The sequence below is a fragment of the Saimiri boliviensis genome, chromosome 1 (genome assembly GCF_048565385.1).
Source record: "Saimiri boliviensis isolate mSaiBol1 chromosome 1, mSaiBol1.pri, whole genome shotgun sequence".
Lineage (NCBI taxonomy): Eukaryota > Metazoa > Chordata > Mammalia > Primates > Cebidae > Saimiri > Saimiri boliviensis.
In genome coordinates, this window is record NC_133449.1 from 43,265,970 (window position 1) to 43,757,908 (window position 491,939).

General features: G+C 40.7%; 6 protein-coding genes, 1 non-coding gene and 3 pseudogenes across 14 annotated transcripts; 6 read left to right on the forward strand and 4 right to left on the reverse strand.

The window, feature by feature from the left end:
• Positions 1 to 6,425: 6,425 nt before the first annotated feature.
• Positions 6,426 to 145,736, forward strand: PLEKHH2 (pleckstrin homology, MyTH4 and FERM domain containing H2). 3 transcript variants are annotated; one of them, XM_003926764.4, is made up of 30 exons: positions 6,426 to 6,513; positions 13,992 to 14,121; positions 46,383 to 46,445; positions 62,934 to 63,083; positions 64,598 to 64,681; positions 65,299 to 65,380; positions 69,591 to 69,776; positions 72,721 to 73,682; positions 77,311 to 77,386; positions 79,392 to 79,486; positions 80,459 to 80,603; positions 83,231 to 83,367; positions 83,474 to 83,584; positions 83,739 to 83,825; positions 86,047 to 86,205; positions 97,163 to 97,243; positions 102,752 to 102,931; positions 106,021 to 106,129; positions 107,864 to 107,976; positions 114,380 to 114,559; positions 116,874 to 116,971; positions 118,683 to 118,860; positions 119,762 to 119,917; positions 121,749 to 121,846; positions 129,217 to 129,358; positions 135,350 to 135,495; positions 136,848 to 136,977; positions 139,170 to 139,256; positions 141,655 to 141,792; positions 142,857 to 145,736. In XM_003926764.4, exons 2-30 carry the CDS (start codon positions 13,999 to 14,001, stop codon positions 143,040 to 143,042), a joined length of 4,482 nt encoding a protein of 1,493 aa, XP_003926813.1. In that variant the 5' UTR covers positions 6,426 to 6,513; positions 13,992 to 13,998; the 3' UTR covers positions 143,043 to 145,736. The 3 variants fall into 3 exon arrangements, 2 of the variants coding, with proteins under 2 accessions (XP_003926813.1, XP_074252693.1); XM_074396592.1 differs by lacking the exons at positions 79,392 to 79,486; positions 80,459 to 80,603; XR_012516917.1 differs by lacking the exons at positions 129,217 to 129,358; positions 139,170 to 139,256; positions 141,655 to 141,792; positions 142,857 to 145,736 and having other exon boundaries at positions 136,848 to 136,936.
• On the reverse strand, positions 44,222 to 45,511 carry C1GALT1C1L (C1GALT1 specific chaperone 1 like). Its single transcript, XM_003926765.4, has one exon. It carries the CDS (start codon positions 45,390 to 45,392, stop codon positions 44,445 to 44,447), a length of 948 nt encoding a protein of 315 aa, XP_003926814.1. The 5' UTR covers positions 45,393 to 45,511; the 3' UTR covers positions 44,222 to 44,444.
• LOC141581663 (zinc finger protein 106 pseudogene) lies at positions 48,402 to 52,237 on the reverse strand (annotated as a pseudogene).
• Positions 145,737 to 151,736: 6,000 nt separating the features above from the next.
• Positions 151,737 to 191,869, forward strand: DYNC2LI1 (dynein cytoplasmic 2 light intermediate chain 1). Of its 5 annotated transcripts, none has more exons than XM_074396649.1 (13): positions 151,737 to 151,857; positions 154,228 to 154,345; positions 161,181 to 161,215; positions 164,457 to 164,526; positions 167,637 to 167,725; positions 174,175 to 174,361; positions 175,653 to 175,721; positions 176,489 to 176,566; positions 180,663 to 180,739; positions 181,400 to 181,470; positions 184,496 to 184,593; positions 184,997 to 185,089; positions 191,565 to 191,869. In XM_074396649.1, the coding sequence occupies exons 1-13, from the start codon at positions 151,850 to 151,852 to the stop codon at positions 191,745 to 191,747; spliced, it is 1,176 nt and encodes a 391-aa protein (XP_074252750.1). In that variant the 5' UTR covers positions 151,737 to 151,849; the 3' UTR covers positions 191,748 to 191,869. The 5 variants fall into 5 exon arrangements, with proteins under 5 accessions (XP_074252750.1, XP_074252754.1, XP_074252760.1 ...); XM_074396653.1 differs by lacking the exon at positions 191,565 to 191,869 and adding an exon at positions 190,187 to 190,422; XM_074396659.1 differs by lacking the exon at positions 191,565 to 191,869 and adding an exon at positions 190,182 to 190,259.
• A 24-nt stretch (positions 191,870 to 191,893) lies between these two features.
• Positions 191,894 to 219,118, reverse strand: ABCG5 (ATP binding cassette subfamily G member 5). 2 transcript variants are annotated; one of them, XM_074396628.1, is made up of 13 exons: positions 218,674 to 219,112; positions 217,963 to 218,084; positions 213,040 to 213,176; positions 212,863 to 212,961; positions 209,246 to 209,378; positions 207,642 to 207,781; positions 206,131 to 206,260; positions 205,462 to 205,675; positions 205,156 to 205,361; positions 204,045 to 204,183; positions 201,168 to 201,353; positions 194,155 to 194,267; positions 191,894 to 192,719 (listed from the first exon to the last, which is right to left on the reverse strand). In XM_074396628.1, exons 1-13 carry the CDS (start codon positions 218,814 to 218,816, stop codon positions 192,526 to 192,528), a joined length of 1,956 nt encoding a protein of 651 aa, XP_074252729.1. In that variant the 5' UTR covers positions 218,817 to 219,112; the 3' UTR covers positions 191,894 to 192,525. The 2 variants fall into 2 exon arrangements, with proteins under 2 accessions (XP_074252729.1, XP_074252738.1); XM_074396637.1 differs by lacking the exons at positions 191,894 to 192,719; positions 194,155 to 194,267 and adding an exon at positions 199,341 to 200,407 and having other exon boundaries at positions 218,674 to 219,118.
• Positions 218,482 to 242,853, forward strand: ABCG8 (ATP binding cassette subfamily G member 8). The gene is made up of 13 exons (XM_003926761.4): positions 218,482 to 219,244; positions 224,029 to 224,130; positions 225,663 to 225,819; positions 230,969 to 231,207; positions 231,723 to 231,855; positions 231,968 to 232,237; positions 235,451 to 235,613; positions 235,700 to 235,780; positions 237,250 to 237,449; positions 237,873 to 237,949; positions 238,896 to 239,163; positions 241,342 to 241,469; positions 241,557 to 242,853. The coding sequence occupies exons 1-13, from the start codon at positions 219,182 to 219,184 to the stop codon at positions 241,692 to 241,694; spliced, it is 2,019 nt and encodes a 672-aa protein (XP_003926810.2). The 5' UTR covers positions 218,482 to 219,181; the 3' UTR covers positions 241,695 to 242,853.
• Positions 242,854 to 256,328: 13,475 nt separating this feature from the next.
• Positions 256,329 to 370,823, reverse strand: LRPPRC (leucine rich pentatricopeptide repeat containing). Its single transcript, XM_003926760.3, has 38 exons — positions 370,625 to 370,823; positions 356,409 to 356,605; positions 354,388 to 354,510; positions 351,898 to 352,019; positions 351,738 to 351,796; positions 350,878 to 350,964; positions 349,218 to 349,344; positions 348,729 to 348,873; positions 347,966 to 348,111; positions 347,603 to 347,708; positions 347,414 to 347,521; positions 335,289 to 335,407; positions 332,297 to 332,390; positions 329,190 to 329,256; positions 316,484 to 316,511; positions 314,510 to 314,567; positions 313,322 to 313,428; positions 313,027 to 313,104; positions 312,642 to 312,686; positions 312,121 to 312,234; positions 310,989 to 311,119; positions 310,190 to 310,275; positions 308,569 to 308,776; positions 300,001 to 300,125; positions 299,130 to 299,236; positions 290,882 to 290,950; positions 290,060 to 290,150; positions 286,824 to 286,966; positions 286,580 to 286,691; positions 281,658 to 281,784; positions 274,615 to 274,703; positions 269,858 to 270,062; positions 267,590 to 267,729; positions 267,344 to 267,459; positions 264,823 to 264,897; positions 262,786 to 262,870; positions 257,961 to 258,103; positions 256,329 to 257,211 (listed from the first exon to the last, which is right to left on the reverse strand). The coding sequence occupies exons 1-38, from the start codon at positions 370,771 to 370,773 to the stop codon at positions 257,155 to 257,157; spliced, it is 4,188 nt and encodes a 1,395-aa protein (XP_003926809.3). The 5' UTR covers positions 370,774 to 370,823; the 3' UTR covers positions 256,329 to 257,154.
• On the forward strand, positions 260,606 to 260,711 carry LOC120362119 (U6 spliceosomal RNA). Its single transcript, XR_005578117.1, has one exon. It is a non-coding gene; the product is annotated as a U6 spliceosomal RNA (small nuclear RNA).
• Positions 340,380 to 341,556, forward strand: LOC120366356 (ribosome production factor 2 homolog pseudogene; annotated as a pseudogene).
• Positions 370,824 to 477,288: 106,465 nt separating the features above from the next.
• LOC141583802 (small ribosomal subunit protein uS5 pseudogene) lies at positions 477,289 to 482,249 on the forward strand (annotated as a pseudogene).
• Positions 482,250 to 491,939: the final 9,690 nt, after the last annotated feature.

A 491,939-nucleotide genomic window follows, 5' to 3' on the forward strand; every position in this document is an offset into this window, starting at 1 on the left:
AGGATGTGGAGAAATAGGATCACTTTTACACTGTTGGTGGAAGTGTAAATTAGTTCAACCATTGTGGAAGACAAGGTGGCGATTCCTCAAGGATCTAGAAATAGAAATTCCATTTGACCCAGCAACCTCATTATTGGGTATATACCCAAAGAATTATAAATCATTCTATTATAAAGACACATGCACACGCATGTTCATCACAGCACTGTTTACAATAGCAAAGACCTGAAACCAACCCAAATGCCCATCAATGATAGACTGGATAAAGAAAATGTGGCACACATACACCACGGAGTACTATGCAGCCATAAAAAATGATGGGTTTGTGTCCTTTGCAGGGACATAGATATACCTGGAAACCATCATTCTCAGCAAACTGACACAAGAACAGAAAATCAAACACTGCATTTTCTCACTCACAGGCAGGTTTTGAACAACGAGAACACTTGGACACAAAGAGGGGAGCATCACACACGGGGGTCCATTGCGGGGGCTAAGGGACGGAGGGTGGGGGAGGGATAATGTGGGGAGAAATGTCAGGTATAGGCAATGGGAGGACGGTGGCAACGAACCACCTTGCCATGAATGTACCTATGCAACAATCTTGCATGATCTGCACATGTACCCCAGAATCTAAAGTACAACTTAAAAAAAGAGAGATAAAAAAAAAAAAGATCAGACACTTCTTCCCTGATATTTACCCAGCTCCGTATCTCTGCTCCCTTCAACCCTTCTATCTTTGCTCCCAGGGTGCAGTAATTATTCTACAATTTACAGTAATATCCCCCTATGCAGAAATATACCTTGAAATGTACACCCAAATCCAAACCTTTCTCCCCAGCTCAGCCTGACTGATTTTCTGCTGGCTGTGTCCTGGATATTTTACTCGCACCTCAAGTTGTGCTCAGTACCTCCAAGCCAGATCTTATTCTTCTTGTTCCCTCTCCTTGCTTCCCTGCTTTTGGTAATGGAACCATTATTTCCAGATAATGCAGACACAAAACTTCCCTTCTACTCCTCCTAATAATCAGTTGTTAGACCTTGTAAGTTCAATTTCTTGAAAGAAGTTGAGATGTATAGACAGTTCCTGATTCATGGTGGTTTGACTTATGATTTTTGCTAGATACTGGACATACATTAAAGAGCAAAACCAGAAAATTTTCTACTTTTCTTGCACTTACAGTCTTTGGGTGAAAACAGACAATAAAATAATCACAAATAAACATAATATTAGAATTGAGATTAATGCTTATGAAACAAAGGTACCTATTGCTACTAACATTCATGATGGCTGGTCAGGTATTTTCTATCTGCTGCTACCTAATATAAAAACACAAAATTCGACACGTGTTTTTCTTTTTTAAAACAGCTTTATTGAGATATAATTCACATAACATACAATTTATCCATTTAAATTGCATATGTCCATGGCTTTTTGTATGTTCAAAGTTGTGTAATCATTACCATAAATTTTAGAATGTTTTCATTGTCCCAAAAAGAAATCTCACTCATCTTAGCCATTATCCCTAACCTCCCCAGCACTAAGCAACCACTAAACCACTACTGTCTCTATGGATTTGGGTATTCTGAACATTTCATATAAATGGGATCATACAGTGCGTGCTTTTTAAAAATTGTACTTTAAGTTCTGGGGTACATGTGCAGATCTTGCAGGATTGTTGCACAGGTACACACATGCCACGATGGTTTGTTGCCTCCATCCCCCCGTAACCTACATCAGGCATTTCTTCCAATGTTATCCCTCCCCACCCCCCTCACTGTCCCTCCCCTAGCCCTCCACCCCACAACAGACCCCAGTGTGTGATATTCCCCTCCCTGAGCCCTTGTGTTCTCATTATTCAACACTCACCTATGACTGAAAACATGCGGTGTTTGGTTTTTTGTTCTTGTGTCAGTTTGCTGAGAATGATGGTTTCCAGATTCATCCATATCCCTACAAAGGACACGAACTCATTGTTTTTTATGCGTGCATAGTATTCCATGGTGCATATGTGCCACATTTTCTTTTTCCAGTCTATCATTGATGGGTATTTGGGTTGGTTAAAGGTCTTTGCTAATGTAAGCAGTGCCACAATGAACATATGAGTGCATGTGTCTTTATAACAGAACGATTTATAGTCCTTTGGGTATATACCCAGTAATGGGTTTGCTGGGCCAAATGGAATTTCTCTTTCTAGATCCTTGAGGAATCGCCACACTGTCTTCCACAATGATTGAACTAATTTACAGTCCTACCCACAGTGTAAAAGTGTTCCTATTTCTTCACATCCTCTCCAGCATTTATCGTCTCCAGATTTTTTAATGATCACCATTCTAACTGGGGTGAGATGGTACCTCGATGTGGTTTTGATTTGCATTTCTTTAATGACCATTGATGTTGAGCATTTTTAAAATACGTTTTTTGGCCTCATAAATGTCTTCTTTTGAAAAGTGTCCATTCATATTCTTTGCCCACTTTTGAATGGGTTTATTTGTTTGTTTTTCTTGTGAATCTGCTTTAGTTCTTTGTAGATTCTGGATATTAGCCCTTTGCTAGATGGGTTAATTGCAAAAATTTTTCCCCATTCTGTTGTGCAATCAAATTAGAACTCAGGATTAAGAAACCCACTCAAAACCACACAACTACATGGAAACTGAACAACTTGCTCCTAAATGATGACTGGATAAACATGAAATGAAGGCAGAAATAAAGATGTTCGTTGAAACCAATGAGAACGAAGACACAATGTACCAGAATCTCTGGGACAAATTTAAACTAGTGTCTGGACGGAAATTTATAGTAATAAATGCCCACATGAGAAGCGAGGAAAGATATAAAACCGACACCTTATCATCAAAAGTGAAAGAGCTAGAGGAGCAAGATCAAAAAAATTCAAAAGCTAGCAAGTAAAATCAAAGCAGAACTGAAGGAGATAGAGACACAAAAAAACCCTTCAAAAAAAAAATCAATAAATCCAGGAACTGGTTTTTTGAAAAGATCAACAGAATAGACGAACTGCTAACCAGACTAATAAAAAAGAAAAGACAGAAGAGTTGAATTGATGCAATAAAATATGATAAAGGAGTTATCACCACTGATTCCACAGAAATACAAACTACCATCAGAGATCACTACATACAACTCTATGCACATAAACCAGTAAATCTGGAAGAAATAAACTCCTGGATATTTACACCCTCCCAAGACTAAACAGGGAAGAAGTTGAATCCCTGAATAGACCAATAACAAGGGCTGAAATCGAGGCAGTAATTAATAGCTTACCAATCAAAAAAAGCCCAGGTCCAGATGGGTTCACAGGCGAATTCTACCAGATGTGCAAAGAGGAGCTGGTACCATTCCTTCTGAAACTATTCCAAACAAAACAAAAAGAGGGAATCCTCCCTAACTCATTTTATGAGACCAACATCATCTTGATACTAAAACCTGGCAGAGACACAACTAAAAAAGAAAACTTCAGGCCAATATCCATGATGAACATCAATGCAAAAATCTTCAATAAAATACTGGCAAACTGAATGCAACGGTGCATCAGAAGGCTTATCCATCATGAACAAGTAGGCTTCATCCAGGGGATGCAAGGCTGGTTCAACATACGCAAATCTATAAACGTAATCCATGACATAAATAGAACCAAAGACAAAAACCACATGATCATCTCAATAGATGCAGAGAAGGCCTTTGACAAAATTCTACAGCCCTTTATGCTAAAAATTCTCAATAAACTAGGTATCGATGGAATGTATCTCAAAATAATAAAAGCTATTTATGACAAACCCACAACCAACATCATACTGAACGGGCAAAAACAGTATGTGCTTTTTAAATGACTGGCTTCTTTCCTTAAGCATAGTGTTTTCAAGGGTTATCAATTTTGCAGCATGCATCAGTACTTTATTTCTTTTTACTGCTGAATAATACTCCATTGTACCATGTGTTTTTCTCAGCACAGACAGAGATAGGATGCTGTTCCACTGTATTCTCCACAGCCAGACAAATTCAGTTTGTCATGTTTCTAGAAAAAGGTGACAGTAAGTAAATATTGGCTGAGCCTTACAGGGGTGGCAGCTGTATTTAGAAAGCAGCTTTTTCATGAGAGCCTTTATTCACTCAGTTCTCTTAGTCTATTTAGTATTTCTGACTCACAAATGGAAGTTATTCTATTTTGGCATTCTTTCTCTCTTTCTCCTGCTTGGTCTCTACTGGCTTGCTGTGTTAAATTATGCAAGTTACTGAAACTCTGTTTGTTTAACTCTTGCGTGCTCTATAAAATAAGCCCAGTCCACTCTGCTTGTTTGCCAAAGCTGTTTGGAGACAATTTTTCATATGATATGCATCATCAGCTCCCACAGAAGGCAAAAGGAATTTGATGTGTGGGGGTAGTCTGGGATCCTATCCAAAATTAGTGCTCATCTGGAAGAAATATGGAAGCCTGATACTTGCTTACTGCCCTTTTAGTTATATTCACTTACGCTTTTCCTCTAAGGAATTTTGAAAATCTTTATCTATTTTGTGGTTTTTTTCTTTTCTTTTCTTTTGAGACAGAGTCTTGCTCTGTCACTCAGTCTGGAGTGCAGTGGTGCCATCTCAGCTCACTGCAACCTCTGCTTCCCTGGCTCAAGTGATTCTCCTGTCTCAGCCTCCTGAATAGCTGGCATTACAGCTGTGTGCCACCATGTTCGGCCAATTTTTGCATTTTTAGTAGAGACAGGGTTTCGATACATTGACCAGGATGATCTCAAGTGATCTCCTGGCTTAGCCTCCCAAAGTGCTGGGATTACAGGCATGAGCCACTGTGACCATCCGTGTGTGTGCGTGTGTGTGTGTGTGTGTGTGCGTGTATTATGTATAAGATGAGATAAAGCTTAAAAAAAAAGATTGCAGTAGAAAAAGTTTTCTGATACCCTCTATTGGACAACTGTGAACCAAAGAGAGTAATCTGTCTGACGTAGCTTTGTGACTTGGGAAGCGATTACCCATAACATTCAGAATTCTCTTTATTTTACCCTGAGACTGACCTCTCCAGACTCTAGGTTGGGATGTAAAATTCAATTAGATTTAAATTTTCACTCATTTACTTACGCAATATGCTCTGTGCTGAGTGCTGAGGAGGATGCAAAAAAATAAATAAATAAATAAATAACACAAAAAGATGTTAGGAGCTGTGCATAAGACAGATGGAGCTAAACCCCAAGAGAGGCGAAAACATAGATGCTCAAGGAGCAGAAACCAGAGAAGACATTTCTGCTAGGTGGGGTGACAGATATGGTTACCTGGGGAAGAAGAAGAAGAAAGAAGAAGAACGAGAAGGAGGAGGAGGAAGAGGAGGAGGAGGAGGAGGAGGAGGAGTGAAGGAGGAGGAGGAGGAGTGAAGGAGGAGGAGGAGGAAGAGGAGGAGAAGGAGGAAGAGAAGGAGAAGGAGAAGGAGAAAGAAGGAGAAGAGGAGGAGGAGGAGGAAGAGAAGGAGAGCGAGAAGGAGAGCGAGAAGGAGAAGGAGAAGGAGAAGGAGAAGGAGGAGAGATTTGAGACAGGATCTTGCTCTGTCGCCCAGACTCCAGCGCAGTGGTGTGATCACTGCTCCCTGCAGCCTCCATCTTGTGTTCTAGCAATCCTCTAGCCTCAGCGTCCAGAGTAGCTGAGACTGCAAGTGAGCGCCACCAGGCCTAGCTAATTTTTTTTTTTTTTTTTTTTTTTTTTGTAGAGACAGGGTTTCACCATGTTGCCAGGCTCATCTCGAATTCCTGGCCTGAAGTGATCCACTTGCCTCCGCCTCCCAACATATTGGGATTACAGGCAGGAGCCACCACCCCCGGTGAGATTATTCTAAACTGTGTAGAACTTTTAAAAGTGGAGACAGCAAATAGCATGTAAACGCTCCCTGTGAACTTCCTTTGGGTGGTGAGGTGCATAGTAGTAGTCTCAGGTGTGTGAAGTGAGCTATGAGAAATAAACCTGAAAAGATGGGATGGAGACCTTGAAAATTAGACTAGGGAATCTGTTCTTGATCATTTAAGCAAAAGGAAGCCAATGAAAATCTTTGGCACACCGTACAGCAAAACTGCTCTTAAGGAAATGAACCTGGCAGGAAGATGAAGGGTGGATTTGCAAGGGGAGAGACTTCAGGCTGGGAAACCAAGGGAGGTTGCTGCAATAGTACAGGCAGAGGGAGTGGAATGGAGGTGACCTACCGACGCAGCAGGCTCTGGAGTCTCGCAGTGCGGACGTTAGAGGTACCACTCGGGGACAGAGCTCCCTCCTGGGGCAGGGTCTGGGAGGAGCTAAAGTTATAGCCACACCTCCGATGACGCCGGGTGGCCGGCTGTAGCCTTCTATTGGCTACGCTGGCCGCCAGTCCGGGAGGAGGCCGTGCCCTTCCCCGCCCTCTCCCAGCTCCGCTTGAGGCGGGCGCGGGCTGGGAGCCCGTGGAGCCCGGGAGCCAGGCGCGGCTGGGATATCGGGCGCTGCGGCCGGGGACCCGCTGCTGAGATAGGCAGGTGAGAAGGCCCGGGGCCGAGGGCTGACCCCAGCGTCTCCGCCACCCTGGGATCCCGCCCCCTCGAGAGCGCGCCGTCCCGAGGGGCTTGCGGGGCGGAGGTTGGGGGCGCCGGGCGGAGCGGGCGAGCGGGGGGCAAGGGGTACCGAGCGGGCTGGCTCGGGACCCGTCGCTGCACCTCCCGCTGCAGCCCCGAGTTGGCCCCCAGGTCTAGGTGTCGCCGGGAGAGGTGGGCAGGGGGCGATGGCCGGCGGCCCGTCGCGCCCTTGGGCTCCCTTGACGTTCTGTTTGGAAACACCGGGCCCGGGTTTCTGGAGCTGCGCGAGCGGTTCCGGGGGCGCAGCGGGGCAGCCTAGGGTCCCGGCGCGGAGGGACCTGCGCGGCTGGGGATGCCGCGCTCGGCTTCGGCTTCGGCTTCGGGAGCTCCACTAGGATCTCCGGGGCGAAACTTTAAACTCAAAACTTTAAAGAGGCATTTTGTACACCTCGAGTTGCTGGTGCGTCAGAGCACCCTGAGGTGACCTACCCTGAAACCACTGTCCCTGAAGTTAGTGGGGCGCTTTTAAAGGACAGCACTTTTTAGCCGTGAGTTTTGTTGTGCGAAACGCTGTGGAAATAGAAGTCGAACGGTTTACATTGGAAAAGTTCTGGTGGTGGGCTACCTGAGGGTCACTGCTTTCTTTGTGAAAATGCCAGTCTTGCAAACCCGGCCCGCACAGCGGTGTGTCCCAGAGGAGTGTGCAGTGAGGAGCTCTGCTGTTCCGGGCAGTGCCACCGACGGGCAGGCGTTGCCCAAGTGGGGCTAGGTTCTGGTCAGAAGGTTCCTTAAACAAGGCATGCTTCAGTCTCGTCGAGAAACATCTTTTACACACACACACACACACACACACACACACACGCCCGCACACACACACACACACGCACACACGCACACACGCACACGATTACCTAGCCCAGTTAAGCTGTCCCTTAAGAGGCAAAAACTAAAGAATATCATAGAGGCTAACCCTGCGCTTCATCAGGGTAAGCCTAAGTAGAAGAATTCTTTCATTTCTTTTTCTTTCCTTTTTGGGGTTTGGAAGAGAAACAGGAAGTCAGAGATTCAGAGAAAAGAGCATTCACTCCACAACTGTAAACAATTTATCTTGTGTCAGTAAATATTTCCAAAAGTCACTGGTGGTATTTGGAACACCAAGACTTTTTCCTGTACCCTGAAGTGAAGATAGATTACTTTCAAATTCAGAATCTAGATGTGATAATTTATTTATTCAGCAGTCGGTTATGTTATATAGTTATATATACCATCCCAGTGTTACATAGTTCTGTAACATTAGTGGTAGTGAAGGGGATGGTGGCTATTGTATAAAATTAGAATTTTTAACTACCCAAGATGGTGCATAATACAACTGTTACTTTATACTTGTTAACTAACTGCAGTTACTGAATGAAATGAGGGAATCAGGTGTCTAGATCTCAGTGCAGACCATCATCCTACCAATTTACTGTTTTGTCTTTTTTTATTATGGCCCTCAAATAGGGAATATAGATGTTAAATGCTGATTTAGTAATATTCTTAAAGCTTTGGTACTTCACAATAAAATATATAATTAACATAACTAAGTATGTCTAACTTTGAATTAATTTATTGTGTCATTAACATAGCAAAGTACCTTCCAGGTAAGATATATGTATAATACTTTTCATATTTGAGGTTAACAGTTACCTCTTAATTTTTTGAGCTAATCATGAAATTCTTGGCAGGGATAACCACAAATAATGGATCCTTTGTAAATGTGGTTCTAGTATACATCTATTTAAACTGTGACTTTTTCTTTAGTCATTTGTAAATATGTGATTTTTAAAATTGAGATCTTAATATAAGACATAAACTATAAGATTTATCCTTTTAAAGTATACAGTTCACTGGGTTTTGGTATACTCACAAGGTTGTGTAGCCATCACCAATATCTAATTCTAGAATATTTTCATCACCTCAAAAAGAAACCAGATATCCGTTGTAGTCAGTCTCCACTACCTTCTCCTCCACAGCCCTTGGCAACCACTAACCTACTTTCTGTCCTTTGTATTTGCCTATTATAGACATTTCATATAAATAGATTCATACAATATGTGGCCTTTTGTGTCTGGCATCTTTCACTTAGCATGTTTTCAAGACTCAACCATGACTATATTAGTACTGTATTCCTTTTTTATGGTTGAATAATATTCCATTGTATGGATATACCACATTTTATTTTTGAGACAGAGTCTCACTCTGCCCAGGCTGGAGTTCAGTGGTGCAGTCTCAGCTCACTGCAACCTCCACCTCCTAGGTTCAAGCAATTCTCCTGTCTCAGGCTCCCTAGTAGTTGGGATATAGTTCTACACCACCACATCCAGCTAATTTTTGTATTTTCAGTGGAGACAGGTTTTGCCACGTTGGCCAGGCTTGTCTCAAACTCCTGACCTCAGGTGATCCTCCTGCCTCAGCCTCCCAAAGTGCTGGGATTACAGGCATGAGCCACTGCACCCTGCTGGATCTACCACATTTTATTCATTCATCTGATGGTGGACACAGGCTGTTTCTACTCTTTGGCTATTATGAATACTGCTGCTCTGAACATTTATATACAAGTTTCGGTGTGGTTATGTATTTCGTCTCTTGGCATATGACCCCATCTCTTGGCATATGACCCAGCAACTCCAATGCCAAGTATAAAGTTACCAATACTTTGTATTGATATACAAAATATAAAGTTACTCCAATAACTTAACTTTATATTTACACTTTTTTATTTTTTGAGACAGAGTCTCACTCTGTTACACAGGCTGGAGTGCAGTGCATGATCATAGCTCACTGCTCAAGTGATCCTCTTACCCAGCCCTCCGGAGTAGCTGGGACCACAGATAAGCTCCCTGATGCCCAGTTAGTTTTTAAATATTTTGGTAGAGATGAGATCTTGCTATGTTGCATAGTCTGGTCTTGAACTCCTGAGCTCAATAAATTGTCCCACCTCAACCCCTCAAACTGTTGGGTTTATAGGTGTGAGCCACCATGCTGGCCTGTTTAAACTTTTGAGGACTGTAAAACTGTTTACGAAGCAACTGTAAAATTTTTACATTCTCACCAACAATGTATGAGGGTCCCAATTTCTCTACATCCTCATCAACACTTGTTAGATGTCTTTTTCATTAGAACATCCTATTTGATGTGAAGTGGAATGTTGTGACTTTGATTTGCATTTTCCCTTATAGCAAATAATGTGCCTTTTGGCCATTTGTATATCTTCTTTGGAGAAATGTCTATTCAGATACTTTGCCCAATTTTATTTATTTATTTTTTAATTTATTATTATTATTATTAGAGATGGGGTCTCCCTCTGTTGCCCAGGTGGGAGTGCAATGGTATGAACATGGTTTACTGCAGCCTCAACCTCCTGGGCTCAAGTGATCTTTCTGCCTCAGCCTCCCAATAGCTGGGACTATAGGCGTGCACCACCATGCCTGGCTAATTTGTATGTATGTGTGTGTGTATTTTTATAAAGACAGTGTTTTGCAACATTGCCTAGGCTGGTCTCAAACTCCTGAGCTCAGGCCATTTACTCGCCTCAGCCTCCCAATGTGCTGGGATTACGAACATGAGCCACCTCGCCTAGGCCTTTGCCCACTTTTTAATTCGGTTATCTTTTTTAATCGTTGAGTCCTAAGAGTCCTTTATATATTCTAGACACAAATCCCTGAGATACATGATTTGCAACTATTTTTCCTATTCTGTGGGTTATCTTTGCACTTTCTTGACAATGTCCTTTGAAGCACAAAAATTTAAAAATTTTGATGAAGTCCAATTTATCTATTTTTAATTCCTTGTGCTTTAGGTGTCATATCTAAGTATCTGTTGCCTAATCCAAGGTCATGAAGATTTATGCCTGTTTTCTTCTAAGAGTTTAGAGTAAGTTTGTCCAACCTGTGGCCTGTAGGCCACATGTGGCCCAGGATGGCTTTGAATGTAGCCCAACACAAATTTGTAAAGCATTATAAGATTTTTTTTTTTTTGCAATTTTCTTTTTTTTTAGCTCATCATCTACAGTTAGTGTTAGTGTATTTTATGTGTGGCCCAAGACACTTCTTCTAATGTGGCCCAGGGAAGCCAAAAGATTGGACACGCTGGTTTAGAGCTTTGGCTTGTACCTGTAAGTTTGTGATCCATTTTGTGTTATTATATATATATGGTATGAGGTGTGGGTCCACATTCATTCTTTTGTATGCATATGGATAGTCAGCTGTCCCAGCATCCATTGATGAAAATACTATTCTTTCCCCAACTGAATGATCTTATCACTCTTGCCAAAAATCAATGTGAGGCTTTTTTTCTGTGCTTAACTTTATTCTGTTTGTCTGTATATCTATCTTTATGCGAGTACCACACTGTGTAATCAAGTTACTGTATAGCTTTGTAGTAAGTTTAAAAATTGTAACATGTGAGTTCTCCAACTTTTTAATATTGTTATGTCTATTCTTCAACCCTTGAATTTCCAGGTGAATTTTGATCAACTTGTCAATTTCTGCAAAAAATACAGTTGAAATTTTGATAGAGATTGCATTGTGCATACAGCCTTTGCAAGTATTGCCTTCTTCACAATATTAAGTCTTCCAATCCATGAATATTCAATTTCTTACATTTATTTAGGTATTCTTTAATTTCTTTCAGTAATGTTTTGTAGTTTTCAGAGTACACATCTTGTGCTTCTGTTAAATTCATTCCTAAATATTTTTTGATGCTATTGTAAATGGAGTACTTTCTCAATTTCATTTTTAGATTTTTCCTTGCTAGTGTATAGAAAAACAACTGACTTCTGAATGTTTATCTTGTTTCCTGAGACCTTGCTAAACTCTATAGTTTTAATAGTTTTTTCTGTGGATTCCTTAGAATTTTCTATGTACATGATCATGTCATCTGTAAGCAGAGATAATTTTATTTCTTCCTGTCCAATCTAGATGCTTTTACATTTTATTGTCTTGCCTTGGCTATTACAATGTTGAATAGAAGTGGTGAGAAAAAGACATCTTTGTCTTGTTCCTGATTTCAGGGAGAAAATTGTCGGTCATTTACCAGTAAGTGTGATGTTAGCTGTGGGCTTTTGTAGATGTCCTCTATCAGGATGAGGAAGTTCCCATCTATTTCTAGTTTGTTGAATGTTTTTATCATGAAGGGATGTTGGATTTTGTTGAATGTTTTTTTCTATGTCTATTGAAATGATCGTATGTTTTTTGTCCTTTATTTTATTCACATGGTGCATTACATTGATTTCCATTTGTTGAAAAATATGTACTCTTCATGTTATTTTTTAAACTGTAGAACATAAGCAAGTTATTTTACATGCAGAGCAAAAATTAACCAATATTAACCTATTGATCAATGGGTAAATAGACTCCTTATTGCTTAAGCTAGAAGAGTATACCTACATTTCTATGCCATGATATGATAATTCAAGACTTAAAGATGCTCCTTTCAGGGCTACTTTTCATTTACTAATATTGCATCCATATTTTCTTTTCCTGTTTACTCTAAAGCTAATAAGGAGAAAAATGAAGTAGCCTCAGAACTGAGAACATGTTTGTGATTGACAGACTGTGTTATCTACTCCTAAATCATTGCTAGTAAATGCCAATGTGCATCGTTAATAGTAAAGGCCAATATGGGTAATGGAAAACATTACTAACAAGGTTAATTTCCTTAGGAAAAACCTCAGAAAGCAATGAGGTGAGGATTCTATAAAAGCAAAGAACTGAAAGGAAAATGATTTCCAGCTCTACACTAATACATTTCCTTTAAATTAAGACTAGAAGTTAGGGACATCTGCAGGCATTAAGATGGTTGGGATGCTCTTAATAAATGTTGTAGTCCTTTAAGAACAATTCTGCTGGCTGGGCATGGTGGCTCACACCTGTAATCCCAGCACTTTGGGAGGCTGAGGGAGGTGGATCACCTGAGGTCAGGAGTTCGAGACCACCCTAGCCGACATGGTGAAACCCTGACTCTACTACAAATAACAAAAATTAGCTGTGTGCAGTGGCAGGCGCCTATAATCCCAGTGACTTGGGAGGCTGAAGCAGGAGAATCACTTGAACCCGGGAGGCGAAGATTGCAGTGAGCCAAGATCATACCACTGTACTCCAGCCTGGGCAACAAGAGTGAAACTCCGTCTCAAAAAAAAAAAAAAAAAGAAAAAGAAAAAGAAATGATTCTGCTTACATTTATTTCTAATGTATTAAATGATATTGTCAGTGTTAATGTGAAAATTAATTTAAGTAAAAAACAATCTTTATACTAGGAAAGTAATCTTTTAGTGGGTTTTTAGCAGCATAAAGTTTTAAAAAACTGGTATAGGATTAGGGAGGGTGCTATATTACACTAAATACTGGGAAAATCAATGTGGTTATATTTTTAGAAAACAAAAGAATAGACTAGAATAGTATACTTCAACTGCAGTTCCATCCCAGGGTTCTGAGAGTTTTGCTCTCACAGTTCTTCATAACTGAGCCTTTTCATTCAATATAAAATTCAAAGCAGGGCAGTCCATAGCAAGGACAATTTAGAAATATGTTATTCGGCTGCTTATTAAAAATGGCCTGACAAAATATTACTAAACATTTAAAACTACTTTTTTGAATCTCAAAGCCAGAAACCATCATGCTTCCAAAATCAAGTAACACTTCAGAATTTCAAAACCCTTGCCTCTTGTCCTCCCACTTATAGTGCTTCTCCCTGCAGTTAATCTCCTCTGAAAGGAAAGTTAATATGGAAAAATCTGATTCCAGATTTCCTTCATATAGCTCATTCCAAATTGCATGTTTATATGCTTTCTCTTACACCAAATAAAAATTATGCGAACTTGTCAGTATCACAACAACTTACCCTTAAATATGCCAAAAGACCTCTGGCTTGAAAGACGTAACCTGGACCTGGCCAAATTTAGAGAGATGATAAGGAATCATTGTAGTAAAAATCTAAACCGTAATCATAGCAATTGAATCAAACTGTAATACTTCCTTAAATTTCAGAGTATGGTAAAATTATGAGCTGAGATTCAAACAGTCTTATCTGTTGCGCAGAGCTAAAATGATAACATTCCGTGTTTGTGTCGTGCTGTTATACCGTCTGCTGTTCTACTAGAAACAGCAGTAGTTCATTTGTTCCTCGCTACATACCCACAAGGAATAATCATTTGTTGTCGACATGTCACTTTTTCTGGTAAACTCAGACATAGAAAGGATAAGTAGCATAGTTGGGCTCCAGCCTTAGTCTCCTATCCCCCACTAAGTTCTTTCCATAAGCTTTTACCAGTTCTGGAATTTGTCTTAGAATTTAAAACTTGTACATGGATCTAATTATACAGTGATTAGAACGTGTATATTTAACAAAATTTAACAAAATTTCCTGAACATTAATTGTGTTGTGCTGTTTGAATTTTTTTTAAGAATAAATATGGCAGAGCTTTCTGAGCCAGAGGGACCCGTAGATTGGAAAGAACGATGCGTAGCTCTGGAGTCCCAGCTCATGAAATTTAGAGTTCAAGCCAGCAAGATACGAGAGCTCTTAGCAGAGAAGGTAAGCTTTCTCCCTAAGCTTTGTTATTAAGTGTCAGCTGTTTAGGGCCTGTTTGGTTTATATTAAATAATCTCAGTACTTTGGGGGTTTAACTTTATACAAATAATGAATATGACTTAATTTTTGTCAGGTGTTCAAAGCTATATTTGGCATATTCTTTTGCCAGTGTTAGGGTAGTTTGGACTTTAAAACAAAAAAAATTTATTTGCAAATGCTAGTGGAATATGTGAGAATTGCATATGTTTGATGAATGTAGAGTTCATCCATTGCAGAGAGAAAGCTATAATTTATTTGATTTTATTAGAGGAGTGTGACAGCTTTGATCTACTAAATGTTTATGAAAATCATATTAAAAGGATGATAGAAGAACATTTTTGATAGTAAAATGTGTTTACACCGTGTTTGAAAGATGCATCTACTTAGGAATCTGTGTTGACTAAGTTTATGTTACTAAATTCTCACCTGGGCTAGAATTGAGTTTAACATTATTATATGCTTTTCTAATAATGTAATTAGAATTTCATTTGTATCACAGAAATTTTGTGCAAGTATGTATATAAACCAATAGATTGGTTCATTCATTCATTCAGCAAATATTCTTTGAGGGCTAATTATGTGTTAGACACTGTTCTTTTTTTTTTTTTTTTTTTTTTTTTGAGACAGAGTTCTGCTCTTGTTACCCAGGCTGGAGTGCAATGGCGCGATCTCGGCTCACCGCAACCTCCACCTCCTGGGTTCAGGCAATTCTCCTGCCTCAGCCTCCTGAGTAGCTGGGATTACAGGCACGCGCCACCATGCCCAGCTAATTTTTTGTGTCTTTAGTAGAGACGGGGTTTCACCATGTTGACCAGGATGGTCTCGATCTCTTGACCTCGTGATCCACCCGCCTCGGCCTCCCAAAGTGCTGGGATTACAGGCGTGAGCCACCGCGCCCGGCCCCTAGACACTGTTCTTAATACCACAGTTACATATGTGAACAAGAAAACCTGTGTTCCTATTTCCAAGGAACTTAGATTCTAGACCTGTGCTATCCAGTACTGTAGCCACTAGCAACGTGTGGATGTTGAACACTTCAAATAAGTCTAGTTCAAATTGAGATGTGTTGCAAAAGTAAAATAAATACTGGATTTCAATGTTTTAGCATAAAAGAATGTAAAATATCTCAGCAATAATTGTTATATTAATTATATGTTGAAATGATATTTTAGATATTTGGTTAAATAGGCAATATTAAAATTAATTTTACTTCTTTTTACTTTTTAAATGTGTATATTAGAAAATTTAAAATTATACCTGTGGCTTATATTTTATTTCTATTGGACAGCATGGTCGGGATGAATGGATGAATGATTTTAGTGATTATTCAGAACTGATCAGAAGAAGTTAGAGGTGGTTTCTGAAACTCTAGTCTGGGTAATCCTTTTGGGACAGAGACTGGTACATATATCATATCTCCAAAAAAGGTCTTAAATCTTCCTTTTATTGCTAGCCAAGAATCTCTTAGTGCAGAATTATTTTAACAAAATTCAGTGAAACATCATTCAATCTAAACTTTCATGTATATCATCTCAAACTTTTGTGTTTTAACATCTTTGAGGTGGAAGACTAAGTTACCTAACTCACTTTGAGTCAAGGATGACCCAGTAATCAATCAATCAATCAATCCTGTATGTTAGTATGCTTTATTTATTGATATTAGAACAAAATTATAAAAAGTATAGCTTATAAAATCCCAGTGTCAGTATCTCCAAGTTGGAGAAGTTTTTTTCTAACATAACTTAATGACTTAATCTTTTTTTTTTTTTTTGAGAAGGAGCCTCTCTCTGTCACCAGGCTGAAATGCAGTGGCATGATCTTGTGATTTAGGCTTACTGCAACCTCCAACTCCCTGGTTCAAGCAATTCTCCTACCTTAGCTCCCTGAGTAACTGGGACTACAGGGGCACACTACCATGCCTAGCTAGTTTTTGTATTTCCAGTAGAGACAGGGTTTTACCATGTTCGCCAGGGTGGTCTTGATCTCCTGACCTCGTGATCTGCCCGTCTTGACCTCCCAAAGTGCTGGGCTTGCAGACGTGAGCCACCAATGCCTGGCCTACTCATCTTTTATCTTTTGCTGTTCTCTCTATGAAAATCATTTTCCATGTTGTGCTATGATTTATCTGGTATTTTCCACAACCGCAACTGCCCCATAAAATGATTTTTGTCAAGATCCACCAATTATGTCCTTGTTACTAAACCTTATGGATACTTCCTAGTTGTTGGCTAAGCCTCTCAGTAGTTGACACTGTTTACCACAGAATCCCTCTCAAAATTTTCCTGATTTTCTTGACTTCTGTACTCACTTGGCTTTCTTATGGACTAAATAGAAGGTATACCTACTTGGGTTCCAATTAGTTAACCTTTAAATTCTAAATTTTATGGCAACATTTCTTCTGTTCTTTAGAAAGCATGTTGTAGCAAGTTTTTCAATGAGTGCCCATTTAAAAAATAATGTAAGTGTTGTTTTCTGCAGTAATTTCTCTATTAGTAAAATTGCTTTTTTATTATTAATTTTTATGCTATTAGATAAATTTTTTTTTTTTTTTGGTCAGTGAATGAGCAATGTTAGGAATATTGTTTCAGAATTGCTGTTCTAGTTTTGGTTTTTTTACTTTTTTTTTTTTTTTGGTCTGTATTTTGTATCTGTGACATAAATTCTTTGGCAGATCTAAGAGATGGAATTATTGTGATGTGTTTTACACATTGGAAAGTAGATAAATGTGCCAAGTTACTCATGGCTTCCCAGTAAATATATTCAACACAAAAATGTGAATAAGGGTTTTCACAGTATTTTTGGTTATATTCCATTATGAAATATTTTTCTCAGGTTTAAAAATTTCTTTTGGTTTTCATCCATGTTTTAATTAAAACACCTAATATTTATTGATTTATTATGTATGTGATAAGCACTGTATAGGCATGGTTTATTTAATTTTTATAACAACTTGTGAAGTAATATATTTTACTGATTAGGAAACTGATATTTACTATGCCAAGAAGTCTTCTAAGTGCTTTAAATATATAACTTTTAAATCCTTATAACTATCCTATGAGGTAGCTACTAATATTATCCACATTTACAGAGGAGGAAACTTAGGCATAGGAAAGTTATTTAACTTGACTGAGTTCACACCAAAAAGTAAGTAATGGAGCCAAGATTCAAACCCAGGCATCCTGCCTTTAAAGCCTGAATACTTAGCCATCGCCCTGTATGGCCTTTCTAATTTACACCTTCCTTGCCTTCTCTGATATATCTAGCCACTCAACCATTCTGTCATCTATTCAGCCATGCAACATAAAAATCCACTTCTGCTTGGGGGCAAGTCCCTGTGTGTGTTAGTGTGTGTGTATGTATGTAGTAATAACAATTTATATAACATTACGTATTTTTCAAAGCACATGCTATGGCATCGCTTCTAAGTGCCAACTCAAGTCAAATGTTGCATTCCAAAGACTGGTCTGGTCCTATCCACCTCTTCAGTTTTGTGTTAGGACCAGTCAGCCCCAGGGCTTCTCCCTAAGAGTGCTCTGTACCTTCCCCCTAAATGGATGCAGGCCCAAGGATGAAGATTCTTGAACAAATACTAATTTGATTCTTCAACTCTTTGCCAGGAATTGTGGCCAACTTCTCTTTCCTGCAACAGTTCTAGTTCTTAATTCCATTTTATTGGTTCTGGCTACAGGAACCTGACTCTAAGGGCCAAATATGGTTCCTAAATCTTTACTACAACCATTAACTAATTTAAACCCTGAGGTAACCCTATGAGGTGATTGTTACTATCCTCAATCTAGAGAATTAACATTAAGGCTAAGAGTAATTGAGCGGCATGTCCAATATCACACAGCTAACAAAAAGCAGACCTGCTGTTAGACCGTAGATCTTTCAGTCTTGTGATGCAGGTAGTAGAGTGCCTGGCACATGGAAGTAACTCATTATTATTTTCCTGTGTCTTTCTGAATGGACACACTGGCTAAGTGAACAGGGAGGTGACCTAAATGTAGTGTGTGTGTGTGTGTGTGTGTGTGTGAGAGAGAGAGAGAGAGAGAGAGAGAGAGAGAGAGAGAGAACGAGAGAGAGAGAGAGAGACAGGGTCTCATTCTGTCACTCAGGCTGGAGTGCAGTGGCACGATCTCGGCTCACTGCAACCTCCACCTCCTGGATTCAAATGATTTTCCCATCTCAGCTTCCCAAGTAGCTGGGATTATAGGCATGGGCCACCACACCCGGATAATTTTGTAGTTTTGGTAGATGGGGTTTTGCCATGTTGGGGAGGCTGGTCTTGAACTCCTGACCTCAAGTGATCCCCCCCCACCTCCGCCTCCCAAAATTCTGGGATTACAAGGTGTGAGCCACCATGCCTGGCCTTAAATGTAATTACATATTGATAGCAGATGTGTTTCTGAATTTTTTAAGGAATAATATATGAGATGATCTAGAGCATTTTTATAATTAGAGATGAATTTCAATTATATATACCCTATTTTTTTTTGGAGATGAAGTTGGATAATACATGGGATCTTTTAGAAAAATTGTTTTGTACCTATTTTTTTTTCATCACAGTTTCCAAGTAACTTAGAATATTGAAGCTTGTGAAGAAAAAGGCCTTATTGAAGTCCTGGGCAAGTGCTGCTGTAAGTGGGAGAGGTCTTTAGAGGAATTTAAGGAATGGTGTTGGAAATATCCCTAGTATGCCAAATATAAACTCTTCAGGGAAGCTGAGATTTAAGTAATTTTCCTACTTTACAGTATTACTAGTTAGTTTTCTGAGTCAGGGAGGGAAAAGGGAAAGTTCCTTTGCAAGTTGAAGTGAAATGTTATTTCCTATGAGTTAGATTTTCAGTGAAAAGGAAAGGGAGAAAAAGATGAAGAATTTTCCCTTTGGACATCAGCATGGTTCATATAACCTCATGCTGCCTTTACCTGATGTGGCATTGCCATCTGGAATTTCCTGCCACTTGGCATTTCTTTTGTGAATATGATCCGCTTGAAGCAGCCTTGGATTGCCTCATAGGAATAAGACGTCCTTGGACAGCATAGCATGTGCTTTTACCCAACAATCAAGTACAATATCATGTTAACCTATTCAAATTATACATTCCCTCAGTTACTCTATTGGCTTGCCTAATATTTCACAGCACCTAATGGAAATTCTACATATACTAACAAAGGGACTATACAGGATAATTTAAATGTCACTTTTTTGGTTACTGGTTGACGATATTATTTTTTATAACAACATAAACTAATGTTTGGTGGTAGAATCCTTCATGGGGTCTGTGGGGGACCTGTGGTAGGGAACTGCCGTCCATATCAGTGGGTATGAATGTCCCATAGGATTCCACCTAAATTAACCAATCCATTAGATAAATTTATTGTATATGATCCCTTTAACAGTGAGAGGCTTTATAAGTATACAGGCTCAGTAGCAACTTTCCCTCTGCCACTTGCTGCTAAGTTCACTTTGGCTACAGAGGATACTTCTGTAGTAGTAAGTTAAGCACTAGGCTTAGAATTTGCTGCTTCATTTTGTTATTACATAATTGGCTTTTTCATGAAAGACTTATTTTTGCCCAAAGCCTGATATGGGGCAGTAGATCATTTCAGGTTTCTTTCTTTCTGTCTTTTTTGAGATGGAGTTTCACTCTGTCACCCAGGCTGGAGTGTAGTGGTACCCTCTGTCCCCCGGGTTCAAGTGATTCTCCTGCTTCAGCCTCCTGAGTAGCTGGGACTACAAGCATGTACCACCATGCCCAGCTAATTTCTGTATTTTTAGTAGAGATGGGGTTTCACCATGTTAGCCAGGCTGGTCTCAAACTCCTGACCTTAAGCGATCTGCCCGCCTTGACCTCCCAAAGTATTGGGATTACAGGCATGAGCCACAGTACTCAACCTCATTTTGGGTTTCTTTTACTGACTTAATATGGATTGGCTATGGAATTGACCCAAGGTTTACATTATGGTCTATATTGTGAAAGTAAAAGCTTACATGAATATTTTCTGCATTGCTTTTTTGAGTATTTTGCAAAGTTATTGTCCAGCTTGAATGATTATATGAATAAAAACAAATAATCACTTAAAAGCAAAGCATTACCTTTTATTCTTTTTTTTTTTTTTTTTTTTTTTGAGATGAAGTCTTCCTTTGTCGTCCAAGCTGGAGTGCAGTGGTGTGATCTCGGCTCACTGGGAACTCTACCTCCTGGGTTCAAGTGATTCTCCTGCCTCTGCCTCCCGAGTAGCTGGAACTACAGGCATACGCCACCATGCCTGGCTAATTTTTGTATTTTCAGTAGAGATGGGGCTGATGTTGGCCAGGCTGATCTTGATTTCTTGACCTCATGATCTACCTGCCTCGGCCTCCCAAAGGGTTGGGATTATAGGTATGAGCCACTGTGCCTGGCCAGCATTACTGTTCATACTACTCTTATATTTAAACTGGTTTTAAAATATTTTAAGTTTTATTGGCTGTATCTAATGTATATGTACATTAATGCAATGTGAAGTGTTCAGAATTTATGATTTGTGATACAGAGTGTGAAAATACAGTGTTTACCTTTTATCAACATTTATTCCCACATCATAATTTTTTGGAAAAATTTAAAGTCTTTCCATTCATTCATTTATTCATTTTGTTTTTCCATTCATTTGTTCAGCAAACATTGAGTTTCTATTATGTGCATGCATTATGCCTGTCTCAACCATTATTGTATAAGTAAATTATACATCCAACATCTGGAGCGCAAGCACTTAGCTTTTTCCTATCCAGTGGTAGAATTCTGTTAGAATCTCAGATTTCTAATTTAGCCTGACAGAAATCTAGACAAATGCTTTTCAGCTAAGATTTTTTTGGGGGAAGGACTCTGATTTTCATATAGTTCTATATAACTATGCACTGTGTGTGTCTGGCTTATAAATTCTATAGCGCCTGTGGTTCAACTAAACGGGCGTTAGGGAATCAAAACAGGAAAACTGAAATCCCAGCCATGTGCAAGGCATATTCGTTCTGAACATCAATTTTCTATCTCTGAAATGAGAATAACAATTTCTGTCTCATAGCGTATCTGTGAAATAATGTATTTGAAAGTTCCTGATTCCTAAAAATGAATTTGAATTTTTAAAAAGTTATCTTCTGTTCCCTGAATTATCTTTCTTTCTTCTAGGATGATTTTCTTGTTTTTATGTTTGTAATTACTTTTCAGATTGCAAACTTTTCTCAAATGTCTGATGATTTTTAGTGGTCTATTTATATTTAAGAATAGGACACCTGCAAAGTAAACTGACATTATGTATAAATGGTCAGTTGCTGGTTAGCAGTCAACCTTTTCTTTAGGGTAAGTGGTTTGGAGAGTATCTTTTGGGCGGTGAGCTCATAGATACCACAGCTATTGGACTAGTGCCCTCCAATTCATGTATTCAATTTTGTAAGAGAAGAACTTTTCAATTTTTTAGCAGGAAGTAAATGCTTAGCTGCTAGACATTTGGCAGGTGGGGATAAAAGAAAAGGTTTCTAGCAATTTGTTGACCCTAAGGGCCACAAATTTTCCATTAATAACTATTGTTTTCAGTCTGACATATCACTCCACCTCTAGGTCTTTACAGGGCTCTGCAGGGCATTTTGCCCTTAGGAGGAGGAGCTCAATATTCTCCAAGCCTTATTCTAGGCTATGCTATCCAGCACTCTGCTACACTAAAAATAGGGGCATTAATTGACTCTCTGCATATTTAATGGTAAGCTGGTCCTTCACCCCCAACCTCCTTTTTCCCACTTTGCTCCTAAAGTGCTAGCAGCCACCCTTTATTTTACAGGAGAAGATAGAAGTCTCTAGGGACTCTTAAGAAGGAGTCTAGGAGGAAAGAAATAGTTACGCTAACATCAGTAGTTCTCCAACAGGAGCCCAGCCAGAACACCCAAGGTTAGATTTCCTAGTCAACAAACTCCACATATGTGTACTAGTCAGCTTTTTAGTTCTTCACCCTTAAACCTAAGTACTGCATCATGGGCAACCAGACATCTGAAGAAAGCTTCTAATATGAAAGATAGGGAACAATCAAAAAAACCTGCATTGCCTATCCAAGGAAAAGTAAGCAAAACAAAATGAGCAAAACTCTATCATTTAATATTCTCAGAGAGAAAGGAAAGGATAATGCATCCATGAAACAGGGAACATTCAGAGAATAAATAAGGGCTCTTAGAAAATCAAAAACATGGTAGAAAAAATGGCAACCTTAAGAGCAGGTTGAAATATAAACTTAAGGAAAGTTCCTGGGAAGTAAAGCAAAACGTTAAAGAGATGGAATACAGGAGAGAAAAGATGAGAAGTTTAGAGTTCCAGTTCAGTATGCCCAAGATCCAAGTAATAGGAGCACTGGAGGGGAGAAAATCAATGAAATGACACAAGAAAGTTTCCTAGAATTGAAGCACACAACATTCCAAGTTGAAAGTGTCTAGCAAGCACCTACCATAACACATAATATAGTTTCTACCTCAAGGTACATCATAATGAACGTTTAGAATATATAGATCAGAGAAAAGACCTTGCAAGCATTCAGAGAGAAAAAACAAGTCGCAAACGAAGCATCAGGAATTGAAACAGCTTCAGACCTTTCAAAAGCACCACTAGAAATTAGAAGATAAGGAAACAATGTCTTCAAAATTCTGAAGGAAAATTATATCAAACCCAGAATTCTGCACTGAGGCCAATTATGAATTTTATTTGAAGGTAGAATAAACATATTTTGAAGACATTCAAGGCCCTATGTAACTTCTCTGAGGACTCTCCAGAAGGAGTGCTTTATTAAAAGGAGGGAGGAAACCAAGAACGAGGAAGGCATGGGATATAGGTAACAGGAGATTCTATATGAGAGAAAGCTGAAGGGTCTTCCCAAGAAGGCAGCTGTGCCAAGGCAGAGAAGGGAGCCGGTTGAGACTGGCACAGGTCAGAGGTGCTGGGAGTGGCTTAAAAAGATGAAATTTGTGGAAAACCAGATGTGAATGAACAGACACTGATGGAATTTGGAGTTGAATTACTGATTCGTTCATGAAAAGCTAATAAAACAACAAGACATTTAACTCTAGGGGAAAAAAGACAGGAGGGAACGGGAAAGGAAAAAGTCCACATAGTTCTTTTACATGGCTCTGCATGGTTCAGCTCTGAATATCACACATAGCTACAATAATACTAATTCTGAATAATGGTTTGACCAAAGGTAAGCTATAAACGTATTGGGGGAATGGGAGATAGGAAGTGTATGTGTTTGAATGGATGGCAAGGAGACCAGAGAGATTAAATCCTCACTTTCCATTAAGTGAGTGAGTAGGAAATCACTAAACTAAAAACGTCAAAAGAAATTTGAAACATGAAGGCAAATATTAAGAGAATTGGCTAAAAGAGTACATGCATTTTTATTAATAAACCTTTTGAAATTAGTTGACACTTCTAAAATTTATTTTTGAGATGAAGTCTCGCTTGTTGCCCAGGCTGGATTACAGTGGCTCCATCTCAGCTCACTGCAACCTCCGCCTCCCCAGTTCAAGGGATGCTCCTGCCTCAGCCTCCCAAGCAGCTGGGACTACAGGCGTGGGCCACCATGCCCAGCTAATTTTTTGTATTTTTCATAGAGACGGGTTTCACCATGTTGGCCAGGATGGTCTCAATCTCTTGACCTCATGATCCACCCGCCCTGGCCTCCCTAAGTACTGGGATTACAGGCGTGACCCACCATGCCCAACCTTCTTTATGTTATTTAATAAGGTTTGAAAAAGACAAAAACAAAGTAAATCAAGTTGTGAAGTAAATGGACTTGTTCAGTATTCTCAGGGGAAATCTTAATAGGTTGTTTCCATGGAAATCATCTAAACAAAATAACAATTTATTGTGAATTTTCAGAATGTATCAGAAAGAATCAAATTTATTGCTGCATATATTTTTATGTTAGATGTACTTGGGATCATGATTGTTACATCTTCTGGATGAATTGCTCAATTTATAATTATTGATTCTCTTTATTGCTAGTTTTGCCTGGTTTTACTATTGTTTTAAATTAATATTTGGGTGCATTTTTCTGTCTCTTTAATCTCAACCTCATAGTGAAATGTTTAAAATATGCTTTTTGGTTTTTTGAGACAAGGTCTGGCTCTACCACCCAGACTGGACTACAGTGATGTGATCTCAGCTCACTGCAACCTCTGCCTCTCCAGGCTCAAGCCATCCTCCTACCTCAGCCTCTTGAGTAGCTAGGACTACAGGCGTACACCATCATGCCCGGCTAATTTTTGTATTTTTTTTTTTTTTTTTTTTGGTAGAGATTGGAGGGATTTCACCATGTTAGCAGGCTGGTCTCGAACTTGTGAGCTCGCACAATCTACCCGCCTTGGCCTCCCAAAGTGCTGAGATTACAGGTGTGAGCCACCACATCCAGCAAAATATGTTCTTTTAAATAGTGTATAGCTAGATTTCTTTATGCAACTATGAAAATAATATCTTTAAATATATCTGAAATCATAAAAATGCATTCTATTTTCTGTATGTCATGTTGATCAAGTTTTCTTTATCTCTCTGTGTTTCCTTTCTTCTTCAATCCTGGCGGTTTTGGAAGCTCTAGATTGAATTTCTTTTCTTTTTTTTTTTTTTTTTTTTGAGGAAGAGCCTGAGGCTTTGCCCAGGCTGGAGTGCGGTGGCACACAGTCTCAGCTCACCGCAACCTCTGCCTCCTAGGTATAAGATCGGCGTACTTAAAACAACAAAACAAACCACATTTCTTTATGCCAATAGCAACTGACTGCAAAAAATCATAATAGAGATTAAGACAGCAATGAAAATAGCAACATAATTTATACTAGTGTAGGAATTAACAAAGATGACGACTTTAATAGATTGAATTTCTTTTTCTTTTTTTTTTTGGGATGGAGTTTCGCTCTTGTTACCCAAGCTGGAATGCAATGGCGCGATCTCAGCTCACCACAACCTCTGCCTCCTGGGTTCAGGCAATTCTCCTGCCTCAGCCTCCTGAGTAGCTGGGACTACAGGCGTGCACCACCATGCCCAGCTAATTTTTTTGTGTTTTTAGTAGAGATGGGGTTTCACCATGTTGACCAGGATGGTCTCGATCTCTTGACCTCGTGGTCCACCCGCCTCAGCCTCCCAAACTGCTGAGATTACAGGCTTGAGCCACTGCACCCGGCCTAATAGATTGAATTTCTGTTCTTTAAGTGTAACCACTTAAAACTCTGAACTCCTTAACTTTTTTTTTTTTTTCTTAATGGCCAGCATTGGCCAGCGCAGTGGCTCATGGTTTGTAATTCCAGTACTTTGGAAGGCCGAGGTGGGAGAATTGCTTGAGGCCAAGAGTTCAAGACTGACTTGGGCAACTTAGTGAGACCCACCCCCCCACCATCTCTACCAAAAAATTAAAAAATAGGCGGGGCATGGTGGCTCACACCTATAATTCCAGCACTTTGGGAAGCCAAGGTGGGCAGATCACTTGAGGTCAGGAGTTCGAGACCAGCCTGACCAACATGGAGAAACCCCATCTTTACTAAAAATACAAAAGATGGGCATATCATAATGATAAAAGGCTCAATTAATTGGCCAGGCATGGTGGCTCACACCTGTAACTCCAGCACTTTGGGAAGTCAAGGTGGGCAGATCACTTGAGGTCAGGAGTTTGAGACCAGCCTGGACTACATGGCGAAACACTGTCTTTACTAAAAATACAAAAATTAGCCAGGCGTAGTGGCATGCAGCTGTAGTTCCAGCTACTCAGGAGGCTGAGGTGAGAGTATTGCTTGAACCTTGGAGATGGAGGTTGTAGTGAGCCGAGATTGTGACACTGTACTCCAGTATGGGTAACAGAGGGAGACTCCATCTCAAAAAATAAAAATAAAGAAATCAGCCAGATGTGGTGGTGCACACCTGTAGTCCCAGCCACTTGGGAGGCCAAGGCAAGAAGATCGCCTGAACCCAGAAGTTCTGGCCTGCAGTATTATATGATGATGCCATTGCACTTCAGCCTAGGAAGAAAAAAGGCCCGCACAAATACTTTATAATGTAATAATAGAACTTGAAGCTGGAATATGGCAAGGAAATGTTGGGGAGTTGATGATAATTAACAACAAAAAACCTCCATATAGGATAGTGTTGTTGGGGGATTTGGTGAAGGAAAGGTTAGGAAATCAAGCGTATTGGAGAGCAGTGTATCAAAACCAGGAACTGCTGAAATTCTTAGAATGGCTGGGATTGATTTTTCTTTAGATAACACTTTAGAAACTAGGCATTTTCTAGAACAAAAACCAGCACCTTCCATTTAAACTGTCATGAAGCACTTGAAATTTAGATAATTATGTATCTTTGATGAGCAATGGAAAATGCTAATGTTATGTAAATCCATGAGAAACCACAGAATGGAAAAATGGCAGGCAACCAGAAAGACTTCAGATGTCCCATCTTGTTTTTCCAACATTACCACAAAACGACCTACTTTGAAAGCCGAAGGTGGTATGGGGATGGGTTGGAAATCACACTTTGGGTAGGGTGATTATTACAACTGAATGAGATTTTTCCTCTTGGAGAGTAGTTCAGCTCTCAACAATTCCTTGAGCTTTGCAACAGCAGCAGACTTTTAATTTGTAATATTACATGCATTTTCATGAAAAGAAAAAAATACACATTCTTTGTTCAGAAAGTCTTTCTTCTTTTTTTTTGTTAATCTTTATTTTTATTTTTATTTTTTTTATTGCATTTTAGGATATGGGATACATGTGAAGAGCATGCAAGATTGTTGCATAGGTACACACATGGCAATGTGATTTGCTACCTTCCTCCCCATCACCTGTATCTGGCATTTCTCCCCATGCTATCTCTCCCCAACTCCCTCCCTACCCACCTGCTGTCCCTCCCGTTCCCCCCTGACAGACCCCAGTGTGTGATGCTCCCCTCCCTGTGTCCATGTGTTCTCATTGTTTAACACCCACTTATGAGTAAGAACATGTGCTGTTTGATTTTCTGTTCTTGTATTGGTTTGCTGAGAATGATGGTTTCCATATTCATCTATGTCCCTACAAAGGACACGCACGCATCATTTTTGATGGCTGCATAATATTCCATGGTGTATATGTGCCACATTTTCCCTGTCCAGTTTATCATCGATGGGCATTTGGGTTGGTTCCAGGTCTTTGCTATTGTAAACAGTGCTGCAATGAACATTCGTGTGCATGTGTCCTTATAGTAGAACGATTTATAATCCTTTGGATATATACCCAGTAATGGGATTGCTGGGTCAAATGGAATTTCTATTTCTAGGTCCTTGAGGAATCGCCACACTGTCTTCCACGATGGTTGAACTAATTTACACTCCCACCAACAATGTAAAAGTGTTCCTATTTCTCCACATCCTCTTCAGCATCTGTTGTCTCCAGATTTTTTAATGATTGCCATTCTAACTGGCGTGAGATGGTATCTCAATGTAGATTTACATTTCTCTAATGACCAGTGATGATGAGCATTTTTTCATGTTTGTTGGCCTCATGTATGTCTTCTTTTGAAAAGTGTCTGTTCATATCCTTTGCCCACTTTTGAATGGGCTTGTTTGTTTTTTTCTTGTAAATCTATTTTAGTTCTTTGTAGATTCTGGATATCAGCCCTTTGACAGATGGGTAGACTGCAAAAATTTTTTCCCATTCTGTTGGTTGCCAATTCACTCTAATGACTGTTTCTTTTGCTGTGCAGAAGCTGTGGAGTTTGATTAGGTCCCATTTGTCTATTTTGGCTTTTGTTGCCAATGCTTTTGGTGTTTTAGTCATGACGCCCTTGCCTACGCCTATGTCCTGAATGGTTTTGCCTAGATTTTCTTCTAGGGTTTTTATGGTGTTAGCTCTTATGTTTAAGTCTTTAATCCATCTGGAGTTAATTTTAGTGCAAGGTGTCAGGAAGGGGTCCAGTTTCGGCTTTCTGCACATGGCTAGCCAGTTTTTCCAAAACCATTTATTAAACAGGGACTCCTTTCTCCATTGCTTCATTTTATTAGGTTTGTCAAAGATCGGATGGATGTGTTGTGTTGCCTCCGAGGCCTCTGTTCTGTTCCATTGGTCTATATCTCTGTTTTGGTACCAGTATCATGCTGTTTTGATTACTGTAGCCTTGAAGTACAGTTTGAAATCTGGTACTGTGATGCCTCCTGCTTTGTTCTTTTTGCTTAGAATTGACTTGGCTATGCATGCTCTCTTTTGTTTACATACAAAGTTTAAGGTGTTTTTTTACCAGTTCTGTGAAGAAGGTCATTGGTAGCTTGATGTGGATAGCATTGAATCTGTAAATTACTTTGGGCAGTATGCCCATTTTCACGGTATTGATTCTTCCTAACCATGAACATGGAATGTTTCTCCATCTGTTTGTGTCCTCTCTTATTTCCTTGAGCAGTGGTTTGTAGTTTTCCTTGAAGAAGTCCTTTACATCCTTTGTTAGTTGTATTCCTAGGTATTTTATTCTCTTTGTGGCAATTGTGAATAGCAGTTCATTCTTGATTTGGCTCTCTTTAAATCTGTTTTTGCTGTATAGGAATGCTTGTGATTTTTGCACATTGATTTTGTATCCTGAGACTTTGCAGAAGTTGCTTATCAGTTTCAGGAGATTTTGGACTGAGACAAAGGGGTCTTCTAGATATACAATCATGTTGTCTGCAAATAGAGACAATTTGAGTTCCTCCTTCCTATTTGAATATGCTTTATTTCTTTTTCTTGCCTGATTGCTCTGGCTAGAGCTACCAATACTATATTGAATAGGAGTGATGAGAGAGGGCATCTTTGTCTAGTGCCAGATTTCAAAGGGAATGCTTCCAGTTTTTGCCCATTCAGTATGATATTGGCTGTTGGTTTGTCATAAATAGCTTTCATTATTTTGAGATATGTTCTGTCAATACCTAGTTTATTGAGGGTTTTTAGCATAAAGGGCTGTTGAATTTTGTCTAAGGCCTTCTCTGCATCAGTTGAGATAATCATGTGGTTTTTGTTTTTGGTTCTGTTTATGTGTTGAATTACGTTTATAGACTTGTGTATGTTGAACCAGCCTTGCATCCTCGGGATGAAGCCTACTTGATCATGGTCGATAAGCTTTTTGATGTGCTGTTGCAATTGGTTTGCCAGTATTTTATTGAAGATTTTTGCATCTGTGTTCATCATGGATATTGGCCTGAAGTTTTCTTTTCTTGCTGAGTCTCTGCCAGTATCAGGATGATGTTTGTCTCATAAAATGATGTGGAAGGATTCCCTCTTTTTGGATTGTTTGGAGTAGTTTCAGAAGGAATGGTACCAGCTCCGCTTTGTATGTCTGGTAGAATTCAGCTGTGAACCCATCTGGACCTGGGCTTTTTTTAGGTGGTAGACTCTTAATTGCTGCCTCAACTTCAGCCCTTGTTATTGGTCTATTCAGGGTTTCGACTTCTTCCTGGTTTAGGCTTGGGAGGATGCAAGTGTCCAGGAATTTATCCATTTCTTCCAGGTTTACTAGTTTATGTGCATAGAGTTGTTTGTAATAATCTCTGATGATGGTTTGAATTTCTGTGGAATCTGTGGTGATATCCCCTTTATCGTTTTTTTAATTGCATCTATTTGATTATTCTCTCTTTTCTTTTTTATTCATCTGGCTAGTGGTCTGTCTATTTTGTTGATCTTTTCGAAAAACTAGCTACTGGATTTATTGATTTTTTTGAAGGGTTTTTTGTGTCTCTATCTCCTTCAGTTCTGCTCTGATCTTAGTTATTTCTTGTCTTCTGCTAGGTTTTGAGTTTTTTTGATCTTGCTCCTCTAGCTCTTTCAATTTTGATGATAGGGAGTTGATTTTAGATCTCTCCTTGCTTATCCTATGGACATTTATTGCTATATATTTTCCTCTAGAGATTGCTTTAAATGTGTCCCAGAGATTCTGGTATGTTGTGTCTTTGTTCTCGTTGGTTTCAAAGAACATCTTTATTTCTGATTTTGTTTCATTGTTTATCTAGTCAACATTCAAGAACCAGTTGTTCAGTTTCCATGAAGCTGTGCGGTTCTGAGTTAGTTTCTCAATTCTGAGTTCTAACTTGATTGCACTGTGGTCTGAGAGACTGTTATGATTTCCATTCTTTTGCATTTGCTGAGGAATGATTTACTTCCTACTTTGTGGTCAATTTTAGAGTAGGTGTGATGTGGTGCTGAGAAGAATGTATATTCTGTGGATTGGGGTTGGAGAGTTTTGTAAATGTCTGTTAGGTTTGCTTGGTCCATGTCTGAGTTCAAGTCCTGGATATCCTTGTTAATTTTCTGTCTTGTTGATCTGTCTAATATTGACAATGGAGTGTTAAAGTCTCCCACTATTATTGTGTGGGAGTCTAAGTCTCTTTGTAAGTCATTCAGAACTTGCCTTATGTATCTGGGTGCTCCTGTATTGAGTGCATATATATTTAGGATTGTTAGCTCTTCTTGTTGCATTGATCCTTTTACCATTATGTAATATCCTTCTTTGTCTCTTTTGATCTTTGTTGGTTTAAAGTCTATTTTATAAGAGAGGAAAATTGCAACTCCTGCTTTTTTTTTTTTTTTTTTTTTTTTGCTCTCCATTTGCTTGGTAAATCTTCCTCCATCTCTTTATTTTGAGCCTTTGTGTATCTTTGCATGTGAAATGGGTTTCCTGGATACAGCACACCGATGGGTTTTGGCTTTTTATCCAATTTGCCAGTCTGTGTCTTTTGATTGGGGCATTTAGCCCATTTACATTTAGGGTTAATATTGTCATGCGTGAATTTGATCCTGCCATTTTGATGCTAGCTGGCTGTTTTGCCCATTAGTTGATGCAGTTTCTTCATTGTGTTGATGCTCTTTACCATTTGGTATGTTTTTGGAGTGGCTGGTACTGGTTGTTCCTTTCTATGTTTAGTGCTTCTTTCAGGAGCTCTTGTAAAGCAGGCCTGGTGGTGATGAAATCTCTGAGTACTTGCTTGTTCACAAAGGATTTTATTTTTCCTTCACTTATGAAGCTTAGTTTGGCTGTATATGAAATTCTGGGTTGAAAGTTCTTTTCTTTAAGGATGTTGAATATTGGCCCCAACTCTCTTCTGGCTTGTAGGGTTTCTGCTGAGAGATCTGCTGTGAGTCTGATGGGTTTCCCTTTGTGGGTAACCCGACCTTTCTCTCTGGCTGCCCTTAGCATTTTCTCCTTCATTTCAACCCTGGTGAATCTGACGATTATGTGCCTTGGGGCTGCTCTTCTTGAGGAATATCTTTGTGGTGTTCTTTGTATTTCCTGGACTTGAATATTGGGTTGGGGAAGTTTTCCTGGATAATATCCTGAAGAGTATTTTTCAGCTTGGATTGATTCTCTCCATCACATTCAGGTACACCTATCAAACGTAGATTAGGTCTTTTCACATAGTCCCATATTTCTTGGAGACTTTGTTTATTCCTTTTTAGCCTTTTTTCTCTAATCTTGCCTTCTCGTTTTATTTCATTGAGTTAATCTTCGACCTCTGATATCCTTTCTTCTCCTTGGTCAATTCAGCTGTTGAAACATGTGTATGCTTCTCAAAGTTCTCATGTTGTGTTTTTCAGCTCCATCAATTCACTTATATTCCTCTCTATGTTGTTTATTCTCATTAGCATTTCGTCAAATCTTTTTTCAAGGTTCTTAGTTTCTTTGCATTCTGTTAGAACATGTTCTTTTAACTCGCAGAAGTTTCTTATTACCTACCTTCTGAAGCCTGATTCTGTCAATTCACCACACTCGTTCTCCATCCAGCCTTGTTCCCTTGCTGGTGAGGAGTTGTCATCCCTTGTAGGAGGAGAGGCATTCTGGTTTTGGGTGTTTTCATCCTTTTTGCGCTGGTTTCTTCCCATCTTTGTGGGTTTATCCACCTGTCGTTTTTATAGTTGTTGACTTTCAGATTGGGTCTCTGAGTGGACGTCCCGTTTGTTGATGATGAAGTTATTTCTTTCTGTTTCTTAGTTTTCCTTCTAACAGTGTGGCCCCTCTACAGTAGGACTGCTGAGGTCCACTCCAGGCCCTGTTTGCCTGGGGATCACCTGCAATGGCTGCAGAACAGTAAGAGTTGCTGCCAGTTTCTTCTTCTGCTATCTTTGTCCCGGAAGGATATCTGCCAGATGTCAGTCTGAGTTCTCCTTTGTGAGGTGACTCTTTGGATATATGAGGGTCAGGGAGCTGCTTGAGGAGACAGTCTGTCCTTTACAGGAGCTCAGGTGTTGAGCTGTGAGCTCCGTTGTTCATTCAGAGCTGCTGGGCAGGTACGTGTAAGTCTGCTGCAGCAGAACTCATAAACCACTCCCTTTTCCCCCAGGTGCTCTGTCCCTGGGAGTTAGGGCTTTATTTATGAGTTTCTGTTGTGCTGCTGCCTTTTTTCAGGGCTGCCCTGCCCAGCGAGGAGGCAGCCTAGTCACTGCCTGCAGAGGCTTTGCTGATCTGCTGTGGGCTCTGCCCAGCTGCCATGTGAACTTCCCTGCAGTCCTGTTTATAAGGGTGTAGCTAGAACTGCCTCAGCAACGGTGGCCCACCTCTATAATAGCGGACTCTCTCTATAATGGTGGGCTGCCTTGGCAATGGCGGGCTGCCTCAGCAATGGCAAACTACCTTTGTAGTGGTGGACTGCCTCAGTAATGGCAGACGCCCTGCCCCCACAGAGCTGGACCATCCCTGGTTCAGCTGTGCTTGCTGTGAAACTCTCAATCCAGAGTGTTTCTGATTGCTGCTTTTTTGTGGGGATGGGACCAGCCGAGCCTGATCACCTGGCTCCCTGCCTCAGAGCCCTTTTTTTTTTTTTTAAGTTGAATGGTCAACTCTCTCCCAAGTGTTCCAGTTGCTTTTTGAAAAGGTGCCGGGATCTGTGTGATTTCCCGTGAGGCGACCCACTGCGCCGGCTGAAGCAGCTGCGCTGAGATTCATGGTGCTTTTTTGGTCTGGGAATCTCCTGGCCTGGCTCCCTGTTTCAGTCCCCTTTTTAATCAGATGAATGGGTGACTTTGTCTCCCAGGAGCTCCAATCACTAGCTAAATCGGAGCCCAGACCCATGTATTTTGTATGGAGAACCGCTGTGCATGGGGGTCACCGGCAAAACAGCTGTGCCGCCGAAAACAGCCGCTCTGGCTAAAACAGCCACGCTGGCGACCTGTGGGGCTCCTCCACCTGGGAATCTCCTCATCTGTCGGCAACACAAATCCATCTGGAAATGCGACGTCCACTCACCCTCTGCGCATTCGCTGGAAGCTGCAATCCTTAGCTAATCCTAATTGGCCATCTTGGGTCCCTCTCCAGAAAATCTTTCTTCTAAGGTTAACTTAACATTGTGCCATCAATACTTCATTATCTATTTAATCTGGAATGTATCTTAGTGATTTTTTTTCTTTTGAGTTAGAGTCTTGCTGTACGGCCAAGGTTGGAGTTCAGTGGCACAATCTCGGCTCAATGCAATCTCCACCTCCTGGGTTCAAGTGATTCTCATATCTCAGTCTCCTGAGTAGCTGGGACTATAGGCACAGGCCACCATGTTGACTAATTTTTCTATTTTTGGTAGAGATGGGGTTTTTCCATGTTGGCCAGGCTGGTCTTGAACTCCTGACCTCAAGTGATCTGCCCATTTCAGCCTCCCAAAGTGTTGTGATTACAGGCATGAGCCACCATGCCCAGCCTATTTTAACGATTTAAATGAACTTTTTTTGCCTTAAAACAAAGCAAATCTGTGTAATACATTTATTCTTGGTATATGTTTATACAGTTTGTGGAATGGAAAGTTAGGAAAAGCTCTGTAATTTTTATGAGTATACTTCTTGAAGTTAAGACACTGAATTTCTCCGTTTCACATCCAAGGACTGAGATCTAAGAGAAGATATTCCTAGAAGCTGCATGTCAGAATGAGAGTGGCTTCCAGTGAAGTGATGAACAGATAGATGATCAGTGGCACTGCAGGAATAGTCAGAGGATTATCTTTACAGATCTGCACATTACAGGGTAAACTTGGGTTTTAGTTATCTATTGCTGCATTTAAAAAAACTACCTCAAAACTTAGCAGCTTTATTGATTTAGCCATTCCATGATGTATACATATTTCAAAACATCATGTTGTACACGATACACACACACACATACAATTTTTTTCCATTAAAGAAAACCTCAGTGGGCTGGGTGTAGTGGGTCACGCCTATAATTCCAGCACTTTGGGAGGCTGAGGTGGGTGAATCACCTGAGGTCAGGAGTTTGAGACCAGCCTGGCCAACATGGAGAAACCTTGTCTCTACTAGAAATACAAAAAATTAGCCTGTCGTGATAGCAGGTGCCTGAAATCCCAGCTACTTGGGAGGCTGAGGCAGGAGAATCGCATGAACCTGGGAGGTGGAGGTTGCAGTGAGGTGAGATCACTCCATTGCACTCCAGCCTGGGCAACAAGAGCAAAACTCTGTCTCAAAAAACAAAGCAAAACAAAAAACCTTATGGCTTTCAATTAACAATCAGTTTATTTGTTCATGATTCTGTTGATGGTTCTCTTACTCTGTTTGGCGTTGAATGGGATCACTCATGTGACTGCATTCAGTTGGCAAATCAGCTGGAAGGTGGCCTCACTGTGGGTCCTGGGACCGCTGGGTCTGGATGTCCAAGATGATTTCACTTGGATGTCTAGGACTCCTGGCCTCCCGCCTCAGCCTTCCAAGTAGTTGGGATTACTGGTGCTTCCAAGTAGTTGGGATTACAGGTGCATGTCACCACACCTTGATTTCACTTGCATATCTGATGCCTCAGCTGTGAGTAGTGAAACAACTGGAAACTATCCTAGCCACCCTGCTTAAGCCCTCCCAAGGTAGCCAGATCTTTCCCATGGTGATTCAGGACTCCAGGAAAGAGCAAGTGAAAGCTGCAAATTTCTTCAGGCCCAGTCTCAAAAGATATGAAACATTCTAACAACCAAAGCCCATCACAGGGTGGCCCAGTGTTAAGGGAAGAGGAAATATCCTCTACCTCTTGATGGAGGACATCACATGGAAAAAGAGCACATGGTATAGGAGTTACTGGATCACCTCCTGCTTGTCTAGCATAGACTTGTTTGTCTGTTGAGAAATTGAGTTATTTTTATCTTTAAGTTTCAAATGTAGTGCACCATGCAGGTCTGTCTGTACTTCAAGAGGGTGGACCTACCTCTGCAGAAGATGATCTTTAAATGTATTTCCAGTATCTGCAGCATTGATAGACACTAGGTAGACTGGTGTAGGGTGGGGCAGATAATAATTTATATTACCTGTGTGTCTTAAAATTTTAAGGGTAAACACTAAGTTTTCCCTTCCTTCTTCCATGTCTGCAACTGTGCCTACACTTAAAATTACAACACACACGTATATAATATAAATTGTCCTTACAAAATCTAAAGTAATACAATATCATTTTCTGTCTTCTGAACAGACAGTGATCTTCACATTATTCAACTACCTATTGAATATTTCTTCATCTTCCTTTGTTTTATTATCTTGAGCTTTCATTTCACCTTTTAAAATAAAACATATAGACCTTAGGCAATTATTCTGCATTGTACAGGGAGTGTACTTTTATCTTTCAGCATAATTGTGTTCTATTTACTCACTTTTTTTCTTCTGCCCCTTCCTATTACTTTGAAGTCTTTGCATGTCTCTTAAATCTGGTAATTTATATTTTTCATGCTTATATGTATTAAATGCTACATGAATTCTTTGTTCTATTTTTCATGTTACGAGTTCTCTCTTCTACTGGGTTCAGAATAGAGTTTACTTCATCTGCATTAGTTATCTATTGCTGTATTAACAACTCCAAAATTTCGTGGCTTAAAACAATTATAAAAATTTATTATCTTGCATACTTTCTAAGGATTAGAAATTTGGGAGCAACTTAGCTTATGTCTCCGATAAGGTTGCAGTCAAAATGTTGGCCTGGGATATAGTAATCTGAAGGCTTGACTGGAGCTAGAGGGTTTGCTTTCAGTGGTTCACCAAGATTGTTGTTGGCAAATTGGTATTGGCTGTTGGTAGGAAGGCTCAGTCTCTAAGTGTATGGATATCTCCACAGGACTGCTTGAGGGTTCTCACAACATGGTGGCTGGCTTCACCCAGAGCAAGTCACCCAAGAGAATGCAAGGTGGAAGATGCAGTGTGTTTTAGAACCTACCCTCAAAAGTCATACTTCATCATTTCCACAATATCTCGTTGGTTGCAAAGGTCTGCCCTATGTTGTGAAGGAAGCAACTACACATGGGTGTGACTCCCAGAAGCTGAGGATCATTGAGAGCCATTTAGGGGCTGGCTACTGAACCAACTATTGAGTTTTTTCTCTTTCAGTGAATTGAAAAGAGAAAGCTGTATATTTCGGAGTTTATTTCTACATATTTAAGACTTTCTCTTTCTTTCTTTTGAGAGAGAGTCTCACTCTGTTGCCTAGACCTGAGTGCAGTGACTTGATTTCATCTCACTGCAGCATTGACCTCCTGGGCTGAAGTGATCCTCCCACCTCAGTCTCCTGAGTAGCTGGGACTACGCATGCATGCCACCATGCCTGGCTAATTTTTGTAGAAGTGAGATTTTTGCCATGTTGCCCAGGCTGGTCTCAAACTCCTAGGCTCAAGCCATCCACCTGCCATGGCCTTCCAAAGTGTTGGGATTATAGGCGTGAGCCACCATGCCTGGCCAAGACTTTACACTGGTTTATTTTCCTGACTGCTTGTTCTTGTTTAACACATTCCTTCTGTTTTTCTTTGTTTTTAAATTCTCGTTCTTTAAAAAATAGATGTTATTCTCATTTCATTTCTTTGGCAATCCTAAATATAAGAAATCTGGTCTTTCACATGGTGTTACCATTTTTATCTTACCGGACTAAATTGATCTTCTGATCATTGATATTGTTATCTATCTTTCTTAGTTTTCTTTGCGTGTTTTGGAATTTGGGGTTGTGAGGTAATTTTTTCTTTTTTTTTTTTTTTGAGACAGAGTCTCTCTCTGTCGCTGAGTGAGGCTGGAGTGCAGTGGCAGGATCTGGGCTCACTGCAACCTTCGCCTCTCAGGTTCAAGCAATTTTCCTGCTTCAGCCTCCCAAGTAGCTGGGACTACAGGCATGTGCCACCACACCTGGCTTAATTTTTGTATTTTTGGTAGAGATGGGGTTTCACCGTGTTGGCCAAGCTAGTTTCAATCTCCTGACCTCAAGTGATCCACCTGGCTCAGCCTCCCAAAGTGTGAAATTATAGTTGTGAACCACCGTGCCTGGCCTGCAAGGTACTTAAAAAAATTTTTTTTTGGTCAAGTTAATTGACTACATATGTAAAAGTCACCCTTTTGGCTCTTCAGTTCAAAGAGTTTTGGCAAATATATATGCTTCTGTAACCACCACCACAATCAACGTAAAAGCTATTTCCATCAGCTCAGAAATTTCCCTCCTGCACCTTTATAGTCTGTCTTCTCAAACACTGAGCCCTGATAATCACTGATATAGTTTCTGGACCTTTAGTTTGGCCTATTTTAGAGCATCATATAGTATGACATAAGATGAATAACTTTTAGTGAATGGCATCTATCATTTACATGCTTTTGAGTTTACCAGTGTTGTCTGTATCTATAGTTTGTTCCTTTTTATTGTGGAGTAGTAGTCCATTGTACAGGTGTACCATGATGTGTTTATCCATTCACTAGCTGATGGTCATTTGGGTTGATTCCAGTTTTGGAAACAACTTCCAGTTGTGAATACAGCTGCTATAAACATTCACATACAGGTGTTTGTATGTATTTGTCTTTTTTTCTCTTAAGTAAACACCTAGGAATAGGGTTCTAGGTCTGGTAAGCATATGTTTAACTTAGGAAACTGCTGAACTGTTTCTAAGGAGACCGTACCATTCCTACTAGCAATGCTTGAGTGTTCTACTTGCTCTGCAGTTTTACCACCATTTGGCATATTTGGTCTTTGTAATTTAGCCATTAATAGGCATGTAGCTGTATTTCATTTTAGTTCTAATTTGCATTTCTCCAATGACTTCTGATGGGAGGCTGAGGCAGGCGGATCACCTGAGGTGAGGAGTTTGAGACCAGCCTGAACAACAATGTGAAACCCTGTCTATACTAAAGATACAAAAATTAGCTGAGCATGGTGGCACGTGCCTGTAATCCCAGCTACTTGTGAGGCTGAGGCAGGAGAATCATTTGAACCTGGGAGGCAGAGGCTGCAGTGAGCCAAGATTGTGCCACTGCACTCCAGCCTGGGCAACAGAGTGAGACTCTGTTTCAAAAAAAAGAGCTCAGTAAATAAATACTGATACTGATGATTTACTGATCAGTTCCCTTACTATTAGACTTAGAGGCTACTTGTAGTTTTCCATTAGTTTAAACAACACTGCAGATGAACTGCTTTTGTATAAAATATTTTAAAATAATTGTAATTCTTTCTTCTGGAAAGGTTCCCTGAAGTAAAATGAATGGGTCAAAGTAGAAATACAGGATCAAAACTTTTTGATTAAAGCCCACCACAGTGGTGCCTGTCTGTAGTCTCAGCTACTGGAAAGGCTAAGGTGGGAGAATCCCTTGAGCCCAGGAGTTCGAGACCAGCTTAGGCAACACAGTGAGTCCCTGTCCCCCAAACAGCAACAACAACAAAAAACAACTCTTCAATTTGTGTTGCTGCAGTTGTTACCCAAAGAGTCAATTACTTTTGACTCTGGCCAATTCCGTTGATACCCATCCTTGATATTATGCACAAAGGCAGAGGAAAGGAGAAGGTGGTGACTACTCTCTAACTTTGGAGAACTCCGGATGATCAAGGAGTAGTGAGTGGCCAGCTGGTTGGGCTAAGCACCAGTGCAGCCAAAAGCTCCAGGAAGTCTGTTACTTGAATTTGCAAGGTCTTCTTAGTACTCTTTGGCTGACTAAGGCCCCTACTTGGGCAAAGTTGAAGTTCATGGAGTTCCAGCAATCTGTTAACTTCCTTGAGAAGCTAAACACTGGTTCACATACCCAGACTCGTAATCATCATACAAGCATAGGCTATGAAAAGACAGTATATAAAAAATACTAGCAGCCAATAAACATGGAAATAGGTATTCAGCCTCACTCATACTTAAAGAAATGCAAAGCAAAACAATGGGGGAATGACTGCCAATGGGTACAGTGCTTTTTAGGGGGAGGGTTGCAGAAATGTTCTGGAATTAGCAGTGATGGTTGCACAACTCTGTTAATATACTAAAAAATATACTACTGAATTACACCATTTTAAAAGGTGAATTTTATGGCATGTGTATTATATCTCAACTTTAAATAGCGGGAAAAAATAAATTAACCAAAAGACATTAACAAAATGATATAGGACATCAAGGAATAGCATTAATTATAATTAGAAAAAATCAGAAATGAGGTGATAGAACCCAACAAAGAATTAGAAGTGGAAAAATATATTTTGTAAACAAAGACTCAAGTAGAAGGAACACAAGAATTGCTAAACTCAACACATCATGCTTTAATAAGAAATGAAGGTAAAAAGGAAAAAAAAATTTTTTTTTTTTTTGAGACAGTCTTACTCTATCACAGGCTAGAATGCAGTGATTTAATCTTGGCTCACCGCAGCTCCGCCTCCTGGGTTTGAGTGACTCTTCTGTCTCTGCCTCCCAGAAACTATTAAACATTAAAATGATAAAAGATAAAAAGGATTTGAAACAATGACTAGTATTGAAGATAAGCAAAGAAGATACAATATACAGATAAGCCCCTGAAGAAAAAAAAAATCAAGAGAATGAAACAAATGCAAACAGTATAAGAAAAGTTTACAGAAATTTAAAAAAGCAAAATGCTGCATATTGAAATAGTGCATCATGTGGCTATTACATTGGCTAGGACCTGCAGTAAAGCCTTGAGTAGAAGTGGTAAGATGACATTCTTGTGGGGGATAGCATTCAGTCTTTCCCATTAAGTATGATGTTAGTTATAGGTTTTTTTGTAGATACCTTTATTAGGTTTCAGAAGTTCCTCATATTCTTAGTCTGTTAAGAGATTTTTATTGGGAATGGATGTTGAATTTTGTCAGATGATTTTTCTTCATCTATTTAAATGATATTTCTTTTCTAGCCTCTTGACATGGTGAACTGCATTGGTTTATTTTTCAAATGCTGAAACAACCTTGTATTCCTAGGATAAACCCCAGTGAGTCATGACCTATTATCTTTTTTTTTTTTTTTTTCTGAGATGGAATCACCTGGCTGGAGTGCAGTGGCACAATATCGGCTCACTGCAACCTCCATCTCCCGGGTTCAAGAGATTCCCCTGCTTCCGCCTCTTGAGTAGCTGGGACTACAGGCACGTGCCACCACCACACCTGGCTAATTTTTTGTATTTTATTAGAGACAGGGTTTCACCATGACCAGGATGGTCTTGTTCTCCTGACCTCATGATCCACCCATCTCAGCCTCCCAAAGTGCTGGGATTATAGGCATGAGCCACCGTGCCTGGCCTGAATATTATCTTTATTGTGTATATTTGGATTCGATTTGCTGATATTTTGTTAAAGATTTTTTGCATCTATATTCACAAGGATATTGGTCTAATATTTTTCTGGTTTTGGCAATACTGGCTTTATAAAATGTGTTAGGAAGCATTCCCTTCTTTTATGTTCTGGAAGAATTTTTGTTGAATTTCTATTCATTCTTCCCTATATTTTTTGGTAGAATTCACAAGTGAAACCATCTAGTCCTGGAGTTTCCTTTGTGGGAAGGTTTTTAACTACAGTTGTGATATATTTCATAGACATTGGGCTATTAAGATAACTTATTGCTTAAATGAGCTTTGCTATTTTGTCCAATTTATGGGCATGAAGTAGTTAATAATATCGTTATCTCATTAGCATCTTGGGTCTGTAGTGATGTCTCCTTTCACATTACTGATACTGATAATTTGTATATTTTTTCTTTTTCACTTTATTAGTCTGGTTAGAGAGTTATCAATTGTATTGATATTTTTAAAGAACCAGCTTTTGGTTATATTAATTTTTCTTTATTTTTATGTTTTAAATTTTATTAATTTCTCCTCTAATCTTTATTATTAGCTTTTAAATTTCTGTTGGCTTTAGGTTTAATTTGCTCTTCTTAATGAGTTTAATTCATTCAGACTCTTGTATTCCAGCTTATGCCCTCACTTCTCCACAGTGCAGCTGGACTCACAAAAGTCACTAATGACCTCCTAATTACCAGTGTAATCATCCCCAGTTGTCACCTAGTTAGATGCCATGTCAGCATTTGAATCCTTTTTCTATATACATTCATTTATAGTCTCTAATTTCACAGGTTATTTGAAAATCTTCCTCCTGATTTTCTGCTTATTTCCTCTAAGGGCACAGAATTACCTTTGATTGACAACTGGCTACTATTTCTAACGCAAGAGTCTAACACTTTTTTTTTCTCCCTTCCATTATTCACTTAATTTTTTCAGTTCCATAAAACTCCTTCTCGCTCCTGATCATGTGTAATACAAACTATCTATAATCCTGTCACCTAGATATAGACAACTCCTTGTCCTTGGTATATGTAAGTCCATAAAAACAAACATGCATAGTTTTTTTTTTGGCAAAAAGTTGATTGCAACATTCATTACCACTTTGCAGCCCCTTTTTCCTCAATACATCACTTATGTATAATATTCTATATATAATTTACACTTATTTTTAAATATGCCATGTACACCTTTTTGTATATATTTAAAACTTTTTATTAGAGAGATTTTCAAACATATAGAAGTAAGCAGAATGTTATAATGGACCCTCATGTACATATCACCCAGCTTTCATGGTTGTTAACTCAGGGCCAATCCTGTTCCGTCTGTACCCTGACCTACTTCTTTCCTCCTATGTTACATTGAAACAAGTCCCAAATATATCATTTCATCCATCCATGTACATCTGTAATGACTGTATGGCATCTAATTGTATAGATGTACCATTATTTATATATTTAGATAATTCCCTGGTTTTGGACATTTGTGACTTTTATTTTTATCATTCAAATTATAACAATACAACTGCTACATAATGTTGTAAAATTAATGAGATACCACCAGCTTTTCACATTGCTTGAATATATTTTCTTATTTTTATCCCTACAACGTCCTGTAAGGTAGTTAGTACAGGTTATATTATCCACATTTTATACACAAGAATTTTAGAGTCCAGTGGCAAACTATTGGCAAATAGAGTTTTCTAACTTAAAATTATTTGTTCAAGACGAGACTGGCTAACACAGTGAAACCCCATCTCTACTAAAAATACAAAAATTAGTGGGTGTGTGGTGGGTGCCTATAATCCTAGCTACTCCAGAGGCTGAGGCAAGAGAATCGCTTGAATCCAGGAGGCAGAGGTTGCAGTGAGCCAAGATCATGCCACTGCACTCCAGCCTGGACAACAGAGCTAGACTTCATCTACAAAAAAAAAAAAAAAAAAAAAAAAAAAAAAAAAAAAAAAATTATTCATAAAAATAACACATATATATGGAAGAAACAGCTGCTTTTAAAATTTCTATGTAAATATTTATTGAACACCTATTAAGTATTAGATACTTTGTTGGATGCTTTTCTGTTTAATCTTCACATAACTGCTGTGAAATAAGTGTTACATCATTTTATGAGTAAGGAATGGAGACTTAGGTAAGTTAAATAATGTACCCATCATCACATACCTAGTAAGTCTTGAAATCTGCATTCTAATTTAGGTCTTGCCTTTAAGTTCAGCATTCTTTCCAATTTTCCCAATATTAATATTTCAAGGATTACGTCCTTTTCATTAAAAAAGCAAGTCACTGCCTGATTCTTCCTTCCAGCAACTTACAATGTAGTTGGGAAGGTAGTATGAGATAGGAAGTCAGTGCCATAGGAGCAGAAAAGAAGTTATTTGGCAGTGGTAAAAATAATGATACCATCCTTCATATATGCATGGTACTTTAGGCATGACAGAGAACTTTGTCATTTCATCAATAATTTATAATACATTGAATAGCTACCCTGTAGAAAGACCTGTTAGTTATTTAACAGTGAAGCAAGCTGACTTTTGCCCTTCCTGTTATCACCAGAAACTAAACATTTGAAAAGGAGAAATCAGACAAGATATCTGCATAGTCCTCTTATGAAAACTATTTTTTCACTAGCAAAATTTTGTGCATTCTTCTGTTTCTACTGGCAAACCTGACGATATTCAAAATCCAAACTAAGTAAGGCTCCAGAAAAGCCAAATTTCCCTGAAAATAGAATATAGTTACATTGTAGAAGTGACAATTGTCAGCATATTGCCAGTAGCGGAAGAATGTGGTATTGGCATGTGTTTGCTAGTTGGTTTTTGATTTAGGGAATATTCTAGAGACATCTAAAAGACATAATGATTGTCCCGTTGCTTCTATATAGTGCCAAGTGATTCAGCGAAATGCTTTTAAATCACAATACTTGCTCACTAAACATTTGAAATCTTTCACAGAAATTAGATATGAGGTACTAAGAATGCGCTTGCAGAATATTATTTACGTATCCAAATATTTGAAACGTCTTCCACAATCTAGATCCCTGCAATAAACTGCCTTTTAAAATGCTGCCATGGGGCTGCGCGCAGTAGCTCATGCCTGTAATCTCAGCACTTTGGGAGGCCGAGGCGGGTGGGTCAGCTGAGGTCAGAAGTTCAAGACCAGTCTGATCAATATGGTGAAATCCCATCTCTACTAAAAATATAAAATTTAGCCGGGTGTGGTAGGATGTGCCTGTAATCCCAGCTACTCAGGAGGGTGAGACAGGAGAATCGCTTGAACTTGGGAGGCAGAGGTTGCAGTTAGCAGAGATTTTGCCACTGTACTCCAGCCTGGGTGGACAGAGCAAGACTTCATCTCAAAAAAAAAAAAAAAAAGAAAAAAAGAAAAGAAAAAATGCTGCCATGCTGACAGGACAGGCAGTTAAATATGTGAACATAGATGGTGACAACAAATGTTCTATGCCTTTATTTTCCAGTAGAAATACGTGAGCTACATGTGTAACTTAAAATATTCTAATAGATACATTCATAAAATAAAAAAGCAGGTGAAATTAATTTTAATAGTATATTTTATTTAATGCAAAATATCCAAAACATTATTTCAATGTGGTGTCAATATAAAATATTACTGAGATATTTTACATCTTCATCCTGTTTTCTAATAGTATATGTATTACTGAATGAGTGTGCATTTTACACTTACACTATATCTGAATGTGGAATAGCCACATTTCAAGTGCTCTTGGACAGCACAGGTCTATTATTCCCCAGCCGTCAGTCATTTTCTGAACCAACTGGAGGCAAGAAAACCAGTGTGTCATTGAAATAGTGTCCAAATGCCCTGAGCCGGTACAGGCCATACATCATTACTTCCATCTTTTGGGGGGTCAGTCCATTAAAAGTAATAGCCATATCTGACAAGCAGCCTGCTACTACTTGCTGAGGGTTATTAGACAATGCCTCTTCAATAAGCTGTGCAATTGGTTTTGTATTAAATACATCTCTTCCTTCATAATCCTCTGCATTTTCTGCATGAACTCCTGCATATTTCAGGCATATTGCCAGCTGCTTATCTTCAGATAACCTCCAAATCACACTTTGATCTGCACAGTTCTCAGAGTTATGGAGAAGTCTGTTAAGTCTTTTCATCGACTCTCTACTTAAGACAATTCCTCCTTCCACAGTCACGTATTCGAGGTCTCCAGATATAACAGTGTGGCCCAGATAGAAGGGCTGGGATGCATCCTTTGTAAACAAAAGGTACTTTAAATTTTCAATGACGGCGAATGTAGTGGGAAGTGCAAGAAAGAACCAGTTGTAGTTGTTGCCATACTTTTCAAAGACGTCTTTGTAAGTGGTTCTCATCTGTACCCACTTGTCATTGCTTTCTATATTGAACAGATTATAATTTTTGGTATCATAGAGCTCTGTTTTGTCACAGTGTTTGGTCCAGGTCTCTTTCAGTACAACCCAGTAACTCTCATCTTCGGATTCTCCAAAGATGATACAGAAAACACGGATACCTTTACTGAGCTCCATAGGTGTCATTTCTGAAGTGTTTACGAAATCGTTCCTGTTAGATGGACGAAGGTGACGGTGCTCGTGGTCTGGAGTTTGACCTCCGTGTCGAATGTGAATTTGGCCAAATATAGTTATCAAAACCCAGGAAATGCTCCCAAGCAACATACCCTTAAAAAATGATGTCCCACTAGCGGAAACCATTTCCTAGGCGTTGGGAGTGCGCCCGGGTCAAAGGCAGCCTGGGATCGTGTCCTGGGGTCCCGCGCCTTCCGGAGCCGAGCTGGCGGCCGCGCTCCCGCTTGGGCCACTCTAGCTGCGGGAGGTCGCTTCTCAGTGGTGGTGGCGGCGGCGTAGAGAAGGGGCGGGACAGGCGCCGGACGCGTAGGCTACCGCGGGTGGTTTCCGGGCTGCTGCGAGTGTGAGGCGGACCCTGAGTTCTGCGCGTCTGGCCTCCCAACAAACACAACGTTGAAAATGAGCAGAGATCGAGTCACAGACGGCTCTAAAGTGAGCCAGACATCAGCACAAAGAGCCAAAAAGAATAAAATTGAGTTTTACCTCACGATTCGTGTTTTCAGTCCCTGGTACAACACATCCCTTATGTTGATTAGCATCGGGTCCTTAGTAAGGTTTTTAAAATTCTCGTTATAACATTCATTTTAGTATTTGCGTGTGTGTCTGTTTAATCGAAGAATCTCTTCTATGCTGTCTCCATCAATCATCAATCTGTAAGAATGGAAAACTACCCAGAGTTTTGATTTGAACATAGCACCCACGGAGTTTATGAGAACACACCGCTTCCCTGATGACTTTTTGATCAACCTGTCATATAGGACATTTGAAGCCTTTCTTTCCTTAGATTCATTTTCTTGTTCTTAATATGCGTTGATCAGTAATTTTTAATTTACAATCCACTGAAGAAAATTCTATTGATGAATACTCTATATATATATATATATATATATATATATATATATATATATATATTCCTTGTATTAAAAGTATCAAAACTTCGGCATTTTGATCAACTTTTAAATATGCAGAAGGCCTTTAATGCACTAACTGTATTTAACACATCTCCAGTAAACTACTTTAAAATATTCAAACTGATGATGACATTATGAGAGTTTTTAAGTCTTTTTCAGAAAAGGGAAATTATTTTTGTATTTACATTTTCCCCTCACTTTACAGATGCAGCAGCTTGAGAGACAAGTTATTGATGCTGAACGTCAAGCAGAAAAAGCTTTTCAACAGGTAGAGTATAATTTTAGTTGAAATTTTTTTATGCCTCTACTACTCAAATAAAGATTGTTTTTCTCATAATGGAAAGACAATCATCAGCCCGCCTCTATATCTTATCATTTTGACTGTTCATAGCTTGATCCATAAAGAAAATGGGGATTCTAACTCCATTCTGTCCATTAAAAAATTTTCAAAAGGAAAAAAAGACTTCCATTATGAAGTTTTATCTTACTTCTGAGAAAAATCAAATATAACTTTTATGGTAATACTAATTATAATTAAGTTTTGTATATAAATATGTTCATTGAAGCTTTATTTGTAATCATAAAGAGTTGGAAATAATATGAATGCAATACTGTAGAAGAATGAAAAAGTAAACTATATCAACTCCATGAAATATTAGACAACCATTAAAATAATTGTTTGTAACCAGGTGCGGTGACTCACACCTGTAATTCCAGCACTTTAGGAGGACAAAGCAGGCAGATCATGAGGTCAGGAGATCATGACCATTGTGGCTAACATGGTGAAACCCCGTCTCTACTAAAAATACAAAAAATTAGCTGGGCGTGGTGGCACGCACCCGTAATCTCAGCTACTTGGGAGGCCGAAACAGGAGAGTCACGTGAACCCAGGAGATGAAGGTTGCAGTGAGCCGAGATCACGGCACTGCACTCCAGCCTGGGTGACACAGCAAGACTCTGTCTCAAAAAAAAAAATAACGTTAATTGTTTTAAAGTATATGCATTAATATGTAAAAATGCTTAGAGTTATAGTAGGAAAAGTCAAACCTAAGAGTTAAAAAAAAAGACTGAGAGGAAACACCCCAAAATTTTAATGGAAGTTTAATATTGTCTGAATTATGGAATTAGGAATGATTCCCACCCCCCCTTTTTTTTTGAGATGGAATCTTGCTCTGTGGCCCAGGCTGGAGTGTAGTTGCACAATCTTGGCTCACTGCAACCGCTACCTCCTGGGTTCAAGCAATTCTTCTACCTCAGCCTCCCAAAAAACTGGGATTACAGGTGTATACCACCACACCCAGCTAATTTTTATATTTTTAATAGAGATGGGGTTTGTTGTCCAGGATGGTCTTGAACTCCTGACCTCAGATGATCTGCTTGCCTTGGTCTCCCAAAGTTCTGGGATTACAGGCATGAGCTATCGTGCCTGGCCCCCTGCATTTTCATACTTTGAGTTTTTTAATATAACTTTTATTTATTAAAACTTTTAAATTTTGTAATGACAGGGCCTTACTATGTTGTCCAGGATGATCTTGAACTCCTGGCTTCCAGTGATCCTCAGTGTCCCAAAGTGTTGGAATTGCAGGTGTGAGCTCATTGTGCTCACACAACTTTTATTATTTTTAAAAGATGTTTTGATAAGTCTCATAACCCTTTCTGGGCCTTGCCAGCAGTTAAATGATGGGTTTGGATGGGCCCACCCAATCTTAAGGTTTATCTAATGATTCTAAATCCATAGCTTCTCCTTTTATAAAAAGATCTCAGTCGTGTTCATTTTGATCAATGAGTTCCAGTGAGTTCTGGTGTTCTGTGGCACTATAGAGTCACATGGTTAATTATAACTTATTGTGTATTTACAAAAAGCTAAAAGAGCCAGCTTTCTATATTTTCATAAAGCTAGAAAAGAGGACTTTGGATGTTCACAACACAAAGAAATAATAAATATTTGAGGTGCTGGACATGCTAATTACCTTGATTTGATCATTACACATTGTATACACACATGGAAAATCACTCTGTATCTCATAAATATATACATTTTTTTTAAATCTAGACTCAGATGACAGATATACAATTATTTTGTGTCAACTAAAAAGAAAAAAAGGCTTAAATATGAAAGTATTTCTTCTAAGAAGTGCATATGAAATTCCTCATGCTTCCTCTAAGTTTGTCATGTTTCCTTTCTTCAACTTGAGGACTACCAAATCTTTTTTCTTTTGAATTTTTATTTTAGAAAGGTAAGGAGTCCAGCAAAGAAGGTTTCCCCCTCTGCACTGCCACTCATTCTGCTAATTTTGGAAGTTGCAGTGTCTGTTTGTTTAGTGGTTTGGCTTTCTGGCTGCTCAAAACTGAAGTCAAGTAAACCTTCTGAAGGAAATGTATCACTTGTAAATCCTTCAGAAGGACCTCTATTTGTGGCAGTCATACTAAGTTTCTCATTTTCTTGCTGCTGCCAATTACATCTTTCTTGATTGTATTTGCTTGGCTTATTAGATTTCTTGTTCCATAGCATAGTCACATCTTTCATTTGATAATTAGAATTTCTGTTTCTGCCTGGTTGAAATTTGTCTCCAGGGCCACTGTAGTTGCAGTTATTTTTACTACACATACTGGATTTCTAATTTCTGTTACTGTTGTTCATATGCCAACTGGAAAAGCCACCTGTTCCTTCAGAATGCCAACTGGAATTCCTTCTGTACCGTTATGATTCCAATCTACTGTTCCACTATTTGAATGCCAACCAACTCCAGAATTATTATGATTGTGAAACCAAGTAGAGAAGCCTCCAGCAACACCCTAATGTCACTCAGAACATCCTTTTGGTCCACCACTATTCCTCGAAGAATGCAGACAATGGTTTCTCCATGTGTTAGTAAAGCCATCTTTTCCCCATTTCCAATCCCACTGTGGAGGTCCAGGATGAAGCCATCCTGGCTGACGGTAACTCTCTGTCTTAGTGAGGAATTCGGTCTTCTCGGCTCCCTTGGGGTTGCCCCTCTTTGGAGTTTATTTCTTGGTTGTTATTAGAAGGTTCTTCTTGTCGCCTTTGTTCTTTCCTTTGTTTTATTAATTGAACAAGTTCCTTGCTAAAATAATCTTCCTCTTCCTCTACTTTTCCATCATCTACTCTTTCCTGGGCATCAGAGTTATCTTTGTCCAACTGGCCAGAAATGTGCTTTGCATATGTAGAAAAAGCCACTAATGTGGACCCGCACATTTGGCACTTGTGACTAATGTCCCTTTTTTGAGCTGTACACAATGTGACACAATATGCATTTTTGCTCTTCTACCGTAGTGACCAGATCTGAAGCACTCAACAAACCTCTTACTCCATCAGGCTGCCGAGGGCCAAGCAAGGGAGCTCTCTGATGCCCCGGATACCCCCTGCAGCTCTGGGTCTGAGAGCTCACTCTGGACCCACTCCCCACCAGGCCGCACCACCCTTAATTTTTATTTCAGATTCAGCAGATACAAGAAAGATTTAATTTTATAGAGTCAGTGCCTAATAGATTTCCACATAAGCCCAATATATCCTAATCTTGATTTTCTTAATTATACTTGAAAAGGAAATCTTACAACTTTATTAGGCAAGACTTCTAGCACGTTCAAGAGTAGAGAAAATAGTATGGTGAACCCCAATCACCCACTTCAACAGTTAGTCAGCTCACGGCTCATCTGTACCTCCACCCACTTCCCCTGCCCCCCTCACACTAGACTATTTAGAAGCAAATCCCAGACATTGTATCATTTTATCCATTATTATATACTATACTAATCTGAAACCAGATATGCTTAAAAATCATAACCACAATAACATCATCACACCAAAAAATTATCAATAATTCTTCAATATATCAAAGATCTAATCAGTATTCAGATTTTTCAAAATAGCTAATAATTGCTTTTCTGTTTTGTTTTTTGTTAAAGTGGAATTCACATAACATAAAATTAACTTTTTTTTTTTTTGAGACAGAGTCTTACTCTGTCGCCAGGGCTGGAGTACAGTGGTGCCATCTCGGCTCACTGCAACCTCTGCCGCCCAGGTACAAGTGATTCTCCTGCCTCAGCCTCCCGAGTAGCTGGGATTACAGGCACTGCCTACCACTACGCCCAGCTAAGTTTTTGTATTTTTAGTAGAGATGGGGTTTCACCATGTTGGCCAAGCTAACTTGAACTCCTGACCTCGTGATTTGCCTGCGGTGGCCTCCCAAAGTGCTGGGATTACAGGCGGGAGCCACTGCACCTGGCCAAAATTAACATTTTAAAATGAATCATCACCTTTATCTAGTTCCAAAATGTCGAAAGGAAACTCATCTCAAAAGAAAACTGTATTCATTAAGCATTTAGTTTCATTTCCCCCTCCCACCAGCCTCTGGAAACCACCAATCTGCTTTCTGTTGCTATGGATTTACCTATTTTGGATATTTAATATAAATGGATTTATATACTATGTGACCTTTTGTGTCTGGTTTCTTTCATTTAGCAGAATGTTTTGATGTTCATCCATGTTGTAGCATATATCATGCTTTATTCCTCATTGTGGCTGAATAATGTTCCATATATACATATACATGTATACACATATACACACACACACAATTTGTTTATCCATTTGTCTTTTTATGGACATTTGAGTTCTTTTCATCTTTTGACTATTGTGACTTGTGTTGTTAAGAACATACATGTATTTGTCTGTTTTTAATTCTTTTATTTATATACTAATTTTTTGGTTGTTTTTAATAGTTGGTTTGTTCAAATTGGGCTCTAAACTAGATTGACACATTTCATTTGATTCTTAAACTCTTGAGTCTTTTCCCTTTCTTTCTTTCAATTTTTTTGTTTGGGTTAATTTGTTCTCTAAAGCTTTCCACATTCTGGATTTTGCCGATTGCATACCTATGATTTTATTTAACAAGCTCCTCCACCTCTATATTTCCTGTAAAATATAGTTAGATCTAAAAATTTGATTTTTTTTCTTTCTCTCTTTTCAAGACTACTTCTTCGGTGATATTGTCGACTTCCACAAGGAGGTGTATAATAATGTCTAGTTATCGTTCTCTTTTTTTTTGGGGGGGTGATATTAGCAGCTATTGATGATCTTGCTTAAATCAGTGATTTCATCAGGGAGGTTATTGCCTTTTTAAAAATAGAGTTTAATTTTTAGAGCAGTTTTAGATTTACAGCAAAATTGAGGGTATATGAAGTACAGAGCTTTTGTATATCCTCTCCCCTCTAACACACATTCAAGCTTTCTTCACCATCAGCATCCAGCACCAGAGCCGGGTACATTTATTACAGTTGATGAACCAACACTGACACATCATTATCACCCAAAGCCCATAGTTTACATTAACGTTTACTGTTGATATTTTATGTCCTGTGGATTTTGACAAATGTAAAATGATGTGTGTCCTCTTCTATAGTATTATATAGGATAGTTTCACTGCCCTCAATGTCTCCTGTGCTATACCTATTCAATTCTTCCCTCCCCTTCAGTCCATGGAAACCACTGATCTTTTTACAGATTTCATCATTTTGCCTTTTTCAGAATGTCATATGGTTAGAATCAGACAGTATATAGCCTTTTCAGATTGGCTTTTTTTTTTTTCACTTAGTAATATGCATTAAGGTTTCTCCATGCCGTTTCATGGCTTGATATCTCATTTCTTTTTAGTGCTGAATAGAATTCCATTGTATGAATGTACTCCAGTTAATTTGTGCTTAAAAAATTTGTGTTTAAAAAAAACTTCTTAAAAATCAGTGTATAATGTACCTAATGTGTTTAAAAAAAACTTCTTAAAAATCAGTGTATAATGTACCTAATAGTGAAGTATGCTATCAAGTATACACTTGTGTAACTACCACTGGACCAAGATATAGAGCATTTGATGCTCCCAGAAGAGTCTCTCATGTTCCTTCCCAGTCAGTACCCCAGTTACAGCAAAGGTAACCAGTATTCTCACATCCATCACCATAGATTGGTTTGACCTTTCTTGTTGTATAAACTTTTTGGTGTACTGACTTCTTTTGCTCAACATTATGCCTATGAAATTCATCCATGTTGATGCATGTATATTAGTAGGTGGTTCTTTTTTTTTTGAGACAGATTTGCTCTGTTACCCAGGCTGGAGTGCAGTGGTGTGATCTTGGCTCATGGCAGCCTCCACCTCCCAAGTTTAAATGATTCTCCTGCCTTGGCCTCCCGAGTAGCTGGGATTACAGGTGCCCACCACCACACCTTACTAATTTTTGTATTTTTAGTACAGACCGGGTTTCATCATGTTGGCCAGGCTGGTCTCAAACTCCTGACCTCAGGTGATCTGCCTGCCTTGGCCTCCCAGAGTGCTGTGATTACAGGTATGAGCCACTGCGCCCGGCCCAGTGGTTCTTTTTTAAATTGCTGAGTAGAATGCTATTGTGAATATACCTCAGTGTTTATCCATTCACCTGTTGATGGACGTGAGGTTTGTTTTCAGCTTTGGGCTGTTATGAATGAAGTTGCTTCACATGTCCATATACCTATATTTTGGTGGATATGTGTTCCTGTTTCTCTTGGTATACAGGTAGGAGTGGAATTGCTGGGTCATAGGCTGGCAAATGTTTACTTTAGTAGATGTTGCCAAACAGCTTTCCAGAGTGTATGAATGTACAAAGTTGCATTCCTACTCTAAGTGTATGAAAATTCCTATTGCTCTATCTCCTTGTCAATACTTGGCATTGTTGTTTTTTTAATTTTAGCCATACTGGCTAAGTTAATGTTGGAAAGAATGCTAATCTAAATTCTTCTCATTGGTGTATCTTTTGTACACAAAAGACACCATTTTCACAGTTTGGATCTATCTCCATCAGAATTCTTTTGACATCTAATAATGATCCCTGCCTAGAAAAATAAACAAGTTTTTCTTATTGTGAATTGCCCAATGAGTCTTACCAGGATAGGAGAAGATGAATGTAGGATGTAACATGAGAGAAAGCCAATCTAAGACAATTGTAGAAAGAAAATTATGGGCAGGACACATTTAAGGTTAATTCTAACCCTGCTCTTCTCCAGGATTTCTAGAGTATAGTTATTTTACTTAGCATATAATGGTGTTCTAGACACATAGAATTAAAGTCCAGAGTTTCGAATAAACAGTTAATTTTTCTTTTTTTGAGGCAGGATCTTACTCTGTTGCCCAGGCTGAAGTGTAGTGCGACCATGGCTCATTGTAGCCTTGACTTCCCAGGCTCAAGCAATCCTCCTGCCCCACCCTCCCAAGTAGCTGAGACTACAGTCATGTGCCACCACACCCAGCTAATTTTTAAATTGTTTGTAGAGATGGGGCCTCGCTATGTTGCCAGGGCTGTTCTCAAACTCCTGGACTCAAGTGATCCTCCTGTCTCAGCCTCCCAAAGTGTTGGAATTACAGGCATGAGTTGCAAAGCTGGCCTTAAAAAAAAAAATGATTTTTTTTCTCCTTTTCCTCCTCCTCCTCCCATTTGGCCTCCTCTACCTCCTCCTGTTTTTTCTTTTTTGAAGGAGAAGGGTGAGGACAGGAGAGGAATATGAAACCAAAGTTTGGCAAGGTAAAGTCTGTACAGCCAAGGAGAAATCAAGGTGAATTCATGTTTCTCTGCCTTGGGAACAAACTTAAAATTTTAGCTCGGTTTAAATCCAAACTCTCCCACTTAGTTGACTGAAAAAGTTTCTTAGTTTTTTCAAGTTTTAGTTTTGTCACTTATGGAAAAGAGCTAATATTTACAGAGCTCATAGCCTCTGTATTATGCAGAGGTGTACAACATAGTGATTAAGAACACAGACTTGAGCCAAACTGTTTGGGTTCAAAAATCTGTCTTCATCTCTTAGCACATTTCAGCTTGGGCCTCAGCTTCCTATCTGTACAATGTAGTACTATCTAATACCTAGCTCATAGGATTTTGGGGAAATTGAAAAGTTGCTATGAGTAAAGTGCTTAGAATATTTCCTGGCACATAGGATTGCTATTTAGCTATTACGAAGATTGAAGCTGATTTAAGTAAAGTGCCTGGCATGCAGTCAGCCCTCAATAAACGGTGGTGGTGCTAGAAGTACAATTAGTAATAAGGATCTACGCTGTGCCCGTTTTTTAATACTCTTTGGCTGATAATACCAAGTAGTGATATTCCCACTTACATTTAAAAGGCAACCCACAGCAAAATCATAAAAATTCTAGGAAAGACACTTAATGCTTACAGCATTATCTGTCACTCTGTACCAGATGTCGTAGTCTTTTTCTGCAGAGGTGTACTGAGCCGTATATGCATGGTCCTGTTCAGCCACATGCCTTGCAGCACACATTTATTGCCTTGTCTGCCTCTCTGACTTTAATCCTTGTGGAGGTAGAATGTTTCACCATGAAAAGCGGTACTCCGATGAAACAAGCTCAACTTGGTAGTTTAGCTTCGTACATTTTTCTCTGCATATTAATGAATGCCATCGCTTCCATAACAATTAATGAAGTTGCCTGAGGAAAAAAAGGCACACATTTGCCAGATAACTCTTGGTGATCTTTATACTTAATGTTCTAGTACCTTCCCTCCCCTCCCTTCTGCTCCCCTCCCCTCCCCTCCCCTCCCCTGCCTTCTTTCCTTTTCCCTCCTTGTCTCATCTTTTCTGACTTTGGCCTTCCTGGCAGCCTCTCTCTTTACCTCTGTATCCTGGCTGTCTCTATATGTCTCTCTATCTGTTCTTCCCTATGCTTCCCTTTCCTTCCTTTCTCTCCTTTAACTGCCCATACGATGGGAAAAAGAGAGAGAAATTGAGGATGGTTTTGTTTTGCCTTAATCTGAAATTCTTAATTCACAAATCTGTGGAAAATTTGTTTTTTAAAATTAAACTAAACTAAGTATTTTTTATTTGTGATTTTCAACTATCTGCACCTCTGCCCCCGCCCTGATTCCTTGGGTCTTACCAGATCCAGTGAGGATTCTTTAAAAAAGGATCCTCATTCCCCATTCAAGGGAAGCCAGCCACAGAGGTTTGCTGCCATCAGGGCCAACCACTGGTCTTGGTAAGCTTAACAAGAAGGACTTCTTCTCTCCTTTGAAGCTGTTCTTTGAGGATGTCAGGTATAAAGTTATTTAATTCTATGTGCTACATCTTTAAACAAAAAGATACCATGATTGGTTATTTTAGACATACTGCTATCCCCATCACCAGAAAAAAAAGAGAGAATTAACAAATCTCTCAGAGTTTCTGTAAGTTGGCAAAACCTATAGGCCTTTCTTTTAGTCACAACATTTTAAATTTATTTAGTGCATATTTTATTACACTTAAGAAGGACCTTTTTTTCTGTACGTTACTCATAATGAATCTAAAAGTTGACAGGAAATACAGAGAGCAGATGAATTCTCATGCACTGATGATGCCATCTTTTTTTGGCCTTTGTAAGACTAAGTGTTAATAACTTAGAGTAACTGAATCCTTTGCTATCTTTAACAATTTCCATGGGACTATGGCCTATCTGATGTTTATGTTGCTTAAAGCAGCTTGCCTTTTCTCACTGAACCATGTCCAAAGACTCAAACAACTGTATTTATCTTAACCGAAAAGGAATGTTTCACCACTAAAAGCAGTGCTCGGCTAAAACTAGCTCTACTCTGTACTTCAGCTTTGTACATTTTTCTCTGTTTGTTAATGAATAGCATCACTTCTGTAACAACTAAATTGTCTGCATAAAAAAAAGTCACAGATAAATATTCTATTGCCACATAAATCTTGGTGATCTTTATACATAATGTTCTAGTAGATCTTTGTTTGTTTGTTTGTCCTTTGAGACAGAGTCTCGCTCTGTCATCCAGGCTGGAGTGCAGTGATGCGATCTCAGCTCACTGTGACCTCTGTTTCCTGTGCTTCCCACTGAGATGGGAAGTGATCTTCCCACCTCAGTCTCTGGAGTAGCTAGTCTGCAGGCATGCGTCACCATACCCAGCTAATTTTTTTTACCCCCCTTTTTTTTCTTTTTTTGTAGAAACTGTGTCTCACTGTATTGCCCAGAGTAGTCTCGAACTCATCAGCTCAAGTGATCCTCCAGCCTCAGCCTCCCAAAGTGCTGGGATTACAGGCATGAGCCACCTTGCCTGGCCCCATTACATCTTTATTGTTGTTGTTCACATATTTTGAAAGCAGTATGATCCAATCAACCCAGTTTTACTTATGAGTACTCCTGTAAGACAGAAAAGTAGCACATAGCGTATTTGGAAAATACTGACATAGGATTCATTCTCAAGTATCCAATTAGGTGAATACCTTAATATATTATATTTATTTATGCAAATCGAAGAGGCGTGGATTATTTCCCTATAAAAGTATGTGTGTGTTTGTTTTGTCCTTTTGGGCTTGATCCCTCGCCTGTGTTTGATTCAGCCATGGTAGCAGCTGCATTTAAAGTTGCCTCTGACCATTCTAACACACAAGATAATCTTGTCTTTCTGTAATGTTAGTTCTTAGTATTATTATTATTATTTTGAGACTGGGTCTCACTCTGTCGCCCAGGCTGGAGTGCAGTGGTGTGATCTTGGCTTACTGCAACATCTGCCTCCTGGGTTCAAGCAATTCTCTTGCTTCAGCCTCCCAAGTAGCTGGGATTACAGGTGCATGCTACCACACCTGGCTAATTTTTATATTTTTAGTAGAGATGGGGTTTCACCATGTGATGTCAGGCTGGTCTCAAACTCCTGACCTCAAGTGATCCGCCTGCCTCAGCCTCCCAAAGTGCTGGGATTACAGGCGTGAGCCACTTTGCCCTGCCTAAAGTGATTTTTGACTCTTAATGAATTAGTATTGCTCAGTCATTCCAATATCCATGACTTTGTGATGGATAGTACATTGTAATGTTTTGCCGTATGAGGCTCACCCTTTATTACGTGGAAGGCAAGTTATTAAATGATCTTGCTTTTCAACTTCTGCAAGAAGGATCATACTTTATAATCATAGAATACTATATCAAAATAATTGTGTTGTAAATGTGATTAGAATGTTTAATTAATTTGCAGTAAACTTGTAAAAATTTTGATCAACTTGCTGATTTCCTTGATGACATGTCAGTAAATTTTGACACATTCTTGAATTCAAGTTTTCTAAGAAACTTTAAAAGATGTTTTATAAATATATGGTCTTGTGTTTCTTATGAGAACCCATCTAAGTAGTGTAGCATGACATGCAAAGATCTGTGTGTCCTCCTTATTTACAGTCTTATATCTGGCCATGTCCCCCTTCTCATATACATATAGGTATATATATATATTTTTTAATAATTTTAACCTTTATTTTAGACTCAAAGGGCACATGTGCAGGTTTGTTACATGGTTATATTGCGCGATGCTGAGGTTTGGGATATGGATGATTCCATCACCCAAGTAGTGAACAGAGTACCCAATAGGTAGTTTTTAAGCCAATGCCCTCCTATGTTCCTCCCTGTCTCATAGTGTCTGTTGCTCCCATCTTTATGTCCTTGTGTACTCAATGTTTAGCTCCCACGTATAAGTGAGAACATGTGGTATTTGATTTTCAGTTCCTGCGTTAATTCTCTTAGGATAATGACCTCCAATTGCATCCATGTTGCTGCAGAGGACATGATCTCATTCCTTCTTATGGCAAATATATTCCCTGGTGTATATGTGCCACATTTTAAAAAATCTAACCCACTATTGATGGGCACCTTGGTTGATTCCATGTCTTTGCTATTGTGAATTGCGCTGTGATAAACATAGAAGTGCGTGTGTCTTTTTTGGTAGAATGATTTATTTTCTTTTGATTATATACCTAGTAATTGGATTGCTGGGTCAAATGGTAGCTCTATTTCTTTGAGAAACCTCCAACTGCTTTTTATGGTGGATGAACTAATTTACATTCCCACCAACAGTGTATAAGTGTTCCTGTTTCTCCACAGCATTGACAGCATCTGTTATTTTTAAATTTTTTTAATAGCCATTCTGACTGGTATGAGATGGTATCTAATTATGGTTTTGATTTGCATTTCTCTGATGTTAGCAATGATGAGCATTTTTTCATATGTTTCATAGCTGTTTGTATGTCTTTTTTTTAATTTAATTATGTTTTTTTTGAGACAGGGTCTCTCTGTTGCCCAGCCTGGAGTGCAGCAGCATGCTCATGGCTCACTGCAGCCTTGACATCCCAGGCTCAAGCAATCCTCCCACCTCAGCCTTTTGAGTAGTTGGGACCACAGGCAGGTGCCAATATACTCAGCTGCTATTTTAGAAGTTTTTTGTAGAGATGTGGTCTCAAACAGGTTGAGCCTAGACTGGTCTCAAACTCCTGGGCTCAAGCTGTCCTTCCTCCTCAGCCTCCCAAAGTGTTGGGACTATAGGCATGAGCCACCACAGCCTGCCTGTGTCTTCTTTTGAGAAGTGTCTGTTCATGTCCTTTACCCATAGCTTCTGCACAGCAAAGGAAACTATCAACAGAGGAAACATACAGCCTACAGAATGGGAGAAAATATTCGCAAACTATGCATCCAACAATGGTCTAATATCTAGAATCCTATAGGAAGTTGTTATTGTATGAATCTAAACAATCTAAACAAATCTAAATAAATCAACAAGTAAATTTTAAGTAACTGGAAAATAGTCTGGGATTCAAAATACTCTAAACAATTCCTTTTGTCATTCTATTTGGAAACAATCAGGAATCTTTGTCATGCCATAGCAATTTTTATATAGAAATAGAAACTTTCAACCCCCTCTCAAAAATATAGTCACACCTTGATTACCTATAGTGGAGAGGAATGAGGTTAGAAATGGGAAGAAGGAAAAAGCAATAATTACAGTGGGAGTAGTATTTGCAGCTCCTGCTTTCTGCTATGAAAAAATAGCGCTGGAAGCTGTATGGGATCCCCAACAGTACTCTTGGGTTCAGCAGTTTGCTAGAATGACTCATGGGACCCAGAAAAGCTATTTTGCTCATGGTCACAGTTATGAGAGTGAAAGGATACAGATTAAAATCAACAAAGGAAAAGGGCACATAGAGCGATGTCCAGGAGAAATCAGGTACGAGCTTCCAGTTGTCTTTCTGCAGTGGAGTTGCACAGGGATACACTTAATCATCAGTGTATGAAATATTGCTGACAAATAAGCTTATATAAGCCTTGGTATCCAGGATTTTTATTAGAGGTCAGTCATGTAGGCCTGAAATATCCACCTGACTGATCTTAGTCAGTCTCCAGCCTACCCAGAAGTCAAACTGATACATTTGGCCCAGGGCCACAGGTGAACAGAAAAACAGGCATTCACCGTAAATCGCACCATTAGCATAAACTATGTGGTATAGCCCAAGTTCTCAGATATATTAATACAAAGACAGTCTTAACAGTCATATATTCGGGGCCTCAGAGGTTGTCTCCTAGGAGCCAGTGAAGGACCAGCTCTTTCTTTGGAATTGCAGGATCTGAGCACCCCAAGCCTGCTGAGTTAACCCTTTGCTGAACAGGAATTTAGGGACCTCGGAATCAAGAAGATTTGGGGGGAGTGAGTGAGGAGTGTGCTGAGGTGGGTGACTGTAACCAGAACCTCTCCTAGAAGTAAAGGAGCAAAGTAGCCTAAAAACACGAAGCATTCCATATTGGAGGCTATCCATGTATACACAATTGTGAGAGTTTCTTTAACAACCAATTTGAATTCACAGGTGTTTGTTATTGGCTAGTCTCTGCATAGTTAAAATTCTTTAGTTAAAAATCGTTCTGGTTAAATGCATGGAAAAAGATGTGGGCTATTTTCCATATGGTTGTGGTGAGTTGTTTTCAAAGGCATCTTGGCTTTTCTGTAGACCTCTTGTTCATATTAATTACCAAGGAAGGCTGAATCCTGTCTACAGAACTTGGTCTTAACAGGACTAGTTCATAAGTAGGTTGCCTGTAACTACTTTGTGGTCTCTTTCTCTCAGAGATTTTGCCCTTTTTGCCAATATTTTTCTTCCCTTGGAAAGTTGTTTGTCTAAAAGTAATGGTCAAATTAAAGAGCTTCACATGGGAAGGATGCATCCAGGGAGCTCTATAGCATTCATTCATGTAATAACAACTTCCAAAATGAATGTGGTTTTCGGGGTAAAAGAGTGGGTTCAAACCATAGTTTTCCAGGACTATAGACCTTTTCTAAGCAATAATAGGACTGTTTTATATGGCAACCCAATGTCTGTAGGGTGGCTTGCTTTAACTTAATAAAGGGACACTGTAGGTGTAGATCTGTTAGCATTTATTTTTATTCTTACTCAGTTACTTTTGTTTTTCTTGAGGTTTACCTCTGTTACTCTGTGCCCAGAGGAGAACTACCATTTTGGACTTGGGCTCTGCTCTTTTCTCTCTCTCTGCTTCCTCAGCAGCAGAATACCCTATGTGCAACTGGCTATACCATCTTAAGATTACCATCCAGCTCTCTGTCCTGCTTTGGCAGTTTTGTATGACATCATCTTGCATGACAAGAACTTTGTCCTTGATACAGATCTTTGTCCTTCAGTTCATGCAGAAAGGCCACTATATTACTTAGAATCTAAGGTAACTTAAATTATCATTTGGATAATGGAATACATTTCTTTTTCTCCTCCTTTTTTTTTTTTTTTGAATCTGCTTTTATTTTTCTAGTTTCCAGCCATGTGGTTGATATTTAAATAGAACCATTTTGGCTTCTGAGTTGATTGACATTTATGCAGTGAACCCACAGATGAAACCTGGCATTCATGGTTAAAAAATATAAATCCAAACTAACCTTTATACCTTTTCAGAAGAAAACCCTCGTTAGTCAAATATTTTTTAGCCTTAAGTAAGTATTCATTGTGACTTTTCAGAAGTGTTTTTAATAATGTCAGATATTCATCTTAATTGTCATCTTTAATTTCTCAGATGCTTTCACATTATTTTTTCTCTTTGCCCCTGTAATCTGAAACATTGCTAAAATTATATTCTTACCTATTTGGAGTATATAGAATGAAAGTCTTAATATTGTATACAGTCCCCAATACTTTATTTTTCTTTTTACTATGATTAACATCTCAAACATCTCTTATTTGGATCTCTTTGTGGAGTTTCTGCCGAGGCATCCAATCAACTAGACCACCTACAATCAAGGATCAGATTTGTGAGTCAAAGTGAGAACTAAAGGAGAGAAAAGTGAGAACTGAAAGGTGGTGATAAGAAAATCTAAAGTTTAGTATGAGTGGAATAGACTTATATAATCCATATACGTTGGCAAATACAATATGCAGATATGCCTTTCTGAGATTTTATATGCCTGGATGTGTTTTGCAGAAGATCCAAGCAGGGCCAATGTATCTTAGATATTAAACTTGCAGCACCACTCAACCACACACCCAGTCTCTTTTACTATGTTCTATTTTTTTCCCATGACCTTTATTGGTGCAGGATTTTTTGCTTCTTAGCTCAGCTAGATCCGGGTTTTTGTCTCACGACCAGGAAGAAGTAGTCACCTGGACACTCAAAGAGTGAGCAAGGCAGGAAGTTTTATTGAGTGATGAAACAGCTTTTAGTGAAGAGGGATGTGGGGGGTGGTCTCCCTACAGGAGAGTTCCCAATATGGCTGAGGCCAGGGCTTTTTATGGGCTCAGAATAGGGAGTACATGCTGATTGGCTTGTGAGTATACAAAAAAGGTTAAAGTGGAGACATCACTCAAAAATGGTACCTACTTTACGTATACCTACCCTTTCCTAAGTGGTTTTCTACACGATAGTGTGTATGTGAAATAGGTGAAGGATGGGGATCAATCAAAAGCACACCAAACGGGAAGGCAGGTTCTCAATCTGGTTCAAGCGAGGATTTACCAGGGACTGTTTCCAGCTTGAAGGTTGTATTTCACCAGGAACCAACCCCATCTGCCTAGGCATTTATCTACCTCCTGCCTCTATCATTATCACCTGAGTAATGTACTGTAGTGTTCTTCTTTTTTAAACATTTTTATTATATTTGTGATCTCTCTTACCCACTAGAATGTAATTTATTGAATTCCTGGACCCAAGCTATCTGCCTGCCTTAGCCTCCCAAAGTGCTGGGATTACAGGTGTGAGCCACTGTGCCAGGCCTTCAATGTAATTTCTATGCAGGCAGAGATTTGGGGGTCTCGTTTATCTGCTGATGCTTTCTCAGGGCCTGGAATAATCCAGGCTCTTGGCAGGTTTTCAGTGAATATTTGTTAAATGAATGAATCAAGAAGCCCTTTTTGAGTGCACTCTCCTACCTATATCTAGACTCTAATACTTTTTTATTTTTTATGATTCCATCATTTGGGGCTCTAGAGTTCTTCCCCCTGCCCTTTCCATTGTGTATATATATATTTTTTTCACTTAAGTTTAATTTTTTTTCCCAGAATACATTATTATACCAGGCCATCCAGTCTGGGTCTTATCTCACCACTCACCTTCCTTAATTTATACTGTTTGTTTAAAATATGAAAAATTGCAGGAGGAAAACTTTCTGTTTCTGTACTCATATAAACACTTTGCATATTGTCATTGCTCTAGGAACCATGTACATTACTTTACATGATAGCAATATTCTGAGAATTTCTTATATTTGTGTGTTCCTCAAAGGTAACACCACATGGTGAAACAGACTTCAGACTTTATAATCATTAAATACATTAAACCTTGCTGTTTAATATTTTTCTTTTTGAAGTGTTTTAGGAATCTACATAATATTAATGTAAAATTCTAGGTTGAATACTGTGATAACCTAAGTACATGCACAATTTTAATATTTTATCCTTTGAATTTAGGTACAAGTTATGGAAGAGAAATTAAAAGCAGCTAATATTCAAACCAGTGAATCAGAGACAAGGTTATATAAAAAGTGTCAAGATCTGGAGTCACTAATACAGGAAAAAGATGACATCATTCAAAACTTGGAATTGCAACTTGAAGAGCAGGTTAGGAAGAATTTGACAATTAAAAGAGTTCCAAGTGTGTGCACTCGTTTGTGCATAGTCACAGAGGTTAAAAACAGAGAGCCTAAATTTCTATATTTGGGGAAGAAATCTTGCTTATTTGGTCAACCCATAGGACTGCATCACATTTATTGGTGAAAGGTGCAAGTAAAATGGCATACCTTTAAGTTCCAAGTGATTCCAAGACAAGATCTAACTCGTTTTGGATGTGAAAATGCTCCTTAATATTCGAACATTTGAGTGAGCGAGTTTGTTTGTTTGTTTGTTCATTTATTTAAGACAGAGTCTTTCTCTCACCTAGGCTGGAGTGCAGTTGCGTGATCTTGGCTAACTGCAACCTCCGCCCCTCATGTTTAAGTGATTCTCGTGTCTCAGCATCCCCAGTAGCTAGGACTACAGGTGTACGCCAACATGCCCGCTAATTTTTCTATATATTTTTTAGTAGAGACAGGGTTTCGCCATGTTGGCCAGGCTGGTCTCGAACTCCTGACCTCAGGTGATCCACCCACCTCGGCCTCCCAACCTGCTGGGATCACAGGCATGAGCTACTGTGCCTGGCCAAACTTTAGAGTTTAAATGTAGTATTTAAGTTGGGAACATTTGGTTATCAGCAGGTATTTATGTCCGTAAATTGTTTGCAAACAATATATGCTTCAGATTGTTAGAGTGTTGGGAATGCTTATAGAACATTACATTTTAATATTTATATTTGATGCCAATCCTTCTGCTTAGAAATGTATACACTGTTTTTGAACCACTTTATTGGAATCAAGTAATTAAAAAAAATGTATTAGGAAAAAATTGCATTGGGGTTATGTACTTAATGATCACTCACCATCATTTAAACATGACCACTGTGAAATCGTTTTGTTAAATGTGTTATGTTGTTTATTTTCAGCATTTTTTCCCATTTCTTGATAAAGATCAGTGTTTCTTTAGATCTGTGGTTTTCAGCCTTCTACCACCCTTAGACCCTGCCTATTGTGATTTATTTTGTAATTACATTCTCAGTAGTTTTGTGACCGTAACCAGATTTTAAGGCTGGTAAATGAGAGCTAGAGTTTCTCTCTGTTTGTTTTTCTTGGATCTTTGAAAGCTAGCATTCAAGGGGGGAAAAAAAAGCCATGCCCCTAAGGAGGTTCTTATTTTCTTCTCCCCAACATGATTGACCCCTGTGCTACTGTTCTAAATCCTAGACCATTTCCAGAAATGGCTTATTTTGTTGATAAATTCGGTAAATTGACTCTAGTGTATGATCTTTCAGAGAAAGAGAATAGCAGTTGTTAAAACTAGTAATACGTGCATATGCTCTTATGGTTTTTTATTGAATCTACTGAATAATTTTTTTTCTTTTAAAAATCTATTTGGTAATTTGAAGATAGATATAGTAACTCGGATACAAGTTTTCATTGGATTTGCCTTGCATATTTGTGGTATAACATTTCCAGACCACTGAGTTTGTTTTTGAATTAAACAAATTACTATTGTTATTTCAGAAACAAATAAGAATACAAGAAGCTAAAATAATAGAGGAGAAAGCAGCTAAGATCAAAGAATGGGTAACCGTCAAGTTAAATGAGGTATTTATTGCTATATGTTTTCCTTTTCCTTTACCTTTTACCTCTTTTGAATTGACACATGATCAGAATATATGATTACTCTGAGTAAAACAAAAAAGTTTGATCAGTGATATTGCTGTCTTTTGATAAACTTGAGATATAGGTAGCTTTCATTTTAATATCTAGTGTATTTTTAAAATTAAACATATTAATAGACTCATGATGATCAGTGTAAATAACTTTATTCTAATAAGTTTAGTTCTAATTGATTTCAAATAATAATAGGATATATGTATATATCTCATAAAATTAATGTTTTGGGGACCTGAAAGGCACACATTTTAGTTTCTATGGCAGTTTAAAGCTGAAATAGTTTCCTTTAAACTAATTTTACAGTGGAAAAGGCATAAGGGATGGAAACATTTAAAATTCTTAGTTCTGAAAAATGTAAATATTGATGCCATAATTATCTAGGTTGATAGCCTATTCTGATAAATAAATCTTATATTTGTTTATCATTTCCTTTGTATTTTGCTTACACATGTAAACTAGATATTAACTTTTTTAATATTATAATTTATTAGTACATTTTTGTAATGTTATCTCTATGTGAAAAGAATACCATTATGTTCTTTTAGCTGGAACTGGAAAATCAGAATCTTCGTTTGATCAACCAAAATCAAACTGAAGAGATAAGAACAATGCAGTCAAAACTACAAGGTACAAATACTTTGACTAAGATAGCTTAGTTGGATTTATTTGACTATATTGGCTTTGACTTTTTTTGATGTTTTAAAGATGCAATTATGAATATCGTCCAAGAAGGTGTTGTCGTAAAATGGAAGATAATTTCTAAGCAAACAAACCAGAACTCCTGCACCCAAGTGAATGTTGGGCCTGAAAGTGGAAGACAAAAAGAGAAGAGAAAGCAGCTAAGATGATGGTCTACCAAAGTGGTCACTACATAGATCAGAAAAACATGACCACATACTAATTTTGCCCCTCTGTATTCTAAAAGGCCTTCCATTGGTACAATTTGTAGAACCATACTAAGTTCCAGAGAGTCCAACTTGCTAAAAGTACTGCACAGTAACATTAGCCTGGGAGGTCAGATATCATGGATGATGGGTACCAATCTCTAATGGTGAGGACATTTTGCTCCTTCTAAGTGATGTAGTGCTGTATCTCCCTGTTTTCTTGAAAGAATACAGGGAACTTTACCACACAAGAGAGTGAGTTAGAAGTAGTTGTATCAGAGAGACATGTACTCCAAAAGTCCAAGAAGGCTTGAATTTTGGTCTTAGAGAATAGTCCTTTTAGTGGAGATTAGGGAGTCACAGATAGCATACATTTGTAGCTGCATTGAAGACATTGGAGGAGGCTTCTTGGCATCACGCATGCCAATCAAATTGAACTTGGCATTATTTGAGGGCAGCTCTGAGGCACTTCTGTGTGTTTTTAGATGCCTGAGCTGGTGGTTACTTGGATGTAAATGTCACAACTCAGTTCATTCATGGGTCACCAGTGTTCTAATCCTTTCCCCATTTGGGTCTTCTAGATGAGGGTTTGAATCCTGTCAGTTGGGAGAATACATTGATAATCTACTGATAAACTCAAGAATATCAGGGGTGACGTTGGTCTATTTGAAAAAAAACGTACCTCCAAAATTAATATCAGGGGTGATGTTGGTCTATTTGAAAAAAATACCTCCAAAATTATTTATAACTTTTGGCTGTCTGCAGTTATTAAATTCAAAGGAATATTTGCTACTCTCAAGATAACTTACAATAATATTTTACAAGCTCTGAAGTAACTTTTTATAATGTGAAAATTGATAATATTAGATTGTAAACTTAGTCATCAAACTATAGATCAGCTTTTTTTTTTTTTGGAGACAAAGTCTCACTCTGTCACTCAGGCTGGAGTTCAGTGGTGCAATCATAGCTCACTATATCCTCAACCTCCTGGACTCGGTGATCCTCCAACCTCAGCCTCTTGAGTAGCTGGAACCACAGGTCCATACTACCATGGCTGGCTTAGTTTTGCATTTTTTATTTTTAGAGATGGGTTTCACCATGTTGCCCAGGCTGGTCTCAAACTCCTGGGCTCAAGTGGTCCTCCCACTTCAGCCTCTCCAAATGCTGGGATTACAGGCATGAGTCACCATACCCAGCCAGATCAGCACTTTTTAACATAACTTCCTGTGATGAGGGAAATATACTATATCTGTGCTGTCTAATATGATGGCTACTAGCCACACAGTGGCTATTGAGCATTTGAAATATGACTAGTGCAGCTAAGGAACTGAATTTTAAACTATATTTAATTTCAATTTGTTTAAATTTAAAGAGTCATATGTTGCTAGTGGCTCTCGTAGTGGACAGCAAAGCTAGATGTTAATGAATAACCAGAAGAAGATTATTCTAATTTGAATGTTTAATTTCAGGTATATTTGCTTAAAAAAAGAAAGTCAGTCATATTATTTTCTACTTTTGCTTGGTATCATGCTTTTCAACAGTGATTGAAATTCTTACAGCCTGAATATTTTGAACGGAATTTTGTGATATGAATGAACTCTGTGTTTTCCAATATACAGGGTTACTTTCTTTCTTTCCAACTTCAAAGCCTAAGGGTGAATAGTATATCATTTGATAGAAATTCATTCAGTATACTATTCTGGTGATAGCAGCTCAAGTGTGTATTGAGTTGAAAAGGAGATGAATCCATTCAAAATTGAGGTTATATGTGTAGCCCATAGCCTGGTATAGAAGTTTTTAAATTTTCATTTAGTACCAGAACCCTTTTCAAAAAAATAAAATTTTCTATAGAATCTCAATAGATAAGATAGGTAAAAGCAGTGTTGGGTGATGGGTTTAGCATTCAGCATACTTGGACTTACCCATACCTCTTCTTGAACCCTCTGGGACATTTCCATAAAGCCCAGGAGGTTCACAGAATACATGGGAAAAATATTGGCATGGTAAGAAAACCATGAGCTTTGAAGTCAACTTTATTGCTCTAGTATTTAATAATTGTGTTATATCTCCAGAAAAAAAAATTTTTAAGAGAGGATCTCACTTTGTTGCCCAGGCTGGAATACAGTGGCATGATCATAGCTCACTGCAGCCTGGACCATCTGGGCTCAAGTGATTCTCCCTCCTCACCCTCTTGAATAGCTAGAACTACGGGTGCACACTTACCACACCCAACTAATTTTTAAATTTTTATTTTGTAGAGATGGGGATCTGGCTATGTTGCCCAGACTGGTCTTGAATTCCTGGGCTCAAGCAATCCTCCCTCCTCAGCCTCCCAAAGTGCTGGGATTGCAGGTTTGAATCACCATGCCCAGCCCAGAATTTTTTTTTTTTTGTATTAGTAAAATCACGATTATAGTAGTTCCTTACTGGTTTCATGGAGGATTATATAGAATTACTTATGAAGCATATGAAAACATTTTTGTATAAAATTGTTGATTATAGGGCATATGAAAACATTTTGTCTACTACATGTTAATATTAATTGCTATCATTTTCTCCACATATTAGAGATTCTCCCATAGTTGATCTAGAATTCTATATTTTGAATTAAAGTTTCAGGTCTTTGTGACAATCACCTTTGTTGAAATAGTTTGGATACACTAAGCCCAGTCTCAAAAGCTTGTTATTTTCTCCAGTATTCTTAGCTTGCAATTCTAGTCTTCACTGGCAGCCTCTTAGGTCTTGTAGACTAAGAGATGTTGATCCTTGGAAATTAAGCTTGGATTGGAGAAGAATAGATATAATACTTAAAAAAATATGTGCATATGTATATAATTTTTGCCATGCATATATATATAATTGAATTTGTTCTGTAAGAGACATTCAACATGGAAACATTAAAAGATACATCTTTAGGAATATACTATATAAAATATTTTCTTTTTTTTTGAGACGGAGTTTCACTCTTGTTACCCAGGCTGGAGTGCAATGGCACGATCTCGGCTTACCGCAACCTCCGCCTCCTGGGTTCAGGCAATTCTCCTGCCTCAGCCTCCTGAGTAGCTGGGATTACAGGCACGCACCACCATGCCCAGCTAATGTTTTGTATTTTTAGTAGAGACAGGGTTTTACCTTGTTGACCAGGATGGTCTCGATCTCTTGACCTCGTGATCCACCTGCCTCGGCCTCCCAAAGTGCTGGGATTACAGGCTTGAGCCACCGCGCCCGGCTATATAAAATATTTTCTTATACTCAGTTATCAATTGCTACTTAACCCTTTAATGTTCTGCTAGCATTAAGAATTATATTTCCTTGGAAGCTTTTCTTACTGAAAAATGCTTTTGATTTTATAAGCAGCAATGTTAAAGGTCCTAGAGATGGACCAGGTGCAATGGCTCACTCCTGTAATCCCAGCATTTTGGGAGGCCAAGGTGAGAGGACTGCTTGAGGCCAGGACCTTGAGACCAGCCTGGACAATATAGTGAGACCCCATCACTAAAAAAAAATTTTTTTTTTAAATTAGCTGGCCATGGTGGCACATACCTATACTCTCTGCTGCCTGGGGGCTGGTTCAAGAGGTGAGGTGGGAGGATCACTTGAGCCTGGGAATCTGGGGCTGCAGTGAGCCATGATCATGTCACTGTACTCCAGCCTGGGCAACAAAGTGAGACCCTGTCTTTGCTTACAGCTAACTACTCTTAAAGGGATTAGATATTTTTCTCTCTCCAGTCAAAACATTTTGAACATTTAAAATATATAAAACAGAATTTAAACATTGGCATATGGTGCTTGTCATTGAAGGTTCCATGTTATTGTACATCAATAAAGATGACCGTTAGGTTTTTTTTTCTGGCATAAAGAGTGATTTGTTCAAGTTTTTCTATGCGTTGGTTCTATGTTTAACAAACTTCTATAAAAAATTCAAATCTTAATTTTGATTAACGACACTGTAGAAGTTCAAGGAAAGAAGTCGTCCACTGTCTCCGCACTAAAGCTTTCAGAAGGCCAGCGCCTGAGCAGTTTGACCTTTGGGTGCTTTTTATCTCGAGCAAGGAGTCCTCCTCGAGGAGTAAAATCTGAGGAAGTGAGCACGATATCATCGAAAGAACCTGAGTTCACTGAAGGAAAAGACATAGAAGGTATTTATGGACTACAGGAAGTGACTTCGGCATTTTTCAAAAAGGAAAAATTATTTGCTAAGATTAATCCAAATGTAGCTTAATTTTTATTATTTTTTCTGACAATTTGATGTTTTATGAGAATTCTAAAGAGCAAGACAACATTTAACTTTGTGTATCGAATTATTTTGTGGCTTCTGAGAGCCTTTGCCAGTGATGCGTAGGAGAAACTGATTTTTCTTCTTAATATTTTTTTCCTGCTGTAAATGAAAGAGACTTTGCCAATGATGCATAGGAGAAACTGATTTTTCTCCTTAATATTTTTTCTCCTGCTGTAGGTGGAAGGGTATTTAAAATTAAAAAGTTACAGTCCCACCTACAAGATGCTGTACTTGTTTTAGCTGAGTTTCAGATTAAAAGTTTGAATTTCCTATTCATTATTTATTTAAAATATAAAACATTACCTAATATTACACATGAAATTAAACATTGGCATAGCAAACTTCTAGAGAAAAAAACCCTAGAGGATAAATTAATAACTGCTTTGATTTTCCTTTAATGCTTCAAAGAGGAAAATGTGTTCCTAGATATTTAAACCATGGTCCCATATACAGACTCTAGTCTTGAAGAGCTTCTATCAAAAAAAAAAAAAAAAAAAAAAAAAAAAAAAAACCTCTGAATTTTGCTTTCTTGCAGCTGTTGGCTTTGCCACCTCTAGTGCAATCTCTTTTGTTGACTTTCCCCAAATATTTTGGAGAGGCCCGAGTTTTCATCCTCTCTACTTTCAGCTCCAACTTCCTTCCCCCAGAGGAGAAAAAGTATCACAGTAAAAATTGTGTATCCTTGGTTATGAAATTCTGAAAATGATATATTTTTCCAATCAGAAGGCTCCTTTGCACCTTACTTTCATGCCATTACTTGCTTTTCTTTTCCGTCCCTCCTCCCTCTCTTCCTTCCTTCCTTCCTTCCCATTTTCCCTTTCTTTCCTCCCTTTCCTTCCTCCTTTCCCCTTCTCTTCCCCTTGCTTCCCTTCCCTTCCCGTTCCTTTCCCCTTCCCTTCCCCTTACCCTCCCTTCTTCCGTTCCTTTCCCCTTCCCTTCCCCTTACCCTCCCTTCTTCCCTTCCCCTTCCCTTTCCCTTCCCTTCACCCTCCCCTCCCTTCTTCCCTTCCCTTCCCATCTATCTATCTTCTATCTATCTATCTATCTATCTATCTATCTGTCTGTCTGTCTGTCTGTCTGTCTACCTACCTACCTGTCTGTCTGTCTGTCTGTCTTGTCATGTCTTGTCTTGTCTTGTCTTGTCTTATTTTATCTTATCTTGTATCTCATTCTGTATGCCAGGCTGGAGTTCAGTGGCACAATCACAGCTCACTGCAGCCTTGACTTCCCAGTCTCAAGTGACCCTCCCACCTCAGCATCCCTAGTAGCCGGGACTACAGACACATGCCACCATGCCCAGTTAATTTTTGTATTTTTTGTAGAGATGGGGTTTCACCGTGTTGCCTAGGCTGGTCTTGACTCCTGGGCTCAAACAATCCATCAGCCTTGGCCTCCTAAAGTGTTGGGATTTACAGGTGTGAAGGCCGCTGCACCCGGCCCACTTGTACTTTTTTTTTCCCTTTTAAGAAGCCATTTTCGTTTCCTTCCCTAGCTGAGGTTGCCTATACTGATGCTCTTGCTCATTTGCAAATTTAACAAACTGACTAATACCAAATTTTAGAGTTTGTTTATTCAGCCTCTATTTCCTTAATTATGAAGGTCCTATCTACGTTTTTATGTTTTCAAAGCTTTTTTTTCTACACTTCAGTGTAAAAGTTTCATTCCTTGTTTATGAAGCCAATGGTTCATTCTGTTAATTATGTTATACATAAAAATAAACCATATCTAAATATATTTTTAAAGTGTTATTCTTATTTTAAAAACACACTTTGTAGTTTTGATTAAACCAAAAGTAGAGCAAGGAAAGCTTTTCTGTGTTTATATTTTCTTTTTTTTTTTTTTTTTTTGAGACGGAGTTTCGCTCTTGTTACCCAGGCTGGAGTGCAATGGCGCGATCTCGGCTCACCACAACCTCCGCCTCCTGGGTTCAGGCAATTCTCCTGTCTCAGCCTCCGGAGTAGCTGGGATTACAGGCACGCGCCACCATGCCCAGCTAATTTTTTGCACTTTAGTAGAGACGGGGTTTCACCATGTTGACCAGGATGGTCTCGATCTCTTGACCTCGTGATCCACCCGCCTCGGCCTCCCAAAGTGCTGGGATTACAGGCTTGAGCCACCGTGCCCGGCCTATATTTTCTTAATGATTTTGCATATCTCAATGTATCGAAGTTTGGTGCAAAGTTTGTTTCTTAAACTATAGCTTTGTATTTATTATGCTTAAATTTACTTTATGATAATTTAAATATTTAGTTGAAAGAAGGTGTCATTTTCCTTGCTTCTAAAATATAATTAATGCCGTTGGTTTTTTTGGTGATTGCTTTCTTTGATAGAGTTGCCCTGTTTGACATTTTGCTTTTTTTTTTTTCCCCAACATTTGTTTTTTGTTTTTTGTAAAAAGCAATTTGGAAACTATTATATTGATGTGTTAGGGCTCTGAGTTTTATATAAAGCTTATAGTTTTCAAAATTGTGTTTAAAAAAGACATAAGACTAACAAGATAATGTAAATTAACTTTATTTAAATTTCTGGTTTATTCCTTTAAAAAAAAAAGTAGAGGCAGAGTCTTGCTTTGTCACCCAGGCTGGAGTGCAGTGTTGTGATCACAGCTCACTGCAGCCTTGAGCTCCTGGGTGCAAGCAGTCCTCCTGCCTCAGCCTCCCAAGTAGCTGGGACTACAGGTGCATGCCACTGCACCCAGCTAATTTCTACAGTGTCAGTTTCTACAGTGTAGTTACATAAAGATAAATGCACAGAAAGATCATATTATTAAAGGCAGCATGCTGATATGATGTATCCTTTTCTAGAAATGGAAATTCCAGAAAAGTCCATTGATAACCAAGTTCTAGAAAACAACAGAGGCCAGAGAACATTGCATCAAACCCCTTGTGGCTCAGAACAGAATCGGAAAACAAGAACAAGCTTTGCCACAGATGGTGGCGTCTCCCAGAATTCTGGGGCTCCAGTGAGTGACTGGAGTTCTGATGAGGAAGAAGGGAGCAAAGGAAGGTCCAAGTCCAGATGCACATCCACCCTCTCCAGTCACACATCTGAGGAAGGGGTCCAGTGTAACAGGATGGGGAGTGAAACGTATCTGACAGCATCTGATGACAGCAGCTCCGTATTTGAGGAAGAGACTTTTGGCATAAAGAGACCAGAACATAAGAAGCTATATTCTTGGCAGCAGGAGGCACAGTGGAAAGCTCAGAATAGCCTTCTCGGAAAGGGAAATTCTGAATCAAGTAAAAAGGAGCAAGACAGTTCCTCGGATGAACTGAACAAAAAATTTCAATCTCAGAGACTCGATTATTCATCTTCATCAAGTGAGGCCAACACCCCAAGCCCTATTTTGACCCCAGCTTTAATGCCAAAGCATCCTAACTCATTCTCTGGAAAAGGAACACAATTAGTGCCTTCATCACACCTGCCACCCCCAAAGTTAAGGATTCCTAATGTTTTCAGTATAAACGTAGCACTAGCCAAAAGACACTTAAGCCAGCCACAGTTAAGCTCCGACAGGATGTTTGGTACAAATAGAAATGCTATAAGCATGATACGACCACTGAGACCTCAGGAAACTGATCTTGATCTAGTTGATGCTGACAGTACAGAAATCTTAGAGAATATGGACACAAGTTGTGATGATGGATTATTTTCCTTTGACTCCTTGGACTCTCCAAATTCAGATGATCAGGAAAACTGTGACTCAGCAAAGAAGGCGGGCTGCAGCAAACCTCCAACTCCTCCCCTGCACCGTTTTCCTTCTTGGGTAATTATTTTGCCGCACATAACACATACACAGTAGTTTTTTCTCAACACTCATTTTCTTTTCTTTTTTTTTTTCTTTTTTTTTTTTTTTTGAGAAGGAGTCTCACTCTGTCACCCAAGCTGGAATGTAGTAGCACCATCTTGGCTCACTGCAACCTGTACCTTCTGGGTTCAAGTGATTCTCCTGCCTCAGCCTCCTGAGTAGCTGGGACTACAGGCATGTGCTACCATGCCTGGCTCATTTTTGTATTTTTGGTAGAGATGGGGTTTCACCATGTTGGCCAGGTCCGTCTTGAACTCCTGACCTCAAGTGATCTATCTGCCTCAGCCTCCCAAAATGTCCACACTCATTTTCAAGTTTTACTTTTTCTTTTCAAATCCAGCTTTGTTCTGACATTTTCCAGTTTTCAGAATATAATTTCTTCTTCTCTTCCCTCACTGAGTTCTGAATCAATTGAAAAATAGGATAATAACAAGACAGATTGGAGATCAAAACATTACCTTATTTACTGATACAACTAATTTAAGAGAATTCGTGGGCAAATGAGCTTTCTAATACTGAACTTTGGGATTAGCTGGATTGATTCACCCAGTCCCAGGAAGGCCTGGACCACCACAGGACTCTGCCAGTGAAGCCTGCCTCTCTAAAACTTACCACCTAGAAAAACAGAACAGATGCTTGTTTCCTGCAGGCAGCTACTTCTCAAGAGAAAGGGGAGAGGAAGCTGGCAGGCACTGCATGCCCAGTTTCTCCTTCTCAGCTTATCAGTCACATTAAGCCACTCTTCTTGTGGAGAAGAAAGTGAATAAGCAGAGAAGGATCAACAGCATTCAACTACTGGAGGTTCCTCCATGTGGAAGGAAACACTGGGGGCAGGAAAGAAGGATTCCCCCTAGCTGATATTTTGGGTGAATTCTGAACCAGGACACTTAACTCTTGTTAGTCATCAGTTTTTGAACTTAGTCATGTATTTGATGGGCTTTAAGATGAATTTAATTTTCTTTGTGAGCTTATATAGCCATTGGTTTGACCAAAGCATCTTTTTACAGACTTAGAATAGATTGAATCTTCTTCCATTGAAACATTGACCATTAGTAGGATAATTAACCCATCAATTATGTGATTCTTCTAAGGAATATCTACATTGCTAAACTAAAAATAAATCTTCCTCTATTTGAAATAAATGATCTGTTTAATTTTAATTTTAATTTTTTTTTTTTTTTTTGAGATGGAGTTTCACTGTTGTCTCCCAGGTTGGAGTGCAGTGGCACAATCTTGGCTCACTGCAACCTCTGCCTCCTGGGTTTAAGTGATTTTCCTGTCTTAGCCTCCTGAATAGCTGAAACTACAAGCATTCGCCACCATAACCAGCTAATTTTTTGTATTTTTAGTAGAGACTGGATTTCACCATGTTGGCCAGGCTGGTCTTGAACTCCTGACCTCAGGTGATCCACCCCCCTCAGCCTCCCAAAGTGCTGGGATTACAGGTGTGAGTCACCGCGCTTGGCCTGAAATGATCTTTTATAGATTTAAGATTTTCTTCACATACTGGCATAATTTAACCTGTGGCCTCCAGAGAAACATCTGGGTTGCAGGACTTTTTTAGTTTGGAGTCATGTTCTTTTATTATCATATTTTTTATTTTGTGACTGATGCAGTTTTAAGCAAATTAGGGTGGACATGTTTTTCTAGTATATTCAGACCTTAAGATGTGTGTGCTCTTATTTGCTTCCAAGAAAACATTTCATTTCAATATCCACAGGAAACCTTCTTTATTTATTACTAAATTTTGGATAGCACAAGAAAGTGAAACTTAATGGCATGTGAATCTTTGGAATTCCAATTATGTTATACTTTAGGCAGCAAGAAATTGAAATCTTGCCTATTGTGATTTTTAGAGATTTAGGTTAGGCTTTTAAGTTCATTTTATTTGGCAACCCATTCTACTACCTTTTTTGGCGGGGGAGGGGGGGCGGTGCATTCTGTCTTCTCTTACACTTCTGAAACTATTCAGTCCTGAAAAAGCAGCATTGCTTTCCAAAAGCCTCTCAGCAGACTGGCCAAGTCTGAGATTTTATTTCTGTGTTTGTTAGGTGTTTTCAGGTTTCAAGGAAAAGAGATGTATTCTAGTTACCTCAAGAAATATGAGTTTATTTTAAGGATTTCTAAGAGTTTATTTTAAGGCGTAGCCTATCCTTATTGAACTGGAATATCATGCAAATTACAATAGTCACTCTAGTGCAGGCGTCCCCAAACTACAGCCGGGCCTGCGGGCCGCATGCAGCCCCCTGAGGCCATTTACCGGCCCCACCGCCGCACTTCAGGAAGGGGCACCTCTTTCACTGGTGGTCAGTGAGAGGAGCACAGTATGTGGCGGCCCTCCAACGGTCTGAGGGACAGTGAACTGGCCCCCTGTGTACAAAGTTTGGGGACGCCTGCTCTAGTGGGACAACATATGATGAGTCAGCAGTATCTCTGATAGAAATGAGTGACATCCATTGCCCCTGCCCCAGTGGCTCAGCTTGTCTTCCCAAGCCTCCAGTCCCCTAATTGTGCTGTTAAATACTTTCCTCTACTCTCCTAGGGCTTCTGACTGCCTCCCATCTGCCTTATTGTTATATGTCTTTCTATTCTGCCCACTCTGCTGTTTGTCTCTGTGTGTATCTCACACTCAAAGAAACTTGATCTGATTCATTCAGCCAACCACTTTTCAATCTAAAATATCCCTGACAGTCAGAGATCTCATGCCAGATCTCAGGGGCCACTGCCTGTCCTGAAGAGGATGGCCTTAGTTGCCCACTATGTCCCGGACAGTCAGCTGTGTCCAAGTTAAACTCATTGCAAAATTCAGGACATGTTGCTCTATGCATTAGGAACTACTTGTGGTCCATTTTCTCAAGGGGGCAGAGCTAGTAGCCTGTCCAATACCCGTTTCAGAGATTTCTCAGAAGAGAAGAGAAAACAAAATAATCTACTTTTGAAACAAGATAATATAAATTCCATTGCAATTCTCATATTTATTTCTTGTTTGACTTTAGTTGTCTCTTCTACTTGAGTGAAATGTACATTGACATAGGAAGGCAATAGCATTTAATGCTACTCTATCTATGATTTCTGACTTCAGGTTTTTTTTCTTTCTTTGTTTAACCATGTTCCAGAATAGTAGAATATTAAAAGTTGTGTTTATGTGTAATCAGTGATTGCAAATGGTTTCTAGCTTTATGTTACAGCCATTTATGGTTTTACCCTCCACCACCAACCACGTACTAGAATTATAAGAATATTAAAGGTGGTATTTTTGTGTAGTCAGTAAGTGTGAATAAGCTTTACCTTACTTTTCCTTCACATCTTCAAAAGAATTTATAAAATATGAAACAAAAATGTGGGAATACAATAAGTAATGGAATAACTAGCAGATGGAGAAAAATCTCTTCAGTACTATTCATAATGACATATTTTAGTTGGCACTGATGATGCCAACTATAATAATGCTGTATTCTAGTGAATCTTAAATGAAGAACAAATGAAAAACATGTACTGAAAGTAATGTTTTTTGTTTTTTTTGTTTTGTTTGTTTGTTTGTTTGTTTGCTTTAAATACCCTGTTCAAACTCTCTCTTTTACCCTAGGAAAGCAGAATTTATGCTGTAGCCAAATCAGGTATTCGAATGTCTGAGGCCTTCAATATGGAGAATGTTAATAAAAGTAAGTGCTTTCGCATGCCGCCACCTGGATGAAACTTGAGGACTTTCTGCTAAGGGATAACATAATACAAATACATGGTACAGCCACAAAAAAACAAATAATGCATGATTCCATCTCAAGAAGTACTTAAAGAGTCAAATTCATATGAACAGAAAGCAGAATGGTGGTTACCAGGGGCTGGATATGTGTGGAGAAGGGAATTTATTGTTTACTGAGTATAGCGTTTCAGATTTGCAAAATGAAAAATTTCTAGACATCTGTTTTACAATAGTGTGAATACACTTAACATTACTGAACTATACACTTAAAAATGATTAAGATAGTAAATTTGATGTTATGTGTTTTTTACCGCAATAAAAAAAAGTTTAGAAAAATGATTTGTATTCCTATTTCATTCACTAAGAATTTCCTAAATGTCTAAATTCATTGGAATAAAGAGTTGTGTAAAGTTTCAAAAAATGATTTCTAGGGTTGCTGATTTACATTTTAAAATTGAAAGTCATCTTAGTATAGGGACTCAAATACACTCAACTCTGATTTATTTGGTTTTTTTTGTGTGTGTGTGTTTTTTTTTTTTTTACGTGAGAGAGACTAAATCAGAGAAACTGTGGCATTTCAGCTGTGTAAAATGGTAAAAATATAGGCCTCTATGTCCTTTTCCCCAAGGATTTAAAACACATTTCCCCTTTCTTTATTTCTTTCAAAAAATTAATGTAGACAAAATGCATGCTCATTATAAAAAATAAAATCAAACAACAGAGAACTATCTGGAATAAAAAGAAATTTTCCTGTGGTTTTTTCTACCACCTCCTCCCTATCCCAGCATTAATTCCTATGTTAGAGGTAACTATTGGTATTCAATTCCTGTTTCACTATCTGCAGTTCTTTCCATTCAGGAAATTATTTATATCCTTTTTTTTTTTTTTTTTTTTTTTTTTTTGCGGCAGGGTCTTACTCTCTTTCAGGTTGGAGTGTAGTGGTGGTATGATCATAGCTCACTATAGCCTCAAACTCTTAGGCTCAAGTGGTCTTCCTTCCTCACTATCCAGATTAGCTAGGACTACAGGTGCATGCCACCATGCCTTGATAATTTTTAAGATTTTCTGTGGAGGTGTGGTCTCACTATGTTGCCCAGCCTGGTCTCAAACTCCTGGCCTTTAAGTGATCCTTCTGCCTCAGCCTCTCAAGGTGCTATTAGGGTGTGAGCCACCACACTCAGCCAGGAAATTATATTCCAGTATTTCAACATCAGATTCACCTGATAAAGGCTTAAGAACAGTGGTTTTTGTTTTTGTTTTTGTTTGAGACCAAGTCTCGCTCTGCCACCCAGGCTGGAGTGTAGCTGTGCAATCTTGACTCACTGTAACCTCTACTTCCCAGATTCAAGCAATTCTTTTGCCTCAGCCTCCCAGGTAACTGAGATTACAGGTGTATGCCACCATGTTTGGCTAATTTTTGTATTTTTAGTAGAGATGGCATTTCGCCATGTGGCCCAGGTTGGTCTCAGATTCCTGGGCTCAAGCAATCCACCGCCTTGACCTCCCAAAGTGCTGGGATTACAGGCGTGAGCTGCCATGCCCTGCCATAACAGTGGTTTTGACCCCATGCTGGTACTAGGGTGATGACTGGTCAAAGAATATCTTCCTATGTACTGCTCACTGAATCAGTTCATTGGTAAGCACTTGCTTATACTTACCTCTGCCCAGCCTGAGCAAAGTATGCATGGAGATTCCAAGGAAATAAGAGCTATGGTTTTTGCTCTCAAAGAGCTTACAGTCTAGTTGGGGAACCAGCACGCAAGAGGAAATAATGAACTATGTAAAAAAGTATAAAAATAAACCTGTAAATGCCTTAATTTACAAAGTAGACTATACAATTGGTAAATCATGTATTAATCCAATTTCTCTTTAAATGGAAATTATGCTGATTTATAATCTTAAGAAAAAGACCAATGTGCTAATTAGAAGATTTTTTAAAAATGTTGTTTCCTATTTTTCTGTTTCAGATTCTGTTGTAACCCTTTCCTATACCACATCAGGACTTTATACATCTCTGATATACAAGAACATGACCACCCCAGTGTATACAACTTTGAAGGGGGTAACTCATTATTGTTAATGTTAAAACATGTGCTTCTCATCATGATGGATCAAGAAAATTGTTAATTCAGCTCCAGATTCCATTTTTTACATTTTACACAGGCTCCTCCTTTATACAGTTTACATTAACATATCATAAAAAAGAAGCAATGGAAAGGTCTGGAGAAGACACTTATTCTTATCAGAATATTAGAGGTCTGAGCCAGTTTTTACAGTGTCCCATGTGATTCCCCCACCTACCCATGGCCATGAATTGTTTAAAGGAGACATACTATGAATAATGTAATGAAAACTCCTAATTTAGGCAGATCTTTGTATCAGTGCCAGGGTACCCCTTCCTTGCTTGAGGTATTAGTTAAAAGAAGGATTGTCAAGTATTGACAACGTTATATGTTCAGGAATCTTTTATAATTGCTAATTAGAATTCGGGGTTTAACAACATGATTTTGATAACAGCAAAATACATTCCCGAATTCCTTTTAAAAAGCATATGATGTCCAGCCATGGTGGCTCACATCTGTAATCCCAGCACTTTGGAAAGCTGAGGTGGGCAGATCACAAGGTTGAGAGTTCAAGACCAGCCTGACCAACATGGTGAAACTCGTCTCTACTAAAAATACAAAAATTAGCTGGGCATGGTGGCAAGGGCCTGTAATCCCAGTGACTCGGGAGGCTGAGGCAGGAGAATCGCTTGAACCCAGGAGGCGGAGGTTGCAGTGGACCGAGATCATGCCATTGCACTCCAGCTTGGGCCACAAGAGCAAGACTCTGTCTCAAAAAAAAAAAAAAAATCATATGTTATGACTTCTTCCTGCTAAACTTTGTTATCTAAAGAAAGTGATAACTTTAGGGATGGATATGGGGAGGTTGCTCTGCTTTTCTTTAGGAGGTGACCCTAGTAACTAACAGCCCTTTCTTGGATGAGTGGTAACATTAGGGATGGATACAAGGAGGTGGTTCTGCTTTTCTTTAGAAGGCGACCCAAATAAGTAGCAGCCCTTTCCTGGATGACTCATCTGGGTCAGAGGAAGAAGACAGCTCCAGATCCAGCTCCCGGACGTCAGAGTCAGACTCACACAGTAGGAGTGGGCCAGGCAGCCCCAGAGCCATGAAACGAGGTGAGGGAAGATTGCAGGCATATGAGGCAACTCCAGATCATTCTGAATCTTAAATGGGAATTTTATCTCTATAATAGGATATTTTTAAAATCAAAAAACTTGCTTCAGACCCTAGTGAAGAGAACTTTAGCCTATTACTGATACATTTATATTCTAGTCCTAATTCTCTTCTTAATTCTCTTTGATTTCCAACAATATAGTCTTTTTCTTTCTTTATTTCTTTCTTTTTTTAAGCCTTGCATTGTTTGTGAGAGGGAGATCACCTGATTGTTGGAATAAAGTGAGATAATTGGCCAAAATGAGGTTTCTCTCGGCATTTTGGATAGTTTGTGAAATAGACTTATTTCAGCTAAATTTGTTATACTGCTAACTGGCAGAATATATACCTTAAAATTTGTCAATTAATCTGATTAGAGAACAACCAAAGCTTTACTTGGGATATGTCTATGATTTTTAGTGGATTTTAAAGAAATTCTGTGTGTAGGCAGCGGTTACAGAAAGATCTAATTACACTAAATGGCATCTGTATTTTATAAAAGCCCTTAATGCAGCATGGTGTGTCTGTGGATTTTCCAACTGTGTTCCATGGAATCTCTGAATTACAGAAGTTAATTTAAAAGTGATTACAGAAATTAATTTAAAACTTGATTGTGAAAATCTTGATGAATTAAGGTTCAACGTTTGCCTATTTATCAATGTGTAAATACACATATTTTAACTCTTAATAAAAGATACATGAGGACTATTGCATATATTTTATATGTGTAAAATAGCTGGGAACTTTCAAACCCCTCGGTGTTAACTGGAGCTGCTCAGCCTTAATCAGTTTCATATTTTCAACTTCCACTGGTCTTCTTGTTCTCACCTTGTCCCAGGTTATGACACACTTTTGCTCAAAACACTGCAGTGCCTCCTCACAGTGGCTATAAGGTTTACAGGACTTAGTCACGTCCTTGACCTCATCTCCTTTCTTTGTACTCAGCTTCAGCCTCACTGGCCCTCTTGCTGTTCTGAGAACATGCCAAGCATGCTTGTATTTCAGGACCTTGGCACTGGTGTCTCCTCCACCTGGTATTCTTCCCCTGGATGTCTGTATAACTGACTCCCTCACCTCCATCAGCAAACACTGCCTTCTCAATGAGGTCCACCCTGACCACACCACTCAACTTGCAGCCCTTTGTCTTTCTTCTGTTGCCAGCTCTTTTGATTGCCTTTAGGCTGCTCTATGGTTTGTTGTTTTATTGTTCTATAGCACCTACTGCCTGTTTATCATTGGTCTCCTTCCACTGCAGTCTGTTCCATGAGAGCCAATATTTTTTGTCATTTGCTCTATCCCTAGCATCTAGGACAGTGCCTGGCACACTGGCCTTGATCCTGGGAGCCTGAGATTTGTGTTGCAACATTGCCCTTGCCTAACTCTTTGACTTTGGACAAATCCTTCAATCTCTGGGCCTTAGTCTCCTTAGGGCATTAGCTATGACAATCTCTGAGGTCCCTATAGGTCTAGATTTTTGTTTATTCTATGAAAAATAAAGATATAGCAACTGTTAACTTGTCTGAGTCAAATAAAAAGTGTCACAAGAGTGACATTGTTTTAATATGCCCCTTAAACGTTAATACACATTTTTAAAAATTGCTGAATACTTTTATAATTACCTAAGTCCTTGATTTTATTTAATATATTCAAAATCTCATATTCAATTATAGTGACCCACCAAATGTGGCTTGCAACTCCTGAGTAGTTTCTATAAAAGCAAATGAATTATTGTATAAATGTTCCGTTGAATTTTATGTTATAGCTACTGGCAAGTGAAATAGTTTGTTTATATCTTTCAATCTTATTGCTTCTCTTTTATGAAAGATTTTTAAAATCTGTAAACTGCTTAGTAGAGATGGAGTCTCACACTGTCGCCTGGGCTGGAGTGCAGTGGTGTGATCTTGGCTCACTGCAACCTCTGCCTCCCGGGTTCAAGAGATTCTCTTGCCTCAGCCTCCTAAGTAGCAGACATTACAGGTGCCTGCCACCATGCCCAGCTAATTTTTTTTTTTTTTTTGTATTTTTGGTAGAGATGGGGTTTCATCATGTTGGCCAGCCTGGTCTCGAACTCCCGACCTGGTGATTTACCCTCCTTGGCCTCCCAAAGTGCTGGGATTACAGGCATGAGCCACCACACACAGCCTGAAATTGTGTTTTTTTAAAGCATGAAGTTACTTTAAATGTGATTACAGAAATTAATTTAAAATGTGATTGTGAAAATCTCGATAAATTAAGGTTCAATGTTTGTTTGCCTATATATCAATGTGCAAATACACATATTTTAATTCTTAATAAAAGATACATAAGTAGACTATTGCATATATTTTATATATGTAAAATAGCTGTGTGATTATAATCATACCAAAATATGATTCATGTTCCTTTCACCTCCTTAGAGATTTACACGACAGTTTCTATCCCTTAGTTCTGTTTTCTGCTTTAAAAATTATTCATAGCCAAAGGAATGAGAGTAAATCTAGTCTAGGGCAGCTTATGATTCAGGAATAATTGCATTCTGTAGGAGCACTCAGAGCCGGTGTTGAGCCCTCCCCAGTATAAAATACTGACTTGATGTCTTTTGTTCTCTTAGGTGTGTCTCTCTCCTCTGTGGCTTCGGAAAGTGATTATGCTATTCCTCCTGACGCTTACTCCACAGACACGGAGTACTCACAGCCAGAGCAGAAACTCCCCAAAACGTGCTCATCTTCCAGTGATAATGGAAAAAATGTAAATATTGAATCTGATTTTTAAAAATTAATGAGTCAGTCAGTTTGAGCCTACAAAAGGAAACTGAAAATAGTGGTTTTTTTTTTTTTTATCTTTTAAAAATTAGGAACCACTGGAAAAATCTGGTTATTTATTAAAAATGAGTGGTAAAGTCAAGTCATGGAAGCGGCGGTGGTTTGTTCTTAAAGGTGGTGAATTACTTTACTACAAATCTCCGGTGAGTGGAAAATGTTTGCTGTTTAGAACATAATTCCTCAAACTATAAATCAGATGCCTGATTGATTTCCTTATCATAATGCAAATATTGATACAAATGATTTCTTATGGTTACTGTTAATCACTTTACATTTGTTTTTCTTCCTTTCATACAGAGTGATGTAATTAGAAAACCCCAGGGCCATATTGAGCTTAGTGCATCCTGTAGTATTTTAAGAGGAGATAACAAACAAACAGTTCAGGTACTTAACTTTTTTTTACTCTTTTTTTTTTTTTAATCCCTATCATGCTAAACTCAATTCTCAATTATCCACCTAATGGAAAGGAGATTGGATAATTCAATGTTTCTTTATTCACCTTGGGGTTAGTTTGATGCCTTGAAAGTATGTGAAAGTCCAGGAATTTTTCGTTAAAACTATAATGTAAGTTAGATTTGTGTTGGGTAACTCCCCCTACACTTTCTTCCTTTATACTCTTCTTTCCTCATGTTTAATCTCCCAGGTCTTCTCAGCTGTCAGACTGTGAAGTTATTTTAAGGAAGGGTTATCTGGTAAATGAATTCTGAAGAAGACGTTAGTTATATAATGTACTATGAAATTCAGGAATGTTTGTATTGAAATATAGAATCTGAAAATGACAGTTCTTTTTTTTTCTTTCCCGTGAGATGCCTGCCATGTCGGGCACCACAAACTTTTCCTTTAGTGCAAGCATGTCCCAGTCCTGGGAAGATTGAGAAGAGCGGAACTAAGGGAACCCGGGGTGGGACTCTACTGAAAACGAACCGTCCTGCTGTCTGGTTGAGGGTCTTCCACTCACAGGATGTAGCCATAAGACAGCCACTGAGGGCCCTGGGAGAGGGCTGGCAGTGCAGGGAGGCTGGAGTTGCCCCAGGGCAAAGGCAGGGCTGGAACTCCTCCCCAGCATCCCTGGGCCCCAGCAGGTGCCCAGTGTTACAAGTGAGAGGGCTGTCAGGGGTGGGTGGCAAGAGCCAGAATGATCCTGCCCCCACAACCATTGCCAGGCGCTGGCCTAGTGGCCCAGACCTTGGCAGCTGGCATCTTCTGCTGCCTTCCCCCTGCTCTGTGCGGACACATTCAGTGCACTGGGGAGGCCTCGCTGGTGGCCCTCTCCACCCGCAGGTACCAAGGCTGGATGTGGGTGTGCTGCATCAGGTCATCGATGGCATCCAGCCCCTCCATCACTCACTGAAAATGAGTTCTTGTATGAACTTCAGATGCCATAACATCTAAGTGGGAAATATATTGGTGAGCGTAGGGACTGTGCTGCCAAGCAAGTCACCCTGTAGAGGTAGCTGCTGCCCATTTTACTCACACAGAAGGCCAGTCTTGCCAGAAATCTGTTAACTTTAAAACACAGGCTGTTGAGATATTCTAGTATATGTAGTTTAAATTCAGACACTGTTTCTGAAATGTTTTCAATAACCATTGTTTTTCCATATTGCTGCTTTGGAGGGTAGAAGACAACTTTGCCAGAAAGGCACATTATCAATGTTTCAGGTAAATAATACCTGAAAACCCCTCAAAAATTTAGAACGGAGAATCAAGGAAAGCTTTGTCTTTGGGCATGGCAGTTAAGAATCATTTGTAAGCTTCTGAAATATTTAGAAAATTTGCAATGTGGCTAATTTGAGACTGGAAAATTGTGAGTTAATAATATCTAATGGTATGCTTGTTCCAAGAATTTCTCTTCTTATATGCAAGATCTTCTCCTTTTATTTATAATAGATTTCTTCATTTGAATTAAAAAACCTCTTCTTGGCTGGCTTCAGTGGCTCGGGCCTGTAATCTTAGCACTTTGGGAGGCCAAGGCGGGCAGATCACCTGAGGTCGGGAGTTTGAGACCAGCCTGACCAACATGGAGAAACCCTGTCTCTACTAAAGATACAAAAAATTAGCCGGGCATTGTGGAGCATGCCTGTAATCACAGCTACTCAGGAGGCTGAGGCAGGAGAATCGCTTGAACCCAGGAGGAGGAGGTTGTAGTGAGCTGATATTGGCCATTGCACTCCAGCCCAGGCAACAAGAACGAAACTCTGTCTCAAAAAAAATAGACAAACAACACCAAAAACAACAAAAACCAAAAACCTCTTGAATCATTCTGCTTCTTATTTCAATAAGTAGGAATCTGTAGCACATTTAAGAGAGGAAAGGAAAATGTGACAAATAAACAAGATACAAAGCCATAACCCCAAAATCGAATACTATGAAAAGTTTTAAAGTAAACTGAAGTAACAAAATTATTTCAACTAAAATTTGATTGCTCTGATTCTCACAAAGTGGTTAAAATATTCTAAATGTTACATAGTCATTTATTTAGAACCTGAGACTGGAGGTTTAGCATGTTTGTTTCCATGTTAAGTAATGATGTTTGAATAATGAACAAGGAAATGTAATTCTAAATCTTCACAATTTTCTTTCCCATGCCTTTCTTGATGCATTCTAGTTGACCACTGAAAAACACACATACTACCTGACTGCAGATTCTCCTAATATATTAGAAGAATGGATTAAAGTGTTACAAAATGTTCTTCGAGTACAAGCTGCCAACCCACTTTCCCTGCAGCCTGAGGGCAAACCCACTGTGAAGGGATTGCTCACTAAGGTAGGACCCTCCTGTGCATTTCAGTGCCCCAGGCAACCACGGGCATGAACCCCAAGATCACTGAAAATGGGATGTCAGAGAATATATATAATGAATATTTAGATGATCTAAGGGATAGGGAAGTGTGTTAAGACAAAAACTATAAAGACAGAAAGTGACAGATTTGACTATAATATGTAGAAATGAAAAGACTCTATTAAATCTATGAGCAGAATTTTAGAAAGAAGGATTGAAAAAGTTTGAAGAGGTTTTTGGAACATGTGAAAACTGGTTAATATCATTAATATTTAACACGTTATTTTCTAATCAGTATGCAAACAGTGAATACCAATTGCGGGGAAAGGGAACCAAGGACTCAATGGGAAAGGAGTAGAGATCATCGAGGTTGGAAGGAATACAAGTGATCAATAAGCATTTGGAAAAACATTTTACTGTCACTCGGAATTTTTTTAAAAAGCACAGATTAAAATAATAGGTGCCACTTTTTAAAATCTGGTGAAAGGTGAAACATTTTTACAAATTTTGAAACCTAGTATTGACACAGATTAAGAAATCCGCTAGTTTCTGCAATTAGAGAGGCAGTAGAAAAAAAGAAGGAAATCTGCTAGTGGGAGTATTATTCTAGAAGACAGTTTGGCAATGTCTTGGCTGAAGTGCTAACTTAGCCAATAATTTTGAATGAACAAACCAATATTAAATATTTTAAACACACACACACACATGTACACATATACAGATCTCTTTTGATCTAGCAGTCTCAGTTTTAAAAAATTTATTCTGAGGAAATGATCTTAATTGGGAAAAGATTTAATTATGAGATGTTCCTCACAGCATTTTTTTTCCTGTTTTACAAAATGAGCTATGATTAATGTATCTGAAATGCATAGATATTAAGTATAGGGTTTGATTAGTTTTAAAAGCTATTTACTGTGACTCTGTTAAGATACAAAACATTTTCATTACCCCTGAAAGATTCCTTGCACAGCATCGTTCATAGTAATGAAGAATTGGGATCAACTTAGATGTCGGGTAAGGTATAGCTGTGTACAACCATATGATGCTTTACTATGCAGCCTTTTAAATGTTGAAAAAGAATATCTAATGCTATAGAAATATGATGTATTGTTAACTGAGAAGTAGAGTACAGTATTACATTATTATTCCTCATTTGTTCTAAGTATTTATAGAAAAATGTCTGAATGGGAAGTATACCAAGGTATATTGGTTATCTCTATGATTTGATTTTATTTTTGGAGACAGAGTTTTGCTCTTGTTACCCAGGCTGGAGTGCAATGGCGCGATCTCGGCTCACCGCAACCTCCACCTCCTGGGTTCAGGCAATTCTCCTGCCTCAGCCTCCTGAGTAGCTGGGATTACAGGCACACACCACCATGCCCAGCTAATTTTTTGTATTTTTAGTAGAGACGGGGTTTCACCATGTTGACCAGGATGGTCTCGATCTCTTGACCTCATGATCCACCTGCCTCAGCCTCCCAAAGTGCTGGGATTACAGGCTTGAGCCACCGTGCCCGGCCCTGTTTTTTTTTTTTTTTTTTTTTTTTTTTTTTTTTTCTTTTTTTTACAATGAATAAGTATTGACTTATACTTAACATTATTTTTAAGTTTTAAAAAGTCCTATTGGTCACTTTTTAAAAAAACACAATAAAATATTTATACACACATAGTCACTTCTCATCCATGTACTCTGAATATGTAAGAGATGGAAAATTAGATGGAAAGGAATTATGCTACTGTGTAGTTTATTCTATTAATAGTGTGGGAATGTAGGTGGGAGCTATTCCATAATATTTAAAAGGACTGATCAATTATAGCAAAGGTAAAAAATAATTCACTATTGCATTAAACAAAGAGATATACTTTCACTATGTTTTTTTCTAAAATATGACTATGAAAATGTTTTCGTAGTTACTGATGGCTTAGGGAATGAAATATTCGCACAGTACTTTTCCAGTGAACATAGCGCTACTTTAAATCACATTCTTACTATAATTCCTAATAATGAGCTGTGCTTCTGTTTCAAAGACCACATATGTATATCAAATCCAGAGAATTTAATATGATCGCATGGCTAAAGGTTTATTACTTCTCCCACAATTAGGTTTTTTGTATGCTTCCTTGTTTTATTTTATCAACATGGCATGTCAGTTTCTGCTCCTGTAACATTTCTGCGATTCTCCACTTCCCATTTCACAATTGGGTTTTAAAAGAGTATATGAGTTGATGAGATTCTCAGATGACCAAATTATTAGGTTTTACACACAGGATGCTTATTAAGTTCCCTTCCTGCCATTTGTGCTTGTCCACCCCATATGTTCACCCTCAGAATCTTATGAGAGAACAGCTTCCCTCAGTTGTTCTGAGTGACTTGTTCTGACTCACATTCAGGCTGTAATATGAGATACTATAGAATTGTATTTGAATATCTTGGAGGGGAAGAAGCTTTTTCAGGTTGTCACATACTAAGTACAGAATAATCTAGGTAGATACTAAGAACTTGACACAACGTACAAGAATCTCTGGGACACATTTAAAGCAGTGTCTAGAGGGAAATTCATAGCAATAAATGCCCACACGAGAAGGGAGGAAAGATCTAAAATCGATGCCCTATCATCAAAATTGAAAGAGTTAGAGGAGCAAGATTAAAAAAACAAAAAAAAAAACAAAAAACAAAACTCAAAAGCTAACAGAAGACAAGAAATAACTAAGATCAGAGCAGAACTGAAGGTGACAGAGACACAAAAAAACCCTTCAAAAAATCAACAAATCCAGGAGCTGGTTTTTTGAAAAGTTCAACAAAATAGATAGACCACTAGCCAGACTAATAAAAAAGAAAAGAGAGAAGAATCAAATAGATGCAATAAAAAACAATAAAGGTGACATTACCATCAATTCCACAGAAATACAAACTACCATCAGAGATCACTACAAACAACTCTATGCACACAAATCAGTAAATCTGGAAGAAATGGATAAATTCCTGGACACTTGCACTCTCCCAAGACTAAACCAGGAAGAACTCGAAACCATGAATAGACCAATAACAAGGGCTGAAGTTGAGGCAGCAATTAATAGCCTACCAACTAAAAAAAGCCCAGGACCAGATGGATTTACAGCTGAATTCTACCAGACATACAAAGAGGAGCTGATACTATTCCTTCTGAAACTATTCCAAACAATACAAAAAGAGGGAATCCTCCCCAACCTATTTTATGAGACCAACATCATCCTAATAACAAAACCGGGCAGAGACGCAACAAAAAAATGAAACATCAGGCCAATATCCATGATAAACATCAACACAAAAATCTTCAATAAAATACTGGCAAACAGAATGCAACAGCAAATCAAAAAGCTTATTCATCATGATTAAGTAGGCTTCATCCCGGGGATGCAAGGCTGGTTCAACATACACAAGTCTATAAACATAATCCATGACATAAACAGAACCAAAGACAAAAACCGCATGATCATCTCAATAGATGGAGAGGTCTTCAACATAATTCAACAGCCCTTTATGCTAAAAACCCCCAAAAAACTAAGTATCGATGGAATGTGTCACAAAATAATAAAAGCTATTTACGACAAACCCACAGCCGTTATCATACTGAATGCGCAACAACTGGAAGCATTCCCTTTGAAATCTGGCACTAGACAAGGATGCCTTCTCTCACCACTCCTATTCAATATAGTATTGGAAGTTCTAGCCAGAGCAATCAGGCAAGAAAAAGAAGTAAGGGGTATTCAATTAGGAAAAGAGGAAGCCAAATTGTCTCTATTTGCAGATGACATGATTGTATATTTAGAAGACTCCATCAGCTCAGCCTAAAATCTCCTGAAACTGATAAGCAACTTCAGCAAAGTTTCAGGATACAAAATCAATATGCAGAAATCACAAGCATTTCTATACACCAATAACAGACAAACAGCCAAATCAAAAGTGAGCTCCCATTCACAATTGCTACAAAGAGAATAAAATACCTTGGAATACAACTAACAAGGAACGTAAAGGACCTCTTCAAGGAGAACTACAAACCACTGCTCAATGAAATAAGAGAGGACACAAACAGATGGAAAAACATTCCATGCTCATGGTTGGGAAGAATCAACATCGTGAAAATGGCCATACTGCCCAAAATAATTTATAGATTAAACACTGTCCCCATCAAGCTACCAATGACCTTCTTCACAGAACTGGAAAAAAACCACTCCAAACTTCATATGGAACCAAAAGAGAGCCTGCATAGTGAAAACAATCCTAAGCAAAAAGAACAAAGCTGGAGGCATCATGCTGCCTGTCTTCAAACTATACTACAAGGCTACAGTAATCAAAACAGCATGGTACTGGTACCAAAACAGAGACATAGACCAGTGGAACAGAACAGAGGCCTCAGAAGCAACACCACACATTTACAATCATCTGATCTTTGACAAACCTGAGAAAAACAAGCAATGGGAAAAGGATCCCTGTTTAATAAATGGTGTTGGGAAAACTGGCTAGCCATGTGCAGAAAGCAGAAACTGAACCCCTTCCTGACACCTTACAGTAAAATTAACTCCAGATGGATTAAAGACTTAAACATAAGACCTAATGCCATAAAAACCCTAGAAGAAAACCTAGGTAAAACCATTCAGGACATAGGCATAGGCAAGGACTTCATGACCAAAACACCAAAAGCAATGGCAACAAAAGCTGAAATAGACAAATGGGATCTATTTAAACTCCACAGCTTCTGTACAGCAAAGAAAACAATCATTAGAGCAAACTGGCAACCAACAGAATGGGAAAAAAATTTTTGCAATCTACCCATCTGACAAAGGGCTAATATTCAGAATCTACAAAGAACTAAAACAGATTTACAAGAAAAAAAAAAACCCATTCAAAAGTGGGTGAAGGATATGAACAGACACTTTACAAAAGAAGACATCTATGACACCAACAAACATATGAAGAAATGCTTATCATCATTGGTCATTAGAGAAATGCAAATCAAAACCACATTGAGATACCATCACACACCAGTTAGAATGGCAATCATTAAAAAATCTGGAGACAACAGATGCTGGAGAGGATGTGGAGAAATAGGAACAATTTTACACTGTTGGGCATGCAAATTAGTGTAACCATTGTGGAAGACAGTGTGGTGATTCCTCCAGGACCTAGAAACAGAAATACCATTTGACCCAGCAATCCCATTACTGAGTATATACCCAAAGAATTATAAATTGTTCTATTATAAGGACACATGCACACGTATGTTCATTGTGGCACTGTTTACAATAGCAAAGTCTTGGAACCAACCCAAATGCCCATCGATGACAGACTGGACAGGGAAAATGTGGCACACACACCATGGAATAGTATACAGCCATAAAAAATGATGAGTTCATGTCCTTCATAGGGACATAGATGAATCTGGAAACCATCATTCTTAGCAAACTGACAGAAGAACAGAAAACCAAACACCACGTGTTATCACTCATAGGTTGATGTTGAACAATTAGAACACATGGACACAGGGAGGGGAGCATCACATATTGTAGTCAGTTTGTGGGGGGCTAGGGGAGGGTCAGTGGGGGTGGGGAGGATGGGGAGGGATAACCAGGGGAGAAATACCAGATATAGGTAATGGGAGGATGAAGGCAGCAAGCCACCTTGCCATGTATGTACCTATGAAACAATCCTGCATGATCTGCACATGTACCCCAGAACCTGAAGTACAATTAAAAAAAAAAAAAGAACAGTGCCTGGCACATCATAAACACACACAAAAATGCCAGCTGTTATCATCCGAGAGTGTCACCTAGATAGTGAAGTCAGCAAGGCTGGTGGCAGGATTTGTGGTAGAGAACGCCACAGGGATCAGATTATGGGGAAGGAGAGAATACCATAGGAGCTTGTGATTTGTGCAGTGGCAAGGGCTAATTGGGATATGATACACTGTTTGTCTTCAAAATTTTAAACAAAACTGATAGGAACTACTTTTGTTATGGAGGCATGGTAAAAAATTATTCTTTTAATTAGTTCACCTTGAGATTTGAGGTTGCCTTTAAATTTTCATGAGGATTCTTCTAGTATAATTTGTTTTCTAATTTTTAAAAGAGTAAGTCAGAGTTTAAAGAAATTCTAGGCTGGGCTCAGTGGCTCACGCCTATAATCCCAGCACTTTGGAAGCCCAAGGTGGGAGGATCACCTCAGGTCGGGAGTTCGAGACCAGCCTGACCAACATGGTAAAACCCGTCTATACTAAAAATGCAAAATTAGCTGGGCATGGTGGCACATGCCTGTAATCCCAGCTACTCGGGAGGCTGAGGCAGGAGAGTTGCTTCAACTCAGGAGGCAGAGGTTGTGGTGAGCCGAGATCGCGCTATTGCACTCCAGCCTGGGCAACAAGAGTGAAAGTCAGTCTCAGGAAACAACAACAACAAAATTAACTGGGAGTGGTGGTGTGAGCTTGTGGTCCCAGCTACTCAGGAGGCTGAGGCAGGAGAATCACTTGAACCCTGGAGGTGGAGATTGCAGTGAGCCAAGATTGCACCACTGCACTCCAGCCTGGGTGACAGCAAGACTCTGTCTCAATAAAAGAGGAAAAAGAAATTCTAGTGCAAGATTTATATATAAAGATAGACTGTTAAAACATGGCTTTTTACAGTGAATTGGCAGAGGTCTTCATTAATTTGCAATTCTTCAAAGGCACACATTGTTCTCTCTTAAAGATAAATCATTTCAGAAGTACACTGTCCATAGCCAGATGCATTATACTTCAGTTTTTATGAGACTTCTTTCTGGAGCTTGTTTAAAGAAGAAGGAAAAAAAAAGACACCCCACACATCTAAAGCTTCCAGGATATTTGTCTGTAAATATGTTTCTAAATTCAATTATACTGAAACGTGTCAAATGAAACATTTTTTGTTTTCTCTCAAACAGCATTCTAAATCCACCAGATCGTTAGGTAGTGGAGTTACTTGTTTGCTTAAACCAGGGGTCTCCAAACTTTTTACACAGGGGGCCAGTTCACTATCCCTCAGACCGTTGGAGGGCTGGACTATGCAAGGTGTGACACTCTTCACAGCCAGCGCTGCTGCCTCCACTATCCCAGACAGCAGTATACAGTGTCACAGGCCCAGCGCTGCCTCCAGTGCTGTATACAGGGATGGCGGTGATCAGCCTGTGACACTGTGTATACAGTGTCCTGGACATCTGCAGCAGCAGTGGGCCTCTTCTGTGGGAAGCCCACTGCTGCATGTTTCCCCTGTTATGAGACACCTCCTAAAAATAAGACAGCCCCCGTCTTTTGGGGGCAAAATTAATATAAGACAGGGTCTTATAATAGGGGGAACACAGTGTGTAGTAATGTGGGGGGAGACTTTTGGGCAAAGGGAGGTTATAGGGGCCATTATGTTGTTGTACATTTGGGGGAGTATGGGGGTCATTGTACTGTGTAGTAATGGTTATAGTGCTTTGCCTTTCTTCCTACTTCTGCTGTTATTTGCCTACTTCCTACTTCTGCTGTGCGTCATATGACGTGCTTCTGGAGCTGTGACGTGTGCATCCCGCGTCACTGAAAGTAGTACTGTACGTGAGCAACGCCGTGCTTTGCAGTGCCACCACATACTGTGCTCCTCTCACTGACCACCAATGAAAGAGGTGCCCCTTCCTGAAGTGCGGTGGGGGCCGGATAAATGGCCTCAGGGAGCCGCAGTTTGGGGACCCCTGGCTTAAACCATAGCTTTGAAAGCCCAAAGGCTGACTGGGTTTATGGGTTTAAAAGAAAACGTGGCCGGGCGTGGTGGCTCACGCCTGTAATCCCAGCACTTTGGGAGGCCGAGGCGGGTGGATCATGAGGTCAAAAGATCGAGACCATCCTGGTCAACATGGTGAAACCCCGTCTCTACTAAAAATACAAAAAAATTAGCTGGGCATGGTGGTGCATGCCTGTAATCCCAGCTACTCAGGAGGCTGAGGCAGGAGAATTGCCTGAACCCAGGAGGCGGAGGTTGCGGTGAGCCGAGATCGCGCCATTGCACTCCAGCCTGGGTAACAAGAGCAAAAAACTCCATCTCAAAAAAAAAAAAAAAAAGAAAAAGAAAACGTGTTTTATTTCTTATTCATAGTGACGACAGAAGCATTTATTGAGTAACTACTGCCATCCTTTATATACATTTTCTCATTTGGTTCTCACAACAGCCCAGTGAGATGTACAATAATCCCAAGTTACTGACAAAGAAATGGAGAGGTTAAATCAGTTGCCTGAGCACATCCATCTAGTACAAGGTAGAAGTGGAAGGGATTTAACCCTTGGTTCGTCAGACCTCCATGGCCAGTCCTTTTCTAGCATAGTGACTTGCCTACTATAAAATCTATTTTGACAGTAATTTGTATTCTGCTTAGTGTATTGCTATCAGAATAGTCCTCTGTTTTTTTTGAGATGGGGTCTCACTGTTGCCCAGGCTGGAGTGCAGTGGGTCTATCTCAGCTCACTGCAGCCTCCACCTTCCAGGTTCAAGTGATTCTCCTGCCTCAGCTTCCTGAGTAGCTGGGATTACAGGCATGCACCACCATGCCTGGCTAATTTTGATATTTTTAAGTAGAGACAGGGTTTCACCATGTTGGCCAGGTCTGTCTCGAACGCCCCACCTCAAATGATCTGCCTGCCTTGGCCTCCCAAAGTGCTAGGATTACAGGCATGAGCCACCACACCCAGCCAGAATAGTCCATTTAAATGTAAGTTATCACAAAGGCTTATGAGATCCTAAACTCTGTATCATACCTTATCCCACTCCCAGTCCCTTCCCTGATAACCTCTCCCCTCACTCACTCAGCCTGAGACACACAGGCCTTGCTGCTCCTCCTCAGACCCATAGGGCTCATCTCTCAACAGACGCCCCTGCTCTCCTCCCAGATGATTGCACAGCTCATCTACGTCCTTCAGGGCCTTCAGGGGCTTGCTCAATAGCAGTGAGGCCCTCTTGACCACCTGATTTTAAATTGTAATACCCCTTCTTCCTTCCACAAGCATATCCTCTTCTTTCCTGCTTCATTTTTCTCTGTAATTCTTACCATCATGGGCAAGTATGACAATAGAATTTTGGGCTTTAGTTGTACTGGCCAGTGTCTTGGTTTCGAGGTGATGCGCTTCTTCAGATTGAATTTACGCTCACTGTTGCAGAAGAGGGTCTGGCCCCAAGGCAGAAATTGACAGGGCTAGATGGGCGGGGCCTCTGCCAATGAAGTGGACTAAAGAGCAAGCACAACCACACATTCTAGGTCTGGGGCAATAGGGCTCATTCTAAATCTTACCCATCAGTGCGAATGGAATTCTTTGTGTTTTTCTAGGCTTGAGAACATAGCTGGGACTGTCTGGTAAAAATCTTCAAGGCGTATATGTACCTGGGCAGGACTAGGGCAGGGGGGTGACTCACAGTAAGGATCTTCATAAAGCCACCAAGTGATGATAAACCTACAATAGTAAAAATGTTGGTAAAATGTCTTCCACAAAAATGTATATAAATGTGAACTCTTTGCACTCTTTCTTTTTCAACTTTTTTTTTTTTTTTTTTTTTGAGACAGAGCCTTGCTCTGTCCCCCAGGCTGGAGTGCAGTGGTGCAATCTTGGCTCACTGCAACCTCTGCCTCCCAGGTTCAAGCAATTCTCATGCCTCAGCTTCGCAAGTAGCTGGGAATACAGGTGCGTTCCACCATGCCCAGCTAATTTTTGTATTTTTAGTACAGAGGGGGTTTTACCCTGTTGACCAGGCTGGTCTTGAACTCCTGACCTGAGGTGATCTTCCAACCTCGACCTCCCAAAGTGCTAGGATTACAGGCGTGAGCCACTGTGCCTGGCCTCTTTGCACTCTTGATGAAAATATTTAGCATACTGCTGATTTAATTGTCTGTCCTCACAAGGCTGTGAGCTTCCTGTATGCTGTTGAAATCTGTTTCTCCAGGACCTAGATCAGTTACTGACTATTCAAAGTCGAGAGCTAGTTTCGAATTCTGTCTCAATCCCTTAATGTAGTACCTGATAGATAGGAGGTTCTCAGTTTACAGTAATAGCTTTTAACATTGTTTTATTACTTTGTATATTACTTCTAAGAAAGCATCAAATGTTTTGAATTAATAAACTTTTTACATTTAGGAAATCACTAGAATTCTTTAGGTTTCATCTTCTCTCTTCTAACATTAGAGTATTAACCTAGAGAGCGACAGGGTTGTCAGAAATCTGTAAAATGTGGAAAGTATGAAATATTCTTACTGGTGAAATTACACTTTCTCTTTTTTTATTATAATGCATTCATGGGGTACAAGTACAGTTCTCTTAGATGCATTGATTGCGTAGTGATTCTGTCAGGGCTTGTAGGATATCAATCACTCATGTAACATACATTGTATCCTGTTTCATAATTTCTCATTATCCACCCCTCCACCTGCTTCTTTATCCATCTGTGAAGCCTCAGTCCTAGGCATAGTATTTGAGGCACAGTAAACATTCGTTGTATGTTGAATGGTGAGCACCAAAGCAAAATTTACCATTCTACTACTGTTAACAGGTAAATCTTTTTTTCCACTTTAATTTTAGATATAGGGGGTGCACATGCAGATCGGTTACATGTGAATATTGCGTGATGCTGAGGTTTGGAGTACAGATTCCATCATCCAGGAAGTGAGCATAGTACCTGATAGGTAGTCTTTTAACCTGGCCACCCCAGTTCCCTCTACCCTCTGGTAGTCCACAGTGTCTATTGTTTCCATATTTATGTCCATGTGTGCTCAAGCTGCAGCAGGTAAATCTTGAACAGCATTGGACAATCTATTTGGAGTATTACTTATATCTGGGCAAAGTGGATACTTATAGAAACTCAAATAGAGTGTATAAGCTATACTTTAAGGTGTCAGAGTTCAGGGCTACATTTACAATTCATTGTAATATGATTTCAGGTAAAACATGGATACTCCAAGAGAGTCTGGTGTACGCTAATAGGAAAGACATTATATTATTTTCGGAGTCAAGAAGATAAGGTATGTATATATTTTTAATATGCTAATTGAAGTAACTTTTTGTTAAGACTTAAAGTTTTCCTTTTCACTCTTTTATTACTTTGTAAAACGTCAGAATCTTTATGAGGTTGAAATTTGGTACAATTTGGTTCAACGGAGATAATTACACAAGGGTCTATCACCTACACCTCCAGGGGTCTTGTTTCTTAATTATAAGCCTTAGCAACTTTTAATTAATGCATCTTCTAAGACCTAGAAAAGTCTTCTACTCCCTCCCACAGCCATCAGTTTCTTGTATTTTCCCAGTTTCTTACAGGCCAGATAAGGTTGAGAGAAGGAAGCAGCAAGTTAGGAAAGAAAACCTAAGAAGGAAAAAGAATCTAGTTCTGTCCCAGGCCCTCAAATTCCTGAATACCACTTATCTACCCATCCATCTGCCTGTTTATATTCTGTTTATTGATATTTAAACTAATCCCCTTCCCAAAAGAATCTGAAATTACTTTTACTTTCAGAATAAAAAGATGGGGTATCTACCCAAAGGTAAAATGTATGCCCAGTCATCATTATGGGTATTCTGTGTCGCCTTTGGATAATTGAAACTATAAAAATTGAACCAACATGGGCCATGAGTACTTGAATAATATAATAATGTTCACTCCTCTGAAGAGCAGCCTGTGACTGATTGCTGTGTTAATGAGACTAAACTTCTTGGTCTAGTGACCATGTGGGACAGTTAGTATTTTTCTTTGTCTTTTAACAGACTACACTCTCAGGTGTGATCATCTGTATTTAAAATACATGCCTTTATACTCAGCATTGCTAATGGGGTAGAGGTTAACACAGTACAACCATTAAAAACAATACTGAGGCTAGGCACGATGGCTCATGCCTATGATCCCAGCACTTTGGGAGGTGAAGAGATGGGAGGATTGTTTGAGACCAGCCTGGACAGCACAGTAGGGTCTTGTCTCTACAAAAAAATTTAAAAATTAGCTGAGCATGGTAGTGCATGCCTACAGTCCCAACTACTAGGGAGACTAAGGTTGGAGGATCACTTGAGCCCAGAAGGTGGAGGTTACAGTGAGCCATGATTCGCACCATTGCACTCCAGGCTGGTCGACAAAATGAGACCCTGTCTCCAAAGAAACACACAAACAACCTCTGAAGTAGTGTGGGAAAATCCTCACATACAAATGCTACCTGAATATGTATGATACAAAATTATATACTCAGTGTAATCCTAACTTGTCAATCAAGAAAACAGAAACCACTCTATGTATTACTGGTGTAAAAGTTCTAATGCCAGCCTGGGCAACATAGCAAAACCTCATCTCTACTAAACAGAAAAATTATCCAGCCATGGTGATGCATGCTTGTAGTCCTGGCTACTTGGGAGGCTAAGGCAGGAGGATTGCTTGAGCCCAGGAGATCAAGGCTGCAGTGAGCTGTGATCACACCACTGCATTCTAGCCTGGGTGACAGAGTGACACCCTATCTCAAAAAAAATCAAAAATAAAAGTTTTAATATAGAATTGGGGACATACATAAATTTTAGAAAAGTTTTATAACTTACATAACTTTTAGAAAAGTTGTCAGGGGTAAAGGTTAGAGAAAGCGCCAATGAAGGTAAGGAGTCAACACTGAAGATTTCTGGCCAAAGGACCAAAGGCAGCTGGTCCTCGAGGGTTCACTGGGAAGCTTCAGTGAATCTCACATGAGCCCCAACATCTAGCCGCAACAGTCCCAGGAAAATAATGATTCTTCTACCCTCACCTTCTAAACTTCAAGTAGATTCTCTTATAGGAAGTTCTAACTGGGAACCATCACAGGGAAGGAGGTTCTGGCAAATTCAGTTCCCAACTTCTCTGCAATTATGAGATCTTAGAGGATGGTGATTGGAATGCTGAGTTTTATCTCAGTCCGATACATCTAAATAAAAACAAACAGAGCAGACAGAAAAAGAACTATACCAAGTGTTGAATAATTATCTGTGATCACAGTAATGTGGATGGTTTCTTTGTTTTTTAAATCCTTTCCATACTTACCAAGTTTCTGTAGTAAGCATGTATTTTTATAAATAGAAAAATAATTTAATAAAAATGGATAGCATTGATCACAGAAGCAACAAGTCAGAAGAATGGATACATGAACAGAAATCCATTATAAACACTGGAAAAGTATTGAGAATATATGTGAATAAGTATAGGCCTACTTCATTTTTTGCTATAAATGTTTCCAAAATAATTTGCTTTTAATCTGTATCTGTCTTTTTCTATTAAATAAAAACATTTGAAACCACTAGGTCTATTTGCTGCTTATCAAGGCATCGTGCATCCTTTGGTAGAATGAATAACCATCTTTAAGTATTAGGGTGGATGAAACAGATGTGTGCCTAAACACCCAATTAGGTTAGTATTGTTATGTATTATCATAGTATTAATAGAATTAGTTTTCTTCAACCTATTTTTAAAAGCTTGCTTTTTAGGAAAGGCAGAATTTTACCTCTGCTTTCTTAGGGTTTTTGGCAGGCCTGAGAATTAGATTCACATTAAGACAAATTACAGGAGAGAACATATAAATTTATTTAATGTAAGTTTTACATCACACAGGAGCCCTCCTAAGGCAATGAGGATCCAAAGACTTAAAGTTGAACACTAACATACTGAATTGGACAAAGTGTAATAAATTGTGAAAATGTGACAGGCAAAGAGCCTTAGGCTAGGGTAGTTAGTTGGATGGAGAAGTGATGAGGAAGATAAGCGTTGGTTTAACAAGGGTTGTTTGTATAACTTTCCCCTGGTCTCAGCTTCCCATCTTGACAGGAATCTTGTTTTCCTTCTGGTATAGGAGGATAGCTTTCATTTAGGGGTTTTATCTCCTGCCCTGTGGAAGAAAGGCAGAGAGGGTCAGAATGCCCTTCTTGCACCTGCTGCTTTTAAAAGTGCCTTTAGTTTAAAATAACTCTTACGCCAAGGTGATATCTTTTAGGGTGGCAGAATGCCACCCTCCAGCGTTTGCTCTGAGTGAGATGACAAACCACAGGAGGGCTTTGAGCAGAAGGGGGATACGATCTTGCCTGTGTCTAACAGGTGTACTGCTGATTAAGAATAGACCAAAGGTAATAAGGAAGAGATGCATTAGGAGGCCACTGCAGTCATTCAGGTGAGAAGGGATTGTGGTTTCGTGGTGCTGTGGATGTGTGAGAGGTGACCAGATTCTAGACAGATTCTGAAAGCCTTGCTGACAAGATTTATTGACTGAAAAGTCAATATGAGAGACAGAAAAGGGTCAGCAATTATGCCAAGGTTTTGCACATTAATAGATATTAATTGCCAACAACTTGAGTTGGGGAAGACTGAGAAGAACAGGTTATTAAAGAAGACTTACCAAAGTAAGTCTGAGATGCTGTTACGTTTGAGAAGCTATCCAACATCTCAGTAGAGTTAGTGAGTGGAGTTATAAATTTGGGAGTAGCTAACATATGCTGGTATTAAAGCTATGAGCTTAGATGAGGTCACCCAGAAAGTGAACATAGATGGAAGAAGGGCTTGAGCACTGAGCCCTGAAACTTACCATGAAAATGTTTGATGTGAATATCCTTGTAGTTAGAATGAACTTTTTCGAAACTCCAGTTGCAAACTTGGCCAAAGATTTTAGAAGTTATAAATCTGATGCAGACCATGTATTTTCCTGGAATAAGGGTACTAAATTAGAGCAAAAGTTTTAACAATAGATAGGCCAGATATTCAGCGCAGCAGCTATAGTTGGTTATGTCAATAAAAGCATAGATAAAATTTAGTGTAAATTGGCTTTAGGAAGTTTTTCTTACCCTTAAGATGGAGAAATTCATGGCATCATTTTGTGATATATTACGTTAGTAAAGAGCCTCAGAATGCTCCTTTGGGATGATAGTTCCTTTTGTACTATCTATCTAATCTTGTTATTTTTTCTAGGAACGATATTTTTCTTTTCAATGAATGGTTTTGAGACTATGTATACACTTGTCCTTTTGATCCAATAACTTAATCAAACTGCTGATCAATTCTGTGGGGGGAAGAAGTCAAATGAATGTTTTGGTGAATTATTACTAGTTACTAGTTGCTTAACTAGGTAATGGGTCATTTTGAAGCAGCCTCGTTTTATGGGGAAAATACCAAGGTTCTTGTTCCACAGGCAAGGAGATTGAGGTCACAGACACACACACACACAGAGTGAGTTTAGAGCAGGAGTTTAATAGATAGCGCAAAAGGAAAGACAGCTTTCCATCACAGAGAGGGGGTCCCTAGTGGGTTGCCAAGTTGTAGTAAAAATGTCAGGGTTTTTATAAATGGGCTAGCGAGGAGGGGGCTCTTAAGGAGGGGATATCCTATCCTCCTGATGGTTTAGTTGGGACTAGGTGTGCTGTCTGTGCAGAGCAGAGGTTTTTTTTATCAGCTCGTGTCCCATTCCTTGACCACATAGGCTGACTCTTAGTCTGTGTTTCTTTGCCCTGCTTCTCTGGGAGGGAGAGTTTCTGTGTCTGTTCCCATCTTGTTGCAGCTGCAGGCATCCCCCCGCAGTCTGCTCTTAGCTTCCCTATCTTAGTGTACCCAAAGGGAAAAGAATGTGCTTAGTAAGGCTCTCTGTTTTATTGGGGACCCATTGTATAAGTGTGAAGTTTGGTGATTACCCAGGAGGCCTTCCCCACTCCTTCTGTGCTGAAGCTGTCTTATCTGTGTTTTCCTTATCTGCTCTTTCAGGCTACTTGTTGTTAGAAGAGAAGTGATTTCCTTGAACTGTGTGAGTTTAGAAGGGGAGCTATCTTTGAGCTATCTTTCCTTTTTGTTAAAAGGAAAGCTTTCTGTTGGGGACTCACTTTACCCTAACTGTCTACCTAAATAATTTCTTTCTGCCTCCTTTAACAATTTTACTATAGCTGAATCATCTGAACTATTGTTCAGAAGTAGCATCTTGCTTTTTCCTCAAAAGTTAAATCTCTAGTATATATATTGTTCTTTCATATTACTGTTGGGCTCTTTGGTTGTTGCCACTACTTTTGTTATACTGCAGATAATCAAATTGCCTCTAGGCATCATTTTTAAAAAGGTATGTTATGCTGGAGTGGTGGCTCATACTTATGATTCTAGCACATTGGGAGGCTGAGGCAGGAGGATTCTTTGAGCCCAGGAGTTTGAGACTGGCCTGGGCAATGTAGCAAGACCCTATCTCCAAAAAAAAAAAAATTTTTTTTTAAATTAGCTGGGCATGATGGCATGTGCCTGTAGTGCTAGCTATTTGAAAGGCTGAGAAGGAAGGATCCCTTGAGCTCAGGAGTTCGAGGTTACAGTGAGGTTACTGATTATACCTCTGTACTCCAGCCTGGGAGACAGAGGAGACCCTATCTCTTGAAGAAAAAAAAAAGGGGGGGAAAATAAAATACAAATTTAAAAGGTATGCTTTATAAAGGTAAAAATGAAAAGGACTATGAAACTTTTTAGTAAGAAAAGATTTGGAAAGTGCCTTCCTCACGATTACTAATATTTACTTTAGTTTCCTTTAGGTCAGATCAAACTCTGGGAGGCTAAAGTGGAAGAGGTTGACAGATCTTGTGATTCAGATGAAGATTATGAAGCCAGTGGACGTAGTCTGTTATCCACACATTATACCATCGTTATCCATCCCAAAGACCAAGGTCCGACTTACCTCCTAATTGGATCCAAGCATGAAAAGGTATTCTAAGACATATCGGTTGATTTAGAGTGATGTAGACTAATATTATTCAGATATTGGTAATAATTGTCAAATCAATTTAATGAAAATAAGGAAGAAAATTTTGCTATAGACTTTCAGCTCTGTTTTCAGAGATTCTTTACCTCCCTGGAGATGAGCCGCCTTGTTCAAATGTGTCGTTTTCCAGTCCTGTTGGTAAAAGTGGTATCAAGGCTGAAATTAGTGCGTGGAAGTGCATGGCTAAAGGACCTTATGTTAAAAATGTGGCTCTCTCAGATTGAACATTTTTTAGTAAATCTAAGGCCTCCATTTTATGTTTCTGATTCATTTTCAACAAAATTTGGGCTTAGATACAATAGAAAATGATTTTGTGTGTAACATACAGATAGCAAAATCATTTCCAGATGAATTTAAAGAGTTAGGAAAATTCAATGAAACTATTTTTTTAAAAGGCCTTTATTTAATTTCTGAATCAGAAGTACTTTCTAAGAAAACAAAAAGGCAGTGTAAGAAATCAGAGTGCAAATGGTTGATAGATTTGGCTATAAATATTGAAATACTTCTGTATATCAAATATTATCATAAATATGACTAAACAAAGAAAATGTGGTACATATACACCACGGAATACTACGCAGCCGTAAAAAATGATGAGCTCGTGTCCTTTGTAGGGACTTGAATGAATCTGGAAACCATCATTCTCAGCAGACTGACACAAGAACAGAAAGCCAAACACCGTATGTTCTCACTCATAGGGGGGTGCTGAACAATGAGAACACATGGACACAGGGAGAGGAGCATCACACACTGGGGGCAGTTGGGGGAGGGTAAGGGAGAGACAGCGGGGTGTGGGGAGGGAGGGGAGGGTGGGGAGGGATAACATGGGGAGAAATGCCAGATATAGTATGCACCTAAAGTAAAATAAATGAATTTTTTTTTAAATAAAAAAATAAAGATCATTTGACCATTAAAAAAAAAATGACTAAAAAGATGATACAGAAAACAAAATATTTCATGGATGGCTCCTGTATCTTTAACATATAAACAACTCTTTACAGATTATTATTGTTGCTATTAATCATTGTTTTTGAGCACATGTATCAGGCCAAGTGCTAAGTATGTCTCTTCTTCATCCTTCCAATTATCCTCTGTGGGAGGTGACCATACTCCCATTTGTAGATGGAAAGACTGAAGCTCTCTCCTGTGGCCACATATCTGGCAAGAGGCAGAATTGAAGTTAGACCCCTGTCTCTAACCACAGAGCCTGTGTTCCTGAAGCCTCCGTTGCCTCTCATTTGGTTTGAAAAGGACTATGTTTCTAGTAGAAAAATGGGAAGAGGGCCTGATGAACAATTTACTGAAGAATTTAATGGCTAATGAATGCTTATGCTCATCTGTAATCAAAGATACGCACATTTAAACATGATAAAGCTTTTATTGTCTCTCAGATTATAAAGGTTTAAAAAATTATGTAAGTGAAGCTATGAGAAGGGAAGCACTCCTATATATCGCTGGTGGGAATAGAAATTAGTGTAAATGCTTTGGAAAGTACTTTGAAAATATTTTTCAAGAGTTCCTAAAAGTTTTCATGCCCTGGTAATGATTCATAATTCTATTTCAAAAAAAAATGTATACTAAGAAAAGATTGGCTGGGCACGGTGGCTTATGCCTGTAATCCCAGCACTTTGGGAGGCTGTGGCAGGTAGGTCACCTGAGTTTAGGAGTTCAAAATCAGCCTGTGGTAAAACCCCATCTCTACTAAAAAAATACAAAAAATCAGCTGAGCATGGTGGCAGTCACCTGTAATCCAAGCTACTTGGGAGGCTGAGGCAGGAGAATCACTTGAACCCGGGAGACAGAGGCTGCAATGAGCTGAGACTGCACCATGGCACTCCAGCCTGGGTAACAGTGAGACTCCATCTCAAAAATAAATAAATAAATAAGAAAAAGAAAATGTTAATAAATGCAGCCAAAAATTTATGTATAGTTTGTTTGACACAATACTTTTTTTTTTTTTTTTTTTTTTTTTGAAACAGAGTTTCACTCTGTCACCCAGGCTGTAGAGCAGTGGCGCGATCTTGACTCCCTGCAACCTCTGTCTCTCAGGTTCAAGTGATTCTCCTGCCCCATCCTCCCAAGCAGCTGGGATTACAGGCAGACACCAACCACCATGCCTGGCTAATCTTTGTATTTTTAGTAGAGACGGGGTTTACCATGTTGGCCAGACTGGTCTCGAACCCCTGACCTCAGGTGATCCACCCACCTCCGCCTCCCAAAGTGCTGGGATTACAGGCATAAGCCACCGTGCCCAGCCTATAATACTCTTTTTAGAATGATTTTACTTTTGAAATATTTTAAACATGGAAAATATAACATTTCCTTTTTAGTTAAAAGACGATAGCTGGCACAGTATTTTTTATCAGTGAGAAGTTAGTAACTATTATAATGTTCAACAAGAAGAAATTGATTAAATAAATATGGTATGTCCATATGTGTAATAGGATATCCTGCAGCCATTAAAACTTGTTTATAAAGAATCTCTAGGAACGAGAGAGTGCTTGTACTATCTTACTAAAATTCAGAAATTATCCTCTACTTTTAGAATAATTCGACTATGTAAAAATGTAATCTACATATACATTTCTGTAGAGAAAAAAGGCCAGTAATCTTGGGTGAGTGGGATAAGATAGATATTATGTTTTCTTTAAATGTTCTGGATTTCCAAAATATTCTATATCACTCTGGGAGTCAGATTTTAAATTTAATAGAATTTATTGTATTTTGTAAAAGAATATCAGCTGGTTGTATTTAGTCTGTTAACATGTATTCTTCTTAATTTTGTCATGCTTTTCTAAGAAGCATCTGAAGAAAATAAGAAAAATGTGAATAATGGGAAAAGGTAACATAAGCAAGTTCAAGTGAGCATGCTTGGGAATTGTTTGAATAAATGGCTCTTCATTATTATTTTAAAATTAAATCAAGTTGTTCTTTTCCATCTCAAAGTTTTCTACTGTTTATGCAAGTTGTTTTTTTCTTTAAATAATCAAAACTATATCTTAACATTTCTATTAATATGTTCTGGTTTCAAGGATACTTGGCTTTATCATCTGACTGTTGCAGCTGGAAGCAACAATATAAATGTTGGATCTGAATTTGAACAACTGGTTTGCAAATTGCTAAATATAGACGGGGAGTCTTGTAAGTTCATAAACATATAAATAAAGCTTTATGGTTTATGAAATGGATCTCAACCCCCTTAGCCTGATCGAATTTTCACTTAATGGGTACCTGTTTCCCTGAAATAAACCCACCTTTTCATTGCCTTTGCTCTTCATGGGAGAGAATTCTCTCTGTGGCTCCTTGGCTGCAGGGACACCATCATTCCTCACTGGGCTGTGTCCCATCACCTCCCTCTGCCTTTCCTCCCATTGCTCCTCTGTTTGGAATGCCCCCTTCCTTGGCAGTCCTTACCAACATTGCGAAACCCCACCTAGCCTTAGGAGATCCCCCAGCCAGCCCTGCCTCTGGCTCATAAAAGGCGCTTTGTCAATGTTATAAGTATGTCCTAATGCAATTTGTCCCTTAATTATTTTATAGCAAGCTTGTCCAACCTGTAACCCACAGGCTGCATGAGGCCCAGGATGACTTTGAATGTGGCCCAACACAAATTCCTAAACTTTCTTAAAACATTGTGAAATTCCTTTTGAGTTTGTTTTTTTGTTTTTTTGTTTTTTTTTTTCTAAGCTCATCAGCTATTGTTAGTGTGTGGCCCAAGACAATTCTTCTTCCAGTATGGCCCAGGGAAGCCAAAAGATTTATAGCATTTATAGTTTTCCATTGAAATTTTTTGTTTTGTTTTGTTTTTTAGACGAAGTCTCACTCTGTCACCAAGGCTGGAGTGCAGTGTTCTTAGCTCACTATGGCCTCTGCCTCCTGGGATCAAGCAATCCTCCTGCCTCAGCCTCCTGAGTAGCTGGGACCGCAGGCGTGCACTACCATGCCTAGCTGATTTTGTATCTTTGGTATAGATGGGGTTTTGTCATGTTGCACAGACTGTCTTGAACTCCTGAGCTCAAGCAGTCCACCCACCTCAGCCTCCCAAAGTGCTGGCATTACAGGCATGAGCCACTGTGCCTGGCCCCAAATTAATTTTTATGGTTAAGAGTTCCCCATTGAGAGTCTAGATCCTATCCTATCCTTTACATAGTAAGAGAGACCGTATTTTATTTGCTATGTCCAACATAGGAATTTAATAAATGTTGATTTCAGGAATGCCTTCAAATTCCTCTTTATGTCTCTTTCTACATTGGCTTCTCCTCTAGAGAAGTTCTAGGTCTTTCCCCAGCTCTTTCTCATATATAGTCATGCCCCCTACCTGGGTCACCAATCTTTAGCACATTTAAGCAATGTGGTAGTACCCTGCTAGACTTATTGCAGCCTAGTAAATTAGGACCCAACTCTTCTAGATTATCCAAAGCAGGAACATGTCTGACTCATAAGTGGGAGCTAAATTGTAAGGATGCAAAGGCATGAGAATGACACAGTAGACTTTGGGGACTCAGGGGGAAAGGATGGGAAGTGGGCGAGGCAAGTCAAGTTCAGCATATACTGCTCGGGTGATAGGTGCACCAAAATCTCACAGATTACCGCTGAAGAACTTACTCACATAAGCAAATACCACCTATTCCCCAAAAACCTATGGAAAAATTTTAAACTAAAACAAAAAACAAAAAAAAAAACCAGAAACTCGCTGAAGAGTCCCAATGGCCTGGCAACCAAAATAAAATAATGTTGCCAAGGGTTTTTTCTGACCTTTGTGACTTAAAGCTGTGAGCCAAGCCCGAATGAGCTAATGTCTAAAGGATTAATTTAATGGGAGGCCAAAATAACTGGTTTATTCAGTTTTCTGTTTATATTTTATTCTGCATTTAGCCTCTCAGATATGGAGACACCCCACTTTGTGTCACAGCAAAGAAGGAATCATTTCCCCTCTGACAACTCTACCTTCTGAAGCCCTACAGACAGAAGCTATTAAATTATTTAAGGTAAAATACCTATATGTTGTTAAATAATTTCATTGGAAAAAAATTAAAAATAACAATTTGGGTTACAAAAGTTGTTACTCCCAGAAAATTCAAAATGTGTTTATTATTATTATTATTATTATTAAGAAAATCATTGAAATAAAATTAGGTGAATTTAATATGCTTTCTGAGTGAGGATTTTGGATTTAGTGAAATAAACTATTAATATATGTGGTTTGGGCAATGTAGTATCAGATTAATCATTTCCCCTTTAACCTCTAATTTTTCACATCACACCAAGTGCAGCACTGGGAGAGGGGTCAGCACTCTTTCCTCTCTAGTGTTACTCTCCGTTTCTTCCTCAATCTCTGTTAGAAATCCCTAACTTCTAACCATAGCACTCTTTATTCTTGCCAAGTAACTATAGCACTCTTTATTCTTCCATTTCTATCATCAGTTACCTTCCAGTAACTCTTCAAATTTCTCTAAGGGCTGGGCGTGGTGGCTTAACGCCTGTAATCCCAGCACTTTGATAGGACGAGGAGGGTGGATCACCTGAGGTCAGGAGTTTGAGATCAGCCTGGCCAACATGGTGAAACCACATCTCTACTAAAGATACAAAATTAGCTGGGTATGGTGGTGCATGCCTGTCATCCCAGCTACTTGGGAGGCTGAAGCAGGAGAATCGCTTGAACCCAGGAGGTGGAGGTTGCAGTGAGCCGAGATCACACCACTGCACTCCAGCCCAGGCAACAAGAGTGAAACTTTGTCTCAAAAGAAAAGAAAAATTATCTAAGGATTTTACTCCCAACTCACGTTCTCTACCTGAAGTCTTGCAAATTACTGTTATCACTTCACTCACCAATGCTATGGTTTTAAGATTCTTGACCTTAATTCCAGTAAGTTTCACCTCTAGTCTCCTTCATTATCCCATTCTCCATGTCCACACCTGACTTCACCATTCTTCACAAGTATATCACCTCTAAAAGCTTCAATTCTAATATCTCTTTCTTTAACCAGAATGCTGGCCTACAAGCTCACTTACTTTTTTTAACTCTTTCATTTTTTCTTCATCTCTAAGACCTTTGTTTTGAACCATTTATTTTCTTTGAGATCACGATAACTGTGTCTTAGCTTTTCTTCCTTCCTTATCCAGTCTGGTTTGCTCCTATTAATTCTTGTAGTTCCTTGGGATCCATACTTCCATGCACTCTTCAGCAGATTCTAACCTAGATCAGTGCCACGTTTTCTGCTCCTGGGATAACCAGATGTGCAGTGCTGCAGAGCATCAAACAGCCATGTAGCCTGATGCCACTATAAATTCATGGTCCTCATCCCTTGCAGCCAACTTTCTGTGCTTCTTTGTGATCACATCCCTCTCAAACTCTCTACCTAATAATACAGCAGAGAAACTTACCTTCTACTTCACTGAGAAAACTGGAGGACATCAGACTTGACATGACCACCATAAAGCCCTCCCATTGACAGGCAACCTTTCATCTCTTTTCTCCTCCACTCCTCTAGCCCCAGAATATGGTGGACCTTCTGCATTTCCAAGCCTGGACTCTACCCCAGGATCTTGGTACTACTTCATTTTCTCCTAGTCTCTTGGAGCCTCAGTCTCTTTTTTTTTTGGCTTTTTCTTACCTAAGTTTCTCCCATCTCAAAAAATCCATTTGTTTATTAGATAATATTATGGAATTATTGTTAATTTGGGGGTCATGATGATGGCATGATGGCTATAAAAAATTTTTTATCAATTGGAGATCCAGCCTTAAGTATTTATTGGTAAAGTAATATGATATACATTAAAATACTCCAGAAGAAAAGAAAATAGAGGTGGGAAGGTAGTGAAGTTTGGCAAAATGCTGGTAATTATTGACACTGGGTGATGGGTACATGAGTGATTATTATGCTGTTCTCTCTACTTTTATACATTTTTTAAATCTCTATAATTAAAAATTTTTAAATATCCACCTGTAGAATACACAAGTACCTAAAGCAAGAAAGGCTATACAAATATACTTGAAAATCTCGAAGAAGTGGTCAATTTTATAAGAAAATGTAAATGACCAAAATTGATTCCACAGGAAACTGAAAATCTAAACAGAGGCGTTTACCAAACTTTATGTGTAGAGAATTTCAGTGCTGTTTAAATTGTCCCAAAGCATAGAAAAGGAAGAAAATGTTCCAAATTCAGGTTTTTCTTTTACTTTTTACTTGGGAAAATTTCCAACGTATATGAGTACAGAGAATATTACAATGAGGCCCAAAGTACCCATCTTTCAGATCCACAGTCATCAACACATGACCAATTTTGTTTTAGTCTCCCATTCCCTACTGTACCCTAACTTTGGATCATTTTGAAGCAATCCTCAATCATTATTTTATATCACCATATTCTCTTTGTTAAGTAAGTGTCACTTTCGTATGGAAACCCAGCAAAGATTATACAAAAATAATAAAATATAGCAATCAGAATCCAACATCATTTTAAGAATATTAAATCACTCAACTCAATAGCAAAAAACAAATAATCCAATTTAAAAATGGGCAAAAGATCTCGATAGATGCTTCTCAAAAGAAGGCATACAAATGGCCAACAGGTATATGAATAAATGCTAAGCATTGCTAATCATCAGGGAAATGCAAATCAAAATCATGATGAAATATCACCTCACTCCAGTTAAAATGGCTGTTATCAAAAAGACAGAAAATAATAAGGCTGTCAAGGATACAGAGAAAGAGGAAAACTCATACACCATTGGTGGGAATGTAAATTAGTGCAACAACTCTGGAAAACAGTATGGAGGTTCCTCAAAAAAACTAAAAATAGAACTACCATGTAATCCAGCATTCTCACTGGGAGTATAGCCAAATGAAAGGAAGTCAGTATATTGAAGATATATCTGAATTCCTATATTTATCATAGCACTGTTTATAAGAACCAATATATGGAATCAAACTAAGTGTCCATCAATAGATGAATACATAAGATGGGCTGAGCCAGGTGACTCAGGCCTGTAATCCCAGCACTTTGGGAGGCCAAGGCAGGTGGATCACTTGAGGCCAGGAGTTTGAGATCAGCCTGGCCAACATGGGGAACCGTGTCTCTACTAAAAATACAAAAATCAACTGGATGTGGTGGCACATGCCTGTAGTCCCGGCTACTAGGGAGGCTGAGGCACAAGAATCACTTGAGCCTGGGTGGCGGAGGTTGTAGTGAGCCTATATCATGCCACTGCACTCCAGCCTGGGTGACAGAGCAAGACTCTGTGTCAAAAAAAAGAAAGAAAAGAAAAGCAAATACAGTATATATACACAGTGGAATATTATTCAGCCCTTAAGAAAAATGAAGCCCTGTCATTTGCAGCAACATTGATGGAACTGGAGCCCATACGTTAAGTAAAATAAGCCAGGCACGGAAAGACAAATCTCTCATGTTCTCACTCACAGGTGGGAGCTAAAAAAGTGGATCTCATAGAAGTAGATGGTAAAATAGAATGGTGGTTACCAGAGTGGGTAGAGGGTGGAGGGATGAAAGGCGGTTGGTTAATAGGTACAAAATACATTTACATAAAAAGAATAAGTTCTAGTGTTCAACAGCACAGTAAGGCAACTATAGTTAACAAGAATTTAGAGTATGTTTTAAAATACTTAGAAGATTTGGAATGTTCCCAACACAAATGATACATGGTAGAAGCAGTGGATATCCCAATTCCCTTGATTTGATTATTATACATTGCATACATGTATCAAAAAACTCATGTACTACTCCAGTAATATATGCAGCTATTATGTGTCAATAACATTTATTAATGTTAAAAATATTAAATCATGATCAAAAGGGATTTATTCCAGGAAGTCAAGGATGGCTAAGTATTAGGATATCTATTAATATTTCTTATTATTAGGTAGATAATCATATCTGAAGATGCTGAAAAGGCATTTGACAAATTTAACATTTATACAAGAGCAATACATAGATACTTCTTTAACATGATAAAATATTTCTGTTTTAGCTAAAAGCAAGCATCATGCTTTATGGAGAAATGTTAGAAACATTTCCACTTAAGTGAGAAAAAGACAAAAATGTGTCCCATTATTATTTTTTAAACTTTTCAATTAAAGTATAAATTATATAAAGTTTGTCATTATTATTATTAACATTATGTTAGGGAACTAACCTATGTAATTAGGCAATAAATGAAAATATTTACAGATGGTGTATTTGTATACCCAGAATACCCAAAAGAACAAATTAAAAAACTACTACAAACAGAAAGAGAATTTGGTAAGATAGCGAGAGGCACAAAATAAGCAAAAATTAGACACTTTTATGTGTGCAAGCACCAACCAGTTAGAAGATAAAAAGGAAGAACTACTTTGCGCCATGATGGAGCCACGGGGACTAGATTTTGCCCGCCAGTGGTTTTCAGACATGAATGTAGGCAGTGCAGGGCAGATTCTGCTGAAAACTAATGACATAAGCCTTGTGATTGCTGCAGTTTACTGTCGAGAGATTCAAGACTGCTGTGCAGAGAGAGAGCACCCAAATAGAGTCTGGCAGTCTTCCTGAGTTGTAGAGACAGAGTTCAGAATGTGAGAAGGCCAAGGTAGTTCGACTTCACAGGTCTGGTTGGGTGTAGTGGCTCACCCCATAACCCCAGCACTTTGAGAGGCTGAGGTGGGTGGATCACCTGAGGTTGGGAGTTCGAGACCAGCCTGGCCAATATGGGGAAACCCTGTCTCTACTAAAAATACAAAAATTAGCTGGATGTGGTGGCAAGTGCTTGTAATCTCAGCTACTCAGGAGGCTGAGGCAGGAGAATCACATGACCCTGGGAGGTGGAGGTTGAAGTGAGCTGCAGTCTCACCACTGCACTCCAGCCTGGGCAACAGAGCAAGACTCTGTCTCGGAAAGAAAAAAAAAAAAAATCACTGGGCTGAGAGGAGAGAGCTAAAGAGAGGGAGGTAGGGAGGGAGAACTCTGGAGATTTCAGTTTTCATCTGAGAACTGATAAGCATGTGGGTGTGTGAGGAAAGTACCTGAGGCTGAGGACAGAAGGACACAGGTAAAAAAAAATTCCAGCTCACACAGAGCTGGAAATAGTTATCCCATCTTCTAGAATGAAAAATATCTCTGATACATTGGACATCAAAGGGAGTACACAGAAGGTGATTGCCTCAGGAATGCAGCCCAGATAGTCCTAGGCTAAAGGCTGTTCTGGCCTACTCTGAGAAACTTAAGAGAGACCTTGGAAGAGCGAAACTGTTTCCAAGTAATTTAACTGTCATCTCAGAGCAAAGCTAAAAAATATTTAAAGCATACTAAAAAGTCCAGCGCCCAAGAATATAAAATTCACACGTCTGCATCCAGTCAAAGATCATGAGGCACACAGACAGTTGGGTCAAGTATGACATATAATGGGTGAGAAAAAGTAATCCTAGAATCATATCTAGAAATGATGCAGGTGATGGTAGATAAGGACATTTCTGTGTCTGTTGTCTGTTGTTACATTTAAAATTTCCCCAACACTTAGTGACTTAGAACATTTGGTATTTCACACAGTTTTGAAGGGTCAGGCATCTGGAAGCTGTTAAGCTGAGTGGCTCTGACTCATAGTCTCGTGAAGGTACCGTCAATCTGTCAGCAGGGGCAGCAGTCATCTGAAGACTGGAATGGGGCTGGAGGATTTCAAACTCTCACATGGCTGTTGGCAAAGCAGCCTCAGTTCCTCACTTTATGCGGCTCTCCAAATGACTGCTCAAGACATGGCAGCAGCCTTCCTCAGAGCAAATGATCTAACAGGGAAAGAGAGAAAGTGACCAAGATGGAAGCGCATTGTTTTTTGTAAGTGAATCTTAGAAATGGCATGCCACATGCTACTGGTCACGCAGACCAACCCTGGTAGAATCCAGGAGGGAATTACCTACGAATCAGAATGTCAAGATATGGAGATCATGGAGGACCACTTTGGAGATTGGCCTCCATACTTCACATGTTCAGGAAGGTAGAGGAAAGCATGAACATTTTAAGAAGATATTTTTTAAAAACCCAAACTGAATTTTTAGAGATGAAAAATACAATGACCAAATGAAAAATACACCAGATGAGATTATATGTATTTCGAAGCTCATTATTAAGTATATAGATATTTAGGATTGTTATGTCTTCTAGATGAACTGGCCCCTTTATCATTATAAAGTGACCCTTTTTATCTCTGGCAGAATTCCTTGCTCTGAAATCTACTTTATCTGCTATTATTGTAGTGACTCCAGATTTCTTTTGATTAGTGTTATCATTATATATCCTTTCCCATCATTTTAAACAAAAACTGCTGAAAAGAGAAGCGATATAATTCATGCGGAATAAATCTAATCACGCCTCACCTTGAATATATCTCTTTTTTGTTTAATTCAGACCTGCCAGCTTTTTATAAATGCTGCAGTTGACTCCCCTGCAATTGATTACCACATATCTCTAGCCCAGAGTGCTTTGCAAATCTGTCTGACACATCCTGAGCTGCAGAATGAAATTTGCTGTCAGCTTATTAAGCAGACAAGACGAAGACAGCCACAGAATCAACCAGGACCATTGCAGGTAGTATTGATACGTATACACGTAATTTAAAGTGATATTGTTTTTCTGATTGTAAGAGTGATACACATTCAGCATAGATATTTGGAGAATACAGAAAGTGCAGAAGAAAAAATAGCTATTAATATTTTGATATCTAACTTTCGGTTTATTTGTATATTTATGTGTTTGTATATAACTGTATGTATGTTGGTGTGTGCATACTCACAGTTTTTATGTTACTGGAGTTACAGTTTTCATACTACTTCTTTAAACTATAGAAAATAATCATTTTCCCTATATCCTTAGACATTCTTCAAAACATTAATGGTTATGTTAACATTGATTACTATGTATTTAGTTTTTTCCAAATTTTTACAGTAATAAATACCTCTACAGTAGACATCTTTGAACCTAAATCTTGTGTACAGTTTCAGCGAATTCCTTTGAACTCATTTTTAGAATTTTCATTTATCTTCAACAATAAGCAGCATATTTTAAATTATTTCCAGGTGAAATATGATGTTTCACTATTGATCCAGGATTCATTTCTTTGTTAGTACAGTTAAATATATTTTTTAGGTGTTTTGTAGTCATCTGTGTTTATTCTTCAATGAACACCTGCTTTTATCTTTGTATTGACTCACTGCTAGCCACAAGATAAATCAGAAATTTCTTACCTTAGCATACAGGATTCTCAGGGTTGGATCCAGGTCTTGTGAGACTTGAAGCTTAAACAGTTGGTGAAATGCTCTTTAAGATAAATACTTGAAATGGAAGACTTTTGCACATTTTAGAAAACATATGACCTTGTAAACACAGTTAACAAGGCCTTTCCCAGAGCCTGTGCCCAAGAGGGAATCTGAAACTTAAGCTTCATCTGCATAAGAGCACTTCATAACCTACCTCCCCTGGTCCCCTCTTTCTCCACTTCCTGCCTCCAGCATACAGTCAATGAATAAATTTGCCCATCCTTCAAACACACTCTGCCTTTGCAATGTTCTCCACTTTGCACCTGATGGTATTTGTTATCTGGATCCCTCCTTTTGCTTCCTTCCCATAGACTTTATAGTCCAGCCCAAGCAACATATTCCCTGTGATCCCTTCCCTGACTCATTCCTCCCGCTGATTATGCTTTAAAAAGTTAATACATGGTATTACCATGTTGTGTTGTAATTTACTATTTAAATATATAACTGTCTCCTAGTAGACTGTAGGCTCCTTAAGGTCAGGGACAATACCTATTTCTCCCTCTTTGTTAAAATAACATTTTTTAAATGACTGAAAAATGATATATAACAAACAAGGGCAAATAAGATCTCTATCCTACTTTTATGTTTATTGACTCTAATGATTAGTTTGTCTAATGCTTTTTTTTTTTTTTTTTTTTTTCTGAGACGGAGTTTTCCTCTTGTTGCCCAGGCTAGAGTGCAGTGGCACAATCTCAGCTCTCTGAACCTTCACCTCCCAGGTTCAAGTGATTCTCCTGCCTTGGCCTCCTGAGTAGCTGATACTATAAGTGCCCACCACCACGCCAGGCTAATTTTTGTATTTTTAGTAGAGACAGGGTTTCACCATGCTGGTCAGGCTTGTCTCGAACTCCTGAGTTCGGGTGATCTACCCTCCTCGGCCTCCCAAAGTGCTGGGATTACAGGTGGGAGCCACTGCACCTGGCCATGCATGTTTCATAAGATAAAGAAAGAAAAAATTATTTTTGTTTAAAGACTTTTTTTTTACCTTGTTGAGCAGTCAAACATTAAACACCATGTTTTTCAGAAGAGAATTCTGTTGTAACGTGTTTTATACTTCTTTGAAAAATATGGAAAGAAGAATACAGAACAGAGCAAAGGAAAAATAAAAATCACATATAATGCTGCTATCTAAAGATAGCCTCTGTTAACATTTTTATACTTGTCCCTTATTTGTGTATGTAGAGATGTATGTATAGGTAGATTGGTTTTGATTTAGGGCATGTGTTTTTTACTGTTTCGCAATCTGCCTTTCTCACAACTATTACTTGTATTTTAATGAATGAGTAAATACATAAGTGAACAAAAAAGAAACAGAGTTCCTAATCTTTGAGTGTGATGTCAAAAGGAGCACCATGTCTGCTTGTACTTTGGTCAAACCATATACACAACTAGATGGATCATAGATCTGACCCAATGTAGTTTTTTGTTTTTAACCTATTATAAATGCTGTAAAGAGATCATGCATATGTGAAAGAAGCAAAACGTTTTGGGGTTAAGAGAGACTGTCATCAGCCCATTGCACTAACTCTGTTTTGGATCTCTGACTGGGATGTTATATCTAACCTGTGGTGCTTCTCCTTGCCCAGGGCTGGCAGCTCTTGGCACTCTGCGTTGGGCTCTTCCTTCCCCATCATCCTTTCCTGTGGCTCCTCAGGCTTCACCTAAAGAGGAATGCAGATTCCAGGTGTGCAGAATACTAGCCAGCTGAACTGTTTATGTGGTCTCTGAAAGTCTACGAAAAATCATAAGTATTTAATGACCTGCCACGTACATTTTCAGAAGAATGTATGAAACAAATATTGGTACAGGAAGCCTTTGGTTATCATTGATGTAGAGATTGGAAAGTATCCCTTTGTTATGTTACCTCCTGCAGAAGATTGCAATAAATGCTTGAAAAACTGACAAGAGAATATTTTTAAGTGAAAAGTGTATGTGCATTTCAAGTATGAATGACTTAGCATTAGTAAGTATTCATTTAATAAAAGCAACTAGTTTCCTTAGTTTTCCCTTTTACTATTTTTCTCCACATTGAATTATTTTATGTGGAAAATTTCTCCCATGGTCTTCCCTCCTTTTCTAACTGTATGTATTTGAATTACTTCAGAATTGTTACTCCTTTGAAAAAGACATTTAAAGTTCAACTTCCAGAATGGCTTTCTTACAGTGGGGCCCAGGTCACTCAGCCAAGGCTTATCCAGGGTCATTTTATCCACCAAGAGGCTTGTGTTAGGTTGCTTAAATAAACTCTTGGACTAAAACACAGTAAAACAAACAAACAACAACAACAACGAAAACCCAACTTGGAAGCAAAAGGAAAATATTCTACAGTTCGTAATACATTTTGGGGCCTCTGTGATCAAGATAATCTGTGATAAAGGTCATGTTATTTCAGTTGCAGTCACTGAGGAGCCCCCAGATCAAGATCTGCCTACAGGGCACTTGAATACAAACATGTTTTATAGGTGCTTGAATAAGCCATAAAATTTATATATAACAAATAAGGGCAAATAAAATCTCTATCCAACTTTTACATTTATTTACTCTAATGAGTTTGTCTGATGCTTAACATTTTTTAACAAATGCAGTGTTCTGTAGGATAAAGAAAAAATATTTTTGTTTGAAGACTTTTTTTTTTTTTTTTTGAGACAGGGTCTCACTCTGTCACCTAGGCTGGAGTACAATGGCACATTCTTGGCTCACTGCAACCTCCACCGCCAAGGTTCAAGCAATTCTCCTGCCTCAGCCTCCCAGGTAGCTGGGACTACGGGCATGTGCCACCACACCTGGCTAATTTTTTGTATTTTTAATAGAGACAGGGTTTCACCATGTTGACCAGGCTGGTCTTGAACTCCTGACCTCAGGTGATCTGCCTGCCTTGGCCTCCCAAAGTGCTGGGATTACAGGCGTGAGCCACTGCTGCTACCTAAAGATAACCTCTGTTAATATTTTTATACTTGTATAATATTTTTATACTTGTATACTTAACAGTCAAGCATTAACCACCATGTTCTTCAGAAGAGAATTCTGTTGTAACATGTTTTTATAAGTTAACTCTCTACTATTCTTCATGCAATTGCTTTTTTTATATTTGTTGATATTAAATCACTATATATTGACTTATAACTGGTCATTTTAAATTCAGCTTATGACTATGATAATACAGTAAAGATGAAGAATGCTTTGTGGGGACGTTTGAGTCAGGCAGTTGCAAAAATAAAGAAGCTAGAATTTGAGAAAAGTTACACCAGTTTAGTATTATCATTCAAAAAAAAGTTGCTGTTGAAATTAGCCCAATCCATTGTAATAAAGTACAAGGGATGCTTTCTTAATGGTTGCATATATTAGGTTGTCTATTAAATTTATTCTTAGATTTTATCTTAAGTTTTGTATTACAGGACAGAATTTGGAAAATATGCCATTTACTGCCAGAGATGTGTAGAAAGAACGCAACAAAATGGTGACAGAGAAGCAAGACCCTCAAGGATGGAAATTCTTTCAACTCTTCTCCGAAACCCTTATCACCATTCTTTGCCCTTTAGTATACCTGTGCACTTCATGAATGGGATATACCAGGTAGGTTACCTGATGAAAATATGCTTAGCCAACACGTCTATGTACAGCTTCTGTTATACGGAACAGGGACTTCTCTGCCTACTTTTGTCAGCACCTGGCAGTGATAAACATGCAAATATTTTAGACTTCCTATCAGAATAGCTGAGTTTTCAAACAGTTTTGCTACAAAGGATTCACACTAATAACAAATCTATATTGAACTGAATAAGTGATGGGCTTCGCTACCATTATGATTCTGATGGAGAGAAAATAAAAAACACTTTGGTTGGGGCTTTCTCCCATCAGTATACCTGCTAGGTGTGAAAATAATTACTGATACTGGGTTTAGTCCCTTTTAAAATCTCCAAGTCTCAGAAATTATCTGGGAAAACTTCACTGGGCCCTTCCAGTTCTCAGATCCAGATGCTTGCTTGTTAATTGAAGCGAACATGTTCCCAAACTAGCAATTAGTCTTTGTAGTCCTTTTATCACAGAAATCAGATACTTAACTGCCTACAAGGAAACAAACATTAAATACATAAAAGTGTTCATTTATTTAAATGTATTTCTTGTTTATATTCTTCCATTTGATTAAAGATAGCATATTGTACTATAGTTCTTGGTTTGCTTCTAATGGGTAAGCATAATATCTTTGCAAAATATGTATAGCTATCAGTTGATCATTCGATTTTGATTCATGTCTGTTGGCTGAAGCCGAGATTTTTTATTCTTCAGCAAGCTGATTGCTGAGGTAACCTTATTGATTTTCTCCAGAGGAGCTTTGGGGAAAAAAAGTTAAAGCACCTAGAAAAATATGTGCTATCATTAATCATGCATCAAGTACACTCTGTTTTATCCTTGAAATCTCAGTTTGAAACTACATATTTCTTACTAAGAGAACCACTTTGTTATTTCTGTCTAGGTAGTCGGTTTTGATGCATCTACCACAGTGGAAGAATTTTTGAATACTTTGAACCAGGACACAGGAATGAGGAAGCCAGCACAGTCTGGATTTGCGTTGTTCACAGACGATCCTTCTGGCAGAGATTTAGAGCATTGTCTTCAAGGAAACATCAAGGTGAAGCCAAGTCCTTTTTGGGAACCAAGCCCAGAGAATAGCAAAGAAGCTACTCTTTATAAGAAGAGTAAATTTTGTAAGAAGTTTAGTTCAGGAGTTTTCCAAAAATTTAAGCAATCGAATCTCCATGATAAGAAAAAAAAATACAGGACTTTGTTGAACCCATAGAATTCTTAATACACAATCCCTACACATACACACTCATATTAAAGACAGTAAAAGTGTTAGTAATGGTAATGATACTCTAAATATTAGGATAATAAGGGTAGGTATGTACAAGCTCTAATAAAATGGCTTTCCATTTTCTTCATTTATTCAGCAATACTGACTGAACTATTTTATTGTATCCCAGTGGCTGGCTGGACTCTGTGGGAAATAAAAAAGGATCAGAAATAGTCTCTGCCCACAGTGAACTTAAAACCTGCTTAGGGAAGAGCAGCCTTATACACAGATAACCTTGAACTAGGGTTGAAAATGGTAAAAGTTTTAAGAGTGCTATGAACTTTGCACAGAAAGAGAGAGATTAAGTTCAGCATTGGGAATTAGGGAAGGCCTGAGCTGGAAATGAAAAATGGTTTAGGAAGCAGACCTGTGGCCTGGCACACCAGCTCACACCTATAATCCCAGCACTTAGGGAGGCCGGAGCAGGTAGATCATTTGGGGCCAGGAGTTTGTGACCAGCCTGGGCAGCACAGCAAAAACCCATCTCTACTAAAAATACAAAAAATAGCCCCATGTAGTGGTGCACACTTGTAGTCCCAGCTACTCTGGAGGCTGAGGCACTAGAATCACTTGAGCCCATGAGGTTGAGGCTACAGCGAGCCGTGATCACGCCACTGCACTCCAGCCTGGGCAACAGAGCAAGACTCTATCTCAAAAAAAAAAAAAAAAAAAGAAAAGAAAAGAAAACAGACCTGTGGAAATGAAGAGGGAGAGATTTTAAAAGAATCTTTTCTAGATCATAGTAAAATAACTTTAATAGAGCTTCCATTTAGTAATGGCAATAATTAGAAATATAGAATTAGGCTAGGCACAGTGGCTTATGCCTGTAATCCCAGCACTTTGAGAGGCCAAGGTGGGTAGATCGTTTGAGGTGAGGAACTTGAGACCAGCCTGACTAACATGGTGAAACCCTGTCTCTACTAAAAATACCGGGCATAGTGGTGGGCGCCTGTAGTCTCAGCTACTTGGGAGAGTGAGATAGGAGAATCACTTGAACCCAGGAGGCAGAGGTTGTAGTGAGCCGAGATCACACCACTGCACTCCAGCCTGGGTGACAGAGTGAAACTCCATCTCAATGAAAAGAAAAAAAAATAGAATTATAGAACCACAAGGGACTTTAGAGAAACAGTGCACTTATTTTGCAAATGAGAAAACTGAGGCCTAGAGAAGGAAAAACCAAATAGCTAGACCTGGGTCTAGACCTTTTCCATAAATGATATTTCAGATTTCTTTCTCATCACTTCAGTTATTACAATCTTTTTGAACTCAGAAGGTGAAAAAGTTGCTTCTTCAGTGACCAAATCATGAAAAAAATCCCTGGAATGTTCTTGTTTCCAGTTTCAGGCAGTCGTGCATTAAGATTCCTTTTTAAGTAAAAAATTCATGGCCACAGTCCAAAGTTAATGTGTGTCCAAAAGGATAAGTGGACCAAAGAGCAAGTTGTAATTACATCCTAAACTCGGAGCTGCACAGATGCTGAAAACAAAAAGCTTGAGTATGTTTGGTTTGATCATATAAATTGAAAAATTTCAGTCTACAGACACACTTGTCTTCAAAAAATGTTGACTTGAAAAGTCTTGTAAATCTCAGTTTTCCACTTTCTTTCTAGATTTGTGACATTATTTCCAAATGGGAACAGGCTTCCAAAGAACAGCAGCCTGGAAAATGTGAAGGTACAAGGACTGTTCGTCTAACATACAAAAACAGGTGTGTAATACTGTGTCCAGATGCCAAAGTATGAGTATACAGTATGTTCAAATCATGCACCTACTGTTTAGTTTTCTATTCAGTAGCCTTAAAAGTTATTTATTTTTAAGTTTGTCTTTCTATAAAATGATAACTCTGTTTCTATAGGAAAAAACCTTGTCACATAAAATTTTGTTTCTAATTCTAGTCTCTTAATGTCATAAATAATTATACTTTATAAAAATATGCCTTTAAACAAATATTAGAAACACTAGGTCTCAGCCAAGCATGGTGGCTTTCTCCTGTAATCCTTTGGGAAGCCAAGGTGGGCAGATCACCAGAGGTCAGGAGTTCGAGACCAGCCTAGCCAACATGGCAAAACCCCACCTCTACTAAGAATACAAAAATTAGCCAGGCATGTTGGTGTGCATCTGTAATCCCAGCTACTCAGACAGCTGAGGTGGGAGAATCACCTGAGCCCAGGAGGTCGAGACTGCAGTGAGCCGTGATTGTGCCACTGCACTCCACACCCCAGCCTGGGCAACCGAGTGAGACCCTGCCTCAAAACAAACAAACAAAAAATACACACACACAAGCAGAAAAACTACAGAAAAAAATAGCTGCTCTTAGAGTAGTTGATACAAGGATGCATTTTTCACTCTCATAATTTCCTTTAACAATATTATTGCATTTTTCATAAAGACTGAATACTTAAATACCTACTACAGATCTGTAGTAAGAAGAGATATCTGTGTTTGCCTCAGTCTTTTGGAAATCATATATTCTTTATATTCATATTTATTCCTTCTCAGTCTTTCATTCTCTCTCTCTCTCTCTCTCTCTCTCTCTCTCTCTCTCTCTCGGTGTTCACTGAGCTTCAACTATAAGCCCATCACTTAGCTAGATGCTATGAGTAAAATTGTAATAAAGACAGACAGACCCAGTCCTTGATCTTTTGGAATCTATGGGTTAGTGAGGAGGACTGTTGTTGGGCATATCCTCACTCTAATGAATGGGGGATGATATAGTAAGTTATCTGAAGGAAGAGAGAGGTACAGTAAGAGCACACAACAGTGAGCCTGACCTAGACGGGAGACCTCGGGAGGCTTCTCTGAGGAAATGATGTTTATGCTAAGTTCAGAAGGAGATGGGAGTGAGAACATCAAAATGCATAGAAAAGAATGTTCAAAGGCCTGTAGAGGGAGGCTGCTCAGCTTGTGTCAGGAATTGAGAAAATGCCAGAGGAGCCGAAGCACACACCTTCTTTACAGATAAAATGGATGCATACCTTGGCATGGAGTCAGGAACTAGATTTCCTTTCTTTCTTTTTAAATATTTTCATTTCTTTCATATATTAGCAGAAGGTAGTACTTAATAAACACTGTTAACTGACCAGCTCCCATTAATTATACCAAAATAATGGTATTTTGCTGGTTTTATTTGAATCTTATATTCTGTAAATTAAGGAATCTGTAAAACGTCAGACCCAGAGCCTGGTGGAATTATTGGAGTAGTACTCAAAGGCCTCTCTTTGGAAGATGTTCAGACTTAAAATTGGAATGTAAGAATTAAAGGCACTTTATAACATAAATAATTTAATAGCCTTTGATCCACTTTTAAAAATTTCCTTTTCTAATAGTCTATCCCACAGAAATACCCAGATAAGTGGGCAGAGTACTCCAGTATTTCCAAGTATCTTCCTTGTCATATTTTTATCATATTCTTTGTCATTTTTTGTGTGAAAAATTTGGGACAGAAACTTACATGTTTATTAATAGGGAGAACAGTTAAATCAGTATGGCACAGTCATAGTTTGGACTCTTCTCTCATACAGTTGGCCACTTAAAGGGCCACCCAGTATTTGAACAGACTCCATTGATCTGAATAAATGGTGGTTGTGAACACTGGAGCTTCTTTCTTCAGGGGCTCATGAGCTGTGATGATTTGCTAGCAGTTCAAGTAACAAGAAGGTGACTATTAAGCTTTAGTATCTAAAGTTTTTAAATCATGCATTCCTAGAGATAAGCAATGTTGCATAAATATTGGAAATCGAATAGGCTTCACCCCTGGAGGGATCTGTTTCCCTTGAGGGCAACCTTTATCAATGTATCAATGGCCCTTTGGTGACTGGCAAGTGTAGCAGGCTAGAAGACTTGGCCCTCCTAGATGATTATTGTAGTTCTGTTTAATGTGGAACAGTAGTTCCCAGCGTGGGCCCCACGCTAGCAGCTTCAGAACCGCATGGAACGTGTTAGAAATGCAAATCATGAGGCCCCACTTCAGACCCACTGAGTCAGAATTTCTGGGGGTGAAGCCCAGGAGTCTGTGTTTTGACAGCTCTCCAGATAATTCTTACACATGCTGGGCTTTGAGAAGGGTTGACCTAAAGGTCCTCATCGCTGCCCCTGCCTCTTGGCCTTAGCCTTTATAGAAGGAGCCAGCTCCTGGACCTGGCCTGCCAGAGACCATTATGCAGAAGAGGTTCAGGCATTCTCACTTGGTTTTGTTGGAAAGCAGAGCGACCTTTGTGTCCAGGACTATTCCTAATGATCCAAACCTTATGAATGCTTAATACATACCAACTCTGATTGTGATGGCTGTGATTGGAACTAAAGTGAAATTTGGGTAAATGGAGAAGGATGATATGAAAGACAATAATAATGCTTCAAGTTTAAAAACACCGCAAGGAAGGACAAAGAGAGTCGTGGATAAGAATTTTTTGGTTGACAATTGGTTGAGTTTATCCAAAGACCTGGAATCAGTAGAAAGGAATGTTTGGCTTGTGATAAGAGGTTGTGGAGCCTCACTTCAAGTTGTTCTGGCTTTCTAGACCAAAACAATGTATTTCTTTTTTTTTTTTTTTTTTTTTTTTTTGAGACGGAGTTTCACTATTGTTACCCAGGCTGGAGTGCAATGGCGTGATCTCGGCTCACCGCAACCTCCGCCTCCTGGGTTCAGGCGATTCTCCTGCCTCAGCCTCCTGAGTAGCTGGGATTACAGGTACACGCCACCATGCCCAGCTAATTTTTTGTATTTTTTAGTAGAGACGGGGTTTCACCATGTTGACCAGGATGGTCTCGATCTTCTGACCTCGTGATCCACCCGCCTCAGCCTCCCAAAGTGCTGGGATTACAGGCTTGAGCCACCGTGCCCGGCTAACAATGTATTTCTTAAGTCTCATGACTCCCTAAAATGTATCACATCCAGCGGCACCCTGACCAGCTTGGGCACATTTTCTCAGGACCCCCTGAGGTCTGTGTTACAAGCCATGGTCACTCATATTTGGCTCAAAATAAATCTCTTCAAATATTTTTTTAAAAGAGGATTGTGAATAAAGATCATTACCTTGTTTAAAAATAAAACCTCATGACAATGTCTTTGACATCAGGCAAAAAAGTAACTCAACTGAAAGGTTTGATTTTTAACAAAACTCTGAAATGGCTGGATAGTCACAGGTATGAGAAAGTACCGTTTCTGAACATGGCCATGCTTTGCATGTGTTTCTAAGTAGCTTAGACAACGAGCCCTAATTTCTAGTGATACAGTTAGGAGGGGACCTTGCTGTGACCTGTCACACAGCCAAGCTCTTGATTCTTCGTCTGCCAAGCGGCATGGTAATAAACAAAGCTAAAGTATCAGTTCTCTTTATCATGGAATTTTAAATTGATGCTTGGCAAGTGATGGAATTTTAATTATTTCGATTCAGGTATGAAAGATCTAATTAATAGGTTTTGAACTTGTTCTTATAGACAAACATTGGCAACTAACATTTAAATTCTATTCATAGTTAAACTTCTTATTTAATTTGATTTCTCACTGTGTCTTTGAAGTTGTAAGAGTCAAGGCATGTTTTTAACAAAACAAAATTGGCCACAGCCAAGAAGTTTAAGCCAAGAAATGGAGTTTATCCCATTTCTCCTAGCTATGTTCACACTAAAAAAAAAAAATTCCAGGATCAAGAAACTCTCATGTGGGCCAGGTGCAGTGGCTAATGCCTGTAATCCTGGCACTCTGGGATCCCAGGCAGGCAGATCACTTGAGGTCAGGAGTTCAAGACCAGCCTGGCCGACATGGTGAAACCCTGTCTCAACTAGACATAGAAAAATTAGCCAGATGTGGTGGCACATCCTCTAGCCCCAGTTACATAGGAGGCTGAGGCAGGAGAATCGCTTGAACCCAGCAGGCAAGTGAGCCAAGATTGTGCCACTGCACTTCAGTCTGGGTGACAGAGGGAGACCCCCATCTCAAAAAAAAAGAGACTCATATGATTCCAAAGACCTCTGTAGAATACTGCTATTAGTACTACTAACCCACATTTGTTGAACATTTACCTACCATCAGGCCCTATTCTGAACTCTTTGTATACATTTTTATATAATCCTTACAACCCTATAAGGTACTGTTATTACGTCCATCTCACAGATGAGGTAACTGAAGCTTCAGAGAGTTAAGTCACTTGCCTAAGACTATGGAAAGGGAATTCTTCAGGTTTTTTTGGCAAATAATTCCTGTACCTGGCAATTCTCACATACCATTTATTTGTCCATTCATGCAGTCTACCAGTGCCAACCCTTGTTTGAAGCCTTGGGAATTCCAAGGTGAATAGAACTTCCTTACCCTTCAGAATCTTAGTTTATAGGGAGAGGCAGACATGAGTCTTAGCAGTGCAATCACTGCTGTTACAAGGAGTGAAGAACATGGGCTCTGGAGACAGACTGCCTGGGTTAGAATCCTGGCTCTACCACTTACCGTGTGGCCCTGAGCAAGTCACTTAACATCTCTGTTCCTCAGGTACCCTGTAAGTGAAATGGAGGTCAAAATGATTCCCACCTCTAGGGTTGTCTGAAGGATTAAATGTTGGCAATTGTAAAGCACTTAGTTCAGAGTCTGCCACACAGTAAATGCTTCATAGGTATTTGCCATTACCATGAATATGCTGTGTATGTACAAGAGGTTGTAGGGGCATAGAGGAAGACTTTACAGAGTGGTGTCTTCTGAGCAGATGACTGGCAGCTGGATGCCACTGAGGCGGGAAGAGAACAATGGCAGTTTTAGTAGAGTATAATCAGTAGATCATGGTGGACTGAGGAGTAAAGGAAGGGTACATGGAGAGAGATTGCAGGCTGTCCTCCCAGTAAGTTCACAAAAGGATGGAAAGGGCAACAGTGCTTCCCGTAAATGCTCTGAAGAATGAATCTGGAGCCAGCTGAGGGCAAGCAAAAGATTACCCAGCAGTGCTGAGAGCCTTGCTGAATTTGGAAGCAGTATATTTGTGTAGCAGTACTGGTCCACAGTGATGTGATTTCCATCCCACAGTATTCAGCTTCCTGGATGTCCAGTGAGGAGGTAGAGATTTGGGAATACCTCTGTGATCTAATCCAAGACTTGCCTGCTGAGAAGCCTGCTGTCTGCTCCAGGCTGTTTTAGGATTTGGAAACAGCTGAAAGCTAGCCATATTGTGAGAGGCTGAGATCACATTCCTCTAGTGCCTTTCCTATTCAGGCTCCATGGATTTGAATTTTATGACTTCTTGGTTCATTTTTGTTCCTCTTCAAATTGTTCCCAAATCCCTGGATAGCTGTTGGAGCCCAAACTGTTTCATTAGGGATTTGAGCCAATAGTTCATATCCAGTATTGTTTCTCTCTCTCTCTCTCTCTCTCACACACACACACATTCTCTCTCTCTCTCTCTCTCTCTCTCTCTCTCTCTCTCTCTCTGTCTCTCTCTCTCTCTTTTCATAATGATGCTTCCTTTTCTGCTCTCAGGTTCAATCATGTCGCATGCTGGGAATGACAGAAAAGGCACTTACACTCTTCTTGCCTGTAGCCATTTGGTCTTTTTTTCTCCCCCTATCCATATTACCAAATCTTCCAGTGGTAACACTTAGCCAAACTCTAGTGGATTACAGTGATGAGTATGCTATACTTCCTGACTTCAAGTAGGGAAAATAAGCTATGTTTACAAATGTAAGCATGCCAAAAGGGAAGGCTTTCATCTTAAACTTTCTGCTCTTTGTTTTATGTGACTTTGCCGATAACATTTTGGATTTGGCATCTGTTTCTATTGCCCCGCTGTATTCTACTACCAGTTTAAGAATCCTGCATTATTTGTCATCATATAGTCATCATAGATTAAAATGGAGTTGAGGATTTTTCTGATTTGTAAACTAGGTATAGAGGAAAGAATAATTAGAATCATGGGGTAGGAGGAGCTTTTCAAAGTATCCCCCACCCATGCTTGCCCAGAGATTCAGACCTGCTGCCCTCTCCTTCCCTGCTATTTGACATAATTCCTGGGAGAGATACTGTAAATGATAGGGGTTCATCCTCTCCCTCAAGTGTATGGGGAGAAAAAGGCTGAAAATGCAAAGTTATAGCCAATTGAGCACACATGTAACAGCTACTGTATCTAAATCTCTCTTTTCCAGCCACTGTGATGTCATGGCAGTGTTTAGGTGGGTCAAGATGTTGCTCCCCACCCCATTGTCACAGCATTTAGAGCAGTTACAGCACCTGTGCCTGATCTGCAGCCTGAAGTTAGAGCCCCACAAATCTCACATATGAATAAATGACACAGTGAATAAATAAAGAGAATCACTGATTTGATGAAGAGCCCTAGGCAGAAAAAAGCCATGTTGTGTTTCAGTGAGTAATAGTGATAACGTAAACTATTTTTGAGCCCCTAAAGCTGCTTATCAGATTGTGTCCAAAAAGTCAACACACTTAAATATATAAATATTATCTTTTAGATTCCCAGAGAAAACTTACCCTCTCCCCACACTTATTTGATGTTGATTTGGGGGATGATTTTGAGTTGAAACCTCCATTTCCTTTTCCCTGATGTGTCCAAGATATTCAGGAAGGATTGTGAGGGTTTTGAAGGCTGGGTTTACACAGTCCATTGAAATAAAGGCCTTATATCATACATTCCTTGCAAGAGAGGGCATATTTAATTTTCCTTAATGTCTTGGATCCTTCCTCAGTAACATTTAAGGATTTGGTATTTCAGGGCATAAAAAATGTTTCATCCCTTTACTTCTATCTTATATAGTTTTATTTATATTTAAATTGGATGTCTTAAAAGCACCATATAGTTAGTTTTATATTTTATACACGCTGACAATCTGTCTTTTCATTGGTGTATTTAGACAATTGACATTTAATGTGATTCAACCTCACTTCTAGCTGTTTCTCAGCCTCAGCTTCAAAGCAATTTTCCTTATTTTGCTGAAAGTACTAAATAGAACAGAAACAGAAGTCACTGACGGTAATGGTCTAAGTTCATACCACTTAGAGTACTATGTTAAAACAACCCATCTCAGTCCTCTGGGTTTATCTTTATTCCTTAGTAAGAATATAATTTAATGAGAAATTTACGCTTTTTTTTACAGACTATATTTCTCAATACAAGCTCGTGAAGAGACTGATAGAGAAAAGTTGCTGTTAATGTATCAGACAAATGATCAAATAATAAATGGACTTTTTCCTCTAAACAAGGATCTGGCATTAGAAATGGCAGCTCTTTTAGCTCAGGTAACTTCCATTTTATATAGATTAATATATTGAAATGGTAAGATACTAATTGCTACATTGAATTAAATATAAAACAGTATACCTTCAGTAATTCTGTAAATTCAGTTTGCTATGATTAGCGTCTTAAAAATTACAGGCACTATAATTACAGTTTGCCTCTAAACTCCTGACAATTGCAATGATGTAGAATGAGACAGTATTCCATAAACAGAACCCAGTTTCTTAATTACCTTGAAAATATACCTCTAGGCTTTGCATTTAATAAAGGAATTGGAGTGTAGAGCTATGGGATTGAAGATGTCATGCTGAAATCGCTTGGTAGTCTAATAGGAATAAGTCCTTGAAAAGGCTAGAGCACTTTCTCTTTTTTACCTGTTATATCAGTTAGTATTAAGTTCAGCCTTCTACACACACACACACACACACACACACACATACACACACAAATTAATACCGACTTAATCAGAATAGAGGTATATTTAGCTCTCACATAGAGAGAGAGGCATCCTGGCACCTCTGTAAAGCATTAGGGGCATGGGCTTTATCTTCTTCTCCCTGCTGCTGTCCCTAAGGTATCATCATCATGGTCCTGGGAGTCTGAGAGCTCCAGCTAACATCAATGGTCCACGCCTCAGGATGGGGGAAGGGCTGAAAAGGGCATATGCCCTCTCTCATTGGAGAAAACTTCTCAGCAGCTACATAGAACACTTCCATTCATGTCTCTCCGGTCAGAATTTAGTCACATGGCCTTGCCTACTACCTACAAGGGAGTCTAGGGAATGTGGTCTCAGTGGGGTGGCAGTGTGCCAAGCTAAATTTAAGGTTTTTCTTACTCAAGAAGAAGGAGAGAATGGTCAAAAGATGCAACTCATAGTCTCAACCACATCTGAGTCTTTGCCTAGGTTAATTAAGGAAAAATGTTAAAGCAATTCTGCGATATGGCATCCGGACCAAGGCTTAGATTTCCCAGGATCTTGGGTCTATGGCTCCTCATGCTACACTGTATCCCAGGACATCCCAATCGTTCTTATTTTATGCACCACCTATGCCAATGAGTTCCAGATCTTTTCTCTTCAGTTCATAGCTCTCTTATGAGCTCCTTAAAATATTTTGTTTTTGTTTTTGTTTTTGTCTGAGACAGGGTTTCCCTCTTTTGCCCGGGCTGGAGTGAAGTGTCACAATCTCGGCTCACTGCAACCTGTGCCTACCGGGATCAAGCAGTTCTCCTGCCTCAGCCTTCCAAGTATCTGGGATTATAGGAACCCGCCACCACACTCACCTAATTGTATTTTAGTAGAGACAAGGTTTCGTCATGTTGGCCAGGCTAGTGTCAAACTCCTGACCTCAAGCAATCCACCTGCCTCGGCCTCCCAAAGTGCAGGGATTATGGGCGTGAGCCACTGCAGTCAACCACCATCAATATATTGAAAACTGAACTAATCATCATCCCTTCTCTGTCTTCACATTCTGTTTCCTTTTTATGGTAGTGTCTCCACCCAGTGCCTCAGGCAAGCTTCAAACCCAGGAATCCTCATGATTCTTCTCTGGCTTTGGCCCTTTCCCACCAGTCACCACATCCTGCGAATGTGAACTCTTAGGGATGTTTTACTCTATTCTCTCCTCTGGATGCTGACTCTTGTTGCTAAGGTTCAGATTATTGTATCCTGCTGCCTGCCGTCCTGCAGCAGGCTCCTAAGTAGTGTACCTTTCTCTGGTCTGGTCCCTCACAAATCTATCCTTTACACAAATGCTGGAGGGATGTTTTCCACTTATCTATTGCTACATAACCAATGAGTCCAAAACTCAGCTAGTTAAGACAGTAATTTAGGCAGAGATGTGAAGGGACAGTATGTGTCTCTGCTTCAGGTGGTATCAGCTGACATAGCTTGAGACCTAGTTGTCGCTTTACGGCTGAGGGCTGGAATCATTTGAAGGCTCGTTCACTCGTGTCTATTGACTGATTGATGCTGACTGTTTGTGGGGACTTCTGCTGGAGCCCCTTATACGTGGTCCCTTAATATATATGACTGCTTGTGCTTCCTCCAGGAATGGTGAATGGGTGACAGGAGCAATGTCCTAGAAGAGAGACAAGAAGTGGAAGCTGCTGTTTTCTTAAGGGCTGAGCCTGGAAATTGGCAAATTGTCACCCGTGCATGAAGCTTTATTAGGCAGCGCTAGAAACTGGGATAGAGATACAGCAAAAATGTGAATCTAACTCTGTCATTCCTTTTTTACATGCAAGGACTTTCATGAGCTGAACTCTGCCTGCCTCTCCAGCCTCAACTTTCCCTTAATACTCCCTACCTTGAACTTCATGCTCCAATAAAGTGTAAACTGTGGTTCCATGCACAACTCCCTGTCTAGTATATGGTTCACTTTTTTTTTTTTTTTTGCCTCTTATGATTGACAAAGTTGTGTCCTTTGCCTGGATCATCTCTACCCCATCCCTTCACCTGTTAACTTCATCTTATCCTTTCCTTTACATCGTAGGTATCATTTATTCCAGAAAGCCTTCCTGAATCCCGTCTGGGTGGGTTAAATGTCTCTCTTGGGGTTTCTGTAATGGTCGATTGCTATCCTGACCTCAGTGGTTTATAATCATTGATTATGTTTCTGCTTTGTACCACTGACCGCAGCCTCCCTGAGGCCCAGGGCTCTTCATTTTCATCTTTGTCTCTAGCACAGCTTTATACACAGTCCTTTCTCAATAACTGTTCTTACAGGAATGAATAGTTGATAATTTAGTTGATATTTAAAAAAATTTTTTTTGTGAGATGGGGTCTTGCTATGTGTGTTACCCAGGCTTGTCTTGAACTCCTGGGCTTAAGTGATCCTCCCACCTTGGCCTCCCAAAGTGCTGGGATTACAGGCATGAACCACCACACCCAGCCAACTTTTAAAATAATGTTAAGATCATCTGGACTTTAATGCATTAGCGCAACACTAAGTGTTCTTCTACAAGTGATAAAAAACTGAGGAAAAGAGAAATAGGGCACATTTTTCTTCGTGTTAGGATTGGGAATGATTTACTGTCACTTGCCATTCTAGGGCTTAGCCTTTCTAAAGGCACAGATTCTCTGTTAAAATAACTCTCATTTTTACTAAAATTCAACTTAGTCTTCTTACTTTAACTTTTAATTTTGTCAAGACAGGTTTTACAAGAAAAATTATAATATGCTTTGGAGATATGTACTTCTAACATTTTTAGATGAGTTTGAGGAAGGGGTAGAAAGATAAGACCACAAGCCAAGAAAATTCTGAGCACATTACTAACTTAGAGAGTATAATCTCCTCATCTGTGAAAGGAAAATATATGCCTCTGATGTCTCTTTCTCAGAGTAGTTTAGTGAAGATAAATGAAATATACTAAATAGATCAGAGCTCTGCAGAAGAATTATTTCTGTTGTAGATTCAAATATATGTAGGCTCTTGTTGATATTCTCTGTCTTTATTATGAAATTCTTGGAGCTGATTCTTAATTATTGTACATAGTGTCTAGTAAGGCGTGGTGTTCATGTAGAGCATGTTAAGGATTATCTGAGTTGATTTTCTGTTATTCTCCATTTATTCTATTTATTCTATGCCACATAATATGTCAGGTGCCAGGGAGCTTGGACGTGCCACTAAAGGCTGCCCTAAGAGGCAAAGTTGCCTTGATTGGTCTCCTACTGGAGTGCAATGATGTGATCTCAGCTCACTGCAATCTCTGCCTCCTGGTTTCAAGTAATTCTCTTGCCTCAGCCTCTTGAGTAGCTGGAATTACAGGTGCCTGCCACCATGCCCAGCTATTTTTAAAAAAATATTTACTATAATATATTTTTTATATTTAGTATTAAATTAGTATTATATTAGTATTAAAAATACTAAATATAAAAAATATAGTAAATATTTATATTTAGTATTAAAAATACTAAATATAAAAAATATATTATACTACATATTTTTTAACCGAATATATATATTTGTTTTTGTATATTTAGTAGAGACAGAGTTTCACTATGTTGGCCAGGCTGGTCTCGAACCGCTGAACTCAAGTGATCTGCCCACCTCAGCCTCCCAAAGTGTTGAGATTACAGGCATGAACCACTGTGCCCAGCTTTCTATTTTTTTTTAAACTATTGTTTTTTGGACTGTCGTATCCTTGGGGATTGAATCCGATGTCAGGTTTCACAGATAGCTGTGGTAAATGCTACCTGGTGAGGTGGGAACAATGCGTAGCTTGCTCTCGGGGAGGGATTTCAGTAGGATCGAAGAGCTGGTGGACAACCTTTATTTGGGGTGAAGAAATTTGGAAGGATACTTGACTAGGTAGGAGATGATGGAGATTGATAGAAACAAGGAAAAATGAAGAATGGGAGCTGAACAGCAAAATCAACCCAAGTAACCAGTGAGAAAGAAACTAGGTCGAAGAACCTAGGAAGTTATAAGAACAGGCTGTAAGGGCAAAGCTCAGCTGAGGACTTTAGACAGTAACTGATCAAATCAAGAACTGGAAAAGAGGAGCCCCAGGGTGGGAGTTCTCAAAAGCTGGTACTGCTGACAGCTTAACTAAGGAATAGGGCCCTTTTGAGATGCAGACCTGGTGCTTTCTATGAGACCATTCTAGTTTTGATGGAACCCTTGATCCACTTGTTGGGGAATGCTATAGATTATGTTAATGATCAGCAGGACATTCACCTGAATGTCCCCTATCCTGTCTTCCTCCCTGAACTCTCTTTGATATCCTACGCAAGCCACCTGACACAGTTTATCACAAGAATTTATGTGTCCATCTTCTCCATTACATAATAAAGTCTTTGAGGGTAGGGACTATGCTCAGCATTTTCCTTTCTCACATCACTTAGCACAGTGCCTGACTTACAGTGGGGACTCAGTGTAAGTTTGGATGAAGGGATGAATAAGAGTTCATGGAGAGATGGGTGGGTGGATAGTTGGGTGGGTGGATTGAGGATGGCATCTCTGCAGCCTATTAATAGAGATGAAAGCTAAACATTCTTTCATTAAGGGATAAAGGGGAATGAAGGACTTTATTCCCAGGATTAATACTAGCAGAATGAGAGGATGAACACAAAACATTTACGGAGAAAATCTAGGAACAAAGTAATGAAAATATGGTTCTTGCTCCCATCACATTCAGGAGAGACCCTCAAAAAGTCCAATTGATAGTTTTTTGAAATTTCTTATAACTTTTTTTTTTTTTGAGTTGGAGTCTCACTCTGTCACCCAGGCTGGAGTGCGGTGGTGCGATCTCAGCTCACTGCAACCTCTGCCTCCAGGGTTCAAGTGATTCTTCTGCCTCAGCTTCCCAAGTAGGTGGTATTACAGGTGCCCGCCACTACGCCCAGCTGTTGCCTTTTATTTTTAACATCTATTTCACCTTATTATCGGCAATTAAAATAGTGCCTTAGAAATGAAAAATTGCCCTTGCATTACAGAAAATACAAAGTAGTGGCCTTTAGCAAGTACTACTAGATGGTGATAGTAAAGTAGGAAGTTCAATGTAGAAATGGAACTCAAATGTTTAAATTACAGATTTTTTTCAAAATTAGAATTCAGGCCAGGCAGTGGCTTATTCCTGTAATCCCAACACTTTGGTAGGCCAAGGCAGGTGGATCACTTGAGGTCAGGAGTTCGAGATCAGCCTGACCAACTTAGTGAAACCCCATCTCTAAAAAAAAAAAAGCCAGGCATGGTGGTGCACCCCTGTAGTCCCAGCTATTTGGGAGGCTGAAGCAGGAGAATCACTTGAACATGGGAGGCAGAGGTTGCAGTGAGCCTGGGTGACAGATAAGAGACTGTCTCAAAAAAAGAAATTAAAATGTAATTTATAACAACTCCTACATATGATTATAAATTTTATAACAGATAATCATGACAATTAAGTTTATGTATTATGTGTTAAAAAGAATGTTTAGAAAAAATAAAACTGATTTTCTATCTTAAAACTCTTTTCAATATCTTACATTTTCACTTTTTTGGATTTCCAATTAGGTGGAGATTGGAGATTTTGAAAGACCTTTCTCAACTCCAGCAGGGCGCATTACCAATCAGTGCAAAGCAAATCAAACTCTAAAACAAGTCATAGAGAAATTTTATCCTAAAAGGTATAGAGATGGCTGTTCTGAAGAGCAGTTAAGGTAAGGAGATCTTTGTGACTAGAAGGTAGAGTCACACTAATTTTTTGGTAATATTTTTCAAATTTCAGAGGTGAAAAACATTTGACAGCTTTCTCAAGATTTTTTAATACTATTGAGCCACAGAAGATTATAGATATTTTTATTTAAGATAAGCCCAGAAGCTTTAGAATCTATATTTAAACTTTCTCTTTTTTATTCTTTAATTTTAAAAAATTGTCTTTAGATCTACTTTTCAATTGATCGTTTTCATTCTTGTCCAGATCAACCCTGATAATAAATAAGAGGAAAAAAATGGTCAAGAATATGTTAAATTTTATGAAGTACATACCAAAAAAATGTATTTTGTATATTCCATTATGAATAAATTGAAATAAAAATAAACTGTATTCTTACATAAGACTTTTTAATATAAAAGTTTCTAATTTACCTCAACTAATTTGGAGTTTCAATCTCAGAGAATATATAGAGAAGCTGATTAGATTTAAAAATAGAGGCAAATCCAGTTTGTCATGAGCATTTCCAAATTGGAACATTTAAGATCAGTCTTTTGTCTACATAGAGTAAGTGGTTGCCTTTGTGATTTGATTTGACAGGTTTCCCCCTGCATCTAACATCTCTCCAAGCCAGTGGTGGTAGGACCTAAAATTCTATCATCAGGGATTCATCTTTGGGCTCTACTACTTGTATTTCTTTCTTTTTTTTCTTTCTTTTTTTTTTTTAAGATGGTGTTTCGCTCTGTTGCCCAGCCTGGAGTGCAGTGAGGTGATCTCGGGCTCACTGCAGCGTCCACCTCCTGGGTTCAAGCTATTCTCCCATCTCAGCCTCCCAAGTAGCTGGGACTACAGGCATCCACCATCATGCCTGGCTTATTTTTGTATTTTCAGTAGAGATGGGGTTTCACCATGTTAGCCAGGCTTGTCTTGAACTGCTGACCTAAGGTGATCCGCCCACCTCAGCCTCCCAAAGTGCTGGAATTACAGGCGTGACACACCCCATCCAGCCTGTACTTTTCTTTAAAAGATGAAAATATTCCCATGAGAAATTAGCTTTTAAACTAATTTATGCTGTTTTGATGGTAGATACTCAGATTTTAAAAATGGACCCACTGAGGGCACTTAGTTCATGCTGAAAACACAAATAGTATGAGAATTTGGTGAAAGGAATATTCTAGAAAGGACAAGTGGTGGACAGTGGTGTGATGAGAGTCACAAAAAAATCTTTACCTGGGTTATGCCTAAGGGTCGCAGTTATGCTAAGGATTGGCTCAAGGAGAGTTTTATCTTAAGACTATGACACACTGTTCATGTTTTTGCTTTTGTGTTTTTGTTTTTGTTCTTTTCTTTTTTTTTTAGGCAGCTTTGCCAGCGACTGTCAACCAGATGGATGGCCCTTCGGGGACACAGTGCTGCAGACTGTGTGCGCATTTACTTGACAGTAGCCAGGAAATGGCCATTCTTTGGTGCCAAGTTGTTTCCTGCAAAAGTAAGAAATAATGGGAGAGAGATGCATAATGAAAACCTTTGTGTACATAGTCGACCAGATTTACCCCAGACTTAATATATTTGTGTAAAAAATGAAGAAATATCCAACAATGTAAAGTAAACAATGAAGAGACACTAGGGAAAGGGCAGAAAAGCTTCTCCATCTTTTCCTCTCTGCCCAGCTTTTCCCCACCCTAAGTCATTTCTTGGACTCATTAAACTAATCATGAGTTCTAAACCACAGCTGAACTCTGCATTCTTCCCCTCATTCGTTCATCCATGTACACGTTTACTCTGTCACTCATTTGCTATTTAATGTATGCTAAGTTCTGTTTGTTAAACACTGAGCTAAGCTCTAGGGATACATAACCTATGGTTTGAGATGGATTGTACATGAACCTCCAGGACCGTTTCACTTTGTGTAGTCTGGAGTGCAACAGGCCTGTAAACAAACCACTGTGTGGCAAATATCACTATGAGCGACATGAACAAACTGCTGCAGGAACTCTGAGGAAGGAGTCTCACCCTGCCTGGGGACAGCCAGCTCTTTCCCCAAGGGAAAAATTGTGCCTTTTGATTCCTTTTCTTTCTGTTGAACCATGTCTCTTTGTACTCTCTCAGCCTCTGAAGGTACATCCTGTCTTGTGTTATATTTTTCTGTGTGTTTTATTCTGTTAAATTGCATGCTCCTTGAAAGTATAAACTCACTGATCCTAAAATCTTCCTCTGGTGCCAGTTATGTGCTTTGCACATAATTAATAATTATCATTTAACAAATACTTGCTGAAGAGCTGTGCAACTTTGGGCAAGTCAGTTTACCTCTCCGGACCTCAGTTTTCCTCCTCTGTTAATGAAATACTTAGACTAGAAAAGTAAAATCTAAGGTATCTTCTAACTCTGATTCTATGAGTGACTATATTATTGATAGGTGAGAATTTATTTTTTTCTAGTGTAACTGAAAGCTGTGTATTAAGTAAGTTAAGAAAAAGATGATAAAGCTAGTATTCTTAAACATCTATAAAATTAGGGAGTTGAACATATACATTTTTAAGTTACAAGAAATAGATTTGAATTGTAGATCAGCATGGATTTAATTCTAACTTCAGCATTGGAAAGAATAGTAAATACCCTTTCCTGCTCTGATAATATGTGCTTGCTGGCACAAAATATTTAATAATAATATTGCTTTTTAAATTACACGTCAGGCATCCTTTTTGCTTAGTTTTCCTTATGATAAACGACACCTCCTTTGTTGCTTCATGGAATCCTATTTTCTGTATGTGTGGTAAAATACATATAATGAAATCTACCATTTTAAACTTTTTTTTTCGAGACGGAGTCTCACTCTGTCACCCAGGCTGGAGTGCAGTGGTGCCATCTCAGCTCACTGCAACCTGTGCCTCCTGGATTCAGGCTGTTCTCCTGCCTCAGTCTTCCAAGTAGCTGGGATTACAGGTGTGTGCCAGAAGACCCAGCCCATGTTTGTATATTCACTAGAGATGGGGTTTCACCATGTTCGCCAGGCTGGTCTCAAACTCCTGGCCTCAAATGATCCACCCACCTCAGCTTCCCAAGGTGCTGGAATTACAGGTGTGAGCCATCACACGCAGCCAATTTCATAGCTTTTACAATGAAAAATATAGTGAAAATTTTCATATTTCTCATTACTGTTGATCACACAGCTTCATATTTTCTTTTTATTCTGTTTTTATTACACATTGAATACCAGATATAATAAACTTTCAGGAAAGGTATGCAATTATAATAATAATCCTCTACTTTGTAATAGCACTACACAATTTATCAAGCACATTTTGCTTCATTAGGATTTTGGTCATGATAGAAACCCTAAAAGCTTTGTTTACTATTAACCTCCTAACACAGAAGAAAAATAAGATATAAACGTTATTGTTCCTGTGCTAAAGATGAGGAAATTGAGCCTCAAAGAGATTCATAGCTTGTCCAAATGAACACATTAACAAATGGCAGGTTTGGGTCTCAAAGCTATGTCTGCTAATATCAAATTCACTGTACTCTCCAATATACCACCCTGCCTCTTTCCCAGGAGAGATTTTTAATAGGTTTTGTTATTATTGTCGTTTAATGGCAAATGTTACATGACATTTAGACTGAAAAATATTTCTGTAATTTTGCTTAGCATTTATAATCTAGTATATTTTCACCTTTTCATAGCCCATAAGTCCGTCATCACTTGGAAGTACTTTCGTGTGGCTGGCTATACATGAGGATGGTTTAAGCCTCTTAGAATACAATTCCATGGTAAGTTTAAAGCTAAAGTTTTGCATTGAGTCAACTGTTTCCATTGCTCAGTGTACCGTAAACAGAAGGTAGTGATCTAATCTGATTTTTCTCTTACGCAGAAAACATTCTTAATGCTACTATGTCATGAAAAGTCATTTTACAAATACAGCTATGATTATAATGTAACCTTTCAAAATAAGATAATCATATTGTGTATGAGAAAAGTATTGATACCATGATTAAATTGTGATCATGGTTATATTTGTGAAATGATTATATTTTAAAAAGTGTTAAAAAGATTGTTTCTTGTGTAAAATAAAAATCTGTAAGAAATCATTAAAGTGGGAACTTCAGTTACCAAAGTTTAAGTTCAGTTTCACTAAGGCTTCTTTAACAATTTCTATAATTTCCTATAATGTCATATATATAGCATCTTAGCACTTTTCACATAGTTTAAAGTCAAACTATGATTTCTATATATGTTCATTTATTTACCTGAAATTTACATTATTTTTTATCATATTGAAATTTACATTATTTTTTATCATATTTCATGTGTCTATTTAATACAATTTTATTCTCTCTTTTGTTTAATCTGGTGGGAAGGAATTACTAAATTCACTGGGCAGGTCTAATCCTGTGGCTGTAATCAGAGATCACTGAACATTTTCTGGAAACCAAACTACTCTTTTGTGTTACAGTTTGTGTTATAGTGTTATAGTTAGTTTCCCCTTATAATTGCTTAAAAAACAAATACACACACACTTTTTTTTCCAAGGGCTTATATTTTCTGAGTGCCTTTTAGTTCTTGAATGGATAACATGAAGATATTATAAAATCAGTGACTTAAAGTTAAAAAAAAAAAAACCTGTACACCAGTATTGAGTTACCTTAGTTCAGGAAACTCCCTGGCTCCCAGGAGATAGCTAGACAGGCCAGGAAGCACACACAGGTGGGTTGCAGTTCTGAGGCATTCAGTCCTGGAATGGTCTGCTCAGTCTTGCAAGCTAATCATTAGCTATGCAGAGTGGTTTTAAGCTGTATGCTAGTTACATTTTATTGATTTTTTTTTTTTGAGGCAGGGTCTCTTTCTCTTACCCAGACTAAAGTACAGTGGTGAGATCACTACTCACTGCAACCTTGACCTCCTGGGCTCAAGCATTCCTCCTGCCTCAGCCTCCCAAGTAGCTACCACAGGCGTGTACCACAACGCCCAGATACATTTTTTATTTTTTCATAGAAACGGGGTCTCCCTATGTTGCCCAAGATGGGCTCAAGTGATCCTCCCACCTCAGCCTCAGGAGTAAGTTATATTTTTAATATTGTTTTGTAAACACATTAGAAAAGAAACATTTGCTGCATATGTGACAAAGGGTGAATATTCTTAACTATAAAACATAGATGTCTTATAAACAGTAAGAACATTATGAACACACAAATATACAAATGGCCAAGGCAATTCACAAAAGAAGAAATACAAATGTTCAATAAATGTATTTTCAAAGGTTAATTTCTCTAATAATTAAATTAATGCAATTTAAAACAGTGAGATTCCACATTTCACCAGTCAGTTTGTAGAGATTTAAAAGAAGGATCACATTTAGTGTTAGCAAGACTGAGGCACTGGAACCATCAATAGGTACATACTTTCTGGAGGTGAGTTTGGAAATTCTCAGAAATAGTCTTTTCTGAGCTATCAATTCCACTATTGTTTGGTTTTATAACCAAATAAATAATTAGGTATGTGGGTTATGAAAATCATTAAAAAATATTCACTGGAGTATTGTTTCAGATAATAAAAAATAAAAGTGATTTAAATATTCTTCAATAGCAGGTTAATTAAATAAAGGATTTCCTATAAAATCATTTAAAATGATGTTATGCAAGTACATGCTGTCATGGAAATATGTTCACAATACGTCATTAGGGTTAAAAAAAGAAGCAGAATTCTAAACAGTATGCATGATACTGTTTCTGTTTATAGATTCTGAAATCCATCTATCAGGGTGAAGTATATAGATTTGCTAATATTTGACCATTTGACCATAAAAAGTATCAGTTTCATATGGTGTAACCTAACATATTTATGAGCTATATGAAAGGACATATAAAAAATATTAACAGTGGCTTTCCACTAGATGCTGGAATGTAGATGCTTTTTATTTATTTTTTAAAAATATTATCTAATTTTTCTCGAATGACTTGCTCCAGACTCACCATTGTAAAGGTAGATGATGCCTAAATAAATTAGTACCACTACTATCTATTTTGGATCATAAAATATTTTATTTTCGAAAATAATTTTTGTATTATACCGTAATTAATAACTGCATTTTAATGGAGATAATATTAATTATTTTTCATCTCTCTTTGGAAGTAAGAGCATATAACATATTACTTTTTCTTCTCTTTGAAGAGATTAATAGTCAGCTATGTGTACAAGAGTCTAATGACCTTTGGAGGCTATCAAGATGATTTTATGGTAGTCATTAACAATACACATTCAAAGGACAAACCAACGGAGAAATTACTTTTTGCCATGGCAAAACCCAAGGTGAGTAGAAACATTTTCTGCCAGCTTTTTTGTGCTAGTTGTTTTTACCTGGTCTTAGCCAAAAGACCAAAAAGCGATGCTAGTTGTTTTCATACTAAAACATTTATTTGGCAAAGACTACATTCCAGATGGGAAAACAGACGTTTTTTATAATCAAACAAACTGGTCCAACTTACATCATCTTTCCAAGCCCTGGTTTCTTTGTCCAAAAATATGGTAACACACTCCCTCCTTCTTTTGGCTTAAGAATTAAATGAAGGAAGTTTGTAGAGTACTTAGCCCAGTGCCAGATATACAGAAGATTCAAAATAAATCGTCATGGCATTAAGTTATTGCTGTCAGGAACTTTATACACATTATCTTATTCAGTTGGGGTTATTTGCTTTATGGACTCCTTAGAGGAAAGACAGGGGTTTTATAATTAAAACATACTTGCTGCTTTACGACTTTTAATGAACTATGTCGTTTTAACATCTCTAAGTAAAAGCAATACATAAATTGAATATATTCTAACATGTAATTCCAATTTTAGTAAAAAGAATGAGAAAGTGATTTTCCTAAAACTTTAACTATCTTAATGTTATTAGATAAAAGAGATGACTTCTTCAGAATATGAAGCTTTTTTTAAAAAAAATAGATGTCTTTCTTAATTAAGCCTATACTTAAGTGAAAGCAGCTAACCATTAAGTGCAGATCAGGGAACTTGGTCTTCAGTGAAAATAGAGAGTTCATATGACACTGACTTTCTCAATTCATATATTCATGCATGTGGCTTTATGATAATTTGATAGGGTTGTACTACTGACTGTCACATTTCCTAAGATTGCCACTAAATTTGATTGTTTTTGAGATGCACTCTTTCCACTGGTTTAAGTGATGAAAAAATGTGTGGCTGCCTTGATGGTACTGGACATGGAAGCACTTCATTGTTTGATCTAGAGAGAAGGGAATTCTGGCAGCCTGGGCCCTTGCAAATGGAAATCACCTGCGGCCAACCCTTTCCTCTCTTCTGGAAGGGATGAGAACTTCTCAGGAGCATAACAATTCTGTTTTCCACTTTTTAGATTCTTGAAATCACTCTTTTGATCGCCAGTTACATAAACAACTTCCATCAGCAAAAGGCAGCATTTCACCACCTCTCTGCTCCAGCACTGCTCTCAACCCAGACCCGAAGACCCCAAGCCAGAATGATGGGAAGCCAGCCTCTTCTGTCAAGCAGCAGACCGACCAAAGGTCCCACCTTGCTCTGAAAGCTGGGGAGTCTGAACAGTCACTCTTTGTCCTCTCTGCCGTGGCTGCATCAGCTCCCTACAAGTTTGTTTATACCTGGCAGCATGGCAGCCACACACCTGTATTCCAAACTTTAACAATGATGAGGGTTAGTCTCTTTTATTTGATTTTTAAATATTCAAATAAATATTTAACAGTAAAACATAAACACAAAGTTTGCCAACACACTAATTTTCTTACAGAGTTAATGAATAAGAATTCATCATTTTTTCCATCTCCCTTCTCCCTTGTCATCAGACATATTGTGCAATGTGGCTTTTTTTCTTTTTTTCCCCCTTTTTTAAAAAGATATTCTGGCAATCTTTAGAAAGGGAGGTTCCAAACTCTCATTTGGTAAACCAGTTGATTATTTGGAAATGTTCACTGCCAAAATAGTAAGTACTGTCATTAAATGTACTTTTTTTTTTTTGAGTTGGAGATTCTCTCTCGTTTCCCAGGCTGGAGTGCAATGGTACAATCTTGGCTCACTGCAACCTCTGCCTCCCAGGTTCAAGTGATTCTCCTGCCTCAGCCTCCTGAGTAGCTGGAATTATAGGTGCATGCCACCACACCCAACTAATTTTTTTGTATTTTTAGTAGAGATGGGGTTTCACCATGTTGCTAGGCTGGTTTTGAACTCCTGGCCTCAGGTGATCTGCCTGCCTCAGCCTCCTAAAGTGCTGGAATTACATGAGTGAGCCACCTTGCCCGGCCTAAATGTGCTTTTAATTAATGATAGTTTGGAAAGGAGTAGAACACGCAGCGTAAAAAACAACTGCAGGTGGTGTGAGGAGTACATTTTCAGAGCAGGTGCAATACATGTTCTGGCTCTATGAATCATTACATGCGAAAGCAGGAATTAGGTAACCTGAGCCTCCTGTGTGGTATTAGAGCGTATACCCTGTCACCTTTCCAGATCACTGGAGTGTAAAATTTAAAACAAGATGGTGATTCCTGACATTCCTTTGCTGTCAATACTTCCCAGGTTCACAAGAATATTGTCTACATTTCACTGCATTTGATGCTGGGTCATCTTGACCTTGCTTTGTTAATATCTTTAAAAACAAAGACAATAATTAAAGCTTTGCCCCTCACACATTACCTTCTAATTATAATGTGAAAATAGAGTCCTTATACATACATACATATGTATATACAGATAGGGTCTTGCTATGTTGCCCAGGTTGGCCATGAACTCCTGGCCTCAAGCAGTCCTCTCTCCTCAGCCTCCAAAAGTGCTAGGGTTATAAGTGTGAGCCACCACATCTGGCTCTAAAAATATTTTATTTTTATTATTTTGAGGCAGGGTCTCACTATGTTGCCTAGGCTGGAGTCCAGTGGTACCATCATAGCTCACTGCAGCCTCAACCTTCTGGAATCAAGCAGTCCCACTTCAGCCTCTTGAATAGCTGGGACTACATGCATGCACCACCATGCCCAGCTAATTTTTGTATTTTTAGTAGAGATAGGGTCTCCCTATGTTGTCCAGGCTGGTCTCAAACTCCTGGGTTCAAGTGATCCTCCTGCCTTGGCCTCCCAAAGTGCTGGGATTCCAGGTGTGAGCCACCGTGCCCAGCCTCAAAAATATTTTTTAAAAGAAAAAATAATTCTTCTGTCAAAGGAGGTTAAATTTTAGTTGCTAGGGTACTTAAATATATTACTTTATTAGGTTATGGAAGTGGTCAATGCATTCCAGTATATGTCACAACAATGTAAGTCATATTCATGATAAAAATGAAACTGTGATAAGACATGAAAATTATATTATTAAAATGTTCAGTTGTAACGGTAATCATGAATATACTTAATTTTATTTATGTATAGAATATTTGTATTTATTTTTTGAACATATATTTATCACTGTCATATTTTTTTTAACCAATTTGAGAAAATGTTAGCTGCTGAATTAATGTGTTGGCCAAGCCTTCGTATTTTCTTCTTTGCTGCTTTCTCCCTGTGGCAAAGTACTGTTCTCACATTAAGCCTTTTAAAAATGTTCCATACCGTATTAGCATCCTTAGAAGGAACAGTGCTAAGAAATAGATTGTTCAAGTAATATTGTACTTAATTGATCATGACAAAAAGAATATTTTTAAACCCCATCAAAATAGGTTTCCATTGACTATTTCCCCTATGTTTTTTGAGCCACAGTCACCTATTGAAGAAGCAAATTTGTTTTTGAGAATAAACTGGTAACCAGTTTGGAATGACTCAGAAGACTTTTGGCTGGGATACAGTAGAGTTTCTAAGTTCTAAGAGAGCCATTTAATAATTAGTTGGTGAGCCAGAGGCTTGACAGAGCTGTTACTTATGTGTGAGGGCTTTATTCTCAGGCAGTAGTTTATTCACCATTTGGTAAGCCCCTCCCCACAATCTTCTGATTTAAACAAGTAGTGAAGGCTTAGCTTAAACTGTAGTACCTTAGACTTGGCATTTATTTTTGATAGAGCAGAGATAAAATATTTTGATGGAAGGAAATCAATTTTCTGTAACCGATGATGTGAAAATTTTATTTTCTGGGAAATTATATAGCCATTCAAAAATTCAAAGTATGTTATTATGATTGGTTACAAGAGAATAATGTTACACATTTAATTGTAATATGTCTCCTATCATTTTCTTCCCTTTCAATCATAATAAATGATTTACAAAACCCATTTTGAGCATTATCTTTTGAATAATCTTCAAGAAATACCCAATGTTTTCATTGTCAAAGCTGAGGTGTGGGACTAGTGAAAATGGTAGTTATTACCTCCTTCTCTTGCATTCATGCTTTGTCTTCAGTGTTGCTTTGTTTTATCCGTACAAAAGAAAGCTGTTTTGGCCCATTGTCATTTGAATCCATATGCATGCATATTGACACACAATATGTAAATAGGTAAATAGATAGAAATATTGGTTCTCCCAAGATTTCATATTTCATATAGGTGAGTTGAAGGGATTGTGTTCCAAAAATTTGTTTAAATGAGTGTGTGTGTGTGTGTGTGTGTGTGTGTGTGTGTGCCCTTAAAATCAAACACTGTCATAGCTTAGAAATGAATTTCTCAGTTTACAGGAGAAGTTAGTCACAACTTATAAAGAGTTTTTGCTTCAAAAATGTGTTTAAGGGTTTGCTATTTGGATTTCTTTTTTCATTAAAAGAAATACATGTGCTTATGTCTCCCTGCCAATTAAAAAAAAAAAAATACATGATGGTTGAGTTCTAGAACAATACATTTAACCCATAATTGTACCTGAAGCATAATCCTGAAGAAGTAACCACCGGCCAGACATGGTGGCTCACGCCTGTAATTCCAGCACTTTGGGAGGCCAAAGCAGGTGGATCATAAGGTCAGAAGTTCAAGACCAGCCTGGTCAAGATGATACAGCCCCGTATCTACTAAAAACAAAAAAATTAGCTGGGCGTGGTGGCGTGTGCCTGTAGTCCCAGCTACTTGGTAGGCTGAGGCAGGAAACCCCGTCTCTACTAAAAATACGAAAATTAGCCAGCTGTGGTGTTGGGCGCCTATGATCCCAGCTACTTGGGAAGCTGAGGCAGGAGAAACGCTTGAACCTGGGAGTTGGAGGTTGCAATGAGCTGAGATCACACCACTGCACTCTAGCCTGGGTGACAGAGCAAGGCTCTGTCTCCCCGCCACCAAAAAAAAAAAAAAAGTAAACACTGTGGATAATTGTATTTCTCTATAAAAAGGTTTTACGTGTTGGTGGGATGTCAAGAACATATTCCCCCACCCACTCACCGCCCCTCGCCCACCAGCTGCCATGGAATTTGGCCTCCCTCAATGCTAATGGGCTCTGGGCTGATGTCTACGGAGGGGAGGCTCCAGTAATTTGAAAATTGAGGAAGGGAAGTGAGGAGCAGGAAGAAGTGGACAGAGTAGTTTCCTTGTTGCCCACTGATTTATGCAAAAATGGCATCTCCTCTCACATTTTCCCCCAATTCTCTTTTCCCTAAAAGAAAAAAGGGATTTAACTGGAACAGAAGGAACTTTTTCTCCTTTAAACTCCAAATTAAGGTAAGTCCACATGTAGATATTTAGGTTGAAGCAAGATTTATCTTTACTTCAGTGGGACCAACATGCAGGCTTTTCCTGGGTGGTTTTTGTTGTTGTTTTTCAGTATCTTTATGACAATTATTGGGCATTTAAGTGGGAAGATGAGTCCTGCAAGGAAGAGTTGGTAGGTCTGGGCAGAGGCTGGTGTGAGGAGATGAGTTAAGCATTTGCTTTCTATTGTGATTTTATTTGTTGGATTTAATTTGACCTAAATTGTACATAGTCACAGTGACTCTGGATTATAATTTGAATCATTCCAAAAAACTTCATTGTATCCTTTATATTATTTTGCAGTCCAGTGATAGGCAAGGAATACCAGCTTTACTAGGGAAGGGTCTATTAGCAAATAAGTCCAAAATAGGACACAAATGTTCACCACAGCACTTGAATACCAAGTATCCTTCTTTCCTGTGCTTTGCCAACACAATTTTCTTTCTCTTTTTTTTTTGAGACAGTTTTGCTCTTGTTGCCTACTGGAGTGCAATGGTACGATCTCAGCTCACTGCAACCCCTGCCTCCTGGGTTGAAGCAATTCTCCTGCCTCAGTCTCCCGAGTAGCTGAGATTAAGGGCGCCCACCACCATGCCTGGCTAAATTTTGTATTTTTAGTAGAGACAGGGTTTTACCATGTTGGTCTGGCTGGTCTTGAACTCCTAACCTCAGGCAATCTGCCTGCCTCAGTCTCCCAAAGTGCTGGGATTACAGGCATGAGCCACTGCACCCAACTTGCCAACATAATTTTCTAACAGAGTGGGGGTGAGAAGGGAAAGGCATCTCTTTCTGAAGTGCTACCAGGTTATACTGTGGTTTTATGAAAATCAAATGACTCTTCTTTAGCAGTAGCAGTGGCAAGAGAAGGCCAGTTACCTCTCTCATTATGTGGCTCTAATGAATTCCCAGGAGTTCCTTGGAACTGAATATTGCGTAATGCCAGAGGAAATGGCTTAAATGTTATTAACTTGAGTTTCTGGAAAATGCTATCAAACTCCAATAAGAGTTGCCTTTTATGAGAGAAAAGTTTACAGAAAGTGTGTGACCTTAGAAAAGCTTGTGGAGAGTTCTTAGCTTTTGGATCATGCACAGATTATAAGATGTTCCCCCCACGGATGGGGTATCATCAACACTGCTTTCATGTTCTGACTATTCTACCGAAATGCCTTCACATGAGGTTACCATTGACCATCTAACTGCCAACTCCAGCAGACCCCAAATGGTCCAACGGTCTACCAGATGACATTTCAAACTCACCATGTCCTCTAAACATGCATCTCCTGCTCTGTGCCCCTCCACACTAATTAATAGGATCACCAGTTCATCGATCACTCAAGAAAGAAACATTAACTTTTCTCCCTTTTCCCAAGGCCTTACTCTCTACTATCTAGTAACTGTATTAGATAGAACTCTTTCTGCTGTAAATTCCAAAATTCAACTTGAACTAGCTTAGACAAAAATGAGAAATTATATTACAAGGATATTAGGATACCTCATATAATAAAAGGGCAAGCTGAACCACCAATCCATAAGAAAGGTGAGGACACAGGCAAGCCTTAGGGGCAACTAGAACCATGAGACATGTGCCAGAACTTTCTCTTCATATTGATGTGTGTCTGCTCTGTGCTCGATAAATGCAAAATAATTAATTTAGCATAAAATATACTCATTTCCTCTAGAATGGGAGTGACTCGCTTTCCCCAATTCTAGTTTGAAAATTTTCAGGGAAGGAAGGACTTGTGATTAACCCAGCTCATGTTAGGTGTTTATTCTGAACCACTCCAAACCTACTCAATATCAGGAGAATGCTGGGACCAGGCGCAGTGGCTCACGCCTGCAATCCCAGCACTTTGGGAGGCCAAGGCAGGTGGATCACCTGAGGAACAGGAGTTCAAGACCAGCCTGATCAACATGGAGAAACCTCATGTCTACTAAAAATACAAAAATTAGCTGGGTGTGGTGGAGAATGCCTGTAATGCAAGCTACTCAGGAGGCTGAGGCAGGAGAATCACTTGAACCCTGTGATTCAGTGATTCAGGGAAGGGGAGGTTGCAGTGAGCTGAGATCGCGCCACTGCACTCCAGCCTGGGCAACAAGAGCAAAACTCTGTCTCAAAAAAAAAAAAAGAAAAGGAGAATGCTTAAATAAATTATGAAAAATCTATATAGTGAAATATTCTGCAACCATCAAAGTTATGTTTATGATTCATTTTTAGAATTTGAATGGGGAAATACATGTTAAAATCAGGATATTAATTAACTTTACAATTAATCTCAACTTTGTAAGAAAAAAACACTAGAATGAAACACATCAAATATGTTTCCAAAATACCTAATAGTTATTACTTCTGGATTACACTTATTTTATTCTCTTAATTTTCTGTGCATACCTTTTTTTTTTCTACAATTAGCTTATATAACTTTATAAACAAGGGAAAATATTTTTAAACTCTGCCTGTCACTTACCCGGATATTGTTAATAGCCTCCACATGGTCTTCTAGATGCCAAAACATCCTTCATGCCGCTGCAAAAAATTAACTCACTGAAACTCATGCCTAATTGTGGCACACTCCCACTCCTAATTTTAAACCCTATTTGGTTTCTCATAACCAACAGAGTAAAGTCTAGACGACAGCATCCTTCACAGTAGCCCCATCTACCGCCCAGTTTGCTCTTCCACTGTAGCTCCACCAGGCACTTTAAATGATCCCATCCCAAACTATTCAGTTTCCCAAATACACCCTGCACACGCCTTTACCCTTCTGCACTGTTGCTCATTCCATCCAGAAAGCAGCATGAAATTCTCTCCTTCTCCTTCCATTCTTACCTTAAGAACAATCTTCATCTACCCAGGAAGGTCACTTTCTTTGCCCAAATACGAAAGCCTGAAGAGGAATAAGGGAAGAAAGGGGAGCTCACCTGCTCAGATTAACTGAATCAACCCCTAATCAATTCTGCTGATCAGGACCCAGCCAGGTCCGCCTTCACCTTCCTTGTTACCAAGCTCCCTCCTTCAAACACCTCTCCCAGTTATTCAAACAAGTGTACTTTTGAGGTACTAGTACTGTGCCCAGTACATAGCAAGCACTTGGCAAAAATGTTAGCTGTCTTAAGTGCTATCAACAGGACTTCCTAACTAGCATGCAAAAGTATTCTGAAGTTCTAGAACCCAAATCATTACAATTCATTAGGATCTGTCCCATATCAGTTTGTGAGCTTACAGGCTGGCTTAGCACCAGGCTATAGCTGCTGATTTAATGACATATGTATAAGCCTCCTTTAAAAATCATCCTGTCTTCGCTGAGCTCTACTCCCATTAATTCCCTTCCTATGCGAACTTAGTGATCTTTGTGTCTCCAAAATACACCTAGATGTTGGGAGGATTTTGTTCCCAATGACTTTATCTGAAATAAACACCCTTTTATCAACTATCAGCCTAATTTACAGGAAAGTGTTCCTCGTGTTTCTTTGTTCAAAGTTTCTGACCAGCAGCTTATCATACAATAACAAGCATTAAGCAGTTATAATGTGTCTGACACACACATAAGTTATGTTTTACCTATGTTTATCTCATTTAAGATTCACAGTCTTTTCTGCTTTACAGGATCAGAAACTAAGGCTCAGAGAAATTCAGTGAATTACCCAATATGGCAATGTGGCAACTTAGCCAGCGTGGCTGAGTCAGGACTTGAACCTAGGTCCATCTCACTCCAAAGCCCACGTCCTTGAACATCACACCACAGAAATCAAGCTGAATAGCAGAGGATTGGAGGGAGGGAGTGTTAGGCTAGATAGCCTGGGTCTACTCAGCATTCAACACAGACCAAATACTGAGTGCCATGAATGTTTCACCATCTCCTTCAGGCATAATTAGTCACTTGCCCTCATGTAATTTTTGTACCTCTATACAATAGCTTAGATCACTCACTTCCTTAGGTGCTTATAATTAGCTGAGTATGTCTTTCTTAAGGGTAGCGATCTTTTCTTATCTCCTTATTCCTTATTCTGTGTAGCATAGGGCCTTACATACAGTATAATTCAATGTTTGTTATTTATTTGGACACTTCTGAAGATCTATAAAGAGATCACAAAGTTCCAGAACAAAATAATCTACATTCATAAGGTAAATGAAGTATGTAGGCGATGCACTTGCTTCATTAGTTTATTAATAAATACATAATGTGCCATTGAATAAAACTTGAAACAACTAAACAGCAGGAAAATTGGAAAATATTAAAATTACATGCCTTATTTTAAATTTTAAAGTCTGGGTATTCTTTGTTTCTAGTAAATTACGGGAAAACAGCTCAACAGATTGTTACCCTCTATTCCTAAATCATGGCGATTAGGAAGAAAAAAGTAAAAGATGAGCGAGAGCAGAGACCCCTGGCGTATAGTTGACAGTAAAAAAATTTTTTAAATAAAAGAACACTTCCAGCCCAGAAACAATTGCTTTTAGATCCCAGGTTTGGAACCCCTTATCATCTCGTTCTAGGAGGTAACAAAGGATTACAAACTTGGGATCTAAAAGCAATCCTAAGGCTTGAGGCGGAGTGTGAGATGCGAAAGGACTCCTGAGAACTACATTTCCCATGATGCTCCTCTCCCACGCAACTGCGGCCGCGACGCCGCTCCCATGGCAACCCAGAAGGCCTCACTCTCAGACTCCTTGCAGAACTCTCCGCCCGCTTCCAGGTTGGGCCTTACTCCGAGCCTGCGGCGTTTGCGGCAGCCGGGCCACGATGCCCAGGTATTTCCTGCGAGGGAGAAGCTGCTGAGAATATTCCTGGGGAGCGGAAACCCAGGCAGGGCCAGCTGGTAGAAGATTGTGGGGGTGGTCTGCTTGCACTCGGGTCTGCATGGTCTCGGACCCAGGACAGCCTCGAGCATAAAGATTCTGCCGTAAACAGGAAAGAAAGTACCCTAGGTAGAAAAGTAAGAGATTTGGAAAGATCAGCAACTGCTCCCTTCAGTGATTGAATAAAAGTTTCTTGCGGGCCAGAGACTCCCCCCGGAGAAGGGCATTCAGCGATGAGCTAGACCACAAAGCCGTCTCAGCCCAGGGGTCTCGCCTCCTGATGCGGGATTGGGAGTAGTAAGTGAGGGGAAGCTTGAAAGGCACTGTGGAAAGTACAGCATCACACTTAACGGGGGAAACGGGAGAGGGTTTGTAAACTGTTTTCTAGCCCTTCAATTCTATGATGGTCATTTCAATTACCTGTTCTCAAGATAGTCCTAAACCGGCTCTCGACAGTTTATAAGCATGTCGGGGAGAGGGGTCAGGGAGTTAGTGCATCACAGAGCAGGATAAATCGTTTTGTCCCCTTGGGATAGTGTGGAAAATTGCCAGTTATAAAGGTATGGTTACAGTTAGGTGACATGCCTGACTCCAGCACCTCCATCTCTCCTCTCTGCTGGGTATTTGGAAAGCAGATCCTCACATTCTGAAAGAATGTTGTATAAATGAGGAGCAAACAGGCCCAAACTGAGTTCTGAAGGCTCACCTGTGAGATAAATGCATGAATTTTAGTGCAGACATTTAAGGAGTCCTGTTTTGGCCCTTTTTCTTTATTCTTGGTTCTTGAATAGTAACAATTACAAGCCCTCAATAATTTGTGTAATTGTATAGGCCATGCCCTAAACTAAATACATATTTTAACAATTATGACAATCCTATAAAGCTGGTATTCTTTTTTATTGGCATTTTAGCGTTAGAGAAACAATTCAGCCTGGGCAGTAGCACAGAGAATTGCACATATTAGGTGCTCAATAAACGTTTGTTTAATTAATAAAGAGATGGAGGATTTAAAGAGGTTAGGTAATTTGCCCGACTTCACATACATAGAAAGTAGCAGAATCAGGCTAGGACCTATCAGGTCTTGCCCGTAGTTAGTTTTGAGTTCAATATTCCATTTTCACTTAGGCTTTAATTTATATATATGATTTTATTTTGTAAAATTATAAATTATATATCTATGTAAAGAAATGAATGAAGGGATGGTTTTCAAAATGTCTGTAATTTTAGGGTTTTTTTTTTTTTTTTTTACTTTCTTTATATCTTTTGTTTGTTTTGAGACAAGGTCTTACTGTGTCACCCAGGCTGGAGTGCAGTGATCTGATCATGCTCACTGCAGCCTCGACCTCTGGGGCTCAGGCGATCCGCCTGCCTAAGCCTCCCTAGTAGCTGGGACTACGAGTGCATGTCACCACACCCAACTAACTTCTTTCCTTCTTTTCTTTTCTTTCGACAGTCTCACTCCGTTACCCAGGCAGTAGTGCAGTGGCACAATCTTGGCTCACTGCAACCTTGTCCTGGGTTCAAGTGATTCTCATGCCTCAGCCTCCTGGGTAGCTGGAGTTACAGGTGTGTGCCACCACGCCTGGCTAATTTTTTAATAGAGATAGGGTTTTACCATGTTGGCCAGGCTAGTCTTGAACTTCTGACTTCAAGTGATCCACCTACCTTGGCCTCTCAAAGGTGGGTGGATCACTTGATCCTGTAGCCCCTCTGGGATTACAGGCGTGAGCCAACGCATCCAGCCTCAGCGAATTTTTTAATTATTATTATTTGTAGAGATTGGATCTCCCTATGTTGTTTAAGCTGTTATCAAGTGATCCTCCTGCCTGAGCCTCCCATTTACTTTTATATTAAAAAAAAGTTTTTAGCTAAAACATTTAAAAAACAAAAAAGAAACTTTTCAGAGAGCAAAGATTATTTGATACACCAATTTTGTATTTTCCCCATCTTCCTAGGTGACCTAAGTGTTTGTGGTTTTCAAGATGTACATTCCCAGAAGTCATTGTACCTTCATGTGTGTCTGAGAAGCCAACATACCCAGCTATGAACCTTAGGGGAAGCCCCAAATAAGACAACCTCAGATCCTGGTGATAAACGCTCTGCTTATCAATTTCAGTATTCTTCAAAGAACTAGTTAAAAGCAACAAAAGAAAAACAAAATCATAGAATGACTAATCCTGAGATGTTTTACCAAATTGTTGTTCCTCAGAAAATAATGTTCATTTATGTCATAAATTTTACTGAAATAAATTCTCTCTGAGCTTGAAATAAATATTTGAAAATTCTTTTTCTCTGAATTTTTATTTTCTGCCTCTCATGTAGTGAAACTCTCTGGGAAATTGCAAAAGCTGAAGTGGAAAAAAAAGGAATTAATGGAAGTGAAGGTGATGGAGTAGAAATTGGAGAAAAATCTGTTTTCTTCATTGGCAGTAAAAATGCGGTAATGCTTTCTTTTTTTCAATTGCGATGATTTCACAACCATTGGTAAAATATCTTTTAATACTTTGATTACTATATAGATACTTTAACACTTTAACCAGCTGACCAATTTGGTTTAGCGTGAATTGGAAAGTGCTTATTATTAATCTCGGAAAAACTATAATAGTAAACAAAATTTTAGAAAAATATATTTAAGCTACTTTTTTCATGATTTGAAAATATTCAGGTCTTCTACCACAATTGAGTATAAAAGCTAGGATTCATTTAAATATCCAAGTCAGTCTTTAAATCAGTAAGTCACTATCTTAACGATTTTATATTTCAGATTGTTACTTTACTTTTAGAAATCTCATTAAAGAAATAATTGAACTGTGTCAAAGACACTTGTCAAAGAATTATTCATTATTTTGAAAAATGTGGGGAAAAGACGGCAGCAGTAGCATTGGACCACTGACTGGTAGGAAGAGAGCCTTCCCCACTTGCTGTCAGTTTCTGTTTTACTTAGCCAAGCATATGCGGAAGGTTTGGAAATGACCATACAGAGCAGGAACATATCCATCATGTCTTTGTGTAACTTTGCCTGGCCCACAGAGTTCTTGCCAGGAACACAAAACGGCTGGTGACACAAGAAGGTCAAGGCCTGCCAAATACAGGATGCTGAAATTCATACAGTGCTATAGGTCATTTCTGTGTAGGGTTCAAACTCCTGTTCAGTGTCTGTGCTCCATGCTTCCACATAAGGGCATTGACAAACATGAAGCTTTCAGAAACTAAACTCTGCATCAGCAAGGCTGTATGTTCACTGGGCATTGTCAGTGCCCAGGCAGCCTGAACACCCGTCTTGTCTCCAGATGAGTCCCAGAAGGCCCTCCCTGCACAAATGGGCACCCTCCATTGGGGGGGTTTTGTATACAACATTGAGATTACATTTATTAGGAGAAATACCTATACAACCGTGAAAAAATTTTTTAGTGATGTAAGAGTGTAATCTGAATTTAAAAATCAGGACACAAATGTCATACATAATATAATCCCAATTATACAGATATGTAAATAAAATATTCTAATAAAGTTAGAAATATGGATAGTAAAATTTTAATCACTTAATGTTTTTATTTTGTTTTTAATTTCTTTATTTTCCAGAGTTTTCATATTGGCCCACTTCTTACAATTCAAACAATTTTTTAAATTAAATTATCATAGGGATCATTTATATTTTAAAATTTTAACCCAACTATATAAGTATATAGTATATAAGCATGTTTTTTTTTTTTTTTTTGAGACAGGCTCTCACTCTGGTTGCCCAGGCTGGAGTACAGTGGTACAATCTCAGCTCACTGCAGCCTCGACTTCCCTGGCTCAGGTGATTTTACCTTGTCAAATAGCTAGGATTACAAGCGTGTGCCACCATGCCCAACTAATTTTTTGTATATTTAGTAGAGATGGAGTTTCACTATGTTGCCCAGACTGGTCTTGAACTCCTGGACTCAAACAATCTGCTCATCTCGGCCTCCCAGAGTGCTGGGATTACAGGCATGAGCCACCACACCTGGCTGTATATTATTTCATGAGTTTACTATTATGATGCTTGTGATTTTCATATTGGGCATAGTACTTAACAGTCTCCTACTGCCATGTAGGTACATACATGAATTTAAATAAATGAGTAAATAACTGGTGCTAGTCTTACGGTAATAGAAAATAAATTTCTGTTACAAAAAACATTCTGTATACACAGAATGTTAGACAGAATGGCTTACTCTAATGGTACTGATTACTGATTCCAGCAAACAAATGCTCACATACAAAATCTCTGTAACAGTTATTCTTGACTCCTTTGTAGTCATGATACCTTCTTATTTTGTTCTGTTTGTTACTTGTGAAACCACCCCTTTTTCTTGATGGCCATATGGGGCATATACAAGCTGTTTTTTGTTTTTAGTAACAAAAGTAATTTTATTTCTGATGAGTTGGGAACTCCCTTAAGATATCTAAAACTTTTGAGGGTATTGTTTTTTAAAAAGTATGCTGAGTGTGGTAGCTCATGCTTGTAATTCCAGGACTTTAGGAGGCTGAGGTAAGTGGACTGCTTGAGTTGAGGAGTTTGAGACCAACCTGGGCAACATGGTGAAACCCAGTCTCTACCAAAAAAAAGTAAAAATTAGCCAGGTGTGGTGGCGTTCACCTGTAGTCCCAGCTATTTGGAAGGCTGAGGCAAGAGGATCACTTGAGTCCAGGAGGTCAAGGCTGCAGTGGGCCACCATGATTGTGCCATTGCACTCTAGCCTGGGCAACAGAGGGAGACCTTGTTTCAAAAAAGAAAGAAGACTCAAAAAAAAAAAAAAGAAAGAAGAAAATATCTGATTCTGCTTCATGAAGAACATTATTTTGGAAGATAAAGAAAAGTAATTAATGCTTCTATTGTTCAATTAGTTACCCTTTACCAAAGAAGCCAACTGCCCTGGTGCCTTCTCTTTCTCCTTCCAACCATCTGTTCATCCATTTGGTTGACATTGATCAAACATCTTTTAATATGCTAACCATTCTGTTAGACACTGTGGAAGCAGGAATGAAAGACATTCTCTACAGGGAAGGAACTTGTGCATGAGGACTTGTATACCAGCAATGACAAGACCTTGAGACAAATGCTGTGGAGGAAAACAGAGAGGGCAGTTAACTCACCCAAAAGTTGGGAGAATAAGAAAGCCTCCTGAGGAGGGTGGTGACTAAAGCATGAAGGGTGAAAAGTAAGGGAAGAGAAGTAATTCAGGTGAAGAGTGTTGAGTATTCTAAGATGTTCAAGAAAAATGTATGAAACAGATACTGCGACAAATGGGAGAAAGATCATACTAGAGAAATGTAATAGGATTGTCAGTCATTGTTGACTGCCATTTTGATGATGGGTGTTAATATGATACTAATCTGTCCAGTGTACATGGTTTTTCTCCACCATCACTCACTTGCGTGGGTGCAGGCATGGAAGAGGAAGGTGATTACCTGGGGTGGCTTTGCTGGCTGGCTGCAAGTGCAATGCAAAGTGAGGGAGCCCAGGGCATGGATGATATTTACCAGAGATGATTATAATAATGAACTGTGGACTCCGAGATGGAAAAGGAGAGAAGCGAAGGTAGGAAGAAGCTGACGTAGAAGCGACTGTTAGCAGAGGGGTGTCAATGGACATTTGAGACCTTTCGTGAAGACCAAAGAGTTATTACTATGAGGACGCCCGAAGAAGCGGTTAGAGGATGTGCTGTGTGTATGTGCGAGTTTGGAAGCAGTGCAGTTGCCAGTGAAACTGGAATGCTTCAAGATGTAACCTTGGAAGTGACCATGGCAGAAGTAGAGTGAGGGAAAAGGCCTCCATTAGAAGGCGTGCACTGAGAGGTCGGGATGTCAGGTGGATTGCCACGACCTACGTGGGTGTGGGGAAGATTCATGACAGTAACTGCGAAGGAAGGGAGATTGTGAGCCAAAAGAGATGACAACAACCATGGTGGTAAACTGATACAAGCCTCTGAGGTTTTTTGCAAGAGGAGGGAGGTAAAGTAGTTGTTTACAGGTGGCGCTGGGGAGCAAGGAGGACCCTAAAGTATGTAGGGTAGTGAGAATAAATAGCCTCGTTTAACAAGGCTGCAGAGAATGGGGTTCAGGGAAAGTCATATTTTAGTTAAGGCCAGCAGGTAGAGAGAATATTCTGAAAAGGTTGAGATATCAGGGAGTTTGCCAGTCATGGACTTGGAGTCACAGAGTAGAAGGATTTTAGAGGAAAGGGGACAGGAGGGGATTATTTGGCCAAATTAAGGGATGTGTAGAGAACTAGGAAATTCAGAGTTCCAGAAATAATAGGTCAGAGGAGAGGACAATCTGGAGTGATTGAGGCAATGGGAGGGAAGATGGGATTCGTTTCGATGGTCTCCACATGAACTTGTACTAGGTCCGTGTTTCTTGAATTAGGAAATTAGGAAACCAACAGGACTATGGGTGCACTCTCAGGGGACCACAGTGTACTAATGAATTTTAAAATTTTGGTGTAATTTTAGTGATAATCTAAAACTTGATTTCAGTTCCCAGATTATGTTAATTTGGAATTGTAACCACATAGTACTATACATTTATATGAAATTGTAATAAAAGTGATTTAAGGCCAGGCATGGTGGCTCAATCCTGTAATCCCAGCATTTTAGGAGGCTGAGATGGGAGAATCACTTGAGGCCAGGAGTTTGAGATTAGCCTGGCCAACATAGTGAAATCCCATCTCTACTAAAAATACAAATAGTTAGCTGTACATGGTGGTGCAAGCCGGTAATCCCAGCTACTCTGGAAGCTAAGGCATGAGAATGACTTGAACCAAGAGGCAGACATTGCAGTGAGCCAAGATCGTGCCACTGCACTCTAGCCTAAGCAACACGAGACTCTGTCTCTAAAACAAAAATGGGGGGTGATTTAAATCAATACTAGTGTACCATGAAAATGTAAGGAAATTGGCTAGGTATTATCTAAAATTCCTTCCAATTCTTATTCTACTTTCTTATATAGAGAGTACATTACTTTTTAAGTAATGTAGCCGTTATTAATTTAAGACTTTTACAGTATACTATGTATGATACAAGTTCAGTGTAGGAAAATTAGAAAATCCCAATTTTCTTTTTTTTTTGAGATGGAGTTTTGCTCTTGTTACCCAGGCTGGAGTGCAATGGCACGATCTTGGCTCACCGCAACCTCCGCCTCCTGGGTTCAAGCAATTCTCCTGCCTCAGCCTCCCTAGTAGCTGGGAGTATAGGCACGCACCACCATGCCCAGCTAATTTTTGTATTTTTAGTAGAGACAGGGTTTCACCTTGTTGACCAGGATGGTCTCGATCTCTTGACCTCATGATCCACCCGCCTTGGCCTCCCAAATTGCTGGGATTACAGGCATGAGCCACCACGCCCGGCCCCCCAATTTTCTTAAAAACATTAATTACCTGCAAATCCATCAGCTAGAAATAATCGTTAACAGACTAATGTCCATTTATTTGTGTGTTTGTTTCTGTGTGTGTGTGTGTGTGTGTGTGTGTGTGTGTGTGTACTTCAAGGAAACAGGAAAAGGTATTTTTTAATGCAAACAGTCATGCTAATCTATTATGAATGTCTTACTATGTCAGTAAGTATATTTCTTTATTGTCATTCCTAATAGCTGTATATTATTCTATTGTGTGGATTACCATAATTAATTTAGCCAGTCCCCTATTTGGGAACATGTAGGGCTTTTTTAGTTATTCAGTTTGATATAACACCAGCCAGTAAACATCCTTCAATAATGTACATTTTTATATTATACTATTCCAATGATTTATTTTTTGGAATAAATAAATTTATTTATTTATTATTTTATTTATTTACTCCGCTCTGTCGCCAAGCTGGAGTTCAATGTAGGCAGTCTCAACTTACTGCAACCTCTGCCTCGCGGGTTCAAGCAATTCTTCTGCCTGGGCCTTCAGAGTAGCTGGAACTACAGGCCACACACCACCACACCCAGCTAATTTTTGTATTTTTAGTAGAGACAGGGTTTTACCATATTAGCCAGGATGGTCTGCATCTCTTGACCTTGTGATCCACCCGCCTCAGCCTCCCAAAGTGCTGGGATTACAGGTATGAGCCACCATGCCTGGCCCAGTTATTTTTTTATATATCTCATTACAAAACAGTTCTTCAATTTGATCATATTCCAGATATAATCTGAAGTAATTATCTTCTTTTGTTTAAAGCTATAGGTTTTTTAGTAAAACCAAAAACACATATATTAAATGTTCTGTGTTTTTTGACAATCCAGAGTTTTTCAAATTATTTTCTTTGGAGCCTGCAGGTTTCCCCCAGTGGAACTTGCCCTGCTGTTTCTCTTTTATCTGTTTCCTTGTAAGGGGTCTTTTTTTTTTTAAAAAAAAAAAAAAGGTTTTACTATTTTTTTTTTAAATGATATAAACCACCGAGCTAGTCCCTGGCTAAACTGTGAAGTTAAATTGCATAACTAGTAGTAGCAATTAGGCCAGAAGTCCTGAAAAGAAACTTGGGGCCAGGTGTGGTGGCACTTTGGGAGGCCAAGGTGGGCAGATCACAAGGCCAGGAGTTCAAGATCAGCCTGGCCAACATGGAAAAACCCTGTCTCTACTAAAAATACAAAACTTAGCTGGGCATGGTGGCGTGCACCCGTAATCCCAGCTACGCAGAGGCTGAGGCACAAGAATCACTTGAGCCCAGGAGGTGGCAGTTGCAGTGAACTGAGATCATGCCACCTTACTCCAGCCTCGGCAATAGAGTGAGACTCTGTCTCAAAAATACAGTAAAAGAAAAAGAAACTTGGAATGAGTACATCCTCTGTAATTAAAACAAATTACTCTAGTGCAGTATCTGAATTGCTGCTTACTTTGAACATATTTGCAATGTGTCCTTTATTTGTATGTTATCTTTTTTCTTTATTCCCACTTCAACAATTGGAATTAAAACATTTTAAGACACTAAGCATCAGCTTAACCAGTAATTAGCATTGACGAGTAGAGAAAAATTTAAGACAGCTGCCAAGTTGACCACTTAAGTGAGGTATGGTTTGCTAGTATTTGTCATCTGTGGGACTTTATAATTATAATAATAGCAGTGTAGTTACACTGTGATGGAAAGTTGACAGTTAACTTTTTCCGCTTATCAAACTTTAGAACAATTCTGAAAGTTTCTAGTTTTTAGTTTCCAGGTAATTTATCATTCAAGTGATTAAAAAGCTATTTTGGGCCACAATTATGAATAATAATACAATTTTACATATGAATGACATTAACACAGTATTCCTTCTTTTTTAATTTCCAGGGAAAGACTACTATTATTCTAAGGTGTCTTGACAGGTAAGTGTTATATTAACCTTTAAACTACATTTATGCTTACTCTAGTTGTATGGGGCAAGTTAGATCCTAAAAGACATAAGGAAGGGGAATGATTTTAAGACTCAAACAAAGTATTTAATTCTTAGTGAATCCTTCGTATAACCTTTAAGAGCACCTTTAAAGATAAAACTAACAATTAGCCAAAAATGCCATGAGATTAATACTGGGTTTCCCTATTTGAGGGAAAAATGTTACCGTAATGATCCAGCCTACAATGTATTTACCTTCTTTTTGGCTATGCTACTCTGGTATTTAAACTATTTTATTCTGCCGAATCTATGATTATTTGAACATTCATTGGAAGCTTTAGTTGCTCAGGGATACATTTTTGAAGCACAATGTTGGTCCTCGAACTGGGTATTTTGTCATTTCTTTTATATACTTCCTAACCTACACTGTAGAAGCAGGCCATCAGATTAACATTTAGGATTATGATTGGTAGATGTTGCAGGAAGCTGATGAGGAAAATCTTCAATCAATTTTGGAAGATATTTCTCTGTTCCCTTCATTTCAATACATATTTCTTATAACTTCTCCCAAATCATCAAAAGAGATGGAATTTGGCATTAAGGTCACATTGAAGAAATGTCACTCATTTGAAAAATATTATTAAAGAAAACAAATAATAAATTCCTAGTTTTGTGTAATTTCTTTCACCAGCAGAATCATTTCTCAGAGGAACTATCAACAGTAAAACCTGTTTTGTCTTTCCATCTCCAGGAATCATGGGTCTTTTTAGACACATTTTGCTGTTTCCTGTCATAAACAAATCATGAAATACCACACCAGCTTAGGAGAAAATACTACAAAATAGTGCATTGACTTGAAAAGTAATAATTTCAATTCCTTAATAATCTGCTTAGGAAAAGGGCACTTTTACAAAATTTAGGTTAAATATCAGATCTTATAAATTTTGTCTTAAAAGTAGCATTTTGCTTGATAAAAGAAAATTTCTGGCCGGGTGCAGTGGCTCATGCCTGTAATCCCAACACTTTGGGAAGCTGAGGTGGGCAGATCATGAAGTCAAGAGTTCGAGAGCAGTTTGACCAACATGGTGAAACCCTGGTTCTACTAAAAATACAAAAATTAGCTGGGCGTGATGTCACATGCCTATAATCCCAGCTACTCAGGAGGCTGAGGCAGGAGAACTGCTTGAACCCGGGAGGCAGAGGTTGCAGTGAGCTGAGGCCACTACATTCCAGCCTGGGCAACAGAGCAAGAAAATTTCTGTCTTTTGGGAAATATAACCAAATATTACTCTTTATATAATGTATTCAAAAGATATATGCAGGGGTGATATTCAAAATATTTAATAAACATAAGTATATGACACAAATTTAAAAATCTTGTATCTTTCTTCTACAATTTAAAGTTAGATATGGGCCTGGCTGCAGTGGCTCATGCCTATAATCCTAGTACTTTGGGAGGCCAAGGCAGGTGGATTAGTCATCCCAGGTTCAAGACCAGCCTGGCCAACATAGTGAGAACTCGTCTGTACCAAAAGATACAAAAATTAACTTGTTGTGGTGGTGCACAGCTATAGTCCCAGCTACTCAGGAAGCTGAGGTGGGAGGATCACTTGAGCCCGAGAGGTTGAAGTTGCAGTGAACCACGATCATGCCACTGCATTCTAGCCTGAGTAACAGAGGGAGACCCTGTATCAATAAAATAAAATAAGAAAGTAAAATAAAGATATGTACCCATATAGAGGTTGCAGTGAGTCAAGATTGTGCCACTGCAAAAAAAAAAAAAAAACCCAAATATGCTATGATTTCACTTATATGAGATATCTAGAGTAATCAAACTCATAGAAACAAAAAGAATGGTGGTTACCAAGGACTAGGGGGAAGGGAAAATGAGTTTTTTGTTGTTGTTGTTGTTGTTGTTGTTTTGAGATGGAGTTTCATTTTTATTGCCCAGGCTAGAGGGCAATGGTGTGGTCTTGGCTTACTGCAACCTCTGATTCCCAGGGTCAAGCAATTCTCCTACCTCACCTGGGATTACAGGCACTCACCACCACACCTGGCTAATTTTTCTTTATATTTTTAGTAGAGATAGGGTTTTACCATGTTGGCCATGCTGGTCTTGAACTCCTGACCTCAGGTGATCCACCTGCCTTGTTCTCCCAAAGTGCCAGGATTACAGGTGTGAGCCACCGTGCCTGGCCAAGGAGTTGTTTAATGGGTATGGAGTTTTAGTCTTGTGGATGAAAAAGTGCTGAATACAGGTTATATAACAACGTGAATATATTTAATACTACTGAATTGTATACTTAAAAATGGTTATAAATTCTATTATGCATTCTTTACCATAATAAAAATAAATATATATTGTAAACTGCTTACCGGTAATATAAGCTATAGTACAAATAATTCAGCAAATTGTTTTAATGTTTTCCTAATCATTACTGATTTTAAGGATTTGTTGATATGATTTATTAACTATCACTAGCTAAATGATACCTGTGTTTGAACTGTGATTTAAGATAGAGGACTGTATTAAAGTCTTGCATTGTTTTTGTTTTTTTGAGACAGGGTCTTACTCCGTCACCCAGGCTGGAGTGCAGTGGCATGATCTCAGCTTACTGCAGCCTCGATCTCCCAGGTTCAAGCGATTCTCCCAGCCTCCAGTGATTCTCCCATTTCAGCCTCCTGAGTAGTTGGGGCTACAGGCGTGCACTAGTTATTTTTGTAGAGACAGGGTTTTGCTATGTTGCCCAGGCTAGTCTCGAACTCCTGAACTCAAGCAGTTTGCCTGCCTTGGCTTCCCAAAGTGTTAGGATTACAGGCATGAGCCACCATGCATGGCCAAGTCTTGCATTGATGTTTTAAATTGCATTAGGTTCCTAGCTCCTCACAGCAAGGCTGAGCACAAACCCAATGTCAGTGCTTCCTACATGGCCTGGATGTGGAGATCTAATGCCCAATGTGGCCATCCACACTGCCAGCCTCAACGCATTCTCCACTTGCTGCAGCTGTGCCTTTAGGGGCTACCACGTCATGCAGGCACCATTAAAATCCACTAAGATGGTGTTTTGAAGGTTCATTTATTTTGTACGTGTAATTTATCTCAATGCTAGTATACAAAGTAACTTCTCTACTAATAGAGTTTCTAAGAGAAAGGAAAAATGAATCAGGTAAGATGATAACATAAGAAACTAACACCACCCACAATGATAATACTATCTGCCTTTATTATACAGAGATGAGCCACCAAAACCAACCTTAGCTTTGGAGTATACATATGGAAGAAGAGCAAAAGGGCACAACACAGTAAGTGGGTTTTTTTTGTTTTGTTTTTTTCAATTGGAGTCTTGCTCTTTTCCAGGCTAGAGTGCAGTGGCACGATCTCAGCTCACTGCAAACTCCGCCTCCTGGGTTCAAGTGATTCTCCTGGCTCAGCCTCCCAAATAGCTGGGACTATAGTCGCCTGCCACCACACTTCGCTAATTTTTGTATTTTTAGTAGAGATGGGATTTCACCATATTGGCCAGGTGGGTCTGGAACTCCTGACCTCAAGTAATCTGCCTGCCCCGGCATCCCAAAGTGCTGGGATTACAGGCCTGAGCCACCGCACCCAGCACAGTAAGTGTCTTTTAAAGTGATATTGCTATGCCCATAAGATGGGAAAGTAATGCTGCTGACTTTGTTTTACGTTTTCCATCTTATCTGTAATCAATGAACATATCCAGTTGTACACTTCATAGCTGTCTACCATTAAACTTCAAATGCAGTGTGGCAGATATGAAGCCAACCCAAACTGTGAAAAGATTTTAGCCTTCTCATTTGTTATGTCTTAAAATGTTAGAATAAGATGCGTTTTTAACTTTATTGTACAGTTCATGAGAATAGTGTTGTGAGTTTCTGTCTCTCAAAAATCTGCTGAAATATGAGTTTGACCTGTGGAGTATTTATGAAAATATACTGTTTAAAATCTAAATTATTAGCATTTAAAATGCATCTTGGGCTGGGTGCAGTGGCTCGCACCTGTATTCCCAGCACTTTGGGAGGCCAAGACTGGCAGATCACATGGTCAATAGTTTGAGACCAGCCTGGCCAACATGGTGAAACCCCTTCTCTATTAAAAATACAAAAATTAGCCAGGCGTGATGATGTGTGCCTATAATCCCAGCTACTCAGGAGGCTGAGATGGGCGAATCACTTGAATCCGGGAGGCAGAGGTTGCAGTGAGCCGAGATTGTGCCACTGCACTTCAGCCTGGGTGACAGAGCAGGACTCAGTCTCAAAATAAATAAATAACATAAAAATGCTTCTTTTTTTTAATTGCATTTTAGGTTTTGAGGTACATGTGAAGAACATGCAAGATTGTTGCATAGGTACACTCATGGCAGTGTGGTTTGCTGCCTATAAAAATGCTTCTTGAAGTTCATAGTGCTAGTTGAGGTCATATGCCCTACTTGATTATAATCCTATTCTCACTTGTTTTAATGTCTCTTTAGAGGAACTTTATAAACTATTCAGGATAGAAGGTGGGTTTATAGTATACATTGGCAGGGGGTGGGGTGGGGAATTCCTAAATAGAATCTTTTTGGAGTTGTCACCTGAAAAGAGGTCATTTCTTAAATAAAGTTAAGTGTGTGTAAGGTCAATCTAGAATGGAGCATCCTGCTACTCCCATAACCAAGGCACATTTTTATACGCTGACTTAGTCCAAATGTTTTGTTCATTAGGCGGTATAAAAAGAGATAAAACTGCCTATTGTTGCTTCCAGGATTTACCAAGGAAAGTGGGTTATTAAAGCTGAAATTTAAAGAAAAAAACATAATATATAGAGATACAGGAAGACTTCGTTTTTGTGACTCACTTGAATTTTGGCATGAGCGATAAGCCTAGAAATGTAATTATGCTTTTCATTGGAAACTTTGAGACAGCTCTCATAAGCTTAACTTTTCAGAAGAGCTCTAAAAACTTCCCTTTATCAAATTTTGAATTGAGGGAGATTTTCCAATGAAGAATTATTTTTCCCACAAAAATTAATGATTCATATATGAACAACCAATCATAGAGATTACAAATGAAAATTTGTCAAAAATTCAAAATAATATATATTCATCTGAAACTTATTTTATTGATAATCTGTCTCTTACAGGCTCATGGGAGCAGATACATAAAAACTTGTGTGATTATTTTTCACCTGTTTTTTTCTCTAAACTTTGTACTATCAAGTGGGATATTTCCAAATTCATTCTGGAAGCATCATGTCTTTCTCAGATAACAATTCCTTGAGCGTTCTAAGTAGAAGTACTTTGTCAGCTCCTCACAGAATTTCAGTGACCTGAAGGCTCTTCAATGTCAGGACGGAAGCAGAAATGCCATTAGCCAACAGTCTAGGGAGGCCTCGTGGAATAGATGGTCCTCCTTTTTTTCTTTTCTTTCAGAGACAAGGTCTCACTTTGTTGCCCAGGCTGGGGTACAGTGGCAGGATCAAAGCTCACGGCAGCCTCAAACTCCTGGGCTCAAAGAATCCTCCCAAGTTAGCCTCCCAAGTAAACTGTCCCCCCAAATTCACTACAAGCATGCACCACCACACTCAGCTAATTTTTTAAAAAATGTTTGTAGTGATGGGGTCTCACTGTGTTGGCCAGACTGACCTTGAACTCCTGGCTTCAAGTGATCCTCCAGCCTTGGCCTCCCACAGTGCTAAGGTTACAGGTGTAAGCCACTGCACCCAGCCCTAGATGATCTTATTTCTGAACTTCTTGACTGCCTAGCCTTGTTAGTTTCCTATTATTTTGAGGGCCCTATAAAAAAGAGAAGCAGTTGTTTGATCTCTTGTTCCCCCCCACCTACCATGTGTTGTCAGTGGTAGACTCAGATTCTCCGCAGGAAACAGGAACAAATCGTCTGCTTATACTTTTGCTCAAGTAATCTTGATCCGCAGCGAGGACTGCCATTTGTTCATTCCTTTTCTTCATGCCTTAAGTGTGTCTAATTCGTTCTGTGAGCTTCTGTCTTTCTAAATAAGAATGTTTTCCTATTCACCTGTTTTATTTCTATCTAGAATTATAAATGTTCAAAAAGATAATACAAATTTGTTCAACTGGTTACTTTTAATCTAAAATCTGTGTAAGTGTGTGTTACATATGTCATTTACAAAATTGAGGCACTGTTTGTGACTTCTGTTAAGATATTACTAGAATTAGGGCATTTGTGTACACATACAGACAATTCTTAATATTTCGTCATTTTTCTTTAGAATAGGTGCTTTGGAACATCTTGAGGGATAGGATAAAGGAGAAAGTTTTGACTGCCAAGAAATGGTTAAGGACTACAATATTTTATACGTCTAATTATAACTGGCGAGTTCTAATGATGTATAAGAAGTACTTAAAATTCAAAAATCAAAAATTTTGGTTTTTCAGCCAAAAGATATTGCTCACTTTTGGGAACTGGGTGGAGGAACCTCCTTATTGGACTTAATCAGCATACCTATCACAAGTGACACCTTACGGTAAGTGAGCCAGCTCCAGGAAAAGCTGTAAGTACACAGGAGTATCCCCAGGAGGAATATGAGTTGGCTTTTCTCAGTCAGAATTTTGGGGTACAGTTTTATGTTGCTGAAGGCTTATGCCTACTTCCTTTCTAAATGCTTAAACCGTAATGCTTTCAAAGAAGTTTTAAAAGAACCAAGATTTTGGCCTGTGCTGAAGTGAGATAGCTGACATTCCCCCTACTAACATATGTTGCAAGCTGCAAACAAAAAAGATACACCAAATTACACTTGGGCAATGAATTCATTTCATAAAAGCAATTTAGAAAAGCTTAATTCTTTTCCGTATCCATCTCAGTGTGAGTTAATTCGGTTCTGAGTTTTTTCTTTATCTGAGTAATAAAAGTCTATGTTTGTATTTAATGCTAATTAGTATTCTTGAAGCTTCATTTAAAGGAAGACTGTATGTCGGAGGAGAGAGAAAGTCTCTCCGTTTGCTGACCTTAGAGAAATATAACCTGGGGGCAAACCTCAAAATGCTTGAGTGATGTTTTTCTGACAGTAACTCCCACATGTTGGCCAAATATGTGGAAAATTGTGACATTTCTTACAGTGTTCCTGGGAACTGATCTTAGCTAAGAAAAACAAATATCTTTAAATCTGAAATATTTTATTTGTAGAGTTTAACATAAACCATTGCTGCTGCCTGGATATAATACAAAGGGCTTGACAATTAGTTGTTACATGTTGGTCATTAAGCTCCTTGGAGGATGGAATTATTTCTTGTTAATAGGAAAGTTGTTTCTCTAGAACTGACTGGATACAGTTGACTTTGTTTTGTCTTTTTTTTTTCTTTTTAGTGAAATATAATTTACTTTCTTTCACTTATTACAAAAGTAATATATGCTTACATAGAGAACTTGTAAAAATACTGAAAGACCCAAAGAAAGTAAAAGAAACTGGAATCACATTTTAAAAACCACTTTAACATGTTGAGGTATTTCTTTCAGCCTTTTCAGTGTTTGTAAATAGACTTTGTAAAGATTTGGGATATTTAGATCTTGCTTTTTTGCTTTTCAACACTTTTCCCTATGATACTATTTTTTAGAAGATGGAATTTTACAGTTACATCATTTGTCATTCGTTTCTCTTTAATGGAGACAAATAAGTGAAGCTGCCAGGGAATAGTGCCTAGTGGTCTGGTTGAGAAGAGATGGCAAGGGGCTGGGTGTGGTGGCTCACGCCTGTGATCCCAGCATTTTGAGAGGCCAAAGAGAGAGGATCACTTGAGGCCTGAAGTTCAAGACCAGCCTCCGCAACATAGTGAGACCCCACTGCTACAAAAAAATTAAAAAGTAAAATTAGTCAGGCATCATAGCATGCCTCTGTAGTCTCAGCTACCCAGGTGGTTGAAGCAGGAGGATTGCGTGAGCCAGGCAGGGAGTTCGAGGCTGCAGTAAGCTATGATCATACCACTGTACTACAGCCTGAGTGACAGAGTGAGACATTATCCCTTTAAAAAAAAAAAAAGAGCAAGAGAGAGAGAGAGAGAGAGAGAGAGAGAGAGTGAGGGCGAGAGGAGCTTCCAGTTAGAGTAGCCAGAGGCTGAAAGGGTGAAAATACAGAAGCTGGCTCTTACCTGGGTTGGGAATTGGCTCCTGTTCTGACTTGTTACATTACCTCATTACCCTTTTCAAGGCCCAAAAGGTTTTGGCCTGCTGGGCTTGTGGAAATTCTAGGTTCTGCAGAAAGCCAGATCTTCCCAAGGGTTAATACCTCATTCGCGAGGTCTTGGTCTTCCTTTCCCTGGAGCCCCAGGACAGCTGGAGCCTGCTTTAGGAGAGAGGAAGAGTCAGAGTTACGATCAACAGAGGGAAAGGGAGCGGTAGACTTGGGTCCAAAGTAGGTTGCTGAGTGGTTAAATAATTCATGGAAAACATTTCATTCTTCATGTGCTTGCTAATCTCAAAGTGTTTTTGACTGGAATTAGTTTGACACATAATTTCCTTGTGTTGGATGAAGTCTCACAACTTGAGAAAATAATATTGCCAAATACTGTTAGATACTGTTTATCTTTGAAATAACTGTTCATAGAATTATAAATGCATGGAACATTTCCACAGACTTTAGACAGTTTGTAATAGAACATTTCCTGTGGTCTGAATCTCTGTTTTAAGAGTTTGTTTAAAAAAATGTTTTGGCTGTCATTTGTTATGAAAAAGGTAAAAAGTAACAAAAGTATTTCCAATATACTGTGAACAAAAATTTTAATCTTGGAAAAAAATTATAGTAATTCATTTTTCTTTTGCTTAAAATAATTTTTCACTTGAAAAAAATATATTTTGTTATATCCATTTCATCACAATGAAAAAATGTTAAACCATAGTTGAAACATAACCATACTAAAACCCTAAAAATAAAATTAATACCATTAAAAATCTATATATTATTTTTATAGTTAAACAAAACTGTTTATGAGCTTATTAAAATTATATAATTGGCTAGGCAATGTATTATCAGAAAAATTTTTAGAAAATTTGATAATTAATGTGTAAAAGACTACTTTCTGAATTGAGACCAACAGAATTGTTACTGTTTTGCTAGAATTATACAAAATAGGCTGTTTACTTGAACTAAACAAAATAATTAAATAACATATTATAATTTGGTGCTGTGTGTTCTAGCAGAATGTTTACTGTGTTGATCAGGGATATATTGGATATGTTGTATAGAATCCTAAACCATCAAGGATTATGGTTCTACATACTTAATATAACCATTTTTTAAAATACTCCTAGAGGCCGGGCGTGGTGACTCATGCCTGTAATCCCAGTGCTCTGGGAGGCCAAGGTGGGCGGATCAGGAGGCAGGCTTTCAAGACCAGCCTGGCCAACATGGTGAAACCATATATTTTTGTAAAAATACAAAAATTAGCCAGGCGTGGTGGCGCTTGCCTGTAATTCCAGCTACTCGAGAGGCTGAGGCAGGAAAATAGCTTGAAACTGGTAGGCAGAGGTTGCAGTGAGCCGAGATCGCGCCACTGCACTCCAGCCTGGAACACAGCAAGACTCCATCTCAAAAAAAAGAAAGAAAAAAAAACCACCTAGATTTATATATGTTTAGTTTTTATTGTGGTAAAATGTACATAACATAAAAATTTAGTCATTTTTAACTGCAGTTCAGTGGCATTAAGTATATTCTCATGACCATCCATTTCCAGAACTTTTTAATCTTCTCAAACTGAAACTCTTTACCTATTTAACAATAACTTCTGTTTAAGTCTTTAATCCATCTGGAGTTAATTTTAGTGTAAGGTGTCAGGAAGGGGTCCAGTTTCTGCTTTCTGCACATGGCTAGCCAGTTTTCCCAACACCATTTATTAAACAGGGAATCCCTTCCCCATTGCTTGTTTTTGTCAGGTTTGTCAAAGATCGGATAGTTGTAGATATGTTGTGTAGACCTAACACCATAAAAACCCTAGAAGAAAATCTAGGCAAAACCATTCAGGACATAGGCGTAGGCAAGGACTTTATGACCAAAACACCAAAAGCATTGGCAACAAAAGCCAAAATAGACAAATGGGACCTAATCAAACTCCACAGCTTCTGCACTGCAAAAGAAACAGTCGTTAGAGTGAATCGGCAACCAACAGAATGGGAAAAATTTTTTGCAGTCTAACCATCTGACAAGGAGCTGATATCCACAATTTACAAAGAACTATAACAGATCTACAAGAAAAAAACAAGCCCATTCAAAAGTGGGCAAAGGATATGAACAGACGCTTTTCAAAAGAAGACATACATGAGGCCAACAAACCTATGAAAAAATGCTCATCATCACTGGTCATTAGAGAAATGCAAATCAAAACTACATTGAGATACCATCTCACGCCAGTTAGAATGGCGATCATTGAAAAATCTGGAGACAACAGATGCTGGAGAAGGTGTGGAGAAATAGGAACACTTTCACACTGTTGGTGGGAGTGTAAATTAGTTCAACCATTGTGGAAGACAGTGTGACGATTCCTCAATGACCTAAAAATAGAAATCCCATTTGACCCAGCAATCCCATTACTGGGTATATATCCAAAGGATTATAAATCATTCTACTATAAGGACACATGCACATGAATGTTCATTGCAGCACTGTTTACGATAGCAAAGACCTGGAACCGACCCAAATGCCCATCGATGATAGACTGGACAGGGAAAATGTGGTACATATACACCATGAAATATTACACAGCCATCAAAAACGATGAGTTCGTGTCCTTTGTAGGAACATGGATGAACCTGGAAACCATCATTCTCAGAAAACTGACACAAGAGCAGAAAAGCAAACACCGCATGTTCTCACTCATAGGCGGGTGTCGAACAATGAGAACACATGGACACGGGGAGGGGAGCACTACACACTGGGGTCCATTGGGGGAAAATGGGGGAGGGACGGGGGGTGGGGAGGTGGGGAGAGATAGCATGGGGAGAAATGACAGATATAGGTGAGGAGTAGGAAGGTGGCAAATCACATTGCCATGTGTGTACCTATGCAACAATCTTGCATGTTCTTCACATGTACCCCCAAACCTAAAATGCAATAAATAAATAAATAAATAACAATAACTTCTTATTTTTCCCTCCCCCAGCTCCTGGCAGCCATCATCCCTACTGTCTGTCTCTATGAATTTGGCCACTCTAGTACCTCATATAAATGAAAGCATTCATTATTTGTCCTTTTGTTATTTATTTATTTATTTCATTTAGCATAACATCTTCAGGGTTCTTCCAGGTTGTAGCATGTGTCAGGATTTTCCTCACTTACAAGGCCAAATAATGTTCCATTGTATAAACAGATACCACAGTTTAGTTATCCATTCATCTATCCATGAACCTTTGGATTATTTCCGTCTTTTGACTATTGTGAGTAATGCTGGTATGAACACTGGTGTACACTCTCTGTTTAAATCTCTTCTTTCAATTCTTTTGGGTATAGACTCAGAAGTGGAACTGCTAAATCATCTGGTAATTCTACAGTGAATTTTTTGAGGAATCACTATTACTGTTTTCCACATTGGCTCTATCATTTTGCATTCCCATAAGCAATGTATAGGAGTTTTAATTTCTCTGTATCCTCCCTAATACTTGTTATTTTCTCATTTAAAAAAATCTTTTAGGCCAGGCACAGTGGCTCATGCCTGTATTCCAACACTTTGGGAGGCAGAGGCGGGCAGATCACCTGAGGTCAGGCGTTTGAGACCAGCCTGGGCAACATAGTGAAATCCCATCTTTACTAAAAATACAAAAATTAGCTGGACGTGTTGGCGTGTACCTGTAATCCCAGCTATTCTGGAGGCTGAGGCAGGAGAATCACTTGAACCCAGGAGGCAAGAAGTTGTAGTGAGCCAAGATCATGCCATTGCACTCCAGCCTGAGTAACAAGAGCGAAACTCCGTCTCAAAAAAAAAAAAAAAAAAAGAAAGAAAGAAAAGAAATCTTGACAATAGCCTAATGGGTAGGAAGTTGGACATCTTTTCATGTGTTTATTGGTCATCTGTATATCTTCTTTGGAGAAATGGCTGTTTGAGTCTTTTGCCTTCTTTTTTTTTTTTTTTTTTTTTTTTTTTTTAATATAGTTGAGATGGAGTCTTGCTATGTTGCCCAGGCTGGTCTTGAACTCTTGGCCTTGAACTCTTGGCCTCAAGAGATCCTCCTGCCTCAGCTTCCCAAAGCTCTAGAAATACAGACATGAGCCACCATACCTGGCCTCTTTGCCCATTTTTGAACAGGAATGTTTGTTGCTGAGTTTAGGTTTATGTGTGATGTGCATGAACAGAATGCAAGTGCATATGGTGATGGTGGTGGCGTAGCTGGTGGTCAAGGGTGTGCTTGCAGAGAGACAGAATGGTATCAGAGAAAAAAAATGTAACTTTGGATCTAAATAGCGGTTCTACAATTTACTAATTGTATAAATCTGTGCCAGAGACTTCTAATCTATAAAATGGACATTATAACATCTGGAGAGGGTTATTGTGGAGATTAACTAGAGAGTTCTCTAGCAAGGTCCATCCATACATCTGTTTTCTTCTCCTTTACCTGATTATTGTGTTATTGTTTTTGCTGCTTTTACTCTTTTTGCTTTGCTTTTTGGAGCACACAGTAAAATTGGATGTAAACACGGCATTGTCGACCCTAATGCTTGCAGCTTCTCTGTTTGAACAAAACTACTCTTAGTTCAACAGAAACGTAGTTCCACTGTTAGTTGTAACACTTAAATATCACTAGAGGAAAGTATTAGAATACAGCCTTTGGGTTTTTTGTTTGTTTGTTTGTTTTGACTCTTAGAATAATGCTATGGTTTTGGGTTTTTTTTCTTTAAGGTATATTTTAGTTATTCTTTGATAAGTTTCAGTACATTAGGGTTTCAAAATGGTAATTATTTTGAGTCTTTTTTGAAAGACATTTTTATTTCTTTAGGATATTTTCTCTTGTTCTTGTCCTGGATCTTTCAAAACCTAATGATCTTTGGCCCACTATGGAAAATCTCTTGCAAGCCACAAAAAGCCATGTAGACAAGGTGATAATGAAACTGGGAAAGACTAATTCTAAAGCAGTTTCTGAAATGAGACAGAAGATCTGGAATAATATGCAGAAGGACCATCCTGTGAGTTGCTGTTTGGAATTATTACTAGAATCCTTAGCCCTATATATAGTTAATGATAACATCACAAACAACTTCTTTAGATTTTTATGCATGACTTGAAATTCATTTGATGTAGATGAACCTGTTCACTGGAAAATTACAGCAATTTATTAAAATCTCAGTAAGAGCAAAACAAGGAAAAAGATTCCTTACATCTTCTTGTTAGACATCTACTGTGATTATAATGGCGTATTACACCAATCGGAGAAATAAGAGTTTTAAAGTCGTGGTTTGATATTGATTTTATAATCTCTGTAAAAATGTAGATAAAAATCCATATTGTACAAAAGTCACCTGACAAAGACTAGATGAAGCTACACGTTTAAGCAAGGGGTAGAGTTTTAATAGCCTTCACCGTCACTCTGTATTTTACATTTATTTAGTTCTGTCACTTACTCAGTATCTTTTGATCATCTGACAGCTAGTTAAATTATAAAGTTGCTATGATAGTAACACAAGTTCTTCAAATACAATCATAAATATCATCATCTAGAAAACTAAGAGCAGCATTTTATATTATCCAGAGTTTATAAGAAAGTGTTTTACATAGGAAATTATGTAACAAAACAAATCTATGCTGGATAAATGCTATTCCACAAACAGTTAACATAAAATAGAAAAAAAAAACAAAACATATTACCAGGAAGGTAATCTGTTATATAGGAAAATAAAAGGGTGGAAAAGGGAAAAGAATAAATATCATAGTAATTTAGGGAATTGCCATTTCTAGTTTTACACTTATGAAACATTGCTTAGGAAGTGAAAAGTTAAATACTGGAACAAATTCTATGTCAAGCAAATTAAGTAAACATCTATGAAGAGACTGAAAATTTTTGGAAGTAAATAGAAACTGTTGAGCACATAGCAATAAAGAATTATAATAAATCAGCCAAGAGTGGTGACTCACACCTGTAATCCCAGCACTTTGGGAGGCCAAGACAGGCAGATCACAAGGTCAGGAGTTCAAGACCAGCCTGGCTAAAATGGTGAAACCCCATCTCTACTAAAAATACCAAAAAAAAAAAAAAAAAAAAAAAAAAAATTAGCTGGGCATGGTGGCATGTGCCTGTAATTCCAGCTGCTTGGGAGGCTAAGGCAGGAGAAATGCTTGAACTGGGACCCAGGAGGTGGAGGTTGCACTGAGATCGTGCCACTGCAGTCCAGCTTGGGCTACAGAGTAGGACTCCATCTCAAAAAAAAAGGAAAAAAATGAGAGAATTATAATAAATCAGTGCAATGTGTTTATTAACAGGATCGTGAAATAATTGACCCATTTCCAGTACCTCTGGTCATTATTGGAAGTAAATATGATATTTTTCAGGTAAGTTCTTCTCAGCTCTTCTAGCTGAGTTCATTGTACATACATGGCTGTGCTTTTTATGAGGAAGGTACCAAAATAGTGTCAAAATAAGAAAAGTAATTCTTGAAAGAACAGGTTAATAAGTCACATATCTAAAGATTTTGGAAAAGAAGATAAAGTAGGGACAGAAAAAAATAGGTAAAGAAAATAAATGCAGTGATTAGAATGGGGATAGGCAGGTTTAGAAAATGAATCTTGCTGGGCACAGTGGCTTATGCCAGTAGTCCCAGCACTTTGGGAGGCTGAAGAGGGAGGATCACTTGAGCCTAGAAATTTGAGATTACAGTGAGCTGTAATCACACCCCTGTACTCCAGCCTGGGTTACACAGTGAGACACTGTCTCTTAAAAAGAAAAGAAGAAAATCTTCAACTCAGTCACTGGGGAATAAGACTTACTTTCCAACTTTTAAATTGAAGAAAGTAGAAAATTAGTTTCTTCTTATCTTTGCTTGTCAGAGAATCGTTAGGGTATTCTACACTATGAAATGTGTGCTTATATCTGAATTAAACCAAGTAATGTTTAAACAAAGATCCGATAGCTGTAGCTCTAAGAAGGCGGCAGCTATTGTTCGACTCTCTATGAAACAAATATCAAGGTAATGGAATCCTATTCCTCAAGGTGAGTTTAAAAAAATAAGAAACAATCTACTTTTACATTTAATCATTTGAATCTTCCTGCTGTAGATATTTGGTTACCTTGACTATTTTTTAATAACGTATTTCTACAGGATTTTGAGTCTGAGAAGAGAAAGGTAATATGCAAGACACTTCGATTTGTTGCACATTATTATGGAGCATCATTAATGGTTTGTATAAATCTTGTTCTTTGGGCTTCGATGGCCAGTACCAAACTTGGGGAGATTAGCAACTTGATACACAGCTATGAGGAATAAATGCTTTTGCTAATGTGCATGGTCCCATTGCTTTCCCACTGCCAAAGACCTCTCCTTACAGAGCATTTGATAAAGTACATGTTGAACATGCACTGCTAGATGGTCTCCCCCTTCTTTGGAGCGAAAGTTCTGAATTGCTTATATCCATAAACCCCAATCAAGCTTAAAGAGATAAGTTGATGATCTATTTATTCGTTTTTAGCATCCCCTTAAGAATTAGAATCTATATTCCCTTAAAAGAAAAACAAAAAGCAACTTTAACAGTTTTGTTTATTGGGGGTAAGGGGTCTTTAAAAAAAGTGCTGTTTGTTGTAAAAGTTAAAAACATGAAATCTGAAGTCATGCTTCCTGGGTTCCAATCTCAGGGTGACCATTTATTAGACATGTGATCTTAGGCAAGTCACTTAATTTCCCTTAAGCCTCATTGTCCACGAGGTTAAAATGGAGAAAAATTATATCTTCTTCATAGGGTTGTTGTGAGGATTCAAAGAGGGGGTACATGTGAAATGCTTAGCACCAGGCCTAGAACAGTATATTAATAAATGTTAGTTTTTATAATTATTATTATTATCTCCCACAGCAGGACTAAACTTTACTAAATGTCCTTTAATGCAATAAAATAGAAACATATTTTTATTTTAAAAATTTCCATCTGGGTGCAGTGGCTCACGCCTGTAATCCCAACACTGGGAGGCTAAGGTGAGAGGATCACTTGAGTTCAGGAGTTTGAGACCATCCTGGGCAACATGGCGAGAATCTGTCTGTACAAAAAGTTTTGAAAATTAGCTGGGCATGGTGGCACACACCTGTGGTCCCAGCTACTTGGGAGGCTGAGGTGGGAGGATGACATGAGCTCAGGCATTCAAGGCTGCAGTGAGCCATATTCATAGCACTGCACTCCAGACTGGGCAACAGAGGGAGACCTTGTCTCAAAGAAGAAAAATTTTTTCTTTACATTTGAATAATAATTTAATGGTCTCTTTTTTTCCTCCAATTTAAAGCACTCCAAGGAACTTAGAGACAACATGGTCTAGCCCTTTGCCTTCATGGCTAGAATATTTTGACTGAAAGTTAAATGTATAAAATATGTATTCTCGGTTTGTATACCTTTCAAAACATTACAAATACATTTCATTATGTATTTTCTTAAAAAGGATCACCTTTTATGTTTGAATTGTATTTGCTTATGTATAAGGTTGACATGGTACTTTGGAAAATGTTCTTCTTTACTATTTTGAGAGGATATGAGTGAATGGCTCATCAAGGGTACAGAGGTAAAGATCTTGCAGTTACTTATTTTTGCCACTAGAGAGGGTCACACATTTAATTCTGGTTAAAGTTAGCTGAGGGAAATCCCTCTATTTCTTTAGGAACAGATTATGTTTGATGGAGGGCCCAGTCTGGTCTCATGGGTACAAATTTAGATGAAGCCAGGTCAACGCAGGCCACAGCGAGCCTGGGAATAACCATGGCCCAGGAGATCCAACAAAATCAGGAACCAGGGAATGGCTTTGAGAAGGGCTTCATCTCAGCTTTCAGTAAGCCCAAAGGAACAGGGTTTGGGTTAGTGGAGTACTTCTGGACCACCAAAGGAACCATAAGGTCTTTCAGGAAGACTGCAGCCAAAGTTATCAAAACCTCATTTTTCAGTTTCACATCTCCTCTTATCCTCTGCCCCATTTAAGGAAGAAAGTTGGGTACTGCTTTGCAAAATTCCATGATATTTAGCAGGGCTTTTTCCCCCAACACTATAGTTGATTCTTTATAGTGCAGTTGAGAATATTGATTCAGTATTATGAACAATCTAATTAAGTTAATAAAAACAAAAAACAGTCCGAGTGTGGAGGCTCTTGCCTCTAATCTCAACACTTGTAGGGTGAGGTGGGAGGATCACCTGAGGCCAGGAGTTCAAGACCAGCCTGGGCAACAAAATGAGGCCCTATTTTTGCAAAAAAAAATAAAAAAATTAGCCAGTCATCATAGTGCATGCCTGTAGTCCTAGCTACTCCAGGAGGCTGAGGCAGGAGGATTGCCTAAGCCTGGGAGTTCGAGGTACAGTGAGTTATGATCGCACTCCTGCACTCCAGCCTGGGAAACAGAGCAAGACCCCATCTCAAAAAACCAACATGCTCCTCACCCCTCAAAAGAAGAGGAGAAGACTAATAAGTGGGACCAGATTCAGAGGAGAGCAACCAGAATGGCAGGGACTTAAAATTATTATATATGAGGACCAGTAGAATATCATCTGCAATGTGATAACTCTCTTATATAGTTGAAGGAATATTCCATGGAAAAGTGACTAAATTCATTCTTTGCTATTCTAAGGTCCAGAAAAAGGAATCAATAGAGTTACTCAAAAGATGAAAGCACTTTCTAATACTGCCATTATCTGAAAACAGAGTGAATTATTTTGGGAGATGAATTCCCAGGCATTGAGTTTGTTTAAGCAGAAGGCCTACAGCTCTTTGTGAAAGATGTTTTAGAAGTAATTGATGCACCAGATGCAGAAGTTGGGTTAGAAAACTTCTAATGTTCTCCCAGCCCTATGTTCTATGACATGTGTTTGTGACTAGGTTTTTCCTTTTTCGTAAAGAAAATAAAATTAAACAGAGCAGTTGTATTTCTAAATTCAGTTAAAGTTTTCTATAGGTATTTTTAAACATTGTCCCAGTAGAAGCATTACAATTATTTCAATGGCTTTCTTTTAAATAAATATATCAGATCTTACATATACACGAGTATTCTCTTTTGAATACTTTCTCTGAGAGCATTAAGAACTTTCTGTTTTTAATCCAGAACGAAGCTTATCTTGTGGAATAGCCATTGGAACCATAATGCTGATATCGTTGCTACATAATTACATTTCATTTCAAGGTTGTTTTTCCTACTTCCATACCTTTTAGTCATTTTGACTTGGCTATGAATGACTTTTGGTATCTACAGAAATCCAATCTGGTCTTGTTTTTTAGTTTTCTTTTCTTTTCTTTTCTTTTTTTTCTTTTTTTTTTTTTTTTTTTTTTGAGACAGAGTCTCACTCTGTTGCCTGAGGCTGGAGTGCAGTGGTGCGATCTTGGCTCACCACAACCTCTACTTCCCGGGTTCAAGCGATTCTTCTACCTCAACTTCCTGAGTAGCTGGGACAACAGGCGTACACCACCATGCCCAGCTAATTTTTTTATTTTTAGTAGAGATGGAGTTTCACTATGTTGGCCAGGCTGGTCTCAAACTCCTGACCTCGTGATCTGCCCACCTTGGCCTCGCAAAGTGCTGGGATTACAGGTGTGAGCCACCGTGCCCAGCTTGGCATCCAATCTAGTCTTTAAAGATTTGTAGGGTAACCATATGTCCTGGTTTTCATCCGATGTCACCCTTAATTATTAATAATACCCAGTCCCTTTCATTCTCTGAAATATTCTGGTTACGGTCTCCCTGGTTATATACCAGCACTGAAAAAGTAGCTTAAGCACCAAAAGCAATTCAAAAAGAAGTTAAAAAATTACTTTATTGAGTATCAGTATCATTAGACCGGTCTGCACTCCCACGATGACTTTTTGGAAGGCAGCAGTGTGCCCTTGGATGTAAAAGCTACTTTTGAGGTATACTTCTTATTTTCTAAACAACCCCAATGCATTTTGGAAAATTTTCTTTTAGACCATAATGAGCGTGTTTACATACATACAGCCCATAAGCATACATTTATATATACATTTTAAAGAAATTACTTGACAATGATTATGATCCACTTGTGTGAGTAGCGAGTAGCTAAAATGATTAGTGCATAAACACAAGTCCTTTCCACATCATGTACTCATTAAGTTTGAAGAACGAGTTAAAGTTACTAAGATTTCTTTATTCAGGTTTTGTTTTGTCTACTCAAACAGAAGTATTTGTTGGGCAACTAAATAGTAATTCTCTTTGCAATCTGTGCTTGTTCAAAGCCATATTTATTTTACCTGTTTCTGTGATTAGAAAATAGAGCATTTAATTTGTTCTCCTGATTTGTTTAAAGTTTACCAGCAAATCAGAAGCTCTATTACTAAAAATACGTGGCGTTATCAACCAGTTGGCATTTGGCATTGACAAAAGGTACTGTTAAGATATTTTTATATCATTTATTGAGTGATTGATTAGCCAATTTTGTCTCATCTGATTATTGTTCCATTCAGTCTCTGTGTCTTGACCAGGAAAGTGACCCAGACAGCAGTTCTTAAAGGGATCATTTGTTTTTAAAATTATTTTTATTATTATTTATTTTGTCAAGACTCAACATAAAGCAGATAATTTTATATTATTTCCTGCTTCTTATATTGTTTAAATATTTCTCACATTTAACAATCAAAATGTTACATAACATTTAGTTTGAGGCTGGAGTAAAATAATGATAATATTATACTTGTTCCCTGATTTCTTTACCTCCTTTCCTACACTTTAGTAGCTTCCCTCTATTATTACTTTCTTATATTGATTTGAAATGGAATTGAAAATTTTGGAATGTATCTTCTTAGCCTTCTCTTGGTTTTGATTTAAGGTAATAGGGTCTGTCACTTTTTTCCCTATAAAATTTTTATTTATGCTACACTTTAATTTTTGAAATCTCTTAAATTGGTAGTCATTCATTTGGGGCAGTGCTCTCATTAGTGGCTAAATGTAAAACTAGCCCAATAATATGGCTCTCATGTTTATGGGACAGTGTGGTAGCAAATTCAGTTGCGAAACTAATTTAGAATCTTTCTCTTTTCCACGTAGCAAATCAATATGTGTGGATCAGAATAAACCACTGTTTATCACAGCAGGACTGGATTCTTTCAGTCAAATAGGTTAGTGAACTTATTAAGATTGTTCAATCTTTTTTTAATTGCTTATTGATTTTATCCTACTCCATGTTTACATTGTCTCCAACATACTCTTTCTGGTTTCATTATCATTGCTGTTATTTCCTGTGTGTTTATTTACATGCCCAGTATTAATGCAACATGCATCACATTGACATGTCTGTGATGAAAGGAATGTCGCCACATTAGAGACTGATTTCTGATCTCTATTCCACTAAAAAACAGATTTCATATATTTTCTTTCCCCCACTGATTTCCAGGTACTTTTAAATTTTAGCTCGTTGGATTTAAAGAAACCAGGAGCATAGAATAGTGAGGAAATTCAGAGCTACATATTATGGGCAATTGGCAAGTATATAAGAGATTAAAGTGGTAGGATAAACCAAAAAGAACACAACTGTAACAATTAGTTGTGATTTAATTTGTTTTTAAATTAAACAAGCTGTTTTCATTGTGAAGATCTTTGAACGTCGGAGTTCTTTATCCTTGGCAGGTGGCATAGTTTGCTTTTAACACTGTAATGGGCAGTAGTGGTTTTTTTGTATTTCCCATCCTCTGTTAGTCTTACAATCTAAAGGTGACTTGACTTCAAATATAGAAATCTTTGTAATGAAATTACAAAGAGATGATTTTGCTTAATGAACGGTCATGGAGATGGATTTTTATGATTATCATTAGCGCCAACCTAATTCCAGTAGCAGTGAGAATCACTGTGTGTCCTAACAGATAATGCTGATGGAATTCTTTTGCCCCTGTGAATAGTTGGAGGCCAGAAGAGAGTTCAGAATTACTCAATTTAAAAATCATAATTACTCAATTTAAAAATTTAGATATCATCAGAATTTAAAACTTTTGCTCTGTGAAAGCCCATGTGAAGATGATGAATAGACATGCCACAGTCTGGGAGAAAATAATTTCAAACCACATGTATGACAAAGAACTAGTATTTAGAATATATAAACTCAACAGAAAAATAAACAAACAATTAAAAAGTGGGCAAAAGACACAAGCAGACATTTCATTTCAGAAGAGGACATAAAAATAGCAAAGCAGCACATAAAAAGGTGTTTAATGTCATTAGGGAAATGCAAATTGAAACCACAATGAGCTATCACTGTACACTTAACAAAATTGCTAAAACAGATCTCTCATATGTTGCTGGTGGGAGTGTAAAATGGTACAGCCATTCTAGAAAACAGTTTGACAGTTTCTTATGAAACTAAACATGTGAGTACCACATGACCTAGAAATTGTGCTGTTAGGCATTTATCCAAGAGAAATGAAAACGACTTTCATACAAAAATCTCTAGGCACATGTTCACAGCAGCTTTATGTGTAGTAGTCAAAACCTAGAAACAGCCCAGAAGTTGTTCAGCAAGTGAATGGTTAAACAAACAGTGGTGCATCTATCCCGGGAAACACTACTCAGCCATAAAAAGGAACAAACGATTGATACACACAGCCTGGTGGACTCTCCAGGGAATCATGCTGAGTGAAAAGCAGCCAATTAGAAAAGATTACATACAGTGTGATTCTATTTATAAAAAATTTTGAAATGAAAAATATTTTAGAAATGGAGGCAGATAGGCCGGGCACGGTGGCTCAAGCCTGTAATCGCAGCACTTTGGGAGGCCGACGCAGGTGGATCACGAGGTCAAGAGATCGAGACCATCCTGGTCAACATGGTGAAACCCCGTCTCTACTAAAAATACAAAAAATTAGCTGGGCATGGTGGCGCGTGCCTGTAATCCCAGCTACTCAGGAGGCTGAGGCAGGAGAATTGCCTGAACCCAGGAGGCGGAGGTTGCAGTGAGCCGAGATCGTGCCATTGCACTCCAGCCTGGGTAACAAGAGCGAAACTCCATCAAAAAAGAAAGAAAGAAAGAAAGAAAGAAAAAGAAATGGAGGCAGATTACTGGTGGTCAGAGGGTAGAGATAGGACTGTGGTTGAGGAGACCAGGGGAGAGGTCGGGAAGGAGGACAGTGTCTGTAAAAGGGCAACACAAGCTCCTTGCGCTAGTGGAATTAAGTCGGTGTCTTGACTGTGGTAGCAAATACATGAACCTATGCAGGTGGTAAAATTGTATAGAACTGAATATACACACAGACACACAAAGGAATACAAGTAAAACTTGGCAAAGCTGAATAACATCAGTGGAATGTATTAGTGCCTTTCCCACCAGAGTCGTAAGCATGTCCTGGAAGAGCACCAGCAAAACAGTTTTGGTGAACAATATAGAGGCTGGAAATAGAATGGGAAATATCCTGTTACAAATTGCAAATGTTGGCAAAATTTTACATTTTTCAAATTAAGTTAAATTATACAAGTAATACGTAAAGATAGTCTCCTTGTAAAAAGGTAAAAGAGTACATATAAGGAGCAAATTTGTGTTCTTTCCAATTTCCTATGCATTTACACACATATATATAGTGTAGAAAACTATTTGCTTTGTATGTTCAGTCTGCATCATTTTGGAATTTCACCTTTTTATTCAATCTACCTTAGTTTTTCCATATTAATGCTACATATGGGTCTATTTCTTATTTTAACTGTTGGATTGTGTTACAGATCATGGCTATACGTAGTAATTAATGCACTGTTCACCAGTTATGAATATTTTGGTTGTAGGTCAATTTTTCACTGATAACAAACGATGCTGCAGTGTGAAGTCCTTAATACAATACCAGTTTGCAGGTGTTTCTAGGGTAAACACTACCAAGAACTGGAATTACTAGTTAACAGAATATAGATATAGGTATAGGTACAGGGTGTGGAGAATGAGAGTTTCAGTTCACCCAGTTTACTCTTTGCCTCCTCTTCTTTCAATACTAGAATCTGTCCCAGTGACTTCCTCTGCTGGGTAGGGATAAATTTTAACAGTGACTACATTAAGGAGAGGGAAAATGAGTGATATAAGATTCATACCTTTGTTAGTGTCATTTCTTTTATTGGTAGAGTTTGTAATATTTTAATCAATGCAGTCATTTGGAGTAAAACTTGCAATTTTAGGATCTCCTCCTGTTCCTGAAAATGACATTGGAAAGCTTGATGCCCACTCACCAATGGAGTTGTGGAAAAAAGTATATGAAAAGCTCTTTCCACCAAAGGTACATAATTCTAATTTTTAAAGCAAGATTTTTAGCACTATATCTAACAGTTATAGGAAATGTGCCAAAGGGCCTATTATGATCATGTTTTTATCTCTCATGCTCAAAAATCAATTAAACATCTGCAAAAAATGTAAATAGGCACTGTGGGGGTTAAAAGATGAGTAAGACATGGTTCCTGCTCCACTTTCAAAGAGAGTTATCTGGCAGATAGAGAAGGGAGAGGCAACTGAAAGGGGATCTGTGGAATGGGAAGTGGGCCTCAATGGTGATGAAAAAAGCTTGAAAATCCTAGAGAGCCTTCGTGGCAGGCTGAGGGATGGGAGCTTGGTTTATTAGGTAGACAGTAGCCATTGAATTTTGGGTTATAGGCATTAAGTGATTTGGAGATTTATAATTTCAGAGTACTAACATGCTGAAAGATATCAAGGACCCCGCGAGAGATCCTCAGTATGCTGAAAGTGAAGTAGATGAGATGAGAATTCAGAAGGATCAGGTATTATCCTAAACATTTACTTAATTTCATCTCAAGTTTTATCACAAAACCTTGAGTGCCTTGTGAATTCCTTACATTTTTCTCAATGTATTTACTTAGTGTTTCTTTTTCACTGTTAAAATGATTTAAGTAGTACATCTTTTTAAATAACACACTAATAGTATACTGCAGAAAAAAATAAAATTTTGATATGAATAAAGAAACATTTTAAAATCACCTGGCATCCCACCACCGAGACATGACTTAATGTTCACATAAACCTTTTTGATTTTCCAGTTTCCATTATATTAAAGTTGAGTCGTGATTCTTACCTTGCTGCTGGAGAGACATTTTCTTAATATTCTTTGGTTCGTGGAATTATGTACAGAGTTTTGGTTTTGATTAGGACATTCAGAAATACCTGTACTTTCCTTGTAGCAGAAAATGTATCTCACCCAGTTAAGGACGGAAAGCATAATCTGAAAGCACACAGGCATATCTGACACAACCCAGGACCTCTCAAGAAAATGCTTAAAAGTGGCTGCTGCTATTCCCTGTATCCCTAGATAGCCCCATTTGAACACATAAGTCTGATGTAAGCATGTAAGGGTTGGTAAATTTACTATGACCCAAATACCTAGGTTTTCCTAAAAACAAACAAACAGGCCGGGTGCGGTGGCTCAAGCCTGTAATCCCAGCACTTTGGGAGGCCGAGGCGGGTGGATCACAAGGTCGAGAGATCAAGACCAACCTGGTCAACATGGTGAAACCCTGTCTCTACTAAAAATACAAAAAATTAGCTGGGCATGGTGGCTCGTGCCTGTAATCCCAGCTACTCAGGAGGCTGAGGCAGGAGAATTGCCTGAACCCAGGAGGCGGAGGTTGTAGTGAGCCGAGATAGCGCCATTGCACTCCAGCCTGGGTAACAAGAGCGAAACATCATCTCAAAAAACAAACAAGCAAACTTAGATTTTAGTTTTATGTGATAAAATGAGACATTGTACAGATTCTGTCCTTACAGGAGTAAGCTTACATATGGTAAGCACCAAGTTGAAAGCCACCCCAGCAACAGTCACATTGTTATGAGGGTAACCTGAATACAGGTATCAGTTGGGAGCAGGAACCAGGGTATTTTTCTCAGCATTCACCTTCAGGGGACCCTTGGAGAAGTAAGCAGAACATTTTATGTAAACATAGAGTCTAGAAGACTTTTGAAAAATATGCCATGAATATTTAGAAGGTTTTGTAGCTGTAGCAAAGTGAGAGCCATGTTGTAGAAACAGGAAAATGACCTCATGTAATCCTTACTATGTTTGCACATTATAAAGATTAGTTGGAAGTCATCCCTGATTAATATTTATCAAGGAGTCAATTATTAACTGTCATTGTTGATAAGAATATCTGTTTATGTTGCATAAGGATCATTTTTATTAAGTTCATATACATCAGTATTACTAAAGGATTAGGGCATTTGTGAGCAGCATGAGTTTTTACATTCAAATCTATTGTCTCTAAATGACTTAAAACCAAAAGAATTTGGTGTGGAAAGGAAGGCAGCCCCACAGGACCCATATCATTCTTCATTCATCTCTTGTATCTCACTGCCAGCAGATCACCAATTCCTATCATCTCTTGGTTCGAGATTTTTTTTTTTTTAACCTACCTGAAAAGTTGTGCTATCCTAAGTTTGCCTCTTAACCCAGTTTTAGTAGTGTGGTTTTAGATGAATTGCATTGATCCAGATTGCACACATAGTACCTTAACATAATTTGTGCTTTAGCTTTAAAGATACCCTAATGATTATCAGTGTTGATGCTCAGTTATTTCATTGATAATCTGAATCTAAATTTTGACATTCGGTTGTACAAATTTTTTTAATTTGAATATGATTTCATACTCTTTCAGGAGTAGTTTTGAGACCTTAAGTTGTTTCCAGTTGTGTCTGTGAAATCAGTCCTCAAGGATCTGGGAAGACCCCTTTCATGTTTCCTGCAGACTTAGGGTCTTTCATGATTAGCTCTCTTTAATTATTCAAAGTTCTGTCTTTTGCCAAACTTCACATGGACACCAGAAAATACTTCAGTAGTATTTTCTACTTTTTAAAAGCCCACTAGCTTTAAAGCATTCCCGATTTTAAAGGAATGTGAGTGTGGAAAGTACTTGCTAAGCCCTTCCCCCTCTTTTGTGTTTTTTTCTTTTTCTTTGATACTGCATCTTGCTCTGTCAGCCAGGCTGTAGTGCAAGGGCGCGATCATGGCTCACTGCAGCCTTGAACTCCAAGGCTCAAGCAATCCTCCCATCTCAGCCTCTCAAGTAGGTGGGACTACAGGCACACGCCACCATGCCCGGGTAGTTTTTTTTATTTTTTATTGCCCAGACTGGTCTTGAACTTCTTGCCTCAAGCATTCCTCCTGAATTGGCCACCCAAAGAGCTGGGATTATAGGCCTGAGCCACTGTGCCCAGCTTCTTTTCTATATTTTTGTTAAAGCAAAAAAAAAAAAAAAAAAAAAAAAAGGGGTGGGCGGTTACAGTTAACATTTGTTTTTAAGGTCTTCTTGACCAATCACAGATATCTTTTGAAAACTTTTTACTTGCTATCCCTTTAAACCATCAATGTATTATTTTGGAGCCATATCATTGTCATATTGATGATCTAGTGGACTTGGTGGGTTCGGTCTCACATTTGTTATTACTTTTTCTCCTTCTGGCATAGCCTGTGTGACAGTCCTAGTTTTCTTAGTTTGCTCTCTGCAAAAGGGAGATACTACTAGCAAAGAATCTCAAAACAATGTTTTCACCTTTGTCATTGGCAATAATAATTCAGCACTTCCAGTTAAAGACAAGGTTTACAATAAGCAATTTGTTTATTCTTTATAAGTTAATCTTTAAAACCACAAGTGGTAGATAACTGGTGAACTCAATTAGCTTCATTAGAAAAAAGTAAACCAAGCTGTAAAGACTACATATGATTAGTACTATGGAAATTCTTCCTAGAATCCAGTGAGGAATTAAAAAAAAAAAAAAGAAAGAAACAAGGAAAACACTCTTCCAAAGTCTATATACCATTTTGAAACATCTTGAATTTAAATTTTAATAACTTAGAGTGTAGGTATGAAAGGGACAATCTACAATTTTTCTGAAAATTAGAATGACTTTTCTTTTCATAGCAACTGTGAACATCAGTCATGTTAGCCAAAGGGCAATGATTGTCTTATCTTGAAGAGTAACCATATTTTGTTTATCTGAAGTGGTAATAACCTTTGTACAGTTATGTAGACACTGAACAACATGTAGGAGGCCAGGAGGCATCCCCTTAGATGGTCCCTTTTACATGTCAGTTGCTTTGTGCCGGATATCCACCTCCACTAAAATTTATTGATGAATTGTAATGGTAACATATACTCATTGTGAAAAAATTCAAAATATATAGAAGTATGAAAATAGAAAATGGAAGTATCCTGCCCTCTCCCTACCTGTGTGCTTTTTTCATGTGGCACATACTATCTTTTCATGTAGCCACTGTTATTTTTGCTGGCTGCCTTGGAAGCCACTTGTGAATGAACGCTAAGTTTTTAATCAGTCATTACTGGGGGACATCAAAATTGTTTCCAGTTGTGAGCTGAGATAGAACAATGAGTTATGAGCTTCCTTCTCTTTACATTCTTGTGCGTTGCTCTATTATGTATGATAAATTTCTAAAAGTAAAATCACTGGGACAAAGGATACACACACACACACATACACACGCACATACACACACACACATTTTTGAAACAGGGTCTCACTCTGTCATCCAGGCTGGAATGCAGTGGTGCAATCACAGTTTACCCTTGACCTCCCAGGCTCAAGTGATCCTCCCACCTCAGCCTCCCAGGTAGCTGGGACCACAGCACACACCACCATGATTTTTTATTATTTTTTTCAGTTTTTGTAGAGACAGGGTCTCCCTATGTTGCCTAAGCTGGTCTCAAATTCCTAGGCTCAGGCAGTTCTCTTGCCTCAGCCTCCCAAAGTGCCGGGATTATAGGCATAAGCCACCACACCCAGCCTGGGTATAGATTATTTATTTTGTTTACTTCGACCAAGTTTTTGATGAGAGCTGAACAGCAAACAATTAAAAATAAGATCACCTTTAAATACTTGGAGAATGACAAATGTCTAGTTCGTTAGTTGAAAGGCAATTCATATGTATTACCTAGTTTATGTACACAATTTTGTCTAAAAGTTTAATAAGTGCATCTCTTAAGTGCTGCTTAGCAACACAGAAACTCTGATGACTGTATTTCTAGAAAATAAGTCCTAAGCCTAAGCATTTATAAAATAATTGTCAAGAAATCTTTAGAATGATCATGCTATTAAGGATACATTGTTATATCTAAGAAATGATAAGGCAATTTCAAGGTGCCTCCTTAAATTCATAAAGTTGATTTTTCTTAAAGTAATACATATTTTTGTTTTAGGAACTGGAACAGTACAAAAGAAATTCTTCCAAGTCGTGGAAACAAATCGAACTTGATTCTTGAACCTAATTCAATTATTGCATCTTCTTTTCCAAATCCAAATAAGATTATATTATGAATTAACTATTGTGACAATATGTGAAGAAAGTTAAACTGTATAATTTGTTAAAGGACAAGCTGGGTTTCTTGAACTAGTGCATCTCCCTGTATATCTTGAAGCTTTTTAAAAGGAAAAAAAATTCAGAACCATGTGTAATTTTTTTTAATAAAATAATCTTCTACTTAGCTTTAACATGTTTAAGTGGTATATATTCAATTCAGCATGTATAAGTTTCTGCTTATAGGTTTTTAAGAATATAAAAGTGAGAGTATTTGCTGACAGTTTTACATGCAAGGTTTAGTGCCCATATTAGACACATTCCTTCCAAAAGGCGCTCTCAGCTATAGCTGGGAGGAAACCAGAATTGGGTTCACAGATGTCAAAATTTTACTCTAACACTGTAAAAAAGCACCTGAAATAGGAGATGTGCAGTCCTGTGTCCCCACACCTAGAAAGTCTCAATCAGTGGTCTGGAATGGGGCATTTTTAATCAGCACCCATTTCAGCCCCCCGTGAGACTGACACATTTGTTTTAAATATCACTTTTTGAAGAACAGGCACATTTAAGGAGATATCCTACCAAGAAGCAGGACAAAACATCATGTGTTGGGGATAACCAGGATTATTTCCAACGTGGGATAGCCTTTAATAAGCCGCTCCAATCTGTAGCATACCTGCTAACCAGTTCATTTTGAGTAAGTATAGTTGCTATGATTAAAAATTATTCTGCATTCTTCCATGTCCACCTATAAAATATGTTGACTCTAATATGCCATGCACCCAGCTGCAGATAAGCACATTTACTACCCCAAGGGAGTGATGTCTGTGCAGATAGCAAGCCATCTGCTTATTGCAACAAACTAGGACTTCATAAATTGTTTGCAGTATGTGTGGTTCTAAAACCCTTGAAAACAGAATTTTCAGCATGTTTCCAAGGAACCTCAGTCTTAAGCACAGGTTTCTTGCTGAGTGCTATGGGAAAAGAGATCCCTTGAAATTTACAGTGAATATTATGATCTCAGAAATATCACTGACTTGGTAGGAAGAAACAGCCTATTCCACAAGAGTAATAGGAATTGTTATTATGTAATGTGATTTTCTTACACATCACTGTCCATTTTTGACTTGAGACACAAACTGTCACATATTGAAAGCCATTGTGTTTTTCTAAGGTGGTATCACTAACATTTAATAGCTTGAAGTCACGTGTGATGTCAGTTTTCCAAATGTTTCTGAGCTAGAATGAAATTCATCTGCATATGAATAGTAGAAAATGTTTCCACTTATGTTGTACACCCATATCTTTAGTAAGTTGAAATCAGTGATTTCAAAAGAGGTTCCTTTGGGACTCTTTTTGAACTACTTTAATAGATTATGATCTCCAGAATTGTCTATAACTGATGTGACATATATAATCTGTAAAACATTGTGTAACTATTATACCATAATCATCCATGTCAAAGACCTTTTATAAAAATTGACAATACTAGTCTGATAATTTACCAATTCCTCCACATCCTTAAATACCGTTCTAAGAAAGAGAATTTTACTATGGTTTCCTTAATGAAATTATCTTTCCTACTTCAGTATGTGACATTTAAATGCTATAATTTATCTTTCTTCACAAGTTAGGTCACAGTAAGTGAACAAGTTCATGTGCTCTCTACCATATTCTCACCCAAAGTTACCATAGTAACATTGAGACAGTTTCATTTTGGGTTCGTACATGAATTACGATCAATCAGAATCAGTCATTTTAATACAGAACCCGTTTTTAGTAACCTATTTACATCATTTTATCCTTGAAAATATGTAATACAGATATCTATATTTATACATATCAGCGCTCTTTACAGTTCAAGAATCTGAATTTCTAGTGTGTACCCTGTTTTTCTTGTAAATAGTATGTCAGCACTTTCTTTCTTTCTTTTTTAGAGACAAGGTCTTGCTCTGTCTCTGTTGCCCAGGCTGGAGCGCAGTGGTTACCCTCACAGCTCACTGCAGCCCCTAACTCCTGGGTTTAAGCGATCCTCCCACATCAGCCTCCTGAGCCGCTGGGATTACAGACATGAGACACCATGTCTAGCTACATCAGCATTTTTTCTATATGGACTTTAACATCTGATCTCCAACCTTAAGTAGGTTATTTCTCAGGGCATACACTTAAACATTTACTTGTAATTCTGTAAGTAAACTCAACTGAAAGTGGAAAATAGCAAACGAATCTTTAAAAACATAACCAGAGGTTTGTCTGGTGTGTTTTGTTCACTGTTGAGCCCACTGCTACAGCTTTTATTTTAATCCTCAGTAAAGTCACCGGGTGCTCTGTCACACTGGTGCTCATTATCCATCTGCCCAGCATTCTCTCAATGTGATCAGGTAACTCCAGCCCCTCGTGTGGACATGTGCAGTTAACTCTGCGTTTTCCATGAACAGAAGCATTCTTACCCAATTCTGCATGATAACCTTGTTTCAGCTAAACCCACAACTTTTTTTCTGTCACTTACAGTCAGTAATCCTTCAAACCTTTTGTTTCTGCCTAATCCTTTCTCAAATGTAAGCATATTTTTAAGCTGAACTATTTTTTTTCTGTGTCTAGAACAAGGGGAAAAAATAGTCACACGAGTCTCCCATTGATTTATGAATGATTATTATTTACATTGTTGGGCCAGCTTAGCCACAAACTTCCAAATACCACATGTTCAGCAAGGGACTGAACCACTTCCACTGCATTCAGGGCCTGCATGGGTCCAAGAGGCACAAATGGAGTCTTAATGGTTAAAGGACTGAAGATGTCCTATCAAGAAAGAAATACTTGGCACTCTTCATTTCACACATTCAGAGCAGTCATGCATAGTCAGCAGCTTCACTCCCATTTTCCCAGCCATGGTTTTCACTACCTGCTAATGAGATGATCTCTTATTTTGAAAACAACTATTCCTAGGATGACAAGAGCTGGAATAAATGAATACAAAACCAGAAAGTTCACTGTGAATCTAGATGTTGCACCTGGGCAGGTTTGCTCAATGAACTGAATTCCTTGAGTGAAGGCACACATTGGGTTAGTTGTCACAGAAACATTTGCGCTGCCTGCCGAGGAAAAGATTTACAGTGTCAGGTATGGTTTATCTCAGGTAATTTAATCAACAAGTATTTACCAAATGCTTGCTAAGTACCCTTCTTAATGAAAAATACAGGACACTTTAGTAACCCCAGCATTTACAATTTGTTGAAGCAAGAGTGAGCAGTTCTGGGCTTTGGCTTCATTTGAAGATGGACATGTTTTTGTTTCTGTTTTGCGTATAGATTCATTATATATTCATGATAAAAATCATGATCACTTAGCAGGGGCTATCCTAAAGTTACTGACATTATCACCTAAACTTATTTAAAACAGCTACTAAATTCAGCCATATTCTTTGGTTGTCTTTGGAGTGGCCCTGAGGTTTTGTGTTTTTTTTTTTTTTTTTTTGAGACCCAGTTTCACTCTGCCATCCAGGCTAGAGTGCAGTGGCTCGATCTCAGCTCACTGCAACATCCGCCTCCCAGGTTCAAGTGATTCTCGTGCTTCAACCTCCCAAGTAGCTTGTATTACAGGTATGTACCACCACGCTTGGCTAATTTTTGTATTTTTAGTAGAGACAGAGTTTTACCATGTTGGCCAGGCTGGTCTCAAACCCCTGACCTCATATGATCCACCCACCTTGGCCTCCCAAAGTGCTGGGATTACAGGCATGAGCCACCATGCCCGGCCACCCTGAGATTTCTAATGACCATGAGGTCCTTGTCCTGGTCCTACTTCCATCTGGTGGGATTGAGGAATAAACTTTTGTCAAAAGTGGCTTTACTTAGCTATGTACAATGTACATTTTGGGGAATGAGAAGTCACTTCAGCCCGCTTGAATGTGTTCAGTAGATGCAGGAACTGAGTCTATCTGGAATATACTAGAGTTTACCTTAGTGTACACAAGGCCTGTCATTTTTTAACAACATTGAAGTGGCCCTTACCTATTGATCTTTGACAGGAGACTAATCTGACCACTGCTTATTTTCTTTCATTTTAAAAATCAGAGGCCGGGCGTGGTGGCTCACCCCTATAATCCCAGCATTTTGGGAGGCCGAGGCGGGCTGATCACGTGAGGTCAGGAGTTTGAGACCAGCCTGGCCAACTGGCAAAACCCTGTCTCTACTAAAAATACAAAAATTAGCCAGGCATGGTGGCGGGTGCCTGTAATCCCAGCTACTCAGAAGACTGAGGTAGGGAAAACTGCTTGAACCCAGGAGGCAGAGGTTGCAGTGAGCCAAATTGCACCATTACACTCCAGCCTGGGTGATAGAGTGAGACTCTGTCTCAAAAAAAAAAAAAAAAAAAAAAAATCAGAGAAAATGTTAGGCTGTATTTCAAAACAGAGTTTTAAATTGAATTATTATAAAACACAGCTTTTATTTCAAAAATACATTTCCTCTAAGAAATCGCTACCTCAGAGTAACATGTAAAAATAATATCCCCAAATAGAATACTTACCACAAGTGAAATTCAGTCCGTAGAACTCATTGACTATAAGAATCTCACTGCAATATTTTTGGAATGTAAAATAACTGATGATTTTAAAAGGAATGGGCATTTCTTGTATGTTTCTTAAAAAAAAAGAAAACAAAAATGAAATTCAGTAGGCTCTGGCAATAGTCCCACCAGATGAAAAGAAAGGCAATCCTTATGTCATGTTTTCCAACATGAATATAGTTTTCTATCTCTTTATTATAAAAGTTATGCTCACTATAAAAAGAAACCATCAAACAACATTGAAAATTGTAAAGAAATACCATTGCCTAGAAATAACTACTGTTAACATTTTGGTTATATATATGTTTTATATAAATGGAATTAAACTATATGTAAACTGTTAAATTATAAAGTTTTATATAAATAGAATTAAACTTTTTTTCAGAGGATAATTTGTTTCTATTAAATTGAACATGTTATCCTTTTGGGATAGAGCTATTACAGAATTTGACATATACCCATTTGCATTTTGAATTTGTTATACATTTTCATTTAAACATTGCATGATAAGTTCTTTATTTATGTATATATATATATATATATATATATATATATATATATATATATTTATTGCACTTTAGGTTCTGGGGTACATGTGCAGAACATGCAGGATTGTTGCTTAGGTACATAAATGGCAGTGTGGTTTGCTGGCTCCTATATCTGGCATTTCTCCCCATGTTATTCCTCCCCAGTCTCCCTACCCGCCACTGTCCCTCCCCTATTCCCTCCCAACAGACCCCAGTGTGTGATGCTCCCCTCCCTGTGTTCATGTGTTCTCATTGTTCAACACCTGCCTATGAGTGAGAACATGCGATGTTTGATTTTCTGTTCTTGTGTCAGTTTGCTGAGAATGATGGTTTCCAGATTCATCCATGTCCCTACAAAGGACAAGAACTCATCATTTTTTATGGCTGCATAGTATTCCGTGGTGTATATAGAATTAAACTCTTCATGCTCTTTCCTAACCTACTCTTTTTCTGCCAAACGTGTGTCTCAGACATCCTTCCAAGTCAGTAAGCATAGCACTTTGTCATTTTTAGTCACAGCACGGTGGCCTGTGATAGTGAAGACCTTAATTTAACAGTTCTCTCATGATCGATTACTGTCTACTTATTTTGGTAAGCCCTATTGGCATAAACATACAAGAAAACACAGACCTAACACACCAATTGGAGGAGGAGATTTGTGATTAAACAGAAAGTTGAAGGTACCAGTGTAGGCAGTTAGAACTAACATAGAATATTAAGGAAAAAGGAAGGAGAGACTGAGCCAACATTTATTGTGAAAATGAAGTATGTCTCCTCTCCAATCTATTTCAGGTGAGACTTTATGCTGACACTGTGATCTTCTTAGTCCACTATATATTTTCTGCAAATCAAAAGATATAAAATTTTGTTTGCAAGTCACCAGTTCGAGGAGCTTGAGAACTTCAAAAGACGTATCCTATCCCTAAGGAACTCATAATGTAGTTGGAGATACAGAATATATCCTTACAACTATAAAAATACACACAATATCACACGCTACCTCCTGTCACAGTCTTCCTTTGGAGTAATGAACTATTTGTGAATAGTGTGTCTCAAATAGTAGCCTCGGCCTCCCAAAGTGAGACTGTTTGTCTCAAATAATGGTGAACCATTTGTGCCAAGGAAGTATAAAAACATGTGTGCCATATATCCATGATATTCTTGTATTTAGTACTTATGGTTTCACCTGTTTCCAAGTGGCCCCCAAACTTTCAGTTATTGGCAATTTCCTAAGGCACAAAATTGAATTAACCACATTGAGAGGTTGCTCATTGAAAAGGATACATGGGAATCGGGGAAGGAATTGGGAGAAGAGGAAGGAAATTCTAGGAAGGCAGAAATGGTATGAGTACAGGCATGTCAAGGGCTGCATATGGGACTCACTGGACCGGAAAGACTGGAGCAGAGGATGTGAAGTGTGAACAGTGGGAGGGGCGCTTGGAACAATAGCCAGAAACAGGCATTTCAGGGGCTTGACATGAGTTGAGGATGAATGACCATAAATGAGAAAGGTCAGACTGAAATCAGCATTCTGAGAAAATTAACCTGACTCCAGCAAGTAGGATGGCCAGAATGAGGACAGAGTTAAGAACAGCAAAAATAAATAAATAAAATAAAATAAAAAAGGAGCAGGCTACAGCAGGAGTTTAAGTATAAGATGGCAAAGGCCTGGAGTAGGTGATGGCCATGAGGGTGGCTGCCTGGTGGCTAGAGTGCTATCTTTTTGAGGTAGGAACTGTGGCACCTTTGTTTCTCCCTGTACCACACAGAGTCAAACACAGAACGTTCCACATGCATCTACAGTTTGATATCAGAAAAGAAAACCAACATAATTTGGTGAGTGATGCAGTGTGTATACAGTTCAAAGACAAGAGGACTCATTCACTTATTCACTCAATTCAACAAATAATGTTTGCAGGTGTAATCGGTCCACGGCCCACGGGCTGGCCGCCAAGAAGGTCTAAAATGATGAATAAGACACAGCTGCTGCCTTCAAGAGGCGGCTAATCTGTTACTGTGAAGGAAGACTGACAGGAGGTAGCATGTGATAAGCTGAGAGAGAAAAAAAGGGGGCTTTCAGAGACAGTACATCTGTAACTTTGGGAACAACAGACAGACTGCAGGTGACAGAGAGAAATTGATCAGTGAAAAGCACAGACAAAAGGAGAAGCAGCAGGAGGAACCAGAGATCTAGATGTATTGACACATTGTCCACATTATGTTGGTTTGTACTTTGTTGTTGTCATTGTTTGTTTTTGTTTTTGAAACGGAGTCTCATTCTGTCACCTAGGCTAGAGTGCAGTGGTGTAATTTTCGCTCACTGCATCTCTGCCTCCCGGGTTCAGGTGATTCTCCTGCCTCAGCCTCCTGAGTAACTGAAATTACAGGCACGTGACACCACACCCAGCTAATTCATATTATGTTGTTAAATGGGGAAAAAAGGTATGCATATATGCTACACAACAGGATGATTTCATCTTGATTAAAAATTGTATAAAATTCTGCCAGGTACCGTGGCTCACGCCTGTAAACCCAACACTTTGGGAGGCCGAGGCAGGCGGATCACCTGAGGTCAGGAGTTTGAGACCTGCCTGACCAACCTGGAGAAAACCCAACTCTACTGAAAATACAAAATTAGCCGGGCGTGGTGGTGTGCGCCCGTAATCCCAGCTACTCGGGAGACTGAGGCAGGAGAATCACCTGAACCTGGGAGGCGGAGGTTGCGGTGAGCCAAGATTGCACCATTGCACTCCAGCCTCAGCAACGAGCGAAACTCCATTTCAAAAAAACAAAAGTATATAAAATTCTAGCAAGGACTACAACAAAATTTGACTCTGAGCTCTGATACTTAAGGTAACTTTTACTTTCTTTCGCGTATAGATTTATATTGTGTGCATTTCTTCCCCCAAGAATCTGCATGATTTTGTAAGCAGAAAGAACGGCAAAGCTAGTTTCCTTGGTGTTTGAAAGAGGAGGGAGCCACCGGCACAAATGCCGCAGGCAATTGTTGACTAGGAAGATGATGACTGGGGAGAAAAATGAGAAAATGAAATGACTAACAGGTTGATGTGGCCTTTAAGAGTGGAGTTTTAATTCAGTGATGGGAGTGGAATCCATGTGCAGCCTTGGGATGTTAAGATTTTACAACTAATCTGAGAGTATTTAGTATTCTTGGCCACTGCCTACCTTTTAAGAGCAATTAACTGCCAGGCGCAGTGGCTCATGCCCGTAATCCCAGCAGGGATTTGGGAGGCCAAGGCAGTGAAATCACTTGAAGTCAGGAGTTTGTGATCAGCCTGGCCAACATGGTGAAACCTCATCTCTATTAAAAATAAAAAAAAATAGCCAGGCATGGTGGTGCATAACTGTAATCCCAGCTATTCAGGAGGCTGAGGCAGGAGAGTCACTTGAACCTGAACGGTGGAGATTGCAGTGAGCTGAGATTGTGCCACTGCACTCCAGCCTGGGTGACAGAGTGAGAAGAAGCAAAAAAAAATAAAGAGCAATTAACTTCCTTTTCCTAAAAACCCAGAACAAATGCTTCTTATGATGGGGTTACTTCCAGATAAATCCATCATAAATTGAAAATATTCTAAGTTAAAAATGCATTTAAGGCCAGGCGGAATGGCTTACACCTGTAATCTCAGAACTTTGGGAGGCTGAGACAGGGGTATCACCTGAGGTCAGGAGTTTGAAACCAACCTGGCCAATATGGTGAAATCCCATCTCTACTAAAAATACAAAAATTAGCCAGGCGTGATGCCGGGTGCCTGTAATCCCAGCTACTCAGGAGGCTGAGGCACGAAAATTACTTGAACCTGGGAGGCAGAGGTTGCAGTGAGCTGAGATGGTACCACTGCACTCCAGCCTGGGTGACTGTGTGAGATTCCGTCTCAAAAACAAACAGAAAAATGCATTTAAGACACCTAGCCTACCAAACATTACAGCTTAGCCTGGTCTATCTTAAATATGCTCAGAACACTTAACGTTAACCTACAGTTGCGAAAAATCATCTAACACAAAGCCTATTTTACAATAAATTGGTGAATATTTAATGCAATTTATTGAATTTGGTTCTGAACATACGGCATGATTGTATGGCTACTCAAAATATGATTTCTAGGCTGGGTGCAGTGGCTCATGCCTGTAATCCCAGCACTTTGGGAGGTCAAGATGAGCAAATCACTTGAGGTCAGAAGTTCGAGACTAGCCTGGCCAACATGATGAAACCCCATCTCCACTAAAAATACAAAATTATCTTGGCATGGTGGCACACACCTATAGTCCCAGCTATTCAGGAGACTGAGGCACGAGATTCACTTGAACCTGGGAAGCGGAGGTTGCAGTGAGCTGAGATTGAGCCACTGCACTTCAGCCTGGGCGACAGAGTGAGACTGTCTCAAAAAAAACAAAAACAGCCGGGTGCGGTGGCTCAAGCCTGTAATCCCAGCACTTTGGGAGGCCGAGGCGGGTGGATCACGAGGTCAAGAGATCGAGACCATCCTGGTCAACATGGTGAAACCCCGTCTCTACTAAAAATACAAAAAAATTAGCTGGGCGTAGTGGCACGTGCCTGTAATCCCAGCTACTCAGTAGGCTGAGGCAGGAGAATTGCCTGAACCCAGGAGGCGGAAGTTGCGGTGAGCCGAGATCACGCCATTGCACTCCAGCCTGGGTAACAAGAGCGAAACTCCGTCTCAAAAAAAAAAAAAACAAAAAACAAAAGCAAAATACGATTTCTACAGAACAGGTATCACTTTCTCAAAAAATCCTAAGTCGGGGATCATCTGTGCATGAAATGGCACCAGGTTAACTGAAACAGTGATTCGAATAACAACAGAGGAGATGCTGCCTAAGGTTGGGTCTGTACATTGCTGGCTTGATTCCATACTCTTGGTGTGATTTGATTTCTGCATTTTTCATGAATGTTAATAATCCACTTAAGCAACATGGACAAATACAATATAGTGGTCTTAGTGTGAAAAAATATCCTTGATTGATCAAAGCTTAGTTCACTTTGCTTTATAATATCTCACCTTCATATAACTCACTACGGTTTATAATGTGTTTTCATATTGATTATTTCCTTTGCTTCTCATGATCCCTTGAGGTAGGTGGGGCTGAAATCGTGATCTCTTTTTTATAAATGAGGAAACTAATTTAGATAGAAAAGCAACTGTGGCAAGTGGTAGAGGAAGTTTCTGACTCATAGGTCAGCCTCTCTCCAGGAAGTCACGTGCGTCATAGCCTTCATAGCGGTGTGATGAGCAAAGTCAAGTCTAAGCTTCATTTTCTTATCTGAAAATGGATTGCTCTGAGAGTTAAATAATTAAACACACACACATAATTTTATATAGTAGATGCTCAGTAATGTTTTTGCTTTTTGATTGGATTTTAAAATTTTTAAGTCAAGTCCAGGTACAGTGGCTCACACCTATAATCCCAGCACTTTGGGAGGCCAAGACGGGCAGATCACGAGGTCAGGAGTTTGAGACCAGCCTAAGCAACATGGTGAAACCCTGTCTCTACTAAAAATACAAAAATTAGCTGGACGTGGTGGTGCATCCCTGTAATCCCAGCTACTCGGGAGGCTGACGCAGAAGAATCGCTTAAACCCGGGAGGTGGAGGTCGCAGTGAGCCGAGATCATGCCACTGCACGCCAGCCTGGGTAACAGCGAGACTCCATCTACAAAAACAAGTCAAAGAAACAGCCTTCATGTTTCCTTGGGGACCCATAGATTAATTACTAGATCCCACTCACATCACCTGCTGGGATCATTTTTACCCTTTTAAAATTTTCTGCCCTTTTTGCTGCTGCTTTTTTAAAAAGTGCGGATATATTTTTTCCTGGTTGTAAAATGATACTTGTCCATTATAGAACATTTGTAAAATACAGAAATATGAAGAAAAAAATTAAAATCAATATCACCCAGAGATAATTCCTGCTATCATTTGGCTCATGTCCTTTAAGCCTTAATACTCTTTGGAACAGTTTTTTATTCTGCAGGCTCTTTTTTTAAATCTGACTAGTCTTAATTCCTAAGAATAACTGGGAACTGAGAACTAGAGTACCCACTCAACAGTATCAGGTCAGAAATGAACTAATGCATGCAAGTGATTTAGCCTGTCACGTGGGCTGTGGGTTTCTCCTGGAGCATCCAGACTGGTTTTCTTCTCTTGATATAATGGCTTATTACATGTGAATCATATCATAACATAAACTTGTCAGTTCCTGATTCTTAATAAAAAAGACATTTTATTGAACAAATGAACAGTTCAAGGTCTAAGGCAGTAATGATTAACAAGCAGTATAAATGTTCCAGACTATAAGGGAATATCTGAAATCACTATCAGTTCTCCTCTAGAATTCCTTTACAACAGTCACTATTAGGTGATCATTAATAACAGATTATCCCAATCTAAATTTTGGAATTGTGATCTCTTACCTGAGGAATCCAGATCCAATAAGCACCCCCGCAATGGACAGCAGAGCCACTACGCTGTTGACTATATTTGGGTTTTGGACCATACCAAGTAGCACAAGGGTTAGAAATTCACCAATTAAGTGGGGGGCCAAGAGAGCAGCAGAGAAATATCCAAATCTGGCAACCTCAGGATATAAGCCCAGCGTCCTAGAAAAGCATAAGCTCTTTAGTTTCTTCTCCAAGGGCTATCATTTAAGAAAAATACTGCACTTGCCTCTATGAAGAAATCCTTAGTGGTGAGTGGGTAGGAGGAGTTTGCAGAGCAAGCCACACTCCCCTTTGAAAGGCCTTTTTGGAAAGGAGCCAACATTTGAGACTATTTATTATATCAAATTGTTCCCATTGGCTGCAATTCAATGGGAGGCACATTTTCCCTTTCACAGCTCCTTCAGCTCTCATAGGAAAACGTTAAATTACTTAGACAATGGTCACAACTCACTGCAGTAAGCAGGCTTGTTGAACTCTACAGGCTTCTTCATAAATAACCATATTCTGCCTAGCTAGCACCACACCTACCTTCATGTTAAGGGCTCACCCAGCCGGCTTCCCAGCCCCTCCTTCCCTGAACCTCATCTCTGTCATGTGGAATTCTTGCCCATGTGAAAACCCCTCACTTCTTTTGTCCTCGATCAGGTTAGCCCTCCCCAGGCCGACTGACTCCATTGCATTCTTGTCTTTTATTCTACCAACCTTGTCCATTGCCTTGACCTTCGTTTTCCTTTTTGAGACAGAGTTGCACTCTGTCGCCCCAGCTGGAGTGCAGTGGTGTGATCTTGGCTCACTACAACTTCTGCCTCCTGGGTTCTGGTTATTCTCCTGCCCTAGCCTCCCAAGTAGCTGAGATTACAGGTGCCTGCCACCACACCCGGCTAATTTTTTTTTGTATTTAGTAGAGATGGGATTTCGCCATGTTGGCCAAGTTGGTCTCAAACTCCTGGCCTCAAGTGGTTTACCCACCTCAGCTTCCCAAAGTGCTAGGATTACAGATGTGAGCCTCTGTACCTGGCGTGACCTTCATTTTCTTGTAAACAAACCACCCTATATCCATGCACCTTTCCTCTTATATCCTTTCTCCAAATTACATTTCCCTAGTGATAGTGTGTCTTCAATGATCATTAGGCATGGCTGCTCTTTATCCCGTTTGTAGAGTGAGCAAAAAAGGTTGGCATGTCTTACACTCACCCCTCCTTAACACTTACTCTTCAGGCCATCTAACTTTTCCTCTGTACAAATCATGCTTATGCTATCAATGCCATTCCTCATTGTGGTCTTCTGTGACGTTTAAAACTTTCTCTCACCTTTGATGATTTTATAGCATCTGGACCCGGATCATTTTTTCTACTCTCCACTATCATTTTCCTCAAGCTCTTTAACCCTCTTGATGAGCCATCCACATCAGCGGTTCCTAATTAACTAATCTCTTCAATTCCAGTGGCTCCATCTACCTAATCTTGATGACTCACCATGTTTTGGACTTAAATATTACTCAAAAGGGTTCCACTCCCAAGATTTCAGAGTCTGAGGACACCCTCTCTGATCACAGCCTCCTGCTTCTCACTTCCCCAGTGCCCTCACTGCTGCAGATGCTTGGCCCCTTCTACCATTCTTTGCCTTATCCATTCCCACATCTGGGGACCCTACTCTCTCTTAAGCAATGGAAGGTGTGCTGGACAAGACATATTGCCACACTAAGTGGGTCCCCTCTGCCACTTTGCTTCAGCTGGCTCCGGGACCCCTAAAATTCCTTCAATGTGTATTGAGTTCTAATAGCATATTCCATTACGACTGATATAAACTCTTACTTTAAAATTTTCCCCTCCCAATTTCATTCTCTCTCCCCAGTGCTCACCAGCTGAATTCACCTCCTATTTTACTAATTTCCTGTTATCTTCATCATCTCTATTTTTCATTCTCTCTCTCCCCCTCTGTCTTCCTACACCCCATCTTTGACAGCATGACCCTAGCTGCTTGCATCCTTGATCCCATGTTATTTGGATTCCCCTATCCCTACCTTGCTCTACTCTGGAAACTTTCTCTTTGACTTATCCAAATTTTGGCTGCATTTTCATCTACTCTCAATCGAATGTGTTTTGATGGTCTTATTTACCACATCCTAAAACAACCATAGTTTGAACTTGATGGTCATTTAAGCAACTGCCCTTCTTCATCCTACCCTGTAACACCAAGCTTCTCAAAACAGTATCTGCTTCCTCCATCTCACACCTTACCCTCTTGTAAACCTGACTTGCACCCCCACAACTCTACTGAAGCTCTGTTTCAGAAGATTGCGATGGCCTCCTCCCCTGATGCCTCACCTCCTTTATCCCCTGCACCATTGAAGTGTTCATGACACTTCCTTGAAACTCTCTCCTTCCTCATCCTCTCTGACGCAGCCCAATCCTGCTTCTCTTTCTACCTCCCTGATCACCCTCTGCCTCCTCTGTTGGCTTGCTGTCCTCTTCCTACCCTCTGAATGTGTCTGTTTTAAGGTTTTACACTCAGGCTGCTTTCTCCCTGCCCCCGGGCCCCACATGCACCTGGATCCCAGCTACTTCAGAGCCCTCTTCTCCGGCCCAGGCCCTGCCGTGAATGTGGGACAGGCCGTTCCCTGGCAGGTGTCATCTTGGTGGTTTGTTCTCAGGTCTCCTGCAGCCCACAGTTGGGCTATTTACAATAAAATTAATGTCCTAGAAGATTGGACATTGCACTAGACACTGACGGGCAATGTGTAGATCCTCCAGAGCAGAGAACTCCACCCTGGAGCTCTCTCTGCACAAGTCCCACTGGCTCCATGACTCCATGGGAGCCTGGCCCTGGGTGAAATGAACAACCTCTCACCAGTAGCACACACTGCTGAAAATCATGGTGGCAACAACGCTGAAGGGGAGGACGTGCAGCGCATAGGCCAGCAGCATCTGCCACTTCTGGTAGAGGCCATCCTGACTCTCCTGGTCGCTCACAGCTCGCAGCACAGGAACTGGGGATGGAAGGTGGTTTCAGAACAGTCAGTCACCACCCAGCTGAGAGAGGGAGGGCTAGCTCAAGCTGAACATGAGGTCTGTCAGGGCTGCATGGAGTGAAAACCAGCTGGCAGGGGATTCCTAGTCAGGGAAGGAGGGGACCTGCCATCCACAGGACAATAAATCCCCACCCCACAAATCTGCACTCTACCTGAATTGCAATACAGTTGCAAAAGATGTAATTTATTTCCTTCTCTCTGAAGCAGGGAGTTGTCACCAATTCAATAAAAGTACATGCAAAGGGGGCAGGAATCAGTGATTTGAAGCACTTTGTCTCCTTTCTGTGCAGGACTCCCCCCACCCCGTCCCACCCCTGCCACCAGCAGCCTGCATTTTACACTTGCTCTCAGAAGGCCAGGCAACCCCGGTAAATGCAGACACTGAGCCTCACCTCTCGGGTCAAGCTCTAGGGCAACTTCACAGCAGTGGAGTCTTCTCCTCTTATTCCCTAACAGTGTTGCCTTTGGGTAATCCCTCTAACATCCACTTCCTGCAACGTTAGGCAACCACGTATTATCTCTGGAATTCCACTGAGTTTGAAAATGAGGTGCTGGCTGTCCTAAAATCGGCTCCAAAAAGAAGCTAATGGTGCGAAGGTGGCCTAGTCGCTGAGCTCCCGGGCTGTGCATCCAAGATGGCCAAGATGAGATAGGAGGAATGATCTTTTGAAAAGCTCCTCAAACCCTCCCCACCAGCACATCAGCACTTCCTGTTTCCCTGGATCCTTAGCCCCCAGAGAGATCCACCTGGTGAGCTCATTCATATTAACATGTTGGTAACTCAATGGTTACCTTTCCCCAGAGAGGGAATCCGGAGGGCTGGGTTTAGCTCAGAGAAATATCCTTTTGATGGTGGACTTTTGTAAGGTTACAGCTGCAGAAGGGAGGTATTTAGGGAGAAAGGTGCACCTCCAGCACGTGGACACTTACACAGATTCACAGCGTTGAGCATGCCTGTGTACGGGGTGGCACCCACAAACTGGTACAGGAGACCCACGCGGTCCTGGATAGCACCCTTTAGCACATTGTTCTGGACCCGTAGAACGAAGAAAAGGAGGAACAAACCCATGATCAGATTCTGAAGGAGACGCATAATCACTGCCAGCTTATTTCTCACCAAGTTTCTTGTCACTCTCCTGAAAACAAACAACCGTGCTGTAATTCCTTTTCAGAACTGTTATCGGGGGATGGCTAAAGTCCTCCAATGGGCATTGCTCACATGTGTGAGCCTCTTACCTCAAGAGAACACCCAGTTTAGAGAAAACTCCGGGAGAATCTTTGGTTTTGAAAGGAATCATTGGTAATGTTTTCAGGTGTTTCGTTCTTTCAATATTCTCCAAAGTTTTATGACAAATTGCTGATTTCTTGTAGGCAGATTCTATCATCTGGACTCTCTTGTAGGTTTCTATTTCCCGTTCCTTGCTTTGGGTATCCACTGACGTAAGGTCCACTAAAAGTTTTCCCAAAAGATGTCACCCAAGTGTTTTTAAATGCATGTATGTACATGGATATACATTTGGTACAGGAGTACTGGCCATACTACCTCATTCCATCAAGATAAAATTTGTGGTTATTGCCTACCTATAAAATCAGAATACTTTAAAGCATCCCAGCTGGGCCTTGAGGATCCCATTGGGATTGTCTGGGAGAATTTGGAAGCTCAGCTAATGATTCTCTGATAGAGTAGTAGCAGGGTACCAGTTTGTTTGAGACAGCCCCCCAACCTCATTCTGACAGTCATCTCTCGCAAGTTAATTGGCCGGGCCAAGTAAATTCCTTGAAGAGTATAAAACACAAAAACAAAAGCAACGGTCAAACCCACTAGTGCTGGTGTCATCCAGGTAGGAATCTGAGATTAGAAAGTTTAAAAACATTCACGATGGGGAATGTGAAAGAAAAACTTACTATAGAAGTCAAAAGGGTTTGAATGTTCAGGACAAGGGTAACCGCAGTCATTGAAGAAATCAAGCATTTCCACTGGTGTGCCACAGAAAACCAGCTCTCCGAAGCTCAGGATGGCAATTTTGTCAAAGAGCTGATCAGACAACAGATGTATTAGTGTGTGATCACAGGGCAGCAATGTACTTTGTCTCCAAGAATACTGATGCAGGGCCAAGGTCAAGTATTCCTTATGGTCACCATCTCTTTATGGGAAATACACTTCCAAGCAGTCAGTCTTTCGATGACCTTGGCCCTGCATTAGTATTCCTGGAGACAGTCAAAGCGCATCGCTACCCTTGTGAACCTAGGCTAGCACTGTGGGTTATGCTGCCTCCATCCTGAGGCCCAGCGTCACACCTGGGATAGACAGGCATGACTGGACCTGGGTCAAGTCCCAGCCACGCCATGTGAGTGACCTCGAGTGAGCTGGGGGCGGGTCTTAGTTTGTTTCTTTATTTCCATTTTAAATCTCAGCTTCTACTGTATAAAAAGCAAATAATAGCAAATTAAAGGGATACTGGGTGGAGGAAATAAGATTTTTTTGGAAGGAAATCTGTAAGATTTAGTGGAAAAACACAGCCTGCAAAGCCAATGTGGCTGCGAAATCCTCATGCTAGCTATTTACTATTACTGTGTGATCTTGGCTCAATTTGTTTCTTTGTTTTTTTGTTGTTGTTGTTGTTTTTGGTTTTTTTTTTTTTTTTTTTTGAGGTGAAATCTTACTCTGTCATCCAGGTTACAGTGCAGTGGCACGATCCCGGCTCACTGCAACGTCCTGGATTCAAGTGATTCTTCTGCCTCAGCCTCTTGAATAGCTGGGTTTACAGGAACATGCCGCCATGCCTGGCTATCAATTCTGAATCACTGCTAAGTTTCACTCTTTTCCTCTGTAAGGTGAATATACTGAAACACACCTCACAGGAGTGTTGTGCAGATGAAATGAGCTATGTACAGAAAGTATGTGGAACATGGTAGGTGCTGAAAGAAGTGAGTTTTCATCCTTTGCTCTTCTTCTCTCAGGATCTGTTGGCTCCAGTTGCTCTAACACTAATCTTTTTTTTCTTTTTTTTCCCTGAGACAAGGTCTTGCTCTGTCACCCAGGCTAGAGTGCAGTGGCATGATCATGACTTTCTGCAGCCTTGACCTACTGGGCTCAAGTGATCCTGTCACCTCAGCCTCCCAAGTAGCTGGGACCACAGGTGTGTACCACCATCCCTGGCCAATTTTTCTTTTTCTTCCTTTTCTTTCTTTCTTTCTTTTTTTTTTTTTTTTTTTAGAGATGGACGGTCTCACTTTATTTCCCAGGTTGGTCTCAAACTCCTGGCCTCAAGTGATCCTCTTGCCTTCACCTCCCAAAGTGCTAGAATTACAAGTGTGAGCCACTGTGCCTGGCCACTGTACAAATCTTGCCCCTGCCCCTGTGATTCCCAGCTCAACACACCATGTAACCGGCCTTTACAAGTTGAACACCTTACCTGAAAAAGCTCAGAACGGGGCTGGTGAATGGTAAGGACCACAATTCGGTTCCTGCGAGCCAGTTCCACCAGGAGGATGACAATCTGATTAGCCGTCATGCAGTCTAGGCCTGTGGTCGGCTCATCAAACAGCATGACCTCTGCCAACAAAAACAGGCCAGACTTCTGAGGCACTGCAGAGCCCAGGCTCTGTGCTTCAAACTCAGAATTCTCAACTGTCCCTTGTTGCATTTGCACCCCATCCAAACAGTGTGCAGTGGGAAGTAAACATGGAAACTGGCTTTCAGACTGAGCTCAGGAGAAAGGACCTGACCTGGAAGGGTCTAATTCCCAGCTCTGGAGCACATGTGGGGCTCAAACCCTCCAGGGGACAGGAAATAAGGAAATCAGGTCTCTCATAGGGTACTAGGCTCTGCCCAGGGCATCCTGCCAGGAAACAAAGGCTGGCAGGCTGGCATCAAGTTGTTTTGAAACAAGACTGAGTGGAGGCTGGTCAAAAAGACATAACCCCATTTCATGTCTGTAACACTTTCCAACACCAGCAGGGTCTTTGCACAGGGAAAAAAAAAAAAAAATCTGACCAATAAAACAAGGTCTGAAGTGTGGCAGGGATTTGGGTTCTTCAGAGGGTTAAAAGTAACTTATTTCTACCTAAAAAATGACAAGGGGGCTGAGTGTGGTGGCTCATGCCTGTAATCCTAGTACTTTGAGAGGCCAACGCAGGCAGATCACTAGAGGTCAGGAGTTCAAGACCAGCCTGGCCAACATGGTGAAACCTCGTCTCTACTAAAAGTACAAAAGTTAGCTGAGCATGGTGGTGGGTGCCTGTAATCCCAGCTACTCTGGAGGCTAAGTCAGGAGAATCACTTGAACCAGGAGGCAGAGGTTGCAGTGAGCCGAGATCGTGCCACTGCACTCCAGCCTGGGTGACAAGAACGAGACTCCGTGTCAAAAAGAAAAAAAAAGTGACAAGGGCTCTTAAAAACATCTCTATCTGCCTTCTAGTGATAAACGACCATCTGAAGAACAGGCAGGCCTGGTCTGCCACAGTGCGAAGAAGGGATCTAGATGCAGTCTGCCCTCTCCAGCTGCATGTGAGTGGCGAGGGTTCCCCAGGCGACAGGGAAAATGACCAAACCAGGCAGAGGATCGACTACTCTGTTTTGACACTCCCTTCCCCACAACATAAACACTTTTGAGTGTATCATTCAAATTCCTATTTTAATTCCTGCCATTTCATGAACACCTGTGGTCATACCAAAACTCACTGGCTTTCCCCAGCCCACACAGTGGTATTGCCCTGGTAAGAAGAAACAATTGGCCAGCCAAGGCTCTGTATTCATGCAAGACTCCGGTGGAACACTGCAACACCAATGCAATGCTTCTGAGTCCAAGAGCTGATTTGTTTGGATGATGGAATCGCATCGGGAAATGAGCTACACAGCATTTCCCAAAAAAATGAGCCCCTAGTTTGAAAAACCTGTGATTTCAATTGCACACAACCCCCTTTCCCAATGAGGACTGTGAAGAAAGGGCCCACAGTATTTGCAGACACACAGAAGATGCCCAGACAGCAGCTAGTAGCAGTTCTGGGTGTCACTTACTGGGATCCTGGAGCAGCTGGGCTGCGATGGAGACCCGGCGCCGCTCACCAATGGAAATGCCACCCAAATTGTAGTTGCCAATCAGTCGGTCTGCCACATGGCTCAGACTCAGCTCTGCCATGACAGCCTCCACCTGCAAGAGACACAAATTACAGGAAAGCTGGGAGTGGCTGCGGCTGCTTTTTCAACACCTGCCCCCCCAAGAATGCAAGGGCCACTTCCAGACTCACCACACCCTGGGGAAAGCACATCTTTTATAATAATATGATCCAATTTGACTTAAATCATAATATATGTCTCAGATCAATAAAATATGAATTTTTTAAAACATCCCCAGAGGCTGGGTGCTCTGGCTCATGCCTGTAATCCCAACACTTTGGAAGGCCGAGGAAGGACTGCTTGAGGCCAAGAGTTTGAGACCAGTTTGGGCAAAAAAGAGAGATCCTGTCTCTATAAAAAAAGAAAATAAATTAGTTGGATGTGCTGGCATGTGCCTGTAGTCCCAGCTACTTGGGATGCTTAGACAGGAGGATCACTTGATCCCAGGAGGTTGAGACCTCAGTTAGCCATGATGGTACCACTGCACTCCAGCTTAGGCAACAGAGCAAGATCCTTCCTCAAAAGTAAAATAAAGTGGGCTAGGCATGGTGGCTCATGCCTGTAATGCCAGCACTTTGGGAGGTCGAGGTGGGTGAATCACTTGAGGTCAGGAGTTCAAGACTTGCCTGGCCAACATGGTGAAACACTGTCTGTACTAAAAATACAGAAATTAGCTTGGTGTGGTGGCGGTCACTGGTATCCCAGCTACTCGGGAGGCTGAGGCAGGAAAATTGCTTGAACCCAGGAAACAGGTTGCAGTAACCTGAGATTGTGCCACTGCACTCCAGCCTAGGCGACAGAGCAAGGCTCTGTCTCTAAATAAATAAATAAGATTCCCTAGAACAAAAACTGCTTATATACTTGCTTCAGAAAAATTAACCAGGAAACAACGGATACGTCCTTAAATTCCCATTTGCAGGAGCCTCCGTCACTCCAGCCCATACAGAAAAAATCCCCCAAAGTTATGATTACAATATCGCTTACTTTTATAAGTGTTTGGGTTTTGAAACTTTATTATAATATATGTTTTATATGTTTAAAAAATACAACTTGACTTGAACTAACCCTGTTTTCTACTATATAACCCAGGTAAATGCCAGGGTCCTATGTAGTACAATCTCAGTGTGGTTTTGCATCAGAGACATATAATCCGGCCTTCAAGATAATTAAAAATAATTCCAATCTTTACTTGAATTTCTTTAAGGACTTTAAGAGGGACCCAATTTATAACCCACAGCCACACTTAAAATTCCCTTTCCTCCAATTCTCTTCGTTCTACTTAAACCCTGCAGCTCCTTGAAACCCTCCTTCCTCCTCATTCTCAACTCCCCCAAAACAATAACTAAAAAAAAGTCTTTACCGACTTTCTAATCAAGAAGCTTGACTTTCTTCCTTCCTCTCTGTGTTTCCTTCCTCAGCTTATCTCCTCTCCGGAGACCTGTTCACAAATCTATTTCTGTCCTCCTGTACTGATTACCTCTATCTGCAGAAAGCCCGGGGGAAAGCAGAAAGAAACAGAAGATACTCATACGGTAATGAGTTTTGTTTCCAGACATCCCTAATAAGGCTGTGTTATGAAAATGGAAACAAAACCATTGCATTACAAAACAATCAGCTCGATTGCAGAAGAAGAGGGGATGAGTTGCGGACCAAAATTCCAGAGGAGTCGGGGAAGGGGTGGACAGTATAGATGAAGCTGTGACCCACCCAAATAATGGACATATCTGAAGTAGGTACAAAGGAATAATGAGAAGGTAAAAATGCATACGTAAACTAGCATGATATATTCTGGAATAAAAAAGAAAGGTCTTTTCTTGCCATCAGGGTAGAAAGATCCTAGAATTAAACTTTGCTTTGCACAGTGAGATTGCTGTGCTCACCAGCCAGTATAGATTCCCAAGCCTCCTTCTCATCTTTGTAACATCATAAGGAGTAAGCTTGCCCCTCCTGGTTTAGAAGGGATGGACAGAGAAGACATTTACTTAATTTGTCTCAGAGGTTTCACACCCCAGCAGGAATGCTCTCCCATATTTTGGAAACACTATTGGAAATAGAACTCAGAGTCCTTGTAAGGACCATTGGGATAATCAGGTCCCACCATCCATGCTCTGTGCTTTCACGTAATCTGATGTATTCCTCACATTGACCCCAGGAGAAATGCATTGTTATTGTATTTTTTATAGAGGAGAAAACAGAGAACGATCTATAACTTGCCCAAGATCATGCCATTAGCAAATGGCAGGGCCAACAGCCCCCCCCAGACACAGCCTGCTCACATTGGCCATGCTTTATTTCCAGGTTCTTCCAAGGACAGGAGCAGATCTCCCATGCTCTCTCCTTTGTTATCATCAGTACTTCTTTCCCACTGAATTGCTTGTAAGGATTTTACACCCTGTGGGCTGGATTTGCTCAGAAAGGACTCTCACTTGGAGAGAACTCTGCTATCAGGAGTTCTGCTTCCACGGAGCTGTGCCCCCTGAAGGAGGCATGGCCACATGTCATTGGTTCCCTGGGTGCTCATGGGCCTTCCCAGACTAAAGAGAAATGAAGCAGTTTCCAGGTATGGTCCGGGGTGGGTTTACCTGTGGCTACTTCCAAACTGGATACATTTAAGAAAGAGATTGAAACCTAGAAGGAGTTGACAATTCAATAGTTTCTTCCTTCATTAACTCAGTCCGGTTTGGATAAGGCACATTCAAGACGCCTCCAAGTCAGCTGAGAAAAATCAGTGGCAAAAATATCTATTCAAACAGGCGACTTGTAGAACAGCATGGTCCCAGAGAATGGTAATGCAAGCCACAGACAGAAATGAAATATTTTAGTAGCCATATTTTAAAAAGTAAAAAGAAACAGGTGAAATTAACATGATATTATTTACAGACAAAATACCATTTCAACCTGTAATCAATACTTTTTGAAATATATATATATATATTTGGTTGGGGGATACAGGCTATCCTTCAGGCTGGAGTGCAATGGTTTGCTGCAGCCTACACCTACTGGGTTCAAGGGATCCTCTTGTTTCAGCCTCCTGAGCAGCTGGGATTGCAGGTGCACGCTACTACATCTGACTAATTTTTGTATTTTTTGTAGAGACTGAGTCTCACTATGTTGCCCAGGTTGGTCTCAAACTTCTAGACTCAAGCAATCCTCCCGTCTTGGCCTCCCAAAGCGGTAGGATTACAGGCATGAGCCACCCTGCCCAACCTAAAAATTCTTAATGGGCTTTTTCATATTCTGTTTTTTCAGACTCAGAGTCTAAAATCTAATATGTATTTTACACTCAGAGCACGTGTCAGTCTTTGGACTAGTCACATTTCGAGTGTTCCAAAGGCGCATGCGACAAGGGGCTGCTCTCTCTGGCAGCACAGGGTGCACGATGCAGGATGCAGGGCACGCTCTAGAGTGAAGGGGTGACGAGTAAAGGGGAGGAATGGGTCAGCGTAGGCAAAGAGAGGAGGGCAGCAGGGATGCAAAGGCAGTCGGCTTGCCCGCCGTAAGCAGAGGGCTGCACCCACCTTCTTCTGGAAGAAGCCTGGACTGCCGCCGCGGATGGCCAGCAGCGCTGTGTAGCGCAGCGTCTCGCGCACGGTGAGGCTGCTCAGCAGGGTGTCGCTCTGCAGGAGACGCGGGCGTCAGCGTTGCCCGAGCCCCGGGGGCGGGCAGGGGGCCGGGAGTGTGGGAGACGCGCCCACCTGTAGGACGTAGGAGAAGCAGTCCTGGAACTGGTCCCGGCGCAGCTCCTGGCCGTTCACATACACCTCCCCTAGGAAGGTCCCCGTGCGCCGCAGCCTCCCAGACATGGCGTCCAGCAGCGTGGTTTTCCCGGAGCCTGGGGGGCGACAACAGAACCCCTCCGTGCTGGCCTTGGGGGAGCTTCCTGAGACCCTCTGTGCGGGCCTGACCCCGCGGGCCAGGAGTGCTACGTGATGGACCCTGTTCTAGGGATGAAGGATACTGCAGAATACATGCCCTGCCCTGTAGAATGCGCCCCCACTGTGCATGCGCCGTCTCGTGGGTCAAACTCTTAGGACGCAATTGAGTCTCTGGATTGTCCCCTGAGTGAGAGGGGCACGCCATTTTTCTTATCTGGGTCAGGACCAAAGGTGCTTTCTCTGCTTGTTTATTTGCCTTTAAAACTGTTTTGGATTCAAAAACGAAACAACTATAGGTATCAGAATAAGAACAAAGCTAAGACTCTTGGAAACGCTTGGATCCTAGAATGTCTGGATTTCTTTTTGTGTCCCGCTGGGGTGGTCTAGTTATACCCGGATGTAGGTGACATTGCCTAGAGCCTTGCTCACAAAGCAAGCAGCATCAGCAACCCCGGAGAGCTTGCCAGAAATGCAGAGCCCCAGGCCTCACCCTGACCTGCTGAGTCAGACCTGCTTCAGTCGAGTTTGAGAAGCACTGGCTTGGTGAGTCCTTTGGTAAAACCAAGTTGGCCACAGCCTGCACTAGAGCCTGGGGCACAGCCTTGCTGGGTGTCACTAGAAAGGTTCCCACAGAGAGGTTGTGGTGAACTAACTGCCTGTTGGAGGTGACTGGGGGATGATGCTTCCCTTCGTTTTCTTTTTCTTTTTTCCTTTTTGTTTTTCTGAGACTGAGTCTCGCTCCGTCACCCAGGCTGAAGTGCAGCGGCACAGCCTCAGCTCACTGCAACCTCTGCCTCCCAGGTTCAAGCAATTCTCCTGCCTCAGTCTCCCGAGTAGCTGGGTATACAGGCATGCATCACCATTCCTGGCTAATTTTTGTATTTTTAGTAGAGATGGGGTTTCACCATGTTGGCCAGGCTGGTCTCAAACTCCTGACCTCAGGTGATCCTCCTGCCTCGGCCTCTGAAAGTGCTGGGATTACAGGAGTGAGCCACTGCTTTTTTCTAAGGTTAAAGGTTAGGTGATATCTTTAGGACAAGAGCCTGCTGGCCCCTCAGTCATATTAGACACATTTACCATAGGCCCAGAGTGCATGGAGTCAGAATGACCTCCCAGACCTTTCCTATCCAAGGAGGTTGGGAAGTTGGGATTCATAACAGAGAAATAGACAGGAGGTTCTGAACTATCTGGGAAGATAGCAAGAGAAATCTACTGATGTGATGGCTTGTGCAGAGCCAAAGAGATCTTTTGTTGAAAAAAATATTGTTTTTTTTGCGACGGAGTCTCACTCTGTCACCCAAGCTAGAGTACAATGGTGCGATCTCAGCTCACTGCAACCTCCACCTCCCTGGTTCACACAATTCTCCTGTCTCAGCCTCCTGCATAGCTAGGATTACATTACAGGTGCCTGCCACAATGCCCAGCTAATTTTTCTGTTTTTGTAGAGATGGGGTTTTACTACATTGGCCAAAGTGGTCTTGAACTCCTGACCTCAGGTGATACTCCTGCCTCAGCCTCCCAAAGTGCTGGATTACAGGCTTGAGCCACCACGGCAGGACCTTGTTAAAAGACTTTAAACAAACTTGCTTCTTGCTGTGAAAGGAACAAAGATGAATAAACTCCCTTCGCAGTTGTCTTCTTTTCTAATGCATGACAGCCAAAACTCAGAATTAGCCCCAGCATGTTCAGAGTGGGGAAAGAGGAAAACCCATTATAAAGACACAAAATGTGACTTCATTGGGATTGCCTTTCAATACATGCCCAGTAATTTCCCAATCACATGGTCCTTCTAACCAGATCCACCCTGGCTTTACATTTTTCGGATCCAATCTGAACTCTGGCAGAAGCTGCAAATATTCTGGGTCCCAGCCCCACCGCTTCATCAAAACCGGCCTCTCCAGGGATATTAAAGCCACTTTCTTGTTGCCAAATCCAGTGTATATTTCTGTGGAAGGGATCCCAAGACAGGACCACCCAACCAAGTCACTTCCAGAGTTCTGATCCATAGAAACTTTGGGAGATCATGGGTGTTGTTTTAAGCCACTAAATTTTAGGTTACATTTTTTTTAACAAAGAAATAGAAAATGAATTTAGTTTTTTTTTTAAAAAATGTGTCAAATGTTATTAACTGATTAATGAGGGAACCAGCAAGATGACAAAGACACCAATGAAATTGTCATTTTAGGCAATACTATGGAGTCATTCATAAAATTATTTTACTCATTTATTCAACAAATATTTATTAAGCACGCACTACATGACCAACCCTATTCTAGGTAATAAGGATACAGCAGAATACAGTCCCTGTCCTTGTAGAACTTGTAGCCCACTGTGGATTCATTTCAGTATAAAGGGTAGGCATTGTCCGAAAGCCGTGATTCGGGGTCTCATCAGAAGCCAGCCCACAGCCCCCACCCCAATCAAGAGTCCCTTCCGCTGTCTTGCTGTATGTGCATGAAACATGACATTGGCCTTTGGGGTACACTTCTGAGATGGGGGGTTCCATTTCTTGTTGTTCTTAGAAGTGGGACTTCTGAGAAGGGTGCTACATGCCACCTTGCTTAATCCTTTTTTAATTCTTTGTAAGAACCGCAACAGCTGAGAATTTGTTAAAGGGATAGAGGCAGTATTTTTTCTTTTTAAAGAAACACATTGTATTTATCAAAAGGAAGCTGAGCATGACCCTGGATGTTACGGTACATGTGTATAGTTAGATCCTGCTTAAAAATGGAAATAAGAACTGGCAGGAACTCTTTGAAAAGTGTAACAGTTTCAGTCAGAGCTATGGTCTGAATGTTTATGTCTCCCTAAAATTCACACATTGACATCTTCACACCCAAGATGATGGTATTGGGAGGTGGGACATGCTGGGAGGTGATATTGGGAGATGATTCGGTTATGGAGAGCTCTTAGGATTGGGATGAACGCCTCAGAGAACTGTCCCCTACATCTGCCACGCAAGGTTAGGGTGAGAAAATGGCTGTCTAGGAGGAAGTCACTCTCACCACACACCAAATCTGCTGACCCCTTGATCTTGGACTTCCTAGCCCCTAGAACTGTGAGCAACACATTTCTGTTTTTTATAAGCTACCCAGTCTACAGTATTTTGTTTCAGCGGCCTGAATGGACTGAGACAGTCCAGAAATTCCTCTCAACAGCGCTACAGTGGCCATCTGGTTGTGAGGCTGTTGTAGCGGATGAATAACTGTTGATTCAGCTCCCTGGCTCTAAGGAGGCTGACCATGCCTGCATTTGGTCATAGACTTCAATGGAGACCCCATCTCCATTGAGGAAAATAACACAAGTAGAGAGTGGTAATGAATGTCAACAATTCGTAAGCAATAGCTCAATCAAGAGGCTTCTGTGAACCCAATTTGTCAGCAGCATTTAACCTTAAAATGTACTTGATAATCCAGTGTAGCAGACACTGTGGTGTCCCCTCTTCAGGGCCGATGCTGCCATCCCCCAGCTGCTGGGAACATCAGCTGCAGAAGATTCACAGCAGGGACTTTCCCAGAGAATTGCCCTCGGCCACAAGAAGCTGCCTCACCAAAGGCTATACTCTCCAGGGCAATGACTGGCTGATGCAAGGACACAAAGGCAAACACAGCACTGGCTTTAGGCTCAAAGGTAGCTACTCTGGGAAAGAGGAGGAGACAGATGATGTGGAGGATGGGCAATGGATGACCTCCGTGCAGTTTGTAATGTTTAATTCCTTAAAAAAGAAAGAGAGTCTCGGAAACATAGCAAAAACCCTGTCGCTACAAAAGAAGATAAAAATAAATTAGCCAGACATGGTGGTGTGCACCTGTAGTCCCAGCTGAGGTGGGAGGATCACTTGAGCCCAGGAGGCTGAGGATGCAATGAGCTGAGATTGTACCACTGCACTCCAGCCTAAGTGACAGAGTGAAACTGTCTCAAAAAAAACAGAAAGAAAAGACCTGAAGCAGATAAGATCTGATAATGCCTGATGCTAATACCTGAACTTTTAAATAATATTCTCCAGTCCTTTTTTTTTTTTTTTTTTTTTTTTCTTGAGACAGCATCTTGCTCTGTTGCCCAGGCTGGAGTGCAGTAGCACTGTCTTAGCTCACTGCTGCCTTAACCTCCGGGGTTCAAGCAATCCTCCCACGTCAGCCTCCTGGGTAGCTGGGACTACAGACATGTACCACCATGCCCAGCTAACTTTTTTATTTTTTTTTAAGTGATGGGGTTTCACTATGTTGCTTAGGCCAGTCTTGAACTCCTGGGCTCAAGCGATTCTCCCACCTCAGCCTCCCAAACTGCTGGGATTACAGACATGAGCCACTGTGCCCAGCCTATTCTCAATTATTGATTGTATGTCCGAAATATACCATCATAAAAAAAAAAAGCCAGTGGAATCAAAGATAGGGGCTTAATGGGCATTTTTGTGCTTATTTAATTCATTTTCCTTTTCCTATCTCTAGGCAGGGTATAGATAGGGGAAACTGTGTTTTCTGAGTACTTTCATGTGCCATGGAACTGTGGGGGCTTTTATATTTTGAAATATGAATTCACGTATGTGTTAGGCAGGATTTTATAATCTTTCAAGGATCTTGCTATAGATTTCACATTGGTGGCAGGTTCTATTAACAGTCAGACATCATTAGATTTCATTCTAATATCAAACCTGTGGCTTTCTTGCTACAAATCTATCTGTTTCTTCAGGGTGGAGTTTAACTCAAGCCAAAGCCTTTTCAGAATCCTTCATCCCAAGCTTACCTGAGCTTCCTAGGATGCACATGACCTGCCCGCTCTCCACATATAAGGAGACGTCTTTGAGGATCTGCCTGGTCCACTGTCGCCGGCAAGATGTGATGTCCCACCAGGGCTCCACACGGTGGCTTTAAAGGAAATCCCAGGAAGGCAAAGGCAGCATGGGGCCCTGGAAGGGGCTACACCCAGGTCCCCAGCATTGATCCCACCTGTGTGCCACCCCAGTTATCTTCAGACAGGCTCCTAACGTGTTGTGTTTCAGCCTCCATCCTCTGTAGAACCTGGCAGGTAGCGACTGAGGCTGTCTGTCTCCTAGGAAGGGGGCCTGTGCTGGAGCTGCTCCGAATGTCCTGCCCATGTGTCTGGGAGGTGGTTGTCCCTGCATTCGTCACCTGGATTCAAGACTCCTTGCATTCCCAGGCCCCATTCCCCAGATTCTCTCCATCCGCAGAGGGCAAGCGGTGGACACTGGGGTAGGCAGGGCACAGCTGCAACTTTGTTTATTACCAGGCCCTTCCCTGGGCAGAGGGAGGAGCCATTTACTGTTGCTACCTATTTCCCAGTGCAGCCCTCCCTGCTCTCTTCTCTCCATCCGATCCACTGAAGAGGGAGCCCAAAGTCCCCAGCCAGGCAGCTCAAGAGTGAAAAAAGGCAGCAGAGGGCGAACGTAGGGCCCCGTGCTCCTGGGGAGGAGCAGCAGCAAGGGCTCTGCCTTACCTGATGCTGTAGGAGGCATGGAGGACGCCCAGACTGTGAGGCTCAGGTGCAGTGGCAAGAGCCCCCTCCAGGGAGCTCTGGGAGCCTCTGTTTCCCTGGAGTCCTATGGACCCTCTGGGGGTCAAAGATGGAAGGTCACCCATGGCCAACGGGCAGCAAAGCTGAGCAGATTTTCTGGTAGCCTGACCCTCCTCGGAGTGGCTGCAGTTGGGGAGCCAGTGGCAGACTGCCCTGCTGGCTCCACCTGAGCCTCAGGATGGCAGGACTAGGACTTGGCCAAGGAGGCCGTTATCTGATGTACCTTTAGCCAGCGCGTCCTTATCTTGAGAGAGGGCAGAACACACATGTGTTTGCAGGTGGGCTTGCCAGAGAGGAATGCTGGGAGAGCCAGACCCAGGGCAGGAGGCTGAAGCGTCCCTGCTCCAGGAAACAGAGCGAAGACACTGGCCCTGACAGGCAGCAGCCCGGGTCTAAGAGCTGAGCCCAGGGGCACAGACCTGTGGGCCCCATGGCTGGGAAGGCCACTGAGGAGAGAGGGCTGCCAAAAGGGGCCACTCCCCAGGATGCCTTGGTGAGTGATCGATGGGGAGGTGGCCCAGGCCTGGCGGGCAGGCAGGAGAAATGGAACCTTTCTCTCTTCCCTCAGGAGCCTTCTGTCCTAGCCCCACTCAGACAGCAAGCAGCGTGAGGACATGGCCACAGGACTGTTTCCTGCATGTCCAAGGGCTGAGGGGAACAGATTCAGGGTCCCAGAGGCCTCTGAGGTCACTTCCTGCCCTGAGAAACGCTCCTTTGGAGAAGCGATGTTCTTGTGTGTGACTTGGGACAATTTTATTTTTCTTTTTGAGACGGAGTGTCGCTCTGTTGCCCAGGCTGGAATGCAGTGGCGTGATCTCAGCTCACCTCTGCCTCCCGGGTTCAAGCCATTCTCATGCCTCAGCCTCCCAAGTAGCTGGGATTACAGGCACCTACCATTTCACTGGGCAAATTTTGTATTTTTTCGTAGAGACAGTGTTTCACCATGTTGGTCAGACTCAAACTCCTGACCTCAGGTGGCCCACCCTCCTCAGCTTCCCAAAGTGCTGGGATTACAGCCGTGAGCCACCGCACCCAGCCAATTTCACTTTTTTCAAATGAGACTCCATCATAGAAACATGCTCACACGTGCCAGGGACTCCACTGGGGTCTCCTCTGCCCACGTGGCTGTCAGGTTAGTCTCAATAGTAAAGTGATGGGTGAGACAGGGTGACAGATGACTTTTGTGGGAACATCAGCATGTGTGGCTCTAGCAGGCAATCATAAGGTCTGGGAGAAAGCTGGAAGGCGTAGAAGCAGCCAGGCGGCAGGAGGTGGAGATACAAGCTTTCCTTCCTCATTTTACCTGAGAAATAGCTTTTGACTGGAATCGGGGTGTGGCAGGATTTGAAGTGGGGGGCTAAAATGGAAGACAGGTGAGAAGCAGATCCCCACCCCGTCCCCCACCCCATCCCACCTTTCCATCTCTGCCTGTTATGGGGAGGAGGGAGGAGAGAAAGACAAGCATGAATGAGGACTCCACACCCAGCAGGGAAAACCACAGGCCACCTGGACTGGCCTTGAGTTTCCAGGGCTTGACTCGGCCAGACCCAAGGAGCCCACCACCATTTCTAGTCAGTTCTGCAACCGTCACACCTGATCGTCTCTGCTCTCTGAATACTTTGTGGGGCCCACCACTTCGGGAAATGCTTATCCCTTGAATAGGATAGAAAGTCAGTGGGGCTTTCGGAACACTTTCTGCCTGGGAGGGCTGATGATTCAGCCACAGAGGCTTGAGAGGCAAAGAAATGCTAGGACCTCACATTCAGAAATGCACGCAGGCCCTGCAATTTCCGGTCCCCTTCCGTCCCATCCTGTCACTACAGGTGCTGAGTGATGGTCTGCCCCAACACCTGTGGGGCTTGGAACAAGAGGATGAGGGTCACATTTCCTATGTCTAGATATAGAAAAGTCATCAGTCAAGCTAAGAACGGTTAAATCAAACAGTTTCTGGTCAGGCGAGGTGGCTCACGCCTGTAATCCCAGCACCGTGGGAGATTGAGGTAGGTGGATCACAAGGCCAGGAGACCAAGGACCATCCTGGCCAACATGGTGAAACCCAGTCTCTACTAAAAATGCAAAAATCAGCTGGTGGCAGGTACCTGTAGTCCCAGCTACTCAGGAGGCTGAGGCAGGAGAATCTCTTGAACCCGGGAGAAGAGGTGCAGTGAGCCGAGATTGCACCACTGCATTCCAGCATGGCGACAGAGTGAGACTCTGTCTCTAAAATTAAATTAAAATTTTTAAAAAGTTTTTAGAAAAGTTTCCATCCTCTTATCTTGACATATCTTCCTTACAACCTGAAAGGCCAGGTGTAAACTGAGAAATTCTAGGGCATCTTGACTAGAATGCGCTGGTACAGGTGAGCCCCTTCCAGCCCAAGCCGCAACCTGTCCCCCTTTTCTGCTCCCTTTAGCTCCATCTCCCTCCATGGGGCCCTCAACACACTGAGTGGTCACCCTTTTGTCTACCTGCATTGCAGCCCTGCCCTGCACAGACATATGCCCCTCTGGCCTAAGGGTACTCAGGAGGTCAGGCTTGGGAGGAGGTGCACAGACCCTGGAAATGAACTTAGGGCCATTTGCACCGAGAATTCTCGCACCTTGGGTACCCGGAGCAGCAGGTGCCCTTAACCCACAAACTCCTCATGCCATGGGCAGGAGCAGTGACAGAAAAGGACAAGAGAGACCCTGGCAGCAGGCAGAATTGTGTGTGATCTAGGCTGAATCTTTTGATAAAATTTCTTCAGCCAGAAACAAGTCTCGAGTGTCCCCTCGCCAACCCCTGCAGCCGTGAGTCTCAGTACCACACTCCCTGCCAGGCACAGGCTTCTCATCTCCCAACTAGAAACGCATGCTCTGTGAGTTTCCTTCTTGCCTAGGCTTCTGACTCAGGAATTTGATCAGAAGTTAATACGAGGAGAAATTACAATGTAGCCCAGCAGGAGCAGAGCTGGTTACCTACAAATAAACCTGCTTTTGCTTTTTTGGGTGTCACCTGTCAAAAACTGGAGTGATGTTCTGACAGTCGTACTGATTAAGATGTCAGCCGAATAGATATTTAAGTATTGGAAAAATACAGAGAGTTTGTCAAAACCTCAAGAAGAGTCTAACAAATCCTTCCTGGGAGCCAAGGAAAATATTTTAAAATGGAACAGAGGTCGTTCCCAACCAAGGCACGAATTTTCTTCCTCCGAAAGATGAGCTGCCTGTGGAACTCCCGGAAGGCACCATTGCTCAGTGGTGACTGGAGTTCGAGCTGGCCCATGCCTGCCTTCCCAGCCCACAGTGAAGGGGCCTGGGGCAAGCCTTGGAACAAGGAACCAGGCACCTCTCCCTCCCTCTTACCCGGTTTCTGTTCTGCCTCCTCTTTCCTCTAGCTTTCTCCCCTTCTAAAAGCGCCACACAGCGGAACCCAGGGGGGCCACGGGTCACCTCCACACATCGCTCCAGACTCCAAATGTCTGACCTCCCTTCCTCAGCCCCTCTTCCAGGCCTATATCCAACCTGGGGATGTTTTGGTCAGCGGAAATAATTTCTCAGCTCATTTACATCTGATGCCAATTGTCTAATATCCTTCCTGCAGAAACTTGCTTTAGAAACAACAGCAATAGCTGGGCGTGGTGGCTCACGCCGGTAATCCCAGCCCTTTGAGAGGCCAAGGCGGGTGGGATCAATTGAGGTCAGGAGTTTGAGACCAGCCTGGCCAACATAGTAATAACCCCGTCTCTGCTGAAAATACAAAAATCAGCTGGGCATCGTGGCGGTTGCCTGTAATCGCAGGTACTCAGGAGGCTGAGGCAGGAGAATCATTTGAAATCCAGGAGGTGGAGGTTGCAGTGAGCTGAGATAGCACCACTGCACACCAGCCCGGGTGACAGAGTGAGACCCCATCTCATGAGTTTCTTAGCAATGAATAAGATTTTTTTTTTTTTTGACAGAGTCTCACGCTGTGGCCCAAGCTGGAGTACAGAGGGACAATCTCAGTTCACTGCACCTCCACCTGCTGGGTTCAAGCGATTCTCCTGCCTCAGCCTCTTGAGTAGGGTAGCTGGGACTACGGGGGTGCACCACCATGCCAGGCTTATTTTTTGGGGGGGGGATTATAGGCATGAGCCACTGCACATAGCTGGCAATGACTAAGATTTTTTTTATTAACAACAGCAACAAAAATGGGAAAATGAGGCAATGTGTACAGTGACGGTGGAGAGGCCAAAGGGCTGACCTGGCAGGAGTCCAGACCCTCTCACCTCCTCTCCCTAACCTCCCTCCTGCTTTGGGGCTTTGGAAGCTGGGATTTGAAGTGGGAATGGAACTCTGGAGTTCTACTCACTGGCTTGCGCTCTCAGTTTGACAACATATTGTGAAATCTTGTACACAGATCAGCTTAAAGAACTCTCATGTACCCACCACCAATTACCAACAGCTTTGAGGCCTCATCCCCACACCCCTACCGAGTTCCCTTTCTCATTTCAGCTCTCCCCGCTCCCCAGAGACAACCCCTCTCCTGAATTAGGTGTTTATCGTTCCCACTTTTTTTCCTGTATAATTTTGGGTCTTTATGGTAATCCCAGCTGTTTGAGAGGCTGAGGTGGGAGGACCGCTTGAGCCTGAGAGGCGAGGATGCAGCGAGCTGTGATGGTGCCGCTGCTCTCCATCCCGGGTGAGACGGCAAGACCCATCTAAAGAAAAGCAAGTGGTGAGGGACTTCCTAGTTAGTTCTTTGTTTAAGTCTCAATGATTTAAGTGATTGAATTGTCAAAATAGGAGGGATTCAGATCTGCAGATGGTTGATACCATTCAAAGGTATCAGCGGATACCATGAAATACTGATTTTTAAATATACATTCAAATGAACCACCACTTCGATAATAACAACATGATGATGATGATGACCATGATGATGATGATTAGAGGAACTTCCTCTCAAAGCTCCCAACAGCATTTTCAATTGCTGTTGCATGAACTCCTCATGAAAATAAGACGAGACTTTTCTCAGGGTGGTGTCTTCCTGAGTATTGGGCATTAACTGTAGATAGCTGCTTCCCTCTCACATGCTGCATGTGTTATGGCTGTTTGGCATCAGGAGATCTTAAGCCAGCTTCAGGGAAGAGAAAACTGAAGGCCAAGGGTTTGCTCACTCCAGTCAGATCTTCTCGGAGCACAGAGGTTTGTTTATAGAAGTCTCTCCAGCACAGAGTCTGGATCTAGCCTCCACCAGCCTGAGGTTGAAGTTCTCTGGGGCAGCAAGGGAGCCCCTCACCTGTTCTGTCTCCCACAGGGCCTCCAGGATAGATTGTTCTCCTCCGAAAGTGACAACAGCCTGTACTTCACCTACAGTGGCCAGCCCAATACCCTGGAGGTCAAAGACCTCAACTATCAGGTAAGAGGCATGTCTGGGCTTAAGGGGAGAGGAGCAGGCAGGGACAGCCAGGAAATTCCCCAGGTGGAAGAAAGGGGAGGGCCCACCCTGCAGGCCCTCCACCCTCAAGGACAGAGTCCAGTCCACATTGATGCCTCACATGTCAGGTGCAATATGTGGCATCAGTGGCATATATCAGAGCTGGAGGCTGAGAGGCTTGAAAAGAGAATGAAACTGTTCTATAAACATAAAGCAAAATGTGTGAACCTATAGAAAAGTATCTCTGGGACTCTTTTGAAGCTGTATTTTGAAATAATTTTAGATTTTGGAAAAAATTGCAAAAATAATACAGTGTTTCTGTATATCCATTGTCCAGCTTCCCCTAATGTTAACATCTTGCAGACCCATAGTATAATTATGAACACTAAGAAATTAACAATATACAATGCTACTAGCTACACTTTATTCAGATTTCATTGAGTGTATATATACATATATATATATATATATATATATATATATATATATATATATAGTAAAATGTACTGTCCCTGGAGCTTATGAAACATTCAGTGTGCAAAGACAACCACTGGCCTTTCAGAGGCACCCAGGAACTCACTGGTCAGATTCAAGGATCCATATTCCCACAACTCCCCAAGGCCCAAATGGATCATGGTGGGGCCTGGGATGATGAACATCAGAGGCCTGAGTCTGGCTTCCTGTGGGAGTGAGTTGGGACAAGAATGAGCCTTTCTCTGCTCTGCCACTTACCAGCTGTGTGGCCTTGAGCAAGTTACTTAACTGCCCTGAGCCTCATCTGTAAAACAAGGATTCTAATAGTATCTGTGTTTGCAATGAGGATTGAATAAGAAGACGGATGTTAAGTGAGTAACACAATGTCTTGCACATAGTAAACATTTGACAAATTATTGATAAATGACTATCATCAAGTGAAGACATTTTGCTTTGTGTTTTCTCTTTATTTTTATACCACGATTGCACATGCTTTTCTTTTTTCTTTTTCTTTTTTCTTGAGATGGAGTCTTACTCTGTCACCCAGGCTGAAGTGCAGTGATGCAATCTCAACTCACTGCAATCTCTGATTCACTGCCTCCCAGATTCAAGCGATTCTCCTGCCTCAGCCTCCTGAGTAGCTGGAATAACAGGTGCCCACCTCCATGCTGGCTAATTTTTGTATTTTTAGTACAGATGTGTTTTACCGTGTTAGCCAGGCTGGTCTCAAACTCCTGACCTCAGGTGATCCAAATGCCTCAACCTTCCAAAGTGCTGAGATTACAGGCATGAGCCACTGTGCCCGGCCTGCACATGTTTTTCGTTCCTCTTACCTTCAGACCTGGAAACAGGAGCTACAGGTTCTCAGCATGGGTCCAGCTTCTGTGTTGGGTAGAACCTGGGTTGGAGTTTATTACGTGTAGGTGGGGACATGTCCTCTGCAGAGAGGGCCACCTGGGACACGAGGGAGCTGAACAGAAGTTGCTGAAGCCCTCTGAACCATTCAGCTCTCTAAGGAAGCTTCTGATGTCTCCCCACAGGTGGACATGGCCTCTCAGGTCTCTTGGTTTGAGCACCTGGCTCAGTTCAAGATGCCCGGGACATCTCACAGCCGTGGAAGTTCTTGTGAGCTGGGCATCCAGAACCTGAGCCTCAAAGTGAGAAGTGGGCAGATGCTGGCCATCATAGGGAGCTCAGGTACCCAGAAAGGCAAATTGCTGGGAAATGGTTTCTCTCCTGGGATGTAGAATGGTCCTTTGGACAAATGGACGCTTCTTATGGAACTCTTTGCTGATTAGTGGAATAATACAGCAGAATGGTTGAGAACACAGGTTCTGGGTCAGACAGACCTGGGCTCGACCTCCATTTGCTGGCTTGTGGGTAGGTGCTGTTGTTACAAATCATGAGTGCACCTCTTGTCCACCTGAGGCTGCAGCCAGAGCATCTGACTTTGGTTAACACCTGGACTGAGAGCTTAGCAAACAGCTTCAGCATGTAATGATCTTTTCGGATTCCTCCAGCCATGAAGGGCATTAGCTCGGGTTGTTCCTCCATAATCACATTCTGTTTATGGCCAGGCAGCCCCTGCCACACTCTCACCCCTCACACGGCCCCTCCAGCATCTTAGCACAACCTTCACTCGTCTGCAAAGAGCTAGGTTCTTGGAGTGTCTCAAATAGTCACTTCCATGGCCAAATTGAAAATGAGAGAATGTGTGAGCTGAAAGGGGGTTTGGGGAACAGAGTTCATTCTAACTGTGTTCTACCTTTCCTTCTCCCTACCAGTTTGGAAGCATTTTCAGAAGAAGGTGTTCAAATTTCCTACTCCTCAGTGTGTTTAGAGTATCTTCCTGTGTGTGTGAAAGTGCGTGCGCGCGCGCACGCACACACACACACTCACACTCCCCTCCATTTGACAAATGAGGAGACTCAAACCCAGAGAAACTGAGTGATTCTCCTAAGGACACATATTTCATGCAGAGCTAGAACTAGAACTTTGGTTTCATGATTCTCGGATCAAGGCATTTCTCCCTGGGACACCCTTACATAGTGTTAAAGAAAGCCTTCTTTTTTTTTTTTTTTTTTTTTTTTTTTTTTTTGAGATGGAGTTTCGCTCTTGTTACCCAGGCTGGAGTACAATGGCGCGATCTCGGCTCACCACAGCCTCCGCCTCCTGGGTTCAGGCAATTCTGCCTCAGCCTCCTGAGTAGCTGGGATTACAGGCACATGCCACCATGCCCAGCTAGTTTTTTGTATTTTTAGTAGAGACGGGGTTTCACCATGTTGACCAGGATGGTCTCGATCTCTCGACTTCGTGATCCACCCGCCTCGGCCTCCCAAAGTGCTGGGATTACAGGCGTGAGCCACCGTGCCTGGCCGAGAAAGCCTTTTATACCTTTTAATTAATCATTTACAGGGGTAGAGATTACTCAATTTTTTAAACATCAGCTCCAAACTTTTACACCCTTCTGATAGATAAGTTCTGTTTACTCTATAACCAAAGATCAAATGAGATCTTCTGTGTAAATGCACTTTGTAACTGAAACAGCATGCACAGTTGTTAAGTTCGTCTCACTCTGTCCCGGTCCCTGTCCCTACAATCCTGACCCAAATAAGAAAAAAATAGATCCCTTAGGGGCCTACTATTGTATTTTTATTTATAACATCTAGTAGCGTTTCTTGTTATATCTGCCTTCTCTTCCTGAATCCAGCATCTAGGGGATACCGGGGTCCTTACTAAGGGTCATCATGGTTAATATTTGTCACATGCAACCCTCTAGCTGTCAATATCCCTGATTTGTGGTTGAGAAAAGTTCAGAGAGACTGAGCAAGAATTATATTGAATATTTGGGAGGTTGAGGCAGGAGGACTGCTTGAGGCCAGGAGTTCAAGACTAGCCTGAGCAACATAGAGAGGAGACTCCATCGCTGAAGTTTTTTTTTTTTTTAATTTAAAAAATCAGCTGGGCATGGTGGTATGCCCCTGTAATCCCAGCTACTCAGGAGGAGTGCTTGAGCCAGGATTCAAAACTGAAGTGAGCTATGATTGCGTCACTACACTCCAGCCTGGGCAAGAGAACAACATCCCATCTCTTAGAAAAGAATGAATAAATTACATTGATTTTTTTTGAGACAGTCTTGCTCTGTAGCCCAGGCTAGAGTGCAGTGGTGTGATCTCGGCTCACTGCCACCTCTGCCCCCGCCCCCTACCCAAGTTCAAGCAATTCTCCTGCCTTGGCCTCCCAAGTAGCTGGGATTACAGATGCGCAACACTATGCCTGGCTAATGTTTTTGTACAGCTGTGGTTTCACCATGGTGGCAAGGCTAATCTCCAACTCCTGGCCTCAGGTAATCTGCCTGCCTTGGCTTCCTAATGTGCTAGGATTACAGGCGTTAGCCACCGCACCCAGCATCTCCTGGCTGTTTATAGATTCAGTGTTGTTTGGCTTCAGGTTCACTTGCCTGTGTAAAACAAAAACAAAAACAAACAAAAAACTCAGGCAAGTAAATAGTGGAGTTATTTGAGCAAAGAATGATTAATAAATCTGGCAGCACTCAAAACCAGGACCAGTTCAGAGAGCTCCCCCAAACAATTTGGTCAGGCAGTGTTCATAGACAGAAAAAGGAAGAGCCAGGCCTGGCACGGTGGCTCACACCTGTAATCCCAGCACTTTAGGAGGCCGGGGTGGGTGGATCACGAGGTCAGGAGTTCAAGACCAGCCTGGCCAAGATGGTGAAACCTCGTCTCTAATAAAAATACAAAAAAATTAGAGGGGCATGGTGGTGGGCCCTCCATGTAATCCCAGCTACTGAGGAGGCTGAGGCAAATAATTGCTTGAACCTGGGAGGCAGAGGTTGCAGTGAGCCGAGATCATGCCACTGCACTCCAGCCTGGGTGACAGAGTGAGACTCTGTCTCAAAAAAACAAAAAAGAAAAAGAAAAAGGAAGAACCCTACAGAAGAAGCAGCTTGATTGGTTACAGTTTGGTGTTCACCTTATTTATTTGAGGGTGATGTGATCAGGTAATTAGGTATGAAGAGAATCTCAACAGTCGGCAGCCTGTGATTGGCTGACGCTTGGCTGCCATGATTGGCTGAGACTCAGCAACTTGTCTCAGCCAATCTCTCTCCTAAGAGAATATACTGCTAAGATAAGTTGCAGTTTGTTTACATGCTGAGTAAGTACGCAGGCAGTCTCAGGCCATAGATAGTTTAACGGAGCAGCTGAAATTATTAAAATGATTTATTAGAAAGGTTCATCCACTACACTTCCTGTGATTTTACTGTCATCCTCCGCCCAACATACACATAAAAGAAACTTGCTCTCCAAAAGGAATATACAGTAAGGAAATCAAATCTCCATCTAGGGCCAGGCACGGTGGCTCATGCCTGTAATCCAGCACTTTGGGAGGGGTAAGGCAGGTGGATAGCCTGAGGTCAGGAGTTCGAGACCAGCCTGGCCAATATGGTGAAACCCTGTCTCTACTAAAAATACAAAAATTAGGTGGGCATGGTGGCGGGTGCCTCTAATCCCTGCTACTGAAGAGGCTGACGTAGGAGAATCTCTTGAACCCAGATGGCAGAGGCTACAGTGAGCTGAGCTCATGCCACTGCACTCCAGCCTGGGCAACAGAGTGAGACTCCATCTCAAAAGCAAACAAGGAACCAAGCAAAAAACACTCTATTTGGGGGGATTGGAAAGAGCTCATTCCTAGCTCCATGGTAGGAAGATGTCCTGAGCCTGAGCCCAATTCACATTCACAGTTTAAACAGCTGCCACAGAAAGTGCCTCATCAAAGCTTTTGGAAACTAGATCTAATCTGATGGTTCCTTTCTCAAATCAATAGTAATTAGCACATCATTCAGAAGAGGATGGTGTAAACTTGAGTGCAATGAATCTGTTTTTTTAACTTTTAGTTTTGGGGGTACACATGTAGGTTTGTTACATAGGTATACTAAAGAGGTAAACTAGTGTCACAGGGGTTTGTTGTACAGATTATTCCATCACCCAGGCACTAAGCCTAGTACCCAAGTTATTTTTCCTGCTCCTCTCCCTCCTCCCAACCCCCAGCCTCAAGTAGGTTAATCTTTTTTTAAAAAGAATTAAAAGGCTGGGTGCGGTGGCTCATGCCTGTAATCCCAGCACTTTGAGAGGCCAAGGCGGGTGGATCACGAGGTCAAGAGATCAAGACCATCCTGGTCAACATGGTGAAACCCCGTCTCTACTAAAAATACAAAACTTAGCTGAGCATGGTGGCGCACGCCTGTAATCCCAGCTACTCAGGAGGCTGAGGCAGGAGAATTGCCTGAACCCAGGAGGCGGAGGTTGTGGTGAGCCAAGATCGCGCCATTGCACTCCAGCCTGGGTAACAAGAGCGAAACTCCATCTCAAAAAAAAAGAATTAAAAATATCACTGATGCACTTTGGGAGGCCAAGGTGGGTGGATCACTTAAGGTTATGAGTTCAAGACCAGCCTGGCCAACATGGCGAAACCCTGTCTCTACTACAAATACAAAAATTAGCCAGGCATGATGGCAGGTGACTGTAATCCCAGCTACTCAGGAGGCTGAGTCCGCGAGAATTGCTTGAACCCGGGAGGCAGAGATTGCAGTGAGCTGAGATTGTGCCACTGCACTCCAGCCTGGGTAACAGAGTGAGACTCTGTCTCAAAAAAAAAAAAAAAGAAAAAGAAAAGAAAAAGTATCACTGACAAAAAGAAGAGTGAGATGGTTATAGAAGATACAGTCAGAACATATGTGTACACTATGCTGCAGTTTTAAAATCATTTCCACGTCTATTATTTCTCTATTTTTTCCTCCATTATTTCTCAAAATAGATTTGGTTTTGCATTTTTAAAAGCCACTCTAAAAATGCTCCAAATTAGTGCTCACAAAGCCAGCTTCTGAATCAAACGACACTGAATAATGAGACGTTGCTGGCATGTTTGCCAGCCAAAAATAGTTATGTTAACATCAGCCTTGCTTGGGGAGAAACGGCCCTGGTTGGTGGCAGGAGGGGACAAATGTTCCAGGCAGCAGCTGGCCCTATGGCGTCTGGGACTCCAGCCTTCTCCTGTCGTGCCATCACTGGCTGGCCTGGCCTGCACCCCCAGCACCATCATGCCTCGCAGCCCCACAGAGTGCTCACATTGGCTGCAGACAGAAGGCTTGGAGCTCCATGTCCTAGGGCCACCCCATCAAGGTCCAGGGGCTATGTCATCTCTCTAGAGCTGGTCACATCTGCATGGACAGAGTGGTCCAGGGTCCTGGAGAGTCGTGGGAGCAGCGGCCACCAGGCTGGCCCCGACAGAAGCTCTGCTCTCAGGGACACCTCCGGTGATTTCACAGGCTGTGGGAGAGCCTCGTTGCTGGACGTCATCACTGGCCGAGGTCACGGTGGCAAAATCAAGTCAGGCCAGATCTGGATCAACGGACAGCCCAGCTCACCTCAGCTGGTGAGGAAGTGTGTGGCCCACGTGCGCCAGCACGACCAGCTGCTCCCCAACTTGACCGTGCGAGAGACCCTGGCCTTCACTGCCCAGATGCGGCTGCCCAGAACCTTCTCCCAGGCCCAGCGTGACAAAAGGGTAACTAACTCGCCTCAGTGGTGACCCCAAAGGTCCAAGAAGCTACCAGGTCCATGCCCCCCTCCTCCCCTGCTACCCTGCCTCAGGACCCAGCCACAGGTCGAGTTTGAGCAACTCAGCTTGCCGTCCGCCCACCCTCCACCCTCCTTTCAAACCCCACAGCCTGCCACAAGCCAGCTCAGCCCATCGGTTCCCTTCACCGCACTTGTCCAGATGTGTGATGAGCGTATTTGTTTGTGTGTTTTCTGGGCCTCCATGTGAGTAGCGAGCCGTGGTCCCCAGTCCACAGCCACTTTCCTAACACAGGGCACCATACCCGGCACGTCGAGGTGGCTCAAGACCTGTGGAAAGAATCGGGGGGACCAGCGTTGCAGCTCATAACTCAAGAGCTGGTGCTGTCCCCCTTCACTTTCAAACCCAGCCGGAGGGGCGGGCACATTTATCCTTGGGGTCACAATGTGTCCAGCCCCGAAGGAGGCCCCTGAGCTGGCCTCAAAGCTCCTTCTGGCCCGCAGGTAGAGGATGTGATCGCGGAGCTGCGGCTTAGGCAGTGCGCTGACACCCGCGTGGGCAACACATATGTGCGAGGGGTGTCAGGAGGCGAGCGCAGGAGAGTCAGCATTGGGGTGCAGCTCCTGTGGAACCCAGGTGAGGGCCTGGGGAGTAAATGGAGGCAGAGGGACCTGCATGGCCCCCTCAAGGTTGGCTTGGTCTGGCCAGAGCCCCACCAACTCACCAGGCTCCTCTCTGTGTTGGGAAGGAATCCTCATTCTCGACGAACCCACCTCTGGGCTCGACAGCTTCACGGCCCACAACCTGGTGAAGACCTTGTCCAGGTTGGCCAAAGGCAACCGGCTGGTGCTCATCTCCCTCCACCAGCCTCGCTCCGACATCTTCAGGCTGTTCGATTTGGTCCTCCTGATGACGTCTGGCACCCCCATCTACCTAGGGGCGGCCCAGCACATGGTCCAGTATTTCACAGCCATCGGCTACCCCTGTCCTCGCTACAGCAACCCCGCTGACTTCTATGGTGAGTTCCCAAGGCCAGCAGCCAGGGCCCTGGCACACAGGGTCTCCCCAACACTTAAACCCTGCCCAAGCTTGCTGAAAGGATTCAGGGCAGAAACTCCCAGCGGCTTCAGGAGAGGAGGAGCAAGGATGGGGAAGAACGTGGGGTGGTTTGCCAGATATCAAATGCTAGAAATGAGGGCCTGGAAATAGCAGCTTCTGACAAATAGCCACCTTTCTGTGCATGATAGATTAGAAACTTGCAAGCTCCAGAGATGGGAGGGCATGAAATCCAAGTGGGTTAGGATCGATCAAGATCAGAGTCTTTATTCAGGCTCTGTAGGGAAACTGTCTTTAAGGTCAAGAAGTCACCAGATCTTAAAACACGCCCTGGTGTCCCCATAGTGGCAGCAAGCCTGAAGGTACAGGGTGGCAGAGGGGGACCCAGGGCGTTGGTCTCGGCCAGTGAATCTCGAGATATGAAAGTTGCTCTGGCAGCCCAGACTTGCCCTTCGCTTGGGTTCTGAACCCTCAGCGTGTTACACTCAGGGAGCATGAGCCACTTCCTTCATTCTGCAGGAGACAGTTGCCTTCTCAAGTACCTGCTCTGAAATCTTGAGTGCTGAGGCAGGGCGTGGCTGCTGGACAGGTGGCAGGGTTATACCAGGGCCCGGGAAGGCAGCAGTCGTGGCTTGTCCTATAGACTGCCTAAGCCCCCAGCTTTCTCCCAGGATGGCAAGCTGTAGCAAGGACCCCACCAGTAAACAGGACAACAGCCATCATCTCCTTGAAGGCAAACATGGGGCCCAAATATGCCAGGCTTGGAGGGTCTCCTGTTTGACTCTCAAACCCCTGCCAGGCCAAGGCCATCTCCGTCTTTACAGTTGGGAAGTCTGGAGCCTCCAGAGCTACACACCGGCTCCTGCATGGTTGTAAGGCACAGAACTGGGACAGCCCTAGCCCCAACTCCTTATCCAGCTGCCTACAGCCTCCTCCTAGTGTCCCGGTTCCCCTTCGTCCTTCCCCCAGGAGGGCAGGCCACCCCTCGCCCTAAGTGCTCACATTCTGCATGGACTCACAGAGAGGTCGCCTCCCTCCCTGTGCTCGGGTGCCAGCCTGGCTTCCTGGTGGTGTGTTATCCGCAGTCTAGCCATCCCCAGAATAGGGGCCAAAGGGCACCTGTCAACCTGACCACCAGGGAATAATTTTAAAACTCTTTTTTTTTTTTTTTTGAGACAGAATTTTGCTCTTGATGCCCAGCCTGCAGGGCAATGGCGCCATCTTGGCTCACCACAACCTCCACCTCCTGAGTTCAAGGGATTCTGCCTCAGCCTCTCGAGTAGCTGGGATTATAGTCATGCACCACCACGCCTGGCTGATTTTTTGTATTTTTAGTAGAGATGATATTTCTCCATGTTGGTCAGGCTGGTCTCAAACTCCCAACCTCAGGTGATTGAGAGATTGGGATTACAGGTGTGAGCCACCCACCCGGCCCTCTTTTTTACATTTTATATTGTTATTGGAGGGGGGTTCTGGCTTGCAAGCCTCAACAACTTGGGATGCAAGAGCTACATGGGGGGTGCCCAAAACATCTGATGTTTTGAGCTACAGTGCCGCACACTGGGGCCACATCATGGTTTATAAGACCTCACCTAGACATGATCTTGTCTTGTGATGTGTTATGAAAATGGGAGGAGGGACTGGGCATAGTGGCTCAGGCCTATAATTCCAGCACCTTGGAAGACCGAGGTGGGCAGACCACCTGAGGTTAGGAGTTTGAGACCAGCCTGGCCAACATGGCGAAACCCGATCTCTACTAAAAATACAAAAATTAGCTGGATGTGGTGGCACATCCCCATAGTACCAACTACTTGGGAGGCTGAGGCACGAGAATCGCTTGAACCTGAGAGGCAGAGGTTGCAGTGAGCCGAGATCACACCACTGCACCCTAGTCTTGGTGATAGAGTAAGACTCCATCTCAAAAAAAAAAAAAAAAAAAAAAAAAAAACGGGATATGGATGGAGGGAAAGAGAAAGAGGAGTAGGGTACTTCTAGCCAAGCCAAGGCTCTGGGGAAGGAATGGAGAGAGGGTGGGCAGGCATGCGTGGGCCTAGCGTGGGCTGGGTAAAGGGAGGCCCTGGCTGTGGCTGGGCTCAGTTTGCCTTTTCTGGCATTGCCAGGGCCTTGGAGGTAGAAGGCAGAGGCCCTGCAGGATGGCTGTGGTGCGGGGCTGCCTGGTGCTCCCCACAGGTAGCATCCCTAGATTTAGGAGGGAGGGGCTGATCAGATTGAATCTCCAGCTTAGGGTACTGTCTCCCTCCTGGGGCAGAGCAGCTGACCAAGGGGGCAGTGAGAAATCTACCTGAAGTTGGCCGGTCCCTGGAGCCCGCCAGTCAGACATTCTCCTGCTTTGGGCAGGCTGCTTGGGAGGCCAAGTTATTCATTTTCAATGTGAGATAGAACTCTCGCCATTTGGGTAGAACTCTCACCGTCTGGATAGAACTCCCGCCATTTGGATAGAACTCTCACCATCTGGGTAGAATGCTCACCATCTGAGTAGAATGCTCACCATCTGGGTAGAACTCTCGCCATCTGGGTAGAGTTCTCACCATCTGGGTAGAATGCTCACCATCTGGGTAGAACTCTCGCCATCTGGGTAGAACTCTCACCATCTGGGTAGAACTCTCACTATCTATCTGGATGGAACTCTCACTAACTGGGATCCCAACTACTCAGCCTCACTATCTATCCGGATAGAACTCTCACTAACTGGGATCCCAACTACTCAGCCTCCCCTTGACCAGCCCAACTTCTCCCCATGGAGGGGCACTGAGTCCTCATCAAAAGCTTCCTGGATAGCTGGAGTTAGAGCCAGAGCATGACTGTAATGTGGCCCTTGGCTCTGAAGGCTCTTGCCCTGTCCTCAGATGTCCCCAAAATGAGCTTGGGTGGCGGGACTTGGGCGGGGCCTGTCCTGTTGCCCATTTTTTGATCCACTGCCCTTCTCCTGAGGCTTCTGCTGATGTGGTCAGGCCTGGCAGGGTGAGGGCCCAGCCCTTGAGGTCCCTCTGCCTCTCTCTGCTCTGTCTCTTGTTTCATGGCTGAGGGTGTGGGGCATGTCCTGGAGCCCCCTGAGGACTGACCAGCATTGTGGGCTGGGCGTGCACTGAACTCCTCACCTGTCAGCAGGTGCCAGGGACCAGGCCACCCATAACTTCACATCCCCTGCTTGCAGTGGACCTGACCAGCATCGACAGACGCAGCAGAGAACAGGAAGTGGCCACCAGGGAGAAGGCTCAGTCACTTGCGGCCCTGTTTCTAGAAAAAGTGCGTGACTTAGATGACTTTCTGTGGAAAGCAGAGACAAAGGACCTTGATGAGGACATCAGCCTGGAAAGGTAAGGTGGCAGGCGGCTCTGAGAGGAGAGCTCCCTGCAGAAGGCGGCTGCCCCCCGACCTGGCCACATCTTCTGCCTCCCTACAGCCTGGCCCCGTCAGACACTAACTGCCTCCCGAGTCCTACAAAGATGCCTGGGGTGGTGCAGCAGTTTACCACGCTGATCCGGTAATTATCTGTCATTTTATTACTGACCCCCACGTCAAGTCTTTGTGTATCACATTAAGCCCTTTCTATGTAGAATGAATTTGAAGGAAGAAGCGAGAAGTAGAACATTTGAAAAAACAGCCCCCAGTGGGGCATGGTGGCTCAGTCCTGTAATCTCCTCACTCTGGGAGGCTGTGGGGGGCAGATCACTTAAGTTGAGGAGTTTGAGACCAGCCTGGGAACATGGTAAAAGCCTATCTCTAGAAAAAATAACAGTTACAGTGGCGTGGGCCGACTTGGTAGGCTGAGGTGGGAGAATTGCTTGATTCCTGGAGGTTGAGGCTGCAGTGAGCCCTGATTGTAGCTTCACTCCAGCCTGGGCAGCAGAGCAAGACCCTGTCTCAAAAAAAAAAAAAAAAGAAAACCGTATTGTTGGGACTAGCACTAGCCCTCAGCATGACACAGAACACCGCTATTACTTTTATTCTTTAAACAAAATTAAGATATCCTCACCGGCTGGAAGATTATAGAAATAGCATAGGGAACTTGTAAGTAATGGAGACCATAGGAGAGAATCTCTAGTAAAAAGGGAAGTCCCGGCCACATCAGCCCTCAAAGAAAAGCAGATGGCACTGTGTGGTGTGTGTCTTTTCTGATGCTTCCATACACACACACACACGTTTCTAAACATAGTGGGATCACACTCCATGCCGGTCTGCAACCAGCTTCTTTCCAGTTAGGGTAGCGCCTCTACCTCCCGTCTGATTGGGGCTTCCTCGGCGTTCCAGTCAGTCTAGCCATAATCACCCCCCAACTTGTTAAGTCCATCTTGATGGCCAGATTATCTTCAGGCTTTTGCTGCTGCAAGCAATGAGGCAGCAGACATCCTTGAGTGTACATCTTTTTTTTTTTTTTTTTTTTAAGAGTCTCTGTTGCCCAGGCTGAAGTGCCTTAGGTCAACCTCAGCTCACTGCAACCTCCACCTCCTGGGTTCAAGCAATTCTCTTGCCTCAGCCTCCCAGGTAGCTAGGATTACAGGTGTGCACCACCACGCCCAGCTAATTTTTTGTGTGCTTTTAGTAGAGACAGAGTTTCTTCATGTTGGCCAGCCTGGTCTCGATCTGCTGGCCTCAAGCCATCCGCCTGCCTTGGCCTCCCAAAATGCTGGGATAACAGTCGTGAGCCACCACGCTCGGCGTGTCTGTACATCTTTATGGACCTAATCGATGTTTTCCTCAGAATCATTTCTTTAAGTAACATTACCAAGCTGATACGTTGACGATAAAAGCAACAATCACGCATTGAGTAGCTACTGTGGGACAGATGCTGTCAATTTTCTGATTTAATCCTCAGAGCAGCTCTGTGAGGTAGTGATTCGCACCCCCATTTTGCATATGAGAAAAACGAGGCTTACAGAGATGGTGACATTCCCAAGGCCATAGGGCTGATGTGTGCTGTCACCTGAGCATCTCTTCCTCTTGGTTTTTAAGTCGTCAGATTTCCAACGACTTCCGAGACCTGCCCACGCTCCTCATCCATGGGGCAGAGGCCTGTCTGATGTCGCTGACCATCGGCTTCCTCTACTTTGGCCACGGGAGCATCCAGCTCTCCCTCATGGACACAGCCGCCCTTTTGTTCATGATCGGCGCTCTCATCCCTTTCAACGTCATTCTGGATGTCATCTCGAAAAGTGAGTGTGGCCCGCTGGCGTGGCCAGGCACGACCTCAGCCACCTCCGAGCTGTGTTCCTCTGAGCTTCTGGGGAGAACGGGTTTGATTTCATCATGATTGTGATATACAACACAATAATGTTTTTAAAGTTTGCATGTTAATATCAGTATGCAAATGAAAGCAGATTACCGAGTCTTAGCTGTTCCTATCCTAGCAGGATTTATATTTGACAGCAGAACACAAGCTACAGACTTGCAAAACCTGAAGAGCCTCATCACAGATCTAAATGAGGATGGCTTTTCTGTGCCTTTTTTTTTTTTTTTTAAGTAAGAGACTTAGGCAATATGATAACTACTTTGAATTATATTGAGAGTCACCAAAACAGAAACACTGCAGATTTCTTCCACTTTTTCATTCTCTTCTCCTTTCTCCCATTTTTTAGGTTACTCAGAGAGGGCGATGCTTTACTATGAACTGGAAGACGGGCTGTACACCACTGGTCCATATTTCTTTGCCAAGGTGACCGGGTGGGGTTGAGAGCAAGTGCCCTCCGCCCCCGCACCAGGGCGGGGATAAGTGTGGAGAAAACATTGCCACAAGGAAGGCTCTTCTGAAGCATGAGGGCATGTGGCACATGAAGTTGCAGATGCCACATTTTCTAGGGGAGTTTCAGAGACTCAACCTTTTATTTTAAACATTTACTGAAAGACCAGGACTGTGGATCAGAAATGATAGTTTTGTGGTCAGGAGGAATCTAAACAAAAGAAGCCCTCGTTGTATTTGACCTCTTCAGAGCCTCACTGCGGCCCCCAAGCAGGCCAAGCAGGTGTTTCCTGGAAGCAGAGGTTCAGACAGGCCATGTGGCTCTCCAAGGCTACACAGCTATTTGGTCTGGTCAGGCGGAGTAGGGACCTGAAACCAGGTCTTAGGATAGCAGGTACCCACCGCCACCGTGGGGAAACAGGCTGAACCACCCTAGAGGGAGCACTTGGCATCTGCAAGGGGGAAGCCAGAACTGAGCTCATGTGCCTGGGTCCCAGCACACCCTCCTGCCACAGCCTCATCAGGAGGGAAGGGTGCCATGGTGGGCATTGCTACTTTTAAACGTTTATAATAGGCCGGGCGTGGAGGCTCACACCTATAATCCCAGCACTTTGGGAGGCCGAAGTGGGTGGATCACCTGATGTTGGGAGTTCAAGACCAGCCTAGCCAGCATGGCAAAACCCTGTCTCTACTAAAAACACAAAAATTAGCCAGGCGTGGTGGGACATGCCCGTAATCCCAGCTGCTCGGGAGGCTGAGGCAGGAAAATCACTTAAACCCAGGAGGCAGAGGCTAGAGTGAGCCAAGATCACTCCATTGCACTCCAGCCTGGGCAACAAGAGCGAAACTCTGTCTCAAAAAAAAAAAAAAAAAAAAAAGTTTATAATAATGGCAGTGACGGTGCTGGCTTCATTCTTCGCAGGTCCTCGGGGAGCTTCCGGAGCACTGTGCCTACATCATCATCTACGGGATGCCCATCTACTGGCTGGCCAACCTGAGGCCAGGCCTCCAGCCCTTCCTGCTGCACTTCCTGCTGGTATGGCTGGTGGTCTTCTGCTGCAGGATTATGGCCCTGGCCTCCGCGGCCATGTTCCCCACCTTCCACATGGCCTCCTTCTTCAGCAACGCCCTCTACAACTCCTTCTACCTCACCGGGGGCTTCATGATAACCTTGAGCAGCCTGTGGACAGGTGAGGCCTGCTCCCCGGGCCGGGGCCAGCTTCGTTAGGCCTCATGAGGCTGGATGAAGCCTGCTTTCATCCGGAGATGGTCACTTGCTATTTAGATCCAACTCGAGGCTGGCCCTTCTGGAAGCTTTGCCCACTGTCCTGCAGGCAGAAGGAACGATTCCATTAGAGGAGACAGATGCACCTCCTCCTGCCCCACAGCCAATGCCCAGAAGTCGCCCTCGACTCTCTCCCTCCCTCTTCACATTCACCTGTGAGCCAGGTCGATTCTGCCTCTGGTTTCTCTGAAATGTCTGCTTGGCTGAGTCCCCAGCCCTGGACGTAATCATTGGAGCCTGGGCCACTGCCATAGCCTGGTCTCTGTGCCCTGGGTCCTCCACATCCGCCTCAACTCAGGCATGCAGAGAGCTTTCCAAGGGCAAACCCGTGCCTCTCTTTGCTCAAAGTCTCCAGGGCTGCTCAATCCCTGCGGCCTTCTAGCTTTTTGAAGCCCCCAGCACACCCAACCCTCTCACCTCTGGGCCTGCCCAGCTGCTGTCTCTGGGAATGTCATGCCCCTCCTTCCATAGGCCTCACTTCTGCCAGGCCTTTCCTGATGCACCCGGGCAGGGCTCACTGCCTCCTCCCCAACCCCGTACCATGCTACCCCTATAGGATCAGAGCACAGGCTCCACCGTCTCTGGTGCGGGGCTGCTGAGTCTCCTCAGCCCATGAAGCTGCCACACGCAGGGTGCCTCAGCAAATCCCTCTCGAGAACTGCTATGGATCAGACGTGTGGGTGACCCCATGGCCTCTCAGCTCCCTCGGCCCCAGTCCACGTCCCCAGAAGCCTCTCTGCCCTTTTGCCTCTTGGCCTCTCTCCCCTCCTTGCTCATCAGAGGACTTGGGCCAGAGCCATCATGGTGCTGTCTCAGAGTGCGATGTGCCCTTGTGCAGGTGGGGGAGACTGTGGGAATGTGGGGATACCATGGGAATATGGGGAAACGGTGTGAATATGGGGGAGATCGTGTCAATATAAAGGAGATCACGTGGCTCTCCAAGGCTATTTTCTCAGAATATGGGGAGACTGAGAATATGGGGAGACCATGGGAATCTGGGGAGACTGTGTGATATGGGGGAGACTCTATCAATATAAAGACCATGAGAATATGGGGAGACAGTGAGAACATGGGGAGACCATGGGAATCTGGGGAAACTGTGAGAATATAGGGAGACTGTGGGAATATGGGGAGACCATGTCAGTATAAAGGAAACTGTGGGAATATGGGGATAATGTGTGAATATGGGGAAACCATGGGAATATGGGGAGCCTGAGAATATGAGGAGACTATGAGAATATAGGAAGACAGTGTGAATATGGGGAGACTGGGAATATGGGGAGACTGGGAATATGGGGAGACTGTGGGAATATGGGGAGACTAGGAATATGGGGAGGCTGTGGGAATATGGGGAGACTAGGAATATGGGGAGGCTGTGGGAATATGGGGAGACTGGGAATATGGGGAGGCTGTGGGAATATGGGGAGACTGGGAATATGGGGAGGCTGTGGGAATATGGGGAGACTGGGAATATGGGGATACTGTGGGAATATGGGGAGACTGGGAATTTGGGGAGGCTGTGGGAATATGGGGAGACAGTGTGAATATGGGGAGATTGTGGGAATATGGGGAGACTGGGAATATGAGGAGACTGTGGGAATATGGGGAGACTGGGAATATGGGGAGGCTGTGGGAATATGGGGAGACAGTGTGAATACAGGGAGACTGGGAATATGGGGAGACTGTGGGAATATGGGGAGACTGGGAATATGGGGAGACTGTGGGAATATGGGGAGACAGTGTGAATATGGGGAGATTGTGGGAATATGGGGAGACTGGGAATATGAAGAGACTGTGGGAATATGGGGAGACTGGGAATATGGGGAGGCTGTGGGAATATGGGGAGACAGTGTGAATATGGGGAGACTGTGGGAATATGGGGAGACTGGGAATATGAGGAGACTGAATATGGGGGAAACCATGTCAATATAAAGAAGACCATGGAAATACGGGGAGATTGTGCGAATATAAGGAGCCCATGGGAATATGGGGAGGCTGTGTGAATACGGGGGAGCCCATGCGAAATGGGGAAGCCGTGAGAATATGAGGGAGACCTGTGAGTAACGCGGCTCTCTGTCTCCAGTGCCCGCGTGGATTTCCAAAGTGTCCTTCCTGCGGTGGTGTTTTGAAGGGCTGATGAAGATTCAGTTCAGCAGCAGAGCTTATAAAATGCCTCTGGGCAACTTCACCATCCCGGTCCCAGGAGATAAAGTAAGCGGGGAAGGCCTCAGGTTCTAAATGACTGGATGTCCGGCTGCCTGTCCTCCTAACGAGCCCGCTGCATGTCTGTGTCTCCAGATCCTCAGTGCCATGGAGCTGAACTCGTACCCTCTCTACGCCATCTACCTTATCGTCATTGGTCTCAGCGGTGGCTTCATGGTCCTGTACTACATGTCCTTAAGGTTCATCAAACAGAAACCAAGTCAGGACTGGTGATTCATGCCGGGCGCCTGCCCACTGGTGGGGAACCCGAGCAGACCCTTCAACTGCACTTTTTCCTCAGGAGCCCCTTCCTGGGGACAATGAGGACAATGACCCTAAGAAGCTCAGCTACATCCGGCCCACAGTGCTGCAGTGGCACAGGCCAGCCACAGGATGGCAGTAGAATAAAGACAGTCGAAAGGGATTTCTGCTCTCTGGCAGGAGACTGATGACTGGGAGTGAGAAAACCTGCACTCAGTGGCGCCCACAACGTTGCTAATTTATTTCCTTTTGATATGTGCTTATATAGGCAACTCGATATAGGATGGGAGCAAACTAGGAATAAATTGAGTAGCTAGACTGCAGGAATTGTTAGAACCCAGAGAGAACAATAACAGTAGCTAGCAGATCTGATCTCATCTTCCAGGGGCCCCACACTTCGTGGGAGCCATCATCAATACAGAACGTGACCTAAGATGTACCAGCAAGATGCCACCCCTTCTGTTCGTGTGGGGTAATGGGCTCCAAAAGCCAACGTGAACAATTAAAAATTTATTGGGCATCTACTCTGTGGCAGGTGCTGTGCAAAACACTTTAGGTGAGCTATCCTTTGAGGTAAGTGGTATCCCACTTTATAGGTGTGAAAACTGAAGCAAAAATTCATTTTTCTAAGGGCACATGGATACTTTCTGGTGGAGTCATGTGGAGAGACAGAAAAGCCTTTGAGGCCTTTGGAGTTAGAGGGCAGGGGGCAAGACCTGAGCCCCTGTAAGGCTTAGGAGCTCAGGAAGGCTCCAGAAGACAAATGGGGCCTGCAGAGGCTGTGTTAACTCAGCCAGGCTTCTTAGAGTTGCATTTCACTGATTGATATGGTTTGGCTCTGCGTCCCCACCCAAATCTCACCTTGAATTGTAATAATCCCCACGTGTCAAGGGCAGAACCAGGTGGAGATAATTGAATTATAGGGGAGGTTTCCCCCATGCTGTTCACCTCACAGTCAGTTCTCACGAGATCTGATGGTGTGATAAGGGGCTTCCTCCTTCGCTGAGCGCTCATTCTCATTCTTGGTCCTGCTCCCTTGTGAAGAGGTGTCTTCCACTGTGATTGTAAGTTTCCTGAGGCCTTCCCCAGCCATGCTGAACTGTGAGTCAATTAAGCCTCTTTTCTTTATAAATTACCCGGTCTTGGATATTTTTTCATAGCAGTGTGAGAGAGGATGACCCTGCCTGAGTTTCAGGACCAGCCTTGAACCTTACACAGTGGCCAGAGTATGGGGTGGCACAGGCCCAGGTTGCACACTTCATGCCTGAGTGCTGGGGACTATCTGACCTAGAACAGGTGCACAGAGGGCAGGAGAGGATGGTCCCAAAGGAAAATTAGAGTTTAGAATCAAAAGAAGGGGAAGATGGGTGTTTGGGAGGCAAACAGCCAATACTCTTTATAGGTTCGCTAGAGACTTGGTACTCCAAGTATCGTCTCTGGCACAGCAAAATGTGTACAGCTGGAGCTGGTTGGGTAGGTCCCAATGAGTCTCAGGCCCCACCAAGGCCCACTGAGTCGGAGTCTGTCTGCATCTTAGGATCCCCTGGTGATCTGTGCACATACAAACCTGCTGCCCTTTTCCAAAGCACTCACCACACTCAGGATGCTTGCATAGTCATGTTGCCACCATCCAACCTTCATTCTTCTCAAGACTTCATTCTTGAGATTCACTGGGTGTTCCCATCATGTCCTCTGTAGCCAAAGAATATAGATCAGAATCAACTCTTGGATCTAGTCCTCAAGTCTCTTTGGTTTCCTTCAGTTCAGAACCGTTCATCAACTTTCCTTGACTTTCGTGACCTTGATACTGGATTTTGAAGGCTGTCTCTCAATTTGGGCTTATCTGATATATTTTCATGATGAAACTCAGGTCACACACCTCGGGCAGGAATATCATAGAAGTGATGCTGTGTTCTGCCCAGTGTGATTTCAGTTTGTCCCATACCAACAACGTTCGCTTTGATCACTCGATTAAAGGGGTGTCTGCTAGGCTTCTCCACAGCCAAGTTACTATTTTCCCTCCCTTAATAATTAATAAGCATGTTGTAAGTGGCTACTTTGAAACTATGTAAATTGTAAACTTTCCATTTATTCATTTTAAAAGTTTGATCAGTGTAAACTTGTGGTTTCCTATTGTATCTGGTGGATTTTAACCTTTTACATTCTGATACTTGGCTTGTCCCTGATTTGGCCAGTGGAAGCCCTTCAAGCTGGCTTATGTGTCCTTTTGACATGTCCTCATCATCCTTTGAAGGCCTGAAACAACAAAATGTTACAGGCTCTTTTTTTTTTTTTTTTTTTTTTAAAGACAGTCTCACTCCATAGCCCAGGCTGGAGTGCAATGGTGCAACCTCAGCTCACTGCAACCTATGCCTCCCAGGTTCAAGCGATTCTCTTGCCTCAGCCTCCTAAGTAGTTGAGATTACTGGTGCCTGCTACTATGCCCTGACTAAATTTTGTATTTTTAGTAGAGACAGTGTTTCACCATATTGGCCAGACTGGTCTTGAACTCCTGGGCTCAAGTGATCTGCCTGCCTCAGCCTCCTACCACACCAGGCGTCTCAGGCTCATCTTGTATTTTCATATCCCAGCCCTGGAATCAGATGTTTCTCCAGAGATTCTAGGGTCCTTTAGTGGAAAATGGTGTTTAGAAGCCAAGATCTTAGTGCTAAGTATGCTCATTGCTTTTGGAACATCTCTGCTCCCAGGCTATCTCGGTGAACAGAATTAGAGAGAGAGTGTGTGTGTGTGTGTGTGTGTGTGTGTGTGTGTACGTGTACATATATACCTAAATACACATGAGTTTACTCTGATAACATCCTATTCCAATCTAGCATCACAGGGTTGATCCTCAGTTCTTCCCTCCTCTCTAATTGTGAGAAACATAGCTTTCATTATCCTTGCTTATTTACTCATTTGATTAACCACCTGCATGTGAGTGATCTCCCATCTACACTGCCACGCTTTCCCCTGTGTGGACATCCTGCTCACCCTGCTCGGGCTCTAACTCCCATGCACAGCTGCCCTGAGTCTGCAGCTGTCTTCCTCGCCCTTCCTTGGCCCACTATAGCTTCCCCCAACCTCCCCGTCACTGTGGTCCCCTAATGGCGTTAGGCCTGAGTGAAGAAGGGGGAAGGATGAGGAACACATTGGTATTTTTTCTTAACTACCCAGGTAATTCTAATGTGGAATGAGGGTTGACAGCCACTAAGCTGTATCACCTGACTTTGTGAGTTCACCACTCGGTCTGCAAAGGGCTTTGATAACTCATTGGCTCTGTATGCCGGGCTGCAGGGGAAAGGGGCAAAGTACAAAGGCAGGAGAGAGGGAGAAGCTACAGCAGCTGCCATTTATTTGTGTTTTTTTCCTGTGGTGGTGGTTCTCCACCCTGATTGCTCATGCTCGAGCTTTAACAAAGGCCAGTATTGCTGGGCACGGTGGCTCAAGCCTGTAATCCCAGCACTTTGGGAGGCCGACACGGGTGGATCACGAGGTCAAGAGATCGAGACCATCCTGGTCAACATGGTGAAACCCCGTCTGTACTAAAAATACAAACAATTAGCTGGGCATGGTGGTGGGTGCCTGTAATCCCAGCTCCTCAGGAGGCTGAGGCAGGAGAATTGCCTGAACCCAGGAGGCGGAGGTTGTGGTCAGCTGAGATGGCACCATTGCACTCCAGCCTGGGTAACAAGAGCGAAACTCTGTCTCAAAAAAAAAAAAAAAAAAAAAAAAGGCCAGCGTGGACTTATTGCCCGGAGGTTCTGATTGCATGGGTCTGTTTTGTTGAGAATGCTCTTCAAGGCATTGCGAGGCCAGGGAAACAAAGAACCAAGGCTTTGGAGGTATGCATGTTGTTCTGAGGGCATGTGTTCTCTTTCCAGGTCCACAAGGGGCTGTAGCTTTAAGGGCAAGAACTTCCCAGCGCCATGCCCCTCTCCCAGCTCTCTCTCCATCTGGGAGATTTAACGTCTCTGTTTTAAATTTTGACGCAGAGAGGAATCAAAAGTCAATCACTCCAGCGGAAGTTCTAAGGAACTCCTTTCATTGGCCAGAGGTCTTGGAGAAGGTGGGGGTTCCTCCCAGGTTAAAAGTCTCCTTCTTCCACACCCCTTCAGACTCCATGTTTGGATCCCCTTCCACACACACACACACACACACACACACACTCTCTCTCTCTCACACACACATACACATACACACATTCTCTCACACACTCTCACACTCACACATACACACACACATATACACATTCTCACACACACATACACTCACACATACACACATTCTCTCACACACAGACACACACACACACACTGTCTGTCTCGGAAGTTTTCTTTTCTCCTTTTTTTATCTCTTTCTCTACATTTCTAAATAAAATCACTTCTCTGCAACAGTGTTTGGGGTCCAGTATTTACTTTGCAAGTGCACCTGGTCCCCTCTCTCATTTTTGAGAGAGCAGGAGGCCAAAAACCTTGGAGAAACGTCCTCTCGGGAGCTAAGGACTCCCCTGAACCCCAACAATTCAGTGAGCCCTGCCCTGCATTGCATTGCAAAAGGGTAGAGATTTGTTTATTTGTATTTATTTATTTATTTTGAGATGGAGTTTTGCTCTTGTTGCCCAGGCTGGAGTGCAATGGCACAATCTCTGCTCACTGCAACCTCCGCCTCCCAGGTTCAAGCAATTTACTTGCCTCAGCCTCCAGAGTAGCTGGGATTATAGGCATGCGCCACCACAGCTGGCTAATTTTTTGTATTTTTTGTAGAGACAGGATTTCTCCATGTTAGTCAGGCTGGTCTCGAACTCCTGACCTTATATGATCCACCCGCCTCGGCCTCCCAAAGTGCTGGGATTACAGGCAGCTGGGATTACAGTGAGCCACCGCGTCTGGCCAACTTGTCATTATCAAAAGCATGGCTTGCAAAGTTTTACTGTTAAGACTCAGATAGTAAATATTTGGGACTTTGTGGGCCATATAGCTGCTGCTGCAGTTACTTAACTATTACAGTGTGAGAGCAGCCGTAGACTATAGTAATGTACAGGTGGCATGGCTATTCTTCTAAGGAAATATTACAAAAACAGGCAGGTTGCTAGATTTGATCTGAGGCTGTAGTTTGCAGCACCTTGGCAAAGGTTTTCAAATTTGCATTTTAAACTCTTCAATTTCAAGTTATGTTATTGGTGGGGAATTTTAACTAAACAGAAAATGATCACCAGTATTGGCTCAAATATTTCCTGATTTTAAAAAATCTCTTGTTCCTATAAAGAATATATAAGATGTAATCTTGCCCTGGGTTAAACCAGTCTCTCGAGGTAGATCTAGCATTTGCTTTTGTTTTCTTCTCTTCAATTCTTGTCTTGATCCCAAAGTAAACAACCTGCAGCAGAGATATTTAAATCTATGTCAAATCCAAGTGTTAACAGACCTGGGGCCAGGGGTTTTACAGAGTGGCTTGGCACAGTGTGCAAACCACTCTCCTTTGAGCCTGACTGGCCTTGGGGTCTAGAGCACCAAACTGGCCTTGAGGGACTGGAAGGGACTGGAATGCAAGGAAAGTGATGAAAGTGCAAGGGACTGGAATGCAGGGAAAGTGCTGAAATATTTTGTTGGTTAGCCTTGGCTTGTTTGCAGAATATGTCCAATGCTCACACCTGAGAGACAACAGAAATCCTTACGTGCAAATAGTCTGCACTAGATAATTCAAATTTCAGGTCATCTGTCATTTGTACTTGATAATGATTTGTTCTTGAATTAAAGTGGCCTGGGTATAGGCAACGTCCCCTGTCTGTATCACATGGGCTCTGCCTGAGGCAGCTTCAGCAGGGGAGGCAGGCAGGCAGATGGAGCATAGCCCATTTTCTGCTGGTGCACTAGGAACAGCAGCACGTGTGTTGTTAGCAGCTAATAATTAAAATTATGTCTAAGCAGCGGGTTGAGATTTTTAAACACATACCAACTCAAAAACACTTCTCTGCTTTCTATGTAATAGTGCTCACATCATTTGTATGATTGTCTTGTCTCTTTAAAAAAATTGGAAATATTCTTGTTTCCCCAAACTGCTAATAAGCTCTATTGACCAATGCTAAAAATAAAGCTCTTTCAGCTGGGTGTGGTGGCTCATGCCTGTAATCCCAGAACTTTGGGAGGCCAACGTGAGTGGATCACGAGGTCAGGACTTTGCCTGGCCAACATGGTGAAACCCTGTATCTACTAAAAAATACAAAAAAATTAGCCAGGTGTGGTAGTGGGTGCCTGTATTCTCAGCTACTCAGGAGGCTGAGGCAGAAGAATCACTTGAACCTGGCAGGCAGAGGTTGCGGCAGGCCGAGATGGTACCACTGCACTCCAGCCTGGGCAATAGATTGAGACTCTGTCTAAAAAAAAAAAAAAAAAAAGAAAAGAAAAGGCTCTTTGGCTGGGTGCAGTGCCTCATGCCTGTAATCCCAGTACTTTGGGAGGCTGAGGCAGGTGGCACACTTGAGGTCAGGAGTTCAAGACGAGACTGAGCAACACAGCAAAACCCCATCTTTACCCAAAATACAAAATTAGCCAAACATAGTGGCAAGTGCCTGTAATCCCAACTACTCAGGAGGCTGAGGCAGCAGAATCACTAGAATCCGGGAGGTGGAAGTTGCAGTGAGCCAAAATTGTGCCACTGCACTCCAGCCTGGGTGAGAGCAAGACTCTATCTCCAAGAAAAGAAAAAGGCCAGTTGTGGCAGCTCATGCCTATAATCCCAGCATTTTGGGAGGCTGAGGCGGGTGGATCACCTGGGTTCAGGAGTTCAAGACCAGCCTGGCCAACATGGTGGAACCCCAGTCTCTACTAAAAATACAAAATTTGCCAAGTGTGGTGACACAGGCCTGTAATCCCAGCTATTTGCGAGGCTGAGGCAGGAGATCGCTTGAACTCGGGAGGCAGAGGATGCGGTGAGCCAAGATCCTACCACTGCATTCCAGCCTGGACAAAAAGAGTGAAACTCCATCTCAAAAAAAAAAGGAAAAGCTTTATTTTTGTTGATTCCCTTGTTCTACTATTACACAGAATCCCTGCACTGTGCTTGGACTCAGCTTCAGGTTGTCTGACTTTCACGGGCCCCCTCCTCCCTGACAGTAAACTTGAAAACCTTTTTATGTGGGCACTCAGGTTTCAAAGGACTCCTGGGGCCTCAAGCCCCATGTCCTAACTCGAAGCTACAGAGTTGACTTGAAATCCTGTAAGAAGACCAGTGTGTGGGACAAAACCCTCCAAAGCACACAAATCACCCATCTCAGAAGGAACATGACTTGGAAAGGGGAAGGACATGGTGTTACACCCATTGGGTGACTCATTCAGTGGTGCCTACCGGCCGCCCATCATGCCAAGCTCTTTTTTTCTTCTTCCTTTTTTTTTTTTTTGAGACAGAGTCTCACTCTGCTGCCAGGCTGGAGTGCAGTGGCACGATCTCAGCTCGCTGCAACCTCCACCTCCCTGGTTCAAGCGATTCTCCTGCCTAGCCTCCGGAATAGCTGGGACTTAAAGATGCACGCCACCAGGACCAGCAATTTTTGTATTTTTAGTAGAGACGGGGTTTCACCATGGTGACCAGGATGGTCTTGATCTCTTGACCTAGTGTTACACCCACCTCAGCCTCTCTAAGTGCTGGGATTATAGGCGTGAGCCCTGCTGTCAAGCTCTTCTAATTGGCAGGTCTGCAGAGTGCTGGAAGAAGAGCTCACCTCCTCGAGGAGGAAACAGACAAAAACAAATAATGGGACTGTCACAGCAAGTGCACATCCAGGCCTGGGTTGGTAAAGATGCAACTTTAGAGAACTCTCTGAGGATAGATCTCAACAGCCAACCACTGCCCAAACGACTCTGCAAGGGCAGGAAGATGGAGGCTGGTTGAATACTTTTACTTTACCTGGACCTGATGATTTTTTTTCCCCTTCATGCAGAAAAGAAAAAGATAAGTGCCTATTTTGGATTTGCTAATGCAGCTTTTCTTTATTTGTACTAAGACTGCATAATGTGGGCTTTGTAAAGTCCACAGGCCTGAAAGCAGGATACATTTCTAATGGAAACACTCCCATGCATGATTGTACAACAGCAAAGCGATAAATTACCGTGATTTTGTACTCCCTGCAGCTATTAGTTCGGCCCTACTTCAGGAATGTTGCTTTCAGTTATAGAAATTCTACAAATATTGGTTCATCAGAAAGACAAATATTAAATGAAAATTGTGCTCAAGGACATGAGAAAAAGTGTGCAGAGTACACATACTGCAGACTTGAGAAATCAATTGTCCTGAGAACAATTTGCAATATAAAGCTTGCTTAATAATTTACTGGAACTCGTAAACTCAGCAATTATGCCGGGCACTGGATATTTGATTAAATGGAAGAAAATAGGCTTACAGTGTAACGTATCTGGAAATCGGGAGTACTTGAATTAGTATGAAGGTTTTTTTTTTTTTTTCCCCCTAGAATATTCTTACAGTTTCAATTCTGATTTGACTTTTAACTGGGTTGCTTCCATTTTATGTTCTCATAGGAAGTAAATGATTTTAGTTATAGAGTCCTAGCCATGCAACTTACCAAGTTGATTCTGGGCAAATTCCCTGCTGTGAGCCTAGGTTTCTCACGGTGAATTCTCATTGCGAGGGCTGCCTGACCTTTAGTAGTAGGTGCAGTGATTAGAACCCACAGAACTGATACAGACAGCTTGATTTACTGTGAGCCTGCAGCCAGGATCATGCTAGGTCTGGGAACGCGCAATGAGACCGCGAACCAGTCCCTACGGAGTTCATAGTCTGTACGGAAGACAGTATGTGTGATACTCGCTCTGCTCAAGCAGCCGTGGGCACCCTGGAGAGGGGAACAATGTGCTGAGAGAGAGGGACCCAAGAGGCAGAGGTGACACTGATGGTGATCTCGGCATTCTCGAAAAAGGGTGCAGGTGCTGAAGGTGGCCTGTGCGTGAGGTGGGTGGGCCCCAGCCATCTATGGGGATGTAAAATGCTCTGACACAGAACCCCCCTTCATTTTAGGTGTCAATTTACCACACACCCAAGCTCTATCTTCTAATTTTTGCCAACTTTGTCCCACAGAGTTCTCAAATATCTGCTTGTCCTTAAAACAGATAAGCAGTGACTTTGTCAGTTGTCCACATACAACATATAGGCTATTTAACAAGGACATTCTGGCCATAACAGAGGTCTCCACCTAAGTTTTCAATTATAATTCTAAGGCTGAAGTCTTTTGAAATGGCTTAAAGCACTTAGGCAAACATTTGGTAAGATAAAAATGAAGATGCCAGTCAGATACAGGGGCTCATGCCTGTAATCTCAACATTCTGGGAGGCCGAGGTGGGCGAATTGCTTGAGCCCAGGATTTCATGACCAGCCTGGGCAACTGGACAAAACCCCGTTTCTTTCTTTCTTTTTTTTTTTATTGTACTTTAGGTTCTGGGGTACATGTGCAGATCAGGCAGGATTGTTGTCTAGGTACACACATGGCAATGTGGTTTGCTGCCTCCATCCCCCCATCACCTACATCTGGCATTTCTCCCCATGTTATCCCTCCCCGACCTCCCCCCTGCCCTGCTGTCCTTCCCCAACAGACCCCAGTGTGTGATGCTCCCCTCCCTGTATCCATGTGTTCTCATTGTTAAATACACCCTGTGAGTGAGAACATGTGGTGTTTGATTTTCTGTTCTTGTGTCAGTTTGCTGAGAATTATGGTTTCCAGGTTCATCCATGTCAATACAAAGGACACAAACTCATCATTTTTGATGGCTGCATAGTATTCTATGGTGTATACGTGCCACATTTTCCTTGTCCAGTCTATCGTCGATGGGCATTTGAGTTGATTCCAGGTCTTTGCTATTGTAAACAGTGCCACCATGAACATACGTGTGCATGTGTCTTTATAACAGAATGATTTGTAATCCTTTGGGTATATAGCCAGTAATGGGGTTGCTGGGTCAAATGGAATTTCTATTTCTAGGTCCTTGAGGAAGTGCCACACTGTCTTCCACAATGGTTGAACTAGTTTACACTCCCACCAACAGTATAAAAGTGTTCCTATTTCTCCACATCCTCTCCAGCATCTGTTGTCTCCAGATTTTTTAATGATCACCACTCTAACTGGTGTGAGATGGTATCTCAATGTGGTTTTGATTTGCATTTCTCTAATAATCAGTGATGATGAGCATTTTTTCATGTGTTTGCTGGCCTCATAGATGTCTTCTTTTGAAAAGTGTTCATATCCTTTGCCCACTTTTGGATGGGTTTGTTTGATTTTTCTTGTAAATTTTTTTTTTTTTTTTTTTTTGTAGATTCTGGGTATTAGCCCTTTGTCAGATGGGTAGATTGCAAAATTTTTTTCCCATTCTGTTGGTTGCCGGTTCACTCTAATGATGGTTTCTTTTGCTGTACAGAAGCTCTGGAGTTTAATAAGGTCCCATTTGTCTATTTTGGCTTTTGTTGCCAATGCTCTTGGTGTTTTAGTCATGAAGTCCTTGCCTATGCCTATGTCCTGAATGGTTTTGCCTAGATTTTCTTCTAGGGTTTTTTGTTTTTTTAAAAAAATAATTTATTTATTTTACTTTAGGTGCATACTATATCTGGCATTTCTCCCCATGTTATCTCTCCCCACCCTCCCTATCCCCCATTGTCTCTCCCCTACCCCCCTAACTGTCCCCTGTGCGTGATGCTCCTCTCTCTGAGTTCACGTGGTCTCATTGTTCATCAACCACCTATGAGTGAGAACATAAGGTGCTTGGCTTTCTGTTCTTAGGTCAGTTTGCTGAGAATGATGGTTTCCAGATTTATCCAAGTCCCTACAAAGGGTTTCTATGGTGTTAGGTGTTATGTTTAAGTTCTTAATCCATCTGGAGTTAATTTTAGTGTAAGGTGTCAGGAAGGGATCCAGTTTCTGCTTTCTGCACACTGCTAGCCAGTTTTCCCAACACCTTTTATTAAACGGGATCCTTTCCCCATTGCTTGTTTTTGTCAGGTTTATTAAAAATCAGATGGTTGTAGATGCGTGGTGTTGCCTCCAGGGCCTCTGTTCTGTTCCATTGGTCTATATCTCTGTTTTGATACCAGTACCATGGTGTTCTGATTACTGTAGCCTTGTAGGATAGTTTGAAGTCAGGTTGCATGATGCCTCCAGGTTTGTTCTTTTTCGTTAGGATTGTCTTGGCTATGCAGGCTGTCTTTTGGTTCCACATGAAGTTTAAGGTGTTTTTTTCAAGTTCTGAGAAGAGGGTCATAGGTAGCTTGAGGGGGATAGTGTTGAATCTATGTTACTTTGGGCAGTAAGGTCATTTTCACAATATTGATTCTTCCTAACTATGAGCATGGACTGTTTTTCCATCTGTTTGTGTCCTCTCTTATTTCGCTGAGCAGTGGTTTGTAGTTCTGCTTGAAGAGGTCCTTTACATCCTTCGTTAGTTGTATTCTAAGGTATTTTACTCTCTTTGTAGCAATTGGCAATGGCAGTTTGTTCTTGATGTGACTCTCTTTAAGTCTTTTATTGGTGTATAGGAATGCTTGTGATTTCTGCACACTGATTTTGAATCCTGAGACTTTGCTGAAGTTGCTTATCAGTTTAAGATTTTGGGCTGAGATGATGGGGTCTTCTAAATATACAATCAGGTCATCTGCAAATAGAGAATTTGACTTCCTCTTTTCCTAATTGAATACCCTTTATTTCTTTTTCTTGCCTGATTGCTCTGGCTAGAACTTCCAATACTATATTGAGTAGGACTGGTGAAAGAGGGCATCCTTGTCTAGGGCCAGATTTCAAAGGAAAAGCTTCCAGTTTTTGCCCATTCAGTATGATGTTGGCTGTGGGTTTGCCATAAATAGCTTTTATTGTTTTGAGGTATGTTCCTTCTATATCTAGTTTATTGAGGTTTTTAGCATAAAGGGCTGTTGAATTTTGTTGAAGGCCTTCTCTGCATCTATGGAGATAATCAAGAAGTTTTTGTCTTTGGTTCTGTTTATGCAATGGATTATGTTTATAGACTTGCATATGTTGTACCAGCCTTGTATCCCTGGAATGAAGCCTACTTGATTGTGATGGATGAGCTTTTTGAGCTTCTGTTGCAATCTGTTTGCCAGTATTTTACTGAAGATTTTTGCATCTGCGTTCATCATGGAGATTGGCCTGAAGTTTTCCTTTGTTATTGAGTCTCTGCCGGGTTTTGGTATCAGGATGATGTTGGTCTCATAAAATGATCTGGGAAGAATTCCCTCTTTTTGCACTGTTTGGAACAGTTTCAGAGGGAATGGTACCAGCTCCTCTTTGTACATTTGATAGAATTCAGTTGTAAACCCATCTGGACCTGGATTTTTTTTTGGTTGGTAGGCTATTAATTGGTGCCTCAACTTCAGCCCTTGTTATTGGTTTATTCAGGGTTTCAACTTTTTCCCGGTTTAGGCTTGGGAGGGTTCAAGTGTCCAGGAATTTATCCATTTCTTCCAGGTTTACTGGTTTATGTGCATAGCGTTGTTTGTAGTAATCTCTCATTGTAGTTTCTATTTCTGTGGAATCAGTGGTGATATCCCCTTTTTCATTTTTTAATTGCATCTATTTGATTCTTCTCCCTTCATTAATCTGGCTACCAGTCTATTTTGTTGATGTTTTCAAAAAAACCAGCTCCTGGATTTATTTATTTATTTATTTTGAAGGGCAAAACCCCGTTTCCACAAAATAATACAAAAAGTTAGCTGGGTGTGGTTGCACACACCTGTAGTCCCAGCTACTTGGGAGTCTGAAGTGGGAGGATGACCTGAGCCTGGGAGGTCAAGGTGATCTGCAGTGAGTCGTGATCACACCACTGCTCTCCATGCTAGGCAACACAGTGAGACTGTTTTAAAAAAAAAAAAAAAAAAAAAAGCAGCCGCCCACAGATTAGAGTATACTTTATTCAAAGCATTTCAGTTAAAATTATATTGGGTTCAAATACATTAACATCTATTTATATATAAAATAGTTCTCAATAGTTTACAATGACATCTTTTTAGAATTAGATTTTTACTTATAATTTGAGTCTAAATGTATTACAGAAAGCTGCTAAATTTTGTTTACTCTATATTTCTTATTTCAATTTAGCTATTTTTAGACCACTAGCCCACTTATAGTTATTACTTTGTTTTTTTAATAAGTATTTTATTTTTTTATTTTTACTTTTGAGACAGAGTTTCACTCTTGTTGCCCAGGCTGAAGTGCAGTGGCACAATCTCTGGTCACTGCAACCTTTGCCTTCCAATTTCAAGCGATTCTCCTGCCTCAGCCTCCCCAGTAGCTGGGATTACAGGCTCTTGCCACCATGCCCAGCTATATACTTTAAATATTTACATTCATTAGGGAAACAAATACAGTGCAAAAGATTTTTATAGCTAGTCTTTTGCTAAGACACATTTTAACAACGTCTGCTGCTGTTTAGAGTGCTAAAGGGGTCTTACCTACTTTCTCTATACTATGCTCACCTTTTACCAGAGTCCATATACAGGGCCAGTGTGGAGTCACTTCATGCAAACCAGATGGTACTTTCAATTTCCCCAAAGATAACTGTGAAATCTAGACAACACCCCAAGGTTATGACTCACCTTCGAGACCTATTTTAGTGAATGGCAATGAATGAATGTGACAGGTGCTAACTTGTGGTTAGTGCGACTGCAAAAAATGTGGCCTGCTTGAGTGCAATCACTAAAGACGTACACAGAAGTTAAGGCTCTTGGCTGGGTGTGGTGGCTCATACCTCTAATCCCAGCACTTTGGGAGGCTGAAGCAGGGGTAGGGGGAGGATCACTTGAGGCAAGGATTTCGAGACCAACCTGACCAACATGGCAAAATCCTGCCTACTATACAAAAATTAGCTGAGGGTGGTGGCGGCACATGCATGGAATCCCAGCTACTTGGGAGGCTGAGGCACAAGAATCACCTGAACCTGGGAGGTAGAGGCTGCAGTGAGCCGAGATTGTGCCACAGCACTCCAGCTTGAACAGAGCAAGAGTCTGTCTCAAAAAAAAAAAAAAAAAAAAAGTAAGGCTCTAGGCAAACTTGTACCATGTGCAGGTCCTACACCCGGGCAGTACTCCAGGGAAAGCCACACTACGTCCACTGGACCAAGACTCAGCACTGGCCAAGGCCCTGCTTCCTTAAATCGAAAGCCACTAACAGTTGAAGTAAAAGCCTGGCTAATACCACAATGACACCTACTTCCTGGCTTCCTGCCATCAACCCTTCCTCTCATGCCATCTGCAGGGAGGTAGCAGGTGCAGGAGAGATGGTCCCAGGAGACAGAAGGTCAACAGCACAAATTGCAAGAGGCCCACCTATGTCCCCAAGGCAAGGTCTCCCCCAACGTGAACAGTGAGACCCAAGCTGGCACTGAAACTGGAACAGTAGGCAGTCACCAAATTCAAATGAACAAGGAATACCCCAAAATGGGGAGAGTTCTCGAATAGAACATTTTCAACATTTTGGTAATTAATTACCTCATCTCCAGTTAGGTCAATATTCCGTATCAAGACATCTTTGTAATGGCAAACTTTCTTGACTACCTATCTTAGAATTTTTTTTTGAAGTTCCTACTTTCAGTAACAGGCATGAGAGTCAATATAGGGATAACTTTTATTTCAAAAAAACACAAACCAGTATTTTACTCCTTCACAGATGAAATCACATTCTCAGGATATAAGTATAAAGTAATAGGCCTAGGGTAGAGCTCATGTAACAAAGTCGTGAAACTAAAATGAGAGGAAAAGCATCACTTTACTTTGGGATAAGTCACGAGTGAGGCTCACTTTCAGAGACTTCTATGAATAGAGGTGCTTGGAAGCAATAGTGGCAGAAGGGAAAGAGGGGGAAAGTGTGCCGAAGAGCCTCCAGGCATGACAGAGAGCCCCCTGACCAAGCACAAGTGACTGGCCTTTTGAGTCTCTGCCTCTCACTGGAAAGTGATGTAGGCTAGATCTGATGACTCTCAGTGCCAACATTTTACAAAATTAGAAAGTTATGCATGACTTCACACATGTAAGGAATTGCTATATTACACAATATTATGCATTAGAAAACCCACTATTACTGTATCTAGCTCTAAAATTTTTCAGAGAAACAGCAGACTAATAAGTGAGTCTTAAGTAGAGGAATAACACTTTAATGAAAATAATAAATGAAACAGAGCAGGGAAACCGAAGAGCCAAGTGCGAGAAGAATCCTGAAAAAGAACAGCACTGAAGAAAAAGCTATCAATTTATGCCAGAGGAAAAAACTCTAAAAACGCCCAATAACCAAGTGTACACTTATTGTTGACTTTGAACATGTATCATACATAAAGGACATGAATTTTTCATTTATTTTTCCCTTCAAATACAGTTAAAAATAACATGTAGACACAGAATCACAAATATACACAAAACAAAGTATCGCCTGCTTATTTCATGAAGAGTTTTCCTTCGATTCTTTTATCTGCTGTGCATAAAATTCAAAGGTTTCCTGTTAAGGAGTAAAAAGAGGGAAGTTAGAGATAAAGGTACCAGCAAGAGGTGACAGTACAAAACTTAGAAAATCATAAAACACTATCAACTGGCAGCTAAGACTGCCAGGCCCACAGCAGATGCTGCCCCTCAAGCTTCAGCACTCCTTCCTTGTTTCATGAAATCACAAGTTCAAGGGCCTCAGATTCAGAGTTAAAGCTAGCAGCAAGAGCTAGTGTGCGTGCACGCGTGTGTGCATGCACATGTATGGAGGTACGGAAGGTTGAGGTGTTTGAAATAAACATGGTGTAGTGACTTTCAGTTCAATGACACAACAAAAGGGAATTGTGCATATGTGATTTCTCTTATTAAAGAAAACAAAATGTCCTGGATGAAGAAATAAAAGCCAACTTATGTAAATGAACAAGTAATTACCAGTGACATAATATGCTTGGCTGTTGAACTACAGGCCACTGAATCCTATTTCAAGTTGAAATGATGAGAACTGCCCCAAGGACATTTGATAAATCCATGCCTCTAGCTGAAGGTCTGAGACAGACCTTGTATTTTAAGCTGTGGCCCCAGAGAGCTATGTTTTCCCAGTGCTGCAGCCAAGGCACGCTGCTCAGCCCCTCAAGCCATCCCCTGAGGGTTCTTCACAGAGATCTAATCCTCATGTAATTAAGTCTTCAACTTATTTTCTTACACATTGTTATGAAGCGTACATAAATCTGTAGAGGTATTTTTCCCTCCTTAAGAAATACTCACAGGGGGTTCTGTGAAAGGGACAGGCTCTCCAGCACTCTTCAGCAAAAATGAATAATGCTTTAGAAACAGATCATTCAATTTTATATTCTTTGCAGTCAAATGTTCATACAGTGCTTTAGCAGATGTGACATCTCTCTCTGAGGCTGACATAGTTAAAGAGAAAAAATATATTAATCATAGATAAAGACAATTTATCTTACTCTTTTCACCAAAACAGCCATTCAGGGACGGCTGGATCCCTTTATCCCATGGCAAATGAGTGATACTTAACTACCTTCAGTAAGAAGCCACATTCAGAATCCACCATTTCCCTCACTTCTCTACATCCCTCATTCAGCATCACTCACTTTGAAGGAGAAGAAAATGACAAATATGGCTACATTTAAAGGTCTTTAGAATATTACTGATCCCATTAACTTAGGTTATTATATTATTTTTAAGACCTATGATAGTTCAAGTGACCACAAACTGAAGTCTTCAGTTATAAAATAATATGCATGCACCACTCAATTCCCTCTTGCTTAAAACTACTTTGAAATCAAGATAATCCAGGGACTGTTGTGGAGAGGGGCATGTAAATTATGTGGAAATCTACATCAACATCCAGATCATCAGCTGAACACCAAAGTAACTTTTATTTCATTTTTCTATTGTAAAATAAATATGGAGAATATAGTTAGCTACAGTGACACACACACAAAACATGTAAAGAGACATTAACAAGTTACACTAGTATTTCACTTAAGTAAATGATGAAATAGCTTAGGAGCCAAATTTGGCTGGCTCTCTACTTGTGGCTGATTGGTGGAAATTTTTTAGTTTACCATCGAGATGATAAGGGCTCTGCTGACAATTACTACTGGTAATTCAACTCTTTAGTTTTGCATTAGATTGTTAGCATCTAAGCACCAAATAAACCCCTGCCCTACACTGACTCTGATATAGTCAATCTCAACTCCAGTAACACCAGGGGAACCCCTAAGATGGATGTGAGAAGTTCAGCAATCAGTCTCCCAAAGTGGAATGAGGGTGAATGACTCATCAGCTCTTCGTGGAGTTGAAACAGATCTCTGCTGTTTCCATGAAGTCAATTTCTTGTGTAAATCTTTATTTCCCACCCTAAGGACCTGAACCCTTTCCCTACTACTGTCAAGGGGTCTAGCTCTATCTTCTAGGAAGTGGTTCTGAAAACTCCAGCATCTTGCCTTTCTTCCTGAATTTTCTACCCTCCTCCCAAGTTGGATTACCTAATTTAATACTAACATATATAGTTTTATGCGTTTGACACTATTTCAGACATACCTTGGCTTTAATGCACTTTACAGATGTGTGTTATTTACAAAGTGAAGGTTTGTGGTAACCCTGCCTTGAGCAAGTCTATTAATGACATTTTTCCGACAGCATGGGCTAACTTTGTCTCTGTGTCACATTTTGGGAATTCTTGAAATATTTCAAAGTTTTTCATGATTGGTTTATCTGTTATGGTGATCTTTGTATTACTGTTGTAATTGTTTGGGGGGTGCTATGAACCAGGCACACATAAGACAGCAAACTTGAGAAATGTGTGTTCTACTGATCAGCAATTTTTCCGTCTCCCATCTTCCTCTCCTCAGGCCTCCTTATTCTCTGAGATATAACAGTATCGAAATTAGGCCAATTAAAAACCCTATGAGAGCCTGTAAGTGTTCAAGTAAAAGGCAAAGTCATATCTCTCACTTTAAATCAAAAGTGAGAAATGATTAAGTTTATATTAGTGAGGAAGGCATGTCAAAAGCCGAGACAGGAGGAAAGTTAGGTTTCTTGCGGCTAACGGCCAGTTGTGATTGCAAAGGAAAAGTCCTTGAAGGAAATCAAAAGTGTTACTCCACTCAACACACAAATGATAAGAAAGTGATACAGCCTTACTGCTGACATGGAGAAGGTTTTATTGGTCTGAATAGAGGATCAAACCAGCCACGACATTCCCTTAAGACAAAGCCTAATCCAGAACAAGGCCCTAACATTACTGAGAGAGGCAGAAACGTTATAAAAGGAAAGTCTGAAGCTAGCAGAGGCTGGTTCAGGAGTTTTAAGGGAAGAAGCCTTCTCCATAACATAAAAGTCCGAGGTGAAACTGCAAATGCTGATGCAGAAAATCAAGGCAGCTACACTAAACGACAAACACTCAATGTAGATCATAACAGCCTTATATTAGATCAAAGACTTTCATAGCTAGAGAGGGAAAGTCAATGCCTGGCTTCAAAGCTTCCAAGAACAGGCTGACTCTATTTTCAATGGCTAATGCAGCTGGTGACTTTAAGTTGAGGCAAATGGTCATTTACCATTCCCAGATCCTGGGGCCCTTAAGAATTACACTAAATTTACTCTGCCTGTGTTCTATAAATGGAACAACAAAGCCTGGAGGACAGCATGGCTGTTTACACATGGTTTACTGAGTATTTAAAGCCTGCTGTTGAGACCTACTGCTCAGGGGAAAAAAGGATTCCTTTCAAAATATTAGCTTAGCGATAATGCACCTGGTCCCCCAAGAGCTCTAAAGGAGATATAAAAGGAGATTAATGTTGTTCTCAGGTGCCCTAATACAACATCCATTCTGCAGCTCATGGATCAAGGAGTAATCTTGACTTTCAGGTCTTACACATTTTGGGCTCACTTCAACAACACATAGATTGAAATTGGAACAATACAGATAAGATTGGCATGGCCCCTGTGCAAAATGACACATAAATGTGTGAAGTATTTCATGTTTTAAAAATAAAATTTAAAAAAATATCCCAGATTTCATAAGGCTATAACTGACATAGTGATTCTTCTGATGGATCTGGGCAAAGTAAACTGAAAACCTTCCGGATGCCATTAAGAACATCTGTAATTGGGCCGGGTGCGGTGGCTCAAGCCTGTAATCCCAGCACTTTGGGAGGCCGAGGCGGGTGGATCACGAGGTCAAGAGATCAAGACCATCCTGGGCAACAAGGTGAAACCCCGTCTCTACTAAAAATACAAAAAAGTTAGCTGGGCATGGTGGTGCGTGCCTGTAATCCCAGCTACTCAGGAAGCTGAAACAGGAGAATTGCCTGAACCCAGGAGGTGGAGGTTGCGGTGAGCCGAGATCGCACCATTGCACTCCAGCCTGGGTAACAAGAGCGAAACTCCGTCTCAAAAAAAAAAAAAAATTTTAAAAAGAACATCTGTAATTGATAGGAGGTCAAAATATCAACATTAACAGGAGTTTGGGAGAAGCTGATTACAACCCTCATAAATGGGACCCTCTTTGCAGGTCTTAAGATTTCAATGGAGGAAATCACTGCAGATGGGGTGGAAACAGCAAGACAACTAGAATGAGAAGTGGAGCCTGAAGATGTGACTGAATTGCTGCAATCTCATGATCAAACTCGACATGATGAAAAGCTGTTTCTTACGGATGACCAAAGAAAGTGGTTTCTTGAGAAGGAATCTACACTTGATGAAGGTGCTGTGTACAGGTGCTGTGTACATTGTTCAGATGACAACAAAGGATTTAGAATATTATATAAATTTAGTTGATACAGCAATGGTATGGTTTGGGAAGACTGACTCCAATTTTTAAAAGAAGTTCAACTGCAGATAAAATGCTAACACTATCGCACGCTACACCGAAATCTCTCGTGAAAGGAAATGTCAGTGGAAGTGGCAAACTCCATTGCTGTCTTATTTTAAGACACCTCAACCTTCAGCAATCATCTCCCTGATCATTCAGCAGCCATCGACATTGAGGCAAGGCCTTCTACCAGCAAAAAGATTACAAATCACTGAAGGCTCAGATATCTTTAGCTATTTTTAACAGAAAGTATTTTAAAATTAAGGTGTGTACTTTTTAAAAACATCATGTTATTGCATACTTAATGCACTACATTATGGTATAAACATAACTTTTATATACACTGGGAAATGGAAAAATTCATGTCAACTCACTTTGTTCATTCTATTTGCTTTTTTGTGGTGGTCCGGGCCCAACCAGCAGTATCTCCCAGGTATGCCTGTGTTTAGTTATTGGAAATTTGAGAAATTTTATGACTATAGCTCTATTTTGAAATACAGAATGTTCTCCTTGTAAGGATGGAAAAACAGAACTGACTTAACTAATTCTGATTGCTGAGTCTGTTGTTCTGCCACAGATAAAATCAATAAATCTTTATTTACCCCATGCCTCCAGTGAGCAAATCAGTGGGCAGCCGTTGGAGAGGTGATCACAAATGAGAGATGCTAACATTTATTTTGATCACTAAGGAAACTTTAGACTGGTTTCCTTTCATATGTGATTGTCTGGCAATCAGGGAACAAACTGGTTAAAAGACCAGAATTTTAACTGGGACCTAAACACCTTGGGCTACGTTTTAACCAAGGGGTCTGTCATTTCAAAGGAGTCGCAGGCAGGCAGAGAGCATGTACTGACGAAGCAAGAAAGCTGGTTAAGTGAGAGTCTCAAATCTGTAGTGGTTTCAGGGAGCAGGCCTAAGTCCAAGAGCATTTCCAGGTCTTTCCAGGAGCCTGGGATGCTACTGAACATACCTGGACTGCTCGGAAGATGCCGAGTGGTACTTATTAAAGTTATATGCATAATTTAGTATTTTTCTTAATATATAGTTTAAAAATATATTCCAGAACTGAATTATAATAAATAACTCCGTTCTGGAATATATTTTTATCTGATATTTGAGACTACTGCCATTGAGCTGAAGACTAAGACTTACTTGACTATACTATAAGTCATTTACATAATATAGTCACTTAAATAATAAAGCCACTTGAATAATCAAATAATATAGTCAGATTAAACATATATTACCATAGCTTTTCATGAGGGAATTATATGCTTCTTCCTTTTCATTTAATTCAGGAATCAATTCTGACAGAGATTTCAGAGTTGATGCCTAGGAAATTAAATAAAGGTAGTATTACCAAAACCTCAAAATAACAGTGAAATAGAACACTGACAAATCAACAGTATATTAAAAATTTTCACAATAATTACAACAGAACTGCCTATACTATTTTCCCTTGTATTTTAGCATTTGATACTGACTCAACAATCTACAGCTAAAACAAACCAGCATTTTTCACAAGTTAATGCAATTCCACTTATATTTCTATGAATTTTTTTTAGAATATGATAAAGATTGCTTCTTTTGCCAAGAGGTGACCATACCAAGAAGTTTGAGATCCCAAGGGTAGAAGAGATAACAACCCTATCTGTAGATGCCACAACTGATGGATGAAATTGTGAAGAATTCACTTAAAACATTCTGAAGTTTTATCCATTTGACATACAAAAAAAGAGCATTTCTAGGATTTCACTGAAATTTGACTTGAATTCTTCCAGGAATATGCAGACTGGGCTACAGCTTTATATCCTGTAGCGAGTGAATGCAAAACTGCTCTGCCCTAATGAATATCCGCTGAGTATTTCCAGCCCTGCTCCAACATTGCTGGATAAATCAATGATGGATATATAAACATTTATGCCCTCTTCCCATCTCACCAAGAGGGGCAAAATCTGGCTTAACTATTCTACTGTCAAACAGTGGAACACTTAACAGACATCTTAAAAATCCTAGCTCCTTTTTATAGCATGTTTATTGAGTCAATCCACACCTGGACCTACAAGGGCTTCTTCTATTTAAACTCCCCTGGGAGGAATGTTCTAAGCAGATATATTGCTGTGAATTTCCCGTCCCATCTCCTGGACAAGCAATAGGCCCCTGGCCCAGTCTCACATGTGGACTGACATGTGCTTTTTAGATTCCTTATACTTTTTAATCACAAATATAAAAATGTAGCCTCTCTGAAAGAAAGGGCAATTAAATATTTTCTAAGAGGGTTGTTTGTAGTAAATACATAACCCACAGATGCAATGAAGCAAAATTTTTAGAGTGTAGGTATATTTAGGGGAAGTGTGTAGAAATTAAGGAAAATGGAGACCTCCCAATTTCAAAAAAAACAAGCATCACGGTTGGCATGTGGTTTGAAACTCCATAAAGAACCCAAATAAACTAAGAATGTAGTTTCTGGTGTACAAGGGGTAAAATCAGATCTAAGAAAATTTTTTTGAAATTTAATTTTATTTTTACTGTTAAACATCAAAACAGAATTTAATATACCTAGTATGTACCCACAGAATTTTTTAAATAGTAAAAAATTTTTTAAAGGATTTGGTTCTATTACACACCCACCCACCCCTTTTCTAGTATAAATAAGGTAATTGTACAAATTAGAACATTAATTTATGTCTCCGTATCAATTTGAAAGCCAAGTGGCTCATTTATCTGATAAATGCTCAAAAGTTGCCACATGATGGGAGACACTGTAGGATTTTCCCTTGGCAGTACTTCTGCACTGTTGAATGTACCAAAGTGACCTAAGCAACATAATTTTAATCTTCTATTTCATTATTATTATTATTATTATTATTATTATTACTATTTTTAGTAGAGACAGGATTTTGTCATGTTGGCCAGGCTGGTCTCAAATTCCTGACTTTAAGTGATCCACCCACCTTGGCCTCCCAAATTGCTGGGATTACAGGTGCGAGTATGCCCGGCCTAATTTTGCAGTTCTAAGGGCCTCTTCTTGGGGCTCTCAATGCATAACTGTGTAAGGGGGAATTCCTGCATGAAACTGTTTTACGTTTCCAGTACAGCTGAAAGCCAAAACTGACTCTATCAATATCCTATAAAAGTAAGTTAAGTAGAGACAAGCAAAGTCTTGAATTTCTATAGTGTTCTCAGATAAGGTCCTGACCCACACAGGCTTTTATGTTAAATTCAATACTTCTGAGCAAGACATGTATAGCATCATTGATTTGTTAGCAAATAAAGCACAGTACCTTTCCTGGTTTTCTGGAATTCCTAATAAAGAACACCAACAAAATCGAGGTTTGTTCAGCAATTGCACCACATCTCTAAAAATTAAAACATTAATCAGTATGTGAAGGTTTCTGATAAACAAGCAGATCAAAGTGAATATTTCCAATTAAGAAAGTTCACGATAATACAGTAGTGTATTATTATGAACAGGAAGGCCTAACAGTCAACTATTATTTTTTAAGGCAAGAAAAAAGAAAACAAGTGCAAGCTATGCCAAGCTTTGGTGAAAGCTGTCCTTGGCACTGCAAGTATAAAGTTTGTTTAAAAAGAAAGGGGGAAAAATTAAACTAATGCTTCAACAACCACAGAATAAGGTTTAGGACTGCAAAGAAAGAGGAAAAAAAGAAACACTATTCCTCTCCAATTATACTGCCAAGCATTCACAAGTGAGCTAGGGATCATAAGGTTAATTATACATTTAATAAGGTGTCAGGGAGATAACTGCTCGTTTCTTTATAAAAATTAAAATGTACAAAGCAAGTTCTCTTTAAAGTATAATTACCTACACTTATGCATACAAAAGGACTGATTTCAATCTCTCTATTTTATAAAAGGCTTTCATTGCAACAGACAGCCAGCGCTTGAGAAAGCGACCAAAGTTAAACTAAAAAAAAAAGTTTATATGACAGACCAGATAAATCAAGTGTCTATCCAATCTTAGATGCTATAGTAAAATCAAATATGGCAAGACAATATTTTAGTTTATACTCATCATAGATGTCATCCTTTTAAGATTCTAAAAGAACATTGCTCTTTCAAAGCTTTAAAACACTGTCAATACTAAAACGAATAGTATACAAAGAACTTTTTGGGGACACACAGAACATTTACATTATAAACTGATGTTTCTGACATCTGTGAATAAAGTATTCTTCGCTACAGCAAGAATAATCTTTTACTGTTTGACAAGCAGCAAAGGATGGGTGAAGGGTTTATCATCTGAAACCCCAGTCTAGTGATGAGATGGCAAACAGAAAGACTCTGCTGTGGCATCATCACTCAGCTACCACCGAGAGCCCTTCCGTGAGGCCACTGCAGGTAGTGCAGTTCTTCCTGAGGGAGCAGGCGCCATCCTCGCTGCCACCCACCCAGGCTGCTGTCAATCGTGTTCTCCAAGAAAAACCTTGATGATTATGGCACAGAATAAGGTAGATGAAGTATCCACTGCTAGTTTCTAAAGAACTATCAGAAGGATGTGTTAAAACTGATTGCATACCATCATGTGTATAATTATATATATATATGCTTATTATACTCCTAGTAAGTACTTAGATATGTACATATGATGATAAAGCATGAGTGTGTTCCCTTTTTTTAGGAACACACTGAAGAAAGCAAGATAAAACAATTTTAAAAGTCCTGAAATCCCTATCATAAACTGCCTTTTCCTTAAAATTTAAAGGGAGAAAAAAGCAAGCCAAACAAAATAAAATTCCCAATGAACTGGAATTTTTCTTCTCCAGCAACAAAAGTTAGAGACCGAGAAGCAGGGCTAATTCACCCTTTATAAAACTGTTGAGACACAATTTTTCAGAAATTTCTTTTAAAAATGGCTTGGATTCTACTGTCAAATTAGATGAACTTTAAGGAACAAAACTGGAGCTCAAGCACATGGGGACAGTTTTACCTTCCCTATCCACTACTTAAGATCTTTCGCAGCTGGTACAAATGTAAGTGAATATAATACTATTTACGATCAGAAATTGGTCCCAGGCCTCAATCTGACACAGGGAGTCTACACAAACACAGCCGTTGGCAGGATCACGGTGACTGTTTGACTGCCACCTGCTGGGAAGGGGCTCCCCGGCAGGGCCTGTTTGTGTACATTGCTGGTGGCAGCTCCAATCACCCACCGTTTTGTCGGCACTTGGTGTAGCTTTATATTTAGTGCTGTTAAAATGGCATGAATGCAGTTGTCTCCTTCCCTGTAGATTGCTAATTTAACTGAGAGTGGGGGCCACAGAGACCTGTATTTGTCATTTAACATGTCTGTGACACAGAAGTGAATAGAAAGCATATTCAACTCTTAATAAATCTTGAATAAGGCACTGAGAATGTTTGAGTATTCAAGTGAGAAGCTGTACTTGAAAAGCAAACATTTTCTACCTTTTGTTTGCAAACTGTGTTGCCATGGTGATGCACAGTCTCTACAGCATGAAAAATTAAAGTAGAAAATCAAAGAAATTGTTGTTTTGTGTTACCTATCTGCACAGAAACATTTGTCTTTAATGATTTCAGCAAAACTCATTGTCCCCTACATCTCCCCCGCTTAATTCTAAGGATCTGGCATCTTTAAAACCAGAAACCTAAAAGCGACCTCCAGTCCTTGTCATGCCACCCTGATTCACACTGAATTTAAACAGGCTAGCCGCATACCACACTTAATTTCCAGTATTCCACCACACACCTATGTCTAGAAATTTCTCAATTTACTTCTTGCAAGCCTTGAGCCCCACTGCTCCGTGAGTGGAAGGTCATTACCTGTAGGAGAGCTCTGGCATCATCCACCTTGCCTGCTTCCACAAGTTGAAGGAAAAAATCAGTGACAGGTTTGTAAATTGCAAACTGATTGGCCAATCTCTCTGCCATGATGCTTACTGGAAAAATGACAGGCAAGAAAAATCTTTCATTAAACAGTGGTAAAACTCACTCACCAAAGAAATTTGGTCTAATCACACGAGAAAGAAAATGTGCTTTTGTGTTCTTTAGCATAAACAACTAACTTACTCTTTTCAACTGCTGGCTGCAACTGCTCCTCTAATACTTTTCTGAATAAGTATCCTAAGCCAAAGTACTGGGGTTCCATGACTTGATTCTCTGAAGTAAGCATATTTTCAATGTTTTCTATTGCAGCATCTATGTTATTGCTGTTAAAAAAAAAAAAAGCACAAAATAAATTATTTAAACATTTGCTTTTATATTAATATTGCAGGCAGTTTTAAGTAGGAGAACTTACTTTTAGATCCACTCACACTAATACTTTAGGAAAAAAATGAAGTACATTTACAATTAACCAGATAAAAACACTATGCAACTGAAACCCAATCACATTTAAGCAGCAAAAACAATCACTAGGTGGTTCATGCTACAGTGGTTGCTTATTTTACTTCACAGCAGTTGAAATAGTTGCTTGGTTTTTGTTTGTTTGTTTTTTGAGACTGAGTCTTGCTCTGTCACTCAGGCTGGAGTACGTTGTGTGATCTTGGCTCACTGCAACCTCTGCTTCCCAGGTTCAAGTGATTCTCCTGCCTCAGCCTCCTTGAGTAACTGGGACTACAGGTGCATGCCAGCATGCCCAGCTAATATTGTGTATTATTATTATTTTTTTTAAATAGAGATGGGGTTTACCGTGTTAGCCAGGATGTTCTCAATCTCCTGACCTCCTGATCCACCCAGCCTCCCAAAGTGCTGGGATTACAGGTATGAGTCACCACACCTGGCTAGTTGCTTGTTACAACAATGATCTACAGACAAGATCAAAGAACTATATTCAGGAGAATCAATGAATGACTTAAAAAACACTGTATCTTAAATAACTTAATTTTGCCACTCTTTGGATATAAAATGAAAACTTGTATAAATGCTATAATTTTGGCTTCATAATCCACAACTGGTCACTACAGCATAAAAATAGTATATATAACATCTCAGGATTCTTAAAGATGCTGATGATGTTTCAAAAGGCACATCTGCATGTCTCTAACTTACAGTTGCCTCAATTTCTTTTTGCCAGGTATTATACACTTAGAAAATACTCAATTCATACTAAAAATCTCAGGAAAAAATATCTACACACTTTACATTGAAAAACATCAGTTACATTGTCTTATGTAGCAAGTTATGGTAAAAATTATCTCTATGACTATCTTTTTGGTTAAGGTAATCTATAATGGTTACCTTACTGTTAGGATATGGCATACTAAATCCAATTAGTCAATATTGTATTGAAATTATTACATTAAACATAGGAATTCTCTAAAAATGAATACTTACAATATATTTTTCTATAAGTTTTAAAGAATATGTTCTCCAAATCATCTAAAACTGTGTTTATATGGTAACACTTTAAAATTCACCCAGTTCTTAGATGAATAATTTCCTCAATCTTCTAACTGAAAACAATCAGTTTCTTATAAAAGGGAGGCTCTATTTGGGGAAATAAGTTTGAAAACGTCAAAACAAAACATAACTGTTCCCCTATGCAAAGAAAGAACAAACAAAAACCCTACATAAGCAAATACTGTATTTTAATATTATGTCCCATTAAATGCATGTAAAGATTACTAAAGAATATTTTTCTATTCTTCTTTAGAAAGAAAAGGATAAAGAAAAATTTTTTTTTCTTAATTAAAAAAAATAAAAAAAGAATATTTTTTCTAAAAGCACATAAAGAGTATTAAATTCCATCATTAACCCCACGAATTTTTAACTTCAGCAAAGCACTTTGCTAGGGAGCTTAATAAAATCAAGTCCTTATTTACTTCTAACAGGGGTAATTCTCAAAAGGAATCTAGAGATGGTGGTAAGAAAATCAGCTCTAAATACCTCCTTTTTTGTGAGAGTGTATGTTCATGGGTTGGGTAAGGAATATGAATACGGAAATGTACATTTTTAACAAGCTCGCAGGGCCCTCTGCTTCACAATATTCTACTAGTGTCCCTGTTAAATATTACTGACAAACAGATGAGATCATTTTTCAATTTTGAACCAAGTGTTTTGACAACAAGAGATCTGGCATATATACACAGGAATAAGAAAGATGGAGCAAGATTTATGAATTTGGTGCATGCTGTTTATTCTAAGATTTACGTAAAGATAAAACACATTTTTCAACGTATAATTATTCCCTAATAGGGAAGAATCAGCAACTAGTATCAACATTTCCTCTGCAGTTGATACGGTTTCCACATGCCTAAAAGTTTCTAAAGGGGTGGTATCTGAGGTAATGCCCATTCTAGTGGCCAATGAAGGAAAAGAAGGCTGGTAAGTACTTACTTCTTTATTTGTGCCAAAGCAATATTATTGATGAAAACCATACGTGAAAGTCCAATGGAGTCTTCAAGCCCATTTACCATCTTCTGAACTGCTTCTATATTTTCTACATCACCCTTCATGGCCAATGCCTGGATGAGGCGGGTCACTGCTAACTGAAAAGGGGTCTGCTGCTGATCCAACGCTGTTTTTAGTGTTGTCAGAGCCTCTAAAATACAAAAGCAGGAGATAGGGCATTTCTTGTGTGACCTGTGCTGATTTTAATGCATTTTGAAAACCAGCTTTTAAATATGAGCACCAAATGGCCACACACAAAAAGCTATGAATAATTAATTCTAGATTACAGAAAATATTAATACTTCATGAGATACCCCCCAAAATTATTTACTTCACCATATAAGATATTAGAGGCCAGAGAAATTTCTTCAAGTCACAGAGAAAATACAAATATTACCGGCAATAGGAGTTCCATTTATGATAAATTCTAGTGACTGATTTCAAGAAAGTTGATAAGTTCAAATGAATATAAATAAGAAAGATTTCCTAAAAATTAAGAATTTCCAAAAATGTTTGACTTCTATCCATGTTCATACTTTCCCAGATTTTATTAACTCAAAGATTAAATGATTATCAAAAACAGTATCTCAACGATGCTTTCTCAAAAACAATGTCTCCCTCTAGGATCAATGTTTCAAACTGAAACAGTCAACTTTCGCACCAACAAATTTATTTTCTTGAACTAATTAAAAAAAAAAAAATTAGAGCCCAGAGAAAATACAAATGAATACAGACAGTCTCTGATTTACGATGGGTTTATGGGGTAATAAATGCATTTCTAACTTATGATGAATTTATCCAGACTTAGCCCCATCAGTAAGTTGAGGAGCATCTGTATAATCAATGGAGTTTTGTTTGTATGTTTTTTTTTTTTTTTTGAAGTATCATACTTTCAAGTACTTGATTTTAAATAACTATGGATTATCCTTCTAGCTAACTGACTCATACAACTGCAGCAAAATCGTGACATGAAATAAAGTGGCAGACTGAGGAGTAGCATAACAATCACCCCTACCATTACGGAAGAAAACTCAGAGCTTTACAGCAACTAAAGGAATGTCACTTAGACAAAACTAAGATTCTCAAAACAGCTTTCCAAATAAGAACAACTTAGCTTTACAAAATAGGGAAAGGGTATTTAATTAAAGTCTACTAAAAATAAAGTGGAAAGACATGATGAATTCGGTGTTCATTAGTGAATAAACAATTTCGATTTATTTGAAATCTACAATCTAAATCATTCTCAAATGGGAAAAAAGGAAAACAGTTTAAAAAGCATAATCAATAAAAATTTTAAAATACACATGCATATATATATATGAAACAAGTTCTTATGCTATTTAAAAACTCTATAATAAGCTTGACAAAATCTTGTTAATGGATGGTCATACACAGATACTAACTTATAATAACAGTCTTATTAGCCAAGAATATTGTCAGCTAGGAAGGATAGTCCTATAGTAGGTCAAAACAATTACAAAAATAAGATTAATGGCAGTGATGACAGCAACTCAAACTTATTGAGCATTTACTACATACCAGGCACAGCAGTAAGCAGCTACACTGACAACTACCCTTCCGAGACAAGTACCACTTTTACAGATTAAACAACTGGGCACAGAGATATTAAATAATTTCCCTATGGTCAAAGTCACATTTTTAGACAAGACCTGAAGATTCCAATAATCCCAGAGCTTTCATCTATGAGTGCGTGCGTGCATGAGAGGGCAGAAGCTGGGGAGAACAGACCATTTCAAGTTTGTCCAATGGGAGCACAGGACCTTGTGACCTAAATCCTATTCTCATATAAGGATCGCCTTTTGTACAGTTAATGACTTAAGGGACATGAAAAATGTTACCCGCCGGGCGCGGTGGCTCAAGCCTGTAATCCCAGCACTTTGGGAGGCCGAGGCGGGTGGATCACGAGATCGAGAGATTGAAACCATCCTGGTCAACATGGTGAAACCCGTCTCTACTAAAAATACAAAAAATTAGCTGGGCATGGTGGCATGTGCCTGTAATCCCAGCTACTCAGGGGGCTGAGGCAGGAGAATTGCTTGAACCCAGGAGGCGGAGGTTGCGGTGAGCCAAGATGGCACCATTGCACTCCAACCCGGGTAACAAGAGCGAAACTCCGCCTCAAAAAAAAAAAAAAAATGTTACCCATCCAGATCCCTCCCCCCAGGTCCTTTCCCATTGTTACCCAATTTCAACATTTACTCAATTACTCACTAGTGATACTGATCACACAAGTGTCAGGTATCAGCTATTAAGATTCACCAACAGTATTAGTTTATCAAATTACAGTAAAATTTAATCGGCCTTATTTTTAATTCCTGCTTTAGATGGGGTTGAGAAAAAGAAACCTAAAAGAGAAAGGCAGAAGAATGGAAGGGGATTTTAAAAAATCAAGAGCTCTTATCAGCCATGGAGCAAAATAAGAAGATGGGAAAAGGGCAAACACCACTGCTGTCCTCACTGACGATCATTCTACGCCAACAACAGGTTTGTGGTGATATGCTCAGGATGGTGGGGAGGGTAGGATGAGGGTGGAGGAGGCAGTGCAGGAACAGTGGGCTCAGGGCTCCTGCTCTCAGGCAACCTCCAGTTGAGCTGAACAGCTCAGAAGAGTAGACAAGAAATTATACCAGGTCCTTTCCTGTAGCTTACACAGGGTACCTCACATAAAAATAAAGGGTACCAGTCAAGCTGAAGAAATTTAGGTGAGGTTCGGCTGAAAAATGAAGCCCCTAAAATTAGAAAAGCGTTTTGTTTTAATCTCCCTGTCTACAGAAACAAGTTATTTATGACAATGAGCTTATTTATATGGGGAGCAAGTTTAACTTTTCATTGTTTCAAAATTGTTTATCATTTTATTACATAAAATACTAACATGACATAAAGTCTTTTTGGGGGTGCTGGGGAAGGGTTTCTCTCTTGCCCAGGCTGAGTGCAGTGGCACCATCATGGCTCATGGCATTCTCAACCTCCTGGGATCAAGTGATTCTCCCACCTCAGCCTCCTGAGTAGCTGGAACTACAGGCGCACACCACCATGCCTGGCTATTAAAAATTTTTTTGTAGAGACTGAGTCTCGCTATGTTGCCCAGGCTGGTCTTGAATTCCTGGACTCAAGCAATCCTCCTGCCATGGCCTCCCAAAGTGCTGGGATTACATATGGGTGTGAGCCACTGTGCCTAGCCACAAAAGCCTGGGCACAAAAACTATTTTCTATTGGAAATAAAGTAAAAGTTTTTCAAATTTTAACAAGCCCTACACTACTCAATTATGACTTAAGGCTGTCCAAAATTTTGACGTCTAGCTAGATGGGTCCTGCCTGTGGAATGCTGAGGTGAAACTTTGGCAAAGGGAGAAATTCTCACTTACAGGAAGACAGGTAAAGACCAGTACATTTAGGTATTATAAGCAACACTAAAGCTGCACAATTAAACAACTTCCTCTCAGGGATGTGAAATTTTTATAAACATGCAGCCTGGCCACAGTGGCTCATGCCTGTAATCCTAGCACTTTGGAAGGCTGAGACGGGAAGATCACTTGAGGTCAGGAGTTCGAGACCAGCCTGGCCAACACGGTGAAACCTGATCTCTACTGAAAATACAAAAGTTAGCCGTGCATGGTGGTGGGCACCTATAATCCCAGCAACCCAGGAGGCAGAGGTTGCAGTGAGCCGAGATCCCACCACTGTACTCCGGGTGACAGAATGAGACCCTGTCTCAAAAAAAAAAATAAGTAAATAAATAAAACAACCCCAAAACACGCAGTGAGCAATAATACCATTATTACAAACAGAGGAAGCAATGGGGTTGCATTTCCAGAGCTTTTTCAGCCTTCCTTGAATATTAAGTGGGTTTTGTTATATTGGCAAAACTTCAGTATCATTGTATTGACTCAAATTCAAATGTAAATGTTAAAGTGGAAAGTTACTTACCTAAATTTAAGAGATTTACCATAGTCCCCCTTGGGAGGCCATTCATAAGACCTCCACATCCAAATTCAACCCACTGACAACTCATCAACAGCCTCTACCAAACCAATAGCCCCTACCTCAATCCTCCCCAAAGTTATGTCCACATCTTTCGGGTGTCATTCTCTTAACATTATTTTGAAAACTCTAAACTTCAAACAAACACTGTATTTAATTGCGCTTGGTATTATGAACTATTAAAAAAGTATTAGATTAAGTTTTAAAAATCAATATTATAATCATTTGGTGCACAATCCTACACATTTAACACTCAATTTAACTCATTTGCTATCTCACACACAACCAACACAATATGCAAGAAACAACTGCTGGGGATTGTTTCAGATGCTCTAAAGTATGTTAATTTCCAAAGCAAAATGACTTGTGCTGTGAATTTTAACGCACTTGAAAGCCTGTACTTTCTCTCGTTCTGGAACACAAATTTTGCATGTCTGAAGAGCTGCGATTCATCTTAAGAAAACCCATCTTGTGTTAAATGGAATGGAAACTGGACTAAGTGGTCAAATGACAAGTACATTCATATTCAAGCTGTATTATAAATGCATGTACAGTAATTTACGTCTCTCAGCTACCACAAAAGGCTCTTGATAAGCAGGTAATTTGCTAAATGGACTCCTTTATCCAAGTATTCGAAGGGCGTTACAAGAAAAATCTACAGAGGCATTAATGTGACGTAAAGGTCAAGCATTGTGACATACCTTTCAAATAATCCCGCCTAACTTGCGTTATGATGAGGAAGCTGTTGGCAGCATCGTTCAGTGTGAAGCCCTTGATGTGGGTCTCCGCGCTAAAAGAAGCAGACATTTAGAAAGGAATTACTGACATGCTTCTGATACGATAATAAATGGTTGAGCACCAAGGTGAAATTATAAAAACTACTGTTCGTATGTTAAAAATATTGCTGCAAAATATCGACCTGGAGACAGCTTTTGTGTTATCCTGTCAATGGTTATAGAAGGATAATTTTTTTTTGCATTCTGACAGATGACAAAGTTGGAAATGAGCAACAAAAGAAACAAAGTACAAGATTTTTTTTAAACAATCGGTTCAGATTCTTGAATGCTGACATATTAGATGACTAAAATAACTGTGTGCCCCGCATTGTTCTGCCGTATCCTAAGCTGGATACTTTTTCCTTTTTTTCTACATTCACCTTAATTATAAAATACAAAACTCTTCTTACAGAAACAAAACTGAACATTTATTTTCAGCACTGTACATTTTAAATATAAACTAAAGCAGATTGCTAACACTGTATCATTTGGTCAATTCATTTTCAAATTTCTGCCATCTAGATTCATAGTTTTTGAAGCTGAACATACTACAGAACTCAAACTACTGGTACTTAAAAAATTTCAGGCAACCATTTTCCCCCAGCCTTAAGTTTGAAAAAAACCCCAACTTTTAAAACTCAAAAGCAAAAAATCCCTTGACTTTTCACTAAAACCTACAGGATTAAAAAAAGCAAATGAAACAACAACAAAAACAAACAGAAAACTCCAAAACCTAGCTAGATTTCTGTTTGCTACACTGTTTGCACATCTCCTGTGATGAAATTTCAGCATCCTTAGTACTCCCTGAGTTCATCTCTGGATTACAAAACCTGAACAGGTCAAAAGGAACAAAAGCAACTGCTGCCATTTGCCTTATCAAGCTCAGTGATGACCTTGCTGCTAACAACAGCTTACCCTGCCAACATGGACATATAAGCTGCACAGATTGCAAGGGAAGCAGGGTCACTGCTAAATTATTCTCATCAATCCCAAGAAAATCCTCCAGAGAAACTACGGCATGCCCATCCTCTCAGTCACTTTCAGCCTCTAAGGTTCACCCCTGCAGTCCCCAAACACAGGATTTTCTTATTCCGCCGACCAATCCTCTTAATCCCACCAAAGCACCCATTGCTCAGTTTGACTTTTCTCCTTTGTCCCATCTGTCAAAGCTCTTAAGTCAACAGCTCATGCATGAGGCTATGAATTGCACAAAGGATTTACTTTCTTGATCTCTAGCATGATTAAATAAAAATTAGACACTATTAAAAGCTCGCTTCTCATGTCTATATTATTATATGTATTATATACCACATTAACTTAAAAATCTTCACCTAAAATCCATTAAAACCACAGGTAACAAAACTTCTCTTTTAACTGACATTAAGTATGAACTACAAACTTTTCAAAAACCTCAAAGCCTATAACGTTTTTTAATAATCTCTTCCTACCTCAAGAAGCTGCCTGCTCATTACAAATATGAAAGTAGAGATAAATATCGGGAAGAAGGAACCCCAGATCTATTCTATAATAACATATCCTACATATGCAGAAACTGATCAATCACAACCAAAACAGATTCCAAAGTGGCAAAAGGAGAAAAATTTTAAAAAGTTGCAAGTAGAGATCTTTGCATTGGAATCATTCATACAATGCAATACAAGAAATTTACTTTTGACTCATAATTTTGATCTTTCCTTCTGGAAAAAATTGAGTCCAGAGCTGTCAAATCAAACTTCCTGTGATGATGGGAATATTCTTCACTTGTGTTGTCCAATAAGTTTAGCCACTAGCCACATGGCTACTCTGATGAAGAAACAAAAATCTTAATTATATTTTATTTTAACTAATTTAGATGTAAGCAGTCACATATGGCTAGTGGTTACTGAACTGGATAGCACAGAATTCTAGATATTTTCTTTTTAGAACTGTCAAAGGGAAAAAAATTACAGGGGAAACTGTACCCATCTTTCAATTTACAATCAGCTGCAAAAATTAAACTATCTTAACCAAAGAAGATAATATTATAGGTACACTTTCACAGTGGACATTTCAGAAAATTACTGCTCTGAAATGACAGCATTTCAAATATAAGAAGGAAGTTTTGTTGCCTTATGGTTTTAATGGATTTTAGGCAATATTTTTAAGTAAATATGATATAATACATGTAATAATATAGGTATGAGAAGTGAGCTTTCATGTAAGTCATGACTTTGTGCTTACATAACATGCACAAAGGACATTAGCTGATGATTATATTACTTAGGATAACAAAAACTGGCCAATTCAATAAAAATCGTCCATGACAGATTTAGCATTATTTCCAAAAAGAATGATACAGGGAAACCAAGAGGAACAAGAGAAAAATCAAGTGCTACTCTGAACAGATAAAGTTGGGCTGTTGTTAAATGATTCCTAAATTCCCTAAGAATATGGTTTAATGTTGGCAGAGATTTAAAATAAGAGTTTGTATCCCGTACTGCTCTTTGAACAAGTGGTTTCCCTCCCTTGAAAGAATTCACTACAGATGAATTATTTTGAAACATAAGGAAACTAAAAAAAAAAAAAAAAAAAAAAAGAAAGTTTGTTTATTGAACATTTTTAAAAGGCAGCCATTCTTATTACTTTTGAGGTTTCCTGGCTTATTGAGAAGGTTTGTTAATAACATTGAAGAAATCTAATTAGAGGTCAAGTATCTGTAACACATTAGATCACAACAAAGGGAAAATTAAAATGACATTTTTGTTAAGTTCATAGGAAAACTATAGTGTTTTTTTCGTTTGTTTTTTTGAGACAGAGTCTCACTCTGTTGCCTGAGCTGGAGTACAGCGGTGCAATTTTGGTTCACTGCAACCTCCACCTCCCGGGTTCAGGCCACTCTCCTGTTCCAGCCTCCCAAGTAACTAAGATTACAGTGCACCACCACATCTGGCTAATCTTTTGTATTTTTATTAGAGACAGGGTTTCACCAAGTTGGCCAGGCTGGTCTTGAACTCCTGACCTCAAGTGATCATCCTGCCTTGGTCTCCCAAAGTACTGGGAATATAGGCATAAGCCACTGCACCCAGCCAAAAAACTGTGGCTCTTAAGGTTGACCAAGAGACATTACATAGGAAATTGTAAGAACAGATAGCTATCAATGGATCCAGCAGTAAGGCTGCTGGAATAATACTAGGGTGATACTGCCACTTGCTACAGTAGCTCATTTGGCCGCCATATAATAATAAAGTTGCCTACTAAAATAAAATTGTTTTTCACTCAGATCTCTGATACAGAATGGGAATGGGAAGAGAGGACCTAGCTGGCAATAAACAGGAACTGAATCCACAAAATATCTCTTGAAATATCTCAACTAACAGTTGGATAATTAGTAACTCCAACTTCCACTTTTGAATTTCCAGTCCAGCATTATTTTTTAAAGTATCCAACAATTTAACCCATGAAACAATCCTACATAGTTAGATATGACATTTTATTGGTTCAAGGGAAAGGACACGAATCCAAAGCCCAGATCGACTTAAGGCTCTGGATCTTGGGTTCTCTTGGGTGCACATAGATGCATGGGGGAAAGCAACTCACAAATAACCCTGGTGGGATAACACTGCTAAAATAACAGTCTCACGTGTATGTCAAAATCAGAAGCAGAGAGTATGATGGTGGATGCCAAGGATTGGGAAGAGGGGAAATGAGGAGATGATGGTTAAAGTACAGAGAGTTTCAGTTATCGAAGATAAGTTCTGGAGATCTATACAGTATAGTGCCAACAGCTAACAATACTGTATACTCAAAATTACTAAGAGGACAGATCATGTAAGTGTTCTCTCTCACACACAAAACCCAATTAATAATATGAGGGTGGGAGGAAACTTTGGAAGGGGAAGGATATGTTTGTGGCCTTTAAGTAGGCAATGGTTCCAAGGGTGTATCCTTATCCCCAAACTCACTGAGATCAATACATTAAATATGTATCTTTTTACATGCCAATCATACCTCAAAAAGATCTAAAGAAGAAGATAAATCTATTTTCACAGGTTGTAAATTTAAGGCAAATAGACGGTCATGCTTACAACTATCTTCCAGGTCAGCAGTTTCAACCTTGGTAGATCAAGATCCATGGTAGGATTATAGTAAGAAATGTTGGTTTACTCAATCCACAGATAACGTACACACACGCATAACTGAAAGCAACATTTCATGAAATAGCTATAGTACAGGAAGTACTTTGAAATAGTCTATACTATACTATGAAACATTGTTGGTTCTGTCCCACTTAATAGATGCCATGACCCACTAAGTGGCTGCAACTGCAGTTTGGAAGCTACTCTACATTAGTAGTCTTCAATGAGACGCATGCACACTGCATGAACACTCTAGGGCAGGCGTCCCCAGACTTTTTACACAGGGGGCCAGTTCACTGTCCCTCAGACCGCTGGAGGGCCGCCACATACTGTGCTCCTCTCACTGACCACCAATGAAAGAGGTGCCCCTTCCTGAAGTGCGGCGGGGGGCTGGATAAATGGCCTCAGGGGGGCCGCAGTTTGGGGACGCCTGCTCTAGGGTGAGGCAAGGAAACCTTTACATCTCTCTCTCTCTTTTTTTTTTTTGGAGACAGAGTCTCACTCTGTTGCCTAAGCTGGAGTGCAGTGGCATGATCTTGGCTCACTGCAACCTCTACCTCCCAGGGTCAAGGGATTTTCTTACCTTAGCCTCCAAGTAGCTGGGATTACAGGCACCTGCCATCACACTTGGCTAATTTTTGTATTTTTAGTAGAGACAGGGTTTCGTCACATTGGCCAGGCTGGTCTCGAACTCCTGACCCTAAGTGATCCTTCCACCTCAGCCTCCCAAAGTGCACAGAAATGAGCCATCATGCCCAACCTTAAATCTCTTTTTAAGAATTTCATCTTACGAACATTTTCTATTTTCAGTATGTTTTATAATAGTTCCATGTGATACATCAAGTACAATTTGTTATTAATCATATGTGATCAAAATGTTTAAGACATGATTCTTGAATCACCTGGGATGTGAACTAAAATTCACATTCTCAGGCCCCACACCAAACTGACTGAATCAGAATCTTTGTGGTGAGCTGTGAGGAATCTTTTCATGCTATCAGAATAAGGATCACAAATCTGTACTTTTGGGAAGTATTTCAGAGGTCTTTGCAACCAAACTCAAAATCTAACTTTTTAAAAAAGTTTTCTGTCTTTGCTTTTATGTCATCACATAATCATACTTAATACTCAACACAAAATGTTCCTCTTTTCTCTGGCTCCCTTTCCTCAGAACAGCTTTGATTATCAGGGAGAGGACTGAGATGGAGAGTTTCATAATTTTCTGAGAAAAGTAATTTTTTTTTTTTTTTGAGACTAGAGTCTCAAGGCTGGAGTGCAATGGCGTGATCTCGGCTCACTGCCACCTCCCCCCTCCCGGGTTCAAGCAATTCTCCTGCCTCAGCCTCCCGAGTAGTAGAAATTACAGGCGTCAGCCACCACACCCAGCTAATTTTTTGTATCTTTAGTAGAGATGGGGGTTCACCATGTTGGCCAGGCTGGTCTCTATCTCCTGACCTCATGTTCCACCTGCCTCAGCCTCCCAAAGTGCTGGGATTATAGGCATGAGCCACCATGCCCAGCTCTGAGAAAAGTAATTTTAGATGGTCCACACCCTTGACCCGGTGGTTACAGATGACAGAATACTGCTCAATGTCAAATTTTCTGGGTCACTAATTGAGGATACATCAAGTGTTCTAGAGATACATATAATTTAATTAGGAATTGAGAAAACACACAAATGACACACAGAGTACATTAAAAACCTGACGCTCCCAGCTGACTGTCTTGTATCAAGACATACAAATGATGATTCAAGACCACACACAGGCAAGTACAGTCATACAGAACACGCTTTTCGGTACTAAAACACGAACAGGTAATACAGCCCTATGATGCATAACTTCAGCAACACTAGGACAGTGCCAGGTTTTCTAGCAATGTGAAAGATGGCAGGCATCCATTTTCTCTTTAGGATTCTAATATTCTAAAAGTGCTATGGACTTAAAAGTTTTTTCAGATTATTCCTTTTCTTTTCTTCTTTTTTTCCTGAGACAGGGTCTCACTTTGTCACCCAGGCTGGAGCACAGTGGCGTAATCTCAGCTCACTGCAACCTCCGCTTCCCGGGTTCAAGTGATTCTCCTGACTTAGCCTCTTGAGTAGCTGGGATTATAGGCATGTGCCACCACGCCTGGCTAATTTTTGCAATTTTAGTAGAGAGAGGGTTTCATCATGTTGGGCAGGCTGTTCTCAAACTCCTGACCTCAGGTAACTGACTCACCTTGGCCTCCCAAAGTGCTCGGATTACAGGCATAAGCCACCACGTCCTGCCAGATTTTTTTTTAAAATCCAAAAACAACACAAAAGGAGGAGGAAACACAAAATATGTTCAGTATCTATGTTTTCTCTACTTCACTCTACCTTCTTCAATACCTAGAAGAAATCTTTAATATTAAGTAATATTATCATGCAGAAGAAAAACCGAGGATCAGAGATGGCAAAGTAATTTCCCCAAGGTCACAGAGCTTTCAAGTAAGATTCAAATCTAAGTCCAAAGTCCATGGTGTCTTTGTTTTATCAGGCTGCTCCCACCACAAAAAGTACATGGATTTAGTTGCTGAACAAGAAAAAATATAATAAAAATTACTTTTCTGTGCATGGATTTCTTAAATGAGTTGTGATAAAATATAAAGTAAAATGCACTATGTTGTATATGGCCAGTAAAGGCTGTTTTTGTTTTTGTTTTTTTTCTAAGGTTAAAAAAAATCTGATTAGTTAACTATTTCATATAATATTTATGGGCAGCTGAGGCCAATCAAGCAATTGCCACTATATAGCACATTGTTAGAAAAATCCTAATGGTAGCCAATATTCTTTTTTTAAATGAGAGGTTTCATAAATGGACTAATACTTACAAGTTTTTCACTTCCATTGCTTGTGTAAAATGCTCTTTTGACAGTAGCAATTTAAGGAGATCATTGTAGGTTTCAGCAGTAAACACAACATTTTGCTGTTTTGCTTTAAGGAAAAGATTATACGCCTCTACGAGAGAAAACAAAAAAAATGAGATGACATTATTCTGAAATGGCAAAAAGGATGGAAAAAATCTTGAAACAAAGATCTAAACCCAAGTATTTCTGCTTTTTAATACCAACCCGCTGTTACCACTCTATAGAGAGACACACTGACTAAGCAAGTAGATGATATAATTTTTCAAATATTTTAAAGACACAGCTACAGTTTTGGAAACTACAACTTAATCCGAATGGATGGTGCCTGAAGGGGTTTCCTCTTAAAATGATTTCTCATACCAGCTTTCTTTAAGTTGATAAATTATTTTCATTCTAATAAAAATGAGAAACAGCTTTTCTGAATTTATGAAAAGATGACACTAGTTTCAAAATAAATCGCAAAATGTGTGTTAAAGTCCAAACAAACCAGAGGTATAATTTAGATTGAGGGGAGCAAAAGATTCATTTTAAAGCAATCTTTAATCTATAAGTGGGTGGTTACAATGGTTAACATTTCAGCACAATAGCATTAAAGTGAATATAGCCTATAATTCTAAAATTAGGAGATCACATTATTTGGCTACGACAGGACTTATACAAAAACATACAATTTTCAAATATACAGATATCTAACAAGTAAACTAAGCAACATTTGTTTGACTGATTAACAGTTTTATTTCACTTGTTCACAATAACTGTCAGTGAATGAAAAGATGTTACCAAAAGAGAAGTAACTACACTTTTCAGTCACTTACTTTTCTGAAATAAAATTGCCTGGCTATAAACAGCCAACTGAAACTATAATCTACTCTCTTCTGTGTATAAACAAATCACAATAAAGATGGGACATAACTGAACTATCATGTATGGCCTTCTACGAATACAGGGCTCAATGTAAGGAAATACAGACCATCTAATTAGGAAGGAACATGGTATTATTTAATGTTCAGAAGAACATTCTAAGCTATTTTACAAGTTTCTGAACATGCAAAAATTGTTATGCTTCTATTTATGAGTTAGGAGACATGTGCATTAGCCCCTTAAACTTAAGTGGGACTGTCAAAGAAATGGTTATCCCTTTGAGCTAAATTTGGAGAAAAAAAATATATGACAACATTTATATTTGCATCTAACTAAGGAGAACAAGTGAAAGTAACATGGGCACAAGTTTATCACGTTTCATATAAGTCTTCCATAGAACAATTCCTGTGAGCCATTATATTTCCAAGCGCCTTATACCAGATTTCTATGCTTATGAACAGCTGTATATTCCAGGACACTGGCAAAAAAATATAAAAACATGCTAATATGCAAGAAGAAACTCCACTACTATTTACTGATTATTCTGTCAGATACCTAGTCTATTTGGTGTATTTTACTTTTCTGAAATGGGAGAAAATGAAGACACATTTTCATTTGAGTACCAGTATCAATGCATCACAAATTTAAGAATGTTCTACTTATTAAAGTCACAGAATAGCCTTGCTAAATAAAATATCTTAAACCATGACACGCAATAAGATGACTGCAATAAATCTGTCGTTCAATACCCAATGCTTTTCAGGGGGCTAAAAACTTAAGATGTAATGAATTGTTGTCAATTTCCTAGTAATCATATATATTACTTCACTTATTTGGAAACTCTTGCTGTTTTCTAAAATTGCGATCTTCACATTAACTTGGTGTGGCTGTGTATTAGTCCCTATTAGTTTTTTGGTTTTTTAAAAAATTAGCATTGTAATATATTAAACCCATTCATCACAGGTTTGTTTCCCATGTGACAATCACGATATACCTTTAAGTAGACCTAACTACCAGAAAAGTAATGCAAGCATTCAATTTTCAAAGCATTGATATTTTATTAAACATTCGAATCCTGAGATATACAAAAAAGAAATGGAAAGCTCTAAAGAATTATGGCTGGGCATGGTGGCTCATGCCTGTGATCTAGCACTTTGGGAGGCTGAGGCAGGAGGATCATTTGAGGTCAGGAATTTGAGACCAGCCTGGACAACATGGTGAAACGCTGGCTATACTAAAAATACAAAAATTAGCCAGGTATGGTGGAGGCTGTCTGTAATCCCAGCTACTCAGGAGGCTAAAGCTAGAGAATCACTTGAACCCAGGAGGCAGAGGTTGCAGTGAGTAGAGATTGCACCACTGCACTCCATCCTGGGTGACAGAGCAATACTCTGTCTCAAAAAAAAAAAAAAAAAAAAAAAAATTAACAGGATGAAACTAATTACATAAATGAAAATTCCAGAATAGAGGTAGATCTACATTTATAATAAACACTGCATTATATTTAATTAATGAATTAAATGTTTGCATTTAAACTGTATACTAATCATATATTCATTTTAGTCAAATCAAAGCTTCACCAGAGGATGTGCACAGTGGTGGTTCACGCCTAGAATCCCAGCACTTTGGGAGGCTGAGGCAGGTGGATCATTGAGGTCAGGAGTTCAAGACCAGCCTGGCCAACATGGCAAAACCTCATTTCTACTAAAAATACAAAAATTAGCCAGGCATGGTGGCAGATGCCTGTAATCCCAGCTACTTGGGAGGCTGAAACAGGAGAATCGCTTGAGCTCGGGAGGTGGAGATTGCGCCACTGCACTGCACTCCAGCCTCGGCAACAGAGCAAGATGATGTCTCACAAAAACAAAAACAAAAACAAAAACACACACTTTACTAGAATATTTACATAATATCGACCAAGATTAATTTTATACTTTGCTTTCAAAGATGCATAGTATATACATAGACTGAATATGCAGCAAAGGAAAATGACTCAGAATGGGCCAGACACAGTGGCTCACGCCTGTAATCCCAGCACTCTGGAAGGCCAAGGTGGGCAGATCACGGGGTCAGGAGTTCAAGACCAGCCTGGCCAATGTGATGAAACCGTGTCTCCACTAAAAATACAAAAATCAGCTGAGTGTTGCGGCACATGCCTGTAGTCCCAGCTACTCGGGAGGCTGAGACAGGAGAACCACTTGAATCTGGGAGGTGGAGGTTGCAATGAGCCAAGACTGTGCCAGTGCTCTCTAGCCTGGGTGACAGAGCAAGACTCCATCTCACACACACACAAAAAAGAATATATCACAGAATGAATAAAAAGTTATACTATAGGTAACTGAGGAGGCATGAGAACCTAGCTTATTTTTACTTCATATATTTTACATAAGTGCCACAAATTAATTTTTTTTTTTTTGGAGATAGGATCTCACTCTATCACCCAGGTGTGATCATGGCTCACTGCAGCTTCGACCTTCTGGTTTCTGCTGATCCTCTCACCTCAGCCTCCTGAGTAGCTGAGACTATAGGCCTGTGCCACAAAGCCAGGCTAATCTGTGTATTTTCTGTAGAGGTGAGATCCCACTGTGTTACCCAGGCAGGTCTCAAACTCCTGAGCTACCTCCCAAGGTGCTGGGATTACAGGCAAGAGCCAACATACCTGCCTGGCCAAACCTTCCAGTTAAGTTAGGAAATTAAGAAGTTCTATAAATTTCTAAACTGATTCCTTTCTAATAAATAAAGCTCAAAACTGTCAAGATTAAAATTAAAAAAAAAAAAAAAAAAGAATTCTGTTGTATTTATTTCCTTAATAGTAACTATCATAAAGCATACTTGAAATCTACTCCAAAACTGAAGGAATCATTCCATGGAAAAAAATGCCATAGAATGAAATTAACAAAAGTAAATAAAGTAAAAGTAATATATGATTCTGGAACACTGTAAGAAGTTTAAGTGAAAATATAAAATTCAACTTACAAGCTCTTATCAGAGGGTTAAAGATGGTCATAAAAAACTTAAAGTAGGAATAATAGAGATGGAGATGTCTTCAGGAAAGTTTATTACTAGGGAAACGGAAGAAAGTCAAGAAACAGGACTCTAACCTCGAGATATTACTGGATCACTTCCAACACACACTAGTCCAGTAGTTAATGCCTTAATCTTTTTATGCTTTCAAGTAAGTTATAATATTTGCCACAAAAAGTTATTTTCAAAGAATATTTTTTATAAAAAGATATGCCAACAATAGCATTTATTATGAAAAATTTTCTAAGTACAAAAGAGTATAAAGAATAGTATGTGTTGGGGGTGGTGGCTCACACCTGTAATCCCAGCACTCTGTGAGGCCAAGGTAGGAGGACCACTTGAGCCCAGGAGTTTAAGACTAGCCCAAGCAACATATCGAGACCTTATCTCTACAAAAGTTGGCTGAATGTGGTGTATGCCTATGGTCCCAGCTACCTGGGGAGCTGAAGTGGGAGAGCTGCTTGAGCCCAGGAGGCAGGGGCTGCAGTGAGTCATGATTGCACCACTGAACTCCAGCCTGATGACAGAGTGAGACCTATCTCCAAAAAATAAATAAATAAAATAAAAATAGTATAATGAACCTCACTTCCCATATACCCATCACTTATATCTAACAATTAACATTTGCCAGATTTGCTTTGTTTTTTGTAGTTTAAACATTTTAAAATACATTACAGAAATCTTGATATTTTTTCATCCCCAATAACTCATGTGGATCTCAAAATTTCAGAACATCTTCCTATAAACAAATCATAATACCATTATCGCATCTCATAAAAATAAGAGTAATTCCTTAATATTATCGACCACTCAGTCAATAGTGAAATTTTCCCAACTGCCCCCAAAATGTCTTTGTTGTATGGAAGGGAACAATAAATCCATAAAATTTCAGTTCTATCGCTAACCTAGAGCACTTCTAATTGGTTGGGCTTCCATCCCACACACTATTAGAAAGAAGACCGATCCCTACCCCTGCAGCCCCCAAGCCCATATGTGCTTGCCTTTGCTTTGCTTCAATCGGCAGGCTTTCAATATATCATTCTGGAAACGAGCGTCTGAGGCTGAAGAATTCAATAAAGAATCCAAGGAAAGTTTCTCATCTTCATACCACAACTTTAAAACAAAATTATTCTGTTAAATAAAAACTGGTAAATACAGCGATATTTTCAGTATAAAAGTAGGCTAATCTATGACCTACTTTTACTGACAATAAAATCTGTTATGATTATGCCAAAACCAAATTACCTCAGGTACGTCAAATGGAACTTCCTGGTTACCATCTTTAAGGATTTCTGCTAATAATCTTAATGTCTTCTCACGAGGAATAACATTTTCTTCTTGCATTTTATTCCAGACAGCATCAGCTTTTTGCCAGTCACCATTTACTTCTGTAGAATTTGATTACATAGAAATTAATCAATAAATATGCGAAACAGAATTCACAAAAATATATAGAACTTTTTCTTATTTGATGTTGAAGACCACGTTATTCCAAATGCTGCCTTTAGGGAAAGGAATCAAAAGTGACTGTGATCTGAAGGTGAGAAGGGAACTTTTCTCTGTACTTCTAAATTACAAACCAAAAATACCTTATGTCTTATAAAGCAGTAACAAGAAGCCCCCATTACACTTTATTAAACACTTTCAATCATGTTAATAAAAAGTTTGTCTTTTTTTTTTTTTGAGACAGAGTTTCACTCTTGTTACCCAGGCTGGAATGCAATGGCCCGGCCAAGTTTGTCTTTTTAATGTTACTGAGAAATTGCCCACTGCTGAAATCAAAATCAGAAACAGGTAACAATTCAACTATGACCTTTAGCCTTTGCAAAAATCACAGATACGTGTATACTGCGTACGGTACACATATATACACATACATATACACACATACGGTATGTGTGTATGTATATACATGGTACCGTACGCAGTATACATATATCTGTGATTGTATGTGGTACACATGGTTTATATATCCATGATCTTTGCAAAGGCTAAAGGGTACCAGTCTGTGGTCTGTTAGGAACCAGGCTGTGCAGCAGGAGGCAGGGCAGGCGAGTGGGTGAGCATGACCCCCTGAACTCCACCTCTGTCAGATGAGTGGCAGCATTAGATTCTCACAGGAGCTCTGGTTGTGTATTCCTTATGAAAATCTAATTACTGATGATCTGGGTGGAACAGTTTCATCCCCAAACACTCCCATCCCCCACCACAATCTGGTCTGTGGAAAAATGGTCTTCCCTGAAACCAGTTCCTGGTACCAAAAAGACTGGGGACTTCTGTCATATAGTGCACAGCTCTGGTGTGCACTAAAATGACTGAGAGTGTATAATATCTTTACAGGTGACAAATCTACAAATCTTTTCACTTAGTTTAATAGAGAATTGTCTATGCTGCTTCTGTTGATATGAAGAGTTTCTATGACAGTGTGTGAATCTTCTTAGCTCTATTATCTCAACTGATAGTGTTATCAGACTATTACAAGGGGACGGGAAGTTGGCTGGGAAGGAAACAGGCAGATTCCTTCATATTGAAAAGCCTATTTCCTTTCACACGGTAATCTAGTTGAGGCTGCAGTGAGCTCTGATCGTACCACTGTACTCTAGCCTGGGTGATCCTGTCTCAAAAACAAAACAAAACTAATAGTAAAAGTTATTCTGAAAAGGAAGTTGTTTGTGTGGCTGGCCACCTCTCACCCGGCCACAGACTTCCACATCCTTTCAGTTGTTCTTACCTGCTGTAGTGTAAGGCCTGGTGATGGGACTGACCCTTGCAGCAGAGCACTACATTAACATCTGCAGTACCTACCACAATGTCCAGCACACAGTAAGGGCTTCATAGAATTTTTGTTTCTAATCAAAGTTGGTATAGTCTTCTATGAGGACTACTTTAAATGCTAAGACACATTTAGACATATAGTCAGTGTTTCTTTTGAACTTTGCACATTATTAGAATTTCATCATGAAATTGTTCTTTAGAAAGAAGAAAGAGTAGGTGGCGTGAAATGTTAGTGCTCAAATACAGATTGTTTAATTCACAATCTGAGGACCAACTGCCTAAAATACAGGTTTTTAATTCTACACATTCAGTACCAACCTCAGCATTGTGTGTGAGAATTTGATCATCGTTCAAGCCAAAGTCTTAAGAATTATACTGTGAAGTGTATGTTTCAAATATAACCAAAAATTGGAATGTAATTTTACTTACACCATCAAGATGTAAAATAAAGCTTTCAATAGTAATAACTACAAGTTTGAAATGACAAATAAATCCCCTTATCCGTTTGGTGAAGGGAAATTTGCCAAGAGAAAAGCAGAATAATAAATCTACCTAAATATCTATGAAGCAAAAAGGGAAGCGTCACTGGTTGTTCTAAGTGTTATTCCTCTCTACTGAAATATCCTAAAAGAAACTGTAAAGCTCCAAACTTGTACACTGGTATAAAAGTACTAGAGGCCCGGCGTGGTGGCTCAAGCCTGTAATCCCAGCACTTTGGGAGGCAGAGGCGGGTGGATCACGAGGTCGAGAGATCGAGACCATCCTGGTCAACATGGTGAAACCCCGTCTCTACTAAAAATACAAAAAAATTAGCTGGGCATGAAGGCGCGTGCCTGTAATCCGAGCTACTCAGGAAGCTGAGGCAGGAGAATTGCCTGAACCCAGGAGGAGGAGGTTGCGGTGAGCCAAGATCGCGCCATTGCACTCCAGCCTGGGTAACAAGAGCGAAACTCTGTCTCAAAAAAAAAAAAAAAAAAAAAAAAAAAGTACTAGAGCCTTCTTGTTTGATAAAAGAGGTCAAAAGTTTCAGAAATGTCAAGTACAAATACTAAGATTTCAGCCTCAGGAAACAATTAGGGGTATCAATGAAGACTAAGGCACAAAAAATGAGTAATGTAGTGTTGTTTTAGAGATGGCGAATAGAAATCTATTCACAAACCCAGCAACAGGAGATAGGCTGAATAAATTTCAGTACATCTATGCAATATATTAGTTACTTGTAGGTGATTAAACATAGAAAAGTGTTTGTAAGATGACCGAGTCAAAAATACATAATCACATTAAAAAATCTGTTTAACAATGAGTTTATATATAGATATGCATCTTTCTGCAAAAAGAAAAAAATCTGTACACACATGCGATTATGGTGTTTACCTATTTATAAAAGTGACTAATAAATTTACCTGAATATTTAAATAAAAAGAACAGAAAGAATGTTCTTATCTCAAGAAGTCCTATTAAATTCTGTGGTTCTGATGAAGGTTTTCATACCTTCTCATTATTGCAGTAAGACTGTCGGAAATTATGAAGACATTCAGTGTCTAGTGCTACAATGTAATATTCTGTGATAAAATTCAATCTAGCCTCTGCTGAATAAAGACCTTCTGACAATCCCTGGAGCTGCCTCAAAGCCAAATACTCTTTTCCTGCCATTGTCTTCAACAGAATAAATAAATGAAAACATCAAGAATAGTTCAATCACTTACTATACAGTTTTAGCAGACTGTAGTACATCTGGTCTCTATCACATTCAAATAGCTTCTGTGTCAGCTCCACTAATTTTTCCAGAGTTTCAACCTTAAAAGTAAGATTAAGAGATAGATCTACCTTGTGTAAAGGATATATTTTAATAGGTGACAAACAGCAGTGGAATAATCCCTCAAATTAACTTTACCGAAAGGGCAGTTTAACTTCATTTCTAAAGTTAATGGGCTGGGCACAACAATGTCAATGAACTTAATGCCAATGAGCTATATTCTTATACATGATTAAATGATAAATCTTACATTATACTTATTTTACCACAATTTAAAACAAATTGGAGTCAACACCACCACATGAATAACAAATTCAAAGACATCTGGGTGGGAGAACTCAAAAGAGCATAGCATACATTAACAAAAATACTTCTCCAGCCAAACTTTACACCCTTCTTGCCCTTTTACTTGGCATGATGCTAACTGGCACCTGCACCAGAGGAGAGCAAGCAGAAATTCCAGAGCTCTGGGAAGCAACTCCTCCTGCCACTGAGGACTAAGGTAGGCTTAAAGTGCCAAGGACACAAGGTCAGCCTGCTCCAACCAACCAGATAAAGATAAAATCTTCAAGGCCCAGGTGAACAATTCAGGGTTTCTGCTGCACCTCAGGAATAAGAAATAAGCCATTGCTCATCTGGCAAACAATCAAGATAAACACTGCTTCCACAATGCCCTGTCTCTCAAAATCCCCCAAATGTTCATGTCACACAGGGGACCCTTGCCTCCTCCTCACAGTTTTAGGTGACTGAGACACCAGAATTGAATACAAACCTGATTACTTGTAATACATCTGTCACAAAACCACTGAAGTCTTGCAGGTCGAGCTCTAATGCCTGGAGTCTGTAAAATAAAATAATCACATAGCACCCAAGGTAAGGCATCGGCTGAGTATTATTTTTTCCTCAAAGATAGTTTCTTTTCTTATAAATCTGCTGCCAAGCATATATACTGAACTATATGTACTAGTATATAAGTATATACTGAATTTACACCATACTATGACTAATACAAACTACAACTTAACCCCATAGTTATCAAAGACCTTTAAACAAGATTAGAACAGAGTATAAAACTCAAACTATGTTTAACCTGTGCCTAGAAGAAGCCAATAATTTATTTCCACATGCTGCATTGCAGGTCAATGTTCATTCCATAAATCTTTAATTAATAAAATGTTTATACTTTAGTTCAAAAATAAGTAATAAACTAAACTAGAAAATGTCAAACAAAATGTGCATCGACATTCGCATGCATGTATTGTGTTTTTTTTTTTTTTTTTGAGACAGAGTCTCAGTCTGTCACCCAGACTGGAGTGTAGTGGCATGATCTCAGCTCACTGCAACCTCCGCGTCTTGGGTTCAAGCAATTCCCCTGCCCCAGCCTCCCGAGTAGCTAGGATTACAGGCATGTGCCACCACGCCTGGCTAATTTTTATATTTTTAGTAGACACGGGATTTCACCATGTTAAATGGATGTTTTCTCTCTCTCTCTCTCTCTCTCTCTCTCTCTCTCTCTCTCTCTCTCTACTTTAAATATCCCAATAGACTCAGGAGACAAAAATTATCAATGTTACACAAACTAACAACTGTCACAATAATAAACCAATGGCTTTCGTTTTTAAAAGAACATGTTTTATAAAATTCACAGTGATAAAAGTACTCTAATGACTTTTGCCTAGCACCTAAAACTAAATGTTTAAGGAGCAAAACAAGCTAAGTAGTTTTAAAATTGGTTTATAGTCTTAGTTTATTTAAACAATTGAGACATGTTATATCCTCAATTAGAAATTACTATAGTTTAGTCAATAAGTCTGGCTTCAAAGCACTTACTTTACAATTTTGGATACTGGAATAAAAGACAAACCATTTCAACATAATTCCAAGGATTTGTCACTCTACCTACAGTATTTTCATCATCTCTAAGAGGGCTTCACCATTAAATACTACATTTCAATCATAGCATTATGATAAGAAAACTACATACTCATTAGCCCTGGCTACTCCAGTCTAGAGGAGATACCTTTACTGCTTTCTCCACTCAGTTCTGTTGATGAAACCAGGTATCCCTTAAATCTAATCTCTTATTTATAAGTCCTCATTATTTTTAATTTTTAAAAATAACATTGTACAATGTTAAGAGCTGAAGTGGAAACTAACATCTTGCAGTTTTGGTGGGATGACGGACAAACTGGTAGATTGTAAGATGGATAATCTGTTCTCATTTATTGTATCTACTTTTTGGGATACAAGAAATCAATGATGAATAAATTAGTCATTGATAAATACAGTCATTGATAAAAATTATTAATATAGTCTCAAATACTATTAATATCTACACTCAGGCATAATTTCTTAAGGATTTTTCATTTGTTTTATTTCACACATGTAATACTGAAAACGAAACCAACGTCAATATATACTAAGAGCTCTTGAAAAACTATGAAATAATCCTCTTTAGAACATGGCAAAATGCAAGGGCTACATTCACTTACGACTTTCAATATTATTGCTGATCCAAATGCCAATGATCTAAACAGCACAACTTTTATGACATACTCTTTCTGTTTGTGGCTGATTAATCTGCCTGTCTTTGGCAGGACAGCTGATTTATATGGCAGAACTTCCCATGTTTCATTTTGAAATTGAGAACTGTTTTCACATATAAATCTCAATCATCAAATGAACATCTAGGTCAGATTAACTAAATCTCCTAGGCTGCTGTAATAGTCAACATTTCTGGCTTATCTCTTAACATCTGATTGAATTTTAAACACTGCAAGTTGAAAGCAGAAATAGAAAATGTAATAAAAACATGAAGAACAGAATTCTAATTGGGATGTTAAATATAACATCAAAAAACAGTTAACATTAGTTAAAATAAACGCACCTCTAGTTCTGTGTTGCTACATACAATCTATCTAATGAATAGTAGGATAAAATAATTATTTTTATAGAAAAAAAAGTGCATGTTTATTTCCACCTGATCTACTGTGCTTCAAACCACAACTTTCTGCAGCTGCAATTCACTACTAGGTTTACTTGCAGAAGGGGAAAAAGAAATCCAAAGTAAAAAATAATTCTCATTAATTTCATTACATCACTCTGATGTAAACTTACTACAGAAGCTTATCATAAGCTTCTACGTATACTAGTAATAATAGATATCCAGTGCTTACTGGATAATGTATACTAGTAATAATAGATATCCAATAATTATTACTGTTAAGTAAAAAGAAATGAAAGTTTTTCTACTACATTTCCAACTTTGTCTCAAGGAAGATTATTCTGAATTTAACTCAAATAGAAATTTTCACCTGTTTTTATTTTTCTTGCCACTACTGCTGGAGATGTCAAATGAAAGCAACAACAAAAACTGCCCACCCTGGCTTCATGTCCCCTAGTTAACAGAGTAGGAGGAAAAATCATGTGCACATAGGCTTCAAAGAAGGGACAAAGACAAGAACATGTTGGAGAAGATGGCATGCACCTATGGTCCCCAGCTACTCAGGAGGCTGAAACAGGATAATTGCTTGAGGCCAGGAGTTCAAGGCTGTAGTATGTTATGATCACAGCTGTGAATAGCAAATGCACTCCAGCCTGGGCAACACAGCGTGACCTCCTCTCTTAAAAAAAAAAAAAAGAAAACAGCAACCCCACCCCAACCCAAGTACTGTTCAAGTACAATTGACCCTTGAACAATACAGGGGGTTAGAGTTTGACCATCTGTGCAGTCAAAACTCCACATATAGCTTTTGACTTTCCAAAAACTTAACTACTAATAGCCTACTGTTGACTGGAAGTCTTACCAATAACAAATAGTCTATTAACACATATTTTGTGTATGTATTATATACTATATCCTTACGATAATGTAAGCTACAGCAAGAAAATGTTAAGAAAATCATAAGAGAAAATACTTTTACAGTATTGTATTTTTTGATGCCGTAAGTTTATGACATCTGTTTAAAAGATGAATTTCTATCTGAAATGGCAGGCAACCAGAGCTGCACACCTCAATCTATAGTACGTGTCAAGCAAGTCAACCTTTTCTTGAAATGTCCTAAGTTTACTTCTTGGAAGCACTTCCAGCATCACTAGTGATACTGTGTATGGATGTCATGGTGTTATTCAAAATAATTACAGTAATTCAATATGTACTATAGTTAATTTTCTGTATTATGACTAGTACTTCGTTACATTTGTTTACCTTTCTCTCAACTATGAACAGCAGCATGTACAGTCTATGTGTGTGTAAGTTTTGATAAATGTTAACTTTTAATAATAGATTTGCATATGTTTTATGATAAGCAAATGATAAGACAGACTAGAATCTGCCTGTATTTTAAGCATTCGTGACACACCTTTTTCTTAATTTTTTCAATACTTCGAGGCTATGCAGTTCATTTGTGAGTTTTTTCAAATCTCTAAAAATTCTCCAATATATTTACTGAAAAAACACCTGCATGAAAGTATACCTACACAATCCAAACCCATTTTGTTCAAGGGTCAACTATATTATTCTCAATGCTAGCATAGAACAAGAGAGCAAAAAAGGTATCATGGTGCTTATTAAATCTTTTAGCATTTGTCCTTTTCTCTAAAATCTTCCAAGACTTAAGGACCATGTATAGTAAGGAGGAAAATACAGCTGAGCAAGTCCAATTAACAAACTATCATGAACTAAAAATGATCCACTTGACCAGTTGTTATAGGAGATACTATACTAACTCATGGGAGGAGCAGGTATACATTTACATGAGAACTGACGTATCTTGAAATTTTGGCAGTCAAGACAACAACAAAAACAAACAAACAAAAAAGTTCTGAACTTGATCTGGAAAAGAACAAAAGGGAGAATAACAAAGATTTGAAGATCACTGGACTCCAAACTTTTGGTCTTAAATCAAAAGCCATCAAAAGAGAGTTTTTCCCCTCACTGAGAAGAGATAAAAATTTACTCTGGCTGCAGTGCAACAGAAAGGCAAAACAGCAGATAAGGAAAGAGGGAAAAGTCAAGAAAGAGCAATTCTGGAGAAAGGGTAAGCTGTTTTTGACACTTCAGATATTGAGCAGTCACAAGATCATGGAGGTAGGATGGTACAGGGGAACCAACAGAAAATAAGAACTCAGGGCCTGGTTTCAAATATCATAACTACTATATGCTAATTATCCCTTATCTGAAATGCTTGGGAGCAGAAGTGTTTCACAGTTCAGATTTTTCTGCATTCTGGAATATCTGTATTAATATTTACCAGCTGAACATCCCAAATTCAAAATCTTGTAAGTGTTACCTGTAATGGCCATATCATTCCATTTCATAAACCCTTTCTCCTTTGAGAAAAACTTTCACTGTTACAGGTAATAATAATAATTTACATCTTTATCCACTTTGGTTTTCAGAGTATTTACTTAGGATCATTTCTCAAAAGTTGGTCAAATGTCATTACCATTTTGAAGGCCCCTGATACATTTAGACAGTAATGTTGTTATGTCTTTATGAATGGGACCCTCCTTTATGGTTCCTAGTACCAGAGCTGGAACTAAAACTCAAGAGTTCCTGAGTTCTAATCCAATATTTCTCTGTAAACCAACAAACAAACAGAAAAATGACTTTATTCTTTTAGTCTATGCTCTTTTCAGGTACTTCATTTACCTCCCATAAAAAGAGTGTTGCAGACCATATAAATAAAGTATCACTTTTTGGATCACTCATTCTTTTTTTTCAAGACCAGACATTAAATCCAGGGAGAGATTATATGTACAGGCAAAAAAGTTAAATTATGTATGAAATGTTACCATATTAAAGGTTTCTATGAAGAAATACATTATTTCATTTAACCCTTAGCCCTCTGAGCAGTTCTGCATTCACTTACTGAATGCCTGTCACGTGCCAGGCACTGCCAGGTTCTCAGAACCAACACAAAGATGAGAAATTAAAGTTAAAAATTCCGCTTGAAACGTAGCATTTCTTATTCTAACCTCTTCCCTTGGGTTTGATTCCCAAGGGTTCTTAAGATAGGCTACAGAGGATATATCTGCAAAAGAGACAAAAGGATTAACTTCTATACGGGAAAGAATAGCATAGAGAAGGAAGAGAATCAAACTAACATTTATTAAATGTCTGATAATGTACCAGACCCTCCAGATGTCATTTTATTAGTGTTCTCTAACAAGAATCCTAAGAGGCAGAAGAAGGGTAAAGGGAGGAACCTCTGCTGCCTCAGGGCCTTTGCACAGGCAATTCCTTCTGCCTGGAATGCTTTTGTCTCCGTTCTATGTGGAAACTCACAATTCATCTTTTAATTCTCACCCCAAACATCACTACCCTCAAAATTACGGTAACAGGGGTGGATTTTGAAGACACTTTACTCAGTCATCTCAAAATAACATGACAGATAGAGACCTGAGTTAACAGAAAATAGAATGAATTAACATAGATACAAGATAAACTGAGCTCTTAGATTTGATACAGCATCTCCTATCATGAACCCTTAAAGGTGGCATTGGCAGATTTCTTCATTTGAAACCTCCAGAATGAAGCTCTTTAGTGAAGGTGATGGGTAACATTTACAGGGCTTCCCACTTGGACCAGTTTCCCCTCCCCTCATTCCTTTGCTTCTCGTGTCTCTCTCCCTTCCATTCATTCTAGTCAAAGAGACCTCTAGAAAGAAAATCTATAGAATGTAATCATTGCTGTAAGATGAAGTGTTGTAGAAAGGACTTTTTTCAGGCTAGGTCTTTCTGAGGACTGCTTGTACCCAGGAGGTCAAGGCTGCATGCAGTAAACTAAGCTACCACTGTACTACAGCCTGGGTAACAAAGCAAGACCCTATCAAAACAAACGAACAAACAAAACTGAAAAACTGAAGACTGTCAAATATATTACATACATGATACATGTATGCCAACTCATTTGAAAAACAAAACAGGTCATATTTACACACTGAGACTTGCCTGTATCTTTCTTCATTTAACATGAGCATTATGACTGGTTTATCTAAGTATTTCCACAGTGCTTCAAATACAGTGCAGCTCTGGAAATTCAACCACAGTGAATCTACCCAATGATAAGACACTATTGCTTTTTTGGGAATGATAAAAATGTTACTCATGACTTGTAGTATTCTTTCTGCAAAGCTATTCTTTACCCTTTAAAAAATTTCATACACATCTACTACAAAAATTCTGTCATCAGCAGACAGCCATTCCTAAATGTACTCTGGCAAAGCTCTAAGTAATTAACGGGCAGTCTTCTCTTGCCTATTCATGTGACACGCATGTACCTTATGCTAAGCATCATATTTAGAATTACGTGAGGTAAAGAAGGCAACCTTACCTTCAAGGGGCAAAGGGAATTAATATTATGGATCACTTACCATAATCCAGGAAACATGCAAGCTGCTTTACATACATTATGTGATTGAATCTTAAAGACAGATATTATATTCTCTTTTATGCATGAGGAAGCTTAGAGAGGTTTAATAACTTGTCTATTATCACATAAGCAGGTAGATGGCAAAAGAAGAAATCACTCTTCTAGGCCAGGCGTGGTGCTCTCGCCTGTCATCCTAGCACTTTCGGAGGCCGAGGTGGGTGGATCACCTGAGGGCAGGAGGTCAAGACCAGCCTGGCCTTCATGGTGAAACCCCATCTTTAAAAAAAAAGAAAGAAATCACTCCTCTGCCTCTGGCTGTTTCTATTACATCTTACCACACAAAGACAGGCACATGCTTTCCTCCTGTAGAACCTCTCATTGCTCTTATCTGAAAACCCAAGCTTCATTTCTCCTCTGATCAGTGACCTGCTAATACTGACACTGTACACACAGAGCAGCAGAACTCAAGAGGCAGACAGCTCTTCTCATGTTTGGATTCACTGTACTTTCGGCAGAAAAAAATTATACCATTTTCTAGAAAATGTAAATGAACTACTTAAGCTACAGAAGGGTCTGTCCAAGATAGCACGATAGCATGCCCCACTGTCCACTGACAAGTGGGCAGAGTCATAAAATGGAAAGAGAAAAAAATTCTGAGTTGATTTCACAGTCCTCCTTTTCTATAATAGACTGTTCTCTCCTCCAAAAAACACCAGGAGAAAAAAATACATAGTTTTCTGGGTTGTGTGCCTACATTTTCAGTTTTCCTGATAAGCAGTCATCAATATACAAATAAGGAGGCCAAACACCACTTTTGCGTCCTGTCCACTGTGTATTTTTAGAAAAGGACATTGAATAAAAGCAAAGTATAATCTGAGAAAAACCATGATTATTGATATAAGATAACAGTTTTAATCACATGAAATAATTTTTCTTAAGGCAATGGGTCCATTTTCTGTAGAATGTTTTGTTTTCTTAGTGGACATAGAATTGTTTAATAGTGAAATTAATCACAATTTGGACAGACTTTATAGTTGGCCCTTGACTTATCAATTCCAGTAAGCAAAATTTAGTAAAGCCTAGATAAAATACACTAATCCTAAATAGGCCAGGTTTGTCACCTACCATTTCCCATAAGCTGCTTACCATAGTGGAAAAAAAAAAAAAAGAAGAAGAAAATTTAAATTAAATGCCAAACAGTTGCAGACAGCACTTGTTTGGCTGATTAACTTGTAGACAAGCATTACAAATAAATCTGAGCATGGTCTGCAGCAAATTAAATTCCACTGCTTTTAAGAACAAAGAATTCTTTGGCAAAGAGGATTAGCAACTTTACACCCAGGAATGCCAGTTTAATTTAATTGTTCCACAATCCAAGATTTAATATGCAAATATCATTTTGATATATAATAGTGAATTTAACAAAGTGAGGAAACAAATTTAATATACAACCAGACTGCCTTTTCTGAACTGTAATTATATACAATAAAGAAGCTGGCCGAGATCCCCCTCCCCCGACATTATTGGGATTGAATTCTATTAACATGAATCAGAACAAGTGTAATTAAAGGTTAAAAATTTTAAATGTATTCTAATTAAGAGTCTAAACAGCTCTACAATTAGAATACTGCAGTTAAAATCATACCTCAATGATCTTCTTGGCCTCTTTGTAATTTCCTGTTTGTAGGAAGGCAAAGAAGAGATCATAGAGCATCATCATTTCACCTTGTTCTTGGCTAACAAAGTCCATTGCTAGGGAGGAGAGAAAAAATAGATATATTAGGAGAAAAAAATTAAAAAAAAAAAGTAGCATATGAAGTGCTAGACAAATACAAGAAAAATTAATTTTAAAAACAAATATTACGAATAACTTAAAGATTATAGCTGTATCGACTAATTAAGTACCTGACACAGTAGCTTCAAAGAGAACTAGTGAGGATAAGGGTAAAAAAAAAAAAAAATCTTCGTGAAGACAGATCACCAAGAAGTAGAACACAAAAATAATAGACATTTTTTGAAAATGAACAGTTATTAAAATCAAGAACATGTAAAATACGGGAAATCTACCTGATATTTTTCTTTTAGATTTCACAAGTATAAAAAAAAAGTTTCTGCCAGGCACAGTGGCTCACACCTGTAATCCCAGCACTTTGGGAGGCCAAGGCAGATGGATCACTTGAGGTCCGGAGTTCAAGACCAGTCTGACCAACATGGAAAAACCCCATCTCTACTAAAAATACAAAATTGCTGGGCGTGGTGATGCACGCCTGTGATCCCAGCTACTCAGAAGGCTGAGGCAGGAGAATCACTTGAAGCCAGGAAGCGTAGGTTGCAGTAAGCTGAGATTGCTCCATTGCACTCCACTTTGGGCAACAAGAGTGAAACTCCATCTCAAAAAAAAAGTTTCTCTGAATATGCTGGCCTTCTGCTGAAATTTCTCTTAACAGCATACTAAGATTAAATAATCAAGAAGGGAAAAAAATCCAACTACATTAAGATATTAGAGCATGACTAACCTTTCTGAATTAGATCAGTTTCGCCTTTCTCTATCAGTTTACACAAGATATCATGAATCCTTGGTAATACTTTATACTTTTCATAGCAGTCAATGGCAACCTCCAGAGCAGCAGGTAGGTCATCCCTTAGAAAAAAAAAAATAAACAATGAATAAAATATATCTAATTCAGCTTAGTCTCTCAGTAATACTTTAGAGAGATGTTTAATGACCAATTAATATGTAAACAACTGAGCTTTACTTAAGGTAGAAAACCACAAAGCTAAAATGGGGGGAAAAAAAGAATGAAACATTCTTTATATATAAGTAAATGTTCAGAATACATAGATCATCAGCAGTCCACCATTTACCCTGCTTCATCTTTCATTATTTCATGTGTTAAAGGATACTTTTTAAAAAAGTACAAATAGATTAAGGCATTCTCTGATTTTATAAATTCTGACTTTATGTCGTAAGCTGCCATAAGAATGTATTATTTCTAGTCAGGCATGGTGGCTCATGCCTGTAATCCCAGCACTTTGGGAAGCTGAGACAAGTGGATCACCTGAGGTCAGGAGTTCAAGAGCAGTCTGGCCAACACAGTGAAACCCCACCTCTACTAAAAATACAAAAATTAGCCTGGCATGGCGGTACGTGTCTGTATTCCTAGCTACTTGGGCAGCTGAGGAAGAATAATCACTTGAACTGGGAGGCAGAGGTTGCAGTGAGCTGAGATCATGCCGCTGTACTCCAGCCTGGGTGACAGAGGAAGACTCCATCTCAAAAGAAGAAAAAAAAAAAGAAGAAGAAGAATATATTATTTCTGAAAGCAAGGACTACAGTCAAATACCTTTTCAAATTACTTATGTGCCTTTAACAATTGTACCTCAAAATTTTAGATTTGGTAAACGTTATTAAATGTCCACCAATAGCTTAAGGAATTTTCAAGCACTTTTCATCTTTATCATAGTATTTTTCATACTGCCACCTTACTAGCCAAGTAGTAAATAACCCAGGTTTCATATAAAAAGGAACTTACTATTGTGAAAACTAGGATATTCGTGTGGGTCAGTGAATTCTAGGAGAATTCTAGATACTTTTTCATTAAAGGGTGGGCTTTTAAAAATTATTTCTAATTATAAAGTCAAGGCTTCTTTTATGTGGTGAGAAATTAAAGAGATACTGTCATTAAGTCAGTTTCTTAAACAGTGTGGTGCTATATCCTTGTGGGTCCTTAAAAAGTATTTTTTTTTCCTTTAAAAGAACAATGTCAGTATGAGAAATATTTAAGACTTTGGAAGAATTACAGAGATTTTATGATCCAATTCTACTTGCTACCCACTTTTACTTTTAACGAGATGAGGAAATTGGGGCATCTAGAGACTGGCTGATTTGACTAAGGCTATCAGGTAAAGAGAGGAAGGAACTAGCAGGCAAGTTGCTGGACTTAACGATCAGTTCAGTACATCTAATTACACATTATGCTTTATTAAAAGCACTAGAATTTGAATAATCTAATAAAGTGGTATAATTTGGAATAAGAAATTAAAAATTTATGAAAAGAGAGTATGAAAGGTACTTTTTTAAAAAGGCATGGTTAGAGACATAGCTCCAAGCACAACTAGTGACAATTAGTGAAGATTTTTGTAGAGAATATAAATTTCTCATACACGCAACAGTTTTCAAAATCAGAAAGTCCTTTTATATTTTCTGTTAAAGCCCTCACATTTTTGTCCATTATACAAATGTTATGTTGCCCTAAACTGAATTACTATTTTATCTAGATTTGATTTTAAGCCGTACTAAAAAAGTAAAAGACAACGAAGAAATGTTAATTTTATTGCAATAATAGTGACACAGTGAAAACGAACCTATCCTGATGGAACTCTTACCTTATCCCCTCACTAAGCCCTGTTTACAGTGCATCTTCTGGCACCCCACAGAGTCATTTGAATTTTTGTCATTTGGGGTGAAGACTAAATTACAGGTTAATTTCAAAACCGCAAGTAGATGTTGCAGGCTAGATTACTGTCATACAAGAGAAATGGTACAGTAGCTACCACGTATGATATAAAGCTTTATATAATCAGTATTTTCCCTTAATGCAGACACAGGTTCAGTTATTGCCTTTCTATAATTCCGCTTAACGAAAAACTACTAAAACATTTTTAAGAGCAAAGCTAATACAATTTTTTTAAAGTGGCATGATTTGCTTTTCCAGATCAATTCCCGAACTAGAATAGTATTGTTTCAATTGTATTTCCCCCTACATTAGGTCAAAGCTATCAATAAATGAATGAATAATTGTTCTGTCAATCAAAGCGACATGTTAATAGTCTTTGGTCTCCAAATATATGCTTCTGAAGATTATACCTGTTCAGAACAACAACAGAAAAGACAAGAATAGCAAAATGGAAATAATTCTTATATTTGTTAGTAATTTTAAGTATCAACATTACTGCTCTTAAGTTGCCAACAAAATGAATTAGAAATTTATAATAAAATACTTCATACAAAGTATACTGGAGATAAAAAAAAAAAAGTAAATGACTGATCAGTTTTTCAGTCCCTATTATCTAATTTTGACTTGTGGTTGGAGCATGTCATTTTAAAAGATAAAAATTTACATTCCCCACATAATTTATATCACTATTAATCTTTCATATTAAAGCTTGAAAACTTAATTGATGATGGAAATGAAAAATTTTTTAAAAACACGTAAAATTTGCACTGCTATGAAGATACTATGTAGTCGCAGGACTCTGTATTTCGATCTTAACTGATAAAGAGTACTTAACGCTGCTCAGCTGTAGCAACATGATACATTTCTAGAGGTGGTAATGAAAAGCAGATTATCACAATGGCTGAACTCAAGGACATTTGGGTTCCCTCCCAGTTCTAATAGGTTCTATGACTCTGTGTTTATTAGGTTTATCTAAAGTGCTTTGCACAAGCAGAGAAAATCGTCATGTAAAAATACCACTTTTATTAGGCAGGATGAAATCAGTAAGGGAAGCACAGTATCTAAAGGAGAAAGGTAAAAACAGCTTTATAGCCAAAATGTGGAACAACACATTACGAACGAGTATACTTCTAGTTTCTGTGACCCAAAGTTTTCTGTGGATTTCTTTGAGCACTAGAAATGATTTTAAATCCTACTAAAACATAACAATAATCCTTTGAAGAAATTAATGTCGACACATTAATTCTTCATTTAAAACTTTGAGGCCAGGCTTACATCAGCATATATGCAAAATGCCTAAAGTTTTACATACAAATATTTAAAGGTTCACTCCTAATAAAAATTTAGTCAGTGCTTCCACAAATAACACTAAAAGAAAATCAACTGTATGACATACTATTATCCCTTAAAAAAAAAATCAAAACCCCCCAAACTTTAAAGAGACAACATAATTTTCATGCCTAAAACTATGTACACTAATAAAAAGTAAGCAATCATTTTAAAAAGCAATATTTTGTTTGATGCAAATTAAAAATATAAGCTTTACCAAAATTCTGTGAGTCTTAAGAAATGAAGGTAAAACTGAGGAAAAGATTCCATAATTCTAAATTTTAAGAATACGTATATAAGATAGGACTGGGTCCAGTAAGAAATTTGGAAACTTAAAAGACAGTTAAATTCATTAACTTGAATGGATCACTTCTAGAATCTAGAATTCACTTCTTAAGGGAACATGACTACACAGAACTACTATAAACTACAATTTCTCATTATTACATGGAAGAACATCCAGAAAAGCAAGCTCGAAGCTCAGGTGGCAAATCTAATAGTACCGCTTGTTTTAGTCGTCATTCTGAAACTGAAGTATGCTGTAATGTCACTGACGGAAAAACAAACACCACATAGGATGTAAGTTTGCTGGACAGACGTTTCTGTGGGACATCCACCAATCATAAAACTATCTACTTCAAGATACCAGGAAACAATGTACTCCTAACTCAGACACACTCCTGAATACATATACCTGTAAAAACCCTAAGTGTGTTCATACATCCTGGAATTGTTAAAACAATCATGAGTGACAACTATCTATTCATCTGTCAGTAGCGTTAGTCTCTTAAGGTTCTAATCCAGAGAGTATACTTAATTTAAACAACAACAAAAAATGACAAATATTGATTTTTTAAATTGGAATAAAGTGCTGCAACCTTATACATTAAGTCTTAGTGAAGTGGCAACTTATGTAAAGGGCTTCCTTATTGAAATGCTCTCAAATCTGAATCACTACAGAAAAGAAGGGCTTTGGGGGGAGAAACAAAGTTTAAAAATGAAAAACCAAACAAAAACCAAACTCAACTCCTTAAAACAAACTATCTTACAAATCATAAGCAGATGTTCAATATGGCAAGAAACAAATTCAAGAGAAACCATCATCTTCACAAAAATATTCTGTTAAGAGAACCAGCACTTGAAAGAGCTAAATGTTTTTTTCTGTTCACTATAAATGAGGAATCTTCAAGGAGACTGGTGTTGCAATTACAACTAATCCTCCCCAAAAAAATTAACTGTGTTGAAGGCTTTGTAATTTCCCTAGGTACAATTTAGCTGTCACTTACTTTAAAATTTACTCAAACATGCGTTCCGAACAGCACTAACTTCACATGTCAAGTGCTTTCCAGCCAATTGAGTCTAAACTGGAAGTCGGTGTTAAACAACTGAATGATTAGACAAGATAGCTCATTTCCCTGCTCTTTTGTTCAGAATAAAATGCCACATTTACATTATCAGGCTCAACAGGATTTTCTGACAGAGGGAGAAAAAACCCTACTGCACACTGTCCGTACTAAGCACATGAAGCCTGTCATTTACCAATCATCCTTCAAAACGCAATAGCCATGAATGTAACTTAATTACGACCCAATGATCCTTGACGAAAAATCATCTTATCACTGTCCTGTCCCCCTAGGGCAAATGAACCACTTTTTGTCCTTTGGCACTGATGATGCTAAATTCTTAATTGCAATAATGGAGTAAAAGAGCCAAACCTCCTTAATTTCCTTTCAGCACGTAAAGAGTTTTACTCTAGAAGGCAAGCATTCCCATAAATAATAAAAGTATCCAGTACAAATGAAGATGCTAAAATTGAAGGGGAGTGTGTATGACAGATCATCAACATTTAAAAAAGCCTATTTCCCATTTATGTAACATTTTAAAGTATTACAGTGAGTTCCAAAAACATTGTTACAAGTTCATCTTAGAGAAATTGGGACCTTTATGAAGAACTCAATATTAATTTAGCAAGAGTTCTGGGAGGATAGTATATATGAAGTTCATGATATACTTAAATGAAATGCAAATGTACATATACAGATTATAACACAAATCAGCCCCAAAAGAGTCCTTAATGGAAAGCAGAAATTAAAGCTGCTTTGATCACTTGCACTAATATAATCCAGTTAAACAGCTTCAGTTATTTTTGAATGCATGCAATGGAACCAAAATGGATCAAGTGAATCTGAAACTGCATCATACAAATTTTTATGCTTTAAAATCTGATGGCCCAGACTTCATTAATTTCATTTCCTTGACCATAACATGAAGACTAATCAAAAACTCTTTTAACCTACTTTAAATCACTTCTTTCTTCCTTAATGTGACAGATTGCTGTCATCTCCATGAATCAGGCATGATTTCAATAAAAGAAATACATTTTAAAATGAAATAGTTACAAAAGAAAATGTTTAAAATAATATTCATTTGGACTACATGTAAATATGTGGTTTAGAGACTGTAATATAATGTAATGTAAATAAAACACAAAAATTTTGTTCAACTGCAAATTTTTTTCTGTTCAATGCAAGTAATTTCATTTTGATAATACAAAAGCAGGTTAGTTTACCAATTTGTTTACAATTTTCTAAATCTGTTACTAAAGCTTTTTTACATTGTCTGTAAAAAATGTAAGTGAATTAAGTGTTAATGCAGTGGCAATTTATGTAAAGGACTTCCTTACTGAAATGCTCTCAAATCTGAATCACTACAGAAAAGAGGGGCTTCAGGGAGCAACACACACTGACGCAGTATTCATTTCTGAAGTGTTTTGTCCAATGCTGGAAAAATCGGTTCAGAATTAAGATCCACTGAATCTTAAAGATTATCTTTCTAAGGAACTCAGTCTCATGGATTTGCTTCAGATTTACAACATGAAAGTGATATTCTCTTTAGAGTCTTTTGCAGTAACATGCCAAAAAGATGCTTGCCTTTGAATGATAGGGTAAAGATTTATGACGATGTTCTAAAATGTTTTTTATAATTCTATCACAAGTTTGAATAAATAAGGCTCATCTACCGGATGAGCTCATACCTGCTGAGGTCAATTACATGATATTACTGAAGATTAAACACATTCAATCAAATCAAATAACACGTGGACTTTTTGGCAGGCTAGTGTGGTTAATCCTAGCACTTGTCATGATTCTGAATTAATTAGCTATCTTAAATCAGCTGGAGAAAACACGATTGAGAAAAAGTTTCAAAGTCAAGGTTTTACTCCAGCATTTCCCCTGACTATGAATGTTTCTGCTGTTTTCTGCAATTTTATAAATATAACATTCCTTTATCGTTTTTTATTATTCTCATGACTCTGAAAGAGTCAATAACTCTTTTAATTACAATGCATGAAACTGAAAGACCTCATCATGGAGACTGTATTAGCAAAGTAGTTAAGGAGGAAAAAAAAAAACCCTAGGCACATAAAAATAAAATAATTAAAATAAAATAAAAATAGAAGGTATGTATATCTGAAAGTAGTAAAACACCAAAAACAAAAAGATACTAATTTAGATTTCTTTAGCTCAGTTAACAGGGAGAGCCGAATTTGACTGAGACACAGAAATATCTGACTGCAAGATATAATCAGAAGCACAGAGGATGCCCTAGGTTAACATCTGAATTCCAGGCTGTTTCCATTTTCCCATGGGTAAGCTCTCCTTGGTTCATGAGCCCCATCTGCAGACCTCTCTTGGAAAGCTTTCAACGTCTCCTCTGTCTTCAAAGTATTTCTATTTGTAAGATACTTTTCTACCATGGCCTCATTTTCATTGTTAATTATTTTATTTTTGCCCAGTAGTGTAGGAGGGCCTAATTCTTCTGGGCACTGGGCCCATTTCTTTCAAATCTTTCTGTTGAGTTGCACATGCAATTTGCAGAAACCGGTCTTTTAAGCAATCGAAAAAATTCTAATAGGAATCATATTAATTATAGGATTTCTATATAAAGTTGGCTGTGAATATGATAACTCAATAACACAGTAATTGTTTGAATCACTATTTCTTTAAAAGGATGTAATGCTGAGACTGTGGAGGTTAAGATTTGGCCAGTCATCTAACTTGATAATTGTTTTTGATTGGATGGCAAAGGAATCATTTCATGTGTGCATGCATGTATACACACATTTCTTAACAGATAGTTAAAAGAGATGTTTTTGATTATACATTTTAAATTCAACACTAAATCATTTATAATATCCAATTAATTATACTCTCTAGTAAATAAAGAAAAACTACCAGAAATTTGGGAAAAACATAAGAATCATTAAAATACATATTTTATTTTTCTCCTGGCATCGATAGGACACCCATACTATATCCACAGTCAGATATTTATGTGTTTCAATCAAATTTGGCTCTCCTTGTTAACTGGACTAAAGAAATCCAAATTAGTATCTATGTTTTTGGTGTTATACTACTTTAAGATATATATAGATCTATATATCTATATATCTATATATATCTTCTATTTTATTTTTAAATTTTATTTTATTTTAATTATTAGCTTCTATTTTTGTCTAGGGTTTTTTAAAATCTACTTTGCCAATGCAGTCTCTGTGTAATGCAGATTACAAACTATGTTAAGCTATGAAAGAGCTGACAAAGAAGATCTAGGAAATTTAAAAAGCAAAGCAGAAAACAAAAATATGAAAGAAAAAGATGACAAACTGTGTTTAATCATCTTACTAAAAATGTTTTGATTATAAAATAGACTGATTTTATGATTTACATTGCAAATAATGCCTTAAATTGAACACCAACAAGAGCATTTCCAATGGAAAAATTACCAAACTCAGTAAATCTTGCCCTAGCAGCAAAATTCATCTTCCAACAAGACAGATATCTCTCCTACATCATTTATCAAAGATAGATTAACTGTATTGGTATATGTATTTTTAAAATACCTTGTGACGAAAAGGAGCACTGAAAATGCTTCTCCACCTATTACCTGAATAACCAGCAGTCAAGACACATAATCAAAAGCCCTAGAAAATCCTTTTTCTTATATTTATTAATAACACTTATCAGGCTCAAAACTGGGAAAAACTATATTCAATTTCATGTAATCACATGCTCCTACAGAAAAGCACCAGGGACCATTCCATTGAGAGGTAAAGCCACAGGACCACAGGGCTGCTCATGATTTTAAAGGTCATCTAGTCCATATAAGTCCTCTGACTCTGTAGCAAATGACCTCCAAGGCTTCCCCAACACGAAAGTATTTACAAATTCTAATACCAAACTATTAGACTCATTCTTTTAATGCCAACGTTTAAAATTCAAAATTGAATGAACTTACTTTTCCAGGTATACAGTGACCAATGGGAAACTTATGTTTGTGGATGGTTTTGCTATCCCTAGAGTCACGATGGCTTCATGCAACTGTTTTACTGTTTCAATTTCACCTCTTAAAGCTGCGCCATTTAGGATGTGGAAAAAGGACAGGACTGTTGAATCTTTGATAAGAACATCCTTCTCTTTCATCTCCTTTAGAATGTTAATAGCATCTACAATGAAGTAACACAAAAGACCCTTAGGTAATTTCATGTAGGGAAAACAAACTGCTATTAAAACAGCATTTCAAGCCCAGCAGGAATGTAAATTCTAGTGTATAATGCCGATTTCAAGTTAATTACTACTTGCATTTCTAAACGAGACTACAATTATAAATCCACAATAGCATGGTTTTATCATTTCCCTGCAACTTTGACTACAAATTATAGATAGGGACTGTGTGCCCACTCTGTACCACATAACCCTGTACGGTCTGCCCTATAGCTGTAAGACCCTCCTAAATGGATGCTTTTATCGTTCAGAGCTAACATCTGCTAAATCACACCATTGTTTCTTCACCAGATGGCTTGTCAGGAGGCCAGATAATAAAGATGTGTTTACACTGTATATACAGCCAGACTAATGGTCTGATACCGATAGGGCCTGTTTGCTATGTCGATACTAATTAGCCAAGCAGAGCCAATGAAAGCTTTCCAAAAGACTGCATGTTAATACATTAGATTCATTAAGCTTCATTAGGAAGGCAGAAACAAACATTTTAGGATATGGAATAAGTGCATTTTTATAATGTTGTTCTTAATTATTACACAGACAAAATGTTTTGACCACTTTACAAAAGGTGATTTTAAAAAACACAGGCTAATCCTTATAAAGAGTTAGAAAGGCATCCCAGGGAAAAAATTCAATGTTCTAATAAACAATTTTCTCCATACATTTTTCCCTATAATAAAATTAAAACAATCTTTTCTAAAAATCAAAGGAAAAGAAGAATGCTAAAAAGGAAGTTTCAAAATGAAGCCAAATCAGAAAGTTAAGAAACAAGCAAATAGTAAGAATGTATTATCAAGTGTAATTAATTTTATTAGGCTTAGCATTATCTCAACAATGAGAAAATTAGAGTATGCAAATCAGCTATGTAATCATCTATGGTTTTTCCATGAACTATTAAATAAAAACTTTAATTAAAGTATATATTTTGTTAATGTTATTAAAAAGTGAGGTAAAGAGTACTGCAAAATTCAGACTCGTATTTTAGGTTATGTTTACTGGTTTTCTGTTCAGCGTTCAGACCTTCTTAAGCAAAAACAAAGCCATTAGTGCAGGCATATAAGCAAATTGTGCCATAAGTCATGATCTTCAAACTCAATCCAAACAGCAATGCTAATAAAAACTAGCTGCAGAAATGCAAAAAGCACTGAGCTGTGCAAATGTAAATGACAAGCTTGCCAATCCATTAGAACTAATGGCCTACACTGTCCATGCAGCTCTGGTTGGATTCACATGCAAATTTGTATGCAAAGTGTTCAAGCACTTTGCAGGACATGATATCCATTAATATCAATTCACATGTTATTCCAGTGGCAAGACACTTGCATCACGTATTTCCTTACTGTGCTGAGGCTTACCTTGGAGCTTGCCATGCTTTGCCAATACTTTTACGAGGGCTACATACTTATTGGTGTCAAGGACAGCAGATGAATCTAAGCGGTCACTAAAAATTAAAGCCACATTTGTATTATTTTAAAAGTCAATTAACTGCAAAAAGAACGGCAATATCCATTTAATCAATTTTCAAAAGCTCATCAGAAGACTTGAACTAACTAACATTGGCCGCTACACTTCATTTAGGATTTCTTTTTGAAGCCATATACAAATTCACATGAAATTATATTCAAAGTGACTGGTGAAGTAAAAGCCTAACACTACATATATATTGCATCACTCCACCTGCATAGGATACTAATGAAGAAACTCATCAGCTTTAAGTGATTCTAACCTTCATCACGAATACTGAAGTGCCCAAAAAGACATTTTTACTTGAAAAATCTAACAAAAGGTAACCAAAGGTACCAGAGAAATGGATAGAATTTTATTTACACTACAATATAGAAAGTGAAATGTTATCAAGCCTCATAAAATAGTTACCATCACCACAGATGTGATATGGAGATACTTAATCAATGAAAAAAACCCTTTGGTTCTAAAGACTGGAATGTCTTATCATACTTAAACAAAGACACCTTGCTGAACATAAGCCACAATTAATTAAAGAGCCTTATAATATAAAATTTCAAAAACACTGACAACAAAAGAATTTTTTAAAATTACATTTTATATAAGAGAGTAATATTCCATCTAGATAATCTATCAAGGTCTGTAGAGCAGAATAAATGTTGAAACTTGTTTTGGTGCCAGGGTACTCACAGTTCTTCTTTCAAGTTCAAGGCTTCCTCTGGATTATCATGTCGACAGCATAAATTTATTAAAGCTGCATAGCCAGCGATAACCATGTCTGATTCATATTTTGCTTTCACTTCAAGGGCTTTTTGCATATTCTAAAATACAGCATAGATGTGAAAAAGAAAGAAGAAATCAGTGTGAAGGTAAAAATGTCATATTATTAGTTTTAATGTTCAGAATTTAGAAAAAGTTAACAGTACTTTAAAAATAAATGGTTTCATGTAAACAACCTGACTTTGCCCCCTGGTATTTTTATTCACCCTAAAAACTAGGCAAGTCTTACACACGTAGGGGTTAAAAGATGTGTTATCTGTAATATAAAATAGGCCACTATTCATGCCAAATTTGATGTTTTAGGCTTTGTGTATGGTATTTTTTTTTTTTTTTAATAAACAACCTCTACCCACAGTCTAACTTCAGGATGCAGAAATATGTATCATTGAAAAGTTTCTCAGTCTAGTTTAGTATCCAAGTAATGTGAAGAAATATTTTCAAATTTAACAGTGGCAGGTTATAATCTTAAAGTTAGTCATGAGATTTTTTCCTAAAACCGTAAGCTTATGACTGAATTATATTGAACTAGAAACTGAAAAATAGTCTAGTGATATTTCACAAAATGCAAACCTACACTAAAATGAAAACAAAGTACAGCTGGATGCCTGCTGAAAAAAGGCAAGAGACCCTTTATCTCAGAAAGAGCCTTTTTTCAGCAGGAAAATGGAATTTCAATCCCTGCATTAACAACCTAGTAATATTTGACTTGCAAATGACTACTGCATGTATCAATTGCTTGACAATCTAGATATAAGAGACCGGAGCCATGGCTTGAAAGGACATTTGGCATGTATGATAAACCTATCACGGCTGTTACTATCATTCACTTTGCAGATTATCGTAAACAAACTACTGCAACCCGAAAACATGCCATTCAAGGTGTAGCTGAAATTAGTTAACCTTTCATTTAATTGCATTCTTTACAAGCCCACGTATAATGATCAATCATAAAAATCATAAATATTATATTTGGTTTTTCTTATTGTTATCTATCAAGAATTTTTTTACCTTAATAACATTTAAATATTTAAACCAATGTTACCTCTTCTAAACAAAGCGCTAATATGAGTTGCTTTAGGACATCTCTTATAGGTTGGTTTTCAGCTTTCAGTATTTCAATCGTAGACTCCAATTTAGATGATGAAAGTTGCATAGTCTACAGAAAAGAAAAAAGGAAAGAAAAATTTACTGAAAAAGGAACTGTACCCCTTTTGTCACTCTTCCCTTTAAATTGACTTTTCTTTCTACTTTCCTAAAAGTCATAAATGCTATCAGGGATATTAATTGGTAATTAATTAATACCATGGTTGGACTCCAGGGGTTTATGAAACACCTGAGATTATATGTAAATTTCTTAGATGTGTTGATTTTTCTGAGATGGGAAACAGGTTTTACCAACTTTTTTTTGTTTTTGCCAGAGTGTTGCTCTGTTACCCACAACTTCTTAGAGGTATACAAGATGATAAAAATGTGAGGAAACACTGGTTTCACAAGTACACAAGCCAGAATACTCATTAAATATGGTTACTATAGCATGTAGAATCTATTCAAAAACCTACTTACTTTTCGAGAGCTTAAATTCTCATTGTCAATCAACATATGAGCATCCTAAAATTGAAATTTAAATTAGCACAGAATTAGAAAACACAAGTGAAAATACATCAGCAAACATCAAAAGCAAATTCTCACTTCATATTACCATTTTTCATCTTTCCAAAATTTTAGACATTATTTTCATACTTCATTAATCATTGTAATTAATGTTTTACATGTATTCATGATTACATAAATAAAATTTATGAACAATAAATGAAAAGCTTTGCTTTAATGGCTGTCATTAAAATAAAATTTTTTTTTCTGGGCCAGAAGCATCATATTTAAAAAATGTATAAAATTTTAACATGCTGTTATATATAAGTCAAACATTTGATTGCTATTTTACACACACCTTAATCAATTCAGGAACATGGTAGCTATCCAGAAGATTACGAATGCCTTTGTAGATATTTTCAGGAATTTTAAAATTCTGTGAGAAGGGAATGGAGGGAGAAAAAAAAAAACCCTGAGTTTTAGACAACTGAACTGAAATTTGTCTAACAGAAATTATCTAAGACATAATTTAAGTCTCCAACTCTTGCATGTCATTGAGAAGTGGTCTGGTTGTACTTAAAAGCAGCAATTTCAAATCTAATAGATACATGTCAGGCAGGACAGGCATTATATAGCAAAAAATGAAATGGTACCATCTCCTTCAGCTGATGGAAGTATTGTCTCAAACGCTCCTCCTTGGCCTGTACCTCTGAGTCACTCATGCTGTCAATCAAGTTATAAAGAAAATAGCCAACAGCTTCTGTGGAAAAAAACAAGAGAAAGCATTCCACTAAAATTACTGAGACTGTCATGTTATCAAGATTAATTTATAAGAAATCATTTTGGTGTGAGATGTCACCCTGATGAGAGGCTCTGAAATGGCAACAATGATCACTGAGGCATAGAGATTATGTGGTTTGGGAGCACATATCTAACTGGTGAGTGAAAGGAATATTAATTATTTTCAGACCGAGTGACAGCTTTTCAGTACTAAATCTTACTTCAATCTATTTTTTTCCCACCACTCTGTGACAGAAGTGGTCCTGCCCAAGGCCTTACCCCGTTTCTGTCCAAATAACAAGTAATAAGAATAAATAAATGTCTTGTACACATTTCTATACAATTTTTTTTGTGGACAATATTTAGGGAAGGACATAAAATTAGAAAAGACTGTTAAATGTTGAGTATAGAAAGTTAAATAATTTTAATAAGCAGATACAGTAATCTTGTGGAGAGCTGCCTATTAGCCAATGAAAAACCAAGATTAATAAAGATGTTTTGTAACAACAGTAATTTTCCTTTGCATTCAAGCATAAAATATATAGGGCCATGTTACAATAATACGTAGGACAGAAATGTAAACTTTCAAGAAGGATGCCATCTTACAGAAAACTACATATTCTAAGCTTCATTATATGAAAAATGAAAATAATTAAATGTCAAAACAATGTATTTGGGGTAATAAATTATATTTGAAGTGGAAATCCACAAAAACCTTCCCTACATTTTATGTCTAAAATTAACTACACCTGCAAAACATTAAAAGCACATAAATACTAAGAATCACTGATTTTTAAGCCTGTTTCCATAGGTTGCAGAAGAAATATTTCCCCAATATCCAAAAAGAAAAAGCTTCCCAACCCTGTATTTAAAAAAAAATTGTAACAAAACCAAACACTTCAGATCTCAAAATGTTGTAATCAATATAAAGATTAATAAACAAATGTTTTCAAATTTCACTTTTAAAAATAAAGTGTTTACTACTGTAATCCTCCTAACCCATTATTACACAGAAGAATGGATTTGTGGATAAGTTACAATCATCGAAATTGAAACACTACCCGTTGGTCCTGGAGGCTTCTGGCAATAACGTTGATCCTTGTACAACAATTCTGTTATCTGGTAAGACAGAAAATTCGTGCATTGCAGCAAGAGAAGCAAACGAGAACAAATACAATCTGAAATTGAATTCTTGAAATAATAAAACCTCTTCCCAGTAAGGTATTATTCTATATCACAGTAATTCAAAACCACCCCCACCCGAGAAGGCAATTGTTTTGTTTTTAAATAATAGGTTTGTCTTTTAAAAACAAAAGCAAATCCATGTTGAAGGAAAACTGCAATGTTTTGTGAAACGTCACAAAGACTCAAAACTGATTTATAAATTGATATATAAACATCACTCTAAATGAATTGTTATAAATAGAAAATAGCTGATAGGAATTATTGACCAATATTATTCTTTATCATATTGATTTTGGTTTTGTTGACATTGCACTGGTTTCCTCATTTTATGTTAAGTTTTACTGAAATGTAAAGTAAAATATCCTGAACTGCTAAATAATTTATATCTTTTAGATATTTAATAGCAATTTCCATTCATCTTAATGAGACTAAAACAAAAGGGGTCTAAAGATCTAAAGTTTATTCACATGAGTTATTTTTCTCGCCCAAATTTTATTTTAAGTTCAGGGGTACATGTGCAGGATGTGCAGGTTTGTTACACAGGTAAACGTGAGCCATGAAGGTTTGCCGCACAGATCATCCCATCACCTAGGTATTAAGCCCAGCATCCATTAGCTATTCTCTTTGATCCTCCCTCTTCTACCGCTGGATGCTTATCAATTGAATTCACAAACACTGAAAGATATATACAACACTTATTTTTCAACATTAAATCTACCAGCAAAATTTTAACAGAAAACCAAATATAGATTTCATGATAAAAATTATTACATAACCTATGGTATTGGTGTGTAACTTTAAAAACAGTATTGACTATATATCCTCAGGCTGAAGACAATAAGAATGGAAACATATGGTAGTTGTCCAAAGTAATATGAGTTAGGAATCCTGAACCACTTTATGTATATTCTACATATCAGCTTATTTGCTCTTAAAACAAAAACAATGCCTGGTATTAAGCATTAAAAACTCAAACTGCAGGAACTTTCACTATTATTTGCTTGATAATATGGAGAATTAGGCAAAATTGATCATATGTCACTATGAAAATTATGCTGCAATTAACAGTAATTCAAAGTATAGTTAAGGTAGAAGTGAGAATTTCTCAACAGCAAAGCAAAACAAAATAATCCTCACCTACAAACTGTTTTTTAATCAATATACATGTAGAAGACAATAGATTGTACCAGAAGTTGTAGCCACATATTAGATGTAAGACAGCCATATTTAATATCAAATTTTGAAGAAAGATACATTCAATAAATAAAATAAAATCTAATACAAAAATTATTTCCAGATATAAAATATCCCAATTATATATTAGAATTGACTATACATTTTGAATAGCAGTTCAAGTAATACTAGAAATAAAATCAAATTAAATTTACATTTAAAAAATATTTAAGTTGGAAACCACAGGGAATAATGTGCATTTTGATTTTAAGCTGGAAATCTTATAATTCACTATAATTATACTTCCTACATAAAATCAGTTAACTTCTTTAAAAGGTAATAGTTTAAAGTTGGTCTGCATATAATTCATATACAGAAACAGAAAAAATATACAAATATACATTAAGAAAATTAATATTAAAGCTGTAGGTCCAATGTCATAATTATAATGTTAACAGTTTCATTTTGGAGAAGTTGAAAACCTTATTAAGAATTTACGACTAAGTCAAGAATTACTTCAGTAATAAATTTCATGCTGTTTTAAACTACTAATTTCAAGATTCTAAGTTCATTTACTTGTTCATTTATATCATAAACATGTAAAGCTATTAAAAAGCATTTATTCTTAATGGGTTTTTATATATCACCTTATGATTTGCAGTATTAGGGGGACTTACCTTGCTCCAAAGATCTATATTCATAGACCTGCAGAGGGCAGCAAAGGATCAAAAATAAACCCAGGTTAAAAAACATGAAGTTATAAAGCATTCGCAACTATTTCATGTAATATGTACAGATGAAAGTATTAAAATTAATAAGTAAATAAATGTTTGCTGTATTAGGATGAATTTTTAGGACAAGGTAATTTAGAAAGGCTGACACTCACTCATTTCAACTATCCAAAACAGGCTGGGTACAGTGGCTCACACCTGTAATCCCAACACTTTGGGAGGCCAAGGCAGGCAGATCATCTGAGGTCAGGAGTTTGAGACCAGCCTGGCCAACATGGGGAAACCACATCTCTACTAAAAATACAAAAATTAGCCAGGCGTGTTGTTGGGTGCTTGTAATCCCAGTTACTCAGGAGGCTGAGGCAGGAGAATTGCTTGAACCCAGGAGGCAGAGGTTGCAGTGAGCCCAGATTGTGCCACTGATTTGGGCAAGAATCTTTGAAGAACCACCCCTAAATCTTGGGGTCCAAGTTTGATGCTGCAAGACATTTACATAGTCTCAAAGTAACTGTCCACAGATTGTCTGTTACTTGTAATGGGAAAAATAGTAACTACATAATGGAGAAATCACACCACCTCAACCAGGTGATCAAAATTAACATGTCAGATCAAAGTATTTAAATATAATTCCCTGAGAAGGCAGAGTATCACTCATGTGGTCCTCCAGGTGGGGGTAACCTGAAGCTGTAACAGTGAAGAGTAAGATGAAGTAAAATAAGATAAAAATTAGGTATCTTTTTTGGTTAGGCTACAAAGACCTTTAATTCCAGGGAATCTTAACCTTCCAGTAGCCTACCACACCTGAAAAATAGGGCAAGGAAAGTAGGGGAAAAAAAAGTGAGAGGCTAATGTGCCAAAGTGCATAACATTAAGTGGTAAAACTTGCAATGGTTCCTTTGCCGTATCCTGAACCCATTTGGGCTTTTGATGCATTCTGCTTCTCAACTATTAATTTTGTTCAAGCATGGTATTATGGTGGCTATGTTGTTTTATTTAAAATAAACTCTGAGATATGTACTGTTATGGGTAGATGACCAAGATCCATAGTTACTTTTAATGGTCCAGGAAAGAAAGAAGGAAGGGGAATGGTAAAACAGGACTGCCAAAATCTTGGCTGTTAAAGCTGGGGGATGGGTGTACATGGGAGTTCTACTTCCATGAAGGTTTGAAGACTCCATAATAAAAAAAAACACACACTATATGTCTAATGTCCAGTCTAAATTTTGTACTTCTGTTTTAACTCTCAACATTAGTAAGCTGGGCTTCCATTTAAAAAAAAAAAAAAGGAAAAAGAAAAGTTACTTTAACCATAACTTTTATCAAAGTATCAACTTACTGTCAAAAAAAAAAAATAGTTTAGATATTAAACTGTCCTCAAACCTGGTATGAAGTACCTAAGGAAGGCATGGAGATAAACTTTCAAAATTGCACATATACCTAAAAAACTGAAAATGACTAAAAGCACTACCTTGAATGTGAAGCTTCATGGTGAATGGCATAGGTTTGAAATAAAAACAAAAACATACAGAATCTTTCGAAACCAAGTGGTTGTAAGGAATGGTTACCACTTCCTAATCCAATGCAATCCGACTTCTGGCCCCAAACTCCACTGAAACTACTCATGCTAAAATTACCAATGATTTTAATTCAAGATTCAACTAACATTTTTTGATCCTCTTTGACTAAGTTTTGGAATTTGTGGTGTTGTTAGCCATTATCTGCTAGGTACTACTCAATCTCTTTCAGAAACTGTCCTTCCCTACCGCCCCTTAAAAGTGACCCAGATTTTGTACTAGGTTCTAAGTGCATTATATTTTTTTATTTTAAAGACAAGCCTGCATGTAGGTATTTAAGTTCTTTGTTTCCCAGCAGAGAAAACAAATTTCGTGAGGCAATGTAAAGCATCTTCTCCTTGAAGTTCCACAGTCCACTCAAAGGATCCACAAATTGCGAATGATCTCCCAATGTTTCCTGTCCCCCTCTGCCTTTACCTGTACCCTCCCCCTTGAATATGTCAATCTTAACTTCATCATGTAAACCTTTCAATGGCTCAAAGCCATGACGCAAAGGTCCTAATATCTCAATTTATAATGGGACTACTCATAAAGACCCCTGGGCTACCATTTTGGCTTTATTTCTTGTCATTATTTCATAGTTTCTTAATAATTTCTTAAGCTTGTATTTCTCCAGTTCCACTGTTCTCTCAGCCTCAATGCCTCTGCCTGAAAAACCCTCCCCTTCCCCTCTACAAATTCTAATTCATCCTTCAATACTCATCCCAGCATCTTCTCTGTAACTCCTGCCCTGATTGATCCCTTCCCGGACCTTGGCAGAAGACAAGTACCTTCTATAAACATTCACAGTTAGGAACACTAGTTTACGGTTGCTTTCTTACTTTCCTACGGTGAACACGCTGGGGTAGGAAGTTTCCTATTCGTATCTGAACAGTCCATTATGTAGCATTCATAGCCCTTGGCACACACTAATAAGAATTAATATTTTCTGAGTACTCACAAATGCATTAAGCAGTCTTCTAAGCACTTTAACTTATTTAATGGTCATAACAACTTCTCTTAAGCACAATTATCAGAGCCATTACAAAGATGAAGAAACTGAGGAGCAAAGTCGTTTTAAAACTTATGCAGGCATTTTCTGAGTTAGCTGTGATGTAAGACTGACAATTTGCATCTAAATTTATTCCTTTCCAATACCCTACTACAAGACAAAAATTTTTTTCAATGACACATAAAATAACTGGGAAGTACAGATAACTAAAAATAAATATTACAGGTTAAAAGCAGACAGAGAAGTAGTAACCAATTTAGTAGTAAAAAGAATGTCAAATCCCAAGACATCAGTGAAGTAATCTGGAACCAAACTTATACAGTAGAATCTCCATTACCAAGGTAGAAGAAAGGAGACTACCCTGAGAAGGTCCCTTATAACCTCTCCCTCCGCTCCACAGTTAGGAGGCTATTCTGTTGCTGCTCTCTCCAGCAGCAGCAACAAACATCTGTATGATTCTTCTCTGGAGGGTAAAACAGTCAATCTCTGGATAACTGAGAATTAAGTAACTATATAGCCTATGTGATAAACACAGGAGTCCCTAGTACTCTCCCCCATGCAGTATCCTAAGGACTTTTCATTGGGGAATGCCCCATCCTATGAGGAAAGACACAAAAATACAATGACAACCTCAACAGCCACTCAGCTATGCCTAGAACAAGGCTCCAAGTCAACACACTCCACTAACTCGGAGCTTCAGATGGCTTTTTGCATTTCCTACTTTTAAGGATTCCAAGACATCTGGGGTTGGGGGGGGAGGAAAACAATATACACACACAAACCTGGAGACAGTAGACAATAAGCATGAAGAAGGAAGCCTTGCAAAAAGACTACTAATTTCCTATGAGAGGCCAGGTGCGGTGGCTCACGCCTGTAATCCCTGCACTTTGGAAGGCCAAGGCTGCCGGATTGCTTGAGCTCACAAGTTCAAGACCTGGGCAACATGGAGAAACTCCATCTCTACAAAAGATACCACAATTTGCCAGGCATGGTGACACGCACCTGTGGTCCCAGCTACTTGGGAGGCTGAGGCAGGAGAATGGCTTGAACTTGGGAGGCGGATGTTACAGTGAGCCAAGATCATGCTACAACACTTCAGGTTGGGCAACAGAGCCTGACCTTGTCTCAAAAAAAAAAAAAGAAAAGAAAATGAAAAATTCCTATGAGAGATAAAGACATGATATCTGGCCGGGCGCGGTGGCTCAAGCCTGTAATCCCAGCACTTTGGGAGGCCGAGGCGGGTGGATCACGAGGTCAAGAGATCGAGACCATCCTGGTCAACATGGTGAAACCCCGTCTCTGCTAAAAATACTGAAAATTAGCTGGGCATGGTGGCGTGTGCCTGTAATCCCAGCTACTCGGGAGGCTGAGGCAGGAGAATTGCCTGAACCCAGGAGGCGGAGGTTGCGGTGAGCCGAGATCGCGCCATTGCACTCCAGCCTGGGCAACAAGAGCGAAACTCCGTCTCAAAAAAAAAAAAAAAAAAAAAAGACATGATATCTATGAGACAGTAAGATGTTATTTTATAAAAGAAACACTTAGAGAATGCAAAACCAATTTTGGAAATAAAAAAATGTGACAGCAGAAACAGTAACTTCAATGGAAGAGGTAGAAGATCAAGAAATATCACAAAAAGTAGAACCTAAGAACCAAGAAAAGGGAAGTAGAAGAAAAAAAACAAAGCACCAATCTAAGAGTTTCAGAAAGAGAGAAAATCATATCTAAAACTAAAATTTTCCAGAGCTGAGGGATATGAATGGCCAGATTAAAAGAAGCCACTGAGCATCCAGCACTATTGACAAAATAAAAACAGAATAAAATAAAATAAACTCATACATAAGGTTGCTCTATACTGAAATGTCAGAACACTAGTGGTCAGGAGAGTCTTCTCAAGTTTCAGAAGATTCTAGAAACTTCCAAAAATCATTCTAGAAATTTCCAGAATACTGATGATAAAATGAAGATACTACAAATTTCCAGAAATTAATAAGTCACATAATTGTCAAATGTCAAAACAATAGTGATAAAGGGAAGATTCTACAAACTTTCAGAGGATGTTCTATAAAAATAAGTCACATATAAAGGGTCAGGAATCAGAATGGCTAAAATCTTTCAACAGTAACACCGTAAAGAAAGAAAACATGGAACAATGCCTTCAAAATTCTAATTACAAATTATTTCTAACCCAGAATTCTACAGGTAGGCAAACTACCAATTATATCTGAGGCTAAAATAGAGATATTCAAGGTCTCAAAAAATTTACCTTCCATATGCTTTTCTCAGGAAGCTACTGAAGGTTGTCCTCTACAAAAAGAATAAACTAAGAAAAAGGAAAAGTATTAGATACAGAAAGCAAAAAGATTCAACTTGGAAGAAAAGAACAAAAGAGAATCTCCTGGAAGAAAATGTAGTGAGAACCCATGTGAAGGAAAGCAACTAACCAGTCCTTGGTGGTGGGCCATCACCACCAAGGTGCCTGTCACTCTCTCTTTTTTTTTAACCCAAGGTAAAAATGTACCTACATTATCTGTATTGTTTTGACCATGTAATGATAAAATACTTCCTCTGCCTTTCACACCCTGCTGCTTGGACAGACTGAGGACATTCATTTCACCCACAGAAGTGTTCTACTCTGACATAATCCTGAGAGTTTGAGGAAGTGAATTTAGAACACATTAAAGTATCTGTAGATACTTCTGCCAGATGTCTAGTATTTAGCCATAGACTTCCCAAATACATAAATTCATCCTCTTTCTCAGGAATCACCTACACGTGACCTTCTCCAGTGATTTCCCTAGAAGGAGCTTTTGTAAACTTTTAGGAAAACTGAAGCCAGACCCTAACCCAGAGACTATTCAGACCGTATTTCCTGGCAGTGTGGCTTCTTCCTTATTGCCAGATTTCTGTTTGCTAATAGGTCTTTCAAAACTAAATTATATATTGTTTGGTGATTATACAAAAGTGGCATATTGGGAGGTCAAGGAGGGCAGATCACGAAGTCAAGAGATCGAGATCATCCTGGACAATATGGTGAAACCCTGTCTCTACTAAAAATACAAAAATTAGCTCGGCATGGTGGCATCCTCCACCTGTAGTCCCAGCTACTCAGGATGCTGAGGCAGAACTGCGTGAAACCAGGTGGAGGATGCAGTGAGCCGAGATCGTGCCACTGCACTGCAGCCTGTGCGACAGAGCGAGGGCATTGTGAGATTGAGAAGGAGCATACAGGAGGCTTTTAGGATCCCACTGACATGCTATGTCCTGGTCTTAGCGGTGGGTACCACATATTTTATCTTTTTTATATAGTACATTTAAGTTTTAGTTATGCCTCTGGATATATAACACAGTTCACAATAAAAAAGAAAAAACTGTATTTCCAAATTCTCCAAAGGAACACAAGAGTGGAGTCATTTTGAACCCAGGCAGTTTGGATATGACCTTGGCATTTGTTATTTGATAAATTAACAAATTTTAGGTAGAACTCATTTAAGTCAGGGTTCTACATTTTATTTATGTTTTACACACCATGTGATCATGGCAAGTTAATTAACATTTCAATATCTCTGTTTTCTAATATTAACAATGGAAAGACAAATTCTTGTCTTCTCCTCTTCCCACACCCAAATGAAGTTTGTGGGGAAGCAGCATTTAAGAAAAGACATTGTTTTCTTTTACACCTAATTCCATTTACACTTTTCTTCCTGTTTGAAGAACAGGTTTGGAGAAAAGGTTAATCCCCTATCTTTTGAGGTCCAATTTCAGCTTTCAAGTGAGATTTTTCTAGCAGGATAACAGAATTTTAAAGAAAAATGTTGCCAAATCATTAAGAACATTAACATTCTACTGCTATTATAGACAGAGGAGTCTACAAACTTCAGACAACTCTAATAGTACTTTTGTAAATTTCATACAGCACTGTGAACAGCCCCCAAATGGTTCCTAAATGAGAATATTCTTTTCAAAAATTTTTAATGCTCCTTTAAAGACAGACAGGGCAAGCAGTATAGCCACTTATTCTTCTTTCCACTGTACATATTAAAAAACAGAGACACTGAAATGTTCATTAGCTTGTCATGATCACATAGCATACAAAATATAAATAAAAAATTCAGACTTAAATGAGTTCTATCTAAAAGCCTGTGATCTTAACCAGCTTTAACTTTATTAAACACATCCTCTCCTCTAGTTGCCTAATATATGTATGTACATTCCTCCCAACCCTTTCGATCCTTCCCCCAATTTTCTTCTTTTTGTAGAACATTTCTGTTATCTCTGAGAGCTCAAACTAACATATATGCATTCAATTTCCATTTCCTACTAAACTGTGGTTTAAAAAAAAAAAATCCACAAAATATTTTATTTCACATAATGTTGACGGCAGAGCAAAATCAGACATATTCAACTTGCTTTCCTCCAATGTAAAACAGAAATCAAATTAAGAATATAGTGTTAGGCAAGAAGAATAACCACACTGCATGCTGGTGGCAATCTAGAAAGTTCAGCTAACACAAGTGAGGGCAGGAAGGGTTAAAATCAAAGAGCCAGGCTGGTCTTGAACTCCCGGGCTCAAGCTGATTCTCCAGTCTCAGCAGCCCAAAGTGTTGGGATTATACAGGTGTGAGCTGCCACCCGACCTCAAAATGTGCATTCTAATAATGAAAACGTATATCCAAATTTCCTTTAGGTTTAGCGAAAATGACTGTGATATCTAATTATAATGTTCTTTAATTTTTTAGATTTCAGATTAACTCTGAATAATTATTTTTGGCAACGAGTAACTTTTGGTGAATCTCTTATGAGCTAATCCTTGTTGGACTTGCAGGTAGTTAACCCTGGCTCTATGGGCAATGGCACAGTTGACTTATAACTCAATGCCAATAAGTACTTAGTTTCCTCCTAGTCACTCAGCCAACTCTAAAGTTGCTAGTAGGACCCTGAGAAGCACGATAGGTGACTGTTTCAGTAACTATATTGACCAAGGGATTTTTAAATATATATACTACTTAATTTGACATCAAACAAAAAATACATTGGCTACATTAATGCCAAGATAATGGACTGCAATTACATCAATTACATTTTGTATTTTTAGTTTTTGGGGTAGAAGGAAAAGAAAGAAATTACCTGTTGTCACACCAGTTCTCTGAATTATGCAAATATTCTTATGAATAATGCAAAGTTACTACAACCCAAGATTTTTCTTTATCTACAGTAAGAAAAATTAACCAACAATACAGTTTTAGGACCTACATGTTGAAATATGTTCCTGGAAGGAATCTGTTTAAACTTATTTTTACTATGTCCAGAATAAAGAAGGTTTTGCAAATGTGCAAACACTGGAGGCTCCTGGGTAGTGTCCCCTTTGCTAAACATATTTAAAAATTTTATCAAACTTTAAAGCAGAAAGTTAAAAAAATAATCAATCTATGGCTATTTTTAAACCCAGGAATCACTTAAAAGTTTTAAGTGGTAACAAAAAGGGAAATGACCAAAGAGAAGGTAATCCATTTTCCAATATTTTCAAATAAAATATAAATTAAAATATAAATATAAATAATCTGAAATAATGAATTCAGTTATAGCATACACAATCCAATTGCTTAAAAAGAAAACAAAGACACCAAGATTCTCAGAGCTTCCAGCTCGGCTTCTTCCAATACAATAGTATCAAAACTCTTCTCTTAAAGATACTCAATAATGCCCAGGCCGGTGGTTCATGCCTATAATCCCAACACTTTGGGAGGCCAAGGCTGGAGGATCACTTGAGTCAAGGAGTTTGACACCACCCTAGGCAACATAGCCAGACCTCATCTCTATTTAAAAAAACAAAAACAAAAACCTCAATAACTTTTTCAAATACCAAACTGAACACCCTCTTTCTATAGGACTACTCTCCTACATCTTTGTAGCTTACAACACTGACTACAATCTCCTTTGACTCCTTCCAGTAACTATCCAAGATCTTATCCTTACATTTCTCTCTCATTTCTTTACAAGGTTAAAAAAAAAAAAAAATCATGTATTTCACATGTGATAGTGGATAAATATCCCTCAAATGTAATACTTATAAATTGACAAGAAAAATTGTATGACCTAGTAGAAAACTGGCAAAGAATTTAAATAGGTATTTCATAGAAGAAGAAATCCAAATGGCCAATAAGTATGTTCTAACCCTGCTTAATAAGGAAGATGCAAATTGAAAACTATACACTGAGATGTCATTTCCATTCCATCAGCTAGGCCAAAATTAAAAAGCATTGCAACAGCTAATACGTTTAACTTTGCAGGGAAGTGAGTACTCTCATACGTTGCTGATAGAAGTGTGAATTACTAGTCTAAGTATGAACTAATACAACTTTTTCTGGAAAGTGGTATGGCAGTTAACTATTAAAATAAAGAATACATATACCCTTGGCAACAGAAGTCTCTTTTTTACACTCTAGCCACTGAGGGGGGAAAACATATACATAATATATATACATACACATGCATGCATATGCACACAAACACACATTTATACAGACGTAATATTTAATGCACCACTTTGTTTTGGTAGTGGCAAAAATTAGAAGCAATGTGAGTCCATTAATAGGGGAGGGATTAAAAATTTATGGTACAGCCATACCATGGAATCCCCTCCAGATATTAATAAACACTTAGGTTTATATCGTAGTCCAAGAGGTGTCCATGAAGTATTGTTAAGTGAAAAATAAAGATGAAGAGTAGTATGTAAAGTATGACATAGTACTTTTGTTTAAACAAAACAAAACTTCAAAGACCTCTTACAGGTCTCTGCTTCTATATAGAGAAAAGCATCGAAGGATACACTCCAGGCTCTTAATTTTGGCTTCCATGATAAGGGTTTTCATAGGGGGAAGGAAAGTACTTCATGAATTCCATTAAATTACAGTCATCATCTTATAACATGCATCTCTTGTAGGAAAAGATGAGCCGTAACTTTCTTTCTTTTTTTTTTTTTTTTTTTGAGACGGAGTTTCACTCTTGTTACCCAGGCTGGAGTGCAATGGCATGATCTCGGCTCACCGCAACCTCCGCCTCCTGGGTTCAGGCAATTCTCCTGCCTCAGCCTCCTGAGTAGCTGGGATTATTGGCACGCACCACCATGCCCAGCTAATTTTTTTTGTATTTTTTAGTAGAGACGGGGTTTCACCATGTTGACCAGGATGGTCTCGATCTCTTGACCTTGTGATCCACCCGCCTCAGCCTCCCAAAGCGCTGGGATTACAGGCTTGAGCCACCGCGCCCGGCCGAGCTGTAACTTTCAACAAATTCTCAAAGGGATCTATGACTCAAAATAGATTAGGGCGGCAATTGCAGTGGCTCACACCTGTAATCCCAGTACCATGGGAGGCAGAGGCAGGAGGAGCACCTGAGGCCAGGAGTTCAAGACCAGCCTGGGCAACATGGTGAGACTCCATCTCCACAAAAAACTTAAAATTAGCTGGGTGTGGCGGTACACAATTGTAGTCCCAGGTACTTGGTAGGTTCAAGCAAGAAGATTACTTGAGCTCAGGAGATGGAGGCTGCAGTGAGTCATGTTCATACCAGTACACTGCAGCCTGGGTGACAGAGCAAGAGACTCTGTCAAAAAAAAAAAAAAAAAAAAAAAAAAAAGAAGAAGAAAATTATGTATCACTGTTCTACATTGCTTCCTTCAACAGAACAGCCTAGGCAATATAGTGAGATCCCATCTCTACAAAAAAAAATTAAAAATCACTCAGGCATGGTGGCATGCACCTGTAGTCCAAGCTGCTGAGGAGAGCAAGGTGGGAGGATCACTTGAGCCTGGAGGTCAAGGCTGCAGTGGGCCGTGACTGCACCACTGCACTCTAGCCTTGGGGACAGCACAAGACCCTGTCTCAAAAAAAGAAACTCATCCTTGTGTAACCACCAATAACCGATTCAACAAGGATTACCAATGGCTGCTAAAACCAAGGAGGGAAAAGAGATGGAAAAACAGGGTAGACACCATTTCAAAGTATCACCCCATACTCTTCTCAGCCATTACAAAGTGGATGAGGTGCGTCTGCAAGAGAGATGTGGGAACCCCCACCTTAGCCAAGTGATCAGACTTAGCTGATGGCATCAATATTGCACACCTGCCTTTATGTCTGTAGATGTGATGCAATATAAGAAATGCCCATCACCTAAGAAGTATTCTTGCTAAAAATGTTTAATCTGAGTCTCATCATAAGAAGAAAAAAAAATCAGACAAATACAAAATGTGGAGGGGACATTCCAGCCTGAGCTCTTTAAAAAAATAAAACCCAGTGTTATTAAAAGACAAACAAAAAAGGTAAAGAAATTGTTCTGAATTAAGATAACAAAGAGATGCAGCAATCAAATCCAATGCATCAACTTAATTGACTCCTCAGTCAAAAAGTAAAACATCTATAAAGGAAACTTTAAAGTAGGAAAATCTGAACATGGACTACATATAGCAGATGGTGGTATAGTATTGTTAATTTTTTAAGAGTGATATTGATGATATGATTATAGCGATGATCTTATTGTTAAGAGAAATATGCTGAAAGATCCAGTGTCATAATGTCTATAATTTCAAGTGGTTAGGCCAAAAAGATTGTGTGTGTACTTTCTGTGTAGAGCAAGAGGGTATGAGAGAAAGTAAACAGGGCAAAATATTGACAACTGGAAAATCTACACAAAGGGTAGTACAGTGTCCGGGTGCAGTGGCTTACACCTGTGATCCCAGCACACTGGAGGCTGAGGCAGGTGGATCACCTGAGGTCAGGAATCGGAGATCAGCCTGGCCAACATGGTGAAACCCCGTCTCTACTAAAAACACAAAAATTAGCCAGGTGTGGTGGCAGACATCTGTAATCCGAGCTAGTTCATAGGCTGAGACAAGAGAATTGCTTGAACACAGGAGGCGGAGGTTGCAGTGAGCTGAGATGGTGCTACTGCACCCCAGCCTGGGTGACAGAGCAGGAGTCCGTCTTAAAAAAATAAATAAATAAGGCCAGGCACGGTGGCTCAAGACTGTAATCCCAGCACTTTGGGAGGCTGAGGCGGGTGGATCACGAGGTCAAGAGATCGAGACCATCCTGGTCAACATGGTGAAACCCCGTCTCTACTAAAGATACAAAAACATTAGCTGGGCATGGTGGCGCGTGCCTGTAATCCCAGCTACTCAGGAGGCTGAGGCAGGAGAATTGCTTGAACCCAGGAGGCGGAGGTTGCGGTGAGCCGAGATCGCGCCATTGCACTCCAGCCTGGGTAACAAGAGTGAAACTCTGTCTCAAATAAATAAATAAATAAATAAATAAATAAAATAAAAACGGGTACTACAGGAATATTCCCTTTTACTATTCTTTTAGCTTTTCTTTATGATTATCTATTTTCAAAATAACAAAATTTAAAGGGCAAGGCCATTAACATTCTATGAACTCAAAGAAGAGACTGATTCTATACTGAATAAAAATTACCTTGTAATTATATGCTCAAAAAAACATTTAATAAGCTGAACATACATATGCAAATTTGTCTGTAACTCCAACTTACCATTTTCAAACAGAACTTTCTTCCTGGAATCTTTACTAAACCTGTGTGCATTTCTTGGAAAAGATGATACAAGGCTGCCTAAACTTAATTCAATCACTGAAAAGGAAGAATTAGCCAAGGACAGTCGCTCACGACTATAATCTCAGCACTTTGGGAGGCCGAGGCAGACAGATCATGAGGTCAGGAGTTCAAGACCAGTCTGACCAACATGGTGTTACCCAGTTTCTACCAAAAATACAAAAATTAGCTGGGCTTGGTGGCACACGCCTATAATCCCAGCTACTTAGGAGAATCGCTTGAACCTAGGAGGCAGAGGTTGCAGTGAGCCCCTGCACCCCAGCCTAGGTGACAGACTGAGACTCCATCTTACAAGGAAAAAAATAAATAAATAAATAAAAAGGAAGAACTAGGTAGAGGTTATTTCTGGTAAACTGAAAGTATATTTAAAGATAGGAATATCTGTATTTTCCTTCATGCAATAGGTCAAAAGAACAGGATACACTGTCCATATTCAGGCAAGGAACACTTAAGTTGATCATCTTACCTCCTAAAGCCTAGCAGTAGGCTATTTCTTAGAGACTGCAATGAGAGAGGCGATGTATTTGATTTCACTGTAAAAGAAAATGACCATCATTAAATCTCAGACTGAACAAACCAAAAAACCCTGTATTATCAAATTGAAAATGTATTATCTTTTGATTTTCAGTTTGGAAATTGTATCTTAAAAATAAAAATGTTTTCATACAAAATTAGACAACACAGTAATATATACCTGCAATGCAAACTACCCTTTTAATGTATTTTTACTTTATTTTCATGAACATACACAACCAATAAATTTATAAATACTCTTTCATATAAATGGCAATTACTAGTATACCAGCACACTGAGTCAGCGTGATAGACATATTGAGGCCGTATGTTATCAGACACGGTAGCACCATAAGAGAGAGACTATAATCCCCCACAGGACTTTTGTTCTTTAAAGACAGTCTTTGAGAGGCGCTGGGTTCTATTGAACAATTCATACTTCCTCATTTCATTTTCCACTATGATCAGTGACCTACACTCACACAAGAGGAACCACCTAAAGTAATAATAAAATAAGTCATATGTCTGTTATGTAATCGACTTATATTGATCTTTCACTTTTCTGAGCATTTGTGTGCTCTACTACTCATTTTGACACTTAACAGTCCACAAGCTCGTATGTTTCAATGCTGAGATTAAAGCCTGATTTGCCATTGTGTAAGAATCACACCTTATACTGACTCTTCACATAACCCTTGCCAAACTAGCAAGGGATGAGATCACAGGAGACATTGCCTGAATTTATTTTTCCCTGCAATTGTATTAAAACAGGACCATGTTGTAAGTAATTGAGTTAATCTTTTCACTATAAATCTAATGTGGCTACTGAATAATACTAAATGGATGGGATTAGAAAGGAATTCATAGAAGCAAATTCTGAAGACAATAAATACAGTTTAAGTGAAGGTTAAGATACCTATTTCATTAAAGGAAAAATCCCATGGAAAAGTCATGGCCCATTTTAAGACGTGTTCATCTCCTCAAAAATTAACAAATTAACCCACAGACATAAGAAGAATTGTTTTAGATCAGCTGTTATATTCCTTGAACAAGAAGCCTGTTTCTCAGTGCTTTTACAGCATTTGAAAATCTAAAAATCATTTTTTAAATGGCCTGTACTGAGTCACTCAAGGAATTTTAAAGTGAACACAACCAAATGCCTCTCAGCAGCTTTTAATTTTATGTGAGCAAATTAATTTTCCATGCCTACAAACGCAAGTGGGAAAATGCTTCTTACGACTCCAAAACTTAATCAAGATAATCCATTTACTCTTCTCCACTACCTGACATTTCCTGTGATGTAGTAAGCAGCAGTGCATTCCTATGAGCTGTCTAAAGTACATACCAGCAATTACAAAACTAACTGCTCTTCAAAGACTTGTAAATCAAAGAGGGAGAGGAAGGCACTGACAGGAGAAAGCTCAAAGACTTGGCAAAGTTCTTGGCATTTCTCTTTTTCAAATCTAATACATAACCTTTTGAAATTTTATTTTTATACTATTCAAAATAGTATTCCACAGAATATTGTCAAGTTTTTATTCATTAAAAAGGTGACCAGAACCATCTCAGCTGGAAGGCCGCTGACAAAAAGCATCTAGTTTCCTTAGCAACAAACAAGCTTGAAAAATCAAGAGGTTGACAACGAAGTGGGATAGATGACATGATAAAAGGAAAAGGCAGCTCTCATGGATCCACCTTGTGAGCCCAGATTCCTCTGCTAATGCTTCTCTGTTTTCTTCTTGTCAGTATGGAAAATCTATATATTATACCGAGTGGAAGGCAAAATGAATATACTCAGATAGCAACCAGCAATAATACTCAGTATTTGAGTCAAAAAACTTCAACAGTCACGATTTTTCACGCTGGACACTTTGCCTTTCCCTTACAATATTACAACAAATATTTCAAGTGACATGCACAAGTACTACATACCAATAACCTCGTCTGTACAAAGCTTCCACCTATACAATTTGAATATAACATTAATGAGAGGTTAACTGCTAACATTTTAGGGAGCTAAAAAGTGATGTATGTCTGTGTTTTGTTTGTAAATGACACACTTTTCAGAAGATCTAAAAAACTGTCAAGTAACATCACGGACATGTTAAAAAATAAGGTCTCTTAAGAATGTCTTATTTATTAATTAAAAATAAAATGCAGGCCAGGCGCAGTGGCTCACGCCTGTAATTCCAGCACTTTGGGAAGCTGAGACAGGTGGATCACTTATGGTCAGGAGTTCGAGATCAGCCTAGCCAACATGGTGAAATCCTCGTCTCTACTAAAAGTACAAAAAATTAGCCAGGCATGGTGGCACATGCCTGTAATCCCAGCTACTCAGAAGGCTGAAGCAGGAGAATCACCTGAACCTGGGAGGTGAGGAATGCAGTGAGCCAAGTCTGTGCCACTGTGCTCCGGCCTGGGTGACAGAGTGAGACTGTGTCTCAAAAACAAATAAATAAAATAAAATAAAATGCAGTACAGTGATAAGAATAAAGTCTGAAATCTTACTTCTGGTTCAAATCACTAACCTTGGGCAAATCATTTAACTTCTCTATGCCTTTCCTCATCTATCAATGGAAATAATTTTATTAACATGATGAGCGTTATAAAGCACCCAAGCATTTAAAAATGTTAGTAAACACTGGCTGTATCTTTGTTAATGAAGTCTTTATAATAGTTTTAAAAACTATCTATTATATCAGAAACAGTATCACATTTGATTTTCACAACCCCCACAAGTTAAGTAGTACTATCCCTGTTTAGCAAAACTGTTCTAAGTCACATAATCAGTGGTCGAATTACAAAGAGTATCCAAGTCTTTAGGGTCTCCAGTCCAACCTTCACTCTAACACCATATTACATAAAATATTCGATGTCCTTACAACTTTAAAAGTACTTCCAAATTATCCACAAGTTAAACTCATAAACCGTTTTATCAGTCTGGCTTTAACAAAACATATTAAAAACTTCCTTGCTTTCATTGTGTGAACCACCCTGCATCCCCTCAATAGTAACTAAAATAAACACCTATCAAGTTTACTGCTAATGTTGCATACTTACAAAATGATAATATATAGTCTAAGTTCCCCTTTATTGCTTCAGTTCTCAATGCAGCTTGAGAAAACACATCACTATCAGGCAGACATCCATTTTCCTAGGGATAAAGCATATATCGATGAGAATACATCTCAGCTAACAATATTTTGATAAGTGAAAAGTTCCTGTTTTCCTGTTTCTTTGAATCCCCATATTCTCTGATTTTCTAGAAAAATACATAAGCTCTGTAATTGAACTTTAGCAAAAATTTCAAGATGACATTCCAACATTCCAAATTAAATGTTTATCTTCAAATACAGATAACTTCAAATACTGATGCCTTTAGAGGGCTTACTTCCAGGATGAGTTTACTACTTAGGACACTAGAACAATTCTCCCATTCAAGACAAAATAAAAATTCAATGCATTCATCTAACATGATATTTTGGGGCATGTAGTTTGGCCAGAATCAAATTTAACTTAATTTAACCCAGAAAGGCTCATCACTTTTCCCAACATCATTTGTTTAACAATGTAAACATATGAGTCAAAATTCAGCTCAAATACATTTATTGAATCATTTTATTATAGTGTAATATGAAAAACCACCTAATCAACAATAAGAAATGATAAAAAATAAATTATAGCATACTCATACAATGAAACAGAATGCAAGCATAAAAAACATTTTGTGGAATTAAATACTGTTATGAAAAGGTGTCAAATGAAAAATCATGTAACAAATACGACAAAAATGTAATTTTTCTTCAGGTCTCCAGTAGGCCAGAAACAGGGATTTTTAGAGGGAGTTTTAATAATGTAAAAGTAATTAGGCCAAAGAGAAGTTGTTTTTTTTTTTTTTTGAGACGGAGTTTCGCTCTTGTTACCCAGGCTGGAGTGCAATGGCGCGATCTCGGCTCACCGCAACCTCCGCCTCCTGGGTTCAGGCAATTCTCCTGCCTCAGCCTCCTGAGTAGCTGGGATTACAGGCACGCGCCACCATGCCCAGCTAATTTTTTGCATGTTTCGTAGAGACGGGGTTTCACCATGTTGACCAGGATGGTCTTGATCTCTTGACCTCGTGATCCACCCGCCTCGGCCTCCCAAAGTGCTGGGATTACAGGCTTGAGCCACCGCGCCCGGCAAAGAGAAGTTTTTAAAAGGAAAAATAAGCATGTGCTTTCTTTTTATTAAACTGTAGCCTCTGTCAAGTTAGCTTTTTTGCTAAAAGAGATTTCTCCAGCATGTATCTCCATGTATACATCTGAAAGAATATACATGCTAAGCAATAAGGACTATCTCAAGGAACTGTGGACAGACTGCACAGCCCTACCACTTGCTTGTATTCTCTAATTTATTGACAAACATTTATTATGTAATTTCTGAAAACTGACGAAAAAATGTACTTTTTAATGTACAGCTGAAGACAAAAAGCACATCAGGCTGGGCCCAGGGGCTCATATCTGTAATGCCAGCACTTTGGAAGGCCCAGGCAGGCTAATCACCTGATATCAGGAGTCCAAGACCAGCCTGGCCAACATGGTGAACCCCATCTCCACTAAAAATACAAACATTAGCTGGGCGTGGTGGTGGGCACCTGTAATCCCAGCTACTCAGGAGGCTGAGGCAGAAGAATCACTTGAACCCAGGAGGCCAAGGAGGTTGTAGTGAACCAAGATCACACCATTGCACACCAACCTGGGCAACAGAGTGAGACTCTGCCTCAAAAATCAAAATTAAAAAAAAAAGCAATCAATACTGTGGGTACTATTAACCACTTAACAGGGCAGTTGTTTTCAAGCCCAAAACACTCAATACTACTGAAATCCAGCAATGAAGGCAAAATAGTTGAGATGAGAATGAATGTAATCAAATTTGGGCTAAGTTTCCAAAACAGATCTGGTTTTCCCTAAGATAAGAGTGAGAAAGCCAAAGCAGTAACAAAGAAGACACTGGATTTGGGAGCTATATTTCTGCAAAGAAAGAAAACATCTGAAAAGTAAGAACATGTGGGGAACTTACTTAAAAATATTTTTTAACAGTAAAATATGCATAATACAAGCTCAAAATACTCCACTAAGAACTTAAAGAGGTAAAGACACTGAAGATATAAACCCTAACACTTCTTAAGACTGTAATTCTGTAATTATTTTAATGAAAGAAAAAACACTCTAATATTATTAGAAAAAACAAGCACTATGTGAATGTGTAGGGAACATCTTTTAAACAACATGTTCCTTAGTAAGTATTGGGTGCTCTTCCATCTTGTTCCTAATTGCACAGCACCGTTTGTTTTGTTTCTTTAACTTACACATTCAGCCCTAAGCATTCTGTTCTGAAAGTGGAAAATGCAACCCTTGAGGATCCAAAGCACTGTTCAAATCAACGTCTTCATGTGCCTCTTTATCAATAGCTTGCCTATTCTGGTAGGGACCAGGAGTATTTGGTAGGAAACAAAGGTTTGCATTTAAAATAAAAAGACAAAGAGAGAGAGAGAGAGACAGACAGACAGACTAGAATATATAGTATTAGTGCATTTATGAAAATTCCTATGGAAGTAAAAAATTGTATTCAAAAAGTGAAAACTGAAGTGGAGCACAGTGACATATGACTATCCCAGCTACTCAGGAGGCTAACAGGGGGACTGATTAAGCCCAGAGTTCAAGATCAGCCTGGATAACATATTGAATCCCCCCATTTCTTTAATAAAATAAAATCTAATTTATAAATGAAAATTACACTTGCGTTTCAGGGCAGGATTAAGAGTAAATGTTGTTTTAATTTTTCCCAATATTGGCATATTGTCTCTTTTTAATACACAAGAAAAATGTTGCTTTGCCTTTTTGAGCAAAAGCAACTGATATTTTCACAAGGCTTTAGAAAAGTGTATATAGATTTGACCATTTTTAGTCCTCAGTTCGATAACTTTTGTGTGTGTGTGTGTGTGTATCCACGAAACATTAAGGAGGAAAGAGAGCCTCTTCAATTATTCAATTAAAACCAAACTTGTACTCACCTCCAAAACAGCACGTGCTGACAGCACACTATCAAAGCATGGAATCACATAATCTATGTATGTGTCCTGATTAGGATGTACTCCCAATTCTTGCATTCCTTTGAGGACTTCAATTATACCTGTAAGATAAAATGTAAAAGCACAGAGATGAAGAACTTGGAATAAAGTAACAAAAGATCAGTAAGTTTAGTTCAATTATTTTCTGAATCACAATGTAAGAAAATTACTCTGCAATTGGTTTGTCTAAAACGGAAGGCAGAAAAGCAACAGAATTGTAAGATACAATGATAAAAAAAATTAACTCCTCCTTTCTTCATCGGACTCTGTGAAACAGTGAATTTCAAGAAAGTATCCTTGAAATTAAAAGTATAAAGAAACTTAAAACAACTAAGCAATGTGCCCACTGTTTCTGGCACCCCAACAGTGTGTATAAAACATCACTGCTGTTATACAGCAATGATGGACTTATAGAAAACTAACTTGACCAGAAGAAATGCTGCAAAGAGAAGGGACTGGTTTCAAAACATTTTTTCAATTAAGCGCTTATGTAAAAAGTTCCCTAATTGTTACTAACTTCTGACTTCATATTTTACAATGTAAGAATGAAAAATGAATAGCGAACAATTGATTCTAATGAATTATTGTCTAAATGCATTGAAAACTAACTTAAACATCTGGTAAGTTGTTTTCTCCATCTCATTTCCAAATCAAAAAAATCTCTTTTAATAACTTCTTATAAATTAGGTCATTTAATGTTTTCAGAGCTACAGTGAGCTTCAAATAGACCCGGTTAATTATAGACAACTGTCAGATTACTCAGGTGTCACCTAACTTGACAGAGGCTACAGTTTAATTAAAAAAAAAAAAATGCTTACTTTTCCTTTTAAAAACTTACTTCTCTTTGGCTTCAATACTTTCACATTATTAAAACTCTTCCTAGCCAGGCGCGGTGGCTCAAGCCTGTAATCCCAGCACTTTGGGAGGCCGAGGCGGGTGGATCACGAGGTCAAGAGATCGAGACCATCCTGGTCAACATAGTGAAACCCCGTCTCTACTAAAAATACAAAAAATTAGCTGGGCATGGTGGCACGTGCCTGTAATCCCAGCTACTCAGGAGGCCGAGACAGGAGAATTGCCTGAGCCCAGGAGGCGGAGGTTGCAATGAGCCGAGATCGCGCCATTGCACTCCAGCCTGTGTAACAAGAGCGAAACTCCGTCTCAAAAAAAAAAAAAAAAAAAAAAAAAAACTCTCCCTAAAGTTCCTGTTTCTGGCCTACTAGAGACCTAAAGAAAAATTACATTTCCATCAAATTTGTTACATGATAAACTCTAGCACAAATAATTGACAGTAAATTCCCACTGAGTACAGAAAGACACAGGCAAGACAAACTACATTATAAATACTAGCACATTTCTTTTAGATAAAATTTAGATTATGTTAAAAAAAAAAATGGCTGGGCGTGGTGGCTCACGCCTGTAATTCCAGCATTTTGGGAGGCTGAGGCAGGCAGATCACAAGGTCAGTAGACTGAGACCATCCTCACCGACATGGTGAAACCCTCTCTCTACTAAAAATAAAAAAATTAGCTGGGTGTGGTAGCATACACTATAGTACCAGCTACCCGGGAGGCTGAGGTAGGAGAATCACTTAAACCCGGGACGTGGAGGTTGCAGTGAGCCGAGATCACTCCACTGCACTCCAGCCTGGTGACACAGCAAGACTCCGTCTCCAAAAATAATAATAATGCACACACACACACACACACACACACTCTCTCTCTCTCTCTCTCTCTCTCTCTCTCTCTCTCTTTCCCTCTCTCTCTAGCTGGGCATGGTAGTGAATGCCTATAGCCCCAAGTACTTGAGAGGCTGAGGCAGAAGAATCACTTGAACCTAGGATGTGGAGGCTGCAGTGAGCTGAGATCATGCCATTGTACTCCAGCCTGGGCAACAGAGCAAGAATCCATCTCAAAAAAAAAAAAAGGGGGCTGGAAAAATTGGATGTAAGAATGAAATTGGACCCTTATCTTACACAATACACAAAAATCAACTCTAAATAGACTAAAGACTTAAACCTGAAATCATAAAACTCCTAGAAGAAAACATTGGTCTTGACAATGACTTTTTGGATTTGAGACCAAAGCACAGGCAACTAAAACAAAAATAGTGAAGTGGAACTGCATCCTAACTAAAAAGCTTCTGCATGGCAAAGGAAACAACAAAATGAGAAGGCGACCGATGGAACAGGAGAAAATATGTGCAAACAACATATCTGATAAGAGGTTAATATCTAAAATATGTAAGGAAGTCATATAATTCAAGGGCCAAAAAAACCCAAATAATTCAATTAACAAAATGGGCAAAGGATCTGGATACACATTTTTCCAAAGACATAAAAATGACCAACAGGTTTATGAAAAGATGCTCAACATTACTAATCAGGGAAATGCAAATTTAAGCCACTATGAGATATCACCTTACACCTGTCAGAATGGCTATCAAAAAGTCAAACGCTATTAGACAGTGGTGACGATGTACAGAAAGGGAACCCTGGTATATTGTTGGTGGGAATGTAAATTGGTACAACCATCATGAAAAAGAGTATGGAGATTCTTGAGAAACTTAAAAGTAGAATTACCAACAATCCCACTTCTGAGTATATATTCAAAGGAAATAAAATCACTATCTCAAACATTTGTACACCCATGTTCATTGTAGCATTATTCACAGTACCCAAGATGCAGAAACACGTCATCAACAGATGATGGAATATTATTCAATATTAAAAACAAAGAAAATCCTGTCATTTGCAACAACATGAAAGAATGTGAAATACATGTTAAGTGAAATAAGGCAGATACAAAAGAAATACTTGATCATCTCACTTATATATGGAATCTTAAAAAAAAGAACTCTGTTATAGGACTGGAAGGGTGAGGGAAAAGAGCTGCTGGTCAATAGATATAAATTTTCAGTTACATGGTAAATAAGTTCTAGACACAATCTACTATATACTTGATATTTCCTGAGAGTTCAATTATTTTCTGGCCACAATGTTTTTCTTTCTTTCTTTCTTTTTCTTTTTTGAGACAGAATCTCACTCTGTCACCCAGGTTGGAGTGCAGTGTCACGCTCTTGACTCACTGCAACCTTCACCTCCTGGGTTTAAGCAATTCTTCTGCCTCAGCCTTCCCAGTAGCTGGGACTACAACTGTGTGCCACCATATCTGGCTAATTTTTGTATTTTTAGTGGAGACAGGGTTTCACCATATTGGCCAGGCTGATCTTGAACTCCTGACCTCATGATCCACCTGCCTCGGCCTCCTCCCAAGTGCTGGGATTACAGGCGTGAGCCACCACGCCCAGCCAACAGAAAATTTTTTAAAAGGTAACTAGCTGAGTTACCTGAGTTAGCTTGACTGTAGTAATGATTTCACAACATGTACATATATCAAAACGTAGCCAGGTGAGCTGGCTCATGCCTATAATCCCAGCACTTTGGGAGGCCAAGGCAGGAGGATTGCTTGAGCCCAGGAACTCAAGACTGGCCTAGGCAACACAGAGAGATCCCCACTTCTACCAAAAAAACTTTTTTTTTTTTTTTTTGAGACAGAGTTTCGCTCTTGTTTACCCAGGCTGGAGTGCAATGGCACGATCTCCGCTCACCGCATCCTCCGCCTCCTGGGTTCAGGCAATTCTCCTGCCTCAGCCTCCTGAGTAGCTGGGATTACAGGCATGTGCCACCATGCCCAGCTAATTTTTTGTATTTTTAGTAGAGACGGGGTTTCACTATGTTGACCGGGACGGTCTCGATCTTTTGACCTTGTGATCCACCCGCCTCGGCCTCCCAAAGTGCTGGGATTACAGGCTTGAGCCACCGCGCCCGGCCAAAAAAAACTTTTTTTTAAACTAGCCAGGTATGGTAGTGTGTGTGCCTGTGGTCCCATTGAGGCTGAGGTGGGAAAATCTCGAGCCTGGGAGGTCAAGGCTGACAGAGTGAGACCCTGTCTGCAAAAAGTCATGTTGTTTATCATATAAATAGATGATAGATAGACACAGATTTAGATACACAATTATTTATCATTCATACCTCAGTAAAGTTGGCTGGGAAGAATAACCTCCTATTTTCAAATCTTAGAGTTTTAAATGTATTTTTCAAGATGCAAAAATAATAATGTTTTTAAATAGCTGGCATGGTGGCTGACATTTGCAATCCCAGCTCCTGTGGAGGCTGAGGCAGGAAAATTTCTTGAACCCGGGAGGCAAAGGTTGCAGTGAGCCAAGATTGCACTGCACTCCAGCCTGGGTAACAGAGTGAGACTCCATCTCAAATAATAATGTTTTTTACAGTCCTGGCCGGGCGCGGTGGCTCAAGCCTGTAATCCCAGCACTTTGGGAGGCCGAGGCGGGTGGATCACGAGGTCAAGAGATCGAGACCATCCCGGTCAACATAGTGAAACCCCGTCTCTACTAAAAATACAAAAAATTAGCTGGGCATGGTGGCACATGCCTGTAATCCCAGCTACTCAGGAGGCTGAGGCAGGAGAATTGCCTGAACCCAGGAGGCGGAGGATGCGGTGAGCCGAGATCGCGCCATTGCACTCCAGCTTGGGTAACAAGAGCGAAACTCTGTCTCAAAAAAAAAAAAAAAATGTTTTTTACAGTCCCAATAAACGAAGCATGTGCTTACTGAAATTTACGAGAACATGCATATACAGTTGGTCCACACTGTACAAAGAGGCCTAGCAATACTTATAAACAAAATTTAAATTAGTCCCCTAATAATTCACTGGGTTATCACTACTAACAACCTTAGTAACTACAATAAAAGATGGCAAATCTCACTGTGCTCTTCTTTATATGAAAAAATTACTAAGCACCTGAGGAAAGGACAGAGCTACACTGTTTTTGAATTCCTAGTAACAGATTTGTGTTAATCTAATGTCCTCAGTGTCCTTTCTGGCCAGTAATAATTGTTTTCCGGACCAAGGCTTAAAGTAAGTAGCTAAGTTGCTGGTGAGATACTTTGGTGAAGTGACCAAAAAAAAGGCTTTGGATTCACGCAGTTAAGAGTTGCAAGTAGCGGTAGCGATGGATGCTCTGGATCGAGTAGCAAAGCCCAAAACAAAAAGAGCCAAGAGATTCCTTGAGAAGAGAGAACCGAAACTCAATGAAAATATTAAAAATGCCATGCTGATTAAAGGGGGAAATGCAACAGTGACGCAAGTACTTAAAGATGTGTCTGCACTGAAAAAACCATACAGTGTACTGTATAAAAAGAAAAATATTACAAGACCTTTTGAGGATCAGACATCACTGGAATTCTTTTCGAAGAAGTCAGACTGTTCTTTATTCATGTTTGGCTCCCATAATAAGAAGCGGCCAAATAATCTAGTCATAGGTCATATTTATGACTACCATGTGCTGGATATGATTGAATTTTGTCTCTCTAAAAGACATTAAGAACAGTAAATGCCCTGAGGGAACAAAACCCATGTAAATATTTGCTGGTGCCGGGTGCGGTGGCTCAAGCCTGTAATCCCAGCACTTTGGGAGGCTGAGGCGGGTGGATCATGAGGTCAAGAGATAGAGACCACCCTCATCAATATGGTGAAACCTCATCTCTACTAAAAATACAAAAAATTAGCTGGGCATGGTGGCGTGTGCCTGAAATCCCAGCTACTCAGGAGGCTGAGGCAGGAGAATTGCCTGAACCCAGGAGGCGGAGGTTGCGGTGAGCCAAGATCGCGCCACTGCACTCCAGCCTAGGTAACAAGAGCAAAACTCCATCTAAAAAATAACAGAAGATTATAGAAGACTAAAAAGTCTTATTGATTTCTTCAGAGGCCCCACAGTATCAAATATCCGCCTGGCTGGATTAGAGTATGTTCTGCACTTCGCTGCACTGAATAAGAAGATTTACTTTCGAAGCTATAAGCTGCTGTTGAAAAAAATCTGGTTGCCGAACACTGCGGATTGAATTGGAAGAGACGGGACCCTCATTGGATCTGGTTCTGAGGAGGACACACCTGGCATCGGATGACCTTTATAAATTATCTATAAAAATGCCAAAAGCTCTCAAGCCAAAGAAGAAGAAAAATATCTCCCATGATACTTCTGGTACAACTTACGGAAGGATTCATACACAGAAGCAAGCCTAAGCAAACTACAAACCAGGAAAATGAAGGGGTTGAAGAAGCGACCTGCAGAAAGGATAATAGAAGACCAGGAGAAAAAGTCAAAAAGAATTAAAAAAAAAAAAGATTGATGGAACTTAGCCAACCAAAAAAAAAGGCTTTGGAGTTTAAAGACCCAGTTCTCCCCCTTGGTTCTGGTACTTAATGGCAATGTAAATCTAAGTAAGTTGCGCACTTTTCTGAGCCAAAATTTCATAGCTTACACACTAGAAACGGGAAAATGCCATTAACTGTGCCTTCTAGACACTTTTACACATATTGCTTTGCTAAATCTTTCTAACTACCACCCATGGACTATGCAAGGCAATATGTGTCGAGGCACTTAATGAATAGAATAATTTTCTGACCTATAATAGTCTACGCCTATTGAATGGATGAAGTAAAGGTCCAAGAACTGAAATATTCATAGGAATGGAAGAAATTCTGGTGATCTAAATTCTTAGGGCAAGATTGAGGACAACAGAACTGTAACATCCTGAGCAAAAACAATTTCACTATTACCACTTGGCTTAGATCAGTGTGTCAAACTCTAATCAGGTTTCAATCAGGGTATGGGTGTGCTTCTCTACAGAAATAAGGCTAAAATGCCTTTAGAAGTCAACTAATCAAGTGAAATAAGCCAGACACAAAAAGCAGGACAGCAGTTGCGAGGGAATAGCATGAGGGAGATATTGGTCAAAAGGGACAAAATTTATGTCAACATGATGAGTACGTTCTAGGGGTCTAATGCACAGCCTGGTGGCTACAGTTAGTAACACTGTATTGTTTACTTGAAATTGGTCAAAGAACAGATTTTAAGTGTCCTCACCGCACTCATGTACACACAGGCACACATATAAATGGTTAACTATGGGTGTTAATGTTTATGGTTGTTAATTAACTTGACTATGGTAATCAGGACACAATGTACCTGTATATAAAATCATCACCTTGTACACTTTGAATATACACAGTTTGTGTCAATTTTTTTAAGTGGGGGAAAGAATGTCAATGAATCTTTATTTAACAAAAGTAGGCTGGGCACAGTGGCTCACGCCTGTAATGCCAGCACTTTGAGAGGCCAAGGCAGGTGGATCATGAGGTCAGGAAATCGAGACTCTCCTGGCCAATGTGGTGAAACCCTGTCTCTACTAAAAATACAAATCTTAGTTGGGTGTGGTGGCACGTGCCTATAGTCCCAGCTACTTGGGAGGCTGAGGCAAGAGAATTACCTGAACCTGGGAGGCGGAGGATGCAGTGAGCTGAGATTGTGCCACTGCACCCCAGCCTGGGCGACAGAGCGAGATGCTGTCTCAATAAAAAAAAAAAGTATAAAGTAATTTCTCCAAGATCACAAGTAGAACCTGAATAAGAAACCAAGTCTCCTAATTGTTACACTACAAAAAACGCTAAAACCTACATGTTTTTCCTGGAATCAGAAGGAACTGGGATGAAGTGTTTGTTCTGCCATCAAAAATAATGATTTTCAGTGGCTCCCTGTTGGCAATAGAAGAATGATGATAATAAAGCTCCCCACTTAACCCTCAAGGTGGTCACGAAAATTAAAGGAAAAAATATGTGCAGAACCCTAACTGCTAAATAATTGTCTGTATGTGATGGTGTTTTTGTTTTGTTTTGTTTTGTTTTGTTTTGAGGTGGAGTCTCACTCTGTCGCCCAGGCTGGAGTGCAGTGGCGCAATCTCGGCTCACTGCAACCTCTACCTCCCGAGTTCAGGTGATTTTCTTGCCTTAGGCTCCCAAATAGCTGGTTCAAACAATCCTCTGCCTCAGCCTCCTGAGTAGCTGCAATTACAGGCGCCCGCCACCACAGCTGGCTAATTTTTTTGTATTCTTAGTAGAGACAGGGGTTTCATCATCTTGGCCAGGCTGGTCTTGAACTCCTGACCTCGTGATCCACCCGCCTTGGACTCCCAAAGTGCTGGGATTACAGGCGTGAGCCACCGCATCCGGTCTTACTCTGTCACCCAGGATAGACTGCAGTGGCAGTGATCAAGGCTCAATGAAGCCTCAACCTCCTAAGCTCTAGCAATCCTCCCACCCCAGTCTCCCAAGCAGCTAGGACTACAGGAGTACGCCACCTCGCTTGGCTAATTTTTATATTTTTTGTAGAGACAGGATTTTGCCAAGTTGCCAAGGCTAGTCTCCAAATCCTGGGCTCAACTGATCCCCCTACCTCAGCCTCCCAAATTGTTGGGATTGCATTCGTGAACCATCACATCCAGCCTAAATAAATGCTACTAGTAGCAATAATGACTTAATTTTTTTAGTTATCTCAAAATAAATACATAATCCTGAAAAGTTTCTTGGATGACAGATTTTTCAATATTTGTGAAAACTGACCACCAAATTGACTATAGCTAAAAGATTATTATTCTTATATGAAACCCTTCACCCCATCTTCTAAGCCTGAAATATGTTTCATTCTCTTATTTCTTCATTTTTTCCAATAACATTTATTAGGAGGAGGAGGAGCACGTTCTGCTCACTTAGATTATTTATGTTGCTAGCATTTCCAACTTACATCATCTTTCTACCTTAAACTAAAGCAGGCTCAAGAAAACCTGGATTCACACCCTCTGCTCAGGTAAGTTCAATCACTCCCTCAGGCAGCCTGAGGGAGCAGACAAAGAAAGATATTCTGTTCAGGAACTACAGTCAGATGGGAGGAGAGAAGCATTTACCAATAAGAAAGAAAAAGGTGACTGATCTATCTACATAAATTCTGATAAAAAATACAATTCACATTTCTTTCCAAAACAAGAAGATTAAAATAATCTTATATTAAGTTAGATATAGATTCCAAACCTCTGTGAACTTAAAAAATCTAAAATAAGACTAAATAATCTAATAAAAAATTTCAACACAGCCATGAGAAAGTTTTTCAATCTAGAAGAAAGTCTCCATTTAAAAAGTTTTATGAGAATTAAAACAGTCCACAACTATCAGGAAAGATATATGATTCGCCTAAACTTTCACCGACTATGACTTTTTCATTCCACAGGGTTTTACACTCTACCCAGGGCACTCACTTTATCAGGAGGCAATTGCTTTCTCTTTTAAAAATTCAGCCGAGCGCTGTGGTTCATGCCTGTAATCTCAGCACTTTGGCAGGTCGAGGCGGGTGAATTAGCTGAGGTCAGGAGTTCAAGACCAGCCTGGCCAACATGGAGAAATCCCATCTCTACTAAAAATACAAAAAATTAGCCAGGTGCAACAGCACACACCTGTAATTTCAGCTGTTTAGGAGGCTGAGGCAGGAGAATCGGTTGAACCTGGGAGGTAAAGGTTGCAGTGAGCTCAGATCACGCATTGCACTCCAGCTTGGGCAATAAGAGCAAAACTCCATCTCCAAAAAAAAAAAAAAAAAAGAAAGAAAGAAAAGAAAAGTAGCTTTCTTCTATTCAGCCACTTCACTCAACAGGCATTTAGGCTTTCTGATCAGCCCTTCTTTATGTATTTTACCCTTTTCACATTTTTACTTTTATGTTTTCCAAATATAGCGAGAGTTACAGATCCATATTTACTGTAGGTTATTTCTTAAAAGTTAGGCCAACTGACTAGAAATGCATTATTCTAAGTGACAACTTTTCTACTTGTGCCACAGAGATAAATACTAATAAGATGAGCCATGAGGAAGTAATTATAAATATCTTTCTTGGAGGCTGGTGATGGCTAAATTTGCAGCCAGAAAAATTCAACAAGAACTTGATTATCCAGGGCACATGCCCTTAGGATCTCCTGAGGCTGTGTCACAGAAGAAAGAAAAGAAAGAAAGAAAGAAAAAGAAAAAGAAAGAAGGAAAGAAAGAAAGAAAGAAAGAAAAAGAAAGAAATTATATATATATATATATATATATATATTTTTTTTTTTTTTTTTTTTTTTTTTTTAAAGAAACTTGATTATCCTATTGTTGAAAACTCCTGGTTCCACTTTATCTGACCTCCAAATATCTTTCTTTGATTTCCTGAAGAGTTTTATTTATTCCTTATGAAACCCAGCACATCCTCCATCACTGCAGTTTATCTGACTTTCACTGGACAAAGAATAAGTTCATTGCACTAATAAGAATGTTACTTTCTTACCTTATACTAAAGAAACGACAAAGAATACATACAGCCATTTCCCTGTTACATAAAAGAAGACTAGAATACATACTTTACTACCTTTCAGGACCTCCTGCAAAGGAGAATATATTGGTTTTCAAAACTGTAAAATATCTGACAATCTCTTGCACTCTCAGAACACATTCTCAATAAAGCATAAGCTTTTATATTTTTTCAGACAAAACCTTCGACTGAAAACTTCAGCCATCTCTTTTAGCAATGTTCTTCATGTAAAAATTGGCATCTAATTTTTTAAACAGTAGCTAAGAATTTTTAGAAAATAAACATAGTATAGTACTTATAAAAGTTGAATATGGAAGGGTTATAATATAAAAAAGAATATTTAAAAAGGAGGACAGAAACCTTCGTTCTAATCCCAGCCTAATGACAGCGAGACATGGAAGCTAAGGCCAGTCACTGAATGTCTGTGTGGCCCTCAGTTCCTTCATTCATGTCATGTCAGCTTTTAATATGGTACCTTTAAAATCTAAATTCTGAGATTCTAAGAAAAGGTGGATTTGAGATAAAGCCCGTTTTCTACTATTTCAACTACTATGACTATAGAAAGAAATTACCTAACTCTTTTATGTTTACTAAGTAGTAAAAATGTAGTAACCAATTCAATTGTGACATGGTTGCAGAAAGCACATTAACACGATGAACAAACATTTCAACTAGTACCAAAAGAATGTTCATACTTGTGTAAAGGTGGACAATACTAACATGTCCAAAGAGTTTGATAGAATGATGTGAACTTTCTGTGGTTCAAAAACACTGGATTATAGGTTACCTTTTGGAGCTTTCAGAACTGTAGAATACACAAAGAGTTAATCAAACTAGCATATTGTTTTCACAAAGATTTTTCTAAAAAGGATTTAGAGACTTTTATAGCCAGAAACAATTAGGGAATACTTGTTTCACTATTTCCTTTAAACCAGAAGACAGCTGTATATTTAAAATAAAATTGCAATATGAAAGTCTGCTAAAAGCACTTTTTTTGTTGTTTGTGCATTTTGTTTGTCACCCAATGTCACACTAACAATTCTGCATCTCATTCTAAAGCACATTATACTTCGAGATAAAATCAAAAAGACCATTTTTTGTTTCCCCAAGGGGAAAGTACTTCTGTTAAAAGCACCTTTTTATGAGACTACTCTTTCTGAATTACCAATAATGCAAACCAAAGAATTAGATACTGTACTCTAAAATTTAATATTTGTTCAATTCTTATTCATATCCTATAGACATCCCATGTGTACAAGGGAAAAGTATGCTAAATGCTTAGACGTACTTAAGAACCTGAAAGACTGAACATTTCTGTCCTTCAATCAGCAGGCTGTCAGGTCATGAGCACTCATTTTGCAATAAAAGTTTCCTGCCTTTCCTATTATTCTAAGCTCAGTTAAGAAGAAATAGATTGGCCCACAAAGAAAATGGCTACACTTTTTGTTTTCATGAACCTGATTTTATATACAACTTTATCTTTATTAAAGGTAGACAATCTGATTTCAAACACTATCTGTAAAATTAAGAACTAAAGAGTTTTTTTTAAAGAACTTAAAAATGAACTGCTTAGAACTACACTCATAAGTTTGAATATCAAGATCAGAGAGGAAATAAGAAATGAAATTAAGATAAAAAAATCCATCATGTTTTGTTTTTTAAAATGCTTACACATAATACTTTATTATGACTTAAAACAATTCCATTTGCTCCTAATACTCAGGATTAAGTATGCCTTTCCACAGAATCCAATTAGATGTGTGTGCAAACTATCATACTGGCTCTCTGAACCATTACTAATTGGTAAAAGGCAAAATCTAACCTTGAACATTTTTTTCCTTCTGATGTCCAACTAGCAATGGCCAGAAATAGTGAGTTCTGATAGGAAAACCTTCCTCCTCCATAGCCTTCATTAGGTCTTTTGCCAAATCTGAAAGAGATACCGTAATATATCACAAAGCTAACTCAGCAAAAGTTCCTTAGGTTGGCTTTAACTAAAAGAAGGTAGTACCAGTTTTATTGTCTCGTAAAGCACAAGAGAGGGTGAACTGCAGAGGAGAGGAGTGCATCTGGACTTGCTTTAACTTCTTGCAGTAGTCTGTTAGCTTCTCCACAGGCTGTGGGAAAAAAGTCACCACATTAGCTGGATTGGCAAACATCCCACCATTTGACCTACTGCAAATATTCTATCACTTCTGAGATGAGCAATTTAGATCCCGCATCCTCTTTCTACCCGAAAATCTTGCAACACAAGAACGAGGTTATAATGTTATAATGTTTACAACTGGTCTAATCTCAAAAATGTTCTTATATTTTAAAGAATCTTAATTCACTGCCAACTACACTGCCTACAAAATAAAAGTAGACAGAATACCGTATTCATAGTCACACAGTGTCGTAAAAAAAAATTGCCAAAGTCACTTAAACCATCTTCCTTTGATACAGGGCACGCTAGTAGAATTTGCAACGCTGTATCTTCCAATTTTTCAGTGACTAAAAGTAAGATGAGGTTCATTGCATCTGGGAAGAAAACAAAGACATCTTTTGTTAGTAAACTGAACAATATTTTTACACTGCAACCAATTCACTAATTCTATAGACAAAGTAAGAATTGCAAACATCAAAAGGATATATCTGCCTAAATAACAACAAAACACTTGCAAATCAAATCACCTCATGTGTTCATTAACTCATGTTTTCTGGCTTATTAAACTGACTTTAAGAGTTCTAAGGCTGGATGCAGTGGTTCACGCCTGTAATCCCAGCACTTTGGGAGGCCGAGGCAGGCGGATCACGAGGTTGAGAGATCGAGACCATCCTGGTCAACATGGTGAAACCCCATCTCTACTAAAAATACAAAAATTAGCTGGGCGTGGTGGCGCCTGCCTGTAATCCCAGCTCGGGAGGCTGAGGCAGGAGAACTGCTTGAACCCAGGAGGCAGAGGTTGCGGTGAGCCGAGATCACGCCATTGCACTCCAGCCTGGGTAACAAGAGCGAAATTCCGTCTCAAAAAAAAAAAAAAAAGAGTTCCATGCTTACTTCCCACAATGCCTGTTGTTAGAAAATGTCCTTTCCATCATATAAGAATAGCAATTCAGCTTTTTATAAAAATCATATAAAGGTTTTTAAAAACTACCTGGAATATATCTTCTTTCACGTGAAACTTTTTCCAAAATTTCTGAGACATACTGAGGATACCCAGCTTTAGCGAAGCTAAAAATAATTTGGAATAAATCACGGTCCATAAGGTAAAGCTCAGACTTCTCCACCTTCTCCAGAGTCTATAGAGAATTCCAGAAATTAGAAGACCAAGTTAGAGACCAGTATTTTTTATTTAAGTATTAAAGTTAAATAAATTAAAATACCAAGATTCAAAAAAGTAGGAAAAAATACCACCTAAAAGGTTTAGGACTTCTTTTAAAAAACAGGAAATATTCTAATTCAACAGTAACTGTTATATATCGGCATCAAGATACTAAACTATAGTAATTCTCCATAAATACTACTCTCTGCAAGGAAACATCTTTGAAAACAGGCATAAACTACACTTTCCCGACTCATGTAAAACATAACACAAATTTTTACAAATGATTTTACAGTATGTTTATTTAGACGTAAGTCATACCTGCTTAACATGGTCAATGTCACCCTTCTCAGCGTATGCATTCAATAATGCAAGGTATGTGTCCGGACCAGGCTCAATTCCAGCCTCTCTCATCACCGTGAGAATGTTTTTGGCATTCTCCATATCACTACATGTTAATTAAAAAAAAAAAAAAAAACAGATTATTATGCTCTTGCCAAATTTAATACAGTTATTCAAACTAAAATATGTACTTATTAAAATAAAAAATGTGAAGTACCATTTGGAATTATGTCAGAAAAGAACAAATGTATATTAAACTGGTTATACGTCTCTGAAATAATAAAGATCATAAACATCTGATCACCCCACAAAAAAATATATAATAACTGCACAGACATTAAATAACATATACCCTCTTACATTAAGTAGGTTATGACTCAGACTTAACTTCTGAGGTAAGAATAAAATTTAGTAAATTAGTTAATTACTCTTCAAAAATAAAAATATTTTCCAGAGCAGTTACTTCAGAATAAGCCCAATTTATTTATTTATTTATTTATTTTTTTTTTTTTGAGACGGAGTTTCGCTCTTGTTACCCAGGCTGGAGTGCAATGGCGCAATCTCGGCTCACCGCAACCTCCGCCTCCTGGGTTCAGGCAATTCTCCTGCCTCAGCCTCCGGAGTAGCTGGGATTACAGGCACGCGCCACCATGCCCAGCTAATTTTTTGCACTTTTAGTAGAGACGGGGTTTCACCATGTTGACCAGGATGGTCTCGATCTCTTGACCTCGTGATCCACCCGCCTCGGCCTCCCAAAGTGCTGGGATTACAGGCTTGAGCCACCGCGCCCGGCTTATTTCTTTTTTGAGACAGACTCTTACTCTGTCTCCCAGGCTGGAGTGCAATGGTGCGATCTCAGTTCACTGCAACCTTTGCCTCCCAGGTTCAAGCAATTCTGCCTCAGGCTCCCAAGTAGCTGGGATTACACTAATTTTTATATTTTTGTAGAGAAAGGGTTTCACCATGTTGGCCATGCTGGTCTTGAACTCCTGACCTCCAGACATCTGCTGGCCTCGGCCTCCCAAAGTGCTGGGATTATAGGTGTGAGTCACTACACCCAGCCTCAAGCCCAATTTCTAATACTTCAAATAACCGATTTATGGAACAAACGTAAAAGCGCATTATAGAAATATTAGTATGCTCTACCTCACACACTACAGTTTTTTGTTTGTTTGTTTGTTTGTTTTTGATACAGAGTCTTGCTCTTGTCACCCAGAATGGAGTACAACGGCACAATCTCAGCTCACTGCAACCTCCGCCTCCCAGGTCCAAGCGATTCTCCTGCCTCAGCCTCCGGAGTAGCTGTGATTGCAGGCACCCACCACCACATCCAGCTAATTTTTATATTTTTAGTAGAGACAGGGTTTCACCATGTTGGCCAGGACAGTCTTGAACTCCTGACCTCGTGATCCACCTGCCTCAACCTCCCAAAGTGCTGGGATTACAGGCGTGAGCTACTGTGCCCGGCCTAGATTTTTTTTTTTTTTTTGAAGGAGTAGACAAACATATTTTAGGAACTGTCTATAATAATGTTTTGATAATTTAAACCCCATTTAACAAACAAAAAAGGAGTAAAAAGACCACTTTAGCATCTCAGTCACCTATCACTTAAGAACCAAAATCTTAGGTTGAACATTACCCAGCTCTGGCATGCCCTGTAATAAGGGAATCGAATACTGCCTCTGTGATTGGAAGATCCTTAGTTTTCATAAATCCAAGAATCTTGCTGCAAAGGAAAAACAAAGATACTCATTGGAAGTGTTTGTCAAGAACACTCTTTACAACATGAATAGAATTAGGCCTTGAGTAACTTTTGTTTTTAAAATATAATAGTAATACATACTTGTTTTAGAAACCACAAAGTTAAGAACTGATCCCTTTGATCCCCTTCTCACAAAACCCCACTCTATAAAGTATCAATAGCCTTGAAGTACTCTTGATACAAATACTAGGAGATTTTTAAAAATCTGATTATGTGATTTGCCCTACACTACTAACTATACTTTTAAAAGCATAAAGTTTCATAAGATTCATTTAGTTAAAAATGAAATTATGTATTCTAATTTATCCCTTATTTCCAAAACCTTCCATTCATAATTAATAATAAATTCTACATAAGCAGAGAAATGGTGCAACTGATTTTCTATTAGTCAGTGGGCTAAAGAGACTACTCCCAGTTTTATAAATGAATACAGCTTAAATGGCTAAGAATATTACCCTTAGGAAATATTTTTAAAAATTAAAAAAAGCAAAGTTAGCTTTATAGCTCAACAATTTTATACCTCTGCTCCATTAAATCAAATTTTTAATTAAAACAGCAACTTTTACTTATATTTTCCCTCTTACAAGATAATTTTATATTTTATCTAAGTCATATTACCAGATTTGCTAGATTAAAATAGTTCTGAAACAATTTCCCTCGTTAGGAAGAAGCTTTAAAACAAAAAGTGAACAGATGTACAAATTTGTTCACTTAAACATGTTCATACAGATCCATACCTGGCACCTTCAATATCTCCCACATTACAATAAGAAGCAATCAACCTCTGGTATGTCACCTGTCAATGAAACAGGCCAGTTAATTTTAAATACTTTTTTTTCTGGGTAAATAAAAAAATAGTGGCTGTGAAAATAAATATTCACAATAGCAACTACCTACTCGATTTGGTTGAATGTTTGCTTCCTCCATTTTTGCCAGGAAATCAGTTTGTGAGAATTTATATTCATTTTGAAGATAGACTTTAAGTAAAGCATTATAGTGACTCACATCATATACAGCACCTACAAATGAAATTTAAAATGAATTTTTAGAAAAGCATTGAAAATCCTATGCTTTATCATAAGTGAAATCAAGTGGTCCTAAATTTAACAAACAAAAAAGAGTAAAACTACCATTTTAGCATTTCACCCATCTATCTTAGCACTCAGAATTATCTACATATTCTGTCAAACAGAGCAGGTTAAGCATATAAGACAGTAATTACTGAATTACTGTATAGTTACAAGTAACTGCCTATTCAGATATTAAAAGGCCTCTTACTTACGAAGCACAAAATTATCTTCCTGTTAGAAAATCCCGACAATACCCCCATATTTAAAAGTGACTAAGATTTTTCTACATAAAGTAATCTTCACATTACAGACACACTGTGACAAATGGATTGTGACTGCAGTTCTTTTGCACAGTAAGACTTTGTTGGCAATTCTGCTTATTGACTAACTAGGCCACTCAAAGCCTTCATTTGAAGGATGCATTCCATTTTCAGCTGATGAACATGATCTATGGTCTGCTTTTGTTAATTATCTATATTCCAATGGCCTTTGTTTTCTTTGTATCCCTACTGTTTAGGGTCACATCAAATAAGGTTACCACACAGCCTTATTCTACTCAGTCATGACATCATGATCTTTATATCAATTTTGTGGTTAACATGTCTCACTACATTTTCATTAATTAAATTTCACATCTTTATTCAACTCCCGTGACCATACAGGCCTATGATCAGTATCTGGGGTCAGACTATGAGATTCTAGACAGCAGAGGCCTGTTACAATAAATTAATACATATTTTTATCTTAATAGATATGTTCCTTTCATACTTAACTATGTTTCAGGCACTATGCTAAGTTTTCTACATATAGCGGCTCACTTAAACTTCACAACAACTTGGAGACACTTAGCATGCCCATCTTACAGACAGCTCAGCTCTGTCAACATCTCAATCTGTAATTTTGGACAAGTTACTTATGCTAAAAGATCTCTTAATAGTAACACACTGCCATCTTTCTACGGAGGTACTAATGTTATTATTGGTGTGTAATGCTCTTTTCTGTTTTAGAATGGAACCTTTTCTGTGAGTATTTCTCCCAGTTCAATGACTTAGTGGCATACAGAAATTTCTAATTTTTAGAGATTCAATACTTTATCTTCACTTTACTCCTTTTCTACTTATAAAATGCTTTTCCATTCTGAAATTCAACATTTATCTACAGATTTTTAAACTAAAAAAAAAAAAAAAATCAACTTATCAATATGTATGCTAGAAGTACTCAAAACTGTGAAGAAAGAATCTGTCTTTATCCTATAGTTTTTTTACATAGGTCCTACACAGTTTTTTGAAGGACAGTCCTAAATATTTCATTTATCTGTGGATATACTTTATTGGATTATTTTAACCATTTTCTTTTGTAACTAGAAAAGGTATGGATTCTCAAACATTTAGTTAAGTCCAGTTAATTACTGTGAGCTGATCTTCCGGGATTTTATAGAATAAACAATCACAACATCTAAAAATAATAATTTCTTGTACTGTTTCACATCTTATTTCATTGCATTATACATGATCATTGTTGGGTTTTAGATTTTTAACACATTAAAGAAGCATCCTTTTAAACTTTAAGATTTTTTAAAATCAGGAATGAACATTAAATCTTATTGACTGATCTTTTATCAAATTTTCTGAATATGTACTATGTTACATGGCTTAAAATTGAAAAGGTATAAAAAGGTAGAGTAAAACCTGTATCCAGTGTTTATCATCCTTCCAGAAATATTTTAACATTGTATACACATGCACATGTATAAACATGTTTGTTCAAAATGGTATCATACTATACATACTGGTCTACACCTTAATTTTTATTTATACTCTGGAAAACACCCCCATTGGTATATAAAGACCTTCTTCATTTCTTAAAACAGTTACACAGTAATCTATTTTATAGGCACTCCATAATTTATTTACATTATCTCCTAGATAGGAATATTTGAGTTGGTTCCAATTTCTTACTGCAACAAACAAGCCACAATGAAGAATATCCTTTTGCTTATGTGAGTGTATCTGTAAATTTGAACAAATGGAACTGCTTAGTCAAATGGTATGTGCATTTATAACTTTGACAGACAAAACACTATTTTGTTTTCTTTTTTAACTTACCATACTTTTAAGTAATACTTGTTATGAAAAATTATTTATTGTTAATGCCCCTAGATGTCACTATACCTCACCAAATATTACTACTAAAAAATTATGAATCAAGCAGCCCTTTCATAAAACTGAATTACAGCATTTATGTAAAGAAACATTGTTTTGCAAAAAGAAAAAATATCTACACTTTTTATAAACATCATATATTTAAATAATCATACCCAATTCCTGAAGTTTGTCCCATATCCTATGAGCAAACTCTGTTCTCTCTTCAAGCTTTACTTCAGGCAACAGAGAACCACAGCTACGTAGTAGAAGCAAGGCCTGATTACTACCCAGGCCACCTACCGAAAAAAAGATTAATGGATAACATTTAACACAGTAGCAATATCATATAGATAAATAGCAAAATTTAAACAGAAATCTATAAATATTCAAAAATCTTCTGGCCCAAATTGAGAGTATCCATAAATTAGAAAATTCTATCCTAATGCACAATGTTACTAAGTTACAAGTCAACCTTTTAATGTTATATAATCTGCAAGACTGTATCAAATACAAAAATACAACGAATCTAATTTATAGGCAGTGCTTGCTACAATTCAAAGGCTAAACTTCTCAGTATCTTATGAAAATAGTATAAAGCAGTATAATTAACATCCATGAATAGAAAAGTTAGGTCCATAATCAATTACAATATAAGCTTACTTCTCCCTATGTCTATAAGCTTTATCCACATATCCCTGAAAGCTGACTTTAAACAAGGCAAAAATAAACCACTTACAGTATGATTCCATTTATATGAAATATCTAGAGTAGGCAAATCTACAGGGACAGAAAATATACTAGTTGTTGCCTAGGGCTGGAAGGGATGAGGAGATGGGGAATTTCTTTTTGGGGTGATGAAAATGTTCCAAAATTGATTGTAGTGATGGTTGAAAGAGTAAGTCAGAAAGAGAATGTGACACAGGTCTTTAAATGTACACAACTATAGTAATAATTGATTCTTCTTTGGTATCTCACTGTCAGACTTTGTATCTAAGCTTCTGAATGTGTCTGAAATCCATGAATGGGCTTTAGTAAGCTAGTAAATCCTCTTAAACCGCATGCAAAATTGTGCATGTGTTTGCACAAGGCTTTTGGGGGTTGGGGCAGGGAGTGAAGAACCTATAGCTTCCATTAGGCATTAGTGACCCAAACAGATCTTTAGTAGCTAATTGAAAAATGAAAGGAAAATAATGGAAATCTGTCATATGTAATCATCTTACAGAAACCTGACACTCTACAACAGAAGATAAGAAAAACCAGTATCTTCCAAGATAATTTATTACTAAAAGTGACTCCATAAACTTGGAAAAGCAAAAAGACAATTCGTATTTGCTGATTTGAAATAAACATCTAGGACAGGTGCAGTGGCTCACGCCTATAATCCCAGCACTCTGGGAGGCCAAGGCAGTAGATCACGAGGTCTGGAGTTCTAAACCAGCCTGGCCAACATGATGAAACCTCATCTCTACTAAAAATACAAAAATTAGCTGGGTGTGGTGGCGCGCTCCTGAAGTCCCAGCTACTCAGGAGGCTGAGGCAGGAGAATCACTTGAACCCAGGAGGCGGAGGTTGCAGTGAGCCCATATTGCACCACTGCACTCCAGCCTGGGCTACAGCAATACTCCATCTCAAAAGATAAAAAGAAAAAAAAGCAGCATCTAAAAATGTTTTCGTTACTCCAAACTTTGCCCAGATGAGTTGAAAAGACAGAAATCACAATCATAACCCATAAATGGCAATCAACAGAATATAAAAAAGAAAATTTAAAGTATCAAATAATGTACTCTGAATGAGCTTATCCTCAAACAAGTATTTATTTAGGCTGATGCAAAAGTAATTGCAGCCAATACATTCAATGGCAAAAACTGCAATTACTTTTGCACCAACCTAATATTTAAAACTTTCTTTTTTTTTAAAGACAGAATCTCTCTCTGTCACCCAGGCTGGGGTGCAGTGGTGCAATCTTAGCTCACTGCAACCTCTGCCTCCCAAGTAGCTCGGACTACAGGCACATGCCACCACATCTGGCTAATTTTTGAATTTTGCCAGCGATGGGGTTTTACCATGTTGGCCAGGCTGGCCTCTAATTCTTTTCCTCAAGTGATCTACCTGCTTCCCAAAGTGCTGAGATTACAGGCATGAGCCACTGTGCCCAGCCGAAAATCAACTTTTTGAACAGAAAATTTTGAAATACCTGAGCTGCATGTGTTATCAAAGACTTTTTGTAGAAGTGTCTTTGGAATGCGGCCAGTTCTTCTAACAGAATTATCTAGTCTCATTAGTGCCCAATCAAACTGACTGGTAATCCTTCTGTAAGAAAAAGTGGACTCCTCTTGAATATCCTTTTCTTCGGCAGCAATGACATATAGCCTGGCTGGCCCCAGTAGTCCTCTAAAAAATGAAAATATAATAGTCAGTTGCTATCTACTTAGGTCATTTTTTGAACAAAACTTACACAAATTTTAAAATTAGTTATTAAACACCTAAAATCACAGTACAATACCAAAAAACAGAGGTATGAACTAATAGGAAAGAAAGTTTTAGCTTTTGCTTTAGATAAAATCATATATACACATAAATTATGTGCATAGTAAATCTCCTGAATAACTGAGAGCATCTTGATAATCTTGAACATGGAATTATTTCAAATGAGATGGAAATATGGTGTTTTAAGTGTTTTTAAAATCTCTCTTAACCAAAACCAGGTAATGAAAGACAATGATGCAGTTTATGCTGCAATGCTCTTCCCACCTCTATAAATAAGACAAGAGATCTAAAATATATCCAAAATTTTTATAACTGCCTTTAAGTTTTCTAGGTATAAGCTTACTATGAATTTAAAAGAAGACCAATGTCCAAGTTAAAACTATGCAGTTTTTTCCCCAAAGGATCATTTAAGCCCAAATAATTTCTAATCTGTCTAAATAAAGTTGAAATGTTTTATAGTGATAATGCTCTCAATTCTTATCTGCTGTGCAACTGTCAAAATGTTAGCTGAATTCTTTCCCAATTATTTAAAACAACTGCTACCAAAAATAAAACTAGGTTTCTAGTGTTAAACATCATTAATTGTAAGGAAGCCAGAAGGGAAAGAAAAATGATTACAAATTAGGCAGTCAGAATAGCACATTATGTGTTAATAAAAAGCAAGCAATCTTTAAACCATTCAATAGTTTAATAATGGAATCTAATATGCAAGCCAAATGCTAACATGAAATCTGAGGTATTCTAGGTACCATTTTTTAAAATAAACACAATTTTTTTTTTTTTTGGATAAGCAGACTAGGAAAAAACTCACAATTTTTTAGGGTATTTTTAGGTTTATAGAAAAATTGTGCATTAAATAGAGTTCTCATATACTTTCTTCTCTAGGCTATTCTAGGTAAGAATATAAGCTGTATCTGATTTTAAAATATCAGACAAAAAGTAATATCAGACAAAAAATAATTCCTATGTGTAAAGGAAACCCTGTTATCAATCTGAGTTGAATTTAAAAATGCTTTCTCTGCATTTAAACATCATTTTTAAAAAACAATTTCTAATTCTCAGAGGTTTACACATTTATTCCAAATATCTTAGTTATAGCAGCCATTAAATACAACTATTATACACTAAGTATATAACTTAGCATAATATAATCACATTTTTTGGCCATGTGCACATTTTCATCACAATGGTGACTGTAAAAATAAAACTGCTCCATTTCTATCCTATGTTATTAATCTGAAAAACAAGTCGAAAACTGAATGATCAAGTATGTGATACTTTACTAAACGAAGCTATACTAGAGGTTTCACCCAAAAGTTATATAGAACACAGAGGCTGTAATTGATACTAGATTAGAAATTCTACCACGGTGATATGGGAGAAATCATGACTCTGACCATTAGCGATTCCACCATCTAGATGGAAAATAATGGAAAAAATCATGATACTGATTAAATGAAACAATGTCTTATCTTTGTAAGACCAATGATCAGCACATTGCAGATGGCTAATTGACTCAAGTTTGTTAAATGAGTTGAATTAACCTACAAACCACAGAAGATACTGTAATACTGTTCAACAACAAAAGCTGATTAGTAACAAATTTCAAAATTGTGAAGTCTGTTTGCCAAAATTTTTTTACACAACGCAAATCTGATAAATTGTTAACAAGCAAAAATTAAACTTCTGCTACAGGATGCTTTTTAAATGTAAGAGGAGACAAACTCAAAATTCAAGCAGAAAACAGATGTTTATAAACCAGCATATCATTGTGAACATCTTAGGCAAATTTTTCTCATAAACATGTCTTTAATGCAGCCGAGTCTTCTTCACTTAAGTGTGCTTGGCTTTAGTGAAGTAGAAACATGAATCTATTATAAAATAAACTGGGGGAGGAAGGATTACATATTTAACCAAGGAATTCTTCACTCTTCAGTTATATGGTCCAGAACTTATTCACTCTAATAGATCCTGGAAATAAGAGTTTCACAGCCTGGAGTAATGGGTATGTTGTGACAGAAAGGAAAGGACAAAACAAGTCCATGGGTGAAGCGGGTCCCTGCAAGAACCCACTTCAGGCTTGCACGAGCTGGAGCACACTGCCTCCAAACGTGAAGGACCAAAATTGACATAACCACATTAAGGAGAAATTGCTGTATCATCTCATCCAAGTATCATACTGGCTCCTTTACACTTCTTTTTTTTTTTTTTTTGAGACGGAGTTTCGCTCTTGTTACCCAGGCTGGAGTGCAATGGCGTGAACTCGGCTCACCGCAACCTCCGCCTCCTGGGCTCAGGCAATTCTCCTGCCTCAGCCTCCTGAGTAGCTGGGATTACAGGCACGCGCCACCACGCCCAGCCAGTTTTTTGTATTTTTAGTAGAGACGGGGTTTCACCATGTTGACCAGGATGGTCTCGATCTCTCGACCCCGTGATCCACCCGTCTCGGCCTCCCAAAGTGCTGGGATTACAGGCTTGAGCCACCGCGCCCGGCCACCTGTACCATTTTTTTAAAAAAAATTTTTTTTTTTTTTTTTTGAGACGGAGTTTCACTGTCGCCAAGCTAGAGATGGCAGTGGCACAATCTCGGCTCCCAGGTTCAAGCGATTCTCCTGCCTCAGCCACCCGAGTAGCTAGGACTACAGGCACACACCACTTGTGCCCAGCTAATTTTTGTATTTTTAGTAGAGATGAAGTTTCACAGGTTGGCCAGGATGGTCTCGTTCTCTTAACCTCGTGATCCACCCGCCTCTGCCTCCCAGAGTGTTGGGATTACAGGTGTGAGCCACCATGCCTGACAAAAAACAAAATTTTTAGATAAGCAGAGACTGACTAGAAAAAAATCCACAACTTTTCAGAATATTTCTAGGTTTATAGAAAAATTGTACAGAAGGAAGAGTTCCCATATATTTTCTTCCCTGTCCAGTTTCCCCTAATAAAACATTTTGCTTCAGTGTGGTATATTTGTTACAAATGATGAACCAATGTTGATACATTACCCATCAACCAAGCTCCATAATTTACATTGGGTTCACTCTGTGTGTATACATGTTTTGACAAACATATGACATGTATCCACTTTTACAGTATCATACAAATTATTTTACTGCCTTAAAAAGGCCCTGTGCTCTATCTATTCATTCCTTCCACCCTCCTTCTGAACCCCTGGCAACCACTGATTTTCACCTGTCTCTAGTTTTATCTTTTCTAGAATGTCATATGGTTGCATCATACAGCACTCTGCCTGCCATTTCAGACTGGCTTCTTTCACCTAGCAATATACATTTATGGTTCCTCCATTTATTTTCACAGCATGATGGCACATTTCTTTTCACTGTTTACCCATTTGCTTACTGAAGGACATCCTGGTTGCTTCCAATTTTTGACAATTGTGAACAAAGCTGCTGTAAGTGTTTGTATGCAGTTTTTGTTATCAACATAAATTTTGAACTCATTTGGGTAAATACCTAATGGTAAGCCCATTTAGCTTTGTGAGAAACTACCAAACTATCTTCCACAATAGGTATACCATTTTGCATTCCTACTAGCAATAAATCAGAGTTCCTGTTGTCCTACATCCTTTCCAGCATTTGGGGTTTTCAATGTTTTGCTGGATTGTTGCCATTCTGATAGTGGTATCTCGTTGTTGTTTTAATTTATATTTCTCTAAAGACATAAGCTGTTGAACATCTTTTCGTATGTTTATTTGCCATCCATGTCCTTTCTGGTGAAGTATTTTCTGCCCATTTTTATTTATTTTATTTTGAGATGGAGTCTTTCTCCGTCACCCAGGCAATGGCACAATCTCAGCTCACTGCAACCTCTGTCCCCACCAGGTTAAAGCAACTCTCGTGCCTCAGCCTCCTGAGTAGCTGGGATTACAGGCACACACCACCATGCCCAGCTAATTTTTATATTTTTAGTAGAGACAGGGTTTTACCATGTTGGCCAGGCTGGTCTCAAACTCTTGACCTCAAGCGATCTGCCTACTTGGCCTCCCAAAGTGCTGCCCTTCTCCCCACTTTTTTCTGTTCTTCACTGGTATTTTGAGTCAGTCTAGTGTCACTTTAGAGCTATCAGAGTTTAAAGGGAAATACAGGTAGAAGATAGAGATACAGGTAGAAGACAGAAAAGGCACTGATAATGGCTAATGTTTATCACATGTTTAATCTGTGCTGGGTATGAGAAAATTATAACTTACAAATGAGAAAACTGAAGCAACCTGCCTAAAGTCATCACAGTAAAAGCGAATGACAGGGCCAGGGTTTGTGCTCAGACGGTTTCATTCTGAAATGAACTCAATGTGACAGAGGGCATTCAAGAAACTAATCTGGCTGCAATGGTGGAGGGGGGAAGTTCACACTGGAAAATGGTAAAAATTAAATCTAGACAGTGAGAGTGAAACTAGATAATGGAAAGTCTCCAGTGGCAAATAAATGAGGGATCTGGATTTTAAGACATACTTATACAAAACCAGTTTTCATAATGCTGCTCTCTCAACTTATTTTGTTGCACTATAATGTAGAAAATGAGGAACTCAAATTTATCTCCTATGTTTTCCCCAATCCCTAATTTAACTATTCCACTTCAGTTTTCTTTAGCCTGTCGATAGGCTGGATCATGTGGATTGATTTTCACATGCTGAACCAGTCTTGCACAGCTGGAATAAACCCACTTGATCATGGTGCATAATTATTTTATGTACTGCTAAAGCCTCCTGAGTTTTAATGCATCAAAAATTCAAAAAGATAAGGCCTCCTTTTAAACTGGCTGGTACTCTCTTCAAATTTCTCCATTGCAACCAACTATACCACTAATATTTTGTTGCCTCAAACTCAAAATCTTAGACTTTTTAGTGTGCAAACTCTCAGCCTTTATATCCCCTCTGTTGAGTGCTAAAATGTCTGAGGCTCTTGTTGAACTCAGAACACATGGATTTCTGCAACAAACCCTTAGTTTCTCAGGCCTCAGCCTCTCTTCATACAACTGCCAGATCAACCATCCTTGAAACCATCATTCTTCATGTCATTCTCCCTTTAAAATCCAATTATTGTTCTTTATCACAACAAATCTTTTCTTCCACTTATGAATTCAAAAAATATTTATTGAGTGCTTTCTATGTATAAGGCACTGGCTAGGATGTTCTTATCTAGTGGATAAAGCTAATAAATTAGACTTTCAAAAAAATACCAATTATCGTAAATGCTATTAAGAAAAGAAACATGGGGCTAGACACGATGGCTCACGCCTGTAATCCCAGCACTCTGGAAGGCCGAGGCAGGTAGATCACTTGAGACCAGCCTGGCCATCATAGTAAAACCCCACCTCTACTAAAAATACAAAAATTAGCTAGGCATGGTGACAGGTGTCTGTAATCCCAGCAACTGAGAAGGCTGAGGCAGGAGAACTGCTTGAACTCAGGAGGCAGAGGTTGCAGTGAGCCAAGACTGCGCCACTGCACTCCAGACTAGGAAACAGAGAGAGACTGTCTCAAAAAAAAAAAAAAAAAGGAAAGAAAGAAACAAGGGACCATGATAAAAGATTAACAGCAGGGTTCTACTTCAGATATACTCGAGGAAGGTAACACTAAATTCTTTTGGCTAAGGATGAAAAGGAACAGCTACACAGATAAAAGGGAAGGAGTATTCAAAGTGGAGGTAAAACAGTCAACAGGCCAAGTAAATGAGCAACAGATGGCATCAAGGATGAGGTTAAACAGGAATGGCTGGGCTAGATCATGAAGGATTTTGAAGGTAAAGAGTAGAGATTCTATTCCAGGTATAGATTTTATTACAAGTATAGAACCCTACTGAAGGTTTTGATAGGAATGTGGTATGTTCACCCCTTGAACATATCTGAAGTAGAACCCTGCTATTAGTCTTTTATCATGGTCCCTTGTTTATTTTGAGGTCAGGAGTTCCAGACCAGCCTGGCCATCAAGGCGAAATCCCCTCTCTACTAAAAATACAAAAAAATTAGCTGGATGTTGTGGTACACACCTGTAGTCCCAGCTACTTGGGAGGCCGAGGCAGGAGAATCGTTTGAACCCAGGAGGCGGAGGCTGCCATGAGCCAAGACTGTGCCTCTGCACTCCAGCCCTGGCAACAGAGCAAGACCGTCTTAAAAACAAAAACCTGGGGACCTGGGGAGGCGGGGGTGGGGCATGGGAATGGAATGGGCTTAAGTTTCTCACACTGGCCAAGGTGCAGGATCTGCCACATATAGGGTGTGGCAACTCTATCTAAGGCTGAAATTTTGAAATCTGGCAGATAACAGTATTTATCTCACAAAATATTCCAAAGATTATGTGAGATAATGTGGTATTTCCCAAAATATTCCACTCAAGCAAGCTGATTTTAGACAGCATTTAGACAAACATCTTCCATCTCAATAGTTATATTTTATTTTAATAAAAATATCATATCAAGTTTCTTATTTTCCTAACATTTTTGCTTAAGACAAAATTAAGTTATAAAAATGTCAGTTTAAATCTAAAACCAATGTAAAGAAAGATATTAAATATAAATAATAGTTCAGGAAGCACTCAAATTTGACAAAAAACCTGAAAGCAGTACACAAATGCCCAAAGTTTGGGCAACACTGAGAAAGTGTACATAAAGGATTTGCCAAAGTAAGCTTAACAAATATTAACTAAGTATTTACTGCCACTTTTCCTTCTCTTTTAAACGTATTAGCAAAAAGCACAGGACTTGTTTTAAAAGGCCTATTCAATTCTAAGCTTTGATATTTAATAGCTAGCTATTTTCTAAGCATAAATTTCAACTGAAAAAAAATATATATATATGTAAGACTTCTAACAAAGCACTGCTAAATAAATAATGGCTGTCTTATAGAATGTGCTCAATTAATGCCTCTGAGTTTTTAAAACATCTAAATATCTTTCTTTTTTTTTTTTTTGAGACAGGGTTCAGTCTCATTGTCATCTGGGCTGGAGTGCAGTGGTACAATCACCGCTCACTGCAGCTTTGAACTCCTGGGCTCAAGCAATCCTCCCACCTCAGCCTAAGCTCTCAAGTAGCTAGGACTAAAGTGGATACCACCACGACTGGCTAATTTCTTTTTTCTTTTTGGTAGAGCTGGGGTCTCACTATGTTGCCAGGGATGGTCTCAAACTCCTGGTTTCAAGTGATCCGCCTGCCTGAGACTCTTGAAGTGCTGAGATTACTGGGCCTGGCCTTAAAAAAAATCTTTTATAAAGCTAAGTCACAATGAACTTTCTCCCTTTAAGAACTCAATTCGGCCGGGCGCGGTGGCTCAAGCCTGTAATCCCAGCACTTTGGGAGGCCAACACGGGTGGATCACGAGGTCAAGAGATCGAGACCATCCTGGTCAACATGGTGAAACCCCATCTCTACTAAAAATACAAAAAATTAGCTGGGCATGGTGGCTCGTGCCTGTAATCCCAGCTACTCAGGAGGCTGAAGCAGGAGAACTGCCTGAACCCAGGAGGCAGAGGTTGCGGTGAGCCAAGATGGCGCCATTGCACTCCAGCCTGGGTAACAAGAGCGAAACTCCGTGTCACAAAAAAAAAAAAAAAAAAAGAACTCAATTCTCCAAAAGGTTTTGACAAATTTTAGCTGCCCCAGTTTTATGCTTCATGGTAAATCACAGAATTTTAGACTGAAAAAGCAACTACCACCCTTCTAAACTTGATAACAGCCTCCTGGCCTGAAATGCCAATCCATTTCTTTTCACCTATCCAGATTTTCCTTATATCTCAGGCTACTCCAGTCAAAAGGGATGTCTCCTTTGTCTCACCTATGGTATGAAGTGATGCAAAGTCAGTTAACCAGACTGGGACCTATGATATGACATGGAGAAAGACACTCTTCAGAATCTATGAAGATCCCTTCCATATACATTCTGAGATCTTACATGTTTACTTACCTGTGCAAATCTTTAAATCCCAAGTTTATATATCACGTACTGCCTTTTAAAAAATGTTTCTGCCCATAAGTAATTCTCCACCATCTAAAACACAACCGCCTGGCCCTCATTCTGCACCCAATGGAAACTACCACAGTGCTTAACTATATACAGGAAAATGACAAGATCAAATATGCAATATGTAAAACACTTGTAACATATGTTACAACATATGTCAAACATTTCAGAAATGGGAATCATAGTATCTGGAGTTGAATCCCAAACTTGAGGTCCTGAATAAACTAATCCTTCTAAGCCTGTTTCCTAATTTGTAATAGCCCACGGAAGTTGAAACGTTTGCATGACATATGTTTACAAACACACTTTGAAAATAATAAAAAGAGCTACTTTTATTCTAAAGGTGCCATTGTTGACCCTCATCTCCAAATCTACTCTTCTTAATTATGCTAACACCAATTTTCTGTTCTCTTTCTTTCAGGAAAAGAATCTTTTCTTCAGTTCTGCACTACCTCGTTGAAGCCCTATTACCCCTAATTTGCAATACCAATGTCATTCCATCCCCACATCCCATTTCTCCTATAATCTACATAAACTTTGTCAAAATCTGTACCTAAAATCCTCCATTGGCTTCCAGTCACCAACTAACCTACCTTCTAACCAATCTTGGTAGCTTCAAGAAATCAACTGGCCTTCGCAGTATCAACTTCCACCACACCCTACACAGCCACATGGGATAAATGGCCCCAAGTCTCTTCACACTCTTCTCTATTTTTGGAACATTATGAATACCCATTACCATGTATTCTCTAAAACTCAAATGTCCCCCGCCACAAAACAAATGTGACTGCTCTTCTCTTTGAAATACCACAATATTACATTCTTCTCTTACGGACAACACATGTCTAATAGCTGTACATGTGCCTATCTAGCCTTGTGATTCATAAATCTATACTCTACATACTGCATAGAAGAAGCTGAATATTACAGATTTCACAACTCCAAAGGACCCATCTGGTTCTTTTGTTTTTTTAATTGAGACGGAGTCTTGCTCCATAGCCCAGGCTGGAGTGCAATGACGTGATCTCGACTCACGGCAACCTCCGCCTCCCGGGTTCGAGTGATTCTTCTGCCTCAGCCTCCCAAGTAGCTGGGATTACAGACATGTGCCACCACGCCCGGCTAATTTACACACACACACACACACACACACACACACACACACACATATATAGATAGATATAGATATCTTTCTTTTTAAGTAGAGACAGGGTTTCACTATGTTGGCCAGGCTGGTCTCAAACTCCTGACCTCAAGTGATCCACCCGCCTCAGCCTCCCAAAGTACTGGGATTACAGGCGTGAGACATAGTGCCTGGCTGGACCCAGCAGATTCTTAACATTTGAAGATTTTTCTAAAGTGAGAGTTTCCTAAAAGTTTTCTTCCAACTTTAGAAATAAAAATCTCACACTATCCCATCGAAGAACAATATGTGATTTTCACCTTTATGCCAATCATTAGTCTAGCTCTACTTCCAAACAGATTTAGCTCAAAGCTTATCTGTCCTCTGAAGTACACAAGTATTATGCTAAAAACTATCCCACGAAGAATATATTAGAAGCCCTGATCAAGAAATGCAAGGAAAATATATGTGAGAAAGCAAGTATTTATCTCCTCACAGAAAATAGAGTAAGAGCTGGTTGGTTTTGTTTGTTTTTAGCAGAAAGTGAATTTATTTAGGTAGAGAAAGAGAAAAAAAAGGAGAAGAGGGAACTTCCACACGAGAGAGAGACAGTGTGTGGAAGCGGATCCAAACGGAGTCCCGAGCTGGTTTTTAAGAAAGCAACTGTTTGAAAAAAATAAAGTACTGAAATGGGAAAATGAAGAGCAAAACTACAGAATACAAAGGAAAAGTGTATACTTCTTGGTGCTACAATTCTGAAAACAGATTACCAATGTCTAATGATTTCACTAATACTCATTTGTCCTCTGATAGAACACTGCTGGAAATCAAGCTCAGGGTGAACTCATGCAGACACACTGCACGGCTGAATGGGTTAAGTATCCCTTCAATCACCTGCAGTTTACCATATTCCTTCTTCAATGTCCAAAATTTTCATTGATTAACTCAACAAACATTTGACACCTACTATATGCCACAAAGTTAAACACTAGGGAAAGCAAAAAGAGTAAGACACAGTATCTGCCTTCAAGGAACGTAGAGCCAGCTCGAGTGTTGGTGAGTACATTTGTTAATAGTGTTAATGGGTGCTTTTGTGATACAAGGTCTAAGAGGAGGCACAAGAAAGAAGCAGTCAAATGGGAGAAGCAGTCAAGTAAGGTTCAACAGAGATGGGGGACTCCTGACTAGGGGGAAGGGGAGAACATCCCAACAGTCAACATCACACTCAAAGGCAAGGAAATAAATATACAACATGGTCCATCAAAGCCTTGCAGATCCACGGACAAGCACTAGACCTACAAAATCAGAATCTGCATTTTAACGAGAGCCCCAGGCAATCATGCTCACTAGAGTTTGAGCCGCGGTGCTGTAGAGCACTTCAAAGAAGTAGTCAGGTATGGCTAGAATACAGGATGCCATGGTAGGGAACTCACAAGAGGTGAGGCTCCAGAAGCAACTCCAGCTCATAAAGCACCTGTGCTAAAGAGTCTAGATCTCATTCTGGACCCAATGGGAGCCACTACAATGCTTAAGTGTAAGTAGGAAAATGACAAATTACCAGGGAGACTAGGGAACGATGATGAGGTTGGAGGAAAAGGGGTGCATTCCAAATAAAGCAGATCTACCAGAGCTTAATAATTTGTGCAATCAAAAATTGGGGGGGTGAAGGGAGTAAGAGATGAATGGGAAAGCAAACATGTAGATACCCCAGGATCTTTCTGGAAGGCAGGTAGAAACAGCAACATTCACAAAAACAGGGAGGGAACACAAGAGGAACAGATGTGAGAAGACAAAGTCCTATCTGAGATGTGTTGGCTTTGAAGTACCTATAGCTCAAGCAGGTGGATGTGTCTAGTAGACGGTCCATATCTGGAAGAAACATCATCAGATAGGCAATGCCCTGAAAAATGGAAAAGGTCACAAAAGAGAATGAAAATATTGAGAAAACACAGAAGGACCACAGGTAAAACTACCAAGAACATCAGCATTTAATAGGAGAATAAGAAAGAGTAATGAAGCCAACGAGACAAATCCTAAAGAGAAGGCAATCTAGAAAAATGTTGTCCTCGGTACCAAGAAAAGGGTCTCATGACAAGGAACATGGCAGACAGAGTAACATGCCAGAAGTCAAGGCTTAATAAGTGGATTTGCTAATTAAGAGTTCCTTTGAAAAACTTAAAAAACATACATCTTATGCATACATTAATCATTAGAAGGATAGCTATCAATGAATGGCTCTCTGGTTGACAGAATTAAGGGCGATTTTAAGGTTATTGTCCCCCCCCCAGGTTTTGCAACTGTTCCTCAAGGCACTCCGAGGAGTAATTTTTGCAACGTTCCTCAAGGCACTTTTGAAATATTATTTCAAGATTATTTGAAATAATATTTCAAAAGTACAATTAAAAAATCAGAAAATAAGATAATAACTGAATTTGACTGCAGTGGTAGGAAAGTAAATGAAAAGTGAGAAAATCAGAGACGGAGAAGTATGGACAGAGAAGAGAGACTGAGAAGCTTCTAGAGTAAACAGAATTTCAGGAAAGGTTCTGCATTTCAGGTGGGCAAGATCTGGGCATGTTCACAGGCTGTGGGGTAGGAGACTATACAGAGTGTTCTGAGAAAGAGGAAACAATTACTTTTTTATTGCCTGCTACCACCTGAGAACATAGTGGTGAACAAGATGAAGTCCTGCTATCATATAGCTTACTTTCTACTAAGGAAAAGGAAAAAGAAAAAAAAAAAAAACAGAGAAATAAGTAATGATACAGACAAGTGAAGTATGCCACGAATAAATCTACAATACAAAGGGCATGTTTTGGACTGAGTGTTGAGGTAAAGCTTCCCTGAAGAGACATTTGAGATCTGAATGACAAGAAACCATCTTTACAAAGATAAGGGGGAAACGCCTTTACAGATAATGAAACTGAGAAACAGGCAGGTTAGTAAGATGTCTGAGATTGTGCAGCAAGTAAACAGAACCTAGGTCTGATGAGAACACCTAGACCAAAATACCCTTTCTACTGTGTTCTCGCTTTATTCAGTTCTCCTCAAATCCAACGGTGAAGATAAAAGAGCATGTGGACCTTCTCCTGGCCTCACAGGAATACTAAGGACTACAAAAAAAAGAGTAATGGGCACAGCTTTCTCAAAAGAAACTCTGAAAGCCAAGAGATGTATGTAGGTCTGTGCTCAGAGAGATGATTTCTGAAAGTTAACTGTTCAAGCCTAGTAAGAAAACATAGGCAGGCTCCAAATTACGAGTAGGCTACATTCCAAAGATTCTAACTACATTATTAAGAAATCATAAATCATTCTCTCCACGTAATCTCATGGCAAGATTCGGTGTTCAGGCTGGTCCATGAAGGTCCACATAACCCAAGTTGTTATGACTACTGCAGTAACCAACAAAACATTTACAACCCATCAGGCCCTACTAAGTGCTTAATACAGATAATTCTGCAATATTCCTAACACTATTACTACTCCCATCTTATAGCTAAGGAAACAGGCCTGGAGATGTTAAGTAACTTGTTTAATGGCATAATGATAATAAATTGAGGATAAAATGCAGAAAAATCTGAAGTAGGCTGCAGTCCAGGCCCTGCCTACCCCAGATCCCTGGCTCTCTGTCCTTATGCTGCTCTCAAAGTACGTTAATGTCTAAGCATCAGTCTTTCAAAATCATCTTTTCTCCAATGCTAAAACCTCAGCACCTATCTCCTCCTCTCTGGCAGTCAGAATATAATAATAACCAAATCAACACTTTCATCAACTTTCCTTATCCCCCCCCCCCCCGCTACAGAAGTCTATACTAAACCTATCTGATAAACCTCAAACCATGAGAGTATGTTTTCACACATCTTACACCCACTGAGAGTTTAACTTGCCTTTGCATCCCCAGATTCCAACAGAGTGTCCTGCACGTGCTCACTCACTCATTCACTCATTCCTACAGGATGGGCACGGTGGCTCACATCTGTAATTCCAGCACTTTGGGAGGCTGAGGCGGGAGGATGACTTGAGGTCAGGAGTTAAGAGACCAGCATGGTCAACATGATGAAACCCAGTCTCTATTAGAAGTACAAAAATTAGCCAGCATGGTGGTGCGCAGCTACTTGGGAGGCTGAGGCAGGAGAATCGCTTGAACCCAGGAGGCAGAGGTTGCAGTGAGCCGACATCCCGCCACTGCACTCCAGCCTGGGCAACAGAGCGAGACTCCGTCCCTAAACAAATAAAGACACAAATCCTACCATGACAGTTCCCAACTCGTACAAAACCTTCGTAAATACTGAAGGATAACTCCATCAAAGAAAACGCAGGCAAAAGCCCAAACTCATCATAATCAAACGTCCAGCTTTAAGCCACCCGTAGCTTACCCAAACTCCCAACCTACTCACCGCCGCCCCCTCCCTATCAATACCTAAATGCTAGGTGGTTACTGATAACCAACAGTAACTCCACCTAGGACACCACCAAAGCAGGCCAAGAGGAAGAGGAAGAGGAAGACCACCAGACGACTCCCCAAAGCAGTCTTCAAACTCCCCCTCATTTTCGTTGGCCGTGGGTATCCCGAGAACAGTAAGACTCAGGCTGAAGTGGCGAGGGCAGGATTCAAGCCGGAAGCAAGCCATGCCAGCAGCCATGACCTTCTGAAAGCGCTTAACCCTTTCACCAGAAAACACCTGGTGGGGAGTGTAGTGCGAAGCCCGGGGGGCTCGGTCCTGGGGCGGCGAGAAGGGTCGTGAGCACAGGCGGGACCCGGTCCCTGCCAGCGCCCATGACCCCAGGGGACCCCTGCGCCGCAGCCTGGCTGGAGGAAGAGCCAGTGCACTCACCCGGCCACGGGCCTGGCGCGAGCGGCGGGCAGATAGGAGACGACGTGGGGCCGGCCCGGGCCGCCCGCAAGGAGGCGCAGGGAGAGCGTGAGGCGCGGGGCCGCCCCGGCACGCAGCAGCCAGCGCGCGGGTCTCAGCAAGGCTGCCATGGCTCTACGGTCCCCGCAGTGGAAAGCACGTTCCGCCAGAAGGACAGGAGGAGCATGTGACCGCGGGGTCGCCCGGCGCGGCAAAGACCAACCGCCCGGCGCGCCAAATGCGGGGGGAGCCAGGGATCGTTTTAGGTTGGAAGATGGAAAACTGCACTTCTCGGAGAAGACAGGAGCCCAGATGGTAGTCACATGAACGATGCTGCTTGTTTCATTATCTAAGCGTTTCCTCTTCCGCCTTCCATCTCCGATCTGTTCAACGTGTTCATTCGCCTCACCCCTGGAGTCTTCTGTTGGTAGAGTCGAAAGAGGTCAACTCCTCCCAGATCGGCGCAGAGGCTTACGGGAGGCCAACTAGTACAAACACCGAAAAACGAGAACGCTCGGGAAGAGCCGACTATGGCGTTCCCAGGGTGTGGGACCGTCTCCCCGCCCCCGAGGGCAGATGTTGCAGCTGACGTTGAGCGCCAACGCGATCTCGGATAGGAACTGGCCTTCGCTCTCAGAAACGCGGGCCAGAGAAACCGTGGAGGACCTTTACTCCTTGCCGTTTCCCTCCCAGGTTCAACATGATAGGATTTGGATTATTGGGGCCTGGGAACAGCGTAAAGAAATGTGCGGGTCCCCACCCTAAGCGCATACTCAGGGCCTCGCTTTAAGAAGTAAATGAATCTACCAGAAGTCCTATAGTTTTCAAGCTGGACTTGAACTCACTGTCTTCTCCATTCCTCCACCCCTACTGCGCCTCTCCCTTCAGTAAATGCCCACATACGTGTAAGACGTAAAAGAACAATGTAATTAAGAGTCTGCAGTCAAATCTGGGGAGAAAACAGGCAAGTTAAACACGTCGCTGCTTTCACAGGGCTTACGGACTGGATGCGCTCCCTGTGCACACGTGGGAAGCCGAGAACAGCTTCCCACTCCCTCTCCACCTGCCTGTCCCCTAACCAACACCAGGAGAACGCGCGGGTATTTCCTCTGGAAGCCCTCCCACGGTCATTTCCCTGTGACTGTTTATCCCACTGGACCACGAACTCCTTATCATACAGGATCTCTTATTGTAGGTCATACACCTTATTGTAGGTGATCTCTTACTGTAGGTCATACACCTACCCAGTGCCAGACACACAGTAGTTCGCATTAAATATGTGCTACATTAATATGTATTTTGAGATGACCTAACTCCTCCCCTTTGAGACATGAGGGAACGAAGACACCCCCTCCAAGGCCCCTCAAAAAACAAGGTGAAATGATTGACTCTAGGTTATATTACTGAGCATATATAAGTTATCCTTATATAAGTTTTTATATACAAGTATATAAGTTATTCCCTATTTAACATGTATTTGTTAAACACATATCCAGTGCCATGCACTATTTGAAATCCTGGAGAAACAGCAGAGAACAAAACCCTAGAATCTAATTAAGCTTTTTAATTTAGGAAGACACAAAAGAACTGTGATGTAAAATACATCAGGATAAAGGATTGAGAGTGTCATGTAGGGAGTTTGTTTGTTTTGAGACAGGGTCTCGCTCTGTCGCCCAGGCTGGAGTGCAGGGCACGAACTCTGCTCATTGCAGCCTCGACCCCCAGGGTCAAGCAATCCTCCCACCTCAGCCTCCTGAGTAGGGAACTACAGACCCAAGCCACCACTCCTGGCTAATTGTTTTTATTTTTAGTGGAGACGAGGTTTTACCATGTTGCTCAAGCTAGTTTCCGAACTCGTGGGCTCAAGTGATCTGCCTACCTCTGTCTCCCAAAGTGCTGGGATTACAGGGATGAGCCACCACACCCAGAGAGTTGATATCTTAAATAGGGAAAAAATTGAATAGAAATCTGAAGGAAGGAAAGGAGGAAGCCAGGAGAATTTTCTGGAAGGAGGAAAAAGGACAGAGTGCTCCAGGCTTAGAGAACAGCAAACACAAAAATCCCGAGACAATAACAGGTGTGGCCCATTCAGAGGACTCTAAGTAGGAAGTCTGTGTGGATGAGACAAAGGAGCAGGGAGTAGAGAGGGACCTAGAGGTCAGAGAGGTAGTTGTAGGCCATATTATCAAGCAGGGTGTTGCAGGTGGCGGTGAGGACTGATTTTAATTTAGAATGAGATGAGAAACCATTGGATAGTTTGGTGTGTTGCTGTGGTTATGAATTCATTTGCAGTTTCTTTTCTTTTTTTTTTTTCCATTCACCTGGGTACGGTGGGCTGAGGCCGAAAAGGATGTCAATGTCATTTTCATTTTTTAAAGAGATGGAGTCCTGCTGTTTTGCCCAGGCTGGAGTGAAGTGGCCATTCACAGATGCAATTATAGCATACTACAGCCTTGAACTTCTGGGCTCAAGCAATTCCAATCCTCCTACCTTAGCCTTTCAAGTAAGTGGGACTACAGGTGCGTGCCACCACATCTGTTTTCTTTCTTTCTTTTTTTTAAGTGCAGTGGCACAATCTAGGCTCACTGCAACCTCTGCCTCCCCTGGGGTCCAAGCAATTCTTGTGCCTTAGCCTCCCAAGTAGCTGGGATTACAGGCATGTAATCCACCACCACACCCAGCTAATTTCATATTTTTAGTAGAGATGGGGTTTCACCATGTTGGTCAAGCTGGTCTCTAACTCCTGGCCTCAAGTGATTCACCCACTGGGCCTCCCAAAGTGCTGGGATTATGGGCATGAGTGAACCACCGGGCCCAGCCATCCATTTGCCTTTTTAAAGGGTCACTCTGCTCTTTGGAAAGGAGGTTTGTGCCAGGCGTGGTGGCTCACACCTGTAATCCCAGCACTTTCGGAAGCCGAGGTGGGCAGATCGTCTGAGATTGTGAGTTCGAGACCAGCCTGACCAACATGGAGAAACCCCATCTCTACTAAAAATAAAAAATTAGCTAGGCATGGTAGCACATGCCTGTAATTCCAGCCACTTGGGAGACTGAGGCAGGAGAATTGCTTGAACCCTGGAGGTGGAGGTTGTGGTGAGCCGAGATCGAACAATTGCACTTCAGACTAGGCAACAAGACCAAAACTCAGTCTCAAAAAAAAAAAAAGGACTTTTCAGATCTCATGAGACTTAAAAAAAAAAGGGGGGGGGAGGAGGTTTTAGGAGAATGGGGGTAAATAAAAGTAGAGAGACCAAAGAGAACGCTAATCCAGACTAGAGATGTTGGTGCAGGTGAAATGATGAGAAAGGGTCAGGTTCTTACTCTATTTCAATAGTAGGACCAAGGGGAATTACTGTTGGATTCATTGTGGATCGTAAATCAAGAATGGCTCCAAAGGTTTTGGCCTAAACAAGTAGAAAGATGGAGATGGCTCTGATTTAAAAGGGAAGAAACAGAGAGAAGCAGATTTAAAAAGTGAAATCAAAAATGATCTAGAATATTAAGCTTCTACCTGCTAGACATCCAAGTGTCAAATTTGAATAGAGGTTGGCTATACGTCATACAAGTCAATTCAGGGGAAAAGTCGGAGCTAGAGACACATTTGGGAATCTGCAGCTTGTACCTAATATTTGAAGCCACAGAAATGAATGAAAGCATCCAGGAAGAAAATGCAGATAGACAAGAGAGGGAGTTCAAGGCCTGAGGCTTGTTTCATTTCAATCTTTAGAGGATGTATAGATGAAAATCCAGCAAAGGAAACAGAAAAAGAATAGCCAGAGAGGCAAGAGAACTGAGCCCAGTGAGATAACAAATACCTGAATGAGAGAAGTCCTTCAGGAAAGGAATTATCAACCACGTACAACGCTGCTGTTGGTTCCAATACAATGAGCATGCAACATTGACCACAGGATTTGTTGTTTGTTTGTTTGTTTGTTTGTTGAGACTGAGTCTTGCTCTGTCAACCAGGCTGGAGTGGAGTGGTGCAATCTCAGCTCACTGCAACTTACACCGCCTAGGTTCGAGTGAATCTCCTGCCTCAGCCTCTGGAATAGCTGGAAGTGTACAGACACACACCACTATGCCCGACTAAATTTTGTCTTTTTAGTAAAGCTAGTAACTATCACATTGGACAGCACACATAGAGCACATTCTCATCATCATAGAAAGTTCTACTGGACAGAGCAAGAGAAAGTGAAGAATTAATAACACATCGGCTGGGCATGGTGGCTCTCACCTGTAATCCCAGCACTTTGGGAGGCCAAGGAGGGAGGATCACCTGAGGTCAGGAGTTTGAGACCAGTCTAACAAACATACAGAAACCCCATCACTCCTAAAAATACAAAATCGGCTGTGCATGGCGGCACATGCCTGTAATCCCAGCTACTGGGGAGGCTGAGGCAGGAGAATCACTTGAACCCGGGAGGCGGAGGTTGCAGTGAGTTGAGATTGCACCATTGCACTCCAGTCTGGGCAACAAGAGTGAAACTCTGTCTCAGAAAAAAAAAAAAAAAAAAGGAATTAATAATGCATAAGAGAGGGAATGAGCGAGAGACAGAATAAATTGAGTAGGCAACAGAGGATGGAATTCAGTACAAGTGAAGGGTTGGCTGTAGTTAAGAATGCAGACAGTCCAGTCATTGTCATGGAAGGGAAGAAGAGGTACATGGAAACAGATACAGCAAGGCTGGTAAAAGTAGTAAATGAATGAATGTTCTCTTTAATTGCCCGTAGCCCTGAAATCCTTAATCCCCAACCAATATTCCCTCTGTTCCTATATCAAGCTTCCTCTTGAAGTATGGAGCAACTACTAATGAAATTTTTCTAGGCATTCATTTATTCACTATTTAATGAGCACCTACAATCTGCCAGGCAGTGGGTTAAATGCTAGAAAAAAATAGGATGGACAAAAGCGGGAATGGTCCTTACAGTTGTGGAGCTTATATTCCAGAGGGTAAAGCAGATATTAATCAAATAATTACCCTAATGAATTATACACAGATAGAGGTTCCGAAGGAAAGACGTGTTTCCATTAGAGTATACCTCACCTAGGGAGTCAGAAAGGCTTCTTAGGAATGGGATCTTTAGGTTGAGGTCTGAAAGATGAATAGTTATTAATACATGCAAAGTGTATGCACACATATGTATGTGTTCGTGTGTGTGTGTATGTGTGTGTATAAGAGAGAAAGTGTGGTTTGCTTGTCACTTAGTTAATACTTCCCAAGCTCTTCTCAGATTTCTTTAGACATACTTGGAAGCTATGCATAGCAGAAGAGAAGCCCAGGCTCTCTTAGCTTATTCTGAACTATAAAATGGATTCAGATGTTGGTTAGAAACCAGAGATCCCTGACGCAGTGAATGAAATAGCCCCTGAACAGAATCTTATTAGGAAGAACAGCTTAGAAACCAGACTTTGCAAAAGGACTTAAATGCTTGGTTTTCTTATGTCTAAAACCGGTGATACTTATACCTCCCAGGATTTTTTGGGAACATGAGATAAAATAAATGAGGTACTTACCTTGCCAGGCACAACTGGAAGCTATAAAAAATGATGTAGCTATTTTTATTGTTTTGTTGTTGCTGCTTTTCATTTTCAAGTCTAAACCTGATGAATTTGGATTCTTCTCCAGTTTCTCCTTAGGGCCTGATTTTTAAACAGTAATTAGTCCTACTGCATCACTGCATGTGATGCCCTTGGATATTTACAGATCTATTTTCTTCTATTTTAATGTTTTGTTTATTTTATTTATTTATTTATTTATTTTTGAGATGGAGTTTTGCTCTTGTTGCCCAGGCTGGAGTGCAATAGCACAATCTTGGCTCACTGCAACCTCCGCACAAACACCATTGTCCTGCCTCAGCCTCCTGAGCAGTTGAGATTGCAGGCGTCCACCACCACACCTGGCTAATTTTGTATTTTCAATAGAGATGAGGTTTCACCATGTTGGCCATGCCAGTCCCAAACTCCTGACCTCAGGTGACCCACCTTCCTCGGCCTCCCAAAGTGCTGGAATCACAGGTGTGAGCCACCACGCCCATCCTATTTTATTTTTTAAATATTGATTTATCTTAATTCAAACAAACCAGCTATTAGAAGACATTTTTGAGACACTCAAGGAAATTTGATTATGGATTGTGTATTGTACAATACTAAGAATTATTGCTAATTTTCTAAGGCACAATAATGGCTTTGTGGTTATGTAAGAAAAAATATTTTTAGAGATACATGTTGGCACTGTATATGTAGAAGTAAATAAACATGATGCCTGGAATTGTCTTTAATATACCTCCCCCCAAAATAAAAGGCCAGGCGTGGTGGCTCACACCTGTAATCCCAGCACTACAGAAGGCCAAAGCAGACAGATCGCTTGAGCTCAGGAGTTTGAGACCAGCCTGGACAACATGGTGAAAATCTGTCTCTACAAAAAAAAAAAAAAATATATATATATATATATATATATACAAAAATTAGCCAGACATGGTGGTGCATACCTGTATTCCCAGCTACTTAGCAGGCTGAAGCAGGAGGATTGTTTGAGCCCAGGAGGTCGAGGCAGCAGTAAGCCTTGTTCATGCCAATGTACCCCAGCCTGGGCAACAGAGTGAGACCTTGTTTCAAAAAAATAAAGTAATAAAAGTATAGAAAAAGGAAATGTGACAATATCTTGATAATCAATGAAACTGGGTGATGGCTATATGGGAACTCATTTTACTATTTTTTTTTTTTTTTTTTCAGACGAAGTCTTGCTCTGTTGCCCAGGCTGGCGTACAGTGGCATGATCTCAGCTCACTGTAACCTCTGCCTCCCAGGTTTAAGTGATTCACCTGCCTCAGCCTCCCGAGTAGCTGGTATTACAGGCGCATGCCACCACACCTGGCTAATTTTTGTATTTTTAGTAGAGATGAGGTTTCACCGTGTTGACCAGGCTGGTCTTGAACTCCTGACCTCAAGTGATCCTCCCCCCTTGGCCTCCCAGAGTGCTGGGATTACAGGTGTGAGCCACCGCACCTGGCTTGTTCTATTTTGTGTATGTTTAAATACGTTCACAGAGAAAAAGAATTTAAATGCTGGTTATATTTTGACTTCACTTCTCACTAATACAGCATGACTTGGAGTTTGAAAAACACTGTATTCAAATAGTCAATATAAATGCAAAGTAGACCAAAGCACCGGCTAGACAAATGTACCAGACTGTACCCTCAGAGATGGAGACCCGTTCATGGGACATGATGAATTGACTTCTCCAACCAATACTAGCTCAAATATCAAAACTTGCAGTTGGTGCTAAACCATATTACATAAAATATTAAATGTCCAAGATTATAGCTATTACAGTCTATGAAAAGGATTTGCATTTAAGACCAAGGTTTAAAAAGAAAGTAACATTTAACTTTGAAATTCTGAGCCCAGGCCAAGCACGGTGGCTCACACCTGTAATCCCAGCACTTTGGGAGGCCATGGTGGGTGGATCACCTGAGGTCAGAAGTTCAAGACCAGTCTGATCAACATGGTAAAACCCTGTCTCTACAAAAAAATAAATAAATAAAAATATATATTTAAAAAAAAAGAAATTCTGAGCATAAAGTATAGTACTCAACACCCTAAATCGGAAGCTTACAAGGCAGTGGGCATTACTCTTGTTTCTCTCAGATCAATTAATTTCTTTCTTGCCTCCTGATAATTTTTTATGAATCACAAAGAATCAGAAGATAAAACCAATTCTTCATAACTGTTAGTCAGCCTTTTTGGAATCTATTCCAGTTTTGACACAAGCACATTCAAAACAGTGGGAGCAAAGAAGAAAGTGATTAAGTTTAACAGCCTGTTTTGCTCAAAAGACTAAACATATTTTAAGCAGCAGATTTAATGTTTAGCTGTGATTGTGTTTTCTCTTAAGGCAACTTGTCTGATGAATCAAGGGCTTCTCCCATCTGTGACTACGTTTTTCATATCCAAATGTATTCATGTATATAATTCCCAATTATTCAAAAATTATTCTGCTCAGACCTTTGTTTGCACACAGCCTCAAGATTCTCATTACAAGTGGAGGTCCAATTTGCCATTGTTACACCCTTCAGCAACACTTCTGTCAAACAATGATTCTTTCAGAAGCTTACAAACCAGCAAGACAGACGCAGGGTCATTTACTGTAAGAAAGCAACCAACGCTGGCAACAAGGAGTTGTTGCCGATATCTTCCCAGTGTTACCATGTGTGAAGGCTGAAAAGTTTATGTGTTTCCCACAGGGCAGATGGTGTCTGGATAAATCAATATAGAATAGTAGTCAAACATAATTGGCAGTTCAATGTACTATACAACAGAGTCCCTTTAAGACAGAAAATGGATATAATTCTTATATTGCTGAAAATAAACTTTAGGACGTCTTTATTGAACAGTCATTGTTAATGCTTAAAATGTGACATTAATTTTTTTTTTTTTTTTTGAAACAGAGTCTTGCTTTTGTCACCCAGGCTAGAGTGCAATAGCATAATCTTGACTCACTGCAACCTCTGGCTCCTGGGTTCAAGCAATTCTCCTGTTTCAGCCTCCCGAGTAGCTGGGACTACAGGTGCCCGCCACCACGCCTGGCTAATTTTTGTATTTTTAGTAGAGATAGAGGTTTCATGATACTGGTCAGGATGGTCTCAAACTCCTGACCTCAGATGATCCGCCCACCTCGGCCTCCCAAAGTGCTGGGATTACAGGTGTAATCTGTAATTACACCACACCTGGCCAACATGGATCTCTTAAATTTCCTGGTTAATGGATGGTTCCTGTATGTCTTGTTTGGTTTTTAATGAACTAGAAAATGTATTTAATTTTCTTTGAGCAATAGATAGTGTAGAATTTCTGTTTTCGCTTGTGTCTCTGTAAGGGTTGAAAAATAATTTATATTGAACACTTTTATGCAACTTGCCTTCTGATAATTGGGAGAGGAAGGACTCATAGAGTTTACTTGGGCTAGTAAAGTATGGATTTTCCAGGCTGGCACAGTGACTCACGCCTGTAATCCCAGCACTTTGGGAGGCCAAGGCGGGCGAATCACCTGAGGTCAGGAGTTCGAGACCAGCCTGGCCAACATGGAGAAACTCCATCTTTACTAAATTAGCCTGGCATGGTAGCAGGCACCTATAATCCCAGCTACTCAGGAGGCTGAGGCACGGGAATCACTTGAACCTGGGAGGTGAAGGTTACAGTGAGCCAAGATCGCGCCATTGCACTCCAGCCTGGGCAACGAGAGTGAAACTGTGTCTCAGAAAAACAAAAACAAAAACATATTTTCCATTTCATTAAGTTGCAAGACACTAATATGGCTCTTGTTCTTGGCTTTCCATCTTGCTTTTCTTTCTCTTTCTAATAGGTCCTACCTCTGAGCCCACAGATGGACACATGATGAGGCCTGACTAATATATCACCCTGATCACAGTGATGATTCTGTAACAATCCTAGAGATGAAACCCAATCTACCCTAAACAAAGTTTTTCCCTTTAACTGAAGGAGCTAGTAGGGAGTGTGTTTTGGTTTTTCGCATCATGGAGCTTGAAGGAAGTGAAGACCTGCCTGCAGACAGTCTCTTCACCACGTGAAGAGAGCCCGTTTCCTGTTTTGTTTTGTTTTGTCTTTTGAGACAGAGTCTCACTCTGTTGCCCAGCCTGAGTACAGTGGCACAATCATGGCTCACTGCAGCCTCAGTCTCAGGTTCAAGTGATCCTCCTACCTCAGCCTCCCAAGTACCTTTTTTTTTTTTTTTTAGACTAAGTTTCACGCTTGTTGCCCAGGCTGAAGTGTAATGGCGTAATCTTGGCTCACTGCAACCTCTGCCTCAGCCTCTGGAGTAGCTAGAATTACAGGCATATGCCACCATCCTGGCTAATTTTTGCATTTTTAGTAGAGACAGGGTTTCATCATGTTGGCCAGGCTGGTCTCAAACTCCTGATTTCAGGTGATCCACCCACCTCGGCCTCCCAAAGTGCAGGGATTACAGGCATGAGCCACTGCACCCAGCCTGTTTTTGTTGTTGTTGTTGTTGTTGTTGTTGTTGTTGTTTTGTTTTTTTGTAGAAACGAGGTCTTGCCATGCTGCCCAGGCTGGTCTTGAACTCCTGGGATCAAATGATATGCCCACGTTGGCCTCCTACAGTGCTGGGATTACAGGTGTGATTCTTCACACCCAGCCAAGAGCCCATTTTCAATGGAAGATTAAAAGGTCAACATACAGAAGGATGTATGAGAGAGAGAGAGAGAGAGAGAGAACATTCTGATGACCTACTTTGTTCCTCTAGATATGGCAGGACCTGAATTCCATTCACAGATTCCCCAGTGAAATGAGTTAATAATTTTCTGTTGATTCATTCATCTAATTTGAGTGGGGTTTGTTATTTGCATCTGAAAGAGCCCTGACTAGTGTAAAAACTGATAGGAAGAAATAGAATGGGACAATGTACTTACTAAAGCTAGAGTTTCAGGAAATTTTTTAGAGAAGGATAGTAGAGTTTGTTTATTTGTTTTTGGCCTTCACTAGCATTCTGGAAGAAAGGAACAAACTTCACTCCATGCTAAATCATCTGAAAGCAGGAGAGTGGCAACAGCTTTGTTGAGCAGTCCTCTCCAATTGCCCACAGTCTCAGACCACTGACAGTCAGATAAGCTAGGCCTTGGAGAATTACCAAGACTGAATTCTGTGCCTGAGTTTGCATTTAGTGGGAACAAAGTCAAGGAAGTGGAAATCACAAGAGGAGATTGCTGAGTTCCAAGGGGGGGTTAGAAAAACAGAGGGAAGCCTTAAGATTCAGGTTGCTCCCAAACCCTCATTTTCTGTACCCCTTACCTGATAAAAGCAACAATTTCCCCATTTGTAAAGCACAATGCTCTAAGGTACATCCTGGAATCAAGTGACAGGTCCATTATTATCTTACCAGTTCATAGGTTGGGCTCCCAGGGGAACAGATTCTGAGATTCAGATTTGAGCCCAGGAGGTCTGTTGGAGAGTGACCCAGGGAACAATATTTGAGGAATGAGGAAAGCCAGATTGGGCAGAGGGAGAGATCAAATTATGATTCAGTCGCAACTGAGGCCTCCCTCAGAGCCTTCAGAGAACTTTGGATCTCAGGAGACCCTTCAAAGTTATTCTGCCTTCAGCCAAGGCAACTGGGCCTTTATGTCCCATCACTGAACAGTCATTGGCTGTAGACCAGGCGTCCCCAAACTACGGCCCACGGGCCGAATGTGGCCCCCTGAGGCCATTTATGCAGCCCCCGCCCCCGCCCCCGCCCCGACCGCACTTCAGGAAGGGGCACCTCTTTCATTGGTGGTCGGTGAGAGGAGCACAGTATGTGGCGGCCCGCCAACGGTCTGAGGGACAGTGAACTGGCCCACTGTGTAAAAAGTTTGGGGACGCCTGTTGTAGGCTGTCTTCAGGGAAGAAGCATGGCCTTGATTCAAGTGAGGGCAAGGGAGTTCCCGAAGAAACTCAAGCTGAGAGCCATTAGCTGCCAACACTTCCAGCAGCTGCTTCTTCCCTGAAGACAGTCCTAAAGGAGGAAACCCAGGTGGTGAACCATATCATCTGCTATACCACTCTATTGTGTCATGTCACTTAGAGGAAAAGGTTGTATTAGAGTTGTTAAGATACAACCAAGAGACAGAAATTACAAGAACAGGGTTCAGATACAGGGGCTATGACTTGATAAGATTTTGGCATCAGTTACTACCTAATGTAAACTGTAGGATTTAGGTAGTCAGTTGACTAGCGTTTTATGGGAAATGCATTAGCAGAAAAACTATGACCCTTGTAAATAGGGACTTGTAGTTGGCTCAAAACCTTAAGCAATCTCTTAGGCCAGGCGTCCCCAAACTTTTTACACAGGGGGCCAGTTCACTGTCCCTCAGACTGTTGGAGGGCCGCCACATACTGTGCTCCTCTCACTGACCACCAATGAAAGAGGTGCCCCTTCCTGAAGTTGGGGGTGGTGCAGATAAATGGCCTCAGGGGGCCGCATGCGGCCCGCAGGCCATAGTTTGGGGACGCCTGTCTTATGCAATCCCTAGGCCCTCTTAACACACCAATGAGAATTCAATATTGATTTCAGATATGGCCATGTTGGTAATGGACATGAAAAGTATTCCATTAGGTAGAATTGTTACAGTCATATTGCAGACCAAGAAAAATCACCTCCACTGCCAGGGAAAGAAGTCTTTATAAGTCCTGCCCAACAGGAAATGATATTTGCTCTGCACTGTCTGTGACTATTGTTGGTTATTTCTCCCTTTTCCCTTTATTTATTTTTTTTTTTTTTTGAGACAGAGTCTCACTATGTCACCCAGGCTGGAGTGCAGTGGTACAATCTCTGCTCACTGCAACCTCTGCCTCCCAGGTTCAAGTAATTCTCCTGCCTCAGCCTTCTGAGTAGCTGGGATTACAGGTGCCCACCACCATGCCCAGCTAATTTTTATATTTTTGTTAGAGACGGGAGTTCACCATATTGGCCAGACTGGTCTCAAACTCCAGACCTTGTGATCCTCCCGTCTTGACCTCCCAAAATGCTGGGATTATAGGTGTGAGCCACTGTGCCTGGCCCCTTTCCCCAAATGTGAATTTGTATTGCAATCCACCTGGGTTTCTTCCCACCACTATGTATTGAGGCTGTTGGGATAGATAAATTTGTAATTTAGCTATAGATTATTAGATCACAGTGAGCCACATTTGGGCCTTAAATAATGGTACACAAAGCAGGATGTATAAACGATGTCTTTCTTGGGGTTGTCTCCCACTAAAGAGTGAGTGGCATGTTTTCACTTGAGTGTGGTTCAGTTGAGTTGTTAGATTAAAGCGATTTTTGAATTAACTATAGAAAGAAAGGTACATGTGGCTGGATGTTAGAGGTCAAGGAGGAGATTGTGTCATGTAGCTGTCACTCCACACTGTTTCCCCCACATATATACTTCTGATTTCAAGTAGCAGCCCCCACCTCTGGCCACAGGGATCAGCACATGATGCTGGCCTAGTGTATGACAGAGTCACATCTTTTTGGCTAAAGTCATTTTTTGAGGGGACCCAAACTAGGTAATCTGAATAATTCATTTAATTTTACTAACTACAGCTAGTGGGAAAGATGTCTGTTCTTAGAGTCATAAGCCATAAAAATGTGAACCAGTAATTCCTGGTGGCCATTCTCCCTGCCTCCTCCTCACCTCCTGAAGAAACATGTGTGTAGTAGGAGAATGAAGCCTGCAAAGGAGAAACAGAGCCAAGGCCTAGACAGAGGCCTGTTGATGACTTTACCGGGGTTTCTACATTCAATTGTGTCCGAAGCCAAAGTTACCCCTGGACTTCCTTGTTACGTGAGTCTATGCATCACCTTTGTACTTAAGCTAACTTGAGAGAGGTTTTTACTGCACTAGAAAAAGGCCTGGGTTGGGTTTTGGACAGGATCACCATTCTCCCTAGTATTAGGTTTAATTTTTTTTCCCTTAGATTCCAGGATGGATTGAATGGGTTTAATTCTTTAACAGCATGCTTCCTCTAAACATGAATAAATATGTAGTCTTTATTCTTATTATTATTTAAATGTTTTAATTAATTGTATTATTTCTTTTTTTATCATTTTGTTGATTATAACTTCACTACTTTTTCTTAAATGATGCAATAAAAATGCTGAAAGATTCAAACAACCAATCTGTATTCCAGAGTTTCAACAAAAGGGCCAGGAGCAGTGGCTCATGTCTGTAATCCCAGCACTTTAGGAGGCCAGGTGGGTGGATCACTAGCCATCAGGAGCCAACATGATGAAACCCAGTCTCTACTAAAAATACAAAAACTAGCTGGGCGTGGTGGTGGGCGCCTGTAATCCCAGCTACTCAGGAAGCTGAGGCAGGAGAATCACTTGATCCTGGGAGGTGGAGGTTGCAGTGAGCTGATATCATGCTGCTGTACTCCAGCCTAGGCAACAGAGCAAGACTCCGTCTCAAAAAAAATAAAAATAAATGGGAGCAAGTTCAGGATAAGTGAACTTTAAAAGCATCAGATGTTTTGTTTCCTATGATCCATGGGAAAAAAGAAAAAGCATCAGATGTAATCTTCTTTGGTTTTTCATCTTAAATTCAAATGACAAAATCAGATATATTCTAAATTGAAAATAACATATCAAAAATATTCCACAGCAAAATAGTGCAAAGGTTAAGGAAGGACACCACAGAGCAAAGTTGAAATGGCCTGCCGACCAAGGGGCTTGGAAGTAAGACGTTCAAAGGTAAGAGACTCTAAGCCAGGCACAATGGCTCACTCCTGTAATCCCAGCACTTTGGGAGGCTGAGGCTGACAGGTCACTTGAGGTCAGGAGCTCAAGAGCAGCCTGGCCAGCATGCTGAGACCCTGTCTCTACTAAAAATACAAAAATTAGCCAGGTGTGGTGGTACATGCTTGTAATCCCAGCTACTTGGGAGGCTGAGGTGGGAGGATTGCTTGAACATGGAAAGCGGAGGTTGCAGTGAGCCGAGATTGCGCCACTGGACTCCAGCCTCGGCAACGGAGTGAGACTCTGTCTCAGAAAATAAATGAATAAATAAAAGTCTCAATTAAATTCTCTACTATACACTACCACATCTCCCCAAGTATAATTAGATGCTCTAGAAGGCTTAGTTTCTTCAACTTCCACAGATCCCTTAACATATATAACATATATATTTTATATGAACTCCCCAGGTGATTCTGTTGCACACTGAATAACAAATTGATTGAGCATATTATGTAAATTAACCCATAAGAGTTTTATAATCCGAGTTCTATTACTAACCACTTTTTACAAATGAGAGAACTTCAGGTACAGAAAGGATAGGTTGCTCAAGATCACACAATTTAAGTGGCTGAGCCATGTTTGAAACCCCGGCAGGCTGGTTCCAAAGCCAATGGGTTTAACCACTACCAAGTACAGTTTGGAAATGATGGTCTTAAGACAAAGGCACAGCAATCATGGTGACAACTGCAGGTAGCCCAGTAGAATACACACTTTGGGGCTGGGTGTGGGGGCTCTCGCCTGTAATCCCAGCACTTTGGGAGGCTGAGGTCGGCTGATCATGAGATCATGAGTTTGAGACCATCCTGGCCAATGTGGTGAAACCCCATCTCTACTAACAATACAAAAATTAGCTGGGCATGGTATCGTGCACCTGTAGTCCCAGCTATTCTGGAAGCTGAGGCAGAAGAATCACTTGAACCTGGGAGGCGGAGGTTGCAGTGAGCAGAGATCGCGCCACTACACTTTGGCCTGGGTGACAGAGAGACTCTGCCTCAAAAAAAAAAAAAAAAAAAAAAAAAAAAAAAAAAAAAGACACATTTAGGTTCATTTGGCATCTTTTACTATTCCTCCGAGGAATTCTTCTACCCAGCCGACACTGATTTCTCTTATTTCTGAACTCTTTACATTCAGTTTAAAATCAGTACTGCCCAATTTAACATTTTATTAGTCTCTCTTACATTCAGTTAGTCCTGGCTTCTCAACTGTATCAGAGCTTCCTGAGAACACAGGTCCAGTGTGACTTCGCCCCTTGTTTATAGCACCTGGTGCAGTATACTGTTAGCTGTTGACCGGATTTGGAAGTGCCAGGTTGGCTTTAGAAATCTGTAAATTTTAAATTGGTTTAGGCCTAAAATAATGAGATTTACATTACATGTGATTAGTTCTTACCTTTTTGCAATTATGGATGTTTAACTAGATCCTTCCTTCCTTTAGCCACATCAGACATCCTTTTGTTGATCTGCGTTACTCAAAATTCACACAATTTTACCAATCAAATTGGTGCAAGAACATTCCCTTCCCACAGCTGAAAGCAGTTCTTGAAAGGTTTTTCTTTTGAGAAAGCTTCCGACAAGCTCTTTCCTCTTTGACTTTTGTTTGCTCCTAGGAATGCACATGCTGGGACAAAATTACTTTATCCAAATGCCAGTGATTGAAAAGACATTCTAATTATCTGTTGATGGTAAATCATAAAAGTTGTTTGGAAACCCATTTGTTGAGCTTGTGAATGTTCAGAGGAAAGAATGGTCTACCAAGTACCTCTAAAATAAGCCTGGTATTTGGAACTGCTGTAGGCTTGATTGCATTGAATTATAAATTGAATCATTACTAACTTAACCTCTGGGAGGTTTTCAGTGATTGTTTTATTCAGCTTTACTGACTACGCTGCCCATAGCAACTCTGGCAATGATTCCCCTAGCGGTAGGAAGGGGCTGCCCAGCCCTGCCGGAGAGATTCTTGACGGCTGTATTTGCATGCAGAGTTTGAAAAGACCTAAGGTCTTTGGAGACTAGAAATGTGTTTTTTCCTTGTCTTAACTGGCAGTATGAGCCTCTGGCATTTCAAAGTGCAAGTCATTAGTGTCCACCAGGGTGATGTTAATCTGTCTGTGTTTCAGTCTCAGGACATTTTCCAGTTGCTTCTGCCACAACAATCTCTGCCATTTCAGTGCTTTTGATGCCCCTTGTGATTTCAGGAAGTTCCGCAGTGTTGGCAGGACTTCACAAAAACTAGTTGCTGACCCATCTTCCTCTTCCATCTTTCAAAGTCATCCTTAAAGAAGCCTCGATACTTGCTTAAAAGGTGGAGCTTTTGTGAGGCATTTAAAAATATGAGATGAGTGCAGGGCGCAGTAGCTCATGCCTGTAATTCTAACACTTTGGAAGGCTGAGGCTGGTGGATCACAAGGTCAGGAGTTCAAGACCAGCCTGGCCAAGATGGTAAAACCCCGTCTCTACTGAAAAAACAAAAAATTAACCAGGCATGGTAGCACACGCCTGTAATCCCAGCTACTTGGAAGGCCAAGGCAGAGAATTGCTTAAACCTGGGAGGCAGAGGTTGCAATGAGCTGAGATCGCACCACTGGGCTCCAACCTGGGCAACAGAGTGAGACTCCAACTCAAAAAAAAAAAAAAAAAAAAAAAAAAGAGCTCAGAGAAAGCTGTTGGTTGTTTTGTGATAGTCTCACTCTGTTCCCCAGGCTGGAGTGCAGTGGTGCAATCTCTGCTTACTGCAACCTCTGCCTCCCAAGTTCGAGTGATTCTCACGCCTCAGTCTCTTGGATAGCTGGGACAACAGGTGCGCACAACCATGCCCAGCTAATTTTTGTATTTTTATTAATAGTAGAGATGGGGTTTCACCATGTTGGCCAGGTTGATCTCAAATTCCTGATCTCAAGTGATCTGGCCCCTTCGGCTTCCCAAAATGCTGGGATTACAGGCATAAGCCACAGCGCCTAGCCTGCTGTTTTAATATTCTCAGGGGAAAGGAGACTTTTTTGTTTTGAATTTAGGGCTTGAGGCTGGGCGCACTGGCTCATGCCTGTAATCCTAGCACTTTGGGAGGCTGAGGTGGGTGGATCACCTGAGGTCAGGAGTTCAAGACCAGCCTGGCCATCATGGTGAAATCCTGTCTTGGAAAAAAAAAAAAAAAAGAAAGAAATTTAGGGCTTGAGTCATGTAGTCTGGGGAAGTTAAGCTAATGCTGATCAGGAAATGCTGATTCAGGAAAAATGCAATACTAGAGGAGAAAGCGGTGGGACTGCCAGGAGGCAAACAAAAAAAAGGTGCTCGAATAGTTGGAAGGGACTCAGGAAAGTCAGAGGGTCCAGGTGACACTGAAAATGGGTGTGAAGGGTAGGACCTGCCAGGACATCCTTTCTTCCTCTATCTTCCTGGAATGATGGAGCCAACCCTCCTGCTGCCTGAGCTGTGGTTTGGTGGGGGACCAAGAGCGGGGAGAGCGCTCTACTCCTGTCTGATCTGTCCAGACTCCCCAGTGTGTTAATATGACATGAAGCCAAACCAAGCCGAAGAGCTAGCTGGCAATTGTGAAGAGCCTTGGCCTTTTATTTAATCATCAGAAAAACCAAGGCTCGTAAGTGCTGGTAAAGTGCCAGATTAATTATTCAGAAATGAGTGCCTGAGATTGGACCAAGTATTGTCTCATTAGCATGCAGTGTCCATGCTGGAGTCTGGTTAGAAAAGCCACAGAGACTATAGGAAGGGTCGATGGGAAGGGAACCATTAGAAAAATAAAACTTCCTCTTTATTGTCCTGTGAAAATCTCACACTATTAGAATGTTCCCCTGCCCCCAAATATAGGATACTCTCCAGTAATGTGCCCTGGCCCAGACCCTGTTCTGGAATATGCAAGACAATTATTCTACCAGCCCCTTGCATCTGTGCCCATAAACTTGGCCTTCTTTCCTCTTCTAATGCATTGTGTTTAAGGCCAGTATCCCTCTCATTTATATTCAGATCTCACTTTCTCCTCTTGCCTACTGAAGGACATACTTTGCTTCTAAAATTCTCTTTCGCCTGCACAATTAATTCCCCCTCTTTGTGAAGTGATCTCCATCAGCATGCATTCTCATTTTCTATCTTTAAAAAAATCCTCTTTAGCTAGGTGCAGTTTCACATCTGTAGTCTTAGCTACTAAGGAGGGAGTTTGAGGCAGAAGGATCACTTGAGCCCATGAGTTCAAGGCTGTAGAGTGCTATGGTCACACATTGCACTTTAGCCTGGACAACACTACATGATCCCACCTCTAAAAAAATAATAAAATTTAAAAACTCTTTAGACTCTACTTTTCCCTCTAGAAACTCCCTCTTTTTGCCTCTTTACAATGAAAGTCATGAAAAGAGTTTTCTATATACTGGGGGAGGGGGACAGAGTCTCGCTCTGTCACCCAAACTGGAGTGTAATGGCATGATCTCGGCTTACTGCAATCTCTGTCTCCCAGGTTCAAGTGATTCTCCTGCCTCAGCCTCCTGATTAGCTGGGATTACAGGCAAGCACCACCATGCCTGGCTAATTTTTGTATTTTTCGTAGAAATGGGTTTTCACCATATTGGCCAGGCCGGTTTTGATCTCCTGACCTCAAGTGATCCACCCACCTCAGCATCCCAAAGTGATGGGATTACAGGCTTGAGCTACCACATCTGGCCTTTTTTCCTTTTTTGACATGTAGACTCGCTCTGTTGCCCGGGTTAGAGTACCGGGGTGCAATGTTGGCTCACTGTAACCTCCATCCCTCAGGTTCAAGTGATCCGCCTACCTCAGCCTACCTAAATGCTGGGATTACAGGTACCTGCTACCACACCTGGTTAATTTTTGTATTTTTAATAGAGACAGGGTTTCACTATGTTGGCCAGCCTGGTTTTGAACTCCTAACCTCAAGTGATTCACCTGCCTCGGCCTCCCTAAATGCTGGAATTACAGGCCTGAGCCACCATGCCCAGCCCTCCATTCACTCTTTTTTTTTTTTTTTTTTTTTTTTGAGACGGAGTTTCGCTCTTGTTACCCAGGCTGGAGTGCAATGGCGCAATCTCGGCTCACCGCAACCTCCACCTCCTGGGCTCAGGCAATTCTCCTGCCTCAGCCTCCTGAGTAGCTGGGATTACAGGCACGTGCCACCATGCCCAGCTAATTTTTTGTATCTTTAGTAGAGACAGGGTTTCACCATGTTGACCAGGATGGTCTCGATCTCTCGACCTCGTGATCCACCCGCCTCAGCCTCCCAAAGTGCTGGGATTACAGGCTTGAGCCACCGCGCCCAGCTCTCCATTCACTCTTGAACTTATTCCAAGCAGACTTTTGTCCCCACAAAATGACCTTCATGGCCAGGTGTGGTGGCTCATGCCTGTAATCCAAGCACTTTGGAGGCCAAGGCAGGAGGATCAACTGAGGTCGGGAGTTCAAGACCAGCCTGATCAACATGGTGAAACCCTGTCTTTATAAAAAAATAAAAAATAAAATAACCTTCATGTAGCCAGCTCCAGGGGCGAATACTCTTCCTAAGTCTATTTACTGGATAGCATCCTTTTTTTAACCTCTAAAAATTGTAGTGCTCTAGGATCTTTGGGTTTCTTTTCTCTCAACACTTCTCCCTTGACAATTTCTTCTAATGTCGCAGTTTTATAGACCATCTTTATGATGATGACATCAAAATTCCTATTCCACTTCTCCTCTGAGGTCCAGTCCCCAATCCACACTTGAATGTTTAATAGGTACCTTAAGCCTCATGTCCAAAGCAGAACTCTTCATTCCCTACTCTCCCTGTCTCAAATTGCTTCTTACACAGTCTTCCCGGTCTAATTCATGGCTCTTTCTTTCTTTCTTTTTTTGTTTTTTGAGACGGAGTCTTGCTATGTCACCCAGGCGGGAGCTCAATGGCACAATCAGCTCAATGCAACCTCCAACTCCTGGGTTCAAGCAATTCTCCTGCCTCAGCCTCCTGAGTAACTGGGATTACAGGTGCCTGCCACCATGTCCACTAATGTATTTTTAGTAGAGACAGGGTTTCACCGTGTTGGCCAGGCTGGTCTTGAACTCCTGACCTCAGATGATCCACCTGCCTTGGCCTCCCAGAGTGTTAGAATTATAGGCATGGCCGGGCGCGGTGGCTCAAGCCTGTAATCCCAGCACTTTGGGAGGCCAAGGCGGGTGGATCACGAGGTCAAGAGATCGAGACCATCCTGGTCAACATGGTGAAACCCCGTCTCTACTAAAAATACAAAAAAGTAGCTGGGCATGGTGGTGCGTGCCTGTAATCCCAGCTACTCAGGAGGCTGAGGCAGGAGAATTGCCTGAACCCAGGAGGCGGAGGTTGCAGTGAGCCGAGATCGCGCCATTGCACTCCAGCCTGGGCAACAAGAGCGAAACTCTGTCTCAAAAAAAAAAAAAAAAAAAAAAAAAAAAAAAGAATTATAGGCATGAGCCACTGTGCCTGGCCCAAAGTCATATTTTAATTACATAAATTTAATCATTTATTCCCCTGGTCAAAATTCTTTATGGCTTTTCTATCACACTTGGAACAAAAAGTCCTTACCAAGTTTGCCTGAGATCCCACGCAATGTGCTTCCTGCTCATTTCTCCATTCTCACCAACTTGCTAGCTGTTGCCACCTCTTCCTACTGGCTGTAGCCTTCCTGTGGTGTCTCCAACACTTAAAGTTTGTCTCTCAGATGATATAGTATCGGTTTTCATTTATAATAACAGCATACTATTTGTTGAGCTTCAACTATGTGCAAGCTGCTATACTAGGCATTTTACATATATAATTTTTAATCTCAACTATGAGTTCTCAGTGAAGATATTACTATCTCCTCTTTGCAAAAATGGAAACTGAGGCTCAAAGAGGTTACATAATTTGTCCAAAGTAGTAGAACTAGATAGACAGTGGTAGAGCTGGAATTCACATCCCTGTGTTTGTGATTTTATTTTATTTTTTTTGAGACAGAGTCTCACTCTGTCACCAAGCACAATCTCGGCTCACTGCAACCTCTGCCTCCTAGGCTTAAGTGATCCTCCCAACTCCGCCTCTTTAGTAGCTGGGACTACATGCATGCACCATGTACCTGGCTAATTTTTCAGTCTTTTTTTGTAGAGACAAGAATTTCACCATGTTGCCCAGGCTGGTTTTGAACTCCTGGACTCAAGCAATCCTTCCACCTCAGCCTCCCAAAGTGCTGGGATTACAGTCGTGAGCCACTGTGTCCAGTCTTGTGTTTGTGATTTTTTTTTTTTTTCGCTCTTGTTACCCAGGTTGGAGTGCAATGGCGCAATCTCGGCTCACCGCAACCTCCGCCTCTTGGGTTCAGGCAATTCTCCTGCCTCAGCCTCCTGAGTAGCTGGGATTACAGGCACGCACTACCATGCCCAGCTAATTTTCTGTATTTTTAGTAGAGACGGGGTTTCACCATGTTGACCAGGATGGTCTCGATCTCTTGACCTCATGATCCACCCGCCTTGGCCTCCCAAAGTGCTGGGATTACAGGCTTGAGCCACCACGCCTGGCCATGTGTTTGTGATTTTAATGTCTAAATTCTTTCCATTGCATTATACTATCTGTTTGTGACCAGGATACTGACTTAATCCTCTCAGGAAAATTTCACTTTATTCTTTCAGGAATGGGGGCTGGGCTTATGTCCTGGTGCTCACCATAAAGCTGACTTACAAGCTCTTGAAAGAGACTGCTGAGGTAATTGGGCCTGTAGTAAACTCCTTGGATCTCCAGGAGAGAATGTGGAGGGAAGGACAGCATCTTCCCACCTGAGTGATGGGATCTGTGGGACTGGGGAAAACAAGCCGCTGGGGAATGGCTGCATCGAAGGCTCTCTTTTGTCTCTAAATGCTAATAGTTCTGGATTCAAAATCTTTTCTCTGTTTGACTGGACCCAGATATAATAAAACAAAAACCTACAGCATATAATTTGGCATTTTACTGGTATGGTAGGCTCACAAAAATTTTGTTCTCCCTGTCAAGGCTCAGCTAATTCTATCAAAATAAATCTCTGAAGGAAAAAAAGCCTTTCTTTTAAAGTCAATGTGAAGCTTTTTAAAGAACAAAAATAACACTTTAAAACTGATATTCTGTGTATCTTCCTTTTCTTCTCTTTTTCAGAAGAAATTTTGCCCTTTTTGATAATAGAAAATAAGAAATGTCCGGGGAAAAATGTCAACATTTGGCATGCTATGAAGAGTGGAAATTTCTTCCAACATTATGCTTTGAATTTTAAGGGGTTTTGAGCACAGATTATGCAGGGGTCAGATTTCCACATCCACATGTATCCTTTGTCAGTGACCGTGCCCATGAATGTCTTTACAATATTTTTCACTCACCAGACCTTGACTAAGATTAAAACCATTATGAGAGCCAAGTATTTCAGCATCTTCTCCAACTGGTCTCTCTTTTATTTTATTTTATTTTAATTTAGTTTAGTTTTAGAGATGGGGTTTCACCAGGGCCAGGCTGGTCTCGGTCTCCTGACCTTGTGATCTGCCTGCCTCGGCCTCCCAAAATGCTGGAATTACAGGCATAAGCCACCACACCCGGCTCCAACTGATCTCTCTTATGTTTGCTCTGTCAGGCTTCATAGACCCTTCTCTGTCCTAAATGTGTTTGATCAGAGATGATTTTCTTGCAGGTGAATCACACAGCCAGGTTGAGCAAACAAGCTGAATTTCGTATTTCAGTAAAGCCACATTGACTGTGTATGTGTTCAACATTGAGCTAGGTGGTAAGAAGGCTACAGTGGGGAAGAGGAAGAGAGCAAAACACATTTATTTAGAGTCTATTATGTGCCAAACGATTTATATTACATATAATTTTATAACATGTTGGGTAAACATTATTCTTCATGGTTAGAGAAGAAAGGAAGCTGTGACAAATTAAATAACTCACTTATAGGCAAGCTAGAGTGAGGAGGAATGGAGGAGCTAGAACTGAAGTCTAGAATTGCCTGATACAAAAACACCCCACCCTTTTCATTATACTACATTAGTACAAAATTTGAGATTCCCTTCCAAATGTGCTATAATCCAGAAAATTTTGCCAAATTTGCCAAATGCCATTGATAAAGTCTTAGGGAAATTGGAAAAGTGGAAGACATAACATTTCTGGATTTCTGAGGAAGGTTTCATGGAGGAGGCAGGGTAGGAGCTGGTCCTCAAAACCTGGGCAGGGCTTGTGTGATGAGGAAGGAAAGTCATAGCAGGGGAGAGGAATTACAGGCTGGGAATCAGAAGGAGCCAAGAAGTAGAGGGGAATTATGGTGGCATGTGAAGGGTGAAGACGTCATTGCTGTCACTGCTGCTGAGGGTATGTGCAAAAGCAGTAGCTGATAAGGATATGCAGGTATTAGGACCAGATTGTAGAGCACTTTCAAAGCTAGGCGGTTATAAGTAGAGAGATATGGGAGAAGGTAATGCAATTAACTGAATTATTGTGTACCTTGCCTATTCATAGGTTGAAATTTAATTCCCAATATGATGGTACTAGGATTGGGACCTTTGCGAGGCAATTAGGTCACGAGGGTGGAGCCCAAAAGAATGAGATCCATATTCTTATGAGAAGAGGCCAGAGTACCAGGTGTGGTGGCTTGTGCCTGTAATCCCAGCACTTTGGGAGGCTGAGGCAGGTGGATCACCTGATGTCAGGAGTTCAAGATCAGCCTGGCCAACATGGCGAGACTTCATTTCTACTAAAAATACGAAAAATTAGCCAGGCATTGTGCCATGTGCCTATTTTCCTAGCTACTCCAGAGGCTGAGGTGGGAGGATCTCTTCAGCCCAGAAGGCAAAGGTTGCAGTGAACTAAGATCATGCCACTGCACTCCAGCCTGGGCGACACAGCAGAGGGGAGCCCTATCTCAAATTTTAGAAAAAGGGGTGGGGCAGAGAGTTAGCTTGTTCTTTTCCACCATGTGAGAATATTATGGGAAGTCAACAGTACACAAGCCAGAAGAAGATCCTTACCAGAACCCAACCATGCAGTTACCCTTATCTTAGATTTCCAGCATCCAGAACTGTGAAAAATACATTTGTGTTGTTTATAAGCCACCCAGTCTATGGAACTTTGTTATAGCTTTCCAAACTGGTTACCGTGGATAGAACGTATGTCTTTCAGATGGGAAAGCTTTGTAATTAACTGAACATGATAGAATTCTCAGTGTATGTGAATCTTTTACATACATTGGAATAAGTATATAATAATTTTGTTTTGCTCTGCAATGTAGTAAGGTTATTTTTCAGAGAGAAAATAAAATATACACAACTATGACCATTTTGACATAAGTGCTCAACAGGACCCTCAATCCTTTATGACCAGGGTCCCAGAGGAAAGAGAAACAACTGTGTCTACTTAGTTGATGGTGATGTGTCAGCACCATGGACAGCAATGCAGCAGCAACAAGCTGTATCTGCAGGCAAGCGGAATTTAGACTTCTGTAAGGTAGCGGGTCTTTCGCATAAAAGCAGTGGAATGGAATCTTTTTCAGTGAATTTCAAAGACTAATCTTTTCCCCAGCCTTCCCTTTCATTGGATGCCCACTAGGGAAAGGAGAACCCAATGTGTGCTGACTCTGAGGATTTGGTGTACAGATGCACACATGTGTACATACTAGTGTGTGCACACATGCGACTGAAAGTTTTCAGAACATTAAAACAAATTCATTTTACAAAGACTAAGCACCCTGGAGGAAGAAAATAGGAGAATTTCAAATTGGCACATTTGCCCTTCTGAACACAGCCTTCCCTGAGTACCCATGCATGAAACCAAATTGGCCGTGATGTCTAGCATCCTGAGATCAGACAATTCTCTCTGGCCTGAGGCCCTCAGCTTGCCTTTGGCTGAGGCCTAAGATGGAGAAGGACCAAAAAAGCTGAACCAAACCAACAACAACAACAACAACCAAAAAAAACCACAAAAACAAACAAACAAAAAAAACAACTGGAGAGGTTAGGTGGCCTAATTCTTTTTTTTTTTTTTTTTTTTTTGAGATGGAGTCTCACATTGTCACCCAGGCTAGAGTCCAGTGGCGAAACCTTGGCTCACTGCATCCTTCACCTGCTGGGTTCAAGTGATTCTCCTGCCTCAGCCTCCTAAGTAGCTGGGGTTACAGGCGCCTGCCACCATGCCCAACTAATTTTTGTATTTTTAGTAGAGACAGAGTTTTATCATGTTGGCCGGGTTGGTCTTGAACTCCTGACCTCAAGTGATCTGGCTGCCTTGGCCTCCCAAAGTGCTGGGATTACAGGCATGAGCCACTGGGCCCAGCCAAAGTGGCCTAATTCTAAGAGCAAAAATCAATGTTTTTTTTTTTTCTTTTTTGTTTTGGTTTCTTTTCTTTTTTTTTTTTTTAACGCCCCCCCACCGCCGCCACCACCCCCAGCTGTTTTGGTTTCTTAAGTCTCATTTGCAAACTTCTCGACCAGGCCTAACTTGAGGTTGAGTCTTAAGAACATCTCAGGACTGGAGCTGGGGTAGAATAGTATTCTTTGTTGAAATGTGTAAAATAAAAGGACTTGAGGCCATGTACAGTGGTCTCAAATCCTTTTATTTTACACACTTTTATTACACTCCTGTAATCTCAGCACTTTAGGAGCTGAGGCAGGCAGATCTCTTGAGCTCAGGAGTTTGAGACCAGCCTGGACAACATGGTGAAACCCCATCTCTACAAAAAAACACAAAAATTAGCTGGGTGTGGTGGTGCATGCCTGTAGACCCGGCTATTTGAGGGGCTGAGGTGGGAGGATAGTTTGAGCCCAGGAGATGGAAGCTGCAATGAGCCAAGATAGTGCAACTGCACTCCAGCCTGAGTGAAAAAGTGAGATCCTGTATCAGAAAAAAAAAAAACGGTTTTAAAGGAAGAGTGTAAACTGATTTAGAGTATACAAAAAGGCATCTATAGTACATCTCCTTAAAAAACCAGGATGGGGTGGACAATTCTGCCACTGAGGGCATTATCAGTTCTGCTGCTGAAGATATTAACACAACTATGATAGGATCACTTTCTGATAATAAACCTTCAGTGGATAACACAGTCTTATTGTTCTAAGTCTTTAACATGGCATTCATGGGACATTGCTTCAGTCTTCATCTCCAGGCTAGACTCATACCCATCAGAAGGTTCTACTACTTTCCATTAGAGCTTTGTCCCAATCACCTCCATGCCATAGTCCATTCTTTCTTTTCTTTCCCTCCCTCCCTCCTTTCCTTCCTTCCTTTTTTTTTTTTTTTTTTTTTTTTGACAAAGTTTTGCTCTTGTTGCTCAGGATGGAGTGCAGTGGTGTGATCTTGGCTCACTGCAACCTCCACCTCTTGGGCTGAAGCAATTTTCCTGCCTTAGCCTCCCAAGTAGCTAGGATTACAGGCTCCCATCATCTTGCCCAGCTAATTTTTTGTATTTTTAGAAGAACTTCTGACCTCAGGTGATCCACCTGCCTCAGCCTCTCAAAGTGCTGGGATTACAGGAGTGAGCCATTGTGCCCAGCCATAGTTCTTTCTCATTGGCCCCTTTAATTGGCATGGTCTAAATACACCACAACTTTGTCTCTTTATAAGGGTTTTACTCATCTTTTAAGCCTTTTGTTTTCATATGCTTCTCCCAATCCTTCCACTAAATCAGGGTTTTTGTTTGTTTGTTTATTTATTTTTGAGATGGAATGTCATTCTTGTTGCCTAAGCTGGAATGCAATGGTGTGATCCCAGCTCACTGCAACCTCCGCCTCCTGGGTTCAAGCAATTCTTCTGCCTCGGCCTCCCAAGTAGCTGGGATTACAGGCGTGCACCACCACACCCAGCTAATTTTTTTGTATTTTTAGTAGAAATGGGGTTTCACCGTGAGAGCCAGGTTGGTCTTGAACTCCTGACCTCAGGTGATGCGCCCACCTCGGGCTCCCAAAGTGCTGGGATTACAGGTATGAGCCACTGTGCCCGGCCTAAATCAGGGATTTTAAGGCACAAATAATGCGTAGCTTTGCATATTGGTACTTTGTGCATTTGAATTACTTTGGCACTAGATTGTTAACTCTTTCAAGAGCAGTAATGGTGACTTATGTTGTATGTCTTTTGGGTAAGTTCTGTGTATCAAGCTACATGTGGATATCAGTTGTCCAAACAGACCTTCAATATAGATTGTGAAAGCTGAGAACTTCTTAGAAGTAAAGGAAAAACATACAGGGCCTGAGTGGATTGCCACCAGTCAACCCCTTCTTTCCACCTCCCTTGAATTCCTTTGTAGCAAAAAGAATGCACCGTTGGCTTCCTCATTTAATCACTACTGTGGTTTTTGAGGCTCTTAAAAATTAACTTTACCCCAATGCTTTTCTAAAATGCCACTTGACAACAGTGTACAGGTATTTTACATAACTACTGTATACTGGAGATGTCTTCAATAGAATGTAGTGATCAAAATCCAGATCATAATTATATCCCGTCAGTGTTTCCATTCTAAGCTCCTCTCTGGAAGGGTTTGTTACTCATTTGTTTAATTTGTATCAGGCTCCAGCCTGACACGCAAGTTCTCAGTCCTGCTATACTGTAGGAATCCTTTTCTGCCTCAAAATATATATTTTAATCAGTACAGCAATTCCACCTGAAATGCTATGTTTCTCTGCAAGGGAAGCCAATTCAATCACCCTCACTGGGCATCTATATCTTAGCATTTTACTTTCTGGAGGCAACTCTGATAGTCAAGGTTGTGGGACTGCTCAGGATCCCCTGTGAGGCATTCTATGAGTTGGGTGTCATCCCTGAACCCAAGTGACCCAAGAGCTCTCAGAAACTTAAGCCACGTGTGTTTCTCACCCTGAGTCCTATGAGTTTGTTTTTTGTTTTGTTTTGTTTATTTTTGGGTTTGTTTGGTGTTCTTTTTTGAAATAGGTCTCACTCTGTCACCCAGGCCAGAGTGCAGTGGTACTATCACAGCTCACTGCAGCCTTAACCTCCTGGACTCAAGCCTCCTCTCATCTCAGCCTCCTAAGTGGCTGGGACTACAGGCACATGCCACCATGCCTAGTTAATTTTTTAATTGTTTTTTTTGTAGAAATGGAGTGGGGGGTCCTTATAATGTTGTCCAGACTGGTCTCAAACTCCTGGGCTTAAGCAATGCTTCCACCTCACTCTCCCAAGTGGCTAGGACTACAGGTGCATGGCTCCATGCCTGGCTAGTTTTTTTTTTTTCTTTTTTTTTAATTTTTATTTTGTAGACACAGGGTCTCACTATGTTGTCCAGGCTGGTCTTGAACTCCTGGGCCCAAGTAATCCTCCCACCTCAGCCTTCCAAAGTGCCAGAATTACAAGTGTAAGCCTGAATTCCCATGTTAAAGTGCTAAAGACAAGAGACCTCCAGACGTTTCCTGGACAGGAGGCCTGAGCTCTTCTCTTTTGATACCTGCTGATCTGGACTAGCAGTGGACCCTCAGGAAAACTGGACACTCTCTGATCCTCACTCTAGGAGTCAGTCTTTTATTTCCTCTAGGTTTTTCTTCAGGTCTTTGAAGCTCCAAATTTATTTTTCCTTCACTCCTCCTAATTCTGAGAACTTTGTCCCTGGCAGGGTCAGTGAGTAAGGAGGGAAGTGCTTGTTCCTCATAGGTCTACTTTAGGGTCAAGGACATTTCCTATACCTCATCTTCTGATTTTCCTCAATCCCTATTCCCTTCTTTATCTTTACGTTGATTTGTAAAGATATTTACAAATTGATATTTGTAAATCAATTTGTTTTTAGGTATCTCTAGTGGATTTTTATCTTCTTTATTTTTACATTGATTTTCCTGGGATACCGCTGTGGTGTCAGAGGGTAGAGAGAGGCAGGGATTGCAAGAATAGAAGGGCCAGGTATGGTGGCTCAGGCCTGTAATCTCAGCATTGTGGGAGGTCACGGCAGCAGATTGTTGGAGCTCAGGAGCTCAAGACTGGCCTGGGCAACATGGCGAAATCTTCTCTCTATGAAAAATACAAAAGTTAGTCAGGTGTGGTGGTATGCACCTGTAGATCCAGCTACTAGGGAGGCTGAGGTGGGAGGATTGGTTGAGCCTAGGAGGTTGAGGCTGCAGTGAGCCATAAGCATCCCTCTGCACTCCAGCCTGGGTGACAGAGGGAGGCCATAGAAAGAAAAAAGAAAGAAAGAAAGAAAGAAGGAAGGAAGGAAAGAAAGAAAGAAAGAAGAAAGAAGGAAAGAAGAAAGAAAGAAGGAAATAGAAAAGAAGGAAGGAAGGAAGAAAGGAAGGGAGGGAGGAAGGGAGGGAGGGACGGAAGGTGGGAGGGAGGGAGGGAGAAAGGAAGAAAGGAAGGAAAAAAGAAAAAGAGAAAAAGAAAGAATAGAGGGAAGGTAACACTGACTCTATCAGCCAGGTGTGGTGGCTCACGTCTGTAATCCCAGCACTTTGGAAGGCCGAGGCAGGTGGATCACTTCAGGTCAAGAGTTTAAGACAAGGTTGGCCAACATAGTGAAACCCCATCTCTACTAAAAATTTAAAAATTAGCCAGGTGTGGTGGCGGGTGCCTGTAATCCCAACTACCCAGGAGGCTGAGGCAGGAGAATCACTTGAACCTGGGAGGAAGAGGCTGCAGTGAGCTGAGATTTTGCCACTGCACTCCAGCCTGAGTGATAGAGGAAAACTCTGTCTAAAAAAAAAAAAAAAAAAAAAAAAAATGTTGGCTCTATTGATTCTCACAACACAAGCCTGCTGTGGGAATTTCTTCTAGAAAAAAATTCTATTTAGAGACTTCTTACATTGGGAACTTTATCCAAAGACTCACTGTGTAGCTAAGGCCAATTAACTTATTTGCTTTGTTTCCTCCGATGTCATGGCAGTGGATTCATTGTTCAGTGCACTCAACAAACATTGAGTAAGCAAGATACAGACCCTTTCCTCGTGCCACTCACAAGCTAGCCATGGTAATAAACAATTGAACAAACATTGACAATATGGAAAAGGAAGTATAGGTCCAAAGGGAAATGTAACAGGGGCTCTGACTGAGAAAGGTTTAAAGGTGTTTTCCCAGAAGAAATATCATTTTAGCTAAGGCCTGAGGATGAGTGGAGGTTACTTGGAAAGAAATGGGGGAAAAATTGGAGTATATCTGAATTCAGGTTGCTGGCACATAAAAAAAGAAGGAGAAATGGGGGGAAAAATTGAGGCTGAGGTCCTGAGGCTGAGAAAGCCTGTTCTGTGGGGGATGTGTTTAGTGAGTTGGACATTCAGAGCAGATTCTTTTTAAATGCCCCTTTCTCTATTCAACAAGATTATTTGGTAATAATCATAAGATAAAAGAAAGAAAATAATGGCTAGAAAAGAGATTTTGAAAATATTTATATATAGTATTATATATATAATATATATAATTGAAACATTTATATTATATATATATATATATATATATATATATATATATATATAAAAAATAATGCCTGTAAATTTTATTTATTTATTTATTTGTAGAGACGGGGTTTTGCCATGCTGCCCAAGCTGGTCTCAAACTCCTGGACTCAAGCAATCCATCTGCCTCGGCCTCCCAAAGTGCTGGTATTACAAACGTGAGCCACTGCACCTGGCCTGTAAAATTAAATAAATAAAATAAAATAGATACTATTACACAGAAAGGAAAAGAGTAATAAAATGATGGGGCCAGGTGCGGTGGCTCACGCCTGTAATCCAAGCACTTTGGAGGTCAAGGCGGGCAAATCACCTGAGGTCGGGAGTTCAAGACCAGCCTGATCAATATGGTGAAACCCTGTCTTTAAAAAAATAAATAAATAAAATAAAACGATGCTTAAAATTCATAACGTATTTTTAAAGGGGAAAAACTATGCATTGTTCTATAGCCGTAATAATAACATTACAGTTTCATTTTTGAGATTTAGCTTCTGCAGATTTATCAATGACTATATCAAAACTGGTTTTACTTGCGTATTTCCATCCAACAATCAATATAGCTAGATTTTTCAACCCTCTTCACTTATAGTTGATCAAAAAATGTTTTTACTCCTTTTAATTTTGAAAAGTTTCTTTCACATAAAGCAGCAAAAATGCAACTAAGAAAAGCCTTAAAAAAACAAAGATATGTTTGGTATAGATTCATAAAAATTCCATTTCATAATAAATTCCAAAAAGTGCAATGCTTTTTATGTCTTTTTCCCCCCCCTCTGACTCTAGAGACTTTTGAACATTTCCATTTGGAGCTTTTGTGTTCCAAATTATGTTCCTTAGACTTGACAATCACTGTGCTATTATTGTTATTTCAAGTCTACTGGCAAGAGAAGCTGGTACTTTGTGCATGTGGACAGTTTCTCCTTCCACTAGAATATGTACTAAGATATATATTCACAGAAATATGCAGTATGCCAGGAGCTGAAGACTTGAGAGCAAGAATGATTTCAAATGGTTATAAACTTACTCTTGAGACAAATGCATATAGCTGAGATCATACGCATGGGACATGACTGGATACTTGAGTGTTCTAAAGTACCTTTTACAAAGATTGCAATGATTATTAAGAGATAAGTAATAAAACTGGGCTAATTTGAAAGTTATACATATTATTAAAATTAACAGTAATTGCAGCAATTGCTTAATCATAAGTCTTAAGTACAGACTTATGAAAGATTTGTTCTTTTTGTATTTTATCAATTCCCTTCAGCCAAAAATGACACGGGACACAAATTAGCTGGGTGTGATGGTGAGTGCCTAAAGCACCAGCTACTTGAGAGGCTGAGACTACAGGCACGCATCATCACCTAACCTGTAATTGAACAAGTTGGGTTTATTACTTGTTGCGTAGAGGGAGGACACATACCATGGGATGTCTCAGAAATAGTATTTTTAGACGAAAGCTATTTGGTTTGGATCTGGGCTTTGGTTGGGTAATTTGCAGGAAGGTCTCAGGAAGCAAGAGTTTACTCTGAATTGGGTGCCATTAGAAAGTGGGAGCAGTTCTGTGATTTGACATTTTGACAAATCTTATTTGTAGACTAGAGACCAAAGCCGTTATGGGTAAGGACGCTGGAGAGGGGAATATATGGTGCTCGGTGTTGCACAGTGACCATGTCTGAAGTGGATGTTCTGCGAAACAGTGCATCCCACTCCTGCCCTCACCAAGCAGGCTGCTCTCACCATTCCAGTCTTGGTTTGCTGCTGCTGGTCTGGTTGAAGAATGAATCGTTTCTTTTGTTGGATCAAGAAGTCAAGGAGATGGGGAAGCAGATGACAGAAATTGGTCATGAATAGCCTAGTCTGTCAAATTAAGTCAATTAAACTACATCTAAAAATAATATGGAACCATCGGAAGATTTTAAGTCAAGATTATTAGATTAATATTTTAGAAAAATCCTTCTGTAAGGAAAAAGATTGAGGGGAAGGTTCAGACTAGAGAAATCTTTTTTGCAATAATCCAGGCAGTCAGGTGCGGTGGCTCATGCCTGTAATCCCAGCACTTTGGGAGGCTGAGGTAGGCAGATCATCTGAGGTCAGGAGTTCGAGACCAGTCTGGCCAACATGGTGAAACCCCGTCTCTACTAAAAATAAAAATAAAAATTAGTTGGACATGGTGGTGCATGCCTGTAGTCCCAGCTACTCGGGAGGCTGACAGGAGAATCGCTTGAACCCAGGAAGTAGAGGTTGCAGTGAGCTGAAATCATGCCATTGCACTCCAGCCTGGGCAACAGAAAAAGACTTCATCTCAAAAATAATAATAATAATAATAATCATCATCATCATCATCATCATCATCCAGGCAGGACATAATGACTGAACTAAGATGCTGGAGAGATGAGGACAGATTTGAGAGCTGGTGAGAGGTAGAATGAAAAAGCCTTAGTGGCTGGCAGGATATAGATGTGGGGGACTCAAGGATGACTCCATCCTGAGCAGCAGGGTGATGGGTGAGTCTATTTCCCAAGCCATGGAACACTGGAAAAAGACACGGTTTGGGCTGAGGTGGGGAGAAGTGATGAGTTCAATCTTGGACATAAGTTTGAAGTTCCCATGAAGTGTTTAAGTGGAAGTAGGCAGCGAGTAACAGAGTCAGGATATCAGAAGCCATTTCCCAACTGGAGAACATTAATTAATATGACAACTATCTTTTACATTTATTATACTATATTCTACCCACAGTCTTGATGATGACACAGCAGTTAACAAAACAAAATTCTTATCTTTATTGACAAATAAGCAAATAGTATGCCAGATAGTGATAGAAAAACAAAGCAGAGAGAGGGATAGGGAGAATTAGCAGGATGCAGATGTGAGATAAATGTTTAGAATTAGTTCCTTGGTTTCAAGAATTTGTGAGAAATACAAATTCTGATGGCCCTCAAGAAATGTCAGGATCCAGTTTCTAGTGGCATGGTCCTTTCTATTTAGATGCATAACAAGGTCCACTCTGGTGTTCACCAAACTTCCCAGATCATAAGAATGACCTAGGAGGCGGAGGTTGCAGTGAGCCGAGATCGCCTCACTGCACTTCAGCCTGGGCAACAGAGCAAGACTGTCTCAAAAAACAAACAAACAACAACCAAAAAAAACCTGAAGTGGCTTGGAAATTGCCACATAGTGATTGGGAAGATCCCAAGATATATTAATTTTTAAGAATACGGCTTATTCTCTTAGTTTATTTGTCACGACCCCACAAAATTTGGCAAAAAATTATTCCTCCAAGGTAGATTCCATGGGTTGCAAGAGACGATATGCTAAGTGCCCTCACAGAATTTACAGTTTAGTTGGGAGAAGTGACTTCTGCATATGAAACCAAAGGCAGAGCCTAGATTTAAAATGAAAATAATTGCACTTGGACATAGCTGAGTTGTCTCAGTTCCCAGGGGATTACAATGAAGTTCCCCCACTCCAGAACTAAAATGTATATAGGACCTAACTGATGAGACCAGCCATCTAGAGAGAGACCCTTTAGTCTGAAGATAGGTGGCCTAACACCCTCAGATACTCTCAGCATGAAACAGAATTCCCAGGAAAACATTGGAATGGGTGGAGCTAATCAGAAAACAACAACAAAAAGAAAAGCAGCGATTTTCCTGGAATATGGAAAACAGGGTGAGGAGAATGGAGGATATACAAGAGAAATAAATTCTTACCAAGGTCCTACCAAAGGCCAGGTTGGGGACTGCTAGGGAACTGACATCTCAACCCACAACAAGGCTGTGAGGCTGATTGTGCCTTCCTGCTTTATAGATGAGAAAGCCACCTCAGAAAAATTAAGTAGCTAACCTAAAATAAAGAATTTACTTAAAGTCTATGCCAAGGATAAGTAGGTAAGACTAATTCAAAGACAATTTTTTAAAGCTATAAGCCTTTTTTCTGTGATAGTTCCTCTCTGTCTCTCCTCCCACCCTGACTCTTTTAATATTTTTATTTTATTGTATTTATTTATTTTTTTTGAGATGGAGTCTTGCTCTTTCACCCAGGCTGGAGTAAAATGGTATGATCTTGGCTCACTGAACCTTCTGCCCCCCGGGTTCCAGTGATTCTCCTGCCTCAGCCTCCCAAGTAGCTGGGATTACAGGTGCATGCCACCATGCCAGGCTAATTTTAGTATTTTTAGTAGAGATGGGGTTACACTGTGTTGGCCAGACTAGTCTCAAACTCTGAACCACAGGTGATCCACCCGCTTTGGCCTCCCAAACTGTTAGGATGACAGGCGTGAGCCACCGCACTTGGCCTATTTATTTTATTTTTTGAGATGGAGTCTTGTCCTGTGGCCCAGACTGGAGTGCAGTGGCACATTCTCAGTTCACTGCAAACTCCACCTCCCCGTTTCAAAGTATTCTCATGCCCCAGACTTCCAAGTAGCTGGGATTACAGGTGTGTGCCACCATGCCTGGCTAATTTTTGTATTTTTAGTAGAGACAAGGTTTCACCATGTTGGCCAGACTGGTTTCAAACTCCTGACCTCAAGTGATCCTCACACCTTGTGAGCCAAAGTGCTGGGATTACAGGTGTGAGCCACTGTGCCTGGTCTCTTTTTTAAATATTCTCGATACCCTTTGGCGTCTGTTGACAGGCATGCACTTGCTGTGGGAGCATTTCGGAGCTAGGATGTGCAGCAGACAGTTTCTCCACCAGCTGAGTTGACAGCCTGGTGGACCCACTTTTCCCACCTGTTTTTGTGGGACCAGTAGCCATCAAAGATCTCCACCTCAAAAGTATGATTTCTGTCATTAGGGTGGGACTGCCAGGAGTCAAGATTTTTTTTTTTTTTTTTTTTTTTTTGAGACGGAGTTTTGCTCTTGTTGCCCAGGCTTGAGTGCAATGGTGCAATCTCGGCTCACTGCAACCTCTGCCTCCTGGGTTTAAGTGATTCTCCTGTCTCAGCCTCCTGAGCAGTTGGGATTACAGGCATGTGCCACCATGCCGGGCAAATTTGTGTTTTTTAGTAGAGACCAAGTTTTTCCACATGATCAGGCTGGTCTCAAACTTCTGACCTCAGGTAATCTGCCTGCCTCTGCCTCCCAAAGTGCTGGGATTACAGGTGTGAGCCACTATGCCCAGCCGGGAGTCAGATTTTGAGATGAAGTTTAGCAGTGAGTTGACTGATTAAGGAGCGCTCTCATGATCCGTACTTAGGGAAAGAAGAAGAAAGCAGGAATGGGTAGAAGGAGAAGTTGAGTTGTAATGCCATCCCAACAAAGGCCTCAGTTGATGCCATGGGGAACTCTTTAAGCACCAGGATGACCTCTCAGAGTTGTCCCAACTTGGGCTGATCTGAATACCCCAAACTGATTTAAAAAAAAAAATCCTGGCGGGAATTGTGGCCTTAGGAGAGGCAGTTTTGTTCACTCAAGTGCAATCTTCCTAGTGGAGTAACAGCTGAGGACCAAATTCCAGTAGCACTCCCAGCAGCTGGGGGAAAAAGACCTTAATTCCTAGAGGGGAATCTGGACCATGCATCACAGCATTCACTACAACTTGCAAAAATTGTAGAGGATGAGTCAGAGTTAAGATTTTAGCCCAAATGACTGTTGCCCCTTTCCATCCATTTCCCATGATTTATCAGTTCATATTTGCCCAACTCATTTTATTTCAGAATACAGTAAATCAAAGCTGATGTGCATTCCTATGCTAAGAGAGGTGTTGTCCAGAAGAATAAACCCTCTGACTGAAGAGAAGGGTAAACATTATTCAAGACTGACCCCATTGTTACGGTTGATTGGTTTACAGTGGCAAGACATCAGAATCTCATGATGGGTCCACTTAATGGATGGGTTCTTGAGAATGGCTGGTAAGCGGGTGCCACATTAGTTCTGGGTCAGATTGAAAGGTCATGCCACCGGGCACTGTGGTTCACGCCTAATCCCAGCTCTTAGGAGGCAGAGGCGAGAGGATAGCTTGAGCCCAGGAGTTCAAGACCTGCCCGGGCAATTTAGTGAGACCCCCGTTCTCCACAAAAAGGAAAAAAAAAAAAAAAAAGAAAGAAAGATCATGCCTAGTTCCTTTTCCAGCCACTGTACGACTCTCTTTGAAATACTGATAAATCATTGGGGGATAAAGCAAAGAACATGCCCTCACACCGTAACCATTCTCCCAGTTGGTTGTCAGGGTCCCACTGTTCTAACCGTAGGGTCTCCAGTGCAAGCCCAGAGAAGAGAAAGAGGAAGAAAATATCTTTCTACAATGATGATAATAATCCCCAATCTCTGTTCACCCTGGAGGCTTATTTTGAAAATCACAGTGATTTAACTTGTTAGCAGTTTAATTCACTTTTAAAAGATTAACCAGACTAATTATTCATCAGATTTCACCATCTTTGTCAGCCTCAATAAGGATCTTTTGTTACAATGATTAATGTGTTTTAATTGTATCTTCTCTCAGAGCAATAATTCGATCCCACAGTATTTGCCGAATCTATGGAAATCTTGGAAATGCTTTGACAGCTGAGCTATTCTTGAGAAATGAAAGTAAAGGAATATATGTAACTAACAAAAAGTGTTTTATAGCATATCACTAATGTGGATTTCTTTCCTCTCTGACAGAGACCTTGCTCTACTAGCTTCAGTCCAGGAAGTTGCTTGCTGTGCAGTCAATTTGCCATCCAGGGACATCAGGAGGGAGAGATCAATTAATACAGGTGACTAAACTGTCTCCAGTTGGTGTCTTCAAATATATGCTAGTCATAGTAATAATCAGAGCAAATATATCTAGGTCACAGGGAAAGTTAATCAACTAGCCAGTATCCACAAGTAATCATCCAACTAAGAGACTGGATCCTGTGTTGACCATTTTATTTTCTACCTAATGCTTTATCTTCATTCATTTAACTGGTGGCTGTTGTCCAAGTTAAGGTTTTTTACAACAGCAAAAAAGTTTGGAGAACCTGAAAGACAGATGAATTACATGTGGCCAATACTAATTTCAAACTTAAAATGTGTTGTAATATTATTATTTTTTGAAGCACAGTGGTTCTAAGAGCTTTGAGGTCAGATCTCAATTTTATTGTTGACACTACCACTTATTAATTATGAGAATTTGCTGGAAATTAGCAGGACCTAGCCTCCCTGAGCCTCAGTTTCCTCATCGCTAAAGGTATAATAATACCCACCTCATAGTAAGAATTAAAATTAGGTGTCACAGGCCAGGCACGGTGGCTCACACTTGTAATCCCAGCACATTGGGAGGCCAAGGTGGTCAGATCACGAGGTCAAGAGATCAAGACCATCCTGGCCAACATGGTAAAACCCCATCTCTACTAAAAAAAAAAAAAATACAAAAATTAGCTGGGCGTGGTGGCGCAGGCCTATAGTCTCAGCTACTCAGGACACTGAGGCAGGAGAATCGCTTGAACCCAAGGAGCCGGAGGTTGCATGAGCCAAGATTGCGCCACTGCCCTCCAGCCTGACAACAGAATGAGACTCCGTTTAAAATAAATAAATAAATAAATAAATAATAAAATAAAATTAGGTGTTACATATAAGACCTAGTATACTTCCCGGACTACAGTAAGCATTCAATAACCTGTTTTTGAAAAAGCAATAGGTCTTCATAGTGCAAGACAATCATATGTATATGAGCATTTCAGATGCTAACAATTACCCTGAGATCAGTGGGAAAGATGTGCTGTTATTGTTTTTTGTTTGTTGTCTTTAAAAAAAAACTTTTTTAAAAATAGAGATGAGGTTTCACCATGGCCAGGATGGTATCCATCTCCTGATCTCATGATATGCCCACCTCAGCCTCCCAAAGTGCTGGAATTCCAGCCTTATTTGTTGTCTTCAGGCAGGAAAACTGGGCAGAGAGAGATGTGGTAATCTTGGTAAACTGGCCATGTATGTTCATCAACAAACTACCTGATCAAGCACAAAAAACCCACAGATGTGCATTGAAACCCACAGATGTTGATTTCCATTCCTGCTCTTCCATCTGCAACCTTGGAGGCACCAACGGCTCTGAATGAGCACAGTGGTTGAGAACAGAAGTAATACATTATTTGTTGACAGACGTTAGCCCTGCTGTTGTGATTACATGCATCTAGTACTGACCGACAAAACCAGGCATAACCTCACTTAATTCATATGGCAAGCCAAGGAGCTAAGTATCACTCTTTCCCCCATTTGACAGCCAGGATACTGAGGCTTAGAGATACTCAGTAATGTGTTTTCACAGATACAAACCCAGATCTGTCTGACTCCAGGGTCAGTTTTAACCTTATACTATTTTGCCTCCCGCCAGTCCCATTTAACAAAATGCAGTTTTAAACAGGGACTCACTGAGACCTATGAGGTCTGAATAGTAACCAATGACCATGTTTTAAATTACTGTGCTAGTGCTTCAGATACCATGACTCAACATTTTCTTTCTTTCTCTCTCTTTCTCTCCTTCTCTTTCTTTTTCTTTCTTTCCTCCCTCTGTCCCTCCCTCCTTCTCTCTCTCTCCCTCCCTCCCTCCCTCTCTCTCTCTCTCTCTCTCTCTCTTTCTCAGAGTCTGGCTCTGTTGCCTAGTCTGGAGTATAGTGGCACAATCACAGCTCACTGTAACCTTATTCTCCCAGGTTCTAAAGATCCACCCACCCCAGTCTCCCAAGTTGCTAGGATTACAGGGGTGCACCACTGTGCCTGGTTAAGTTTTCAATTTTTTTGTAGAGATGAGGTCTCCCTGTGTTGCCCAGGCTGGTCTCGAGCTCCTGGGCTCAAGCAATCCTCCTGTCTCGGACTCCCAAAGTACTGGGATTACAGGCATGAGCCACCATGCTGGGTCTAACATTTTCATTAATTTCAGGACCAGAGGTTGGGAAACCCATTGTTCCCTCACTTGGGCATCAGCACTGTCTGTGAAAAAGGATTACATGGTTAAACTTTAGAAGGTCAATTCTAGGCCGGGTGTAGTGACTCACGCCTGTAATCCAAGCACTCTGGAGGCCAAGGCGGGAAGATCACCTGAGGTTGGGAGTTCAAGACCAGCCTGACCAACATGGTGAAACCCCATCTTTAAAAGAAAAAAAAAAAATAGAAGGTCAATTCTTCCTTGGATATTTGTAACACACATTTGCATAGTAAAGGCTCTGAGAAATACTATGATTAAAACAAATTGTGTTAAACCTGATTCCTCAACTTATTCGACCACAGAACTCTTCTTTTTAGTTATAATAATTAAGAACCTATAGGAACCCATTTAGATTCATTTAAATAAAAATTACGGTGAAATTTATTTAGCACTCAGTATACCCCAGACTGCTCTCAGAGTTTCATATATATTAGCTCATGTTATAATATTCTTTTTTTTTTTTTTTGAGACGGAGTTTCGCTCTTGTTACCCTGGCTGGAGTGCAATGGCGCAATCTCGGCTCACCGCAACCTCCGCCTCCTGGGTTCAGGCAATTCTCCTGCCTGAGCCTCCTGAGTAGCTGGGATTATAGGCACGTGCCACCATGCCCAGCTAATTTTTTGTATTTTTAGTAGAGACGTGGTTTCACCATGTTGACCAGGTTGGTCTCGATCTCTCGATCTTGTGATCCACCTGCCTCGGCCTCCCAAAGTGCTGGGATTACAGGCTTGAGCCACCGCGCCCGGCCTGTTATAATATTCTTAATGAGGCAAGTATTTTGAAAATAATCTTATGAGGTAGATATTTTTATTAAGCAGCTTTCCCAAGATCACCAATTAGTAAGTGGCAGAGCCAGGCCCTGAACCGAGGTTGCCTCTCTCTAAAGCCTGTGCTTCCTTAGCTTCCATGGAAGAGCTGAGATAGTCATACGAAAATGTATGCTGTGTTTTTTCCTACTTTAAATCTGGGATAAATATGCTACACCAAATTGCCATCTGATCACATGGACCCAACCAAAGGGGAAAAAAAAGCCAGGCAAAACCACTTCTCTGAATTGGACACTCAAAGCCATTCAATTTGTCTGTCTGATCTTAATGATGACATTCTCCCCCTATAGTGTTGTTTAATTCTTAAATTGTTGTATCAGAAACAGAAGTAACACCCTCTCATCACCATATCTCTTCCTGGGTAATAATCACTTCAATTTTCCTCCAGGCCAAATGGATCAAGATCAGACAGATAAAAATTCTCACTTAGAAACACTCAGGTGATCACCCATCTGAAATAGGGAAGATATTTTCTCCGGGAAGGCAAAAGGCACTAGAATTTTCCTTTCTTTTTTCTTCGTTGCTTTTCTTTTTCTTCCTTTTCTTTTACTTTATTCGGTTTCACGTGGAATAGTGGCTTGTGGGATGGCAGAGTTTGGGACTCACTCATTTAACAGAAGGTGCCCCAGCTTAGTAAGACCAGGAAGAAAGACAGAAGTCCAAAAGGGACAGAAAGCCCCAAGAAAGCTTTCAAGTACTATTGTTACCTTTTTCTTTTGATCCTTTCTCCCCATAGAGTGGCTTTTTTTTTAAGCATACTTTTCCAAGTTGTTACATTAACAAATTTGCACTAGTTTCTTTTTCCTTGTCATCTAAAAGACCACCTTGTCCACAGATGGTGAACTTTTTCTTCATGCCAGGCCTGCCGCCCTGTCTAATGTCACAAGTGTCTGCTCACATTACCTTCCGGAGACTGGAGAAGATTCCACACGGGGCTTTTCCAGCAAGTTGATTTGACAGAATGAGTCCCCATGCTAGCTCATGGCACTTACCAGTTAGTCAGCCTTCCTCAGGGAAGGGAATTTAGAGTGCAGCATATTCCGTTTCTAAATCAACTGCTGTCCCCTCAGGAAGCCGAGTGTTGCATTATTAAAAGAGATGCCTTCAACCACAGGACCATACTTAAACATTCATCCACACTTAAAAAAAAAAAAGTGGGAAGAGTTGGGGAGAGACAACACAGCAATGCCCCAAACCCTTCACTGTGTTAACTCTTTCCCTCCAGGGTTCCTGCCTCCCTCAATGGACAGTTCTGGAACTTTTACTAGTGAGCAGGAACATTTGTAATACTGTGAATGATACCTTTATTCAAAAGGGGTGCTTTTGCATTATTTTGAAAGGCTACGAAACACTCCCCAAAATTCTGAGACCTTGGAGGTGAGGTCCCCATCATCTTTGACCTTTCTTTTTACTGAGCATGTGTTGCAAAGGTAAACGCAAAAATGCAGCTGCAAGAAACAGCAGTGACGTTGGTTTACTTGTTACCTACTTCTCCTAGTTCAGACAAAGTGAGAGAATTAGTTTACTAAAAATCAACAGATCCAAAACTCAAACTTTAATAATTAAAACTTCAGATTTTTCTAATTTTTAAAAAATAAAATATGTGCCCATTTTACCTTTCTCTTTCCAAATGAGAAATTGATGAGATTGCTGGAGAAAAAGAGAGATCCTTTTTAAAGCTGCATGTTGATATAAATATGAAAATGGATTAAACTCTGCTTCCAATTTCCAAACATATGTACTTCAATGAATATTAAATGGCAGGCCCCTATCACCATCATGACTTATTTACTCACCAGAGTTTTTACCAAAAAGGGACTGGAGTTGCCTGTGGAGCGTGAAAGTCTCCTGTAATTGAGTTTAGAGTGGTAAATCCACTAAACAGGCCACGGCCCCAGAGACACCCCCGAAACCCACCTGTCAGCTGGTGTTAGATCACAGCTCAAACAAGGCATGGCTGCCTGCTCCTGCTAAATACTGCTGTGGCCCAAGACAAAAAAAAGAGACGTCATTCCCCAGGGGATGAAGGAGGGCTGGGGGCAAGCCATGGGGGCTGGGAGGGCAGACGAAAAACTCTCATCTAACAGCTGCCCAATGTCAGCTGGAATCATGGTCTGAAACTCAGCTTGGGAGGGTACGGGCTAGGGCCTCACTTGGTAAGGTGTCATTTCTTTATTTTAACATCCGTTATGTAGGTGCATAATGGAGTGGACAAGAAGCTTTTTTTTTTTTTTAATCACGATCGAGCTCTGGAAATCAAAACCCAGAATTTCAATGGGGATAAAGATACAGCATGCTTAAGACTAGTGCAGAAAGAGCCACATCTGGAAAGGGAGAGATGCCCCCAGTGAAGACATGCCGGGTCAGCAATGTTCAGCTTGGAGCATGAACATTTTAAGCCAGGCGTCCCCAAACTTTTTACATAGGGGGCCAGTTCACTGTCCCTCAGACCGTTGGAGGGCCACCAGATACTGTGCTCCTCTCACTGACCACCAGTGAAAGAGGTGCCCCTTCCTGAAGTGCGGCGGGGGGCCAGATAAATGGCCTCAGGGGGCTGCATGTGGCCCGCGGGCCGTAGTTTGGGGATGTCTATTTTAAGCCAAAGAACCACCATTCACCCAATGAATATTTATTAATTTTTACTAGAGCAGATTACTGTATCAGTTGCTGAGTGTATCAAGATAAGTAAGACCTCATCCTTACCTTGAAGGAACTTAAAGTGTAGTTGGGGAAAACATACAGGTAAGTCAATTTAACCATGAAGTGTCAATGACTGGGAACAAAACTATGTGCTAAAGTTGGTAAGTTAGGAAGGCTTCTTGGAGGAGATGACATCTTTTACGTTTTTGTTTTGAGAAGGAGTCTTGCTCTGTCTCCCAGGCTGGAGTGCAGTGGCACAATCTCGGCTCACTGCAACCTCCACATCCTGGGTTCAAGCGATTCTCCTGCTTCAGCCTCCTGAGTAGCTGGGATTACAGGAGCACATCCCCATGCCCAGCTAATTTTTGTATTTTTAGTAGAGATGAGATTTCACCATGTAGGCCAGGCTGGTCTCGAACTCCTGACCTCAAGTAAGCCACCCTCCTCAGCTTCCCAAAGTGCTGGGATTATAGGCATGAGCCACCATGCCTGGCTGAGGAGGTAACATCTAAGCTGGGTTTTTCAGAATGAGTAGGATTTTGCCAAGCAAAGGAGAAGGGTAGGGTGGGCGTGGGGATGGCAATAGGAATAAGAAGCCCTTACTGTATAGAAAAGACATAATATTAAAAGGGATAGAAGCCAGGTGTGATGGCTCACAGCTGTAATCCCAGCTACTCAGGAGGCTGAGGCAGTAGGATCATTTGAACGCAGGATTTCAAGACCAGCAGCCTGGGCAACATAGTGAGACCCTGTTTCTAAAAAAAAAAAAAAAAAAAAAAAAAAAAACCAAGAAAAGAAAAGGGATAGAGTATGATGCCCTTACAGCGCTCTCAGAAGCTTGACATGGTGGCAGGGGCATAGGTGATGGGTATGCAATACAGCCTGAGGGAGATGGGGCTAGAGAGGGAGATGGGGCTACAGAGGCAGAGAGAAACCAAACGATCAAAGGCTTTAGCAACCTGGCTAATACATTTGAGGTTTATTCTGAAAGCCATTGGGAGCAATGGAAGGAGGTAAAGCAGGGGAGTGGCATGGTCAGACTTGCCTGCAAACTGTTAAAGAAGCAAGGCTGGAAACAGGCAGGCCAGGCAGGACGCAGTTCTGGGAGTCTGAGAGAGAGGATGATGGCCTGAACCAGTGATGGAGGAGAGGGGACAAATTGAGACATATTACGGGAAAGAGTCAGTAGAACTTGGAAGGCAATTGAAAAGGGGAAAAGAAGGAGGAATCCAGATGGCTCCAAGGTCCCTGGCTTGGGCATAGGATTGCTAGATTTAGCACATGAAAATTGCTGAGTAGCTAGGATCACACCTGGCTTCTATCTCTTTTGATACTATGTCTTTTCTCTACAGTAAGGGCTTCTCATTCCTGTCACATCCCCATATCCACCCTACCCTTCTCCTTTGGTTGGCAAAACCCTACTCATCCTATTGCATGAAAATACATGCAATATTTGGGACATAACAATACTAAGACATTAGTCCTTGTTTATCTGAAATTCAGATTTAACTAAGAATTCTCTGGCAACCCTACTTTGGTGACTGGGTAAATGGTGGGTCATTTGTCAAGCTGGGGATGGCAAGAGGCACAGTTGTGGGAGAGAGGGCCAAGAAGATCATTTTACTTTTATTTATATTGAGTTTGTCATATCTGAGGGATATAGCAGACATCCCATTATCCCTCAATACCTTCCTGCCCTTTTTCTATAAGGATGGTTTTAATTGCACATGGCCACTCAGCTTAAGACTTTACTTCCCAGTCTCCCTTGCAGAAAGCATGACCACGTGACCAAACTCTGGCCAATGGGATGTAAGAAAAAGCAATGTATGCTTTGCTCTTAGAAGAATTAGGCACAAACTCACTTGACTTTTTCTCCTTTCCACTGGTTGAAAGATAAATCAGAACTAATGTGGCCACCTTGGGCCTAGAGATGAGAAGCACAAGTGGAGGATAGCAATGCCATCTAACTTGCCCTGGGTCACCTACCTCTGAATTTTAGAAATAAGCTTAGCCTGTACCCTAACTATAATAAAACATCCAAGAAGAAATGTCCAGTAGGTAGTTAGATATACTAGTCTGCACATTAGGAGAGGGTGTGAGGTAGAGAGAAGGAATTGAGAGTGATTTAGTATGTAGGCACTGAGTGAGGCTTTAGTTGAGATGAGCACTCCTAGGAGAAATGTGTGGTGTGAGAAGAATGAAGGACAAGAAAGCCAAATACTTTTTTCTTTTGATGCTTTTTTTGAGACAACCTTAAACTTTATTCTAAAGTAAATACAGATGTTCCAGGAATACTAGGATAATTTTTGAGAGTTTTGTTTTTATTTCTAAAACCCTTTCCTCTATATAGTCATACATTAATATTCAGCGCTACTGAATTCATTTGTTTGTTTGTTTATTTTTTGAGACAGAGTCTCCCTTTGTCGCCCAGGCTGCAGTACAGTGGTGTGATCTAGCTCACTGCAACATCTGCCTCCCAGGTTCAAGCAATTCTCCTGCCTCAGCCTCCCAAGTAGTGGGGATTACAGGCACCTGCCACCACACCCAGCTAATTTTTGTATTTTTAGTAGAAACGAGGTTTTACTATGTTGCCCAGGCTGGTCTCAAACTCCTGACCTCAAGTGACCCACCTACTTCAGCCTCCCAAAGTGTGGGAATTACAGGTGTGAGCCATCACGCTGGGCCCTCATTTGATTTTATTTGGATTTATATTTCAGAACTACCTGGGAAGAGAATGTGTTCTCATGCCCTGTGGGCATTTGGACATTCTCACAGGTCCTGGGGGGTGTGCTAGGGTCTGTGTGAGGGTCCGGTTATGTGTGTGTGACTTTGCATGTGCCTCTGTGGGTGTGTCAGTACACATGTGCCTTTGTTCCTCTGTTCTGGCAGTTGTCTTTTCAAATCTAAAGTGTTGGAAGGAAGAGAATCCCCCAAACTTCCCCAGAGATATTTCTTGCCTCTTCTCTCTAAGTCTACCTATTCTCAGACACAAGACTGAGGCTGAATTTTGAATTTGAAATAACTGTGATCTGCCTGAGGGTCAAGGGCACCATGGAGTGTGTGGTGTGTGTGTGTGTGTGTGTGTGTGTGTGTGAGTGTGATTGAAGTTTCTAAATATATTTGAAAAATGAGAATAAAAAGAATCTCCAGGTGTGCATCACCCAGCTTCAGTCATTATCAACATTTTGCCAATCTTTCTTCTCCTTATCTCTTTTTTCCTTCTAGTGCATTTTAAAGCAAATATTAGAGAGTTTGTCATTTCATTTGGAACACTTCAGTTTTAATCTGTAATCAATAAGATTTTTTTTTTTTTTTTTTTTTTTTTGAGATGGAATCTCTCTCTATTGCCAGGCTGGAGTCCAGTGGTGCGATCTTGGCTCACTGCAACCTCTGCTTCCCGGGTTCACATGATTCCCTTGCTTCAGCCTCCCAAGTAGCTGGGACTACAGGCATGAGCCATCATGTCCAGCTAATATTTTGTATTTTAATGGAGACAGGGTTTCACCATGTTGGTCAGGATGGTCTCCATCTCCTGACCTCATGATCCACCCTCCTCGGCCTCCATAAGTGCTGGGATTACAGGCGTGAGCCACCACACCCAGCCAATAAGACTTTTTAATACATTTCACAATGTCATTGTTTACTAAGAAAGAACAATTCCTCAGTATTATTTAAACCCAATCCATTTTCAGATTACCTGATATTCTCAAAGATATATTTTTAAGTTGTTTTTTAAAAATCCACATATTGCATATGGTTGTCTTTTAAGTTTCTTTTATTCTGAAGCAGTTCACCCGTGTCACTAATTTGACAGAGAACCAGGTAATTTGTTCTGTATAATTTCTTCAGTTCTGTATCTGTCTGCTTCCTTGTGGAGTTAATTAACATATTCTTCCATCCGCTGTATTTCCTGTAAACTGATAGTTATATGTAGGGCCTTGATTAGATTCAAGGTCAATGTTTTTAGGCACCTATACTTTCTAGGGTGGTATTACTATGATATTATTTTATGTAATATTACATATAATATTAATATCTGTTTTGTCACTTTTAATGCTAATAGGATTGATCAATGGGTTTAGGTAGCATCAGCCCATAAAGTTCTCCATTAACTTTTCACCTGATGATTTTAATATCTGTTGATTGTGACCTAAGTTCATTATGTCATTTTGAGTCTTAGTGATTTTAAAAAACGTTTTTTTTCTTCCTTCTGGATATATTAGCTGGGATTCTTCCAGCTCCAGAATTTTGCTGATCAGAGGGAATAGTAGACTTGCCAGGCTCTCAGGGTCAAATGAGGGTCCTGTTTTCTTGGCCTCTTTCCATATTAAAAAGATTAATCCACCCTCCCCAAAGTGGCCACACTTAAATCCTACTCTCTAACCAAAGGCAACTGTTTGTGCTCACATAGGTGGAAGTTAGCACATATCCTCATAGAGGGGTCTACCTTTTGCAGGAAAGAAGGGCTCTAGGACTAGTAGCAAGGCTTTCCCAAGACACAGGGAACTCAAGGTTGCTCAGGAACTGAGGCTGATCTCCAGAGGTCCTCACTGGTTTGGGGAGGGCTCCCTTTGCTCCACCCTACTACCCAACCCTGGTCAGGCTCATTCTGGGGCTCTGGATCTCTGCACTTCTCCAGGGAAGCAGCGACATTCAACCACCCACCGCAGGAACAAATGTCTGGGACTGTGGCTTTGACTTTCGGGTGCTTCTCTCTGTGTCCTCAGCAGGGGTCCATGGCCTTTGCCACCCCGGCTTAGGCTCTGGGCTGCATACCTCCTGTGGTTGCTATTCTTTGAGGAGCAGGGACAGGGCTGATCTCCTGTCCCATGTCCATCCATTTGCCCTTTCCCAGATCTGAAGTCTTCCCCAAAAAGCCTTGTGACAAACAGTCCCACAGGCAGCGCTCACCTGCTGGATTAAATGCTCAACTCCAAAGGTCCAGGATTTGAGGGGAGACTGAGCTCCATCCCAGACTCAGTGTGGACAAGTATCCCTCAGCAGCCCAATAAATCAGACCATTCTTCCTCTCCTATAAAAGCTGGGTCTGCATGGAAAACATAGCACTAGCACTCATTTCTAAGAGGAAGATGTACCTTAAATTCTGTATTAAAACATTGAGTTCCATGGTATACACTGTTGGCATTAAAACAGTAAGACTTTTAATTCCTCCCAAAACGCTAATATATATATTAGAGTTAATAATATCATATATGAAATATATATTAGTATATAATATATATTATATGTATTAGTTTATGTAATATAATATATATTAGTATATGTAATACATATAATATATACCTATTCTTGAAAATAGGCACCTGCCTTTAGATGTTATAAGCCACAGGGGAAACTCTTTGTATTCTCACCAATAACCATTTGGCTTAGAATTACTTTCAGCTGTTTCTAAAAATCAAATCCACCCTGAAATCAGGGAGGTTTGCCCTTACCTCACGATGATGGAGAGGAGGCAGGCAGCAGTTAAATATGCTGCGGGCTGAGTGCAGCCAACACGACAGTGCAAGGAAAGCGCCTTTGTCCCTGCGCGGCCCAGGCTGAGACGCTAGATGGCAGGCTCACCTTCTAGATGGAAGCTTCTGGCTCCTAGAGGGAAGCAGCCAGACCTGGTAGCCTGGCCTCTGCTGGCAGTAACTACACACTCCTGAGCAGTTCCCAGGGACCTCCAGTGGGTTCCCCAGGGGCTTCCCCAGGGAGCATGTGACCGATCCTCGGGGGGAGGCCCCAGAGGTGTCTGGTGTGGAAACGGGGAATGCCCACCTGTCTCCTGCAGCTGCAGTGGTCCCAAACCTCATGGCTTGTGGCTGTGGTAACCCCAATGGGCTGCCAGCCACACCCTCCTCCCACCTGCCTGTCCTGGTGTGGGGCTGAGAAATATCTCCAGCTTTCTTAGGCTGGCCCAAGGTTCAAGGTCTTTCAGGATGTCCCAAACTTGAGGACGTTATGCTTTATGCAGACTTTTATCAAATAGAGAGTCTGGCGCGGCATGGTGGCTCATGCCTGTAATCCCAGCACTTTGGGAGGCCGAGGTGGGCAGATCACCTGGGGTCAGGAATTCTAGACCAGCCTCGCCAACATGGCGAAACCCTGTCTCTACTAAAAATAAAAATAAAAAAAATTAGTGGGATGTGGTGGCATGTGCCTGTAGTTCCAGCTACTGGGGAGGCTGAGGCAAGAGAATGGCTTGAACCTGGGAGGCGGAAGTTGCAGTGAACCAAGACTGCGCCACTGCACTCCAGCCTGGGTGACAGAGCCAGGCTCCATCTCAAAAAAAAAAAAAAAAAAAAAAAAAAAAAAAATAGAGGGTCCTACTCTGGGTGTGGGCACTGCTGAGTACCAGGCAAGAAATGTACAAGCCTGGGCTGACCACTGGACTTGGGGTCTGTGGCTTCATTAATGTTCAAACCTCAGAGCATTCTTCACCTTTTTTCTTTTGGCTGCCCCTGCCCTCCTCCCATCCCATCCGGGGTTTGCCAATAAGAACAAGTTCTCTTAAGGGGCAAAAACTTTCAAGGACTTGCTTCTAGATTCCTGTGCCCGCCACATGGTGAGGTTCAGTGAGTGTCTGCTAAATGAGTGATTGATTGAATAAATTAATGTTGGGATCCAGAAATCATCTGGCTCAGTCTCCTAATTTTAGAAAGGGTACCAACTGAATGGAAATGTATTCTGTTTTCTAGGATGCCTGCTTTCATCTTTACCCTCCTTCCCCTCTCCCAGTTGAGATTCCACCCCCAGGATCTCCATTTGAAAGTGCCTGAACCTTACATTTAGCTAAAATCTCACACACTGCAATTTGAGACCGATCTATTTTGCTCTGACTTCAGTGTAAGTTGATGATGGAATCGGGGGATAATATTGTTATGGGCTGAACTGTGTCCTCTACAAATTTTCTACTGGGAAATTCCCAATATCTCAGCATGTGATTGTATTTGGAGACAGGGCCTTTAGTTAAAGTGAGGCCATTAGGATGCGGCCTAATCCAGTCTGACTGATGTCCTTGTGAGAGGAAACTGGGACACACAAAAGATGCCAGAGAGTCACTCACATAGAAGACCAACTGAGTTCACAGCAATCGGGTGGGCACTTGCAAGCCACAAATGGAGGCCTAGGAAGAAACCAAACCTGCTGACACCTCAGCACTGGACTTCCAGCCTCCAGAACTGTGAGCAAATAAATACCTGTTGTTTAAACACCCTCCCTCTCCCAAGACTGGTATGTTATTAGGGTAGTCCAAGCAAACTAATACAAATACGACATGATACATGATTATAATAGAACATAATAAAAATGTTATGATACAGAATGCTTTGCTCCTTTGACAGCAAGTCCAGCATCTATAGAACTATTACCCAGCTGATGTGATGGTAACTGAGGTTTTCACCCCAACCTCTGGCTCCTGGCTCTTGCCAGACAGGCAGAGGGGAGGGATAAAGACCTCCTAAGAAAGGAGAGATGTTTCACAGCTTTAGTTAACCTGGGCTGCCTGTCTAGGTTTGTTCGTTTGTTTCTTTGTTTGTTTTTAGAAAAACAGTCTCAAACGTGATGAAGAATAGGTTGGTACTGCTCCCAGGAGAGGCGGTTACCGAGTACGACAAAAGCCAAGTTTCCCAAAGAGGTCAGCACAGCCTCAGTGGCCCAAAGGTTGACAAAACAAGATAAAATGGGTTTGTCAAAGAGAGAAAAGCAGCAAAAGAGGCTGCTTGTTAGAGATTTGCTACACAACCTGGGAACTGAGGACATGGGATGGAAAGAGGGAGGGCACAGGGCTGGCTGAGGAAGTGACAAAGAGAAGCTGAAACTTCGAAGCAAAATCAGCTCAGTGAACACAGAGCCCCTTGGGGTCAGAGATGAACCTGAGGAAAGCTGTGAAGAACCAGGCAATGTCTCTCTCCTACCTGGGTCACATTTAAGTGGTAGGATTTGGTCTTTTGAGAACTGACTAAAAGTAACTGACTCTCTTTAAGGTGGAAATTCTTTTTCTTTTTCTTTTTTTTTTTTTTTTGAGATGGGGTCTTGCTCTATTGCCCAGGCTGGAATGTGATGGTGTGATTTCGACTCTCTGCAACCTTTGCCTCCTGGGTACAAGTGATTCTCCTGCCTCAGCCTCCCAACTAGCTGAGATTAAAGGCATCCACCACCATGCCCAGCTAATTTTTGTATTTTTTTTTTTTTTTTTTTTTGTAGAAATAGGGTTTCACCATGTTGGCCAGAATGGTCTCCATCTCCTGACCTCGTGATCTGCCCACCTCGGCCTCCAAAAGTAGTGGGATTACAGGCATGAGCCACCATGCCCAGCCTAAGGTGGAAATTCTGGAGCACACTGAGAGTGAAGGGACAGGATAGATAGAGGAAGCTAAAACTGAGACTCTGCTCTCCTGGACTTGTGGCCACAAGGTCATTTCTAGGACACAGTCAGACCTTCCATTTCCTTATGCTGCCAGACACCAACTCTTTCCTCCTGTAAATGTCACGGTAAGTAGATATCATTGAGAAAAAGAGAAATTTCCCAACAGGAGCACATGTAGAAGCTAGACTATCATCCACAGACTGTCTCCCGCCTGGCACAGACCTGCAGGAAGGAAAGCCAGGAAAGGGAGATACAGTTTAGGATCTCTCCTTTGTCTCTCCTCTGCTCTGCTCCCAATTTCCAACTTAGCCTGGCTCAGATGAGGAAACAAAGAACAGACCTTGTCTCAGCCTCTCAGCACCCTTGGTCTCTTGGTCCTGGATTTAGAGAAATGACTGCACTCCCACCCCCCATGCCTTTTCTTTTCCCTCCTTCTCACCATATTCCTCACTCAGGGTAAGGGATAAAGGAAAATCTGGTCTTGCAGTTCCAACCATGTATGCATGGGTAACAGAGCTGGGAGGTTGCCCTTTCGTTTTAGTAACACTTGGGCCCCTAAGAAAAAAGAACAAATCACAAAAAGTTTAGAGATCATTAAAATAACACCCCCATTTTCTTGATAAAGTTGTTGTATTAGTCCATTTTTACACTGCTGATAAAAACATACCCAAGACTAGATACTTTATAGAGAAAAAGAGGTTTAATGGACTCACAGTTTTACGTGGCTGGGGAGGCCTCACAATCATGGTGGAAGGTGAAAGGTACATCTTATATGGTGGCAGACAAGAGAGAACGAGAGCCAAACAAAAGGGGAAAATTCCTTATAAAATCGTCAGATCTCGTGACACTTATTCATTACCATAAGAACACTATGGGGAAAACTGCCCCCATGACTCATTATCTCTCACTGGTCCCTCCTACAACATGTGGGAATTATAGGAGCTACAATTCAAATTGAGACTTGGGTGGGGACATAGCCAAACCGTATCAGTTGTTGAGACCCTCACTGGGGAAAGGATCTACTGAAGGTAACACAGGACTGATCATATTGTCCAATAGGTTTTACCAAGTATATCAAAGCCATGCAGCTCATTTAAAAACATGTCTCATTGAGGCCAGGTACTGTGGCTCATGCCTGTAATCCCAGCACTTTTGGGAGGCCAGGGTAGGAGGACAGCTTGCTTGAGCCCAGGATTCTGAGACCAGCCTGGCAACATGGTAAAACACCATCTCTACAAAAAAATACAAAAAATTAGCCAGGTATGGTGGTGCTTGCCTGTAGTTCCAGCTACTTAAAAGGCTGAGGTGGGAGAATCACCTGAGCCAGGGAAGGCAAGGCTGCAGTGAGCCGTGATTGTGCCACTACACTCCAGCCTGGGTGACAGAGTAAGACCCTGTCTCAAAATAAACAACAACAACACAAAACCCAACAACATGTCCATAGAGTAATAGCTCAAATCCAGTCTATTTTCAACAGGCCAGTCCTTGAAGCACATTATAATCCCCGTAACTACTTTATGGCAAATAAAACTGTAACATGCACATGAAAAGAGACGGAATCTGCTCCCATGCAACTGGATCTGGGTGAATGCTCACTTCTGGGGCCTCGGATTTATAAGGGACATCAATATGGTAGATGAGGGGTGGGCTGACTATGGTGGTGAGGAGTTCAGAAACCAGGTCATACGAGGGCACAAAGGAGGAATTAGGGAAATCCAGCCTGCAGAAGAAAATACTGAAGAGAACCATGACAATCAGCTGTAGCAGGTAAAGGCTGAATGTAAGAGAGCCGTGGCAAAACTAGGTGCTAAACCTGCTAGAAGGCAGATTCAGATCAAGAGTAAAGAACTTTCCAGGTTAGAGTGTGATACAGTGAGATTTTCTTTCCTCCTCACTCTTCTCTGGAAAGGAAAGGGTCTTTGGTAAGATCTAACTGATATTTACAAGAGAAAGGCTGTGACATTGTAGATGATTCCCTCCGAGGGACCCAGAACCACCTCAGAGACCTCAAGGAACTGCAGGCTTTCCATGGGCGAGCCAGCATTCTGTGCAGAGGGCGGACAAGAAGATGGCAGAGGAGGAGAGGAGCGGAGAAAGAGGGGCTCCAGAATGCGTGAGTGCTGTGGTACTGCTGAAGCAGCAGGAGCTGGTGGTGCAGCTCAGCCTCAGCTGGAAGCGTGCAGGATGTGAGTGCTCTGGTACAATGAACTTCCGGTGCTCTCTGTGCAGGGACAGGGGAGCCATTTTGCTGGGCACATAGGCGTAGATCTCAAGGTCGGATTGTGGTTTCCTTTGTGCATCGTGGTGTCGAATGCAGTAGTCAATATCACGCACAGAATATTTTTGAATAGGTTGATGGGGTTGCACATTGAGTGCCCTCAGCCCTTTTCAGTGGAGTGGAGTGGAGAGGGACTCAGTGGCAGTAAAGGCAAGGCCACCGTTGGGGAAGAAACACCAAGTATTTGCAACGTCATGTTACATACATTCTCTTTTGCCTTGAAGCCTGGCTGCAGCGTGTAGTTGTGTAGGTTGTGCACTGCACCACTCCAGGAGGCATTATTCACAACCTGTGCAACTCTAACTGGCAGCTCCACATGAAGGCAGGGACTACATGAAAGCCAAGAGCCAGCCCCAAATTGCCATTCAAAAAGACTCATGTTGGCTGGATGCAGTGGCTCACATCTGTAATCCCAGCACTTTTGGAAGCCAAGGCGGGCGGATCACGAGGTTAGGAGTTTGAGACTAGCCTGGCCAACATAGTGAAACCCCGTCTCTACTAAAAACACAAAAATTAGCCAGGCATGGTGGCATGCACCTGTAATCACAGCTACTTGGGAAGCTAAGACAGAAGAATTGCTAGAACTTGGGAAGTAGAGGTTGCAGTGAGCCAAGATTACGCCACTGCACTCCATCCTGGGCAACAGAGTAAGACTCTTGTCTCTAAAACAAAAAAAGATTCATTGCCTTGAGAGGGACAATTAACCTTTTCACAGACGTTGGTATGAGATTAATAAGATTCCAACCACACCTCTGATGAAAGAGGAGTAGCTCTTTCAGTTATTTTTCCACTGGAGACGGCCTTCAGAAAAATCACAATGTCAGTTGTTCTCAAGTTCTAACTCTTTTTTTTTTGAGATGGAGTCTCGATCTGTCACCCAGGCTGGAGTGCAGTAGCATGATCTCAGCTTACCTCTGCCTCCCAGGCTTAAGCAATTCTCATACCTCAGCCTCCCAAGTGTCTGGGACTACAGGCATGCACCACACCTGGCTAATTTTTGTATTTTTAGTAGAGATGGGGTTTCACCATGTTGACCAGGCTGGTCTTGAACTCCTGACCTCAAGTGATCTGCCTACCTCAGCCTCCCAAAGGGCTGGGATTACAGGCGTAAGCCACCACCCCCAGCCTCAAATTCTAATTCTTGATATTTTAACTTTATTTTTTCTTTACAACATTCAGAAACAACTTGACCAGTATGATATGTGGATGGAAAATGTTGTAGATTTGCATCCCAAAGTATAAGTTATAGGCCTAATTTTAGCCTAATGTGATATGAAATGGGAAACCATCGTTGCGAACAGCTTTGAATGTGATTGAACCCAACTGGGGGTTGGAGATGATGGTGACATGACAGATCCCTCACAATAGCTCATGCCACAACACGGGCTAATGAAATTATATATCCAACACACAGGATATTTCCTGAAAACTGAAAATGCATCTCTGCAGTTCATATGCTGAATTTTTTTTTTCTATGGAGGTTATTAAATTTCTAAAAATTATTTGTTATATCTTTTTAATTTGCTAGGAAGAACTGATTTGGCAGCTCTATTTGCTAGAGAATATTTCTCCCTTCTTTCACAGATTAATAAGAGAAATCTGGAAGAAAGAATGATTAATTGGCCAGGATGCCAGGGAGGAAAAAGTTTGATGTGGACAGAGCCACAAGACTGGGCTTAAAATAAGGAAGAAGCTGGCCTGGTTTTCAGAGAAACTTGGGGTGGAGATTCCTTCAACCACCAAAAGCTCAAGAGTAGACTTAATTTTGGTACAGTCCTGATATACTGTGAGCAAATGTGTTTTGAAGACAGCTTTTATACCCCATTTAAAAAAAATCTTTTTAAAAATCCCACTACTTTATCTAATTGATCTGCTTCCCTGTGTTGCAAAATTTCTTAAAGGTTCACTGTTCCTATTGAAACTACTTCAAGTCAAGCTTTTGCCTCTACAGCTTCACAAAAATCATGCTTGCTAAGGTCACCAACTACATTTTATGTAATGAAATGTAAAAGTTTTCTTAGTCCTTTTCTTCCTTTACCTGTCCTTTTTTTTTTTTTTTTTTTTTTTAAGAGGGAGTCTCACTCTGTCACCTAGGCTGGAGCGTAGTGGTATGATCTTGACTCACTGCAACCTCTACCTCCTGGGTTGCAGCGATTCTCCTGCCTCAGCCTCCTGAGTAGCTGGGACTGTAGGTGTGCCGCATCACGGCCAGCTAATTTTTGTATTTTTAGTAAAGACATGGTTTCACCATGTTGGCCAGGCCTGCCTCAGCCTTCCAAAGTGCTCAGAGACCAGCACAGTGTCCAGTGGGGTGGACATCTGACCTTCATGTTGGGAAATGCCTGGCAAGATAGATTTGGGTCAGATGGTGGTGGCCCTTGAATGCCTGTCTCAGGAGTTTGGCCTTGATCCTGCATTTTCCGGTAGGCTTGAGCTTAAGAAGAGTGGGAGCAACTATGAAATTCACTTAGCATAGTTATCTCAGCTGCCTGCCAAATAGTCTATTTAGTCCAATTCACAGGTAGAGCTTTGTTGAGCATTGAGAAGTCACTTGCTCCGTGTGAATCCAATCACCACGGCAGGTACACCTCAAAGAGGGAACACACAGCCACCTCTGAAAAGCCTGCCCCATACTCCGGCAACTCAATTCATGAATATGCTTTTCCAATGTCTGACGCTGCTGCTTAGAAAAGATATTATGGGACAAATCCTTGATTTGACCTTTTGTATCTCTATCCATCCCACTGTGCTAAAAGCAATTATGTGCATCTTGTGTGTGGCTGTTGGAATGGGGAGTCACTTAGCGACGGGTCCTTTTCACACTCCAACTGTCCTCTCCCTCATTCCTTTCCCTCTCTCAAGCCGGCCCGCACAGCAGGCCTCCTCGGCTGCTTGGCAGAGTCTAAAATGGCATGGGGGAGAGGAGCAGGGATGTAAACAGGTGGAAACAGTTCCTGTCATGGTGATTAGCATTCTTCTTGGCCAGGCACAGCTATGGATGAAAGAATGGGGCCACAAGGGGACATGGAGGAGAAAGCTGGCTGGGAGCAGGAGACAGAGGAGGGGTGAACTCTTTGTCAAAGGCACTTGCAACTTTCTGCAAAAACTTCCTAGGAAACAAAGCAATCCCAGTGTCAGGGTGGGTGGTAGTGGTCTCTGCTGGGGACAGATCACTTGTCACTGTCTTCTTAGCCTGTACTAAGTAAACTCATGTGTGCTTATGTCAGTGTGATTAAATATGAGGACTGACATCTGTGTATGTTAGAATGTACAGTTATGTCTGTGGATGTCTTGTGTGGATAACAAGGTTTGAATATCTGCATAATGCCTATGTGTTATATATTTATATACTGTGTCTACATACTTATATGTATATGATGCCTATGTCTATATACTTATATGTATGGGTGCCTCAGAGAGCTCATGTTGGTGTGTGTTTACATGTGTCTTAGTGTGTGTATATGGAGCATGCATGCATGACTGTGTGCATGTCATTTCCAGATGTGTTGCATTTCTTTGTGTATATGTGTGCATAGGTGTACATGCCGGAATGAAGTACAAGGGAAGAGCTCCCCTATTCTTTTGCTGGAGCAGTTCAGCGTGACTATAGAGGCCACTCCAATCCTGTCCAGAGAGAGGAGCCCTGATCTTGCGAAATAGGCTGAGAGTCTGGTTCTTCAGAAACTGGTATCCTTTACTCAGTTCCCCACTTCCCTCAAACTCCAGGCCTAAATGCAGTAGGAAAACCCCAAAGCTAGGGAAGATATCCAGCACGTCAATAGAAGGAGAGAGTTAAAATGCTGGAGGCAAGACTCTGGAGGAATTGGGAGAAGATCAAAGATTTTTTCTGAGCTTTTGAATATAAATAATTTACTGTGGGAAAGTGAGCTGGACTCTCAGGCAAGAGGTAAATGCAGGCAATGAAATAATAGTGAGTAAAGTGATCTGCTCCAGCTGAGGCTCACTCCTGATTGAGTTGAGACTTGGCTGCAGAAGGAGAGTAAATAAAAACGGTGCTTGGTGGGGAATTGTCAGAGCTGACTTAGACCATCACTGCTGTTTGAAAGAGCTGAGGACAGAGCAGTTGGTCCCAGGTGAAGTCACCTGATAGAGTCACCATTGACTTTGGAAACTAGAGCAGAAAGGAGAAAATTAGTAATGTCTATAGTCAGAACTATGCCTTGTTACCCAGAAAAACTTCCTTGGCCAGGAACGGTGGCTCATGTTTGTAATCCTAGCACTCTGGGATGCTGATCTGGGTGGATCACTTGAGCCTAGGAGTTCAAGACCAGCATGGGAAACATGATGAAACTCTGTCTCTATAAAAATACAAAAATTAGTCGAGCATAATGGTGCATACCTGTGGAGCCAGCTACTAGGGAGGCTGAGTAGGGGGATGAATTGAGCCCACAAGGTCGAGGCTGCAGTGAGCTGCACTCCAGCCTGGGCAACAGAGCCAGACCTTGTCTCAAAACAACAACAACAACAACAATCCCAAGCACAGCAGATTTTACTGCAGTTAGCAAGTTTCTGCCAGTAACTCCCAGCCACATGTGACCTGGCATGATCTTACCACCTATTACAGATCACCTTTGGGCTGCTCAGATTATTATCAAGGTAATAAAGGGGGGATGAAACCCCAGGGTCAGACTGTCACTTTAAAACTCATCCAAGAGGCTCATTCAGACAGGCCTCTTATGATTACTCATTGATTGCCCATTGTATGCACATTAAGAATGGAGGTAGCCGGGCGAGTGGCTCAAGCCTGTAATCCCAGCACTTTGGGAGGCCGAGGCGGGTGGATCACAAGGTCGAGAGATCGAGACCAACCTGGTCGACATGGTGAAAGCCCATCTCTACTAAAAATACAAAAAACAATTAGCTGGGCATGGTGGCACGTGCCTGTAATCCCAGCTACTCAGGAGGCTGAGGCAGGAGAATTGCCTGAACCCGGGAGGCGGAGGTTGCAGTGAGCCGAGATCGTGCCATTGCACTCCAGCCTGGGTAACAAGAGCAAAACTCCGTCTCAAAAAAAAAAAAAAAGAATGGAGGTAAAAAATGAAGATGTTCCATGAGCGCCTGTAATCCCAGCACTTTGGGAAGCCAAGGCAGGCGAATCGCTTGAGTTCAGGAGTTCGAGACTAACCTGGCCAACATGGTGAAACCCCATCTCTACCAAAAGTACAAAAATTAGCGGGGCATGGTGGCAAGTGCCTACAATCTCAGCTACTGGGGAGGCTGAGATGGAGGTTGCAGTGAGCTGAAATCGCACCACTACACTCCAGCCTGGGCAACAGAGCAAGACCATGCCTCAGAAAAAAAAAATTATCCATGAGGATACAACCTGGAAATAACCATCATTTAACATTCTGACGATAGCTTCTCAGGCTTTTTCCCACCTTTCGTTTTCTGAATATATAGTTATTCAAATGTACATATACATCTGTAAGCTATAACTTGTTTGCTTCACTTACTAATATGTCAAATATCTTTTCATGTAAATAAAAATATACATTGTATTTAATTTATTTTATTTCATTATTTTTAAGATAGGGTCTCGCTCTGTTACCAAGGCTTGAGTGCAGTGGCCCAATCATGGCTCACTGCAGCCTTGACTTCCCAGGCTCAAGCAATCCTCCCAGTTCAGCCTTCTGAGTGGCTTAGTCTACATGTGTGCACCCCCACACCCAGCTATTTTTTTTAATTTTTAGTTTTTGTAGAAACAGGCTGATCCTGAACTCCTGGGCCCAAGTGATCCTCCTACCTTGGCCTCTCAAAGTGCAGGGATTACAGGGGTGAACCATACACTGTCAGTTTATTTATTTACTTATTTATTTTTGACACAGAGTCGCCCTCTGTTGCCCAGGCTGGAGTGTAGTGGTGCGATCTCAACTCACTGCAACCTCCATCTTCCAGCTTCAAACAATTCTCCTGCCTCAGCCTCCCAAGTAGCTGGGATTACAGGTGCTTGCCACCACGCTCGGCTGATTTTTGTATTTTTAGTAGAGATGGGGTTTCATGATATTGACCCGGCTGGTCTCAAACTCCTGACCTCAAGTGATCCACCTGCCTTGGCCTCCCAGAGTGCCGGGATTACAGGTATGAGCCATGTGCCCAGCCTTCTGCACTGTCATTTTAAGTGGCTGCTAAATATCTCATTGCATGGGCACATTATAATTTGTTTAACTGATCTTCATTTGTTTTTTTATTTTTTTTCTTTTTATTCGTCTGGAGTTTAAAATTTGTGATTAATGATAATCAATATTATTTTATATATATATTATTTATATATTTATATTTATATTTATTATTTATATATTTATATATATTATAAATAATATTTTATATATTATATTTTTATATATTATTTATATATTATAAATAATATTTTTATATATTATTTATATATTATAAATATTTTTATATATTATTTATATATAATATTTTTATATATTATTTATATATATTATAAATAATATTTTTATATATTATTTAGGTTTTCTTTTTATTCGTCTGGAGTTTAAAATTTGTGATTAATGATAATCAATACCTTTTAAAAAATAGTTCTTTTATAGTTCCTTAGGTGGTGCTATTGGCAAAGATAACATTAGAAGCAGAATGTTTGATTCTGGGTTCTTGCCACCCCCTTCTCACCTTGAGAATAATCCAAGGAGGTCTGAAGGTGACCTGGGATGATAAGATCACGCAGGTCGCAGGTCGCATTCTACTAGCTTGAAGCTGCAGGAAGCCACCAGTCCCATGCAATCTGCAGTGTTTGGAGGATTTTCAGAGTGATGGACCTTATCTGATTGTAGGCACTGCTAACTTGTTCTAGGAAGCAGCCCTCTTATTCTGGTTCCAGACACAATGGCAGCATCATCCAGAACCCTATGGGGAACAACCACTCTCTGCCTTCAGCCCTCACAGACACAGAGAAGTCCAGGGCACAGAGCTGAGACTTCAGTAAAATTGCTTAGTCTCAGCAGAGTTTCATAGAGAGGGTGTTTTTCCTGTTCTGAACCAATCTGGTTTCTATTTCTACCTGGATCTCCCGAAATTTGTTTTGCCTGCTTTGGCCTTCAAGTATTTTCAGGACAGAAGAGGAAAGCAGAGATTAAGAAAGATCACAGCTCTCACTCTTCCAATCCTAGGTGAATGCCTCCTGTCTCTGTAAATCCTCCCAGGCAGGGGGCAGGACTTCTCCATCTTGGCTCTCACATCTTAGCCTGTACTGTTCTTACCACAGGACTGCCTGCACCAGAGATGGAGAGCCTCTCAAGATTGGGGACCAGATTCTACTTACCTTGCATGCAACGCCTGGCTTAGTGTTGTACGAATGGCACAACGCTTAGCAAGTGCTGCATAGAAGGGTACATAAGGTCACAAACCCACCCTGTTCCACTGCACCATCATTCCAGCCAACCCCCGATGACCAGTCCCCTCTGCTCCTGTGGACGAAGTCAGCTAAGTAAGCCTGTGGGCTCTGAAGCCAGAGCATGTGGGTTCAAATCTCTTCTCTATTTACTAGTGTGGTCTTGGGTTAGTCACCTAACATATCTGTGCTTCAGTGTCCTCATCTGTCAAATAGAGGTAACGATAGGACCTACCTCACTATTAGGCAGGGTGAAGATTATTTGGTTAGTATATGCAATGCACTGAGAGCAGTAGTGGGTACACAGGAAGCTCTCAATCATGGCTAGCTGCAGCCATTCTTTCAAAAGGAAAGAAGCATTCCTTGAGCGAGCCTTACAGCCAACCTTGGAAGACTTGGCTTCTTGGGATTTTATCTCTTCTGACTGTTTAAAAGCACCTCTGCTCTTTGGAGTTTCTTGCTTCCTTTTTCTAGGGGCTTAAACCATGACTCTCTGGAAGCTATTAAACATAGCATGACCTGTGCTGTCCATGTTTATCCAATGAAGAGTACCTGGACTTTATTATTACTCTCCTGCATCAGAGTTGGTTTTTTTTTTTTTTTTTTTTTTTTTTTTTTGAGACAGGGTCTCACTCCTATCCCCCAGGCTGGAATGCAGTGGTGCAATCACAGCTCACTGAAGCCTCAACTTTCTGGGCTCAGGTGATTCTCCCACCTCAGCCGCTTGAGTAGCTGGCACTACAGGTGTTTTTGTAGAGATGAGGTTTCACCACGTTGCCCAGGCTGGTCTTGAACTCCAGGGCTCAAGTGATCCACCCACCTCAGCCTCCCAAAGTTCAGGGATTATAGGTGTAAGCCACAGTACCCGGCCCAGAGGCAGGCCTCTCTCAAACACATGTTTCAGGGATTAAAGGATCATCTTTGCTGCTCGACCTTATACAATCAAAATCTGATCCTTGGTTCCAAACTCACCTTTGTAATTTTCCCCAGGACCCTGGAAGCCCCATTCATGCCATTACGGTGTTGGTGGCCTATAGTAACACCAAGAGCGTTTGAGGTGAGCACATTGACTCATTGGCACATTGGCTTTCATCCAAAGAAAATGACACATGCTCTAAATTGTACATGGAGGCTTGGGTATGGGCTGCATGAAATTGTTCACATTCTCAGAGTCCTTTGTAATATCTAGTACATTACCCTTTTTAAAGGGGCTTTTCCAGTGCTGGGCATGGTGCCTCATGTCTGTAATCCCAGCACTTTGGGAGGCCGAGGTGGGTGGATCACTTGAGATCAGGAGTTTGAGACCAGCCTAGCCAACATGGTGAAACCCGTCTCTAAGAAAAATAAAAAAAATTAGCTGGGGGTGGTGGCAGGCACCTGTAATCCCAGTTACTCGGAAGGCTGAAGCAGGAGAATAGCTTGAACCCCAGAGGCAGAGGTTGCAGTGAGCCAAGATCATGCCACTGCACTCCAGCCTAGGTGACAGAGTGAGACCTTGTTCCAGTAAATAAATAAATAAATAAATAAATAATAACATTTTAAAATGGGCTTTTCTGGAATTAGGAAAACTGTGTGGGTCTCAAGCAAGGCAGGCTCTTCACAACATGTGGAGGAGATAAAGTCTGTCCCCAATACATTCATCTGTTCATTCAAGCCCTGTTTACTGACTCAGTCAGTATTTGACACTATGTCAGGCAGTGTCCAGAGCTGGGATAGCCAAAAGTCAGACATGGAATCTGTCCCCTAGGAGCTCACAGTTAATCTGAAAATACAAATAATACATACAGTACAGTGTATTATATGCTCCAGTCAAGGAAGTACAAGGAACTATGGGGATATATGGCAGGGGCATCAAACTCCGACTGCGATGAGTGGGGAAGTGATCCTAGAGGACTGATGTCTGAAATGAAATCTGAAGGGTGAATAGGAGTTAGGCAGTCAAACAAGTGGGTGCAACATGTTTAAAGCAAAGGTCGGAAAGCAAATGAGAGCAGGGAATGGGGAAAGGAAAGGGATGAAAGATGTTGGGTGCTACAGGATTTTGGTGTTACAAAGGCAAGGGTGATGAGAGATAAAGCTGGGAAGGCTAGCAAGGGCTAGGGCATGACAGGTATTGTGAGCCAGGTAAAGAGCTAGACTGTCCTCCCCACCCTGTAAGAATGGTCCTGTGTCCCATTCTTCCTGATTCCCAGTTACTGTCGGCTGATAAGGCCTAATACTCACTGGGAAGGTGGGGAGGGGTGCATTTTAGAAAGGACCACAGAGGAGAAGTAAAACATTTTGTCCAAGACAATGGGAAAATAATGGCATAATGACAGGCCACGAGATGGACATCCCAAAAGTGGGGAATTTTACCAAAATCCTCTTTAAGCAGCACTTTGTAAATACCTGCCTGCTGCTGAAACTCAGGGAACATGTTCTTTATTTTTGCTTTTCCTAAGAATCAAGTGGACTAATTTTTACCTCATAAGAACATGGAAGCCTTAATTTTGTGCGTTGTGTCCAGGAAGTAGCCAGCGAGCACACAGGAGAAGTTACACAGGAGAAGTTTAAATAGACTGAAGCAAGGGGATGTGTGTCACAGGGCCTCTCTCAGCAGACAGTGCAGAGTAGACACTAAATAAATACTTGGTGAACTTGACACCCATTTGACTAACCATCCTCAGATGTTCACTGGCTCCTCCTGAGCACCAGGCATAGTGTTCAGTGAGTGTGCTAAGAAATACAAAGACAACTTAAGACCCAGGAGTGTGTGGTCCAGCTCAGGCGTTCAGACATCTCCACTGTAAATGCATATGGCACCACATGGTGATATTGAGGTCCAATAAATGAAAGGCTGAGACAAACAGAGCGTTGGGTGCTATCTTCTGGAAACTTTCCTGAGGAGACAGGACTCGAGGGGGTGTATTAGTCCATTCTCATGCCGCTATGAAGAAATACCCAAGAGTGGGTAATTTATAAAGAAAAGAAGTTAAATTGACTGACAGTTCCGCATGGCTGGGGAAGCCTCAAGAAGCTTACAATCATGGCAGAAGGCACCTCTTCACAGGGTAGCAGGAGAGAGAATAAGTGCAAGTAGGAGAAATGCCAGATGTTTATAAAACCATCAGATCTCATGAGAACTCATTCACTTTCACAAGAACATCGTGGGAGTAACTACACCCATTATTTAATTACCTCACACCAGGTCCCTCCCACGACATATGGTGATAATGGGAATTATAATTCAAGATGAGATTTGTGTGGGGACACAGCCAAGCCATATCATTTCACCAAAGCCCCTCCCAAATCTCATGTCCTCATATTTCAAAACACAATCATGCCTTTCCAACAGTCCCACAAAGTCTTAACTCATTTCAGGCTGAGTGCAATGGCTCACATCTGTAATCCCAGCACTTTGGGAGGCTGAGGCAAGCAGATCACCTGAGGTCAGGAGTTCAAGACCAGCCTGGCCAACATTGTGGAACACCATCTCTACTAAAAATACAAAAATTAGCCAGGTAAGTGGCAGGAACCTATAATCCCAGCTACTTGGGAGGCTGAGGCAGGGGAATCTCTTGAACCTGGGAGGCGGAGGTTGCAGTGAGCAGAGATTGTGCCACTGCACTCCAGCCTGGGTGACAGAGTGAGACTCTGTGTCAAAAAAAAAAAAAAAAAAAAAAAAAAAGTCTTAGTTCATTTCAGCATTAACCCAAAAGTCCAAGTTCAAAGTCTCATCTGAAACAAGGCAAGTCCCTTCTGCCTATGAGCCTGTAAAATCAAAAGCAAATTAGTCACTTCCTAGATACAATGCGGGTACAGGCATTGGATAAACACACCCACTCCAATTTCTCCAAATGGGAGAAATTGGCCAAAACAAAGAGGCTACAGACCCCATGCAAGTCCAAAATTCAATAGGGCAGTCATTAAACCTTAAAGTTCCAAAATAATCTCCTTTGACTCCATGCTGATGCAAAAGGTGAGCTCCCATGGCCTTGGGCAATTCCACCCCTGTGGCTTTGCAGGGTACAGCCCCACAGCTGGCTGCTTTCACAGGCTGGTGTTGAGTGTCTGAGGCTTTTCTAGGTGCACGGTGCAAGCTATTGGTGGATCTACCATTCTGGGGTCTGGAGGATGGTGGCCCTTTTTTCACAGATCCACTAGGTCATACCCCAGTAGGGACTTTGTGTGGGGGCTTCAACCCTATATTTCCCTTCCTCACTACTGGAACAGAGGTTCTCCATGAGGGCTCTGCCCCTGCAGCAAACTTCTGCCTGGACATCCAGGCATTTTCATACATCCTCTGAAATCTAGGTGGAGAGGTTCTCAAACCTCAATTCTTGATATCTGTGCACTAACAGGCTCAACACCACATGGAAGCTGCCAAGTCTTGGGGCTTCCACTCTCCGAAGCCATGGCCTGAGCTGTACCTTGGTCCCTTTTCGCCACAACTGGAGTGGCTGGGATGCAAAGCACCAAGTCCCTAGGCTCCATGTAGCAAGGGGTCTCTGGGCCTGGCCCAGGAAACCATTTTTTCCTCTTAGATCTCTGGGCCTGTGACGGGAGAGGCTGCTCTGAAGGTCTCTAACAGACCCTGGAGACATTTTCCCCATTGACTTGGTGATTAACACTCAGCACCTCATTACTTATGCAAATTTCCACAGCCAGCTTGACTTTCTCCCCCCAAAATGGGGTTTTCTTTTCTATTGCATTGGCAGGCTGTAATTTTCCAAAATTGTATGCTCTGCCTCCTCTTGAGTACTTTGCTGCTTAGAAATTTCTTCCACCAGATACCCTAAATCATCTCTCTCAAGTTCGAAATTCCACAGATCTCCAGGGCAGAGGCAAAATGCCACCACTGCATAGCAATAGTCTCATTGCATAGCAAGCATCACCTTTACTCCAGTTTCCAACAAGTTCCTCATCTCCATCTGAGGTCACCTCAGCCTGGACTTCATTGTCCCTATCACTATCATCATTTTGGTCAAAGCCAATCATCAAGTCTTTAGGAAGTTCCAAACTTTCCCACATCTTCCTGTCTTCTGAGCCCTCCAAGTCTCCAAGAGTAAAAGGAATAGAAAAAGGGGAGGCGACACCAAGATTCATTAAGTTATATTGACCTGCAGGTGATACGAAGTCAATATTGATTTCTAGTGGAAAGTTTTACTGTGAATCAAAATCCAAAGTAAAAAAAGAGTTGTTTGATGTTTTCTATCACAATACAGCTCACTGATGTGTAGGCTTAGCTATAATTTTATTCTGCCTCCTGGGGCAAAGTTTATAACAAGTATATTTGAAAGCAGGAACATGTTGTTTTCCCTAGGGGGGTTGAAAAGTTTGCCTCAGGTCTGGCTGTATCAGTGAGGGTCTGTCATGCAAAAAAAGGAAAACAGGCAACCAGTCCGTCCTCTTCCTCCCCTACTTGCTCTGCAGTGCTCGGAAGAGTCCTCATTCTAGCTCCCTTTATTTTTCTAATTTCTGGCTTCTACCTCCTACCTGAAAAGACCCTTAGGCTGGGAACAGTGGTTCATGCCTGTAATCTTAGCACTTTGGGAAGCCAAGGCAGGAGGATCTTTGAGCCCAGTAGTTCAAGACCAGTCTGGGCAACATGGCAAAACCCTGTCTCTACAAAAAACAATGCAAAAATTAGCTGGATGTAGTGGCACGTACCTTTAGTCACACCTACTCGGGAGGCTGAGGTGAAAGGATCACCTGAGCCTAGGGAGATCATGCTTGCAGTGAGCTGCCACTGCATTCCAGCCTGGGTAACAGAGTGAGAACTTGTCTCAAAAAAAAAAAAAAAAAAGAATCTCTTTTGATGACATATTTGTGTATGTTTGGTTTTGACCTTAAACTGTTGAGTGCCTTCTATGTGCTAGTGTGTTGTGTCAAGTTCTTCGTGCCCTGGTGGGGAAGGCAGACACATGCAAGGTAACATTTACTACAAGTGATAATTGTTTTGGTAGTGAAATCAGCATAGTGCAATAGGAGTTTAGAGGAGAGACCACAGCGAACATTTTAAAGTGCACTGCCAATGCCCACTGCCTCTCTCTGTCCTGAAGCCAATCCTGGAGGGCAATGCAAAGGTCAATATGGAGTGGATAGCCCTCCAGAGGGATATGGGACTATCAGGACCACCAGGCTCAGTGACAAAGCCTGAGTTGAATATTTCCTTTTTTTTTTTTTTTTTTGAGACGGAGTTTCGCTCTTGTTACCCAGGCTGGAGTGCAATGGCGCGATCTCAGCTCACTGCAACCTCCGCCTCCTGGGTTCAGGCAATTCTCCTGCCTCAGCCTCCTGAGTAGCTGGGATTACAGGCACGTGCCACCATGCCCAGCTAATTTTTTGTATTTTTAGTAGAGACGGGGTTTCACCGTGTTGACCAGGATGGTCTCGATCTCTCGACCTCGTGATCCACCCGCCTCGGCCTCCCAAAGTGCTGGGATTACAAGCTTGAGCCACCGCGCCCGGCCCTGAGTTGAATATTTCAATCAATCCATTTAACCACAAATCTTGGCTGCATATCTGCCACAGGTGCATCTGTATGCTAGATGTTTTCATGTAGGAAACAAGGGTAAAGAAGGCAGGTAGGGCCAGGCACATTGGCTCATGCCTGTAATCTCAGCACTTTGGGAGGCCAAGAAACCCCATCTCTACTAAACCTGTCAGGAGTTTGAGACCAGCCTGACCAACACGGTGAAACCCCATCTCTACTAAAAATACAAAAATTAGGCCAGGCATGGTGACTCATGCCTGTAATCCCAGAACTTTGGGTGGCTGAGGAGGGCAGATCACCTGAAGTCAGGAGTTCCAGCAAGCTTAACCAACATGACAAAACCCCATCTCTACTAACAATACAAAAAATTAGCTGAGCGTGGTGGCACATGCCTTTAATCCCAGCTACTCAGGAGGCTGCAGTGGGAGGATTGCTTGAATCCAGGAGGTGGAGGTTGCAGTGACCTGCAGTCAGGCTACTGTACTCCGGCCTGGGCAACAGAGCAAGACTCCAACTCAAAAAAAAGAAGGCAGGTGGGCTGTCTCACAGAGTTTATAGTCCAACTAGGAAGATAAAAGTTAAGAAAGCAGACAGATGTGATAGGAAGGGTTTTATTCTCTTTCTCTTTTCTGGAACCAGGTGCTGCAAAAGTGCCATGCCCAGGGCGGTTCTCACAGGAACGGCAAGCAAACAGGAAACACTTTTTTCTCCCTTCTCCAATCCTTCAGTCTCCCCTAGTGCTCCTATTAGCAACATGTAAAAGAAGGCAACTGACAAGAATATAGTCTGAAGCCAGCACAGTAGCTCAAGCCTGTAATCCCAGCACTTTGTCAGGCCAAGGCAGAAGGATCGCTTGAGGCCAGGAGTTTGAGCCTGCAGTGGGCTATGATCAGTTCACTGCACTCCAGCCTTGGCCACAGAACAAGATCTTGTCTCTCTCTCTTTCTTAAAAAAAAAAAAAGAGAGAGAGAGAGAAAGAAAGAGAATATAGTCCCAGACCCAGCACTATAAAATAGAAGGGTGGGTTTGCCAATGAGAGACAGTTGTGCAATAATCAGCTTAAAGAGTCAAGAGCAGCTGGCTTGGATCACAGGGTTTTGCTATAAGCCATGGGGTAAAGAGGAGTTCCCATTAGAGAGAAGAGGTGGTAGAATGCCTTCTGCTGTGTGAAGAATATGAGAGAGAAGCAGAGGGGACTGGACTGGAGGGAAGATGTTTTGGACACTTTGAGACCAGGATCTCCATGCACCTGGTTTAGCTCAATCTACACTGAACAAGAGGAGTAGCACGAGGGACTTGGGCCTATTTTTCATTTTGTGCTTAAGAGCGTGTCTGGCAGCATGTCCCTCACTGAGTCATCCAAAAACACATTTAGTCAGAGAAAGGTACCAGGTACCCATGCATCAACCTTTGGGCCTTGCCAGCTCCCTAGTAGCCTGGAAGTGTTCCTGATGGAGCAGAGAAAACAATCCCCCAAAATGTGTTATGGGTATGCTGAGTGCTTTGAAGATTAAAAGGCCTCAGAAATAAGCCTCAGAACCAAAGTCTCTCTCTGTTCTTTCCCCCAACCTTCCTGTCTCTCTGGTCCTCTTTCTCGAAGCAGCACAGGAAGGGACCCTCTCTGGAATTTGCTTATCTGACTTCTGAGAAAGCTTAAATGCAATTCTTAAGACTCCCTCCCTAGGGAGCTCATCAGCTAACCAGGAATGATCAACATTGAGAGAAGAGACTCCAGTCTCACCATGCCGAGGCTGACTTTTCCTCTATTCTTCTGAGGGTAGCTCCATGAGATTACCAGGGGTGGGGAACTTTAGTTACATAATAAAACAACCTTTGTTCCTGTGAAGCAACCTCTGTTCTTTACCTTTCTGTTCTGGTGGCTCCCAATACCATTTGTTCTCCCTAATGATTTACTACCCCTTTAAATAATTGTCTACAATTCCCACCTCCCCCTCTCCTATGAAAAAAGGGGAGCTTCTGGACTGCACTGTGTTTTTTTTCTGTAATCATTCTGTAATTTCCTCCCAAGCATGTTAATGTTTTTATGCCTTTTCTCCAATGAATCTGCTTTTAGGCAGTTGGTTTTCAATGAATTTTCAGACACTTCCCTGGGGGTGGCATGAGGGCTTTAGGTGGCGACCTCTGGAGGTTACAGGGAGCTGCTCTTGGCAACAGTAACTGTCAGGGAGTAAGGTCTGGGCAGAGGGAGAAATTGAACTCTGGCACTGTTGATAAAGGGCTCCATTGATCTCCTGGGGAGCTCTGAAGCTGGGACAGTCTTTTAGAATTGTTCTGAAATGGCCAGGCATGGTGGCTCACGTCTGTAATCCCAGCACTTTGATAAGCCAAAATGGGTAGATCACTTGAGGCCAAGAGTTTGAGACCTGCCTGACCAATAGGGCAAAACTCTGTCTTCACTAAAAAATACAAAAAATTAGCCCAGCATGGTGGCATGTACCTGCAATCCCATCTACTTGGGAGGCTGAGGCAGGAGAATCGCTTGAACCCAGGAGGCAGAAGTTGCAGTGAGCCGAGATTACAGCACTGCACTCCAGCCTGGGTGACAGAGTGAGACTCCATTTCAAATAAATAAATAAATAAACGGTTCCAAACTGAGGCAAGGTAGCTGAATCTTTGTATCCCTATTTTGACCACTCATTAGGTGCATTCCCCTTCCCCGCCCAGGAGGGGCACACCTAAGAAAGAACTCAGCTGTATGCCATCTGCACCCAACATTCCTGGCAGATCTGAAGGGCAGATCTAGATGGTGCACTGCAGTCTCCACTATGAGGGTCATCATGGAGAGAGAGGTACAGTGTCATCTTTAGAGGAGTCCAAACTGGTGACCAGCTGGGAGTTGCAGCCTGACCTCAGAAATCTGCAGAACCAGCATAAGTAGAGGTAGAGCCAACTCACTAGGGAGGGGGTGGCAGCGCTCCAAGGGGGAACAGGGCTGTGAATTTCCCAATTGAAGGGAACACATTGTGCATCATGCCACCCATGATGCCTCAGCAGCAGAGGCAGAGAACCAAAGGCAATGGCCAGAGATAAGCAGAAGGTAGCTCAGCCAGAGAGCACATGCGCAACAGCAGCCCCTCCCACAAGGCCATGAGGCTCTGTAGGGCCTTACTGTTCCCAGCTACCATCTTGGGAGGGAGGAAGGGGAGCCTTCTCAGGAGGAGAGAAATGGATTTTAGAAAGACTGTTATTTCTCAGCAAAAATTGAGTTAACAACTTCAGTGAGAGAAGCACAGTATGTGGTGGCCCTCCAACGGTCTAAGGGACAGTGAACTGGCCCCGTGTAAAAAGTTTGGGGACGCCTGCATTAGAGGAATGTAGTCTTGAGAGAAAGATGAAGCAAGTTACAAGGAATGAAGAAGCAGGCCTGGTACAGTGTCCCACACCTGTAATCCCAGCATTTTGGGAGACCAAGGTGGGAGGATCCCTTGAGATCAGGAGTTTCAGGCTAGCCTAGGCAATGCAGAGAGACTCTGTCTCTACAAGAAACTAAAGAATTAGCCAGGTGTGGTGATGTGCACCTGTAATCTCAGCTACTAGAGGGGCTGAGGGGAGAAGATTCTTTAAGCCCAGGAGTTCAAGGCTGCAGTGAACTATGATTGTACCACTGCACTCCAGCCTGGGGAACAGAGCAAGACCCTGTTTAAAAAAAAAAGCGAAGAGGCCAGGTGCAGTGGCTCATGCTTGTAATCCCAGTACTTTGGGAGGATGAGGCGGGCAGATCACGAGGATCAAGAGACCGAGCACAGCCTGGCCAACATGGTGAAACCCCATCTCTACCAAAATACAAAAATTAGCTGGGTGTGGTGGCACACACCTGTAGTCCCAGCTACTCGGGAGGCTGAGGCAGGAGAATTGCTTGAAACCGGGAGGCGGAGGTTGCCATGAGCCGAGATCGCGGCACTGCATTCCAGCCTGGTGCCTGGTGACAGAGCAAGACTCTGTCTCAAAAAAAAAAAAAAAGTGAAGAAGTTAATTTTTTTCCTCATCTGAATTCTGATATGTAAATTTCATCCCTTCCAGTTCCCTCTTTTCCCCAGGCCTTATCCTAAACAACTGCGGCTAAAGTTATCTTTAGGAAACACAGGTTTGATCATGATGCTTCCCAGTTTATAAAGCATTGATGGCACTCCAATTGCATGTAGAACACTACACTTGATCTTAGCCAGAAGGCTGAGAAGCAATTGCCTACAGAATAAAGTTAAAATTGCTAAGCTTTTCATACCCTGGCTCTTCCCACCTACCATTTCCAGAGATACCAGCTCTTTGGATCTGCTGTTCAGCCTGTCTAGAATGCCTTTCTCTCCCTTCTCCTGCTTCAAGACCCAGCACAGTTTCTTTGTTTTGGGCGGCATTTGTTTGTTTGTTGGTTTGTTCTTTGAGATAAAGTCTGGCTCTGTCGCCCAGGTTGGAGTGCAGTGGTGGTATCACAGCTCACTACAGCCTTGATATCCCAGGCTCAATCAATCCTTTGACCTCAGCCTCCCAAGTAGCTGGGACTACAGTTGTGTGCCACCATGCTGGATTAATTTTTATATTTTTTGTAGAGATGGGGTTTCACCATGTTGTCCAGGCTGGTCTCAAACTGCTGTGCTCAAGGAACTCCTGGGCTCAAGCTATCTGTCCAACTCAGCTTCCCAAAGTGCTAAGATTATAGGCATGAGCCATGGTGCCCAGCCAATATTTTTTGAGACAGGTCTTGCTCTTTCACCGTGGCTGTATCATAGCCCATTGCTCCCTTGAACTCCTGGGCTTGAGTGATCCTTCCTCTCAGCATCCTGAATGGTTAAGACTACAGGCATGCACCACCATGACTGGCTAATTTTTCTTTTTTATTTTCTTTCTTTTTTTTTTTTGAGATATCGAGTCTAACTCTCTTACCCAGGCTGGAGTGCAATGACACCATCTCAGCTCACTGCAACTTCCACCTCCTGGGTTCAAGCAATTATCCTGCCTCAATCTCCCAAGTAGCTGGAATTACAGGTGTGTGACACCATACCCAGCTAATTTTTGTACTTTTAGTAGAGATAAGTTTCACCGTGTTGGCCAGGCTGGTTTCAAACTCCTGATCTCAGGTGTTCAGCCCACCTCAGCCTCCCAAAGTGCTGGGACTACAGGCATGAGCCACTGTGGCCAGCCTTGGCTAATTTTTCTTTCTTTTTTTTCTTTTCTTTTCGTAGAGATGAATTCTTGCTATGTTGCCCAGGCTGGTCTCAAACTCCTGGACTCAAGCAACCCTCCCGCGCTGGCCTCCCAAAACACTAGGATTTCAGGTATGAGCCACCACACCTGGCCCTGGCACAGTTTTTTTACCTCCCTCTTTTTTAAAAATTGCCTATAGGATTCACTGCTCCCTCTACAGTGATTCTATAACACTTTGCAAAGATCTGTTACAAATCCTGACATACTGTAATATCATTTGCTGTATGTAATATCATTTGCCTTTATCTGTACTCACCCTTAGATTATGAACTCTACCCATCCTTGAAGTTCTTGCCTCCTTTTTCTAGTTTTGTTTTTTGTCTCCTGAATGACTCTGCTATTCTTCTTATGTACTTTATCCTTACCTTGGCACACTTAGGCAGGGGAGCAACCAGAGTCACTGTAAGTGCTATGGGATAAGGGAATTAATCTCATAGATTAAAGAGTTAGAATTTACAAAAGAGCTGGGGAAGTGAAGATCCAGATGTGGAAGTTAGAGGATCAGAGAAAGAGTTGCCCATCTGTCCATCCAAAAAGCAAAGTATGTACCATCACTGAGGTAGAGGCATCCATGGGCAGCTGCTGCCTCTAGGTAGCCACCCTCTTTGTCAATTCACAAACAAGAGTTTGATATTGGGCAGGGGCCACTGTTGGTCAGTGTGGCCAGGTTGGTCACAGAGAGAGGGAGAATGAGAACAAGCTGGAGACAGCTGGGCACCTCTGTGTCTGCTGGTCATCTCATCTTACCATCAAATGACTCTCAGAAATAACTACTCTTCCAAATCTCATGCAAGTTCTTCTGCCCAACTTTAACCCAGAACCATATAGAGAAGGAGACCCTGAGAACACCAGTTTAACCAAGTTGACACAGCATAAACCACCACAACACTGTATTATAGCCATCATTTACTTCTGTCTGCCTCTCAGCAAGGTTGAGAACTCCCCAATGTGAGCAAGAATTGACTGACTTTTTTTTTTTTTTTTTTTTTTTTTTGAGATTCAGTCTTGCTCTATTGCCCAGGCTGGAGTGCAGTGGCGCAATCTCATCTCACTGCCACCTCCAACTCCCAGGTTCAAGTGATTCTTGTGCCTCAGCCTCCCCAATAGCTGGGATTAAGGATGTGCTCCGCCATGCCCAGCTAATTTTTGTATTTTTTTTTTTAAGAGACAGGGTTTCACCATGTTGGCCAGGCTGGTCTGGAACTCCTGACCTCAGGTGATCCACCCACCTTGGCCTTCAAGAGTGCTGGGATTACAGGCATGAGCCACTGTGACCAGCCTGTCTTACTTTTTTAAAAACTTATTTTTGGTCTTGTCAAAGCCTAGGACATTACTGGCAGGATTGCAGACTAACTAGTCAATGCCTTTTTAAAAATTAAATTCAAAATTAAATACACTGAATTGAATAGGCAGCGACTGAGTCTTATCCTTGTGTCTATAGCTTGGAGCACAGTACCTGAGGGCTCATGCTTCTCAATGGTAAGTGTCAAGTGGATATTTGTTAACACATGGAATTGCCCAGAGAGGTTGTTTCTGAAGGAAGATGGAATACACTTTTAGTGGAGGGTGAATCTGAGGATAAGTTCCAGTTGTTTCTATTGTTCATTGTTTCATTTTTTTATACTAACTATTCTATTAAAATAAAATATAGGGGATATTTTTCAGGACATAGACTTTTTTCATTCAAGATTAACAGAAAAGGTCAGGCACAGTGGCTCACACCTGTAATCCCAGCAACTTGGGAGGCTGAGGCGGGTGGATCACCTGAGGTCAGGAGTTTGAGATCAGCCTGGCCAGCGTTGTGAAACCCCATCTCTATTAAAAGTACAAAAATTAGCCAGGTGTGGTGGTGCACACCTATAATCCCAGCTATTTGGGAGGCTGAGGCAGGAGAATTGATTGAACCTAGGAGGTGGAGGTTGCAGTGAGCCGAAATCATGCCGCTGCACTCCAGGCTGGGCAACAAGAGTGAAACTTCACCTCAAAAAAAAAAAAAAAAAATTGCCAGGCATGGTGGCTCACACCTGTAATCCCTGCACTTTGGGAGGCCGAGGTAAGTGGGTCACAAGGTCAAGAGATGGAGACCATCCTGGCCAACATGGTGAAACCCTGTCTCTACCCTGTCTATAAAAATTAGCTAGGTGTGGTGGCACATGCCTGTAGTTCCAGCTACTCAGGAGGTTGAAGTAGGAGAATTGCTTGAATCTGGGAGGTGGACGTTGTAGTGAGCTGAGATCACACCACTGCACTCCAGCCTGGCGACAGAGTGAGACTCCATCTCAAAAAAAAAAAAAAAGAAATTAACAGAAGACACGGGCAGAGGGGGGTATGTGTGCGGCTGTGAAGGAATTGTGCCCTTTTCCATAGAAATGAGAGAGTGTGGAGAATGATACCTTGTGCAGAAGAGAGCTCAGGGAAGAGAGAGGTAATTGAAACAGCTGGTGATGCCAAACCATCATCTAAAGATTTTCTTACTGTCTAAAAGCTCATGTTTAACTTCTCTTTGGTAATTTCTCAGGGAATCTGCCTCTATGGCAATAGTTTGTCCATTTAAGTATATCTATATTGAGGAAGGAGACCCAGGCATCTGGGATTACCTCCCCCCTCTGTCTTCTGCACTGCATTTCAGTAGAAGAAAAGGCGGGTGCCCCGGCACCTCCTGACTTTACCTTCCCATAAATAACACGCTTGGTATTGGGGAAACTCTCTGGAAGACACTGTTTTTACTTAAAACAAGATCAAACCCCCACCCCATTCCTCCATCCAGAAACCGAACCTTTTCACATGTGATTCCTAAAATGGTAAACCCAAAACTCTTTCACATGTGATTCCTAAAACTGTAAACCTAAAACCTTTTCACCGTAAACCAGTAATCTTTTCACATGTGATTCCTAAAACTGTAAACCTGAAACCTTTTCATATGTGATTCCTAAAACTGTAAACCCAAAACCCTTTCATATGTGATTTCTAAGGCTGTAAACCTAAGATTCTTCCACATGTAATATTTAGATTATATGCCTATATAAAGGCAGAACCTCCCTTTGTTAGACAAGCTGAGTTTGGACAAATTATCACTTGGTTTCCGGCCGTAATAATGAACTCCTTCCTTTTGCATTTGGTGTTTGAGGGCTCTGTTTCTCGTGGCCACTCCTGCAACAATATAAAATCAGCAGTGCCTTGCTGTTCTAACAACCTGTTTCACCCGATCCAATGAAAAGTCACATTTTTACAGATTCCTTCCTGATAGGAGGCTGTGTGCTGCTGTCAATCTGTAGAGATGGAGAATTGTGGGGTTGTTTGTCTGGTTTTTTTGTCCCCACAGTTAAAGCATGCTCCTGGCTTAGGAAGGGCAAGAAGCCATGTCATCTTGCAGTTGCTCCTAAAGACTTCTTGTCTGGTGTGGTGGCTCACACTTATAGTCCCAGCACTTTGGGAGACAGAGGAGGGCAATGGCTTGAGCCCAGGAGTTCAAGAACAGCCTGGGCAACATAGTGAGATCCACATTTCTATTAAAAATAATAATAATAATAAAACAAAAAACTTCTCATTCTGAGTTTACCCTATACTTCGCCTGACCAGATGTGGAGTTTTCTTCATCCAGGGCAGCAAGACATCAAACAAAGGCAGAGGAGAGGTTGACTCTTCCTGAAATCAGACTCTGTCCTCATACAGCAACTTCCACCAGGCCTAGAAGAGAAAAACCTCTCAAAATTTATCTGTAAAAGACAGAGAGAAAGAGTAAGAGAAAGTTTACTTGCACTGGAAAAATGCCATGGTTAGCAATGACCAACAAAAGCTCTTCCTGAGTTAGGAGTGCAGACCTAGATACTTTGGCCTGACCATTGACTGAAATCTCTTTAAGTCTGATCTCTTAGTATACACACATTCTCTCTCTCTCTCTTCTCTCTCTCTCTCTCTCAGACACACACACACACACACACACACACACACACACACACACACACGAGACATAAGAGCATATTGGCTAGTTGCAGTGGCTCACACTTGTAATTCCAGCACTTTGGCCAAGGTGGGCAGATCATCTGAGATCAGGAGTTCAAGACAGCCTAGCCAACATGGCAAAACCCTGTCTCTACTAAAAATACGAAACTTAACCAGTCAAATAATAACAAATGTTGGTGAGGATGTTGAAATATTGAAGCCTTCATATACTGCTGATAGAAATATAAAATGGTGCCATCACTTTGGAAAATAGTCTAACAGCTCATCAAAAATTTAAACATAGACTTTCCATTTGGTCCAGCAATTCCACTCCTAGTTATATACCCAAGAGGAATAAAAACAGGGCCGGGTGTGGTGGCTCATACCTGTAATCCTAGCACTTTGGGAGGCCGAGGCAGGTGGATCACTTAAGGCCAGGAGTTTGAGACCAGTCTGGCCAACACAGCAAAAACCTGTCTCTACTAAAAATACAAAACTACCTGGGCATGGTGGCACATGGCTATAGTCCTAAGCTACTCAGGAAGCTGAGACAGGGGAATCATTTGAATCCAGGAGGTGAAGGTTGCACTGAGCCAAGATCACACCACTGCATTCCGGCCTGTGTGACAGAGTGAGACTTTGTCTCAAAAAAAGAGTATATTGCCCGTGTTATAAGAAGAACCAGTTAGGGCCAGGCACAGTGGCTCAAGCCTGTAATCCCAGCACTTTGGGAGGCCGAGGTGGGTGGATCACGAGGTCAAGAGATGGAGATCATCCTGGTCAACATGGTGAAACCCTGTCTCTACTAAAAATACAAAAAAAAAAAAAATCAGCTGGGCATGGTAGCCTGTAATCCCAGCTACTCAAGAGGCTGAGGCAGGAGAATTGCCTGAACCCAGGAGGCGGAGGTTGCGGTGAGCCGAGATCGCGCCATTGCACTCCAGCCTGGGTAACAAGAGCAAAACTCCGTCTCAGAAAAAAAAGAAGAACCAGTTATACTTCTTAAAAGAGGCTTCAATTTGCATTTCTCTGATGGTTAAAAATATTGAGTGTTTTTTCATATGTTTCTTGGCCATTTATATGTCTTTTGAGAAATGTCCATTTCAGTTTCTTTGCCTATTTTAAAATCAGATTTATTTGGGGTTTTTGGCTGTTGAGTTGTTTGAGTTCCTTGTGTATTCTAGATATTAGCCCCTTGTCAGATGAATCATTTTGCCCCACTCTACCGGTTGTCTCTGTAGTTTGTTGATTGCTTCCTTTGCTATGTAGAAGCTTTGCCATTTAATACAGTCCCATTTGTCTGTTTTTGTTTTTGTTGCTAAGACTTCTTAGCTCAAAGCTTTGCCCAAACCAGTGTCCTGAAGCATATCCCCTATGTTTTTCTTCTAATAGAATGGTTATTATCAAACAAACAAACAGCAACAAATACTGGCAAAGATATGGAGAAAAGGGAACTCTTATATACTGTTGGTGAAAATGTAAATTAGTACAGCCATATGGAAAAGAATATGGTGGTTTCTTAAAAAAAAACAAACTAAAAATAGAACTACCATATGATCTGTCAATCCTACTACTAGATATTTATACAAAGGAAAGAAAATCAGTATGTCAAAGGGATGCCTGAAACTTCATGTTTATTGCAGAACTATTTACAATAACTATGATAGGCTAGGCACAGTGGCTTACACCTGTAATCCCAACACTTTGGGAGGTGGAGGCAGGCAGATTGCTTGAGGTCAGCCTGGTCAGCATGGTAAAACCCCATCTCTACTAAAAATACAAAAATTAGCCAGGTGTGGTGATGCATGCCTATAATCCCAGCTACTGGAGAAGCTGAGGCACAAGAACTTGAACCTGGGAGGTGGAGGTTGCAGTAAGCTGAGTTCACGCCATTACACTCCAGCCTGGGCAACAGAGTAAGACTCAAACAAACAAACAATACTCACAATAACTATGATATGGAATCAAGTTAAATAACCATCAACAGATGAATGGATAAAGAAAATGTGGTATATATCCACAATGGAATACTATTCAGCCTTAAAAAGAGAATGAAATCTTGGCATTCACATCAACATGGATGAGCCTGGAGGACATTATGTTAAATGAAACACAGCAGGCACAGAAAGATAAATACTGCATGTTCCCACTCATATGAGGAAGCTAAAAAAACTTTTTTGAGTTCATGGAAGTAGAGAGGAGAATTGTAGTATTAGGTTAGGAAGGATGGGAGAAAGGAAGGATGCATAGAAGCTGATTAAGAGATATGAAATTACAGCTAGATAAGAGGAATGAGTTCTAATGTTCTGCAGCACTGAAGGGTGAGTATAATTTATTGTGTATCTTCAAAGAGCTAGAAGAGGCCAGGGGCATGGTGGCTCATGCCTATAATCCCAGCTGAGGTCAGTAGTTTGAGCCCAGCCTGGCCAAGATGGTGAAACCCTGTCTCTACTAAAAATGCAAACATTAGCTGGGAGTGGTGTTGTGCGCCTATAATCCCAGTTACTCGGGTGGCTGAGGCAGGAGAATTGCTTGAACCTGGAAGGCAGAGGTTGCAGTAAGCTGAGATGGTGCCACTGCACTCCAGCCTGGGTGACAGAGCAAGACCCTGTCTAAAAAAACAGAAAGCTAGAAGAGAGGATTCTGAATGTTCACAACACAAAGAAATGATAAATATTTGAGATGATGGCTATGCTGATTACCCTGATTTCATCATTATACATTGTATACATGTTTCAAAATATCACTCTGTATCCCAGTAATATGTACGATTATTGCATGCCAATTAAAAAAATAAAGGAAGTGGGGAAGAACTTTCATTTATAAGGCACTTTTGCACATTTTATCTTGTTTCATCATCACATGAGATAGCCGAGGTTCAGAAAATAGCTTGTCCAAAGTCACATGAATGTCAAGTGTTGGAGTCTTTTTACTCCAAATCCCATGCTATTTCAGCACCTCAAAGGTGCCCCACATACACACAGGGAGCCAAACCCATTGGAGGGCTGCACACGTTTTTTAGAGGAAAAAAAATATATATTTATATATTATATATTTACATATAAATATTATAAATATATTTATATATTATATAAAATAAAAAATATTAAATATATATTTATATGGCTGGGTGCAGTGGCTCATGCCTGTAATTCCAGCACTTTGGGAGGCCAAAGCAGGTGGATCAGCTGAGGTCAGGAGTTTCAGACCAGCCTGGTCAACATGGTGAACCGCTGTCTCTACCAAAAATACAAAAATTGGCCAGGCACAATGGCTCATGCCTGTAATCCCAGCACTTTGGAAGGCCGAAGCAGGAGGATCATGAGGTCAGGAGTTCAAGACCAACCTGAGCAACATGGTGAAACCCTGTCTCTACTAAAAATACAAAAATTAATCAGGTGTGGTGGCACACACCTGTAATCCCAGCTACTCAGGAGGCTGAGGCAGGAGAATCACTTGAACCCAGGAGGTAGAGGTTGGCAGTGAATGGAGAGATCACGCTACCACACTCTAACCTGGGTGACAGAGTGAGAGTCTGTCTCAAAACAAAACAAAACAAAACAAAAATTAGCCAGGCATGATGACACATGTCTGTAGCCCCAGCTACTCGGGAGGCCAGAGAATCACTTGAACTCAGTAGACAGAGATTTCAGTGAGCTGAGATTGCACCACTGCACTCCAGCCTGGGCAACAGAACAAGACTCCATCTCAAACAAAAACAAATAAACAAACACCTATATTTAGAGCTGGGCATGATGATTATATGGGGCCTGAGACATGAGGATTATTTGAGCCCAGAAGTTTGAGGCTGTAGTGCACTATGACTGTGCCTATGAATAGCCACTACACTCCAGCCTGGGTAACATAGCAGGACTCCAACTCTAAAAAAGTTGTTTTAACTTAAAAAACAATGTGCTAGGCCAGGGGTAGTGGCTCATGCCTGTAATCCCAGCACTTTGGGAGGTCAAGGCAGGTGGATCACTGGAGGTCAGGAGTTTGAGGCCAGCCTGGACAAGATGGTGAAACCCCATCTCTACTAAATATACAAAATTAGTCAGATGTGGTGGCATGTGCCTGTAATCCTAGCTACTCGGAAGGCTGAGGCAGGAGAATCGCTTGAACCCAGGAGGCAGAGGTTGCAGTGAGCCCAGATTGTGCCACTACACTCCAGCCGTGACAACAGAGTCTCCAAACAAACACATACACACACACACACACACACACACACAAACTGTATTTATAGCTGGGCACAATGATTATGCGTATATGTATATATACATGCACAGAAAACAGGAGGGTACTATACATTGAAATAGATGGGTAATTTATTGGTGACTTTTATTCTTTTTGACTCTCAGTATAACCTGGAGCAGCACTGTCCAATAGAGCCATGATGGAAATGTCTGTGTTGTCCAATATGATGGCCAGTAGTGACATGGACTTATTGGGCCCTTGATGATGTACTATATTTGTGAAATATATACTGGGTTTTAAAGACTTGGTCTGAAGAGAAAAATGTGAAATATCTAATTAGTTACTTTTTTATATTGGTTAAATACTGAAATTATAATATTTTGGATATCTTGGGCTAAACAAACCAGTATCCAAATTAATCTTGTTTCTTTTTTCTTTTAACGTGGCTACTAGAAAATTTTAAATTATATATGTGGCTCACACAGTATATTTCTATTGAACACCACTGGTGCACTAGTATAGAGTGCTTTTTTTTTTTTTTTTTTGAGACAGGGTCTCACTCTGTCGCCCAGGCTGGAGTGCAGTGGCATGGTCTCAGCTCACTGCAACCTCTATGTCCCAGGCTCAAGCAAGTCTCCTGCCTCAACCTCCCAAGTAGCTGAGGTTACAGGTGCACACCACTTCACCTGGCGAATTTTTAGTAGAGACAGGGTTTTGCCAAGTTGGGCAGGCTAATCTTGAACTCCTGACCTCAAATGATCCACCTGCCTCAGCCTCCCAAAGCACTGGGATTATAGGCATGAGCCACCGTGCCTAGCATAGAGTACTCTTGAGTTTAAATGCATGAAGTTTGAAATCAGACAAACTGTAGTTTAACTCCCAGTCTTCATGTTTCTAACTAGGTGACCTTGAGCCGATTACTTAATCCTTAACCCTTGTTCTTTTTTTAATATAAAACAGGGGTAATCACTGAACCTAATTGAGATAGTTCTGTGAGGATTAAACAAGTTGATCATGAAGTAGGTATTCCCTACTACAGGGAATACCTGCCACATGTTAACTGCTCAATAAAAATTAATAGTAATTCTGATTTCTAAATTTTCTATGGTGAATATGAATTTTTTATGTAATAAAGAGTAAAAAGAAAATCAAAACAATTAAATTTAAAAATTAAAGCAATTTATTTTAACTATAATAAAAAGATGAATATGTTGTTCTAAAGCTGTGTAATAATGTTTGCTTTGTCATGTATTTTGTGTGTGTGTGTGCACATGCACACTCGCGCATATGTGTGTACAAACCTTGGACTGGAGTGGAGTTGGGGACCGTGACAAGCGACCATTTATTAGGTAATCCCATTCTTCCCTCTGACCCTGGTCCTCTCTATTCCATCAAGAGGAGGGTATAATTGCATCATGGTTCTCCCTGGCACTCACAACACACCATGTGTTCGCCTATATTTAGCCACCATGAAGTCACTGAAACTCTATGCCCACTGGAGGCAATTTGTGCTTTGTTGTTTGTGGCTCACATGGCTTCAATCCTGACTGCTCTGCATAGTTTATGTCCTTAGATGAATTTAAAAGGACTGAAAAACCTTTTGTTGGTGGAAAAACTGTGTTTGGGGAGTAGAAACTGAAATGCCAAATCAATAAGATCCCTGGAAGGACCCCTGAGGTGAATACTTGATGTTTCTTGAAGGCCAGGGAGACCTCAATTATCCTCTTCTTTGATGGAAGGAGAAGGACCAGGGTGAGTAGGCTGGAGAGGGAGGAATTATCTATATTCCACTCAAATGGTAAAAGCAGCACATCCGGTCAGTGGCTCCCAATAACAGTGCCAACTCCACTCTCCTTCCAGCAATTAGAAATGACACATGGAGGCAAGGCATGGTGGCTCACTCCTATAATCCCAGCTTTGGGACACCAAGGCAGGTGGATCACTTGAGGCCAGGAGTTCGAGACCAGCCTGGCCAACTTGGTGAAACCCCATCTCTCCCAAAACATAAAAAGTAGCTGGGCATGGTGGTGCATGCCTGTAATTCCAGCTACTCGGGAGGCTGAGGCACAAGAATCGCTTGAACCTGGGAGGCAGAGGCTGCAGTGAGCAGCTGAGATTGCACCACTGCGCTCCAGACGGAGTGACAGAGACCCTATTTCAGAAAGAAAAAAAAAAAACTGGGTGCAGTGGTTCATACCTGTAATCTTAACACTTTGGGAGGCTGAGGCAGGTGAATCACTTAGGGTCAAGAGTTTGAGACCAGTCTGGCCAATAGGATGAAATCACATCTCTACTAAAAATATAAAAACCAGGTGGGTGTAATGGTGCACACCTGTAATCCCAGCTACTCAGGAGGCTAAGGCAGGAGAATTGCTTGAATTGCCTGAACCTGGGAGGTGGAGGTTGCAGTCTGGGTGGCAGATTATGACTCTGCCTCAAAAAACAAAAAAAAAGAAATGATACACAGAATGCAGACACACAGCAGCTCAGCAAGGCTGACGATACAGGAGGACAACAGCTGCAGGGACCGCCCACAAGGTGTGGTTTCAGAGGTTCAACTTGTTGGCTGTAACTTGGATTGTACTGTGTCTCCTTCCTCTATCTTGAGGCTCTGAACTTCTGTGTGTGTGTGTGTCTGTGTGCAGGTAGACATTGGGAACCTCAGCTTAGAGTCTCAATTCTCAATTTTTGTCTCTCACTTTGGATGAAAAACTGTAGAAGAGACGTACTCCTATCAGAGAATACAGTTTTGTTTAACAAAATAGCTTCAAGGGAGTGGGCAAAGAAATAAGGCAAACACTCTTATACATATTTTCGAGACAGGGTCTCACTCTGTCGCCCAGGCTGGAGTGCAGTGGTTTCATCATAGCTCACTGCAGCCTCGACCTCCTGGGCTCAAGCGATCCTCCCGCCTCAGCCTCCCGAAGTGTTGGGACTGCAGAAGTGAGTCACTGTACCCAGCCAGTGAGTTTTAAATAGTCATTTATTCATTCATTCAACAAATATTTATTGAGTACACAGTATGAATAATACTAGTTACATTTCATTTGTGTCATTGCTTTATCTGTTTTGTAACTAACCATAATTCTATTTATTTATATATTTTTATTGCAAATTATCAATTTGTATCTATGGAGTACAAAATGATGTTATGATTTTTGAATGCAATTTGAATTACTTAAACCAAGCTAATTAACATATCCATCACCTCAAATATTTATTTTTTGTAGTGAAAACATTGGAAATTCACTCTCTTAATTTTGAATTAATCATTATGTTTGTAGTTTTACTAAAAAATGTTTTCAGTTTCATTCCTCCTCATTTTCACTATAGATTTGGTTAACTTATTAAAAATTTATCCTTGGACAACAAATATGTGTGTGTGTGTGTGTGTGTGTGTGTGTGTGTGTGTATAAACTCACTCAGAAGGCAATTTGAAGAGGGCCCCGGTTTTAATGCTCTATCATTATATCCCTATGGGTGGTAACAAAGAGGTTACAGACAATTACCAGCACACCTTTTTTCTCTTACAAAAGAAGCAAGCCAATAAGCGTCAAGCAAATTCATTTCGGGAGAAACAGTGAGTTACCTCAGATTCATTAAAAAGTAAATTATTTCAAACTTCAGCACTTTATCATTAGTAACAAGTTAATTTCCACATACCTCACACTCTAATGAGAACTGCTGTGTTGGACAGCAACCAGTCATCAACACCTCAGTGTGAATGACAATCTGAGAGTAGATTCTAAGAGGTGGAGTGAGGCCCAGAGAACACTGGGTCCTTGGAGCAGGGAGCGGACACCCTGGGGACAGAATGTCTCCAGCTTCTGAACTTCACACAGGGACCTTGTCTCAGGGGTAACTTCCCTATGTCCTAGTCCTACTGGCCTCAAAATCCCAGAAACTGAGTTCTTTAAAATTTCGGTTTATATTTTACTGCTGCTAATTGCTATGATTACTGCTATTAATTACCATGATAGAAAAGGGAAATCTGCTCTTTCTGAAGCTTTTATACATTGACAGTCATTATAGTAACCATTTATGGTAAGTTTTTGAATGCATAAAATGGTTATAGTGAAGCTGGGGATAAACATTGTTACTATGTTTTTAAGATATAAATACATAAAAATAATAATTCCATTAGTACGACAGTTTAAAATGTGCCACAGCATAATTGTCAATAGCTTTTACTGCTATAACTGTATAACAGGGTACTTTTTCAAGAATGTTTTGTAAAGATGATGTATTCCAAATCTGTGTAAAAAAATAGCTCATTCATTAAATGGAGTAGTCATTTGAAAAAGAAAATGAAGGTGAATTCTCTATTTGCTCCTTATAAAATACATTTCAAACAATGTATGATTTAAAAATAAAATAAATGAATCAATTCTAGAAGGTAAACTAAGGAAATATTTTCTTTTTCCTTTTTCCTTTTTTTTTTTTTTTTTTTAAGAGACTGGGTCTCCCTATGTTGCCCAGGCTGGAGTGCAGTGGCTATTCACTACCGATCAGCATGGGAGTTTTGACCTGCTCCATTTCTGACCTGGGCCAGTTCACCACTCCTTATGCAACCTGGTGGTCGCCCACTCCTGGGAGGTCACCATATTGATGCCAAACTTAGTGCAGACACCTGATCAGCACAGCACACTACAGCCCAGAACTCCTGGACTCAAGTGATCCTCCAGCCTCAGCCTCCTGAGTAGCTGGGACTACAGGCACACATCACTGCGCCTGGTGAGTAAATATTTTTATACTCTTGGGGCGAGGAAGTTCTTTTTAAGCTGAAATCCTCAAGGAAGACTGTCAATGAGGGCTTTTTTAAAAAAGTAGAAATGTCTTCACAGCAAAATACATAAGAAACAAGGTTGCAACAATACTGGGGAAAATCTTTGCAATATTTGTGACAGATGAATATGATACAATATACATAAAACATTTACAACAACTTTTACATGTAAGAACAAACAATCCTGGCTGGGTGGGGTGGCTCATGCCTGTAATTCCAGTACTTTGGGAGGCCAAGGTGGGCAGATCACTTGAGGTCAGGAGTTCACAACTAACCTAGTCAACATAGTGAAACCCTGTCTCTACTAAAAATACAAAAAGTTAGCCAGATGTGGTGGCAGGTGCCTGTAGTCCCAGCTACTTGGGAGCCTCAGACAGGAGAATTGCTTGAATCTGGGAGGCAGAGATTGCAGTGAGCTGAAATCGAGCCACTGCACTCCAGTCTTGCCAATAGAACAAGACTCTGTCTCAAAAAACAAAACAAAACAAAAAAAACAAACAAAAACCAAACAATCCTAAAAATCAATGGGCAAGGGGCTTGAATAAGGAGTTCACAGAAGTATGATGGTTCCTGAACTATTCAGCACAGTAAGATGTGAGGGCCAGAAACACTTTGGAGATCACAGCCTAACCTACTGCTTTACCCAGGAGGAAACGGAGGCCCGAAGCTGTTTAGTGATGTGCCTCATGTCACCTCACTGGTTAGTGCAGAATTAATGTAACTTCACATTGAAACAGTCTAGAGGGTCTTTAGACATCAAATATGAGGAAAAGCAGATCTAGTTGCAGTCCCCACATTCAGACCTTCATGTGTCACCCTTGGAAAGCATCAGGGACAACACGAGGAAAGAAAATGGAGATTCCCAAGGCCCCATTTGCACTCTTGGCTGCAGAAAATGAGAGAGGTGAGCTCATTTGGCCTGGGCTGCCCATGTAGCAGCTTCAGAGGCTCGGATGTGGGACACTGAGTTAAACAGACATTCCAGGTCAGCCACCATTTGTTTGGATGACAGCCTCCAGCCCAGCTCTGCTAAAGGTCACTACCTGCAAGGCAAGGCTTTGCTGACAATGGATGCAAAGACCCCACCAGCAGTCCAGGGCTGGACACTGATACGATCTGAATGGAAGTCAAGAGGGAAGCAAAGAAAGCAAAGGATGTGTCATTCTAGTAGCTTTTATTATCACCCAGGTCAGGGGTTCCCCAAGTCTGGCCTGCACACGACTGAGGGCATGCAAAATAATTATTTTAGGTAGCACCCAGATACTCACCCCTCCATACTTTTTTAAAATGGGCTTGTATTTGTTTCAATGTGTATAAAAACATAAGTGAAACATCAAAATCATGATTTCATATATATGGGGTTTTTGCTGGTATCTTTCGTTTTCTTTTTTCTGGGATGAGCCTACAGTTAAGTATTTAGGTTAAAAAGTGACTTTATTTAGGCTTAGCATGGTGGCTCATGCTTGTAATCCCAGCACTTTGGGAGGCTGAGGTGGGTAGATCGCCTGAGGTCAGGAGTTCGAGATCAGCCTGGCCAACATGGTGAAACCCTGTCTCTACTAAAAATACAAATATTAACCAGTGTGGTGGCACATGCCTGTAATCCCAGCTGCTCTGAAGGCTGAGACAGGAGAATCGCTTGAACCCAAGAGGCAGAGGTTGCGGTGAGCCGAGATCACACCACTGAACTCCAGCCTGGGTGACAAAGTGAGCCTCTGTCTATAAATAAATAAATAAATAAATAAATAAATAAATAAATAACTTCATTTAAAGAACAATACGAAGCTAGGCTAGGTGGCTCATGTCTGTAACCCCAGCACTTTGGGAGGCCGAGGCAGGAGGATCATTTAAGCCAGGAGTTTGAGACCAGACTAGGCAACATAGGGAGACCCTATCTCTATGAAATTAAAAAACACTATTGCCAAAAAGGTCTTTTAAAAACTCTGATTTGGTGGATGTGGTGGCTCACACCTGTTATCCTAGCACTCTGGGAGGCAGGCAGATCACTTGAACCCAAGAGTTCAAGACCAGCCTAGGCAACATGGTGAAACCCTGTCTCTACAAAAAATTTAAAAATTACCTGGGCATGGTGGTGCATACCTGTAATCCCAGCTACCAGGGAGGCTGAGGTAGGAGGATTGCTTGAGCCCAGCAGTTTGAGGCTGCTGAGATCACATCACTGCACTTCAGTCTGGGCAACAGCGTGAGACCCTGTCTCAATAATGAAAACACAAACTCTAATTGACCCTGTCATGCCCCAGGGTACAGGATAAAGTCCAAGCTACTCAGTAAGACTATTTACTTATTTTTCTTATTTTTCTTTTTTGATTGAGACAGAGGTTCACTCTGTTGCCCAGGCTGAAGTGCAGTGGCATGATCCCAGCTCACTATAACCTCCACCTCCTGGGTTCAAGTGATTCTCCTGCCTCAGCCTCCCGAGTAGCTGGGATTACAGGTATCTGCCACGACATCCAGCTAATTTTTGTATTTTTAGTAGAGACGGGGTTTCACCAAGTTGGCCAAGCTGGTCTCAATCTCCTGACCTCAAGCAATCCACCCTCCTCAGCCTCCCAAAGTGCAGGGATTACAGGCGTGAGCCACCACACCCAGCCTGCTACTCAGTAGGACTCTAAAGGAATTTGGTGGCTGGTTTCTGCTGACCTTCCCAGACTCAAACACTGACGCCATCAGGACTAGAAGCCCTTCTAGATTCTTGAGTCTAATGCTCTTCTCAACACATCATACTGCCTCCTCAAAGAAGCTCTCCCTGTTGTTTTCATTCCACATGTGATACCTGCAGAGATGACTCCTGCCTCTCTGGCACAGGGCATTTTGGGTAAACCTCGTTCTGAAATAAACAGAATGTCATGAAGTAGGTTGGACATGGACAAGGGTATTGTGTCTTTGCACACATAATCAGTGGAGGTCACAGAATGAACTAGTGATAAAAACGAATCAAAAGGAAATTAAAAGTGAACCAGACACAGTGGCTCACAATTGTAATCCCAGCACTTTGGGAGGCTGAGGCGGGTGGATCACCTGAGTTCAGAAGTTCGAGACCAGCCTGGACAACATGGTGAAACCCTATCTCCAGTAAAAATACAAAAATTAGCTGGGCATGGTGGCGGGTGCCTGTAATCCCAGCTACGTGGAAGGCTGAGGCAGGAGAATCATTTGAACCCAGGAGGTAGGGGTTGCAGTAAGCTGAGATCCTGACACTTCATTCCAGCCTGGGTGAGACAGTGAGACTCTATTTCAAAAAAAAAAAAAAGGAAATTAGAAGTGTTTATTAAGCAATACTGCACTCACGCTGGAACCCACCAATCCCGCACAATGATCTATGCCAGCCCCACTTTGCAATTCTCCCACAAGAAGCTAATGTCTCCAATGAGGAGACAATGACCTACCGCTTAAATTTCAGTCTGGATTAGTTCACAACTGAGCTGTCACTTCCAGCCTAGTCGTCTGTGGGGTTTGATGTGTCCCCTTGCCAAGGACAGCAGTGTGAGTTCTGAGATACTTGGCCCACTGCTGTCCCAACGGCCTTGGGGGTTTCTGGTACAAAGGGTTAAAAGCGTTAGAAACCTGTGAGATTGAAATTCCTTCAACTGCTTTTATTCATTGTTTGCTTATTCATTTATCTAAAAATATATTTATTCAGCACATACTACATGCCAGGCACTAGACTACTTGCAAAGAGATAATGGTGAGCAAGACAGATGGGGTCTGGCTTTGGTACTCTTGATGCTTCCAGTTAGTTAGCTTACAGTTTAAACAAGTGATTGTCATATGATTCCAGCTTTGATAAGGGAAATGTAGGATGATATCGAAACATAGCACAAGAACAGCCAAGCCAGGGAGCTGACACAGGGACACTGAGGCCAGGAGTTTGAGACTCTGCTATGATCACCCACGTGAATAACCACTGTACTTTAGCCTGGGCAACACAGAGACTCTTTAAAAAAAATTAGGGCCAGGCGCAGTGGCTCTCACTTGTAATCCTAGTACTTTGGGAGGCCAAGGCAGACAGATCACTTGAGATAAGGAGTCTGAGACCAGCCTGGCCAACATACAAGCTGGTCTCTACTAAAAATATATGCACCTGTAATCCTAGCTACTCGGGAGGCTGAGGCAGGAGAACCGCGTGAACCCAAGAGGCAGAGATTGCAGTGAGCTGAGATTGCACCACTGCATTCCAGCCTGGACAACAGAGCAAGACTCTGTCTCAAAAAAGAAAAAAAAAAATTAGGAAAAAATAGAGTAAAAGAACAGTCAACCAAGTGTGGAAGGAGTACGAGGTGGCTTCCAGGAAGAAATGATTCTTTTTTTTTTTTTGAGACCGAGTTTCACTCTTGTTACCCAGGCTGGAGTGCAATGGCACGATCTCAGCTCACCGCAACCTCCGCCTCCTGGGTTCAGGCAATTCTCCTGCCTCAGCCTCCAGGAAGAAATGATTCTTAATCTGAGACCTGAAGGTTGGTGAGTAGGAACTAGTCAGAAAAAGATAGGGGCTGCTCTAGCCAGTAGAGGTGATAACAGGTGCAATGTGCAGAAATTGGCAGCCAGAGAAACAACTTTAGACTGCATTTCTGATGATATCAACCCATACCCTCATAAGCCACCCTGTTTGCTGCCTCTCCAAGAGACCATTTCCCTTTCCCTCCCTCCTTGCTGGCAGAAACCTCCTCCCATGAGACAGGCTCCTCAGCTTCCTTCAAGTAGGACTTGGGCACATAACCTAATTGTGACCAGTGAGGCTGACATAAATTCTTTGCTTGGCAGAACTCTAGTCAGGCTTCTGAACTTTCTCCTAGGCCCATCTGTGTACTTCCTTGTAAAATCCAGTTTTAGTAAAAACCCTGCTAAGTCAATTTGGCAAGAATCTCCTACCCTCAATGTCTGATTGCCGTTTTTTGTTTTTTTTTTTTTTTTTTTTGAGACGGAGTTTTGCTCTTGTTACCCAGGCTGGAGTGCAATGGCGCGATCTCGGCTCACCGCAACCTCCGCCTCCTGGGTTCAGGCAATTGTCCTGCCTCAGCCTCCCGAGTAGCTGGGACTACGGGTGTGCGCCACCACATCTGGCTAATTTTTGTATTTTTAGTAGAGACGGGGTTTTACCATGTTGGCCGGGATGGTCTCGATCTCTTGACCTCGTGATCCACCTGCCTTGGCCTCCCAAAGTGCTGGGATTACAGGCGTGAGCCACCGCACCCAGCCAATAATTTTTTTCTTTAACAGGGACTGAGGGCAAGTCTTTTGGGGGTTTCTGGGATAGGTTTTCCTCTTTTGTAAAAAGTTGCAAGGGAAAAAAATTTAACTTTCTTTGGCTAGATGGAGTCATGTCTATATGATACCTGGGACTGGAGTAGCCACTTAGCAGCTGTAAGTTAACAAACCTAAGGACAAGTCCAATAGGCTGAGGATAGTGAAAAGGATCTTTCATGACAATATTGACCACCCCAAACTACTCTGGAAGCACTTGTCTTCGGCTTTTTGTTACATGAGATAATAAATACCCTTATGTTTAAGTCACTTCTGGTTGGGTCTTCCGTTACATGTAGCTAAAAAACCTTCTACCAATATAGCCCTTAAATAGTTGGCTGAGTGCAGTGGCTCACGCCTGTAATCCCAGCACTTTAGGAGTCTGAGGCAGGTGGATCACCAGAGGTCAGGAGTTCGAGACCAGCCTGACCGATATAGTGAAATCCAACTCTACTAAAAATACAAAAATTAGGCCAGGTGTGGTGGCTCACGCCTGTCATCCCAGCACTTTGGGAGGCCGAGGAGGTTGGATCACTTGAGGTCAGGCGTTTGAGACCAGCCTGGCCAACATGGCAACACCCCGTCTCTACCAAAAATACAAAAATTAGCCAGGTGTGATGGCACGCGCCTGTAATCCCAGCTACTCTGGAGGCTGAGGCAGGAGAACCGTTTGAGGCCAGGAGGTGGAGGTTGCAGTGAGCTGAGATCCTGCCACTCACTGCACTCCAACCTGGGCGACAGAGTGACTCTGCCTCAAAAAAAAAAAAAAAAGCTTCCCATTATTATTTAATTTATGTATGTATGTATTTATTTATTTCAGTTACACGGGGGTCTCAATGTGTGGCCCAGAGTAGTCTCGTAGTCCTGCGCTCAAGCAATTCTCCCGCCTTCGGCCTGCCAAACCCATTCTGTTTATGAAGGTGGCGTTGTCCCGCGACTCAAAGGCCCCGCCGACCCCTGGGAAGTGCGCTCTTCCGTTTTCCCCCCGCTCCGGCGCCGCGCGCCTTCACCGCCTTCTCCTATGAAAGGAGGCGGCTTTCATACCTGCGGCTGTCTCTGCCAGGAGAACCCTTCCTCCTCCTTCTCCTGCCAGGTTCTCAGCACTTTGAGGTGGTTTCTAACGCGGCAAAACGCATCCGCAAGGAAAGCGAGTTGGCGTTTGTTTTCATCCAGTTGGAAACCAACTCATTCTCCTCTTGCGGATCATCCGCAGGGCAGAGGCACTCGCGCGTCGCTGACCTCGCCCGACCCCGGGCCGCGCGCATTCCCGGGGCATCTCCCGGCATGCCTCTGCCTCGCGGAAAGCTGCGACGCCGCCGCCTCGCGTTCGCCTCGCGGGAAAGCACAGTAGGGCTATGCTACCCCTGCACGCCCTCCCCGCCCCTGCACGCCCTCCCCCCGCCCCTGCACGCCCCCCCCCGCCCCTGCACGCCCCCCCCGCCCCTGCACGCCCTCCCCCCGCCCCTGCACGCCCCCCCCCGCCCCTGCACGCCCCCCCCGCCCCTGCACGCCCTCCCCCCGCCCCTGCACGCCCCCCCCCGCCCCTGCACGCCCTCCCCCGCCCCGGTCCCGGCGAAGCCCCAGGCAAACCCCCAAATCCAGCAGCCCTCTGCGATGAGCCTAGTCATGCCAATGCGGCTCCCTCCAGGACTGGAAATTTGGGAACTGTTTTCATGAAGGGTCCTCAGCCTTGGGGATCGTGTCCCCGCCCGGTTTTAGCCAGAAGTTTGTCTGGCGAGCGTTCACGGTATCTGACTCCTTTTTTTTTTTTTAGACGGAGTTTCGCTCTTGTTACCCAGGCTGGAGTGCAATGGCGCGATCTCGGCTCACCGCAACCTCCGCCTCCTGGGTTCAAGCAATTCTCCTGCCTCAGCCTCCTGAGTAGCTGGGATTACAGGCACGCGCCACCACGCCCAGCTAGTTTTTTTTTTTTTTTTTTTTTGTATTTTTAGTAGAGACGGGGTTTCACCATGTTGACTAGGATGGTCTCCATCTCCTGACCTCGTGATCCACCCGCCTCGGCCTCCCAAAGTGCTGGGATTACAGGCTTGAGCCACCGCGCCCGGCCTCTGGCTCCTTTTATAAAAAGAATGCTCCCAGGATTCAGAAGCCGGCCAACGGCCTGGGTTACGCGGCCCTGGTTTTCCTCTAGCTGAGGTCGCGGAGGAGTTGTTTCTTCCCTTCCCCGCGCCTTCCCAGCGCCCGCCAGTTTCCCCCAGTTCCCCTCCAGCCGTCCCAGGTCCGCTTTCCCCTGGGCCCGGAGCCGCCGCGCCGTTGCGTACACTCTCCTCGAGGTGGCAGTAGAGAGCCGCTCCCTGCCCAGTCCGCTGACGTCACCTTGTTTACCCGGCTCCGGGTCATTTTTAGATCTAAGATCACAGGATGTTAATTGGGCCAATGATTTCCCATTCATTTTGGCAAAATGTCCTCCTAGTGGGCGTTCAGACAAGTATGATGTCCTGGACAAATATTGCTGCGGGGAGTGTTCTATTTTGCAAATACTTTGGAGTTTCATCTTTAGGGGATAAGTGTGCTAGGAGTGGCTCCTTGCTCTGGGCTTTTTGGGGTCACTTGAGTTTTGTAGCCCCAGTGAGAGTGGCGTTAACTGGGGAGAGAAGGAAGGGTAGATATTAATTACAGTGGTGTTTCGGAGGCATCATTAGAGCCAGCAGAGAGCCTTCAGAGGGAGTCAGCCTCTTAACTTCCTCTTCCTCTTTATAAAGTAACCACTGTAGTCAGCAGGAAAGCCTTTGGACTTTGGAACTTGGGAGGGAAAAGGAAAGCAGCTGATTTGGTCAAATTGTGTCCTGGTTCATCGTGGGAAGACACCTTGTAGCTTAGCGGCTAGGAGGCCCCTGCTTTGGCTGCTGTCACCCACCAGTTGGATCTGAATGCCTCAGAGCCATAAATCACACGTTTCACACACCGGAACTTTTCATCCCAACAGCAGCAAGCACACACTATTCCTTATGGATCACTCCCAGCTACCCAGCTGCGGATGAGGAAAGGTGAGGCACACAGCAGCTAAATGGCCAGCTCACTCTCTCATCTCCAGGCCCTGCCTAGTGTTAGCAGAAGTAAAAACATCAAAAGCACCGGGACGTCTGCTCTTCCAGTGCCAGCTTTGTTGGGTGGAGAATGGAAGGAGCTAGAAGTTTGTTTCTGACTGTTCCAGAGACAAAATAAACAAATACAAGCGAAAAGGATCAGCTATAAGATCCTTTACAAGAGAGCAGAAACATCTTATGCTAAGGAGAAGAAAGAGAAAAGCTATAGATTAATGTTAAAAACAAATGAACCTCAAAAGTTTTTAAAGTGCCTGCTCCTTCCTCTCTACCTCCCATCCCACCTTTTTACACGCTGCTGCTGCTGTAGGAAAACAAACTCCCAGAGAGGGCAAAATCCCTCTCCCTAGTTTGCAGTCCACTAGATCACGCTAGGCTGAAGAGATAGATGGTTTTCATGCAGGCAAGAAGAAAGGAAAATTCAATTCAATAACTATTTATTGAGCTCCTATTCTGTGTCAACTACTCAGACAGGCAATATAGCTTAGGAAAACGTGGAAAGATACCATTCCTGCCACTGTGGAACTTTGAGTCTTAATGAGTGCTTAGGCATGGGAAGCTTTTTGTTCCCTTGGTAAAGCATAGACTGAGAGAAGGATGGAGAGAGACATTACATTGCAAAAGAAAGGGAGAATGCCAGGTGAGTGACTTCGAAAAGCATTCTTCCACTCTGCTGTGGCACCTGCTTAAAAGTAGTGTTGAGATCAGAACCTGGAAACAGTGGGAGAGCTGCTTGGCAGAGAACAGGAGTCCCACACTACAGGCACACAGACCTCTAAGGAGGCTGAGAGAGGCTGAAAGAGAAGAGAGGGAGCCACTTGTTCAAGATCAAACTGGACATTGAAGGGCAGGGATTTTGGCAATAGTCAAGAAGTATCACAGAACTGTGCAGGAGAAGTACAGGGGTGTGGAGCATCCCCTGCAACTGTTCCAAGGGTGCGTTCAGGAAAAGCATTTAGACCCAGCCTGAGTTTCTTGCATCTGTGAACAGGAAGAAATATGTGACCAGGAAGAAATAAGTGTCCCCAGGTCCCCTTGTCACCAGTAAAATAATCTTTTCAGAGGCCTTTTGTTAAGAACCTGGTGATAATTCAGATCCATGCTAACCACAGGGAACAGCAGACTGGGGGAAAGCAGAAAATAAAACGTTTTTATTTGTCAGCCAGGTGTGCTGGCTCACGCCTATAATCCCAGCACTTTGGGAGGCCAAGGTGGGCGAATCACCTGAGGTCGGGAGTTTAAGACCAGCCTGACCAACATGGAGAAACCCCGTTTCTACTAAAAATACAAAATTAGCCAGGCCTGTTGGCTCATGCCTGTAATCCCAGGTACTCAGGAGGCTGAAGCAGGAGAATTGTTTGAACCCAGGAGGTAGAGATTGCGGTGAGCCGCAATTACACTCCAGCCTGGACAACAAGAGTGAAACTCTGTCTCAAAAAGCAAAAAAAAAAAAAAAAAAAAAAGTCCAGTGCAATGGCTCATGCCTGTAATCCCAGCACTTTGGGAAGCCAAGGTGGGTGGATCACAAGGTCAGGAGTTTGAGACCAGCCTGGCCAACATAATGAAACCCCATCTCTACTAAAAATACAAAAATTAGCCCATTGTGGTGACAGGTGCCTGCAATCCCAGCTACTTGGGAGGCTGAGGCAGGAGAAATGCTTGAACCTGGGAGGCAAAGATTGCAGTGAGCCAATATTGCGCCACTGCACTACAACCTGGGTGACAGAGCCAGACTCCAACTTAGGGGAAAAGAAAAAAGTTTTTATTTTTCACGGTTTCATGAAATTTTGAAAATATTTTAAAAACTCTTAAATTGTTAAATATAAAACAAATATAGACAACAGCATAAAACAAATATACAGCTTCAAAAAACATAAACATTCTAGTAACCTTGTAACCACCCATGAAGAGAGATAGGACCATGTCAACCACCCCAGCAAGAACTTTTTAAACCACAGTAACTGCTGCAGGCTCCAAGACTGGGCAGATTACTTGCAGGATGTTATGAAGCCTTCAAGGAAGGAAAGGGCCTTTCAACCATCAATCAAGTAATATGATCAAGTACATATAATAGTGTTACATACAAAGTATAGGACCCTATCCCCACACATTTACCTGAGGGAGGTAAGGAAGGAAGAGGAATAAAAAAGAGAGGAAGGAAAGGAAGGATGGGAAAGGATTTAGTATTCATCAAGTACTTACCATATGCTAAGTGCTTCACCTGCATTATTTCTCTCTCTTTTTTTGAGATGGAGTTCATTCTTGTCACCCAAGGTGAAGTGCAGTGGCACGATCTCGGCTCACTGAAACTTCCACCTTATGGTTTCAAGTGATTCTCCTGCCTCAGCCTTCCAAGTAGCTGAGATCACAGACACCCACCCCCACACCCACCTAATTGTTGCATTTTTATTAAAGATGGGGTTTCACCATGTTAGCCAGGCTGGTCTCGAACTCCTGGCCTTGTGATCCACCCACCTCGGCCTCCCAAAGTGCTGGAATTACAGGTGTGAGCCACCACACCCAGTCATTATCTCTCTTTTTAAATTTTTTTTTCTTTCTTTTTTTTTTTTTTTTTTTTTTGACAGAGTCTGACTCTGTCACCCAGGCTGGAGTGCAATGGCATGATCTTGGCTTACTGCAATCTCCACCTCCTGAGTTCAAGTGATTCTCCTGCCTCAGCCTCCTCAGTAGCTGGAACTACAGCTATAGGCCACCATGCCTGGCTAATTTTTGTATTTTTAGTAGAGACGGGATTTCACCATGTTGGCCAGGCTGGTCTCGAACTCCTGACCTCCAGTGATCCACCTGCCTTGGCTTCCCAAAGTGCTGGGATTACAGGCATGAGCCACTGCACCCGTCCTTTATGTTATCTCTAGATGAGAGAAATGAAACATTAATCCTCACTACAGTTCTGAGGCTGGTATTTTTAGCGCCACTTTACAGATGAGAATACTGATGCACAGACAGGCTAAGTAACTTGTCCACAATCACATGGCAGAGTTACTCCAGAGTCCCAGTCTTCCTCCCCACCCTAAATAGTGTTATGTATTAACACTATTACTATTAGTTATATTAGTTAGTGTTAGTTAGTTAGTGCTAGTTAGGTTAGTACACTGGCTACTTTGGTTTGCCTTTCTAGATCCACTCTTGATTCTTTTCCACTCTGCTCTGTGCCACTCATTGTATCAATGGGCTGGGTTACCCTTTGGCTTCCAGTTGGGTTTAGCCAGTGGGCGTCCTAGGCAGATCAGAGGAGGAAAGGGTTTGGGAGACCTGGGGATCACCTCTGGACTGGCTCTATCCTTTGACACATGGTCACAGCGCTTGTCAGATGGCTCTAAACATGCAGGGCATAGTCTACAGGTTCTGGTGAGTGCACTGTCCCTGACCCCTTGAGACCTAGAGTGGCCAAGTAGCTGTTACTTATTGCACTACCCCTGTGGTTTCCCTACATCCTGCTTGTACCTTTGTAAATAGCCCCTTTATTCAACTCTCCTCAAATTACTCAATTTGAGTATGCCATCTGTTTCCTGCCCAGGTCTGGCCTGATATAAATAGAAAGACAGGAAGGCAGCAGCCCAGAGGCCTCCCCACTGAGTGGGCAGCATTCCTCATGGGTACAAGACCAGTCACAGGTGAATCAAGACACCCTCTCATATGAAGGACTTCAGAACGCGTCCTCTCTCTCTCTCTCTCTCTGTGTGTGTGTGTGTGTGTGTGTGTGTGTGTGTGTGTGTGAACACATCTTCTTCTTTGGCTTCCATGGATTTTTGGGCCCAGGAGGCCTAGATATCCGCCCGCTGTTCCAGGTTTCACAATGTTATGCCAAGGAGCTCTTGGGGTGTATGTTGTGCAGAGATTAGTTCACTGAACAGGTCTTCACAGTGTTTAAGGAAATGTGAAGAAACTTCCATCTTTGCATGAGATGCATGAGACTGATAGGAGTTGGAGAAGGAAGAGGTGGTAAGCCAAGAATAAACACTGGAGATGGTACCAGAACAGTCTCTAATATGTCTCAACCAGCAGCTCTGGTAGTTTACGGCAGTCGTCTCTGGGTTTTTATGGTCAACCGCCATGGTTGTTTTACAAGGGAAGAAAATGGAAGCTGGAGAGTATGGCATTCATTCCCTTGGTCAAGGACAACAAGGAGAGGCAGTGCTTGATAGGAACTGAAGAAACCTCCACACTTTCCCATCTGTGTCCTACAGGGTTTCCAGAAAATAATATTCAGTCTATAATACCTTCCAAGCTTTTACCTGAATCCTCTCTTGAGCAAGCCAGGATTAGAATAGGGCCAGAGCTCAGTCCCAAGAGCTTAGTACCACCATTCTCTGTCTTTACTGGGCACCATGTTTGTGTGTTTTGGGGAAAATATCTGAGGAGGTAATGGGGTAGGGAGAGGCAAACACAGGAAACAGAGCTCTTTTTGAGCTTTTCTGCAGAGATTGTATTATGAATATGGGAGATAGGATTTCCCTCAGTGAGAAATGCTTGAGAGAAGCCAGTGTCAGAGTTTACTCTACAGATTCCAAATGCCATGACAGGGTTTGCAGGACCAATCCAGAGCCCAGTATCAAAATGTCCAAGGGTGTTTCCCATTCCTCCTTCTTGCTTAGAAGCAAGAAGGAGGCAATAATATTCAGTCTATAATACCTTCTAAGCTTTTACCAGAATCCTCTCTTGAGCAAGCCAGGATTAGACATCCAGGACATCTGATAATGGCTGCTTTGGATGAGGACGATGGCTTCATTACCCATCCAGGCAGTTTCAGAAGATGGGATTTCTACTTTTTTATTTCTTCTATACAATAGCATCAAACCAACTAGTCTTCCTCAGTATGCTTGTCCTCATTTCTTCCATTGCGTGGAAGCTAAGAAGAGGTGGAATGTAGAGAAAACATGGAGGCAGACTAGAGCTGGGTTTGAATCTGTGTTGCACTACATAGTAACTGGGTAGTTTACATAAATTTACCTATGCTTTTAGGGTCTCAGTTTCCTTATCTGTAAAAAGTAAATAATAAAAAAATCACCTCAGGGAGTTATTGTGAGGATTAAAGTCAATGTTTATATGGTCCTAGTGCATGGTTGGTGCTCACTAAGCAGTAACTGTTATAATAAGGTGCCCACTAAGCAGGTCTTCACCTTTCGCCTAAATCCCTCCTATATAAAAAGATCTGGTTAACTAATTTTGTCAGTTACGATGCTTTCAGGTGTAAGAAAAAGAATCCAACTGAGAATAGCCCAACAATAAGGAACACATTATTTATTTAGTAAGAAATCCAGAGGTAGCTTCAGGGTTGGGTGATCCATAGCTTAACAATATCATGGATACCACACATTCTTCCATCTCTCTGCTCAACATCCTCAACCTGTCACATTGTCCCCACGTAATCTTCTTGTGGTTTCAAGATAATGGCCCCAGTTTTAGGAGTCACATGGAAACACAACAACACTTAAAAGCAGAAGAGGGCTGTCTCTTTTCTTTTTAAGCAAGGAAATCCTTCTGGAAATCCCCCCAGCAAACTTTTAATCTTATCTAATTCACCAGAATTATCTTATTTACTTATGTTTGATCAAGACGAATATTTCAGTCAGGTTTTATTGCTGAAACAGGGAGGATGATTTATTAGACATGAAAATGCTGGCCGGGCACGGTGGCTCACATCTGTGATCCCAGCACTTTGGGAGGCCAAGGAGGGTGGATCACTGGAGGTCGGGAGTTCAAGACCAGCCTGATCAACATGGAGAGACCCCGTCTCTACTAAAAATACAAAATTAGCCAGGCGTGGTGGCGCATGCCTGTGATACCAGCTATTTGGGAGGCTGAGGTAGGAGAATCACTTGAACCCAGGAGGCAGAGGTTGCAGTGAGTCAAGGTTGCACCATTGCACTCCGGCCTGGGCAACAAAAGGAAAACACCATCTCAAAATAAATAAATAAATAAATAAATAAATAAATAAATAAATAAATAAAGGAAACAGAAAAAAGAAAGAAAATGCTAAGGTTTGAGTGTGTCCTCTGGAATTCATGTGCTGGAAATTCGGTCCCTGATGGGGACATGTTGGGAAGTGGGGCCTTAGAGATGATTAGGTTGTAAAGAGGGTTTAATGCCATTCTCACAGGACTGGTTAATTCTTGAAGGAGTGAGTGAGTTCTCATTCTCACAGGACTGGACTAGTTACTATGAGAGTGTGTTGTTATAAATTGAGGCTGCCCCTTGTATTTTGCCAGTTTCACCTGTCCCCACTTCTTCTGCTGCTTCTCTGTCATGTTATGATGCAGCATGAGGCCCTTATTAGAAGCTGACCACATGCAGTCACCCTGTCTTGGACTTTCCAGCCTCCAGAAACATGAACCAAAATAAACCTCTTTCTTTATAAATTATACAGTCTGTGGTATTCCATTATAACAACAGAAAATTGACTAAGATATCATTTAACCAATGATCTGCTCCATCGTTTGTCTGCAACATCACCCCCCCAAAATTTATTGACCACCTATTATGTTCTCAGGCCTTGGAGGCACAGATATGATAGTTTAATGTCAACACTGAAAATTGACAACCTAAATACTAGATTTTGACTCACAGAGAGGAGGTTCCCAGAAATTTCCTATGAAGCAAGGAGCTAAAGGGCAAGGCTGCAGGGCCTGGGCCAAGTTCATAAGTATTTATGGCCAGGCAGCTACAGTGTTGGAATAATGGCTTGCTAAGGAGGTGAGGAGCTCCCAGTGTTTCAAGCTGGCACTCAGCTCCCAATTATGATTCCAGAATTATTAGCTTTGATTCTGTGAGAAAGGAACACATCAAAGCCAGAATCCTATGAATTAAAACGTTGACTAATAGAGCTAATTATAGTTCAGTCATCTGAATTTTCACACAATGAGCTGAGTTCTCATGAAAGCCTTCTCTGGGGCAGGCAGCTTTGATGGTGAAGCAGCTATTTATGTTCCAGACCCAGTCCTCCTCACTCTGGCCAGGGGATCCTCACTGCAGTGCCTTTGGTCAACTCAATCCCTTTATGAGTTTGGCCCCAGGTTTCTGAAAAGCTAAGGCAAGCACAGTTGAGGTGGAGATTATGAAGATGTTGGGAGCAAGACTCCCCTCCCTGGAGAAATCTCTAACCAGTGTGTCAGGATGTCATGATAGGATTCTTTTCATTTTCAATTTTATTCCAGATTTTAAAATACTTAGGTCATTTACATAGCCTAATTATACTTTAGGAAGAACTTCTCACTTAACATGTCTCAGTTATCAGATGCAGAGTGGTATAATAAATTTTAATCACTGTTTAGAGGTTCTTTGCTGCAGACTTAATAATATAGACTAAGCCTAAATCTTTGATGAGCCAGAGTAGGAGAATTCCAGATATAAGGTAGCTCTTTCAAGAGAGAATTCACTAATTTTAAGCATCAGTTGGGTACCAGAAAAAATGATGTGTTAAGGAGTGGTTCTCAACTGGGGAACATTTTCGCACCCTTCCTTCCTTTGCTCCTTGCCAGGGACATTTGTCAATGTCTGAAGACAGTTTTGATTGTCACAACTGGGGAGGTGGGGGAATATTGTTGGCATCTAAAGGACGGTAACGCTGCTAAACATCCCCCAGTGCACAGTTTAGGCCCTCACAAGAAAGAACTGTCTGACCCAAAATGTTGATAGTGCCAAGGCTGAAAAACCCTGTGTTACAGGGTGAAAGTTTTCTACTCAACATTAGTCGTACATTAAGGTGACGGCATCTTTGCTTACTGTTATATGCCACCAAAAGATATATTTGGGCAGACGCCTTTACATTTAGCATTTCTAAAAGAGAGCTAAGAATAAAGAAGTGGGTTGAATACATGACTATCATAGTCTTGAGTCTTATGGAAGATGATTAATTCTTCCTACTCAATATACTTGCTCTTCAGGTAGCCTGTACTTGATGAATAACAGTGATGTCTGTTTGTGGAAGCACAGGCCCACTGATGAGGCATTCTTCCTGTGTGGAGAATTTTAAAAGTAGGTATATAGAACATGATCCACCCAATATATTTCTGTCCCCAAAATACCTCTTTATTAAGGAAGTTTTTATTAATCTCTATTGTAAATATAATATGTAAGCAACAAGAAGGTTTAAAATAATTCAAGGCCTAGGTACAAATTAAGTACCCTTGTAATTAAACTCAGCTGTTATCAAACTGTGCCTAAATCAACCAAAAAGTTTTTAGACTTTATTCTTGACTCTAACTCCTTCCTATATTATCTATTGTATTTGGAACTTGAAGTTAATTTGCCTTTCAACACATTCTTAACTGTAAAGACTTTTTGTTTTGTCTTATCCTTTTGGAGAAAGGTTACTCAAAAATTGTTTTAATAAATACATACATACAATTTTTAAAGTTTAACGGTATTAAAAGACTAGTGAAATTCAGCAGTTTTCTTTTTTATTCTTTCTCCTTCTCCCCAGTGTTGTTTCTTCAGGCATTTACACAGTGCCATATGTTAAATAATATGCATGTACTATTCTCTTTTGATTAATTTAGGTGTATGATTTTCCTATTATGGCAAATGAGAATTTAGCACTTTTTTCAGCCATCTCTTCTGTTTTCTCTCCCTAATTCCCCCTACATAATTGTAATTTTTTGGTAATTTACTGTGTGTTTACATTATCTTATACACGTAAACAGAGAGCATGTTAAATTTCTTTGTTGGCTGGGCATAGTGGCTCATGCCTGTAATCCCAGCACTTTGGGAGACCAAGGCAGGTGGATCATGAGGTCAAGAGTTCAAGACCAGCCTAGCCAATATGGTGAAGCCCATCTCTACTAAAAATACAAAAATTAGCTGGGTGTGGTGGTGAGTGCCTATAGTCCCAGCTACTCAGGAGGCCAAGGCAGAAGAATTGCTTGAAACTGGGAAGCAGAGGTTGCAGTGAGCTGAGATTGCACCACTGCATTCTAGCCTGTGTGACAAAGCAAGACTCCATCTCAAAAAAAAAAAAAAAAAAAAAATTCTTTGTTGCCTTTTGTTTTTCCCGAAGTTAATAATTGCCTTGTTTTTTCATTAATGGCTACTTTAAATTTCTTCCTTTGAAGCCACTTTGATCAAAAGCATTGTACTGGTGGGGTGTGGTGGCTCATGCCTGTAATCCCAGCACTTTGGGAGGCTGAGGCGGAGGATTGCTTGAGGTCATGAGTTCAAGACCAGCCTGGGCAACAGATGGAGAACTTATCTCTACAAATAATTTTTTTTTTTTTTTTTTTTTTTTGAGACGGAGTTTCGCTCTTGTTACCCAGGCTGGAGTGCAATGGCGCGATCTCGGCTCACCGCAACCTCCGCCTTCTGGGTTCAGGCAATTCTCCTGCCTCAGCCTCCTGAGTAGCTGGGATTACAGGCACGCGCCACCATGTCCAGCTAATTTTTTGTATTTTTAGTAGAGACGGGGTTTCACCATGTTGACCAGGATGGTCTCGATCTCTTGACCTCGTGATCCACCCACCTCGGCCTCCCAAAGTGCTGGGATTACAGGCTTGAGCCACCGCACCCGGCCACTCTACAAATAATTTTAAAAATTAGTTGGACATAGTGGCACATTCCTGTGGTTCCAAGTAATCAAGAGGATTGCCTGAGCCTGAGAGGTCATTGAGGCTGCATTGAGCTGTGATCCTGTTACCATACTCCAGCCTGGTGATAGAGTAAAATGCTGTCTCCAAAAAAAAAGCATTGTACTTGTCACCTACTTTCTTTTTACCTAGCTGACATTTAGCTAACATTCTAAGGTTTTGGCCTCTGGATGTCACCTCCCTCATGGCTAACTAAAAAGAGATTCTAACCTAAAGGCACAGCCCATTTCCCATGATTAGCTTTATTTTCCCAAAATGGTCATTCTTCAATCAGAGGTTTTCATTGCCATTTAAACACCTACCTCTGCCAAGCATGGTGGCTTATGCTTTATAATCCCAGCATTTTGAGAGGCTGAGGCAGACAGATTGCTTGAGGTCAGGAGTTTGAGACCAGCCTGGGCAACGTGGAGAAACCCTGTCTCTACAAAAAATACAGGTGTGGTAGTGCACACCTGCAGTCCCAGCTACTTGGGAGGCTGAGATGGGAGGATCACTTGAGTCTAGGAGGTTGAGGTTGTGGTGAGCCATGACTTAGCCACTGCACTCCAGCCTGGATGATAACAGAAGACCCTGTCTCAAAACAAACAAACAAACAAACCAACAAACAAACAAAAACAATGGCATTAAAGAAGTAGCAACCCTCTTCTGGCTTCTATCTTCACTGAGAATGGTCTATCACATCCTCAGGATTTATTTCCCCCTTCCTATAGTCTACTCTATTAGGATCTATGCTGTTGCCCATATCTAAGCCCCTAAGCTGGTATTCCTGGCCCCAAGTGTGAGACAATCTGTCACAGAAGATGAGAACTCCAATATTGAGGAGATAGAACCTCACTAAAAATAGGCATGGTTCAACTGATCTGGAGAAAAGGCCTCATTCAGCAGAGCAGCTCCATCAGAAGAGCTCCTCTCCTGAAGTATGCTGGCCTCTCATGGTGCTGATGGCAGCTTCCTGACTTAGCTGATTTAGCTCTGATCTGCCCACTCTTGGAGAATGCTTGATCATGTCAGCTTCCTGGTGATAACTGGCCTTAGTCTGCCAAGCCTGTGTCTATTCCTGTACCCCTTCTGATGGAATTTCTTCCCATCCAAAATCAAGTAGTTGAGGGAGGAAGTCAAGCAGTCTACCCCATAATATTTTTTTTTTTTGAGATGGAGTCTCACTTTGTCGCCCAGGCTGGAGTGTAACGGCTCGATCTCGGCTCACTACAACCTCTGCCTCCTGGGTTCAAGCAATTCTCCTGCCTGTCTCCTGAGTAGCTGGGACTACAGACGTGTACCACCACACCTAGCTGATCTTTTTATATTTTTAGTAGAGACGGGGTTTCACCATATTGGCCAGGCTGGTCTCAAACTCCTGACCTCTTGATCCGCCTGCCTCAGCCTCCCAAAGTACTGGGAATACAGGCGTGAGCCACCACACCTCACTGGCTACCTTACAAAATTTTAAAGCATCTAGGTCTTCCCCAAACTCAGTAACCCTTGCTTCTAACAGAACGGCAGGCACACACACACGCTGGCACACAGTCACAGTATCTTTTCCTCAGCGGTGACCCTGGCTTTCTACTTCTGTATCTGCTCACTTCTCAACACAAAACATAGGGATTTTGTAGGGGCGGGCACACCCCACATTCCTAGTTTACAGAATTTATTTTTGGCCAGAACTACATTTAGAAATATCTGAGCAAGCAACTCTATTAGTAATAAGGAGAGGAAGAAGAGAAGGCGTATGGGTGGATTCATCTTCTTAGGGCTGTGTGGCTCAGGTTAATATTTAAAATGGTCTCACATTCTCTGAGCACACACTGTCTAACGGGGGAGGTGATGAGGAGAGGGACAGGTGGCATGGGGAAAGATGACCTAGGATTAAAAATTAATTGTGGTCGATTTTCAAATTAGATCACTCTAGGCAGATGGCTATGAATTTTAATGTGATTTCATGTTTAACTTTTTTTAAGGAGATTTAAACTCTATTATTCACCAGCTAGACAATTTATGAACTCACATTTCAGCTTTAATTCTACCTCATCACAAGCAGAATTATAGGGCTGGAAAAACTCCACCAATCATCCTCTGTTTGAAAGAACCACACCCAAAGCCAGCCAAGGCAACAGGGATCCCTAACACATCTTCTAAGACTTCTAATTTAAGGTATTCCACAGCCAGGCTCCCTTAGGAGCAAATTCTGGTGTTCCACTTTTCCATTCTGTCAGCCTCTGCTGTTTCCTCTTCCTTTGCTCCATGCAGCTGGGTAGACAGAGAAGGCTTCCACCCACTCCAAGGCTTCATCAGTTTCAGCCTCAGCCTTACCATCTGCATGGGGCCTGCCATCCTGTTCTGTGGGCTGTGAAGTCAGGCACGCTGAATCAGGCCACAACCCTATGACAAAAGGGAAGGAGAGTAAACAGGGAGAATCCTGCCTATTTTGGGTATAGGACTTGGGCTGGAAGGAATGAACCCAATCCCAGAGGCTGGCCTCCAACAGGGCTCGGTCTATTCAAGATGTGGTACCCAAAGGGCAAATAAAGCTTGGACAAACAGTGATACCAGGGGGTCCTACTTGGATGACGGTGCAGAGCAGGCAGAGATTCCAAGCAGCAGCAATAAGGCAGGAGTTAGATGCAGCATAGTTGTGGTTCTGGAAGAGCTGGACACTCACGGACTGTATCAGCAAGTGGATGAGGGCACAGAGATAAATGTGTTTTTGTTGTTGTTTTGAGATGAAGCCTCGCTCTGTCACCCAGGCTGGAGAGCAATGGTGCGATCTCTGCTCACTGCAACCTCTGCCTCCCGGGTTCAAATGATTCTCCTGCCTCAGCCTTCCCAGTACGTGGGATTACAGGCACCACACCGGCTAATTTTTGTATTTTTAGTAGAGATGGGGTTTCACTATATTGGCCGGGCTGGTCTCGAACTCCTAACTCCAAGTGATCTGCCTGCCTCAGCCTCCCAAAGTGCTAGGATTACAGGTGTGAGCCACCATGCCCTGCCAAAACATGTGTTCTTTAAGGAAAAGAAGCTGGCAAGAACAAGGCAGGGTATCAAGGCCCTGAATGAGTAAGCAGGGGATCAAAATAGCCTTCAAGCTCGGGAGGGAAAGTGGAGCTGCTTGTAGCAATGATTACAGCTGCAGCGCTCCTCATCCTGCCTGCTCTGCCTGGGTGCCTTACTACATCTTTGAAGTCAGTGGCCAACAGGGTAACTGCTTTTTAATTTTTTTGAGTGCCCAGGCTGTAGTGCAGTGGCATAATCTCAGCTCACTGCAACCTCCACCACCCGGGTTCAAGCAATTCTCCTGCCTCAGCCTCCCGAGTAGCTGGGACTACAGGTGCCCACCACCATGACCAGCTAATTTCTGTATTTTTAGTAGAGACGGGGTTTCACCATGTTGGCCAGGCTGGTCTTGAACTCCTGATCTTGTGATCCGCCTGCCTTAGCCTCCCAAAGTGCTGGATTTACAGATGTGAGCCACCACGCCCAGCAATAACTGCCTTTTTTAGATCTCCAGTCTAGGTCCCTTCCTGGACTTTAGACCTTCATATCCAGCTGCCCACTGGGCCCTTTCATTTACATGTCCAAAGAAACTCACTTGTTTTTTCCAACCTGCTCCTCTTTCTATGCTCTTTATTCTTGTCTCTTCCTTCCCCTTACCCACTATATTTAGTCTTTGGTCAAATTCAGTTGCACTGGCTCCTAAGTTGCTCCTAATTCCCTTCCCTCCCTGCTATTTCAGTACTAATGTCTTCATTCCAGTTACCGTTGCCTCTCAGCAGAATTTGCACTGCAACCTCTTGTATTTTTTTTTTTTTTTGTATTTTTTTTGTATTTTTTTTAGTAGAGACGGGGTTTCACCATGTTGACCAGGATGGTCTCGATCTCTTGACCTCGTGATCCACCCGCCTCAGCCTCCCAAAGTGCTGGGATTACAGGCTTGAGCCACCGCGCCCGGCTGCACTGCAACCTCTTAACTGTTCTCCCTGCCTCTAGTGCTGCATGTCCTTTGGCTGTCCTTCCTCCTCAATGCAATTCCGATTTGATGTCCGTTTTGCTCAAACTCCTTCATTGCTGCTGCCCATTGTCCCTAGGATAAAGTGCAAAACATATCAGCATGACTTGAACGCTCACGATCTGTTCCTCTGGCCTGTCCATCTTCACTTTTTGCCCCTTCCTATACCCTCCATGTCATTGTCCAACCATGTCATTCATTGTCTGGTAGGTTCCAGAAGAGCCTTAAAGGCTCCACAGTTGTGCACTTGGGGTCCTCAATGTCTTATCTGGGCAACTTTTATTCATCTTGTGGGATTCCATTCAAAGGATTATCTTCCCCAGGACCCCTTCTCTGGGTAGGGCCACTCCTGCGTGCTCCCATACCCGCTCAGTCTCTCTCTGACCTCATGCCTGTCTCCTGGGTCTGCCTCCCTGACTAGACTGGGAACACTCTGAGGCAGAAACCAGGTTTCTTTTAGCTGAGGCACAGCTCTGCAATGGGGAGACGATGGCTTCAGAATCAACCAGGTCTGTGTTTGAATACCAAATGTAGGTTAACACACCCTGGGCATGAGTATCATCTCAGGATCTCTGTCTCATTCACTGTGAAATAGTAACACTTCCTCCTAAGCAGTTGGGAGGATTAAATGTGGTAATAACACAAAGCACTTGGCATTGAGCCTGACACATCATAGATGCTCAATATTGTTGGATGAGAAAGTGCGGGAGGAGAAGCTCCAAATAGGCTTATGGGCTTGTGGTCAGTCATGAGAGAGGCTTCTGTGGGTCACCGTGGCCTTGGCCAATAAGGCAGAGAGACAGCAGAGCTGGGTGGAGTTGAGGTCGAAGCCTTTGTCTAGGGAGGAAATGCTAACTGAGCAGGAGCCAGGCAGCAACCAAGACTGATGAAAAGCAAGACAGGGAAGACAGAAAGTGAACGCGGGAGGCTCAGTGAGAGTGCATGGCAGCACCCGGCTGGGACAGGCCCTTACTGAAGGTTCATGGCCCAGCTCACAGGGGCAGGCTTGCCAAGTGCTTTAAGTCAGCACTGGGCATTAGGAAGCATATTCTCACCCTCAGTCTTGAAGTTTTGCAAACACCCTTGCCTGATCCCCATCTCCAGAGGTCTAGCTTCAGGTGCTCTAAGGTAGGTCCAGGAGTGGGCATTTTTACAAGCTCTTCAGAGAATTCAGATGCGTCAAAGGGTAAGAGTCATCACTCTAGAGTGAAGGCAGTCCTGGACAGATTGGGTGAGGAAGCACCACATCTCACACACACTACGTGGTCACCGGGTTTGCCCCTGGGCCTCCAGACTGTTTGCCCTGATGACAACTGAGGGGATTGAGGGTGGATGGTGGCTGCTACTCACTTACCTGCCCTGGTGAGGACTAGCTCAGCTCAATCAAGTGTCAGGGAGAAAGGAAAGACAGGGGAGAAACAACGAGGCTGGGATGACCGCACATTCTTCCTGATCTCAAAATCCCAGCCTGCCTTCCCAGCCCCTCCCCAGAGGAGACCAGTTGCTCCTCGGGAGGCAGGAAGTCCTTTGGGAGGTGATGGGGGTGGAGAAACACCTTCTCTTCCTTCATATTTATTCCAGTGGTAGAAGGAGAAGGCAATGGGAAGTTGCTTTTACTTCTCCTGGGGAATAGCTCAGAGAAAGCAGTTTAGAACTCAAGGCCATTCTAAGAATTTAAAGAATTTTTTTAAGATAAGAAATGAATCCCCAGCCAGATGCAGTGGACTCTTAGTTTGAAGAGGTCATAAAACAGAATGAGAACAGTCTTATTAGAAAATTAGAATCCTCGGCTGGGCGCGGTGGCTCAAGCCTGTAATCCCAGCACTTTGGGAGGCCGAGGCGGGTGGATCACAAGGTCGAGAGATCGAGACCAACCTGGTCAACATGGTGAAACCCCGTCTCTACCAAAAATACAAAAAATTAGCTGGGCATGGTGGCGCGTGCTTATAATCCCAGCTACTCAGGAGGCTGAGGCAGGAGAATTGCCTGAACCCAGGAGGCGGAGGTTGCAGTGAGCCGAGATCGTGCCATTGCACTCCAGCCTGGGTAACAAGAGCGAAACTCCGTCTCAAAAAAAAAAAAAAAGAAAAAAAAAAAGAAAATTAGAATCCTTCTTCTCTGAGAAAACATCAAGTGGCAGATGGCGCCGGTGCAGCGAAGGGGGAGGGTGGAGATGGAGGCCCCTGGGGCCCTGGGATGGGGAGCCTTGGTCACTTCCGATGAGGTTTCGGCAGTGGCATCCGGGGCCCGGGTTGAGGCTGTGAACGGGGCCAGGCAAGGATAAGGAGTGGATGCCCTTCACTAAGCTGGACCACTGGTCAAGGGCATGAAGATCAAGTCCCTGGAGGAGATCTGTTTCTTCTCCCTGCCCATCAGGGAATCTGAGATCATTGACTTTTTCCTGGGGCCTCTCTCAAGGACGAGCTTTTGAAGATTACACGGATGCAGAAGCAGACCCACGCTGGCCAGCGTACCAGGTTCAAGGTGTTTGTTGCCACTAGGGACTACAATGACCATGTGGGTCTGGGTGTTAAGTGCTCCAAGGAGGTGGCCACCACCATCTGTGGAGCCATCATCCTGACCAAGCTCTCCACTGTCCCCGTGTTCAGAGGCTACTGGAGGAACAATATTGGCAAGCTCCATATCGTCCTTTGCAAGGTGACAGGCCACTGTGGCTCTGTGCTGGTGCGCCTCATCCCCGTGCCCAGGGGCACTGGCATCATCTCAGCGCCTGTGCCCAAGAAGCTGCTTGTGATGGCTGGTACCAATGACTGCTACACCTCAGCCAGGGGCTGCACTGCCATTCTGGGTAACTTCACCAAGGCCACCTTTGAGGCCATCTCTGAGACCTATAGCTATCTGACCCTGACCTCTGGAGGGAGACTGTATTCACCAAGTCTCCCTATCAGGAATTCACTGACCACCAAGACCCACACCAGAGACTCTGTGCAGAGGACCCAGGCTCCAGCTGTGGCTACAACATAGGGTTTTTAATACAAGAAAGATAAAGTGAATTAACCCTGAAAAAAAAGAAAATTAGAATCAAGTGACATTTACTTGAAAAATGCCTACTTCTCTGCTCTGTGGATTTCTACAATCTGTATATCTGTTCTTTTCAAAGCTAATCCAGAAGATGCATATATTATAGTTCACAAGGAACTGACCCACTAAGAAGTGGCATCACAAAGCGACTTTCAGTAAAAGCTATCCTTTATTTGACCAACTTGGTCCTCACTAAACCCTGCAAATGTTCAATCATGCAAACATGATCAAACGTCATTAATCATGGGTCTGTGCAATTCAAGCAGCCTCTTTCCTAACCTCAGCCTAGAAGATAATGAAAAAGATGGCCATGAGTCAGTAAGAAGTACAAGTGGGCTGGGCACAGTGGCTCACACCTGCAGTCTTAGCACTTTAGAAGGCCAAGGCAGGAGGACCCCTTGAGCCCAGGAGTTCAAGCTCTACAAATAAAATTTTTTAATTAGCCAGATGTGATGGTGCATACCTGTGGTCCCAGCTACTTGGGTGACTGTGAGGTGTGAGGATTGCTTGAGCCCTAGAAGTCAAGGCTGCACTTGTGCCACTGTACTCTGCCTGGGCAACAGTGAGACCCTGTATCAAAGAAATAAAAAAAGGGCTGGGCACGGTGGGTCACACCTGTAATCCAAGCACTTTGGGAGGCCAAGGCGGGCAGATCACAAGGTCAAGAGATCAAGACCATCTGGCAAACATAGTGAAACTCCGTCTCTACTAAAATATAAAAATTAGCTGGGCATGGTGGCACATGTCTGTAGTCCCAGCTACTCAGGAGGCTGAGGCAAGAGAATTGCTTGAACCGGAAGGCGGAGCTTGCAGTGAGTGGAGATCACACCACTGCACTCCAGCCTGACGACAGAGCGAGACTCTGTCTCAAAAAAAAAAAGAAGAAGAAGTACAAATGGCATTTTCTCCCATCAGCTGTCAGTGCAGAGGCAAAGCCCTGAGCAGGAGAGCACATGAAATAAAAAGTAACACAAGGTATGAAGTCTACCTGTTTCTAACTTTCATGTGTGTTTCCATCTCCCCAGCCCCAGCCCAGCCCCCCACCCTCATCACCCCTCACTGATACACACCTATATAAACACCTATTCCTCTTACCACCTTTCACTAAAAACTCTTCTATACAAAAACTGTAGCTTTGTGTCAACAAAGCATTCCACCCTTATGCCAAAAAAACAAAAAACCTTGGAAAGTTGGTCATGTGGTTCATAATCTTCCTGGAACTTACCTAATTGTAATAAAAAGACCCAAAAATAAAGGGACTTCTGTTCCCTATAAGCAGAGAAGTGACATAGACTATTTTATAGTTCAATCATCTCTTCCTTTCTGGAAATTAACAGCTCGAGTCTCTATTGATTTAACATGCTGTTCCTGTGATACAGTGGGGGGTTCACACAAGTAATGAGGACAGGCCGTTCTCTAATTATTGAACCCTTCTTGTTTTTTGTTTTGTAATGTTCTCCGCATGATAACAACTCCAGTACGTGGAAGAATCTACTAAAGGGAACGAGACCAACATCTGTGTGTCCTCCTGCACTTTAAAGATATAGATTGAAACACACTGTAGAAATAAAGGAGATTTCGGTCTGTGTCATTGCATTGTGCTTCTGAACCACAAATATTCTTGTGAAAGAGCAGCCTCCGAAATACATTAGAACAATAAGCAATTGCCTGGGCAGGAAATTGAGGGAAGAATGAACATATTCCTTCATTTTCTTTCCTGGGTCTCTGACTCTTTTGTTTCAGAGTACTCTGGGGCTATGTTTGCTTGCAGTGATATCAGCTTGCTGTGGGTAGAAATTATGACGGTGGCCTAAATTAGGAACTATGACTTCAGTGTTGGGATAAAGAGGAGGAAGACAGAGGAGGCTGGAGCTGCTGTTTAAAGTACAGTAAATGGAGTAACTGTCAGGATCGATCAGTTACTTTGTACCAAATTGAATCTTCAGGGATGGTTCTTCCCTTTGTTTTGAGGAAGGAAGAAGCAAAGTCCTTTATTCCTCAAGATTTTAAGGACAAGGAAGAGTCTTTCAAATTGTGAGAGGAGGGAAAATAAAAAGAGAAGCCTCAATAAAAAATAAAAATTAAAAAAAAAAGAAAAAAGAAAGAAAAGCCTCATTATCCTGATCACTTAGCAAATGTTCAATGAGCATCTTTTTTTTCTTTCTTAGACAGAGGCTTGCTCTGTCCCCCAGGCTGGAGTGCAGTGGCACAATCTCAGCTCACTGCAACCTCTGCCTCCCAGGTTCAAGGGATTCTCCTGCCTCAGCCTCCCAAGCAGCTACAGGCACACACCACCACACCCAACTAATTTTTGTATTTTTAGTAGAGATGGGTGGCACCATATTGGCCAAGCTGGTCTCGAACTCCTGACCTTGTGATCTGCCCACCTCGGCTTCCCAAAGTGCTGGAATTACAGGTGTGAGCCACCGCACCCAGCCCAATGAGCATCTTCTATGTGCAGAAGCCTGAGCTGGCAATGCCGGAGAAGCCCTGTCCCCACTGAGGAATGGGGAATTGTGTGGGTGGAGAGGTCACCATAACATCTGGCTTGTGCCATGTTTGGACAGTGTTTCAGTCTCACACACTATTACAAGTCAGTAAAGTTTGTCTCCAGAATCCTCCTCCCCATTCCTACCTTGTCTGGTCATCCCTGTTTGGTCTTTGGGTTTTGTCACATTGCCTACCAACCTGGACTCTTCCATTTCATTTTCCCCTCCCTGAATGCACCATCATTCATTCTCTCACTTAAACTCTGAATGGGGTTGTGGAAAGAACATCGGTCTGCCCTCACTGGCTAAACTTTGATAAGTCATTTCATTTCTTTGAGACTCAATATTTCCTGGAAATAACAATAGCCAACACTTGTATTGTGAAGATTACATGAAATAATGATTGTGAAATTCCTTATAGCTAACTTTTATTTCAATTTTTAAAAAAATAGGGCAGGTATAGTGCCTCACACCTGTAAATCCAGCGTTTTGGGGGGCTGAGGTGGGTGGATGGCTTGAGGTCAGGAGTTCAAGACCAGCCTGGCCAACATGATCAAACCCAGTCTCTACTAAAACTACAAAAATGAGCCTGGCGTGGTGGTGTGCACCTGCAGTCCCAGCTACTTGGGAAGCTGAGGCACAAGAATTGCTTGAACCTGGGAGGCAGAGGCTGCAGTGAGCCAAGATCATGCCACTGCATTCCAGCCTGGATGACAGAGTGAGACTCTGTCTTAAAATAAATCAATAAATACATATATATACATACATATACATATACATACACACATATATATACACATACATATAGAGAGAGACTCTGACACCTCTGTCTATATTTATATCTACATAGATATAGATATAGAGTCTCTGACACCTCTCTCTCCCTCTCTCTCTAGATAGATGAATAGAGAGAGATGCAGGGTTTCATATACATATATATGAGAGAGAGAGAAACAGGGTTTTATATATATATAGAGAGAGAGAGAGTCAGTATCACCATGTTGGCCAGGCTGGTCTCCAACTCCTGAGCTCAAGTGATCCTCCCACCTTGGCCTCCCAAAATGTTGGATTACAGGCATGAACCACTGCACCAGGCCATTATAGTTAATCTTTACAGAAGATGTGGCACAGTCCGACATCATGCTGAATGCTCTATGTGCAGTATCTCATGTTGTCCTCCAGTCAGTAATGCAGGCATTCTCTTCCCCGTTTACAGTGAGGAAACTGAAACTGAGACTCAGTTGCTTTCTCCAATCACATAGCCAGTTTGTGGAAGTGTCAGGACTGAATCCGTTTGGGTCTTACTCCGAAGTCCGTGCTAGTAACCACAATACCACACTGCCTCTGTAAATGACCCTGTAAACTTATGTCAACAGAAGATAATTTTACTAGAATCACAGCTAACATAGTACCATTCCTTGTTAGACAAATTTGAGTGTGCCAAAGATCATGTCATTTACAGATTTTTAAAAATTCAGGGCAATTAATTTACCTAGAACCACAGGCTTTTACAGGTGAAAGGGACCTTTGAGATGATCTAGGCTTGTGTTTTTCAAATTCTGCTTCTCAGAGGCCCCATATCAAGGTCTGCTTTGATCTGTTCCAAATGCATTTTTATTGGTAAGCAGCATTTTGTCTGAATAATGGTTCTATAGCTTTTGTTTTCTAATTCACACACTATTGTTACACAGTGGCCTTTTTTGTGGCATTTTACTGAAGGCTTTAAAGAGAAAAAGAGGCTCAAGATTTCCTGACTTCTGATCCAGGAGTCTCTCCATTACTCAGCCCTATCTCTTGACACACTGTGTCCAATGAAGTAAAGGATTGAGAATATTAAAAATTAATAATCAAGAGGGACTTTTGGAAAGAAGTATCTCAAGAGAGCAAATAGGCCTGACTGAGCTAAGACAAGGCAGCGTAAGTCTCAACCATGAGAAAATGAGACATGGTAATGGGAATAAAATAAAAAGATTTTGAGGAGGCTTGGAAATGATGGCAGCAATGACTATTAGGGAACTTTTGTCCTATGGGAATAAACAGAAACGTAACATTTTGTTACAGGAAAGGTGTCCAGGTCCAGACCTCTAGAGAGGTTTCTTGGATCTCGTTCAAGGAAGAATTCAGGGGGAGTCCATGCCTCCCCTTTTTAGACCATACAAGGTAACTTCCTGATGTTGCTATGGCATTTGTAAACTGTCATGGCGTTGGTAGGAGTGTAGCAGTGAGGACGACCAGAGGTCACTCTGTGGCCGTCTTGGTTTTGGTGGGCTTTAGTCAGCTTCTTTACGGTAAGCTGTTTTATCAGCAACGTCTTTTTTTCAGCCTCCCAAGTAGCTGGGATTACAGGTGCTGGCCACCACGCCTAGTTAACTTTTCGTATTTTTAATAGAGACAGGGTTTCATTATGTTGGCCAGGCTGGTCTTGAACTCCTCCTGGCCTCAGGTGATCCACCAGCCTCAGCATCCCTAAGTGCTGGGATTACAGGCATGAGCTACCGCGCCTGGCCTGTCAGCAAGCTCTTTATGACCTGTACCTTGTGCTGACCTCGTATCTCATCCTGTGACTTAGAATGCCTTAACCATCTGGGAATGCAGCCCAGTAAGTCTTAGCCTCGTTTTACTCAGTCCCTATTTGAGATGGAGTTGCTCTGGTTCAAACGCCTATGACAATTTCATGAGGTTCTTATGTTCATCCATTCATTCCACCATCACTTATAAACTGTCTGCTGTATGTCAAGGCACTATCGTAGGCAGAGGGACCACAGGATGAATAAAACAGTGTCCCTGGCCTGGCACAGTGGCTCATGCCTGTAATCCCAGCACTTCCGGAGGCCAAGGCAGGTGGATCACCTGAGGTCAGGAGTTTGAGACCAGCCTAGCCAACAAGGTGAAACCCCATCTCTATTAAAAATAACAAAAATTAGCCGGGCATAGTAGCGGGCACCTGTAATCTCAGCTACTTAGGAGGCTGAGACAGGAGAATCACTTGAACCCAGGAGGCAGAGGTTGCAGTGAGCTGAGATTGTGCCATTGCACTCCAGACTGGGCAACAAGAGTGAAACTCTGCCTCAAAAACAAAACAAGCCAGGCGCAGTGGCTCAAGCCTGTAATCCCAGAACTTTAGGAGGCCAAGGCGGGTGGATCACGAGGTCAAGAGATCAAGACCATCCTGGTCAACATGGTGAAACCCCATCTCTACTAAAAAATACAAAACATTAGCTGGGCATGGTGTCACGTGCCTGTAATCCCAGCTACTCAGGAGGCTGAGGCAAGAGAATTGCCTGAACCCAGGAGGCGGAGGTTGTGGTGAGCCAAGATCGCGCCATTGCGCTCCAGCCTGGGTAACAAGAGTGAAACCACGTCTCAAAAAAACAAAACAAAACAAAACAAAAACAGTGTCCCTGCACTCAAGAGGCTCACAAATGAGTGTAGGGTTGGCCAAGAGGCTGAGGGGTTGTGCTGTAAAACCAATGATAGAGATTTACGAAGAATCCTACGGGTACTTAGAGAAGAAACATCTCATCCAGCCATTGGTGGGGAGAAGGTGGTGGTCAGGAAACACTTCCTGGAAGACAGAACACTTGAGAGAACTCCAGACGAGAAGAGATCAGCATGGGTGAGTAGCCTTGTTCTTGCCTTAGGTAGAACAGAATTTAGTTTCTTTCTACTTTCTCTGATGAGGCAGAGATGGGCAAGATAGCAAGACTTTGTGACTATAAGCCACAAACTGATAAACCCAAACCGCATTGTCTCAGGGTGATTGCTAGCTAGAATTTCTGCTTTCAATGACTAAAAATAGTTTCTTCGAATTATTTTTTTCTCATAGAGATGAAAATAACTATTCCTCAGAGTCAGAGCTGGGTGGGGGGGTATCTTCCTTAGTGATCACCTAGCTAGCTCTCACCCACTTTGGATGGCTTCTAAATAAGTGCATGCTGTGGTAGCTACACTACATATCTATGGGATGCTTGCAAGAATACGAAAATGAACTTTACTAGTTATGAGAGACTTCATTGCTGAAGCAAATGGACTCTAAATTACAATGGTTCAAACCCAATAGAAATTTACCACACAGAAGGCAGGGTGAATATTCCAAGTCAGCAGCAACACTCTTCCACGTGGAAAATCATGACCCCAAGCTCCTCCATCTGAGAGTCAGCTTTCCTAAGGGCTCAGTATCTCTTTGGTCCAGTTAAAGGGAGTGGGGTAGGGAAGGAAGGTGTGGATCTTAAAGGGCTACACCAGGGACTAGTACACCATATTTCCCATTGTATTTTGTTGGCAAAAGTTAATCACCTGGCCACAGATGGCTGCAGGGGCTGGTGGGAAAGTTAGTTCCAGGTTGGGCAACTGCTTCCAGTCACAACTTTATTGCTATGGACAAGGAAAATTTTGGTGAGCAGTTACTGACTTCCTCCAAAAACTGAGAGAAAGAAAATGGATGAAATGGATAGAAAATCTAAGTTAAGTCACTAATAAAAATGCCTCTCAGCTCCAGAATACTGTATTATTATTTGCTTGGTCATGTCAATACCTGACCAGATACACCCTTCTTAAAAGCTTCAGATAGAAGCCCATCCATAAATCAGCAATAATCAGGTGATTATATATTGTTTGTTAGTTAAAATCCTGGTTCATTTTTAAAAATTCAGTAATCTGATGATGAGATAGTATTAACAGCAGGAAATTATGGGAAGCTGTCAGATTTTTCTAATCAGAGCAATTTAAAAACATAAATATTTTTCAATGCCTGTCCTATGCTAAATATTTTGGGGTAATTTTTTTTAAAACACTGTCATAACTATATATTTATGTACATACACACACAATTAAGACTGAAATACAAGTGATACAACTCAGTGATATTACTGATTGCCAAAGGGGTTACTCAGAAACAAACGTAGGTCAGAAGGCATGGTGAAAGGAAGATTTGAGCAAAGCCTTGAGCTGTGGGTAACATGTCGATAGGTATAATGGATAGTGACATCGATTGGATGTTTGTCCCCTCCAAATCTCACGTTGACATGCGTTCCCCAACATTGGAGGTAGGGCCTGGTGGAAGGTGATTGGATCACAGGGGTGATCCCTCATGAATGGTTTAGCACCATTCCCCTTGGTGATAAGTGAGTTCTTACTCTGAGTTAATGAACGAGATACCTGGTTGTTTAAAAAGTGTGTGGCACCACTCCCTTAACTCTCTTGCTACCACTCTCACCATGTGTGATGTCACTTCCCCCTCTCACCTTCTGCCATGATTACAATCTTCCTGAGGCCCTCACCAGAAGCCAAACAGATGTTGGTGCCATGCTTGTACAGCCTACAGAATTGTGAGCCAGGTAAACCTCTTTTCTTTATTAATTATCCAGTCTCAGTATTCCTATATAGAAATGCCAGAATGGCCTAACATGGATGGGAAGTCAGCCTGGACAACAACTCCATCTCAAAAAAGAAAAAGAAAAAAAAAAGAGAAGAGAAAAAGAAAATGTTTGACTTAAAAAAAATTTTTTAGCCTGGAGTAGATTTCAAGTTTGAAGTACCTAAAACATCTTTCAGATGAAAAATAAGCTTCCATTTAGTATAACCGTAACTGAGGTGATGTACTTAGTAAAAGGCCAATAAATAATTGTTATTTAATTAATAAACATTGACAAACATCTTAAGATAGGTTTATAAGATAGGTTTATGTGGTAGGGAGAATTTTTTTTTTTGAGATGGAGTTTCACTCTTGTTGCCCAGGCGTGATCTCAGCTCATTGCAAACTCCGCCTCCCAGGTTCAAACAATTCTCCTACTTCAGCCTCGGAAGTAGCTGGGACTACAGGCACACGCCACCATGACCAGCTAATTTTTGTATTTTTAGTAGAGACAGGGTTTCACCATGTTGACCAGGATGGTCTCAATCTCTTGACCTTGTGATCCACCCACCTCGGCCTCCCAAAGTGCTGGGATTACAAGTGTGGATTATTTGCGTCCGGCCGGTAGACAGAATTTTAAAGTTAGCCACGGAATCTAGGCAATGCTATGAAGCAATTTTGCAGATATAATTACAGTCCCAAGTTAGTTGACCTTAAGATATGGAAAGTCCTTTAAAGGCAGGGAGTTCTCTCTGGCTGAGAGCAAAAGATGATGTCAGAAAGATTCGATGAGGCATCAGAAGAACTTGCTGGACTATTCCTGACTTTGAAGATAGAGCAGACTATATGAAAAAGAATGTGGATGGCCTTTAGAAGCAGCAAGTGGCCTCTGAGTGACAGCCACATAGGAAACAAGACCTCAGTTGCAAGGAACTAGATGCTACCAACAACCTGAATGGAGCTGGAAGATTCTTTCTGAAAGCTTCCACCTAAAAGCCCAGTTTGGGCTGGGCACAGTGGCTCAAGCCTGTAATCCCAGCACTTTGGGAGACCAAGGCAGGCACATCACAAGGTTAGGAGCTGGAGACCAGCCTGCCCAACATGGTGAAACCTCGTCTCTATTAAAAATTCAAAAATTAGCCAGGTGTCATGGTACATGACTATAATCCCAGCTACTCAGGAGACTGAGGCAGGAGACTCATGGCTTGAACCAGGAAGGCAGAGGTTGCAGTGTGCCAAGATCACGCCACTGCACTCTAGCCTAGGTGATAGAGTGAGACTTCATCTCAAAAAAAAAAAAAGAGCCCAGTCTAGCCAACACTTTGATTTCAGCTTTGTGAGACTCTAAGCAGAGAGCCAAGTTGAGCCTCTCCAGACTTCTGGCCCACAGAACTATGGGCCAACAAATAAATATTGCTTTGAGGTGCTAAGTGTGTGGTGATTTGTTACATAGCAATTTTTATTTTTCAAATTTTTTTATTTGAGTCAGAGTTTCACTCTTGTTACCCAGGCTAGAGTGTAATGGCGCAATCTCAGCTCACTGCAACCCCCGCCTCCTGGGTTCAAGCAGTTCTTCTGCCTCAGCCTCCCAAGTAGTGGGTACTACAGGCCTGCGCCATCATGCCCAGCTAATTTTTTGTATTTTTAGTGGAGACGGGGTTTCACCATGTTGACCAGGATGATCTCGATCTCCTGACCTCATGATCCACCCGCTTCGGCCTCCCAAAGTGCTGGGATTATAGGCGTGAGCCACCGCGCCTGGCCTGTTATATAGCAACAGAAAACTCTACACATAGATACCTGAATGAGATTCAAGCAAACGGCCAGGGGCAGTGGCTCACACCTGTAATTCCAGCACTTTGGAAGGTCGAGGCAGGGGCATCACTTGAGGCCAGGAGTTCAAGACCAGTCTGGCCAACATGGTGAACCCCATCTGCTAAAAACACAAAAATCAGCCAAATGTGGTGGGGTGCACTTGTAATCCCAGCTACTGGGGAGCCTGAGGCATGAGAATTGCTTCAACCTGGGAGGCAGAGGGTACAGTGAGCTGAGATTGTGCCACTGCACTCCAGCATAGGCCAAGGGAGTAAGACTCTGTCTCAAAAAACAAACAAATTTAAGCAGAGTGTGGCAGCTCATGCCTGTAATCCTAGCACATTGGGAAGCTGAGGTGAGCGGATTGCTTGAGTTCAGGAGTTCGAGACCGGCATGAGCAACATGGTGAAGCTCCATTCTCTACAAAAAATACAAAAACCAGCCAGGCATGGTGGCACAGGCCTGTAATCCCAGCTTCTCAGGAAGCTGAGGCGGGAGAATCACTTGAGTCCAAGAAGTGGAGGTTACAGTGAGCCAAGATCACACCCACTGCACTTCAGCCTGGGTGACAGAGCCAGACCCTGTTAAAATAAATAAATAAATAAATAAATAAGCAGAGGTTGTATAATTCAAGACCCAGTTTTACTCTTCCATGAAATCGTTCCTGATCACCCCAGACTGATCCTTTCCCCTCTCTACTTTTGTAGAACTTAGTTTTTTTAATCATTCTGGAATCAGATGTCACATGTTACCTGGTACTTTGTGTACATAACTTGTTTTATCCTCCCAGATGATGAGCTTCTTTTTTTTTTTTTTTTTTTTTTTTTTTTTGAGACGGAGTTTCGCTCTTGTTACCCCCCAGGCTGGAGTGCAATGGCGCGATCTCGGCTCACCGCAACCTCCATCTCCTGGGTTCAGGCAATTCTCCTGCCTCAGCCTCCTGAGTAGCTGGGATTACAGGCATGTGCCACCATGCCCAGCTAATTTTTTTGTATTTTT

Excerpts from the sequence above, each read along its gene's own strand:
- LRPPRC (XM_003926760.3), bottom strand. The coding sequence starts at position 370,773 with ATGGCAGCCTTGCTGAGACCCGCGCGCTGGCTGCTGCGTGCCGGGGCG. Across the intron at positions 348,874-349,217 it reads ACATTGACCATGTTAAGCAG|ACTCTGGAGAAGGTGGAGAA; the intron begins GTATGACTTACG and ends AATTCTCTATAG. Across the intron at positions 281,785-286,579 it reads CCGATTGAAGCAAAGCAAAG|AGGCGTATAATCTTTTCCTT; the intron begins GCAAGCACATAT and ends TTTCTCTCGTAG.
- ABCG5 (XM_074396628.1), bottom strand. The coding sequence starts at position 218,816 with ATGGGTGACCTTCCATCTTTGACCCCCAGAGGGTCCATAGGACTCCAG. Across the intron at positions 213,177-217,962 it reads GTGCATCCTAGGAAGCTCAG|GCTCCGGGAAAACCACGCTG; the intron begins GTAAGCTTGGGA and ends GTCGCCCCCCAG. Across the intron at positions 204,184-205,155 it reads GCTCAACGCTGTGAATCTGT|TTCCTGTGCTGCGAGCTGTG; the intron begins GTAAGTGTCCAC and ends TTCCATCCCCAG.
- ABCG8 (XM_003926761.4), top strand. The coding sequence starts at position 219,182 with ATGGCTGGGAAGGCCACTGAGGAGAGAGGGCTGCCAAAAGGGGCCACT. Across the intron at positions 224,131-225,662 it reads TCAAAGACCTCAACTATCAG|GTGGACATGGCCTCTCAGGT; the intron begins GTAAGAGGCATG and ends GTCTCCCCACAG. Across the intron at positions 225,820-230,968 it reads GGCCATCATAGGGAGCTCAG|GCTGTGGGAGAGCCTCGTTG; the intron begins GTACCCAGAAAG and ends GTGATTTCACAG.
- PLEKHH2 (XM_003926764.4), top strand. The coding sequence starts at position 13,999 with ATGGCAGAGCTTTCTGAGCCAGAGGGACCCGTAGATTGGAAAGAACGA. Across the intron at positions 46,446-62,933 it reads CAGAAAAAGCTTTTCAACAG|GTACAAGTTATGGAAGAGAA; the intron begins GTAGAGTATAAT and ends CTTTGAATTTAG. Across the intron at positions 79,487-80,458 it reads TGTATACAACTTTGAAGGGG|AAGGCGACCCAAATAAGTAG; the intron begins GTAACTCATTAT and ends GCTTTTCTTTAG.
- DYNC2LI1 (XM_074396649.1), top strand. Across the intron at positions 161,216-164,456 it reads ATTCTAAGGTGTCTTGACAG|AGATGAGCCACCAAAACCAA; the intron begins GTAAGTGTTATA and ends TTTATTATACAG. Across the intron at positions 164,527-167,636 it reads GAGCAAAAGGGCACAACACA|CCAAAAGATATTGCTCACTT; the intron begins GTAAGTGGGTTT and ends TTGGTTTTTCAG.
- C1GALT1C1L (XM_003926765.4), bottom strand. The coding sequence starts at position 45,392 with ATGGTTTCCGCTAGTGGGACATCATTTTTTAAGGGTATGTTGCTTGGG.